Consider the following 576,716-nt stretch of genomic DNA (forward strand, 5'->3'; position numbering starts at 1 on the left):
GTGAACGTCATCTGCGAACGTGTGTAGTGCCGACAGTAAAATTCGGAGGTGGTGGTGTTATGGTGTGGTCGTGTTTTTCATGGAGGGGGCTTGCATCCTTTTCGTTTTGCGTGACACTATCACGGCACAGCCTACATTGATTTTTTAAGCACCTTCTTGCTTCCTACTGTTGAAGAGCAATTCGGGGGTGGCGATTGCATCTTTCAACACGATCGAGCACTTGTTAATAGTGCACGGCCTGTGGCGGAGTGGTTACACGACAATAGCATCCATGTAATGGATTGAGCTGCACAGAGTCCTGACCTGAATCCTGTAGAAAACCTTTGGGATGTTTCGGAAAGCCGACTTCGTGCCAGGCCTCACTGACCGACATCGATATCTCTCCTCAGTGCAGCACTCCGTGAAGAATGGGCTGCCATTCCCCAAGAAACCTCCCAACACCTGATTGAACGTGTGTCTGCGAGAGTGGAAGCTGTCATCAAGGTAAGGGTTGGCCAACACCATACTGAATTCCAGCATTACCGATGAAGGACGCCACGAACTTATAAGTCATTTTCAGCCAGGTGTCCGGATATTTTGATCACATAGTGTGTATGAGTGGCCACACGAGCACCTTTTAACTCAGGACTCTGTCGTTCGCTCCCGACCAGTATGCACTTACGATGTGTATAGTATAGTGCGTAGACACGGATCTCTTAATTCGGGAAGTGTTATTATGTTTTTATGATATTAGGTACCCAGACAACAAAAACGGAAGTACGACGATCGTGTCGTGGTAAGCAATAACCATGGAACTTGTTAGTGAGGTTGGGACAAAATGAAACCGGAAGAAGCAAATACAGATGGTAAGTACCATAAACATGTAAAGAGTTTTATTTATTAACTTATTTTATTTATAAGCAAGTTCCTCTAAAAATTCCAGTTTGGACAACCTTTTAAGATTTACTGTGTGCAGCTGTTTTCTCAAGGCATCCACCCATGATTAGAACAGTAGTAGTTTTCAAAGTGATCTCCGACAAATTTTCCACTTATATTTCCTCTGGTTCCACATGCAGGCATACTTGTCAAAGGACATGTCACAGTGTCTTCGGAATTATAACCGTCAACCATTTTCACCTAACTAACTGTATGCTGTAACAAATTCAACATTCACATCTACTGGCAGGTGCAAAATCCGACATTTATTTGGTAAAATTCCATTGTGCATTCGACAAAAAATGCTCAGGTTTTTTTGCTGGTAGGGTCTTAGAGGTTTTCAATCAGGGAGCATGGAAGAGGTGTACCCGTAGAGTGCTTTGAAAGAATTTTCGATTGTGGCACGTTTAATGTCTGTGCGTAGACTTTTTTTCCTACATCAGTTACTTTGAACAAATTTGAATCTCATTAACGACTCTAGCCTCCTACATCAACGTATGTGAAACAGCAATCTGCGACAGCTACTGGGACAATCGAAAAGAACTTTTATAGTTGAAAAGTTCACTTGCTGATCTGCATGGTTTTGTAATCATGACGCGTTTTTCCATCAATAGCTCCTGCACAATGAGGGAAATGGCCGGGAGGCCCCAATCGGGGAAGTTCGGCCGCCAAGTGCAAGTCTTATTTCAGTCGACGCCACACTGGGTGACTTGCGCGCCGGTGATGATGAAATGATGAGAAGGACAACACAAGACCCAATCGCCTAGCGGAAAAAATCTCCAACCCGGCCGGGAATCGAAACCGTGCCCGTTTGCATGGGAGGCGAGCACGTTACCACCCACCTAAGCGGGGGGACACAATGATGGAAACTGTTCGTAATCTCATACTTCTGACTGATTTCCAATCAGTCTTGTGTTGTCAGTTGTGTCTCGAACTTTTTTTCTGAGCGTCTCCCATACAGCCAGACTCATTACCACGAATAATGCATGCAGGCGAAGAACGACCACTTATAAACTTGAAGTGAAGTGAACGGAATGAGTTCCTGATCCTAGGTACCTGAAAATTATTTTAAAATTCTAATTAGAATACAATAATGTATATAAATTTTATTTTAGGTAAGGAGATACAGAAATGTTGGAAACCGTGAAGGATAGCTATCAAGAACCTTAGTATTTCAGGAAGGGAGAAGTGGAGATGCGGCGACAGGAAACGGCGAGGAGTCAGTTCCAGTAGTTGGCAAAACTACGCAGTCACCAAATATTTCAGTTGCATCTTTGGCTGCGCCTTTATCAAGGTTTCCGGCACGTGTACTTGGCCGTTTTATTACCACTTCTCGTCAGTTTTTCCTGCTCTCCGTGGTCACCACACTCGCGAGAATTCCCGCCACATCTTTTGCAGTTCAAATCCCACTGGAGAAAACGCACGTCGTGCCGTAACTTAAGTGACATTGCAATGTTGCACTGAGTGACTTCCGGCAGTCAAGTAACACCACCCCGTCACATGGAAAACATTAAGATGAAAGCTTTAGTTGAAATGTAGTTTCACATATATTTTTTTGTCGAAAGAAGATTAACAGAGATTCTAGAACACTGGACTCTTTCTGAACTGTATAACGGCAATCGGCTGACAGCATTTCACTTCCATCACCAACCACGAGGTGAAGATTGTCGTCACTTGGTGGAGGACCACCGGTATAAAATCGCCCCGCTAAATCTTATCGCAGAGACAAACACTCAAAAGTAACGATCTGAACAGAATGAGAGATAACACTACTTAATCGATCTGTGTGCGATCGTCTCCGGAGAACTGCTTTGCGTGTACATTCGATGACAAGTGCGTAACTGTGCTGAAACCTGTGCTCCGGGATCCTCAACTCGTTTTTCTTTACACCTGCAGAAAAGGCGTCCACGACACAATTCAGAGCCTGGCATACGCTCTTGGTAAGTCTCTAACTTTTTATTTACTATTTTGTACGAAATTAACAGCGTGTATCGAACAAGACGCATTTCTCACGAGAAAGAAAGAAGAAACGTTCGCACTTTACAAGCGAAGACACATTTAAATATAATAGTCTGCTAAGCACGTTGGAGGAGTACTAATGTAGCTTAAGCAGTACGTTGCTCGGTATCTCTTACCAGTAGCAGTCAGTCGAGGGGTGAAATTCATGTACGACTGTGCTCTCCGATTCTAGCACCACCGCAAAAGGATGAATTAGTGCGCTCATCCTTGCAGGCCGATATTTCTAGACTTCTCGTTTGGTAAAAGGTTTGTCAGTTCAAAAGCGTAGCCAGATAAAGGTCTCATTTATTGTGAGGTCATTTTCTCGTATGTAAGCTTACGAAAAAAAAGGTCACCCCGGTACACACTCACAGGTAACTCGTTAGGCCTTTACAGGTGCTGAAGCGACCGAGTCACGTGCTCAACGGCGTGTTTACTGCCTCTACGTGAGCGAAAGGGAGAAGCAATCGGTGAGACATTCATGTTTCAAGCGGTTGTTCCACACGTAAACAGGGGTAACTGCAAGGACACGGCCGAGTGGCAATTGTGTTTTGCCGTGCCTATGGTCATACGATGCGTGAAGTTGCTGGATTTTTTGGTGTTTCGCGGCGGTCTCTTACGCGTGTCTACAAGCAGTGGCGTAACACACGTGGGCACTCAAAACAAGACGTCAGAAGTGTGGTTGGAAAAAGATCTCGACAGGGAGTGACCGGAGACGCGTTTCACGGCTTGTGAATCAGAATCGCTCCCAAACCCGAAAGGAATTACTGCAGGCAGTGAATGAAGGTCCATCTCACCCCGTTAGCGAAAGAACATTGCGACAGGAACTGCGTGCAATTAACATTTGGAGACGGTCACCTCGCAAGAGGCTATCTCTCGTACAAGTAATTAAAGATGACAACAGCGAAGTTCATCGAACTGGAAGAACATGAGACTGGTTTTCAGAACTCTCTCCCACCCTATTAGATTTCGACTGGCCTGCAGTATGACCTGACCTGGACCCCATAGAAATCTGTGGGACATGTTGGAACACAAGGTAAAACGCCCACATGAGCATCCGTCGAGTTTGGTGGGATTTCGCGATCAAATCTTCAGTGAGTGGCTTAATCGGGGTGCGACGTACCTTCACCATCTTGTAGATTCACTTGCTAACCGAACCCATACGGTTATGAAGTCTTGGGGGCGAAATAACCCGGTATTATACGATGATTGTAGTGATCTCTCTGGGAATGACTAATGTTGTGTCAGGTGAGCTTATAAGATTTCGACAGGAATTCTGCTAATCAGCTGACTCGTTTAACCCACGCCCTCAAATTTAAAAAAGAATTTGATAAAGAACTGTAATGGGCTCTGTATAAACGGATGTTCTACGAACCGTAGCTCAGCATGGCTGATGGCAAAAATTTCTCAACTGTAGCCGCATATTTAACTGTCTTGGGATTCTTCTACGAATAACTGCAGCTGCTCTTGTTTCCTAATTAACTACCAGTAGCTCATACCGCTTAACAGTTCTTTCAATGTACCGCCCTGCAACTCATCCGTGCACTCAGCAAAAAATCTTCACACAAAACTTAATGAAACATTTTGTGTAATTCTTAATTCACTTTTTATTTATATTCCTTGTTGATGGAGTGGATCTCTATTTCGGCCCCATGAAATATTTGTGAGACACGTGCCGGAATATTGGTGACGTGCATTTTTGTCGGTGACGACGACGACGATAATGGTGGTGGTTGCTGGACCAGTATGTGAGGAACTTGCCTGTGTTATGGTCTACATAGGACATCGTATGAGTAAATATTTGGGATGTTGACCTTATATGGGGGAAGTAGCTAATACACTGATGGAAATGTGTTACACCATTAACATCTTCACCGAACGCCGCCAAACTGCTACTCCAGTATTTTTACATCTTCATGCAATTCACGCGTAAGTGCTTGGTAGAAGGTCCATCAAACCACTTTCAGACTATTTCTCTACGTTCCACACTCTAATAGCGCGAGGGAAAAACCAGCACTTAAATCTTTCCGTGACAGCTCTTACTTCTCTTATTTCATTACGATGATCATTTCTTCCTATGTAGGTGGGAGTGAACAAAATATTTTCGCATACGGAGGAGAAAGTTTGAGATTGAAATTTCGAGAAAATATCTCGCCGGAACGAAAAACGCCTTTATTTTAACAACTGTCACCCCAAGTCGCGTATCACATCTCTAACCGCCTCCCCTATTTCACGATAATACAAAACGAGCTACCTCCTCCTTCCAACTTTTTATATGTCCTCCGTCAGTTCAGTGTGGTAAGGATCGTATAATACACAGCAGTACTCAAGCAGAGAACCCTCAAGCGTAGTGTAGGCAATCTCTATAGTATACCTGTTGCATCTTCTAAGTTTTCTGCCAATAAAAAGCAGTCTTTGGTTTGCCTTCCCCACAACAATATCTATGTGATCGTTGAATTTGAGTTGTTCGTAACTGTAAATCCTAGGCATTTAGTTGAATTGACAGCCTCGAGATTTGTGTAAGTTATCATGTAACTTAAATTTAACGGATTCCTTTTAGTACTTACGTGTTTCATTATTTAGGGTCAACTGCCATTTTTCGCATCACCATTCCGGGGAATGTATAAAAATTTTATATATATTAAAAATTCATCGTTATGGCAGCTTATTTTCCGTACAGTGCAGACATTCGTATAGAAGAAGAATGTGTAAGTAGGCTGTATAGGTTATTATGCTGGTAACGCCACGTAGCGCTCTATATGGAAATCACTGACTGTGCTGTGTGCAGTATGTGGCTGGTTGGCACTGTTGGAATATTCACTATTGTAGTGTTGGGCAGTTAGATGAGAACAGCGCGTAGCGTTGTGCAGTTGGAGGTGAGCCGCCAACAGTGGTGGATGTGGGGAGAGAGATGGCAGAGTTTTGAGAGCGGACGATCTGGATGTGTGTACGCCAGAAAAAGGAAATTTATAAGACTGAATGTCATGAACTGAACACTATTAAGGTAAATACATTGTTTGTTCTCTATCAAAATCTTTCATTTGCTAACTATGACTATCAGTAGTCAGTGCCTTCAGTAGTTAGAATCTTTCATTTAGCTAGCAGTATTGCAGTAGTTCGAGTAACGAAGATTTTTGTGAGGTAAGTGATTCATGAAAGGTAAAGGTTATTGTTAGTCAGGGCCATTCTTTTGTAGGGATTATTGAAGGTCAGATTGCGTTGCGCTAAGAAAAATTTTGTGTGTCAGTTTAGTGATGATCAGAATAAGTAAAGAGAGAAATGTCTGAGTACGTTCAGTTCCCCTCAGCTGTTTGAAAATCAAATAACGTAAGAGGTTTACCAGCACCGTCTTTCATAGTTTTTCTAAGGGGACGTTTCAAATGGTGTGAATGCAACATTCTTGCTGGGTGAGTTTAAAGTTTCTGAACTTTACAGGAGGAGATCACAAAACATCACTCTAAGAGGACATGGTAAAGGTGGAATTATTGGCAAAGGGGGGAACGTATCACCATACCGCTATATCGTGCAGACAGCTGGTTGTAGAACAATGACTGCAGAACGGTTGGCGACGAGTTGGTCTCAGAACAATTGAATGAAAGAATAATAGGCATGGCTCCTTTCGGAAGGGCTAAACCTAGAGAAGATCGTTTGGTTGCGCGACAGGTTATAGTGAGTAGACAGATAACACCATCTGACATCGGTAAAGGGACTACGGGCAGTTTGTCATCACGAACCGTCGAGAACGGATTAGTGGAATTCGTTTTGTGATCTCGAGTTACTATGCGCTCCGTCGTTTATCGCTGACACCATGCCACAAACAGTAGAGACTTTAAAGGTGAGTTCCAGAGTCAGTGGAACGTTATACGGCATGCTGTGATGGTTAGCAATCAGACTCGTTTCTGTTACTGGCGATTTGATAGGTGCCAACGTGTACGTAGACGGCCTGGTCACAGGAATCAGGCGTCTCGGCGTACATACCTCTGAAACTACTGGACTGTAACTGTGGGCATCTACTGGATATGGTTTACTCATGGCTGTCAATCAGCAGCTGCGAAGCACATTTTAAGAACAGAAATAATCAATCGTCAGCTACAGAAATTTTTGTTAAATTATTGACTGGTTTCGGTAAGTTAATTTGCCGTCTTCATATGATCATACAATTAAGCTCACATGGGAAAGCAATCGTCAAGTAAACTTTGGACGATAGAGTCCCACAAACAATGGGTACAGAGTACGAATTTAGTGATTGCCAGGGTTGGGTGACAAATAATAGCAGATTGATAAAAATAGGTGTATAGTACTAAACAGGTTATAAACGTATCTTCGTTAAAGTGTTTACATAGTACTGTCAAACAGTTGAAAAGTAACAAAAAAAATGCGAAGATATGGCGACCAAAGAACTTCGCATCGTAAGTAAAATATTGAAAAATCGCGAGACATGTGATGATTAGCAGCAACAGACTGGTAGTTTGACTAGAAAAGATTTCACTTATATAAGAAGCACCGGGCGCTAGTCTGCCTAAAAGTTACGAAGACTAAGCACAATGAGGGCGCTCGTGTCTATAACATAAGTCAAACGAAACTGAACATGTCTTAAGGAAAATGGTTCAAAAGGCTCTAAGCACTATGGGACTTGACATCTGAGGTCATCAGTCCCCTAGAACTTAGAACTACTTAAACCTAACTAACCTAAGGATATCACACACATCCATGCCCGAGGCAGGATTCGAACCTGCGACCGTAGCATCAGCGCGTTTCCGGACTGAACCGCCTAGAACCGCTCGGCCACAGCGGCCGGCTCTTAAGTAAAAGAACTACCATTAAGACCTTATGTAACGTGTTAACCAAGCGTATAAATTTTACACAGAAAAAGGCTTAGCTTGTAAAAAGGGCTGAAGAATGGATACAATGATCAGATTTATTTAATAACCAGCTGATGGTGGCGCCGAGGGCTGATGGAGAAGCGGCGCTATACTGAACTTCCCAGCACCTTGACGTATAGGCCGGCCGCTGGATACGACTTTTCGACATAAGTGGACCCGCCCCGGTTGAGAGACCCGACTCATGTCGAGCGCGAGCTCCCAGAGCGTGTTTACAAGCTGTCTTTTCGTTTAGGATCTCTACCTATATCACTTATAGATACTACACTCCTGGAAATGGAAAAAAGAACACATTGACACCGGTGTGTCAGACCCACCATACTTGCTCCGGACACTGCGAGAGGGCTGTACAAGCAATGATCACACGCAGTGTCAGCCAGTTTGCCGTGGCATACGGAGCTCCATCGCAGTCTTTAACACTGGTAGCATGCCGCGACAGCGTGGACGTGAACCGTATGTGCAGTTGACGGACTTTGAGCGAGGGCGTATAGTGGGCATGCGGGAGGCCGGGTGGACGTACCGCCGAATTGCTCAACACGTGGGGCGTGAGGTCTCCACAGTACATCGATGTTGTCGCCAGTGGTCGGCGGAAGGTGCACGTGCCCGTCGACCTGGGACCGGACCGCAGCGACGCACGGATGCACGCCAAGACCGTAGGATCCTACGCAGTGCCGTAGGGGACCGCACCGCCACTTCCCAGCAAATTAGGGACACTGTTGCTCCTGGGGTATCGGCGAGGACCATTCGCAACCGTCTCCATGAAGCTGGGCTACGGTCCCGCACACCGTTAGGCCGTCTTCCGCTCACGCCCCAACATCGTGCAGCCCGCCTCCAGTGGTGTCGCGATAGGCGTGAATGGAGGGACGAATGGAGACGTGTCGTCTTCAGCGATGAGAGTCGCTTCTGCCTTGGTGCCAATGATGGTCGTATGCGTGTTTGGCGCCGTGCAGGTGAGCGCCACAATCAGGACTGCATACGACCGAGGCACACAGGGCCAACACCCGGCATCATGGTGTGGGGAGCGATCTCCTACACTGGCCGTACACCACTGGTGATCGTCGAGGGGACACTGAATAGTGCACGGTACATCCAAACCGTCATCGAACCCATCGTTCTACCATTCCTAGACCGGCAAGGGAACTTACTGTTCCAACAGTACAATGCACGTCCACATGTATCCCGTGCCACCCAACGTGCTCTAGAAGGTGTAAGTCAACTACCCTGGCCAGCAAGATCTCCGGATCTGTCCCCCATTGAGCATGTTTGGGACTGGATGAAGCGTCGTCTCACGCGGTCTGCACGTCCAGCACGAACGCTGGTCCAACTGAGGCGCCAGGTGGAAATGGCATGGCAAGCCGTTCCACAGGAGTACATCCAGCATCTCTACGATCGTCTCCATGGGAGAATAGCAGCCTGCATTGCTGCGACAGGTGGATATACACTGTACTAGTGCCGACATTGTGCATGCTCTGTTGCCTGTGTCTATGTGCCTGTGGTTCTGTCAGTGTGATCATGTGATGTATCTGACCCCAGGAATGTGTCAATAAAGTTTCCCCTTCCTGGGACAATGAATTCACGGTGTTCTTATTTCAATTTCCAGGAGTGTATTTGTAGCGCAGCACTTCAACATTAGCAACTTACAACCTTATCAAGACAATGGTGTAACGTACAAAAATGTGTTAGGCACACTGACCGCTACACAAATAGGTGCCCCGCGACTCTGACTAGCCATCGCTGTTAAAACATATCTTGACTACATAATAAAGTTTAGGAAACAAGGGGCAAACAACAAATGCAAATCGTCGTTCTTAACATACAGTAAAAGTATTAAGAAAATAGCGAGGTTACAAGTCATCTGAATCGATAGGTACAAATGGTCGTTTCTGCTATGTGATATTAACCATTGTTTAAGCAAATAGGGTGGTTACAAATTATTTGTAAGGAGCAGGAATACAATCAACAAACAACCTGTTTCTAAGCGACAGCTGGTCATTCAGCAGATCTTTGGAGCCCGGACGAGAATAATTTCTATCTCTCTTAAAATATTCGTTCTGCACCATTTATCCACTACGTGCAAGTTTTCCATATTAAGTAAAGGTTGGGTGGAAGTGCTTTTCAGCTTTAAGATGTTCTGCGAACGTTGACTTACAAGCATTCTCGCCGTCATTGTTCAAGAAATGTTCAAGGAACCGGGTTAAGTGCCCTGCCTGTTTGTCCTACATAAAAGCCTGGGCATACACTGCACTGAATTTTGTATGTGCCACATTTGAGATAGATATCAATAGGAGGTCTCTCCCTTACGTATGACGCTTAGTGAGATTATTAGTGGTGAATGCGACATTGAGGTCATATTTTTTAAATAACCTCGCAGTCCTATAGGAAATATCACCTAAGAACGGAATGGAAAAATTATTCTTTGCAGTAGGGCCATCTTTATTCAGTAATGATGTACTAGAGTTCTTATTAGTTCTTGCCGTATAAAGCTTTTGCACGAGATTGATCTCATAGCCATTACTGACAACTATATACTTAAGTTTATTAAGTTCTCTGACGACAGCGGAAGATTGTAAAGGGATCCCAAGCATCCGGTCAACCAGAGCACGAAAGAACGAAATTTTATGCCTACGGGGATGACAGGATGAAGCATGGGCTGTATTATCAGTCGCAGTAAATTTTCTCTAGATGGTTTTTGGTCACCATAACTTCGCATTTTTTGCGTTACTTTTTAACTGCTTAACAGTACTATACAAAAACTTTAACAAAAGTACGTTTATAATCTGTTTATTATTGTGCATTAAATGTTATTAGTCTGCTGTTAATTGTGATCCAACCATGGTAATCACTAAATTCTTATTTTACACCCATTTTTTATAGGACTCTATCGTCCAGAGTTTGCTTGACGATTGCTTTCCGATGTAAGCTTAATTTTACGATCTTCTAAAGATAGCTAATTAATTTTCGAAACTAGTCAAGAAGTTAGTTTAATAAAAATTTGTGCAGCTGACGACTGATATTTTCTGTTCTTAAAATGGGAAGCCTTGTTGCCACACATGTCATAACGAGGGTACCAAATGGAATACGCAAGATCCCACATTGCAGTTCACACGTCAAACGCCTTGGGCACTGTATGGATCTTTGACTAATACGCCCATTCTCTTGATTTGTCACCTGTAAATCACGTCTGGGCTTCCTCAACATGATATTCAGAGACTGTTAGCTTTCGCTCCATCACGAATAGAAGAGTGTTTTCGTGCCAACTGGGGCCAAAACTCATACTGATGTTGATGATGGACACTAAGTTCTGATTGGAATGAAAGTTTAATCACACAATATCCGTTATATCACGAACAGCTCCACAAAGTTTGTTAAAGATCCGACTGATGCTTCATGGTATCAAACTATCCATTTCCGTCAGTGTAGTTGGTATCCAAAAATAAGAATAAATCCGTTAGCGTCTCTGAAATTTATCGTGCTCGTTGTTGTGATCGTAAGGTTTCCAGGATCGTAGGGAAGTGTCATTTTCCTCCTCCTCCTCCTCTTCCTCTTCTTCTTCTTAATGAATAAACTGGTGTTTTGCCACCTCTGTGGGTTTGTTCTTGTCGGCTTTTGTTGCGCAGAGGTGTCTCATCGTTGGTAAAAGGTTATTATCCAGCACCTTTACTAAATAAGGAGAAATGTTAGTAGGTCGCCATTGTTGACGGCACATTAAGAATAATATTTTTGATTTAATTCTCCCACCTTATACTGGCTACTATCAGTGGCTAACCAACAACTAATGCCTACCAACATGAGCTAAGGGAATGTTTATCTTCAAAACAGGCAACACGGCTTGAGAACGGCCCCTTCTACTCGATTCACAAAGATTTCAGTCACAAAATTATTTTAATCTAAGTATAACACAACAGTGGATTTCATCTACCTGCGGAACCCAAAAAGACTCAAAGAAGACCCCAGCGGAAGGATAGAAAGAGTGCATTGTTAAACAGCGGGGGAAAGAAACGTTATACCATAATCATCCACAACACTATACTTTCATTTTCAAAATATTTTCATGTTCCAGGCCCCATCATTCTGCTTATAAATCTCGATTTTTCGACAGCGTTTACGGCGCACTTTCTTCAGGATTTAAAACTGGTGACTGATTTGAAGATACTTCCAGACGCGAATTGGGTTTTCGGAAAGCAGCGCATGGCACATGTTGCCCAACGCCCTAATCTATTTTAAAGTACTTTATTCCACTTTCTCCGCCCCCGGTAGCTGAATGGTCAGTGTGACATATTGTTAATCCTCTGGGCCCGGGTTCGATTCCCGGCGGGGTCGGGGAATTTTCTCCGCCCAGGGATTGCGTGTTGTGCTGTGCTCATCATCACCCTATCATCCTCATCGACTGTAGGTCGCCTAAGAGGCGTCAAATTGAAACACCGGCACCCGGCGAACGGCCTGCCCGACGGGGAGCCCTAGCCATACGATTAAATAAAATAAAATACTCCATTTTGTTGAAAATACCGCTTCAGTTGTAAATTTCTTTATTTTCAAATGACCGTTTCGGACTGTTATAAGCCCATCCTCAAGTGTTGTAGCTGTGCTGTGGTCCCCGAGCGCCGCGTGTAGCAGGAGCGGTTTGCTGCCTATGAGCGCAGGACAGGAAATTTGTTAAAACTAAATCACAATAAGCTGTCGCTCGGGCCAAAATCATCTCTTCCAATAGTCGCTTTGTCTACTGCTTCAGGGCATTCGGCCATTACACCACTTATATGGATGAAAATGCTCGACCGCATCACACAACGCACATAATGAGGTCTTGGTATGAGAGGATATTCGGTGAATGGATTGGCCAATCCCTTTCCTTCGGCTAAATGCCATCGAGCACGTTTGAGATGCGTTGGCGAGAATTGTTGCAGCACGTTCAGGTCCACCAACGACCATCCAGCAGCTGGCAGACGCGGTGGTGTAGGAACGGCACGCCCTGCCACAAGAACTCGTTACCAACCTTCTGGCCAGCATGGGAGCGCGTTCGTGGGGATCGCACTCACTACTGAGAACCATGTCCCGATTTTTGTAATGTCCAAGGGACATCATGGTGAATTCAATGTAATTATAGTCTTTGAATAAAAGTGTCATCTCTGTTCGTCTCATTGCGTATTTTTTACAGCTGCGTTCTTTTTTGTACTGCAACTGTTACTTCTAGATCTGCTTAAAGTTTCATCGAAGTATGTTACTTGGCAGTGACACATCATCCGAAACTTACTATCGAAATGGTTCAAATGGCTCTGAGTATTATGGGACGTAACATCTGAGGTCATCAGTCACCTAGAACTTAGAACTACTTAAACGAAACTAACCTAAGGACATCACACACATCCATGCCCGAAGCAGGATTCGAACCTGCGACTGTAGTGGTCGCGCGGTTCCAGACTGAAGTGCCTAGACCGCTCGGCCATAGCGGCCGGTACTTACTATCGTCGGTATGTTCTGCGCACCAGTGTATTATACAGCACTTAAATGTGTAGAACGCAAAATATTTACAAATGCTGCGCAGAACGCAACCGAATGTCCAAGAATAACAAAAATTGCAGAAAATTGCGGAAATTGCTTATGGCGGTCTCCAGAGTGTCATTCCTTCACGTGATTCTAAAATCAGTCACTATCATTAGACTGAAAAGAAAATCTTTGTGTGCTCCTATGTACACTGTCCTATACTATCCTCTATGCACAACACTCTCCACACTACATATACAGGTCACTGTGAGGACACCTCGTCAATCCCAGCAGTCAGTAGTTTTTACTCTTTAAGATGATGGTGGTGACAGCATAAAAATTTCGAGAATTAAAACTCAACTTAAGCGCTTCAAAACTGAGAGAATTATATTAAGTCATTTCACTAGTGAAGACAGAGAGGACAGGGGCTATAGGAATTATGAGATGCGTAGGTCTTCATTCCCCATTTGGGATGGGACCGATGGTATAGGCTTCAGCAGAAATTACGGGCAAGAATCAGAGTGAGGGAGATGGTTGAAACTGCCCTGGGGAGAAATTTGAAAGGTCGGAGATGTGCTGATATAGACGCCGTAGAAGACCATGGGTTTCAAGAACAGGGATGTTGCGGAATACAACGGATTGTTGGAATTACAGGGGCTCTCTATTATCATTTGAATCGAACAGAGACGGCTCTGGCAAAAAGACAATCACGGATAGATTTCTGGTAACCTGTACGAAGTTTTCGGACTCATATTTATCGGTCTGCTTTCAGCACTTCGATAAATTACAATAACAACAGATAAATTATTTTGTAACATTCAGCTGACCGGCCGATTCGTGAATTTTCCGCATCGATCTCTCTCTCTCTCTCTCTCTCTCCTCCTATTCCACCCACCCAACCACCCACCACACACACACACACACACACACACACACACACATACATACGTTCGGTCCCTCCACCCCTTTTCTGTTCCACGCACTGCGTCTCAGGTTAAAAAGAATTTACGCATGGTGACACGGTGAGAGTGACAGTCTGCCTCCGTAGGATGCACGTTTTAATTCACGAAACTCCTGTCAACTTACAGGCACCCTGTTCAGCGAAATTACACGTGAAAATAGTTTTGTTCCCTTATTAAACAGATACCTGAAAGTGCTTCTAAATCCCAAATAAGTTGTCGCTCGGGCCAAAATCCTCTTTTCCAGAAACCGCTTTGTCTACTGCTTTGTATGCCTTTTCAGGGAATTTGGCCCTTATTTCATTTTTGTGGAGGACAGTCTGTGACCGCATCACACGTGAAGGAGATCTTGGAACGAGAGGATATTCGGTGAATGGGCCGGAGTGCCCGTTCCTCCGACTAAATCCTACGTGTCTTATCTGGTCCTTATATCAAGAAGACAAGGTCCCCGTAGATAATCTACTGTTTAGTCGGGTACTTAATTACTTGTCAAAATATCAGTAGCAGAAATTGACGTTATAACGGAACTACGGGACAGAACGTAATACATATGGCTTGTTGTGCAACCCTCATCATGTGGATACACGATCTTCCCAGATATTATGGTAGTCAGCTGAGTACTTTTGAAAGAACATTTAAATTTCAGCAGCAAAATTGGTAGTTCTAGTTCATCTACCAGATATGACGGTATACATCGAAATAAGCAGCAACAAGTTGCATAAAAGAAATACAATTTCCTAACTGATTTCTGGCACAAATATATCATATAATTTTTTTTGTCTTTCTTGTACAGGCACTATGAACCGCGTAACAACAGAAATGTGCTGCCTGCATCTTATTGTTGACACTCGCAAACATTGCGAATAAGGGCACTAAGTCACTGAAACCGGTTAAGAAATTAAATTTCTTTTATGCAGCTGGTTGCTATTTATTTAGATGTATACAACTGCAGTTGCTGAAGATGGGTAAAATGTTAAAGATACGACGATGTACTAGTGGCTTTTCGTGAGATCCTTATCTGATGTGGAACAGATCTCTACAGAGATTCTGTTACTTAATTAACTACTCGTTTGGATTCCAATAAGAAAATTTATGTTTGTAGTTGTAGCTGAATTGCCGCATACAACGTGAAAATAGTAGCTTGTAGGGAAATCCTTATCTCGAGGAGGTAAGATCTCAGATATTTTGGAAATTAGTTTTTCAAAATTACTCGCTCCTTTCTAATATCTATTTTTCTTTTATAACTTAATTTTGTGGATCCTGCTATCTTCCTTTGGAATTTAATTTCCTTGGCTTGTAAACTTTTTCATGTTTTTTCATTATTCAAGCTTCACTCCCATACAACAATGTTGGTACAAGCATAACTTTATGAAATTTAAGATATGGTTTTGTTGTTACTTGGATTGGAGCGATCTAATGGAACCATTTACGTAGATGACCTTATCAATTTTGTGTCTCTGATCTAGGTTACCTCTCTACGTTAGCATGATCCCTAACAATTTAAGTCTATCTATTTGCACTATGATCTTGTTTTCTGAAGTGCTTCCACATTTCGTGTATTCATTTATCAGTACAAATTTTTTTGTAATAATGTAGCCAATCTTCGTTATTTATCAGCTACATTAATATCTGGTACATTCTTTTCCATCTTATTCAGGTGTCTTATTGTTTTACTCAGAAGTGCTTGTCTCCCATGGACATCATTTTCAAACCTGACAACGAAGTTATGCCACCTATCTTGATCCACCTTCCTGCTCAACTTTGTCGCCTCTGCTGTTTGCTTCTTGTATATTTACTTATTCACCTGATTTGATGTTGCAGGTATTTTATGCAGTTTTCTCTTTATTTCAACTATCTATCCATTTCTTTTGTCCAAAACACGTGTCCTTTCCCCTTTCCCCTTTGTTGTGTTTTACCTAATGCTTCACAGGCTGCAGTTTCTATTCTGTTCTTAATTTGTTCCGAGTCATGTTCACTGCTGCCTGCTTCTAGAAGCCCACTCATTATTTTGTCTACTCGTCTTTAGCATTTTATCTTGATGGACTCGTGTTCTAGTAAGTATATTATAGTAACAATTGGTTGCTCTGAGGAGTTTCTGTGTACTTTATACTATCTCTGCTTCAAGGCAGCTTTTGCTAAAAGTAGGAAACGATGTATATTTATGTCATACCGTCTGTACAGCATACACGCACGTGCTGAAACAGAATAAATGTTTTTGTTTGTTTGTTAGAAAATAGCCAATTTTAGTTCTATAACCTCTGGCGGACAATGTGTGGACTTACTTGTAAATATCTTTGAGTTAATAGGAAGACTTCGAGACTCAGAAATTATTAAAATTTGGAGAATCTCTTAACATTGTTCCATTGCTATTGACCGTTATCTCTTCAGCATGTTACCTATACCCTACCTTCCTGTTATTGCATTGAAGACTCCACCAATTACAATATAACCGTTTTTTATCTTATCTGGTGTTTTCTGTAGGCATTCATAAAACATCTGGTTCTTTCTTTCTCTCTTCCTCAGGGACATACAAGACTAATGAGATTTTGTATTTTATATCGCTTGGCCGTTCATTTATCCGTGTTCAGTTTATAGTTTGTTCTTCCATTTTTTTACTAATTATTATAACAGATCCAGTTTGCACTCTTCTACGTTGTTTTACCCCTGTATAGCATACTATAATTTCCTAGATGACTAGTCACTTTCATTTTTTTGGCTTAAATAATACTATTATATCTTCTCACTTCTAGTATTTCTTGTAAATTATTTGCTTTGTGAATATCCCTCTGACGTTCAACGTTATTTAGTTTATATTTTTCCGTGTGATAAAGTCCTCCTCCTTTTACGTTTTCCAGTCACATGGGTTTCTGTGGGGCTTTTCTCTTACGTAGCTAGCGAGTAATTTCGTCTGGTTGGTTTACAGGTATAATCGACTGGTGGGGCTGCCTCTTTACAGCCTTCCAGCGTGCCTGATTTTCCTGTAAGGGTTTACTCAGGTCTAACGCACGGCTTTCCGGGTGGGAAGGAGCGCCTGGTCCCCGGCACGAATCCGCCCGGCGGATTTGTGTCGAGGTCCGGTGAACCGGCCAGTCTGTGGATGGTTTTTAGGCGGTTTTCCATCTGCCTCGGCGAATGCGGGCTGGTTCCCCTTATTCCGCCTCAGTTACACTATGTCGGCGATTGCTGCGCAAACAAGTTCTCCCCGTACGCGTACATCACCATTACTCTACCACGCAAACATTGGGGTTACACTCGTCTGGTGTGAGACATTCCCTGCGGGGTCCACCGGGGGCCGAACCGCACAGTAACCCTGGGTTCGGTGTGGGGCGGCGGAGGGGTGAAGTGGACTGCGGTAGTCGTCGTGGGGTTGTGGACCACTGCGGCTGCGGCGGGGACGGAGCCTCTCCGTCGTTTCTAGGTCTCTGGTTAATATACAATACAATACATACGAGGGTTTATTCCCCAAGGGACTCTGGCTTGAGAAGGTCTGTAGATACTCCCCACACCATGTCTTGGGGCACACTTCGTCTGGCTCCTCGACACCTAAATCTACATACATACTCGGCACGGTGCGTGGCGGAGGGTACACTGTACCACTACTAATAATTTCCTTTCGTGTTCCGCTCTTAAACAGAGAAAGAGGAAAGCGACTGTCTGTGTACCTCCGTAAGATCCCTATATTCTCTTACCTTATCTTCAAGGTGGGTACGCGAAAAGTGAGGTGGTAACAGTAGAATCGTTCTGCAGTCAGCTTCAGATGCTGGTTCTCTAAATTTTCTCAATAGTGTTGCGTGCAAAGAAAATCATCTTCCCTCGAGGAATTCCCACTTGAGTTCATAAAATATCTCCGTAGTACTCGCGTGTTGATCGAACCTACCGGCAACAAATCTACCAATCCGCCTCTGAATTGCTTCGATGTCTTCCTATAATCCGACCTGGTGGAAATCCCAAACACTCTGACAGTACTCAAGAACTAGTCATAATAGTGTTGTATACACGATCTCTTTTAGACCATGAACTACATTTCCTGGTTCAAATGGTTCAAATGGCTCTGAGCACTATGCGACTTAACTTCTGAGGTCATCAGTCGCCTAGAACTTAGAACTAATTAAACCTACCTAACCTAAGGACATCACACACATCCATGCCCGAGGCAGGATTCGAACCTGCGACCGTAGCGGTCACGCGGTTCCGGACTGAAGCGCCTTTAACCGCACGGCCACACCGGCCGGCGAACTACATTTCCTAAAATTCTCCCAAGCAGTAAACTACGAATGCTGTATTCGAACATTGTGGGATTGTTTTTCCTACTCACCTGCATTAAATAACATTTTTATACATTTAGAACTAGCTGCCATTCATCACACCAACTAGAAATTTTGTCTACGTCATCTTGTATCCTACTACAGTCACCAGACGAGACACTTTTCCCTACACTACAGTATCACCAGCACACGGCCGCCTGTTGCTGGTCACCTAGTCCGTCAGGTCATTTATGTACTGAAGACAGACAACAAAAGCGGTCCTACCCACTTCTCTGATGGTGTCCTCGCCTCTGATTAACACTCGCCGTCGAGGACAATGTACTCTGCCATGGCCATTAGCCCTTGGGTGACCCACACGAATTTCTACTGTCAGTGAATTCAACTTCATCTTAACCACTTCACGAGCCAACGAAAGGAACCAACAGCTATGGCTGGTACTGTTGTGGTACCGCTTTTTAGAGAGGCGTGAAAACCAAAACATACAACCTTCAATAGTAATTAACACCTCACCGGAAAGCAGCAATGGTTGTGCCAGAGAAACAGGAATCGTGGAAGGACTGGCCAAGATGGCTTAACTGAACATCATTTGTAAGTAGGATGTTTAGGTTTTTACGTTGGTAACGCCACGTAGCACTCTGTATGAAAATCACTGACTGTGCTGTGTGCAGTGTGTGGCTGGTTTGCATTGTTGGAATATTTGCTATTGTAGTGTTGGGCAGTTGGATGTGAACAGCGCGTAGCGTTGCACAGTTGGAGGTGAGCCGCCAGCGGTGGTGGGTGTGGGAAGAGAGATGACAGAATTTTGAGAGCGGACGATCTGGACGTGTGTCCATCAGAAAGAGTAAATTTGTAATACTGGATATCATGAACTGATATATATGATCACTTTTGAACATTAGTAAGGTAAATACATTGTTTGTTCTCTATCAAAATCTTTCATTTGCTAACTATGCCTACCATTGCCTTCAGTAGTTAGGATCCTTTATTTAGCTGGCAGTATTGGCGCTCGCTGTGTTGCAGTAGTTCGAGTAACGAAGATTTTTGTGAGGTAAGTGATTCATGAAAGGTATTGGTTATTGTTAGTCAGGGCCATTCTTTTGTAGTGATTATTGAAAGTCAGACTGCGTTGAGCTAAAAATATTCTGTGTCAGTTCAGTGTTGATCAAAATAAGTAAAGAGAGAAATGTCGGCCGGCCGCTGGTGGCCGAGCGGTTCTGGCGCTACAGTCTGGAACCGCGCGACCGCTACGGTCGCAGGTTCGAATCCTGCCTCGGGCATGGATGTTTGTGTTGTCCTTAGGTTAGGTAGGTTTAAGTAGTTCTAAGTTCTAGGGGACTTATGACCTCAGCAGTTGAGTCCCATAGTGCTCAGAACGATTTTTTTTTTTTAGAGAAATGTCTGGGTACGTTCAGTTCTGCTCAGCTGTTTGAAAATCAAATAACGTAAGACGTTTTCCAGCACTGTCATTTTTCAATTTTTCTAAGGGGACATTTCATACATTTACCAAGAAGTTTTAGTAACAATTATTGTGAAGTGATAAACTATACCGAACAATCAAGTGTAGTAAAATTGTTGTATTAACAACTGCAAGTATTAAAGAGAGAAGGAAAAAACAATCAGGCAATAGTTTCTATTAAAAAAGTGACATCAATGCAACGATCAGCAACTAGGTAACCGTTTCCTATTGATCAAAGTGAAAACATAAAATCGGTCACCCGCCAAGCATCAAAACGACAAAATTATAATAGCAACAGCAGTTAATACTCAAGCAAAACCTTAACACTACAATCAAAAAGCAATACATGTGAATAACATAACTTAGTAAGGCTACGCCTAACGGTGCATCCACGAGCGTTCATTCAACGGCCAATCCGCGAACACGAGGGCCGCACCGTATGTTACAAGCACCGGACCACAGCCACGCAGGGGACCTGCCAGCGTGGGACAGCGGACAACCCAACTAGCACCCCCACACAAACGCCGAGACAGAACAAAAACGGTTCAAATGACTCTGAGCACTATGGGACTTAACATCTATGGTCATCAGTCCCCTAGAACTTAGAACTACTTAAACCTAACTAACCTAAGGACATAACACAACACCCAGCCATCACGAGGCAGAGAAAATCCCTGACCCCGCCGGGAATCGAACCCGGAAACCCGGGCGTGGGAAGCGAGAACGCTACCGCACGACCACGGAGCCAGAACATCCACAAGAAAAATTACAGTTGAACTCCAGTTGGTTGATACAGGGTGGTCCATTGATCGTGACCGGGCCAAATGTCTCACGAAATACGCGTAAAACGATAAACTACAAAGAACGAAACTAGTCTAGCTTGAAGGGGGAAACCAGGTAGCGCTATGGTTGGCCCGCTAGATGGCGTTGCCATAGGTCAAACGGATATCAACTGCGTTTTCTAAAACAGGAACCCCCATTTTTTATTACATGTTCGTGTAGTACGTAAAGAAATATGAATGTTTTACTTGGACCACTTTTTTTCGCTTTGTGACAGATGGCGATCTAATAGTCACAAACATATGGCTCACAATTTTAGACGAACAGTTGCTAACAGGTAGGTTTTGTAAATTAAAATACAGAACGTAGATACGTTTGAACATTTTATTTCGGTTGTTCCAATTTGGTGAACTTATCATTTCTGAGAACGCATGCTGTTACAGCGCGATTACCTGTAAATACCACATTAATGCAATAAATGCTCAAAATTATTTCCGTCAACCTCAATGCATTTGGCAGTACATGTAACGACATTTCTCTCAACAGCGAGTAGTTCGCCTTCCGTAATGGTCGCACATGCATTGACAATAGGCTGACGCATGTTTTCAGGAGTTGTCGGTGGATCACGATAGCAAATATCCTTCTACTTTTTCCACATAAAGAAATCCGGGGACGTCAGATCCGCTGAACTTGCGGGCCATGGTATGGTGCTTCGACGACCAATCCACCTGTCATGAAATATGCTATTCAGTACCGCTTCAACCGCACGCGAGCTATATGCCGGGCATCCATCATGTTGGAAGTATATTGCCATTCTGTCATGCAGTGAAACATCTTGTAGTAACATCGGTAGAACATTACGTAGGAAATACATTGCACCATTTAGATTGCCATCGATAAAATGGGGGCCAATTATCCTTCCACCCATAATGCCGCACCATACATTAACCCGCCAAGGTCGCTGGTGTTCCACTTGTCGCAGCCATCGTGGATTTTCCTTTGCCCAATAGTGCATATTACGCCGGTTTACGTTACCGCTGTTGGTGAATGACGCTTCGTCGCTAAATAGAACGCGTACAAAAAATCTGTCATCTTCCCGTAATTTCTCTTGTGCCCAGTGGCAGAAATGTACACGACGTTCAAAGTCGTTGCCATGCAATTCCTGGTGCACAGAAATATGGTACGGGAGAAAACGGATGTTGATTTTGTTGTGTTGGCAGAAGAGCCAACACTGTGTTACTAGTGGAGGCCGAAATGCACGCGTTTTAGCTCACGCAGGCTGGCGTGAGGAGGGAAGAACTATACTGACGTGAGGTCTGGAACACGACAAGGAATTAGAATTCAGAAAGCGGGCATAATTAGTTTGATACTTAACTTTAATCCATTAATGATGAACGTCGCTCTTGACGGTACATGATTCACAATATCATCCGTTCAGAATAGTAACTGAAAATGGCGCCTTGCTAGGTCGTAGCAAATGACGTAGCTGAAGGCTATGCTAAACTGTCGTCTCGGCAAACGAGAGCGTATGTAGACAGTCAACCATCGCTAGAAAAGTCGGCTGTACAACTGGGGCGAGTGCTAGCGAGTCTCTCTAGACTAGACCTGCCGTATTGCGGCGCTCGGTCTGCAATCACTGATAGTGGCGACACGCGGGTCTGACGTATACTAACGGACCGCGGCTGATTTAAAGGCTATCACCTAGCAAGTGTGGTGTCTGGCGGTGACACCACAGATGTAGCATTCTCAACACCGACGTTTTTTAGATTCCCGATTCTCGCGCAATTTGTCTGCTGCTGATGTGCGGATTAGCCGCGACAGCAGCTAAAACACCTACTTGGGCATCATCATGTGTTGCAGGTTGTGGTTGACGTTTCACATGTGGCTGAACACTTCCTGTTTCCTTAAATAACGTAATTATCCGGCGAACGGTCCGGACACTTGGATGATGTCGTCCAGGATACCGAGCAGCATACAAAGCACACGCACGTTGGGCATTTTGATCACAATAGCCATACATCAACGCGATATCGACCTTTTCCGCAATTGGTAAACAGTCCATTTTAACACGGGTAATGTATCACGAAGCAAATACCGTCCGCACTGGCGGAATGTTACGTGATACCACGTACTTATATGTTTGTGACTATTACAGCGCCATCAATCACAAAGCGAAAAAAGTGGTCCAACTAAAACATTCATATTTCTTTACGTACTACACGAATATGTAATAAGAATTGGGGTTCCTATTTAAAAAAACGCAGTTGATATCCGTTTGACCTATGGCAGCGCCATCTAGCGGGCCAACCATAGCGCCATCTAGTTTCCCCCTTCAGGGTAGACAAGTTTCGCTCTTTGTAGTTTTTTTTCGTTTGACGCTTATTTCGTGAGATATTTGACCCGGTCACCATCAATGGACCACGCTGTATACGGATGATAAAAAGGATGATTCGCTGCATGGCTGCATGGATGAACCTGTAACGAAGTGACACACCATAACCTACGTATTGCCTACAACAATAATTTGCTAACAATGAAGCGGCCTGCAAATGTATATAAATCTCCGCAAATAAGGAGAAAACTGCTTTGCGTATGAGTAAATGATACCTTTCTTCACTTATTTTACAAACAGAGAGAATTACAATAAATATGCAAATTCAACTTTCAGGCAGAAGAGACTACGTAAAGCTAAGTGAGAAGAAACAATTGTACGGCTCAGTGATTAAAACAAATTTCTGATCACAAATCAACTAAAAATAGGCTAGCCTATAATATGAAATCCTCCCCTTAAGTAAGATAGGGTGCAAACAACGGTCTGATAACTGATAACAATTGGTACTCAAACTTTACAAAAGTGACTTAGCACCAACGCTGAGGCGTTGAGTCAGTAGCGGACCACCGAAGTTTCAAGCGTGACGCGGAACAGATAACAATCGAGCGTAGTCGCCAATTGGATTCAAACAGTCAGAACTGCCAAAGACGCACGCGAGCAGCAATAAAATACCAGCGAGCTGTTGTGGACGGAAACAGTCAGTATTCCGAGTTACAGCTTCACGTCCGCGGCTGGTAACAGCGAAAGACCACTTCGGGTTGTGTCAGCAATCCCCGCCGAGTCGTGCAGAACTGCCCGTCCTCGAGCATAAGGTGGCCAACTAAAGCGACACGGCCGCCACTCGGTCCGGAAAGCCAGCTAGTTTCCACGTGCGGCACTTGACGGCCGCCATCTTGGTACACTCTTTACACGCTCGCTGCCACGAACACGCTGCCTGCCCACCATCCAAGCGCTCCCTTCTCACTCCTTCCCTCGTCGATTTCAAAACCAAAACCGGTTAAGAGGCAAGACCGTGAAGAGAGGGCAACACGATCGACCTCAACATGGGAGCCACATCGGCTCAATGGCATCATCGAAACTTTGTCGTCCTTCTGTCGCTTCGTTCAGACGCTCTCCAAATACAAATGCAAATACACACACACACACACACACACACACACACACACACACACACACACACACACACACACACGCACACACATAGTCTCCATGCTTCCCATAATATTTACAGCGAAATAGTTCAGTTATCTGCGTGTTTGTTTCAGTTATCTGTACGCTTCCTCGATGTGTTCTAAATGAACAATTGACTTGGCTCACACAGAAAACTCAACAAAACCACCCAAAACCAACAGATTGTACACCGTGTCAGCCGTAGTATATACTCTGAAAACCTTATAAGGGTGTTGCAGGAACACTCTGGAAAATTTGCAAGGGTGTTGCAGGGTAGGTAATGTTGACAAATAATTGTTAAGAAAAATACTCGCCGGCGGGAGTGGCCGAGCGGTTCTAGGCGCTGCAGTCTGGAACCGCGCGACCGCTGCGGTCGCAGGTTCGAATCCTGCGTCGGGCATGTATGTGGGTGATGTCCCTAGGTTAGTTAGGTTTAAGTAGTTCTAAGTTCTAGGGACTGATGACCACAGAAGTTGAGTCCCATAATGCTCAGAGCCATTTGAACCATTTTTTTTGAAAAATACTCGATATGTTGAGCCGTTGTCGAGTTAATTAGCACTGCAGTTAGCCAATCAGGCCGTTGCACGTGCAATTTAAAGCAACCTGCCGGATCCAACTAGTGTCAGTTGTTGTCATACCGTACATGATGCGCATGAGACTACTCGTCCTTTGGCTCGGGTTCGATCCTAACTAGCGTGACATGACCGATTTTTGCATCGCTCTCTCGTTCTGTTTTAGAAAACCAAACGAAGAACACGTTTGGCGATCCCGTCTCAGGCGGACCACTTGAATTTGCCCAAACGACTGCCTGATTGGTTAACTTCAATGCACAGGAAATGGCACAACGTATCGAATATTTTCTTAACGATTATTTGTCATTAAACGAAACAACAAGTTTACTGTTACCAGTCACTGTTTATTTATCTCCACGACGCGTTTCAAAGGTTTAAATCTCCATTATCAGGTGGATTTACAATTGTTAGTATGACATTTGTGTGTGCGTGTTGTGTTACGATTTTTTGAAGGAACTTGTGGCACTGTCTAGTAGTGAAGCAAAACACTATTTCAGAGCATGGTTACGGGTTTCGTTTGACAAAACATTAAAGTGTATTAACGGTAAAAATACAATAATTAAAATAAAGTACCTCCAGTGGTCACATGTTGCTTTCACTGTCGTAACACATCACATGTATACTGTCATATTTTGTAAACAAATATGGCGTCGGAAACTACTGGGTGCATGGATCGTATAGCAGAAGAGAAAACATTATCACAAAGTACAAAGAATATACGTCCTAACAACATTATTACAGAAAAAATTTTAAAGCATTTGAAGTTACTGTTTTGAGGTGTCGAATACATTTGTTGGAATACGTACTTCAGGTGGTATATACACTACTGGCCATTAAAAGTGCTACACCAAGAAGCTGACGTGCAACAGACACGAAATTTAACCGACAGGAAGAACATGCTGTGATATGCAAATGATTAGCTTTTCAGAGCATTCACACAAGGTTGGCACCGGTGGCGACACCTACAACGTACTGACATGAGGAAAGTTTCCAACCGATTTCTCATACGCAAACAGCATTTGACCGACGTTGCCTGGTGAAACGTTGTTGTGATGCCTCATGTAAGGAGGAAAAATGCGTACCATCAAGTTTCCGACTTTGATAAAGGTCTGATTGTAGCCTATCGCGATGTGGTTTATCGTATCGCGACATTATTGCTCGCGTTGGTCGAGATCCAATGACTGTTTACAGAATATGGAATCGGTGGGTTGAGGAGGGTAATAAGGAACGCCGTGTTGGATCCCAACGGCCTCGTATCACTAGCAGTCGAGATGACAGACATCTTACCCGCATGGCTGTAACGGATCGTTCAGCCACGTCTCGATGCCTGAGTCAAGAGACGGGGACGTTTGCAAAAGACAACAACCATCTGCACGAACAGTTCGACGACGTTTGCAGCAGCGTGGACTATCAGCTCGGAGACCATGGCTGCGGTTACCCTTGACGCTGCATCACAGACAGGAGCGCCTGCGATGGTGTTCTCAACGACGAATGGCAAAACGTCATTTTTTCGGATGAATCCAGGTTCTGTTTACAGCATTATGATGGTCGCATCCCTGTTTGGCGACATCGCGGTGAACGCACATTGGAAGCGTGTATTCGTCATCGCCCTACTGACGTATCACCCGGCGTGATGGTACGGGGTGCCATTGGTTACACGTCTCGGTCAACTCTTGTTCGCATTGACGGCACTTTCAACAGTGGACGTTACATTTCCAATGTGTTAGGACTCGTGGCTCTACCCTTCATTCGACCCCTGCGAAACCCTACATTTCAGCAGGATAAAGCACGACCGCATGTTGCAGGTCCTGTACGGGCCTTTCTGGATACAGAAAATGTTCGACTGCTGCCCTGGCCAGTACAATCTCCAGTTATCTCACCAATTGAAAACGTCTGGTCAATGGTGGCGGAGCAACTGGCTCGTCAAAATACGCCAGTCACTACTCTTGATGAAATGTGGTATCGTGTTGAAGCTGCATGGGCAGCTGTACCTGTACACGCCATCCAAGCTCTGTTTGCCCAGGCGTATCAATGCCGTTATTACGGCCAGAGGTGGTTGTTCTCAGGATCTATACACGCAGATTGCGTGGAAATGTAATCACATGTCAGTTCTAGTGTAATATATTTGTTCAATGAATACCCGTTTATCATCTGCATTTCTTCTTGGTGAAGAAATTTTAATGGCCAGTAGTGTAAATCCGATTTTGACAAGTTAAAATAGCTTCAGCTTCATACTCGTTTATACAATCACTGTAACCAATATGATTATTTTGCTTAAAGTTTTTAACACGTCTCGTGATTGTATAAACGAGTATGAAGTTTAAGATACTTTAACGTGTCAAAATTGGATTTATATACCACCTGAAGTATTTATTACAACAAATGTATTCGATACCTCAAAACAGTAACTTCAAATGCTTTAAAATTTATTCTGTAATAATGTTGTTAGGACGTATATTCTTTGTACTTTTTGATAATGTTTTCTCTTCTGCTGTACGGTCCATGCACCCATTAGTTTCCGACGCCATATTTGTTTACAAAATATGACGGTATACATGTGATTTGTTACGACAGTGAAAGGAACCTGTGACCACTGGAGGTGCTTTTTTACTTTACTTATTTTATGTTTACTGTTAGATACATGTTTAATTTTTCGTCAAAAGAAACACACATGCACGCTCTGATATAGTGTTTTGTTTCCCCACTAGACAGTGCCACACGTTCCTCCAAAAATCGTAACACAACACTCACACAAATGTCATACTAACAAATGTAAATCCAAAGGTTCAAACCTTTGAAACGCATCGTGGAGATAAATAAACATTGACTGGTAACAGTAAACTTGTTGTTTCTTTTAATGTCAATAACAGTCACGGTAAAGCCTAACCTAAATTTGAAATTATTTGTCAGCACAACCTGCCCTGCGACAGGCATACTTAAGGGGAGGTTTACTATCTTTGGCCCGAAAAAAGCATGTTCTTTGAGAATTTTTTTCTCGGGATGTGTTACAGATATCAATGTCAAATTTGGTCTTAATGTTTACTGGTGTTTTCCCTACAAACAGGAATTTTTTCGACCGGAAATGTCGAAGAGCTAAGGCGAAAGTGCCGTCGGAACGAAACAAAATTTCGATGTAGATCTCCACGCGCGGTATGTCACAGGTCAGCCCGCTCGTCTGAAATCAAAATTGAGTTGGCATCAGCGAATTATATAAGAATTCTTAGGAGTTGTGTCTCGGTTAAGTTATTTGGACCATAGGAAGGAAAATGGCGACCATTTGAAAAAAATACGGTTTTTTCATCGATTTTTCGACTCCGTCGGCCAAGTAAAAATCTTTATAGTTGATGGATCGGAATAAAAGTGGTACAACTCCTAGACAAAGTAGTTAGCTTCATCGTAATTAAAGAATCATGCCAATCGGTCCAGTAGATTTCAAGTTACCATACCGCGCGATAAAAAAAAGTCATTTCGAGGAAAACATGTTTGAAGTTTTGAATACATATAAATGCAATATTATGCAACGTACACTCAATCTGCTATTCCGGGTCAATAAACTAGTCCTTCCTCTTCCTCACAGAGGGCGTTCTGCTCGATCTGGGCCATCCTGCGCTGCTCCAAAGCCGCTCGTACGGCCGATGACAAGCGGTTTTCGGCCGCTTGAATCCGGTGGTCGTCCAAATGCTTGGCGAACTGCGTCGAGTAGAGTCCCAGGTTGATGTCCATGGTCTTCAGAATTGCTGAATACCCTTCGTTGAAGCTGCTCACTGCCAGGAAAGTCGCCATCTCCACAGTTTTTGCACCAGAATGCAAATGTCTGGGAGCTAACTTCCAAACACATGCGTTCAAACTTTCATTTGACGTTTGTGTGTTTCCCCCCAAGCATCGTTACAATAACTCGTCCTCCGAAAGAAAAAAAAAAAAAAAAACTGGTGCGTGAGAAAGGCCGATTTCAGGCAGGTACATTTTTTTGTTCAACCGCGAATAACAAACATTTTCGTTCCGTATTCGGAAAAACCGTTTCAGTGGTGGATTCTAAACACTTTTATGGATCCAAAAATGCAATTTAAAAAAATCGATTTTTTGAACCAAAAGATAGGAAACCTCCCCTTAAGCAGTAACATTTTACTATTGCTAGCTGAGATTGCTGGACCATCAAGGAAATTATCATAATAATGGCGCCGAGCTAACTGTTTGGTCTGGACAGCGTCCCAATGACTTGGTGTGATAGCTTAAGCATTTCCCATTGGAGGTACTCAGGAACCATAACATGGACCTCGCCATTGTCTGAATGGAGGACATGACGTCCATCTGCATCGTGATAGCACGTCGGTGCACAAATTAGCGTGTACCACAGGGTGCAGATCCATTGGAGGCTACGCGGCCACCCACGGTGAACGAAGTCGAGAGCCACACTCGATGCAGGCTCCTCTGGTGTAGCACTCGCCACCCAGAAGAAAGCGAGAAGAAACTCTTTCGACACACGCTTCTCCTGTCCACTGAAACAACGCGTGCAAGACTTCCTGCCATCTTCTGCGAAAGTGAAAAAAAATTTACAGGGCAAATTGAACGGAATGAACAGTGTACCAACCCAAAAATAAGAGTGGAGAAGAAGCGAAAGAAAGACATAAGTACCGAGAATCAGAAATAGGATTATCGCCTAACTTAACACCGAAACTGCCGAAAACGCTGCAGGAGAAGTACAGAATTTCTGCTAATTTAGAAGCAAAACACGCATAATGTAGAAAAAGTGGTTCAAATGGCTCTGAGCACTATGGGATTTAACATCTGAGGTCATCAGTCCCCTAGGCTTAGAATTACTGAAACGTAACTAACCTAAGGACAGCACACACATCCATGCCCGAGGTAGGATTCCAACCTGCGACCGTAGCAGCAGCGCGGTCCCCGGCTGAAGCGCCTAGAACCGCTCGGCCACAACGGCCGGCTAACGGACAAAGCAAAGAAAACGTAAAGATCAGACTATGGCTGGTGAAGCAAGCATTCTTCGGCAAAAGGCTTCCAGTGGCATCAAAAAAGGTAATAATTAATTTGAGAAAGAAATGTATCATAATTTACGTCTGGAGCGCAGCAGCGTATGGAGCTGAACCGCGGTTTGTGGGAAATCCGGAGACGAAGAGAATCGAAGATTTTTATGTGAGATATTGCAGAAGATGCTGAATACTAACTGGACTAATAAAGTTAAGTAGAGGAGGTTTTCGGAAACAGAACGACGAAAGGAATACGTGGAAAACAATAAAAGAAGAATGGACTGTAGGATATGTGTTAAGGCACAAGACTAGAGTTAAAATAGCACTAAAGAGAGTTGCAGCAAGTCCATAACAACACCGATGATATAAAAAGGCTTCCGCCTACATACCAACATTTGCAGCCTCCATGCCATGACGAATAACAAATACTTACCGTGTCAGGCACAGAACACAACACTATGAAGGGCGTGCAAAAATTTCCTAAGGGATTAATACTTTTCCATTCATATAATCACATGTAAATTGTCCTTTATCATACCAGAGGAAGGGAACGACAGCCGTGGCTGAAACGTTGATTTGATCCATTTAGTGACAGTTACTTTACAACATGGCACGGCTCTGTACACAGATATCGTTTATGTTAGCAGACTCCGGCCCCGGAAATATAAGGGCGTACAATCTCAGACACGCACGAGCCATGCAACGAGCTTTCTCCATGACGTCCCTCATTGTGTAACGATAATTCAGAGAAAAAACTTAAGAGGACATAACAAGCAGACAAATACAGCACTTGAGAGGGTATCATCATCTCTTAATACTGTTTCCGATAATGTGCAATCTTGAAAGTGATCGCACATTACAAATGAATTCCGATAGTTGCTCAATGCGATACTCAAAGCAAATGGTTCAAATGGCTCTAAGCACTATGGGACTTAACATCGGAGGTCATCAGTCCGCTAGACTTAGAACTACGAGGGGCGTTCAGAAAGTAAGCTCCGATCGGTCGCGAAATGGAAACGACTATGAAAATCCGATAAAGCTTTGCACAGATGTGTTGGGTAGTGTCTCTAGTATAACCCCAGTTAGCATCACGTCGCTCTTCTCATTTCTGAGCTCGCAGTGAGTGCGTAAAGATGTCTAGAAAATAGTGTCTGCCGCCAAGTACGAGGGCCTGGTGAGAAATTTCGCCTGAAGCTGTGCAGCTAACATTACATAACTGTCGTGCTGTTTCTTCTTCAAGACAATTCTCAGCCGCATTCTGCAGGGGCAATGAAGATGCTCCTGCATCGTTTTCAAATGGAAATGTGAGATTACCCACAATACAGTCCGCAATTGTCTCCCCCTGAGTTTCATCTCTGGTCACAAGAACCGCTGTCTTTGAAGACAACATTTTGACACAGACAACGAGGTGTAGGCCAGCGTGGAGAATTGGCGGAAAGCACTGGCGGCTGCCTTCTATGATGAGGCTATTGAAAAGTTGGTACAACGCTATGACAAAAGTCTAAGTCAGAACGGCGACTACGTAGAGAAGTAGCTGAAAGGTGTAGCTAATTGTTACAAGTAAAACATTTCTGATGTTCACTGTGGTTTCAATTTGGCAATCAATCGGAGCTTACTTTCTGAACAGGCCTCGTACTTAAACCTAACTAACCTAAGGACATCACACTCATCCATGCCCGAGGCAGGATTCGAACCTGCGACCGTAGCAGCAGCGCGGTTCCCGACTGAAGCTCCTAGAAACGCTCGGCCACAGCGACCGGCTACTCAAAGCAACCACTAACACTTTACGCTCAGTGATCGCTGCCTGAGGAGTGACGATTGTGGTCAGTGACTTCTGAAATGGCTTTCGAATCACAGCACGCTATTTACTCAGATCAGGGGACACTTTTTAATGAAGTACCATTCTCAAATCAACGCTCTTTGAAACACATCGCTTTGTGGATAATTTCTGTTGCTATCAAACGAGCGAATTCGGATGGACGGAGGTTCAAATTCCTGTCCTCCGACCGAGCGAGGTGGCACAGTGGCTAGCACACTGGTCTCGCATTCGGGAGGACGACGGTTCAATCCCGCGTCCGGCAATCCTGAATTAGGTTTTCCGTGATTTCCCTAAATCACTCCAGGCAAATGCCGGGATGTTTCCTTTGAAAGGGCACGGCCGGCTTCCTTCCCCGTCCTTCCCTAATCCGATGAGACCGATGACCTCGCTGCCTGGTCTCCTCCCCCAAACAATCCAATCACGTCCTCCGAATTTTACGTCAAAAGTCTTAAAGCTTTTTAAATAAAAAAGACTTTATTAACTTTCTAAATCTTTATTCTTCATGTCTACATATCTATTTCTCAACATAGTCACCCTGGCGGAACACATTTCTCCCAACTAGAGACCACTTTGTTGATACCGTCACTGCAGAATGTTTGAATTTATTGACGAAGTCAGAACTTTACCTCTGCTTGCGCAGTGAAGTCTGGCGAAGTGAAGTCTTAGAAGCCGTTCTTTAAGTTTTGGGAACAAATGAAAATCGGATGGGGCCAAGTCGGGATTGTATGGCGGATGATGATGACAGAACCCAAGGCAGTGAACCCAAGGCAGATGTCGCAGCGCTCGTGTGTGGTGTGGCGTTGTCATCCTGAAGGAGAGGGAGCTCCAAGTGTGGATGAACTCTTAGAATTCGAAACTCGATTACAGCACGCTGTTTCTCACGCACCGTCATAGTTACGTTACAAACCGCCATGTTACACGCTTCGATTTTAGCAGCAGAGTGCTGCAGATATGCAGTTGTGAAAAAGAAGCATGTAGAATGTTAAATATAAACGTAGGCTTCCACGGCCGTTGTCACAGTCAATAAAATTCTTCTGGGTTTGTAACCGCATTGTCAGCTATAAAATTCCGACGTTTCGGCGACTTTTGCAAGATGCGTTCCTCTGTGTGTGTTGCTAACTGCTGAATGGGCGCTAGTTTAATTACGAGGGCAGTTCAATAAGTAATGCAACACATTTTTTTTCTCGGCCAATTTTGGTTGAAAAAACCGTAAATTTCTTGTGGAATATTTTCAAACATTCCCGCTTCGTCTCGTATAGTTTCATTGACTTTCGACAGGTGGCAGCGCTGTACGGAGCTGTTAAAATGGCGTCTGTAACGGATGTGCGTTGCAAACAATGGGCAGTGATCGAGTTTCTTTTGGCGGAAAACCAGGGCATCTCAGATATTCATAGGCGCTTGCAGAATGTCTACGGTGATCTGGCAGTGGACAAAAGCACGGTGAGTCGTTGGGCAAAGCGTGTGTCATCATCGCCGCAAGGTCAAGCAAGACTGTCTGATCTCCCGCGTGCGGGCCGGCCGTGCACAGCTGTGACTCCTGCAATGGCGGAGCGTGCGAACACACTCGTTCGAGATGATCGACGGATCACCATCAAACAACTCAGTGCTCAACTTGACATCTCTGTTGGTAGTGCTGTCACAATTGTTCACCAGTTGGGATATTCAAAGGTCTGTTCCCACTGGGTCCTTCGTTGTCTAACCGAACACCATAAAGAGCAAAGGAGAACCATCTGTGCGGAATTGCTTGCTCGTCATGTGGCTGAGGGTGACAATTTCTTGTCAAAGATTGTTACAGGCGATGAAACATGGGTTCATCACTTCGAACCTGAAACAAAACGGCAATCAATGGAGTGGCGCCACACCCACTCCCCTACCAAGAAAAAGTTTAAAGCCATACCCTCAGCCGGTAAAGTCATGGTTACAGTCTTCTGGGACGCTGAAGGGGTTATTCTGTTCGATGTCCTTCCCCATGGTCAAACGATCAACTCTGAAGTGTATTGTGCTACTCTTCAGAAATTGAAGAAACGACTTCAGCGTGTTCGTAGGCACAAAAATCTGAACGAACTTCTTCTTCATGACAACGCAAGACCTCACACAAGTCTTCGCACCCGAGAGGAGCTCACAAAACTTCAGTGGACTGTTCTTCCTCATGCACCCTACAGCCCCGATCTCGCACCGTCGGATTTCCATATGTTTGGCCCAATGAAGGACGCAATCCGTGGGAGGCACTACGCGGATGATGAAGAAATTATTGATGCAGTACGACGTTGGCTCCGACATCGACCAGTGGAATGGTACCGTGCAGGCATACAGGCCCTCATTTCAAGGTGGCGTAAGGCCGTGGCATTGAATGGAGATTACGTTGAAAAATAGTGTTGTGTAGCTAAAAGATTGGGGAATAACCTGGTGTATTTCAATGCTGAATAAAACAACCCCTGTTTCAGAAAAAAAAATGTGTTGCATTACTTATTGAACTGCCCTCGTACTTATAGACTATGTAGAAGTGCTGCCATTGGATATGAGGGTGAGGAGGGAGGGTATTAGGTACTCTTTTGTTGTTTTTTGCATTGCGTCTTGTCATAGGCGTTTTCCATTGGAGTATCCTCTATTGCTTGCCATTCGTGGAAATCGGCGAATGTGTTACCAACACACCCAGAGGAAGGCATCTTGCAATAGTCGCCGAAACGTCGGAATTTTATAGTTGACAATGCGGTCACAAACCCAGAAGAGTTTTATTGAATGTAGACTTTTAATAATATTTGTTTCAGAATGAGATTTTCACTCTGCAGCGGAGAGTGCGCTGATATGAAGCTTCCCGGCAGATTAAAACTTTGTGCCGGACCGACATTCGAACTCGGGACCTTTGCCTTTCGCGGGCAAGTTCGAATCTCGGTCCGGCACACAGTTTTAATCTGCCGGGAAGTTTCATATCAGCGCACACTCCGCTGCAGGGTGAAAATCAGGCTGTGGCTAAGCCATATCTCCGCAATATCCTTTCTTTCAGGAGTGCTAGTCCTGGAAGGCTCGCAGGAGAGATTCTGTCAAGTTTTGAAGGTAGGAGACGAGGTACTGGCGGAAGTAAAGCTGTGAGGACGGCTCGTGAGTCGTGCTTGGGTAGCTCAGTTGGTAGAGCACTTGCCCGCGAAAGGCAAAGGTCCCAAGTTCGAGTCTCGGTCCGGCACACAGTTTTAATCTGTCAGGAAGTTTCAACATTTGTTTTATTTAAAAACCTTTAAGATTTTTCACATTAAAAATTCGGAGGCATTACCTTTCAGCACGCCCTCGTAGGTGTCCCGTAGTTTCCCTGAATCGCTTAAGGCAAAGGCCGACACACACACACACACACACACACACACACACACACACACACACACACACACACACACAGTCAGCCAAATGTCAATCCTTAGGGGCCCGGGTTCGGTTCCCGGCTGGGTCGGATATTTTCTCCGCTCAGGGACTCGGTGTTGTAATGTCCTAATCATCATCATTTCCTGCCCATCGACGGACAAGTCGCAGAAGTGGCATCAAATATAAAGACTTGCACCCGGCGAACGGTCTATCGGACTTGGGGCCCTAGCCACACGACATTTACAATTTACCACACACACACACACACACAAACACACACACACACACACACACACCATGGAGCTACGCGCACAGAGGCTTCCGTCACGAAATCATTTAGTGACAGTCTAATTTGTCACTATGTGCTAACGTCGTCCTATGTTCCTGTTGTTTATAATATCGTGTCTCCTACAAATTGCTCACCCTGTCCCAGTTTATTATAAATCATATTTTTAAGACTTTAGTCTTTATCGTTCACGAGTCTTGCTGGTGGGTTTTGAAGGAAGGAACGTATAGGGTGGTTATAATTAAACATTCGCTACTTCAGCAGTTGTGGACCGAGAACTACACACATCAAAAAAAGTTTTGCATCACCGGTTCCCAGAGCTCCTGAAGATAGACGTTGACTGTGGATACTGTATCACAGACACAGTCCCTTTGACTGTTCAGAGATGTCACTAAACCTGCCCAAAGATGTAAACAACCATGCGCCTATTAGACGGAGGGCGTACGACAGTCGATCAGGTCCAGTCATTCCACCAGGAAGGAGTTACATGGCTCGTGTTGTCTGTAGTTCAACCATGCCTAGACGGTCAGTACAGCGGTTCGATCACGTCAGCATTGTTACTTTGTCCCAGGAAGGGCTCTCAACAAGGGAACTGTCAAGGCGTCTCGGAGTGAACCAAAGCAATGTTGTTTGGACATGGAGGAGATACAGTGAGACAGGAACTGTCGATGACATTCCTTGCTCAGGCCACCCAAGGGCGGGCAGTGGGTGACCGCTCCCTACGGATCATGGCTCGGAGGAACCCTGACAGCAACGCCACCATGTTGAATAATGCTTTTCGTGCAGCCACAGGACGTCGTGTTACGATTCAAACTGTGCGCAATAGGCTGATGATACGCAACTTCATTCCCGACGTCAATGGCGAGGGCAATCTTTGCAACCACGACACCATGCAGCTTGGTACAGATGGGCCCAACAACATGGCGAATGGATCCCTCGGGACTGGCATCACATTCTCTTCAGCGATGAGTGTCGCATATGCCTTCAACCAGAATATCGTCGGAGTCGAGTTTGGAGGCAACCTGGTCAGGCTGAACGCCTTAGACACACTGTCCAGCGAGTGCAGCAAGGTGGAGGTTCCCTCCTGTTTTGGGCTGGCATTAAGTGAGGCCGACGTACGCCGCTGGTGGTCATGGAAGGCGCCGTAATGGCTGTACGATACGTGAATGCCATCCTCCAACCGATAGTGCAACCATATCGGCAGCATATTGGAGAGGCATTCGTCTTCATGGACGACAAATCGCGCCCCCATCGTGCACATCTTGTGAATGACTCCCTTCGGGATAACGACATCACTCGACTAGCGTGGCCGGCATGTTATCCAGACATGAACCCTATCGCACATGCCTGAGATAGATTGAAAAGGGCTGTTTATGGCGGACGTGACGTAGCAACCACTCTGAGGGATCTACTCCGAATCGCCCTTAAGAAGTGGGACAATCTGGACCAAAAGTGCCTTGATGAACTTGTGGATATAATGACACGACAAATAGAAGCATCCATCAATGCAAGAGGACGTGCTACTGGGTATTAAAGCTACTGGTGCGTACAGCGGTGTGGACCACCACCTATGAAAGTCTCGCTGTATGGTGATACAACATGCAATGCGTAGTTTTCAAGAGCAATAAAAAGAACGGTAATGATGTTTATGTTGATCGCTATTCTAATTTTATGTACAGGTTCCGGAACTCTCGGAACCGAGGTGATGCAAACTTTTTTTGATGTGTGTGTTTGCCGTATGGGTACCCAACTTTATAGGCATGATGTTCAGACTGTGTGCTGCAGGATTTGCGTTGTTAGTAGTGTTAGTGTCATAGCTTGGCGTTAGGCGCCGGTATTGGTACGGCGACATAGAGTTGAAACACCAGCATCAGCTGTCGTTGCAGTTGCAAAAAAATGGCCCTGAGCACTATGGGACTTAACATCTGTGGTCATCAGTCCCCTAGAACTTAGAACTAATTAAACCTAACTAACCTAAGGACATCACACAGATCCATGCCCGAGGCAGGATTCGAACCTGCGACCGTAGCAGTCGCGCGGTTCCGGACTGAGCGCCTAGAACCGCTAGACCACCGCGGCCGGCTTGCAGTTGCAGGCAGTCTACATTTATTTGAACAATGTGAGTAGGGCTGTACAAATAAAGCTGTTCTATCACAAGAACAGCAAAAGTGCTGCTGCTCTTCTCGAGTATCGAGGCTCCGGTCATGAGGTCACTCGGTTGTACCCTTTAAAAGATTGGGAGAAAATGAATCATTGGCGAATCCTTCCAAACTGCGTGGCCACCAAGATCACCAGATTTCATCCCGTGTGATCAAATCCCGTGTGAGGTTAGCTGAAGGACAGGGTTTATCAAAGGGACACTAAGATACGTTGGAAACTGAAGAGGTAGATGACAACCCACCTGAGATGTTTCGGGCAGCAGTAGAGAAATCTCTAGTGCGGTTCGAGGCTGTCGTGGATGCAGGAGTCGTCACATTGAGCAACAGTTGTAACGTGGAACGTTACACAATAAAACTATTACCCTCTCGTGTGGAATTTAAAATGTGTTTCTTTCAATGATTTGTTTTTTCTCTTCCGTATGTCGTTACAAATGCTTTCACAAAGTTTCGTTGCTATGATCACTCGTTTTTCACGGAGCCGTCTCAAGCAGTGAAAGTTTAGTTATAACGACTCTGTATTTTACTTGTACATTAAATGAACTCGCAATTGCGCATCAGGACAACCATCAGCTGTAGACTGGAATGACGATAATGAAAATTTGTGCTGGATCTGGGCTCGAAACCGGATTTCCCGCTTATCGCGATGGCTGTGCTTATTCGCAACAGAGAATTCATTTAATGCACTTCATAACGGCTGTAGTCGCTAGAGTGCCTGTTCCTTTGGACATGAAAGCATGGCCGAAGGAACTTTGCATCGTAATCAGAAGAACACAGACAGTGGCATATCGTATTTTACTTGGCTACTGCTCAAATGAATTGGACTCCTAGCGAGAGAGTGAGAAATCTAGAACAATCTCAACTGGTACTCGAAGAAAGATTCCGCTTGAAAAACTTCAATAACCGTCTTTCGAAACAGAAAATACTAATGCTCTTCAGCTCTTTACGTTTATATACTGTACGCATTGTGGAGATAAGCAAATAAACGCTCACAGACAGGGATTCAATCTTTTCACACCACAACTGTGAATGGAACGGCTAGAGACCTTAATATACACTCCTGGAAATTGAAATAAGAACACCGTGAATTCATTGTCCCAGGAAGGGGAAACTTTATTGACACATTCCTGGGGTCAGATACATCACATGATCACACTGACAGAACCACAGGCACATAGACACAGGCAACAGAGCATGCACAATGTCGGCACTAGTACAGTGTATATCCACCTTTCGCAGCAATGCAGGCTGCTATTCTCCCATGGAGACGATCGTAGAGATGCTGGATGTAGTCCTGTGGAACGGCTTGCCATGCCATTTCCACCTGGCGCCTCAGTTGGACCAGCGTTCGTGCTGGACGTGCAGACCGCGTGAGACGACGCTTCATCCAGTCCCAAACATGCTCAATGGGGGACAGATCCGGAGATCTTGCTGGCCAGGGTAGTTGACTTACACCTTCTAGAGCACGTTGGGTGGCACGGGATACATGCGGACGTGCATTGTCCTGTTGGAACAGCAAGTTCCCTTGCCGGTCTAGGAATGGTAGAACGATGGGTTCGATGACGGTTTGGATGTACCGTGCACTATTCAGTGTCCCCTCGACGATCACCAGTGGTGTACGGCCAGTGTAGCAGATCGCTCCCCACACCATGATGCCGGGTGTTGGCCCTGTGTGCCTCGGTCGTATGCAGTCCTGATTGTGGCGCTCACCTGCACGGCGCCAAACACGCATACGACCATCATTGGCACCAAGGCAGAAGCGACTCTCATCGCTGAAGACGACACGTCTCCATTCGTCCCTCCATTCACGCCTGTCGCGACACCACTGGAGGCGGGCTGCACGATGTTGGGGCGTGAGCGGAAGACGGCCTAACGGTGTGCGGGACCGTAGCCCAGCTTCATGGAGACGGTTGCGAATGGTCCTCGCCGATACCCCAGGAGCAACAGTGTCCCTAATTTGCTGGGAAGTGGCGGTGCGGTCCCCTACGGCACTGCGTAGGATCCTACGGTCTTGGCGTGCATCCGTGCGTCGCTGCGGTCCGGTCCCAGGTCGACGGGCACGTGCACCTTCCGCCGACCACTGGCGACAACATCGATGTACTGTGGAGTCCTCACGCCCCACGTGTTGAGCAATTCGGCGGTATGTCCACCCGGCCTCCCGCATGGCCACTATACGCCCTCGCTCAAAGTCCGTCAACTGCACATACGGTCCACGTCCACGCTGTCGCGGCATGCTACCAGTGTTAAAGACTGCGATGGAGCTCCGTATGCCACGGCAAACTGGCTGACACTGACGGCGGCGGTGCACAAATGCTGCGCAGCTAGCGCCATTCGACGGCCAACACCGCGGTTCCCGGTGTGTCCGCTGTGCCGTGCGTGTGATCATTGCTTGTACAGCCCTCTCGCAGTGTCCGGAGCAAGTATGGTGGGTCTGACACACCGGTGTCAATGTGTTCTTTTTTCCATTTCCAGGAGTGTATAAAAATATATAAAAAGCTCCCTCTATGATGCAATTGCATAGATGCACGCAGATAGAGAAATACTAGTTATTCTTTGTGTTATACTGTCTCCGTCAGTGAATAACTCGAGAACGAGTAGGGTACCAGAATAATGCTAAGCCTGTCCGTAGACTGCACAGATAAAATTACCTTTCAAATGCATTCGCAGCTTCCGAATACTATTGTACACCGGCTATATGATTTACTAGTAACATATGAAAATTTTTGCCGGACCGGGGCTCGAACGCGGATCTCCCGCTTTATGTGAACGGTCGCCTTCGTCGCTTGTTTATTTTTTTTTTTTAATCTCATTTTGTTCGTTTTCGTTAGTTGCATCTGCTCGTGGCGGACGTCGTAAGACATCCGTTCCAGTTCGTCGTTGATCCATTAACTTAGTTTTTTATTACAGAGGGCAGCTAACCATCTGCCCTCGGTGGCTCAGATGGATATAGCGTCTGTCACGTAAGCAGGTGATCCCGGATTCGAGTCCCGGTCGGCGCACTCATTTTCAGCTGTCCCCATTGATGTATATCAACAACACCTGTCGGCAGCTAAGGGTTTCGATTTAATTATCATTGCTTTCATGTTACTTAGAGCCCACACAGAGGCATACCCACAATCCTTCTTTCCACGAACAATACGAGACTGGAATAGAAGGGAGAACCGATAGAGATACTCAAGGTACCCTCCGCCACACACCGTCAGATGGCTTGCGGAGTATGGATGTAGATGTAGATGAAGATGAACACGCTGAGTTACCGTGCCGGCTCGCTTTGGCTGTCCCTGTACGACACACGGTCACATACAAACTTCGGTATGGCTTAGCGTCTACGTCCCATAGTGTTGGCGTACGAATTGTGTGATTCCCGTACACGGACTGCACGTCCGAAGGAAATTTGCATCAAACCATGCAGACTCTGTAAAATACACACTCTGGCCTGCTGCAAAATTATTTCGTTGGGAGAACATTTTAGTTGAAGAATCAGAACGAGGCATCGTATGAAACTTACCATGAGCAGACCTTGCTCATATTGACTTCTATGTCACTGCATGTATACTGGAATTTTCTTCGAACAACTAATGAGTTTACCAGACGAATCTTTTGGGGGGATACCCTTTACATGCAGCACGTCATCTGGAACCAACTCGCCTATTCATAGATTCGGTTCCGTAGAAGCGCCCTCCTAGTTCCCTTTTTGCATTTTCCTAAAGTAAAATCACTGCCCATTGCTCTACTGTCGTACAAAGATCAATTCGAGAACATAATAGTTGAAAAGATTTCGACAGACGATTCCAGTTTACTTCGTTGGAGGCGGTGATTAATTCACGTGCTGCAAGACTTTCGCGACACGGCCTTAGGTTGGAGCTACTTAAGGCGGCGCCTCTGCGCAGCTGTGTTCAAGGTGAGCGAGATCACACACAGGTGTTGGCGACCGTAGGTCGCGTGCGCCAATCCTTTATTCGACGCGGTCGCAAAATCGCGTATAGCCGGAACTGCAGAAGTTATTTACGATCATAGTAAACGGCTGTTTCGAGTATCAGACCTGGCGATCGCCTTACAGATTGTGTAAAAATTTAATCTGATTCAAGGCTGGGAATTTGAGAGAAACGTGAAAGAAAATTGGGTCATTAGAGATGCAGACCATGCTCTGATTTGGGCAGAATAGGGAAGTAAATGGAGCGTGTCCTTCTCAATGAAACGATTCCGACATTTACCTTAACGATTTAGGGGAATCACGGAGCAACATACATCTCAGCGACCGGACGAGGATTTGAAGTACCTGCCTCCCGTCTTACTCTTGCACCACCCCGTTCGGTGGGACTGGTTTAGTACACGCACATAAGGTTATAACAAAGTAGGCCTTGCCCCTTACTTTTGCTTTCATGCAGAATCATGTCTCAAATAATCAGAGCGTCAGTTAAAAGCACTGCGATGCTTTGTTCCTCAGGATGTTCAGCTCGACGACCAACTGTGAGTATATCAAAAATATAACGTTTAACTCAATTATTAAATTTATTTGTATCCATACAAATTTTATAGTGGGTCACTGCCAGGAACAACAACTGTTTGCTTTGAAGTTAAGTTTATACTGTTTGAGAAATGTGTTAGTAACTAAACATCCGAAATAAACTTCCTAGTATGTCTGACTTTGTTTTAACGTTAACCAAAACATTTCACTTCAGCTGTGTGAATAGCAAGAAATTGTAGTGAAGCATTTTAACATGTCCCATGACATTAGTAAAATCGAACTTCAGAACTCAGTTTAATTTCACTGCATATCTTTGCCGTGTTTTCGTAATTAGAAATCTGTTATAGTTGGCCTATTTTAACTGAAACTAATTAAGGGAAAAGAAATTGCTATACATCACGACAAAGACCAAAACTTTACATTTCATATACATCGAAAAGTATGACGTTTAGATAGTTTAATGTGATTTCATTTATTACGAGGTTTTGGCTACTGCCATCATCAGAGCCAGTGAATACCATCGAAGTAACATAATAATGAGAAGTATTTATCAGTCGACTGGTAATGAATAAACAGGGTGCTCCGTCCAATTTTACCATACCAAGTAACCTAATGACTAGAAACAAAATGATAACTATAAAGCAAATACTGTTTAGCTACCACCGGTGCATTAACCACTACCATTGCCTTTCTTGTAACTTTTTTCGTTACGAAGATACAAACAACAAATCGCCTTTTAAAACAGCACCCTAAATTTTAATTCGAGAATCCACTTTTTCTCTTCTGTTCAAAACCATGTTGCATGTACCATTCCGTAAACATGACGTAATAACAGGATGAGATTTTCACTCTGCATTGGAGTGTGCGCTCATATGAAACTTCCTGTCAGATTAAAACTGTGTGCCTGACCGAGACTCGAACTCGGGACCTTAGCCTTTCGCGGGTAAGTGCTCTACCACTTGCCTGCGAAAGTCGAAGGTCCCGAGTTCGAGTCTCGGTCCGGCACACAGTTTTAATCTGCCAAGAAGTTTCGTGACCTTATTAAAACTGCAGCACAAAATTGAATCTGGTTCCCCTGTACCAGCACCCAGTGCAAATAATACAAACAATATAATAATATAGAAAAAAAAGAACGGTGCACCACGAAGGAATTGTCGGACTGGAACTGTTATCGCTAGATGTGCTGTATATGTAAAGACAACAAATGATTACAATTTCAGAAAAAATTAAAAATTTGTTCAAGAGAAAGAATTTCTCAAACTGGGAAAGTCAGTAACACATTGGGCCACTTCTGGGCCTTATGCAAGCAGTTATTCGGCTGGGAATTGTAGACTTATTGAATGCTGTGCTGGGGGATATTGTGGTAAATTGTGTTCAACTGACGTTTTAGATCGTCGAAATCCCGAGCTCGTCGGAGGTCCCTCCAAACTTTTTCACTTGCGGAAGGATCCGACGACCTTGTTGTCCAAGGCAGGGTTTCGCAAGCACGAAGACAAGCAGTAGAAACTCTCGCCATCTGCGGATGGCCATTATCTTGCTGAAATATTAGCCCACGATGGCTTTCCATGATGAACAACAAAACGCGGCGTAGAATATCGTCGACGTACCGCTGTGCTGTTAAAGTGCCGCGAGTGACAACCGAAGACACGTCCTCGTCCCGGAATCTCACTGACTGGAGTGGGATTGTCCCGCTTGGAGGTAAGCCCCGATGACCAGCGAAGATGTAATTGGAGTCGCCACAGACAGCAATGGGATACCAATCTGGCTCCGCCCGCCAAACGGCCCCACAACCAGGAGTGCTGGTCTGGGCTGTCACTTCTTTTCATACCAGCACCTCTTTGGTTGTCATCCGCAGCACCGTTACAGCACGGCGGTACGTCAACGATATTGTTTTATTGCCCTTCCTAGGTTTACAGTAACTGCTTGCATAAGGGGCAGAGGTGGATCAATGCTTTATTGTGTTGCTCAATTTGTGTAGCTCCTGCTATTGAATAAATCATTCAGTTTTTCTGAAAATGTTGTAAGTAAGATGGGGTTGGACGTTTTAGCTGTTAGTAACATTCGGGTGAGGGGTGAGATAGAAGAGGAAGTGGGAGAATGCAAGGTCTACCTGTTAGGAGTCAAAGCAGGAATTGCACAATAAGGTGTAGGGTTTTACATCAGGAAAGAAATGGAACCCAGCGTAGTTGCAATAAGGTATGTAAACGAACGACTGGTGTGGATAGATTTGACAGTGTCTAGCAAGAAAATTAGGATTGTGTCAGTATATTCGCATTCTGAAGGGACAGATCAAGATAAGATGGATAGTTTTTATGACGCACTCAATGATGTAGTTGTTAGAGTTAAGGACAAGGACAGTGCTCTGCTCATGGGTGATTTTAATGGCAGGATTGGAAATCGAACAGAATGGTATGAAAAGGTTATGGGTAAATTTGGAGAGGATATGGAGGCCACCAGGAACGGGAAACAACTCTTGGATTTCTATGCCAGTATGGGCTTAATAATCACAAATTCCTTTTTTAAACATAAGAACATTCACCGGTATACTTGGGAAGGCAGGGGAACCAGATCTGTCATTGACTATATAATAACAGATAAGGAATTCAGGAAGGCTGTGAGGGACACACGTGTATTCAGGGGATTCTTTGATGACACTGATCATTATTTAATCTGCAGTGAAATTGGGATTGTGAGGCCGAAAGTACAGGAGGTCAGGTCCATATGTAGGAGGATAAGAGTGGAGAAACTTCAGGATAAGGAAATCAGGCACAAGTACATAACAGTGATCTCAGAAAGGTACCAGTTAGTTGAATGTAGTAAATTACAGTCATTAGAAAAGGAATGGATAAGGTACAGGGACACAGTACTAGAAGTGGCTAAAGAATGTCTTGGAACAGTAGTGTGTAAAGGTAGGATGAAGCCAACAGCTTGGTGGAATGACACAGTCAAGGCAACCTGTAAAAGGAAAAAGAAGGCGTATCAAAAATGGCTAAATACTAGAACTAAGGTAGACAGGGAAGGTTATTTTGAAGAAAGAAACAAAGCCAAACAGATAATTGCAGCATCCAAGAAGAAATCTTGGGAAGACTTTGGAAACAGGTTGGAGACTTTGGGTCAAGCTGCTGGAAAACCATTCTGGAGTGTAATTAGCAGTCTTCGAAAGGGAGGTAAGAAGGAAATGACAAGTATTTTGGACAGGTCAGGAAAACTGCTGGTGAATCCTGTTGATGCTTTTGGCAGACGGTGGGAATATTTTGAAGAGTTGCTCAATGTAGGTGAAAATACGATCACTAATGTTTCAGATTTCGATGTACAATGGGATAGGAATGATGATGGAAATAGGATCACATTTGAGGAAGTGGAGAAAATGGTCAATAGATTGCAGTGCAATGAAGCGGCTGGGGTGGATGAAATTAAGTCGGAACTCATCAAATACAGTGGAATGTCAGGTCTTAAATGGCTACACAGGATAATTGAAATGGAGTGGGAGTCGGGACAGGTTCCATCAGACTGGACGAAAGCAGTAATCACACTAATCTTTAAACATGGAAACAGAAAAGATTGTAACAACTACAGAGGTATCTCTTTAGTCAGCGTTGTGGGTAAAATCTTCTCAGGTATTGTTGAAAGGAAAGTGCGAGTATTAGTTGAGGACAAATTGGATGAAAATCAGTGTGGGTTTAGGCCTCTTAGAGGTTGTCAGGACCAGATTTTTAGCTTACGGCAAATAATGGAGAAGTGTTACGAGTGGAACAGGGAATTGTATCTATGCTTTATAGATCTAGAAAAGGCATATGACCGGGTTTCTAGGAGGAAGTTATTGTCTGTTCTACGAGATTCTGGAATAGGAGGCAAACTTTTGCAAGCAATTAAAAGTCTTTACATAGACAGTCAGGAAGCAGTTAGAGTTGACGGTAAATTGAGTTCATGGTTCAGAGTAGTTTCAGGGGTAAGACAAGGCTGCATCCTGTCTCCACTGTTGTTCATATTATTTATGGATCATATGTTGAAAACAATAGATTGGCTGGGTGAGATTAAGATATGTGAACACAAAATAAGCAGTCTCGCATATGCGGATGACTTAGTTGTGATGGCAGATTCGATTGAAAGTTTGCAAAGTAATATTTCAGAGCTAGATCAGAAATGTAAGGACTATGGTATGAAGATTAGCATCTCCAAAACGGAAGTAATGTCAGTGGGAAAGAGATATAAACGGATTGAGTGTCAAATAGGAGGGACAAAGTTAGAACAGGTGGACGGGTTCAAGTACGTAGGATGCATATTCTCACAGGATGGCAACATAGAGAAAGACTTCCGCAAGGCGTTCGATACAATTCCCCACAGTCGTTTAATGAACAAAGTAAGAGCATATGGACTATCAGACCAATTGTGTGATTGGATTGAGGAGTTCCTAGATAACAGGACGCAGCATGTCATTCTCAATGGAGAGAAGTCTTCCGAAGTAAGAGTGATTTCAGGTGTGCCGTAGGGGAGTGTCATAGGACCATTGCTATTCACAGTATACATAAATGACCTGGTGGATGACATCGGAAGTTCACTGAGGCTTTTTGCAGATGATGCTGTGGTGTATCGAGAGGTTGTAACAATGGAAAATTGTACTGAAATGCAGGAGGATCTGCAGCGAATTGACGCATGGTGCAGGGAATGGCAATTGAATCTCAATGTAGACAAGTGTAATGTGCTGCGAATACACAGAAAGATAGATCTTTTATCATTTAGCTACAAAATAGCAGGTCAGCAACTGGAAGCAGTTAATACCATAAATTATCTGGGAGTACGCATTAGGAGTGATTTAAAATGGAATGATCATATAATGTTGATCGTCGGTAAAGCAGATGCCAGACTGAGATTCATTGGAAGAATCCTAAGGAAATGCAATCCGAAAACAAAGGAAGTAGGTTACAGTACGCTTGTTCGCCCACTGCTTGAATACTGCTCAGCAGTGTGGGATCCGTACCAGATAGGGTTGATAGAAGATATAGAGAAGATCCAACGGAGAGCAGCGCGCTTCGTTACAGGATCATTTAGTAATCGCGAAAGCGTTACGGAGATGATAGATAAACTCCAGTGGAAGACTCTGCAGGAGAGACGCTCAGTAGCTCGGTACGGACTTTTGTCAAAGTTTCGAGAACATACCTTCACCGAAGAGTCAAGCAGTATATTGCTCCCTCCTACGTATATCTCGCGAAGAGACCATGAGGATAAAATCAGAGAGATTAGAGCCCACACAGAGGCATACCGACAATCCTTCTTTCCACGAACAATACGAGACTGGAATAGAAGGGAGAACCGATAGAGGTACTCAAGGTACCCTCCGCCACACACCGTCAGGTGGCTTGCGGAGTATGGATGTAAATGTAGATGTAGATGAACTGGAAGCGAGGTGTAGCAGAGCTAATGCAGTGAGCGCTCAGCTACGATCTATTCTCTTCTGCAAGAAGGAAGTCAGTACCAAGACTAAGTTCAATATTTCGACCAACTTTGTTGTATGGGAGCGAAATTTGGGTGGATTCAGGTTACCTTATCAATAAGGTTGAGGTTACGGATATGAAAGTAGCTAGGATGATTGCAGGTACTAGTAGATGGGAACAATGGCAGGAGGGTGTCCACAATGAGGTTCAAAATGGTTCAAATGGCTCTGAGCACTATGGGACTTAACATCTGAGGTCATCAGTCCCCTAGAACTAAGAACTACTTAAACCTAACTAACCTAAAGACATCACACACATAGACATCCATGCCCAAGGCAGGATTCGAACCTGCGACCGTAACAGTCTTCCAGTTCCGGACTGAAGTGCCTAGAACTGCTCGGCCAGCGCGGCCGGCCCACAATGAGGAAATCAAAGAAAAACGGAATGAACTCTACAGATGTAGCAGTCAGGGCGAACAGGCTTAGATGGTGGGGTCATGTAACACGCATGGGAGAAGCAAGGTTACCCAAGAGACTCATGGGTTCAGCAGTGGAGGGTAGGAGGAGTCGGGGTATACCAAGGAGAAGGTACCTGGATTCGGTTAAGAATGATTTTGAAGTAATAGGCTTAACATCAGAAGAGGCACCAATGTTAGCACTGAATAGGGGATCATGGAGGAATTTTATAAGGGGGACTATGCTCCAGACTGAACGCTGAAAGGCATAATCAGTCTTAAATGATGATGTTTTTCTGTACAGCGTGACAGACTGTCAATCCTAAGGGCCCGGGTTCGATTCCCGGCTGGGTCGGAGATTTTCTCCGCTCAGGGACTGGGTGTTGTGTTGTCCTAATCATCATCATTTCATCCCCATCGACGCGCAGGTCGCCGAAGTGGCGTCAAATCGAAAGACCTGCACCAGGCGAACGGTCTACCCGACGGGAGGCCCTAGCCACACGACATTTCCATTTTCGTGGTGCGTCTTTTTTTTCTTTTTTTTTTCTTAGAGATGTGGCAGTTTTGTTTGTAATTTTGCCACAGAGAGCATATTTCCTGAGCACATGCATAGACGACACTCTTTGGATACCAAAGCTTATATTGTTGCCGAGTAGTCAGTCTGTGCTGGCCAGCACTTCTTTGTCGAGCATCGGTAGAATCGAACGTGTTGTCTTGGCCGTACTGGTGTGGAGGCTTGGTTTCGGAATGCATTTGCCGTAGCTTGGAAAATATCCAATGAGGTCACATCTGGCTACGCATTCGTATGAGCTAATAATGCAGGAAACGGTATGCCGTGTTTAGGGAGCGTTTTCACCTTAAGCCTTTTCATTATTCTAACTTGTGTTTTGACTGTTAGAACTTTATCGGTTAAAGCACTTCATAATCTGCAGGAACTCAGGAAAACATCAAAAAGCTCTTTACACTTTTCTTTCAAAGTGCCCAATGTAAGAGAAGTTCCTTTAAAAGTGTTCTGTCTTATATCCAGATTACGGTAATACGGTCATCAATGTAGACATGATCATATTTTCTAATTTTGTTCGTGTTGGTCGTCCATGGTTAATACATACCTAAATCACAATAGTTTTCAAGTTATCCCTTACGGAGCCCATGTTTACTCAAAAGTTTTTATGTACTATTGTCTGACTGCACATTGCAGTTCGCGTGATCCAATTATTAATGAATGGTTTCACGGCGCTTTGCTTACTCGGATTGTACCTAGCGAAATTTATTTATATAATATCAAAAATAGCGTGATTTCTTCCAGCTCTCGTTGTTGCAGATGGTTATATTCAGGGTAGACATGTACTGCTGAGTTTAGCTACGTTTCCGTTGTTGCACCGGTGCGCCATACCATTCTTAAGGCCAGATCCAAACATTGTTTAGTGCGTTTAGGGAACAGTGACTGTTTATTCATTCTGAACAGATGCAGATGACTTTCAGTTACAGTATATGTCTGACTTGCGTGTCTGTGAAATTAATCGTTAGGCCAAGCGTACTTTTTATTCAGAGCATTGTGCTTTTATATACTCATAGCGGTGGATAGGTGCAGTTTACATTCAGTGATTAGTTGTCATACCTCATACGTATGTAAACTTTGGTTTGGTTAAGACACACATTGCTCTTATACAATGAAAAAGCTATGTAAATGTTCCGTACTGGAAATTTAACTATAAAGATTATGCATAACGTTTATACAGTTACACGGCAATCACATCTAGAAGATCAAATCCGTAGGCTTCAGAGGTTACACAAAGCGTACCCAGCTATAGACACTGTAAGTCAAAATACCAAAGCTTTGCACAGTCTCACTTAATGGTTCCAAATAAACAGCTATAAGCATAACAGTTTCAAGGTCTTGAGGAGACGAAGCTGATTACCGAATGAAAAATGCTGGGTGCATATTTTCTTAACGAACAAAGTTACAAGATAGGCAATCGTGCTTGTCAAAGTCTGCCTGATAGCTAAACAATAGTTGGCTAATACATTGTTTTTCTTCTCGCCAAAAAGGTATTTTGAGTGGTCAAGATAAATAAGATATTTTTTATATCAAATAGAATGAACACACAAATTCTGTTGTATATGCGATAAATGGTGAGCTTCGATTCAATAGGGAAATTCTGTAATTTACCGTGCACCTGCAAAGCGATCCATGCACAGGACTTTTCCACTAACTGCTCACGGATAAATATCAGACGCTTAGAGCCCTAAGAAGATGCAGGAGATGCAAAAAAAAAGGTAATTTTTACAGTTGGATTCGTAAGCTGTCTGTGCAGGCAGTAATGGGAGCGTTATGAGATTTTCAGGCGTCTTGTATAATAATCATTGGAAAAAGACGACTGTTCGGATAAACGCTATTAGGAAAGATTAAAGAATCAGCATTTAAGTAAGAAAGTAAAATGATCCTACCGGCTGTTCTATTCATCTTGCGTAAAGAAATGAGAACAAGAGAGAAGTTATCTCAAGTAACGAGACAAATCCACAGTAATTTGTGAGCGCTCAGTTTAAAAGGGTACTCCGAACCAGTACCTAGCCCTAGAAGTGGGTAGCTGAGTACTTATGTAATGGACGTTCATGCAAATGTCCGTTTAAGATCTCGTGATGGCCGACGTGCAAGTCATAGCCCTCTATTTTGCCTAGAATATTTGAACTAGGTGTAGGTTACGCCCGCGCCCTACACATCTGCATTCCACAACTATCGTACGACGTCTGGCAAAGAGTATTTATTGTATCAGTCTCATTTTCCCCTCTTCCTGTTACATTTGCACGCGAGGAGAAAGCCAGGATAAAACATGAAATAATAACAAGATTAACTGCACTGTAAACCACTGCCCCGCCGTCAAGGGCAGATGGCCCAGAGATGCTTGTCCTGCTGTACACAATGCATGCAGACACGCAACTAAGGTGCAGTTTCTGTGTTTATTATTGCGATTTTAATTATCAAGTGCTCAAAATGTTTAACTTGAGCACTGATACATGCGACAGAGCGTTTCCGGTCTTAATAGGGCACCTTGAATTTAATCTCAACTTATCGCAGGACAAGGCAGATAAGGTCTTCGGTGCTGCCGTGTAGACCTTTCATGTTCATTTTCCCTGCAGACAGAAGTCCAGAGGTGTTAAGTCAGGTGACCGTTTGGGGTATTCTGCGGTCTGGTTCCCGATCCAACGATCACCAAATGTTCTGTGAAGGCGGTCCGTAATTTTCTGAGCAGAGTGTACGGGATATCCTTCATGTTGATATCAAGTGATTGCTTTATATCCAATAGGTAGTCTTATACTAACAGTGGTACAATATTTAACCCCATCAATAAGATTAGTACCACTGACGTGATTCTTGAAAAGCACGTATCACACGTTAATAGACAGAGTTCGCAGTTTATCCATTTCCATCAGTGCGGATTTTCAGCAGGGCCAGTGTGGTATTTTGTGTACGCATTGTTTGTAACTATGCTTCATCCGTACAAAATCTTGCATAGAAACTCCTCTACACTTTGCCGTTTTCGTAGATACTACTGAGAGAGCTGTGTAGGACTCAAAGCCATTGCTACGAGGCTGTTGGTGCAGCAAGACACGGAAAAGGTGAAATACTTTGGAATGCAGTTTTCTCAGTCAACTGCTTTGGCTCATCCCGCTAGCACATTAAAACTGTCTTCGCAGTAGCAAATGGATTGTATGCCGCCGCTGCTATAACGCCAGTTTATAACACTACAACAGCGTTTACGTAGCTTATTCAATCAAATACCAAATTTGGTTTATTACGTAGTATCCCCCAACAGAACAAATAGTCCTGTCACGGAAAAGCCACGTATAACACTCCCTTTCTGCTACTGCTATACCATAACCCTAAAGTAGGAGTCAGTTTGCAAAACAGAATTATTTTGTTATAGCAATTATGGTATCAAGCAGCAGAGCAGTGTTACCCTCTGAGAGGAATTTTGTTGTTTGACCGTGTTGTACCTAACGGAGGTGGCTTATCGGAAGTGAAAGTCAGAATTACGTAAATATTTGAACAGTACGAACAAAATTTTGTCTATCTGTACTGTTCAACTGAGAAAGAAAACGGTCGCCAGCCTAACTAGGCAAAAGAATGATTAACATTCTCGTTGAAGAAAATAGTTATTAGTAACTTTAATGGATGAACACAACCTATACTTGGCCACACGCGAGTGCAATGAACTCTGACATACTCATATGTTTACGGTAAGATTGAATCTAGCAGTTGGAGCAGCACAAACTATTTGCAAAATTATAACACATACAGAAAAACACTATCACTTTCAAGGCTTACACAAACTGGGTGGTCTTTATACTGTTAATATGCACACAAGAGAGACAAACGCTTAGTAATCATGAACATATAATTTCCTACTATGCATTTTTCCACATTTACTACCGTAAGACATAAAATTAACATTTATGTAAGATACTGACTCACTTTCTGCGATTTACAACAGGTAGTAATGTGATCATTTACTAAGCAAAACTCTATAAGCCTCAGTCTTAAGAACTTTTACTTTGAAGTTGGCAACAACACATTAATAAGCATTTTTAATAAGAAAATTATTTTCAGCAAGCATAATTAACTTTAACCTACTCTCTTGCCGCATTAACTTTAATTTTCTTTTTACTAAGTTCAAGAGGCTTTAATTAGAAAACTGGGTTTTAACGTACTTTCAGTAAGGACACTCAGTAATCACTTTAGTTCACATGGAGAGGACCCTGAGAGGTGTTATGATGAGGAGAAAAGTCAAGGTAGGTACATAAATTCAGATATAAATTACCTTATATTTCAGCACATTAGCACATCCATTAAGCTGATCCTTCACTGTGCATCATTATAGTATTACGTTACAGTGATTGCGCAATGTGGTGGCAACTGCATGTTGGTAGGTGGAAGTGCAGGCAGAATTGCTGGACTTTGACATTTCTTGGTGGCGATGATAGATACAAACTCCAGAATAGTTCCAGCTATTTATCCATCCATCCGAGGCATTGGAAAGAAGCAGGAAAAGCCTCTCTCGGAATCAGCACAACACGCATCTTTTACATGGCAGTGCTCGTGTCCGACTCGTAGCTCGCCTCCGACTGCTGGCTCGTCCCCGACTGACTCTTAGTTCCACCTTTTCCACCTAGGCCAACCACAATTTGCGCGCGCTACACAGTTCCGTTCCCGAGGGGAACCACACTACCTCTTATACACAAAATTACTAAGATTCCTAAGTGAGGATCAGCAGTTTACATAACAGCAACCAAACGCATTAAATAAAACAAAACATTTACACATATTGACATCTCTACAAAAAATTATTCACACAAAATTACAATTATATACAGTAAGTTGTGTTCCCTCCAAATGGGACAAAGAGTTTAAATGAAAGATATGTTACACAGCATAGAACCAAACCATGACATCAAAGTTTGTATAAAGAAAGGAGTATACAATTTTATGTTATCGATTCTAACAAACACATTTACAGAAGCACAGCAATGTAACATTAAATGAAACAAAAGCAAAATAAATCAGTACTGCATTAGAGCTATGGTGTTACAAGTTGCCTGTCGCTCACAATTCACTGCTCTTTTTCTTTGGCGTATTGAATTCGTCACAGTTCCAGATACTTGATACGTTTCATAATGGTTATAAAGGCAGATTTGAGGGCTTGACACGGTTATTGTATGATTCAGTATACAAGAGTACCTCTGCTCTAACAGTGTTCCAGCGTTTATCGTATACGAATACCATATCCACACTTATGAGAGTCGTGTATTTTATGAAAGTCCGAACAGCTTCACAAGCGTGTTTGATTACTACAACAGCAGAGCACGGACTTGAGCTTCACATATGCACTACCGTACAAAAGTCACCTCCTTAAAGGGAGACTCCACCCATAAATTTAACTTCTTCTACGTTGCCGATTTCAACCAAATTTCAATATCTTGTCTAAGAGGTAAAGATGTAGCAATACGCCCAACTTTGAGTTCTGAACTTTTAATATTATAAATCACTCCACTCCATAACTACCACGGTGGCACTGGTACAGCAACCTAATAGATGTTTAGGTACAGAAAAAAAAAACAGTCTTGGTTGCATAAGATAGGTTTCTCTAATCTTCACGTGTGGCGCGTTTCGCCTGTTCTAGGCATCATCAGACATTCGACAAAAACTCTTGCTAATCGTGACCGAGATGTTGAACTATTTAAAAGTCCCATAGAACCGAAATGTAACAGCCAGATAGCCACAGACGATGCATCATTATATCACCGATAAAGTGCTTCCTGCTCATATCCGAGGCGTCAAACGTGATTAAGACTCCCAATGAACTGCGAGGAATCAGCCGAGGCCCCTTAAGCAGTCCAGATTCCAAATATTTTTTAGACGTACTTGTAATTGGCGTTGAGCTAAATCATCGTTTTGGAATGTAAGAGCAAACACTCCAAAGGTGTGAACAGCCATTAGGAATTGAAGTTTTAGGATGGAGTCTCCTCTTAACAGAGCATACTGGCCGCATTGGAGCGCAATGGATGGTGTAGAAATGCCACCAGGCCATGTGACCCATCACCAATGTTGTTAGTGAGGGCAGTGAAATGACGTGTGCGCATGCAATCAACGCAGTATGATGGATCGATATGGAGATGCGACACATTGGAAAGGAGGCACTATCGTGTTCAGACGACCCTATGGCCACACCGTGAACTGAATTGCCAGCTTTGTATATCACCACTGCCTGTCCAAGGCGTCTGCAAGGAATGGTGTCTCCCTCGAAGCTATCTAACATGGCGCACGAACAGTGGTTGCAGGTAGATCCTGACCAATAGGGACTGCAGGCGAGTGTCACGAACTGGATGGCACCTCAACAGTGTGCTGGACGTTAGTTTACATGAGCTATTGTAAACGTAATAGTCTACTTCACAGCGACATAAAAACAAAAGGAGCAGTTGGGGAAACTCGCCGCTTAAGTATCTCTAGTTTGTGTTGCCCTTTACCACCATGCGGCTGTAAAAGATAAACTTGACTCGCCAGCTTGTAATAACGTTTACGTTGGTTTCAAAGCCGACAAGAATTGCTATGGAATCTGCACGCAGTGGAAATTTGCAGTCAGGTACCTGGCAGAAGCTCATTGCTCGCAGAGTTGCAGAAGGCTTACACGTCTTCAGCGGGTCAGATAACATAGATATTAAATTTCCTGGCAGATTAAAGCTGTGTGCCCGACCGAGACTCGAACTCGGGACCTTTGCCTTTCGCGGGCAAGTGCTCTACCAACTGAGCTACCGAAGCACGACTCACGCCCGGTACTCACAGCTTTACTTCTGCCAGTATCTCGTCTCCCACCTTCCAAACTTTACAGAAGTCTCCTGCGAACCATGCAGAACTAGCCCTCCTGAAAGAAAGGAGTGCTAGTTCTGCAAGGTTCGCAGGAGATTTCTGTAAAGTTTGGAAGGTGGGAGACGAGATACTGGCAGAAGTAAAGCTGTGAGTACTGGGCGTGAGTCGTGCTTCGGTAGCTCAGTTGGTAGAGCACTTGCCCGCGAAAGGCAAAGGTCGCGAGTTCGAGTCTCGGTCGGGCACACAGTTTTAATCTGCCAGGAAGTTTCATATCAGCGCACACTCCGCTGCAGAGTGAAAATCTCATTCTGGAAACATCCCCCAGGCTGTGGCAAGCCATGTCTCCGCAATATCCTTTCTTTCAGGAGTGCTAGTTCTGCAAGGTTCGCAGGACACTTCTGTAAAGTTTGGAAGGTGGGAGACGAGATACTGGCAGAAGTAAAGCTGTGAGTACCGGGCGTGAGTCGTGCTTCGGTAGCTCAGTTGGTAGAGCACTTGCCCACGAAAGGCAAAGGTCCCGAGTTCGAGTCTCGGTCGGGCACACAGTTTTAATCTGCCAGGAAGTTTCATATCAGCGCACACTCCGCTGCAGAGTGAAAATCTCATTCTGGAAACATAGATATTGGACAGTAGATGACAGGAAGCGAGACTTGCGGCCCGACGAGTCGCTGTTTTCCCTAAGGCCTAATGCAAAGAGTCGAGAGCACCGACGTCACAGTGAGGCGTTTAACCGGCAGTGTGTGAAGAGTTTAGTTCATCTCTGAGATCGTTCTGTGGTTGTATTGGGGGTGTCTTTTATAGCACGACTTGGGCTCACTCATTCAAGTTATCGTTAGCACGAACCAGGCTGTTTATTTCAACGTCCTCGATCATCAAGTGTTGTCCTCTGTATTACCCCTTCAGAATAAGTACGGTGGACTTCTTCTGTCTTCCAAAATAACGACATCCTCGATGATTGGTCACCATATCACACCTCGACTGGCCTGCTAGATCATTCGATCTTATCTCGTAGAAAATGTCTGGAACTATTTAGGAACGCGGGTGAAACGTAGCAATTAATATCTCTGTAATCTGGAAACTTTGTAGGATGTAACTGTCAATGACTGGCTTCAACTGCATTTTCCTGTCTAGTACAGTTATCAGTATACCAAAACCGCTTGCAAAATGAGTTAGACACTATGTCTGTGTGGTGAGAAAATTGACAATCGACTCTTAATGAGGAAATGTGTGAGATCATACGCATGAGTACTAAAAGATATCGCCGGCCGGTGTGGCCGAGTGGTTCTAGGCGCTTGAGTCTGCAACCGTGCGACCGCTACGGTCGCATGTTCGAATCCTGCCTCGGGCATGAATGTGTGTGATGTCCTTAGGTTAGTTAGGTTTAAGTAGTTCTAAGTTCTAGGTGACTGATGACCTCAGAAGTTAAGTCCCATAGTGCTCAGAGTCATTTGAACCATTTTTTTGTTACCAGATAGGACTGACGAAGAACATCGAAAAACTGCAAAGAAGGGCAACTCGTTTTGTATTCTCGCGAAACTGGGGATGACGATCAATCAAACAGAGACGTCTTTCGATACAACAGATCTCTTCACGAAATTTCAGTCACCAACTTTCTTCGCCGAATACTAAAATATTTCACTGATGCCAGCCAGCATATGAAGAAATGATCATCTTAACAAAAATAAAAGAAATCGGAGATAGTACGGAAGATGTAAGTGTTCATTTTTCTCACGCTCCTTCAGAGAGTGAAACAATAGAGAATTACACGGTTCAGTCGAGTTAATGTGACTACTGCCTATGTTCGACGTCAACATGCAATGGTAAAATGGCCCTATCCAAAAACGCATCGAGGCAACTTTATGCATCACAGGCCATAGATGACAGGAGCGAACGAAGGCTGCGCAGATGTGTACGATCAAACAGACGTGTAACTATGGAGCAAAACTGTTCGCATAGCGCCGCGTTTAAAGTGTACCGTGCTTGGCAAAGTGGTGCTATCCAAAACCGGCGCCGAGGCTACTGTGATACAAAAAATGGTTCAAATGGCTCTGAGCACTGTGGGACTTAACATCTGAGGTCATCAGTCCCCTAGAACTTAGAACTACTTAAACCTAACTAACCTAATGACACCACACACATCCATGCCAGAGGCAGGATTCGAACCTGTGACCGTAGCGGTCGCGCGGTTCCAGACTGAAGCGCCTAGATCCGCTCGGCCACACCGGCCGACCAATTGTGATGCACCAAGTATGTAATGATACACTGAATTCTGATCACTAGGAAATCTTAAAACTAAACGCAGATGTGTTCGAATATTCATTATGTTTGCATACTTCTGTTTTCAGCGTTTCTAGAGGTTACACATTGGCAACTTATTTTTTATTCTGTATCTATTGCCAGATGTCTTTCTTGGCGCCACGGGCGTGACTTATCATAACAGTGTAACTGTGTTGTCACTTTCCCGTGAATCACGTAAACTTTTACAGAGAAGACATGCAGCCTTAGAGAAACATAGCGACCTTGTTAAACGAAATTCTTTTATTGTATGAAATAGTTTAGTCCCGGGTGACACAAGCGCTATAATGTCCATTACCGACTTCTTAGATATTTATCAGATGATTTAGCGTTATACAGATGTTTGCCAAAGTACACTTACATGTAGACTTTACTCTCTTTGTGTTCGTATTTCATTTCCGCTTTCTGTTTTAGAGGCGGAGATGGGAAACAGTAGCTGCTTAAAACATGATACTGCAGTAGTTGGCTTCTTGCCTCAAACCATTCGGCGTTCAAAATGAGACAAGATTTATCTATCATCATCGGCACAGCTTCCGTCTAGGCGTATACCAGCTGTTATCCTTATGTCAACAGTGAACACGTATCTTTATCACATTGTCAACACTGTTGTTGCGGCAACGACAGCAGACCAGGCTTCGCAAAGCCATCTGGGACGTGTAAGCAAACCGCCTACGAAATCCCCCTCCCAGGAACTACAATACTGCTGATACAGCATGCTGCAATAGCATGCCGCAACGCTGAATTTCAGTAGCCACTTACAGCACCAGAGGTGCACTTCTGTCACGACATAGCTGGCTATAGATACTTGCGGGCATTCTATAAACTACGCACCCTCCGACTCAACGTTGCAATATTAAAGTTTTGGCTGATTTCGTTGTCTAGGGGCTGGGATACGTAGTTGCCGCATTACGGGCCAAATACAGCTGAGTCTACAGTATACGATACATGGATCGAATGGTCCAAGGTTCCTATCACTCGGCAATTGCGAATTATGAATGTAATATATAAATTTATAAATGAAGGATTGCAATACAATAAAATAAAATAAAATAACGACTTTAAATGATGGGTACAATAGTAGAAGTACTTTTGGGAATGCGGTATAATTCTGCAAAACACTTATTGGTGTCGATGGTCGAGCAATTAAATAAAATACAAGTTGAATAACAGGGAAACAATAGATTCCTACAGCACGTAATTAGTTATGAACAAAAACACAGCTCGCGAAGTATTCGCTTCTAAATGCACACTACGTCTTCACTGTAGAAGCCACGGAAATCTCACAAGTCCACAAGTTGGCGCTCCGAAGTATTTCTATCTCTCGCGACCATGCGCAAACCGCTCCACACTCTCTAAGTCTCTCCGCCAATGTGCCTTCGTCGCGCCGTCGCGTCCAGCCTTCCCGCGTCCTGTGCGACTGTCCAGAACTGCCGCACTGCCAGAACTGCCTCCGTGTCCTCTCCGGAAACCCGCTTCTATCCAGTCTCCCTATTCACGAGCGCTGCGGTTGGCTAGAGCGCCCGCGCCTTGTCTTCGTGCCAACGCACAGTCACACAGACATAATGAAACATATTCGAAATACTGGATTTACATTTAAATACTTGAAATTAAATAAATATTCCTACGGCTGGACCATAAACACGCTCTAACACACATTATTAAATACATAAACAATTAAATAAACATATATCAAAAGAAAAGATGCAAAAGGTGGGCCAGGAGCCTAATGTCACTGCACTTTCTAAAACACAGTAAATAATTGACCAGTTTCTTCATGAATAGCATATATCGGCTATTAACAAAGACATAGAAGAATCAATATATTGATAAGCATACTGCTACCGTTTTTTTCGTCTAACTTTGGAGTACTTACGGCCTGACGCTATCGATAGTAATCGGCCACTTTGACCTCCAATAACTGATGTACTGTTTAAGTTACATGCCTGTAATTCATACCAATTTAGGTTTACACTAATAGCTTTCTAAAGACATGTAGAGCGACGAAATCGGACGAAATGTTTAGATTTTGGAAATTCGTTGCTGGGTGTTACTTGTATAATTTATCGTCGGATACTAAACTTTAAACTAATAAATATACTGAAAATCTGATTACACCATCAGAATCGTCGTGCAAATAATGGTAACATACATGTTTCTTTTTGAGGTATCACGATTCAACTGGCTTCTATTAACGCCATCTTTGGCACTCCCGGCAAAGACGTCTCCTTCATCGACACAAAGCACCGTCCTCGTCACAGTGGAATTCCCAGCCCCGCGGCTGGACCATACGCTGGGGCTACCCCTCTCGTCCGGCTAACGTTTGCCACCACGTGTTTGCTGCTGGGCCCTGGCTTTGACGAGCGACCTGTGCGGCCGCCCCAATTCCGAACATATAATATTTCCAGGGCGCCACAACTCGCATACTCGACTATAAATATTCGTCTTTCAGCCCTTAGCAGTACTCGTATTTGTTCTTCGACTGGTTCTGGGGCTTGCAACTGCAGCCGACGCCAAGACAGTCTCCATGCCAGCCGTCGGTCCAGTATGGGACCGAGCAGTTCCAGCTTCACCTAACAGGTCATCACCTAGCCGGTGGTCTACATGCCTCTGCTTGCCCGGGTGGTTCCGGGTCTCGAACCGGTGTCTCTGAGTGAAGACCACCGCTAAGGTGTCGTAGTGTGGCACTGCAGGCTACTCCAGGGGGTCCAGGGTCCCGCGCAGAGCACCTGTGCGCCTGACCTGCTATTCAAAGCCGCCATATCAGTTTGCCGGCTGCTGGGTGGCTCCTTCCTTGCATCAGCGCTGCCGCCTCTCGTGTGGGCGGAATGCAGCCCACAGTTCCTTCACATGCCGTTAAGGGGCAGAAACGACCTCCCTGACTAGTACTGGTCTTCATTGCCGATACGACTACAATGTCCGTGCTTTACTCATCCCTTCCTTGCACGTCATCTGCTGATTTTATTCGGTTATTTATCGGCTATCCTCTGACCAGCCAACTTCTTCACACTTGCTTCCTTCTGTGCTATTAGATATAATTATTCACACTCGACCAGAGTGTTTTGGGGGAACTGATTAAAATACACTGAACAGCGAAAGAAACTGGTACACCTGCCTAATATCGTATAGGGCCCCCGTGAGCACGCAGAATTACCGCAACACGACGTGGCCTGGACTCGACTGATGTCTGAAGTAGCGCTGGAGGTAACTGACACCGTGATCCTGCAGGGCTGTCCATAAATCCGTAAAATCTCTTCTGAACAGCACCTTGCAAGGTATCGCAGATATGCTCAATAAAGATCCTGTCTGGGGAGTTTGGTGGCCAGAGGGAAGTGTTTAAATTCAGAAGAGCGTTCCTGGAGCCACTCTGTAGCAATTCTGGACGTGTGGGGTGTCGCACGGTCCTGCTGGAATTGCCCAACTCCTTCGGAATGCACAATGGACATGGATGGAGGCAGGTGATCAGACAGGATGCTTACGTACGTGTCACCTGTCAGAGTAGTATCTAGACGTATCAGGAGTCCCATATCACTCAAACTGGACACGCCCCACACCATTATAGAGCCTCCACCAGCCTTAACAGTCCCCTGCTGACATGCAGGGTCCACAGATTAACGAGGTTGTCTCCATACATATGCACGTCCATGCGCTCGACACAATTTGAAAAGAGACTCGTCCGACCAGGCAACGTGCTTCCAATCATCAACAGTCCTATGTCGGTGTTTCCAGTCCCAGACGAGACGTAAAACTTTGTGTCGCGCAGTCATCAAGGGTACACGAGTGGGCCTTCGGCTCCGAAAGCCCATATCGATGATGTTTCGTTGAATGGTTCGCACGTTCATACTTTTTGATGGCCCAGCAGTGAAATCTGCAACAATTTGCGGAACGGTTGCACTTCTGTCACGTTGAACGATTCTCTTCAGTCGTCATTGGTCCCGTTTCTGGCCGGCTGTGGTGACCGAGCGGTTCTAGGCGCTACAGTCTGGAACCGCGCGACCGCTACGGTCGCAGGTTCGAATCCTGCCTCGGGCATGGATGTGTGTGATGTCCTTAGGTTGGTTAGGTTTAAGTAGTTCTAAGTTCTAGGGGACTGATGACCTCAGAAGTTAAGTCCCATAGTGCTCAGAGCCATTTGAACCATTTGTTCCCGTTCTTGAAGGATCTTTTTCCGGCCTCAGCGATGCCGGAGATTTGATGTTTTACCGGATTCCTGATATTCACGGTATACTCGTGAAATGATCTTACCGCAAAATCCCCACTTCATCGCTACCTCGGAGACACCATGTCCCATCGCTAGTGCACCGACTATAGCACCACGTCCAAACTCACTTAAATCTAGCTAATCTACCATTGAAGCAACATTAACCTATCTAACAATTGTGCCAGACACTTGTCGTCTTGTATAGGCGTTGCCGACCGCAGCGCCGTATTCTGCCTGTTTACATATTTCTGTATTTGAGTACGCATGTCTATACCAGTTTCTTTAGCGCTTCAGTGACTCTGAAATACCATAAACTGATTACTGATTCTATTATTATTGTTATTATTATCATTGCGTACTAAACACATTGTAATGTTGACTCACGAAAGATGTTTCACTAAACATACGAGAGGAACCTAACGTTGGCAGGTGAAGTAAAACCCGCTTTCAGATTAGTGTGCTGGTCGTCACTCTGCGCGGGCACTTGCAAACGTGACAGTTTACTTCGTAGCTCCATAAAAAAAGAAACGGCGCAGCTGGGGAAATTTGTCGCTTAAATTACTCCGTTTTGTGTTGTCTTTTACTACCCCGCGCTTGTAAAAGTTACATTTAGCTTGCCTAACAGTAAGAACTTCTTCTTCACTAGCGACTTGCAAGCAGATCTAGCATATAAGAGCCGGTTTCGGTACCGTAGTAACTGAAACGACAGTATAATACTAAAAGGCAAAGATGGCAGATTGTGGCGATACGCAACAGTTCACCATTACGATTTTCAAATCGAGCCCAAGAAACGCCGTTTCATTCCCTCTAGCACCAGAAGCTTCGACCAAGTGAGGTGGTGCACTGATTAGCATGGTGAACTTGGATTTGGGAGAACAACGGCTCAAACTGCATCCGGCCATCCAAATTTTGCTTTTATGGTTTTCCCAACATCGCTCTAGGCGAATACAGGTATGATTCCTTTGGAAGAAAATGATTGGTTTCGTTCCTCATTTTTGAAACAATCTCAGCATGTGCTCCGTCTCTAACGACCTCGTTGTCGACGGGTCGTGAAACCCCAATCTTCGTCGCTTTCGTTTTTTCGAAAGTTTCGTACTCTATCCTACTTACAAGCGTAAATCAAGCTGTCAGTTGATGCCCAGATTAGTAAACGTTAATCAAGGAGACGTAAGTGAAGAACGTGAACAATAAGAAGCGACAGTGCAACCTAGTCTGTGGATAGTATCCATTTCGAAGTGTAGATTCGGTTCCAGCAAGGAAATACTGTACTGTTGTGGTTGGCACTACTCCTTTTCCAGCCCTGAATGCACGCTCCTACAAAGAACAAGACCACCTTTACAAGCAAGTGCTGAACGAAGAGATCCGTTAGTTGCCATTACCTACCTGGTTCTAACCGACAATTACCTCTTAGCAGAGGTGTCCTTCTGTCAGTGGGAAAGAGATATAAAGGGATTGAGTGCCAAATAGGAGGAACAAAGTTAGAACAGGTGGACGGTTTCAAGTACTTAGGATGCATATTCTCACAGGATGGCAACATAGTGAAAGAACTGGAACCGAGGTGTAGCAAAGCTAATGCAGTGAGCACTCAGCTACGATCTACTCTCTTCTGCAAGAAGGAAGTCAGTGCCAAGACTAAGTTATCTATGCACCGTTCAGTCTTTCGACCAACTTTGTTGTATGGGAGCGAAAGCTGGGTGGATTCAGGTTACCTTATCAATAAGGTTGAGGTTACGGATATGAAAGTAGCTAGGATGATTGCAGATACTATTCGATGGGAACAATGGCAGGAGGGTGTCCACAATGAGGAAATCAAAGAAAAACTGGGAATGAACTCTATAGATGTAGCAGTCAGGGCGAGGAGGCTTAGATGATGTTACACGCATGGGAGAAGCAAGGTTACCCAAGAGACTCATGGGTTCAGCAGTAGAGGGTAGGAGGAGTCCGAGTAGACCAAGGAGAAGGTACCTGGATTCGGTTAAGAAAGATTTTGAAGTAATAGGCTTAACATCAGAAGGGGCACCAATGTTAGCACTGAATAGGGGATCATGGAGGAATTTTATAAGGGGCACTATGCTCCAGGCTGAACGCTGAAAGGCATAGTCAGTCTTAAATGATGATAATGATGATGATATTAATTTTTAATTTAGTTACTAAACAAAATATAATTTAATGAAGCGTTCTTGAAGTCAGGTCATAGAAGTAAACAACTCTCTCTCTCTCTCTCTCTCTCTCTCTCTCTCTCTCTGTGCGTCTCTCTCTCTCTCTCTCTCTCTCTCTCTCTCTCTCTCTCTTTCTCACACACACACACACATACACACAATGTTAAGATCACCAGGATAGGAGGCAGATCATGAAGGGACTCCAGTCACGATATCCTGGAATGGCGGCAGGCGTGAGTGCGCGACTGGAACTCAGCTGGCAACAGGTGTCCTGGCAGCCGATTCCAACGCGTGCGCCTGAAAGGCACAAGTGATGCCCACGTGGTACGCACGTGTTACGAGTGCACTACGAGGCTACCCACGAGCTGCCCAGATTCTTAAGTGCCCATGAGAGCATCCTAATTTTTTACCTTGTAGTATTTGGTTTTAGGTAGAGCACATTCCACTAAAAGCAATCATTTCACATTAGATACAAACAGCACCTTGAAGTGAGTTCATTGTAAAATATAAAACGCAACTGAACTAAATTATTAAAGCAGAACATGCATTAGTCTCATTGTACCATTACAATAAAAGCAACGAAATTTTAACAAAAAAACCAATTACATATACACACAATGACACATAACAAAATATCCCTAAATTTTAAAGTTTCCTTTTACGAAGACGGATGAAATAACAAAAACATCTTACAAAGGACCTATTCAATGAACTAAGAGCTACTCTAAGAGAAAAACAGTCCTTATTTTTAAAGATATTGTACAGTTTAATTGTTGTTTCACGATGGAGAAGTTAAATATCAGGTATTACAGACTGGCATCATTTTTGTTGAGAGTTAACGTGGAAAAAAGTGGAGTTGCAACATATGTAAGAAATGGATACAAACTCCGAAATATTGGAACAATCATTTTTCGTGTTGATTAGAACCTGGAGGTATGTTCTTGTGAGATTTTACTGCAGAACACTTCTCTGGTAATTGTAAGAGTTATAGGTTCCCCTCTGAAAAACTTTATGCATTATTGAGCTACCTGTCAGACAAAAAGAAACAGTTATTCGTTTGTGAGATTTCAATGTAGATTTCATAAAAGAGATACACAGGAAAAATGAACTGGAACGACTATTTTGATGTTTCGATCTCATTTCAGTAATTTATCTTCCAGCTTGTCTGCAGCAAGACAGCAGGACTCCAATCCATAACATATTAACAGACAACGATCAAGTTGAAACACTTAATGTGTAGCCACTTGCTAATGGACTATCTGAGTATGATGCACAATTAATGAAAATAAACAATGTAGCACCTTATAGCTCTGAGGCAGGTTAATACAAAGCAATGAGTTTTATGAGTGAGAATTGAATATGTTATTTTAAGAGTAAGCTAAAGCAGGTAGTATGGAATGAGGTATATAGAGAAAGAGATGGTAACGTCCAATTCAGTTTATTCCATAGTGATTTGGGTCAATATTTAAAAGTAGCTTCCTAAACGGTTAGTCCGAAAATCTATTAAAAAACAACTAATCCGTGGATAACTGAGGGAATTAAAATCACTTGTAAGAGGAAGAGGGAAATTTATACGAAGTTCAGAATAATTCAAGATCTGGCATTACTTGCAAACTACAAAAAATACTGAAGTATTTTAACGAAAGTCATTAAAATATCAAGAAGTTCCACAGCCTGACAGAAATAAATAATGCAGATAATAAGATTAAAACTGTACTGGATATTTTCAAATAGGAGACAGGACAGCCATCCAGTGTACAAGATAGACTAACAATTAAACTAAATGACAATGCTGTGACTGAGAATTCACAATTTACAAGTACTTTTAATGATCATTTTCTAAGCATATCAGCAAAAATAGAATTAAATGGTTGAGTTGAAGAAGCAAGAGAATATTTTGAAAATGTCATTCCACAATACTTTAAGCTACTAGAAGTAGCATCATCGTCATTCACTGAAAATAACAGAATTATAAAAGAACAAAAGATCATATGGAGCCGATGGAATTTCATATTGTATTTTGAAAAGTTGCTCTAACTTAATAAGTAATGTCTTCAGTGATACATGAATGCATTATTGGTAGAGGTAATTTTTCCAGGCAGATTAAAATGTGCAATTGCTAAACCGCTTTATAAGGAAGGTGACACGGAAGATTTAAATTATCATCGTACAGTTTCCTTATAGCATGTTTTCTCAAAATACTCGAAAAAGTAATGTACCCAAGAGCAGTCTCACATTTAAGTAGAAAAAATTTACTTAGCATTTCATTATTTGGGAACCAGAACAACTGCTTAACTGAGAATGCTATTTGTACATTCGCTCATAAAATATTGCAAGCCTTAAATAATAAAATATCGCCACTTGATATCCTTTGAGATTTTTCCAAGGTGTTTGACTGTGTAGATGAGGTTACACCCCTAGAAAAATGATATTATCATGGAATCAATGGCTTTTCTCACAACTGGTTTGAATCATACTTAACAAACAGGATGCGAAAAGTTGTTCTGAATAATTCAAACAATGATGGGGAGGTGGAAAATTTTTGTTGACTGGGGAAAAGTCTTAAAAGTAGCCCCAAAGCGTTCAATGTAGGGTTCATTCCCATTTCTTACATATGTGAATGACCTCCCACTTAACGTTCAACAAGCAAGTTGGTACCTTTTTGCAGATGATAAGTAGTGTTATAATAAATCCTATTAGAGAGAAAGCAACAGAAGGTATTACTGAGTGGTTCTCTGAAAATGCCCTGTCCCTTAATTTTGACCGAGCGAGGTGGCGCAGTGGTTAGCCCACTGGACTCGCATTCGGGAGGACGAAGGTTCAATCCCGTCTCCAGCCATCCTGATTTAAGTTTTCCGTGATTTTCCTAAATCGTTTCAGGCAAATGCCGGGATGGTTCCTTTGAAAGGGCACGGCCGATTTCCTTCCCACTCCTTCCCTAACACGAGCTTGCGCTCCGTCTCTTATGACCTCGTTGTCGACGGGACGTTAAACACTATCCACCACCTTAATTTCGAGAATACGCAGTATATTCAGTTCTGTGCAAGAAATACTCATTCCAACAACTGATGTAGCACGTGAACAGGAGTTAGTTAGTAGGGTAGAATGCTCCACAGTTTTTGGTATGCACGTTGACGGCAACTTCAAATGGAAGAAGCAAATTTTGGAGTTTCTCAGATAGTTAAGTTCAGCTACTTTTGCTCTTCATATACACTCCTGGAAATGGAAAAAAGAACACATTGACACCGGTGTGTCAGACCCACCATAATTGCTCCGGACACTGCGAGAGGGCTGTACAAGCAATGATCACACGCACGGCACAGCGGACACACCAGGAACCGCGGTGTTGGCCGTCGAATGGCGCTAGCTGCGCAGCATTTGTGCACCGCCGCCGTCAGTGTCAGCCAGTTTGCCGTGGCATACGGAGCTCCATCGCAGTCTTTAACACTGGTAGCATGCCGCGACAGCGTGGACGTGAACCGTATGTGCAGTTGACGGACTTTGAGCGAGGGCGTATAGTGGGCATGCGGGAGGCCGGGTGGACGTACCGCCGAATTGCTCAACACGTGGGGCGTGAGGTCTCCACAGTACATCGATGTTGTCGCCAGTGGTCGGCGGAAGGTGCACGTGCCCGTCGACCTGGGACCGGACCGCAGCGACGCACGGATGCACGCCAAGACCGTAGGATCCTACGCAGTGCCGTAGGGGACCGCACCGCCACTTCCCAGCAAATTAGGGACACTTTTGCTCCTGGGGTATCGGCGAGGACCATTCGCAACCGTCTCCATGAAGCTGGGCTACGGTCCCGCACACCGTTAGGCCGTCTTCCGCTCACGCCCCAACATCGTGCAGCCCGCCTCCAGTGGTGTCGCGACAGGCGTGAATGGAGGGACGAATGGAGACGTGTCGTCTTCAGCGATGAGAGTCGCTTCTGCCTTGGTGCCAATGATGGTCGTATGCGTGTTTGGCGCCGTGCAGGTGAGCGCCACAATCAGGACTGCATACGACCGAGGCACACAGGGCCAACACCCGGCATCATGGTGTGGGGAGCGATCTCCTACACTGGCCGTACACCACTGGTGATCGTCGAGGGGACACTGAATAGTGCACGGTACATCCAAACCGTCTTCGAACCCATCGTTCTACCATTCCTAGACCGGCAAGGGAACTTGCTGTTCCAACAGGACAATGCACGTCCGCATGTATCCCGTGCCACCCAACGTGCTCTAGAAGGTGTAAGTCAACTACCCTGGCCAGCAAGATCTCCGGATCTGTCCCCGATTGAGCATGTTTGGGACTGGATGAAGCGTCGTCTCACTCGGTCTGCACGTCCAGCACGAACGCTGGTCCAACTGAGGCGCCAGGTGGAAATGGCATGGCAAGCCGTTCCACAGGACTACATCCAGCATCTCTACGATCGTCTCCATGGGAGAATAGCAGCCTGCATTGCTGCGAAAGGTGGATATACACTGTACTAGTGCCGACATTGTGCATGCTCTGTTGCCTGTGTCTATGTGCCTGTGGTTCTGTCAGTGTGATCATGTGATGTATCTGACCCCAGGAATGTGTCAATAAAGTTTCCCCTTCCTGGGACAATGAATTCACGGTGTTCTTATTTCAATTTCCAGGAGTGTAATTGTTAGTCTTGGTAATAAGCGAATCAACCTCTGGACATATTTCACGTATTTCCACTCTATAATATCTTATGAAATAATTTTCTGGAGTAACTCGTCACTTAAGAAGAAAATACAGCTTTCACAAAAGACAGCAATAACAACAATATGCGTTGTCCACCCGTGACCATCATTTAGGTACCTCTTCAAGAAACTAGACACTTTAACTGTACCAATTCGCTAACTAAATTCGTCATAAATATTCCATAAAAATTTAAGAGTAATAGTGATATCCACACCTTCAAAATTAGAGGAAAAAATGACATTTATTACCAATTATTAAAAGTGTATGCGGCTCAGAATGGAGTTCAGTATGCAGCAATAACAATTTTTGGATATTTGCCTAATAAGGTTAAATTTCTGACAGGTAGCAAGGCAAGTCTCAAATGTAACTTATGGTCAGTTTTTCTGGACAACTCCTATTCCATGGGAGAAATTCTGTTTAAAAGCTGGTAATGCGTAATAAACTAGAACCTAAGTTGTTTTTTAAGTGTAGTTGTAGGAGTGGGACTGAAAATTATTCACTAATTTTAACACTAGACATGTATACATATCCTGTAAATTGACTCGTTCCACATCTTTCGATAAAAAGAATCTTTCAAATTATCTATTTCACATGTGACTAATTACCACATTCTATAAGTATATGTTCCAAGTCTTTGCCAATTACGCAGGAATCACACTTAGAGAGGGAACTTAAGAAACGTGACATAAGTGGTGTCTGTTCTTTCGTACATGCTCAAAAGAACAGATACCACATTCATAATTCGGGCGAGGACGGCCAGTGATCCTGGGAGTGCAGATGGACACCAAGTTCGAACTCTTACGGGAATCGGCGAGACACTGCGAATAACGAGGATAATGAGCTAGGAACACTACATCAGTAGTGTGTGGATAAGTTGAGAATTTTGGTCTGAGGGGAGGAGTGCTAGGGTAGTCTGCGCAGGTGCAATGACCACAGTGTCAGAATGGTGCAGTGGTCAAAGCAACTGCTTCGTAAACAGAACTTCTGGGTCCAAATACCTATCAGGCAGAAATTTTCAACTTTCTCCATTGATTTAAATCAATTGTCACTGGCATTCATGTTTTAGTTTATTTGTGTCTTGATTCATAGTGGCTGCAGAATCAAAACTGTCTTTTCTTTTGAACGTGTCGGAACCAACGGGCACCACATGCACTGAAGAGCCAAAGAAACTGGTACACTGCCTAATATCCTGTAGGACACCGCGAGCATGCAGAAATACCGAAACCGACATGGAATCGACTCGACTAATGTTTGACTTAGTGCTGGAGGGAACTGACACCATGAATCCCGCAGGACTGTCCATAAATCCGTAAGAGTATGAAGGGGTGGAGATCTCTCTTGAACAGCACGTTGCAAGGCATCCCGTTTATGCTCAATAATGTTCATGTCTGGGGAGTTTGGTGGCCGGCAGAACTGTTTAAACTCAGAAGAGTGTTCCTGTAGCCACTCTGCAGCAATTCTGGACGTGTGGGATGTCTCATTGTTCTGCTAGAATTGCCCGTCGGAATGCACAATGGACATTAATGTATGCAGGTGATCGGAAAGGATACGTACGTACGTGTCACGTGTCAGAGTCGTATCTAGACGTGTCAGGGGTCCATATCACTCCAAGTGCACACTCCCCACACTGTTACAGAGCCTCCACCAGCTTGAAGAGTCCCCTGCTGACATGCAGGGTCCATGGCTTCACGAGCTTGTCTCCATGCCCGTACACGTCCACCTGATCGATACAGTTTGAAACGAGACTCATCCGACCGGCGAACATGTCAATCATCAATAGCCCAATGTCGGTTTTGACGGGCGCAGGCGAGGCGTAAAGCTTTGAGTCGTGCAGTCATCAGGGGTACACGATTGGGCCTTCGGGTCCGAAAGGCCATATCGACGATATTTCGTTGAATGGTTCGCACGCTGATACTTTTTGATGGCTGAGCACTAAAATCTACAATAATTTGCGGAATGTTTGCACTTCTTCCACGTTGAAGAGTTCTCTTCAATCGTCGTTGGTCCCGTTGTTGCAGGATCTTTTTCCGGCCGCAGCGATGTCAGTGATTTGATCTTTTACCGGATTCCTGATATTCACGGTATACTCGAAATGGTCGTACGGGAAAATCTCCTCTTCATCGCTATCTCGGAGATGCTGTGGGTCATTGGTCGTGCGCCGACTATAACACCACGTTCAAATTCACTTAAATCTTGATAACCTGCCATTGTAGTAGCAGTAACCGATCTAACAACTGCGCCAGACAATTGTCTTTTATAGGCGTTGCCTACCTCATCGTGGTATTCTGCCTGTTTAGATATATCTGTATTTGAATTCTCATGCCCGTACCAGTTACTTTTTAGCTTCAGCGTATATAATTTGTGGAACATTTAAATAAAGCAAGTATAAAGGATAAAACATTTATGGGAAATGAGTTCACACAAAACGTGATTTTAACGATCGGTGTATCCAGTTTTAAAGACAACTGATACACTTTTACAACGTCATAGGGAAAATCTAACCTACACTCGTCACTAAAAAGAAAGACAATCTCATCTGAATACATAATGCAGAATCATTGGCAAAAGAAGTAATCTTACACTCCATAAACAGTTAACATCGATGAATTTGTAATTGCACTGAACTGAATATTTGTCAATGATGTAATAACCAGTTTACAAGCACTTACGATTTTGGAACCTGTAATTTGCAATCTATTTGCACGTATTCCATGGGAACGATACAAGTAAACATAGCCATATAATCTCAGACACAAAACTATACTTCAACGCTGAATGTAAATCGGCTTGATCTTACCAGACTTCTCGTACATTGTAACGTCTGCTCAACACCGTTGCTCTCCATTAAACAAAGGTGACTTCCATCAGAGCAGTGCATGACCTCGAAAGCAGTTCTCCAAGTTACAGCCGGAACTACACTACGACTGTCCTCAAGGACAAACTCACTTCAAAGAACGAATCCACATGGTTTGCAACCCGCGAACGCTTTCTATTCTTAGATAGCAAAACCGATTCGCCAAAAACTAGTGTGACAGAGTGACTTAAAAAAGAGAATGCGGAGAATCTTGTATCGATACATACTGGTACTGGTTAGCGCTAGATCTCAAACATTATAGGAAAATAAATATCGCAGTTAACAAAAACGTCGAATATACTGTTAGGAAATTAAAGAGCCGACCAACGGGTATCTTTCAAGCTCCGTTTTATAAAAAAGGAGGCAGAGAATATAGAAAAAAATTTAGTTCTCTCTCTCTCTGTCCTATCTATTTCTAAAAGTACCATTAACAACTTAGAAAATATAAAAGATTTTATCATACCACTACTACATATTCTGTTAGAGCCAGATTTCAGGATTATAATCACTGAAGTAGTGGTTTGTGATAGTCTTATATTCTGACTTCCTTTGTGCAGGCACCACACACTACATTCCTTTCAATAATTCTTCCTTGTAGTAAGTCTTCCATTCACCTTTACAGCTAAATATTCTCATGTTCGTTTCATTTTTCATCGCTGCATAGCATTATACATAGGTACACCACTGGCCATTAAAATTGCTACACCAAGAAAAAATGCACAAATACATTATACTAGAACTGACACGTGATTACATTTTCACGCAATTTGGGTGCATATATCCTGAGAAATCAGTACCCAGAACAACCACCTCTGGCCGTAATAACGGCCTTGATACGCCTGGGCATTGAGTCAAACAGAGCTTGGATGGTGTGTACAGGTACAGCTGCCCATGCAGCTTCAACATGATACCACAGTTCATTAAGTGTAGTGACTGCCGTACTGTGACGAGCCAGTTACTCGGCCACCATCGACCAGACGTTTTCAATTGGTGAGAGATCTAGAGAATGTGCCGTCCAGGGCAGCAGTCGAACACTTTCTGTATCCAGAAGGGCCCGTACAGGACCTGCAACATGCGGTCGTGCATTATCCTGCTGAAATGTAGGGTTTCGCAGGGATCGAATGAAGGGTAGAGCCACAGCTCGTAACACATCTGAAATGTAACGTCCACTGTTCCAAGTGCCGTCAATGCGAACAAGAGGTGGCCGAGACGTGTAACCAATGGAACCCCATACCATCACGCCAGGTGATACGCCAGTATGGCGATGACGAATACATGCTTCCAATGTGCGTTCACCGCGATGTCGCCAAACACGGATGCGACTATCATTATGCTGTAAACAGAACCTAGATTCATCCGAAAAAACGACATTTTGCCATTCGTACACCCAGGTTCGTCGTTGAGTACACCATCGCAGGCGCTCCTGTCTGTGATGCAGCGTCAAGGGTAACCGCAGCCATGGTCTCCGAGTTGATAGTCCATGCTGCTTCAAACGTCGTCGAACTGTTGGTGCGAATGGTTGTTGTCTTGCAAACGTCCCCATCTGTTGACTCAGGGAGCGAGACGTGGGTGCACGATCCGTTACAGCAATGCGGATAAGATGCCTGTCATCTCGACTGCTAGTGATACGAGGTCGTTGGGATCCAGCACGGCGTTCCATATTACCCTCCTGAACCCACCGACTCCATATTGTGCAAACAGTAATTGGGTCTCGACCAACGCGAGCAGTAATGTCGCAATACGATAAACCTCAATCGCGATAGGCTACAACCCGAGCTTCACCAAAGTCGGGAGCGTGATGGTACGCATTTCTCCTCCTTACAAGAGGCGTCACAACAACGTTTCACCAGGCAACGCCGATCATCTGCTGTTTGTGTATGAGAAATCGGTTGGAAACTTTCCTCAAGTCAGTACGTTGTAGGTGTCACCACCGGCGCCAGCCTTGTGTGAATGCTCTGAAAAGCAAATCATTTGCATATCACAGCATCTTCTTCCTGTCGGTTATATTTCGCGTCTGTAGCACGTCATCTTCGTGGTGTAGCAATTTTAATGGCCAGTAGTGTATTTACATTACGTTACCACTTATCGTGTGATGGGATACTACAGGCTTCTTCCTGTTTGTCATGTAGATACTACGGAAGAAGCACAGGAAACTCACAGGGGTTGGATAAAAATACATAAACATCGAGAGAAACGCATGCCTGAACGTAAATGCAGATGCTAACCAAGCCTGCAGATTACAGTGTTGTATTTGACCACGAACGGCGCCTGTGCACTAACATGAACACCTTGCAAGTGTCAGGAGTCCTAAGAACAGTGTTCTGCGTAGTTCTGAGTGCGTTAAGTCGGAGTTAATTGTTTCCATATTTTTGTCCACCCCCTGTCTATTCCTATGTTTAATGGCGCAAATCATAGGGGAATTCTGATGCTACTATCTAATTACAAGTCGGAGTTTCAAATTTTGCAAGCAGCTAAAAACTGATATTTGCGGGTGATCGAATCGGAACAAGCGGATGACAGGCACCGAGAGTAAATAGTATTCGATGTTAACACTCAGTTAAAATTGTTCTTTTGGTAAAAGTTACTTATCGTCGGTGGTTAAAATTAACTGTTGCCTGGGTACATTCTTGATTATCAACATCCCAACTCCAGTTTTTAGTTTATTGCTTCAAATAAGAACCAAACTTTAGATCTCCAGTTACACGTTCCTTACTCCTCACTGAATTATACATTGCATGTTCGAAACACATTTCAACATCACAAAAGCTATGTAATGCTGAACTCATCTCCACTGAAATCTGCACAAAACCCGTCCTAAAACTGAACTCGTGTGATCTCTGCCACGCAGTCATATGTAATGTTTTAACAAACAAAGTTTTCAAAATACCATTAAGTCAGTTACATAACTGAATTTCCAGCTGAAAATTGTTTCATTAAAGTTTTACTACAACGTAGTATTTTACAATACCAAAGACAGCTTTTGCCATAGTTACAAAGCCGGTTAAATTACGTTCTGAACACATTCGAGACTGGCCTCAGTCACCCTTGATTAATGCTGTTTTTAACACATGCTCTAAAGGAAGTAAATTTGCATCAAAATTAATGTCTCTAAGGGGAAAATTATGTCCATGTGCCTGAAAAGGAGATATAAAGTTTATATCCAAGAGCAAACATGCGTGAAAAAATTTGCAGTTTCTCACAGAATGCGTGAAAAAATACACGACTGTCAGAAAATTGCACTCAAGGAAGTTCTCTACTACTGTGTTTACACCTGCAGCCTGTGCGACTCTGGTGATCTCATGTGATATAGCGTTAACTTCTTTATCAGATTCGCTACGAACAATGTTATCGTGAGTATCACTAAACGATGACCATTCTCTTTTCCATGAGCAACATCACGATGCAGTTAATGGGACGATAATGTATTTGTTTTGCTCTGAAAGAGAATTGATATTATTTGTGAGATAATGATGACATCTTCACTATCAACTTTACAGGTTCATTACTGAACAGAAATCCAGAAAACAAGATCTAGACTGCAGAGTACAAGTAGCGCTCAAACCATAATGAGGTGAGACAGGTTGAAGCTCGGAACGGTAGATTAAAACACAAGGAAAGGACACGAACCGACAGTAGCTTATAAGGGAACAACGTTTTTGTTCATATATTCAGTTACTGATTTTGTCCTTCTCCTTTTTGTCTCGTAATATGTTCACCCGTACGTAACTACAAACTCTGATATCCTCTACAATCTGTTTTGCGTTTTCTAGTCGTTATCTAACTACACCTGGATGCTGTAGCGGTTATCCCACCGACTCATCTCATCTTCTCATCACGATCTACCATAAGATTTCTTTCCTCATTTTTTTAGCAGTTCTTCTTTGTGTGCTTTACATGTCGTTTTAATTTTCAACATTCACCAACAGCGTCATACTTCAAAGGTTGAAGCTTTTTCTTCTTGATTTTCCCTGCCTTTCAAAGCTGTTATTCAGATGTACACTTTCAAGGAAATCTCTCTCATTTACGTATCATTACGAGATGATAGTAGAGCTCTTTTCCTTCGCCTGAGATAGACTGCTTCTGAAATGTTTCACTAACCTGTGTAACTGCGTTTCCTTCATAGGAGCAACCTTTCACTATTCCTACTACTGCGTCGTCCCAGTTATCATAATAAAGTCATTATTCTCCCTTCTACCGCCTTAGTATTTGCTTTGTTTATCCTTTGTACCAGGTGTACTGTCCATTGCTTTTAGTACTTTTCTTAGTCTTCTTTCTATTCGAGCAGAAGGGCTATGTTTCCTGTGAACCTTAGCATTGCTATCTGTTCACGTTGAACAGCGTTTATCAGGAATTCTTTGGAGTTATATGTTCAGAGCCACACAAAACGCAATAAATATTGTTGGGGAGAAGAACGGAGACTAATGAACCTCGCAGTTTTAACTAATAAAGAACTGTTTGTAAGAAAAAGCGAGCTGTAACGAAAATCACAAGTGACTCCATCGTTATTCAAAACACTGATGACAGAATAAACAGGAATACATGATAGGCTCATTTTGTAATGAAAAACAACAAGAATTTCAGAGACCGGGGTGTCCATAAATTAGCTTTACAACTTAAGCCTTTAATAACCTTTAAAACTATACTAGATATTAACAAATAGTTTTCAACATGTGATAACTCACAAAGCTTTGTTTTTGTTTTCTCATTTATACACATCAATGTGTATACCCTTAGTGGCACGAATAATGTCTAGTTGTAACTCCATTTCTCTCCACGGTGACACATTAAATTCATTGTGAAAGCGTGCCTTCAAATCACATAGGTCAGTACCTTGATACGGTACACTAGATCGTTTACAAAACCCCTCAGGAACAAGTCTGGCGGTAAGAGGTCAGGGGATCAGTGGGATGGTGCCCCATCCTGTTTGAATATGACATCAGGTTGCACCTGTTCCAACTGTGGCACGGCGAACTTTTCTAGCATGTCCACGCAAGCACCACCGTTGACGGCAGACTCGATGAAAAAGAGTGGACCAATAATGCAATCGTGCATCAGTCCATACCAAACATTGACCTTGCGACTGTCTCTTCATTTCATGGGTAACATAATGATGCTATGAACCCCCATACACGAACGTTATGACGATTCAGTTTGCTAGATACATCGAACGTTGCTTCATCGGACAGAATCTTTTCATAAAACTCATTGTTTGAGTCAGTCTTGCCTAGCCCTTCTACCGCAAACTATTCGCGCAGAGGTTTGTCTGTAGCTTTTAATGCTTGAAGCAGCTGCACCTTGCAGGGATACAGCCATAATCTCTTATGTAAGACAGTGTGCGCTGTTTGTCGTATCATTTCCAACGCTCTAGTCGCCGTATGCACCGATTTGTAGGACTTCTTGCAAATGCCTGCTCTTCCTTGTCCACGTTGGCGTCTGAAACAGATGGGCGATCTGCCCCCTTTTTATAGAGATCACTACCTGTTTCCATAAAAGACGTTTGCCGAGCCCGAATATTTGGTCGGGATGATGGTTGCCCTCCATACCGTGTTCGAAAGTTTCGTTGCACATGGATAAAGACATCGTCCGTATGAACCAGCCCAAAAACTGAACTGTCTTTTGTGGCGTCCACATTTTATAAGGTTTTCAAGTTCAATTTTGTGCGACTTGAATGGTGATAAAACTTTACGAGTTATCATATCACATGTTGAAAACTATTTGTTAATATTAATATCTAGTATTGTTTTAAAGTTATTAAATTGTTGAGTTGTAAAGATAAGTTATGAATACACTGTACGAACATTTTGTCGCCAGAAAGTAAAACCTAGAACGTAAGTAATAAAATTAACAAATTTTCATTTCAGTATATTTTTGAAAATTAAGCTCTTGTACATGTTGTCATAGGTATTCTAAGGTGCTTTTTTGCCAAAATTCACATAAAAGTTACTTAAAATGAACTAAACTATGACTTAAGGCTTTTCCTTTGGATGAAAATAAGAAAACATATGTCTGTTAACAGTGTTTCACCATAGAGATTTGTAGGGAATTCTAAATTATTCAGTTCTGCTCTTTAAGCATTCCCCCCCCCCCCCCTTTTGCAGCCTATGAATATTAAAGATTCTGAATTTCCAGAATTCAGCATATTTCCCTTTAAACGTATACTATTAGGGTCATTCTAAAAGTAAAGAACGTTTGTTTCACGAGACCCATTTATTCAAGACTATCTGTACCCGGCCACGTTTTGCTGTGACTCAGTTTTTCATGTGTATCGGTATTGGATATACGCCCTAATCTCTCATCCCCTGTCTCCGTTCTGCTCTCCTCCTCTTTCTTTGTCTATCTCCTCCTCCTTCCCCCCCCCCCCCCCTATCAGTTCATTACCTCCTCCCCTTCTCACATTTCATCACCTCCTCTCCCTCTCTCTATCTCCTCCTGCCCCCTTTCTCACCCCTCTCTCAGTTCATCTCCTCCTCACCCATTTCCCTGCCCACCTTTTCTTCCCACTGTCTCCTTCCATCTTATCCTGCCGCTCTCTGTGTCCATCTCCTCTTCACCCTTTTCTATGTCTATTTCCTCCCACCCCTCTTTCCATCATCTCCCCCCCCCCCTCCCCGTCTCTCTCTCCGCAGCAAGCTCAGACATTCGTTTCGTAAATAAAAACCGTCTTTTATTGCTGCATTTCTTCCAGACGAGTTTCACCTTTAACTTTGAGGTATTTTCATTTTGATCTAGTCGTAAAGTTTTGTTCTCATATGCAATATTTGTGGATTATGAAACACTACACGTCTTGTTTTTACGTAAATAAGTGATTACTTACAGTTCTTCGCGTTTTTGGTCGGCATCTGTGTTTCCTGTTATCTGGTGAAACGCTGGAGGTCGCACTATAACTTCACTAACGAAACATAAGCACGTTTTCATGTTACGAACTCTTCTCTTCACAATTTTCATATTGTTTGTCCTAATTGCTATAGAGCACTATTAGCCTTCTGTCTCTTGTTGCAGATAATTTATTTAAAAGTGTAATTTAAAGTCGTTCACTTTCTGTCTCAACCAGTTTGCTTTGTTTACGTACATGTTGCCGCCCTAACGAAGTATATGCTTAAAACTAACGTATATTAACTTCTGTTCCGTTATATCCCTCTTGTGCGTGTTTGACTGTGTGTGTGTGTGTGAGAGAGAGAGAGAGAGAGAGTATACATATGGATTAGTATTTGTGTGTGTTGGGTGGTTGTGGGTGTGGGTGCATGGGTGCGCAGTATGTGTTGTGAGTGAGAGTATTGTGTGGATGTGTCGGTGGTTATTCAGGGAGAGTTGTAGAAAGTTGAATATGAATCTATCAGCTGTCAGAGGGTGTTTGAAAGTTCTGGTCTTCAGTTGATTTGAGGTTTGTCTTATGGAGGGGTTCATATACAAGTGAGTGGAAAGGGATTGGGCGGTATTATTATTATGATAACAATCCTCTGTTGGAGTGTTACTCTATTATTTTTATCTATTAGTGTTTACACCAAGTTGTTTGTCACGTGTTCCTGATCATTCAACGGGATTTTCTTTTCTATATTGGTTTGCTATACGTGGTATTTTTCTTACAGGGGTGGGAGATGTTTTCTTGTTGTTGCTTCTAATTATTCTGCCCAGAAAACGTGGTTGTAATTCGAAATCAAATCCCTATACTCTATAAAACAGGAGATACATTACGAGTTATATAAGACACGTTTGCAACTTGCAAACGCCATAAATAATATGGCAGTTTTCTCCCATCTGGTAAACAAGGTAGAAAGTCACACAAAACTGCTTTACAACGAGTAGAAACAGTTCATAGAAGAAGGATTAATCAACTAAAAAAAACAATCACAACACATTAAGGCAACATGTACGTAAACAAACCAAACAGGATGAGACAAAAAGTGAATTCACAGTAGTTACGACTTTGAATTACAGTTTTCGGTAAAACATCTACAACTAGTGACAGAAGACCAATGGTGCTCCACAACACTATCATTCTGTAGTCCACTGAAGATGCCTTAAAGTAAAAGGCGAAACACGTCTGGAAGAAATAAAAGACTTTTCAGCAACGAAAGGCGGTTTTTATTTACAAAACAAATATTTACATTTTTATTTATGTATATATTGAAAGAAACTAAGCTATTTTTCTACGTAGTCGCCGTTCATATTTAAAAATTCGTCTTAGTGCTCCACAAGTTTTACTGTGCCTTCTGCAGACTCAGTTGTTGAACCAGACACTATCATCCTATTTCTGTGAGTTGTCATTTCCATAGTGCTTTCCACCCTAAAAACCCTTCAATTTAGGGAAGAGATGGTAATCAAAAATGGTTCAAATGGGTCTGAGCACTATGCGACTTAACTTATGATGTCATCAGTCGCCTAGAACTTAGAACTAATTAAACCTAACTAACCTAAGGACATCACACACATCCATGCCCGAGGCAGGATTCGAACCTGCGACCGTAGCGGTCACGCGGTTCCAGACTGAAGCGCCTTTAACCGCACGGCCACACCGGCCGGCAGATGGTAACCACTCATGGCCAAGACCAGGCTACGAGACAAATGTTAATAAACTTCCCGCTGAAACGCCGAAGCAACTCCTCTGTAAAAACAGCAGAGTGCAGGCGAGTAGCGAGTGCCGCTGACAACAAACAGTCCACACCTATTGTTTCAAAGGGCGCGGTGTAGTCGGCGAAAAAAATCAGACAGCACGCTGTTGGATTTATGATCTCTCCTCTGGGAATAAAATCAATGAAAAGACGCCCTTTCGATCCAGTAGCACTGTGGCCATAACCTTTTTCGTTCTCAGAATCTGTTTGACTTGTTTTCTGGGGATCGTGAATGCTGACATTTTATTGACTGGCACTTTGTTACTAGCTTTTTATGTGAAACCCAGAGAATGTTGTTTAGAAACTGCTCGCTATTCTTTTCGCACCTATATTATCATGTATTCCCAGACCTAGACTATGTTGTCATGCATAATGGTGCAGTAACACCTTTAGGATAGCAACGAAATCTCTCACGTTACCAGTCGGTTGGCGTTATTGAAACTCCATGACTGTCACACTCGTAATCTTCTGGCACTCGCAGTACATCGACATTTCGCCAGAAGATCATTAGAGTGACACTTGTAGAAGCGTCACTGTATCTGAACACAGACAACCGACAGGAAACCGGAAATCTTTTCATAGCGAAAGTCTAAATAAATTAACACATATCTGGAATGGTTTTGGAGCATTTCGTGAGGTTTCCTGATAAATTACTATGTAATCTTATAACGATTATATATTTGTCCAAAAATTCAGTGTCAGTACGGAAGTTTGTCCCGAAGAAAAGTAAGGAGGAAGGAGGGTTCTGCAGTCTGTATTATGCTCAGCGGTAAATCTCTTGATTTGACAGACATGGATCAGACAGATGTGACCGTTCAATGTCATTCAATACGTTCACGACGACACCCCTCGATCCACGTTAGCACTCTTGGTGTCACTCGCCTTCATGCATGGCAGTGGACGTTTGAAAATTCGTGACGCTAGCTCAATGGTCGTCAATTGATTTAAATGTTATTCCCGGCTGACTCTTAATTCAATTACTGCCTAGGGGGTGAGGAGAAAGAACACATCGTGGTGATATCAGCATTATGCGTATTTAGATGTTCGATTAATCTGAATGGTTTGCAATGTTCCAGCGATTCTATTCGAACTCTATGCTGATGTACCGACAAGGACCATTTTCGCAGATAAACATGCAAGTACGTAATGGATGTTCAGTTTCTCAATGTAGTTCGTCGCACTCACACGTTATACATCCGCTGTAAGAACAATTTCATGCATTTACATTTTTGGTGTCCCACAATATTGGTTGGCTAAATATTATGACGATACGTTGTATACAACTTCCACAGATATTGTTTATCATGTAGTCAAGACTACGTAATGGAGCCAAAATCGTGGATAAAATTGAAATGTAGTTTGTTTATTAACACTTTTCTTTTCACTAACTAAATATGAAATATGAATCGGGATTGCAGGTGATGATCCTATCCTTCTTTTCAGTATTAGAATGGTCGATATCGTGTTCTGAATAACGCGTGTCATATAATGTCCAAATATCGACACGACCTAGGCTCTTAATTCGGCACTTAAATGTCTATTCTTCGCTCTCGGGATGTTCGATGTGATTATCTTTCACACGCAGGGTTCAATTTAACGGTGTATGCACTATTTTTAGTAATTTAGGTCCCCGTTAATTAAAATCTGGTAGTTAATAAGCAAACTATTTTTATGCTGGCGCGTTGTTTATATCAGTTACCCCCCGCAACTGTCCAAGGATAAGATTCTCTTAACGTTCCGCGCACACGCGTTTCACAATTTCATAAAATGCAGAATTACGTAAACTATAGCTTTCCGTTGCGTACAACTTTCGTGGGTTCCACAACCATAATAGTTTCCCAAGAGTATTTTTCACAGCTAACACAAAGTTATGCTGTCGGAATCATTTTCACTTCACCCGACAATAAACGTCTCTGATCACTTCGTCACACGTAATGTATTTTAAACGTGCTTGAAGAGTCTTTAAATAATCTCCTTAACGAATTTCTAAGTCACATATCCCTTTTTCATCGACTAGCCCGATCGCAATAACTGAAGGTAGAGAGCTCAGTAATGTGTTACATGTTCCTTTATATGTATTAAAAAACAAACGCGCCCCTATATCTTCTGTCCCGCTTGGTCTTTGATACTTTTTATTACTTTTCATTATATTGCTTCTTAGTAATACTGTGCAGTTATTAAAGTTTCGTATTACTTTCCCCTTTCTAATTCTTCCAAAATGAAGTCTATTTATCCCCAATTTTAATTAATATGAAGCTAATTGACACGCCTGCCCGCAAAGTACCGTTATACAAATTAATGACACCAGGCCTGCGTTTACCAGTAGGCACTTTCCAGAAGAGTGTGGAGAAAGTTAGTAGCTGGTATGTTATCGTATTTTGTTAGTCTCCATAGTTACGTCTGTTATCTGGATAGCTAAAATAGGCTGTTTTTTTTGTGAACGGAGGCGGGGAATCAGTCCTGTGCCTGGTTTGATGCGGCCCACCACGAGTTGCTCTCCTACGCCAACCTCTCGTTCTCAAAGTACCTCTCGCACTCAGTGTCCTCAATCGTTAGCTAGGTGTATTCCATCTCCGTTTTCCACTGAAGTTTTTATACTCTACAGCTAACTCTAATACCATAGGAGTTGTTCCCTGATACCTTAACACATCTCGTATCATCCTGTCTCGTCCACCTGACGTTGTTTTCAACAAATTCTTTTCCTTGTAGGTTCTGCAGAGAACCTTCTCATTTATCATCAGTACACCTAATTTTCACATGCTTCGGATCTCCTCTGCTCCAGTTTTTTCACTGTCCACGAATCACTAACATACGATGCCGAGCTCTAAACATACGTTCTCAGAAGTTTGTTTCTCAAATTTAAGGCCGGCAATTTGAAATCAGTAGGGTTTTCTTGGCCGGGAAATTCTCTTTGCACATGCTAGCCTGCTTTTTATGTCCTCTTTGCTTCGTCCATCAAACGTCATTTTGCTTCCAAAGTAGCAAAATTCTTTCGCTTTGTCTACTTTGTTGTCCCTAATTTCGATGGTCAGTTTCTTACTAATGTGTTTTCTGCTACTCCTCATTACTATTGCTCTCAAATCATATTCCACACTCATTAGGCTGTTCACTCCTTTCAGTACGTCTTATAATTCTTCCTTGCTTTCACTGAGGAGAAAGTTATCAGCGTATCTTATCATTGATATTATTTCACACTGAAATGGTTCAAATGGCTCTGAGCACTATGGGACTTAACATCTGAGGTCATCAGTCCCCTATAACTTAGAACTACTTAAACCTAACTAACCTAAGGACATCACAGACATCCATGGCCGAGGCAGGATGCGAACCTGCGACCGTAGCGGTCGCGCGGTTCCAGACTGAAGCGCCTAGAGCCGCTCGGCCACAACGACCGGTTGTTTCACCCTGACTTTTAATCTCATTCCTGAACCTCTCTTACTTCAGTCACTCTTTCTTCGATTTATCGACTGAAAATTGGAGGATAAAGACAGCATCCTTGTCTTGTATCCTTGGTAATTGCAGTACTTTGTTTTTGGTCTTACATTTTTATTTTTCCCCTCTTGCTTTTTATACATATTGTGTATTGGCCGTTTTTCTCTACATCTTACATCTAATTCTCTTAAGAATTTGAAACATGCACAATTTCAGACTGTCGAAATAGGTCATACAGTCCACATATTGATGTAAATAAATTAATGTTTAATAGTTATACTACTTGCTACCTATTCCTACTATTACTATTACTACTACTACTACTACTACTGTTACTAGAAAAAAGTAACTCAAAAAGAACTCCGTAGCTTAGCAGTGAGAGTGCTGGCAGCCCCTCAGAGAACTTACATTCAAATCCCAGTCCTGCTAGGGACTTTACTTGGTGGGAGGACTTGAACGAGGTGCACTCAGTCTCGTGCAACCAGCTGAAGAGTTGCTTAATTGAGAAATATCGGCTCCAGATGATAGTTGCCTGTTCATTTTGCAATTTTACTTTGACCCACTATATTTTGATTTGAGTAGATCGCGACAGTAATCTTTAATATACTTCGCGTATCTCTGCTATTATCAGCTTTGACTGATCGAAATAAGCTCTTTGATCACCTTCTATGCTTGTCCACCGAGGCACTTTCGCATTGTGGTAGGTCGGTTTGTCTACTAGCAACAGGAAACTTTCGCCGTCTGGATGCCGCGAGTTGTTCCTCGTTTGAACGTTGTACCGCCAATCCGGTTCTGTGTCGTTGAATGTTCTGGCCTGGTCCTCGTGAAAGATCTGCTTTGGATGGACGTTTGTCTTGTCTGATGTCGACCTGAGCATGTCTGGAGATTCTACAATGAGGAAATTGGGTGAGATCATTTCAGTGACTTGTCGTGACGAAGTTTCTGTGAATTGGCTACGTTATTTCAGGACTGCTAAATAAATTTTCCATTCTCTCGTGATTACTCTGCGTTCAGGATTACTGCTGTATTCCTCCTCTTGGCGAAACGGAACCTTATAGTTTGCTCAGTTATGGATTAATGAGAGCTGATTATGGGGACGAATGTTATTTTTTCAATCCTGCGTCCAGTAGATCCAAAGTTATCATCTTCTTCTCAATTATGCACCACTGCAAAATGGTTCAAATGGCTCTGAGCACTATGCGACTTAACTTCTGAGGTCATCAGTCGCCTAACTACTTAAACCTAACTAACCTAAGGACATCACACACATCCATGCCTGAGGCAGGATTCGAACCTGCGACCGTAGCGGTCGCTCGGTTCCAGACTGTAGCGCCCAGAACCGCTCGGCCTGCACCATTGCAGGCCGTTAACGAAGGTATGAGCATACTGGATAGGTTCCCAGATATCTGAGTGGCTCGAAGACATTTTAATTAATAGAACCCTGTAAGTTGTCAGCGACACCGAGTGTTCGTCAGAGACAAGGGTATCGTCAGGAGTGCCCCAGGGAAGTGTGATGGGACCGCTCGTACTCTTTATATGCAGTACATAAATTATCTGACGGACTGTTTGCTACGAGCTGCATTCAAGTTCTAAGGCCTCAGATTTTTTTTCTCCGGACTGGAAAGAGAAACATGCGCATTGTTTTAAAATGAGGCCGCGTTCATTGTCAATACGTCCCAGAGATGACAGCACCGTACGGCAGATGGAATTTTACCGCCAGCGGCGAGAATGAGAACTGTTTTAAATACTTAAAATGGCGACGTTTTCCTTACTTGAACAGCGTGCAATCATTCGTTTTCTGAATTTGCGTGGTGTGAAACCAATTGAAATTCATTGACAGTTGAAGGAGACATGTGGTGATGGAGTTATGGATGTGTCGAAAGTGTGTTCGTGGGTGCGACAGTTTAATGAAGGCAGAACATCGTGTGACAACAAACCGAAACAACCTCGGGCTCGCACAAGCCGGTCTGACGACTTGATCGAGAAAGTGGAGAGAATTATTTTGGGGGATCGCCGAATGACTGTTGAACAGATCGCCTCCAGAATTGGCGTTTCTGTGGGTTCTGTGCACACAATACTGCATGACGACCTGAAAATGCGAAAAGTGTCATCCAGGTGGGTGCCACGAATGCTGACGGACGACCACATGGCTGCCGGGGTGGCATGTTGCCAAGCAATGTTGACGCGCAACGACAGCATGAATGGGACTTTCTTTTCGTCGGTTGTGACAATGCATGAGACGTGGATGCCATTTTTCAATCCAGAAACAAAGTGCCAGTCAGCTCAATGGAAGCACACAGATTCACCGCCACCAAAAAAATTTCGGGTAACCGCCAGTGCTGAAAAAATGATGGTGTCCATGTTCTGGGACAGCGAGGGCGTAATCCTTACCCATTGCGTTCCAAAGGGCACTACGGTAACAGGTGCATCCTACGAAAATGTTTTGAAGAACAAATTCCTTCCTGCACTGCAACAAAAACGTCTGGGAAGGGCTGCACCTGTGCTGTTTCACCAAGACAACGCACCCGCACATCGAGCTAACGTTACGCAACAGTTTCTTCGTGATAACAACTTTGAAGTGATTCCTCATGCTCCCTACTCACCTGACCTGGCTCCTAGTGACTTTTGGCTTTTTCCAACAATGAAAGACACTCTCCGTGGCCGCACATTCACCAGCCGTGCTGCTATTGCCTCAGCGATTTTCCAGTGGTCAAAACAGACTCCTAAAGAAGCCTTCGCCGCTGCCATGGAATCATGGCGTCAGCGTTGTGAAAAATGTGTACGTCTGCATGGCGATTACGTCGAGAATTAACGCCAGTTTCATCGATTTCGGGTGAGTAGTTAATTACAAAAAAAATCGGAGGCCTTAGAACTTTAATGCACCTCGTATATGCGGCTGTTTGTTGGTGATGGTGTAGTGTGTGGGAAGGTACCATCGTTGAGTGATTGTAGCAGAATACAAGATGAATTAGGCAAAATTTGTAGTTGGTTTGAGGTATGGCAGCTGGCTCTAAATATTGAAAAATGCACGTTAGCTGCTGATGGACAGTATTAGTATTGTGCTGCTTGATACAGTCACGTCGATTAAATATGAAGGATTAATGTTGCATAGCGATACGAAATGCAACGAATACGTAACAAACGCAGCAGGGAGGGTAAATGGTTGACTTCGGTTTATTGGGAGAATTTTACGAATGTATGGTTCAATTTTGAAGAAAACATCGTATACAACACTGTTGCCAGCCCTTCTTGAGCACTGCTCGAGAGTTTGGAACAGTCACCAGGTTGGGTTAGAGGATTCAGTGGCGGGATCCTGGACTTATTGCCGATTGTTCCATTAAGTTTCGGGTGTGCAGCCGCAAGAAATCTCCTTCTTCTTCTAATATTTCGGCTGTATAACGTTCAGCCATCTTCAGAGTGAGCCGCAAGACTGCCGCTCCAGTTTTTTTTTTTTTTCTTTATTGAATTTCAATGCCCCTCCGAAGTGGGCGGGCTGGTAGCAGCTTAGTATGCCGCTCTTCAGCCTACAGACTTAGTTAGAAAGATGAAGAGAATAAATAATAAAAACAGGCGATAAAATCGGAGACTTAAAGAGTAACATGGTGAAAAGAAATCGTGGAACTTAAAACAAAGAACAGAGGGATGATGATGCTAATAAAATACACTCCTGGAAATGGAAAAAAGAACACATTGACACCGGTGTGTCAGACCCACCATACTTGCTCCGGACACTGCGAGAGGGCTGTACAAGCAATGATCACACTCACGGCACAGCGGACACACCAGGAATCGCGGTGTTGGCCGTCGAATGGCGCTAGCTGCGCAGCATTTGTGCACCGCCGCCGTCAGTGTCAGCCAGTTTGCCGTGGCATACGGAGCTCCATCGCAGTCTTTAACACTGATAGCATGCCGCGACAGCGTGGACGTGAACCGTATGTGCAGTTGACGGACTTTGAGCGAGGGCGTATAGTGGGCATGCGGGAGGCCGGGTGGACGTACCGCCGAATTGCTCAACACGTGGGGCGTGAGGTCTCCACAGTACATCGATGTTGTCGCCAGTGGTCGGCGGAAGGTGCACGTGCCCGTCGACCTGGGACCGGACCGCAGCGACGCACGGATGCACGCCAAGACCGTAGGATCCTACGCAGTGCCGTAGGGGACCGCACCGCCACTTCCCAGCAAAGTAGGGACACTGTTGCTCCTGGGGTATCGGCGAGGACCATTCGCAACCGTCTCCATGAAGCTGGGCTACGGTCCCGCACACCGTTAGGCCGTCTTCCGCTCACGCCCCAACATCGTGCAGCCCGCCTCCAGTGGTGTCGCGACAGGCGTGAATGGAGGGACGAATGGAGACGTGTCGTCTTCAGCGATGAGAGTCGCTTCTGCCTTGGTGCCAATGATGGTCGTATGCGTGTTTGGCGCCGTGCAGGTGAGCGCCACAATCAGGACTGCATACGACCGAGGCACACAGGGCCAACACCCGGCATCATGGTGTGGGGAGCGATCTCCTACACTGGCCGTACACCACTGGTGATCGTCGAGGGGACACTGAATAGTGCACGGTACATCCAAACCGTCATCGAACCCATCGTTCTACCATTCCTAGACCGGCAAGGGAACTTGCTGTTCCAACAGGACAATGCACGTCCGCATGTATCCCGTGCCACCCAACGTGCTCTAGAAGGTGTAAGTCAACTACCCTGGCCAGCAAGATCTCCGGATCTGTCCCCCATTGAGCATGTTTGGGACTGGATGAAGCGTCGTCTCACGCGGTCTGCACGTCCAGCACGAACGCTGGTCCAACTGAGGCGCCAGGTGGAAATGGCATGGCAAGCCGTTCCACAGGACTACATCCAGCATCTCTACGATCGTCTCCATGGGAGAATAGCAGCCTGCATTGCTGCGAAAGGTGGATATACACTGTACTAGTGCCGACATTGTGCATGCTCTGTTGCCTGTGTCTATGTGCCTGTGGTTCTGTCAGTGTCATCATGTGATGTATCTGACCCCAGGAATGTGTCAATAAAGTTTCCCCTTCCTGGGACAATGAATTCACGGTGTTCTTATTTCAATTTCCAGAAGTGTACATACGAAACAGACTGGTAAAATAATAGACAGACATTTAAAAAAACACTGCGACAGTCTGGTTTCCGTTCGCAAAAGACATAAAATTCACACCTAGCGACAGCATGGTTTCTGTTCGCAACACGAGAAAGACGAACAACACTGAATGGTCACTGGAACACTGCACTAAAAAGTTGGCAAATGTGACATACCACAGCCGAGAGCAGGTGGGGGGAAACTGGACAGATGATGGGAAAATAAAAAAGGGGGGAAAGGAGAGTAAAAGCGAAAGGGGGGGGGGGGAGCCGGGAAAGGAGCTGATGGAGGATGAGGACCCATAAGAGGGGTGGGGGGCGCTGGGCAGACGCGACAGGGAGTGGGGTAGGCAGATGAGGGGAATACAAAAGGACTCGGGGGGGGGGGGGGGGGGGGAGAGAACCCGCTCCAGTGCTCGCTTCATCCCTTTATACTCGTGTACCGCGCGACTGCGCATGCGGCCACAGATGCAAATGCGCCAGAGACGTTGGTCGGCGGCAGAGACGTGCATAATGCGCGAGTTGTATCTATGACTCCGCAGTTGATCTGTGTTGGCATATCGATATATCGTTGTTAGCTGCACTGTGACGACGTCTTTGCGAGTTTATTACAGCAAGTGCCGGAGTCCATGATTTATCAAGATTGAAACCACTATCTCTATTAATTAAATTCATCGTCAAGCGAATTTCATTTGCCTCCTTCACTATCGAGTCCCAAAAGGATGATGTAGTTGCCAAAATTTCGACGTTGTTATACAACATACTGTGACCATTATCAATACAGTGCTCTGCCACTGCCGACTTGTTAGGTTGTAAAAGTCGTGTGTACCTCTGGTGTTCTGTACATCTTTCTTGGACAGTACGAGTTGTTTGTCCGATGTAAGAAAGGCCACATTCACATGGAATTTTGTAAACTCCAGATTTTAGGAGCAGCAAATCATCTTTGACAGAGCCCACGAGTGCAGCTGTCTTGGGTGAAGGACGAAAAATCACTTTTACTTCGTGTCTGCCGAGAATGCGTCCTATTTTTGATGAGAGGCTACCCACATATGGCAGGAAGGCCATCGATTTAAAGGTTTTTATTGCCGATTGGTTGGATCAGCACGTGAGTATTAAGGAGAAACTTCGTGAACACAAATGAGAATCCCTGGAGGGAAGATGATGACACTATCGCGGAATCCTAAGAAAATTTGGAGAACTGGCTCTTGTAGCTGACTGCGGAATGATTCTACTGCCGTCATCGTACACTTCGCGTAAGGACCACGAAGATAAGTTTAGAGAAATTAGGGCTCCTACGGAGGCATACAGACAGTAGTTTTTCCGTCGCTCTATTTGGGAGAGGAAGAGGAAAGGGAATGAGTAGTAGTGGTACAAGGTACCCTCCGCCAAGCGTCGTACGTTGCCTTTGCGGAGTATATATCTACAAGTAGACGTACATGTAAAATAGTTATTGTCTCATTTAAAATTATGTACTAAGAACTTAGTATTCCAATTGCTCATTGAGAAATTCACGCATGCCTATATTGCTTTGAGGATCCACGTGGACTTCTAAATCAATTCCGTCGTGTACGCGCTTCCTTTCTGACTTATTTCGCTCTAATCCATATCATTATTTGTTGCTTGTTCGTGATACAAAGGCTTGCTGCTAGTCCGTCACAATACTTTATCTTGTTGGTTCTAATCACGGCCATGAATATTCTGATGCATCAGATGCCGCTCACTGAATTAAGTTTCGCAGCTGCGCGAAATTTGGTTTTAGATGCAGAAAGAGAAGTCGACGACTGCTGTTACGCCGAACGGTGCTTAGTAAATGTGCTACGGAGTGATCTGGCACCTCACTGGGATATCCGATGGAAATGCTATTCATAAATTACATGTTGATTTTTATGGTTCAGTTATTCTTTAACGCTCAGGATCAATGATTACATGTCTAATGGGATGCACTGCTGGGCACTATAAGCAGCAAGTAGAAACATTTTTAGTTTTCGGTCAGTGTTTTAATGAGTCATTACTTATTGCTCAATGTTCAAACCGTAGCTATGCTAATCCCAGTTCAGCTGCGCTTAAGTTGTGTGTGTGTGTGTGTGTGTGTGTGTGTGTGGACGACGGGTCAGATTGCGCCTCCAGTTTCATTCTGGTGTTTGAAGTTTCATACTTAATCCATAGCTTAAAAGTCCAACACTATTCTTTTCACTGCTTATGGTAATAGTTAAGTTCTTACCACAACACGCAACATTCACAAGGTCTGGAAAGCTAACAACGAGCAGTATGACATGACATAACACCGTGTCCCAATTGCTCAACTACACCGAAGAGCCAAAGGAACTGGTACAACTGCCTAATATCGTGTAGGGCCCCCTCGAGGACGCAAAAGTGCCGCAATACGACGTGGCATGGACTCGGTTAATGTCTGACCTAGTTCTGAAGGGAACTGACACCAGGAATCCTGCAAGGCTGTCCATAATTCCGTAAGAGTACGAGGGGGTGGAGATCTCTTCTGAACAGCACGTTGCAAGAGATCCCATATGCTCAATAATGTTCACGTCTCGGGAGTTTGGTGACCATCAGAAGTGTTTACACTCAGAAGAGTGTTTGTTGAACCACTCTGTAGCAATTCTGGATGTGTAGGGTATCGCATTGTCCTGCTGGAATTGCCCGATGCATACTGGACATGTAGGGTTGCAGGTGATCAGAAAGGAAGCTTTCGTACGCGTCACATGTCAGAGTCGTATCTAGACGTATCAGGGGTCCCATATCATTCCAACTGCACACGCGGCCGGCCGGAGTGGCCGAGCGGTTAAAGGCGCTACAGTCTGGAACCGCACGACCGCTACGGTCGCAGGTTCGAATCCTGCCTCGGGCATGGATGTGTGTGATGTCCTTAGGTTAGTTAGGTTTAAGTAGTTCTAAGTTCTAGGGGACTTACGACCACAGCAGTTGAGTCCCATAGTGCTCAGAGCCATTTTTGCACACGCCCTGCGCCATTATACAGCCTCCACCAGCTTGAACAGTCCCCTTCTTAAATGCAGGGTCCATATTCTCGTGAGGTTGTCTCAATACCCGTACACGTCCATCCGCTAGATACAATCTGAAACGAGATCGTCCGACCAGACAACATGTTTCCAATCGTCGACAGTGCAATGTCGGTGTTGATGGGCACAGGCGAGGCGTAAAGCTTTGCATAGTGCAGTCATCAAGGGTATATGAGTGGGCTTTCGGCTCCGAAAACCTATATCGATGTTACGTTGATGGTTCGCACGCTGATACTTGATGACCCAGCACTGAAATCAGCAACAATTTGCGGAAGGGTTGCACTTCTGTCACGTTGAACGATTCTCTTCAGTCGACGTTGGTCCCGTTGTTGAAGGATCTCTCTAGTACTACTGTTTGTACTACTGGCTCTATTTCTATTGCAAGTGCACTTCTCTCATTTCGTCGTTCATTAGTGCCACTATCTCCTTTCGGTTTATTTCCCGAATTGGATCCCATCTGGAAATTTCCAGGCGAACTCCATTGCATGCTAAATTTTTTGGCCACATGGCGACTGTCGGCAACGTTCCCACCGCCGCAAACGATTCCATAACTCACTGCACCATCACAGAGCCCACGTTTTTCTTGTCTGCCGCACTGACGCGTTGTCTTCAGTGATCACTGAATTCAGTTACCTTCTTTTCATCTGCTACCTATTCACATGGTGTAATTAGTACTTTAGAGCTTTCCGTCAATTGTATACGCCTCAAAATAAACTAGAGTCAGTCCTCTACGACATCAATCATCATTGCTGTGACGTGACAGGTACCGACTCCATACAAATGTTTCCACGGGAAGCCTCATAAATAGCCCGCACGATTCTTCTTCCTCAAACACGCAACTATGTCGGGGAATGCCCTTGTGTCCTTACCTGCCAGTATTATTAAGATGTATGGCTGTGTGTTGCCCGATGATAAGAAGGACAATGGTCATGTGAAATGTTTTCCGTAATTGGCTGCCTTGTTAGGACAAAATCTGGTTGAGTGATACACCTTTTATCTGAAACAGCAGGTGGCAAGGTTTTAGGGCCCAAACGTGATAACATAACGGTGGGAAAGGCCGCCTTTATTTACAAACAAACACTCTTACGACACGGGGAAATCGACTTGTGGAACACACGAAATGTAGTGTCGGCAGACTTGCCAACACTACGCACACTAATTGAAAGAGGCGGCCAAGATGCACGCGCTAACTCACGAAGGATGGAGTGAGGTCTGAAACAGGAGACTTAATGAATGTGATAAAGAAAATACGTATCTTTGGAATATACTTAACTTTTAATACATCCTTGTATACATCGTTCTTGATGAGACATCTGGAGATTGTGGCGATACAAGTGACTGTTTATATACAAGCTATTTAAGGCTAATGGCGCCTTGCTAAGTCGTAGCCATTAACTTAGCTGAAGGCTATTCTAACTGTCTCTCGGCAAATGAGAGAAATGGCTTCGTCAGTATAGTCGCTAGCAACGTCGTCGTACAACTGGGGCGAGTTCTCGTACGTCTCTCGATACCTGCCGTGTGGTGGCGCTCGGTCTGCGATCACACAGTGGCGACACGCGGGTCCGACATGTACTAATGGACCGCGGCCGATTTAAGCTACCACCTAGCAAGTGTGGTGTCTGGCAGTGACACCACACTAAACTCCAAACATATTAGGTGAGCTGAAATTTGGCAACTTTAGTAACTACTAGGATTGCACCACTGATGAGGCGCGAGATTTAAAAATGACGAATTTCCCTTCTTGGGTATGACACTGTAACTGAACGTCCTTTTACGCTAAAGAAGTTCCTCTTCCATCAGTATACTGTGACGGCCTGCTGGTTGTACTGCTGTTGTTGCAGTTTTTTTAGTTCTCTGTCGCGAGACTGGTTTGACACATCTCTCGGCACCACATTATATTGTGCGAGTTTCTGCGTAAGAGCGGCAAACTGAATCCACATGATCCTGTTTACTGCACTTCTCTAATTGCTGTTTCATCCGACTTCAAATTATCCAATACATTTTTCCAACTTTTTAACTCACTTAATGATTAAGGAGTCTGACATTCGACGCTCCTACCCATAGAATGCTAGTTTTGTTTTTCCTAAGCAGCTTACGCCCAGAGGTCTAAATGGAGACTATTTTACCATCTGTGTTGCCCCCATCATTAAGCCATACGCCTACTAAACAGTCTTTCATTCAGAGTGATACTTTTTAAAATTGTAATTTCCAGTTTGTAACACATTCTTGGTGCGCTTCCAGATGTGAAAATATGAACTACAATTTGCAGTTTTATTACGCAGCATCTCAAGCTTCTTGAACGTTTAGAAATCATTAAAAAATTTTGCCAAAGTGGTAGTTCAGTTGTGGGTGCTCATTGTTGTTCACCAGAGTGTTGGGTCTCCATCACAGTTTCTCTGATCAGGCTATATCCCACGTCTAAGCGGGATATGACTACACGACCAACATCCACCGAGAAGACAACGTAAAGCGCGATTTGAGTACAATATCGCAACAGCTGCGGCCAGTATTGAGAAAGAGCCGAATGTATCAGTTTCAAGACGATCTCAACGGTTGCAGCTATCATCTTGGCGAATCTTGTGAAAGGATTTGCGTTTGCATCCATACGAAGTTCTAGTGAATCGGAGCCGAAGCCAAGTTTAGTTTTAGTTAGTTTAGATTAGTTATGTCATGTTCCGTAGACCATTTTCACTATTATTTTATCGATAAGATGTGGAACAAATCAGATTACAAGATATATATATACACATGAATAGTGATAATATTAATATTACTGAAATTTTTAGATCTACACATGCAACTACATTTAGAGGTACAATTTTTTTTTACCAGTTCTGAAACAGAAACTCGTCCATGGAGTAGGAGTTGTCCAAAAGAAATGATTTTAAGATAGATTTAAAACTTGATGTTGCCTGCCAGACACTTTATGTTATTGGGCAAATGATCAAAGATTTTTCTTGCTGAATAATGTACTCCTTTTTGAGCAACTGACAGCTTCAATAACGGATAGGAAAGATCATTTTGCCGGCCGATGTGGCCGAGTGGTTCTAGGCGCTACAGTCTGGAACCGTGCGACCGCTACGGTAGCAGGTTCGAATCCTGCCTCTGGCATGGATGTGTGTGATGTCCTTAGATTTAAGTACTTGTAAGTTCTAGGGGACTGATGACCTCAGATGTTAAGTCCCATAGTGCTCAGAGCCATTTCAACCATTTGAAAGATCATTTTTTCCTCTAGTGTTGTACGTATGAACATCACTGTTCTTCGCGAATCGAGATGGATTATTTATAAAGAAATTCATTAGCGAATATATGTACCCTGATGGTGCAGTTAAAATACCAAAGTCCTTGAATAGGTGCGTACATGACGTCCTTGGGTGAACGCCACTAATTATTCTCACTGCTCTCTTTTGTGCAGTCAATAATTTATGTCAAAGTAGTGAGCTACTCCAGGAAACTATTCCATAAGACATTATTGAGTGGAAATGTGCAAAGTACGTTAGGAGGCTGATTTGTTTATTACCAAGACTAGCGATTGTACGAAGAGCGAAAGAAACTGAACTTAATTGTTTGAGAAGCTCAGTAATATGCTTCAAATGGTTCAAATGGCTCTGAGCACTATGGGACTCAACTGCTGTGGTCATAAGTCCCCTAGAACTTAGAACTACTTAAACCTAACTAACCTAAGGACAGCACACAACACCCAGCCATCACGAGGCAGAGAAAATCCCTGACCCCGCCGGGAATCGAACCCGGGAACCCGGGCGTGGGAAGCGAGAACGCTACCGCACGACCACGAGATGCGGGCTAATATGCTTCTTCCAGTTGAAGTTGTTATCAGTGTGAACACCCAAAAATTTGGAGAAATCTACCCTTATAACTGAGCCCTGGTCATATACTACATCAATTGTCGGTATGACTCTATTCGGTGTACAGAACTGGATATAGTGAGTTTTTTCAAAATTAAAGGAAAGTCCATTTCCTTAGAATCACTTAATAATTCTTTGAAAGACATCCTTAACAATATCTTCAGCTGCTTTTTCTGAAATGGGATTTATTATAACACTCGTGTCATCTGCAAAAAGTAATATTTCTCCTTGCTGAACGTTAAGTAAGAGGTAAAATAATAAAACGTCGTGTGACTAGGGTAGACAGTTCGCCCGGCGCAAGTCTTTCAATTTGACGCCACTTCGGCGACTTGCTCGTCGATAGGGATGAAACGATAATGATTAGGACAACACAATACCCAGTCCCTGAGCGGAAAAAATCTCCGACACAGCCGGGAATCGAACCAGGACCCTTAGGAGTGTCACGCTGACCACTCAGCTACCGGGGGCGGACAGTGAGAGGTCATTCACATGAATAAGGAACAGCAGAGGAACCAAAATTGACCCCTGTGGGACTCCCTTTGTGATAACTCCCCATTCACTAGAATTTACTACCCTCCCAACATTATTTGTGTAACTCAGCACAAATTTTTGCTTTCTGTTCGTTAAGTATGGTTCAAACCAGCTGTGTGTATAGCCTTCAATTCCATAAAACCTGAGTTTTTCTAACAGTGTGACATGATCCACACAGTCAAATGCCTTGGAAAGATCACAAAAAATACCAACTGGCGATAATTTGTTATTTAGGGCTTGTACTATTTGATGGGTAAATGTGTAGATAGCATTCTCAGTCGAGTAACCCTTCCGGAATCCGAACTGTGACATGCTGAGTAAATTATTTTCACTTAAATGTGAGACTACTCTTGAATACATAACTGTTTCGAATATTTTAGAAAATCAAGTCAGCAATGAGATTGGTCTATAATTATTTAAGTCACTCTTGTCCCCTTTCTTATGAAGAGGTTTGACAATTGCACATTTCAACCAGTCTGGAAAAATTCCCTGTGCCAGCGAAGCATTACATATATTACTAAGGGCTCCACTTATTAAATTAGAACAGCACTTCAAAATTCTGTCAGAGATTCCATCAACACCACATGAGCTCTTGTTTTTCAGTATATTTATGATTCCCATAATTTCAGTGGGGTATGTTGGTGCTATTTCTAAAGGCTTAAAGTCCTGGGGAATGAAATTTTTAACATTTTTTTGCTTGTTCAACTGAACCCTGTAACCCTATTTTTGCGAGTACATTCAGAAAGTAATTGTTAAAAATACTTGCAACTTGTGAATTATCACTAACAACATCATCATTTAGCTTTGTTGCTATGGTATGCTGTGCACTGTCAGGCTGCCCTGTCTCCCGTTTGACAATATTCCACTCCTGGAAACGGAAAAAAGAACACATTGACACCGGTGTGTCAGACCCACCATACTTGCTCCGGACACTGCGAGAGGGCTGTACAAGCAATAATCACACGCACGGCACAGCGGACACACCAGGAATCGCGGTGTTGGCCGTCGAATGGCGCTAGCTGCGCAGCATTTGTGCACCGCCGCCGTCAGTGTCAGCCAGTTTGCCGTGGCATACGGAGCTCCATCGTAGTCTTTAACACTGGTAGCATGCCGCGACAGCGTGGACGTGAACCGTATGTGCAGTTGACGGACTTTGAGCGAGGGCGTATAGTGGGCATGCGGGAGGCCGGGTGGACGTACCGCCGAATTGCTCAACACGTGGGGCGTGAGGTCTCCACAGTACATCGATGTTGTCGCCAGTGGTCGGCGGAAAGTGCACGTGCCCGTCGACCTGGGACCGGACCGCAGCGACGCACGGATGCACGCCAAGACCGTAGGATCCTACGCAGTGCCGTAGGGGACCGCACCGCCACTTCCCAGCAAATTAGGGACACTGTTGCTCCTGGGGTATCGGCGAGGACCATTCGCAACCGTCTCCATGAAGCTGGGCTACGGTCCCGCACACCGTTAGGCCGTCTTCCGCTCACGCCCCAACATCGTGCAGCCCGCCTCCAGTGGTGTCGCGACAGGCGTGAATGGAGGGACGAATGGAGACGTGTCGTCTTCAGCGATGAGAGTCGCTTCTGCCTTGGTGCCAATGATGGTCGTATGCGTGTTTGGCGCCGTGCAGGTGAGCGCCACAATCAGGACTGCATACGACCGAGGCACACAGGGCCAACACCCGGCATCATGGTGTGGGGAGCGATCTCCTACACTGGCCGTACACCACTGGTGATCGTCGAGGGGACACTGAATAGTGCACGGTACATCCAAACCGTCATCGAACCCATCGTTCTACCATTCCTAGACCGGCAAGGGAACTTGCTGTTCCAACAGGACAATGCACGTCCGCATGTATCCCGTGCCACGCAACGTGCTCTAGAAGGTGTAAGTCAACTACCCTGGCCAGCAAGATCTCCGGATCTGTCCCCCATTGAGCATGTTTGGGACTGGATGAAGCGTCGTCTCACGCGGTCTGCGCGTCCAGCACGAACGCTGGTCCAACTGAGGCGCCAGGTGGAAATGGCATGGCAAGCCGTTCCACAGGACTACATCCAGCATCTCTACGATCGTCTCCATGGGAGAATAGCAGCCTGCATTGCTGCGAAAGGTGGATATACACTGTACTAGTGCCGACATTGTGCATTCTCTGTTGCCTGCGTCTATGTGCCTGTGGTTCTGTCAGTGTGATCATGTGATGTATCTGACCCCAGGAATGTGTCAATAAAGTTTCCCCTTCCTGGGATAATGAATTCACGGTGTCCTTATTTCAATTTCCAGGAGTGTAGTTTTAATCTTATTATACGCATTATTAATTTCTGGCAGAACACATAAGCTTCTCGACTTCTTAATGACTTTCCTTAAATTATTGCAGTATCTTTTGTAGTAAGCAAGTAACATCGGATCCTGACTTATTCTGGCCTGTCTATATATTTCCCTCTCTCTCTTACACGATATCTTAATTCCCTTAGTAATCGATGGCTTATTTGACTTTGTAATAGGTTTTTTGGATAACCTTTCAGGAAAGCAACCCACAAATATTGAGACAAATTTACGGTGGAATAAACTGAATTTGGCGTCAGCATCATTTTCTGTGTATACCTCCTCCCCTTCTAACTCTTCTAGGTTGCTCTTAAAACTCTGCACCCTGTTCGCATGAATAAGCCTCCCTGTCTTGTATGAACCTGCCTGAAGCCTGTAAGGTGCTATATGTGTTATTTCCATTACCTGTGCATCATGATCAAATAGCTCATAAACAACTGGGTACACATTAATTGTTTCTGACTGAGCACTGTCTACAAAAATGTTATCGATAAGTGATCTACTATCCTGCTGCACACGAGTTGGAAAATTTACAACAGATACTAGATTGATACAACCAAACAAAGATTCTACCTCATTTTTCCTATCCGTATATTTTAAGAAATCTACATTAAAATCACCACAAACCACTAACTGCTTCGTTTTGTCTGTAGCTCAATAATGCCTCTAGGTTTTTCATGAATAGCTGGAAGTTACCTTGAGGGGATCTGTAGATTGTTACAATTACAATAGAAACATATTGCAGTAGCAGCTCACAAGCACATACTTCAAGGAATCTGATCTCCACAAACTATTTGTTTCAATATTTTTGACTTTGTGTCCAGTTTTTATATAAGTAGCAACTCCTCCTTTTTCCATCTTGACTCTACATGAATAAGATGCTAATCTGTAACCCCTTAAATTTAACTTCTCCATCGCTGCGGTTACATGGTGTTCAGAGAGACACAAAACATCTATGCCTTCAGAATTTACCCTATTTTCTAGGCATACAAGAAGCTCATCTATCTTATTTTTCAATCCTCTAAAGTTCTGATGAAACACACAAATTTTATTTCTTTGGATACTGCTACAGACATTATGGCACTGTTCTGTTTTAATCTCTTTCAATACTCTCTGTCTGTAACCTGACTCCAGTAATCACATGCATTTTGTCTTGTGTGCATGTGGTCCCCCTTACATTTTCTGCAAGAGGATCAACTAATATATTCTTTCCCCTCCTATTCAGGTGCAGGCAGGCCATGACTAGTGTAACCTCACCTCCAAATTGCATCAAAAGGCACAGCACAGATATGAGATTTAGTTTCTGCCAACAGTAACACCCCCCTCCCCCCTCCCAGCTCTCTGTTAACACGGTTGACAGCCGTATTAACCCAGGGCTGGTCATGGCGCTGCAAAACACCCACAAACCCCACACGTGTGTGAACTGTTGCTGCTCCTATTACATCCAGGTCACACCTAATACTATAGTACTAATTGCTAGCCAGGCTGTTTCCTGCTCCTCCTACTATAAGAACATGGTCTTCACCATCAAAATCTTTGCACAGGGCACCTAGATTTTCTGTAACCTGGCCAAACGAGCACAGACTGCGTCGTGAGTTCGCTGATTGGGTAACAGAGCAGTTGGAAGCTGATCTTGATTTCAATGGAAAAATCATCTTCTCATGCGACATTTCTGTCTTAGTGACTTCATCACTATGCAACATTGTCGTTATTGGAGCGAGAAGAACGCACAAGTGGTCCATGGGGTACCACTGTATTCAAGAAAACTTAATGAGTGCTGTGGTTTATAGCATGCCATTGTCATTGCACCTTATTTCTTTCGGCTATGAGAGACGAACCGTTGCAGTCAATAGCAACCGCTGCAGATCCATGTTACGTGAATTTTTGTGGCCAGTACTCGAGACCGAAAACGTGTGGATTAAGCAGGATGGCGCTATGTGCCACACAGCTGATTCTATGCTCAGTTTGCTGAGGGCCAAATTAGGCGACCGGATTATGACAAACGAGGATCTGTCAATTGGCTGCAACGATCGTGTCATTTAACCCCCTTGGATTTTATTCTTTGGTGTTATATCAATGCCCAGATCTACGCTGTCATGTCAGAAAATTTGGAATGTTTGGGTGTTGTGTGATGTCCTTAGGTTAGTTAGGTTTAAGTAGTTCTAAGTTCTAGGGGACTGATGACCATAGCTGTTAAGTCCCATAGTGCTCAGAGCCATTTGCACCATTTTTTGGGAATGTTTGGCGGCGAACATTTGCAGGCTATCACAGACATAATGCCAACAATGCTGGAAAGAGTGATTAACTATTAGAGCCATTGTGTGCATCAGTGTGTTCAGGGCTGTGGTGGATATTTGAACGATATTTTGTTCAGAACATAATTGCAATGTCTAAGCTTCAAAATAAGGCGCAATTTACTTTGAATGTCATTTTTCTCAAATTTTAAAAAGTACCAGTCTTATGGGAAAGACCTTTTATAACGCTGCATTCCACCTGTAAAAATAACGGCCGTAATTTCCTCTCGCTTCAGCCGTTCGCAGCACCAACACAAGACCATGTTAGCTGAGGTTAGAAGGCCACGCCAGTCATTTACCCAGACTGTCGGTCCAGCAAGCACTGAAGTGCCGCTGCCCGTTTTCAGGGACCCAGAATTGGGTGCCCTCTCCAGAGGAATCCCTTCGTTGTAGGGAAGAAAACAGTTATTGAAATTATAGCCTATTTAGTCACTAGCGGCGCGCGTTTCGCCTAATTCAAGGCATCTTCAGAACGGCTGGTAAATGTTGATAAGCAAGATATGGATATGGATGATAATATACCCGCAAAAGTAAATTGCCCTCGTCATGTGCAAGGAAAAGAGTCCAGGCAAATGTATGCTCCCGTCGTATATAAAAAAATATAACATCCGATAAACTTGCTGTGACGCGTAGTGTGGTCTAGTGATAACAATGCAAGATCAGTGCTGTAGAACCCGACCTCCTGCGACTACGTTCACAGTGCCTTAGAGTGTCTCTTGAGTAGGTCTCACTGATCTTTCTATTACTCCTATGGACCCGGAGTTCAATGACTATGAAGTAAAATTATTGAGTAAAATGAATTCAGAATTTGTTCCAGAAATGATGCATTAAATCTTGGAAGAATTAAACATTCATTAGTAACAGTTTCAATTGAAATAGTACATAGATGGTCACATTAATTACGGTAACTAGTTGTCAAGTTTCTTAGATGGATAGGGGTGACGAATTCACTATCATTTTTTACTTTTTTTCTATATGATAGGTACTTAGCGATGTCAGGGCGTGAGGTTGACACCAAATGAAGACAAATATACCTTAGTGGCGTAGAGCGACCCTCAGAGAGATCACCGTTTCCATCTGAACTAACAAGTTATTGCGCCTGTCTGTCCCTGTCATGCTGGTGCTGCAATTTAATCTTACCATAACCATCGATAGTTTGCGTCGAACCGTAGTGGTGTAACTTGTGGGGGAGGAGTCAATCTCTGCCGGTTCGGGATGTGCTCCTCTTAGTTCGTCTGTCTCCGAGTCTACAGGTTCGAAATCTCACCTCGAATGTTCCGCTTCAGTCTCACTTCTCGAATCCTTCGATCTGAATGTTTCGACTCCAGTGCCAAAACCCTAAATTTCGAAACAGGGCGCTCCCCTGTGTAAGGCAACAGTTATTTCGTGCGCTAAAATTTCCTAGCCATTCACCCGATATACTACCAACGGCATTATTTTGTAACGCAGCTCCGTGAAAACGCCTCTCCCAATCACCTATTTTTTACCACCCTTCTCTGTCTAAAAAGTGCAACTCAGGACATACTTCACAGGCCGTCTACCTGTGACAGACTGTACTTTTCCCACGGGTGTGATTTCGCCATTGCGGGATAACAAAATGGAAAACAGACGTTCTGCTTTCCCAGCGTCGGGTTGGTGCGCCATCTGCACCGTAATAGTCACAGTCGGTAGCGTTTCAGGTACGCTTTCTAAATATGTTATCTGTGGCCGGAGCCTACACTTTTGCACACACAGATCAACATTTCTCTGAAATCACTCACACCATTTCGTCCAACTGAACTGCACCCCGTCTTCAGGCCACAAGTGGCCCATCGGGACCATCCGACCGCCGTGTCATCCTCACTTGAGGATGCGGATAGGAGGGGCGTGTGGTCAGCACACCGCTCTCCCGGTCGTTATGATGGTTTTCTTTGACCGGAGCCGCTACTATTCGGTCGAGCAGCTGCTCAGTTGGCATCACGAGGCTGAGTGCAACCCGAAAAATGGCAAGAGCGCATGGCGGCTGGATGGTCACCCATCCGAGTGCCGGCCACGTCCGACAGCGCTTAACTTCGGTGATCTCACGGGAAACGGTGTATCCACTGCGGCACCACCTGACCTGCGTCCAGCCATATTGCCGTATGCCCTGTCGGCTGCAGCAAGGCGCCAGCATGGTGACTGTCCATCTGCCTGCACAAAGTCCCTCTTTCTGCTTTCCCCCGGTCGTGAGTTCACTGTCCAGCTTGTGAAGGGAGACTGCCGCTTATATCCCAGTGGGGCGACCCCTTTGACGGTCCCTCATTCCCTAGCACTCACCCTCCCTGGACGGCACAATGCCATGCATGAAATTACAACAGAATAAAAGGCACAGAGAGTATGCACTGCTTCTGCAATCACTTTCATATTCTCCTTACGATTCTAAGCGCAATTGTTGCATTATAAATGTCATTTGGACATTACTTCATTCCATCTCTACTTAGATGGATGAGATATGATCACCCACAAGGATTAGCCACCTCTCAAATCTTAACCACATGGAACTGAAAAGCTGATTTTTACTTTGTTTGCCTCATTAAAATGTGCAAGTCAAAGGACTGCACTGGCACAGACACATTGGACAAGTTATCACAGTTATACCCTGTAGTATAATTTCCACAGATACTACTAAAACGCCGCGCCAAAGCAAGGTTGGCTGCCCGCCGTCTGCGAGCACAGCGCACTCTAGCGGGCTGTGCAGCTCGACGGAACTGGAGTGTGCCTCGTTCACTTCTTAGCTAGATTTCAACCTAGGCAGACGCACTTTAATAATCGGCCCTCAGCCAGTTCTGTAATGTTTGCATGGATTCTCTGAGGAGGGCCCATCAGGCTTAGTCCCTGAGAATATGTTGTATTAGTTCATAATATTCCATGTTACGAGATTGTCAGTTCATAGCCGCAGCTGCAGTCCTACAAACTACTGAAGATAAGTAATTTTCATTGTACTATGTGTTTCTTGAATAATAATCCTTCTCTCAAACAGTGTGCCGTACCGCATATTATTGCAACCTGGACTCCTTCAGCTCCTATCAACTGACTCGGCTTCCTGCTTATTTGCATTTAGTAACGAGCTGAAAACACCCACGCGTTTTGTGCCTCTAAACAGTGAGACACAATACACCCCACAAAAGATATTTTCGTTAAATAGAATTCTCTCGGAATGAAAACGTGAATGATAATATGGATCATTTAGTTCTTAATGTTTCAAGACACACCTCTAAGACCCTAAGAAAAACATGTGTTGTGTTTTTCAAACTCGAGACGCAAAAAGGAAGAGGTCTGATCGCTCTTTACAAAACTAAAATGAGTGATGTATGTTGTTGCCTGATTCAGGTCAGCAGATGACAGGTTCTTTACACTGTCCAAACGAAATCACGTCACTGTTGAACACGATAATACCGTGGTTACCAATTCAGAGGCAACTGAATATTCTTAGTTGGGTTTTCAGTGCGTAGTACCGAAATGCAACAGTTTAACCTGTCTCACTTTGACGATGATTAAACAGTCTGACTATGCTAGCACTGACTTGCGAAGCTGTTTGTGCAAAGACTCATCGCATCAAAAGTATTAGTACTTCCCTCACCTCTTTGTTGATGATAACGTTCGAAATATATTGGGCCCACAGCGACACTAACTTTCGACGCTCTGGGTTTGCATGCTCAATTTGATCATCAAGACAACCTTTACATCCCGTTAAAGTTTGGCAGTATGGTTACCTTACAACTTCTAAATAGTGAAGAGTAGTGGCGCAACTACAGCATGAAATAAGTCGGCCATTACTTTATTCCTGACGATGGGTCCCAGTACACTTTTTGCAAGGAACTGCTCAGCCCAGTCGCATATCTTTTCCGGTTTTCCTTTAGCAACAGCTACACTACGTACGGCGTTCTGTATATCATGAATAAAGACAGCAAAATAGATTTACCTTGATCGCTGTTCGTGGAAACCATGTTTATTCCTACAGATTCCTTCAGAAAAATCATCAGCGAATAGAACATATTGGGATTCCATTCGTCTACTTACACTCATGGCGTCATATTTGGAATAAACAGCATATTTTTCACCACTTAGTATGAAGACGACAGATAATATTTAACAGGTGGCTTACATGTTTCACATCGTAAACTCAAGAAGCAGCACAAGACGACACTGGTCAAAGGCGAACTGTGCGCTTGACCCAGTATACTGTCCGTACTGCTACGAGAGGTTGACGTCAGTGAGAGAGAGAAATCTGCATTGTCATTCTTGCGAACCGGCTTATAGGTTTCTACACAGGCGACTTTTTGCATTTACATGCCATTCGGAAGAACGGCTATAGTGAGTGAAGTATTAAATTAGCCATCTCTAATAAACAAACAATCGTAGAAGATGATCAGCATTCCTTCCTTTATTCGGTGCTACAACTAACAAAACAGAGTCGTGGGCAGACATGGTATTTAAGCCATTTCCTGTCACCCAAGAAAATTAAAGAGACGTTACGCCCAGTAAAAGACAGTTCTGGTGTTCCCGGAATTAATAAAATTACTTGTGGATGTGGTAACTCTTACACTGGTCAGTCAATAGGAACGATTGCAGAACACCGCACAGAACACCGACGCCGCACTACATATTGCGATTTCTACAAATATTCTGTTGCCGAACACAGCCTCATGAATCGGTGTACTTGCAACTGCATGCTTACCAATATGTTACAAAACGCTGTGCATAAAAACAGGATTTTCCGGTGTTCGTATCTCGGGATATGTTGGCGCTAAGACGCTAAAAACGTAGGGTCAAGCGGTTTGGATAGCCGTGGCGCTAGGGACCATGTGTATACCCAACAGAAGGACCGCCCTGGTGTCACTATCCCACACTACAGGGTCAAGGTACAAATGTTGCACACTTCCTCCTGCTTAGGCGAATGGAGCAAATTGGTTGGTTCTATTTGCATTTGATGTGGTCTCCAATGGTCTTGATGAGACTTATGGAGGCACCATTAGTTCATGCGCGGTACCTCGAAAGACGCAAAAAAAGGGGTTTTATTACTATATTTTTGCCGTCATCAACTGACCAAAACCCAGCCGAGGATTCCGAGACAACTCTGCACGGAAAATGGCTGAAATGTTTACAAAATATTCGAAAGATTCCATCTCCAACAACCTTGAAAACTTTCTTGATACCTGCGTCCCTTTCCCGGACACAGGTGTTCAAATTTACCCCACTCGTACACGTAAAATATGCACGTAAAAATTAAATTGATTTATGACGGGTATACCCTTGATAAAGCCATGATTTAATTAGGCTGACGGATATACCTTTGAATGCATGAGTGAGTGAATGAATGAATGATGCATTTGCGTAAATACAAACGCGCTTCCTGAGGAAACCCCAAAAATGCTTTTTCACTATTTTTTTTCACAGTTTGCAGTGGGCCAAACCCAGGCGCGGATTCTAACACGGCTATGGACAGCAAATGGCTGTAATTTTTCCGATATATTTCTAAGATTCCGGTCTCGAACAATCTTGAGGATTTTCTAGGTATCTTTACCCGCTTCCAAGACACAGAGATGAAAAATTATCCCACTTGTGCACGTAAAATACTCATGTAAAAGGCGGTGTGAGGCGAAAACGTAGTTTGTAAAGCGACGTAGCATGGACACACGTGACGTAAAGTATCACCGTTATCATAAGAATGGCCCTGGGAACTCCACGTTGTAGTACCGAAACACAAGCAAAAGTTTTGTCCACGTAAAATAGCGTCTGAGGTGTTAAATTACTTTCGCGTTATTTCAGTTTCACCCGAATAAACTATTAAAATTTTACTGACCCATCAAGTTCTTTTCATATGAATGACATGACCTGCTGTGGCAGAGAGAGAAGACAATCAGCGGAAAATGTTCGTATTAAGGCACAAAAAAAAAAAAAATGGTTCAAATGGCTCTGAGCACTATGAGACTTAACTTCTGAGGTCATCAGTCCCCTAGAACTTAGAACTACGTAACCTAACTAACCTAACGACATCACACACATCCATGCCCGAGGCAGGATTCGAACCTGTGACCGTAGCGGTGGCGTGGTTCCAGACTGAAGCGCCTAGAACAGCTCGTCCACAACGGCCGGCTATTAGAGCACAAAAACGGCGAATACACTCCTCTTTATTAAAAGACTGACGGAAAAATGGGGTACCAGCTGCCTCATTCTACCTTTTTCAGCACCTTTAAAAATTTTGGCTTGCAAACCTATTCGAGCTTTTTATGCTGAGAGAGGAGACAGTGGCAGCGCGAAAGAGAAAGGGAAGTAATTAATACTGGAAAATAGTGTACAGCGTTTGTGGAATAGAAGCACGACAGTGGTAGTTGGGGAGGAAGAAGGCACACAATGGCAGTGAAACATAGTAGCCAGTGCAAGAACAGTACTAGGAAAAGAGAGAAAGAGGCAGTGCCAGTTGAGAGAGTAATAAAGAGAAGGAGAAAGTGGAAGTGGGTGAGAGCTAGTGATAATGACAGAGTCTACGACAATGACATTGACGTGGAGAGATATATTGACAGTGGGAAGAGATAGCAGCAGTAGGAAGAAAGGAATGAGGTAATAGCAATAAGCGATAGCAAGAAGGATACAGTAACAGTGAGAGAAGACAGTAGTAGCAGGACAGAACGAAGGCTATTCTGTCTGTGAGAAAGTAGACAGTGACAGTCTGAGAGCCACAAAGAGATAATGACAATGAGATGGGCTGAATGAGTTAGTGAGAGTGGGCTGCTGGGAGTGGTCGGACACGAGAGAGTTACACCGATGTATTAGTTGGTGTGAGCGAGTTACAGTTAGAGCAGTTTGTGGGAGTGGGAGTGAGAGGTGAGTTGCGCGTTAAAAGCAGTGCGGATATGTGGAAGATAGAATGAGGAAATTGGTACCCCACTTTTCAGTCAGAGTCCTTTAATAAAGAGGAACATACACTACTGGCCATTAAAATTGCTACACCAAGAAGAAATGCAGATGATAAAAGGGTATTCATTGGACAGATATGTTATACTAGAACTGACATGCTATTACATTTTCACGCAATTTGGGTGCATAGATCCTGAGAAATCAGTACCCAGAACAACCACCTCTGGCCGTAATAACGGCCTTGATACGCCTGGGCGTGTTCAGGTGCAGCTGCCCATGCAGCTTCAACACGATACCACAGTTCATCAAGAGTAGTGACTGGCGTATAGTGACGAGCCAGTTGCTCGGCCAGCATTGACCAGACGTTTTCAGTTGGTGAGAGATCTGGAGAATTTGCTGGCTAGGGCAGCAGTCGAACATTTTCTGTATCCAGAAAGGCCCTTACAGGACCTGCAACATTCGGTCGAGCATTATCCTGCTGAAATGTAGGGTTTCGCAGGGATCGAATGAAGGGTAGAGCCAGGGGTCGTAACACATCTGAAATGTAACGTCCACTGTTCAAAGTGCCGTCAATGGGAAGAAGAGGTGACCGAGAGGTGTAACCAATGGCACCCCATACCATCACGCCTGGGGATACCCCAGTATGGCGATGACGAATACACGCTTCCAATGTGCGTTCACCGCGATGACGCCAAACACGGATGCGACCATCACGATGCTGTAAACAGAACCTTGATTCATCCGAAAAAATGACGTTTTTTCGTTCGTGCACCCAGGTTCGTCGTTGAGTACACCATCGCTGGCGCTCCTGTCTGTGATGCAGTGTCAAGCCATGGTCTCCGGGCTGATAGTCCATGCTCCTGCAAACGTCGTCGAACTGTTGGTGCAGATGGTTGTTGTCTTGCAAACGTCCCCATCTGTTGACTCAGGGATCGAGACGTGGCTGCACGATCCGTTGCAGTCATGCGGATAAAATGCCTGTCATCTCGACTGCTAGTGATCCGAGGCCGTTGGGATCCAGCACGGCGTTCCGTATTAGCCTCCTGAACCCACCGATTCCATATTCTGCTAACAGTCATTGGATCTCGACCAACGCGAGCAGCAATGTCGTGATACGATAAACCGCAATCGCGATAGGCTACAATCCGACGTTTATCAAAGTTGGAAACGTGATGGTACTCATTTCTCCTCCTTACACGAGGCATCACAACAACGTTTCACCAGGCAACGCCGGTCAACTGCTGTTTGTGTATGAGAAATCGGTTGGAAACTTTCCTCGTGTCAGCACGTTGTAGGTGTCGACAACGGCGCCAACCTTGTGTGAATGCTCTGAAAAGCTAACCATTTGCCTAGCGCAGCATCTTCTTCCCGTCGGTTAAATTTCGCGTCTGTAACACGACATCTTCGTGGTGTGGCAATTTTAATGGCTAGTAGTGTATTTGCCTCTTTGTACTCCGATAGGAGCATTTTTTCGCTCGTAAGCACATGATGATGTTTTATGAAACGAAAATATTATTCCAAGCATCCATTGTGTCATCAGAGAATTCGTTGGGATCAGAATGTTTAACAACTGTAAACCTGGCAGCGGCCGTACTCTTAGCGGTACACGTAAACGGGCCTTTGATGCTGAAATACAACACCGAAATGTGCTGAGTTATCCACAACATAAGGGAGTTTTAGTCAACCTGGTCCCTACCACCACTTAGTGGGCGTTCCAGCTCTCATGGTGGGCTGTAGGAAGTAGGGGCTTTAAAAACATTTTCTTTAAGTTTACACGAAATTTCGACATAAATAATAGAGCGAGTAATTAATATTATTATATTCATCCCACTGTAGCTCTGCTTCATATATTTTATATAGTTACTTCCCTATTTTATAAACCACATTTTTTGTGGAACTGGTGGGCGGTTAGAAAGTTTTACTACTAACAGTGATACAAAAGTGAATCGTGCGTGAAACACGTTGACTACATCTGATTCTAACGAAATCAAGATCGCTACCATAGTTCTTCCATCACAATGATGGACATAAGCTCTGGTAGCATACGGAACTTCCGTGACTTCGAGACATCTCTATGCCATAATTTGCTCAACTCCTGACAACAACGGAAGAACTCTTCGAATGTCTGATACCGAACACTAACTCTGAAGCATTTGTTCAAGAGTGTCGCAACGAATTCGTTTAGACACTGGAAGATGTGTGGCAAACTTCATTCTTACTTTGCGCCACCTCTCCACTGCGAGTGGTAGACATTTTGGAAAGATTATGATGTAAATGCAAAGACTGCTTCCTGAGGACGAGGTCATTTATGCGTGCTGATACGAGCTGCTCTGCGCACAGGCAGCTGTTAGTAGGTTTTGTAACTACTTTTTCTAAGTCTGTAGAAAATTCTTACAGCTTTCACACTAAACATACCGTTTGTTGTGTTCATGTGTTGATAATTTTAAAATATGGGAGTCATTTGTTGGACACCCTGTGGATAATTAATAGCTTTATATTATTGATCTAAGTTCTACCAATATACATATTACATAGACCATACATGAATCAGTTATAATTACCGTAATAATTACCGTATTATATCGCATAAATTAACAGAGAGGTTCAAATTCGCAAGCTTCTTTTGTCTCACGTCAACAGCGCTTCATCATAAGTACAGAAAACTTACTCGTACAGCTGTTTGACATGTTTAAGACACATTGCCGAATGGTAGTCCACCAGCGGCAGTAGTGGTGTGCGTTTGTGCCGAGCCATGACCTGCATCGACTTCGCTCCGTGTGGTAAGTCCCCCCATTTGCTGCAGCTTTTAGCTGTATTTAGTGTGGCTGAAAATGAATACGATGCAATGACGTTGCAACCGACCAGAAGGGATACCCAGTTTACCTGACCGAAATCTTTTGGGATTGAATTATGGTTAGAAGAAGTATCTAAGACAGGAATTCAGTATTTTATCGGAATCCACGTTTCGATTGTCAACAGTCTTTTATTCACAAAACTGGTTAGTCCCAGTTATGTAAGAAATAGCTGAATCTTGTGGTGGAATAATGAAGTTCAACCACTGTGATATAAATGTTGCAGATGTCTCCGTTATTCATGCAGACCTTCGCATGTGAACTATATGATTATTGGTACTCCAGTTCGAAGTAACAGGCAACCAGATTAATACAGCTGTTATCCCCATATGGAAAAATCCTGAGCAACGTCACTTGAAGATGGTATAGTGCGCATAAATTTCCTGTATAAACGGGGTGCGGCAACTGAAAGTCGACTTGGAGAATTACGTTCCGTCATGCAGAAAGTATCGTGCATTAGATCAATGTCTCAGTAAACCACGATTCTATGAATTTTTGGTGAATACCTCACTTTCTGTAACACTGAATCTTAATGCGACTGAAAAACCCTAAACCGGAACTGAAGACCAACAGGAAAAGTCTTCACCTACTGAAGTTTCAAAGACCATATCGAAAACGCCCTTGCCAACCAGTTGGGCAAACGACAAAGGAGAATTCACCGCTGAAGAAGAAATGATGGATATATGCAGAAACGTGACAGTACCAGCTTCGGTCACAAAATAAAGTGCTTTCAATGAGAAAGGTGATTCCACGGATGATAAGGCCCCAGAAAAAGGATTCTTTCGCATAAGGCGAGTGCTTTTAAAACAACGGATATCAGAGTTGTTGCTTAGCAGGATATAGTGCTATCATTAACCCTCGAACCTGATGTGAAATGGGTAGAGCATTTCTCACGAAGGAGGCCATCATAATCAAAGATGTCATAAAACTACCGAATAGTAGAGACATTGCTGCCACCGTTTATAGCGCCAGCGTAATTAATTAATATGTTGCATCGGGTTTTACTAATAGGTGCCGAAAAGCAGAGTTTATGCATGTTGTAAGAGGTATGCGATGTACGCGCTGCCTGCAATAGGCAAGGCAGAGGAGAGTCTCTGACCAGAGAGCAGTACGTAGTTAGTTTTTGCTTGTCGCTAGTCGGCAGTAGTCTGCGTGAGTCGGCAGTAGTCAGCGGTAGTCGGCGCGTGTCTGCGCTTGTATGTCCGAAGGAATATGGCTTGGGTTATATAGTACAACACAGATACTGCGCTACAGTATTTCATGCCATGGGAAAGGAAAATGTTGAGCGGGAACACTGTCTGAACCTTTGCAGGAATCGCAGGAATACAGTAAGAGCACAAGGGAACGTTCATAAACCAGGAAAACTGGAGATTTGGGCCTCTCCTAGTAGAGTACTCTGATAGCTGAAGTGGTTAAGGCAACCGCTCGCGACAAGCAGGAAATCAGGGTTCGTGTCCTGGTGCAGCACAACTTTTCATTTGTTTTGAAACATTTTACTGATACTGAACCATAATCGCAATTTGTGAGTTCACTCTTGAGTTCATAAGAAGATAAGACCCCCAACGCTAAGGTAAGTTATGTTCATTATTACGTATTAAAAAAGAGAAAAACCAGAACGCATAATACGCGTCACCCCCCTCCTGTACGCGGAGAGGAATTAGTTAGATTTGGGCGTAATGTTTGCTGTACGAGGATGCGTGCCTTGTCTTCACGACGGGAATGGTAAAGAGATAGTGTATACCTCTGTTCCATATCTAGGGAAGTAAGGCAATAACTTTTAGTTTCTTTATCAATTTTTTTAAATAATATACAGACCTACTTTTGACTAATGTAACAGTGATCTATAATTCTAGGTTGTGTACATCCACTTTCCTGCGTTTGCACACTGACAGTCCTAAATAACGTATGGTTATATTTTGCAGGTTCTGACAATCGCTGCTTGTTCCAGTACAGCACCTCCAGAAACTGGGTTAAAGTTTCCCATCAGAATGGTTCATGAAGCTGTGGTCCGGTAAGTGTACATTTTAACTTCCAGCTGTTATATTATTAAAATCATTTTATTGAAAAAATGAAATGATCGTATGGTATTGTTGGCCGGGAGGCCCCATGCGGGGAAGTTAAGCCGCCATATTGCAAGTCCTCTTTAGTTGACGCCACTTCGACGACTTGCGAGTCAATGATGATGAAATGATGATGAAAGACATACAACACCCAGTCATCACGAGGCAGAGAAACCCCTGTCCCCACCGGGAATCGAAGCCGGGACCCCGTGCGCGGGAAGCGAGGACGCTACCGCAAGACCACGAGCTGCGGACTATCATTTTATTACTTTACTGTAAATGGTAGTGGAGAGTGATCACACATTGGTATACTTGCCGAAAATGATGGATTCGAGGGTGTTTACTTCATTAAAGGGCACGCGAAGAAAAATTGTAAAGTTCCATTCCCTGTTGGATCTCTTTAAAAAATGCGGGAAATATAAAGCAAAATTAAAATCTTCGAATACTCTCAGTTACTTGCAGGTATAGCGTATGCAACAGCTTTAGTAGATCTGTTACATCTTCTAATGGTTCCGGTAATACAATGCGCTACTAGTGTGAAATACAGCAGTACACTTTTTAATTTACATGATACCTCAGCCATTAGAGATATGGAAGATAAGTAGACGTTTTAGATATTCTGCATAGTTTACACTGCAGTAGAGATACAGTCACAAATCCTATGGTAAAATTAGCAATATAAGGGTATAAGTGCAGATATTTCTACTGATGACTGTGGATAATGTACTGAACAACATTACATACTATTTACTTCCTTCCCAGACTAATAATTATAGCTATTGCAAATAGTAAGTTTTTAGTTTGGTTAGAAGCTCCAAGTATGCAGGGCAGAAGCTAGCCATTAATGTCTATAGTGACAGGAAAAGTCCACTTCGCGGTGCACTAACGACCATGCAGAAAACATCAGGTACTAAATTATGTGATGTGTTTGCGGGAAGACTCTTAGACTCAGAGGAAAAGCAACTACCGCACAGAACTGGATACTTATTAAGTTTTCAATGAGTACAATATGTGTACCTACACCCCTAACAGCCTGCATATGTATACAATGACGGAAAAAATCGCAACTCCAAAAAATGATTAATTTAGAGTAATTAAATACCGGGAATACATTTGCCTAGGTAACATATTTAAATGATTAGCACTGCAAGATCACAGGTTAATGTATGTGTGAGATAATCCACTAGAAATGTGAAATGCTGGTACATTAACAACCGGTGTAACCGTCAGAAAGTTGAATGCAAGCAAGTGAATGCGCATGCATTGCCTTGTACAGTTGCCGGATGTCAGTTTGTGGGAGGGAGTTTCGTGCCTGTAGCACGTGGCCGGTCAATACAGTGTACTGACGTGTGCAAACATAGCTTACCGCTTAGCACGCAAATGGACAAAACATCTGAACAGTCTTCTAAAGCCCAGGGTGTTAGACATTCTGTAATATGAACCTGGCCCTGTAAGGCATCTGATATTAGGTGCGGATCATAACAAAAATAATTAGAAATGGTGCTGTCACGTAACTAGAATGCATGAATTAATAAAAGTGAAAGTTTGGGATCTATTCTAGAAAGACAAAACAGCTATTCCCTTTTTCATTCTACTTATAATTTATCACTGTGCTTTCGTGGGTACAAGTAATACACAACAATCATGTTCAATTACTTCCAACACTCAATAACAAAATATTTTACTCTTGGACATATTGAATTGGCGATTATTAAATTCGTTATCTCTACATATGAAAATTTTTATCACAGGCTGAGAGAGTGGGGAATAATATGGTGTATTGGAATATCGAATACAACCTACCTGCTTTCAGATAACAAGAGTTGCATTACTTATTGAACGACCCTCGTATAATGTATCGACATTTCCAGAATGACCATACAAGATGCTTTAATGAATAAAACCGAAACAAAGCTGTTGATAAACGATCTGTAGATGCAGTAAACTTAAGGTGGAAAAACCAGTAAAAATTGATTATAATAACTGGTGCGGAAGTTTACCATGCAAACAAACTTATGCATGGAAGTTATTCCTTGACTCTTCACATATCCTATCATCCCGTCCATTCTTCTTATCAGTTACTGCAGAACACCTCATTTCTTATCAGACCTCCTAGTTTTCAACAGCATTCTATGCTTTCGATTCTCTTCACCTCTGGTATTCCCACAGTCCACAATTCAACTCCGTGCAATGCTGTGCTAGAAATGCACATTCTCAGAAATTTCTTCCTCAAATTTAGGTCTATGATTGCTATTAGTACAATTGTCGTGGCCAGGAATGCCCTTCTTGCGTGTACAGTATTGCTGATGTGAATGACAGTGGACTTCCCGCCCGATGATGTCGCACATGTGATAGAATGGAGACAGATCTGGTGATCGATCAGGCTTAAGCAACAAGTCGACACTGTAGAGCATGTTCTGTCATAACAGCGGTATGTGGGCGAGCGTTATCCTGTTGGAAAACACCCCCTGTTCACAAATGGCAGCACAAAAGATCGAATCACCAGAGTGACTTACAAATTTGAATACACATAATCTTTTAGATGTAGAAGCACACCTATCAACTTTCGTTTACGTCGCACAACTCCCTATGCATGTGAATACACCCAAAGATTGTAGCCTTTTTTATATACACACACCACACATCAACATTTTATATTGAGACAGATAACAGAAGGGCAAATTCTTAAAATTTTGGTAATGATTAAACTTTGATGACCACAATTATATAAATTGTTGCCTATACATACATGCCAGCACCCTTTACAACTCTTGGTTTAGTAATATTTCACTGATTTATAGATACAGTGTACAGAAGACATAATCAGCATTTAAAACGTAAGTTGTGAGACTTCAATGTCAGCATCAGATATAAGAGGGAGATGACACCACGTATGTGTACTTCAAAACAGCAAAGGCGAAACATTCTAGAGACATTATGTCAAGATGAAACTACCATTTCTCCTACGTGGAGCAATATTGTGACAGCAAGATGCATGCTGTAAGAAATGGCAAGTAAGAACTGGGAACCATTTTGAGCAAACGTAAAAATCCTGTGGCTATACCATACAAATGGAATATGCAGATGTGAAAATAGATGTTCTAATCGACCACCTGTCTAAACTATTGCAACAGCTTCGTGTGGACGACTATCACTTTATGGGCGTGGATGTGTTGCTGTTATGGTATTCAGTCCAGACTGGTTTGATGCAGCTCTACATGATACTCTATCCCGTGCAAGCTTCATCTTCCAGTACCTACTGCAACCTACATCCTTCTGAATATGCTTAGTGCATTCATCTCTTAGTCTCCCTCTACGATTTTTACCCTACACGCAGTCCTCCAGTACTAAATTGGAGATCCCTTGATGCCTCAGAACATGTCCTACCAACCGATTACTTCTTCTAGTCAAGTTGTGCCACAAATTTCTCTTCTCCCTAATTCTATTCAATACCTCGTTAATTATGTGATCTATCCATCTAATCTTCTGTAGCACCACATTTCGAAAGCTTCTATTCTCTTCTTGTCCAAACTATTTATCGTCCACGTTTCACTTCAATACATGGCTACACTCCATACAAATACTTTCAGAAACGACTTCCTGACACTTAAATTTATACTCGATGTTAACACCTGCTTTCTTTGGGATTGGAATTATTATATTCTTCTTGAAATCTGAGGATGTTTCGCCTGTCTCATACATCTTGCTCATCAGACGGTACAGTTTTGTCAGGGCTGGCTCTCCCAAGGCTGTCAGTAGTTCTAATGGAATGTTGTCTACTCTCGGGGCCTTGTTTCGACTTAGGTCTTTCAGTTCTCTGTCAAACTCTTCACGCAGTATCGTATCTCCCATTTCATCTTCATCTAAATCCTCTTCCATTCCCATGATATTGTCCTCAACTACATCGCCCTTGTATAGACCCTCTATATACTCCTTCCACCTTTCTGCTTCCTCTCCTTTGCTTAGAACTGGGTTTCCATCTGAGCTCTTGATATTCATACAAGTGTTTCTCTTTTCTCCAAAGGCCTTTTTAATTTTCCTGTAGGCAGTATTTATCTTACCCCTTGTGACATATGCCTTAACAATTGTCCTCTAGCCATCCCTGCTCAGCCATTTTGCACTTCCTGTCGATGGTGGATATAACGCAAAATTTCTTTGGGATTTTTAACAGAATGAATATGTGTGACAACCTGATATCAAACCATGACTTCTGTGTGCAAGATGATGGCTACCAAGGAGACAGTAATCTTGTTATTAGCAACAATAAGACTGTTTAATGTAGAAGAGTTCCGATTGTGGAATAAATAATTACAACAATTTTATGTCCGATCACAAGCCCAGTAGAGAACAAAGTGATCGGTAACCGTTTCGTCTTTTTTGTAAATTGCCCTGGTGTGCATCTACGAGAGACTTTTACATCTTCCTTGGATAAAGAATATGATACAACAGACAAGAAGTCACGATTTATAACTGTGGAATGGATGGTGTGTTTGACCCTGTGAAAGACTCTCTAAATGCAATAAATGCCGACAAACAGTATTCACAATATGTTCTGCCGTACGAAGTGCCAGTCACTTCTACATTATGTCAAATATCAGACAGCTTACAAAACAACTTCTGTTAATTTTTAATAGTGTTACGCAATTTGTTTTCTTGTGCAGTAAGGACGCATGAGACTTGACTGTTGTCCAAGTAAAACTTCTGGAAAGTCGAGAATGAGAAGAAATTGTAAAGAAAGTATAATCTGTCTGCTGCATTTTTAATTATTTATCTGTAAACTATATGGAGATTGTTAACACATTCTCTAACAAAGATAATATAAATAAAATACATGGAGTAATTTTTTTTTTTGAAATTCAGGACACTGTTCTCCAGAATATTGCCAAATTAGGATTTCTTCCCACAAACAACGTTATTCCACGGGTCTTAAGAAAACGAACCAATATATCAAACAGACTTAAACCATTTTCTATTAATTTAATTGGAATTTGTAGCAGAAGTTGTGGAGCTTTAATGTAAGGGCTAGATATGATAGAAAGATGACATCACATATCTATCTACATCTTAATAAATATATGATGCTAAAAATTTCCTCCATATTATGTAAAAGTGTAGGACAGAATCTGACAGCAGTCACAGTGATGCATTAAAAATTTTTTCTCGTTGGGTCTGACTCGGATTCAATGATGGGACTTGCACTAGCGTTTTCGACTACAGATAAGCGAACACAATTGTGACAATTTACACCGTACATCACTGTTACAGCAAAAAAAATTCATCTCGCGTATTCACCTTCCATTTGTACACCTCAGATTTCATCCAACTTCAAAAGAAAAATGTAATGGAGTAACGACTCGACTGACAATCTTGGTGGCCAATTAATTGCAGTGATTAGCGTAAGTACGGCTGAGATGTTCCTGCACGTGTGCGGTATAATGTGAACGGTCTCAGTCCTATTGAAAGGACATTCCAGTCAGCGTGACAAAGGAACGTTCTCAGGTGTTCGACAAACGGATTTTCCAAAAGAACCCAGTTAATTCTGGACCTACATACTTTTTTTTAAAACGACTGGACCTACCGACATGTTACCGATCACGCCTCGCCAAACAGTGGTCGAAAAACTTGTAAATGGGCTTCAACTATAGCGTGTCAACTTTCCTGCGGCCATCGATGGTTATTAGGTATGCTGTTGATGATTGTCGACACGCTGTAAGCGAAATGCGGGTACAGGTTTCCCCGCATGTGATGTTCGCCATACACGTATTCCTGGGGCACTAATACCTGTGCAAAGTCGCCGTGTGCTGGTAGTAGGACCATGTTGCACAGTTTCAACTATGTGCAGCTGTTTCTGCAGAGACTCTTGAACCACACGTCCTCAGGCTTCGACAGCAGTAGAAGCCGTAAAAATACATCACTTCTGCATACCCTTAATTAACACAGATGTGTCATATTTTAGCCAGCGTGTGTACAAACATGGCTAACCGATGATTCTCTCTGGCACACTCTCAGTCGCACCTAACTGCTTCACTCACAACACACCATGGACAACTGGGCGTTCGGAAGGTTAGTTCAGTTGCAGAAAGACACCCTGACTAGTTTAGAGGCGGAAAGGCATACCGAGCAGAGAGGTCGGTAGGAACGAGGTAGTTTGGAGAAGAATAAAACGTCAGTGTTTGGATGGTAACACAGTACGATTCACTAGCTCAAAAACAAACGTGCATTAGATGTGTCCTAGCTTGGAAACCTTTCGCAGTAACGCATACGTTCATATGAAGTATTTGATTCATTGTCAGATGAGTTTTCCATTAATATTCCTGAATACTGACCATTCCTCCTGGAGCATACTATATCCACTATAAGTACTTCGGAATTGATACTGCTAGATATTAATGGTTGGCAATAGTATATTCTACCAGTAATTAATATTTCCGCCTATTTATCCGAAATATGTTAAATTTATTTATGTTGAATGTCAACTTTCAATCCACGTATCGAGAATCGGTCGTCTGTGCGTCTTCCTGTATTTTACTACAGTTTCCTGTCGTTGCAACGTTCCTATGTATAAGAACATCCTCAATGAACAGCTTGACGGAGCTTCAGACATTATCCACCAGAATATTTACATACATCGTGTACGACGTTATAACACTCCTTTGAAGTGCCTCCGAAGTTACTTTCACATTTGATGATTTCGCCACATTGAGAACGGCATGTTTGTTTTTGTCAGCTAGGGAGTACAATCACAGATTCGGCATTCCGCATGCATATATTTTGTTTAGTGGACGGCAATGTGGAACTGCTCTAATGCCTCCTGACATTCAAGCAACATGGCATCGACTCTGTCAAAAAAAAAAAAAAAAAAAAAAAAAAAAAATTTCAAATATGTGTGAAATCTTATGGGACTTAACTGCTAAGGTCATCAGTCCCTAAGCTTACACACTACTTAACCTAAATTATCCTAAGGACAAACACACACACCCATGCCCGAGGGAGGACTCGAACCTCCGCCGGGAACAGCCGCACAGTCCATGACTGCAGCGCCCGAGACCGATCGGCTAACCCCGCGCGGCTCGACTCTGTCTTCATGTTCTGTAGTTCTCTGGATCACGTGGACGAACAGCCACGCTAATTTCACAAGATCTTTATTTGGGGAATCTGTGTTCTACACAGGGATTTTCGTTCTTGAAAATGCTGCTATGCGAGCAAAACATACGTTCCGCAGTCCTACAACAGATTAACGTCCACGATACAGGTCCGTATAATCATGTTTATCTGTCCGGAAACGGGAACGATCAACGTTTTTTTTCCATCAGTCTCCTTCCCTGAGTGGTCAGCACGGCTGACTGCCATACGGAGGACCCGGGTTCGAATCCCTGTACTGCCAGGGATTTTTTTCCTGGGTAGGACTGGAACGAGGTGCACCCCGATTGATGATGCCAATTGAGGAGCTCGTTGAGCGAGTAGTAGCGGCTCCAGATCACGAAAACTGGCAACAGCCCGGAGACGGGGACGCTGGCCCCACACCACTCTATATCGCATCCAGTGACGCCATCAGCAGAGGAGGATACGGCTGTCGAACGGTACCAATGGGCCAGACAGCACCTGTGCACGCAGCTTACGTTTACGGTAACAATTTGTCCATTTTATTTGGACTGTTAAGCTCCGTGGCCGTGGATAATGATATTTCACTGTAAAAATACAGCAACCAGCCACTTGGTTGCTGTATTTTTACAGTAAAATATACGTTTACGGTATTTTTCCAGTCGCTTGGGAACATACATTTCTCCAGCGTTCTACGATCAGCTACTGGCAGATGGGGAGCAAATTACTTCGCATAATCAGTATTGAATTACATGTGTCTGAAGAAAGAGATTTTCACTCTGCAGCGGAGTGTGCGATGATATGAAACTTTCTGGCAGATTAAAAGTGTTTGCCGGACGGCGACTCGAAATCGGGACCTTTGCCTTTGGCGGGAAAGTGCTCTACCATCTGAGCTACCCAAGCATGACTCACGACCCGTCTTCACAGGCTCAATCGGCCAGTATCTCGTCTCCTACTTTCCAAACTTCACAGAAGCTCTCCTGCGAACCTTGCAGAACTAGCGCTGAAGACCTTGCTGTCGGGCGCCCAAAACACCCCTCTCTCTTGCAGAACTAGCACTCCTGGAAGAAAGGATATTGCGGAGACATGGCTTAGCCACAACCTGGGGTATGTTTCCAGAATGAGATTTTCACTCTGCAGTCGAGAGCTTCTGTGAAATTTTGAAAGTAGGAGACGAGGTACTGGCAGAATTGAGGCAGTGAAGATGGGTCCTGAGTCATGCTTGGGTAGCTCACATGGTAGAGCACTTGCCAGTGGAAAGCAAAGTTCCCGTCTCGGTCCGGTACATAGTTTTAATCTGGCAGAAAGTTTCACATGTGCCTTATCTTGCTCACATCACTTTCCTCTGTTAAACGGTTGCAGTTGGTTTTCTACTTCACTATTACTTATGCCGACATCTGTTGTTACGCCTTTCGTGCGATGATAGGAATGAGGGATGGTATTAACATTTTCCACATAGTAAACATCACCTGTCATATCTTCACTCGGTTCAGTAGCTGTACAAAAACTGTGGACACTTTTCAAAGGATAGAGAATAGTCAGTGCACTATTGGCAGTAGTTCATATCAATAGCTTCGGTTTCCCGATGAATCATGTCAATTGCTTCTGTTTCCCAAGGATTTGTGAGTTCGGCTTCAAGTTCGAGAGCGACACTCTTCCAAATTCTTTGCACTGTCATCTGGGTAGGTACAGAGCTCGATGAGGACAGCACGGACATTTCTAAGATCACGAAACGGTATAATCTGTAGCTGGCCACAGATCTTATTGGTAGGAATGTTATCGAACCTGTGCAAGCCCCGTAATTCCTGTATTTATGAGCAACTGAATTACAGGCACCCACTGTTTTCGCTCTCGCGACAGCAGTGACACCGTGACAACGGGACCGTTGGGATCCATTTTAGAGTCACGAGCGCTCAAATGCAAAGCACAACTCACGGAGATGGGTGGGAGCTGTGTCCAAAGAAGCAAGTGAGGTACCAAGATTAATGTGTCGTTGACTACGAAGTCGTTAGAGACAGAGCATAAGCGTTAATTGTGGAAGGAAACTGACCGTGCTCTTTGCAAAGACACCGTTCTGCCATTCGGCTTAAGTGATTAGGGAAATAACAGAAGTCCTTGATGACTCGACGGGGATTTGAACCGCTGCCTTCCTGAATACACGTCTACTGTCTTAGCACTCCGCCATCTCGCTCAGTACATCTATGGAGTGTTCCTCTAACTATTCGAACAGCAATCGGGAGCACGTGTTTACCTGCGGACTGTAAGGGTACCATAACGATAGGGGTACCAAGTTCTTTGGGAGACATATTCGGAGGACACTGTCGCGCCGACAACGCGAGTTTTTCGACCGTGGGTTTTTGAAGCAGTCACAGAGTAGGAGCAGACGGTTAAATCCCGAACTGTGGCGAGAGAGGAAGTAAAGAGAATCTTGACTGAAGCAGTCGTATTGAATATTGTCACTATCAAGAGTGAGGTAAATGTTGACAAGTGGTAAGTAGTGGTAGTACGATAAAAGATATACACTAGAGAATGCGAGTTACAGTAACGTAATATGAAACTGGGAACGAAGTTGCGGGACTCTTGTGGGTCAAGTGTTGAGCATTAACAATCGCGCGCGCATGAAAAGGAACGGTAATGGTCCTAAAAGGTGCTCCCTTCAAGATTCAGTAATTTTCATGGGGAACATTCCAGTCCCAAGGTAACCAGAGTAAAAGTAGTTTTGTTGAGATAATGACAATTGTGAATATGGTCCAAATTATTGTCAGATTGCAATCGTCGTCTAATAAAGTGACCTTAATTACAAGTAATTTTGGTTAATCATTAACTGTAATTCAGAAGTAAAACTGTGTGCCGGACCAAGGCTCGAACTCTGGACATTCGCATATCGCAGACACGTGCTCTACCGAAACAGCACCTGCCTGTGGAAGACAAAAGTCCCGAATTCGAGTCTCTGTCCGGCACACGATTTTAACCTGCCAAAAAGATTTCATATCAGCGCACACTCCACTGTATAGTGAGAAATACAGTATGGAAACATCCACCACCCTGTGGTTAAACCATGTCTCCGCCATATCCTTCTTCCAGGAGTGCTAGCACCGAATGTTTCGAGGAGAACTTCAGTGAAGTTTCGAAGATAGGAGATCAGGTACTGGCTGAAGTTTAGCTGTGAGTAGGGTTGGTGAGTCGTGCTTGGGTAGCTCAGTTGGTAGAGCAATTGCCCGCGAAAGTCAAAGCTCCCGATTTTAAGTCTCAGTCCAGCATACAATTTTAATCCGGCAGCGAGTTTCATATCAGTGCATACTCTGCTGCGGAGTAAAAAATTCATTTCGTAACTCAGAAAATTGTATTATCTATTATATTTCAGGTCAAAACGCTGAAAACTCTAGAAAATAATCATGTGGGTACATGGGATTGGAAAAGGACACACGATCACGGTGCTTAACCTTCCCTTGTTCACCAGTCCGTAAGTTCTTCACCCGCAACTAAATAATTTCCGTTGGTCTTATTACATCTGTAACTTCTAAGTAAACATTTTATATGGAGAGATGTTGAAAGGTATTACGAGGTACAGATAGCTTGCGAGATGCTGTAGGTAAGAAAACGATTATACAGGGTTGTCCACCTGCGGGGAAAAAATGAAAACTTCATGTTATCCCGTATTAACTCCTCCATCACAAATCCGGCATGAACTGGTTACCGCCACGCCTCACAAGCGAACACGACCATCTTAACCTCACATTTTAAGGAGGAAAAAAAAAAAGAGCACTTGCAAGGTATTTCCTGGCGGAAATCTTGGCCTTAATCCTGATAGTACAGAGTCGTAAACTTCAGAATGTCCAGCTCTTAACATTAGCGAGTTAGGTTGGTTTGTCACTCGCTCCACTCCATTGCAGCCGCCTAATGCCAAAGAGCGAAGTACTGTACAGCTGACTGACAACCACAGCTCTACTATTGGCAGGATGTTAAAGGTGAGGGACGAGGGGTGGGGGATTCACATCTGTCTAACGTGTTTTGGAATCTTGTTCGACAACACATGTCATTTTACGCGAAAAAGAGGTAAAATGAGTACTAATATGTCAGCCACACCTATTACTTTAATTACATTCTCGTACTGCTATTCTGTAGCAGTTTTGTACACTTACAGGAGTTCGGCGCAAACATGGAAATATCACAAGAAATGCATATTTCTACATAAATGCAGATGCTAGCCAAGCCAGCGGGTTGCACTGATGTATTTGACCTCGAGAGGCATCTGTACAATGTCCTCAATACGTTGCAAGCGTCAGTCGTGGTCAAAGCAGTGTTCGGTGTAGTTCTGAGTGCATTATGTCGCGGCTGATTGTAATCGAATGTGGGCAAGTTGCTGGTGGATGTTTCCGAAACCGTGGCAGAGGAAGAGTTTGCTGTTTCAAAATGGTTCAAATGGCTCTGAGCACTACGGGATTTAGCATCTGAGGTCATCAGTCCCCTAGAACTTAGAACTACTTAAACCTAACTAACCTAAGGACATCACACACATCCATGCCCGAGGCAGGATTCGAACCTGCGACCGTAGCGGTCGCGCGGTTCCAAACTGAAGCACCTAGAACCGCTTGGCCACACCGGCCGGCGTTTGCAGTTTCTAGAGGCGCCTTATCGAAGATTTATACCGCTTACGGGAAAGAGGAAAAAGATCATTCGCTAAGTTACAACGCGGACGAAAGTGTGCATTGAGCGATCGTGTCGAACGGTCACTGAAGGAGAGTGTGGCGCAAAATAAGAGAACAGGAGCCGAAAAAGTCTCTGCAGAACTGAATATCGCATTCATGAACCCTGTCAGCACCAAAAATTTACTGAGGGAGCTGGCAATTGTAAAGCCGGAATTCCAAACCCCCTCGCAAGGTATCAAGCGCTAGCAATCGATCCCCCTTGAAAATCTCGGCCGTAATTCTGATAGTACGCAGTTATGAGCTTGAAAATCTCGGCCGTAATTCTGATAGTACGCAGTTATGAGCTACAGAATGCAAATGCACACCACAGGTAAACGTGGTGCCGAAATCAAAAAGCCTGGACTATGGAGCAACAGAGCAATGTCATTTGGTTGGATGAGTATTGTTTCACATGGTTTTCAATGTCTGGACTAGTCTACATCCCAAGAGTGGAACTTGGCGGGGATTCGGTAATGATTTGGGCAGCCATACTGTGGTATTCTGTGAGTCCCCTTGCTCCTCTGCAGGGTCGCATTACTGCTAAGAATTATGTGACTATTTTGTCTGATCACGTCCATCCCACGGTACAGTGTTTGTTCCCGAATGGTGATGCAGGGCTCCAAGGTGACAGCGCACTTGTCCACACAGCTCGCATCGTCCAGAACTGGTTTTTCGAGAACCTGGATTAACTGTCGCATATCCTCTGGTCACTACAGACACCAGGTCCCAATATTATTGAGCCTTTGGAATGAGGCACGCGTGATAGTCATCCACCTCCATTATCTTTTTCTAGAACTTGCCACGGTTTTGCAGGAAGAATGGTATAAGATTCCCCTGAAAACCATACAGGACGGGTATTTATCCATTTCGAGACGACTGGAACTTCTTTTAAATGCCATTGGGTTTCTTACACCGAGTTACAAGCATGATAATGTTATTCTGTACTGTCAGTCTACAGCAGCACCTCCAAAATCCTATCTTCATTGACAATAAGCTCCCCTTCATTCTTTCAACTATTTCCCAAGTATGAAGATGGTATCTGTTCCCGAAAGAATAGATACCACTGATGACCGTGCAGGTTCTCTAGAATTAAATGATAATTAAATCGAAACCCTTAGCTGCCGACAGGTGTTGTCGGTATACATCAGTGGGGACCGCTGAAAATGTGTGCCCCGACCGGGACTCGAACCCGGGATCTCCTGCTTACATGGCAGACGCTCTATCCATCTGAGCCACCGACGACACAAAGATAGTGCAACTGCAGGGACTTATCCCTTGCACACTTCCCGTGAGACCCACATTCCCAACTGTCCACAACCTACATTCGTAGTGTTCGTAATAGATATTTCCCCATTCACTCATTACTCGCGGCAGACTCAGCTGACGAGTCCCGTAAGAGTTCGAGCAAAGCGCATTCGCACAGAAGGCCAATGGCCGAGTAGCCTTTAACTATAAGAAGATGGTACCTGTTCCCGAAAGAACAGATACCATTCATGACCGTGCAGCTTCTCTATAATTAAATCTAAAACCGTAGCTGCCGACGGGTGGTGTCGTTATACATCTATGAATGGGCAAATATCTATTAGGAAGACTACGAATGTAGGTTGTGGACAGTTGGGAAGGTAGGTCTCACGGGAAGCGTGCAAGGGATAAGGCCCTGCAGTCACACTATCCTCTGTGCCCTCGGTGGCTCAGATGGATAGAGCGTCTGCCATGTAAGCAGCATATCCTGGGTTCATGTCCCGGTCGGGGCACAGATTTTCAGGTGTTCCCATCGATGTACATCAATAACAGCTGTCGGCAGCAAAAGGTTTCGATTTAATTATCATTTATTTCCCAAGTTTCTTATCCATAATTTGCTCTACTTTCTACATAAGTTTTAAATATTCTAATCTGCGTTTCTGATCCGATATGTGTACTCTACAAAAGTCCTTTTAACAATTTAATTGTTTCTCTTGTCTGGTCAATGAATTACTTAATTTCGCTCTTTCTGGATCCATCTTTCTTAATAATGACTCCCAAATATCTATAAGAATCCACAGACCTTACTACTCCGTAATCTAACGTCAGGTCACGACTCGCTCCTTCTGTAACCAAATATTTCGTTTTCTCTAAATTAAAGGTTAAATTCCGTTTCTTACATTTTCGGCCAAATTTCTAACCATGTAATTCACGTTATCCTCCTGCTTTGCAAAAATGGCTGGGTGGCTAGCAAGCTGCAATGTGAAGAGCTTGTCATCAGTGTCGTCACATTTTGCAAGGCGCGATAATCGACGGCAGCTTGTGCCATCAGAACGATGTTTCCTGCTGTATTTGACTCCTGCGGCTTCGGTTCACTTCGGGTCGCTGTACTCACGGCACACCCTTGACACGGCGGCATGTGGAAATCCCAGAGCGTGGACAACCTCGAAGTGGCCTCTGCGAAGGACATTAGCGATCAAATGCGACGATAACGCTTCTATTGCTCATCCTGCACTCGTCTGTCGTTCTACATGCTACTACCAGCTCTATAAAAACGCCAGTCAGGTGACGTGCCGATTTGTCGAATTCGATGTAGTGACGGAAGGGTCCTCCCTGCTAACCACTTGCGGTCTCCAGTAACTTACTTGTGAGTTGATTTGCAGATTCGTTGTAGCTCGGAGTAGCAACAGAACAATCCACATGCATCTTGGTGTGTGTTCTGATTTTTCGCACGTATCGCTGCAAGTAGGCGCTCAGTTGACGAGAGCAGAAGAAACACCGCTACTGTGCAGAATTAAGTTTCAGTACGCAGCGGAGTGTGCGCTGATATGAAATTTTCTCGCGGATTAAAACCCAAGCTGAACCGAGACTCGAATCAGGAAACTTTGCCTTACGAGAGGAGTGCTCATACTCTTACATACAGCATCTGATGAAAAATATCCGAACACCTGTTAGTGGACACTAATATGGTATGTGTGCACCCTTGGCATTTAGGACGGCTAGTACTCTGCTGGGGACACTTTCGAAGATGTGTTGGAATGTATATGGGGGAATGGCGGGCCGTTCGTACTCAAGAGTCGAAATCAGAGAGAGTAATGATATTGGACGTTGCGTCTGGAGCGAAGTGGACACTGTAACTTGTTTCAAAGTTTCAGGACTAGATTCTGGACAGACCGATCTATTTCAGGAATGTTCCGTCCACAAGCCACTGCCCCACAAACGTTGCTTTACGACAGGATGCACAGTCATGCTGATCCTAGTAATCATCGTTTCCGAACTGATACTTTGCTGTATGCGATACCGTAGAATGTGATGACATCTTTTCATACATACATCAAAAAAGTTTTGCATAAGAATGGTTCAAATGGCTCTGAGCACTATAGGACTTATCATCTGAGGTCATCAGTCCCCTAGATCTTAGAACTACTTAAACCTAACTAACCTAAGGACATCGCACACATCCTTGCCCGAGGCAGGATTCGAACGTGAGACCGAAGCAGCAGTGCGGTTCCGGTCTGAAGCGCCTAGAACCGCTCGGTCACAGCGGCCGGCATTTGCATAAGATAAACGTTGACTGTGAATACTGTATCACAGACACAGTCCTTTTGACTGTTCAGAGATGTCACGAAACCCGCCCAAAGATGTAAACAACCATGCATGAGCAGCGCCTATTAGACGGAGGGGGTCTGACAGCCGATCGGTTCCAGACATTCCACCAGGAAGGAGGTACACGACTTATGTTGTCCGTAGTTCATTCGTGCCTAGACGGATAATACCGCGGTTCCACCGCGTCCGCATTGTTACTTTGTGCCAGGAAGTGCTCTCAAGTTTCCAGGCGTCTCTGAGTGAACCAAAGTGATGTTGTTCGGACATGGAGGACATACAGAGAGACAGGAACTGTCGATGATATACCTCGCTCAGGACGACGGTTCAATCCCGTCTCCGGCCATCCTGATTTAGGTTTTCCGTGATTTCCCTAAATCGTTTCAGGCAAATGCCGGGATGGTTCCTTTGAAAGGGCACGGCCGATTTCCTTCTCAATCCTTCCCTAACCCGAGCTTGCGCTCCGTCTCTAATGACCTCGTTGTCGACGGGACGTTAAACACTAACCACCACCACCACCTCGCTCAGGCCGCCCAAGGGCCACTATTGCAATGGGTAACCGCTCCCTACGGACTGTGGCTCGGAGGAACCCTGACACTAACGCCACCATGTTGAATAATGCTTTTCGAGCAGCCACAGAACTTAGTGTTACGATTCAAACTGTGCGCGATAGGCTGCATGATGCGCTACTTCGCTCCCGACGTCCGTGGCGAGGACAGTCCTTGCAACCACGACACCACGCAACGCGGTACAGATGGGCCCAACTTCATGGCGAATGGACCGCTCGGGATTGGCATCACACTCTCTTCACCGATGAGTGTCGCATATGCCTTCAACCAGACAATCGTCGGAGACGTGTTTGGAGGCAACCCGGTCTGAACGCCTTAGACACACTGTCCAGCGAGTGCAGCAAGTTGGAGGTTCCCTGCTGTTTTGGGGTGGCATAATGTGGGGCCGACGTACGCCGCTGGTGGTCATGGAAGGTGCCGTAACGGTTGTACGATACATGAATGCCATCCTCCGACCGATAGTGCAGCCATATAGACAGCATATTGGCGAGGCATTCGTCTTCACAGACGAAAATTCGCGCCCCCTTCGTGCACATATTTTGAATCACTTCCTCCAGGAAAACGACGTCGCTCGACCAGACATGAACCGTATCGAACATGCCTGGGATATGAAACTTCCTGGCAGATTAAAACTGTGTGCCCGACCGAGACTCGAACTCGGGACCTTTGCCTTTCGCGGGCAAGTGCTCTACCAACTGAGCTACCGAAGCACGACTCACGCCCGGTACTCACAGCTTTACTTCTGCCAGTACCTCGTCTCCTACCTTCCAAACTTTACAGAAGCTCTCCTGCGAACCTTGCAGAACTAGCACTCCTGAAAGAAAGGATACTGCGAAGACATGGCTTAGCCACAGCCTGGGGGATGTTTCCAGAATGAGATTTTCACTCTGCAGCGGAGTGTGCGCTGATATGAAACTTCCTGGCAGATTAAAACTGTGTGCCCGACCGAGACTCGAACTCGGGACCTTTGCCTTTCTCATTCTGGAAACATCCTCCAGGCTGTGGCTAAGCCATGTCTTCGCAATATCCTTTCTTTCAGGAGTGCTAGATCTGCAAGGTTCGCAGGAGAGCTTCTGTAAAGTTTGGAAGGTAGGAGACGAGGTACTGGCAGAAGTAAAGCTGTGAGTACCGGGCGTGAGTCGTGCTTCGGTAGCTCAGTTGGTAGAGCACTTGCCCGCGAAAGGCAAAGGTCCCGAGTTCGAGTCTCGGTCGGGCACACAGTTTTAATCTGCCAGGAAGTTTCATATCAGCGCACACTCCGCTGCAGAGTGAAAATCTCATTATGCCTGGGATAGTTTGAAAAGGACTGTTTATGGACGATGTCACCCACCAAGCACTCTGAGGGATCTACGCCGAATCGCCATTGAGGAGTGGGACAATCTGGACCAACAGTGACTTGATGAACTTGTGGATAGTATGACACGACAAACAGAGGCATTCATCAATGCAAGAGGACGTGCTACCGGGTATTAGAGGTACCGGCGTGTACAGCAATCTGGACCACCACCTCTTAAGGTCTCGCTGTATGGTGGTACAACATGCAATGTGTGGTTTTCAGCAGCAATAAAAAGGGCGGAAATGATCTTTACATTGATCTTTATTCCACTTTCCTGTACAGGTTCGGGAACTCTCAGAACCCAGGTGGTGCATCACTTTTTTTGAAGTGTGTGTTTAGCGTATTCTTAAGCGCAATAAGGGACCAGACCCTAACCGCGAAAAACACACCCATATCGTAACACCACCTTTTCCATGCTTACTGTTGGCACTACATATGATGGCTGGTAAAGTTCTCCACGCATTCGCCGAACCCAGAGCATCAGCTGGATTGCCACAGGGTGTGACGTGATTCATCACTACAAATCACCTGTTATCATCCCGTGGCGTCGCTTCTCACACCACGTCAGTCGCCGCTTAGCGCTGACTACCAGAATGTGTGACTTACAGGGCTGCTCGAGCACTGTGCCCCATTCTACGCACAGTCAATCTGCTGCCTGGACTGGTGAAGCACACACGAATGATTCCTCCCGCTGATTTCATACCATTTTTTACAACCACCTCTCCGCAATGCTCGAAGATCCCTTCCTGTCAGTTTATGAGATCAGCTTGGTCTTAGTATTTGTGATTGTTCTTTCGCATCTCCACCTCTCAACTAAATCTAAAGTCGATTTGGGCACCAATAGCAGGGTTTAAATGTCCCCGATAGATTCGTTATCCAGCTGACTTCCGATGGCTAACACACGTTCGAGGTCAGTAAGCTCTCCTGAACGACCTTTTTTACTTCCGCCAAGCTTCGCAGAAGTTCTCTTTCGCGCGTAGCGGCACTAGCATTCCTGGAAGAAAGAAATTTTATTTCCTCCCTTGCACAAGTGCTAGTTCTGCTACGCGCGCAAGGGAACTTCTGAGAGGTTTGGCGGAAGTGAAGCTGTGAGGGCGAGTCGAGTCGGTGAAACCATTCCTCGCTTCTGTCGAAGGTTCCGAGCTCGAGTCTCTGCCCGTCACACAGTTAAGATCTGCCAGGAATTAATGTGTATACTTGTCTCCAATGGGACTGTTAAGACTGAGCTGCATAGCTCTCTTTCATACGCAATAAAATTGCAAAGTGTATCGTTAACGTATGATAGCTCGAGGTGAACGGACGATGCCGTCAATGAAAACTCTGCGTTCTGGCCCAGATGAGTCTGTCGCCACCGACGGACTGCCATGTCATCCTCTGCCAGTGGCGTGAAACAGATCCGTTTCGGAAGGACGTTTAGCGAGGTAAGGACACCTCTCTCCCGGCCGTTGTCGCCTTACGTGACCTTGGAGCCGCTACTTCTAACTCAAGTGGCTCCTACATTGGCACTACGAAGCTGAGTGCTCCGCCTTTCAATCCTCCCGCTAAGCAAAATACCTCGCAGCACTGGAAATCGAACCCGGGTCCTCCGCATATCAACCAGATACGCTGACCACTGAGCTGCAGAGACGGATGGAGATGAACAAACCGAGATGTATAAATCCATTAGACGGTTTAAAGCAGTTTTAAAAGTGGTAAGTGTACTGTAATGTGACTACATATCTCGTAGCTTAAGCATATGCCGTAACTATGTAATCTCTTAATATACAAAAGAAATCAGTAGTATGCTGAAGTTTTCCACTACAAACCGCTCTTTGCTATCAGCATGCACCAAGCCACCATTTATTCATATTGGGCTAAAACCTCAACCACAGTGTCATACACTCCAAGAGGGGAAAAAAAACAGCCACGCAAACACGAAGGAATTGTTCGAATCGGAAGGAAATCGTTAGATGTGATGTACTGTACATGGGCAGACAAACAAATTTCAGAAACACTGGGTTATTTATTCAACAGAAAGAGATTCACAAATTGAGTAAGTCAATAACGCTTTGGTCAACCTCTGGCCCTTAAGCTCGGTTTACACTAGCAAGTTATTGCAGCAATTTACTTGCGCGGAGGGACTTGCCGCGAGCGCAGAGAGTGTAAACATATCGCCAAGTCGACTTGCGACTGTAGCAATTTATTGCGGAGGTGACTTGCTGCACGTTTTCCGCTTCCAGTGTGAACACCACGCAAGAAGTATCTGCAAGTAACTTGCTGCTTTTAGGATTTATTTCTATTTCCTGCAAGTAGGAAGCGCAAGTTATAGTCAGTATGTCGTCTGCATAACACTCATATTTAACATTTTACTTAATGTTGTGACTTAATTTTATGCAAACATAGTACGTATTATGTGCAAACAAATTTCAGGAATGGAGGAGGAACGGGAATGAATGAAGCAGGATACAGAACATTTTACTGAAGCCGTGGAGAGCTATCCTGAAATATGGAACGTGCATAACCAGGACTTTAAGGATAGAGTGAAAAAGATGAGCGCATTAAATGAAATCTCCTCGATATTCGACACATCTGTGAAAGAAGTACAGAGAAAGTAGCATAACTTGCAGACACAACCCCTTTGCCACCTGCATCCATTCGCTTGTTGTTTTAGGAGTCTAAAAAAAGACGATGTGTAATTATTACATGTTCTATTTAATTAGCTTGTCACTTTCCATTTTATGGGCATTAGAAAAAAAACATTTTTATGAGCATATTCTGTAAAATGCACTTTACTTCAATAAAAATTTAATATCATTTTTATGTTTTCACAAGAACTTGCGGAAGAATCTTGCTTAATTCTAGCGCTGCTGTGTAAACACAGCTGCAAGCGGCTCGCAATAACTTGCAGCAATTACTTCCGCAAGCGACTTGCTAGTGTAAACCCGGCTCCGTGCAAGCAGTTGTTCGTCTTGGCATTGATCAGTAGAGTTGCTGAAGTTCCTCCTGAGGGATATAGTGCCAAATTCTGTCCAACTGGTGCGTTAGATCGTGAAAACCCAGGGCTGGTTGGAGGGCCCTGCCCATAATGCTCCAAACGTGCTCAGTTTGGGAGAGATCCCTTGACCTTGCTGGCCAAAGTAGGGTTTGGCTAAGCACTACAACATGCAGAAGAAACTGTCGCCGTGTGTGCAAGGGCATTATCCTGTTGAAATGTAAGCCCAGGATGGGTTGCCATGAAGGGCAGAAAACGGGTCGTCGATGCAGCGCTGTGCTGTAAGGGCGCTGCGGATGATACCCAAATGGGTCGTGCTATGAAATGAAATGCCACCTCAGACCATCAACCATCACTCCCGGTTGTCGTGCCGTACGTTTGGCGACAGTCAGCTTGCTCTCTGACCGCTGTCCAGGACGTTTCCAGACACGTCTTCACTGGTCATCGGGGCTCAGTTCGAAGAGGGATTCACCACTGTAGACAACTCTACTGCAGCCTATGAAATTCCTGGCCGAAGTATCTGGAGGCGCCCTGGAGTGCTTGCATAAGGACCAGATGTGGACCAACACGTTATTGACGTGCTCGAGTTGTGAAGCTCTTTCTTTTGAATACACTACTGGCCATTAAAACTGCTACACCAAGAAGAAATGCAGACGATAAACGGGTATTCATTGGACAAATATATTATACTAGAACTCACATGTGATTACATTTTCACGCAATTTGGGTGCATAGATCCTGAGAAATCAGTACCCAGAACGACCACCTCTGGCCGTAATAACGGCCTTGATACGCCTGGGCATTGATCAAACAGAGCTTGGATGGCGTGTACAGGTACAGCTGCCCGTGCACCTTCAACACGATACCACAGTTCATCAAGACCAGTGACTAGCCTATTGTGACGAGCCAGTTGCTCGGCCACCATTGACCAGACGATTTCAATTGGTGAGAGATCTGGAGAATGTGCTGGCCAGGGCTGCAGTCGAACATTTTCTGTATCCTGAAAGACCCGTACAGGACCTGCAACATGCGGTCGTGCATTATCCTGCTGAAATGTAGGGCTTCGCAGGGATCGAATGAAGGGTAGAGCCAGGGGTCGTTACACATCTGAAATGTAACGTCCACTGTTCCAAGTGCCGTCAATGCAAAGAAGAGGTGACCGAGACGTGTAACCAATGGCACCCCATACCATCACGCCTAGGGATACCCCAGTATGGCGATGACGAATACACGCTTCCAATGTGCGTTCACCGCGATGACGCCAAACACGGATGCGACCATCATGATGCTGTAAACAGAACCTGGATTCATCCCAAAAACTGACGTTTTGCCATTCATGCACCCAGGTTCATCGTTGAGTACACCATCGCTGGCGCTCCTGTCTGTGATGCAGCGTCAAGGGTTACCGCAGCCATGGTCACCGAGCTGAGAATCCATGCTGCTGCAAACGTCGTCGAACTGTTCGTGCAGATGGTTGTTGTCTTGCAAACGTCCCCATCTGTTGACTCAGGGATCGAGACGTGGGTGCACGATCCGTTACAGCCATGTGGATGAGATGCCTGTCATCTCGACTGCTAGCGATACGAGGCCGTTGGGATCCAGCACGGCGTTCCGTATTACCCTCCTGAACCCACCGATTCCATATTCTGCTAACAGTCATTGGATCTCGACCATCGCAAGCAGCAATGTCGTGATACGATAAACCGCAATCGCGATAGGCTACAATCCAACCTTTATCAAAGTCGGAAACGTGACGGTAGACATTTCCCCTCCTTACACGAGGCATCAGATCTACGTTTCACCAGGCAACGCCGGTCAACTGTTGTTTGTGTATGAGAAATCGGTTGGAAACTTTCCTCATCTCAGCACGTTGTAGGTGTCGCCACCGGCGCCAACCTTGTGTGAATGCTCTGAAAAGCTAATCATTTGCATATGACAGCATTTTCTTCCTGTCGGTTAAATTTCTCGTCTGTAGCACGTCATCTTCGTGGTGTAGCAATTTTAATGGCCAGTAATGTGTATCATCCAAAGTTTCTGAAATTGTAATCCTTTGTTTATCTTTAACTGAACATAGTCTACCGATTTCCGTCCCATTCGCATAATTCCTTAGTTGGTGCGTCCCTTTTTGTTGTAGAGTTTCTTTTGAATCCCGAGAATCACTCTGCTTGCAAAGCAAAAATTTAGAGCAAGGATTGATGTAGCGGAGTCTCATGTCAAACGTGTCTCGTGTGTTGATCTGCTGACTTGTAATTATTTATTCGTACAACAAGAGTTACCAGTCGTTAATTAAAACTTCCGGGCTAAGAAGTCGTGGCCGAGCCATAGAATTTCTTCCTCCTGCCGTTTCGTTGCCAACTGCGAGCAACGTCTTCCGAGGCGAGACAGTCGTTGGCTCACCTCGGAAGATGTTGCCCGCAGTTGGCAACGAAACGTCAGGAGGAAGAAATTCTACTGTTCGACCACGACCTCTTAGCCGGGAAAGTTTAATAAATAATGACGCCAGCCTTGAAAGCCTACACATGAAGAGTTACCACTATCTCCAAACAAACTCATGTCCTTAACAGTTTGCTTCCGTGTGCTTTAGCGAATTTTTGTTACCGTTTTCTGTATAACTGGACATAACAACTCGGCACAACACTCGGAAGCACGTTAATAATCAAACGCACCGAGAATGCCCGAGAGGTCACAAAACTCATATCCATTTTAGACGCTTGAAGCGACCAGACGCTACTCTTTAATTCCATTGTCGGTGCTTCTGCTTCATCAGTCTTTAGATTGGTCTGGCGCTGCAATACATTCTTCCTCACTTTGAGCCCGCATCTCGTGGTCGTGCGGTAGCGTTCTCGCTTCCCACGCCCGGGTTCCCGGGTTCGATTCCCGGCGGGGTCAGGGATTTTCTCTGCCTCGTGATGGCTGGGTGTTGTGTGCTGTCCTTAGGTTAGTTAGGTTTAAGTAGTTCTAAGTTCTAGGGGACTTATGACCACAGCAGTTGAGTCCCATAGTGCTCAGAGCCATTTGAACCATCCTCACTTTGACTACTCTTTTCATCTCTCCACAGCTACAGCGCACAACACTCCTCCATAATCTATTTTGCCTGACCTTACACTTTTTTCTCCATTATTGCTTATCTCCCGGTTTGCAATTTCTGCAAGCCGTGGTGGAAGTGTGACTTCTTATGCTACGTACATTAAATGAATTCTCAACTGCAAATAAGGAGAAGCTTCAGCTGTAGAATGGAGTGACGACAGTGAAAATATGTGGCGAACCGGGACTCGAACCCGGATTTCCCGCCTATAGAGAGCGGTCGCCTTACTATTTGGCGATCCTCGCTCGACTCACTGCCAGACCCAAAATTCCATATGTTGTCAACCACGCTTCTACGGCCTGTACTCTTACATCCATTATGTATATTCCCGTACAGGTCAGACATTTTATTTGAAAGTCGCTTCGCCGGCCGCTGTGGCCGAGCGGTTCTAGGCGCTTCAGTCTTCAACCGCGCGACCGCTACGGTCGCAGGTTCGAATCCTGCCTCGGGCATGGATGTGTGTGATGTCCTTAGGTTAGTTAGGTTTAAGTAGTTCTAAGTTCGAGGGGACTGATGACCTCAGATGTTAAGTCCCATAGTGCTCCGAGCCATTTGAACCATATAAAAGTCGCTTGCTCGATATCGGCGCCGACCGCGGTGGTCTAGCGGTTCTAGGCGCTCAGTCAGGAACCGCGCGACTGCTACGGTCGCAGGTTCGAATCCTGCCTCGGGCATGGATGTGTGTGATGTCCTTAGGTTAGTTAGGTTTAAGTAGTTCTAAGTTCTAGGGGACTTATGACCACAGATGTTGAGTCCCATAGTGCTCAGAGGGGTCGATATCGGCAGATAAATGCGATGTTGCAGTGGCTGTGGACATGGATGCGGGAACGTTGCATCGTAATCAGAACAACACAGCCACTGCAATATCGCACCTTCTGCTATGGGTGTTCCATAGACTTCTTTCCTCGCCTATTCCATTTAGTACTTCTTCATTTGGTACAGTGTCTGTCCACTAAATTTTTAAAACTTTTCCGACAGCACGACATTTCAAAACTTCCAGTTTCTTCTTCTTAGGATTAACAATTGTCCTTATTCCACTTCCACACACAATACTGTGCTGCAGATCAGTATCAGGAAGTTTTTCCTCTTTTGCATATCATTAGCTGATACCAGTGGAGGTCGTCTATTGATGAAAGCTTCCTTCCCAATGTCAGTCTACATCTGACATCTTTGCTACGCCCATCCTGTGTAAACTTTCTTCCTAGACAGCAGAATTCTTTAGTTTCTTCCGCTACTATGTATTTCCCTGTTTCGAAGTTAAGCGATCATTATTCTTCATTCTGTTAGTCTCTCTCCCCTTATTTTTTGTTTTTCCTTAAGCCATATTACGTGATCAACATGCTCCCTCCAAAAGAGCTTACATCCAGCCACGAAGGGTTAAGTCGTCCGTGAATCTTAACTTGATATCTCTTTCCTTTCCATTTATATACGCTTTCCAAAATTTTCTTTTATTTTTCTCGTTATTCCTTTAACGACCAAGTTGAACAGCAAACTTTTTAACGCAACTAAGTCTATCTTGAGCTTCTACTTTCATTATACGTACTTGAGTTTTGTACATTCCGTAGGTGATTCGTGTGTCCCTGTACCTTAGCCCCAGCCTTCTAATAATTAAACACACATTATTCCACCTTCACTGTCAAAGGCTTCTGCTAGGTCCACAAGTGCCAGGAAAGTATTCTGACTTTTTTCTTCATTCTGCCTTCCATTACTAAGAGCAATGCCAGAATCGCTTCTTTTTCCCTTCCTGTTACTAAGATGATGCATGTCAAGTTGTTGATGTTACCTTCTTTCCCTCACATACACATTTTCTTGCAATGCCAAACAGACAAGTCCTTGATGCGTGATAATGTCTGCTATCATTCTATCCCATCTTTTAGTCAATTTATGCCATAAATTTCCTTTTCCCATTTAGAATGAGCCCCTCATCATTAATTACGCGAGCTACCTACCCCAAAAGTCAGCAATCTTCTATAGCACCACATTTCCAAAGCGTCTATTCTCTTCTTTTCTGAGCTGCTTATCGTGTATGTTTCACGTCCGTACAAGGCTGGAATCCAAATATCTTGGGGAAAAAACTTCCTAACACAACACTTACGACTATATTCCATGTTAACAAATTTCTCTTTTTCAGGAGTGCTTTCCTTGCTATAGCCAGTCTGCATTTTATATCCTCTGTACTTCGGCCATCATCAGTTACTTTTCTACAGAGATAGCGAAACTCACTTACTACCTTTAGTGTATCATTTCCTAATGTTATGCACTCAGCCTCACCTAAAATTTGACAACATTCGATGACCCTATTTTTCTTGCTTTTGTTGATGTTCCTCTCATATTCTCTTGTCAAGACGCTGTCCATTCAGTTCAACTGGTCTTCTAAATCCCTCATCGCTCCTGACAGCATTACAATGTCATCGGCAACCACCAAGTTTTTTATTTCTTTTCCCTAAACTTTAATTCCTTCTTTAAATTTTTCTTTGCTTTGCTTTACAGTACAGATTACCTACTCACTATCTTGTCAACTACTGTTTCCTTTTCATTCCTTTCGACTCTTATAACTGCTGTCTGGTTTGTGTACAAGTTTATATAACCTTTCGCTCTCCGTGTATTACCCAAGATACCTTCAGAATTTCAAAGAGTTTAATCCAATATGTTTTCAAAATTTCTTTCTATTCTTCTGTATATTATTCTGATCAACAGTTTACGCTACGGCCTTCAGGAATAGCTAACTTGGCGCCTGAAGAAGTGGAAGGTGGGGAGGGGGGGGGAGAAGGAGGAGGAGGAGGAGGAGGAGGGGGTCGCAGGAGTGGGGGAAAAACCAGAGCATGTAAAACTGCTTACAAAGGACATCGGGTCTAGCAGTTACAAAGAGATGAAAAGAGTAGCAAGAGATAGGAAAAGGTGTGAACCCCCATCAAATCAGTCGAAAAACTGATGTGTTAAAAATTTGCTAGGATAAAGTCCATTTCAAAATCAGTGTACGAGTAGTACTAAGTGAACTTTTCTGTTAAACAAGAAACACTACGTCCATTGGAACTGTCTGGCAGTGAATTCGGAATCATTCGTTGTTGGAATAAAAGCCTTTCAAATCAGCTATGGAAATAACTACACGTCAACAGCCTAATTAAAATATACTATACACCTTCCAACATGCACTGTTGGAAAAGGCATATCTTATCCGATATTTTCGCAAAGTATGTTTAGTACGACATTTTTATTAAGACCATATTTATTATAAATTTGAGCACTATACTACATGCAAAAGAGGTTGCGCCCCAACGATGTGTGTGTCAATGGAATATTTGACCCTGGTACAAGCGTCTTCTCTACCGCATTGTTTTTGTTGATCTAGTGCAGTAATGTTCGATAATGTTTATTATACCGCTCTTCGTTGACCTCGAATGACAACAAATGATGTCGAAGCGTGCTTTTTTTATTGAAGTTCCCTTATTCTTCAGAAGACAATTACGTAAATGACAGTAGACAATGAGATGCACCATTCCCGTTGGTAACAGACGCGTTTATGCCATAAATTACACATGACGTAATTCCTGGAAACTGCGGAGCACCCAAGGTTATTTCACAATCGTTTGCGTTTACGTTCTTATGTCTGTTTCCCCCTGTAGAATTTCTAAGAAAACTTTTATTCCCGCTTGTCGCAATGAGTTCTTTCATTCTGATCCAACCTACTTCCATCGACGAATCGTCAAAAGAACATGACGTGAATTCTGAATAATCGAGCGGAGTTCGTTTCAGGAAACATCGCGGAAAATTATAAAGAAAACAGGTGCATACGTACTTTCCCGTGAAAGATCGAAAATAATTGTTTAAAAATATTTGAAAGCCTCGTTTGACATACTGAGTGATGAAACTTAGGGAACCAGATTCGTTCCGAAGAATAAATTGTAGCTGTGTGTCGGACCCAGACAAGAACTTCGAACCTTCTGTTTAGCGAGCAAACGCCTTACCTACAGATCTATCCAGGTACGACTCATGACCAGTCCGCAAAGCTTCCCTTTAGTCAATAGTAAGGTCCTGATGAAGTAAAGCGGTGAGGAAGGGTCATGGGTCGTACTTGAGTATCTCAGTATGGAAGAGCACTTGAAAGACAAGGTACCGACGTGGAATCCAATATAGCACACAGTTCTATCGGCCATGAAGTTTCACAACAGCGCACGCTTCGCAGATGAATGAACTATTCATACTGGAGATTTTCCTCAAAATGCACAAAGCTGATAAGACTGGAAAAATTTACAGCTTTTTAGGTTTTTTCTAAATTATTCATCGGATTGAAAGATTTCTTCAGGTGGATGCTCCTTGACAGAACACACTTAGCACAAAACAGAGTTCTGTGTGAAAACTTATCTCGCTGTGCACAGTAAACATATTTACAATTAAAAATATTTTGTCACCTCCGCCAGTACAACATTTTTAAAATTAATGTTTCCTCTGTTTCATAATCCAGTTTTACACTATCAATTGACTTCGGCGCGTGATCATTTTAAACTGCAGGATGAAGCTTTTAGTTATGAAACGATAACGAACACACGCCGAAATCGGCTGACAGGGCACATGTGAAAGGTAATCAAAACCAATCAAACATCCGAAACTGGTTAAAATGTGTGTTCTGTGTTTTGTTACTCTTAAGCGACAATCTGTTATTTGTACGACGCAAGCTGGCAATGATATGACAGATGATTTAATATAAACTAAATGACTCAGCAAATAGAACAGTGATTAACATAGCTCGTAGCTTACAAAGGATAGGTTGGCGCTTAATTGCAACAAACAGTTGTATACACAGTTTCAGCTGTGTACACAGATTCTGACAGACAGTTGTTTTTAATAAATGGGAATTTATTTTCTTGGAATAATCAGATAATCAGTTTAATCGAAAATTTTAAAATCCCAGGACTGAAAACAGTTTAAAAACTTTTTTGATAGAACCCTGAACAGGATATTTGCAGAAAATAAATATCTCAGTGTTATAAGAATAATTTCCACTGTAACTGACACAGAACCGCATAATAGCTGTTTCTGTTCTTTGTCTGTTATGTATCTTCGTACAAGATTCTGGTTAGGTCCCCTCAAAGTTTTTTGAGTAGAATTGGCAATCTTTACTGTATTCTGCTTATACGCCACCTATGAACATTCCGTTCAGAAAGGCAGTTTTTTCCTACCACATGTTCGTGTCACCTTCTTCATTAACGAACATTAGTCAGCGTTCTACTGTCTACAAAAACGTTTGTCAGCAAAGTCACAGCAATGATTTGCATCTATTTATCGACAGGTACAATTACCATCACTGCAGCTTCCGTTTGGATAGTAAACTGATTACCACACTCACACTTAATAACGTTAGGTAAGACAAGAAAGAAAACAGGCAGTTTGTGTGTCGACTCTTTGCGCTGTCCAGCGCAGCTGTATAGGCCTACGGTCGCGACTTCTAGCCCAGGTGCAGCTGGCCCATTACGCATAGAACGTCGCTCCCGCTCCGTTAGCTCTGCAGTCTTTCTCACACAGTTACACAGTAAGTATTTGGTAAAAACATGATTTTCACGTTAATTACAGATTTATATGTAACCTTCATGCTGAAGTGCCCATCATTTCGTTGTTGGTCGTAGTTATTGTGATAGTTCGCATGTAAGTAACATGCAGTATGAAATTCGAAAAACGTTGCAATTAAAAATAGGCCTCACTATAAATTTGCGTTTGATGCACGTTAGACCATTTATTCATGAGCATTAAATGTAGTTAACATTTCGAATTTTTCTATAAACTTGAGATCGGGTCAATATTTGCCTCCAATCTCGAGAAAAATTATTTTATGTAGCGTGTTCACTTTCCATCGCACATGCGCGAGAACAAAATATTTATAACATCCCTCATATTTCCTAAATCATTTGAGATATCGAAACGAGATTTTGGCAAATGATACCAAAGAGAGGGGTATTTCACCATATAGTTAGCATGTAGATCTTATCTGTTTCGATATACGAGTTACTACAGATTTTTTTCAGTGAAATAATGAAGTTTTTTAAGGACATCACTAGCATAATATGCTGTTGTGAAAACTGCAAAAACTAGCTAGTTGGAGGAACAGTAGACAATGTGAGATGTTAGAGGAATGTTCTTATCTGCTCAGCGTAAAAGTAACTAATTACTGAGTCTATATTCATTCTGTCATTGCAACTAAAAGGAAATGCGTGTTTTTTTCACCAGACGCGTTTCGCTTTTGTTGAGACAAAGCATGGTCAGTGGTGGTGATTTCCGCTTGGTTTCTCGCCGACCTCGGAAAATGCCGTCTGCTAGCATATCTTTGCTGTCTTTCTTCATTAGAAAATGAAACTTGTAGCCTAATTTTTAGTTTCTCTGCAGAACTGTGCATTTGTCATGTTTTACACAGCACACTGTTTTCTGTTAGACTACAAGTTTCAGTGTCTAATGGAGAAAAACGCCAAATATGTGCTAGCAGACGGCATTTCCGGATGTAGGCGAGAAACCAACATGGATGATGCTTTACCTCGGTAAAGCGAAAAGCGTCTGATGAAAAAAAACACACATTTTCTTGTATTTGGAACGACAAAACGAAAATACCCTCAGGATTTGTAAAGGAACTACGGACAATGTGGCCACACAAATGAAGAATTTAACTCTAATTAATTTACTTGAACATTTTAAGGTTTAATCCCTACAACTAACTTTCTGGAGCAAACGGCCTAATTGCATATCTGAATATTATTCCAGCAAAACATCCAAACAGTCGTACCCTGTTGTTATAGAGAGATAGAAACAAAACTTCTTGACTAAAAGTACAAAAAGCGAAAACTGCAAAAGTATTAGAGCAGAAAGCCAAGATATATAAAATTCGCCCAGGACGCGCCCTTTTTGGTTTCAGTAAACAACTGTTGTAAGATACAGGGACAAACATTCCACTCTTGACAATTAAGTTCGATTATGAAGAAGTGAACGGACAGTTGAAGAGAACACCAGCTAAATGTTTTGAGTACTCGGATCTCAGTATTAAAAACAGAATAAAATACGAGACGTTGTTAATACATTTCAACTTTGATAGTGGTACTGTTTTCAGTCGACATTTCTTCCACAATGTTCTTGTTTCAGAGACTTGCCTCGCTCTTATCCCCTATTGCTGGCTTCTCAAAAATACATCCAATTAAAGCTTCAGTATTAACGATGTTATAATATAAGCTGTTGTCGCAGATGAAACATCAGAACAGTGCCAGAAATGCAGAGCCGAATGATTGTGTGAACGGAAGGTATGTGAATAAGAACTAACGTACAGCGTTGTTCTTGCGATTTTAAAGAAACAATTATTTTAAAAATATTTGTTCCCTCAAGGTGTTCCTTAATAATAAACTACCTCTCCATTTAAGCCTATAATCATGAAGTTTATCAATATCTGTTGTCTATTGGCAAAAGAAGCAAAATTTAACGTGGGAACTTGACAAATGTATGCATTACTGAAAACCCATCACTGATGACACTTCCCTGAAGAAAAAAATTTCACGAAACATGAAAATAAATCGCCAATTCTGTTGAAATTTCGGAAGAATCTTGTAACCCAACGTATCTCTAATAATGAAATGAAATGACCGTATGGCACTTTTGGCTAGGCGAACCCATCAGTGGTTGTTCGGCCACCCACTGCAAGTCTTTCTATCTGGCGCCTCTTCCGCGACTTGCACGTCGATGATGATAAAATGATGATGAGAACACAACAACACCCAGTCCTCAGGCAGATAAAATTTCCGAACCAGCTGGGAATCGAACCCAGGCCTCCCAAGCCCCTTACTTGTTTGTGAAATATTGCAATAATTACGATCATTAATGAAATGATGGACACTTCAACATGAACCTGACATATAAAGTTACAAACGTAAAAATCGTTTTTTTTCTCATAATTGTTTCTGTGATACGAATAAGTAGTGTGTGTTCTTTTAGACACGTCTGAAAGAACAGACACCGTGCATTCACATCACTGATTCGTCTAGATGGGCACTGGATCCACCTTCTTCAGTGTAGAGGCATATGGTACGTCTAACCTCCTGCGGGAATCTCAGAGGAGCGAGCATGGAGGAAACGGACAGGAACCTCCGACAGGATTCGCTCGGCAGGAGTGTGGGTCGGCCTTGAGGCGTGCCGAGGTAGTCCGCACAGTGGCGATAGGACTGTATCCTGGATGACGCAATGGTTAACGCACCTGCCTAATAAGCAAGAGATCCCCTCAGTGCAGTACTGAAACAGCCACTTTTAGCCTCATAAATCGTATTTTAAATTCAGTGGATAATCACAAAAATGTTTCGGGGATTTTCCTGGATTTAACAAAAGCATTTGATCTAATAGACCATGAAATTCTCCTAACGGAGTTGGAGTGGTATGGTGTAAGAGGCCTGCCACAAGAGTGGCTGAAATCCTACCTAGAAAATCGCTCTCAGATAACAGAGGTAAAACACATGGGAAAAAACGAACTCCAAACTTACCAATCGAAACCTTCCACATTAACCCACGGTGTACCACAAGGCTCAATTTTAGGTCCCTTTCTCTTCTTAATTTTCATAAACGACTTCCCCCTACACGTTCAACACTCCGAACCAGTGCTACTTGCAGATGACACAAGCATACTAATTGAAGGTGAAAATGAAATGGCTCTAAGTTTAAATGCTAAAGTCACAAGTGAAAATGTTACAGAGTGGTTTATGAAGAATAAATTACTGATAAACCCTCAAAAAACAGTCGTCTTACACTTCCATACACAACAAAATAAAACCTCATTAAAACCAAACATGTCCATGGAAAACCAAAGAATTAACAGTGTCAGTGAAACAAAATTTCTTGGCATCTACTTACAAGACAATCTTAAATGGAATTCCCACATCACATCATTAAATTCTAAACTATCGAAAATGACTTATGCAATGAGGATTATATGGAACAACACAAGTTCTGAAACAGCTAGAGCGGTGTATTACGCTTGCATACACTACCTATTGAGATATGGCATCATATTCTGGGGAAATTCTCCTCATAGCATAACCACATTCCGGAAACAAAAAAGATTGTGAGGATAATGAAAAATGCTAACAGCCGAAAATCATGCAAACCATTCTTTAAAGAACTGGGGATTCTACCCCTACCATGTATCTATATACTAGAAGTTGTAATGTACCTAAAGAAAGCATGCTAAAAAATGGAAATGTATTTATTCAAAATAAATCTGTACATGAACACCATACAAGGGCAAATAGTGACATACAAAGACACCATTGTTATACCACACTGTGCAAGAAAGGTGTATATCACTCAGGTTCACATTTGTTTACTAAGCTGCCAAGTAACCTAAAGGCCATAAACAAAATCCATAGCTTTAAAAAATATGTAACTTCATATCTCTTGGAAAACTGGTTTTACTCAGTAACACAGTATCTTGAAAAGTAAGTTAACTTCGGTTGTAACAATATAAAAATGTAATGTAACAATACAGCAATATAACAATGTAACAATTTATAAATGTAATGTATACAATCAATGTAACAGTATATTAATGTAATGTCATTTTGTCCAACATCTAAGGTATGGTATATGTACCTCAAAGATTCAGGACGTAAATAAATGAATATAAATAAATAAATCCCGGGCTCAAATCTCGGTCCGGTGCACATTTTCGCTTGCCGACGCTGATTCCGCGCAATGTCCCAATGCAGCCGACATCAGTAATCCTTTTTTTAAAATTTTTTTTTTCACAGTACATTATAATTATACAAATGTAACCCACCACCGTAATGATTAGTGGGTCCTAAGTGTTACAATGTTGTTATTTGCAGCTAATTACATTTTTTCTTATGAACTACAGACGGTTCAGGTTAATGGGCAAACTTAAGTGCTATGTTAAGCTATACACACTAATGCCTACTTATAGCTAATCTCAACTGCCAGCAGCGCCACAGGTGTGTCAGTGTGGATATAAACCTATTGCAATGCCTTGCTCATCGAGCTAATCGCGATGAGCGTGCCCCTGACACTAGGCAGGCCAAAATTACTAATCGCTGCAGGTTCCTATTCTGGTTTCTATTTCTAAATCCTACTAACTACGAACTAAGCTACGTCAAGTCCCGTGGGTGCCGTTGTTGTGAAGTTAATTTACCCCACTCCCCCTAGCCGTGTACGTGGCGGATTCCAACTTACAAGTCGACCTGTCCACGTACAGGCAGTACAGGATTAGGGTACTAGGAAACGTTCGGTAGTTTGCTGTTGATCACGAATGTCCCTCAAGTATGCTGTCAGAACTTTTCGTGATACCTCGTTAGCCAGATTATTCAAGGTTTGGAATGTCTCCCTTGTCTCAGCAAGTCGTATGTGTCATTGTTTGGTAGTTTCTGTCGTAATGTAGCTGCTACATCATCGAAAAGGGGGGACTCGTAAACCACACGGTCGGGAGTACCATCCGATGCGCCAAAGTCACACGCGGGCGTAGCTCTCTTCCCCAACCGGCATAAATATGTCGGATAGGGCCCATGACCAGTGAGAAAATGGATCAAACCCCGGGTTGGCTCAAAATACCTCATACCTAGCCTACCCTTCATATTTAGTAAGAGTTGGAAAGTTCTTCTACCCCTGCCATAGTTCTTCACCTCTTTTCCTTATCTCACACTTGTCCCTAACCCGAACGCCCAAAATGTCTTCTACGACATATCATCTTTCTTAGCCCAATACCATGCTGCTTTTTCCCTGATTTTAATGTCTAGAGGACAGAGCCCCATTATCACTAATAGGGCCCCCCTTGGATATGTCCTGTAAGCCCCCACGGACCTTAATAACATGTTTCTCTGTACTCTTCTCGTGAGCATGTGTGCCCAGACTCCCGAGCCGTAACACTGACGTTAGTATGCTACTGTAGTACAATTTTATCAGATGAGGGGGAAGGTGAAATCTCTTATGACCTATACAGATGAGGTTATTAAGTACTTGTAGTGTCTTTCGGTCACGGATTCAATGTGCCTCCCGAAGTTCCACCTTTCATCGAAGATAATTCCCAAGTAGCGTGTCTCCCGTCGCCTAAGGACTGGTGAGCCCTCAATTCTCACAGTAGGATTTCTCATTAGCTGTCCTTTTAGCAGAAGGTAAGTTGATGTTGTTGGTGAAATTGACATCTTGGTATTTCGGCACCAAAGCTGCAATTTTTCCATGGACCTCTCTATTTTCGGCTCAATGTTTTCGTGGCTCCAGCCGCCAATCAACAGGAGGAGGTCATCAGCGTAGGCCATCACCTCTAGCAGCTCTTCGCTCTGTTGCAGGTTGTCCAGAAGTGACTCCATGTGGATGTTCCAGAATAGGGGACCTAATACGGAACCCTGGGGGCATCCTTTCGTAATGGTTTTTCCAACTTTACCGCTAGGGTACGAAAGCCAGACCTCCCGATCCTCACAATAGCTCCTCAGGTAACCATATAGCGGCCCGAGACACACTTTCTCCCGCAAGCAGGATAAGAGCGAAGGCCACCACAGGTTGTCGAAGGCGCCACTGATGCCCACCATGATGCCAACAACGTACTTGTACAGGGCTGAGCCGCAGACCTCAGCCGCCAGGGCGACTGCATCAGTTGCCGATCGCCCAGGCCTGAAGCCGAACTGCCTGCTTCTCACCCTGCACAGCACTGGGTGTGCAGTCAGTCTGTCAGCTAGCAGTTTCTCTAGGCCTTTTCCAAACACGTCTAATAAACAAATGGGTCTGTAGGATTTAGCTTCAGCTGGCTCTTTGTCAGGGCCTTTTTCAGTAATTACCACGTTAGCGACTTTTCGGGAATCTTTCCTGCCTGAGGCATTCATTGAATAGGTGGGTAAGTGGTGTTACCAGCTGAGGGGCTAAGAAATGCACCACCTCCGCCACAATGCCGTCTGGCTCGGGGGCTTTCCCTCTCTTCAGAGATTTGATGTGGGCAGCCAGCTCCTCTTCAGAAAAGGGGTAAACTGCCCCATCATTAGCGTGTCTGTCGAGATCGTTCCGTAATTGGTGCTGATCTTCAGTGTCTCCACCCACATCGTCATCAGGCAGCAGGGACCGGAGAAGGACCTCAGCATCGGTAATCCCTTTACTTTACTTTCCTTTATTCCCCTCTCCACTTTCAATTTGCGTAGAATAGTTTCTGTAAAATCGTATGAAAAAGAACTGCAGCTTCGCACCTCGATACCGTCAGCGCAGCTCGTCACCAACCGGCGCACCGAAAGCGGGCAAAGAATGTTTCGTTCATTAAGGCTCGCTTGCACGCCAGTCGAAGTCGCTAACCGGCTGTTATTGTGTGTGCCTCATTGGGTAACAAGTGGATATTTTCTGCACTGAATCAAACCGACTCGCGCTGGGCCCCGCTGCGAAGGTAACCCACTGTCTGTGCACATCCTTTCGTTCGCGAAAGTCAACAGTTAGCGTACTAATGGCGGATAAAAAAAATAAAAAGCTGCGGTCTAAGGCGCTGCAGTCAGGGACTGTGCGGCTGGTCCCGGCGGAGGTTCGAGTCCTCCCTCGGGCATGGGTGTGTGTGTTTATCCTTAGGTTAATTTAGGTTAAGTAGTGTGTAAGCTTAGGGACTGATGACCTTAGCAGTTAAGTCCCATAAGATTAAAAAAAAAAAAAAACTAAACTGAAAATCCAATGACCAAACGTTAGAAGTTTTAACGTTCTGTGTAAGTTTTTACACAACTCGAAAACAGTGAATTTCATCTCCGATACAACTTGGACCAGCATTTTTCAAACGAGGTTCAAAGGGTTCAAATGGCTCTAAGCGCTAGGTCATCAGTCCCCTAGACTTAGAACTACTTAAACCTAACTAACCTAAGGACATCACAGACATCCATGCCCGAGGCAGGATTCGAACCTGCGACCGTAGCAGCAGCGCGGTTCCGGAATGCAGCGCCTAGAACCGCTCGGCCACAGCGGCAGGCTTCAAACGAGGAATTTGGAAAAGAATACATGGTCGCGTAAGTACGGCACCCACCCACATCTGGTGAAACTGTTGAATCTACTGCACTGATTTTTTTTTTCATTTCGATTCATATTATTACAGCTGAATTCCCCCGAGATGTGTGTACTCGTATGTGTGAGAGTGATGTGACGAGTTTGCTTTGTGACACACAAAAACTATCACAGTGGTATGGAAGCAGGGAGCTGGACTCCGAATGCGTACTCTTGGAGCCTATTGATCGAGTATACAACACAGTCATATTTCTCAAACTGCACAACAGGGACCTCGGGTGTAAATAGCACACTTACAAGGGAACCTCCCCATCGCACCCCCCTCAGATTTAGTTATAAGTTGGCACAGTGGATAGGCCTTGAAAACCTGAACACAGATCAATCGAGAAAACAGGAGGAAGTTGTGTGGAACTATGAAAAAAATAACCAAAATATACAAACTGAGTAGTCCATGCGTAAGATAGGCAACATCAGAGATAGGGTGAACTCAGGAGCGCCGTGGTCCCGTTGTTAGCGTGAGCAACTGCGGTACGAGACGTCCTTGGTTCAAGTCTCAAGAGAGTGAAAACTTTAATTTTCAGACAATTATCAAAGTTCAGGCACTCACACATAATCAACTTCGCTCTGAAAAATTCCAGAACATGTTTATATTTGCTTGGACATATGCAGGATTTGACGGTCTACGCACGAAAAAATATGAAAACGTTAAAAACATATGTTTTGACAGAGCACAGTGAAAACTGTGCGACTGTGAAACTGTTGCATTCATTTGTTGCCGTTTATGTGACAAACTTATGTTTTCATCACTTTCTTGGGAGTGATTATCACATCCACAAGAAAACCTAAATCGGGCAAGGTAGAAGAATCTTTTTACCCATTCGCCAAGTGTAGAAGTTAGGTGGGTCGATAACATATTCCTCACTGGACTCGCATTCTGGAGGACGACGGTTCAATCCCGTCTCCGGCCATCCTGATTTAGGTTTTCCGTGATTTCCCTAAATCGTTTCAGGCAAATGCCGGGATGGTTCCTTTGAAAGGGCACGGCCGATTTCCTTCCCAATCCTTCCCTAACCCGAGCTTGCGCTCCGTCTCTAATGACCTCGTTGTCGACGGGACGTTAAACACTAACCACCACCACCACCAACATATTCCTGTCATGTGACGCACATGCCGTCACCAGTGTCGTATAGAATATATCAGACGTGTTTTCCCGTGGAGGAATCGGTTGACCTATGACCTTGCGATCAAATGTTTTCGGTTCCCATTGGAGAGGCACGTCCTTTCGTCTACTAATCGCACGGTTTTGCGATGCGGTCGCGAAACACAGACACTAATTTTATTATGTGAACAGAGACGTCAATGAACGAACGGACAGATCATAACTTTGCGAAAATAAAGAAAGTAAAATTTTCACTCGACGGAAGACCTGAACCAAGGACCTGACGTTAGGCAGCTGCTCACGCTAACCACGGGACCACGACGTTCCTGAGATCAATTTACCCTTGATGTTGCCTATCTTGCGCATGGACAACTCAGTTTGTATATTTTGCTTATTTTTTTCATAGTTCCACATAACTTCTTCCTGTTTTCTCGATTGTTCTGTGTTCAGTTTTCCGAGGCCACTGTGCCAACTTGTAACGAAATCTGAGGGGGGTGCGATGGGGAGGTTCCCTTGTTAGTACAACGTAACGACTGCACGTTAATATCAGAAAGACTAACAGCACAAAGATACTAAAAACTTAATTTCTGCAGCAAAATTTTATTCAAAAATAGTCTCCAACCTTTAACTGCCACAATATCGTTTCTGATAAACACAACAGGATGTTAAAAGAAGAATCTTTAAAAACAACAATTACTAAATCCAGAATTATTACTTTTATAAAATCTTTTATAAAATCTTAATACAGTCAACTTGACATAAACGTGGAACCCACTGATTTTTCGATGCACTTTAAGACCGCCTAGATGAAAACCCTTTACCGAAATACGAAAATCTGCAATGAAGACAAAATGATGCCTCCTTTCTGTTGCAACTCGCCAAAACCGCTGCCTCTATTCTGTCCAATAATCAACAGCGTAGAACATGTATATAGTGTGTTTTCCTTTTACAGAAGCAACATTACATGCAGTTCATCGGCACACTGTGGCTTCATGTACATACGACATAGACACTGGTTTCATCAACGTGCAAAAGGTGTATGTTATACGCTGGAAACAACATTTCATTGCCTTGACAAATAATAGGCAAACTCCCGTAATGAGGTTAGAAACGTCAGAGTGCTACCAATACTATAGAAGAAGGACGGCCGGGGTGGCCGAGCGGTTCTAGGCGCTACAGCCTGGAACCGCGCGACTGCTACGATCGCAGGTTCGAATCCTGCCTCGGGCATGGATGTGTGTGATGTCCTTCGGTTAGTTAGGTTTAAGTAGTTCTAGGGGACTGATGACCTCAGAAGTTAAGTCTCATAGTGCTCAGAGCCATTTGAACTATAGAAAAAACACCAGTCTGTTACTTTGGCGCCTTGCAAGGATGCCTTTAATGTTCGTTTTAAAACACGATTGACACATAGCAAAGGACTGACCAGTCTTAAATTCAGCACTTTGTCTCCGAACCACAAATAGTGCTTGTTATTTCTCAAGAGATAGAAGTTGACAACAGCAGTGAACAGTTCCAAGAGTATACTTCAGTAAACTCACAGTGCATTCACACCTAATTTCAAACGTCGGCTACGTACTTGCTCACATCGCCATAGCATGCAGCTTTCACGTTTTCCGATCAAGCACTGCTACTTCTGCAGTAAAACAGTTTTAGCAGACCTCCATGCACACCACCTTGTTGCCGGGCAATTCCCTCGACCCAACAGTCACACCGCGCTCGCCCAGCTTCCGGCTTGCCCCACTCCAGGCAACAACCACACCTCTCTCGCCGCCGACCACCGCGGAGAGAACCTACCAGAGCTTGCCAGTCCGAAGATATGTCATTGCCCCTTGATGCGACTATCGGTAAGTGCCGGCATTGCACAACAGATTAAGGAGGAAGCTGTACATTCCCCAAACAGATAAGCCACGACGAAGCGACACACTTCCCACGACCAATCGTGAACTACATTTTGTTCATTTATGGTGTTCCTTTACATCATGGAATTTCGCAGACTCACTTTTCTACATCTACATCTACATTCATACTCCGCAAGCCACCCAACGGTGTGTGGCGGAGGGCACTTTTCGTGCCACTGTCATTACCTCCCTTTTCTGTTCCAGTCGCATATGGTTAGCGGGAAGAACGACTGTCTAAAAGCCTCCGTGCGCACTCGAATCTCTCTAATTTTACATTCGTGATCTCCTCGGGAGGTATAAGTAGGGGGAAGCAATATATTCGATACCTCATCCAGAAACGCACCCTCCCGAAACCTGGCGAGCAAGCTACACCGCGATGCAGAGCGCCTCTCTTGCAGAGTCTGCCACTTGAGTTTGCTAAACATCTCCGTAACGCTATCACGGTTACCAAATAACCCTGTGACGAAACGCGCCGCTCTTCTTTGGATCTTCTCTATCTCCTCCGTCAACCCGATCTGGTACGGATCCCACACTGATGAGCAATACTCAAGTACAGGTCGAACGAGTGTTTTGTAAGCCACCTCCTTTGTTGATGGACTACATTTTCTAAGGACTCTCCCAATGAATCTCAACCTGGTACCCACCTTACCAACAATTAATTATATATGATCATTCCACTTCAAATCGTTCGTACGCATACTCCCAGATATTTTACAGAAGTAACTGCTACCAGTGTTTGTTCCGCTATCATATAATCATACAATAAAGGGTCCTTCTTTCTACGTATTCGCAATACATTATATTTGTCTATGTTAAGGGTCAGTTGCCACTCCCTGCACCAAGTGCCTATCCGCTGTAGATCTTCCTGCATTTCGCTACAATTTTCTAATGCTGCAACTTCTCTGTATACTACAGCATCATCCGCGAAAAGCCGCATGGAACTTCCGACACTATCTACTAGGTCATTTATATATATTGTGAAAAGCAATGGTCCCATAACACTCCCCTGTGGTACGCCAGAGGTTACTTTAACGTCTGTAGACGTCTCTCCATTGATAACAACATGCTGTGTTCTGTTTGCTAAAAACTCTTCAATCCAGCCGCACAGCTCGTCTGATATTCCGTAGGCTCTTACTTTCGTAGCGACTTACCTTCGTAGCGACTTCATTTCCGCTTTCTTCTTTGTTGTTTAGAATTTATCCCGTGCTCCTTTATCTTCTGTGTTCTCCTTCCCTTTCTTCTGTCCATGTTGTTTCCAATTTTTTATTTCTTCTGTCTTGAAAGCCTGCATTTAGTATGCCAAAAAAAGACTGTTCTGCATTCTTTCCGAATATTTGATGTTATTTCTTTCCAGTTTTTTCTTATTTCTGTATATCGTGTTACTGACTGTTTCTATTCCCAGGAACAGAGGGATATTTGTTTTGTAGGCATTTTTTCATTTATCCGTTACAGCTGTTCAAAGAAGACTTATCTTCGCTATGTCATTACTGGTGTGAATATTACCGAAGCATCAGTCATGCTTGCAAAATACTAACACGAATTCTTTGCAGATGTATGGAAATACTGGTGGATTTCACGGGGAAGATCAATTTGGATTTCGGAGAAATTTAGGAACACGCGAGGCAATACTGACGCTACGACTTACCTTACAAGATAGGTTAAGGAAAGGCAAAACTACGTTTACAGAATTTGTTGACTTAGAGGATGTTTTCCACATTGTTGGCTAGGGGGAGGGGGGGGGGGTTGAGTTGGGTAAAACCCAGGGAGCAGAAGACTATTTACAACTTGTACAGAAACCAGATGGAAATTATGAGAGTCTAGGGCCATGAAAGGGAAGCAGTGGTGAGAAGGGAGTGAGACAGTGGTGGTGCCTATCCCCGATGTTATTGAATCTGTACATTGAGCAAGCAGTCAAGGAAACCAAAGAAAAATTAAAGTAGGAATTAAAGTTCATGGAGAAGAAATAAAAATTTCAGAGTTTGCCGATGATGTAATTCTGTCAAGACAGCAAAGAACTTGGAAGAGCTGTTCAACAGAATAGACAGTGTCCTGAAAGGAGCACACAACATAAACGTCAACAAAAGCAAAACATTAATGATAGAATGTAGTCGAATTGTATGAGGTGATGGTGAGGGAATTGGATTAGGAAATGAGACAGTTAAAGTGGTAAATGAGTTTTGTTATTTGGGAAGCAAAATAATTGATGATTGTTGAAGTAGGGAGTGCATAAAATGTGGACTGTCAATGGCAAAGAAAAGTGTTTCAGGAAAAGAGAAATTTGTTAATATCGAGTATAGATTTAAGATCAGCAAGTCCTTTCTGGAAGTAATTGGTAGATTGTACTCATGTATGGAAGTGAAACATGGATGATAAAAAGATTAGACAAGAAGAGAACGGCAAAAAAATGGCCCTGAACACTATGCGACTTAACTTCTGAGGTCATCAGTCGCCTAGAACCTGGAACTAATTAAACCTAACTAACCTAAGGACATAACACACATCCATGCCCGAGGCAGGATTCGAACCTGTGACCGTAGCGGTCGCTCGGCTCCAGACTGTAGCGCCTAGAACAGAACGGCCACTCCGGCCGGCGAAGAGAATAGCAGCTTTTGAAGCGCGGCGCTATAGAAGAATGCTGAAAGTTACATGGGTAGGTCTCGTACCTAATGAGGAGGTACTGAAAATTAGTATTGGAGATAAAAAATTTTCTGGCGCAACCTGACTAGAATAAGGGACTGATTAGTAGGACGCATTTTGAGACTAGTATTGGAGGGAAGTGTGGTCGGTAAAAGTCGTAGAGGAAGACCAAGGGATGAATACAGTAAGCAGATTCAGAAGAATGTAGGTGCAGTAGTTATTAGGAATTGAGTGTGGCATGGGGTGCTAGATCAAACCAGTCTTCGGACTGAAGATAACAACAACAACATGCCACCACTTCTGATATTTTCTCAACATTTTCGAAGATCTCCCCGTTACTTGTCATTTTCTAGTCATCTGTAGTTCGTATTGCACCCTTTTTTCTAATAAGCCATCTTTCAAGTATCTCTATTCTGTCTAGCTTATCGTTCATTGTTAAACATTCACACACACTTAAACATTCTGATCTTTCTACTGTGGTATAGTGTTTTAGTGTTGTTTTTCTAGACATACAGTTCCTGTTGTAGAAGCTTTTTGTGAAAAACATTCATTTATCGATTTATTGGTTTCCTATATATGACGGTAGTATCTGTTCCCGAAAGAACACATACCGTGGATGACCATGCAGCTTTGCTAGAAATGAAATGATAATTAAATAGACACCCTAGCTGCAAACAGGCGTTGATATACTTCACTGGGGACATGTTGAAAATGTGTGCCCCGACCGGGACTTGTAAGCAGGAGATCCCGGGTTCGAATCCCGGTCGGGGCACACATTTTTAACATGTCCCCAGTGAAGTATATCAACGCCTGTTTGCAGCTAGGGTGTCTATTTAATTATCATTTCATTATTGGTTTCCTTATCTTCAGGATTTAACTTAAACAGTCCCAGTAATTACAAACAACAGAATTTCCAGCTGTATTTTTCGAGTTTCTAAAAGTTAACACATCTAGCAGCAAATCCGGTATCGTCATGATGATTGATGAGCGGTATATCACAGATGCCGAACAAAAGATACGAATACCGGTGAAAGAAAAAAAAATTTATTAGTCTGCTATTGGACCGGATTTTGCATTAACTGCACCTTGTGTGTGAATTGGGATATACGAGTAGCGTGCAACAGATAAAGGGATACATACCTGCTTTTTCCGGAAAAGGCTGATACTGTAGAAAGCATTATTGGTGGATATCGTAAACTTAACTTGTCCTCCAAAATACAGCACAAAAGTTCAATTATATTCATATAAGGGGGTCGGGGATGTGACACGAGGTTTACTTCATACACTCCTGGAAATTGAAATAAGAATACCGTGAATTCATTGTCCCAGGAAGGGGAAACTTTATTGACACATTCCTGGGGTCAGATACATCACATGATCACACTGACAGAACCACAGGCACATAGACACAGGCAACAGAGCATGCACAATGTCGGCACTAGTACAGTGTATATCCACCTTTCGCAGCAATGCAGGCTGCTATTCTCCCATGGAGACGATCGTAGAGATGCTGGATGTAGTCCTGTGGAACGGCTTGCCATGCCATTTCCACCTGGCGCCTCAGTTGGACCAGCGTTCGTGCTGGACGTGCAGACCGCGTGAGACGACGCTTCATCCAGTCCCAAACATGCTCAATGGGGGACAGATCCGGAGATCTTGCTGGCCAGGGTAGTTGACTTACACCTTCTAGAGCACGTTGGGTGGCACGGGATACATGCGGACGTGCATTGTCCTGTTGGAACAGCAAGTTCCCTTGCCGGTCTAGGAATGGTAGAACGATGGGTTCGATGACGGTTTGGATGTACCGTGCACTATTCAGTGTCCCCTCGACGATCACCAGTGGTGTACGGCCAGTGTAGGAGATCGCTCCCCACACCATGATGCCGGGTGTTGGCCCTGTATGCCTCGGTCGTATGCAGTCCTGATTGTGGCGCTCACCTGCACGGCGCCAAACACGCATACGACCATCATTGGCACCAAGGCAGAAGCGACTCTCATCGCTGAAGACGACACGTCTCCATTCGTCCCTCCATTCACGCCTGTCGCGACACCACTGGAGGCGTGAGCGGAAGACGGCCTAACGGTGTGCGGGACCGTAGCCCAGCTTCATGGAGACGGTTGCGAATGGTCCTCGCCGATACCCCAGGAGCAACAGTGTCCCTAATTTGCTGGGAAGTGGCGGTGCGGTCCCCTACGGCACTGCGTAGGATCCTACGGTCTTGGCGTGCATCCGTGCGTCGCTGCGGTCCGGTCCCAGGTCGACGGGCACGTGCACCTTCCGCCGACCACTGGCGACAACATCGATGTACTGTGGAGACCTCACGCCCCACGTGTTGAGCAATTCGGCGGTACGTCCACCCGGCCTCCCGCATGCCCACTATACGCCCTCGCTCAAAGTCCGTCAACTGCACATACGGTTCACGTCCACGCTGTCGCGACATGCTACCAGTGTTAAAGACTGCGATGGAGCTCCGTATGCCACGGCAAACTGGCTGACACTGACGGCGGCGGTGCACAAATGCTGCGCAGCTAGCGCCATTCGACGGCCAACACCGCGGTTCCTGGTGTGTCCCCTGTGCCGTGCGTGTGATCATTGCTTGTACAGCCCTCTCGCAGTGTCCGGAGCAAGTATGGTGGGTCTGACACACCGGTGTCAATGTGTTCTTTTTTCCATTCCAGGAGTGTAGTTCGAAAAGTGTGATGGGAGGTTTATCGTACTGGTACACAGTATTTTCACAATATTTTGTAGCTCGGGGTGATACTGGGTGCCTGAATACTACAATTACCTCTTCCTGGACAAGAACGTGGCCCAGACCACGGGGCGGCATCGCGCCCCACAGAATAATTACTCTGGCGCCATGTTTCACAGCAGGACAGAGAGAATTAAGCTGACTTTCTGGAATAACGTGAACGATTCACCGGACCAAATGGCATTCTCTCATTGTTACCGCGTCCAGTCCTTATGTTCACGACATCAGGCTCGGCATTTCATGCGAAGTATGCAGTTCGTAGTATATTCACTTGCTTTGAAATAGCTCTGCCGCGGATGTTGTGACATGCAGTTGACGACGTATATTTTTGATGGTGCAGCGTCCTTTGAATTTATGTTCATCCCTCACGACTTGAAGGATCCTGATGCCTTGTGCTTTCCGGCTACAATCGTTTCAAAGTCATCCTGTCTCTTTCAGTCACTTTCGACTTTTGGTCACTGTTGTGCTTGACAGATTCATTCCTTGATTTAAAGTGGCATCCGTCCACCCTCGTGATGGTGTAGCATACTTGGTTCAGAGTCTGCAACGTCTGCTCTGGCTGAAAAGTCCCTTTTTTTCGGAAGCATTTCCTGTTAATAGCGGTGTAAAGCAGGGGTGTGTGTGACAGACTCATTATACTTAACAACTTCTGCAGGGATCCCATCTTCATCTTGAGCCTTTCGCTTAGTAAGGGACTCCTGAGGTCCTTCATAATAGGCACTGCATCTAGTTCTTTCATAACCGGCACTTATTTGAAGGCGTCAGGTGCACCGTGCTAATATCATTCTCAGCTGCGTACAACTCTAAATAGTGTTCAGCCCGGCGTTCCATTTGCTACCTTCACCAGCAATGACTTCGCCTGTCTTGGACCTCAGAGAAGTTTTTCTAACGGTTGGACCAGTTTCTTTCTTAATGCTATCATACATGGCCACTTCGCCTTAGTGTCCCCAGACTAGGACTGTTTCTGTATATTTGCACATAAATTCAGCCAGTAGTTATGTGCACATCTCCTGGATGTTTTCTGTGCCCTGTTCTTTGCTTCTCACATGTCATCCCGAGATCTTCCACTCGAGTTTGTTTTGTAAGCAAGCAAGACTTTCCGTTTAGCCTCAGTGACTGTCTCCATCTCTTCCAAATTTCGCTCATACCGTCCTTGTTCATATTTCCTTTTATACCATAGGTCAATACTGTTAAACTGTAGATGACACTAGAAAGTTGTTCTCTTTTGTTGCCAGTATTCCTTACTACAAGTACCTTTCCTGGTGAAGCACTTGCAAAATTTTTGGCAAATCCCTGCTTTCATTTTGACTCATGAACACGGTATGTGTTGATCTGGGGATGACCTCTCGGTTTGGCATGGTGACATTTCTTAGGGGTGAGCCTCATTGTGCACACGACCAGAGCGTGCCAGCACTATGACAGCTTCGTGCCACTAGGACATTTTTGAGATCTGTACACCCAGCTACGACAAAATCAAGTTGATGCCAGTGATGAGAGCGGGGGTGTTGGCAGGACACGCTGTGTTTCTAACGCATAGTCCATAAAAACAGCAGACTTCCACCAGTCTCTTGCCATTTGCATTCACTTTTCCCACTCCATGTTAACAAAGGCAATTCGGCCACATGTCATTATCTGATCCAACTCTACCGTTAAAGCTCCTAGTGACTCACGGCTACTCTTACGAGTGCAATCAACCGCTTGTGTATTGTCAATGTGCTTTTGACACGTGGTCCTAAGATTCGAGATGGCAATACCAAATGGTGATTTCCTTTTTATTTTTAGTAGGTGTATGAAATGAACCCGCTTGTCGATGATTACTTCTAAGCTCCGCACAACCTATGAAGCCCGCGGGTAGTGGCAGGGCAGGAGCTTGTCGGCTGGGGACTGCCCAGCTTGCGGCGCGCAGTAGCTGCGCTCGAGTCTAACGTCAATTCGAATGAGTTTATAGCCGATAACTGCTTTTTCGTGAGCTGTTCCGATGTTCTTTGACGTCGGTGAAGTGTCCTCTCCAGGATGCTGCATGTCTGAGCGATAAACATAAAGACACGTGAATCGCCCAATCATCACGATCTCCCTCTCGACCTAAATGATAGTGTCTAAAGGAAAGGCAAGCCAGTACGTTTTGTATGACGTCGGTTGCAGGAGCTACCGGTAGTAAGCCTTCCGGCCGCCTCTGTGGCCCTACTCAAGATTTCCTTTCAGTGTTTTCTCCCTTAGCCTTCATCCCTGCCGAGACTAACCATAAGGCAGTGGTGTGCAAGGTGATTAGAGGAGGTACATGAACGGTAACTGAGGAGAGCGTCGGGAACAGGATCTGTAGGATAGATTGATCGTTGTGAAGGACACGCTGTCCGTCTCCTCTGTTGAGACCTGACCAGCTAGGTTAGACCTGGCAGTACCTATGGTATCGCCGATATAACTCTCAGCTTCCACGGAGCACACTAACCGGCCCGCCCCCATGGACAGAGATACGGTAAGGTGGTGCCTCCTCGGATGTTGATGTAAGGTGTCATCAAAGTCACCATGGTGCTTCTCTGTGCACCAATAAAAGTGGCTATTTTCACTACTGGTATTTCAGCAAGAAGGGAATCTAATCTAATCTAATCATGTCTCTCCTCAAATTCGAAATGTCAAACATAATGAAATATTAACACTTCAGTATGTTTCGAATCTGACTACCAATACTACTAGTAAGAGAATGATGATTGTATACACACTAAGTGACAGGCATCAGCACTAGAGCATTTTAAAATTATAACGCTGATGACATTTTAAAATATTCTTCTTGACTATCGTGTAATTTTGTACAAGCAACAACATTTGTTTTCTGTACCTTCAAAATCTTTCCTGTATATATGATTCTATGCGTCATTTGGTACAAGCAGGATCCTTACAGGATCACCTTGTTGCCCAACCGTCTGTCTGTCTGTCTGTCTGTCTGTCTGTCAAGACCCCTTTTCTTCGGAAACGGGTAGACGTATCAAGTTGAAATTACACTAAGGTCCCTTGGCGGTGCAAATAATTTAAGATTGCAGGTCAATGCGGTCAACTGATAGTGCCATATATGTTACATATTTTGATATTTGCGAACTCAGCGATGAAAATCTAGATGTGAACTATCTGTATACATGTTGGGCTTGGTGGCTTAGTTGTAAAGTCTTGCCCTGGCGGCCGGCCGATGTGGCCGAGCGGTTCTAGGCGCTTCAGTCTGGAACCGCGCGACCGCTACGGTCGCAGGTTCGAATCCTGCCTCGGGCATGGATGTGTGTGACGTCCTTAGGTTAGTTAGGTTTAAGTAGTTCTAAGTTCTAGGGGACTGATGACCTCAGAAGTCCCATAGTGCTCAGAGGCATTTGAACCATTTGAACCTTGCCCTGCAACCGACAGGTCGCGTGACCGAATTTCGGTTGGGCCACGGATTAAGAATTCGTTTTAACCTAGCCTTTCTTATCCATTATTAAAGCCACTTCTGCCTTACCCCTGTTTGATTTTGTATTTATAACCCTGTGTTGACCTGACCAGAAGGCCTCTTCCTCCTGCCACCGACTTCTCTGATCCCCACTATTTCTTCCACCTATCCATTTCCCTTTTTAATTTTTCTAATCTTTCTGACAGCTACACTCCACGCTGCGATCCGTAGAATGCAAGATTTGTTTCTCCGGATAACTACATACTCCTGAGTGTTCAGCTCCCGGAGATCCGAATGGGGGACTATTTTACCTCCAGAATATTTTACCCAAGAGAACGTCATCATCATTTAACCATACAGTAAAGCTGCGTGCCCTCGGGAAAAATTACGGCTGTAGTTTCCCCTTGCTTTCAGCCGTTCGCAGTACCAGCACAGCAAGGCCGTTTTGGTTTGTGTTACAAGGACAGATCAGTCAGTCATTCAGACTGTAGCCCCTGAAACTAATGAAACGGCTGCTACTCGTCTTCAGAAACCTCACGTTTGTCTGGCCTCCCAACTGATACCCCTCCGTTGTGGTTCTCCGTACGGTACGGCTATCTGTACCGCTGTGGCACGCAAGCCACCCCACCGACGGCAAGGTACATGGTTCATAGGGGGCTATCAGTAGTATAATAGCTATATTACTGGCAAACTAAAATTATTTTTTGTCAAACTTCTTTTATCTCATGATTGGTTTTATGAAAGGGTTCGTATTTCGGCGCTGCAACTGCGTTTCACTGAGTATTATTGTTCCTTGCATAAGGGGCAAAGTAAATGCAACAGTGACATTCTTATTTGTGAAACTGATGAGTTTTGCTTGTGCAAGTAAACTTTAATTTTCAGTTACGCTATTTTGACTATAACAGAGAGAGCTGAATTTTAACTGTTTTTTAATGATTATTTGCATGTTCTTTCAGATTACTGCATTCGATTTTCTTTGTTAACTCAAAATCATAGGAAATTTTTCTGTTTGTTTTTTAGTGAAACACTTCTGTTGTTTTCAGAAACGTTATGTGATAATTACTGTACTGATAACAAATTTGTTAATGAACAAAGTTTGTCCAACAGGTTTGGTGACTGAATTTAGAAATAATTTATCAAAATTTCGCAATACACTTCGCTGTCTTTGCCGTTGTCTTTGTTGTGTGTGGTTTGCACTGTTTTAAAACTATCACTCAAAATTTGCGTAAGGAGAAGGTGGAAGTTATTTGTAAAAGTAATTGTTGCACGTTTTCTCCGCTAATCATTATTAGTTTCGAAACAAATATTTTAACATTCTGATCCGATTAGGCTCACCCGCTCACGGACATTTGCATAGCCAATTACAGAAGGGAAGGTTACAGGATGACAGGATTACAACTTTCTCCTATGAACATAATTATTACAAAGATTTTCATATTAAATTGTAGAATACCTTAAAGCCTACGCTTAATATAAGGACCTCCTATTTCTTATCGTTCAGTGACCTCCTGCACAATATGCTTTGTGACAGATTTGGTCCCAGAATGAACCCCTGCGGAAGGTCCTCCTGGCGCAGGTGCCGGGCACGGCGTCGCGCCGCTACGTCCAGCGAGGCGACGCCCGCACCTGTGGGCCTATGCCGTCCCGCCCCCCCTCCCACCTGAGTCCCCCCTCCCCCCTTAACGCCTCTCACGACCCAGTCTCACTACAGGCAGCCGCGGTGCCTACAACCTGCGGCCTTCCGTCCGATTCAGTCGCCAGCCGACACCGCAGCTTTCGCACCTCCGCACCGAGACTCCGTCCCCGCCGCCGCCACTGCAAGGTATTCGCCCGCGTCCTGCGTTACGGCGCCGGGTGTGCCGAGAGTCGTTGTCACGCGTAACCTGCAAACCTGTCGCCACGATACACTGTTATTGCGCCTGCAGTATTTTTATGCCCATTTGTCACAAAGTCTGTCGTGTTTGGACTTCCGCCTCGAGTCACGGCGTTTTCTCATCTGTAAATTGTACAGATCCAGTCTCAAATAGAAATCACTGCCGTCTGCTTTCAAAATGACGTCCAGGCTATTGAAACGCTTTGGATAACAGTACACACAACATTGTCAAAGTTAAATATGCAGTCCCGATCCACTGTATGTACACAAACTTCAAAACTACCATAAAACTGACATAACTCGTTACGTTTCGCGAAAGCCATCGATAACACACGTAGGTAGAAGTCGTTGTAGTAAAAGTCTTATAGTATCTTCGTACAACATGAGCAATTAGATGCTGGCATAAATCATTAAGTGGTGGACTACAGCAGTGGTATATTTGTATTTACTAACTTGTTCGTTCATAGCTTTAAATGTTTTTTAGCTTTTTATTAGGAAACAGATTGATAAGTCACACGTGGGAATGATTTTAGAAACTTTTTAAGGAATGTAGATATATGCCATTCCTCTTTCGTCTAATGTCAATAGTCCAGAGAGACAAGAAGAAGTGAGTATTACTCAACTTTATTTGGACGTGCGAATCAGTACGTTTATGAAACTGCTTCAAATGTGAATTGGTCTGAAAGAAATTAATGTGACTTTCTATATAGCACCCAATAATTCGACAATAATTACAAACTCTATATTTTTAATGTATTTTAGCGGAATCTATTCGAATACTGATTTCTAATGAAAATGACAGCTAAATAATGGTAAGACAGCCATAATCAGCGGTCAACAGATGTATTGGCCTCTATGTACCGTGTTTTGTTGACGGATGAAATTACCAGTTCATGTTTTTAAGGAGAAAATGTACATTTCGATTATAATCCATAGCGCTAAAGAAAGATTTCTGTATCATTTCCTTCACTTACGGGTGAATGACGCGGCCAACTGTGTAATGTTTTTTCCATTTCCGAATATTTATCAATGAAATTCGTCAACAGCCGTGTAATTGAAATGTTATTTTCTTTTATTCTGACTACCATTTTCGGCATTCCACTGTGCCATCTTCAGGCGCCACATACATCTCTCAAAAATAGACGATTATGTCATACAGTGCTATATATTCCTGGATGTTGTGAATTCAGAACCGTTTCCCAAGTGCTTCATTCGGAGATTTGATAACTTCGCTATCAAGTCTTCGATTGAAGCATTTGGGAAACGCTTTTGAATTCACTATATCCAGGAATATATGGCACTCTACGAAAACATCGTTTATTTTTGAGAATTGCACATGGGGCCTGAATGTTGCATAGCGGAATGCCGAAACTGGTAGTCAAAATAAAATAAAATAACATCTCAATTGCACGGCTGTTGGCGAATTTCATTGTCCCTGTCCTTGATGGATCAACAGAGGTTTCCCAATACGTTCAGCGCCGAGTGCGTTAGTTGTGAAAACGCAAACATGCGTTACTATCTTATGTAAAGAAATCAGCTTGTCACTGTGAAAGAAAAATTCAACAGCAAACAAAGAACAGCGATATTTAGCAAAGTATGACGAAGGCTACCGCCACTTAGCGTGAAAAATCCTTGAATTGCGGTTTTGTAGCTCTTTTTCGGAGGTAAACGTAGTATTGCAGACTCAAGGTTATTGCTATTATAATTATCAACTTTTATGTGTCTAGCTTACAAAACTATTTCCTAACATAATATCAGATTTCAGAATTACACTATTGAACAACTGAATTACACATGCGGCCCCGGCTGCGAGGCCTCGGGCACGGAATACAAAAGATACCGGAAGCGTTCGGCTGCCGTACTGATCCGCGACCGCTCAAACGCCGCACACAGCTCACGCCAGTCGGTCAGAGCTGGCCCTAAGATGCAGACATCTCGTTCGAGCGTACTGGAGACGTGCTGTGTAGTACTGAAGTCACGAGACCTGTAGGTCCACGCAAGCTCCCCCAGGGCCGCTGAGTGTTCCTAAAACCATCTTTGACAGTTCGGAACTGCCGAAGTGGTGCATTGTCTTGCTGAATGTATTTTGTTGCCTGGGGGCTGACGTATGTGGATGTACCTTCTACAATACGCCACTAAGGGAGTGTGACAGATTCACCATTTCATCCAGTCTGAACATCCTCCTCGCCTACCTGGACGTTGCCCAGTTGACAAGTAGGACGCACCGCTTCGTGTGGTTTTCGATGTACTCATACTCTGCCAGCGGTGCGTATTAGTATGTTTCTCGGGTGATCAAGCCTGGAGACCTTTTCCATACTTTGAACTTCCAATAGCTTTGCATCCGTGGTACTCCCTGTGCCTCTTCTGCTCAGTGTGAAGTAAAAGTATGACGGTATTCACTGTACACTATTATAGAGGAGGTTGTTCTCGACATATGGCTTCTCATTGGGTGTTGTCCGGCACTGAAATGGCGATTTGTTACCACAGTGTGGGGCGCCTATCCTTCGTTCACTGATCTATGTCAACATGTCACTGCTGTCGGCCGTTGTCTCTAGCGGCAGGTTTCCAAAGTCGTGGTACTAACGATACCATTTAGATGGTGGCACGTGAAAACCCAAGTCCCTGTTCGACTTCGTTGAGGGAGTGTCCAAGCGCTGGGCATCCAGGTTCCGGCCGCATTATCGTGCATCTTGCCGATGTCACGCGAATGGCCAGTGCAAGTGACACACCGAAATATTAGTTCTACCGCGGTGATATAAGCATCTACATGTATACTCCGTAAACCACCTTGCGGTGAGTGGGGGAGGATACTTTCGGCACCATTTCTTTTGTTTCGGATTTCAAACTCTACGGTAATAAAAATTTTCTACTCAGCTGTGTTCGTTGTTTATTTGAAATCGCTTGCGAAGTCTTTTATGGCTTGATCTTCAGGGATAGTTATCGAAATGAAAACAAAAAAAAAAACCACGCATGTACTTCTTGTTGCTGTACCACAGCATCCACATATTTACTATATTCGATACTGGTTCTTTAAAAATATCTATATTCCTAAAACTGTAGTATTGGTCAAAACTGGAAGAAATGTTCCCAAGGAAATAAGTCCAGAAACGAATACCTGTTGAGAGTTGGGCCAATATGTCCTCTCATTCCCAACTGTCCATCAGGGTGGCCAACTCCCCCGTATTTCCCCGTATCTCCCGTATTATAGGAATGTTTTTTTAATCCTCCTGCACGCTTAGGGCCGCCTGTTTCTCCCGCACAGGCCGTCAGTGATCGCTGTTATGAAGATACATTCCGTGATGCACTAGCGATGGTTCAAATTCTCCGACTGACAGATCTCGGTAAGTTTTCGTATAATAATCGGTACTGCTGTCAACATACAGTCTTTATCTGTTTGCGCTTCTACGGAAAGAGGACGGTTTGGCTCAAGGGAATGCGAGGCGCGGAGAATGTATGACATAGCCTACGCGTCTAGAGGGGTCGTGAGAACTGGAATGTTTACTTGTTTCGCAGTCAGTACTGTCACCCCACAGATGGCTCTCCTCGCGCTACTCACAAGGGAACCTCCCCATCGCACCCCCCTCAGATTTCGTTATAAGTTGGCACAGTGGATAGGCCTTGAAAAACTGAACACAGATCAATCGAGAAAACAGGAAGAAATTGTGTGGAACTATGAAAAAATAAGCAAAATGTACAAACTGAGTAGTCCATGCCCAAGATAGGCAACATCACAGCAGATTCTGAGCTCAGAAGCGCCGTGGTCCCGTGGATAGCGTGAGCAACTGCTGTACGAGAGGTCTTTGATTCAAGTCTTCCCTTGAGTTAAAAATTTTTCTTTCTTTATTTTCGCAAAGTTATGATCTATCCGTTCGTTCATTGACGTCTCTGTTCACTGTAATAAGTTTAGTGTCTGTGTTTTGCGACCGCACCGCAAAACCGTGCGATTAGTAGACGAAAGGACGTGCCTCTCCAATGGTACCCGAAAACGTTTGATCGCAAGGTCATAGGTCAACCGATTCCTCCACGGGAAAACACGTCTGATATATTCTATACGACACTGGTGACGGCATGTGCGTCACATGACAGGAATATGTTGTCTACCCACCTAAACTTGTACACTTGGCGAATGGGTAAAAAGACTCTTCTACCTTGCCCGATTTAGGTTTTCTTGTAGATGTGATAATCACTCCCAAAAAAGTGATGAAAACATAAGAGTTTGTCATATAAACTGCAACAAATGAATGCAACAGTTTCACAGTCGCACAGTTTTCCCTGTGTTCTGTCAAAACATATGTTTTTAACGTTTTCATATTTTTTCCGTGCGTAGACCGTCAAATCCTGCATATGTCCAAGCAAATCTGAACATGTCCTGGAATTTTGGAGAGCGAAGTTGATTATGTGTGAGTGCCTGAACTTTGATAATTGTCTGAAAATAAAAAATTAATCTTTTCACTCCAGGGAAGACTTGAACCAGGGACCTCTCGTACCGCAGTTTCTCACGCTAACCACGGGACCACGGCGCTCCTGAGCTCACAATATCCTGTTATGTTGCCTATCTTGCGCATGGACTACTCAGTTTGTATATTTTGCTTACTTTTTTCATAGTTCCACACAACTTCTTCCTGTTTTCTCGATTGATGTGTGTTCAGTTTTTCAAGGCCTATCTACTGTGCCAACTTATAACTAAATCTGAGGGGGGTGCGATGGGGAGGTCCCCTTGTCAGCAGCTATGTCATATGCTTAACTAGCACACAGAAGTAACGTGAACTCCCGAAAGCGGTTTATAGAGACGTTCATATTCAAACACACTCGCTACATTATTTACTTCTCAAGTGACTGACACAACAAAACATTTCGCAACGTTCGAAATAACTGAGTAAAACTATGCAAATCGTGCAAGTTTTTTATATTTATATCCCATTCCAGGAAAATGCGCTGTATCTGTACAGCTGAAATTTATTGCGACTAAAACTTCCTTAAACCTTCGTCAAAGTCACTGTCAGATGACGACAATATTCCTCAAAATGTTGGCCGCCCTACTATCTGCTACATAGCAGTAGACGCTCTAGGCATTGCTGCACGTGGTTACCATGTATCATGAGGAATCCTTCATCCCTTCACTTTGTAAAAGATGTTATTCATCAAGGGTGACACCGAGTAAATGTCGTCCTTCACAGAGTCGTGGTAATACACTCTCAAGGATGACATTTACTCTGTGTTCGTGCCTCATTCCTGATAACATCTTTTTCAGAGCTGTTCCCTAACGTTGTGCCTTCCTTGGCGAAAAAGTAATTTAAAGTCTGACGATGGTCTTGTAATCTGGAAACCGGTTAACAAAATTGTAGAACATACACAAAATTGTGCTTTTCATTTATAACCACGTTGTTCTGCCAAGAATGAACGGAAGAATAAGTTGACTCTGTAAGATCTCTAACGTCCCTAATTTTCTAGTAGTAGTCATTTTGCAAGACGTACGTTGGAGGAAGTAATACAGTGCCAGATTCTTTCCTGGAACGGACGCTCTCGGTACTACAACAGTAAACGTCTCCGAGATGCGCAACACATCTCTTGTTGAGTCTGTCTCTGGTATGTGTTGAACGTCTCCGTTAGACTTTCGCGGTTACTAGTCGGTACCGTAATGAAACGTGCCGTCGTTGGATGGATCTTACCGGAGTATTCCATTTACGCTACATAACGGCCCCAGATCAACGAACAGTACTCAAGAATCGGTCGCACAAGCGATTCGTAAGGCATTTATTTAGTAGAACAATTACATTTGCATAATACTTTTCCAGTATATCTCATCCTATCATCTGTTTTCCTTACATCTAGCTTTGCATGATAATTCGTCTGAGTTGCTGCACACAGTTACTCTTATTTTACCGCTGTCATTACGTGTAGCGATTTACCGCCAGTTGAATAATCAATGCCTTCGTCTACGCAATCAGTTACATTTATTTACATTCAGATTCAAATGACTCTGCAAGTCATCCTGTAATTCGCTATAGGATTTGGCGCCGCAGCCTTCTTACATATAACAGCAGCGCCCACTATATATAGCGACTGTTAAATGTTTGCCTATGCATCTCAAGTCTCAAACTGTAGTTAGTTTCAGAGCTATGCTACACGAGGATTATATGGCCCACAGTGTTCACTGGACACGCACATCGATGAGCCAGAACACTATGAACACCTGTTTAATAGCGTCTCGTTCCACTTTTCAAACACTTTATAACAGAGATTCTACTTAGCATGCCTTCTAAAAGTCCTTGACAGTGTTCCAGAAGTATGTGACACCAGATGTCTACGTACAGGTCAATCAGTCCCGGCAAACTACGGGGTGGTGGTTCACGGGCAAGCAGCTGGCGGCCAACATGTGTTCCAGTGGCTACACATCAGGCACATTGGCTGGGCAAGACATCAATGTGAGTCCACTATAAAGCACCTCAAACCACCGTAACACGATTCTGAACTTGCAATATGGGCAGTTATCCTGCTAGAAGATGTCATCGCCATAAGGAGAGACTTTAAGCATGAAGCAATACAGGTGGTCCACAACGATGTTCACGTAGCTCATTGCCGTCATGAAGCATTCGATTACCACCACAGATCCCATAGAAGCCCAACTCAGTGCATCTCACATCATAATTCTGTCCTCACTGGTCTGCATCTGTGACGCGGTGCGTGTTTTGTGCTGTGATTCACATGACGGCGTGTAAGAACACAACCATCGACCTAGAGTAACAATAAATGCGATTCATTGGACAGGCGACACGTTTCTATTGATCCACTGTGAAAACTCAGTGATGATCACTGTAATCGTAACTGACGATGTCGTCGGATAAGCACAGGACACGTAGGGGTCGTGTGATGTGGAACTCCATGTTCAAGAACGGCCTTTGAACGGTGTGCTCCGAAACACTCTTGCCTGCATCAACATCATACTCTGTCATCAGATCTGCCGCAGATCGTTGCCTATCTTGGATTACATAGTGGGGAATTCCCCGACCTCTACGTTTTGTGACGAGAGGTGGTCGTCCAATACCACACGGCCTAATCGTTATTTCACCAACCTTCAACCACTTCCCACAGGTGGTCACGACAGTAGTACACCAACAGGCGACCAGCTTCGCCGTTTCAGAGCTTTTCGTTTCCAGCTGCTGGGCCACAGCAACGTGCCCTTTGTCAGAACCGCTTATATCAGTGGATTTCCGCATTTGTGGCCCATATCTTCGATGTAATGATTTCCCATTTGTCTATCTTACGCTTACAGTCTTTTCTTACTACGTCACGTGCCGCAACACCACCAGGAACTGGGCAATGGTCATAATGTTTTGGCTCACCAGCGTACTCATACAGTGTTTGATTTGTGACGGTACGCGCCGGTACCAAGTACCGGTACTTCTGACGAAGAAACAAGCCTTAAAATAAAGTTTCAAGAAAACAGCCCCGGAAGGTCACAGTAGCGGAACTACTGTTTTTAATGCAAATCAAGCACTATGTAACACTCCACTAAGTTACCTCTGAAACTAACCATAATTCAGATACTCGTGCGTGAAATGAGATTAATAGCCTTATACACTCCTGGAAATGGAAAAAAGAACACATTGACACCGGTGTGTCAGACCCACCATACTTGCTCCGGACACTGCGAGAGGACTGTACAAGCAATGATCACACGCACGGCACAGCGGACACACCAGGAACTGCGGTGTTGGCCGTCGAATGGCGCTAGCTGCGCAGCATTTGTGCACCGCCGTCGTCAGTGTCAGCCAGTTTGCCGTGGCATACGGAGCTCCATCGCAGTCTTTAACACTGGTAGCATGCCGCGACAGCGTGGACGTGAACCGTATGTGCAGTTGACGGACTTTGAGCGAGGGCGTATAGTGGGCATGCGGGAGGCCGGGTGGACGTACCGCCGAATTGCTCAACACGTGGGGCGTGAGGTCTCCACAGTACATCGAAGTTGTCGCCAGTGGTCGGCGGAAGGTGCACGTGCCCGTCGACCTGGGACCGGACCGCAGCGACGCACGGATGCACGCCAAGACCGTAGGATCCTACGCAGTGCCGTAGGGGACCGCACCGCCACTTCCCAGCAAATTAGGGACACTGTTGCTCCTGGGGTATCGGCGAGGACCATTCGCAACCGTCTCCATGAAGCTGGGCTACGGTCCCGCACACCGTTAGGCCGTCTTCCGCTCACGCCCCAACATCGTGCAGCCCGCCTCCAGTGGTGTCGCGACAGGCGTGAATGGAGGGACGAATGGAGACGTGTCGTCTTCAGCGATGAGAGTCGCTTCTGCCTTGGTGCCAATGATGGTCGTATGCGTGTTTGGCGCCGTGCAGGTGAGCGCCACAATCAGGACTGCATACGACCGAGGCACACAGGGCCAACACCCGGCATCATGGTGTGGGGAGCGATCTCCTACACTGGCCGTACACCACTGGTGATCGTCGAGGGGACACTGAATAGTGCACGGTACATCCAAACCGTCATCGAACCCATCGTTCTACCATTCCTAGACCGGCAAGGGAACTTGCTGTTCCAACAGGACAATGCACGTCCGCATGTATCCCGTGCCACCCAACGTGCTCTAGAAGGTGTAAGTCAACTACCCTGGCCAGCAAGATCTCCGGATCTGTCCCCCATTGAGCATGTTTGGGACTGGATGAAGCGTCGTCTCACGCGGTCTGCACGTCCAGCACGAACGCTGGTCCAACTGAGGCGCCAGGTGGAAATGGCATGGCAAGCCGTTCCACAGGACTGCATCCAGCATCTCTACGATCGTCTCCATGGGAGAATAGCAGCCTGCATTGCTGCGAAAGGTGGATATACACTGTACTAGTGCCGACATTGTGCATGCTCTGTTGCCTGTGTCTATGTGCCTGTGGTTCTGTCAGTGTGATCATGTGATGTATCTGACCCCAGGAATGTGTCAATAAAGTTTCCCCTTCCTGGGACAATGAATTCACGGTGTTCTTATTTCAATTTCCAGGAGTGTATTTGACACATCATACTGTCTAGAGTTGGTCAGATGCATCTCGTTTTGAGCACTGTCAATCTGCTTTGTATGAGCAGAATTCTGCATCTGCAGCTACAAAGTGCAATAAACACAGAAAGCTAAAGCTCAGAATTTCATATGCAGTGTAAGGTAGGTTAATAACGTCACATTGGCATCACATTTCACCACAATTCTGCGCAACGCCATCGCGGACGTGTTAGACCATGGGAAGGTCGTCACACCTCCTCTTACCAACATCTCACCCCTTATGGAAGTCTGCAGGGCAGTGCCCAATCTACAGTGGAAACCACAAGATCCTCCAGAAGATTCCAGCAGAGGGGTCGAAACGTCGATTCTTTGAAGGAATATGGCACAGCCTAACAACATAGAACATTTTAACTTCATCTCACCACTTCTCTTCACACCTCTGCGGCGGCGGTCAGAGCCGCTGCCCCCAACGGTGAAATCATGCGGTTTTCTTGTGGATGGCTGAAAACATTTCAGACACGCAGCTGTTTAGAATCTACACGAAAATGCCTCTGGATGTGTCACAAAATGGGGCGAATAAAACCACCTCATCCACTGGGGCGTTCATTTTCACACATTTCGCAATCGAATATGACAGTTTGTTATGCGATGTGCAACAAGAAGACTTTCTCGAAAGCCCAAAGGATGATGACAGCCCCCCGCCCCCGAATGCTTCAACGATCCTCTAAAGACATCACTGGGCTGCAGCCCCACTGAACGCGATCACACCTCTTTGGAGCGCTGTGTGATTGCAGTTGTTCCCTGGTATACACGGTGAACCACTAGGTGCCATTAAAAATCATTCGACGAAATTTGAGCGTGACCAAAGCCGAAAAGGGTATTCATGCTTTTTCATCCCTACTTCCTCGCGCTCTCCTGTGGCGAATGCACAGAGGGAACGAAAAATTTATACATGCGTGAAAAAAAAATGCAAAAAGGTTCCTCTAAGGCCCAAGAATTCGGCAATACCCTCAGTTCACTTGCGTCCCTTTGTTGGCCACTTTAAAAAAGGCTCTGTAGAGGAAGAATATCCACCGATCCCCAACCGCCGGCAGTATAGGCAACCCCCTTGGCATCCCTCTGATTTCGCACTTAGCCAGCAGGCGCTAGTGTCAGTCCTGGCATCATGGTGTGGGGAACCATCGGGTATGACTTCAGGTCACAGCTAGTACTGACTGAGTGAATTCTGACAGCACAACAGTCCTCATGTGTTACACCTGATTTCAAAGTTTCGGGCACCATTTTCGTATAGAATAATGAGCGTCCTCATATGACACGTGTCTCTGTGAACTAAATATCTGCACAAGGTCCTCCTGTGGCCAGCAACTTTACAAGATGCGCTCCCAGCAGAAGGAATGGTGTCAGCTCGGATGTCACTTCGTCCCATTGCCAGCGTCCAGGATGTAAAGGACCAGTTACAACAATTATAGGCCAGTTTTCTTCAGAGGAGGATACAACAGCTTCATGACAGCGTTTCCAAACGATTAAGTTCAAGTATTCAGGCAAGATAAGGTGCAACGGCACATTGATAAGCAGGCTCTTACTGCGAAGTTCTCTTTAATTTCACTATTTTGTGATCATTGAAATAATATCACAACGCCCTCAATCCGTGAAGTTTCAGTTTGTTTCCTCCTCCCTTTCTGGGTGCTCCACTGTTTCTGTCAGGCAGTGTATGCACACAATAGAGGGATTATGCAGCAGGTTTCTCGTTAAGATTTCGTATTAGAATGCTGGTCGCGGTATCTTTTCAGACGAGTTCCGTTCTTAGGACAGCATAAGAAGCATATGAGGAAGCCCAGGGGGGAACGTTGTTTCCAGATTCCTTTCGTCATCATCACACCAGCCCAAGCATCTGACGTCATGGTATGGAGTACTGATGGGTATGCCACAAGATCACCACTGTATCGCAGAGTCGGTGATTTGGATAGCAGAAGTTACACTATTGACATGTTAAACTTGGCGGCTGTATCCTACCTTCGAGGCGTTCTGCACGACATTATCTTTCAACAAGACAACGCAAAACCCCTTACTTTCTGTGCTCTTCCGACCTACCTCAATAGAAAAAGTGTTCAACTGTTTCCGTCACCAGCGCTTTCGGCAGATCTATCATCCACGAAGATATCTTCTCACGGGTTGCACACCTCTATCCGCCAAGAGCTGGTATGTGGTCATGGAGAAAGGAGGAATTGACAGGTCAGCACTTGCCATCCTCTATGATTGATGGATGCTACCATCGACTTGAAGCAGCATGGAATGACGTGCGCGTATCTGTAATATAAGCTCAACTCGGCTCGATGCCCAACCGGGTTAGAGACATTCTTGCTGCCAGAGTTAAGAGCTGTGTAAACTAAATTTCACGCCCTGTGTACCTCCAGATCACCAACAAAGAGTAACATGAGAAAGAACATGGTACCTCTCGTAGCAAACGGAAATTTTTCCTCGCTCAATACGCGAATGGAATAAGAAAATCTCTAATACTACCGATAAATACTCTCCGCCATGCACTATAGTCTTGTGGATCATATTTATATGCAGAGTATGAGACTTACGTAACGACAAATAAGTAGCAGCTCCAGTACAGTCTTTGATACTGCGTGAAAGCGGGCAGGGTTCAACATACAACTGTTACAGGTGTCGAGTATGATTCCTTTTACTTCTTCATCTTTTCTTTGCGTTGTGTCCGTGTCGTAACTTTTTTGCATAATGTCAAGCACGATGCCCATTGAAGCGAGAGAAAGCGCCTAGCGAGTGAAAGGAGACTATACGCCACGCCACCGCAGAAGCTTTTTACGACTGTTCTGTGTGGAATGGTTCCTTTTGCGACGATGGGGACAGCCCCTGTGGTGCTAAGATCTTGCACTCCCAAGCCATTATGAGGTTTCGTCGACAATCGGGTATTCTCTGCACTCTCGGAACGGGATTAGACCGGGAAACAGAAGTCACTGTATTTAATCATGTTCATATGCCACACGGTTGCTTCTTGGGAAATTGTACCAAAGGCATCAACGTGAACACCGCTATCGATTGCCTTCTGGAACTAACCAAAGAATAAAGGAAGCTGGTTTTGCACGACTTGGGCTTAGGGAAACAATATGGATTCCTAATTTTTCCATTAAAATTTATTGGTTATATACATTTTTTGTAATCTAAATCAAAGGTTGTAATGATTTCCATCGCGACAACTTTTTACGCCAACACCAGTTGTAGACTATCTCCCTGAATTAGAACGTCAGTATGTATTATACACGTTCTTCCGAGTACACATCGCTGTTCTTCTGTTTTGTGAAGTATGGATGCTCACCGGACAAAATACGGTCACGCCCTTAAAAGGACGCTTTGGAACGCTGCAGATGATGTAGGACTGGTACACACACGGTCATATGATCCGCCACCGCTAAGCTAAGTCACATCAGTGAAGTGGTGTGTGTGCGCCAGTCAGTTGCATGGAACCAGCGCAGTGAGATGGGTCCACATGGAGAAGTGACAGAATGCCAGAAAGGAGCTGTCGTAGTTGGACGTGCTAGTGACCACACTGGGAATGAAGCTACCCGATTTGTTCTTGTTGTATCAGTGCGGACTGTCCAAAGTTTCTACAAGGAATGATTTGACTCGCACATACTATGAGGGGCAGTCAAATGAGAACAATACCCGCTACAACAGGGACATGGAATGGTTCCATTCAAAAGTAATCACCACACGCATTAAGACATTTGTACCACTTGAGACGAGATGACCAATTCCTTTTTCGTAGAACGGGGTTGACCGCTGACGGATCCATAACCGCACCCGCTCCTACACTTCCTCGTTCGACTGAAATCGACGTCCGCACCTTTCTTGCTTCGGATTAGCAAAGATGTGAAAATCACGCGGTGAAAGATCCGGGCTGCACGGAGGACGCTGCTGCGTTTCCTAACCAAATCGCTGAAGCGTAGCCTTCGTCCGATTGGCAGTGTGGGCGTTATCATGCAGCAGGAAGAATCCGTCAGAAAGCACTGCGATAACCCGTAAACAACTGGCAAAGCTAACAGTGGAAACATCCCACGTCCCCCTCCCCCCCGCCCGCGCCAAAGAAATCCAAAGCTGTGAGGACACGATGGCCTCCTTCCGCGTATGTGGAACCACTATCAACGCGCGGTACTGTGGGGACACTTCGCAAAAACTGCGTGCGCCGTGAAGTCAGAACCATCCTCTTGAACGATAACGCCGGCCCCCAAACTGCCAATCGGACGAAAATTACCAGCGATTTGATTGGGAAACACTGCAACATCCTCCATACAGCTCGGATCATTCACCGTACGTTTTTTATATATTTGGTGACGTGAGGAAAGAAATGTGTGGACACCTGTTTCAGTCGGACGAGCAAGTGCAAGAATAGGTGCGGTTGTGGATCCGTCAGCTGCCGACCGCGTCCTATGAACACGATTTGACCGTCCCGTCTTAATACGTGTGGTGATGACTTTTTAATAGAATCTGATTTCATATTAGTGGGTGTTCAGAAAACATCTGTTTTGTACACCTATAAATTCTGTTGATATCTGCCACTATAAATTATCATTATGATTATGATTATTATTATATCACTGTTAGTGGCAGAATCTGCAGTAGTTAAGCAGAGTTAGTATTAGCCTTATTAGTTCATAATCAGGTTTACGCACATCCCCACTTCAGACACTCCAATCATTTTAATACTATTTGATATATTAGAACTGTCATTTCTTAGGTAACCATGATGTAAAAAAGGAACTGTATGTGTAAAATCCTGTGCAGATGTAAGAGAGGGCCTGATGGCCCTAATCAGGTCAGGTTAAATAAAACAACGTGGCGAGATCATAAAAGATAGTAACCCACAAGGACCGATGACGAGTTTCACCCCATATGAATGCAATCCGTTTCAAACCCGACATAAATTGCTGGTGTCACTGAAATCAAGTGTATCCCCACCAGTTTCAGAAAGTATATTGCAATAAAAACTGGATGCAATGGACGCTTCGTACCTCGCTAAGGCGATGTTATATGCTATTAGTGTCATGTCTCCTCACAGTGAATAATGTTTTGTCCGGTGTGCTTATTTACTGAACTGTTCAAACAATCATAATACTTATCTCAATACATATTTACCATCGAGGACTAAGATCAGCTAGTCCTGGCCATGACTGTTCGTTTCACAGTCCTTTTAATCGTAGCAGCCACCTCACTTTTCCTCACACTGTTCTAGACACCTGCGTTTCACTCGGGCCGCCTGATGAGTGAATCTCCGATATTTGACATAGAAACCACCGTCAGATCCCTAATTTCAGCGAATAAGACTTTTAGACTCTGTCTACAAATATGAATGGTGACATCAGTGATGTTCCAACCTGTATAGAATTTGGTCTTGAGAACCCATATGAAATTAACAGTGAGATTGACTACAGTGTTAGCAGCAAATAATACAAAGTTAATTTTTTGTTATTCTTAATGAGTGGATAATACCACATTCAATATACAACAGAAGTGTTGGTTCTCAAAACGTTCTGTTTTGTTTAAAAAAGCCATCACCATATTGGACGTGAAGGTTCATCTCAACATCGCATAGCCTTACTAAGCGTAGTCCTATATCAGGAGGTATATCCTTGCCTTACCCTCCTCAGTAACCTGTGACACAGTTGATGGTGATCCGTCAGTCGGATGGGGACGCTCCTTGATGCCATTCGAGAGGAGTCGGCCACAGGCCGGCAACGGGTTTCGCCCATCTCCCTTCTATTATCATCATCATCATCATACAAGATAAACGCAATGCCACAGTGTACACGCATCTATTCCAATCACACACACTCCAAAAACACATACAAGACACAACTCTCACATATCCGCAAGGAAAAAGTTTGTTGTACGGGGCGGGAGGAAACCTATTGCTACTACGCAGCTGAACCCACCACTTGAGGGTTTCCCAGCCCAGCCAACGATGCCATACGGCTGTACCGTTGCCTTCCTCTGACCACTGAACTAAGACTATCTTGGAATCCGAACCACAGCGTTCATTTCACGTATACAGATTACGGACGGAGTTGAAAGAGACAATAAATTTCTAAAGTTTTAGAACTGAGTGGGGATTTAACTCCGTACCTTCGGACACACAGACCGATACTGATGCACTTAACTGCAAAGCTACTCCACTATTTCTTTAAGGTCATCATATTCACCGTTGACTGTACTAATTATTTATTTCACAGTTGCGACTTCGGCTTCTGGGCCGTTTCCAAGTGGTGCTACAAAAGCTAAAAGAATACAAAAACGAAGGAATATACAAGCCGAAATTACAACTGTGAAATAAATAATTTCTACAGTCAACGGCGAATATGATGGTTCAGATGGCTCCAAGCACTATTAGACTTAACACCTGAGGTCATCAGTCCCCTAGACTTAGAACTACGTAAACCTAACTAACCTAAGGACATCACACATATCCACGCCCGAGGCAGGATTCGAACCTGCGACCGTAGCAGCAGCGCGGTTTCCGACTGAAGCGCCTAGAACCGCTCGCGAATATGATGTACTTTAAAAAATTGTACATGGTTGTGAGCCTCGATCATGAGAAATGACACTCCAGTTGTTTACAGACGGAATAACTTGGCGTGCTTGTCATATTCTTCTCGCGTGTACACTGACGACGTTCCCACGAACCTTACTACAACGTAATTACGGGCGTTCTGCACGCTGCCCTTTAGCATGTGAGGCTGTTCGGAGAATAAAGAGCACTTTTTCCGAGATAAGCTGTCATCTACATGGTTTTAAGGAAACGCACATCAAAGTTGCCTTACTTGTCCATGGCTTGCGCATAACAAGTAACAAACTCAGAAACTGAGATTGTAAAAGACCTCAGCAGGTCTTTTGTCCGCGTTATATGTTCCCGTCAACTGAAATTCGCTGGAGAGGAACGGGCGTGACGAGGTGAACAATAGACGTGTTTGCCTCTGTTTCTCAATTTATAAAACTCTTCAAGAAACATGGTGGAAGTCAAACTTTGTGAACTACGGTGCAAGAAGCTCTTATACGTTTGTGACTAAATAACGTAACGATTGCATTTTCCTTCAACTGTTACGGCTTCAGAAGTGGAAGGAACAACTTCACATCCGAGTCCTAACGACTAACTCAATGCTACGCTACCCAGCAAGCGATCGCATTTGCAATGCCAGTTCTGATTGCCACGTAGTTTCCTCTGCAGTGTGAAAGTTCTTGTTGTTACTTCTTCTTCTTCTTCTTCTTCTTCTTCTTCTTCTTCTTCTATGCCGAGTACTGTTCTTAGGCGAATATGGCGGCGACTGCTTCATTTTTGGACAACTGAGTGGACAAAGTTACGTCGGCCTTAAAGACGTGAAGTTTTGCTTTAACCTTCTGCTATATAACTGCGAAATAGTTTTGGTAACATTTTGTTGCCAGCCGCGGTGCCGAGCGGTTCTAGGCGCTTCAGTCCGGAACCGCGCTACTGCTACGGTCGCAGTTTCGAATCCTTCCTGGGGCATGGATGTGTGTGATGTCTTTAGGTTGGTTAGGTTTAAGTAGTTCTAAGTTCTAGGTGACTGATGACAGATGTTAAGTCCCATGGTGCTGAGAGCCATTTCAACCATTTGATAACATTTTGTTTTTCCTACACCAGAACGCTTTATCATTTCTGACTCTATCGACTCAGAAGACTTGAATCAGTCGTTTGTGTGCTATGACCTTACACTTCGCTTTTCTTTAGACAAAACCTCTGACCCGTGTAATAAGAATGGAGAGAATTATAGAAGCCTCGCCTATATGATCATCCGACATGTTTTGAAGAAGCCTTAGACCAAGAATCATTTCAAAGGCTAACGGAGATAAAAATTCGAAAGCGGTTCAGGTTCGTACCCGACTGCAGTGAATTTTATTGCTAAAAGTAATGTGCTCACTACTGCTATCCACCAGTACCTTGGCAAACACGAACTAATGATAACTAGTGGAAGATCGTGACACGAACCCAAATTTCGTGCTGAGGGCTGCTCTCCTCTTGGAAGGCGGGAATGTTAACACCATACTCATTGCAACGATGCAGAAGGATGGTGAACACTTGATCGTCGAGAATGTTGAAGTAAACATCCTAGTTAGTGGCACTGTAGCCTAAATGAGAGAGCCGAGTTAGTCCCTACATACATCTCCAAAATATCACGGAAACACCAAGGCCTGAAATACAGCCTCCACTCACTGTGAGTTAAACGCCTTATTAGGCTGTCTGTGTACTAGACGCCTTGCATCGTTCGAAAAGAGGCTTGTTCGTTACTCGTTCGAAACCACTCTCCTGCAGCAGGCTGCTATCAGGTTGTTATGTGGTTTGGCTCGTTGAAGAAGTGCAGCTTTCTTTGTCATGGCCTTTAGCGAGGTACGAAGCGTCCATTGCATCCAGTTTTTATCGCAATGTACTTTCTGAAACTGGTGGAGATACACTTGATTTCAGTGTCAGCAGCATTTTAAGTCGGGTTTTTGTGGTAGTGCTTTCCCCCACATACCTTGTGGGAGAACCTCTGGTTGTAGTGGTCGGAAGTAACAGGAGGAAACTTGAGTGACAATGGAAACTAGTCCGGCGTTTGGAGTGCTAAGACAGAATAACTTATTTAAATAAATGGTCAAGGCGACGGCACACGATATACAGGACACAAGCCCCCTGTGACACAATGCCCTTTCTAGCATTTATCACATCATTCATCATCATAGAACTCCATTTGGTAAAAGACGTGATTCGACAGAGGGTTTCATTTTATTGCTGTTAGGAGGTGAATTTTGTTGGACGTGACAAGGATTTGCTTGGGAGTCTCACTGACGCCATGTCCTCGACTCCTGCCACCGTTCCCAAGATGGTTTTCCTAGCGGATAGGTAACCGTCAGGATCACCCAGTCAGTTCTTTTTTGTTTTGCTTTAGGGTGCAAAAACACCAGTCATTCGTGCTGACCGTAAGCTATGTTAGGAGGCAGTGTCAGCTAGCAGCGCTGGTGGCGACTCTAGGAAATTCCACATGGGAAGCAAGGATCCCAGTACGCGTCCCGGTCGAGCAGACAGACTGTCAGGAAGTCTCATATAGCACCCTCAACTCCAGTTGTTGCCTATTCTTTCAAAGTTTTTACACCGCTGCAGCAAATTTTGCAAAGAAACGACTGACAGAGCATATAATTCGGCTCAGTCCTATATGCTGTACCTGAAAAGTATATTCGCTCTCCTATGACGTCAGTGTCAATTAAAAGTTTGTTTTCAGATAGTATCTGATATTTTGTCTGATCTGTTAGTACCGATCGGTCCAGAAGACTCTGAAAACTACTACACTCGAGAAAAAAAGTTGTTAAACATGATTAATAACTGGATGAGGATAACGAGAACAAAACAAACTGATAAAAATGTTGAATCGAATAACATTTTTCAGAATATATAATGTTTTACGAACGAAATTCCATGAAATAAATAGAAAAATTGAAAAAGAAGTTTAAGTACTGTTTCTCATTAGGAATACGATCACTCTGAGGAACAATATCAATCCCACAGTGAGAGAAAAGGTTTTAATCATAAATCAGTTCGCTATCTTCTAAGATGATTTGCAACTATGTATTGCAAGGAGGTCTCTCCCGATATTGACATCACAAATATTTTCCATTCTATTTTTCCAGGTTTATAACAAATGCACAAAGCTTCCTTGTAAATCCATTTAATTTACGTAGAGACTGTGGATGTGACAGTGTACAAATTGTAGAAGAAACAAACAAGTACTGTAAGTACTTAGGATTATGCTAATGTGGGTACTTGGGGTTTTGAAAGAATGCCACCTACGGTTATTGCCCACACGATGTTAAACAGGCCACTACTTCTCCGTCTAAGGTAGGCGGGCTCAGCGTAGAGCCTTCACCTTGCTGGCAGCAAAGTCAAGCTATCTCTTCGACGACCTTGAGCATCCACGAGGAATGCAAAGCGAACGCACACTCACACACTGACCTCTATTCGCTGTACCACACTCCGATCGACGAAAAAGGAGACCACAGGTTAATAAGATTTTTGTAATTTTTTTATAATTACGGTATGTGAAGGTCAAACTCAAGTATAAGTCCCTCAAAAAAAAATGGTTCAAATGGCTCTGAGCACTATGGGACTCAACTGCTGAGGTCATTAGTCCCCTAGAACTTAGAACTAGTTAAACCTAACTAACCTAAGGACATCACAAACATCCATGCCCGAGGCAGGATTCGAACCTGCGACCGTAGCGGTCTTGCGGTTCCAGACTGCAGCGTCTTTAACCGCACGGCCACTTCGGCCGGCTAAGTCCCTCAAAGCAACTCTCAAAAATAACGACAATATTTAATATTGTAAGTGAGGACTATTTGTCGGTGAGCAGTGAGACTCTGTAGTGGTGTGCTCGGCTGCCTCCAAGCTGGCGTATGTTCGATTCCCGACGCAGTCGAACTTTTAAACAAAGCGTAAAGCGAAAACTACATAAGGATGGAAAAAAGTGATAATAGCTGGATCGAGTCTCGTTTCGTTTTTTTTTCCTTTTTTCCCATCTGTGGTGTCACCGCCAGACACCACATTTGCTAGGTGGTAGCCTTTAAATCGGCTGCGGTCCGTTAGTATACGTCGGACCCGCGTGTCGCCACTATCAGTGATTGCAGACCGAGCGCCGCCACACGGCAGGTCTAGAGACACTTCCTAGCACTCGCCCCAGTTGTACAGCCGACTTTGCTATCGATGGTTCACTGACAAAATACGCTCTCATTTGCCGAGACGATAGTTAGCATAGCCTTCAGCTACGTCATTTGCTACGACCTAGCAAGGCGCCATTACCAGTTACTATTGATGCTGTAAAACATGTACCGTCAAGAGCGATGTTCACCATTTATGGATTAAAGTTAAGTATTCCACAGCTACGTCCTTTTCTTTTTTGCTAGTCTCATTTCCTTGGCCTGTTCCAGACCTCACGCCAGCCTGCGTGAGCTAAAACGCGTGCCTTTCGGCTTCCTCTCATAGTCGGTTGGCTCTCTTGCCAATCCACAACACGATCATTTTGAATATCTACATTTAAACATAAAATTCATTAAATACATTGTAATTAACACATATTTAATTGTAATTTTATGTAAAATGCACGTCTTCTTATTTACAATTACATATACCACACAAAAATCCAATTTTCATTGCAAATGTAAATTCTTATTTACCCTTCTTTTGTAATATATCGTTAATCATATTGTTTATATTTAAAAAATCCATTTTCACGGGTATGATCATAGAACATGCTTCTTTGTTCAAAAATATGAATCCGTGAGAAACGAAGCCAATGCCGCCTCTCCCAGTCACGCGTGGCAACCGAGTGCTCTACGACGGAGCCACGCTGCTAGTCAAAGTATTGAGCTTAGTTTGATTTGTAAGTGATGGCCGGAAAATTTGAGAGTCGATGTTCTCGAGAATTTTTTTGAATTCAAGCGAACTGCTTTGGCTGATTGATATTTGAGTTCTGAACCTCAGGTACCATGAAAATTTTAAAAAGTAATAAACAATAAAAAAAACAAAATTCGATTGTCGGCTGGTTTTCTTGTAAGTCTGCTGATGTAAGTTAACAGGTGACATCGCTTGGCAAGTCTTCAGATCAGTTGTAGAGCATTCTGCTCGTTTCTGAAAACTCTCAGTGGAGACAAACCAGCCTCGATACCCAGACAATCAAAAGTGTGCCAAAACACTCTCGAAATAAGGTAGAGTTAAGAGTTCGGTTCATTACCCTTTGAAGGTTTTTATGAAATTTATAGTTACAGTTTAGTCCATCATCTTGTTGCCTAACAGGTTTGTGGTAATCATACTCGCATAAGCAGTTGAAAGAGAGACTTCTGCGTAGTAACGCGTAACATTCCCATTCCCTCTGACCACAGCGCCGGCGCATCGCGGAATCTACTTTGCAAGACAACGAAAGTGGAATGCGTTAAAGATCTCAATCCACGACCGCTCAAGCACCTTCCACAACAGGGAGGGTACGAATTTCCTCTTTTCCACTTGCATACTCTTAAATCCTTGACCACCAGCTATGCCAAAAAGCTTCGCTTTTCGGTGGCCCAGTAATCGGCACACGGAAGAGAGCTCAATTTACGATTTTTTTGTGCTCTTCCATTTCATTCACTATTCCTGCTTCCAGGTAACAGAGCATTTTATTACAAATACTGTACGCACTGTCTAGAGGTACGCAGTGCGATGGGTTCCTGTAGGAGTTGGCCAAACTTCGCTCGGTCATTAGTTTTGGAAGTATCAGTAAAGCCACAAGGGCTAGCCCAGCGGCAGTAAGACTTGACTGGAGAGGCCAGCAGAGACAATAGCACGAGTGGGTCCGCTAAAGCCGCCCCACGAACGCCCAGGGACTCCTAATGAGGCCCCCAGCACGGTACCAGCCGACACAGAGCACGGGACTGGCCAGGCACCTTTGCCATTGCCGAGGCTCAGTGCGTCCGTGAGAGACGCGTCCATTACTTATGGCCGTGTGCAAAAAACTCGACACTAGCAGTTTATTCATAAAGAGCACATAAACAAGGGAGCATTCGCAGTCCCTCATTTAACGAAAGCTCTCTTGCGGGACATATTTGCACATCTAATGGTTCGTAGCACATTCTTTATTCGTATTTACGTCGACCAAACACTGTTTTCCTGACCGAGCGAGGTGGCGCAGTGGTTAGACTCTGGACTCGCATTCGGGAGGACGACGGTTCAATCCCGCGTCCGGCCGGCCTGATTTAGGTTTTCCGTGATTTCCCTAAATCGCTCCAGGCAAATGCCGGGATGGTTCCTTTCAAAGGGCACGGCCGACTTCCTTCCCCGTCCTTCCCTAATCCGATGAGACCGATGACCTCGCTGTCTGGTCTCCTTCCCCGAAACAACCAACCAACCAACCATTGTTTTCCAGACGGGAATGAAAGCATTCTGATTCTGGTTCAAATGGTTCAAATGGCTCTGAGCACTATGGGACTCAACTGCTATGGTCATTAGTCCCCTAGAACTTAGAACTACTTAAACCTAACTAACCTAAGGACATCACAAACATCCATGCCCGAGGCAGGATTCGAACCTGCGACCGTAGCAGTCGCACGGTTCCGGACTGCGCGCCTAGAACCGCGAGACCAACGCGGCCGGCATTCTGATTCTGGGTAAGAGCCTAAGGATTTCTATCCATATTTCTTCACTTACTTTTATGACCTGCTGGTGTGGCAGAAGTTACTTTATGTTGTACTAAATTTTAGGAATTTTTTGCCAATCCTTTCAGTGATATGGAGGAGGAAGAACAACCGCTTCCGAGATCATATGCGAACTCTTAGTATTCTATCTTCATGAATTTTTCAGGGATATTCACAGTTTCTGGTTTGAAATAGGACTCTTGCAAATGTCTGATCAAGTTCCCGACAGATACACATCGTCTTTAGAAATCTTGCAGTTAACGTATTTTAATATTACTGTTGCTGTCTTTTGTCCGGCACGATATACCATTCATGCTGTACTTCTCCTCACATGGTGTAACGCAAATACGTACAGGTATTTTAATATGTCGTGCCTTAACATCAGTGTGTTCGTTGTTTTCTCTCTGCATCAAACAGTGTTCCCACATACATGTCACAAACTTTATGACGTGTATTCTGCACAATCGTAGCTATATCGCTATGTGAACTAGGCCTGTCAATGTAGGCTCACTGTTTTGCATCCATGTGTCCACTCTTCAACACCCGACCTGCTACACAAGGGAAAATTAATATTAATGTCTTGCTCTTGCCACATGTACTTCTAGGTATTAACTAACCTAAAAAAATATTATTCCTAATTGCTAGAATTATTAGTCTCAGTTGAAGTAAATACTGATATAATGTTGTGGAGTACACTGTTCTCAATCACCAACAAAAATATCTGCACTTATACCGGTTACATCTTGTACATATTTTATACATCACCTCTTGTACCGATGTCATGCAGATCCACACTTTTAAGCGATGTTAACGAGACACACAGTTGTTTTGTGAGTGATCTCTCACTATAGCAAACTACAATTTGTCACTATACTACCAAAAAACTGAAGCTTATTTGCTTCATCACCAACTAGTTAAATGATAGTTCCACTTCCTATCTCAACACCTCTTATACTTTCATGAGATGACTGTCTATTTACACTACTGCCCATTAAAATTGCTACACCAAGAATAAATGCAGATGACAAACGGGTATTCATTGAACAGGTATATTCTACTTGAACTGATATGTGATTACATTTTCACGCAGTATGGGTTCATAGATCCTGAGCAATCAGTACCCATAACAACCACCTCTGGCCGTAATAACGGCCTTGATACGCCTGAGCATTGAGTAAAACAGAGCTTGGTACAGGTACAGGTACAGCTACCCATGCAGCTTCAACACGATACCACAGTTCATCAAGAGTAGTGACTGGCGTACTGTGACGAGCCAGTTGCTCAGCCACCATTGACCAGACGTTTTCAATTGGTGAGAGATCTGGAGAATGTGCTGGCAAGGGCAGCAGTCGAACATTTTCTGTATCCAATAGGCCCGTACAGGACCTACAACATGCGGTTCGTGCATTATCCTGCTGAAATGTAGGGTTTCGCAGGGATCGAATGAAGGGTAGAGTCACGGGTCGTAACACATCTTAAATGTAACGTCCACTGTTCAAAGTGCCGTCAATGCGAACAAGAGGTGACCGAGACGTGTAACCAGTGGCACCCCATACCATCACGCCGGGTGATACGCCAGCATGGCGATGACGACTGTTCAAAGTGCCGTCAATGCGAACAAGAGGTGACCGAGACGTGTAACCAGTGGCACCCCATACCATCACGCCGGGTGATACGCCAGCATGGCGATGACGAATACACGCTTCCAATGTGCGTTTACCGCGATGTCGCCAAACACGGATGCGAACATCATAGTGCTGTAAACAGAACCTGGATTCATCCGAAAAAATGACGTTTTGCCATTCGTGCACCCAGGTTCGTCGTTGAGTACACCATCGCAGGCGCTCCTGTCTGTGATGCAGCGTCAAGGGTAACCGCACCCATGGTCTCCGAGCTGACAGTCCATGCTGCTGCAAACGTCGTCGAACTGTTCGTGCAGATGGTTGCTGTCTTTCAAACGTCCCCATCTCTTGACTCAGGGATCGAGACGTGTCTGCACGATCCGTTACAGCCATGTCATCTCGACTGCTTGTGATATGATGCCGTTGGGATCTAGCACGGCGTTCCATATTACCCTCCTGAACCCACCGATTCCATATTCTGCTAACAGTCATTGGATCTCGACCAACGCGAGCAGCAATGTCGCGACACGATAAACTGCAATCGCGATAGGCTACAATCCGAGCTTTATCAAAGTCGGAAACGTGATGGTACGCATTTCTCCTCCTTACACGAGGCACAACAACAACGTTTCACCAGGCAACGCCGGTCAACTGCTGTTTGTGTATGAGAAATCGGTTGGAAACTTTCCTCGTGTCAGCACGTTGTAGGTGTGGCCACCAGCGCCAACCTTGTGTGAATGCTCTGCATATCACAGCATCTTCTTCCTGTGTTGTAGCAATTTTAATGGCCAGTAGTGTATGTTTCCATAGTGGTGTAGCCAATTGCTACTGTATATTTACATGCATCTGCGTTAATTGTGTCGTGATATAACACAATTCAAACCCACATCTTGGGTTAAACAGCTTCCTTATTCCGCCCCCACTGCTCAACATAATCAAAAGATCACTTTTCTGAAACACCGTACTTGTTTCGGTTCTGATGCATAACTTTTAAACGTGGCTCAAAGCAATCTATAACCTTCTTTTGCAGTGGTGCAAAAGCTTGGCGCCCTGTGACGTCACCCTCGGACACAAAGACGCTTCAGACAGCACAGTGCCAACACATTCAAGAGAAAGACCACAACTCCTAAGTTGGTGTGAGCTGGAAGGTAGGTTAATGATGTCCCATTGGCTCCAAATTTCAGCGGAACGTGTCGGACGATGGGAATGTCTCCATAACCACTCTGGTCCACATGTCGCGCCTTCATTTGACGTCTCTGAAATGGAGACAGAACCGTGACACCCAGTGCTGAAGTCGTGTGGTTTCCTTATGGGTGGCCGACGAAAACATTTAAGACACAGCGCCGTTCAGAATCGACAAGGAAAGGCCTCAGGGCGTGGCGTAAAGGGCGTCAGTGAAACCACCTCTTCCCTTGGGGCGTTGATTCGCACACATTCCGCGCTCGAAAACGACAGTTTGCTCTGTGATGAGCAAGAGGACGTCGTTCTTGATAACTTTCGACACTGTTGCCACCCACTGGGCATTTCAACCCTACTCTAAGGGCTGCAACGCCACTGAAAGTGATGTGACCCCTTTGGAATGAAGTTCGACCGCAATTTTTGCTCTGGTATGCTGAGTGGAGCTATTAGGCACCGTTCAAAACCATTCGACGAAATTTCAACGTAAACTGAAGCAGCAAAGAATGTTTATGCTTCTTCAGTGCTCCTGTTTCGCGCCCTCCTGTGGCGTGATCACAAGGGTGGGATGTGGGGGAAAGGAGGAATGGCGGTTGTAGCATTAAAATGTGCATGAATATAACGGCAAGTGTTCCTCTAAGACCGCCAAGTTCGGCAACATCCTCGGTGACGCCCATGTATTTTTGTAGAGCATTTTGCAATTACACTGAAGCATCAAAGAAACTGGTACAGGCATGCGTATTCAAATACAGATATATGTAAACAGGCAGAATACGGCGCTGCGGGCGGCGTTCTGGCGCAGTTGTTGGATCGGTTACTGTTGCTACAATGGCAGGTTGTCCAGATTTAAGAGACTTTGAACGTGCTGTTATAGTCGGCTCAAGAGCGATGCGACACAGTATCTCCAAGGTAGCGATGAAGTGGCGATTTTCCCTTACGACAATTTCACGAGTGTACCGTGAATATCAGGAATCCGGTAAAACATGAAATCTCCGACATCGATGCGGCCGGAAAAAGATCCTGCAAGAACGGTACCAACTACGACTGAATAGAATAGTTCAACGTGACAGAAGTGCAGTCCTTCCGTAAATTGCTGCAGATTTCTATGCTGAGCCATCAGCAAGTGTCAGCAAGCGAACCTTTCAACGAAACATCGTCGATATGGGCTTTCGGAGCCGAGCGCTCACTCGTGTACTTTTGATGACTGCACGACACAAAGCTTTACGCCTCGCCTGGGCCCGTCAACACCGAGATTGAACTATTAATGACTGGAAACTAGTTGCCTAGTCGAACGAGTCTCATCTCAAATTTCTTCGAGCGGATGGATATGTACTGTTATGGAGACAACCTCATGAATCCATGGACCCTGCATGTCAGCAGGGGACTGTTCAAGCTGGTGGAGGCTCTGTAATGGTGTGGGGCGTGTGCAGTTGGAGTGATATGGGATTCCTGATACGTCTAGTTACGACTGTGACAGGTGACTTGTATGTAAGAATCCTTTCTGATCACCTGTATCCGTTCATATCCATTGTGTATTCCCATTGACTCGGGCAATTCCAGCAGGACAATGTCACACCCACACATTTAGAACTGTTCCAGGAACACACTGAGTTTAAACATTCCTGGTAGCCACCAACTTCCGGGACATGAACATTATTGAGCATGTCTGGGATGCCTTGCAAAGTGCTGTTCAGAAGAAACCTCCACCCCCTCGTACTCTTAAGGATTTATGGACAGCCCTGTAGGATTCACTGTGTCAGTTCCCTCCAACACTACTTCAGACATTAGTCGAGCCCATGCCACGTTGCGTTGCGGTACTTCTGCGTGCTCGCGGGGACGTTACACGATATGAGGCAGTTTCTTGGACACTTCACTGTATGACTGTCAGACATTTCGACACCGATTGAGCCTTGTGGTACCTCTAGCACCTGATGGTTAGGCAACGCCTTCGCGATTCGTTACATGGGATTTGCCTACCTTCAGGCGCTGAATTGGTGTCGAAATTTCCAATACGTACATTTTTAAAGTCCTCTACAAAGTTGCGTGGGTGGCACAGAAGGTGTTGCGTATTGAGGTCTTAGAGAAGCTCTACGCCATTTTATTTACTTTATTTATGCACATAGTAATGTAGCAATTCCCCCCCCCCCCCCTACCCAATCCGGCGTGATCACGCCATAGGAGAGAACGAAACAAGAGTAAGAGTGCTGAGATAGTTTAAACCTACTTTGCTGCTTGAGATCACCTTTTCGCCGAATGGTTTTGAACGTCCCTAGTGGTTCCATTCTGCGCACCATACCAAACACTGAGGTCTCATTACAGAACAGAGGTGTCAGATCATCTTCAAAGGATTGCAGTCCCGCAGTGCGCTTACAGTAGGGGGTGGGAGCAGTGTCAAACGTTGTCAAGAAAGTCGTCCCGTTGATCATCACACTGCGAACTGTCGTTGTCGGTAGCGAAAAATTTGGGAATCAACGCCCCAAGGGAAGAGGTGGTTTCAGTGACGACCTTTCTGCCACCGCCACAGGCTTTCTCGTGCCGTTTCTGGGAGGAGACGTGTCTCAAATGTTTTCCTCGGCTAACCATAGGAATTCCGCCGCTCGTGGTCTTGCGGTAGCTTTCTCGCTTCCCGCGCATGGGCTCCCGGGTTCGATTCCCGGTGGGGTCAGGGAAATTTCCTGTCTCGAGATGACTTGGTGTTGTTGTGTCGTCTTCATCATCATCATTCGTCCCCATTACGGTCGGAGGTAGGCAATGGCGAACCTAGGATTTTGCCTAGAACAGCGGTGCGGGTCTCCCGCATCGTCCCCTACGCTCCTCGGAGTATGGGACATCATTAGCCATAGGATAAACGCTTGATTTCAACGATGGGTGTCGCAGTGCTAACGACCGTCGCAGAGGCATCAAAAGAAGGCGTGAAATGTGGACAAGAGTGGATGTGACGACATTCACATCGTCTTACACGTCCACTGACTATGGGCAGCGTTGTGGTGAAATTTGGTGCCAATGTGGCATCATTAATCCACCTTGCAGCTCACATGAACTTTAGAGCAGTGGTCTTTCTTTCTCATGTCTCGACACCTTAATGTCTGAAGCGTCTGTGAGTCCGAGGGTGGCGTCTCCTCGCACTACAAAGAAACTAAGGAAAATAAATATCAACACCTGTAATTTTATTTAATAATTTTATTTTGCTGCCAGTTTCGTCGCCTCATTTGGCACCACGTTCAGGTTTATTAAATAAAATTGTGGCTGTTGGTATCTATTTTTCTCGAATCTTCGGCCAGCCACAGTCCTATTCAGTTTGCGCAGATTGGAATTACAGAAACTACAGAGGAAGGCTGTTGGCAGCTTTGAGCCAAATTGCAAACTTAGAGATCAGAATGGCAGACAATTACGGGCTTTCGAAAATGGTATCCTTTAATTTTATTGCGCAGTGTATTACACTTGCCCCAGCACCCTAAACCGTATTAACCGAGTACAACTGTATTCTAAGTTGTACTTCGCTGAATCCCCCTACTACAACAACTTGGATAAATTCTGTGGCACTTCTGTAAGCTCATACGTGAAATTACTACTAACGGAGGCGATGGTAGATGCCCTTCTGTCGAGAGCCAGGAAAACCTTGGGGCATGCAACAGTAGCGTCACCTGTGCCTCAAGTGTTGCCTCTGAACTCATGTCACGTATCGCTCTTCATCACTAAGGGATTTCGTAGAGGCTCTCTGATAGATGTTATGTAGAATGGCATTCTACAGGAAAAGATGTCCCTCGTGATTAATTTAATACTACGATGTGCAAGAGACCTTACTGCAGCGCGTGATCACATCAACAATTACTGACCTCCGCCAAGTGATATTGTTTTATGGCTAGTGCGTCTATCGAATATCGTAAGTTCGATAGTTCCTCTTGTATCGTTATCGATCATTTGTACGAAACACGCTCGATAATTCTTTCGTCCTTAACATTTTTGCAAACAAAAAAAACGTACAAGTTGACCCGAACGTTACTGCTTATACACTCCTGGAAATTGAAATAAGAACACCGTGAATTCATTGTCCCAGGAAGGGGAAACTTTATTGACACATTCCTGGGGTCAGATACGTCACATGATCACACTGACAGAACCACAGGCACATAGACACAGGCAACAGAGCATGCACAATGTCAGCACTAGTACAGAGTATATCCACCTTTCGCAGCAATGCAGACTGCTATTCTCCCATGGAGACGATCGTAGAGATGCTGGATGTAGTCCTGTGGAACGGCTTGCCATGCCATTTCCACCTGGCGCCTCAGTTGGACCAGCGTTCGTGCTGGACGTGCAGACCGCGTGAGACGACGCTTCATCCAGTCCCAAACATGCTCAATGGGGGACAGATCCGGAGATCTCGCTGGCCAGGGTAGTTGACTTACACCTTCTAGAGCACGTTGGGTGGCACGGGATACATGCGGACGTGCATTGTCCTGTTGGAACAGCAAGGTCCCTTGCCGGTCTAGGAATGGTAGAACGATGGGTTCGATGACGGTTTGGATGTACCGTGCACTATTCAGTGTCCCCTCGACGATCACCAGTGGTGTACGGCCAGTGTAGGAGATCGCTCCCCGCACCATGATGCCGGGTGTTGGCCCTGTGTGCCTCGGTCGTATGAAGTCCTGATTGTGGCGCTCACCTGCACGGCGCCAAACACGCATACGACCATCATTGGCACCAAGGCAGAAGCCACTCTCATCGCTGAAGACGACACGTCTCCATTCGTCCCTCCATTCACGCCTGTCGCGACACCACTGGAGGCGGGCTGCACGATGTTGGGGCGTGAGCGGAAGACGGCCTAACGGTGTGCGGGACCGTAGCCCAGCTTCATGGAGACGGTTGCGAATGGTCCTCGCCGATACCCCAGGAGCAACAGTGTCCCTAATTTGCTGGGAAGTGGCGGTGCGGTCCCCTACGGCACTGCGTAGGATCCTACGGTCTTGGCGTGCATCCGTGCGTCGCTGCGGTCCGGTCCCAGGTCGACGGGCACGTGCACCTTCCGCCGACTACTGATGACATCATCGATGTACTGTGGAGACCTCACGCCCCACGTGTTGAGCAATTCGGCGGTACGTCCACCCGGCCTCCCGCATGCCCACTATACGGCCTCGCTCAAAGTCCGTCAACTGCACATACGGTTCACGTCCACGCTGTCGCGGCATGCTACCAGTGTTAAAGACTGCGATGGAGCTCCGTATGCCACGGCAAACTGGCTGACACTGACGGCGGCGGTGCACAAATGCTGCGCAGCTAGCGCCATTCGACGGCCAACACCGCGGTTCCTGGTGTGTCCGCTGTGCCGTGCGTGTGATCATTGCTTGTACAGCCCTCTCGCAGTGTCGGGAGCAAGTATGGTGGGTCTGACACACCGGTGTCAATGTGTTCTTTTTTCCATTTCCAGGAGTGTATTTTGCAGAACGTTAACTCTGAGTCACCTCTTCCTAAGAGGAATGCATTTGACTCAATTATTTATGGACCGGATAAGAACACGATGCGAAGAGTGGTTAGGTACAGATTGAGAAAAACGTTTGGCTAAAGCCAATATTTTATCTATAATTCCCTCAATTCAGAAATGCTTTACTGACTCAGTAACGATTTTTCTAAGAACTGATATTGTTAAATGGAAGCATGCGACTTTACAAATATTTATACAATAATTAACCCCAACGGGGTAGCCGTGCGTTCTGAGGTGTCTGGTCACGGTTCGCTTGACTCCCCCAGTCGGAGTTTGGAGTCCTCCCTCGGGCATGGGTGTGAGTGTGTTCTCCTTAGCGTAAGTTAGTTTAAGTTCGATTAAGTAGTGCGTAAGCCTAGGGACCGATGACCTGAGCAGTTTGATCCCATAGTCCTTACCACAAATTTCCATTTACATTAATTACTTACATGAAGATAGCCTAATTACTACAATATTCACCCTACCGGTTTGGGCTATTTATTGCTTCCTTCAAATGTCATGATTAATCCTTAAATATTTTCGTCGTGGTATGTAAACTAAAAGTGCCTCTGTCTTCAATAAGCCCTGTACGAAGAACATACAATATTTTAATTTGTCTCTTTAGCATGTGACAACATAGAGCCTAATGTATATTTCATTGACATATCTTATAGCACTTCATCATGTTCATAACGCACGTAATTAGAGTTTATTTATCACGATGAAAAAGCCTGTTCAATACTCATCACGTTTGGAGATGGAAATAAATTATGAAACCGGAAATATGAATACTGCCGTAATCTGGTGATCCTAATGTAATAAATTACAATATGATGATTTTTGCTTTGCGCAAAAGTCGTGAATCAATACTCCTAAATGCAGACGTCAGACGACGAAGACGACGACGACGACGCGATGGGGATGACTATACGGCTGGATAAAAAGCACGTAAAGAGGCAGATATAGCATCGTAAATGTATGACATTGGCGTCGTTGAGAACAATGGTTTTAGAGGTCAGAAGAGACGAGATAGGAAGTTTGCCTTAAAACTTGTCCCACTCGCGCTGATGCAAAAAATGCAAATGGAAGAGTGGTGGCAGAAGTTATTAACCAAGATTACTCGTGACGAAGCTTTTTCTCACGAAAACTGTTGCTGCCGACGAGCCTTTATGCTTCCCGCGGCCTAGCAACAAAGTGTCGTAATTTAAAATTTGGTAGCTGAAGGATTTTTCAAGCGGACAAAGAGTCATACATGCGAACGTTCAGAGTAAACATCAAGCAATTATATGGGCGTTGCCTGTATTCGTAAGGTGTTTTAAGTCTGTAATTTGTACAGGACAGGCACGCTTGCGCATGAAGTCGGGATGTGGACTCAGAAATTATAATTAACTAGTTCATTCCGGAAAACTGTGACGGCGTGCAGCGTTTCTTTTTTTCATCATGAAGATGTTATTTTGTCTATTGTATGTTCCTTGCTCACTGTCCTCGAAATCACTCAACAAGCAGAATCTTCGTAATTTATTTTCCACATATACTGCTGATTCAGCAGAAATTACTATTAGTTTGTCTCTCAGAAACACACACAATCGTACCGCATAGCCGGCTACCCTGCGGCGTCTGAGGTGCCTTGCCACGGTTCGCGCGGCTCCCCTTGTCGGGGGTTCGAGTCCTCCCTCGGGCATGGGTGTGAGTGTTGTTCGTAGCGTCAGTCAGTTTAAGTTAGATTAAGTAGTGTGTAATCCTAGGGAGTTCGGTGCTCGTGGTCTCGCGGTAGCGTTCTCGCTTCCCGAGCACGTGGTCCCGGGTTCGATTCCCGGCGGGTCAGGGATTTTTCCTGCCTCGAGATGACTGGGTGTTGTTGTGTCGTCTTCATCATCATCATTCATCCCCATCACGGTCGGAGGGAGGCAATGGCAAACCACCTCCACTAGGACCTTGCCTAGTAAAGCGGTGCGGGTCTCCCGCATCGTTCCCCTACGCTCTGTAAAGAAGCATGGGACTTCATTTCATTTCAATCGTAAGGATCGATGTCCTCAGCAGTTTGGTCCCACAGGAACTTAACACAAATTTCAAAAAATTATCCGTATCGCATTCAAAACTTGCCTTCTAAACAAGTGCGAATATCTCCTACGGAACTACTGTACCTTCGAGAAGTACAGGGTGATTCAAAAAGAATACCACAACTTTAGGAATTTAAAACTCTGCAACGACAAAAGGCAGAGCTAAGCACTATCTGTCGGCGAATTAAGGGAGCTATAAAGTTTCATTTAGTTGTACATTTGTTCGCTTGAGGCGCTGTTGACTTGTATTGTGTGTCAGTTTAGTGATGATCAGAATAAGTAAAGAGAGAACTGTCTGAGTACGTTCAGTTTTACTCAGCTGCTTCTGTATCAAATAACGTAGAAGTTTTCCGGCACATACAAAGGGAAGTATCATCTTTTACAGAACTTTTACGGCCGAGAACGAGTGATGAAAATGTAGCACGCATCCAGCAAGCATTTGTTCGCAGCCCAGGAAAACGACTCGCAGAGCTAGCAGAGAGCTGCAAATTCCATAATCAACTGTATGGACAATCGTACGAAAAAGGTTAGTTATGGAACCTTATCGTCTGAAATTGGTTCAAGCACTGTCTGCAGCTGATAAGATTAAAAGAATCGATTTCTGTGATTTTATCCTTGCGCAAATGGAAATAGATGAATATTTCGTTTCAAAGAGTTTGTGTTTAGTGATGAAGCAACTTTCCACACTAACGGGAAAGTCAACCGTCACAATGTCTGTATATGGGGCACTGAGAATCCGCGGGAAACAACTCAGTATGAACGTGACTCGTCTAAGGTGAACGTTTTCTGTGCCATTTCAGCCAATAAAGTTTTTGGTCCCTTTTTCTTCGAAGGTGCTAGTGTAACTGGACTACAGTATCTGGAGATGTTAGAGAATTGGCTGTTCCCTCAGCTCGAACAAGAAGCACAACAATTCATATTTCAGCAGGATGGAGCGCCACCACATTGGCACTTATCTGTCCGTAACTACCTGAACGTCAACTACCCGAGGCGATGGATCGGCCGCCAGGCAGCCCGTGACAGAGCACTTCATCACTGGCCCCCAAGAAGCCCTGATCTTACCCCCTGCGGTGTTTCGGCCACCTCTCCCAGCCACCATTGATGATTTGAAACGAGAAATAACAGCAGCTATCCAAACTGTTACGCCTGATATGCTACAGAGAGTGTGGAACGAGTTGGAGTATCGGGTTGATATTGCTCGTGTGTCTGGAGGGGGCCATATTGAACATCTCTGAACTTGTTTTTGAGTGAAAAAAAACCTTTTTAAATACTGTTTGTAATGATGTATAACAGAAGGTTATATTATGTTTCTTTCATTAAATACACATTTTTAAAGTTTTGGTATTCTTTTTGAATCACCCTGTATAATGAACTGCCTGACGAAAAAATGTGATGCACTTAAATGATATTGTCGGATGGCATTGTAACTTCGGACACGTACAACCCATCGGCGGGTACGTAAATGATTATTTGCAATTCACTAGACACGTAGAGCGGCCTCCAAAGTGCATTAGTATTGTTACCAGGCATGGTAGGGTACATAAGAGGTGAGAACTGCGTCGCATGTTGAGTGATTACAGAGAGAGAGAGAGAGAGAGAGAGAGAGAGAGAGAGAGAGAGAGAGACAGACAGAGAGAGTGTAGGAAGGAGCAGATGGACAATGAGAGGAGCAGAAGGAGATGGAAAGATAGTAGGGGATGGAGGAGGTGGACAGATAGAGAGAGAGGAGGAGGCGGAGATGGACAGAGAGAGGGGGAAGGAGAAGACTAATAGCAGATTGGAATAAGTGCGTGCCAGGCCAACGCCGGTTACTCAGTATTGCATAAGAAAATTTCGATGTGGTTAACAGAATGTGAGCTACCGAAAAAAAACTTCATTTGCCTTCATTATTGTGTTTAAATATTGAAACCTGCTTATGCACGTTTCGGAACTTTTCAGGTCACACTGTATCGACAGCAAATTTATTGTGCCGCTAATAAATTCAGATTGGTGTCGAAGAAGAGACGCTACGAAAACAAAGAAAGAAGAGCCAGGCAGAGACGAGACAGAATACAAAAGAATTCAGCTAGTGTAAACATGCCATAATACACGATCTTTCAAAAGGACTCAACCCGATTCACAAGATTATGTGCTCTGCATAAATGAAGATAGAAACTTGGAGCGAATTTTGAGTTGCGCATTGAAACTACAAGTTCACTTCGGCTGCCGGTTCATGTGGTGCAGGCAGAGTTCTCCCTGCTGCAGGCAGCTCACTTGCTCGCTCGTTCAGTTTCACGCTCGCTCGCTCGTTCTGTAGCCACTTCGGGTCGAGTCCAGGTGGTGGAAATACAGCAACATGCTGCGTTTTGCGTTCTCCATTTCAAGACGTGCAATTAAGTTACAACTCCATCGTGCGATTTTCAGAGATGGGCCGTCCGTAAGGGGCGTACAGATCTCTCACTGCACCACTAGCCTCTAACATCAGCTGATATCACGGTATGTGATATTCCCAAGGCGGTAGGTTGTGACAAACTCCAGTTACAAAACTCTGGCTGATCTGCGACGCCGCATAACAGGAGTGAACACAGTAACAGATGCCGGCAAAAGTATGGAACGAGTCTGACTACCTTTTGGTTCAAATGGCTCTGAGCACTATGGGACTTAACATCTGAGGTCATCAGTCCCCTAGAACTTAGAACTACTTAAACCTAACTAACCTAAGGACATCACACACATCCATGCCCGAAGCAGGATTAGAACCTGCGGCCGTAGCGGTCGCGCGGTTCCAGACTGAAGCGCCTAGAACCGCTCGGCCACACCGGCCGGCCGACTACCTTTTGGATGTTTGTCGTGAATCCGATGGAGGGCACATAGAGGCTTTGTGAAAGGTAAATGAAAGCTCTTGTTCATAACGTAATTATAAACGAAAAACACTGTATTGGGTATGTTCTGCAGGATTAATTTATTCAGATTAACTGGTTTCGGCTTACGAGTAGAAGGCTATCATCAGACGTTAACTGACTGTCGTAGTCAAAGAAGTTACAATGCTTGTAAACGATATTGGAAAAGATGTTACTCATCTAGACTGAGGCTCAAACAAACATCAAATGTCATCTTTGACAGTACGGTCGTAATGCAATTAGAAAGGTAAAAAATTGAACAATAAATAAATACAAAGGGAACAAATCAGGAAAAATAATAACACCAAACGAGAAAAACAGAGCCTATGTAACTTTATAAATTAAATTAACAATCCCAATAATACTAAAATAAAGTTAGTTCTCGACGAGACTACTTCAAGAGGGGTTACACATGGAAGGAGATACGGCTATGAAGTATGTGAGGGAATTAACTACTGTAACAACGGAATGTATGGAGTACGTAGACAATCAGAATAAAATAATAAGAAATGAATAAATACAGAAAAGCGGAGGAACAGGAAGGAATAGACAGACATATAAATAATGGAAAACGGAGCATTATGTGAAGTTTAGAAGAGGGGGAAGTATTAGGTTGTGTTTGGTCATTTAAGACCAAATCAGGACTGTGGGATAGATGTTTGTTGATTTCCAGGGCCTCAAACTTTAACTTTTTGGCCTTTGTTTAGCAAGTGAGGCAGGTGGGACTAAGGCTGGTAGCTGTGACCCACATTCAGAACATGCTCAGCAAACGTGGATTCATAATTCTGCAATCTCCAGCTGCGTTCATGTCCAGCCAGTCCAGTTGCTATGTCTGTGCCTGACTGACCAACATAAAACTTATCACAATCAGGTCAAGGAATTCTGCAACTCCACTGTTGGCTGGTAATTGACTAAACACTGTTTAATAAACCCTCTCTTCAGAACTTCACTTAGTCCTCTCAGTTTTACATTACTTCCGGCTCTGTCTGTTCCTTCCTATTCCTCCATTTTCCTGTATTTATTCATTTCTTTTAATTTTATTGTGATTTCCTATGTACTCCATCTGCTCTATTGTTAAAATTGTTAATTTTCTCTTTTATTTGGTTTAAATATTATTTTCCATGTATACCTTTTTAAATAGTCTATCAAGTAGTAATGCTATTTTATTTTATTGGCATTGTTATTTTAATTTAAACTGTTATAAAAGCAATGTTTTTTCGAGCTTAGTGTTGCTATTTTTTCCTGTTCTGCTTCCTTTATGTTTATTTATTGTTCAAAATTTTACCTTTTTAATTACATGACCACCGCAGTGTCAAAGTTGACATTTCTTTGTTTACAAATACTGTAACTTCTTTGAGGATGACAGTCTGTTAAAGATTGATGATGGTCTTTAAGCCGAAAATTGATTAACCGGAATAAATTAATCCTGTGGAACATGAGTAATATTGTGTTTTCCCTTTATTATTACGTTGTTCTACCAAGAAGCGACAGAAGTATCAGTTAACTTCATGTAATTGGTAAAATTATCCTACGGTTGTATGTGCACGCAAGTAAAAGATAAACCCTTGTAAAACCTTTTTGAAAGTAAAATCTTCATAGTCCTACACATCAGTTTAACTTCACCCTGGCCGGCCGCGGTGGTCTAGCGGTTCTAGGCGCTCAGTCCGGAACCGCGCGACTGCTACGGTCGCAGGTTCGAATCCTGCCTCGGGCATGTATGTATGTGATGTCCTTAGGTTAGTTAGGTTTAACTAGTTCTAAGTTCTAGGGGACTAATGACCTCAGAAGTTGAGTCCCATAGTGCTCAGAGCCATTTGAACCATTTGAACTTCACCCTGTGTTTCTAGTTTCGGTGATACAGAAGATATAATCTTTTGGAATCGATTGAATTTCTTACATACTCTCCGTATGAATTGCAGCTTCTGAAGCCGGGTTGTTCCTTTTCTTGACTAAGTCGATGTTTTGTCTCCTGATGGTAAAGTTTCTTTTAGTAAATATCTTGTAAATACGTGTGTAGTTCACGTATAGACTGTATCTTATCTTTTGAAGTAGAGCAATTAAAGCATTCTAGTTTTGATATATTCTCATTTTTAGCTGTACACATGTTATATATTCGGCTTCGACGGCAGTTTGTTTTTAGAAGAGATAAAGCTAAGAGTAGCTAGCTTCTGGTTTCGGTCTGCGCCAAGACAATCGGGCAGTCTCCCGGCCTCTATCGAAAGTGAATGCAGAGCAGTTTCTTGCGAAACGCTTTCACAGTGACTCCCGGATCACTGCCTTCCCACCGCAGATCGCTGCGGCTATTAATTTCAGTCATAGATATACTTATGCACTGAGGTGAATACGTCATTGTTCGTTTTAAACGGTTGTGTATGTCTGGAGGGGAACTTCGGAATTTTAAAAGCTTTGTATTTTTTTGTAGATCTGTTTCTTTCGTAACAAAGTGGTACTCTAGAGAAAGGAATGTCGCATCATAATTGCCTTACTTCATAAGACTGAAACGCTTAGTGTTCAAAAAAATGGTTCAAATGGCTCTGAGCACTAAGGTACTCAACATCTGAGGTCATCAGTCCCCTAGAACTTAGAATTACTTAAACCTAACTAACCTACGGACATCACACACATCCATGCCCGAGGCAGGATTCGAACCTGCGACCGTAGCGGCCGCCCGGTTCCAGACTGAAGCGCCTAGAACCGCTCGGCCACACCGGCCGGCAATGCTTAGTGTCAAGGAAGTGGGTTTAACGCCACATTTGTATATGGGCACTTATATGATTCCGGAAAGCTGATTTTTATGACAAATTAATTAACACAGCAGTTGAAACACTTCAGTAATGACACTTCACAAGTAACTTAAAGGAAACGGGAAAAAAAGGTTCAGATGGACTAAGAACAGTCTGACGAAACGGAAGCGTAAGAGTACAACATGAACGAAGACAATTTCTGTTGGAACAAACATGAGAAAAAAGAAAACTGGACACTTATCTCCCTGACGGGCCTTGAAGGCGATTCCTGATTCGCTGCCGGAATGTTTAGTCAGAACAATCACCTGTTGATACTGCTGTGTGGACAAAACAGAAGTATCCTGAAAAGAATTTTCAGGACTTAGTGACAACGCAAACTAAGCTACAAAGAAAACATAAGAAATGGAGCAGACACAGGTGCGAAACATAACCTAAGATAGCGGAAAGTGCACTGATAAACATAAAAGTAAATTTATAAGCATTTTCTGGGCAAGTTTTGCGTGGACCACCATGTAATTCTTAGTTTTATATTATCGAACAAAGTGATCTTCGTTTCTTGGCCGCCACAGTATGTGCAGTTTGATTCCTCGATTTTCTAATTTTCAGTAGATGCTTGTGCTGAAACATTTCTGTGCACAAGTAGCAACTGGTAAACGTGATGTTTCATAATATCTATAGTGTTCGAATTATTCATACTAGAACGTATGACGAAACAGATTATTGTTCTTGATGCACAATATCTACAATTACTTTTCGGAAAAGAAAGCTCACAACACACAGCTATGGCAGGAAACTACCTTATGGACGTGCTGAAACCGGCCTCCACCCCACCTTATAGAGAATGTGCTGTTCATTTTTGGAACACAACTTACAACCAGCCTAGAGACAGAAGTGATGACACTTTCTGCAGGACCTGACCATCATTTTGCAGGACAATGCTCAAGCAGGTAAAGTGCAAGCTGTTACTGATTTGTTTGACTGATGAGGCTGCGAAGTGCTATACCACCTACCTCATTTCCCTGACTTATGCCCTCGTGAGTTCAACTCGATTTATAAACTGAAGGAAACACTTCACGGCATTCGCTTCTGAACTGCTACAAATTCGTCGGGCTATAGACCGCGCCGCTCGAACTGTCAACACAACTGGCACTGCTAACAGTATCCTACGACTTCCACATCGCTGGCAACTGGTTGTACACAATGATGGTTACAACTTTGAAGGTCAGAAAAACTTTGAAACACGTATCTATTTTGTTCGAGCTGTAAATAAATAGTGACCACTATTAAAGTTCCAACCCTCTCATAGGAAAATATCGGCGATGGATGGTTCTAAGAAAATCCAGAACGAATTAGTTTCGCGTGGTATACTAAATTTCAACTATGTTTAAACCCTAACACGTGCAAATAACGCTCATACAAAAGAGGAAGAGCATCCCGTTAGAAGTTCAGTGGTAATATTATGAACCCCGTCACATCGTTTAAATATTTAGGGCTATTAGAAACGATAAGAAAGGGGACGAACACGTGAAGCTAATTGTAGGGAACGAGAAACTTACGGGAAAGTGCACTTGTAAAGGAAATTGCATACAAGACACTTCAGGGTACTGTCCAAGGAGTCCTTATCAGAAGAACTTGACAGCGGTTATAGAACTAGATCTGAAGTCTGGCTAGGACTAGCAGGTCGGCGCAGATACACGAAAGTGTAACACTGACGCTTAGGGAATCTTAAACTTTGGAAGATTCCGTGATACATTGTAGGGGCAATTCATTACATGTTTATTTGAAAAAATCTAATTAACAGTCTCCTGCATAATGACAAATCTCATGTCAACATCTTGCCAGTGAGGTAAGGCAGATTAGAGAGACAAACGCACATTACCTCTCACTTCGCAACTCGACTGGCGTGGACTGTCTCCGGTCGTGGTGCGTCATTGCCTAAGCATCGCAAGCTGTACCCACCCCAACCATTTACGAGGTGCATTCAAGTTCTAAGGCCTCCGATTATTTTTCTAATTAACTACTCACCCGAAATCGATGAAACTGGCGTTATTTCTCGACGTAATCGCCCTGCAGACGTACACATTTTTCACAACGCTGACGCCATGATTCCATGGCAGCGGCGAAGGCTTCTTTAGGAGTCTGTTTTGACCACTGGAAAATCGCTGAGGCAATAGCAGCACAGCTGGTGAATGTGCGGCCATGAAGAGTGTCTTTCATTGCTGGAAAAAGCCAAAAGTCACTAGGAGCCAGGTCAGGTGAGTAGGGAGCATGAGGAATCACTTCAAAGTTGTTATCACGATGAAACTGTTGTGTAACGTTAGCTCGATGTGCGGGTGCATTGTCTTGGTGAAACAGCACACGCGCAGCCCTTCCTGGACGTTTTTGTTGCAGTGCAGGAAGGAATTTGTTCTTCAAAACATTTTTGTAGGATGCACCTGTTACCGTAGTGCCCTTTGGAACGCAATGGGTAAGGATTACGCCCTCGCTGTCCCAGAACATGGACACCATTTTTTCAGCACTGGCGGTTACCCGAAATTTTTTTGGTGGCGGTGAATCTGTGTGCTTCCATTGAGCTGACTGGCGCTTTGTTTCTGGATTGAAAAATGGCATCAACGTCTCATCCATTGTCACAACCGACGAAAAGAAAGTCCCATTCATGCTGTCGTTGCGCATCAACATTTCTCGGCAACATGCCACACGGGCAGCCATGTGGTCGTCCGTCAGCATTCGTGGCACCCACGTGGATGACACTTTTCGCATTTTCAGGTCGTCATGCAGGATTGTGTGCACAGAACCCACAGAAATGCCAACTCTGGAGGCGATCTGTTCAACAGTCATTCGGCGATCCCCCAAAACAATTCTCTCCACTTTCTCGATCATGTCGTCAGACCAGCTTGTGCGAGCCCGAGGTTGTTTTAGTTTGTTGTCACACGATGTTCTGCCTTCATTAAATTGTCGCACCCACGAACGCACTTTCGACACATCCATAACTCCATCACCACATGTCTCCTTCAACTGTCGATGAATTTCAATTGGTTTCACATCACGCAAATTCAGAAAACGAATGATTGCACGCTGTTCAAGTAAGGAAAACGTTGCCATTTTAAGTATTTAAAACAGTTCTCATTCTCGCCACTGGCGGTAAAATTCCATCTGCCGTACAGTGCTGCCATCTCTGGGATGTATTGACAATGAACGCGGCCTCATTTTAAAACAATGCGCATGTTTCTCTCTCTTTCCAGCCCGGAGAAAAAAAATCGGAGGCCTTAGAACTTGAATGCACCTCATATGTCAGGCTTCAAGCGATAGAGGAAAAATGAAAACCATAGTTTGAGAGACGGTAGACAGACCTTCATCAAGAAGGTCGCGTGTAGCAAGTATGGCGATAATTTAGGGGTCGTCTTTCTCTCTCTCTAATAGTCCTCCTGTCTAGATAAAGCATAAACGGTTTTTAACACTAGTCTTTACAGGAGTAATGATGATACGTATAGTTTGAATGCAAAGAACAAATTGAATACATTTATTGTGTCGTGTGTATTTCAATACCGGCATCCCCTGGAACGCCGGCGGGGAACGCTGGAGCTGCAAAACATTCGAAATAGGATCTCTGTATTAGACTGTCCATCGAGTCACCTACATTCTCGCCGAGGACAGGAATCGAGTGTGAACATCTCAATACAGCAGCAGCTTCCCCAACTACACTAAAGTACATACACTAGCGTAAGCGCCTTGAATTGAAAGCGATGCCGGTGATACAATCTCAATGAAACGTCTAGCTGTCTATAGCTAAGGTTGGCTTGAACACTACACTGTTTTACCGGGCATGGTTCCACCGGACGTGGTATGTTCTTGTCTTCCCCCTGTCTTTGAACTCACTTCTGCGGACAGTTCCAGGCTGAAATGCAGTTTAACGTGAACACTGAACCAAAAGGTAACAAGAAATTTTTCACAATCAGAAATGTATCCATAAGTGAAAAGTAGCAGATGACAATTCTAGTACCGACCAGGAACCCAAATCTAGTCCTCTGGATCCATAAACTGGTACTTAAATGAGTCGACCACTCGGATACGGACTCTGAAAGTAAGTTACACATGCCGTCCCACGCTAAGACCATTGCACAACAAGTGTGGCGCCTTATCAGAAGAGAGTACAGTTTCCATATTTCCTGCAACACAGTTTGGCTGCGGTACGGACAACAGGCGCGTCACAAGTTGCGAGTGAATTGGTGCAGCAATTCGAAACGCACTCCACAAATTTAAGTATGCGTAACAATACGATTCTTCTGCTCAAAACGTCTAAATTTCACACAGATTCAACGTGAAACGCTGACGCTATATAGACCAAAACCAATATTGCGTCCAGCCGTAGTGAAATGGTGCTAAAAATTTACCAAGTGCGCAAATATGTGGATGATGCTGATCGAGAAGGAAAGAATATCTTGCACGATGCGATTTCCAGCTTCTCGATAAGCGGAAAGAACATCGGGGGGAAGGAGATTTTTCGGACAGTGAGGACACATTCAAAGTGGTTCTTGAATGACTCCGTAACCAAGGAGTGGGTTTCTATGATCGATGAACTGAATGTTTTGAAGAACTTTCCGACCGTTGTGTACGGAGATTCGGCGACCTTGTTGAACAATAAGATCACGTATTTGTGTTACTTTGATGGGTGGCGTAGCATTCAATAAAAGTTACTGGGCACACCATAATACTGTGAAAATTACTTTTTGAACTCCCCTCGTAATTAATAGAGCTCCACTAAATTCTGATGCAAAAATGACACAGTAGTTATATCAATATCGCCTCAGTGACCACTTATGCTTGTCCGACTCTAATACTTAAATACACACATCAAAAACGTTTTGCATCACCTCGGTTCAGAGAGTTCCGGAACCTGTAGAGATCAAAGTAAACATCATTTCCACCCTTTTTATTGCTCGTGAAAACCACACATTGCATGTCGTACCACCACACAGCGAGACCTTCAGAGGTGGTCGTCCAGATTGCTGTACACACCGGTACCTCTAATACCCAGCAGCACGTCCTCTTGCACTGATGCATCCCTGTATTCGTCGTGGTATACTGTCCACAAGTTCATCAAGGCACTGTTGGTCCAGATTGTCCCACTCCTCAACGGCGATTCGGCGTAGATCTCTCAGAGTGGTTGGTGGGTCACGTCGTGCATAAACAGCCGTTTTCGATCTATACCAGGCATATTCGATAGGGTTATTGTCTGGAGAACATGCTAGCCACTTTAGTCGAGTGATGTCGTTATCGTGAAGGAAGTCATTCACAAGATGTGCACGATGGGGACGCGAATTGTAGTCCATGAAGACGAATGCCAATATGTTGGTTGCACTATCGGTCGGAGGCTGGCATTCATGTACCGTACAGCTATTGTGGCGCCTTCCATGACGACCAGCGGCGTACGTCGGCCGCACATAATGCCACCCCAAAACAGCAGGGAACCTCCACCTTGCTGCACTCGCTGGGTAGTTTGTCTAAGGCGATTAATCTAACTGGGTTGCCTCCAAACATGTCTCTAACGATTGTCTGATTGAATGAATATGCGACACTCATTGGTGAAGAGAATGTGATGCCAATCCTGAGCGGTCCATTCGGCATGTTGTTGAGCCCATCTGTAATGCGCTGCACGGTGTCGTGGTTGCAAAGATGGACGTCGCCATGGGTATCGGGAGTGAAGTTGCGCATCATGCAGCCTATTGCGCACAGTTTGAGTCGTAACACGACGTCCAGTGGCTGCACCAAAAGCACTATTCAACATGGTGGCATTGCTGCCAGGGTTCTTCCGAGCCATAATCCGTAGATAGCAGTCACCCATTGCAGTAGTAGCCCTTGGGCGGCCTGAGCGAGGCATGTCATCGACAGTTCCTGTCTCTCTGCATCTCCTCCATGTCCGAACAACATCACTTTGGTTCACTCCGAGACGCCTGGACACTTCCCTTGTTGAGAGCCCTTCCTGGAACAAAGTAACAATGCGGACGCGATTGAACCGCGGTACTGACGGTCAAGGCATGGTTGAACTACAGACAACACGAGCCGTGTACCTCCTTCCTGGTGGAATGACTGGAACCGATCGGCTGTCAGACCCCCTCCGTCTAAAAGGTGCTGCTCATGCATGGTTGTTTATATCTTTGGGCGGGTTTAGTGACATCTCTGAACAGTCAAAGGGACTGAGTCTGTGACACAATATCCACAGTCAACGTCCATCTTCAGGAGTTCTGGGAACCGGAGTGATGCAAAACTTTTTTTTGGTGTGCATTTAACCATGGCGAAAAATAAAAAGTTTAAGAACTGAGCGTTAAACAGAACTTCCTTTAAACTCCCGTTTCTTATTGGAACTGATCACCAGACTAAGAAAGAAAACGGGGTTAGAGCCCATGGCCGCCCGACTCCATAAGTCTTTTGGGAAGGTAGACTTCAGAACACACTCCATTACAGGGCGTAAGTTTCCTTCCACGGCCTTCTTTGTTGATTAAATTCTGAATGGCCCGTACTTGGTAGTGAAGAGACCATTTCTTGTCCATGTTTTATAAAACTGGAAATTGTGGACGGCCTTGGTGAACGTAAAACAATTTTATTTCCGATGTCGCAAGTGATCTGCATAATCAGGAAGAGATAACAAGGACTTCGTCAAGAGGATAAGATTGCAGACATACCACACGAGAGTCCTGTTGCCGTTTTCCTACAAGTTCTGCCCGTGCTGTGATAAGGCCAGCAATCATCACCGTACAGCACGTGATAAAGAATTCTATACATTGCGTCATTTTCCTTCGAGTTTTACCCCATGAACAGTACCCAGAAAAAGATTATCCGTATACTCGTAATTTTGTTAACCATCAATTATTTATTTACGGATTTATTCAGTCTGGTGAGAGTGGGACCTTCGAGCTTTCTCTTCCACGTGACAAGGAATCCATAAAAAATCTTTTTACAGTTAACTGTTAATTGCGCTAATAAAGTGAGTTACACAGATTACTGATAACACAGTTACATAACTATAAAGGAAAAGGCATTCTTTCAGATATTATAACCGAAATTGTAACATAAATAATCACCATCAAAACAGCAGAAAATTTTCACTAAAGGGTGACCATGGGAAGAGTTTACACGTATGGTCCTCCAAATATCTTGGACAAATCATACTGCCATCAAAAAAGCCAACTTAGAAAGGCCATCAAAATTCAAAATGCGTCAGAATCGTGTGTAATCATTAATAAGAACTAATTTTGCGCAATGTGAAGTTGTGCCACCACAAGTTGTTTTACAGAAAGCATTACACGCATTCGAGACCATCGCTGATGGCGAGCAATATAAAATCACAAAAATGGTTCAAATGGCTCTGAGCACTATGGGACTCAACATCTTAGGTCATAAGTCCCCTAGAACTTAGAACTACTTAAACCTAACTAACCTAAGGACATCACACACACACCCATGCCCGAGGCAGGATTCGAACCTGCGACCGTAGCAGTCCCGCGGTTCCAGACTGCAGCGCCAGAACCGCTAGACCACCGCGGCCGGCATAAAATCACAGATATTGAAAAACAGGCGAGGAAAATTCTTTGGGATAAATGTTGCTGTTGTGATCGTTCCTATAGCATCGGAGTGTCACTCCTGATGTTATTTTCCACGACCGCTAACTACGAATAGGACGTTGAACCCCGATTCTTTTAAACACTTCAGGTGAAAGAGAAGCACCACCTGGAACCTTAGAGTGAACATTCATCATGTCACGAAGGATAATCACGACCAGTGATCGGTGGTCGCGTCTGCATCATCACTATGCACAAGAGGCTTGTGAACAAGGGAAGTTGCTTGACGCGTGCACCGGAATCAAAGTGACGTGGTGTGAACATCGAATCGGTCCCAACTGGCAGCTAGTGTTGAGGAGTTAGACCTCACAGGCCGTCCACGTTCGTCATCTGCACAGGATGAACGATGTCTACGACCTTTGAGTCAAAGGAAACGTGGCCTGAATGATCCAGAACTGAATTCGGTGTTCGAAGAGACTACAGGACGCCATGTATCGCATCAAACCGCTAAGAAACGGTTTCATTATCCGAATCTCCATTCCTGACGACCATGGCGAGCCACCACGGTGTGCGCCACAACGCCATGGTCTCCGTTACTGATGAGCAAGAAATCATGAAGAATTGACGTCTCAGGACAGGCATCAGAAGTTGGTTACGGACGAAACTTTTATCTGTTTGTACCCTGATAAACGATTGAGACAACATGGTAGCAACCTTCAACACTGTGGTCCACATGCACAACAAGGAGGTGGTTGAGTGATGTTCTGGAGGGCATTACATGGGACCATCACACAACTCTCGTAGTTTCTGAGGCGAATCTCACTGCTCTGCGATACAGGGACGAGGTACTGAAACCAATAGCGGGACCGTATCGTCAAAATTTTGATAACGATTTCATACTGATGGATGATAACTTGCGTATTCTCGTGAACACGCTCCTTCAGCATGCTAGGATCACCGGAATTGAATGTATTGCATGTTTCCCGGACGGGAACTCAATCGAACATTTGTTGGATCGATTACTGAAAGATTACTGAACATTATTAAATCATAGATCTAAATCAGTTGGTTAGAAGAAACTAGGGAGTATCTGCAAGACACGGACGTTACAGAAGAATCGTCTAGCCTTTGGAACACTAACAACAAAGCACAGTTTCACGGGGAAGGTTCAAAATGAAGACTAAACAGAAATGATGAGAATAACGCAACCAAAGGCATAGCGAACTAAGAGATTTTGGGAGCATAAGAAGGCAAAAACTATCAGGGCAACTACCAACTTTAAATGCGTTCCTTAAGTAAGCAAAACTGAAGCTGGTAATAACAACAAAATTAATTGAATTTTAGGTCGGTGCTTTGCAGAAAATAATTATAGTATTAAAAAGGAATCGCTTCCCAGTCGTCTGAAAAATTCTATTTATTCGGTCACGAATGGATTTCAGGTTTCATGGGCCATCTTTAGGTGAGAACTGAATGTCGAAAACAAAGATAAAAAGACGTACGACTTACACATATATTATTAACACAGAAGATACAAAAGAAACAAAAATGATGACATGTATATCATCTACATAGGAGAGTATTACATTTTTTGTCACACTCCAACACTACAATCGATACGGAATTTTGTATCAATACTACGAGCATCGATAGTTCAATAATTTCGAAACAGAAATATCTACCCACTCCAGTCGTCATTTACTTAATGTATTCTTTTTTCTTAACACAAGGTGACCTATTTTAGAATATAAGGCGAAATATGTTAGCTATGCTATGTTTGCATGACTCCAGTTCCAGTAAAAGGAATATGCTCCAGACTAAAGCGGTTTTATTATCTATCTATGCGTGTAAATGGGAATGTCCTGACGGACTGATTTATCATCTCCCAGTCCAAACCATCAAAGTTACAATCTTGAAATTTGGAGAGGGTGGTAATCGTATGCTAAAGGCTTCATTTAAGAAGGAATTTTTCGAAATCCCACCCCTAAGGGGGTGAAATAGGTGATAATTTTTTTGAAGATATGTCGCTATTAAGGCAATTTTGAAGCTAGAACTACGGAAACTGCTATTTGGTTTCTCTGTCAGAAATAAAGAACTACGTTTTTTAGCATTTTTGGAAATTTTATCTCAGTGAGGGTGAAATAGTGGGTAAAATTTTTTAAAAATAAATTGTTATTAAAGAACTACTAAAGTAGTTTTAAAGCTACATCTTGAAAATTGGTATATGACTTCTCAGATACAATAGAAAGTACGTATTTCAGTGTTTTTGCAAATTCAACCCCTAAGAGGTTGAAATAAGGGATGAATTGTTTTATGAAATGTTACATCATTAAAGTATTTTTAAAGCTAAATCTATGAAGATTTAAATTAGACTTCTCAGTTTGAAATAAAAAAAGTACGTATTTCATTAGTTTTTAGAATTTCAGTCCCTACAGGGTGAAATAGGACATAAACATTTTTATGAAAATATTTAGTTACCTGTATATTAAAACATTTTAAAGTAAAATCTATGAAAATTGGTATTGGTCTTCTAAGAAAATCAGTGTTTGGAAATAGTAGTTTCTGTGGAAATACCACCAAAAAGAACGCGAAAGTCACGCGTAACAAAGACCTCTGACTCCAGTTATCAGAATCGCTTGGAGTCAGAAATATATTCGGAAAGGACCATGCTTCTATGGCCTTAACTGGCGTGAAAAGCTTAGAAGATTTTGAGGTTTGTGAGCAACAGAAAAATTCGTTGAAGATAAAAAAAATCTGTTAAGACATAAAGGAAATACAAACACTGGCTGCGAATGGTGCGGATTTAAAACAATGTGGAAGTTTTCAAATCTATGCTGCACTAGGATTCGAACCCGTGTCCCCTGCTCACTAGGCAGCTACACTGACCATTAAGCCATCCAGACACAGCGGACAGCGCAAATGCATGGACTACCCCAGCGCGCCCCCCGTCAGACCCAAACACTTAACTTATCCACACATTAGTAACGTAGCGCCCCTTACCCATTACACTCATTACTCGCGGCAGTTCACCGATTCCCGTAAGAGTTCTAGCCTGGTGTGTATCCACTCTACAGATTATTGGCCATCCTCACCTTAATTATACAGGGCGAGTCACCTAACGTTACCGATGGATATATTTCGTAAACCACATCAAATACTGACGAACCGATTCCACAGACCGAACGTGAGGAGAGGGGCTAGTGTAATTGTTTAATACAAACCAACAAAAATGCACGGAAGTATGTTTTTTAACACAAACCTACGATTTTTTAAATGGAACTACGTTAGTTTTGTTAGCACATCTGAACATATAAACAAATACGTAATCAGTGCCGTTTGTTGCATTGTAAAATGTTAATTACATCCGGAGATATTGTAACCTAAAGTTGACGCTTGAAACCTCTGACGTTCAGTTGCGTGTTGTAACAAACACGGGCCACGGTCGGCGAGCAGCATCTGCAGGGACATGTTTACGATGACGACCGTGTTTACGAGTTTGGCTGTAGTGCACTGTTGTGGTTTGGTCTAGCTGTCGCAGTGTCCGCATGTAGCGCTTGCTGCTATTGTTATTGTGCATTCGTCTCCGCACGCAGACCAACTGTAGTACACCGTGTTACCAGACGTCTGTGATAGTGTAGTGTTGTAGGAACTGTGACCATCGTGTATTCGAACTCTGAAAAGGCGGAGATGACACTTATCTATGGCGAGTGTCGACGAAATGCAGCTGAAGCCTGGACAGAGAGCATCCAACATGCCGCACATTGCAGAACATCTACCGCCAACTGTAGGCAACAGGTATGGTCGTAGCACGCAAACGGGTCCGTAACAGGCCCGTCACAGGAGAAGCGGGTGCACTTGGTGTGTTAGCTGCTGTTGCCATGAACCCACACATGAGTACACGGGACATTGCGAAGAGCCGGTGGACTGAGTCAAAGTAGTGTCATGCGCATACTGCATCGTCACCGCTGTCACCCATTTCATGTGTCGCTACATCAGCAATTACATGGTGATGACTTTAATCATTGAGTGCAATTCTGTCAATGGGCATTAACAGAAAATGCGTTGCAGTTCTACCTGTTTACCGATGAAGCGGGTTTCACAAACCACGGGGCAGTGAATTTACGGAACATGCATTACTGGTCCGTGGACAATCCTCGCTGGCTCAGACAGGTAGAGCGACAGTGACCGTGGACTGTAAATGTATGGTGCGGAATCATTGGCGACCACCTCATTGGTCCTCACTTCATTGCAGGGGCCTAAACAGCTGCAACATACATCGCGTTTCTACAGAATGGATTGCCAACATTGCTCGAAAATATCCCACTGGAAACGCGTCGACGTATGTGGTATCAGCATGATGGTGCACCTGCACATTCCGCAATTAAAACTAGGCTGACCCTTGACAGGATGTTCGACGGGCGTTTCGTAGGATGTGGAGGACGCATAAATTGGCCAGCCCGTTCTCCTAATCTTACACCTCTGGACTTCTTTCTGTAGGGTACGTTAAAGGAGAATGTGTACCGTGATGTGCCTACAACCCCAGAGGATATGAAACAACGTATTGTGGCAGCCTGCGGCGACATTACACCAGATGTACTGCGGCGTGTACGACATTTATTACGCCAGAGATTGCAACTGTGTGCAGCAAATGATGGCCACCACATTGAACATCTATTGGCCTGACATGTCGGGACACACTCTATTCCACTCCGTAATTGAAAACGGAAACCACGTGTGTACGTGTACCTCACCCCTCATGGTAATGTACAGGGTGTTTCAAAAATGACCGGTATATTTGAAACGGCAATAAAAACTAAACGAGCAGCGATAGAAATACACCGTTTGTTGCAATATGCTTGGGACAACAGTACATTTTCAGGCAGACAAACTTTCGAAATTACAGTAGTTACAATTTTCAACAACAGATGGCGCTGCGGTCTGGGAAACTCTATAGTACGATATTTTCCACATATCCACCATGCGTAGCAATAATATGGCGTAGTCTCTGAATGAAATTACCCGAAACCTTTGACAACGTGTCTGGTGGCGGAATGGCTTCACATGCAGATGAGATGTACTGCTTCAGCTGTTCAATTGCTTCTGGATTCTGGCGGTACACCTGGTCTGTCAAGTGTCCCCACAGAAAGAAGTCACAGGGGTTCATGTCTGGCGAATAGCGAGGCCAATCCACGCCGCCTCCTGTATGTTTCGGATAGCCCAAAGCAATCACACGATCATCGAAATATTCATTCAGGAAATTAAAGACGTCGGCCGTGCGATGTGGCCGGGCACCATCTTGCATAAACCACGAGGTGTTCGCAGTGTCGTCTAAGGCAGTTTGTACCGCCACAAATTCACGAAGAATGTCCAGATAGCGTGATGCAGTAATCGTTTTGGATCTGAAAAATGGGCCAATGATTCCTTTGGAAGACATGGCGGCCCAGACCAGTACTTTTTGAGGATGCAGGGACGATGGGACTGCAACATGGGGCTTTTCGGTTCCCCATATGCGCCAGTTCTGTTTATTGACGAAGCCGTCCAGGTAAAAATAAGCTTCGTCAGTAAACCAAATGCTGCCCACATGCATATCGCCGTCATCAATCCTGTGCACTATATCGTTAGCGAATGTCTCTCGTGCAGCAATGGTAGCGGCGCTGAGGGGTTGCCGCATTTGAATTTTGTATGGATAGAGGTGTAAACTCTGGTGCATGAGACGATACGTGGACGTTGGCATCATTTGGACCGCAGCTGCAACACGGCGAACGGAAACCCGAGGCCGCTGTTGGATCACCTGCTGCACTAGCTGCGCGTTGCCCTCTGTGGTTGCTGTACGCGGTCGCCCTACCTTTCCAGCACGTTCATCCGTCACGTTCCCAGTCCGTTGAAATTTTTCAGGCAGATCCTTTATTGTATCGCTTTTCGGTTCTTTGGTTACATTAAACCTCCGTTGAAAACTTCGTCTTGTTGCAACAACACTGTGTTCTAGGCGGTGGAATTCCAACACCAGAAAAATCCTCTGTTCTAAGGAATAAACCATGTTGTCCACAGCACACTTGCACGTTGTGAACAGCACACGCCTACAGCAGAAAGACGACGTACAGAATGGCGCACCCACAGACTGCGTTGTCTTCTATATCTTTCACATCACGTGCAGCGCCATCTGTTGTTGAAAATTGTAACTACTGTAATTTCGAAAGTTTGTCCGCCTGAAAATGTACTGTTGTCCCAAGCATATTGCAACAAACGGTGTATTTCTATCGGTGCTCGTTTACTTTTTATTGCCCTTTCAAATATACCGGTCATTTTTTAAACACCCTGTACATGTGCGTCAGTGAAAAAGACCAATAAAAAGTTGTTAGCATGTGGACGTAATGTGCTGTTCCAGTTTCTTCTGTACCTATGGTCCAGCACCGTTCCCTTTGGATCCCTACGTAATTCGGTGCACTCCGATACACACGACGAACAGCGGAGGCGTGGTACTCAAGCGTCAACTTTAGGTTACAATATCTCCGGATGTAATTAACATTTTACAATGCAACAAACGGCACTGATTACGTATTTGTTTATATGTTCAGATGTGCTAACAAAACTAACGGGGTTCATTTAAAAAAACCTTGGTTTGTGTTAAAAAACATACTTCCGTGCATTTTTTTTATGGTTTGTATTAACCAGTTACACTAGCCCCTCTCCTCACGTTCGGACTGTGGAATCGATTCGTCAGTATTTGATGTGGTTTACGAAATATATCCAGCGGTAATGTTAGGTGACTCACCCTGTATATAGGTGGTGTCTGTTCTTTTGGACATGACCGAGAGAACAGACATCACAAATATATTTAAAAAATCTATACAGACCAAGCAGCCTACACGAGCGAAGCAGTTGGCGCTGAGGTAGTATATACAAAGAGAATGTGCCTTTGTTGAAACTGAGTGACTGCCTAAAGAACATCGGTGCCAGATAACATGGTTAAAAGCCGACCATTTAAACGACATTAAAATACCACTGAATCTTGTTTGATATGAATGACTGTGGAATGTGCGCTGTCAATAACAATCTTTCAAAATGCTATATCTTTGCTTGCTATAGTTTCACTAAAATAGTTCAGTCCTAATATAAACCTTATTTTGAACATGCGCAGTGCTAGCCTAATACTTTCTCTTGTATATGACAACTGACAGAACACACACAAACACACACACACACACACACACACACACACACAAATAAAAACACTTAAAAATTGGAATCACAGTGAAATTCATATAATTAGACAGATAAGTTATTTCTCTGGTTACGATCGAACTGCACTGTGTCAATAATTGTCAGAATTACTGAGTCACTTTCACGTAAAATTAAAGATTGGAAGACAGTGGCAGCGTGAAGTATCTGTGAGATTTCTGTTGTTTTGTATGCTATCGTATTACTCAAACTCAGCTCTCTTTAAATACACGGTCCAGTCACGTTAATGTGACCACCTGTGAAAAGCCTGAATAACCATCTTTTGCAGCGCGAACTTTCAGGAAGAAAGTCAGTGGGGTTCTGGAAGATACCGATAGGGATGTGGAGCCACGTCGACTCCAGCGCCTTGGCGCAACTGTGTTAGTTTTTCGGGTGAGGATCCATGGTGAGACCAGCCCGACCGAAATCGTCCCACAGATTCTCGGTTGTGTTTAAACACGGGAGTTTGGTGGCCGCTGTCAGCGAAAACGCAATCTGTGTAGCTGCTTCCCTAACCACGTCAATTCCTCGTTTACGCGCGACAATAATCAGTCTCGACACTTTTCTGCACACTCCTTTGTTACCGCTTCAGACACTGACCTATCGATAACTTTTAAAGCTCGTATCTCTCTTAATTACAATTTTACATTAATATCACATTTTATGCATACCGTGTGTATACATGAGTAAGTAGACGAAATATATAGAGAACGAAATATAATAATTTTTATGGCATTTATAGAACTACACTCCTGGAAATTGAAATAAGAACACCGTGAATTCATTGTCCCAGGAAGGGGAAACTTTATTGACACATTCCTGGGGTCAGATACATCACATGATCACACTGACAGAACCACAGGCACATAGACACAGGCAACAGAGCATGCACAATGTCGGCACTAGTACAGTGTATATCCACCTTTCGCAGCAATGCAGGCTGCTATTCTCCCATGGAGACGATCGTAGAGATGCTGGATGTAGTCCTGTGGAACGGCTTGCCATGCCATTTCCACCTGGCGCCTCAGTTGGACCAGCGTTCGTGCTGGACGTGCAGACCGCGTCAGACGACGCTTCATCCAGTCCCAAACATGCTCAATGGGGGACAGATCCGGAGATCTTGCTGGCCGGGGTAGTTGACTTACACCTTCTAGAGCACGTTGGGTGGCACGGGATACATGCGGACGTGCATTGTCCTGTAGGAACAGCAAGTTCCCTTGCCGGTCTAGGAATGGTAGAACGATAGGTTCGATGACGGTTTGGATGTACCGTGCACTATTCAGTGTCCCCTCGACGATCACCAGTGGTGTACGGCCAGTGTAGGAGATCGCTCCCCACACCATGATGCCGGGCGTTGGCCCTGTGTGCCTCGGTCGTATGCAGTCCTGATTGTGGCGCTCACCTGCACGGCGCCAAACACGCATACGACCATCATTGGCACCAAGGCAGAAGCGACTCTCATCGCTGAAGACGACACGTCTCCATTCGTCCCTCCATTCACGCCTTTCGCGACACCACTGGAGGCGGGCTGCACGATGTTGGGGCGTGAGCGAAAGACGGCCTAACGGTGTGCGGGACCGTAGCCCAGCTTCATGGAGACGGTTGCGAATGGTCCTCGCCGATACCCCAGGAGCAACAGTGTCCCTAATTTGCTGGGAAGTGGCGGTGCGGTCCCCTACGGCACTGCGTAGGATCCTACGGTCTTGGCGTGCATCCGTGCGTCGCTGCGGTCCGGTCCCAGGTCGACGGGCACGTGCACCTTCCGCCGACCACTGGCGACAACATCGATGTTCTGTGGAGACCTCACGCCCCACGTGTTGAGCAATTCGGCGGTACGTCCACCCGGCCTCCCGCATGCCCACTATACGCCCTCGCTCAAAGTCCGTCAACTGCACATACGGTTCACGTCCACGCTGTCGCGGCATGCTACCAGTGTTAAAGACTGCGATGGAGCTCCGTATGCCACGGCAAACTGGCTGACACTGACGGCGGCGGTGCACAAATGCTGCGCAGCTAGCGCCATTCGACGGCCAACACCGCGGTTCCTGGTGTGTCCGCTGTGCCGTGCGTGTGATCAGGAGTGTATATGCAGGGTGTTTCACAGCTACATAACACACTTCTAAAGTTTGTACTGGGGACTTAGCAGATCAAGCTTTACACGGTATCCCATGTCCGGAAACGTCAACCAGCGACGCTACAGCCTCTAAATTTATCTTTATACGGAGTGATTCCGTGATAATGTTACAATCTTTCTAAGATGATGGAGAAGGATAAATGTATCCATTTGAAGTAAGAGTCTCTGTAATGGAAATGAAAGCGTCGAAAGTTATAAGCGAAGTTCTGATAATTCTGACAGTGGAATACCTGTACTGGCACTGTTGTTATTATGATTTTAGGGTACGCAACTTCCAGAGGTGGTAGTACGGATCAAAACAAGGAAAAAATGTCGACTCTAAAACGCATACTTTAAGAACTATGAGCTCGTGTTCAATAGAGAAGATGAGTTTCACAGTACCGAAGATGAACAAGTGCTCACAGCTCCTCATGTATGTATTTTACAGCCCGTGTTTACTGGATATTTTTTGGTCCATACTATCACCTTTGAAAGTTGACTACCCTATAATCTGAGCAACAACAGTACCAATACATGTATTCCACTGTCAGAGGTATCAGAACGGTTTCTGCTTATCACTTTCGACTTTCGTTTCCGGTGTAGGGACCCTTACCTCAGACTGATACATTATTCTAGAAAGTTTGTAACGTCGTCTCTGGAGCACCCTGTATATACATACATTTATAGGCGTCGGTGCCTGTATCTCTGACTAGCTGTAGCCTCGTTGGATGTCGTTTCCAGACATGCAATATGGTTGTGCCTGTGTTATTCTGATTACATTGCGAAGTTCCTTTGGACATGCACGCATGTTCAAACAAACAGGCACTGCTGCGATTACAGCTGTTATGAAATACATTAAATGGCCGGCCGCAATGGTCGAGCGGTTCTAGGCGCTACAGTCTGGAACCGCGCGATCGCTACGGTCGCAGGTTCGAATCCTGCCTCGGGCATGGATGTGTGTGATGTCCATAGGTTAGTTAGGTTTAAGTAGTTCTAAGTTCTAGGGGACTGATGACCTCAGAAGTTAAGTTCCATAGTGCTCAGAGCCATTTTTGAAATACATTAAATTTATTCGCAACTGGGCATAACGACAACCATTAGCTGTGGAATTGAATGGCGACAATGGAAATTTGTGCCGGATCGGGGCTCGACCCCGGATTTCTCGCGTATCGCGAGCGGTCGCTTCACTATTTGGCTATCCGTGCACGTCTTACGGAGAGACCCAAACTTCCATATGTCGTCAGCCACGCGTCTGCGACCTGTACTCGTACATCCATTACGTATATTCCTGTACAGGTCAGACGTTGTACTTGAAAGTCGCTTGCCCGGTATCAGCAGAGAAATACGATACTGCAGGTCCTGTGTTACTCTGATTACTATGCAAAGTTGCTGTAGTCGCGGCAGTGCCTGTTCCTTTAGACACGCATGACGCATGGTTGACAACATATCCAAGTTTGACTATGGCCGTGAGTCATCCACGGATAGCCAAATGGTAAGGCGACCGCTCGCGATAACCGGGAAATCTGGGTTCGGGCCCCGGTCCGGCACAAATTTCCATTGTCGTCATTCCATTGTACAGCTGATGGTTATCCTCAGCTATTGCGAATACATTTAATGTATTTCCGGACTTGAGTTCCATGTAAAACTTGAGCTACTAAGTCCCCCTACAACCTGTAGAAGCGTGTAAAATGAGTTGTGAAACATCCTGTAGAAAGAAACACAAACCTGCACTATTGCAATGGAAAGAAAGAAAGAAAATACTTAATAATTTTTCATAATGCGGGGACACAGCCATAATATATTTATTTAAAATCAGTACCGCCATTAGACTGTTGTTTATTTACAGTTTTACATTTACACTTACACAATCACGATTTCGGCGTCGAAGTGCCATTATCTAGTGTTTTCTGAAAGCAGATTAGAGAATAACAGTGAAATACATAACAAGTGATATAACCATATAAGAATCCATATTTATAATGCTTACTTACAAGTGTTATACATTGCCTAAGATGGCATACTGTCGTATTAGACACATTGTTTAAGAGTCGATATTTCTGGCAGAGCCTACTGCTTTGTTTCATCACTGAGTATCCCATCTTGACTGAGTGACAGTTGGCTAAGTGTCAAATTGTCTTGGTCAAAGAAATTCCTGTTACAAGCAGGTGACTTTTTCTTTTAATGTTTGGACTCAGTGTCCGTTAGGATAGGAAAGGTTAGGAGCAATTTATTTTCTTTGGTAGTTGTTACATCTTTGCAGTACAAGCCGGAAGTCGAATACATTTTGAATAACCATTTTTTAAATGTTGTAGAGAAAATAGGATCCAAATGTTCATTAGAAGAAGCAAGGCAGTTAATGGAAGAGGCCCTACCCACACAATTTGATACAATTGAAATTCCGCACACCTCTCCTTCTGAAATTAGGAAGATAATAAACTCTCTCAAGAATAAAAGCTCACATGGAATTGATGGCATTTCCAGCAGGGTAATAAAAGCTTGTTCCCAAGAGATAAGTGGGATTTTAGCCACATTAAGTAATAGCTCTCTGAAGCAGGGTACTTTCCCAGATAGACTGAAGAATGCCATAGTTAAACCACTGCATAAAAAAGGGGATACGTCTGATGTCAACAACTACCGCCCAATCTTAAAAGAAAAAGTCACCTGCTTGTAACAGGAATTTCTTTGACCAAGACAATTTGACGCTTAGCCAACTGTCACTCAGTCAAGATGGTATACTCAGTGATGAAACAAAGCAGTAGGCTCTGCCAGAAATATCGACTCTTAAACAATGTGTCTAATACGACAGTATGCCATCTTAGACAATGTATAACACTTTTAAGTAAGCATTATAAATATGGATTCTTATATGGTTATATCACCTGTTATGTATTTCACTGTTACTGTCTAATCTGTGTTCAGAAAACACTTGGTAATGGCACTTTGAAGCCGAAATCATGATTGTGTAAGTGTAAATGTAAAACTGTAAATAAACCACAGTGTAATGGCGGTACTGACTTTAAAGAAAGAAAATATTGTATAGGTTATAGTAGTATCTTCATAAACGCCGCTAATGATATCTGCTCATTCCCTTTATCTGCTCCGATTTCCGTCGTTTTGAACGTTTGTTTTGCTGTCTTCATACTGCGTGAGATCTCCCGCCAGTTGCAAAACCTGTCTGCCGCTGAAGCAGTCAGAATTAATTGGCAGGTTGGAGCGGTCGGGGAACCACCGCGGCGCACGGGAAACAAACCTGGGGCAGGACGCGACCCCAGGGGCCGGTCACGTGTCTCAGTAGGCACGTGACCGCCACGAGGCGCTCCTCTGTAGCAGCCTGCAGGCAGCCGCTCGCCCACTTGTTGGTGGGTCATCCACACACTGGGTGCGACTGGGCGATCCTCGGGGAACGGGCAAACCAATACGGACGTGCAGAACGCGTCCTGCCTTACTTACTTACAAACCTGCAAAATCCTGAGAAGAAGACGACTGGCCAGGGGAAGGGAAAGAAACAGGGTAAGATTAGCAGATGAGCAGGAAGAAATTAAAAAAATAAGGATGTGGAAGACAGTGTGACAGAAGTACTGGTGCACTGTTTGAAAGAAGAAGGGAGCTACTTCGATAACAACAGGTAAAGTTTTGATAACCTTATGAATCCAGGATAATTTAAATCCAATAGGTAAATAGAACGACGTCCAGTACATAAAGCTCATATTGTTCACGTGTTTTTAGTCTTCCCGAAAGTCATCGATATAGTTCCACATCGTTCCCTAGTAAACAAAATACACTGGTATGTAAAACTCAAGGACGAAAGCAACTTTCGCATGATGTGTCAACTAACACGAAACATAGCTCGATGAAACTTTGACAACAAACAGAAAGAACTGCTCCGGTATAATATAGAAGATAACTGAAAGAAACAAACAGAAATGACACTTTTATTCGAAGACAATACACTGAATTCACTGCACCTTATGAAGGTCATCTGGACATTACAAAAGGCGGGCCATGGTCGCTAATCCGGTGTGTAATAACCGTGGACTGCAAAGCAATCTCTGCAACATGGAAAATTGTACTGAAATGCAGGAGAATCTGCAGCGAATTGACGTATGGTGCAGGAAATAACAATTGAATCTCAATGTAGACAAGTGTAATGTGCTGCGAATACATAGAAAGAAAGATCCTTTATCATTTATTTACAATATAGCAGGTCAGCAACTGGAAGCAGTTAATTCCATAAATTATCTGGGAGTAGGCATTAGGAGTGATTTAAAATGGAATGATCATAGTCCGCAGCTCGTGGTCGTGCGGTAGCGTTCTCGCTTCCCACGCCCGGGTTCCCGGGTTCGATTCCCGGCAGGGTCAGGGATTTTCTCTGCCTCGTGATGACTGGGTGTTGTGTGCTGTCCTTAGGTTAGTTAGGTTTAAGTAGTTCTAAGTTCTAGGGGACTGATGACCATAGATGTTCAGTCCCATAGTGCTCAGAGCCATTTGAATGATCATATAAAGTTGATCGTCGGTAAAGCAGATGCCAGACTGAGATTCATTGGAAGAATCCTAAGGAAATGCAATCCGAAAACAAAGTTAGTAGGTTACAGTACACTTGTTCGCCCACTGCTTGAATATTGCTCACCAGTGTGGGATCCGTACCAGATAGGGTTGATAGAAGAGATAGAGAAGATCCAACGGAGAGCAGCGCGCTTCGTTACAGGATCACTTGGTAATCGCGAAAGCGTTACGGAGATGATAGATAAACTCCAGTGGAAGACTGTGCAGTAGCTCGGTACGAGCTGTTGTTGAAGTTTCGAGAACATACCTTCACCGAGAAGTCAAGCAGTATATTGCTCCCTGCTACGTATATCTGGCGAATAGACCATGAGGATAAAATCAGAGAGATTAGACCCCACACAGAGACATACCGACAATCTTTCTTCCACAAACAATATGAGACTGGAATAGAAGGAAGAACCGATAGTACTCAAGGTACCCTCCGCCACACACCGTCAGGTGGTTTGCGGAGTAAGGATGTAGATGTATATGCAGATGAATATTCGGGAAAAACTTAGGTAGAACGGAACACTGACCGTGTTCACCTTTCATATACTGTTACTCATTTCTACTGTTACATGTGATGACATACTAATCTCAAGTGTAGCCCAGAGTCGGTGAAAGACTGTCCCTGACAGGTGGCAGCGCTGTTGCCAGCTTTCAGCTGCGAAGCGCAAACGGTAGCAGCTGAAAACATAGTCGTCTATAGACATGCGACAACACTGTAACTTTGCCTTAGAGGTGTACAGAAAGTAGCGATACATGACTGGATGAGGTAGATGCACCAAGGAGCAAAGCCAAGCCCAATGCTAATGGTAGGAACATTCTTTTGCCGGCTCTACATTGCAAGCAAACAGCCAACGAATATGATGTTTAACTTTGCTGCTTTCTAAACAATACCAGCATTCAGAAAACAATGAGTGATCATGGTGTGTGTACTTTGACATTTCTTTCAGCTACACCTTCAGTTCCATATCAACTGCTACAGAATTTACAGAATTATATTTTAATTAGGAGGTGTTTTAAACATATTCTGCGTTTAAGACTCTGCTTCAGTTTCGTATTATTATACTGATATCGTGACGATGATATCGGATGGTATTCTATTAATAGATTCGCCATTTTACTTATTCAGACAGCTTAACCCAGGCTGAACTGCTATCTAGTGTTTCACATATTTTACTAAAAAATCATTTCTGGCGTACCGAATTGTGAATAATATGATTTAATGTAACACATATGTCTAGTCTTGTTTACTGATTGATTTTAACAGGGGAGCTAAAACAGCTTAGGTCTGACCGGCCACTGCCCGCACCGAAACTAGGTTTATTGTGCGGTATAGCTCCCTGTATATCTAGTGAAGCCCTTAAATAGTGAAAGGAGTCCCTCTACCAGGTTTTTGTTAGACACAATTTCTTCAGGTCTAGTTGTCCCGAAGATTCTGTATCTTTTACTCTCCAATGCCATGCATTCGAAGATTAGTTGTGATGAAGTTTCTTCACCCTCATCACAGATCCTAAATTTGGGGTCCTCTTCCGTTATGCTCACTGTGTTTTTTGAAATTCCCATGGCCGCTCATTAGTCCAGTCATGAGTTTGATCTCTTTCCTGTTCAATCCCAGGATTACAGAGCTTCTTTTAAAACATGGCTTGGGCATCATTACCTTACCATATTTTTGTTTATGAAACTTGGTCCAATATCCTACGTGCTGTTTCCTAAGCCAGTTCCGTAGTTCTAATGTGATCATAGCCTTGGTGATTGTCAGGAAAGGTTCCAGTACAATAAATGGAGTTGTTGCCCCCATCCTAGGCAATCTATCGGCTTGTTCGTTGCCACAGATCCCTGAGTGGCCAGGGACCCACACTAGGTTCACCCTATTGCTTCCCCCCAGCTCCAGCAGAGCATGTCTTGTTGCTTAGCATCATAAATATTTATGTAAGAAGTGCCTATACTTTGAAAATCCTTGCAGAGTTGTGCTTAAGTTTTGCCCGGTGTTGGAGTTAGCATTTGAGAAATCGATGTCAGGCAAAGTCATGTGAAAATTAGGTGACTAACGCGACTCGGACCCTTAACTGTTGTTTCGAACGTCAGCTACCCATCACAAGTTAGCAGCTCCTGGAAAGGCTACTCGTCAGCATCACCCTGATGTAGCAGTGTTAATCACACTGAGTGGTCGGGTTGTGAACAGTTCAGATAAATAAAGGTGAGCTTGGTTAGCATATTGTGTAACCCATTTTCGAGGATGTTAATAGCGCTAATCATGGCCATTAACGCAGTAATACTCCTGCAGAATATCTCTTCTACCTTTACACGCAGCTTTTATAAATTAAGATCGTGACATGCTGTACCACCTAGTAAAACAGCGAGTATATTTGTTTTTGAGTAATTATTCCCGCAAATGAGACCTTGTCACTCGAATAGCTTACAGACAGCGTTACAGCTGTATACAGCGTGATCATGATGAAGGCCTTCTGTGATAATAACCGAAATCTCTTATGTCATTCCTGGTGATGGCGGAAGAACATAAACAGAAAGCATTTCTTCAGATTTTTTGGTAATTAGGGCAACAACAGCAAAAGCTGCCCGGACTAGCGTGATCCGTACAGCAAAGATGTGCTGTAATTTTGTCGGGAATCGTGGAAACAACATTCCACGTGTGAAAGATAATCTGCGGGAATGTTCAACCTTATCGGAACGTCGGTTAGCTGTGTGAGTCAGGCTTATCAACGTTTTCTGGCGAATTATGTTGTCTCCATTCTGTGTACAGTTCCGCATCGGAGCCGTGAAGTATGTACCGTGTTGAGCGAGTCCGAGGTAAAACGACAAGTCGGCCCGTGACGAAGCGTTTGGCCGCTCCGCATTTCGTGAGCTGGTCTGCAAAAAGCGGGACCCGCTAGGCCGAGAGAAAGTCTCGGCCGGGACCCACGGAATGACGTCACAACCGATACAGTGGTAACCGTGCCGTGGACTGCCAGCGCAGACTCCCACGTCTACAAGACAGGACACGATCCGATTACTTTTAACGGAAGTTCTGGTAACGTTCAGTCAGACAAAACAAAAATCAGCACGCTGTAAGGCTTGGCAATTAACTCTAAACGTATCAGACTAAAAAAAGGCTAATTTTTGAAACCTATAAAAGGAAACCCACCGACGTACTCGAGTGAACGATAATCACCTCTGTAGGAAACAATACTCATTCCACAAATAGCGATGGTTCAAATGGGTCTGAGCACTATGGGATTTAACATCTGAAGTCATCAGTCCCCTAGAACTTAGAACTACTTAAACCTAACTAACCTAAGAACACCACACACATCCATGCCCGAGGCAGGACTCGAACCTGCGACCGTAGCAGTCGCGTGGTTCCGGACTGAAACGCCTAGAACCACTCGGCCACCACGGCCGGCCAAACAACGATCTTCTCAAACTCAGCTTGTAGAGGGGCATTAATAACTGCGCCCAGGTTTCTACCGTGTTTAATGATTGCCGGATGCATTGGAAAACAGTCCCGCACTGTCATCTACCTGGTAACGGCGACAGATAAGACCAAAAGATCATTACGCGTATGCTTATCAAATAATAGTGACTGACGCCACAAGAGAGGCTTTTGTCGTTCAAATAGTGGTTTACTGTCAAAATTTCGAGATCGCACGCCCCAGGAAGAGTGAGATAACGTTTGTGAAAATGAGTGAATTGGAGGTCACATCGGTAATCGTTACTCCAGCTCACCAGTCGCAAATGGAACAGGAAAGAGGAAAGGTGACGGTAGTACCCTCCGTCATGTACTGTAGGTGGCTCGCGAAGTATACACGCAGACTTCACTAAAAGCCTGCATTGCTTGGAAAAATGTTGAGGTATTCAGTGTGTAATGGATATCCAATGGCTACTGATGGTGACCTACTTTCCTTACTTACAACCTCAATGATACCGCAGCCTTACGTAAGTCTGCCAGCTACCGTTGCCCTCAGCGAACACTGAAATATTCACATTTGCTTCGTCGCGACATTTTTGCCTTCGACATTACATATTTCAGTCCCACTGCAGCGATGTTCCGCTGGCGTCAGTATTAGAGATGTGTCGTTCGCGAACTAACGGGTCCGAAGGAACGGTTCAGCAAGATGAACGGAACGAGCGAGGAACGAATTCTAAGGAACGGTCTTTCATAGTTCACGATCTTTTATAGTTCACCTCGGTCGCGGCTTTCTACTTATAGTTGCCGGGAACGGGAAACGGTCGGTCTTGTTCCCGCAACGGCACGTCGGCCGGTCTCGTTCCAGCCTCGGTCCCGTTCCCGCCTGTCTCGGTCTCGGTCTCGCTCGGCCGGACTCGTCCTTCTTCGCGTGGCCACTCGTCGCAGTTCCTCTGCCGACTGCTCATAGTCAGTTCAGTATAAAGTTGTTCGTTTCGCTCTCTTCGCACGCGCATTCTAGATCTGTTTCAAACCTTTTTTGAACTCTGAACTTCTGGTTCTTTTCGTATTCTATTCAGCGTCCAGGACCGGTAATTAAAATGTATTTTATAATCACGTAAATTACATTAAAATTACGCGGTGTGTAACACATACAACTTTTCAAGCAACAAAACGGCGTATCAGCTTACTTCAATATTTCGATAAACAACATAAGAAATATTTGTAAAAAGGCAAGATTCTTTGTTATTAGACATGCAAAGGACGTCGGTACGGTGCACACGAGTGGCCATTTCCCGTCTTTATTTGATCCAAGGTAAAACAGCATGTTCATTGTTACGGAAGGCAGACCGACTTACAACCGAATGAAACCCGCGCTTCGTAATCTAGTATATGGTGTCACATTTTGTAAAGATAATATGATAACTTCTACAATATTATTACAGTGGTACAGGGTGGCACACGAAAAATCGGTCCCGAGTACTAGACTGCTCATTATCGCTTACCAATCATCATCTGGTGTTTCGAAGTTGTTTGCATTAGCTTATTTGTTATTTCTTCACTGCCTAATTATTACATGGTTATCTATTCCTTCTCGTAGCGGTCAACAAATCGTGCGTAAATGGCGAGCAGTCTGTACTCGGGGCCGGTATTTCGTGCGCCACCGTATATTATTTCACTGCGATCAGCCACATAACGCTACAGTTGGCTAAACGAGGTGTTTTGCAGAATCACGAAAATTACAAGTGTGTGAGGATTCTGTTATGAATAAAAACTCTGTACTCCAGGGGGAGGCAAGTGCCCCCTCTAGTCACCTTCCATCTTCCGTCACCTATGCTAATAATTTTCAGTTTTTCGTAAGAACCATATGCCCAGCACAATGAACGGTGAACGAGTAAAAATGAACGGTTCCCAAAAAAGCGCGATCACCAGTGAACTAGTTCCCGAGGATGAACGACTTTGGCCATCTCTAGTCAGTATTCAAGAAATCTCATCAGTGGCCAACGACGTAACTAGGGTATGGCAGCTGGAGCACCTGCTCTGTGCGCCGTTTCACTGTGTGCGCTTTTTTTGTGATGAGCGAAAAAATGAGGAAGGTAAAAAGAAAAAAGAATAAGGAGTTGTAAGGAGGAGGAAAGAACAAGAATAAGATAATGAAAATTTGGAGGGCACTTAAGTGGGAGGTGTATGAGTGGATATCATGAGATTCTGTTTGGACTATGTTGAGCAAAAGTTCCGTAAGACTTTCCACTGCCTGCTACGGGGGAATCTGTTTGTTGTTTCCCGCCACTATATGGTTTTAGTTTCGTTATATAATGGATCGAATGAGACGAAAGGGTAAAATGTTCCATACCTCAGTCGGTGAAAATGGAGCCCCTGTAGGATCCTTTGTTGTCCGTCTATTAAATCCATTTTTTCTCAGGAAAGGGTAGAGGTATCGAACTGAAATTTATGTCAAATACTAAGGTCTACAGTCCCTTGGCGGTGTAAAAAAATTTAAGCTTATAACCCAATGCAGTCAAAAGACACGGTCATTTATGTCACATATTTTAATTCTCGCAAACTCGCTCATCAAAACCTATAGACAAACTATCTGAATACGTAATTAAGTTTTACGGATCCCTCAGAGCACGATTCCTACTAGCACATGGCCTTTTTTTGCATTAATCGTTAATGTGTGTGTATGTTTTTGGAGCTTACGGGCACTCAACGCCGAGTTTCTCAGCGCCCAAATCGTTGATGAAGCAATGAAAACGACGTATCATTATTGTTGCAAAAAATTGAGTTTTGAGACTCTGTATCGTTACATGTTATAAAAGAGAGAATCACGAAACCTGCAGCTATTACACAATTATTCTTAACTACCTCACTTCATTTTCATAACAACTTAGACGTTTTGTCGTTTTGGTTAGTTTCGAATAAAAAGTTTGTGACCTCTCGTCGAAGGAAGTGACCAAAGAGCTCCAGACTTAAGAGTTACTCTTGCTTAAAAATTCAACAGTTGGTAAAAACGGGTACATTATTATGTAACTTTATTGATGAATTCAAAGTGAGGCTTGCCCCAGGCGCCATTTATCGCAGTTACGCCACTACCTCGCCGAATGTAGACTCCTGAGAAAGATTCTTACCAACTGAATTAAGACGGTAACTGTTGAGAAAACTGATAATGACGTGTCCAAAATCTACCTCTACATACATAGTTAGCAAACCACTTCACGGTGCGTGGCGGAGGATATCCTGTACCACTAAGAAAACTAAACTCCTCCCGAACAGGCCAAGAAGGCCCAACGGTACCGACCGGCCGCCGTGTCATCCTCAGAGTCATTTTCTTTCCTGTTCCACTCGCAAATATAGTGAGGTAAAACAACTGTCTATATGCCTCCGTTCGAGCCTTAATTTTTCTTATTTTATCTTTGTGGACCTTACTCTAAATGTACGTTGGCGGCAGTAGAATCATTCTGCAGTCAGCTTAGGACGTCGCTCCCCTCCAGGAATTCCCATCTGAGTTCACGAAGCATCTCCGAAATACTTGCGTGTTATTCGAATGTACTAACAATTATCGTAGCAGCCCGCCTCTGAATTGCTTCGAAACCTCCCTCTAATCCATCCTGGTGAGGATCCCAAACACTCGAGCAGTACTCAAGAATGGGTTACACTAACGTGCTATACGCGATCTCCTTCAAAGATGAATCGCACTTTCCTAAAGTTCTCCCAATAAACCAGAGTCGACCATTCGCCTTCGGTACTACAATCCTTACATGCTCGTTGCATTTCATATCACATTGCAGTGTTACGTCTACAGATGTAATCGACGTTACTGTTTCAAGCATAACACTACTAATGCTGTATTCGAACGTTACGTGTTAGTTTTTGTTACTCATCTGCATTAACTTCTTTTTCTAAATTTAGAGCTAGCTGCCATGCGTAACACCAACTAGAAATATTGTCTAAACCATCTTGTATCCTCCAACAAAATGTTCAAATGTGTGTGAATTCTTAAGGGACCAAACTGCTGAGGTCATCGGTCCTTAAGCCTACACACTACTTAACTTGCGCTAAGGACAACACATACACCCATGCCGGAGGAAGGACTCGAACCTCCTACGGGGGGAGCCGCCCGGACCGTGACAACACGACTTAGACCGCGCGGCTACCCCGCGAGCCATCCTCCAACAGTCACTCAACGACGACACCTTCTCGTACACTACAGCATCATTAGCAAAAACAGCCGCAGAATGCTGCTCACCCTGTTCGCCAAATCATTTATATATACAGAAAACAACAGCGGTCCTATCACACTTCCCTGGGACACTCTTAACGATACTCTTGTCTTTGATAAAAACTCGTCGTCGAGGACAATGTACCAGGTTCTGTTACTTAAGCCGTCTTCGAGCCACTCTGCGAAATTATACCATATGCTCTGTAATAGGGTACCGAGTCAAACGCTTGTAGGAAATCTAGGAATATCGAAGCTACCTGTCGCCCTTTTCCATTGTTTTTAGGATATCATTAGAGAAAAGGGCAAGCTTAGTTTCGCACGTCCTGATTCGTGGACAGAAGCTTTTCCGTCTCAAGGAAATTTATTATATTCGAACAGAGAATACGTTCAAGAAATCCTGGAAGACTGTTTCCACAAACTCTGTCGTTATGTTCCGCTTTCGTCAGTGCTCGTCAACGGTTACGTCAGTTTTCATATTTAACCATGGATGCGTTGTTATACGACACGTACACGGTAGTAAAAAAGCACAAACACACAGAATTGTTACGTAGGTGTCGATAAAGTGTTGTGTTTATGCGCGAGTTGCAACTCGGGCAGCCTGTCAAAATGTCGTGTCGTTAGTTGCGTCCTCGGGCTTCCCCTGCGCCGCGTGGTCTGCAGGGTATTTAAATCCGCAGACGCGACGGAGGACAGCCGCAGGAGCGCCGACAGCCCCGCGTGCTGCTGGCAGCCGGCCAGCGCGTATCAGATGACCTCAGACGGCGGGATCGCTATCTGTCTGCCGGCGCCGGCGCATTTCCGACCCATGTGAGCGCGTGACGTCACGCCCAGAGGCCGGCAGGCACTGTCAAGGGCGCCATCGGTTACTCCCCGTGTGCCCGACCGCCGGCCGGCTTGTGAAGTAACCGCCCACCAATGCATCAGCGCTAGAGCTCCTCTCCAGTGTCGAAGAACTGAGACAAATGTTAACAAAATGTCATTTTGTCGAATAATTACAGCACTACTGTGGCTGTTGTGGAACACAGAATATTTCTAGACGAATTAAACAGTCGCAATTTCATTTTGGATTACTATTTTGAAAAGCAATGTTACCAGTTCAGTGTTTACACATTCAACGTTATACGGCTTGCATGTTCCTCAAGCCAGCTCACCTGTAAACCAACGCACTTGGTATTAACCATACACCGAGGTAACAGAAGCCTATATCGTGTTATGCCTCGTTTTGCCTGTCGTAGTGCAGGAACTCGACGTGGCATGGAATTTTGTTCGAGTATAATGATTTTTAAGGAGACTAGAAATCTACTCTGTAGTAATCAGCATGGGTTTCGAAAAAGACGATCGTGTGAAACCCAGCCTGCGATATTCGTCCACGAGACCCAGAGGGCCATGAACACGGGTTCCCAGTTAGATGCCGCAAGGCGTTTGATACAGTTCCCTACAGTCGTTTAATGAACAATGTAAGAGCATATGGACTATCAGACCAATTGTGTGATTGGATTGAAGAGTTCCTAGATAACAGAACGCAGCATGTCGTTCTCAATGGAGAGAAGTTTTCCGAAGTAAGAGTGATTTCATGTGCGCCGCAGGGGAGTGTCGTAGGACCGTTGCTATTCACAATATATATAAATGACCTTGTGGACAACATCGGAAGTTCACTGAGGCTTTTTGTGTATGATGCTGTAGTATATCGAGAGGTTGTAACAATGGAAAATTCTACTGAAATGCAGCAGGATCTGCAACGAACTGACTCATGGTGCAGGGAATGGCAATTGAATCTCAATGTAGACAAGTGTAGCGTGCTGCGAACACATAGAAAGAAAGATCCTTTATCATTTAGCTACAATACAGCAGGTCAGCAACTGGAAGCAGTTAATTCCATAAATTATGTGGGAGTAGGCATTAGGAGTGATCAAAAATGGAATGACCATATAAAATTAATCGTCGGTAAAGCAGATGCCAGACTGAGATTCATGGGAAGAATCCTAAGGAAATGCAGTCCGAAAACAAAAGAAGTAGGTTAAAGTATACTTGTTCGCCTACTGCTTGTATACTGCTCACCGGTGTGGGATCCTTACCAGATAGGGGTGATAGAAGAGATAGAGAAGATCCAATGGAGAGCAGCGCCCTTCGTTACAGGTTCATTTAGAAATCGCGAAAGCGTTATGGGGATGATAGATAAACTCCAGTGGAAGACGCTGCAAGAGAGACGCTCAGTAGCTTGGTACGGGCTTTTGTTGAAGTTTCGAGAACATACCTTCACCGAGGAGTCAAGCAGTATATTGCTCCCCCCTACGTACTCGCATATCTCGCGGAGAGACCATGAGGATAAAATCAGAGAGATAAGAGCCCACACAGAGGCATACCGACAATCTTTCTTTCCACGAACAATACGAGACTGGAATAGAAGGGAGAACCGATAGAGGTACTCAAGGTACCCTCCACTACACACCGACAGGTGGCTTGCGGAGTATGGATGTAGATGTAGACTCAACAAGTCGTTCGAAGTCCCTTGAAAAAATACAGAGCCATGCTACACTGAAGCGCCAAAGGAACTGGTATCAGGCATGCGTATTCAAATACAGAGATGTGAAAACAGGCAGAATACGGCGCTGCGGTCGGCAATGGCTATATAAGACAACAACTCTCTGGAACAGTTGTTAGATCAGTTATTGCTGCTACAATGGCGGTTATCAAATTTAAGTGACGGCCGGAGTGGCCGTGCGGTTCTAGGCTCTACAGTCTGGAACCGCGAGACCGCTAAGGTCGCAGGTTCGAATCGTGCCTCGGGCATGGATGTGTGTGATGTCCTTAGGTTGGTTAGGTTTAAGTAGTTCTAAGTTCTAGGGGACTGATGACCTCAGCAGTTGAGTCCCATAGTGCTCAGAGCCATTTCAACCATTTGAACCAAGATTTAAGTGAGTCTGAACGTGGTGTTATAGTCGGCGCACAAGCGATGGGACACAGCATCTCCGAGATAGCGATGAAGTGGGGACTTGCCCGGACGACCATTTCACGAGTGTACCGTGAATATCAGGAAGCCGGTAAAACTTCAGTTCTCCGACATCGCTGCAGCCGGAAAAAGATCTTGCAAGAACAGGACCAACGACGACTGAAGATAATCGTTCAACGTGACAGATGTACAAGCAACCCTTCCACAAATTGCTGCAGATTTCAATGCTGGGCCAATAACAAGTGTCGGCGTACGAACCGTTCAACGAAACATCATCGATATGGGCTGTAGAAGCCGAAGCCTCACTCGTGTATCATTGATGTCCGCACGACAAAATGCTTTACGCCTCTCCTGGGCCCGTCAACACCGACATTGGACTGTTGATGACTGGAAAATGTTGCCTGGTCGGAAGAGTCTCGTTTCAAATTGTGTCGAGCGTTTAGACGTGCACGGGTATGGAGACAACCTCATGAATCCATGGCCCCTGCATGTCAGTAGGGGAATGTTCAAGCAGGTGGAGGCTCTGTAATGGTGTGGGCCGTGTGCAGATGGTCTGATATAGGACCCCCGATATGTCTAGATACCACTCTGATAGCTGACATCTACTTACGCATCCCGTCTGATCACCTGCATCCATTCATGCCTTTTGTGCATTCCGACGGACTTGGGCAGTTCTAGCAGCACAATACGACACCCCACACGTCCAGAATTACTACAGAGTGGCTCCAGGAATATTCTTCTGCGTTGAAACACTTCAGCTCGCAACCAAACTCCCCAGACATGGGCCACGTCGGGTAGCCGTGTGGTCTCGGGCGTCTTGTCACGGTTCGCGCGGCTGCCCCCGTCGGAAGTTCGAGTCCTCCTTTGGGCATTGGTGTGTATGCTGTCCTTAGCATAAATGAGTTTAAGTTAGATTAAGTTGTGCGTAAGCCTAGAGACCTATGACCTCAGCAGTTTGATCCCATAGTCCTTACCACAAATTTGCAATTTTTTCCCAGACATGAACATTATTGAGCATATTTGGGATGCCATGCAACGTGCTGTTCAGAAGAGATCTCCACTCCTTCGTACTCTTACGGATTTGTGAACAACCCTGGGGGATTAATGGTGTCAGTTCCATCCAGCACTACTTCAGACTTTCGACGAGTCCATGCCACGTCGTGTTGGGGCACTTCTGCATGTTCGCGGCGGGCCTACACGTCATTAGGCATTCCTTTGGATCTTCAGTGTACCTCTACAGATGTCCATGATTGTGAAAGTGTTTGCCGGTGGAGGATTTTGTGCACGAATCTACCTCTCGATTGTGTCCCGCAAATATTCGTTGGGACTCATACTGGGCAGCCTCGTGGCCACCCTGAATGCATTTCAGACCAATCGCGAGCAACTGTGACCTAGTAATATGGCGCTCTGTGATCCATAAAATGTCCATCGTTCTTTGGGAATGTAACGTTCATGAATGACTGCAAATGGTCTCCTAGTAATCGAACATCCAGAGGATCCAGTCCATTCCATGTAAACACAGCCCAGACTATTATGGGGCCACCATTAGCTTCCACAGTGCCTTGTTAACAAACTTGGGTCCATGGCTTCGTGGGGTCTGCGCCACACATGAACCCTAACATCAGCTCTTACTAACTGAAATGGAGACTCATCTGAACAGGCCTCGGTCTTCCAGTCGTTAGGGGATAGCCTCTATGGTCATGAGTCAAGGAGAGGCGCTGAAGGCGATGTCGTGCTGTTAACAAAGGCGCTCCCGCTAACAGTCTGCTGGCATAGCGCATCAACACCACATTTCGTCATAACGTCGTCATAAGTCCCACATTGATTTCTGCGGTTATTTGACGCAGGAAATACCTTTGCTCTCGGTTGTTCAGTGAAGGCCTTTGGTCACGGCGTTGTCTGTGGTGAGAGGTAATGCCTGAAATGTGGTATTCTCGGCACACTCTTGACACTGTGGATCTAGGAACACTGAATTCCCTTACCATTTCCGAAATAGAATATCCCATACGTCTAGCTTCGACTACCATTCTGCATTCAGTCTGTTAAGCCGGCCGGTGTGGCCGTGCGGTTCTAGGCGCTTCAGTCTGGAACCGCGTGACCGCTACGGTCGCAGGTTGGAATCCTGCCTCGGGCATGGATGTGTGTGATGTCCTTAGGTTAGTTAGGTTTAAGTAGTTCTAAGTTCTAGGGGCTGATGACGACAGATGTTGTCCCAAAGTGCTCAGAGCTATTTGAACCATTTTGAATCAGTCTGTTAATTCCCGTCGTGCGACCATAATCACGTCAGAAACCTTTTCACATGAATCACCTGACTTTAAATGACAGCTCCGCCAATCCGCTGCTCTCTTATACCTCGTGAATGCGATACTACCGCCATTTGTATATGTGCATTTCGCTATCTATGACTTCTGTCAACTCAGTGTAAACTGGCCGACAGAAGAGGAGATTTGGGAGGGTCGAAGAAAGCAAGATCGACGGTGAGTAGCTGTGCAAGGGAACAAGCGAGGCTGGCTCCCACTGTCTAACCTACTTAACCTGTGGCCCAAGCTTCCATGAAAACAGAACTTAGGCAGAGAGGTAAAGATCGCTTTCAATCCTGTCCATAACCAAAACTGAAATCGTCTTATTCACTGACGCGTTTGATAATTAAGTAGCTCATCACCAGGAAAGGAACCTTTACGAAACGAAGTACAACACACTAAAACAGCAGTCAACAATGACCACCTCATAAGTTACGCGTCACACATTATTGTCAGCAAAACAAATGACTCCAGGTCAAAGCGTTCCTACATCTATTGGCCTCTACCAGTTCAGGACTAGGAGCTGACCAGCCAGCTTAAACTTAGCACACTGTACTACGTCTCTTGATAAAAGCTTGCAAGCTGCCTGACAACGAATATGTAAATTATAAACAGTTAACAATGCTGTCTCAGTACAATAAACCAAAACCAAATTGCAGCTTATTATTCCTTTAAGCTATTAACATTCTGTATCTTCTATTTAAGTTGGGACCATCCTCCATTTTTGTAAAAGATGCCATCAAAGTAGTTCAGTATACCATAAAATACACTCCTGGAAATGGAAAAAAGAACACATTGACACCGGTGTGTCAGACCCACCATACTTGCTCCGGACACTGCGAGAGGGCTGTACAAGCAATGATCACACGCACGGCACAGCGGACACACCAGGAACCGCGGTGTTGGCCGTCGAATGGCGCTAGCTGCGCAGCATTTGTGCACCGCCGCCGTCAGTGTCAGCCAGTTTGCCGTGGCATACGGAGCTCCATCGCAGTCTTTAACACTGGTAGCATGCCGCGACAGCGTGGACGTGAACCGTATGTGCAGTTGACGGACTTTGAGCGAGGGCGTATAGTGGGCATGCGGGAGACCGGGTGGACGTACCGCCGAATTGCTCAACACGTGGGGCGTGAGGTCTCCACAGTACATCGATGTTGTGGCCAGTGGTCGGCGGAAGGTGCACGTGCCCGTCGACCTGGGACCGGACCGCAGCGATGCACGGATGCACGCCAAGACCGTAGGATCCTACGCAGTGCCGTAGGGGACCGCACCGCCACTTCCCAGCAAATTAGGGACACTGTTGCTCCTGGGGTATCAGCGAGGACCATTCGCAACCGTCTCCATGAAGCTGGGCTACGGTCCCGCACGCCGTTAGGCCGTCTTCCGCTCACGCCCCAACATCGTGCAGCCCGCCTCCAGTGGTGTCGCGACAGGCGTGAATGGAGGGACGAATGGAGACGTGTCGTCTTCAGCGATGAGAGTCGCTTCTGCCTTGGTGCCAATGATGGTCGTATGCGTGTTTGGCGCCGTGCAGGTGAGCGCCACAATCAGGACTGCATACGACCGAGGCACACAGGGCCAACACCCGGCATCATGGTGTGGGGAGCGATCTCCTACACTGGCCGTACACCACTGGTGATCGTCGAGGGGACACTGAATAGTGCACGGTACATCCAAACCGTCATCGAACCCATCGTTCTACCATTCCTAGACCGGCAAGGGAACTTGCTGTTCCAACAGGAAAATGCACGTCCGCATGTATCCCGTGCCACCCAACGTGCTCTAGAAGGTGTAAGTCAACTACCCTGGCCAGCAAGATCTCCGGATCTGTCCCCCATTGAGCATGTTTGGGACTGGATGAAGCGTCGTCTCACGCGGTCTGCACGTCCGGCACGAACGCTGGTCCAACTGAGGCGCCAGGTGGAAATGGCATGGCAAGCCGTTCCACAGGACTACATCCAGCATCTCTACGATCGTCTCCATGGGAGAATAGCAGCCTGCATTGCTGCGAAAGGTGGATATACACTGTACTAGTGCCGACATTGTGCATGCTCTGTTGCCTGTGTCTATGTGCCTGTGGTTCTGTCAGTGTGATCATGTGATGTATCTGACCCCAGGAATGTGTCAATAAAGTTTCCCCTTCCTGGGACAATGAATTCACGGTGTTCTTATTTCAATTTCCAGGAGCGTATTTCAAGAAATGCCTTTTATATAGGGTTATTAGAAAAGATGGACACAATTTAGTTAATTAAATGGGACAAGAGTAGTCTACATACCAAAGGAAATGGGAACGTCCGAAGTTTTGCTTAGTTAACGACTAGTTGTATCAACGGACACTAGGGCGTTTATAGTTACGTAAATGGCCCCTAGGGAACACGCGTCAAAAGGCAGTTGTGAGTAAGATGGCTACGATGCAGCAGAAGGTTTTTTGCATTCTTGAATTTGTAAGAAGAAGTGAGCCAGCAACTAGACATTTCATCTCCGACTCGGCACTGAACCACCAACAAGGAAAAGTGCAAGCTGTTGGTTTAAGCAAATTCAGCAAACTGGATGCCTCTTGAAAGGAAACTTCTGACCACCGAGATCTGTTGGTCTTATGCCCTGTGACTGTTTCTTATGGGTTTTGTTAAGGATGCTGTTTACGACACACCTCTAACAACAACTCTGCCGACGCGCGGAACCGCGTCGCTGCTGTGATGAACTTCGTAACACAAGACATGCTTCTTCACCTGCAGGACGAGTTTGGATAACTCAGATGTTTGCTATGCAGGAAAGGGGAGACGCGTTGAACACTTATATCCTTTCTTAAAGACAACAATAATTTGAAATTGCCCCCTTTCATTGGTATGAGACTGTTTATGTACAATCTATACGTCATGGAATACAAATCAATTAAATTTGGTCCATCTTGAACAACCCAATATTAGGTCTATTAAAATGATAATTGTTCTATTTTTGGGAGTCACAGTCATGTAAAATGGTCTCAATGGACTGTTATTTTTATTGCCTTTTCGATAATACTGCAATTTCGGCTTTACAACTATATTCGCTTCTTTATTATCCTGTGGAAATTGGTCACAAAGACTACCTCCATAGCCAAAAGGCGGTCTCGATTCCCGGTGTGTCCTCAGATTTTTTCAAAGGTAGGGACGTCTGTAATGCGGCCCACCCAGCCTCGAGAGGCCGAATGAGAAGCTGCTTGAATAAAGATGCAGCGACACCATCAGTTTATCGAGCGGTAACAACGTCTGTGGGGACTGGCGCCATGCTGGTCACATAGACCACGCTCATAGATCACTCCTGGTACAGTCCACGCAGGGTACGGTGGCCGATGTGCAGTGACCAGCTTTCGTTCAAAACGCTGGCCGAGTTCATTAGTTTGTTTGGAAGGGAAGACCGCCAGTGTCTGCTACCTTTTGGCCGGTCGGGGATGGCAGAAGCGAGGCGCACTCCCTGCAATGTTTCAAAACGATTTTACGGAAAATATTCAGTAAAAAAATTCTCTTTTGCTTTACTTGTACACTACTGGCCATTAAAATTGCTACACCAAGAAGAAATGCAGATGATAAACGGGTATTCATTGGACAGATATATTATAATAGAACTGACATGTGATTACATTTTCACGCAATTTGGGTGCATAGATCCTGAGAAATCAGTACCCACAACAACCACCTCTGGCCGTAATAACGGCCTTGATACGCCTGGGCACTGAGTCAAACAGAGCTTGGATGGCGTGTACAGGTACAGCTGCACATACAGCTTCAACACGATACCGCAGTTCATCAAGAGTAGTGACTGGCTTATTGTGACGAGCCAGTTGCTCGGCCACCATTGACCAGACGTTTTCAGTTGGTGAGAGATCTGGAGAATGTGCTGGCCAGGGCAGCAGACGAACATTTTCTGTATCCATAAGGGCCCGTACAGGACCTGCAACATGCCGTCGTGGATTACCCTGGTGAAATGTAGGGTTTCGCAGGGATCGAATGAAGGCTAGAGCCACGGGTCGTAACACATCTGAAATGTAACGTGCACTGTTCAGAGTGCCGTCAATGCGAACAAGAGGTGACCGAGACGTGTAACCAATGGCACCCCGTACCATCACGCTGGGTGATACGTCAGTATCGCGATGACGAATACACGCTTCCAATGTGCGTTCACCGCGATGTCGCCAAACACGGATGCGACCGTCATGATGCTGTAAACAGAACCTGGATTCATCCGAAAAAATGACGTCTTGCCATTCCTGCAAAAAAATGGTTCAAATGGCTCTGAGCACTATGGGACTTAACAGCTGTGGTCATCAGTCCTCTAGAACTTAGAACTACTTAAACCTAACTAACCTAAGGACATCACACACATCCATGCCCGAGGCAGGATTCAAACCTGCGACCGTAGCAGTCGCGCGGTTCCGGATTGCGCGCCTAGAACCGCGAGATCACCGCGGCCGGCCATTCCTGCACCCAGGTTCGTCGTTGAGTACACCATCGCAGGCGCTCCTGTCTGTGATGCAGCGTCAAGGGTAACCGCAGCCATGGTCTCTGAGCTGACAGTCTATGCTGCTGCAAACGTCGTCCAACTGTTCGTGCAGATGGTTGTTGTCTTGCAAACGTCCCCATCTGTAGACTCAGGGATCGAGACGTGGCTGCACGATCCGTTACAGTCATGTGGATAAGATGCCTGTCATCTCGACTGCTAGTGATAAAAGGCCGTTGGGATCCAGCACGGCGTTCCGTATTACCCTCCTGAACCCACCGATTCCATATTCTGCTAACAGTCATTGGATCTCGACCGACGTGAGCAGCAGTGTCGCGATAAACCGCTATCGCGATAGGCTACAATCTGACCTCTATCAAAGTCGGAAACGTGATGGTACGCATTTCTCCTCCTTACACGATGCATCACAACAACGTTTTACCAGGCAACCCCGTTAGCTGCTGTTTGTGTATGAGAAATCGGTTGGAAACGTTCCTCATGTCAGGACGTTGTAGGTGTCGCCACCGGCGCCAACCTTGTGTGAATGCTGTGAAAAGCTTATCATTTGCATATCACAGCATCTTCTTCCTGTCGGTTAAATTTTGCGTCTGTAGCATGTCATCTTCGTGGTGTAGCAATTTTAATGGTCAGTAGTGTAGCTTTATATGTCAGGTTCATTATGATGTGGCCATCATTTCGTTAATTGTCGTATTTATCGTGATATTTATGTGGAAGTAAGACTCTGCGCGAAATTCTAAAGAGTCTCCAATGAAAAATAGGGGTCGCTGTGATGTTACACAATACGTTGATGTATATGAAATATCGTTAACATATTGAATCTTTCTTTAGATTTGGGCACCTGTCACCAGTTTCGAGAAAATTAATCTGACATAGCACACTCATTTGCGATCACACTGTGCCAGCGAAAAAAATACAGTGAAATATCCACAACATTCCTCAGCCGGCCGCTGTGGTCAAGCGGTTCTAGGCGCTTCAGTCTGGAACCGCGCGCCTGCTACGGTCGCAGGTTGGAATCCTGCCTCGGGCATGGATGTGTGTGATGTCCTTAGGTTAGTTAGGTTTAAGTAGTTGTTAGTTCTAGGGGACTGATGACCTCAGATGTTAAGTCCCATAGTGCTCAGAGGCAGGGAGCCACAACATTCCTCATAATTCATACACGGTTTGAGATATCGAAATGAAATTTTGGAAAATGATAGCATGCAAAGAGGAGAGTATTTTGTCATATGAATATTCAAATGGCTCTGAGCACTATGGGACTCAACTTCTGAGGTCATTAGTCCCCTAGAACTTAGAACTAGTTAAACCTAACTAACCTAAGGACATCACAAACATCCATGCCCGAGGCAGGATTCGAACCTGCGACCGTAGCGGTCTTGCGGTTCCAGACTGCAGCGCCTTTAACCGCACGGCCACTTCGGCCGGCTGTCATATGAATATTACGCAAAACTTCATTATCTATCGTGTTATTCCACAAACTACAGACGTTTTCGATGAACGAATATAATTTTTAAGGGTAATCGACAGCTAATGAAACGAGAAATGGTTATGGTTTTGGAACAACACAACTGAAGACATTACACATTTATTTTGTACCGAGAATGTGCTTTTTCGTAAACTACTGACCTTACTTTTCCTCAGTTCCACACTTAATAAACTCAATAAACCAGTGTTTCAGAATTCTCTCGCAACTGTCTCTGCACAAAATGTTAGTGAGATGAGACTGTATAAATTCCAATGTGTTTGGGCAAAAGAAGCATATTATAACATGGCCAAAGTAGAAGTGTGCAGGTTTTGCTCAAAATTGGCCACCCATGACACTTTTCAGAAAGTTACAAGTGGTTAACAAGCCACATGAAAATAATCACTACATTTTCGGCAGAACTCTTTTTTAGATACTAACCAAAGCCGAGGTGACAAATCTTTGTGAACGGTCACCATGTAAGTGTGGGTGTGGAGGGGCCCACTTAATATTTACGAAAAATGTTAAGTGTAGGCTTCAGTCTGGAACGGCACTTCCCCTCCAGCGCTCGGCATTTCCCCTACACCGCCTGCCCACGGCCTCCGCCACTGCTGCCCTCCCGACGTGTTCCCTGCCGTCTGCGTATCTATGGGCCATGATGTTCTGAACGGACTCTACAGCCAGGTGAGCAGCAGTCAGTCAGATGAAACAGGTCCAAGCCGTAATCCTTGAATGGTGCATGCTGCAGCATGATATTGTTGTCATGTGCTCGGCGTGCAGCGTGACTAATTTCCACAGGATAATAGTTAATCACTTGAAAATGGCTACAGAGTCGAAGTTGTAATGGTGACGAAACGGAAATAACAGAACAGTCAAATGGTGATAGTATTAATGCTTAGATCATCTTTAAAAAATTCTATTACAACGTAATACATAACAAATACTGTTGAGTAAGAACCACCAACGATTAAATCATAGAAGGAAGATGAGTATTTTATTTTCCGTCTACGACGAGGTCATAAGGAATTATTACAAGCTCAGAACAGGGATACATCGCAAAGCAATTCAGCCCCGTGCGTTTCAAGGCAACGGTTTCGACACTTTCCCCAAATGATCTGTGGAAACCACGGTAAACCTAATTTAGGATAACCGAACGGGAGTCTGAGTAGCCGTTCTGCCAAATGTGAGCCTAGTGCCTAACTATTGTGCCAACTACGCTCGGGTGATGCTGTGTCTCTTGACGTCCAGAAAGCCTCTGTTACATATCTCAACACCCATACGAAATATCTGGCAAATATGTGATCATATTGAAAACTCCCTAGCAAAAAAAGATTTCAGTGCGTCGTTCGTAATGGAGAGACATCATCAGAAGCAAAGGTAGCCTGTGCCATGCGTCGGGTAGTGTAGGGGCACCACTGTTGGCTCTGAGCACTATGGGACTCAACATCTTAGGTCACAAGTCCCCTAGAACTTAGAACTACTTAAACCTAACTAACCTAAGGACATCACACACACCCATGCCCGAGGCAGGATTCGAACCTGCGACCGTAGCAGTCCCGCGGTTCCGGACTGCAGCGCCAGAACCGCTAGACCACCGCGGCCGGCGGCACCACTGTTCGCAGTGCATGAGTATATCATGGTGGAGGATGTCTCTAGCCGTATGTGGCAGTTCACTTGTTCACAGAGAGGAGAGATCGTTACGAATTTGATACGACATATGGAGGGACTGCCACATGAACTGCTCCACGTGTAAAAATTGGCATCTGATTCTAAAAATAAGTAAATGTAAGACAGTGCACAGTAGCGGTGTCTAGTTCGCCTCGTTTGTTTATTGGTTGACTATGAGATAGGAAATCAGTCACTGCTATCTGTCACAACTTTCAGGTATGTGTATTTGCCTGGAGTGATTTAAGGTTGTACGATGTTACAAATATAGCCGTGGTTAATGCAAATGTCAATTCCATTTATCGGAGATATCCTAAGAATGTGTAGTTCACATGCAGAAGAATTCCTTTGCAAAATCATCGTTCGTGCGGTTCTTGAGCCTGGAACTTTTGTCAAGTTGGATAAACAGAACAGACAGAAAACACTGAAAGATGGACTGATCGAAAAGTCAGCGTGGGAGCGCAACATAAACCTAAAACAAACTGCAATAGTACAAGCTTTGAGGTTTGACGATGGCACTGTAATTCTGTCAAAGACAGCAAAGGACGTGCAAGATTAGTTGAAGGAATCAGATAGTACCTTGATGTTTTAAGATGAATATCAACAAACGTAAGACAAGGGTAATTGACTATAACGTAGTTAAGTAAGATGATACTGAGGAAACTGGATTATGCAATGAGAAACTAAAAATATTGGATGAGTTTTGCTATTACGGCAGTAAAAAACTGATGACGGCCGAAGTAGAAAGGACAAAAAATGTAGACTGACAACAGCAAGGCCGGTACAAGTAAAATGACAACTTCAAAGACTTTACTGGTCTCAAACAGATTTGTATATAGACTGAACCGGCGAGTGAAAATTCTTACCGAAGCCGGGAATCAAACCCGGGTCTCGTGCTTACTAGGCAGGTGCGTTAGCGACTAAGCCGCCTTGGCACAGAGGTTCACACAACCTCACGGACTACACTGACACGTCTCCATCCTCGATCCAAATTTCCACCACCACCCCAGTCTATTGTAAATTGCCCCTTACACACGAACAGAACTGCTGAGGCTCTCCATGTTCTGGAATAGCACCTCAGCATCAAATGTAAATGGGGGATATAGCCTGAAACAAAGGTACAGGTACTTAACAAATGAAATGACCAGAGACTTTACTTGTTTCATACAGATATGATTTTATGTATGTAAACTGAAGCGCCGAGTGAAAATTTCTACCTAGGCCAGAAATCGAACCTTGGTCTCCTCCTTATTAGGCAGGTGTGTTAGCCACTAAGCCACCTTGGCTTTTACAGTGTCCTGGGGCGGCAGTGAGGATTTGGAACGAGGGGGGGGGGGGGGGCGTGCCAGGGTAATCCGTGTATTTTTCTGAGCTACTGTGCCAACGTGGCTCAGGGGCTAACGCACCTGGGTTTGATTCCCGACCTTGGTACAAATTTTCGCTCGCCCCTTAAGTCTATATAAACAAAAAAAGCAAGAAAGGCGTGTTTCAGTAAAACGAGAAATTTGTTCACTGAGAATATGAATTTAAATGTTAGGTAGTCTTTTCCTTAGGTATTTTTCTGTACTGTAGCCTTGTACAGAATTGAAACGTGGATAATAAGGGTTCATACAAGAACAGAACAGTAGTTTCTAGAACGTGGTAATACACGACATTGCTGAACATTTGGTTGGTAGATCCGATAACTGCCCAGACTGTCTGGCACAGTTTGAATAAAACAAAGAAGCAGTTGATACGTCACATCCTGAGGCAAGAAGGATCAGTTAGTTTAGTAACGGAGGGAAGAGGTTTGGGGTAAACATTGTAGAGCCACACCGAGTGGTGACTGCCGCATGTGATATCAAATGGAGTTAGGTTGCAATCGTCGTGCAGAGATGACGGGGCTTGCACAAAACAGATTAGCGTGCGAAGATGCATCAAACCAGTACTCGGACTAAAGTCCACAATGACAACAACGAACGATAGCAAAAGCCACAACAACAACGGAGCGAGATAGTGCAGTGATTGGCATAGACTCATATTCCGGGGGAAGACGGTTCAAATCGACGCGTGTAGTGGCCGCGTGGTCTTGGGCACCATGTCACGGATTGCGCGGCCCCTCCCGCCGTAGGTTCGAGTCCTCCCTTAGGCATGTGTGTGTGTCTGTGTGTGTGTTGTTCTTAAGTTAGTTTAAGTAGGGTGTAAGTCTAGGACCGATGACCTCAGCAGTTTGGTCCCTTAGAAATTCCCTAACAATTCTGACGATTATGACGGTTCAAAGCCGCGTCCGGTCTCCTGATTAAGATCTTCCGAGACTTCCCTAAATCGCTAAGTCAAGTACCAGGATAATTCCTTTGAAAGCCCAAGATCGATTTACTTCCCCATCCTTCCTTAAGCCGAACTTGATCCGTCTCTAACGACCATGCTGTGGACGGGACGTCAAACTAATCTTCCTCCCTTCCTTCAGCAGCAACACAACAACAATATCAATAGAAACAAATTGTTACAGTAAGTGGCATCGTTTTGTTGATAAAAACAACATAAGAAAATTTCGTTGTAAGACATTAATAAGTTGTTGTTGTTGTGGTCTTCAGTCCTGAGACTCGTTTGATGCAGCTCTCCATGCTACTCTATCCTGTGTAAGCTTCATCTCCCAGTACCTACTGCAACCTACATCCTTCTGAATCTGCTTAGTGTATTCATCTCTTGGTCTCCCTCTACGATTTTTACCCTCCACGCTGCCCTCCAGTACTAAATTGGTGATCCCTTGATGCCTCAACACATGTCCTACCAACCGGCCCCTTCTTCTAGTCAAGTTGTGCCACAAACTTTTCTCCTCCCCAATCCTATTCAATACTTCCTCATTAGTTATGTGATCTACCCATCTAATCTTCAGCATTCTTCTGTAGCACCACATTTCGAAAGCTTCTATTCTCTTCTTGTCCAAACTATTTATCGTCCATGTTTCACTTCCATACATGGCTACACTCCATACAAATACTTTCAGAAATGACTTCCTGACACTTAAATCTATACTCGATGTTAACAAATTTCTCTTCTTCAGAAACGATTTCCTTGCCATTGCCAGTCTACATTTTATATCCTCTCTACTTCGACCATCATCTGTTATTTTGCTCCCCAAATAGCGAAACTCCTTTACCACTTTAAGTGACTTATTTCCCAATCTAATTCCCTCAGCATCACCCGACTTAATTCGACTACATTCCATTATCCTCGTTATGCTTTTGTTGATGTACATCTTATATCCACCTTTCAAGACACTGTCCATTCCATTCAACTGCTCTTCCAAGTCCTTTGCTGTCTCTGACAGGATTACAATGTCATCGGCGAACCTCAAAGTTTTTATTTCGTCTCTATGGATTTTAATACCTACTCCGAATTTTTCTTTTGTTTCCTTCACTGCTTGCTCAATATACAGATTGAATAACATTAATAAGTAAGACGTTGATTTATTTCGTCCGCGAAGCAAGCAATTATGCGAATAGCTAAAATTAAGAATTTAGCTGTTTGAGAAGATCAATGACCCGTTTGTGCTGTTGATATTTTCACTGTATCTGTATCACCTCGAAGCAGCTGTACTATTAATGCTACGATACGGGCGAATCCCTCCTCGGTATCTACCTTGCTGCATGCCTTCCCCTGGCAGTACGATCCGCAGTCAGTGCACTGACCACCTCCAGACGGAGAGACTCAAGTTTGAAGGCACTGGGCGTGCCTCCAGTCACGCAACCGGTTAGTACCAGATACTGGAGCCGCAGAAGTAGCCGTTCGCCGACATGGAGGTCGAGCACGCGGTCGCCGCGTGTTGGCGCCGGTATGCCAGCCTGAAGAAGCCCCGAGCGTGCGAAACGCCCACGTCCTTTCCGCATACTTCGCTAAGCCCGCATATCTTTCTGTTTTCTATTTATCTTTTTTGGCGTCCTCGCGGTTACGAATGTCTACTACAGGCCTAGCACTGGTGTCTATATCTGAAGAACCTCCCAGATGCCACGACGTCATTATTCTCGGCTACGAATTTGATGTATACTGTGAGCCACTGAATAAAGCAGAAAATATGGAGGTGACGATGAACTAAACTCTGTCATCTTAGTCTCGTTTTCAAGGGGATGACGATAAAATGCTGGTTTTGGCCCACGACCGCCACATCTTTAGCACCCAAGTATCTCTTATAAAATTGAGATGTCTAAAGCGGTAAAAAAAAATTAAAAAACGTGATTCTTTTTGTCAGAGACTCAATGAACAGTTCGGAAACAGTACAAAAGTGTCCAAAAACTACTCATAATTTTAAAAGTTTTGCTGTCAACCATCTCATCATCAATAAAAATACAGGGGCAGTCAACACTTGAACATTTTATTCTGTTCTACCGTGCAAATACAAAACACAATTAATTTGCAACGTACCGTGATTTGCGCACGCAAGCCTCACGGACTATGGGGCAATTCCACAGTATGGTGTTGGCCCACCTGCCTTTATTTTTACCGGGGCCTACAACTCTTAAGCTTTTATATTTCATCTGAATTTAGTCTCCTACAAGCAACAAACATTTTCAGGAAAGAAATCTTGTCAGCGTACAGTACTGACTATATTTTTCTTCTAAAGAGCAGTTGTGACGACGTAGGGATACAGACAGCTTAGTAGTAGTTGAAATTTGGTTTCGCAGCACAGAGCGGATCCGGTTATGGTTGTGAAAAGGGGCCAAAACCAGTTACTGTCAGTTGCACAAAACACACAAACTTTATTTTCCTAAAAACACTTAATCATACATGCCCTTAAAAGGATTCAAAAACAATACGGCTGAAGGCCCGAATCCAAATTATTAAAATTGCCTTAAGGAATACACACGGCTGAAGAACTTAGTTACAAAAAATTTTACGTAAATACTGGACTGAAGGCCACACACTGGACATAGAAGAACTGAGGGATTAAGGCCTGAATAACAAGGATTTGCAATAGAGCAAAATTCCTCTTTTCTTCTTTGTAATCAAAAATTAGTTGAAACAAGAATCTTCAAAGTTTTAACTTGAGACGTCTGACGGCCTTATCTTAAAATTAAAGCAAACTAAATTAATAAGCGGCTGACGACCAGAATTTTTATATGGCTCTGAATACCTAACGATGAACTATAAGATGGACAAACTAGAGGTACTGGAAAGAAGGATTATTAGAAAAATAATGGGTGCAATGAAAACTGCAGATGGTTGGAAAATAAGAAGTAATGAGGAGATCTACAAAAATATAGAGAAAATATCTGAAGTAATGGCCAAACGAAGATTAACCTTTTTTGGACATCTCTATGGAATGGATGGAAACAGACTAACAAAACAAATACTCCTATATTTCTGGAAGAATAAATCGCCAATAGCATAGATTACAGAAGTAAGAAAAGATCTTGAAAGAAACATCGAGGAATCAGAAATAGCAGAAAGAAACCGTTTTAAAAACAAAATACTTAATTTGGAAGGCTTTCAAAGCAGAAGAAATAAAAAATCGGGAACAACATGGACAGAAGAAAGGAAGAGACTTCATGGGGAGAAAATGAGGGAATACTGGAAAAAATAGGGAACAACAACAAAGGAAGAAGAGGAACTGAAGTTGTTATCATGATCCTAGTTGGTCAATACGATTGTAAAAAAAAAAAAAAAAAAAAAAAAAGCGGCTGAAGGCCTGGCACAGTACTTGAGACAAAATCACAATCTAAAAACAACAGAACAGTGGTGCTCAGAAGTGTTCCAAGGGTCGGCCTGAGGAGGTAACTAACGTGAGGTTAGGTGAGATGGGCATCTAAGAATAAGATTAAGTAATCAGATGGCAACCCGACTCTGGGACGGCTGAAGGACCGACCAACAACCTTATCAATTTCCTTCTGCCCGACCAATGGCACGACAACGGAAAATATCAACCGATGACAAAGATATCAGCAGCACTCCGTCTTCAAAATTGGCGTCTAAGAACAGCCACGGCACTATTACCCCTTCAACAATATAAACAACACCAAAGGCTGTCAAACTACACGCGGTACGGACAGCATCAACACGGCGAGGAAAAACACACTGCGGAACACTACGCTAATGCCCTCACCGCGGAGACTTCCTCGCTGCACTGTCCCAACCGACCGACTGCCTACTTCAGTACGCATTCAGTCGAAATTGCTCAAGCTAGACACAGTTCCACGAAAACACTTCCACAAGAACTCGAACAATCGCAAAAGCCATCACTGCGGAACAACCAGGACGGATGACAAGTCGACACACATACAGAACCCGAAGCGGTCGGCGACCAAATATACGTCGTCCGACGAGACGACCGACCGAACGACCAACCAAGGTCGTCCCCACTCAAGTCACGGGTGTCAGCAACAGTCGGGTGAGTCTTGGCTGTCTGGATCTCACTGCAGCTCCATCCCGACTCAACTCCTTGTCCATTTGGATCTCGGAGACACGGCGACCCGGGCACACTGGCTCGGACCCAACCATGCAGAGGTAACTCTTGCCCATTGACCACCCGACAGCCTTGCACAAGGAAGGAACCGATCCACGTGCGGCAAGATGACCAACTGACGAGGCCCAGAAACGGCCAAAAGACCAAATACACGTCGCCCGATGAGACGACCGACCGAACGACCAACCAACGGTCGTTCCCGCTCTGGTCTCCTTCCGTCGGACAGTGCATGTGTGTCGCAAGCGGTCGGCGAGTATTGGCAGTCCGGACTTCCCTGGCGCTCCAACCCAACTTACGAGCGGTCGCTCCAGAGATAGTACGACAGTGCACTAATCGACAAGCGCTGCTGCTGCCACTCACGAGCAAGCAAACCAGCAACTTAGTGACGCCAGTAAATCGAATAAGAAACGAGAAGGCGGCACCGCAAAGACAAGCTGTCAAGCAATAAGCGGCAAGAACGCGATCCGCGCACGGCACAGTAGTCTCAGATGTTTTCAATGTACGAGTATAAATCACATTTGGAATCAGACATACACACAGTCCTGGTATGTACGCAATGACAAAGGAAATTCAAATTTAAAAAAATATTCGAATAATATATAAAATCTTTCACGGGAGTTGAAGCAGTCAGCTCTGTTTTACGGAGCGCCATAGCTTCCCGGAGTGTACGGAGTCGGTGTTTGTGATAAACAAGCTGTGACTTCAAGAAGGCATGTGTGTGGTTTTGTAAATCTCTTAAGACACTCCCTGACCTTAGATATTTCCAGTTGAATAAGTTAATGTTGAGTGGTTGTTTTCACACCGCTTATGGACACTTAAACAATGGCACTTCTGTGTGCAGTTTTGGTCGTTTCACAACTTCCGCCGGCCGGAGTGGCCGAGCGGTTCTAGGCGCTACAGTCTGGAACCACGCGACTGCTGCGGTCGCAGGTTCGAATCCTGTCTCGGGCATGGATGTGTGTGATGTCCTTAGGTTGGTTAGGTTTAAGTAGTTCTATGTTCTAGGAGACTGATGACCTCAGAAGTCAAGTCCTATAGTGCTCAGAGCCATTTCAACCATTTCACAACTTCCGTCGCATGTGCCACTACCACGTTCATAAGGTGAAATCGACCAGACAGCAAAATTAAAAGTTTGTAATTATTATGTCTCACTTGCAAATGTGTGCAGCGTAATGGAATACCCACATTTGGACATCGTTTGGTAATTTTTAACGCGCCAAATTAATGCTCATATAGCTTGTGTGTCGAAGAATCTCTAACATCGGTTTCTTGCAATGTGTTCTCGCCGCACTGTCGTATATAACTGTATTTTCCCATTTCATTGTGCGTGTCGCGTTCGTGGACGTACGGTTAAGAGTGTCTTTGTTAATTTCTGTGGGATTCGTAAAAGCCAATCACCAATAAAAAAAGTTATATTAATGAAATAATCAAAATTTCTCATGCAAACGTTGAAAAATTAAGCAGAACGATGATTATGTTCCTTCAGACACAAGTTTTTCGAATATTTCTATGAAATGCTTAACACGCAACGAGTTAGTTCGCAAAACACAGACACTCAGGAGTCGAAACACGATGAGAACTACCCACCACCAGACTGAATAACGCCTAGTGGCGCTACGAGCAAGTGGCGCGGTCAGCAATGTATATAAGCGTAGCACAGGCGAATGTGACGTTACGGACCGCAACTGGGGAGATTCACTGATGTCAGCGACGTAGACACAAGGGAAACTGTTATGGATCGGCGCCTGCGTAGGAGCGAAGCTGGTCGGCTGTTCGCGTGCTGCTGTCGAGCACCTGTGGAAAGTGGTTCAAGGACAGTGAAACCACGAGTAGGACACAAGGCGTTCGACGCCCAGAACGTGGCTTCCTCCGAAAAGCAGGCTGGATGGCGACCTTTGGGAGGTCTGGCGACAGAGTGTAGTGCTGGTGCAGGCGCGAGTTTTTCGGAGCTCACCGTGCAGTGCACATTGTTGAACGTAGGGCTTCGCAGCAGGCAACTCCCACATGTTCTTATGCTGACCCAACGACATCGTCAATCGCGGCTTCAGTGGGCACAGAATCATCGAGAATGGATCGTGGAAAAATGGAGAAGTATCGCCTGGGTCGAATGAATCAGGTTTCTTGTTATACCAGTCACCTGGTCGTGTCCGTGGTTTCCAGAAGTCTTCCAGTTCTTGATTTTTTGGATCTTGTCTCACTTATCCTATTCCAGACGGATGTCTGCTCCAGTCGTGCAGCGCACCATGAACGCAAGCCTGTGGAGGCAGTGTTACGCTATGAGTGACATTCATTTCGGCGTCTATGGCACATGAGGTAGTCATAAAAGGCAACGTGACAGCTGTTAACTAGGTGAACGTCATTGCAGACCAGCTACATTTGATCATGCTTGAGGTCTTCCCCGCCGGCGATGTCACCTTGCAGTGGGGTAACTGTACGTGGCACAAGGCCAAAATCTCTCTGCAGTGGTTTCAGGAGCTTGACAGTTAAGTAACTTGGGTTTCTTCTTCTTCTTCCTTTCTTCATAGGCTAAAGCCTGTTTCCTACAGTACTCCTCAGTCTACCCTGAGGGTTGTCACTCCATCTATTCCTTGGACGGTCGATACTTCTTTCACCAGCTGGTGATTTATTTCTTACGATTCTCACTACCTTCCATCGTGTCTATGTGCTCGTTCCATTCGTCCTTCCTCTTATGTACCCCCTCATTAACGGCGTTTACTTTACGTTTTTTTCCTAAGGTTTTCACTTCCCTATCTGTCAATGTCTTCTCTGCATTCCTCCGCACAAATTTCATTTCCGCGGTCTCCAAAAGTCTTCTAGTTTTTGATGATTCAGCTGTGTATGTCGTAATTGACGCCACTATCGTTTGATATAATCTTGCCTTTGCATCTTTTCCTCACTTTTGGCATTTCCATGGCGGCTCAATTCAGTACCGAGGTATTTAAATGTTGTTATCCGTTGAGCAATTTTTCTCTCTACTTCCAGTTTGCAACTAATTGGTTCCACAGATATGGTCTTTCTTTTGATTTTTTGAGTGCATAATACCATATTTAGGTTATGGCTGTGAATTTAAATATGTGTAAAAGGTTATGCAGGTTGTATTTAATGTTTTCTAGCAGTACTGCACCCCCAGCATAACAAATGAGTTTTATTTCTTCGTCCCCCATTCCATAACCAGTTCTTTATCACCTAGTCCATAACTACGTTAAAAATTACTAGGCTCCAATAGTCACCCTGTCTAGTATGACTATTAACTAGTGTACAGCTGGTTAACCTAGAACCAATTTTCTCCAGAATGTAGTTGTTGAAATAAATATCTGCAATTGCTTTTATTAAGCTGGAAGAAATGCCTCGATCGTAGAGCATTTTTACCACATCTTTTAACTGAATCCTATCGAAAACGTTCTGTAATTTAATGAAACAATGATAAGCTAGTATGTTGTATTCAACGGACTTGTCTACAATCTGTCTAAGAATGAATACTACATCTGTGCACAAACTACCAAAACTGTAACCGAACTACTCCTCTGCAAGGGTTGTGATTGTTTTTGTATTATTTCCTACTACTTTTGCTATGAGTTTCAAAACAGAACTCAGTAGTTTTATCCCTGTGCAATTAGACGGGTCCTTCTTGTCTCCATTCTCGCAAATGAGAGTAGTAATACTAGCTCTCCAGTCATTTGGAATTTAATTGCAAGTTATCACATTTTTAACTAAGTTCGTTAATTGTTCGGTTAGCCGACATCCTCCGTACTTCAGTAATTCATTGGGAATCCTATCTTTCCCTGAAAACTTGGTACTTTTTTTGCAGACTTAGAGCTTCTTTTAGCTCTGCGTGTGAAACAGTTACATCCACATTTATTTGTATGCCGATCTCTCATTTCTTTCCGTTTTCTGATAAGTTTATACTATTATACAACTCTGTTAATTATCCAATCCATGACTTGTCATTTACGTCGTTCATTTTCAAAATTTCATTTAACTCTTTCCTCCACTGTCGTACCATTCTCCAAATTTATTTCTACAGCCCCTGGAAGTCATGTTCTATATTTTTAGAAAAGATGTCTTGACTACTAAATTCGCCTGAAGTGAACCCGATGGAATTAATTTGGTACATTATCGATAGTCAGCTCCACACCCAGAAACCATCAGTAGGCGATTTACAGGAATTGCCTCCCGTAGGAGGGACAGGAGGGAGACACGGCCACAAACGTGCAAAAAATAAATTCGCATATTATGAAAACAGCGGAACTCAAACGACTGGATGCAGGCATGGAAATACAATACTTCGACGAGTTTCATGTAATCTTATTCCTCGTTCTTTGTAATGTTTTCATCTCTATGTAGCTGCTACATCCACAAAAAAAAAAAATAATTTTCCAGTTTGCCTGCTCCAGTAATTTCTTCCCTCTATCACACCTTCGAGAAAGAGAAAAATAGGGTTAGGAGCTATGTTGAACCGAACAGTTAAGAAAGTTAAACATAGTTGTGGTCCGGTTCTGCGCTTGCTGTCCTCGACGGTGAGTGAACGCATGACGCAAAAGGGCGGGCTCACACAGACTGTAACCGACTTCCTGCTTCGTTAGACAAAGCCACTGTGGCCAGCAGCTGCGATCGAACCCACCCAACTTGGAATGAAACGACGGAAAGGTTATTTAAAATGGTCAACATAAAATACAGAGACTGGGGCCTATCAGAGAGACTAGTTAAAGATCTTTCAAATAGTAATGTCGAAAATGTAACTACTGTATTTTGAAAACATATAAACTTTCAACAAGAAGGACTATCATACTTTTCGAAAATCTTACACTTTTCATTCAGCAATTCATGCGACGTGAGCAGACATCATGAAAAAACAAAATACTAAGACATTCATAATACGGCGAAAGCCAGAACGAAGCAGAGGAAGAACAGCTGTAGTGCATTGTACAAGATGTACAAGTTACTGTTATGTTTATCGCTCGATGTCAATTTCTCAGTGCAGAAATTGGTAACAAGTTAAAGATGTAACTAGCAGAGATTGAGGTATATTTACACTACTGGCCATTAAAATTGCTACACCAAGAAGAAATGCAGATGATAAACTTGTATTCATTGGACAAATATATTATACTAGAACTGACATGTGATTACATTTTCACGCAATTTGGGTGCATAGAACAACCACCTTTGGCCGTCATAACGGCCTTGATACGCCTGGGCATTGAGTCAAACAGAGCTTGGATGGCGTGAACAGGTATAGCTGCCCATCCAGCTTCAACACGATACCACAGTTCATCAAGAGTAGTGACTGGAGTATAGTGACGAGCCAGTTGCTCGGCCACCATTGACCAGACGTTTTCAGTTGGTGAGCGATCTGGAGAATGTGCTGGCCAGGGCAGCAGTCGAACATTTACTGTATCCACCTGCAACGTGCAGTCGTGCATTATCCTACTGAAATGTAGGGTTTCGCAGAGATCGAATGAAGGGTAGAGGCACGGATCGTAACACATCTGAAATGTAACGTCCACTGGTCAAAGTGGCGTGAATGCAAACAAGAGGTGACCGAGACGTGTAATCAATGGCACTCCATACCATCACGCCGAGTGATTCGCCAGTACGGCGATGACGAATACACGCTTCGAATGTGCGTTCACCGCGATGTCGCCAAACACGGATGCGACCGTCATGATGGTGTAAACAGAACCTGGATTCATCCGAAAAAATGACGTTTTGCCATTCGTGCACCCAGGTTCGTCGTTGAATACCGCATCGCAAGAGCTCCTGTCTGTGATGCAGCGTCAAGGGTAACCGCAGCCATGGTCTCCGAGCTGATTGTCCATGCTGCTGCAAACGTCGTCGAACTGTTCGTGCAGATGGTTGTTGTCTTGCAAACGACGCCATCTGTTGACTCAGGGATCGAGACGTGGCTGCGCGATCCGTTACAGCCATGCGGATAAGATGCCTGTCATCTCGACTGCTAGTGATACGAGGCCATCGGGATCCAGCACGGCGTTCCGTATTACCCTCCCGAACCCACCGATTCCATGTTCTGCTAACAGTCATTGGATCTCGACCAACGCGAGCAGCAATGTCGCGATACGATAAACCGCAATCTCTATAGGCTACAATCCGACCTTTATCGAAGTCGGAAACGTGATGGTACGCAATTCTCCTCGTTAGACGAGGCATCACAACAACGTTTCACCAGGCAACGCCGGTCAACTGCTGTTTGTGTTTGAGAAATCGGTTGGAAACTTTCCCCATGTCAACACGTTGTAGGTGTCGCCACCGGCGCCAACCTTGTGTGAATGCTGTGAAAAGCTAATCATTTGCATATCTCAGGATCTTCTTCCTGTCGGTTAAATTTCGCGTCTGTAGCACGTCATCTTCGTGGGATAGCAATTTTAATGGCCAGTAGTGTATTGATAGGTTGTACGAATTATTTTCTATCTGTTCATCCCATTTCCCAAAATGAGAATAACAGTCACAGGTGAGCGAAATAAATAGGATTTTCTTTCTTTTTTATCCATCAGTCTTCTCATTGGTTCGGTGCAGCATATCACGAATTCCTGTCCTGCGCCAACCTCTCCAACTCGGAGTAGCACTTGCACCTTACGTCCCCAATTGTTTTTGGAAGTGCTCCAATTTCTCTCTTTCCCTACAGATTTTACCCTCTAATGGTGTCTACAGCACTATGGTAGTCATTCCCTGGCGTCTTAAACCGTATCCTGTCATCCTGTCCCTTTCTGTTGTCAGTGTTTTCCACATGTTCCTTTCTCAGGCGATTTCGCGGAGAATCTGTTCAACCCTTGCCTTGTCAGTCAACTTAATTTCCGACATCCTTCTATAGCACCACATCTCTAACGTTTCGATTCTCTTCTTTCCGGCTTTCCCACAGACCACGTCTCACTACCATACAATGTTGTGCTCCAAACGTACTTTCTCAGAAATTTCTTCCCGAGATTAAGATCTGTGTCTGATACTAGTAGACTTCTCTTGACCAAGAATGCCCTTTTTGCCAGTGCTGATGTGATTTTTATGTCCTTCTTGCTCCGTCATTCATTTGTGCTTTTGCTTCCAACATAGCAGAATTCCTTAACTTCTTCTACTTCGCGGTCCGCAGTTTTTATATTAAGTTTATCGATAACCTCATGTCAGTTACTCCTCATTACTTTTATCTTTCTTCGGTTTACTCCAAATTCATTTTCTGTATGCGTTAGACTGTTCAGTTCATTCAACACGTTCTGTAATTATTCTTCCAGTTTCTTTTGGGACAACAATGTCATCGGCGAATCTTGTCACTGATATCCTTTCATTCTGAATTTTGATCCTACTCTGGAACCTTTCTTGTATTTCCGTCGTATGTTCTTCGACGTGTAGATTGAACAGTAGGGGCGAGTGATTACATCCCCCGCCTTACACCGTTTACAATCCGAGCTCTTCGTTCTTGATCTTCCAGTCTTATTGTTCCCTCTTCGTTCTTGTACATATTGTATACTACCCGTCTTTTCCTACAGTTTACGCCCATTTTTCTCAGGATTCCAAACATCTTGCACCATACTACATTCTCTAACACCGAGCGAGGTGGCGCAGTGGTTAGCACACTGGACTCGCATTCGGGAGGACGACGGTTCAATCCCGTCTCCGGCCATCCTGATTTAGGTTTTCCGTGATTTCCCTAAATCGTTTCAGGCAAATGCCGGGATGGTTCCTTTGAAAGGGCACGGCCGATTTCCTTCCCAATCCTTCCTTAACCCGAGCTTACGCTCCGTCTCTAATGACCTCGTTGTCGACGGGACGTTAAACACTAACCACCACCACCACCACCATTCTCTAACGTTTTTTCCACGTCGACAAATCCTACGAACGTGTCTTGATTTTTCTTTAATCTTGTCTCCATTAACAACCGCAACATCGGAATTGCCACTCTGGTACCTTTACCTTTCCTAAAGTCAACCTGATCGTCATCTAACACATGGTCAGTTTTCTTGGATGCATAAGCTGTTAAGCTGACTGTGCGATAGTTCTCGCACGTATCTGCCCTTGTTAGCCCTTTGGTGTCGCGTGAATGATATTTTTCTGAAAGTCTAATGGTATATCGCCAGACTTATAGATTCTACACACTAACCTGAATAGTCACTCGGTTGCCACTTCCCTCGATTTCAGAAATTGCTGTTGAATGTTATATATCCCTTCTGTCTTATTTGTTCGCAAATGGTCCAAAGCTTTTTTAAACTCTGACTCTAGTACTGGATTCCATACGTTTTCGATATTAATCGCGATTTCTTCCTCAGTCATAAATCCTCCCCCCCCCCTCCCCTCCCGCAGACGCGAGGTAGCCACACTGTCTTGGGCGTCCTGTCACGGTTCGCGCGGTTCCCCCCGTAGGAGGTTCGAGTCCTATCTCGGGTAGGGGTGTGTGTGTTGTCCTTAGCGTAAGTTAGTTTAAGTATTGTGTAAGCTTAGGGACCGATGGCGTCAGCAGTTTGGTCCCATAAGATCTTTCCAATTTCCCCCTCGCAGAGCACTTCAGTCTACTCTTTGGATCTACCTGCTCTCTCCTCTGTGCTTAACAGTGGAACTCCTTAATGTTATCGCTATTTCTTTTAGTTTCACCGAATGGTGTTCTGACTGATCTATATGCTAAATTAGTCCTTCTGACATCAGTTTCTATTTAGATTTCGTCACATTTTTCTTCCTGCCTTTTTGCCTTGGTTTTCCTGCACATCCTGATTATTTCCTTTCTAAGTTCAAAAAAATGGCTCTGAGCACTATGGGACTCAACTGCTGAGGTCATTAGTCCCCTAGAACTTAGAACTAGTTAAACCTAACTAACCTAAGGACATCACACACATCCATGCCCGAGGCAGGATTCGAACCTGCGACCGTAGCGGTCTCGCGGTTCCAGACTGCAGCGCCAGAACCGCGCGGCCACTTCGGCCGGCTCCTTTCTAAGTGACTTGTATTTCTGTATTCCTAGATTTCTCTGAACATTTTTGTACTTTCTTCTTTCATTGATCAGTTTAAGGATTTCTTCTTTTACCCGAGATTTCTTCGCAGTTATCTTCTTTGTACCTCTGTTAGCCTGTCCACCTTCTGTGATTGCCCTTTAGATACGTCCATTCGCCTGCAACTGAACTTATTGATGTGATATTCATTATCGCAGTATCTAACGCATCTCATCACTGCTCAGTACGTCAGTATCCCATTTCTCTGTACATGTAAACCACGGAGACTGATCAAAGCCTACTTCCATTATCGACTAGTTCATTCATTGCGAAAGGAGTGAGGAGAATGCGTTAGCGGCCTAGAGGTTCAAGACTATTGGAAGGAAGGCAATAGCTATGTGCTCAAATGGTCACGGAGTAGCCACAGCATATAGTTACTGATAACTACACAGTGCTGTAGGAGTCACAAAGGTGTTTTTATTTTTTCATAAGATTAAAATAACATTTCCAGTAACTAAAAGGCCAGGCACTATTACAGATATTGTCTTTCCTGTATCTTTTAGTGCATCCTGCAAGAGAGAATAAAGCCGTAAAAGAGATGCCATACACTGCAAGAGACAATAAAGCCGTAAAAGAGATGCCATACACTATTTGTAACCTTTGATTTCACAGGGTGTGTGAAGTACGTTGAGAGCGGAAGGCACTAAACACATTATTTTGTCGAACATCCCTCTTTCCCACTGGGCATACACAATCATCGTCACAAATTTTACTGAATGGCAGTTCCTGCTGCATAAAATACATATATTCGTAGAGTAATTTCGACCACTAAGTCATTATCAGGTATTCAATCAAAACAAGACCCATATTGCACCTGAATACTCTGACTCACATGAAGTTGTTGTGACTGAAAACTTGATTATGGCTTAGGCGCAGTCGATCTTGTGAATATACGTACGTTATGAAACAAAAAAAGTGCAGGGTATTTCAAAAAGATTCACTTGACTATACATTTCACAAGATTATAACTTCTACATAAATGAAGGTAGAAACTTGATGTAAATTATAACTTACGCATAAGACTACAGTTTCTCTTTTTTTTTCGAAAAACTTGCCGATTTTACAAGGATATAACTCTTACATACTTGCGCACACAACCCTGGCGTACTTTTTTATAGTTATGTTTAGGACCGAAGTTTTAATTCGTCTTTCACAAATATGTCATGTGCTCCAACGAATACACGACAAACAAGCACACTATAATCAAGTCGTCCCACACTTTTGCGAGCGTGTCGCGAGCTCCGGCATTCAATGCTGCTACTATGCGGCCTCTTACTACAGCCGAGGCTTTTGGAAGGGGAAGCACATAGACGTAATCTTCAACAAACCTCCACAAATAAAATCTCATCTCTCGAATCAAACAATGTTGGAGGCCAATAATGCAATGCGACATCTGTACGATCCTTACGCTGTAGAAAGTACAATGCCAGATAACATCTATGATGGATGAAGGCCAACTGTTGATTATTACAGCCATTATGCAGGTTGTATTAATATAGACACACGAAACTGCATCATAATCCAGCACATTTTCGACTTATCAAGCAGTTATCGGCGATCAAAACTCATGACCGATTGAAACGATGTGGGTGTTTCTCTTCCTTCCCTGAAAATCGCACGATGTGCCTGACGTGGTACCAAAGAGAAACTGAAAACGTTGTGGAGACATTCTGAGCAACTGCCATCCAAAGTGCATGGAGTTTGGTCGCAACTATGTCCAAAGGAGATAGTATTTCGTTCTAGTCGTGCTCAATAGCAATGAAATTAGATGAACTGGACCGGCTGGTGAAGCACTCTGAAAGAAAATTATTATGCGTCACGGACAAGATTTCTCTTAAAACTGTTGCAACATATTGTGTTTCACATCAAAATCACGGAAATCCGACCTCACATGGTGGCTCACTGACAGTCCTTTTTTCCACGCACATTTCACGTATCTTGCGGCACTCAGCTCAAGATAGCTTGCGAAATACAGCAGTAGATACTAATTTCCTACGCTACATGACGAAAAACAGTGACCCAGAAGACATGGTCGGATGTCAATATAGCTTCTTACAAGTACACACCATCCGCGGGAATGAACTGGTAAGAACTGCAGTTCATCGTGATTAGTAGAACGTCCACCAGCGTGCATTAGTGTTGTTCGTTTTCAGTGTTGTTATCAGGCCTGTTGGATGTACCAGGGCGTGAACAGTGCACATGTTGAGTGATCATTGTGAAAAACACGGAGAAGTCGCGTACTCGTGTGAGGTAACGTTATAAGTCCCTGAGAGTGTTCGAAAGCGACCTCATTGAGGATAGTCATTTGTCCGACTGGTCGAATAGTCCAACATCCAGGCTTGTGGGGCATTCGGATCTGACATTCGTCTGCTGCTGGACTGCGTGGCAAAGTGAACGCATGCATACTCGTCGTCAAGGTTGCGACCGGAAACATCTGACCATCACAAAGGAGAATCGCAGTTTTTCGCGCCAGGCAAATCGTCATCCCTACAGATCTGCTCCTGCGTACGAGAACAAGTAATATACTCTCAGCGTTTGAAGTGTACTGTGACCGGAAAGAATAGTGGCGTCGCGTTCTGTTCAGCTATCAATCGTGATTCTACACTAACCTGGATGATTAGGATATCAAGCTGGAGGACCATTCTCGGCGAGTATGGTAACGAACTGGGAAAACGTCTTAGTCTTCTAATGTTTTGGAGAGGTTCATCGGTGTTACTCTTAGTGTCGGGCTGTGGGGAGGCATCGGGTATGCATGTCTGGTAGTGACTGAGGGAACTCTTACAGCATAGCAGTACGTCACCGACATCCTGCGCTCTCACGTGAACCTCTCACCTGACAGTATCGTGTTGCCATTTTTCAACAGGACAACGCTCGTCCACAAATGGCCCATGAGTCTATGAACTGCCTGCGTGATGCTGATGTACTTCCGTGGTCAGAAAGATCCAGAGCTGTACCTTGGTTCAAATGGTTCTGAGCACTATGGGACTTAACTTCTGAGGTCATCAGTCTCCTAGAACTTAGAACTACTTAAACCTAATTAACCTAAGGACATCACACACATCCATGCCCGAGGCAGGATTCAAACCTGCGACCGTAGCAGTCGCGCCGTTCCAGACTGTAGCGCCTAGAACCGCTCGGCCACATCGGCCGAAGTGGCCGAGCGGTTCTAGGCGCTACAGTCTGGAACGGCGCGACTGCTACGGTCGCAGGTTCGAATCCTGCCTCGGGCATGGATGTGTGTGATGTCCTTAGGTTAATTAGGTTTAAGTAGTTCTAAGTTCTAGGAGACTGATGACTTCAGAAGTTAAGTCCCTCCGATAGAACATATGTGAAACCATCTCGGGCTTTGACTCCGTCCCAATGCCATTAACCAGTATATCAAGGACCAGTTACAACAGTTGGGGCCAGTTTGCCTCAAGAGACTATACAACGTCTTTATGATATCCATCCCAGTTGAAGCACTGCATGCATCGAGTCCAGAGGTGGCGTAATGTCATACTGATATATGGGTTCATCAGCCAAATTCTGTCTCCATTTTGTAATCACTCAAATAATATCACATACCCTCTCAACGTCTGAATTTTCTTTTCGTTTCCTCTTCCCTTTCTGGGCGCTTGAATTTTTCTATCAGCCAGTGTATTTTTTCTTCCTTTCATTGGTGTAAGGGAATAAGATTCCTTCAAAGTTAGTGATCTAGCAGCTGATGTAATTATACATTAGTACAGTGCTGTATTTGACCGTGTCTGTAAAGTTCGATGCAATCTTCCGATTTACAGCAGTATTAAATAGCGAAATGTATTTGAAATCTGCATATACGTTACCACCACAGCTATACAGTCTACTGGAAACAAATGAAAATTTGTGCCAGGCAGGGAATCGAATCCGGATTTCCCGCTTTTGTCAGCGGTCGCTTTAACAGCTGCGGTTATCCGAGCACGCCTCACAGAGAGATCCGAACTTCCATAACCCCAATTGTGTGACTGCCGCAAAGGAGGAACTGATTTAGTTTTCTCGTCAGGCTGCCTTGCCTCTGGCATGAAATACATTAGTGCAGTCTTTGTATCTGACAGTGTCCGTGAAGTTCATTGCAACGTTCCTTCGAATAGGCATGCACGCCAAGGTAACCAGACGAGAAAACTAAATAACTCTCTGTAACCGCTAGCTTTAAGTGGGATATCCTGGTTCGACTCCCGGTCCAGTAAAAATTTTCATTTGTTTCCAATCAATTGTATAGCTGTAGAGATATCATATTTACAATTTACAGAATACGTTTCATGATGTGGTTATGATTGCGCCGGTTTCTTTTCTGTTAACACCTATTTGGATCTGAAGTCCAATGGATCTCATTTCTGGCGAAATTCGCTTCATTCAAATGAATACAGCATCACAGGGAGTCCAGGTTTGTACTTAAAAAAAAAGAAAAAAAGGCGGTTCAAATGGCTCTAAGCACTATGCGACTCAACATCTGAGGTCATCACTTAGAAACTGCTTAAACCTAACTAACCTAAGGGCATCACACACATCCTTGCCCGAGGCAGGATTCCAACCTGCGACCGTAGCAGCAGCGCGGCTCCGGACTGAAGCGCCTAGAACCGCTCGGTCACAGGGGCCGGCGTTTGCCCCTCATTCGAGATCTTACGATACAGCCGATTTAATCTACACGACTCTGATCTAGTATTACAGATATGCGCTACGACGCATAGCAAATGCGGTAACCGAATGCTGCTGCAAGGTTCGAATCCTGCCTCGAGCATGGATGTGTGTGATCTCCTGAGGTTCGTTAGGTTTAAGTAGTTCTAAGTTTATGAGACTGTTAAGTCCCATAGTTCTTAGAGCCATTTGAAGCTGCTGCTAGGTCTCCATCACCAATATGCAAGTCGAATGATTCTAAGAAATCCGACTTTTACTGAAGAAGTTCTCGGAACACCTTGACTGCAGAGAGTATCAGGCGGCCTGACACGTTGGCCTCATAAGCGATTGGCCACCGGCGTATTCCAGATTCCGCACACACGCTACTCGCCGCCACGGAAGGCCTGACATAACGCTGGGGTCGGATTTTCCACTCGCCTGCGGTGGCCCGAGTCTGTCTTGGTTACTAATAAGGAGCTTCTCTGCTTGTTTCCGCACTGTGCCCAGACTCCAGCCAACCACAGCTTTCTGATCGTGGACGTCAGAGGTTCTTCCCTGGCAGAGCCCTGACGGCCATCATTCTGTGTCCTTCTGAGTGTGGCTTTCAGAGTGACTCCGACTCACTACTAATGTGATATTCTGCGTATTTTTTGTGCCGTGCATAACTGATACACGTGAGGAGTTTTACACCATATATCCAGCACAGCGTGCGACCGTAATACTAAAACTTACACGCCACACTAACATAAATGATACTTTCTGGTATCAGACATGCAGAAGTTATAAAGAGGAAAAATCGACGTTCTTGGTTCGAATGCCAGTCAGGCACTCTGTTTTGATGTGTAAGAAAGTTTCAAAACAGTGCATAATCTATTGCAGAGTGATAGATCAAATGTGGAAACAATCAGCTACTAAGCCGCTAAACCATTTGTCCGATACAGCCTTTCTTCCAGGAGGGCTAGCCCTGCAAAGTATGCAGGAGAACTGTGCTGTCTGGGAAATACACTACTGTCCATTAAAATTGCTACACCACGAAGATGACGTGCTACAGACGCGAAATTTAACCGGCAGGAAGGAGATGCTGTGATATGCAATTGATTAGCTTTTCAGAGCATTCACACAAAGTTGGCGCCGGTGGCGACACCTACAACGTGCTGACATGAGGAAAGTTTCCAATCGATTTCTCATACACAAACAGCAGTTGACCGGCGTTGCCTAGTGAAACGTTGTGATTCCTGGTGTAAGGAGGAGAATTGCGTACCATCACGTTTCCGACTTTGATAAAGGTCGGTTTGTAGCCTATCGCGATTGCGGTTTATCGTATCGCGACATTGCTGCTCGCGTTGGTCGAGATCCAATGACTGTTAGCAGAATATGCAATCGGTGGGTTCAGGAGGGTAATACGGAACGCCGTGCTGGATCCCAACGGCCTCGTATCACTAGCAGTCGAGATGACAGGCATCTTATCCGCATGGCTGTAACGGATCGTGCAGCCACGTCTCGATCCCTGAGTCTACACATGGGGACGTTTGCAAGACAACAACCATCTGCACGAACTGTTCGACGACGTTTGCAGCAGCATGGACTATGAGCTCAGAGACCATGGCTGCGGTTGCGCCTGCGACGGTGTACTCAATGACGAACCTGGGCGCACGAATGGCAAAACATCATTTTTTCGGATGAATCCAGGTTCTGTGTACAGCATCATGATGGTTGCATCCGTGTTTGGCGACATCGCGGTGAACGCACATTGGAAGCGTGTATTCGTCATCGCCATATTGGAGTATCACCTGGCGTGATGGTATAGGGTGCCACTAGTTACACGTCTCGGTCACCTCTTGTTTGCATTGACGCCACTTTGAACAGTGGACGTTACATTTCAGATGTGTTACGACCCGTGGCTCTACCCTCCATTCGATCCCTGCGAAACCCTACATTTCAGTAGGGTAATGCACGACCGCATGTTGCAGGTCCTGTTCGGGCCTTTCTGGATACAGAAAATGTTCGACTGTTGCCCTGGCCAGCACACTCTCCAGATCTCTCACCAATTGAAAACGTCTGGTCAATGGTGGCCGAGCAACTGGCTCGTCACAATACGCCAGTCACTATTCTTGATGAACTATGGTATCGTGTTGAAACTGCATGGGCAGCTGTACCTGTACACGCCATCCAAGCTCTGTTTGACTCAATGCACAGGCGTATCAAGGCCGTTATTACGGCCAGAGGTGGTTGTTGTGGGTACTGATTTCTCAGGATCTATGCACCCAAATTGCGTGAAAATGTAATCACATGTCAGTTCTTGTAAAATATATTTGTCCAATGAATACCCGTTTATGATCTGCATTTCTTCTTGGTGTAGCAGTTTTAATGGCCAGTAGTGTAAGAAAGACATCCTGGCGGAAGAAATGTTGTTAATCTTTCATGGATCGCTCAGCCGGTAAGAGCATGGCCAGATATAGATAAGGTTTCGCGCTCGAGTCCCGGGTGCTGGCACGCAGTTTTAATGTGTCAGCAAGATTATAAAAGAAAGGAAAGGTTGTCTTCAACCCAAAGTTTCAGCACTACCGTCCCTTACTACGATTCGTCGTTTCGAGGATGGTATGCTCTTTCCTGTCTTTCTCAGAGTTAGTTAGTTACATGTCCCGTAGTTCATCTGAACAATTCTTTCATCGAAATGATGTGGAACGAGTCAGTTTAAGGGATGTGTACACATCATTATTGTTAACATTAATGAACACATTATTAATTATTACTTTTAGTCCTACTTATCTAACTAACTTGATCTTTTGTTGTCTACTGGTTACCGCTTTTCAAGTAGAAATTCCTCATTGGAGTAGAAATTGTCTAGGGCAAACAACTTTAAATTAAATTTAAAAGTTACTTCGGAACTGTTCTAGGGCAAATGATCAAATATTTTGTTGCTGTACATTTTACTCGTTTCTGAGTCACTGACAGCTTTAGCCGTTAGTAATAAAGGTCATTTTTCGGTCTCGTGTTGTATGTGTGGACATCGTTCTCCTCAAACGGTGATGGATTATTTATGAAGAATTTCATTGGCGGATATACGTACTGTGACGGCGCAGTTAAAATGCCTAGTTTCTTGAAGAGGTGCCTACACGGCGTCCGTGGGTAAACACATATTATTCTTACTGCTTTTTCTTTCTTAGTGATGAGTTACCACAGAAAATTATTCTGTCAGATGTTATTGAGTGGGAATGAGCAACATAAGTCAGGAGGTTGATACTTTTATTTCCAAGATTGTCAATACACGAAGAGCAAAAGTGGCTGAACTTAGCCGGCCACGGTGGCCGTGCGGTTCTAGGCGCTGCAGTCCGTAACCGCAGGACTGCTACGGTCGCAGGTTCGAATCCTGCGTCGGGCATGGATGTATGTGATGTCCTTAGGTTAGTTAGGTTTCAGTAGTTGTAAGTTCTAGGGGACCGATGGCCTAAGATGTTAAGTCCCATAGTGCTCAGAGCCATTTTTTTTGGCTGAACTTAATTGTTTGAGAAGCTCAGTAATATGCTTCTTCCAGTTCAGGTTTTCATCAGTATGTACCCCCAAAAATTTGGAGCATTCTATCCAATTTACTGACTCCAACTCATGCGGCACATTAGTTGTTGGTACGACTATTTGTTGTAGAGAACTGAATGTAGTGTTTTTTTTTCATAATTTACGGGGAATCCATTTTCAGAGAACCGCTTGATAATTAATTGGAAAATATCATTTACCAACTCCACTGTAGCTTTTCCCTAATGGGATTTATTACACACCTAATATCGTCTGCATATAGTACCAATTTTGGTTGTTGGATAATGTTAAGTGGAAGATCATTCACATATACAAGGAAAAGGTCTGGACGAAAAGCGTGCCCTCTAGGATTCCCTTAGTGATCCAGAATGAGATTTTGACTCTGCAACGGAGTGTGCGCTGATATGAAACTTCCTGGCAGATTAAAACTGTGTGCCGGACCGAGACTCGAACTTGGGACCTTTGCCTTTCGCGGGCAAGTGCTCTACCCTCTGAGCTATCCAAGCACAGCTCACGCCCCGTCCTCACAGCTTTACTTCCGCCAGTACCTCGCCTCCTACCTTCCAAACTTTACAGAAGCTCTCCTGCGAACCTTGCAGAACTAGCACTCCTGATAGAAAGGATACTGCGGAGACATGGCTTAGCCACAGCCTAGGCTGTGTAGTTCTGCAAGGTTCGCAGGAGAGCTTCTGTCAAGTTTGGAAGGTAGGAGACGAGGTATTGGCAGAAGTAAAGCTGTGATGAGGGGGCGTGAGTCGTGCTTGGGTAGCTCAGATGGTAGAGCACTTGCCCGCGAAAGGCATAGGTCCCAAGTTCGAGTCTCGGTCCGGCACACAGTTTTAATCTGCCAGGAAGTTCCCTTAGTGCTTTTTCCCCAGTCACTAAAATTTTCTACCTTTCCGGAGTTATCTGTGTTGTGTTCTGCCCATTCGTCTAATGTAGGGTGCCCAGGACACATGCTTTCTCGGATCGCTAGACAAAAATTCAAGCAAATCGTATTTTTGAATTTTTATTACACTAAGATAAATGAAAATACTTAACTTTGCGAAATTACAACGAGGTATCGCAAGTAATGGGCGACAGACAAATAAGAAGTTTCTTCAGTATACAAATTTTTATACAAGTGAAACAATGCAAGGCTGTAGCATTCGTAGACTGCCTAGACTTCAATTCGGGCTGCGGCCAGGCGGAGTCGCGCTTTTATTCTCTTGGCCCAGATGCCGCTCCCGTCTCGGCGTCGTCCTAGAGAGGGGTCTTTCAGCATACTACTGGCTGACGTCACAGCCCCCTCTGCCCGTCCGTCAGCGCTTGACGTTACGCCGGAACAGTCTGAATTACTGAGCACAACATTATGCATCCTCTTTGTTAAGTAGGGCTCAGACTAGCTGGGTATAATTTCATCAGTGCAATAAAACTTGAGTTTTTCTAAAAGAGTAATATGATCTACACAATCAAACGCCTTGAAAATATCACAACAAATACCAAATGGAGGTGTATATCTATTTAAGGCTTATATTGTTTGATGAGTGAATGTATAAACAGCACACTCAGTCGAGCAGCCCTTCTGGAACCCAAACCGTGGTGCACTAAGTACATTGCGTCCATTTAGGTGTGCGACTGCTCTATGGTACATTACATTTTCAAATATTTCGGAAAGAGTTGTTAGTAAGGAAACTGGACGCTAATTGCTGAAGTCCGTCTTATCACCTTTCGTACGAAGTTTGTAATGTTGTTGCATTAATTTGCTATGAAAGCGATGCTGATGTTCAAGACCATAAGAGTGGGTTAAAAGCTGTGAGCTATCTGAGGAAGTTAACCTTGCATTACTGCGCAACTGTTTCACAAGGTATCCAGTCTAGCTTTCCAAATTCCCAACCAGACTAACATTAATTATAATATTTTAATAGTCATACGTCAACCGGTGATATATATATATATATATATATATATATATATATATATATATATATATATATACTGATTTATTTTTATTTAAATTCTCTTATATATATATATATATATATATATATATATATATATATATATATATATATATAAAATAAATAAATCAGTTTATATTTGGAAATTTATTTTAACATTGATCATTGAAATTTCAGCATATTAAACTTGATTCATAACTAAACTGGTGCCTTATTTAGGATTGTGAAAATGTGAGATTGTAATCTTACGGAACACATCAAATACGGAGCCAAGATTGGGAGACTGCATACAACACTGCATTCATAAAATAACACACGAAGAACGTTGAAACATATCCAAGAGGAAATTAACCACAACCAACCGATTCAATTTTCACCCAAAGAAGTTACGTTCGTAGCGCAATCCTGTCCGTCATGTAATTACCACACACTGGTATACTAAATTCATACTAACTCTCTGTGAAATCTTCCCAAAAAGAATAGCTGAGGGCTACTTTGATGAATACACCACATGCTTCACGTGGTCAACTTGGTTTACACAAAGAGTAACTCCACAATAATTTTGATAATTAAAATAAATTAGATCGAAAAGCAATTTACAAAAGAAAAACTTTGAACTGGTTACTATCGTCTTACTATTAACCTGATGGGTCAAACAATTGTATAAGGACGTGGTACTCGTCTCACAGAGTACACCCCAAGTGGGTTGAACATAAAGAAAAGTTGCTATATTGAAAAATATTGTCAAGACGAGACGTTATAATCTCATGCACATTCGCATTTAAGATTGATGATCTTAGTTAGAGTTACTGATCAACACGTGGATCCACTTTACTCACAAAGCAGTGACAAAGCAACTACCGGAATATATTCTGAACTTCACACTCGAATTACACTGCATAGCAATTTAAGATAACATTAGATATTTTAGAGCTAAACCTGAAATAAAGGTGATTAAATTTTCAGTTAGGCTGATCTTAAGAAATCCATTGTCCTACAGACTTAGCAGACACGCGCTTAGCCGGAGATCTTACCACTTCAGACGCTCGCCGCAGACAGACTGACCTGCTGGGCTCCTACCGAGCGTGCTTCACAAATACAAACGGAAGTGACCAGAGAGGCAGCTTCCTATACCAACATGACAAGGGACGGACAGGACCATACTAAGAATAGAAACCTCTCTGTTTTTAGAAAACGTAGCTACCTGTTCCGACGTTGGTCCTACTGTTCTCTAGCAGACAGGATTGTCTGCTACCCTCAAGCATGCAACTAGAAATACATTTGCTCATTCATCCTCTCACACAGAAGGGAAGGGGGCTGACAGTATCTTATCATATACAGTATATAAAAGAAAGCGGATGTAGGTTCCGTATGAGACTGTGTGACATGAATTACACATAAACTGTGTTTTAAAGTGTAGTAGTGTGACAGATCGTTCTTGTTTATGTGTAAAAGTAACACGTTTCACTTCTCAGTCTCTTCCCAGATAGTCAGAAACACCACAGTAAATTTAGAGGACGAATTTATGCCGTAAATGACAACAGATTTAAGAAATTAACATGAAAGGAATCCAACAGAGACCTTTCAAGTTGTTTAACAATTGTTTATTTTAACCTGTCTGGAAAAATGCCCTGCGCAATTGATGCATTGCATACATCATTAAGGACATTACTTACTAAGTTGGAACAACCGACCCACACGAACTTTTGTTTCGTAGAATTTTTAGTATTGTATTAATTTCACTGAAGGATGTTGGTGCTACTTCTAGTCGCTTAATGTTCCGTGAAATGATATTTTAAATATATTCTCTTGCTTCTTCAGCTGAACCGTATAATCCTATACTTGCTGCTACATTTAGAAGGTGATTTTTAAAAGTACTTGCAAATTGTGAATTATCAGTCACAGCATTATCATTTAGTTTAATTGTCATGGCATCTTGTACACTGACTGGCTGTCGTGTCTCCCGTTTGACAAGGCCTCATATAGGTTTAATTTTATTACCTGTATTATTTATTTTCGTCAGCCCGTGACTTTCCTTAAAATATTAGATTATTTTTCGTAGTATGTAAGTAATGTTCGGACCTTGACTTAATCTGGCTTTCACATAAATTTCCATCTTCCTCTTACATAAGATTTTAATTCTCTTTCTTATCCATGGCTTACTGTTTTCCCCTTCGGGTATCCTCTGGATAATTTTTTATGAAAGTAACTTTCAAGTACTTACACAAATTTACTATAGAATAAATTGAATTTGACGGTAGTATCTGTTTGTATATATACGTCATTTCGCACCACGCCCTTAGCTTACCTCTGACATCAGTTACATAGTTATATGGGGGCTACAGCCTAACGTGGACTCCGAATCCCGGAAACTTCGTATTTTGCACATATGCAGATCACTGCAAGAGGCGGATGAAGCGACAAGAGATCCTACGACCGACTGAGAACTAAATTCCTTGTCCGACACACTTTTCCACTTTTCTGTGATATTATAAGAACTCAGTTTATCTCATCTTGTTTTAACACTGAATTTTACAAATATTTAAACCATGAGTGCCCAGCTTTACATTAACGGTACACGTGACAAGACGAGACTTATTAATTTTCTGGACAACAGTAAACGGCTATAATCTTATTATGGATATTTAATGATTGTTGAACATCTGCTTTACAGTCTTGTGTTAGTAGTTTTGAGAAGCTATTCAATACTGTGAACAATTGCCAATCGGTTCAAAATGTTCAAATGTGTGTGAAATCTTATGGGACTTAACTGCGAAGGTCATCAGTCCCTAAGCTTACACACTACTTAACCTAAATTATCCTAAGGACAAACACACACACACCCATGCCCGAGGGAGGACTCGAACCTCCACCGGGATCAACCTCACAGTCCATGACTGCAGCGCCGTAGACCCCTTGGCTAATCCCACGTGGCTTGCCAATAGGATTTAAACATTTATCCTACAACCAGACTCTCAGAGTACGAATAAAAATTTAAAAAACCTATTTTTCTTGTTCAAGAACTGTAAAGAATCCCTAACAAACAGTCGTACATCATTTATTGAAACCTTTGCGACATTATTTATAGCACGTAAACGAGCTACATTTTCAGCGTTACATAAAAGTAAAGCTAAACACTACTGCGAGCACTTTAAAAATTGTTACTTACTTTTGAAAACTTGTTTACAAGTTTTATTTTGATAATTTTTCTCGATTTCTTCACATTTTCCATGCAGCTATTTTGCCTTAGCTCCCGTGCTCATCCTATTTATTTCATTCCTAAGCGATTGTATTTCTGTATTCCCTTATTTCCAGGAACTTCTTTTTACTTCCTTCTTTCGTCGATCAATTAAATTATTTCTTCTGTTACCCTTGGTTTATTCACAGTTGCCTTCTTTCTTTCTTTCGCTTACGCCATAGTCCCGCAGCGATCGCAGGGTCGGCGCGGTTAGAACGGATTTGGCAAGGTTAGTTTTAGGGGTGGCCAGATGCCCTTCCTGCAGCCACCCCGTACCCCCAACGACGGAATTAGCGTACCCCAGCTGTCTGTGTCTCGTGTAATCCATGGAATAGTGCGAATGTGTTCAGATGTCTGCGAGCCGTGTAACTGAGGCGGGACGTGGGGACCAGCCCGGTATTCACCTAGCGGGATGTGGGAAACCGCCTAAAAACCACATCCAGGCTGGCTGGCACACCGGCCCTCGTCGTTAATCCGCCGGGCGGATTCGATCCGGAGCCGGCGCGCTTACCCGAGTCCAATAAGCAGCGCGTTAGCGATCTCGGCTACCCTGGCTGGTCTCACAGTTGCCTTCTTTGTGCCTACATTTTTCTTTCCGTTTCTCTGAGTGCTCTTTTTAGAGACGACCGTTCCTCTTCAGTCGAACTGCCCCCTGAGCTCTTCCTTATCGCAGTATCCTCAGAATCAGAGAACTTCAAGCGAATCTCTTCACTATTTAGTACTTCCGTATCTCACCTCTTTGCCCTTGTTTCTTCCTGTCTAGAATCTTGAACTTCTGCCTACTCTTCATCGCTACTAAATTAAGGATCTCAGTAGCGCAATAGAAATTCCACTGTTAAATGCAGAGGAGAGAGCGAATAGGTGGAAAGAATATTGAAGGCCTCTATGAGGGTGAAGACTTGTCTGATGACGTAATAGAAGAAAAAATAGGAGTCGATATAGAAGAGATAGGGGATCCAGTATTAGAATCAGAATTTAGAAAATATTTGGAAGATTCAAGACCGAGTAATGCTATGGGGATAGATAACATTCCATCAGAATTTCTAAAATCATTTGGGAAGGTGCCAACGAATCACTTATTCAGCGAGAAACTTAACATCAGGATTGGAGATCACGAAGTAGAAGTTAAGGAATTCTGCTACTTAGGCAGCAAACTAACCCGTGACGGACGGAGCAGAGAGGTCATAAAAAGCGGACTAGCACTGGCAGAAAGGGCATTCCTGGCCAGTAGAAGTCTACTAGTATCAGACATAGGCATTCATTTGAGAAATAAATTTCTGAAAACATACATTTGGAGCACAGCGTTCTGTGGTAGCGAAGCACTGACTGCGGCAAAACCAGCACAGAACAGAATTGAAGCGTTGAGATGTGGTGCTACAGAATTTTTGAAAATTAGGTAGACTGATAAGGTAAGGAATGGGGAGGTTCTCCGGAGAATCGGCGAGGAAAGGAATATATGGAAAGCACTGACAAGAAGAAGAGACAAGTTGGTGGGAAATCGGTTAAGACATCACCGAATAACATACGAGGCGTGTTTTTTTTAAGTAAGCACAGTATTGAAATTAAAAAAAGACGTGCTAAGATATCTCAATAATTTTATTTTTATATGAAAGCCTGTACCTTAATCTACTTTTCTACATAATTTGCGTCAATATTGAGGCACGTGTCATAACGTTGTACCAGTTTTTGAGTACCCTCCTCATCGAAGTCTGCCGCTTGACTTGCTAACCACTGCATCACCACTGTTTTGACTTCGTCATCGTCCTGAAGACGCTGACCGCCCTTGTGTTTCTTCAAGTGCAGGAACTGATGGTAGTCACTGGTCGAAAGATCGGGACTGTACGGAGGATAATGTAGAGTTTCCCGTAGAAAAGATGTGATGAGATCTTTGGTCTGATTTGCCACATGCGGACGGGCATTGACTTGCAGCAAAACAATGCCCTTGCTCAACTTCCATGGACTGTTGCCTTGATTCTGGTGTGACGTAGGCCACCCATGTTTCATCGCCCGTAACAATTTGGCTTAAGAAATGATCACCGTCGTTGTGGTACCGCTCAAGGAAAGTCAATGCACTGTCTAAACGTTTGGTTTTGTGCACATACGTCAACATTGTCGGTACCCAACATGCCCACAATTTTCGGTAATTCAAGTGCTCGGTCACAATGCCATACAAAACACTACGAGAAACATTAGGAAAGTTATCTAGCAAGGAGGAAATCGTAAACCATATGTTTTCTCTCACCTTATTGTCCACTTCCTGCACCAAACTTTCATTAACGACCGAAGGACGTCCACTCCGTTGTTCATAATGCACATTTGTGCGGCCATCTTTAAATCCTCTCATCCACTTTCTTACCATACCATCAATCATAATGTTTTCTCCGTAAACTGCACAGATCTCACGATGAATATCGATCGCTTTTAGGCCTTTAACACTAAGAAATCTTATAGCAGCCCGTACTTCACAGTCGGCGTGACTCACGATCATCGGAGGCATCTTAAACACTCAGTACACGAAGTAAACAAGGAAGAATCAGACTGTAATGGCGTCAGTGCGTAGACTAAGGTATAGGCTTTCATGTAAAAATAAAATTATTGAGATATCTTGGCACGTCTTTTTTTAATTTCAAAACAGTACTTAAAAAAATCACGCCTTGTACATGGTACTAGAGGGAGCTGTCGAGCGTAAAAATTATGGAGGAAGACACAGATTGCAATACATCCAGAAAAATCGTATCATCAAACTTGCCTCCTTCCAAAGTGGCAGGAAATAAAGATGAAAGATACGATATTTACGATATTGCAGTACCTGCGTTATTCCGAATTGCAATGTTAAGTTTCTTCCTACACGCAAGCATATCCGAAGGAACAGGCACTGCGACGACTACAGCCGTCATGAAATACGTGAAATGTATTTGCACTTCCGAATGTGAACTACGAGCAGCTGCACAATGGAATGACGACAGTGAAAATTTGTGCATGAACGGGACTCGACCCCGGATTGCTCGCTTATCACGAGCGGTCGCCTTTCCATTCGGCTATCCGTGCACGACTCGCAGTCGGACCCAAACTTCCATGTGTCGTCAACCATGTGCCTACATACTGTACTCGTACACCCGTTATGTATATTGACATACAGGGGAGACATTTTACTTGAAAGTCTTTGCCCGGTGACGACATATAAATACGATATTTCAGAGCCTGTGTCATTCCGAATTACGAAGTAAAGTTCTTTCTGACATGCATGCAAAGTTCAGCTTATTTTCAGCTTGTAGATTAGTAGAGAAACGTTGCAGATTCTTGTAAGATTTATGAGGACCTTTCCACCGTCGTGCAAATTAAACGATAGTAACACTTCACACAAATGATGTAGCGAAAGTATGTGAGACTGCTCCCCATTCTCTGCCTATCTCCTCCTTCCCACTCTCTCTCTCTCTCTCTCTCTCTCTCTCTCTGTCTCTCTCTCTCTCTCTCTCTCTCTCTCTCTCTCTCCTATGCAATCCTGTTATCACCCTCACCCCCATCTCATCTCATCAGTACATTTGCTCTTCCCCACCCTCTCTGTCCATCTTCTATGTCACCCTGTTATCACTCCCACCTCCACCACAATGAAATGTGGTGCTTACAGGCACAATATTTCTTTTCAGAATGTAAGTAAAATGAGTACAAAGTAGGGTTGAAATCAATACAGGGGCTTAGGAGGAGATGTGTAACATACATACATAAAATATATGTATGTATTGTGTTGTGTCTAGCTCATACAGCATAGACACAATGAGGTAGCTAGGTGCACGCTAAACTAACGCAGACGGGCTTGAAGTTCTGGAACAGGATACTGGATGAAAACTATAAAGAAAAGAATAGAGCTTCTCATATACTTAACTTTTATTCTCTTGTTGGAATACATCTCTCTTGAATATTAGTACGCTATAAGCACTGATACAAATGGCGCCTTGCTAGGTAGTAGCTATGGACTAAGCTGAAGGCTATTCAATCTGTCTCTCGGCAAATGAGAGGAAGGCGTCGTACTTCTGGTCGCAAGCAATGTCGTCCGTACAACTGGGGCGAGGTCTAGTCCGTGTCTTGTGACCTGCCATGTGGTGGCGCTAGGTTGCGATTACACAGTGGCGACACGCGGGTCCGACATGTACTACAGGACCGCGGCCGATTTAAGTTACCACCTAGCAAGTGTGGTGTCTAGCGGTGACACCACATATTGTATTTGTGTAAGTGTTGATTCAATAAATTAAGTTGAAATTACCTGTGGGGTGTGGGCATTCTTTGGTGGAGGTTGGCGGGCAGAGTAAATCACAAGAAACTTGATGACAGTGAAAGCTTTATTCACATCTCAACAGTTTGTAATGGTAGACTTGTCCCATGTCATCATGTCATAATTGTGTGGGTGATGGACATATAATTCACAGACTACAGTGCATGTTGTGTAGAGGTGACGTAGCCAACAATCACTATGTTTGGCTCAGAAAGGCAGTTAAGAGACCTTGTAACATGTGCGTTACCTGGTGGCCATCAGTGTTGGCTCAACAGCAAGGTGCACGCCAAAGTCAGTTTAAACTAGTACTTATTAAAGTACAATAACGCAGTATTGGTTGGTTGGTTGTTTGGGGAAGGAGACCATACAGCGTGGTCATCGGTCTCATCGGATTAGGGAAGGAAGTCGGCCGTGCCCTTTCAGAGGAACCATCCCGGCATTTGCCTGGAGTGATTTAGGGAAATCACGGACAACCTAAATCAGGATGGCCGGACGCGGGATTGAACCGTCGTCCGCCCGAATGCGTAACGCAGTATTATCCTCTTCGAGAGACATCCGTTCATTACAGCATCACAGCCGAGAATTTTGAATTTTGTCATCACCATTCTAGATGGATCGCTGATGTCTGAGAATATTGCAGCACTTCAGAGCGGATCACCGTAAAAGTTATTTGAGTTACTGGACGTCGTAGGATGACAAGGAAAGCGTATTGAAAGAGCACCAGGTGGCTGCAACTCTGTTGCGAGACAGCTCGCAACAGGAAGCTGTTGCCTAACCTGTTAGGCGAAAGAAACCGTTCACGTGAAGAGTTTATCTTTCATATTTGTCGTACCAGCATTACGTGAGCCTTGCACAAACTTGCTACAGAGCACACCTGAAACTTCCTCAGGCTTTGCATAAAGATCATGACTCCCCTTGGGATGCACAGATAGCAAGTAACCATTCTTTCAGTTCGCAGTATTTGAAACCTTTGTCAAGATAACCCTATAAGTGTATAACTTTTCTTCCTGCTTGTTTTCTTATGCTATCAATCGTTATAGTGAATATCATGCCGTTGTGGGACGTTGTCTGGAAACGTGCCGTGAAAAAGTCTTAAGATAACTGGCCGAAAATTGTCTTCAGACGTTTCGATTGCAGTAGCCGGTATTATTCTAACACATTTCTTAACGAGCGATACTCATTAAAAATGGAACCTAACTTGCCGATAAACGTACTATCTGTATTTCAATTTAAAAAACCTACCTGTTACCAACTGTTCGTCTAAAATTGTGAGCCGTATGTTTGTGACTATTACAGTAACATCTGTCACAAAGCGAAAAAAGTGGTCCAACTAAAACATTCATATTTCTTTACGTACTACACGAATATGTAATAAAAAATGGGGGTTCCTATTTAAAAAAAACGCAGCTGATATCCGTTTGACCTATGGCAGCGTCATCTAGCGGGCCAACCATAGCGCTATCTGGTTTCCCCCTTCAAGCTAGACGAGTCTCGTTTGATGCTTATTTCGTGAGATATTTGGCCCGGTCACTATCAATGTACCACCCTGTATATATAGCCATCTACACTTAAAACGTACATTTAAGTCAGAAATGTCATAAACCGCGTAGAAAGCGGCAATTGAGTTCGAAAGAAGGAAAATCGTTTACGATTAGTGGGGTGAATGGAATGCCGGACATTTACCACGCCGGACATTTGCCACACTTGCCCCTTCGCCAGGTAGCGATCCCACGGGTAAAGGCGCTCTTCCTCGTACTACTTCTGTCCGTTTTCAAACCGCCGTCTCCACATCTTACTCGATACAACCAGTACGTAAGGGACCTTCTTCTTCGACATCTTGGCGAAATACAGAGCTTCGTTTCCGAAATCTAAATATTTATAACTTTTGGGAAACGGAAGCAATACCGACGATTATGTCAGTATGTAATTAGTTCTGCAAGTATAAATATAGATTCCTCTGTCTGTAGCGTAGCTTCCTTTCACGCTTACTGATTGCGATAGAAACAGTCCATCGGCATGGGAGCAACAAGAAAGGAACGATGTTAAGAGAATGCGAATGTACGCTGATCGTTTATTTTTGATCACTGCATTTGTGCCTGCTTTAATTACTACAACTGCTTGCCCAAAAGACAATAAGGAAAGAAGAAATGGGGATGTGAATGTTTGAAAAGAAGAACGACATACTCCATATTAATTTACTCTGTAAAATCAGATATCCCTTGCGGCGAAACATTAGTTAATAAAGTGTAGCGGGACAATGTTCAAAACATGACTGAAAATACGTTCACTATATAGAGATAAGAACATCTATGATTGACTTGTCATCTAAAGTCGACGTACAATTTTAAAATGTTAGAAATAAGGAAATTGAGTAATACAGAATGCTATGTTTGTAATGTACGTTGTTGTTCTACATTGTTTAGCTCTGGTATTTACAGGGTCAGAGAGAAAACATCCTAGGTTTTGGAGGGAAAAGCCGTAATTGTAATTATCTTCACTGCAACGGAAACAAGAAGCACAACTAAAGGAAAAATAATGTAATGTGCGTTTCAGCTCACAAGCGACATTGAAGCAGGTAGTTCCTGTGACTTAGTATGGGCACAGGTTATATTCGAAAACCGGAATAAATTAATAAATGGCTCCTTTTACCGACTCCCGGTCTCCGATGAAACAGTTGCTGATGAGTTTGAAGAAAACTTGAGTCTCATCACAAATAGGTACGCTACTCATACAATTATAGTTGGCAGTGACTTCAATCTATCTTACGTATGTTGAAAAAAATGCATTTTCAGACCCTATTGTAGATAGAAAACAACTTCCGTAATTGTTCTAAATACTTTTTTAAAAATTATTTTCAACAGTTAGTTCACGAGGCCATTCAAATTGTAAATAGTTACGAAAACACACTTGACCTCTTAGCCACAAGTAATCCTGAGCATCACGACGGATACAGGGATTACAGTCGTAGCGAGGCTCAATTCTGTAACAAAGAAATTCACCAAAACTAAACGCGCAATATATCCATTCATAAAAGCAGCTAAAAAGTTAGTTGACGTCTCTCTAGAGAGACAGTCTCCAATCCTTCCAAGCTATGTAAGTGGAGACCATATGTGGCTTAAGTTCAAAGAAATAGTATCAACAGCACTCGAGAGATTCGTACCAAATAAATTAATAAGAGACGGAACAGATCCTCCATGGTACACAAAACACGACAGAAAGCTGCTGCAGGAGCACCGAAAAAGGCACGTAATATTTAGACGAACGCAAAATATCCCAGATTGGCGAAGTTCTACTGCGGCTCGAAATTTGATGCGGATTTCAATGCGAGATGCATTTAATAGTTCCTAAAACGAAGGTCTCTCTAGAAATAAGGCAGAAAATCCAAAGAGATTCTGGTTCTATGTCAAGTAAAGTAGCGGAAAGACTCAGTACGTAACTTTACTGGGCGAAGTGATGAGGAGGAGGAGGGGGAGACGAGGGACCCAACCCTTCGGAGCAGGTAAAATCGTGGCAAATGTCCGGCGTGGCAAATGTCCGCACACCGGTGAATGACCTCCCTGATTCCTCCAGACAACAATACCATACGATTCTTATTCATCCCGTTAATCCAGAACGTAAGTATTACTACGTAGTACTTACTGACTATTACCTACGGGACAGTGCTGATAAAATGCGACGCCTAGGCCCAAGGGAGGCCTGTGAAGCGTGCCGCGGTGACACGGCGAGACGCCCTTGGCAGCCGCTGGACAAACACCCCAAGCGCGGTCGCGCGCGGAATGCGAATGCCCCGCGACCGTCACTCGCGCTCTCGACGCTGGAGGCCCTGACCCACTGCTCCGTCTGTTGCAGGAAGCGCAGCATGGTGGCCAAGAACAACCCCACCGTGCAGGGCATCGACAACTACGCCCTCGACATCGTCATCAAGAACGACGAGTTGCCTCCCAAGGATGCCAGCGTCGGGTAAGTGACGAATTGCTCCGTTGCTTCTCTCTAACATATGCCTACAAGCTTCACTGCACTTCTAATCCCTGCAATATAATTCCAATCCCAAAGAAAGCAGGTGTTGACAGATGTGAAATTTACCGAACTATCAGTTTAATAAGTCACAGCTGCAAAATACTAAACGAATTCTTTTCAGACGAATGGAAAAACTGGTAGAAGCCAACCTCGGGGAAGATCAATTTGGATTCAGTAGAAATGTTGGAACACGTGAGGCAATACGGACCCTACGACTTATCTTAGAAAATAGATTAAGGAAAGGCAAACCTACGTTTCTAGCATTTGTAGACTTAGAAAAAGCTTTTGACAACGTTGACTGGAATACTCTCTTTCAAATTCTAAAGGTGGCAGGGGTAAAATACAGGGAGCGAAAGGCTATTTACAATTTGTACAGAAACCAGATGGCAGTTATAAGAGCCGAGGGGCATGAAAGGGAAGCAGCGGTAGGGAAGGGAATGAGACAGGGTTGTAGCCTCTCCCCGATGTTATTCAATCTGTATATTGAGCAAGCAGTAAAGGAAACAAAAGAAAAATTCGGAGTAGGTATTAAAGTCCATGGAGAAGAAATAAAAACTTTGAGGTTCGCCGATGACGTAATTCTGTCAGAGACAGCAAAGCACCTGGGAAGAGCAGCTGAACGGAAAGGACAGTATTTTGAAAGAAGGATATAAGATCAACATCAACAAAAGCAAAATGAGAATAATGGAGTGTAGTCGAATTAAGTCGGGTGATGCTGAGGGAATTAGATTAGGAAATGAGGCACTTAAAGTAGTAACGGAGTTTTGCTATTTGGGGAGCAAAATAACTGATGAAGTTCGGAGTGGAGAGGATATAAAATGTAGACTGGCATTGGCAAGGAAAGCGTGTCTGAAGAAGAGAAATTTGTTAACATCGAGTATAGATTTAAGTGTCAATGGAGTCGTTTCTGAAAGTATTTGTATGGAGTGCAGTCTGTATGGAAGTGAAACATGGACGATAAATAGTTTGGACGAGAAGAGAATAGAAGATTTCGAAATGTGGTGCTACAGAAGAATGCTGAAGATTAGATGGGTAGATCACATTGCTAATGAGGAGGTATTGAACAGAATTGGGGAGAAGAAGAGTTTTTTGGGACAACTTGACAAGAAGAAGGGACCGGTTGGTAGGACATGTTCTGAGGCATCAAGGGATCACAAATTTTGCATTGGAGGGCAGCGTGGAGGGTAAAAATCGTAGAGGGAGACCAAGAGATGAATACACTAAGCAGATTCAGAAGGACGTACAAGAAGCTTGCACAGGGTAGAGTAGCGTGGAGAGCTACATCAAACCAGTCTCAGGACTGAAGACCACAACAAACAAACAATAAGTCACTTATAAGCCTGAACAGAAACATATTAGATTACGCGTTGCTCAGTTTGCCAGAGTGCTTTCACAGAAAAGTATTTTGAACAATTAGTTTATGAGCCCACTCGAAGCGTAAATGGTTGCGAAAGCATACTTGACCTCGTACCAACAAATACTCTTTGACAAATAGGGAGTATCGTGATGAATACAGGGATAAGCAGCTACAAGGCAGTTGCTGCTAGGCTGAATATCGTAACACCTACAACCATAAAAAAGAAACGCAAAGTACATCTACTTAAACAAAGCTGATAAAACTGCTCTTAATGCCTTTTTAAGAGACAGTTTTTACTCCTTCCGATCTGATCATGTAAGCGTAGAAAAGACGTGGAATGATTTCAAAGAGATAGTATCGACGGCAGTTGTGAGATATTTACCACATAAATTAATAAGTGATGGTACTGATCCCCCATGGTACACAGTTGCAGAAGCAACGAAAAAAAAACAAGCCAAATTTAAAAGAACGCAAAATCCCGAAGATTGGCAAAGTTTTGCAGAAGTTTGAAATAAAGCGCTTATCTCAATGCGAGATGCTTTTAATAATTTCCACAACGAAACTCTGTCTCGGAATCTGGCACAAAACCCAAAGATATTCTGGTTATATATAAAGCACACCATTGGCAAGACACAATCAATACCTTCACTGCGCTATAACAACGGTGAAGTCACTGATGGAACTGCCTCTAAAGCAGAGTTATTAAACACGGTTTTCCGAAATTCCTTCACCAAAGAAGACGAAGTAAATATTCCTGAATTCCAATCAAGAACAACTGCCAAAATGACAAACATAGGAGTTGATATCCTCGGTGTAGCAAGGCAGCTTAAATCACTTAATAAAGGCAACGCCTCCGGTGCAGATATACCAGTCAGGTTCCTTTCTGAGTATGCTGATACAATAGCTCCATATTTAGCGATTACGTACAACCGCTCGCTCACAGAAGGATCCGTACCTATAGACTGGAAAACTGCTCAGGTCACACCAATACCCAAAAAGGGAAATAGGACTAATCCGCTAAAGTCACATTAACGACTGGATTAACACAATGAAGGAGATATTAAGGGAAAAACTTCTCAGGATAATGATGTAGCCTAACCACAGGATTCAAGTTCACTATCAGTTTGTTCAGCTCAATCACAAAGTTACTTCGAATGGTGGTCTTACACAAGCTGATACTTAAACACAGTAAATCAATAAGATGACTGGCTTAGCAGAGCAAGCAGAGTGTTCGCAGGCAGTGCAACAAACCAACCAAACTAAATTGAGTTCTTTAATTTAATTTAAGACTGTATATCAAAAGTTCAGTCACAGATAGCTACACTTGGACTCTCTGTTCAAGTATTTTCTAACTCCCAAATAGTTACACAGAAATAATCCTAAGTCACGAATAGGCAAATATAGATAAAATTCTATGTCTTAATTAACAAAATCATGCAGATCACCTGCCGCACAAACCTTACCAAACCAGCTTATCCACTAAGACACAAACATTAAAAAGACCATGAAACATGCTCTGCCTACTGAAAAACTGTCACGTGACCAACCACAAAGTCAAGTGAGCGAGTTACAACTAGATCACCATTGTTATGGTTATATATTTTACAGTCTTTAAATTAAGTATTTCCAGTGTGCTTCTCATACACTTTTAGATAATTTTCAGTTTGTTATGTTATTACACGCTAAAAATCGTAGAACGACTGAATTTTATTTAGATTTCGTACACCATAAATGGAACGGCAAAAACTAGTCAAGTTCATACCTTTAGTGAGCTTCCCACTACAGTACGAAACTTCTCAAATACTCATCTTACAAATATTAACTTACTAAATTCTCATTTTGTTTCCTATGGTCCAGATAAGTTAAGCGAGGTACAACTCCTAAAGAATCTTATATACTTCCATAACGTCAACTCCATTTTGATTTCAGATGAGTTGGCTGACCTGTGACATACTGCGCGTGGAGGTCTACATCGAAATTATGTTTCGTTCCGACGACACTTCCGCCTTTGCTCTTCGACATTTCCGGTCGAAAAAATTCCAGTTTGTACAGGAGATATCAATAAACATTTTGACCAAATTTGATATTAATATCTATAACACATACCGAGAAAAAAATCTCAAAGTACATGCTTTTTTCGGGCCAAAGATAGTAAACCTCCCCTTAGATTAGATTAGATTAATACTTGTTCCATAGATCATGAATACGACACTTCGTAATGATGTGCAACGTGTCGGTTAGTAAAAGATGTCTGTACAAGATATTACATTACACAAAATATTGCATGACACTAATGTTTAAGTTTTTTTTTTTTTGCCCCCCTTAATTTATATCTAAAAATTCAGCCAATGAGTAGAAGGAGTTGTCATCTAGAAATTCTTTTAACTTATTTTTATATGTTAGTTGGCTGTCTGTCAGGCTTTTGATGCTGTTTGGTAGGTGACCAAAGACTTTTGTGGCAGCATAATTTACCCCTTTCTGTGCCAAAGTCAGATTTAACCCTGCATAGTGAAGATCATCCTTTCTCCTGGTGTTATAGCTATGCACACTGCTATTACTTTTGAACTGGGCTGGATTATTAACAACCAATTTCATAAGTGAATATATATACTGTGAGGTTACTGTGAGGATCCCTAGATCCTTAAATAGATGTCTGCAGGATGACCGTGGGTGGGCTCCAGCAATTATTCTGATTACACGTTTTTGAGCAATGAATACTTTTCTACTCAACGATGAATTACCCCCGAATATGATGCCATACGAAAGCAGTGGTTGAAAGTAGGCATAGTAAGCTAATTTACTGAGATTCTTATCACCGAAATTTGCAATAACCCTAATAGCACACGTTGCTGAACTCAGGCGTATCAGCAGACTATCAAGGTGTTGCTTCCAGTTTAACCTCTCATCAATGAACACACTTAAAAATTTTGAAAATTCTACCTTAGCTACAGACTTCTGATCTAAGTCTATATTTATTACTGGAGTTGTGCCATTTACTGTACGGAACTGTATATACTGTGTTTTATCAAAATTTAAAGAGAGTCCGTTTGCTGAGAACCACTGAATAATTTTGTGAAAAACATCATTTACAATTACATCGCTTAGTTCTTGGTTTTTGGATGTTATTACTATACTTGTATCATCAGCAAAAAGAACTAACTTTGCATATTCATCAATGTGGAATGGTAAGTCATTAATGTATATCAGGAACAGTAAAGGACCTAAGACCGAACCCTGTGGGACCCCGTACTTGATAGCCCCCCCAAGTTTGGGGAATCAGCTGTTGTTTTAACATTACATGAACCACTTATTTCAACTTTCTGCATTCTTCCAGTTAAGTATGAATTAAACCATTTGTGCATTGCCCCCCACAAACCATAATGATTTAGCTTATCTAAAAGAATTCCATGATTTAAGCAACTCCTAGTAGCACAAAAATAAATTGTTCTTTCTCAATGTAGAACTGTATGTGCTGTGCACTTCTCCAGCGTAGCGTGGGTTCTTCAGATTCTTCAGTGGGCTGTTGCAGTACCCATCATCCCACGCAAGGACGTTAAGAATGATTGCACGGTTGAGGATGGACCTGTCTGCGTAAATAACAGCGTTTACCTGCTGTAATTTTCAGCAGTTATTTCCACGCCTGCTCTGTTTGGCACAGTTAGTGTTGCTGCACATTAATATGCTTTTCTGCACTAACTTTAACTCCACATGGTTTACAAAAAAATATTTCCCCATCAGTGTTAAAGAACTTCTCTCAAAAATCACGAACAAAACCTCGCAATTTTATGCAGTTGGAGCAGTTTACTTTCGGCATGTCGAACCGGACTATCTTTCAAATTGAACAGTGTGCGGTGTTCATTACGCCTGAAGCCATCATTGTTGCCTTCGAGAGCGTTTCGCCGACCCCGCACAACTATGTCTTACGTCAGTGAACTGACTAGTGTGTTACGCTGCTCAGCTACTGTAGTCCTGACAAGTATATTTTTTTAGTAATTGTTGTGTTTGTTTGTGAGAATATCACCTGAAACACTGTCGAGTGAGCAACGTTTTCAAGTTTTTATTTTTTCCTTATAGATACGACAGATATATGCATTTTTGATAGAAGTTGGCCGAAATATGACCTAGTATGGAAAAATTTTGCCAAAGCATGATCTATTACCTTTAAAAGGTATAAATATTTCTTAATATATACAACCAAAATAAATTTTGCTACGCTACAATACCTGAATTCGTACACAAATTGTTGGAAAATTCACCCTAAAGTTCTGGAAAAAATTATGACATGTTATTTAAGTCCTTGTCCTAATAATTACCCGATATTAATCCCGTACCAAATCTCCGTGCGAGTGAAAACTAAAAACATCCCTCGAATTTGGCAGCTGTTTTTTAGGATCTAATTATCAATGAGTGTCTTTAATCGGGCATAACATGCTTAAGGTAACCTGGGGTCTATTCCTCCCAAGTCGAATTGAGGCCATTATCAAATCACAGATGATGCTACACACGGTCCTAGTGTGATATCTCCAAGGGGTGCTGTGTACATTGTGCGTAACCAACACTACGAATAAATCGGAGGGCCTTAGTCACTCCATGTAGTGCTGTTTCACTACTCGGGCCGGTGAACATTAGGTTCATGAAGCACGTCAGCGGCACCAAGAGCTTAATGTAATGACTGGCACGAGACGCAAGTTGTGAGAAGGAGGGGGCAATAGGCGGGCAGTGTTCCCAGAGCTTGGAATTCTCTCAGGCTAATAGCAGCCTGTAACAGGTCCTTGAAGACATCCTACCATGTCGCGATGTCGCGTGTTTCACTCAAGGACCGCTTGCTCAAATCCTTGATTCTTGAGAATGGCAAGCGCGAAACATAACCACCACTCCAACTCGTAACACAGCACTTTCAAATCTACTTCTTCGATTGTAATTTGTGAAGCTTTTCAGTTAACGATCACAGACGAAACTACTAACAAATTCACTAGGGAGAAGATCTGCTTCGTAAACATACCTTAGCCACATATATTTTTCCTTTTCTTTCAGATGCAGTGCATCTATGAATTCCTTGTGTTCGGTGAACATTTCTGTCCTAGTCTATCTACAATATTCAGTTACATCACACGTGTAATTAGCCTATGCGTGTTAAAAAAGGAACTTGTCAATCCATCTACGGACGCTCACAGTGCTGTATCAAAGCGATTAAGAAAAGAAAGTCTTCCCTTTAACAAGAAAGCACTCAAAAGGATGCCTGTCATTTTTGCTATAACTACGAAAGAATGTTTTGCAACATGCTCCGAACGATTCGATATTGCTTTGTTTCACGACACTCCAGAGCTGATTCAAAATTGTCAGATTTTGCAATTATGTTACCACACACACCTCTACTAATATGTTAATGGTCGCTTCTTTCGCGTTTTCAATCACTCCTGAGGCTGCAAATGCACGCACGTCACAGTACCAGTAGAGAGTATCCACCGGGGTGGGCTGCGTGAATGTGCAGCCTCAGGATTTGTCGAAAACACCAAACAAATGACGTTAACAGCTGTCCACTGCAGTGGAAAGTGCACCACGGGTATAAGTTCCTTCACCAAATGTTGACGTACTGATTTCCAAATAAAATATAATTCGTCATGTGAGGGCAGTCACGCTGAAATAAGCATTATATGGCAAAATAACAACACGAAACAAGAATTCAGAGAGGCGCTGACTTCATTTCGTCGCAAGACAGGGAACTATGGTTTTAAATAGTATTACTTTAATCATTTCATCTCTCGTGGACCAAAGTAGATAGAGGAAGACATGATACCAGTGGCTAAGAACGTGCTCATTCTATTACATTGGTAACAAATTCGGATTATGCATATTGACTTGAATGATTCGTAAAGGGAATCACTGCCAGCAATTGTCTGATTTCGGTGCAGTACTTTCGAAAACTCCATTACGGCAATAGTGTCGCTGTGTAATATGCAGAAAGATGTAGACAAAGGATGTCATATAGGCTAAAATGCACTAACGTCGTATGGTTTTTGGACACATAATAAGATCGCTGAGGTATTTTCCCACCGAGCCATCTCCCTCCACTATTCTGTGAACTTTTAACATATCGTTCTGCCCCTCGGACATCGGCTAGTGCTGGTCGCTATTGCGAACGTCGTCGTCGGTTTTCCGGAGACGGGGCTATTCTTCAGCCTGGAGACAACGGATTGGCCTGCCCTTAATCTGGCTCAATAGGAGGTGATCTGAACCGATTATGCCGTCTTCAAACGCGAGTGATTTTCACAGGTTTGTCCGTGTTTCCTAATACTTTTTGCAAAAGAAAACTTGTCGGAGGTTCGGCAGGAACCAACACCTTACGGCAAGTAAGACGAGTGTCACCAGCAAATGGCCAATTGAAATGTCCAGGATTGTTTTCCGTTGTTTTTAGAAATGGGGGAACTTGGTAAGTGAGCAGTTGCTAAGTGGAGACACGTCTTATATTGGAGGCGGTGTAGTGAGTGTTCGCAGAGCTCATTTCCATGCAGTGGTCGGATCTGCAAACTTCCGAAAGTAGTAGGATTGTTAAAGGGCTTGTGCTATAGAAGAAGTATCTGTTCTAAATATGCCTAGCGGGTCGAAGAGATGCTGGTGACACGTCATTAGCATGATAATATTAGGTTGGTGCGTAAGTTTGTGGCGTTTTTGTTTTGCATGTTGATATTCCGGTTGATATGGTTTTATTTGTCGTTTGTCATTTTTTAGTATCAGTTCACTGTTGCTGTTTGAGTTTACATACTGCCGTTTTGTCTTTTGAAGACAGTGACTGGAGCTGTAGACGCTAGAAAATGGATTGCCAAGTGGATAAACCGGAACATTTCTGACACATTCGTCTGTTTTTCAACAGCAGCGGAAGGAGCCAGGAACATTTTTGCCGTATATGGAGATAATGCCATTGGACAGAGCACGACAGGGAAATGTTTTTCTCGTTTTAAAAAAATATTCAAATGTGTGTGAAATCGTATGGGACTTAACTGTTAAGGTCATCCAGTCCCTAAGCTTACACACTACTTAACCTAAATTATCCTAAGGACAAACACACACACCCATGCCCGAGGGAGGACTCGAACCTCCGCCGGGACCAGCTGAACAAATTCTTCGCCTCAAAACCACGTGATTTCTACAGTTGCGCAATCTAAAAGTTATCCCAGCGTTGGCAATCTGTTGTAACTAGTGAAGGAGAATATATCATTGACGACTCAAGTCTCTGTTATGTGTATCTGTTGTGTTTATTAAACTTATGGGAAAACGCTACGAACCCCTGCACCAACCCAGCATATTCGCAGCAAACACAGAAATGATGCAGGCCTCTCCAACATAACGTTTGCTTGGAAGTCTATGAAGCAAACGTCGCATAACTTGTCTCGTACACCACATAGCGCTAATGGTGTACGGATTGTCGCTGCGGTAGCGGGTGGCTCTTGACCAGGCGCTCCAGAACCTTCGAGACAACAGACGATAAGGAAATTTCCAGCTGTTCGGAAAACCTCATTTCCCTCCGCGCTCTAGTACCTCACATTCCCGTGTGTACTTAAAGGTCGTTAAGTGTACAAACCAAGTGCCGTTCCCGGCAGTATCTCAATAGGGAGACTGCTTTCGCTACATGATGCTCCAGCCCATTGTCCGAACAGCGTTGTAAGTGGAGTAATGGCTTGAATCAAGAATACACTAGTCGAATTAGGAACGGCCTTGTAAAGTGTAGAAAATTTATGAGCCATAGAATATCTTAGTATCGTCAGTAACTTGGCATACATATCACATACTGTCTGGAAGCGCTATGGGGGTAAGAAACTCGCTTGTATGAAAGGAATACGTTGGTGAGGAGGGGGGGGGGGGGGGGTAGAGGGAATCTACGACCTGCGAATACCCATACTTTACTCATTCAGTATTTCAGAATTAGAGCACCTAGTGACTTGTAACAAACTTTCCACATAATTTCAAACCTTTATGAAATTTTTCTCGCTGACAACCTCCATAAAACGATGAAAGGGAAAAAGCTTATCGCTCACTACATTTTCACTCTTCATTCACTAAAACTTCTGCATCAGGTATTATCACCCCAAACCCCAACCTCCTACTGGGGTGGGGATGATAAAGTGGAGAGAAAAGGGAGAGAGGAAGAGATGGACAGAGAGGGGAAAGCAGTCAGGACAGAGGAGGCGATAGACATGTGGAGGAGGAGATCAAAAAGGGAAGATAGGGACGAGAAGATGTATTAAGGAAAGAGGAGAAGTAGGGAAAAGAGAGGGAAGGAGGAGATCAACTGAGAATGTGATAGAAGGCGATAAAGGGATGAGGAAATGGACAGAGAAAGGGAAGAGAAGATGAACAGATGGAGGAATAGATGGACAGAGAGTGTGGAGTAGGAGATGGTCAGACAGAGGGGAGAGAAGGAGATGAATAGTGTGATTAGGAGACAGAGTGGGCAGGAGGAGATGGACTCACAGGGGAAGGAGGTGATGAGCAGAGTGGGAACGACGAGATGGATAGAGAGCAGAAGGGTGTGGAGCAGATGGACAGAGGAAGTTAGGAGGAGCAGGTTGACAGAGAGAGGGGGCGGTAGCAGATGGATAGAGAGAGAGCAAGGAGGAGGTAGACAATGAGGGGAATGGAGAAGTTGGTCAGAGAGGGGGGGAGGAGGAGATTGAATGAGAGTGGGTGGTAGGAGGAGACAGACAAAGAGACAGGACGAAATGGAAGATGAGAGAAGAGAAACAGAAAGGAGGAGGAGATGGACTGAGAGAGGTGGCGGAGGAGATGGACAGAGAGAGAGGGGAAGGAGGAGATGGACACAGAGGAGAGAAGGAAATAAAGGGACTGATAAGGACGCAGTGGTGCAGAGGGAGATGTATACAGAAGAGAGGGGAAGTGTTAGGCAGAGAAGGAGTACTTAGATAGAGGAGCAGAGGGGTGAGAAGCAGGTGGAGAGAGAGTGGGGATGAGCAGATGGACAGAGAAAGGGCTATGAGGAGGTGGACTGACTGTGAGGGGTGGAGGAGGTGGGCAGAAAGAGGGGGAGGAGGAGACCAACAGAGAGGAGAGTGGGGGATGTGGACAGACAGGGGGAAGCAGGATACGGACTGATACTTAGAATAAATACAACGCCAGGTGCTCGGATAGTTTTCAGTAAAACGTGACATGTACGTTTTCTGAACGTACCCAGAAGGGAAGGAGAATAAAAAATCAAGCTTCACTTGTTGAGAGGGTATGTAATGCATTTCAGTGACTGTAAAATGGATTCAAAAAAGATTGTGGTATGTGTACACAAATCAGTATCACTTTGCACCCCTTCTGTCGTGGATGCATATACTGATTGGGATGAAAAGGGGGTCAGAAATCCGTCATATCCTCTCCTGGGTCAAGCTGGCCACAAGTATTTTAACTACTCTTAGACATTCTGGATACTGCCCCTCAGACATAGTTGGCATCTGCGCTGGTTCAAAATGGCTCTGAGCACTATGGGAGTTAACATCTGTGGTCATCAGTCCCCTAGAACTTAGAACTACTTAAACCTAACTAACCTAAGGACATCACAAACATCCATGCCCGAGGCAGGATTCGAACCTGCGACCGTGGCGGTCGCGCGGTTCCAGACTGAAGCGCCTAGAACCGCACGGCCACACCAGCCGGCTCTGATCTGGTGCCACACATGATCTATCGGGAATGCATCCAGAGGCAGCAGTACCTCAACATCACGAATATAGTTCACAGGAACAAATTCGATGTATGGACGAGCATTATCCTGCTGGAAAATGATACCACGATAATGTAGCATAAGAGACAGGACACAGGATGTCCGTGAAATCCCGTTGTGCCATCGGAGTTCTTCCAGTCGCTTCCATGCACGATCTGAAGTCATGCCTGATGGCTCCTCCGCCATAACGTCAGGAGTTACACGGCTGAGCCTCTACCCAGACAGCTGTCCTACTCGCCTGCAGTGGTCATCCGGTGGTAGCGCAGAGCAGTAAACAATTGCTGAACACAATGCGACGTTATTCATCAGTAGTCCATCCTTTCCAGTCACGGCAGCCTATACATCGGACAGTAATGCCCTAGTCTGGCTGGTACTACTCTACGATCAGTGGTACAGGATGACACATAATTTTGCAGGGAGAGCATTAATTGTTCTCAGGTGGCTGGTGCAGATGTGAAGGGGCAACGACGTTCTTGGTGCATAATACGGCGATCCTTCCTTCCGGTCGTCAGATGTGGTCTACCAGAACATTGACGAGTATGCCTGCCATCACATTATCTTGCAGTCCGCCATGGAGCCACTGTCACATCCAGATACCTCACCAATCAGGATACTGCAAGATTACATCAGCCGGCCAAATGGACGCACACGCTAATGCGCCCTTCAGACTTTATGAGATGTTGATAACGCTATCTCACATGAGTACATGGCATCTCTGTATCCTTCACTGTGAGCGATCGAGATGTGACGCTGTCACTTACATTCCCGCCGATGCACGAAGTTTCATTGGCAACCGATATTGGCTTACATTACTTTTTTTGGCACGCACTGTATATCGCAAAGATACACTGCAATCCATCTGAAGTGGGGTGTTTATTGCAACGAAAGAAGTATTTTAGATCCAAAATGAATCCGGCTGTGAACTGATAAGGTCAAGAGCAGCCGACGAGGGTGAACTTAGATTAATATTAGGATGTCGTTACCGGAACATGAATCGTAGACTAATTCAAAGATTGTCTAGAGGTTACCGTGTATCCTGTAACAGGCAGAAAAATAAAGAACCTAATAAAGATACCACGTAATGTTCTGAAACATTGATGGGTGACAGAGAAATAAATTAATACTGTCACTCATAAGACAGAAAACTATACGAATACGAATGCCTCAAGCGAAAATTCGAAATAGTAACTATGTCGTAAAGGTTATTGTTATAAAACACGTTCGTAAAGAGTGAACTGTTAGAGAGTTATCATGAGTTTGGTCTGCCTTGGCTTTGAAAAGCCATCAGTGGCAGATTGAGTCGAATCTATCACTGATTCTCTCGAGAATATGAGTGTGCTACTCCAGAACGAATTCCATTCCGCTTTCATACCACACAATGCGAGCACAGACATCTACATCATCCACAGCCATACTCTGCAAGCGACCTTGGGACGTTTGGTCGAGGGTACCTCTGTTGGCCACTATCACTTCTCCGCTTTTCTGTTCCACTCGCGAATCTTTCGTGGACAGAAAGACTGCCGACGAGTTTCCTTTGGAGCTCTCATTTCCCTGATTAATACGTCGTGTTCATTCCACGAGACACATGTCGCAGGAAACAGTATGTTGCTCACCTCTTCTTCGAATGTACGCTCTCGGAGTTTCAATAGTAACATTCTCCGTGATATAGAACACCACTCTTGTAGCGTCTGCCACTGCAGTCTGTCGAACGTTTCCGTATCACTCTGACACTTGCTAAACGATTCCGTGACAAAACGTGCCGCTCTTCGTTGGATCTTCTCTATCTACTTGGTACGGGTCCCACACTATTGAACAAAACTTAAGAATCTGTCTAACACATGAGTCGTGAGCCATTTCTTTCGTGGATGAATTACATTTCCTTGAGATTTTTCCAATGGATCTCAGCCCGGAATCTGCTTTTCCTGTCATTTGTCTTATGTGCACGTTCAACTTTAGACCGCTCCGGACGGCTACTGCTAGCTGTTATCGTTCCCAGTGATTTTGCGTCAATGGATCTCTTCGCCTGTTTACGCTGAACATGTTACATCTATTACCGTTCACGATGAACTACCATGTGATTTACTGATCACTGACTCCTACGCAAATCATTCTCCATTTTGCAAAGGCCTTCTGGCATTGAAGCATTCCCATAGACGGCAATATCGTTTGCAGAAATCTTCATAGAGCATACAACATTATGCAGTATCGTAGATCATTTATACTTGTTGTAAACACTGATGGTTCCATAACAATTCCCCGGCACACTCCAGAAGTTACAACTACGTCTGTCGATTTCATCCCGTAAAGAATAACATATTGCGTTCTATGTGCAACGAATGTCTAAATCTAGTCACACACCTGGTGTAATACTCGGCAATCTCGTATGTTGTCCGCTAAGTGACAGTGCATCTATTGCTTTTCAAAACTCACGGTACACAGTATCAGCCTTGGCGCCATTGCCTACGGCGCTCTAGATTTCAGGAATAGAGCGAGGCTTTTCACAAGATCTGTATTTACGGAACTCGTGTTCGTTTTTATAGAGGAGATTTTCGTTTTCCCGAAACTTCGAAATAGCTTATCTCGAACCATGATCCAGTAACATTATTGCTATGAAATTTAATCACTTTAGAGTGTGTCAGCACATAATTTCGGTCAACAAAACTTCCTGTCAGTGCACGATTAACTACTCTTTGTGGTAAGGCAGACATCCCAACTGGATACTTTTCCCTTCACATGGGACAACTGTGCCACAACTCAGCCCCCTACTCTAGAGCCTTGACTTGTTGATCTCTTCTTGCGAGTTTCCACCAAACATTTATCAGAGTGACATCGGTGTGTTGCAGCAACAGCGTGGATGACCTCAAGACGCTGGGAGGCGACGCGACGCGCATCGGCGATTCGCAGGCGGCGCTGACGGAGGCCGACGGGGACCACATCGTCGCTTCGCACCCCACATCGTGAGTACCGCCTCTGTTCTCAGACCGCACCGTAAGTAGTCGTGTCCAGACCCACAGGTACCAGTCACCCTGCACCTCGTTGCTAATTTCGCACTCCACAATTGAAATACCAGACTGCTCTTTTATATACACGTAGCACTGAACTGACTCAACCGCGGCACAACTTGACAGTTTTCTCTTATACAAATCATTGCTAAACATGAAAGAAGCGATAACTTAAAGAACAACCCCCAGGACCGCCTGGAGACCGAACCCAAGGTAATGAATGGGTACTCTGGCATCTTTACTGGAGTACATGGCATTGATCTGCCCTCAGAGCTCCTCTTCTCGCCAAGATGAACATGAGAGAAGCGTTCAATCAGTTCGAAAGTAAAATTAAGAAAAGAAATCTGACTGAAAAATCCAAGAATTTTTATCTTACTTAAAGTCAGTATGCGGATCGAAATCATCTATTCAGTTGCTCAGTGACCAAACGGGCATCGGAACGGAAGTCGCCACAGAGAAAAAATGAATTCGGTCTTCCGACAGTCTGTCACCGCGGAAGACTGCTTTCCTTTCAGTCATCGCACCAACCGCTAAATAGCAGATACTGGGCTAAGTGATCGTGTAATGGAAAATCAATTAAAATCATTCAAGAGTGAAAGACATCTGGTAAAGTAAATTTCCTTTCCATGTTTATGTAATAAAAGCACTCACTTTCGTCTTGAGATTTGATGGTACAGTATTCATGTCAGAGTTAATCTCAATTTATATTATACTTTTGAGCTTTTACAGGAGATTATGGGGAAGAAGAGGTCACTGGAGCTTCGAAGCATTCAAAGCGACTTGGAATAAAGTGAACGCCTCCTAATAGTCGTCAGGCGTATTTTTCTCTGGTGTTTTGGCAGATATCTGCAAATTCGTTTTTGCGGTTTGTACCTGGAGTCAGCCCAAACGAACACTATTCATCACGTCTGTCGTGATGTGCCCAATGTCGACCACAAGCAGCGGTTTGTTTCCGTTACAGACAAAATGATTTTTTAAGAGGAATTTTACGTGCCTATTCGATAGAGCGGCTCCAGATTAGTCTAGTGGGATTTTCTTTTCAGTGATACCTGTTAATAGGAATAGTAAAACGTGAAGAATAATTATTACTCCAGCAGCGGCTGAGCAGCGCTGCTGCGTGATGGTAGCCTGGGGGGCGGTGCTGGAGTACTGGACATTCCTCGTGTTTTACTCTCCATGTTAATGCATAGCGATAAGAAGAAAATTGGGGACCGCTCTATAGAATGGGCACGTAAAATTCCGCTTTAAAAATAATTTTGTTTGAGAGGCAAAAAAAAAACAAAAAAACAACAACGCTTCCCGTCCACATTGGGCGTCGCATAAAAGACGTGCAAGCAGTATTTGTTTGTTTGAGTTGACTCCAGGTACAAACTGCAAAAACTATTTTGCAAATATCTGCCGAAAAACCAGAGAAAATTTGTCTGACGACTCTTAGAAGATACGCCCCGTTTATTTTAACTTGTGACAACTCAGTATCGCCGGCCGAAGTGGCCGTGCGGTTAAAAGCGCTGCAGTCTGGAACCGCAAGACCGCTACGGTCGCAGGTTCGAATCCTGCCTCGGGCATGGATGTTTGTGATGTCCTTAGGTTAGTTAGGTTTAAGTAGTTCTAAGTTCTAGGGGACTGATGACCTCAGAAGTTAAGTCCCATAGTGCTCAGAGCCATTTGAACCATTTTTTGAACAACTCAGTATCTCTAAAACAATGACGCATCGTGTTACAAAAATACTCTGGGTGAGAAGTTAATATTAGTAAAGGGGGACATCCGTCAGTGCTACAAGTGGGCACCTCCTAACCACCCCTCCTAGGTGGGCGACGTCAGCTTTGTATTTTCTAATGGGAACCCTCCCACCCCATTTTTATTGCGTATTCAGAGTCTACGCCGCAAAAACTACACACTGTTAACTGAAACAATTGTTTTACATTCGTGGTACCTGGCGCTGTAATCAAAATAACCAAGTGAACCTACTTTTGCAATTAAGAACCGACGCATTTGATTCAAAATTTCATTTACGATATTAAGGTATTGGTTTGTGTTTACCTGTTGGTATTTATGCTCGAAATTTACTTTAGTGTTGCAAATTTGATTGTGCAGTAGAATATGGTTAGCCGCTCCAATGTTTAGTTACAGCATACGATTAGCGTGATCCAGGAACAAAGACGTGCACGTAATAATTTTCTGTTTCCATCTGGATGCTCGGCTTTCTATGGCGCCCCTTGCCTCGCACCATTATAGTGCATGTTTTCATGGATCATCCATGGCAGCCGCGCCTGTCACTATCACTTCATGGACATTTTACCTTATTACATTGCTTGCGGTTTTTTTACCGCCGGTAGACGTATAGTGGCCAGCGCGAGAGTTATGGCGGTTGGATGGAAACGAACACCGCAATCAGTCATCGCGATGGCTGGGTTCGAGGATAGCCACCGAAATCAAGCATTCCGATGGTTTGGGGACTCACCACAACCAACCCCATAAGGAAAAGAAAGCTACATTACCATTCAAGTAGCTTATTTGCCAGAAATGTCAATGTCTATCCGTATTATTCAGACTGGACAATCACATTTGCAACACTCAACTAATGTTTGAACATCGAACTCAACTGTTGGAACATAAAGGTTAACTTACATTGTATATGAAATGTAGAATGAAATGCTTCAGCTTTTAATTGCAAAAATAGGCACACTTGATATTTGTCGATTTCAGCGCCATACACCACAAATTGAAAACAATGGTCTCAGTTAACCGTATGTATTTTTTGGTGTAGAATCGGAATATGAAATAAAAATGGGAGCACAGGTCTCATTTGAAAACACAAAGTTGAGCCCGCCCACACAGGAGGGGTGTTAGGAGATGTCCAATTGTAGCACAGGCAGATGTCTGCTTTACTTATAGTAACTTTTCACTAAAACATTTTGCTTATACGATGCGTCTTCTTCGAGATTCTTAGTTGGCTCTCAAGTTAAAACACCCTGTATACACACATATGTATGGTGATGCAGCTGCCCCTACTAATGTGTTTTAAGCAACCCACAATGTCTTCAAAAACCATGTGCGAGATTGTCGTGTTTTCTCGCTCACTACGGCCAAATATTAGTTCAAATGGTTCAAATGGCTCTGAGCACTATGGGACTTAACTACTGAGGTCATCAGTCCCCTAGAACTTAGAACTACTTAAACCTAACTAACCTAAGGACATCACACACATCCATGCCCGAGGCAGGATTCGAACCTGCGACCGTAGCGGTCACGCGGTTCCAAACTGACGCGCTTAGAACCGCACGGCCACACCGGCCGGCGCCAAATATTATTCATACAGAAAAAATGGATAGGAGCTTTTTCTACGAAATTTAATGTAGTTAAATTTTACACTGGAGACCAAAGGTTTTAAGTTACTCAAGATAAGTTCAAATGGTTCAAATGGCTCTGAGCACTATGGGACTCAACATCTTAGGTCATAAGTCCCCTAGAACTTAGAACTACTTAAACCTAACTAACCTAAGGACATCACACACACCCATTCCCGAGGCAGGATTCGAACCTGCGACCGTAGCAGTCCCGCGGTTCCGGACTGCAGCGCCAGAACCGCTAGACCACCGCGGCCGGCTACTCAAGATAATCGCGTTGGAAGGTGACTGTTGTACGTTTTCTTTAATAATTCGGAAACTGCGGCCTTTAGCGAAAACGTATCGCAGTACAAAATATAAGTACATTTTCTACAAAGAGATCTTGTTCGTTTTTTCTGTAGGACTAATAGTTTGCACGTAACGAGAGAGAGAAAATATGAAAATCTTTTGCGATGTACTTGAAGGCGTTGTGGATTGCATCAGGTAGGGGCAGCTCAGTCACCTAGTATAGTGTGGGGATTACTAGTTAGTGTAAGGTCTAACACGTAAGTGACTACCGGTATAAAACAGCTCATCTGTAAACAATACGTTTTAGAGCTATGTGATGAAACAACGATCCACAGACTTCATAAAATTTTCGAATATGATAAATATCGCTTATGGCTAACAATACACGTACACTCCTGGAAATTGAAATAAGAACACCGTGAATTCATTGTCCCAGGAAGGGGAAACTTTATTGACACATTCCTGGGGTCAGATACATCACATGATCACACTGACAGAACCACAGGCACATAGACACAGGCAACAGAGCATGCACAATGTCGGCACAAGTACAGTGTATATCCACCTTTCGCAGCAATGCAGGCTGCTATTCTCCCATGGAGACGATCGTAGAGATGCTGGATGTAGTCCTGTGGAACGGCTTGCCATGCCATTTCCACCTGGCGCCTCAGTTGGACCAGCGTTCGTGCTGGACGTGCAGACCGTGTGAGACGACGCTTCATCCAGTCCCAAACATGCTCAATGGGGGACAGATCCGGAGATCTTGCTGGCCAGGGTAGTTGACTTACACCTTCTAGAGCACGTTGGGTGGCACGGGATACATGCGGACGTGCATTGTCCTGTTGGAACAGCAAGTTCCCTTGCCGGTCTAGGAATGGTAGAACGATGGGTTCGATGACGGTTTGGATGTACCGTGCACTATTCAGTGTCCCCTCGACGATCACCAGTGGTGTACGGCCAGTGTAGGAGATCGCTCCCCACACCATGATGCCGGGTGTTGGCCCTGTGTGCCTCGGTCGTATGCAGTCCTGATTGTGGCGCTCACCTGCACGGCGCCAAACACGCATACGACCATCATTGGCACCAAGGCAGAAGCGACTCTCATCGCTGAAGACGACACGTCTCCATTCGTCCCCCCATTCACGCCTGACGCGACACCACTGGAGGCGGGCTGCACGATGTTGGGGCGTGAGCGGAAGACGGCCTAACGGTGTGCGGGACCGTAGCCCAGCTTCATGGAGACGGTTGCGAATGGTCCTCGCCGATACCCCAGGAGCAACAGTGTCCCTAATTTGCTGGGAAGTGGCGGTGCGGTCCCCTACGGCACTGCGTAGGATCCTACGGTCTTGGCGTGCATCCGTGCGTCGCTGCGGTCCGGTCCCAGGTCGACGGGCACGTGCACCTTCCGCCGACCACTGGCGACAACATCGATGTACTGTGGAGACCTCACGCCCCACGTGTTGAGCAATTCGGCGGTACGTCCACCCGGCCTCCCGCATGCCCACTATACGCCCTCGCTCAAAGTCCGTCAACTGCACATACGGTTCACGTCCACGCTGTCGCGGCATGCTACCAGTGTTAAAGACTGCGATGGAGCTCCGTATGCCACGGCAAACTGGCTGACACTGACGGCGGCGGTGCACAAATGCTGCGCAGCTAGCGCCATTCGACGGCCAACACCGCGGGTCCTGGTGTGTCCGCTGTGCCGTGCGTGTGATCATTGCTTGTACAGCCCTCTCGCAGTGTCCGGAGCAAGTATGGTGGGTCTGACACACCGGTGTCAATGTGTTCTTTTTTCCATTTCCAGGAGTGTATTTCGCATCTTCGATTGCAGTTCCTATAGTGTGTCATTTTCAAGCATACATATCTAATGGAGTACCAGCTATCATCAATATTATAAGTAAGGAAAATAGGGCGAATCCCATTTCACGGCGGCAGAAAAAACTACTATCGACGAATGAAGAAAGTTAACGTCTGGAATCTGCCATTTGTACTGCTTCGTTTGGTGGTTGCTTTACAAATACAGCCGTTAAATTTATGTTTTCGTAAGCATGGTCTTCATCCCATGCTGTGGTCACACTATATAGGGTGTAAAAAAATGTACATCCACACTTGTAGGACATATTCCTCACACACAGACGAAGAAATTGCGTTATATGAACATGGGTCTCGAAACGCTTTGATTCCGTGTTACAACTCATTTCTCCAACTCATTAATCATGGGAAACACGAACAGAATGACACAGCATACCACGTGCACCTCTTTCTCACAGGAAATGTTCAACATGCCCTCCTTGGGCATTCATACAACATGCATCAACCCGCCTTCGTAATGAGTCTTGGTTGCGGTGATGTTGTTGTTGTGGTGGTCTTCAGTCCTGAGACTGGTTTGATGCAGCTCTCCATGCTACCCTATCCTGTGCAAGTTTCTTCATCTCCCAGTACTTACGGCAACTTACATCCTTCTGAATCTGCTTAGTGTATTCACCTCCTGGTCTCCCTCTAAGATTTTTACCCTCCATGCTGCCCTCCAATGCTACATTTGTGATCCCTTGATGCCTCAGAACATATCCTACCAACCGGTCCCTTCTTCTTGTCAAGTTGTGCCACAAACTCCTCTTCTCCCCAATTCTATTCAATACCTCCTCATTATTTACGTGATCTGCCCATCTAATCTTCAGCATTCTTCTGTAGCACCACATTTCGAAAGCTTCTATTCTCTTCTTGTCCAAACTATTTATCGTCCATGTTTCACTTCCATACATGGCAACAGTCCATACAAATACTTTCAGAAACGACTTCCTGACGCATCTATAGTCGATATTAACAAATTTCTCTTCTTCAGAAACGCTTTCCTTGCCATTTCCAGTCTACATTTTGTATCTTCTCTACTTCGATTATCATCAGTTATTTTGCTCCCCAAATAGCAAAACTCCTTTACTACTTTAAGTGTCTAATTTCCTAATCTAATTCCCTCAGCATCACCCGACTTAATTCGACCACATTCCATTATCCACGTTTTGATTTTGTTGATGTTCATCTTATATCCTCCTTTCAAGACACTGTCCATTCCGTTCAACTGCTCTTCCAAGTCCTTTGCTGTCTCTGACAGAATTACAATGTCATCGGCGAACCCCAAAGTTTGTATTTCTTCTCCATGGATTTTAATACCTACTTCGAATTTTTCTTTTGTTTCCTTTAGTGCTTGCTCGATATGCCCCTGGAGTATTGTGTATGTTTTCACAGTCTTCCACGATATGGACACGGAGACTCTGAGCACCTTATATTGGTGTTCCATACACAAGAGCTTTCGAACACCCCCACAAATAAAAGTCCACAGGGTTTAGGTCCGGAGAGCATGGAGGCCAGGCAATTGGTCTAACACAAGAGCTTTCGAACACCCCCACAAATAAAAGTCCACAGGGTTTAGGTCCGGAGAGCATGGAGGCCAGGCAATTGGTCTAACTCCGCCTACCCATCTGTCGCCGAATCCGATGTTTAGAAGCCGACAGACATTAATTCTAGAATGAGGTGATGCTCCATCGTGCAACAAGATCATGTTTTGTCGCACAGCTAAAGGCACATCTACTAACAGATCAGGTAGAACATTCTCTACGAAATTATGATAACTTCGTCTGTCGACCCAGAGTGGAAGCAACTGAGGCCCCACCAGTCATCAACAACGCCGTCCCAAACATCGACATAAAATCTCTGTTGATGAATTGCTTTTACAGCTGCTTGAGTGCTGAATCTATCCATACATGCCGACTTTGAAAATTTGCAATCTGATCTCTTTGAAACGACGCCTCATCTGTGAACAGAACCGTTCCAGTAAAATTAGGGTGGACACTTTGTCGAGTAAGCCATTCGCAGACGAGTACCTGTGCAGGAAAATCAGCTGCTGATAGAGCCTGCTCACGCTGTAAATGGTGCAGTGCAGCTGCTCGTCGTGTAACACTCACACAACATTCGGTGTTGCAGCTGCATGTCTTGCACTGACACTGGTATCGTCAACTGCATGAAGAATTGCAAGCCCCATTGCGGTGTCTATGCCGACACCAGATTTAACGCACTCCCTCCCCTTCAACCGTAACGACGCAAAGCCAACATTAGACTGTACAAGCACTCGTCAAACTCATCCATACTACACACATACGCTGTTGATACTTCGTAACAGGTCGGAGGAAGGCAACGGCAGACCACCTCCGCAAGGTCTCTGCCATGAGCAGCGATGCAGGATTCCTGCATCTGCTTCCCTGCGCTCATTTACTGAGTATTGGACTACTTTGACATTTGATATATGTAAACGTGATTAACACAGGACACTGTCCTCTCAAGAGGAATAAATATGCGAAGATAGTTACTGTTCTCGAAAGAGCAGATACGATTGATGACCGTGCAGCTTCTCTAGAAATAAATGATAATTAATTGAAACCCTCAACTGCTGACAGGTGTTGATATACCTCGATGGGGACAGCTGAAAATTAGTGCCCCGACCGGGACTCGGACCCGGGATCTCCTGCTTACAGCCGGCCGGAGTGGCCGAGCGGTTAAAGGCGCTACAGTCTGGAACCGCACGACCGCTACGGTCGCAGATTCGAATCCTGCCTCGGGCATGGATGTGTGTGATGTCCTTAGGTTAGTTAGGTTTAAGTAGTTCTAAGTTCTAGGGGACTTATGACCACAGCAGTTGAGTCCCATAGTGCTCAGAGCCATTCGAACCATCTCCTGCTTACAGGGCAGACGCTCTATCCATCTTAGCCACCGAGGACACAGATGAATACCGCGACTGCAGGGACTAATCTTTTACACGCTTCCCGTGAGACCCACATTCCCAACTGTCCACAATCTACATACGTAATGTTCCTAATAGATATTTGCCCATTCACTCATTAATCGCGCACACTAAGGTGATGATTCCCGTAAGAGTTTGGGCAACCTGTGCGCATTCGCGTAGTCGCGGTATTCGTCTGTGCCCCCGGTGGCTCAGATGCATAGAGCGTCTGCCATGTAAGCAGGAGGTCCCGGGTTCGAGTCCCGGTCGGGGCGCACATTTTCTGCTGTCACCATCGAGGCATATCAACAACACCTGTCAGCAGCTAAGGGTTTCAATAAATTGTCATGAATAAATATGCATTGACGCCTTTTACAGTGAGCTGTTACTTGAGAATGGTACAACGGCCGAAGTCGCGATCATAATTAAATTCATTCAATAACAGCCGGAAAATGTTGTCCATTCTGAAATACTGCAGGACTGTGGATGCAGGTAAACAGAGAATAATTGCTCGTTCTTGTTGTTTATTTCATTCATTTCTGTGAAGAAAGTAGCGTCATATGAACGTCACGTAATTGGCGCCCAGTGGTACACGTCGCTAAAGTTGTGTCCGTGTGTGGTGGTACAGGTACCTCGAGACGATGATCCACCTGCTGAAGGGCAACGTCGGCTCCGGCATGTTCGCCATGGGCGACGCCTTCAAGAACGCCGGCTTGGCCCTGGGCACGGTGGCCACCATCTTCCTCGGCGTCATCTGTGTGCACAGCCAGCACCTGCTGGTACGTAAACAGTCACGCAGAAATTCACGATAGCAGTTATTTATTAAGTGCAGCTTCTTTGTTTCGGCTTGTCTTTTTGATATGTAGAGTAATTGTTACGACTTTTTATTCATTTTCGTCGTTTATGATGCATTAGCTCCATACTTAACAATCATGTACAACCGTTCGCTCGACGAAAGATCCGTACCCAAAGACTGGAAAGTTGCACAGGTCACACCAGTATTAAAGAAAGGTAGTAGGAGTAATTCACTAAATTACAGGGCCATATCGTTAGCCCGCATCTCGTGGTCGTGCGGTAGCGTTCTCGCTTCCCACACCCGGGTTCCCGGGTTCGATTCCCGGCGGGGTCAGGGATTTTCTCTGCCTCGTGATGGCTGGGTGTTGTGTGCTGTCCTTAGGTTAGTTAGGTTTAAGTAGTTCTAAGTTCTAGGGGACTTATGACCACAGCAGTTGGGTCCCATAGTGCTCAGAGCCATTTGAACCATTTGAACCATATCGTTAACGTCGATATGCAGCAGGATTCTGGAACACATATTGTGTTAGAACGTTACGAATTACCTCGAAGGAAACGGTCTATTGACACACAGTCAACATGGGTTTAGAAAACATCGTTCGTGTGAAATACAACTAGCTCTTTATCCACATGAAGCGCTGAGTGCTATTGACAAGGGATTTCAGATCGATTCCGTATTCCTGCATTCCCGAAAGGCTTTTGACACTGTACCACACAAGCGGCTCGTAGTAAAATTGCGTGCTTATGGAATATCATCTCAGTTATGTGACTGGATTTGCGATTTCCTGTCAGAAAGGTCACAGTTCATAGTAATTGACAGAAAGTCATCGAGTAAAACAGAAGTGATTTCAAGCGTTCCTCAAGGCAGTGTTATAGGCCCTTTGCTGTTCCTTATCTATACAAACGATTTGGGAGACAATCTGAGCAGCCGTGTTCGGTTGTTTGCACATGACGCTGTCGTTTATCGACTAATAAAGTCATCAGAAGATCAAAACAAACTGCAAAACGATTTAGAAAAAATATCTGAATGATGCGAAAAGTGGCAGTTGACCCTAAATAACGAAAAGTGTGAGGTCATCCACATGAGTGCTAAAAGGAACTCGTTAAACTTCGCTTACACGATAAGTCAGTCGAATCTAAAAGCCGTTCAAAACGGTTCAAATGGCTCTGAGCACTATGGGACTCAACTGCTGAGGTCATTAGTCCCCTAGAACTTAGAACTAGTTAAACCTAACTAACCTAAGGACATCACAAACATCCATGCCCGAGGCAGGATTCGAACCTGCGACCGTAGCGGTCTTGCGGTTCCAGACTGCAGCGCCTTTAACCGCACGGCCACTTCGGCCGGCCCTCTAAAAGCCGTAATTTCAACTAACAAGGGAACCTCGCCATCGCACCCTCGTCAGATTTAGTTATAAGTTGGCACAGTAGATAGGCCTTGAAAAACTGAACACAGATCAATCGAGAAAATAGGAAGAAGTTGTGTGGAACTATGAAAAAATAAGCAAAATATACAAACTGAGTAGTCCATGCGCAAGATAAGCACCAACAAGGATAGTTGAGCTCAGGAGAGCCGTGGACACGTGGTTAGCGTGAGCAGCTGCGGAACTAGAGGTCCTTGGTTCAAGTCTTCCCTCGAGGGAGTAGTTTAATTTTCTACTTTCAGACAATCATCACCACACCTACTGTTTATCAACAAATGTAGGAAATAATCATACAAATGTTCGACAATCGTTCGATCCCCTAAGGAACTTTCTGATGCTTCACAGTTCGGAAAATATTCATTGACATTGTTATTGAAGTCGCGAGCTATATTTGCTGGATTCATATTGCCCACGGAATGCATCTCACGTATTTAATGCACTCTCGTCCAAAGTAGCGAACAGTCAACTGCCAGCCAGGGAGCCTCGTTAGCAGGAATACTCTCTCTTCCGTGCGCTGTAGTCGACTGACGTCATGTGTTTCGATGTTTGTTTAGGTGTGGCGTCATCATACTACGACGCAGTTACCTCGCATCGGACAGACGGACGGACAGATAATAATTGTCTGAAAACAAAAAATTAAACTTTTCACTCGAGGGAAGACTTGAACCCAGGACCTCTCGTTCCGCAGACGCTCACGCTAACCACGGGATCACGGCGCTTCTGAGCTCACCCTATCCTTGATGTTGCCTATCTTGCACATGGACTACTCAGTTTGTATATTTTGCTTATTTTTTTCATCCACACAACTTCTTCCTGTTTTCGATTGATCTGTGTTCAGTTTTTCAAGGCCTATCTACTGTGCCAGCTTATAACTAAATCTGAGGGGGGTGCGATGGGGATGTTCCCTTGTAAGTACCTTGGTATTACAATTACGAACGACTTAAATTGGAAAGAACACATAGAAAATGTTGTGGAGAAGGCTAACCAAAGGCTGCGTTTTATTGGCAGGACACTTAGAAAATGTAAAAGACCTACTAAGAAGACTGCCTACACTACGCTTGTCCGTCCTCTTTTAGAATACTGCTGCGCGGTGTGGGATCCTTACCAGGTAGGACTGACGGAGTACTTCGAAAAAGTTCAAAGAAAGGCAGCACGTTTTGTATTACCGCGAAATATGGGAGAGTGTGTCACAGAAATGATACAGGATTTGGGCTGGAAATCATTAAAAGAAAGGCGTTTTTCGTTATGACGGACTCTTCTCACGAAATTCCAATCACCAACGTTCTCCTCCGAATGCGAAAATATTTTCTTGACACCGACCTACATAGGGCGGAACGATCACCACGATAAAATAAGGGAAATCGGAGCTCGTACGGAAAGATATAGGTGTTCATTCTTTCCGCGCGCTATACGAGATTGGAATAATAGAGAATTGCGAAGGTTGTTCAATGAACCCTCTGCCAGGCACTTGAATGTGATTTTCAGAGTATCCATCTAGATGTATATGAATGGAAGGAAGATCAGAGGGTGAGTTCAAGCTCTCATTGATGGCAGGATGGGGAAGGAAACGAGATCTTTTATGAAATCATAACGAAATTCATCTTATTCGCCATATTTACCTTGCAGATGTTGACGAAATTTCGTGATGCTATAGATAATGATTAACGCTTCTGCCTCCAGCTAACTGTAGTTGACTTAGGTAGCGGTCATCGTCTTAGACGAGAGTACTACGAGGCGTTCAGTGTTGCGAACCTTGGAAAATAAAACTGCCCCTACATGTGATTGTATCCACTGCAAACACTACTGGTGTTTGTGGATCAGAATTAATAAGGCATGGGTGACTAGGCAATGAATTTTTCAAATTTTGAAATTATTGTTCGCATTCTGCAGTCCATTGGAAAGGAACGGCAAAGGAGTGCGTTCGGAATAAATTTGGGGTAGAAGGTCGGTTTTCCTAGAACTGCCTGTAACTCTCGTACATTTTTAGGAGAGGGCAATCTTCGAAGGGCGTCTACATGCTTAGTATAGAGACAAACGCTGTGGGCGTCAATGCGATGTCCCTCATATTCAGTTTCAGTATAGATAAACAAACACGTCTGTAAATTATGCTTAAGCCCTACGTCAGTTAAAACTTGGAAAAGACACTCCAGTTTTTAGAGACGCTGTTCTGGTGTCTGGGCACAATGACATCATCCAAATAATTGGAGCACAGCGGAACTTTCGTCGTCACATGTTCAAGAAAGCGCTGAAATAACGCAGTAGAAGCAGATGTGCTTCCGAAGGGTAGGCGCTGGTATATATAGAAGCCGACTTGTGTACTGAACACCACAGATTTTTTTTCGTTTCCTTACCGGGTGGAAGTTGAAGGAGAGCATCGGCTAAATGACTTTTTGAGAAGAATCGTCTACCTACAAGGCGATTCGTAAGCTCCTCACAACACGAGAGCGGGAAAGAATCAATAGCCGTCCGAATGATAGTTCTTGCTTTAAAGTCGGCACGAAGTCTGACTTTCCCTTTAAATTTTCTTGTGGTAACCTTGATGCCCGCTGACAGGCATAAATGGGTTTCAAATTACCAGTCTGTTCTAATCTGTTGAGTTGAGAAGCGACTTCATCGCGAATGGCGTGAGGCAACGGACGTACACGGTAACATTTCGGTTGAGCATTGTCTCTGAACGCAATGCACGCTTGAATATTCTTTGCATGTCCCACCCAAATTTTTCACACAGCTAATGAATGATAGCATGGGAAATTTTCGTATTAATAGCAAGGATATGGTCCTGAATACCTAATACAGACAAATCAAGCGCATCCGTGACAAAAAATTTTGGGACTGGAGCGCTATTGAAGTACTGTAAAGCGTTGTGGTGCAGTCGTACCTCGATAGTTTGTTTGCAGAGTGTGTGCCCCAAGAACAGAGATACTTCCACCGTTGTATGTTGTGAGGCGCAGACTTGATTTTTGCAGCTAAGGGCGTCCCAGCTGCTCATAAGTAGCCTGATTAATAGATGTGATTGAAGCACTAGTATCTAAATGAAATGATAAAGACTGATCGCAAATCGCTAAAGATAAGAATAGTTTGCGGTTTGTTTTCTGAATATAACTGTCAGTTCTGGTTTTCAGGGGACTGCTTTTACCCGTTTCGCGAGGTACAGAGTCTTTTGCTGATTGTGCATTTGAAGAGAGTTGATTTCAGTTGTGTTCCTGTGAGTATTGCCAGGAGCAGCGGGTAAAGATTCAGAGTGTGAGATGATATTAATGTCCATTTGCTGAAATCTAGTTTGAAGGAGAACAGAGTTTGTTTTGCGCTTCTTTAGCAGAACACTTGCTGCCTGTGTCCTGACTTGTGACAGTGTCGGCATTCCGCTAGGCATACGAAGCAGTGTTTGCGATCATGTGTGACATAATACTTGACACAGAACTTTGGAGCACTTGAATTTGTAGCGTAAATGGCTCGGTGCCTCATGCCCTCCTTTACAAAGAGGTCTGCAGCTGTTGCACTTCTACCAGTCTGGCTACACTCGCTAGTAATGTTTGGATTCGTTGGCTCTAAAACTGAACAAGTGCAGTGAGTGGTTAGTCTTCAAAAGTTCCCATTGCATACAAAATTTAAATCACTTCGAGATTAGATATAACAAATTTAGGAACGCTGTAAGAATAGTGAAAAAATGAAGATTTTTCGACATGATCCTAACCTGGATGCTCTTACAAGAGAAAAATTTCAATTAGTTCCACCGACATTGAAAAAAATGCTGATTAGTTCAGTATGCAGAGATGAAGAATCTTCTTCCGTGGATCGAAGTCATCAGTAATCACAAACTTGTCGCCAGAAATGTATGTTGTGTCCGTCAGTGCAACAGGGTGGATGAACTCCCTAGAAAATGCAAACATTATGAAACGATTAAAACATAAATGCACTTATTAGCAGTATACTCAGTGTAAAGCGTACTTTGTATCCTTGAGTCTCTCTCTGTTCCACTAGTAATGTATTTCAATATTCAGTAGCAGCCGTAAGCTCTGCGTCATCTGAGAGTATTCTGAGGATAATCGGAAGCAGAGCTTTTTTTTTCCCTCTGTTGTTATTTCATCCCCCCCCCCCGCCCCCGCCCGCCGTCACCCCATATGGGCAGGGGGGTGGACTGTCAACAGATATAATTTGATGCCCTTCCCCGACGTGAGATTAAAATTGTAAAAAACATAATATAAATGCTGGACATGGCGGCTGACAAAAATAAAAGATTTGTACAATAAAAAGACAGATAGTCAGTTTCAAAAGTTCAAATATAAAAGATTGATTTGGTGATTAATTAAAATATAGACAAAGATGAATGGCAAATGAGTGTCACATACGAATAAATGGAACCAGATAGGAAGTTGCATAAAGTAAAACTGAAGGGCCTGTGTGTTGACTCATTAAAACACGTACCGAGAAGAGTCGATGTAGATTGCCAAGCATAAGGGTATCACGGGAACGTAGCATTTAAAGGTAGTGCGTAGGCGGGGATTTGTGTGGATGTATTTTTGGAGGAGGGATGGGGGAAGAGTGGAGAGGCATGTAGTTCCGAACCAAGACTTGGAAGTGGGTGGAGAGAATTGGAGAGGAAGGGAGCCCTGACAAGGGATGGGTGGCAGGGATCTTCTGGATCTGGTGGGCCAGGTATATACCATGCCGGATTTCGTAGTTAGGTAAGGAAAGAAGATTAAAATTTCGTTGGGAGGTGTATTGTTGGGGGAAATGCGTTGCTAGAGGCGCGTCAGTGTACCAGGATTAATGAGCAGGTGGGATACTAGGGGGTGCATAGTGTCGAGTTTACGGGTAACAGGATATTCGGAGGTGTTCCCGACGGAAGAGTAGGCTCGGGAATTTTGTAAGTTGGTAGAGGATGCGGGTGGGGGAGGCTAAGCGTACCGGATAAAATGAGAGAGGAGTGAAAGTCTGCGCCACATTGCCATAGCAGAGGAGAGGCGCAGCTCCGGGCGCGGCGGTTTAAAAAGACACGCGGTCCAGTCACAGTTGCAGGCAGTGGTGGGATGCGAATTGGACATCCTCCGCTGGCGTACGTAGCGCGTCTTCGCTGTGTATTACAAGCCGTCTATAGCAGTGGCTCGCGGCGGCCTATTTAAATGTCTTCTGTGGAAATATGAGTTGTACGCGACGCCCCGTGTGCGGTCGACGATACTGCAATACATTGCTTCTTGTGGTTTTCAGCGTATTAAAGGCTGATTACGCTTATCCACGGAAGACTTCCAAATTCTCGTACGAACGATTCTTCAGGCAGTCGTCGAGATGGTTCCTTCGGAAAGCAGCACTCCATCTTCAGGCCACAAGTGGCCCATCGGGATCACCCGACCGCCGTGTCATCCTCAGTTGACGATGCGGATAGGAGGGGCGTGTGGTCAGCACACCGCTCTCCCGGTCGTTATGATGGTTTTCTTTGACCAGAGCCGCTACTATTCGGTCGAGTAGCTCCTCAATTGGCATCACGAGGCTGAGTGCACCCCGAAAAATGGCAACAGCACATGTCGGCCTCGATGGTCACCCAACCAAGTGCCGGCCACGCCCGACAGCGCTTAACTTCGGTGATCTCACGGGAACCGGTGTATCCACTGCGGCAAGGCCGTTGCGCTTTGGAAAGGGCACGGCCGATTTCTTTCTCTATCCTCTCGTAATCCGAACTCGTGCTCCGTCACTAATGGCCACGGTATCGGCGGGACGTTAAACTCTAACTTCCTTCCTCCAGATTCTAAAATCTTGTATTCAGTAGGGGCCTGCCGTGGTTACTTACAGTTTTGTTAGGAAAAAGGGGCCGGAACACCGAGAACGCAGAAAGAGTGCGCGGCCGAGCTCTGTGCCTCCGCCACCGGATGTGACGCCAGGCGGCCGTATCCTACGTGCTGGCGCCCAGAAAGGACACACACCGAGCGGCAGCCGGCACGGCGCAGTCGCGGGAGCCCGCCTGCGCACTCGCTAGGTGTCGCCTGCTTCAGTTTCCGGCCTCGTCGTCATACTGACTGTGCTCCGGCTCGTTTAGGGCGAGACAGTAATTGATGTACCGTCCGTTTCAGGCTGCCACGTGCATAGTGTCATAAGCATCGAGCGGTGAGGTAGGTGCGCCGTAAAGGCGCAGCTGCGTTCATTCAACGATCTGGTGACGTATCTGTTGCGTATCTGCGTGACGCCATACAACAGCTGGCCTCGAGATTGCGTACTCTGCTTAGCTGTTACACTTCTGATACAAAACATCACGATCACCTGCTTAATACCGTCTTGGTCCACCTTTCGAAAGCTATACAGCAGCGAAGATACGGCGAAATGGCTGCAGGAAAAATGTGAAGAAATAGAAAAGAAAATGATTGCCGCAAGCACTGACTCGACATATAGAAAAGTCAAAACAACCTTCGGTGAAATTAAAAGCAAGGGGCGGTAACACAGAGAACCCAGTGGGAATTCCACTATTAAATGCAGAGGAGAGAGTACAATGAGTGCCTCTACGAGGGGGGGGGGGGGGGGCCACAAACCTGTGTTAGAAGAAGGAAAAGAAATCAGTATAGAAAAGATAGTGGATTCAGTATTAGAATCGGACTTTAATAGCGCTTTGGAAGACTGAATCACATAAGGCAGCCGGCCGGAGTGGCCAAGCGATTCTAGGCGCTACAGTCTGGAACCGCGCGACCGCTACGGTCGCAGGTTCGAATCCTGCCTCGAGCATGGATGTGTGTGATGTCCTAGGTTAGTTAGGTTTAAGTATTTCCAAGTTCTAGGGGACTGATGACCTCAGAAGTTAAGTCCCATAGTGCTCAGAGCCATTTGAACCATTTGAACATAAGGCAGAAGGGATAGATAACATTCCATCGGAATTTCTAAAATCACTGCGGCAAGTGGCAACAAAACGCTTATTCATGTCGATGTGAAGAATGTATGAGACTGGCGATATACCATCAGATTTTCGGAAAAACATCCACACAATTCCCAAGATTGCAAGAACTCACAACTGCGGGAATTATCGCATTATCAAATTGACATCTCATTCAGCCAAGTTGCTGACGAGGATAATATTCAGAAAAGTGGAAAAGAAAATTGAGGGTCTGTTAGATGACGACCAGTTTGGATTTAGGAAAGGTAAAGACACCAGAGAGGCAATTCTGACGTTGCCGTTGATAACAGAAGACACAATCATAGGATCTGTCGACCAGAAAAAAACGTTCGGCAATGTCAGATGGTGCAAGGTGATGGAAATCCTGAAAAAAAAAATGGGTGAAAGGTTTACGGAAAGACAGGTAATATGCAGTACGTACAAGAACCAAGCGGGAACAGTAAGACCGAAAAACCAAGAACAAAGTAACTGGATTAAAAAGAGTGTAAGACAAGGATGTACTCTTTCGCCCCTGCTGGCCACTCCATACAGCAAAGAAGCAATGACGGAAATAAAGAAAGGTTCAGCCGGCCAGAGTGGCCGTGCGGTTCTAGGAGCTACAGTCTGGAACCGAGCGACCGCTACAGTCGCAGGTTCGAATCCTGCCTCGGGCATGGGTGTGTGTGATGTCAAAATGGTTCAAATGGCTCTGAGCACTATGGGACTCAACTGCTGTGGTCATCAGTCCCCTAGAACTTAGAACTACTTAAACCTAACTAACCTAAGGGCATCACACACATCCATGCCCGAGGCAGGATTCGAACCTGCGACCGTAGCAGTCGCACGGTTCCGGACTGCGCGCCTAGAACCGCGAGACCACCGCGGCCGGCTGTGTGATGTCCTTAGGTTAGTTAGGTTTAAGTAGTTCTAAGTTCTAGGCGACTGATGACCTCAGAAGTTAAGTCGCATAGTGCTCAGAGCCATCTGAACCATTTTGAACCAAAGAAAGGTTCAAGAGTGGAACTAAAATTCAAGTTGAAAGGATATGAATGATACGATTCGCTGCCGATATTGCTATCCGTAGTGCAAGGGAAGAAGAATTACAGGACTTTTTGAATGGAATGAACAGTCTATTGAGTAGAGAATACTGACAGAGTAAATCGAAGAACGACGAAAGTAATGAGAAGTAGCAGAAACGAGAACAACGCGTAACTTAACGTCATAATTGGTTATCAAGAAGTAGATCAAGTAAAGGTATTCTGGTACCTAGGCAGCAAAATAATATTGACGGACGGAGCAAGAAGGACATAAAAAACAGGCAAGCAGTGGCAAAAAGGGTATTCCTTGCCAAGAGAAGTCTACTAGTATGAAACATAATCCTTTATTTGACATGGACTATGGGAAAACCGGAACAGAAAAGATTAGAAGCATTTGAAATGCGGTGTTGCAGAAAAATTTGGAAAATTAGGTTGACTGATACGGTAAAGAATAACGAGGTTTTCCACATAATCGGCGAGGAAAGAAATATATGGAAAACCCTAATAAGACGAACGGATAGGATGGTAGGATCTCTGTTAAGACAGCAGGGAATAGCTTCCATGGTATTACAGGGAGCTGTAGAGGAAGACAGAGATTACAATACACACAGCAAACAATTGAGGACATAGGTTGCAAGTGCTACTCTGAGATGAAGAGATTGGCACAGGAGAGAATTTTTCGTAGCGGGCCGCAACAAATAAGTCTGAAGACTGATACTAAAAAAAAAAAAAAAAAAAAAAAAATACTGTGTGGCATGGAATCAACAAATTCTCAGTAACATCCTGGAGGTATGTGGCTCCAGACAACTACGCACAGGTCACGCAATTCCCGTAAATTGGGGATTGGTGGCTTGTGAGTGTAGAACTTGTGCCGTGTTGCGTACCAGATGTGTTCCATCGAGTTTAGATAAGGTGAATCTAATGGCCAAGACGCGAGTTAACTACGTTGCTCCTCAAACTACCGCAGTACGATTCTAGTCTTGTGACACGGCCGTTAACCTGCCGGAAGATTTCGTCGCCTCCAGGAAAGACATCAAGCATGAAGGGACGTAGGTGGTTCGTGCTAACGTTGAACAGTTCACATCTGTCGTGCTTTCACTACAACCACAGATGCCAGAACCCCCGGCTGAATATCACATCTCCTCACCCTCCAACACCTCAGTCCTAGTCCGTGGCGCGGTGCACGTTTCGAACAACTGTTCGCCTCGATGACGGCATATAGGGTCACCGGACACGACAGTCAACCTCGTGCAACAAGAAGCCTGATTCATCTCTCCAGGCGACACATTTCCAAGTACTCAGGGTCAAGTCCTTTATGGTCGTGTACCCAGTGCAATCGCATGTGACGATGAGATTGGGTCAACACGGTAACGTGTAGGATCCTCTGCTACGGAGCCCCATATTTAACATCGTGCCCTGAACGGCGTGCCCCGAAAAAGTTGAGCCTGCAGCAGCACTGTACTCTGTCGTCAGCTATGCCACAGATCGCAGCCTATCCTGCTGTGCAGAACGGGCAGGCCTCCGATGCACACGTTCTGAGATGAGACGTGGACTTTCAACATCTTGTCGTCCTTTAACCACTTGGCACAGACACTCACGACAGTAGAACGCGAACAACCAACCTGCTTCGCCGTTTTCGATTTCCTCGTTCCCAGGCGTCGGACCACAGCAGATTGGCCTTTGTCAAAGCCGCTTATGTCGGTGGACTTTTCCATTTGCAGTGTATTTCGAGAGTTGACGTACCAAACTGTGGCTGTCATTTTGTTGAAGTCACTTTTATCACTGGTTGTTAAGTCGGTTATTCGCTGCGTGAACAGTACGTGAAAAAGAACAGAACTGCACGAAAATAACTTTTTTTTTATTAATAACTTAATTTCATTTACTTTTAGCACCAACCCATTAATTTCAATGCATCTTGATCGCTTTCACCTACATGAAACAGTCACTATGCGGTATATTCAAATGTTTCTCTTTTTTTTTTAATTAATCAATTCAGTAACAAGATATGCTTGCATAAGCGGATTATCAAATCCAGAACTGTCATCGGTAACATTTTTTTTTCGTTCACAGTTTATCCTTGTGGTCTCGTGTTAACGTGCGGATGATCTGAATTCCCGACGTTAATTTATTGTTTATGTGAAAACGCCTGGTTTTTTTTTTTTTTCACCAGACGAGTCTCGCTTTATTGAGGTAGAGCATCATCAGCGGCTTGTAATTAAAGATATTTACAATCTGATTTCTTTTAAGATTAAAAAACAGTTAACAATATATTCGTTTTTACTGATTTCTGTTTCGTTTCTCGCCTACATCGGGAATGCAGTGTGCTGGCATATCTTTGGTGTCTTTCTCCATTAGACATTGATACCTGTGGTCTAATTTTTCGTTGTTCTGCTGAACTATGCATTTCTTACGTTTTACACATCACACTTTTTCGCACACCACTATTTACTGTTTATTTTTACCCTTCTAATCGTGTATTGTAGCATTATCAGCATGACACTGCCACTAGTCTGTCTTTGACCTCTTTTTTAGTTAATTGTACGTGTGTTATTCTATTTCATTATGTTGCTATATATTTATTTGCTGTATAAGACTGAAGAAGGAATAGTTGTGGTGTCACCGCCAGACACCACACTTGGTAGGTGGTAGCCTTTAAATCGGCCGCGGTCCATTAGTATACGTCGGACCAGCGTGTCGCCACTATCAGTGATTGCAGACCGAGCGCCGCCACACGGCAGGTCTAAAAGACTTCCTAGCACTCGCCCCAGTTGTACAACCGACTTTGCTAGCGATGGTTCACTGACAAAATACGTTCTCATTTGCCGAGACGATAGTTAGCATAGCCTTCAGCTACGTCATTTGCTACGACCTAGCAAGGCGCCATTATCAGTTGCTATTGATATTGTAAAGAATGTACAGACAAGAGCTACGTTCAACATTAATGGATTAAAGTTAAGTATTCCACCATCTGCGTCCGTTTTTCTAAGTTCTACTTTCCTTGTCCTGTTCCAGAGCTCACGCCAGCCTGCGTGAGCTTAAACGCGTGCCTTTCGGCTTCCTCTATTTATACGGGTTGGCTCTCCTGCCAGCCCACAACAATAGTGATGGAGTGTCTCTTTTTTAGGTAGGGGAGAGAGAAGCAATGATGAGTGAACATAAGTGTATAGTAATGTGAGAGGGTGTGAATAGGAAGAAATGGTGAGGAGCGAGAAGTGAAATGAAATTGGGAGGGGGGGGGGGGAGAAGGTGAAGGATAAAAAAAGTTCTTTTTTTCATTAACACTAAACAAACAGTTGCTCAATGACCAAATAAATATTGGAAACCAGACATTTCATAAAATGATTGAAAAATTACATGAGAAAGAAAAGCGAAATGGATCTAATGAAAAAAAAAAGGACACGCGTTTTCTTGTCGTTGTAACGAAAGCACGAAAATACCCTCAGGAATTATAAATTAACTACGGATAATATGGCCGAACAACTGAAAAATTAACTGTTTCGAACTTGAGGCTCTGTTAAATACACACCATCGGCTGTTCAACTAGTAACCAAGATCGCCCCCCTCCCCCCCCCCCAACGAATCTCTACCTTTAACTGTCCACCTTCATCTGATGAAGCTTTTTTGTTTCATTATGTTCGAGTTAGAGCCTCGAACGAGCTCATTGTCGTCATGACAAGATCCAAAATCATTCCATGTTCTGTATATTTTTAATTTAGCCTGAAGCCAAGTTGTCTCCATAATTTACAACACAAAACGGTGTGTCTCACAAACTGTCGATTCCTTATGCATACATATCCTGATCATATTCATTGAATCGGACTGACTAGAAGTTGGTAGTGCTAGAAACATAAAAAAGTGATACCATTAACAGAAAGAAACTTAATTGAAATGTCATGGTCATTCATAATAAACGATAGCATTTGATTGGCAGAAACAGTCTAGAATTGCATTTTGTCTAGGCAGTGTGTATGAAAACTAATCTTTGTACTCAATTTAATGTTTTAAATCATTCATATTAATTCAAATATCGTCTTGTCTGCGTGACCAGTCAAAGCATTTTGAATTCTATTGGGGTAGCTCAGGTATATCATAAAGATGATCACGAAAAGTAACTAAAACCAAGAGTGCAGTTGTTTCTTATAGGTTTGGTGAAATGAGAGCATGGAAGTGTACTCACTGAAACCCATTATCTCACTGTGAATAGAAGCCGGTTCTGATTGTTGATAAAAGTTACCAAAGTTAAGCATAATGTCTAAAACGGAAAATGGAAAGCAAATGTGTATACTTGAATCATTATTATGGCCGAGGGATGCCGCGCTGTGTTAGGACACATGACTTGCGTTCGAAAGGAATGCGCTTCAAATCTTCATCAGGCCATTCGGATTTTCCATGTTTTCCCTACATGCCGGTAGTCTTCCTTCGATGAGCACTCGGCCGAATTACGCCTCCTTTAACCGCGCATGACCGAATCTGTAGTACCGCAGTTTACTTGACGACAGATATCTGGCTGTCAGGGACAGTACACACCTCCATCTCGAGCGAGACCACAGCTCCGGAGCTCACCTCTTACGAGTGCCCACAGAACTGCCCATCTCTCCCACTTAACCACCAGTGTCGTACAGCCTGTAGCGTAGGGTACATAGTGTACCAGTATATTTTCCCTCATTTTTACTCAATTTGCGAATGGAACGCGGGAAAGAAATGTCGGTCACTTTTTTACGCGTGGGCAAAATGCAAGGTCAAGTCTCACTAACGTGACCGACACCTATTTACGACGTCAGCTTGCAATGACAACTCACAGAGAGCAGTGGAGGGGGGAGGGGTGTATATAAAGCGTTTCCGGATGGACGCGAAAAACAGTTTCGTGGCCGTCCTCCTCGACGTCTCCCGGGCATTCGACTCGGTCTGGCATGAGGGGCTGCTTTTTACGCTATTCGGGCACGGCTTCTCCGTGCCCATGTCCGCCTCATTGCCACCTACTTAGAAGGTCACACGTTCCACGTCAGAATCCCGGGCAGTACCTCCACCAGGCGTCGAATCCGGGCAGGTGTTCCACAAGGGAGCGTGCTCGGACCGGTCCTTTACTGCCTCTTCACCGCCAACATGCCCACTGAACGTCGGGTGCATCTCGCCCTCTACGCGGATGACACTGCGGTCTTTGCACTCCTCCGCCAACGGCTCCAGCATTCCCTTGACTCCCTCGTCGAATACGCCAGGAAATGGCGTTTGGCGTTCAATCCTGTAAAGACCCAGGCCCTCATCATCTGTCGGCGCAGATGGCCCGTAAATTACACCCCCTCCCCCCAATCACTGCCCTCGGTACCCCTGCGACCTGGGCCAGAACCGCCAAATACATGGGAGTCACCCTGGACAGAACACTCACCTGGTGTCCCTACATGGAGAACATGCGGTGGAAGGCTTTAGGACGGCTTGGCCAGCTATACCCCCTCATTAACCCTACCTCTTCCCTTCCACAGCCTCTTGTTATCCTGCTCTATACGTCTCTGATCCGCCCCATCCTTGAGTATGCTTCTTTCGTGTGGGGGAATGGCGTCCCCACCCATCTCTATCGTTTACAAACCTTCCAGAACCGTGCTCTCCGACTTGCCTTCCACCTCCCCTTCCGTTTCCCTACCCATGACCTTCACCTCCTTGCCGACATCCCCCTCCTTAAAGTTCGTATCCACTCCTCCGCCATTTCCTTTTACCAACATTCCCGTCACTCCAACAATCCTTTAATCCTTTCCCTTGGCACCCACCTCCATCTACTGGCCACCACCCTTTGGTCTGACCTCCTTCTCTGCTAAGCCCTCTGAGCTCGTCGTCCGCTCCCCCCCCCCCCTAACCCATTTCTCCATCCCCTCCCACTGGCCAATTCTCCTTTGGGCGTTCCCCTCCCCCTTTTCCTTCTCTGCTATCCTCCTACACTCCCATCCATAGTACTCCACCTCCCAGCAGCATATTCCAACACCACTCCCTTCCTCAACTCTCCCCATCGCCACCCTTCAAGATACTCATGTCTGCCCCACAGTCATATCGTCGACGGCCACTCACTACGGCTTTTCGTTTCCCTATTCTCTCACTCTCTCTTCTACTTCCTGTCTTCTCGTCCTTTACCCGGGTTGTCAACTGAGCCTTTCGTTTTCTCGCTTCTCCTAGTGTCTCTTCTACTGTCCTTTTTCTCTTTTTCAAAAAAAAAAATGGTTCAAATGGCTCTGAGCACTATTGGACTTAACATCTGAGGTCATCAGTCCCCTAGAACTTAGAACTAATTAAACCTGACTGACCTAAGGACATCACACACATCCATGCCCGAGGCAGGATTCGAACCTGTGACCATAGCGGTAACGCGGTTCCAGACTGAAGCGCCTAGAACCGCTCGGCCACTCCGGCCGGCTCTCTTTTTCAAAATAAATAAATAAATAAATAAAACCCACTACCAGGCCGGTCACATAACGCCTTTCGTCTTCCTACTATTCCTCTCTCTCTCTCTCTCTCTCTCTCTCTCTCTCTCTCTCTCTCTCTCCTCTGTCGTCTTTGGGTTAAAAAAAAAATCTACACCTTGCACACCGTCAAACTCTCCCCACCACCACGTCACTACTATCACCACACCGCCACGAGGAAGGCGAAGCGCTCCCGCACTAGGACATCCGTCTCAAGTCGAGGGTTCTCCCTCCCCAGTGCTGCGATGCGATGAGACGCGGAAAACAGTGCTGCGTATGGGCCACCACAGCAAGCGCCTGGTTCATGCACCTGTGCTGATTACTGTTCATCGGAGATGAAAGCTGGAATTTGCAAACCAATACCGCAACTAGACGTCCAATGAGTCAAGACAGATAGTCTTTTTTCAGGTGAATCACGTTTTACGCTCCAACTGCATGAAACGTCTGAAAGAAAAACCACGCAAAAGTCGTCGTAAGGGTCCAAGCCGGAGGAGGGAACGTTACGACCTGGGGAATGTTTCCGTGGCATTCCGTTGGCGATTTCGTCACTTCGGAAGCCACAATGGATCAACACAAATATGCACATATCCACCACTACATGCAGTTTGTTTTTTCTCGGCACGGTGGCATCAAGCAACGGGACAATGTAACGTATCACACTGCTCGCAGTGTACGCGTGTGGTTCGAAGAGCATGAGGATGCGTTTATCAGGCTCCCTTGGCCACAAAACTCTTCGTCTTTAAAACCGATCGAGAATTTGTGGGACCACCTCGATCGAGCTGTTCGTACTGTGGATCCTCATCTGGGAAACCTAGCGCAGCTGGCCACTGTACTGGAGTTAGCTTGGCTCGACAAACCTTCCACAATGTCATTGACTCTCTTCCTTCACATCCCGCAGCGGACGGCACTGCCAGAGGCGGTTAAGCAGGCTTTTGACATGTGATCACATTAATTTGCCTCGGCCGTGTAAAACTGGCTCAGAAAACATTTCATGCCCCTAAAGACAGGTAATCCAGCTTACATCGTGATAATGTAATTTCAGTCGTCTATCTCAAAGTGCGTGATATGTTTTCCGGGAAAGTTTCATTTTGGCCACTGTGTATGATCTCGACTCTCTCCATTTCTAATGCAGTGGCCATTGGATGGAATGGATGCTGAAAGAATCAATATGTTTATTTAATAATTTTTGGCCGTGGAATTTCGTAATACTCTGACGCAAATTGTATAGATTTAAGGTGGCGGGGGTAAGAAAGGAAAGGAAAGGGAATGCACTAATGATATCAGCTGCATTGGAACTTTATGTGGAATCAACGGCGACGAGTGGTTCAAATGGCTCTAACCACTAGGGGACTTAGCATCTGAGGTCATCAGTCCCCTAGACTTAGAACTACTTAAACCTAACTAACCTAAGGACATCACACACATCCATGACCGAGACAGGATTCGTACCTGCGACCGTAGCAGCAGCGCGGTTCCGGACTGACGCGCCTATAACCGCTCGGCCACAGCGTCCGGCGGCGACGAATGAAAATGGTTGTAGGATGAGGACTCGAGCCCAGAATCACCCACTTACTAGGCAGTGGCGTTAATCACTGTGCCACCAGAACATAGTGTTTATGCGCGAACTACCTCAGCACGCTTCCCGGCTAATTCACCTTCCTACCGAGCGCCACATATCCACAGCCCTTGTCCTTGTCCTTCATGCTAGCTAATTTCAGATTCTCGCTGGAGGTCGTACTTAAGGTGCATCCGCACTGAACGTTGTGGATTTATTTCTCATCTAGGCGAATCAGTTATATGAATGCGTGGTGTGTGTCCTTTCAGATGTGGACGGGGACTGTGGATACGTGGCGCTAGGTGGGAATGTGAGTTGGCCTGGGAGAGTGCCCAGGTAGTCCGCGCATTTGCGATAAACAATGTGTCCGGATGACACCGTAGTTAGAGTAACTGCCTAGCAAGCAGGAGATCTCGGATTCGAGTCCCGGTGCGGTACAGATTTTCATCTGTCACCGCTGGTTCCGTGTAAAGTCCCGAAACAGTTGATCTCATTAGTTCATTTCCTTTTCTTTCTCCCCTCTTCACCTTAAATCGACATAATATGTATCACAGCTGCGGATTCCGCGTGGTATCTTTTCTTTGGACATGTCCTCAGCCCATTATTCGTTATGATCCTGGAACGAAAAAAAAAAATTAAAAATTGAAGAACGAGCGCTTTGTAAGTGACTTACTCGTGGTAGAGCGATAATTCCTTAACATTTTTGCAGCAAATTTGACCCTGACACCTGCATTCTCCATGGTTAGTAGATTCAATGCGGTCATCAAACATTAAATCATTTGGAGCAGATACTCCCAGAACATGAAGTCTCCGACTTTTGAAGCGACAAAAAGGCAATCGGGTAATAAAAAGATACGGAATCGTTTCGTCAATCAATAATCAGAAAGTCTACGGAAGATCGAAGCACGGTAGCCCATATCTCTGATTCGCGATCTATGAAGAATTTTTGCAATTTTGCCAGAGATCAAGCCTGCGTACTTATTAGCACACTCCACTCGAATTCAGAACGCGCAGAGTTCAAATGCTACCCAGGCACGAATCATTTCCGTTCCTCACAAATCCTGAACTTCCAGTATTTCTCCAGCTCCATCACATAATTTTAGTGTCAAAATAGAATACTCATTCCGAATTATAGCGTGCTTACGAGATATTTATACAAACTATACGTCTTATAATTGTGTGTCCCACCTAAGACTTTTAATCTCGGGAACGCAGGACGATGAGATGTTATTAAGAATCGTGGAATAATTTTTGAAGACTTATCACAAGAACATTAGTACCGCTAAGGAACTTGTTCAGAAGTTGATGCCTCTACGTAGTATTCCCGCAAGGACCGCGTAGACAAGATTACACTAGCTACAGCACGCAACAGAGGCGTTTAGGCAGTTATTCTTCCAGCGCTCCATACCGAAACCTAAAATGATATACAATTCTAAGTATCCTCTGCCACGCGCTTCAGTTGTCTGCAGAGTATACAAATTGTAAACGATAATCGTTTATGATGTATCGCGTAGGTGAAGTTGAGACGAACAAATTAATATAAGACAATTGTCATCCGTCAAGCAGAAAAACAGTCTCAGATTTTGGTTAAAATCGTCCACGAATACTGAAAACCCCTTGTTCTTGCAGATAAAAAATGTAAAATTTACGTTTGTGAATTGTAGCAGCTTAAGATTAACAATTAAATGGGTTTCGTTTGTCTAGTTTTCTTACTACTAAGGCCGGCCACGGTGGCCGTGCGGTTCTAGGCGCTCCAGTCCGGAGCCGCGCTGCTGCTACGGTCGCAGGTTCGAATCCTGCCTCGGGCATGGGTGTGTGTGATGTTCTTAGGTTAGTTAGGTTTAAGTAGTTCTAAGTTCTAGGGGACTGATAACCACAGCAGTTGAGTCCCATAGTGCTCAGAGCCATTTGAACCATTTTTTTCTTACTACTAAGATATTGTGGTTGTAAGGTTTAAGTTTAGATCGAAATGTAAAGCAAATTCCTTTTAGCATAATGGCTTCAGAAGTCTGCTGTCTTCTATTACCCTCATGGTAAATGTTAAATTAATAGTGTTAATGAAATAGTCGACTAAATCGGTGGCATAAGAAAGTGAGAGGATATCGCAAATCTTGTGTGCTATAGCTTAGGTGGCTTTTGTGGGCAAATTTGATGCTGTTTTCCGGCTTGGTAGACAACAAGTATCCTGTATCAAATTATTCGTATCGATTTCCCCTACACCCGTGCTGTACGTTGCAAACAGTTATCATTTAGAACCTTCATATGTCGATACAGAAAGTGTAAATATTATGCTTTTTTTCTATAAAGCCTTTATCTCACGATGAAGATGCACACATTGCGTAACTTTAATTAACATTACTCATAGTATTCTAACGCATATCTCCAAACCCATGCTGTAGTAAACTAAATCAAATGGAGAATATGTAGCTATGTCAAGAATCTCTAACACATGACTAACGCGGATGCAATCAAATTTAAACACTTATCAAGGATATCTAACATTCATGTATTAAATATATCAAGAAACTACCATGGAAGAGACATTACGTAAGCAAACGAATAGGTGAGTGGTAAAGCCAAAAATATGAAAATAAGACGTGCGCATCGTTTGTTTAGGCATTGCAGAGGAACACATGAAGGAGTAAAAATCACTTCCTTCGTTTCTTTCGCCATACTCTTGCAAATCCAGATATGTTGTATGCTTCTCGCATAACACGCTCCAGTACGGCAACAGATTAAACTGTAAGTGAACTGTAAATCCATTAAGAATTAGTGGTTGAGGTCTTGCCTTCATTACTCGATAGAAAGAAAACGACTTGTTGCCTCATAGAACGTCAAGAGGAACTTTTTACGCGTACGGCTCGTTCGCAAACACCGTTACAGCTACAGAATCGCTGAAACGGCATAACAGCATTGCACTTCAGATTACTCGAGTGGTTAAGTAACTGGCAGCAATCTTTCACACTGGTTTGCGTTGGGCTGTGCGTAACAAAACGTCCCTTGACGAAGGTCACGCGCCGCACGCTGATGTAACGCGACAGCTGGCGACTGCTGATTCAAGCTGCCTCTGTTTCTGTCCGCGTCAAAGCAAACGCAGGCTACATTGTTCTTCTCTGCACAGTCACCTGATCCATTTATGCTGCTCGTGCATGCCGACCTCAGTGATACACGCTGATACTGCACGAACGAAAAAATAGCTGACATCGAAATAAGTGTCCAAGGAATAGAAAAGCAACTGAAATCACTCAACAGAGGAAAGTCCACTGGACCTGACGGGATACCAATTCGATTCTACACAGAGTACGCGAAAGAACTTGCCCCCCTTCTAACAGCCGTGTACCGCAAGCCTCTAGAGGAACGGAAGGTTCCAAATGATTGGAAAGGAGCACAGGTAGTCCTAGTTTTCAAGACATCTCTGACATCGATCTGTTGTAGAATTTTAGAACATGTTTTTTGCTCGCGTATCATTTCATTTCTGGAAACCCAGAATCTACTCTGTAGGAATCAGCATGGATTCCGGAAACAGCGATCGTGTGAGACCCAACTCGCTTTATTTGTTCATGAGACCCAGAAAATATTAGATACAGGCTGCCAGGTAGATGCCATTTTCCTTGACTTCCGGAAGGCGTTCGATACAGTTCCGCACTGTCGCCTGATAAACAAAGTAAGAGCCTACGGAATATCAGACCAGCTGTGTGGCTGGATTGAAGAGTTTTTAGCAAACAGAACACAGCATGTTGTTCTCAAAGGAGAGACGTCTACAGACGTTAAAGTAACCTCTGGCGTACCACAGGGGAGTGTTATGGGACCATTGCTTTTCACAATATATATAAATGACCTAGTACATAGTGTCGGAAGTTCCATGCGGCTTTTCGCGGATGATGCTGTAGTATACAGAGAAGTTGCAGCAGTAGAAAATTGCAGCGAAATGCAGGAAGATCTGCAGCGGATTGGCACTTGGTGCAGGGAGTGGCAACTGACCCTTAACATAGACAAATGTAATGTATTGCGAATACATAGAAAGAAGGATCCTTTATTGTATGATTATATGATAGCGGAACAAACACTGGTAGCAGTTACTTCTGTAAAATATCTGGGAGTATGCGTACGGAACGATTTGAAGTGGAATGATCATATAAAATTAATTGTTGGTAAGGCGGGTGCCAGGTTGAGATTCATTTGGAGAGTCCTTAGAAAATGTAGTCCATAAACAAGGGAGGTGGCTTACAAAACACTCGTTCGACCTATACTTGAGTATTGCTCATCAGTGTGGGATCCGTACCAGGTCGGGTTGACAGAGGAGATAGAGAAGATCCAAAGAAGAGCGGTGCGTTTCGTCACAGGGTTATTTGGTAAGCGTGATGACGTTACGGAGATGTTTAGCAAACTCAAGTGGCAGACTCTTCAAGAGAGGGGCTCTGCATCGCGGTGTAGCTTGCTGTCCAGGTTTCTAGATGATGCGTTTCTGGATGAGGTATCGAATATATTGCTTCCCCCTACTTATACCTCCCGAGGAGATCACAAATGTAAAATTAGAGAGATTCGAGCGCGCAAGGAGGCTTTCCAGCAGTCGTTCTTCCCGCGAACCATACGCGACTGGAACACGAAAGGGGGGTAATGACAGCCAAATCATTCGCTCGAAGGGTCCAGACCAGTCACGAACAACTGTGGCCTGGTAACATGGCGCATTGTCAACTATAAAATTCGATCGCTGTTGAGGAACAAATGGCATATAAGTAGCCAAACATAAACATTTCCAGTCAGTGATCGGTTCAATTGGACCGGAGGAGCCAGTCAGTTCCATGTAAACACAGCCCACACCATTATGGAGCCACCACCAGCCTGCACAGTGTCTAATTGACAACTTGGGACCATGGCTGCGTGAGGTCTTCGCCACACATGAACCCTTACCATCAGCTCTTACCAACAGAATTCAGGACTTATCTGTCTAGGCCAAAGTTTTCCAGTTGTCTAGGGTCCAACGGATCTGGCACTCGCTTCGGTCTTCTGCTGCCATAGCGCATTAACGTTAAATTTCGCCGCACTGTCGTAACAGATACGTTCGTCGTACGTCCCACCCTGATTTCTGCGGTTATTCCAAGCAGGGTTGCTTGTCTGTTAGCACTGACAACTCCGTGCAAACGACCCTGCTCTCGGTCGTTAAGTGAAGGCCGTCGGACGCTATATTGTCTCTGGTGGGAGGTAATGCCTGAAATTTGGTAAACTCGGCACACTCTTGACACTGTGGACCACGAAATATTGAATTCCGTAATGATATCCGAAGTGAAATGTCCCATGCGTCCAGCACCAGCTATCATTTCGCGTTCAAAGTCAGTTAATTCCAATCGTGCGGCCATAATCACGTCGGAAACCTTTTCATATGACTTACCTTTTATATCTTGCATAGACCATTCTACCGACACTTGTGTGTGTGCATATCGCTATCCGATGCCTTTTGTCACCTCAGTGTACACTGACGGATACGGAAAGCGCTGCACTATGATGAATCAGTCAGCTAGTTATCAAATTCTGTGGAGATATTCATCACATAAAGATTATTCATTATTTAAGCTTTCATTCTGTTTCTGAAATGGCGCCCATCAACAGCGTCAGTATGAGCTGCTTGCTGGCTGAAGACCGATACGAATGGATGTCTTCCCATTTCATCCCAGACATGCTCTGAGGATGACAAGTGAGGAGACCGGGCAGATCAGTCAAATGTGGAGCCTCGCATTGTCCTGTTGGAATATGGAACTTTTCCCACCTGCTCACGTAGTGTATCACAAAAACCGTGCCGCGCGGGATTAACCGAGCGGTCTCAGGCGCTGCAGTCATGGACTGTGCGGCTGGCCCCGGCGGAGGTTCGAGTCCTCCCTCGGGCATGGGTGTGTGTGTTTGTCCTTAGGATAATATAGGTTAAGTAGTGTGTAAGCTTAGAGACTGATGACCTTAGCAGTTAAGTCCCATAAGATTTCACACACATTTGAACATTTTTGAGCAAAAACTGTTTATCATTCTTGCGACATTGTGACGACGAGCACTGTGCCTCACTTCAGAGATTGCCAAATCAGACCTGTCTAATAGCTACCCACACCTCGACTGCAGGATTTGCAGAGGTATGGGTTCTAGAATCGCCACTGCCTGTGACTTTTCACCAGATGGTCTACGGAGACTTGGGCGTCCGCCTGACCGCCACAGAGAAACGAAACTGATAGCTGTACAGCTCAGAATGCCAATCAATGCCCCAGATGACTCTCGCTCTACACCTACACGTCTCAGTCGCTTCTAGCATGGGGACAGTGGTCAGCGGTGCACACTGCATGGCAACTCGAGATGTTAATCCATCTTCAAACAATCTCTTTCCTACTGTTAGTGTTGACTGCCTGTAACCTCTGTTCGGATTTCAACTGTTGTCTCCCGTCACAGTCAGTCGAACAATCGTATGGTCTTCTCGTCGTGTAGTTCACGGCTGTTAAACTCATTCAGGGACTTCCGTCAACACGACATTGGATCGCTGTCAGGCCACTTGGAGAATTGCAAGTTTATCAGTTCTTCATAATCTTCTTTTCTTATTGGATGATTTATAATATTCCATGTTAGTTTTTGTTTCGTAGGAAATAGATGATGATTTCAGCGCATCGTGTTTCTGCTTACGATTTCTTGTGTGTATTTCACTCTTTGAATTGCACTGTTAATACAGTTTGTTGCTCGCATTCTGCTTGATTTCTACTCTGATCCGGTATATTGGGCAGAGTAAGTGATTCCACCGTTTTGCAAATGAAGACCGCGGCCATGCAAATAAACTTGACATTCCGTATTTGTTCGCTTCGTATGAAACAGAAGCTGGTTTCGTCGCGTGGTCTTCTATGGACTTACGTATATTTGTTACTGCTCACGAATCCGTGTGTGAACAGCTCGATTAAATTCATTGTTAGCACATTGCTTTTATTATAATTCATTTTTGTTTACTTCAGTTTTCCATACTTTCTTGCATTTAATGAATGCCTCCAGGTTAGAAGATGGTATTCAACTTCATTACCATTCGTCCAGGAATGAGAACGTAATTCTCTTCTGAATGGTGTTGCTTCTTGCCACTGAGAGACAAATTTCCAGCGATCCGAAGAGTATGGATGTAGGTGTAGAAGAGTATACCTTGTCGTCTTAGTGACTAGAGCAGTCCTCCTTTCAAAGGCTAAAATGCAAATGTTCTCGTTCGTTATTAGTAGGTACTACAAACCATACATTTCAACAGAAATCGATGTATTACTTTTTTTATAGAATTATCCACCTGACTGAAAATTTCTGAGGCCTCCGTTAAATGGGGAATGTAGGAAAATAGCACACGAAAAAGAAAAAAAAAAACAACATAGAATACGATCGATATACTTACAATGCATTTAATCGAGCAGTTCGCACACGGATTCGTAAGCAGCAACAAATAGACGTAAGTCCACGGAATACCAAGTGATGAAACCAGCTTCTGTTTTGTATGAATTAGAAACAAATATAGAATCATTTACCCCGCGAAATACTGTCATACAGATGCAAGCAAAAATTAAGCAGAAGCCGAGAAACATATTTATAATTCAATTCAAACAGTGCAGTACACAAAAGAAAGTCATAATCAGTCACAGAATGCGCTGAAACCAGTTTCTTTCTTAATGCCATGTCAGCTGATTTTTAGCTTTTGACAAGCGCTAAAGTGAAGTTATTTCCTCATGTTAATGGCCACACGTTCCAAATTACTATAGTGGGTTTTAAAAATATGTAACTGTACACCCAAAGGCGACCAAAATGTCATTTACAAAATGTTACGTGACTGTGACCCGCTATGGGACGTTAATCTTTGTTTGTGTTTGAGATTTCTCGAATATATTGCTTTGTAAGAACACAAAAACGTTGCCAGGCACAAAATTTATAACCTGACTACGAATTCCACCAGTAAAATATAAATAAAAAATGCTAACATCTACTACTAGTCTTTCGCAAAGGAAGAATATGGATTTTATCGTCATATTTTTCCGCATTCTAAGTTTATTGCCACGCCACTAGCAGCCCTACTGTCGTTCTCTCGTTCCGCATCATAACACGGGCCTTGCACTTCTTATAATTTGGTGTTCTGTGTTGTAGTCCTTCTGAAAGGACCCTTCTCTTCCTGTCACTCTGATGATGATGTGCCGAGACCACCTCGTCGCAACTCGTTCTGATGTCATCATATTACAGCCAAATATGTGCAGTGTATCAGTATCATTTCGCAACATCTCTCATGCTGCTAATTCGACCTTTCTCGCAAAATATGGTGTAACCTGCAAGTGCACGTCCCCTGGACATATGTGTTGCGATCTTCACCTGAAAAGTTGGTTACATTACACACAGCCAACAGCCAACACGTACTAACACTATTCTTCGTATGTAGAAACGGGTTTTTCTGTACTGAAAATAGGCTCACATAAAGCCGAAATGTTAAATCGACGTGCCTTAGAGCCATGGACATATCGAACTATCTGTTTGGCAACGTTCGGTCAAGTTATTCATGGTGTAAGAGTTTCCAGTTCTGTATGTGCAATAAGTAACTTCTTGCAGTGTCCAGCACATACAGACGACATAATGTAAATCCTTTCCTAAGATTCCTCGATTTTCATCTTCCACAACCAGCAGAGATGAAGCATAGACGCCAGCCGGTGTGGCCGAGCGGTTCTAGGCGCTACAGTCTGGAACCGCGCGACCTCCCGGGTCGCAGGTTCGAATCCTGCCTCGGGCATGGATGTGTGTGATGTCCTTAGGTTCGTTAGGTTTAAGTAGTAAGTTCTAGGGGACTGATGACCTGAGAAGTTAAGTCCCATAGTGCTCAGAGCCATTTTAGACATTTTTTTTAAGCATATACGACCGCAACAACTCCATGAAAAAGTCTTCTCCCATCAGTTTACGGACACCTTCTTCGTCTCTGCCATTGTTAATAGGATTTGTTAAAGTCTTGCTCTAGCCTTAGGCAACGTTTTGTCTTCGCAAGCACAAACCCCTTTCCGAGGCAGCTCCTCGACATCAGCACACCTTGGTGTCATTCGGGCATCTTCTTTTGGGCCTTCAGCGCCAACCTTGTGGAGTCTTCTGTTTTCCAAAGCACCACTATGCCCCCGGACGCAGCGCATGCCTTCGGTGCCCTGGTATTCAGATTTAGGGATCTGTAAATGGATTAACCCTCTGTTATGTGATGTTATATATAACATCGATGACTGAACTGTCAATACAGCTGTCAAGTAACTTCACTATGAAATAAACTTTCATAATCCGATAACTTCACAACTAACTGATCCAGCAAACGTTTAATACCTACTATAGGTCCACCAACATCAAAGGAGCAAACTGAAACAGTAGTGCGACAGCAATTGAGACATCGATGTCAAATGGATATCAAGACCATCCGATATAACCTGAAGATGCAAATCACGTCGAAAGAGGCCTATTGCAATAAACAATATAATCGAAAACAGCAACATTTTGGTCTCATAACGTAATACATATCTAAATTGTCATTTTTATGAACAATGCACTTCTTATCTTCGATTACAGATCGTACCGAAATGAAGTTTTCAGAACAAAATTTTAAAAAAACATTACAAATTAACATTCTTTTCACTTTACGTATTTTACGTTTCATGTCAATGATCGTAGGACATTGTTTACAAAGACTCCAGCTGTGGGTTCAAATGGCTCTGAGCACTATGGGAGGTCATCAGTCCCCTAGAACTTAGAACTATTTAAACCTAACTAACCTAAGGACACCACACACATCCATGCCCGAGGCAGGATTCGAACCTGCGACCGCAGCGGTCGCGCGGGTCCAGACTCTAGCGCCTAGAACCGCTCGGCCACTGCGGCCGGCCCAGCTGTGGGAATCGAATCCTAAACTCGCCCGTGGCTGGCAAGTATTCAAGTATTCTACCACAGAGATATGTAGCGAAAACCACTTTGATTTAGAGTATTAAAGACCCTCGGAATTCCGATTGCCAAGTAGTCTCTTTGTTAGACCAGAAGATAAAGAGTTGTGAGGATCCGCTAGATGTGCTAAAATCAAATGTACCTCACATTTCTTGATAAACAAACAACGTCTCAAAACTTTTGCAGGAGTACGATACAAAGGGCACTTTGCTGTTGACCTACTACGGCAGTCCATCAGCGACTAATATGAACGCTGGGACGGTTCCTTTAGGAAGGATATGGCGATACCCTACCTCATTTTGTCCAGTTTACATACTCCGCAAGCTACCCTTTGATACTCCCTCCACACACTTTGCGAGAAATGCAAGGGATGATCGACAGTCGGTAACCGAACATATGAATTAGAATCTCTGTTAGCTTCATGTCATTGTCATTATGCGAGATGTATTTCGAACGAAGTAATAAGTTGATTGGCTCTTCTAAAGAAGCAGACTCCCAGGATCTCATCAAAAAAAATGGTTCAAATGGCTCTGAGCACTATGGGAACTTAACATCTGAAGTCATCAGTCCCCAAGAACTTACAACTACTTAAACCTAACTAACCTAAAGATATCTTAGACATCCATGCCCGTGGAAGGATGCGAACCTGCGACCGTAGCGGTAGCGTGGTTCCATACTGAAGCGCCTAGAACCGTTCGGCCACACCCAGGATTGCATCGATCCTCTGCTGCCACTGATAATAGATCAGGCCTCCAGCCAGAGATATATTAGAAATACGTGTGTAATTATTAAGGAGCAATGAAAGATGTTAAAGAAGTAAGTTTGCAGTTTAAAATATCGATGGCTTGCTCGAATTTTTCTCAAAAGATAATGCTAATTTTTGTTGTGTTCACAGAAATGACGCCAACGCTATTTATCACTGTAGCTGATGATGTGGCGCACCAATTTGGGTGTATAGGGTAGTGGGAGTGGATGTGAAAATTAGAGCCCTGGCATGGATATAAATAAAGAATCTTCGATTAAATGTGTAAGAATGTCTGGGTTTATGGGTGTACTTCGTGGCTCGGTAAGGGGAGTTGATTACTGTTCGTTGGAAGAGGATGTGGAGAGAGTGCAGATGTGTGGTCAGGGTGATGTGCTGTAGAAGGGCGGGTGAGTTCGTGTGTTCCAACAACTAAGTGGTGGCGTGTTATTACTGGCCTTAAGAGACCTAAACCCCTTCGCAACGACATATGTCCGTGAAGTGGTTGGCGGTGAGCCAACATAGTCGATGTGGAACGTATTTAGTGGATCTGTGGCTAGCGCGCAGTGCACAGGAAGAAGAGCTCCAGTCGGAACCAGTTCATGCCGGTGAAAGAGTTTCACGGCAGACAAATGGCAGCGTCTGTCTGGTGGCTCTACTTGCGAGCGGAGACTGGGTCGCAGACTGGCGGCGCGGCGCAACGCAACAGCCGCTCCCGCCGCCGGCACAACGCATTGCGTGTGCTTTGTCCTCACGTCTACGAGCACTCTGCCTTTCACTTCCTGCTGAGTTGACTGCAGTTACAAAGGCGCGGGCGTCATGCGTTCTGTGCAGAGACGCGGAGGTTGTTTCGCAGCACCTCTAGTACGTTTCCTGTCTCTGTCCCACATCACACACTCCAACTCCGATTTATCCTGGCTATTGGCTCTGCTGTCGTATACTTACATGGGAACACTGTTTCATATTCAGATACCCTCTCAAACAAATTAAAGACTCGAAAAAATTAACGCTTTTGCTTGTTAAGATAATATTTGTGTTTGCCGTATACGAGGGCGTCCTGAAAAGTGATGCTTCCGAATTTTTTATTCTGCTCTCGATGTCGGTTGAGGTATTACATGTCATGCATATAACTCGGTCGAATTTGCAGCTTCGCTGACGCAAGTTGTAACACTCTGCCGGTAAAGGGCTCCGAATTGTAGCGTGTAACATAGCGATGTGTAACATAATTACGTCGGTGCGTAAGAAACAGCGTGCTTTAATCCCTCAGAAAACTGAAAGCTCGAATTCGAAGAGATCGTAAAAACATGAAGCACCCACTCCGTGAGTATAACAATGACACACACGAACGTTGCGACACCTGCAATGATCCGACGCCCTCCGTTCGCTGTCATCCATCGTCCTCCATACTGTCCCGACTTGGCCCCATCCGATTTTCATCTGTTTCCAAAACTGAACACCTTCGAGGACTTCGTTTTGTTAGCGATGAAGCAGTGCAAGCAGAGGTTGTGGCTCCGCAGACAAACACTCGACAGTGGCGGTATCATCAAACTGGTCTGTACTTAGGAGAAATGTTTTCGTCGCTAGGGTCACTAGGTTGGGAAATAAACATGTAACCACGAAGAAAAAAGATGTACAATGTTAATAAAAATTTATTTAAAATTCTTTAAGTTTTTACTCATAAAAAATCGGAGTTATTACTTTTTAGCATGCCCTCGTATCACTCATACTGACCTCTATGAAGGCTAAATAGTAACATGGAAGTCTACGCTAAACGTTGTAGGCGCACCGTGGAGCCCACTCTACATACCGGTGTAGCGAAATGACGCTAATCGACGGTAAGTCACGAGACACGCTACATTTTCCTAAGCATATCGCTTCACTATCCGACTTATTGTGTGCATACTATTCCAGGATACCTACTCCCTCCCTAATATACGAATGTTTGTTTCACATACCACTTGAAACACCCTATCGACGTGAATCAATCGCTCCTGGAAATATGGCGATGGACAAATTCCGAAATGCGTCATATGAATAATAAAGTCATTCTCTGTCTGATGTTTGACTTTCACCTTTGCGAACCAGTCACTTGTATGCTGAAGTACTGATTTATGTAATTTCAAGTCCGACGTCGGATAACAAATGACAAAGGAAATACTTTTTTGCGTGATCTAATCACAAATTAACAATTTTCTGATTTTTTTTGTTTGTTTTCACTTGTAGTATAACATTGCTTCTTGCCAAATTTCATAATTGTAGGTCAACGGGAAGTATCCTATAGGTTTTGATGAATGAGTTTACGATTATCAAAATATATTATATAAATGGCTATACCTTTAGGTTTCATTGACTTAGAATCTTCCATTTTTTACACCGCGAAGGGACCGTGAGCCTTAATTATGACATAAAATTCAATTTCACTTGTCTACCCATTGATGAGAAAAATATTTTTTGACGGTCGGAGAGACAGACAAACGGGCAACAAAGTGACAATGTAAGGGTTCCGTTTTTACCGACACATGTACGGAAAACCAGAAACGGAAATGTCGAGGCCTAAACGTAGTGCACGCAGACGTGTAGGCTGCCGCCTTAGCGGGCTGCGCGACGGCTGGCGCTCTCGCATGGTGTTGAACAGCCTCGTAAAACTTAGAAACACGATTTCTTGGAGACACATGAGAATCTCATCGTGGCAGCATTTGTTACGCCTACGTGTTCGCTATAGTCGTGCGAAAGTTGAGCAAAATTGGTGACCTGTTTGGCGAACGATTCCCTCACAAGACAGTTCTTAGCGTTAAACCGTTTCTAAGCAGCTCTGCTCTGTGCGTTGTCGTCCGCCCGTCCGTCGCGGTAGACCATTAAACGCGGCGGCCTCGACGGCCGCTGCCCGCTGCCGACGGATGTAACGCACACGCACGTCCCGCTAGCAGTGGCAGTGCGCGAAGTCCGGAGCGGCGCGGCGGCGCGCGTGTCCCAGCAGCACGCGCTGTCCCTGACCCGCGCCGGTGCAACCTGCGGCCTCCACTTTCGCGGTGGCTGAATGGCCCCCGCGGCCAGGCTACTGCTGACGTCACAGCGCGCTACCCACGTCTAAGTCGCTCTCTTCCACTCCGGAACCTTGAAATTGGTTCGTCGTTAGGTGTCAGGTTTGCCTCAACAGGATGCTATCAGGGACTGCGACTATCCTCAGCAATACCGGATGTAATCAGAATCTCCAATTTTTGGTGCGAGAATAACTTTTATTTTAAATTAAGGATGTTGTTGTTGTTGAGGTCTTCAGTCCAGAGACTGGTTTGATGCAGCTCTCCATGCTACTCTATCCTGTGCAAGTTTCTTCACCTCCAAATAACTACTGCACCCAACATCCTTCTGAATCTGCTTAGTATATCCGTCTCTTGGTCTCCCTCTACGATTTTTACCCTCCACGCTTCCCTTCAACACTAAATTGGTGATCCCTTGACGCCTCACAACGTGTCCTACCAACCGATCCCTTCTTCTAGCCAAGTTGTGCCACACACTCCTCTTCTCCCCAATTCTACTAAGTACCTCCTCATTAGTTACGTGATCTACCCATCTAATTTTCAGTATTCTTCTGTAGCACCACATTTCGAAAGTTTCTATTCTCTTCTTGTCTAAAGTACTTTCGTAAACGTTTCACATCCATACATGGCTACACTCCATACAAATACTTTTAGAAAAGACTTCCTGATACTTAAATCTATACTCGATGTTAACAAATTTCTCTTCTTGAGAAACGCTTTTTTTTGCCATTGTTAGCCTACATTTTATATCCTCTCTATTTCGACAGTCATCAGTTATTTTGCTCCCCAAATAGCAAAACTCCTTTACTACTTTAAGTGTCTCATTTCCTAATCTAATTTCCTCAGTATCACCCGACTCAATTCGACTACATTCCATTATCCTCGTATTACTTTTGTTGATGTTCATCTTATATCCTCCTTCCAAGACACTGTCCATTCCGTTCAACTGCTCCTCCAAGTCCTTCGCAGTCTCTGACAGAATTACGATGTCACCGGCAAACCTCAAAGTTTTTCTTTCTTCTCCATGAATTTTAATTCCTACTCCGAACTCTTCTTTTGTTTCCTTTACTGCTTGCTCAATATACAGATTGAATAACATCGGGGATAGGCTACAATCCTGTCTCACTCCCTTCCCAACCACTGCTTCCATTTCATGCCCATCGACTTTTATAACCGCCATCTGGTTTCTGTACAAATTGTAAATAGCCTTTCGCTCCCTGTATTTTACCCCTGCCACCTTCAGAATTTGAGAGAGAGCATTCCAGTCAACAATGTCAAATGCTTTCTCTAAGTCTGCAAATGGTAGAAACCTAGGTTTGCCTTTCCTTAGTCTATTTTCTAAGATACGCCGCAGGGTCAGTATGGCCTCGCGTGTTCCAACATTTCTACGGAATCGAAACTGATCTTCCCCAAGGTCGGCTTGTACCAGTTTTTCCATTCGTCTGTAAAGAATTCGTGGTAGTATTTTGTGACTTATTAAGCTGATAGTTCGGTAATTTTCACATCTGTCAACACTTCCTTTCTTTGGGATTGGAATTATTATAATCTTCTTGAAGTCTGAGCGTATTTCGCCTGTCTCATACATCTTCTTCACCAGATGGTAGAGTTTTGTGTGGCGGGCTCTCCCAAGGCTATCAGTAGTTCTAATGGAATGTTGTCTACTCCCGGAGCCTTGTTTGGACTTCGGTCTTTCAGTGCTCTGTCAAATTCATCACGCAGTATCATATCTCCCATTTCATCTTCACTTACGTCCTCTTCCATTTCCATAATATTGCCCTCAAGTACATCGGCCTTGCATAGGCCCTCTATATACTCCTTCCATCTATCTGCTTTCCCTTCTTTGCTTAGTACGGATTTTCCCTCAGAGCTCTTGATATTGATACAAGTGGTTCTCTTTTCTCCAAGGGTCTCTTTAATTTTCTTGTAGGCAGTATCTATCTTACCCCAAGTGAGATAAGCGTCTACATTCTTACAGTTGTCCTCTAGCCATCCCTGCTTAGCCATTTTCCACTTCCTGCCGATCTCATTTTTGAGACGTTTGATTCCTTTTGGCCTGCTTCATTTACTGCATTTTTAAATATTCTCCTTTCATCAATTAAACCTAGCCCTCGGCTTTTTACCTACTTGATCCTCTGCTGCCTTCACTGTTCCTTCTCTCAGAGCTACCCCTTCTTCTTCTACTATATTTCTTTCCCCTGTTCCTGCCAATCGTTCCCTAAATGCTCTCTCTGAAACTCTGAACAACCTCTGGTTCTTTCAGTTTTATCCAGATCCCATCTCCTTAAATTCCCACCTCTTTTCACTTTCTTCTGCTTTAATCTACAGTTCATAGTCAACAGATTGTGGTCAGAGTCCACATCTCCCCCTGGAAATGTCTTACAATTTAAATCTGGTTCCTAAAGCTCTGTCTTACCATAATATAATCTGTCTGAAACCGTCTAGTGTATCCAGGCCTCTCCCACGTACACAAGCTTCTTTCATGATTCTTAGACCAAGTGTTAGCTATGATCAAGTTATGCTCTGTGCAAAATTTTACCAGGCGGCTTCCTCTTTCATTCCTTATCCCCATTCCATATTCACCTACTACTTTTCCTTGCCTTCCTTTTGCTACTATCGAATTCCAGTCCCCCATGACTATTAAATTTTCGTCTCCCTTCACTACCTAAATAATTTCTTTTATCTCATCAGACATTTCATCAATTTCTTCGTCATCTGCAGAGCTAGTTGGCATATAAACTTGTACTACTGTAGTAGGCGTGGGCTTCGTGTCTATCTTGGCCACAATAATGCGTTCACTATGCTGTTTATAGTAGCTTACCCGTATTCTTATTTTTTAAATTCATTATTAAACCTACTCCTGCATTTCCCCTATTTGATTTTGTATTTATAACCCTGTATTCACCTGGCCAGAAGACTTGTTCCTCCTGCCACCGATCTTCAGTAATCCCGACTATCTGACTTTAACTTATCCATTTCGCTTTTCAAATTTTCTAACCTACCTGCCCGATTAAGGGATCTGACATTCCACGCTCCGATCCGTAGAACGCCAGTTTTGTTGCTCCTGATAACGACAACCTCCTGAGTAGTCCCCGCCCGGAGATCCGAATGGGGGACTATTTTACCTCCGGAATATTTTACACATTAGGACGACATCTCATTTAACCATACAGTAAAGCTGCATGCCCTCGGGAAAAATGGCGGCTGTAGTTTTCCCTTGCTTTCAGCCGTTTGCAGTACCAGCATAGTAAGGCCGTTTTGTATAATGTTAAAAGGCCAGATCAGTCAATCATCCAGACTGTTGCCCCTGCAACAACTGAAAAGGCTGCTGCCCCTCTTCAGGAACCACAGGTTTTTCTGTCCTCTCAGCAGATACCCCTCCGTTGTGGTTGCACCTACAGTACGGCTATCTGTATCACTGAGGCACGCAAGCCTCCCCATCAACGGCAAGGTCCATGGTACATGGGGGGGGGGGGGAGGGGAGGATTGAGGATATTCCTCTTTAATGATTATGTAAGCGGGAGAGTTGTGACGTATCATTTTCCAGCGTGGATAATATCAACGTCATCATGATCATCTTCTTTTCGGCTAGTGCATGAATGTCAATGAAGTGAGCGTTCCGATGCGCAGAACACAATTTTTGGTAGCTAACGTACATTGCCTCCAAAGTCACATGGTTGTGGCAGAGCGTAAAATTTGCCCCTAAGCGCCCTGCAGAACTGTACTGTCATTGCTTTACTAGTGAAGACAGATCCCTTTCAAAAGTATCATGAAGTTTGTACACACGATTCGTGGGCAACTTAATAACTTGCATTCAATATCTGGAACAAACTTAGTTTAAGGTTTTTATGAGAGAAACGCAAGAGAATTCACTTTTTTGAGTGTTACAGCTCATTTCTCGCTATTTTTTATTTATATTTCAGGAACGAAATTCTTCCGTTTTTCCTTTCTGGTTACAATTTTTTTAAACTTCGTCATTCCTTGGGGAAAATAAAACATCAATCGCTCATAATCATTTTTTGCATCGTACATACTGTAATTACTTTATAATAAGCGTAATGGTTTGGTGCTACTTATAAAGGGAGAAATCACTTAGTTGTCATATAAATCGTATCTGCAGGTGAAAATTGCTTGAAACGTGTATGCAATCAAAGGGTCGGCTGGCGGCGTACTCCCACACTACCTTCTTTATATGATCATGCTAACACATATCTTAGCTCAACGATGTCAATCCTATTTTCATTGTATCTCGATATTTTTCAATTCATAAAGAGCCCCTTACTACTATGATAAAGGTGACTAGACCTTTTCTGGTATTTACCTACAAATAGTAACCTTTCCCGTTGACTTATTTGGATTTGCATCTGTATCAGCAACACTTAAGGCGCTAAGAACCATAACGGCCTAATGCACATTAACGTTGATTTTGAGATTGTAGCAGGTATGACATCTGTTCATCTTACGGTGAACCAGCTTTAGTCCTACATTGTATATGTGAACATTTGCGAAGAGCTGCCTCTTCGATTTCTCTGATATTCACTTCCATATGAGACAAAATAAAAAATTTTTATTGCTGTAGGAACTCTCAATGGCTACCATTTCTTCATAAAAGCTGGAAGCTCCTGAAGGGATGCCTCACTGTAACCTTACGTTCCATGGTTTCAGCATTCCAGTCTGTAAAATTGACGCTGAGCATTTCAGAATCCTTAGGAGTTTTACCGACCTCAGCACCAAACCAAAATTTGGTGTTCGTGGTAACAATGTACATTTCAGAAATTTTACAGTCCTGAAGTTTTAAACAGATTGCTCTGAACTGTGGTTTAAAGTAACATCTTCTTTGGAGTCGTCGGAGGACAATTTTTTCAAGTCACGTCGAGGGAGAGCATAATTTGTTATTTCTTCACAGTTTGTTTATAGCTTACAAAACCTAGTGCCAATATACGTAGGTTGGAAGTAAATATCAACCTTGCAACACAGAGATCTAACAAAACAACTAGACCAAGTTTCTAACACATAGACCTAACAAAACTAGTAGATTTCATGCCTGAAGCGAACAGACAGTTTGATCTGAACCTCAAGCCAGAGAATATGCTTAATGAAAATGGTAATAACGAGGACCATACAGTGTTCTGATAGGTCATAATTGCGTGTGTTGTGCGTTTAGTATCTGTTCTTTAAGTTCAGACTCTAGTTTCACATTAGTTACAAAGTACACAACAGTCGAAAAGACACTTTTGCTACTAACCTATAAATGAAAATTTTGTGGACTAACGTTAATAATAGTAATAATCCTATATATTAATTAAAATCTCATAACACAAAGTGGGTACATTGCTTTTTATAGGAAATATAAGCTGTTGAGACTAGGGTAAAAATTAAGTCAAGTCTATGAATCTGGTGGTTCGATTATAAATGAGGTTTTCACAGTTTTTCTGAGAACTTTGTGTTTGTGCTTTGGGCCTTACGGATTTCAGTGCCTCAATTATCCACCTTTTCTCTATCTAATAACTAAATGTGTAAAAGCAGGTCTTAGCACACGATGTACACAAACAGTGTTATACGAAACTGACGTAACAACCCCGAGACTGATGTTGGCGACATGACCTATGGATCTCATGGACGAACGCAATGAGGTGAATTTCACAAGATCTCTGTTTACGGAACCGATTTTAATTGTGCAAAAATGTCACACTACACCAACATAAAACGTGCACCAAACTTCTAAAACAGGTCAATTTAATACCTGAAACAACTGCTGTGCCTACTTACATTTAATTGGTTCATAGCAAATAATGTGAATGCCATATGAAACCACAGTGCACTGCTTGGGAGTTCAAGAAATAGACATCATGCACTGATGAGGCAGAATCTTATGGCTGCCTGCTTAACCGATTGTTTGTCCACCTCTGGAACGCAATCCAGCAGCGACTCTGAGTGGTTTGCATTCGACAAGTTCTTGGTAGGTTTCCGGAGGTATGTGGCACCAGGTATCTATGCACAGGTCACGCACATCCCATGCACTACGGACCGGTGGTTTGTGGCTGCGGAGCTGGTGCCGGTAGCGTTCTAGATGTCTTCCACATAGTTCAGATCAGATGAATTTTGTGACCAATGTATCACAGTCAGTTCACTATCATGCTTGTCAAGCCACTGTCGCACAATTATCGCCTTGTGACATAGAAGGTCTTCCTGCTGGAAGATACCATCTCCGTCGGGGAAGACATCAGATATGAATGGATGCAGGAGGTCCTTAGTCAGCAGCCGTAATGGGTGCCTTCGATTGCCAGTGGTGAACGTCCCCAATACAATACCGCGTCAACAGGCCAGCGTCTACAGTGTACGGCATGCTTCGAGTGGCCGTTCATCTGGATGATGGTGCATTTGGACACCGTCTTCGGGCTAGTGTGGCAAGAAAAATTATTCATCCGATCATACGCCCGGTTTCCATTGCTCCTTTGTCTAGTCTCGAGGATCCCATGGCCTACTGCGATCGCAACTGACGATGTCGTTGGGTCAGTATGGGAACACATAGGGGTCGTCCGCCACGGTGGCCCACTTTTAAAAGTTCGTGCTGAGCTCTGAAACACTTGTGCCTGCACCAGCGTTGTACTCGGTAGGCAGATCTGCCACGGATCGCCTCCTATCCTGCTTTAGAGAACGGGCAAGTCTGCGACCTCCACATTCCGCAATGAGGCGTGGCCATGCAGCATAGTCGCGTAATAGTCGCGTACTCGTGGTTTCACTGACCTTCAGCCACTTTCTATAAATACTCACGACAGAGGCACCCCAACGACCGACCAGGTTCAACGTTTCTGAGATGCTGGTTCCCGGCCTCTGGCCGTGACAATCAGCCCTTTGTCAAATTCACTTACACCGATGGGTTTGCCCGTTTGTGCCCGTATGTTCGCTAGAATGATTCCCCTTTCGTCTCTGGCCCGCTTATATACTTTCCTTACCATGTCACGTGGCCGCAACTCCACCAAACAGAAATGTAGCTCATGGTGGACAGTAGTCAATTGTTTTGGCTCATCAGTGTATCTCAAACACAAAACGGAAGTTCATATCTGAAATTTCTTGTCGACCAGAACGGATCCTGCACAACGATAAAATGAACACATAAGGCAACTTCAAATTTTGTGACGGCCCTGATACCTTTCGGATGCAATTCTCTTGCAATGTTAACACTACTGTCCGCTACTGTTATACCATAACTTTAAAGTTGGTGTCGGGTCGTGAAATAAAACTATCTTATTAAAGTAATTATGGTATAAAGCAACAGAGCAGTGTTAGCCTCTGAGAGGAATTTTGTTATGTTGACCGTGTTGTACCTAGCGGAGGTGACTTATCGGAAGTGAAAGTCAGAATTACGTAAATATTTAAACAGTAACAAACAATATTTTACCTATCTACGCTGTTCAAAGAATAAAGAAAACGGTCGCCAGCCTAATTAGGCAAGAGAATGATTGACATTCTTGTTCAAGAAAATAGGTATGAGTAACTTTAACGGACAAACACAACCTATACTTTGCCACACGCGAGTACGATGAACTCTGGCACCTGAATACAGTATGTTCACGTTAAGGTTGGAGTTAACAGATCAGAACAAACTATTTGCATAAATATAACAGATAACAAAACACACTATTACCTTGAGGACTTAGTCAAACTGAATGGTCTCAATAACGCTACTATTAATATTCACTGTAGAATCGTAAACTGGACGTAAGTTTAGTATTACTTTTCAAACAAGTTCCTATCTGCCATGAAATATGGATATGGTTCACAGCAAATTTAGTTACTGGACATAGATTAATTCTCTCACTACCCAACACCTTTCTACTTAGAATGAAAATTAAATGGAGTTAATTAACAAATTACTTCTCACTGTCCTTTTAATAAAGAAGTTACTGTTTTCATAGACAGTGGTTTTTCTGTTACTTGTTACCTAGCATAAGCACAATAGACAAACTGTTGATCCTGTTACAACATTAATATGCACTTTTAATACACAAGAGGAACCCAATATTGTACAGAATTTGACTTGAATAGCAAGAGTAATTGAAACTTTCTATAATTAAGTAACTTGGTGCATTTGAACTACTTTCACTGGAGGTGGGCCCTTAATCTTGACCACTGTAGCAGAGTAAACTAAACACACTTTCAATACACCAGAGAAACAAATACTTAGCAAGCATGAACATATAACTCTCAACAGTTGCAGTTCTGAACTTTTACTGCAGTGAAACACAAATTTGAGATATTTCTAAGATCCTTTCAACAAACAATATCAATTTTAGCTCACTCTATTGCCATATTAATTCTAATATGCCTTCAATAAAGGACACTCGGCAAAAACTTTAGCGTGGGAAGGACCATAAATGGATATGTGACTAAGGATAAATCACGGTAGGTACAATAGTTCAGTCAAATTTGACCTTATATTTGAGTACACTATAATATCCTATGAGCTGATCCTTCACTGTACATTACTATAGTGTTCCATTACAGTGATTGCGCAGTGTGGTGGCGATTGCATGTTGGTTGGTGGATTTGCAGGTAGAATTGCTGGACTCTGTCATCTCTTCGTGGCAATGATAGATACCAGTTCCAGAATAGTTCCAGCTCTTTATCCATCCATCTGAGGCATTGGAAAGCGTCAGGAAAAGCCTCTCTCGGAACCAGTACAATAGGCAACTTTTACATGAGCAGTTCATAGTTTGGTAGCTCGTCCCCGACTGACCCTCAGTTCCACCTTTACTACCTAGGCAAACCACAATTTGCGCGCACTGCATGCTTCCATTCCCGAGGGGAACCACAACACCTTTTACATACAAAATAACTAAGAGCCCTAAGTGAAGATCAGCAGTTTACATAACAGCAACCAAACACATTAAATAAAACAAAACATTTGCACAAATTGACATTTCTAAAAAAAAATTATTTAAACAAAATTATTCAACCTCAAAGTTAACCAAAGAGATTATATGACAAAGACAAAACATAATTTGCTCATATTGTACATATTACAGAGATTACACTTCATTACGGTATCGAATTAATCGTACACTAATTACAGAAGTTCAACGATGGGTTGCTGAACAAACAGAAAGCTAAATGAATCAACAAAAGGTATGTAGTGTCTAAGCTATGGTGTTACAAGTTGAGCCATACGACCACGCCTCAGATACACACCAAAAGTTTCAAATCGTCGCTTTTCCGTGCAAACAGCAGAGGTCTCTATTTTTTTTATTTACACGTCAAGTTTCGTAGGACCAAATTGAGGAGCAAATCTCAAAGGTCATGGAAAGTGTCGGTACATGAAATTACAACATAAAAGTAATAACAGATAAAAATAAAATGTTTATGAACCCAAAAAAAGTCGGTCCATAAGTTTAAGTAAACGCAATCAACAAAACAACAAGGATCAGCTTAATTTTTCAAGGAATTCTTTGACAGAATAGAAGCAGTGACCCAAGAGGAAACTCTTCAGTTTAGATTTGAAAGCGCGTGGATGACTGCTAAGATTTTTGAATTCGAGTGGTGGCTTATTGAAAATGGATACAGCAGTATGTTGCGCACCTTTCTGCACAAGAGTTAAGGAAGTCCGATCCAAATGCAGGTTTGATTTCTGCCGAGTATTAACTGAGTGAAAGCTGCTTATTCTTGGGAATAAGTTGATATTGTTAACAAGAAACGACAGTAAAGAATATATATATATTGCGAGGCTAATGTCAGAACACCTAGACAAGTGAACGGGGGTCGACAAGAGGTTCAAGATCTTACACCACTTAATGCACGAACGTTTATGAGCCAAAAATATCCGTTTACAATAGGAGGAGTTACCACAAAATATAACACCATACGACATAAGCGAATGAAAATAAGCAAAGTAGATTAATTTTCGTGTCGAACGATCACTCACTTCAGATACCATTCGAACTGTAAAAATGGCAGCATTAAAACTTTGAACAAGATCATGAACGTGGGCTTTCCACGACAGTTTACTATCTATCTGAACACCTAGAAATTTGAACTGTTCAGTTTCACTAATCGTATGGTCGTTCTGTGAAATTAAAACGTCAGGTTTTGTTTAATTGTATGTTAGAAACAGTAAAAACGGAATCATACTGTGATTTACCACTAGTTTATTTTCTATGAGCCTTGAACTTATATCATGAACTGCACTATTTGAAACCGAACCAATGTTGCACACAATTTCCTTTACTACCAAGCTAGTGTCATCAACAAACAGAAATATTTTGGAGTTACCCGTAATACTAGAGGGCATATCATTTATAAAAATAAGAAATAGGAGTGGCCCCAAAACTGATCCCTGGGGCACCTCCCATTTGATTGTACGCCACTCAGGCCCCATATCACAGCCATTCTCAATAGTGAGTAATTACCTTTTGCTGTCTGTTGCTAAAGTAAGAATTGAACCAGTTGTGAGTTACTCCCCGTATTCCCTAATGGTCCAACTTCTGGAGCAATATTCTGCGATGAACACAATCAAACGCCTTAGATAAATCAAAAAATATGCCTAGCTTTCTGAACTTTTTGTTTAAGCCAACCAGTACCTCACATAGAAAAGAGAATATAACGTTTTCAGTTGTTAAACGCCTTCTAAGGCCGAACTGAACATTTGATAGCAAATTATGTTATATAAAATGATCAATTATCCTTACATACACAGCCTTTTCAATAAATTTAGCAAACACTGATGGTATAGAAATAGGTCTAAAATTGTCTACGTTATCCCTTTCTCCCTTTTTATAAAGCGGCTTTACTACTGAGTCCTTTAATCGTTCAGGAAACTGACCATTCCTAACGGAAAAATTACAAATATGGCTAAGTTCTGGGCAAACATGTGCAGGACAATACTTCAATATTCTGCTAGGCGCTCCATCATATCCATCAGCGTTCTTAGTCTTTAGTGATTTAATTATTGACTCAATCTCCCCATTGTCTGTATCACAGAGGAGTATTTCAGACATGAATCTCAAAAAGGCATTTGCCAAGAAAGTTATTTGATTTCCTGTAGAAACTAAATTTTTATTTAATTCACCAGCAATGCTCAGAAAACGATTGTTAAATACTGTACATATATTTGACTTATTAGTGACGTTGTGCTGCTGACCAGACTCTTCCTTCACAACTGATCATATGGTTTTAATTTTATCCTGTGAATTAGTTATTCTATTTGCCTACCGCATACTCTTTGCCTTCCTAATAACATTTTTAAACACCTTACAACACTGTTTGTAATGGGCTATTGTAGCCTGATTGTGACTACTTCTAACATTTTGATATAATTCCCGCTTTGTTCTACATGATTTCCTTATCCCACTAGTCAACCACCAAGGATCCCTTTTACTGTTAGTACCTGTTTAGAACGTTGTAACGGAAAGCAACTCTCAAAGAGCATGAGAAAAATGTGTTAAGGAAAGCATTATATTTGCAGTCTATGTTATCGGCACTATAAACATCTTGCCATTCTTGTTCCTTGACGAGGGTTTAAAAAACTCTCCATTGCCGTTGGATTAACTTTCCTACATGGTTCGTAATTATATGTGACATTTTTTGAGTACAAAAGCCTTTTAGTGTTAAAATTTGTGCATCATGATCTGAAAGGCCATTCACCCTTTTACTAACAGAATGCCCATCTATTAATGAAGAATGAATAAAAATATTGTCAGTGGCTAATGTTCCCCTGCACCCTAGTTGGAAAAAACAGTCTGCATCAGATCTACGAACATCCTTTTTCATGCACGATCATATACAAAATTAATATTGAAGTCATCACATATATCTAATTTCTGGTACTTCCTATAAAGTGACTCAAGAACACTCTCTAGCTTGAGCAGAAATGCTCTGAAGTCAGGGTTAGGGGACCTATAAACAACAACAATTAGAAGTTTAGCTTTGCTAAATTCAACCGTCCCTGCACAACATTCAAAAATACCTTTTCAGTGCAGTGCCGTTATACGTCTATGGACTCAAATGAAATACTGCTTTTTACGTACATGGCCACTCCCCCACTCCGCAAGGAACTCCTTGAAAAACAGCCAGCTAAGCAGTATACTGGTAAAGGAAACCTCTGAATTGTCATATTCTTTAAGTGGTGCTCCGATATACCAATAATTTCAGAGTCAACATCTATAAGCAGTTCACTAACTTTATCTCTAATACCTCTTATATTTTGATGAAATATGCTAATTCCTTCTCTGCTTGAAAACATGACGTCCTCTGAAGGTGATTCCTTAGTTAGAGGGAGTTTAAGCAGGTATACCTATCCGCCTGATTTCAGTCTAAAAAAGGTGCAGCTCTAACACCAACTACTACAGGAATTTTTCCATGAGTTATCCCACCACCACTCGTTACACTGTCACCTACAAGCTTTGCCAGCCTAGCCTCCCTTTCCCATACCTGTTGAGGTGCAGGCCACTGATAGAGTCCACTGGGTCCAATGCAATGTGGCCCATGCCCTCTGCCATCAGTGCCTCTCCAGCCCCATGTTAACGCGCTTAGCAGCCGCATTAACATGAGGCCGTTCATGACGCTGAAACAGTTGCTCGAAATGCTCATTAGTGCTGTCTTTACCAGTTCACCACCTACATCATATTCCCCGTCCCTATCAAGACTATTCCCTGCTCCACCCACTATCACTACCTGATTCTGCTTCATAAAATTCCTACGTAACTCCTCTATGTTGTCAGTCACCTGACCCAACCCTGCACTAGGCTTCACAATGCTGGTGACCTGGTACTCACTCCACAACACTTCCTACAACTGCTGGCCCACACCTCTACCGTGTGAACTGCCTGGCAGCAGAACCTTCTTCATTCTGTTAGACTTTGCAGCTGACTTGGTCCACCTAACTGCTGAGGACTACTGCATGTTTCCTACACGTACAGCTACAAGAGGCTCCTCTCCACTCAACTATGACAGTTGGTCAGATCTATTGCATATACGTAAAGTAAAGCTGTCTGAATACGTCCTCCTCCTAACTGCCTTCTTGTCAACTGCCAGCTCCCATTTACCAGCACCCTTCAGCTTCCTCAACCTATCTATGACACTGTTAAACTGATACAACCGGCAAATAGCAGAGAATGTGGCTTCACCACAGCTCCAAACTTTTAGTTTAAATGAAAGCGGCAAGTCAGTGTTTTTAAGTGTATCGTTCAAAGAGAGCATCGCAGTCTGTGTTTGCCAAGTTTCCAGCTCAGAACGTCGTCATAATACTCTGTTTGAACCTATCACTAACCTTCACACCGTTCATGACCTACAATTCGCATTTCACGTTCATTAATTTCTGTATTTGCATCTACAGAGAAGCATTGTCGTACTTTATACATTTTCTTTTTTAGTTTTTGGGGCGAATCTGATAAAGGCTGTATGATATTTACTCTAGGACGGAAGTTGAGAAACTCGAGAGAAGTCGATGTTCAAACATTATACCGAGTCTCCTAAATACGTATTGGTTTGTGCATACCAATAGATGCAGTTCGTAAATATGTTCGTGATTAATAATAAATATTCCTTTAGTGTTAACTGTAACATCACAGCAGTCATCCTCATCAACAAGAACAAAAATCAGTCTCAGCAGATTCATGGTATCCTCTCTGTTCAGATCGAAATTCTCTGCTGCGGATAAATATGACCACCACACATTAGCTAAGAGAATAAGGATGCCGAGGTGCTAACAAATAAGTGAAAACACTGAATGAAGATCTTTTCCGCGTCTCATCAGTACTTTACAGCACATTAGGTTAATGTGGTAGTTGTTTTCTGTATAAATATGCTCCTTTTGGTCCTGCTAAATCGTTCTGAAGGGGAAAATGTTTGGAGGAAGAAACAAAAGGAGAAAAAAATGTGTGTTAAATCTTATGGGACTTAACTGCTAAGGTCATCAGTCCCTAAGGTTACACACTACTTAACCTAAATTATCCTAAGGACAAACACACACACACACCGATGCCCAAGGGAGGACTCGAACCTCCGCCGGGACCTGCCGCACAGTCCATGATGACTGCAGCGCCTAAGACCGCTCGGCTAATCCCGCGCGGCTAAAGGAGAAAAATAATGATCAAAGCTCTTAACTAAAGAAAAGAAAGAAGAACAATGCTTAAACGTACTTCACTTATTTTCTGGTGGAGTAAATTGCTGCTTTGCGGCTCCTTGCAGCACGAAACGTTAACAAATGACCCAAAGACAGATCACAAGACAATATAAATATGTCTGCGTAAATAAAATAGGTATCAACATTTACAGCCACGACGGCTAGTACAGGGTGGTCAGAACACTCTGAAAAGCTTGTAAGGGTGTTGCAGGATAGGTTGTACTGAGAAATAATTAAGAAAAAGTTCGATACGTTGCGCCGTTTCCAAGTTAATTGGCGTTGAAGTTGGCCAATCACGCCGCTGCGCGTTCAAATTCAAGCGGCCTGCCAGAGACGTTATTACCAAACGTGTTCTTGGTTCGGTTTCCTACAGCCGGATAAGAAAGCGATACACAAATTGGATATGGGACGGTAGTAAGGATCGGATCCAAGACAAAGGCTGAGCAGTCTCGTGCGCTATTTTCTACCCTATGAGAACTACTGATACTTATTGTACCTGGCGGGCCTCTTGAATGCGCACGCAATGGCCTGGCTGGCTAACTTCAATGTTAATTCACTCGGAAACGGCACAATATACATAATTCTTTCCTTAACAATTATTTATCATCAAAGGCTGCCATGCAACACCCCTATTCATGTCGACCCTGTATACAGGGTTTGCAAGGCTTCAGGAATGTGACAAAATCATTTGAAGCAAAGAAAGTCAAGTAAATATGGGCTCTAAAAAGCCTGCCTTAAGAGTTATGAGCACTTTTTCATGTCATGTACCGTGAAACAAACCTCTTCTACTGAACAAAGGCTCACAGCTCTTAACGTGTGCTTTTTACAGCTCATGTTTACAAGACTTTTTGCTCCGAATGATCGTTCATATCATATCCCTGGACATTAACCATTCCTCCTGGGACAAGTATAAGATGAGAAAGTTGATAATCTACATCTATACCTACATCTACATCATAATCCGCAGGCCACCTCGCAGTGTATGGCGGAGGGCATTTCTGGTACCATTAACTGATCCCATCTTCCCCGTTCCATTCTAGAATGGCGCGGGAGAAGCTCTAATTTCTCGAATTTTGCAGTCATCATCATTTTGTAAGATGCGTGTGAGAGGAATTAATATGTTGTCCGACGCTTCCCGGAAAGCACTCTCTCGAAATTTCAACAGTAACTCTCTCCGTGACGCACAACGCCTCTCTTGTAACGTCTGCTACTATAGTTCGTTGAGTATCTCCGTAACGCTCTCGCGCCGACCATACGAATCCATGACGAAACTTGCAGCTATTCGCTGGATCTTCTCTATCAGTCCCACCTCGTAAAGGTCCCAGACTGATGAACAACACTCAAGCACTGGCCGAACAAGAGCCCTGTAAGCCAGTTCCTTCGGGATTGAGTCATATTTACTTAACATTCTTCTTGTGATTCTCAGTTTCGCATCTGCTTTTCCACCTACATACCTCGACAAAAGTTTGGAATATCGAACTGTTTACTACAATGTTTCTTATAGTACCCCCATTGAGGTTTTGTAAGTACCTTATTAACAAAATAAATAAAATTCCTTCTGAAAACAAGAAAGATATTGGTTAGTTACAGAATATCATTTCAAAGCAAAGCAGGCTCTCTCCTAAGTGGACATCTTGAAAACGAAAACAGTGAAAATCTTTATCTGACGATCATGATTATCAGTCTTTAGTAGCGAGTGTGTCCTCCCCGCACACGGATGAGTTTTTCGACTCTGGAGGCATGGTCTGGTCGAGACCATCAAGTTTATCTTGGGGTATGAGGTCCCACACCTCAATGGCAGCCTCAGAGAGGTCCTGAACGTTGCAGGTGGATTCGGACGTGGTGCAATGGCCACCTTCAGCAGATCCCATGCATGCTCAATTGCATTCGTGTCTGGGGACTATATTGGCCAGTGCATTCGGTTGATGCACCTTTGAAGACATCAAGGCACTCCTAGAGTAAAGTGCGGTCTTGCACTGTCGTGCACTAGAATGAAGCTATCACCGACTTCACATCTGTGTGGCCTTACAATTGTATGTAGGACCTCTTGGCGACACCGGAGACCAGTCAAATAGCCACCCGCAAACAGATGGACTTCCTGAACGTATCGACGTTCCCAGTGTCGTCTAGCGCTTGCCCAAACACTAAAAGGTCTAGTGTCCGGTCACAAAACAATCCTGGTCTCATCAGAAAACATGATATTACTCCATTCTATGTTCCAGTGTTGACGTGCAAGAACCCAGGTCCTTCGACTGCTTCGGTTCCGTTGGCTCAGAGCAAAACTTCTCGTTGGTTCTCTGGATATAATACCGCCATAATTCAGTCTTTTACGCAATGTCTGGTCTGAGACACGAATCCCTGTTGTCCAGGAGAAGTAATTTCTAATATTTCTGGCAGTTGATGTTGAGCGCCTGCGAAAGGACAGGGAGGAAACGATCCTGCATTGGTGTTGTCATACAAGCACGAGCATTGCGTGGTCCATCCTTCACTTTGAGTGACATGTAACCGCTCGACAACATCGTGCTGCGATGACCTGCTGAAAGTAAAGCCACTATCCTGACTCTGTCGAACTGTTGTATGCCTCTACGTGGTGTGTTACTGCAGTGTTGAACACAAACTGAATGAAGCTGTTGTTGATACTGGAATGCTCGCGATGTGCTGCGGCGGCAGCGGTATGTTTGCATGATGGAAAACGGCCACAAGGCATGCCAGTAGTAAACACCGTCCAGTATATTGGCCCCAACTGGATAATGCGTGCAGTGCCTAGGTTAGTGAGACGTCTAGTATCGTAGACCACATTTTACGAAAGTACACCAAACTTTTGTTTAGCAGTTTTTCTGTGTGTGGCCATTCCACTTCAGGTCGCTCTGGAGAGTTACTCCTAGATATTTTACAGATTCTCATCAATAGTGCAGTTCCGCAATAGTGGATTTCTTTTCCTATGTATGCACAATATATGCACCATTCATAAATTCTCTGCAGGTCATTCTGCAAATCGATTCTGCCTTCTGGCGTTGCTTCTTTCTTATAGAGAACCGTATCATCAGTGAAAGAGCTTCCGACGCTTTCTACAAGCTCATTTATATACATTCTAAACAATATAGGTCCTGTCACAAATGCTTGCAGTGCTCGGAAAACTACGTTTATATCTACTGATATAGTTTCGTTAAGGGTGACGTGTTGAGTCTGTCTGTATGGAAGTCTTGTATCCAATCACATATATGGTGTAGAAAAATTTCCTCTACCAGTCACAATAAAAGGTCATTTATTTGTCATACGACCGGTTTCGGGCTTGCGTCCATCCTCAGGTGTATATACATTCATGTACATGTTTATATTGCTGGAGATTACTGTATAAATATAAAAAATTATTTGCTGGTGACTAAACAGAAACAAGTGGGACAACTGTAAGTGGCAAGGCAAAAATATATCTGTACTTACATAAAGATGAATTATCATTATTATAGTTACGCTGTGGTGATATCTTTATGTAAGTATAGATATATTTTTGCCTTGCCACTTACAATTGTCCTACTTGTTTCTGTTTAATCACCAGCAAATATTTTTTTTATATTTATACAGTGATCTCCAGCAATATAAACATGTACATGTATGTATAAACACCTGAGGATAGGCTAAAGCCCGAAACCGGTCGTGTGACAAATAAATAACCTTTTAATGTGACTGGTAGCGGAAATTTTTCTACACCCTACAAAGGAACAGTCACGGAGTTCAACAGTATCCACTATGGATAAAATCCATTTAATCACATATCAGGCCCGATACTCGGTAAGGCCCTATTTTTTTTATTAAAAGGCAATGCAGGGCGAAATCTAATACCTTCCTGAGGTCAAGGAAGACGGCATAAACCTGAGCGCCGTTGTCTAAGACACTGTGGATCTCTTGGAGGAACAGAGTGAGTTGAGTTTCGCAAGATTTCTGATTGTGGAAACCATGCTGATTATCACTGACAAGATTTCTTACAACAAAAACGAGGTTATTTTCCTTCAAAAATGCCATGATACGTGATCACAAAGCATGTTCGACAGTTCTGCAACAGATTGATGTCAATTACTTGTCAGTGGGTTCCAAGAGCAAATCTTTATCTTAAAAAATGCTAATTCCCGAAAAGTACATCCAGGTAATTGAAAGGCGCTGCTCCTGGGGCCGCAGGAATTTTTAGATCAACACTTTCCGTCCACTGTATGTTTGTATAGCGATATAGCGTAACGCGCTGTGTGCTGGACTGCGAGACAGAGAGGGGAGCCAGACCAGGATAGAATCCCTGCAGCGCATTAACGACCGCGACTGGTACCCCACCTAACCGAGTGCCGTTTTTAGGCGGTCTCCCACTCTCAGTTATGCAATGCTGGGCTGCTTCCCGCCTTCCGCCTCAGAAAATGTAATATACGAACAGATAAAATGTGTTCATACACAGATCACAGTTTACACGATTCACAGGCAGCGGCGCTCAACACTTCCCTGATTTCTGTAACGGGTAAGTGCGGTGACAGGAAAGGCAGAGTGAAATAAAACAAAATTTGTCAAGACTTGAGACTAAGCGAGATACAACGCAAACGGAAAGAATAAAGACTGTTTGTCAATTTTGTATACTGTCGCAGAGTATTTCTCCCTCTTCCAAATCATTAATTCCAAGCTTTACTAATTTTATTGAGTTACTTAACACCAATTTCTTGTTCCTTAACGAATGACCGGATGTGTACAAGTGAGTGGTGGTAACTTTTTTCTGGTTTTAGTTCAGACTAAAAGTTTTACATGTGCCTCACTTTGAAGTATTTTCTTGTTTAATCAATGAGGAATGATATATATGTGGAGCACCAGGTCTGAGCTGCGTAGTATGTACATATTTTAAATGTACATATTTTAAAAATGGATGTATGTGTGTATCTGTGTATATTCAACATCTTCCCTTAAACCATTGGATTTCAACCAAACTTACACATATCCCTTAATGTCAGACAACAATCGATGGGGGGGGGGGGGGGGGGGCAAGAGCCACCCACCTATTATAGTTCAATGGATGTGACGTCATAAACAATGAGATTCTTCAAAAACTACCGCATCATAAACCAAGTTTAAACTTATTACTTTTCACAGACAGAATCCACAAATGCTGCTGATTGTATCTACACAAACATATCATTGGACGGCACGTAGCGGCCGCTGTGGCCGAGCGGTTCTAGGCGCTTCAGTCCGGAACCACGTGGCTGCTACGGTCGCAGGTTCGAATCCTGCCTCGGGCATGGATGTGTGTGATGTCCTTAGGTTATTTAGGTTTACGTAGTTCTAAGTCTAGGGGACTGATGACATCAGATGTTAAGTCCCATAGTGCTTAGAGCCATTTGAACCATTTGACGGAACATAGTTCAAGAGATATGATGTCGTGAACACTGAAATGCGTGAGAAAATGCCGTGTCATGCGTGATACTTCAATACGTTTATTCTTTACTGCTAAGACATTCCTAAAGTCGAGTCACCTTAAGGAAATGTCTGACGCCCGGAAGCGGTTTTGACAGCTTTCAACTGCGAAGTGCAAAACGGCTATAGAGGATAACAAAAGCCGTCTGTAGAGCTAAGAAGAAGCGTTGCCGTAGAGCAGTTTACGAAGTCGCGTTGTAGACGCGAGGTGCTGTGCCTAGCGTACAGAAACTGTTTCAAAATTTCAAAGGTGTTTCCACGAATGTCAATAAAGTTTTCTCGATATTACGCTACAAACACAGTTTCTCAGGGCACGCAAATGGAACCATTGTCGCTTTTAACTTCTTAGCAAGTCTTTATCAGATTATCTACTGAGAAAAATGGTTCAAATGGCTCTGTGCACTATGGGACTTAACATCTATGGTCATCAGTCCCCTAGAACTTAGAACTACTTAAACTAACTAACCTAAGGACAGCACACAACACCCAGCCATTACGAGGCAGAGAAAATCCCTGACCCCGCCGGGAATCGAAACCGGGAACCCGGGCGTGGGAAGCGAGAACGCTACCGCACGACCACGAGATGCGGGCTATCTACTGAGAAAGAAAGAGGGAAGGGGATAGTAAAATACTAAGAAACTAAACTACAAAATCAAATTAACTGTCATACACAACAACATGCACTTGAATACCTTACTTAGTAACCCGCCATAGTAAAACTGAACAGGATATGAGAGGCATTCATCAAGCAACTGTATCCGCGCCGTGATTTTGGTGGAACTCAAGGATGGAGTTCACTACATAATAGCAAAAGTTGGTTACTTTAAATTACAAATATAAGATTGAAATATTCGCAATGTAAAATTGGTCGTCAGACCTTCGAAAAGAGAGAAGTCTTAAGAAATTTCCAATTATTTGCTAAGCAAGCTAGACGTACTGTAGAAGCAGGATAGAAAACGCTCGCCTAAGGCGTGATCCAGCAGTGGCAAACTTTAGAAAAAGGGCCATAACTAAGGAAAACAACATTGAAAAGAGATGTAGTTGAAATAGGCATTAAATAAATCGTTTACAAGATGGTCACCGTTATCCCCAAGTGCAATAAGCTCAGAAAGTGTAGTAAATTGTCTTCGGGTTTCTTTATTTTTATTATAAACATATTGTCACTACTTGAGCGTCCTTTTCCTAAATCAACTTTCTGTATCTGGAATTTCACGTTGGTAAGATGTCGTAATCTGATACGATAGTTCCTAGATCCTTGATCAAATGTGCATTAGCCGCGCGGAGTGGCCGAGTGGTTTGAGGCGCCATGTCACGGATAGAGCGGCCCCTATCGCCGGAGGTTCGAATCCTCCCTCGGGCATGGGTGCGAATGTTGTTCTTAGCATACGTCAGTTTAAGTTAGTTTAAGTCTAGGGACCGGTTACCTCAGCAGTTTGGTCATTCCACACACCTTTGAACAGTAAAGGTAAAATGCTGATGGCATAGCAATAGGCTTCATTTAGAGATCTGTCTTCATATACTTTGTGCAAAATAATTATGACTATTACGTACGCCAGCTTGAGTTTCTCGGCTGCGCGACTCAGCATTTATATACCATGTACCTGTAGTTTGGTGTCAGTGTGAGCCTTGTTTGTGTTCCAGCTGTCGGCGTCGCAGGAGATGGCGGTGCGGACAAAAACCACGCGCCTGCCGCACTTTGCCGAGACGGTGGAACAGTGCTTCCAGACGGGGCCGCAGCGCCTCCGGAGGTACGCCGCATTATCCAGGTAAGTCGTCCTCCGCCTATCTCTGGACAGTCGTAAGGAAATCCATACGTTTATTTCGTTAACAATACCTAGCTGCTATGATATTAATGGCACATCTAACGAATTATTAACTTCATATTTCGGGTACGTACTTTAAGAAGTGTGGTTGACAGACATTTCTTCTAACTGAAAAGAAATCATCAATGGAGTTCAATAAGGTTCCGTATTAGGTCTCCAACGTTCCTTACATACGCAGACATACTTTCTGTAATATTATCATCGACATATTTGTCATAAGTGAAATTTTGAACTCACATACCAATCCTCCAAAGTAGTTCGATACAACACGCAAAAATTCTCCATAGAATCGACTTTGAAATTTTCGAGTGTTTTTAATTCAGTGATCCTTTGACGACTTTGTCGACAGATCGCTGGACCCTATGGTACAGAGCTCGCTTACAACGTGGGTGTCCCAGGCTCGATTAATGGATGATGCAAGTTTCTCAACAATGGTGCGTGTTCTAAGACCGTCTCCGGTTGCCAGGTTTCGACTCCCGACTGATGCAATTCATTTTAACAATGGTACATGTCTAAGGGCATTCCTGCCAAGTTTAAATATGTAAAGATGAAACACAAACAAAATCGGTAGCGCTCGATACTGAAAAGCGCTGGTTCGTCTCCCGTTTCGGCCATTATTTTTTTCCGTTGATACCTAATACATAAGTCACTTAAATAAATAACTTATTGAAATAAATGCTAATTAACACGCATCTAATTGTCATTTTTTATGAAAAATGCATGTTTTCATATTTCGAAATAATTAACACACAAAAAAACATAAATTCTTAGTGAACGATCTTTTATAAAATATTGTTAATAAAGATTATTTAAATAAAAAATTCATACCGATCAGTTTTTTTCATCTTCAAATACTTAATGCTTCACGGAAATGCTCAAAGAACAAGCACCGTTGTTTAAAAACTTGCGTCGCCCGACAATTGAACACAGGCCGCCTACGCTGTATACCTCACGTATCATAAACACAAATCCAATTTCTGTGCGGTCTCCTTTTCGGCAACAGAGAAAAGCGTAAATAACGTTGACTCGTTTCCCGAAAATTTTCATCAAAAAAAAATTATTTTATTAATACAACTATATTACACTGCTTTTGGAGTAATTATTTTACGTTTATAATTTGACACAATAAATATGGAAGCAGAACATTCTTTTTCCTTAGACACAAATACTCGGCTTAAGTTAAGAACAGGGGCATTGCTGGCCAGATCGAATTTCCATTGTTACACAATGGTCGGTAATAGATGAGTTTCATGTAGCCAATGTGACAGTAGTTCTAGGTAACCAGTGAAAGACGAAATAACAGACGAAATAGCGCCGAAATCGAAAACTGTTGTCATCGTTCGTAATTTGCTCCTTGTTCTCCGCCGTTTCTTGTAAAATGTAATGCGTCCCATGGTTACTGCTTATAAGCACACACTTTTGTAGGTCATCTGCAGTAATAATGAATACTGGGATAATGTACTGCACTTTAACATACACACATCTTCTCTTAGGATGGGCTTCATAAATTAGCTGACATTACTTACATCAAGAAATCTATGCGGCTACTGAAGGTCTAAGTAATGACATATTAACTATACAGTGGAAGCAAACATGGCACTCTAACTAAAACATTACACAGTTGCGTACAAGTGAGAAGATTGTTCCCTACATTAAAGCGCGGAGCATACTTTGTCGAAATTTCTTTTCTTTCTATCTCTTTTCATCTTTCATTCCAATTCGAAGTGTAGAGCTCTTCATTTAGGAATATTTGGGACTGATAGTGCTAGAACCCCCTAAAGCATTCCTGTAGCTCCATCTTGTATAAATGAAATGGGACTGCGGCTAGTCAAAGACTTGAAAAAAATAAATACCGACAGCCGCAATTTTATTAATTACTCGTACTTTATTCTACTGCCAGTTTCAGTGCCTCTGGCACCATCTTCCGGCCCCTATGTAAATCGAAGAAATCAAGCTTTAAATAGACAAAAAATCTGATCTGCAACATCAGTTGTCATTATTTACAATAAATTAACCATAATGTAAACTAATAAAAAATATAAGACATACCAAAGACATCAAGATAGTAAACTGATGTGCATGACACACAAATGTTATATGCGATTATAGGGATAGCTACTGTAAGGGTTGGCCGAGTTTTAGAGTTTGCTTCCTCTATGTTTCTACATGAGAATACACAGCTTGAGAGTTAACTTTGTTGATAACTTCTGGTTTTATTTTCTTGTGTTTTATACATTTTTAAAATCTGGTTTTTTGGTCGATATGAAGCGCGTGTAATATGACATATAAATCACAGCTACATCTTACAAAAAAATAAAAAAAACACTTTTTCGATCTTAGGCTCTTACTTTGACCCAAATGCATCGTTCATTTCTTGTTTTCTAGTCTTTTTAACGGTTAAAGCGTTCCTTCACAATTCAGTTACACTGCTAGAGTTAGTTTGCTTTATTCCTTTATTCATTATTTTGGTTCCCTATCTTTCAATATTTACAACTGAGACAGATTCTCTGTCTTCAGGACATTTCGTTACATTACGCCTCCCCCCATGAACCATGGACCTTGTCGTTGCTGGGGAGTCTTGCGTGATCAACGATACAGATAGCCGTACCGTAGGTGCAACCACAACGGAGGGGTATCAACTGAGAGGCCAGACAAGCGTGTGGTTCCTGAAGAGGGGCAGCAGCCATTTCAGTAGTTTCAGGGGCAACAGTCTGGATGATTGACTGATCTGGCCCTGTAACACTAACCAAAACGGCCTTGCTGTGCTGGTACTGCGAACGGCTGAAAGCAAGGGGAAACTACAGCCGTAATTTTTCCCGGGGGCATGCAGCTTTACTGCATGGTTAAATGATGATGGCGTCCTCTTGGGTAAAATATTCCGGAGGTAAAATAGTCCCCCATTCGGATCTCCGGGCGGGGACTACTCAAGAGGGCGTCGTTATCAGGAAAAAGAAAATTGGCGTTCTACGGATCGGAGCGTGGAATGTCAGATCCCTTAATCGGGCAGGTAGGTTAGAAAATTTAAAAAGGGAAATGGATAGATTAAAGTTAGATATAGTGGGAATTAGTGAAGTTCGGTGGCAGCAGGAAAAAGACTTTTGGTCAGGTGAATACAGGTTTATAAATACAAAATCAAACAGGGGTAATGCTGGAGTAGGTTTCATAATGAATAAAAAAATAGCGGGTAAGCTACTACAAACAGCATAGTGAACGCATTACTGTGGCCAAGATAGACACGAAGCCCACGCCCACTACAGTAGCACAAGTTTATATGCCAACTAGCTCTGCAGATGACGAAGAAATTGAAGAAATGTATGATGTGATAAAAGAAATTATTCAGATAGTGAAGGGAGACGAAAATTTAATAGTCATGGGTGACTGGAATTCTAGAGTAGGGAAAGGAAGAGAAGGAAACGCAGTAGGTGAATATGGATTGGGGGGAAGCAATGAAAGAGGAAGCCGTCTGATAGAATTTTGCACAGAGCATAACTTAATCATAGCTAACACTTGGTTCAAGAATCATAAAGGGAGATTGTATGCATGGAAGAAGCCTGGAGATACTGACAGGTTTCAGATAGATATATAATGGTAAGACAGAGATTTGGGAATCAGGTTTTAAATTGTAAGACATTTCCAGGGGCAGATGTGGACTCTGACCACAATCTATTGGTTATGAACAGTAGATTAAAACTGAAGAAACTGCAAAAAGGTGGGAATTTAAGGAGATGGGACCTGGATAAACTGAAAGAACCAGAGGTTGTACAGAGTTTCAGGGAGAGCATAAGGGAACAATTGACAGGAATGGGGGAAAGAAATACAGTAGAAGAAGAATGGGTAGCTTTGTGGAATGAATTAGTGAAGGCAGCAGAGGATCAAGTAGGTAAAAAGACGAGGGCTAGTAGAAATCCTTGGGTAACAGAAGAGATACTGAATTTAATTGATGAAAGGAGAAAATACAAAAATGCAGTAAGTGAAGCAGGCAAAAAGGAATACAAACGTCTCAAAAATGAGATCGTCAGGAAGTGCAAAATGGCTAAACAGGGATGGCTAGAGGACAAATGTAAGGATGTAGAGGCTTATCTCACGAGGGGTAGGATAGATACTGCCTACAGGAAAATTAAAGAGACCTTTGGAGAAAAGAGAACCACTTATATGAATATCAAGAGCTCAGATGGAAACCCAATTCCAAGCAAAGAAGGGAAAGCAGAAAGGTGGAAGGAATATATAGAGCGTCTATACAAGGGCGACGTACTTCGGGGCAATATTATGGAAATGGAAGAGGATGTAGATGAAGATGAAATGGGAGATATGATACTGCGTGAAGAGTTTGACAGAGCACTGAAAGACGTAAGTCGAAACAAGGCCCCGGGAGGAGACAACATTCCATTAGAACTACTGATAGCCTTGGGAGACACAGTCCTGACAAAACTCTACCATATGATGAGCAAAATGTATGAGACCGGCGAAATACCCTCAGACTTCAAGAAGAATATAATAATTCCAATCCCAAAGGAAGCAGGTGTTGACAGATGTGAAAATTACCGAACTATCAGTTTGATAAGTCACGGCTGCAAAATACTAACACGAATTCTTTACAGACGAATGGAAAAAGTGGTAGAAGCCGACCTCGGGGAAGATCAGTTTGGATTTCGTAGAAATATTGGAACACGTGAGGCAATACTGACCCTACGACTTCTCTTAGAAGCTAGATTAAGAAAAGACAAACCTACGTTTCTAGCATTTGTAGAATTAGAGAAAGCTTTTGACAATGTTGACTGGAATACTCTATTTCAAATTCTGAAGGTGGCAGTGGTAAAATACAGGGAGCGAAAGGCTATTTACAATTTGTACAGAAACCAGATGGCAGTTATAAGAGTCGAGGGGCACGAAAGGGAAGCAGTGGTTGGGAAGGGAGTGAGACAGGCTTGTAGCCTATCCCCAATGTTATTCAATCTGTATACTGAGCAAGCAGTAAAGGAAACAAAAGAAAAATTCGGAGTAGGTATTAAAATCCATGGAGAAGAAATAAAAACTTTGAGGTTCGCCGATGACATTGTAATTCTATCAGAGACAGCAAAGGACTTGGAAGAGCAGTTGAACGGAATGGACAGTGTCGTGAAGGGAGGATATAAGATGAACATCAACAAAAACAAAACGAGGATAATGGAATGTAGTCGAATTAAGTCGGGTGATGCTGAGGGAATTAGATTAGGAAATGAGACACTTAAAGTAGTAAAAGAATTTTGCTATTTGGGGAGCAAAATAACTGATGATGGTCGAAATAGAGAGGATGTAAAACGTAGACTGGCAATGGCAAGGAAAGCGTTTCTGAAGAACAGAAATTTGTTTACATCGAGTACAGATTTAAGTGTCAGGAAGTCTTTTCTAAAAGTATTTGTATGGAGTGTAGCCATGTATGGACGTGAAACGTTGACGATAAATAGTTTGGACAAGAAGAGAATAGAAGCTTTCGAAATGTGGTGCTACAGAAGAATGCTGAAGATTAGATGGGTCGATCACATAACTAATGAAGAGTTACTGAACAGAATTGGGGAGAAGAGGAGTTTGTGGCACAACTTGACTAGAAGAAGGGATCGGTTGGTAGGACATGTTCCGAGGCATCAAGGGATCACCAATTTAGTATTGGAGGCAGCGTGGAGGGTAAAATCGCAGAGGGAGACCAAGAGATGAATACACTAAGCAGATTCAGAAGGATGTGAGTTGCAGTACGTACTGGGAGATGAAGCAGCTTGCACAGGATAGAGTAGCATGGAGAGCTCCATCAAACCAGTATCAGGACTGAAGACTACAACAACAACAACACGAGCACTGTATGTGATATCATTGTTTGTGCACAGTTTTTTCATGTTTTGTTAACACAATTGATTGGTACAGAGCCGGAAAGCGCAGTAGTTAGCACACTGGACTCGCTTTCGGCAGGACGACTGTTCAACCCCGCGTCTGGCAATTCAGATTTAGGTTTTCCGTGATTTCCCTAAGTCGCTTTGGGCAAATGTCGGGATGGTTCCTTCGAAAGGGCACGGCCGCTTTCCTTCTCCATACTTCCCTAATCCGAGCTTGTGCTTCGCTTCTAACTACCTCGTTGTCGACGAGACGTTAAATACTAATCTCGCCTTCCTACAGTTGATGGATACATGACAATTCTGTGACCAACGTCTGTATGTCATGCATTTCAGTTTTCCACCTTGATATCTTTGATCTCTCCTCTTATACTTTTCGTTGATGTACATGTATGGTTAATTTATTATAAATAATGGCAGCTGATTTGCAAATGAGATTTGTTGTCTATTTTAAGCAGTCAAGATGATGTCAGTGAGGCACCGAAACTGGTAGTCCAATAAAATAATTAATAACATTACGGCTGTCGGTATTTATTTTCTTCATGTCCTGAAACACTGCCACAATCAGCTGTAATGGAGCTACCGTTGATTTGTTATCATAAAATGCTGACCCAGACAAAAACAGTAAGGTTCTTGCATATACACACAGAAAGTGCGCGCGTGAGTGAGTGTGTGTGTGTGTGTGTGTGTGTGTGTGTGCGCGCGCGTGCGTGCGTCTGGGAGATGGGGGTGGGGGTGGGGGGAGGGGGTGGAGGGGGTTCAGGGCTATAACCGGGCACGAGTCTGATCACGGACTAACTGAATTATTTTCGAAATGACGTCTCAGGCAAGTCTAATAGACGCGAACGCGGAGCAAATGACATAGACTGAAATGCGAATGAACAATCAAGTTCAGAAATGTGTCCTTATTATTATTTATTTTGCGTTCGATATGCCAGATGCATTACATTACTGTATACATTCACCATTAAAAACTTAATTAACTTGCAAATGTAACAAAACATTATTCATTATAAATTTAGTTATACATATTACAGTACTTATAAACCTATAGTGCATACATGTAGTAATCTGTCAAAAAAATTAACAATTAAACAGAAACACTTAAATTACAAAGCCAAGAAATGGCACAGTATGTGCAGATCCTCTAGTGAACCGTCCCGAAAACCATGAATTTCACACTCGATTATGTGTTGCATCGTCTGTATTTCGCCCCAGTCACAGTGAAGTTCGTCCACGTAGCCCCACTTGGCCATCAGCTCGTTGCACTGTCCAACACCAGTTCTCATTCTGTTTAGTGACACCCAGTTTCTCCGTGGGATGTTGAGGCCAGGAACACGATCAGCCGGGTTCTTAATGAGGTGTCCATTGTTAACATTTGCTTGTTGCCATTGGTGTTTCCACTCTGCTATGGTGTCCCGATTGTTCGAGGAGTGGTTCCAGAAGGGATTTCTTGACTTTAATCGTGTCGGGCCATGCAGAGGGAATGTGGTGTCAGCAGAAATTTTGTTTCATTTCTCTTTGCATAGCGTGTTGTCTACGGAGTGAGGGACGTTCAATGTTTGCCAGCACAGAGAGCCATGGTGTTGGGGTAGGTCTCACTGTTCCAGTAATTGTTCGCAAGGTGTCATTTAGGCGAACATCTGCTTTATTCACGTGCGAACTGTTGGCCACACAGGAGCACAATATTCGGCAACGCTGTAGATTAGAGTAAAGCAGGAAGAGCGAAGTGTCGTAGCATTACTTCCCCAGGCAGAGCCTGCGAGTTTCTGGATGATATTGACTCTGCCTCTGAGTTTTTGGCTGACATCCTGCAGGTGTTCTTTGAATGTTAGGCTGCAGTCCAATTTAACACCCAGGTATTTTGGTGCTCTTTCTTGTCTTATATTCTGGCCTGCTATATTCAAGCGCAGCTTCCTGTCTGCTTGTTTGTTATTCAGGTGTTCTTACTGTTTTTGGTGCATTAAGGTTCAGATGCTAGGTCCTTTAGTAGTTATGAAGCTGCACCTACTCAGAATTTAGGCCTGATTCCAATTGTTCGAATGACTCGCCATGCAAAGCAGTAGCCAGATCGTCGGCATATAAGAACTTACGTGATTTGAGTTCCGGTATATCAGAGATGTACAAATTAAACAGTAAAGGGGCTAGCACAGAGCCTTGTGGCAGTCCATTATTGAGGATTGGGCTTTGCTTATTTTTCCGTAACGATGTACTCTGTACTTCCTTGCGGACAGCATATTATAAAAGAGCTTTAATGACTTCTTATATTTTACTACTGTAGCAAGCGTATACAATAATTCTTTAAGCCTTACTGTGTCGTATGCAGCTGAGAGATCTATAAATACTACACAGGTCTTTTCTTGTTCTGAAAACCGCGTTCAATATGCGTGGTTAGTGCTAGAACTTGATCGCAGCAGCTCCTCTTCAACCTGAAACCAGCTTGCTCCACGGGTATTGCTGCATCTATTAGGTTGGCCACTCTCTTTAGGATAGCTATTATCTTCGAATCCTTCCATTTGTTTGAGATGTTTCCAGCCTCAAGTATGGCGGAGAAAAATTTGCAGAGCCATGTGCGTGCTCTAGGAGCTAGGTTCCTTAGAAACTCAGGTAGGATTCCATCAGGTCCGGCCGCTTTCCTTGATTTGATGTCATTTATTTCTTCCCCCATGAACCATGGACCTTGCCGTTGGTGGGGAGGCTTGCGTGCCTCAGCGATACAGATGGCCGTACCGTAGGTGCAACCACAACGGAGGGGTATCTGTTGAGAGGCCAGACAAACATGTGGTTCCTGAAGAGGGGCAGCAGCCTTTTCAGTAGTTGCAGGGGCAAAGGTCTGGATGATTGACTGATCTGGCCTTGTAACATTAACCAAAACGGCCTTGCTGTGCTGGTACTGCGAACGGCCGAAAGCAAGGGGAAACTACAGCCGTAATTTTTCCCGAGGACATGCAGCGTTACTGTATAATTAAATGATGATGGCGTCCTCTTGGGTAAAATATTCCGGAGGTAAAATAGTCCCCCATTCGGATCTCCGGGCGGGGACTACTCAAGAGGACGTCGTTATCAGGAGAAAGAAAACTGGCATTCTACGGATCGGAGCGTGGAATGTCAGATCCCTTAATCGGGCAGGTAGGTTAGAAAATTTAAAAAGGGAAATGGATAGGTTAAAGTTAGATATAGTGGGAATTAGTGAAGTTCGGTGGCAGGAGGAACAAGACTTTTGGTCAGGTGATTACAGGGTTATAAATATAAAATCAAATAGGGGTAATGCAGGAGTAGGTTTACTAATGAATAAAAAAATAGGAGTGCGGGTTAGCTACTACAAACAGCATAGTGAACGCATTATTGTGGCCAAGATAGACACAAAGCACATGCCTACTACAGTAGTACTAGTTTATATGCCAACTAGCTCTGCAGATGATGAAGAAATTGATTAAATGTATGACGAGATAAAAGAAATTATTCAGGTAGTGAAGGGAGACGAAAATTTAATAGTCATGGGTGACTGGAATTCGTCAGTAGGAAAAGGGAGAGAAGGAAACATAGTAGGTGAATATGGATTGGGGGGAAGAAATGAGAGAGGAAGCCGCCTTGTAGAATTTTGCACAGAGCATAACTTAATCATAGCTAACAATTGGTTCAAGAATCATAAAAGAAGGTTGTATACCTGGAAGAATCCTGGAGATACTAATATCAGATAGATTATATAATGGTAAGACAGAGATTTAGGAACCAGGTTTTAAATTGTAAGTCATTTCCAGGGGCAGATGTGGATTCTGACCACAATCTATTGGTTATGAACTGCAGATTGACACTGAAGAAACTCCAAAAAGGTGGGAATTTAAGGAGATGGGACCTGGATAAACTGAAAGAACCAGAGGTTGTAGAGAGTTTCAGGGAGAGCATAAGGGAACAATTGACAGGAATGGGGAAAAGAAATACAGTAGAAGCAGAATGGGTAGCTCTGAGGGATGCAGTAGTGAAGGCAGCAGAGGATCAAGTAGGTAAGAAGACGACGGCTAATAGAAATCCTTGGGTAACGGAAGAAATATTGAATTTAATTGATCAAAGGAGAAAATATAAAAATGCAGTAAATGAAGCAGGCAAAAGGGAATACAAACGTCTCAAAAATGAGATCGACAGAAAGTGCAAAATGGCTAAGCAGGGATGGCTAGAGGACAAATGTAAGGATGTAGAGTCTTGTCTCACTAGGGGTAAGATAGATACTGCCTACAGGAAAATTAAAGAGACCTTTGGAGAGAAGAAAACCACTTGTATGAATATCAAGAGCTCAGATGGCAACCCAGTTCTAAGCAAAGAAGGGAAGGCAGAAAGGTGGAATGAGTATATAGAGGGTTTATACAAGGGCGATGTACTTGAGGACAATATTATGGAAATGGAAGAGGATGTAGATGAAGATGAAATGGGAGATAAGATACTGCGTGAAGAGTTTGACAGAGCACTGAAACACCTGAGTCGAAACAAGGCCCCGGGAGTAGACAACATTCCATTAGAACTACTGATGGCCTTGGGAGAGCCAGTCATGACAAAACTCTACCATCTGGTGAGCAAGATGTATGAGACAGGCGAAATACCCACAGACTTCAAGAAGAATATAATAATTCCAATACCAAAGAAAGCAGGTGTTGACAGATGTGAAAATTACCGAACTATCATTTTAATAAGTCACAGCTGCAAAGTATTAACGCGAATTCTTTACAGACGAATGGAAAAACTGGTAGAAGCGGACCTCGGGGAAGATCAGTTTGGATTCCGTAGAAATGTTGGAACACGTGAGGCAATACTAACCTTACGACTTATCTTAGAAGAAAGATTAAGAAAAGGCAAACCTACGTTTCTAGCATTTGTAGACTTAGAGAAAGCTTTTGACAACGTTAACTGGAATACTCTCTTTCAAATTCTAAAGGTGGCAGGGGTAAAATACAGGGAGCGAAAGGCTATTTACAATTTGTACAGAAACCAGATGGCAGTTATAAGAGTCGAGGGGCATGAAAGGGAAGCAGTGGTTGGGAAAGGAGTGAGACAGGGTTGTAGCCTCTCCCCGATGTTATTCAATGTGTATATTGACCAAGCAGTAAAGGAAACAAAAGAAAAATTCGGAGTAGGTATTAAACTCCATGGAGAAGAAGTAAAAACTTTGAGGTTCGCCGATGACATTGTAATTCTGTCAGAGACAGCAAAGGACTTGGAAGAGCAGTTGAACGGAATGGACAGTGTCTTGAAAGGAGGATATAAGATGAACATCAACAAAAGCAAAACGAGGATAATGGAATGTAGTCAAATTAAATCGGGTGATGCTGAGGGGATTAGATTAGGAAATGAGACACTTAAAGTAGTAAAGGAGTTTTGCTATTTAGGGAGTAAAATAACTGATGCTAGTCGAAGTAGAGAGGATATAAAATGTAGACTGGCAATGGCAAGGAAATCGTTTCTGAAGAACAGAAATTTGTTAACATCGAGTATAGATTTAAGTGTCAGGAAGTCGTTTCTGAAAGTATTTGTATGGAGTGTAGCCATGTATGGAAGTGAAACATGGACGATAACCAGTTTGGACAAGAAGAGAATAGAAGCTTTCGAAATGTGGTGCTACAGAAGAATGCTGAAGATAAGGTGGGTAGATCACGTAGCTAATGAGGAGGTATTGAATAGGATTGGGGAGAAGAGGAGTTTGTGGCACAACTTGACTAGAAGAAGGGATCGGTTGGTAGGACATGTTTTGAGGCATCAAGGGATCACAAATTTAGCATTGGAGGGCAGCGTGGAGGGGAAAAATCGTAGAGGGAGACCAAGAGATCAATACACTAAGCAGATTCAGAAGGATGTAGGTTGCAGTAGGAACTGGGAGATGAAGAAGCTTGCACAGGATAGAGTAGCATGGAGAGCTGCATCAAACCAGTCTCAGGACTGAAGACCACAACAATAACAACAACATATTGCAGTTATCACCTCTTCTTCAGGGATAGTGCTCACAATGTCTGACTGTTCTCTGCAGTTCTGCAGTGCTTCATCCATGAGTTTTTAAGGCCCTTCTTCTGCTGTGTAGGGACGTGGATCTTGGAGTTTTCAAGTAAAACTGAGCTTATTTATTAGGGTTAACAGCACTCTGTCTGGAACTAGGATGTACAGCACCCCCTAAGTTTCTGAGAAGGCCCCAAATTTTACGGCTGGAATGGGTGAAGTCAAGCTGCTCAACTAGCTCATGCTAGCGTTTTCTTCTTTCTACGTCAACAAGCTTGGTCAGTGAGTCTGCAGTCTGGGGATTTCCAGTGTTGTTGTATTGCTGAAGAAGAGATTCACATTGTTTGATAAGGCCTGGTATGTATTCTCTTCTAGCTCCACGTGGGATAGTTTCGTGGGCTGCTCGCAACAGCAGTTTAGTAAACCGTTCATAGGTTATCGGAACTGGAGGAATCCTGGTCACAGTTTGTTCCACGCGAGATTGGAATTTGTCCCATTGTGCCTTACGAAGGTTCGAGTGGGGGATTGCTGGGCTGTCTATGACTGGTACCTGCAGGCCAATCTCCACAACGACGAAATTCATTCCGAAAATCGATAACAATTCCGTAGACGCCACCGGGTTAAAATTCACTTCCGTTGACAGTCTGGAATGTACTGACCTTCCTAGCGGCTTAAATCTGTGTGCTGAACCGGTACTGAAAACCAGAACCTTGTTTTCCACTGGGAGTGCTCTTATCGGTTGAGCCACACACACACACACACAAGACCCGCCCTGATAGTTTCATTTCTGCCTGTACCTCTCTCCTACTCTCGAAACTTCACAAAGCTTTTCTGCAAAACACTTCTGGAAGGAAGATATCGGGCAGAAATAACTTTCCCTTAGAACGGGAGCAGTTACCAGAACCAAACTTTCACTTAACAGCGGATAGCTCAGTCGGTAAAAAATGAATTGAAATGATCGTATGGCATTGTTGGCCGGGATGCCCCACCCGGGGAAGTTCGGCCGCCAAGTGCAAGTCTTATTTCAGTCGGCGCCACATTGGGCGAGTCGCGGTTGATGATGAGAATGAAATGATGATGAGGACAACACAACACACAGTCCACGAGCGGAGAAAATCTCCGACCCGGCCGGGAATAGAATCCGGGCCCAGTTGATAGGAGGCAAGCACGTAATCACCCAGCTAATCAGGCGGACTAGATCAGTCGGTAAGAGCACTGTTTAAGAAAATCAGGATTGAGGCTTCGAGTTCCAGTTCAGTACACAGTCTTATCGTGCCCTGCTATTTCATAGCAGAATACACACCGCTGCACAGATGGAACGAAACAACAATTTTCATACAAATTTAAAACACTTTAAAAAGTTAAGTCTGCCATTCGTCACAGGGAGAAGAGATATGAAGGCTTTGTAAACTAATATTCCTATTGTCCAGTTTTGGTTCGCAAACAGATTGCTAAGTGACTCCCTGCTAACAATCCTGTACAGAAATAAATTATCAACAAAACCAATACTATCACATGTTACGTAACACTCAGTCTCTATATACTATAGCTGTCCGAATCTTTAAAATCACATCCGGGCGGGCACACACACACACACACACACACACACAAATAAGTTTCTTATAGTGTATTATGCATAATTTTCCACTGTTGGCAGCCTACTTAAAAGGTCAAGCAACAGACACAACATCACGTCAACCTTTCTGTACTGCATGTTTCTTTTCCATCAATAATGCGTATTTTTTATTTACTTCATTGTAACTGGAATGAATAACAGGGGAGCAGGCAGTGATGATAAAGAGTCGATTTAATCTATGGATCCCAACTTAGCCCTAAGGGTGCATGGTTTACACAAGCAAATACTAGTACATATACCTTCCAGTGGTCACAGGTTGCATTTCCAAATCCTTTGCACATAACCTGTTTCAGTTTTCATAAACTACAGCCATATGTAGAGATTGTGAACCAACAGATAACATATGCAGTGACCTTATAAGTAGGCTGCCAACGCTGGCAAATTATGTGTATAACAGATTTATTTGTGTGTGTGTGTGTGTGTGTGTGTGTGTGTGTGTGTGTGTGTGTGTGTGTGTGTGTGCCCGCCGCGCGCAAGTGTTTTTAAAGATTCGAGCAGCTATACAGTAAGCAAAGATCTGCGTGTTACGCAACATGTGTAATTTTATTTTTGTTGATAATCCACCTTAAGGAGTTATCAAAACAATGCTTCAGCTATCTCTTGTATAATATCATAAAAATCTTGTTGATTATAAAGACCATTTGAATTACTGTTTTGAGTGAGCACGTACTTCAAAAAAACCCCTCTTCGACCAATGTTGGCACTGTTATACACATAAATTTGACTCGTCCCGCATTTGAAGAATAAGCGACAGTGGCAGATATATGTTGCATTAAACCCCTGACAGATATCAGTCCCTGTTGCCTCACAGTCAGAACTAGAAGTTACAGGTAATCTGTACACGACAACAACAGTTATCAAACTTGAGTGTTTATTGTGCATCGTATCTAATCAAGAGGAGGTAACCGTGTTTTATGAATTACTTCAACATTTCCCGGGGTAGTGATATTGGATTCATATTCCGAAGTAAATAGTTTCCTCTTTCGAGACAGTACTCCTTGTGTTTTCTGGGCTATACTGAGAATACAGGAGTGAACTATTCACCAACACTAAACAACTTATGCCTGCTGACAAAAGGATCACATATCAAGGAGTGAACGGTTCCCTGCCGAACTCGGTAATTAACATCGTTGGCAGATAATTAACTGATTAGTGTAGTTTTTACAGACTGGCACGAGATGCTACATTTGCCCATAGCGAAAGCGTCCATTTTAATTAATTGGTTAATGAATATCTTCTTTCCTCTAGGGAATTAGAATTATATTAATACCGTCAGCTGCGCACGGGCGTTGATATAGATCAACGGGGACAGGTGAAAATGTGTGCCCCGACCGGGACTCGAACCCGGGATCTCCTGCTTACATGGCAGACGCTCTATCCAGCTGAGCCACCGAGGGCACAGATGATAGTGCGACTGCAGGGACTATCTCGCGCACGCCTCCCGCGAGACTCACATTCTCACCTTGTATGTCCACACACTACATTCGTAGTGTCCCACCCCAACACACTCATTACTCGTAGAAGACATTCTTCCAAGTCCCGTAAGAGTTCGAGGAATATGTGTGCATTCGCACAGTAGAAGAAGGTGATGGCCGGTATCGCCAGAACTATATACTTATATGGATAGGGTGTCTGTTCTTTCGGATATGTCCGAAAGCTGATTGTGACCGACCCAGATCGTCGTCTGGCGGAACGCGCCGACTTGCGCAGTTCACCGCTGCTGGCCATTGTCTCCACCGAGCAGGCGCCATGCCGGCCGCGAGCTATACTTGGACCGTGGCTGTCAGTATACCGACACGTGTCTGTTCTTTCGGATATGTCCGAAAGAACAGACACCCTATCCATGTAGGTATATTCCTCTAGGGATTCCCAATTGAGCTCCTGAGGCATATCTGTAACACTTTCATGCTGATCCAACCTCCGGGTAACAAATCTAGTACTTCGCCTCCGAATTGCTTCGATATCTTCTTTCAGATCCACCTGGTTCGGATCCCAAACACTGGAGCAGTACTCAAGAATAGGTTGCTCTAACATCCTATATGCGGTCTCCTTTACAGATGAACAACACTTTTCTAAAATTCTCCCAATACACAAAAGTCGACCATTCGCCTTCCCTACCACAATCCTCACATACTCGTTCCATTTCATATCGCTTTGCAACTTTAGGTCCACATATTTAAACGGCATGGCTGTGTCAAGCAGGACACTACTAAGGCTGTATCCCAACATTACGGGTTTGTTTTTCCTATTCACCCGCAATTACTTACATTTTCCTATATTAAGGTCCAGGTGCCATTTTGTCTAGGTCATCTTGTACGTAGTCTTCAGTTGCCCTAAACACAGAAACACATCAACTGGCTCTTTGACTACATTTCTCATGTTGTGCTTTTTCTTTTCAAAATGTTGGTTGCACAATATTTTCATCTCGGCAGGTTTCTCGATTTCAAACAAGCCATTAGACCGGTACAGCGTAGGATATCTTGGCCCCCTGTCACGGGAGCGACCGCGCCACCTGAAGGGGAACCAGCTGATTGTGACCGACCCAGATCGTCGTCTGGCGGAACGCGCCGACTTGCGCAGTTCACCGCTGCTGGCCATTGTCTCCACCGAGCAGGCGCCATGCCGGCCGCGAGCTATACTTGGACCGTGGCTGTCAGTATACCGACACGTTCCGACCAGCCACCGACATAACACAACAAACTGCCGTGTCTAATACGTTGTAGGAAAACCCTTGGTATTCGAAACAACTTCCATTCGTCTCGGACTGGGTAAATACAGGTCATGTGTGGCTTGCTTGGGAATTTTATTCATTTCTTCCTCAACAACAGTGACAAGTGTAAGTACACTACCGGATATTACAATTTGCTACACCACGAAGATGACGTGCTACAAACGCGAAATTTAACCGACAGGAAGAAGATGCTGTGATATGCAAATGATTAGCTTTTCAGAGCATTCACTCTAGATTGGCGCCGCTGGCGACACCTACAACGTGCTGACATAACGAAAGTTTCCAACCGATTTCTCATACACAACCATCAGTTGACCGGCGTTGCCTGGTGAAAGTTGTTGTGATTCCTCATGTATAAGGAGGAGAAATGCGTACCATCACGTTTCCGACTTGGATAAGGGTCGGATTGTAGCCTATCGCGATTGCGGTTTATTGTATCGTGACATTGCTGCTCACGTTGGTCGACATCCAATGACTGTTAGCAGAATATGGAATCGTTGGGTTCAGGAGGGTAATACGGAACGCTGTGCTGGATCCCAACGGCCTCGTATCACTAGCAGTCGAGATGACAGGCATCTTATCCGTATGGCTGTAACGGATCGTGTAGTCACGTTTCGATCCCTGAGTCAACAGATGGGGACGTTTGCAAGACAACAACCATCTGCACGAACAGTTCGACGACGTTTGCAGCAGCATGGACTATCAGCTCGGAGACAGTGGCTGCGGTTACCCTTGACGCTGCATCACAGACAGGAGCGCCTGCGATGGTGTACTCGACGACGAACTTGGGTGCACGAATGGCAAAACGTCATTTTTTCGGATGAATCCAGGTTCTGTTTACATCATCATGATGGTCGCATCTGTGTTTGGCGACATCGCGGTGAACGCACATTGGAAGCGTGTATTCGTCATCGCCATACTGGCGTATCACCCGGCGTGATGGTATGGGGTGCCATTGGTTACACGTCTCGGTCACCTCTTGTTCGCATTGATGGCACTTTTAACAGAGGACGTTACATTTCAGATGTGTTACGACCCGTGGCTCTACCCTTCATTCGATCCCTGCGAAACCCTACATTTCAGCAGGATAATGCACGACCGCATGTTGCAGGTCCTGTACGGGCCTTTCTGGATACAGAAAATGTTCGAATGTTGCCCTGGCCAGCACATTCTCCAGAGCTCTCACCAACTGAAAACGTCTGGTCAATGGTGGCCGAGCAACTGGCTCGTCACAGTAAGCCAGTCACTACTCTTCATGAACTTTGGTATCGTGTTGAAGCTGCATGGGCAGCTGTACCTGTACACGCCATCCAAGCTCTGTTTGACTCAATGCCCAGGCGTATGAAGGCCGTTATTACGGCCAGAGGTGGTTGTTCTGGGTACTGATTTCTCAGGATCTATGCACCCAAATTGCGTGAAAATGTAATCACATGTCAGTTCTAGTATAATATATTTGTCCAATGAATGCCCGTTTCTCATCTGCATTTATTCTTGGTGTAGCAATTTTAAAGGCCGGTAGTGTACATACGTAACGTTTCGCATTCGTAGCATTGTTTTCGGCTGAGAAAAAAATGCGGTGCATCACTTTCTTTCTGGGCAATCCTCGTATTTACCATGACCTTCGACATGCGATCACACTCGTGAAAACTGAAACAGATCGCGTTCTCTGTTCTAACTCAGTGCAGTAACTAATAGTTTGCTAACATTGGTGGTGCCATTTCCCAGAAGCGGTTTTAAATATAAAATTTCTCGTAGAAGTACAGCAACAACCACTTCTTTTGTAACTTCATTTATGCCAAGAAATATTTCGGACTTTCACCCACCTTCAGTTGGTATAATACATTTTATGCTGCAGCTGCCCTGCGCAGAATAGCAACTCCTTTAGACAGCACGTTTCTCGAGTCGTATCTTTACAGTGAGCTGCATTTACTTTTATTCAGTGTCTTGTAACTAGTTGTTTCACAGTCATGTACAAACATACACCCTTTTGGATTCACTGATGCATTGCAGCTTTCGCCTTAACACTGCACTTGCCACATTTACACTTCATTTGCATTCAGTGTGAGACAAAAAGATGATAGGCTTACTTTAATTAGCTGGCAATTGACAGCGAGCGGGCTGCTCAGCTCCCGCCAGCAATACGCCCTACTGGCATTGTCCGCTCCAACAACGATGCCACTTCCGCGGCGCAAAGCATTCTGCTTGCTAGTTGTCAAGCGGGAGACTTTTCTGGGCGACCAAAATTTTGCCTGTCTCAAGAAAAAAAAACTCACAACTCTGTCGTAATTACAAGTTAGAACGGGGTTTTGACATGCTTGCAGACATTGTTAAGATCTATACCGTACCTGATTTTCAGAATTGTTAATCATTTTGTTAGGAGGTAACAGACTTAAATCTTCAGACTTCTTACTTACGAGTTAAATAAAGACAAAACTTCAAATGAAAATAGTCATTTTCCGAAGCTTATACATATCAAAAGCAATGAAATACCAAACTTCCGCTATATCCTTCCTGATTAAAGTATTTTAGTAATCAACGGAAAAAAGTATTTCAGTGACTTCAGCAGCTTTAAATATTTGAAAAAAAATTAACATAATAAAAAGAGAACAAATTATTGACATATTTACACCCAAACATCCAGATGTTACTCAGATCAATACCAAACGTCGTGTGTCGACAGTGTAGCAACCAGAACACCGATTCAGTTCGTGCTATGTGCTGTCGTTCACGAGAACACATCTAAATGATAAATAATAAGTAACACCACAGCTACGGAGTACAGGAGATGCGAAAATGAAGGTCTCTGGTTGGTGAGTTGGTAAAGTGTCAGATCGTCACACATGCGTTCACTTACCTAGTTAGAAACATATTGGTAGTGATTTTTTTAAACAGTTTACACGTGGAACTGTTATATGGAAGAACATTTTTCTGGCATGTAAAAGGACGTTGCGGAGTTTGTAGCAATGTTCTTTTGACAGTCGGCTTTCGCGTCGTTAGTTGGAAGTAGCAAACCTGTAACGCATATTTGTATAGATAACACCACACTACTGTTCGGAATGTTTATGTTTATTCTGTGAAACTACAAATGCTTCATCACCAGTGGTTTCTGTTCTGTCGCAACAGTCGCATTATGTCCGACAGAATACCACACCTATCTATACAAATGTACTCTATAGGTTTGCTACTTTCGACTAACGAAGCGAAAGCAGATTGCCCAAAGGACATCGCTACAAACACCGAAACTTCCTGTTACATGTCAGAAAAGTGTTCTCCCATATAACAATTTCACACATAAATTGTTTATTTTTCTGAAAAAAAAATTTGCCATCTGTAGGTTTTGGAACTCGGAACCTTTCGCACGACGCTCTAGCGCTGTACCGACTCACCTACCAGAAGACACACATTTGTAGAGGTGACAGATACCACTTCCGTACACTCTGTAGTTCTGGCGTTACCTTTAATTAGCGTTAGCGCATCTTCTACTGGACGACAGCACACAGCACGAGCTAAATCGGTGTGTTTGTTCACATTCTATCGACACACATCGTTTGGTACCGATCTGAGTGTCTGACATCTGGAGGTTTGGGTGTTAGTCATACTATAAACAACTACATCGTATGTTAAATACAGATTATTACGAGATTTGTATATGTGATAAAGACTTTACAGCGATATTCTATTGCCGCCAAGGGTAGAGTTCTGTGATGACTGCCTGCAGACGACATTTGCAGCGACAACATCATTGGCTCTGTAACATCAGATACCAACTAATAGATGAGCCAGCTGCAGGAATGTACATTTATTTCCATCAAATGCTGTTCTGGGCCATTTCTAAGTTAATTTCAAAATCATTAACATCAGATAATAAACTTCAAAAGGTAAACCAACAATAGGCCAGATGTGCGACTAACTCAATGTTACTTCGAGACAAACAGATCATTAGGAGGCTGCTTTTACTGTAATACTTTGGTGCATTTCATTACTAGGTCGCACGGTGTCTATGCTGTGCTCCAGAGGAATGCAGCTGTTGCCTGGCGACGTATCGTTGCAAGTTGGAACTGCGTCAAGTCAGGCATAGCAGCAACGCGATCCACAGTAGGAGTGCCTCTTCCCTGGAATTTTAGAAAATTCACTCTGGGCGTGACTTCACTTTGTTCCTCTCTGATTCTCCATCCCGCTACTCAATTATTTGCTAGTAACTTTCGTGGCTGTTCCGTAGTGCCCGCCTTTATCTCAGTAAAATATTTTAAACGGTTCATGGCGAGTCATATAGTTTAGCGAAATCTTTTTAAATCTTCATACACTAAATTTCCTTTGAACCATACATCCAATTATCAGTCTTTTTCGCTATGCATTATCAAATGGTTCAAATGGCTCTGAGCACTATGAGACTCAACTTCTGAGGTCATTAGTCCCCTAGAACTTAGAACTAGTTAAACCTAACTAACCTAAGGACATCACAAACATCCATGCCCGAGGCAAGATTCGAACCTGCGACCGTAGCGGTCTTGCGGTTCCAGACTGCAGCGCCTTTAACCGCACGGCCATATGCATTATCATCCTGACATTCGAGTGAAGGTCACTTCCATACGTACAAACGCTTGGGGAGACGCCAACCTACGGCGCTGATGGTTGACAACTTACTTTCTATCTTGTTTTCAGGTTTTTCTTTACACACACAAACACGCGCAGGCACGCACGCACTATACAGGGTGATTCAAAAAGAATACCACAACTTTAGGAATTTAAAACTCTGCAACGACAAAAGGCAGAGCTAAGCACTATCTGTCGGCGAATTAAGGGAGCTATAAAGTTTCATTTAGTTGTACATTTGTTCGCTTGAGGCGCTGTTGACTAGGCGTCAGCGTCAGTTGATGCTAAGATGGCGACCGCTCAACAGAAAGCTTTTTGTGTTATTGAGTACGGCAGAAGTGAATCGACGAAAGTCAACCGTCACAATGTCTGTATATGGGGCACTGAGAATCCGCGGGAAACAACTCAGTATGAACGTGACTCGCCTAAGGTGAACGTTTTCTGTGCCATTTCAGCCAATAAAGTTTTTGGTCCCTTTTTCTTCGAAGGTGCTACTGTAACTGGACTACAGTATCTGGAGATGTTAGAGAATTGGCTCTTCCCTCAGCTCGAACAAGAAGCACAACAATTCATATTTCAGCAGGATGGAGCGCCACCACATTGGCACTTATCTGTCCATAACTACCTGAACGTCAACTACCCGAGGCGATGGATCGGCCGCCAGGCAGCCCGTGACAGAGCACTTCATCACTGGCCTCCAAGAAGCCCTGATCTTACCCCCTGCGATTTTTTCTTATGGGGGTATGTTAAGTATATGGTGTTTCGGCCACCTCTCCCAGCCACCATTGATGATTTGAAACGAGAAATAACAGCAGCTATCCAAACTGTTACGCCTGATATGCTACAGAGAGTGTGGAACGAGTTGGAGTATCGGGTTGATATTGCTCGAGTGTCTGGAGGGGGCCATATTGAACATCTCTGAACTTGTTTTTGAGTGAAAAAAAAACCTTTTTAAATACTCTTTGTATTGATGTATAACAGAAGGTTATATTATGTTTCTTTCATTAAATACACATTTTTAAAGTTGTGGTATTCTTTTTGAATCACCCTGTATAGTTCACACTCTAATTTTGCTTGGAATGATTAGCGAAATCCTTAATCAGAATGGATATATCAGACAAAGAAGACTCCAATAGCCATTCATTTTTCAGTAAATTATAAATTCAGTTAAAATTAAACTTTTATACCCAGTCTTCTTCATACCGTGCTCCCTGGGTCGGAACAAAATTCTCCCTACTGGATACTTGTAGCCCATTGCGTACTAACGGATATCACATAATTTTCTCTGTTGTAACGTGCTGACGCTCTGTAAGTACTGTCTGCCTTTAGCACTCTTGTATTTCCTATTCGTAACAGGGAAAGAACGTAGTGTTTTTTCAGCAGTTATACAATCGTTCTTTCTCGAGAGATAATTTGTTTACTAGAAGGGCATTCTCCTTGGTTGTTCAGTCTTTCGCTTGATGACGTGTACCGCCATTACATATTGTTCAATCTTCCAGAGAGAGAAGGAAGTAATGAATGTTGCTACTCTACTGACATTATCACTCGGAACAAAGTTTAATCAATGTAAATTATGCGGAGTCAGTATCGTTGAAATCAGAAATTGCATTCACAACAACAGAAAACGCAATGTCTAATTAACTGTGCTTCTTCCTCTGTGAGAAATAATTTGTTATGTGCTGCTCACTGCTGGTAGTTAATAAAAATTATATTATACCACCATCAGCAATTAGAAAACTTTTTTTATTATTGCTACAAGTTTAGATTATGTGAAATCATAATGACCAAAATGTTTGTGTGGCTGTATACATGACGTTCAGCGACATTCTGAAGTATGTGACCGAAAAACTTCCACTGCATAACGTTATTTGTAATAACCGTAACAAGTACTAACAATACAGGTTTCTCATAGCAGCTGATGATGGTACAATGTGATTTTCGTCAAATATCTGTTACCCGTGAGGCACTACATATGGAAAACTATTAGCGATTCTGATTAAATTGCGACAAGCATTATATTAATATGTCTTTTAAAAAGAAATTAATGATATATTAACAAGTTTGATAAAGTTATCAAATGATTAAATACAACACTTTCGAGAGAAAAATATCGTCTCTGGTGGCGTTATGAGAAATAGAGAATTTTGTTATATGTCAGTTGCTTCTCCTCTACAATTATTTTGAATATCGTTTTATAGCTCAGAATTTCAAATCGACATCAGTCAAAAACCACTCAAGACCGTGGAGCTACTTATTAGCATGTAATCTGAGCCTTAACGTAACACATAAATCGAAAATCCATGACTTTTGTGGATATCATACTTATTCCTTAATCCCTCACGTCTTTGCCAGAATCTGCCGATTCTGAGGTGACTTCTTTGCCGTGATGTTAACGAGTAAATAAAAGGGAGAACTTTGACTCATGATATGTTTATTTATATCTTGGAGAACCGGTAACATTCTAACACAGTCACCGAATGAAACCTCAAGACGGCTGAAAATAGTTTTGCCAACACACGACTAGTCTCACGTAACTTACAAGGGGAGGCCGCCAATTGTGAAATTCAGATCCGATTCATACTGCGCATAATAAAAGCTCATGGCCAGAGGTGTAATGTAGCAAAGCACCAAGATGCACTTCTCAGCCGTTGTCGAGAAAATCGACAGTTAAAAGAAACCGTTGCGGTGAAATACTCTCTACGATTAGTAATTTTCTACAGCGTCGTGGTGCAGCGGTAAGCGCTCGGGTTCGTAATCCGAAGGTCGCCGGATCGAATCTCGCACCGTGCAACCTTTTTTTTTAGTTTTTTGTAATTCAAATATATATATATACACTCCTGGAAATGGAAAAAAGAACACATTGACACCGGTGTGTCAGACCCACCATACTTGCTCCGGACACTGCGAGAGGGCTGTACAAGCAATGATCACACGCACGACACAGCGGACACACCAGGAACCGCGGTGTTGGCCGTCGAATGGCGCTAGCTGCGCAGCATTTGTGCACCGCCGCCGTCAGTGTCAGCCAGTTTGCCGTGGCATACGGAGCTCCATCGCAGTCTTTAACACTGGTAGCATGCCGCGACAGCCTGGACGTGAACCGTATGTGCAGTTGACGGACTTTGATCGAGGGCGTATAGTGGGCATGCGGGAGGCCGGGTGGACGTACCGCCGAATTGCTCAACACGTGGGGCGTGAGGTCTCCACAGTACATCGATGTTGTCGCCAGTGGTCGGCGGAAGGTGCACGTGCCCGTCGACCTGGGACCGGACCGCAGCGACGCACGGATGCACGCCAAGACCGTAGGATCCTACGCAGTGCCGTAGGGGACCGCACCGCCACTTCCCAGCAAATTAGGGACACTGTTGCTCCTGGGGTATCGGCGAGGACCATTCGCAACCGTCTCCATGAAGCTGGGCTACGGTCCCGCACACCGTTAGGCCGTCTTCCGCTCACGCCCCAACATCGTGCAGCCCGCCTCCAGTGGTGTCGCGACAGGCGTGAATGGAGGGACGAATGGAGACGTGTCGTCTTCAGCGATGAGAGTCGCTTCTGCCTTGGTGCCAATGATGGTCGTATGCGTGTTTGGCGCCGTGCAGGTGAGCGCCACAATCAGGACTGCATACGACCGAGGTACACAGGGCCAACACCCGGCATCATGGTGTGGGGAGCGATCTCTTACACTGGCCGTACACCACTGGTGATCGTCGAGGGGACACTGAATAGTGCACGGTACATCCAAACCGTCATCGAACCCATCGTTCTACCATTCCTAGACCGGCAAGGGAACTTGCTGTTCCAACAGGACAATGCACGTCCGCATGTATCCCGTGCCACCCAACGTGCTCTAGAAGGTGTAAGTCAACTACCCTGGCCAGCAAGATCTCCGGATCTGTCCCCCATTGAGCATGTTTGGGACTGGATGAAGCGTCGTCTCACGCGGTCTGCACGTCCAGCACGAACGCTGGTCCAACTGAGGCGCCAGGTGGAAATGGCATGGCAAGCCGTTCCACAGGACTACATCCAGCATCTCTACGATCGTCTCCATGGGAGAATAGCAGCCTGCATTGCTGCGAAAGGTGGATATACACTGTACTAGTGCCGACATTGTGCATGCTCTGTTGCCTGTGTCTATGTGCCTGTGGTTCTGTCAGTGTGATCATGTGATGTATCTGATCCCAGGAATGTGTCAATAAAGTTTCCCCTTCCTGGGACAATGAATTCACGGTGTTCTTATTTCAATTTCCAGGAGTATATATATATATATATATATATATATATATATATATATATATATATATATATATATATATATATATATATATATTCCCGGTAATCAGTTGCAACAATTATGCATATAATAAGTTGTTGAAAGTCGTTTGTCGTGGAAAAACTGGCGACTTCGAACATTATTATGTTTTCCGCAAACAAAGCTGTATTTCACAAATGTTATTAATTGTCTTCATAATTTTAACCACGTATAGTTAACGGAAGACGTAGAAACGATATTCCAAAACGAATATGTATAGCGTAAGTCAAACGTTCCAATTAGAATAGAGACCCCACGAACACAAATTTGCTGTGGCAGGTATGAAATATAAAGTCCGTTACTCGCTCGTTACACTTGAAGGACAGATGTTGAATGGGCCGAAACGAGCCGCCGCATAACAGCGTAGTTGCCTGCTAACTCCGAAAGAAGGTAGATGCGGTCCCTAGCGCAACTTATAACATCGTCGAAAATCAGTGCGGACGGGAGAGCTTTGGTACACCCTGTTAAACAAACGGAAAAATGGAGGCGGTACAATTGGAGAGCGATCCGCCTTCACCAACATGCATAAGCAATTCATATTTGAATTACAAAAAACTAATAATAAAAAAAATTGCATGGCGCGAGATTCGATCCGGCGACCTTCGGATTACGAACCCGTGCGCTTACCACTGCGCCACGACGCTGTAGAAAATTATTAATCGTAGAGAGTATTTCACCGCAACGGTTTCTTTTAACTGTCGATTTTCTCGACAACGGCTGAGAAGTGCATCTTGATGCTTTGCCACATTACACCTCTGGCCATGAGCTTTTATTATGCGCAGTATGAATCGAATCTGAATTTCACAATTGGCGGCCTCCCCTTGTTAGTGACGGACACACACACGTAAACAGTGTACCTAGCCTGACACACTCCTCATTTCAGATTACCTACCTTCTTCCTAATCAGTGGGTCATGACGTCACTGTTAAAGCTATATGTCTTAATGTTGGCGTGATTTTTAATTCAGCTGACGTTCTGAGTAACGAGAATTTAGGCTGAAAGTGAATTTACTGTATGGTTAAGCGGATGATAGTGAAAATGGAAGTGTCTCATTGCGTACCGGTTTAAGCACGTAGCTCATATTTGTAAGGTATAGGCTAAACTGGCTGGACGCCAGGATTACTTATTCCTAAAATCTGAAAAAAATTACAGAACTATCAAAATACATATCTAGTGGTATGTTTCAATCATGGACAGCAAAGGATAGCATTCGATCGGTGGATTCTGGCTCTGAAATCAGATTTTGTCTAGTCATCGTGACTGAAAAGCAATGAATGTTGCCATATTGATATTTTAATTCATTCATATTAATTAAATTAGTGTTTCATGTGGGAAACTAGTTGTGTGAATCGAGGTATTTTGACCTCCAGTTTAGACAAATAGTTCTTTTGCAACAATAGACTGTTTCTAAAAAGTGTCTGGCTGCAAGAAGCGCAGTGCTTTGATTTAAAACAAATTGGATTGCTCATATCAGCTGTTGCCCATAAAAGTTGGAGAATATTCGCAAAATTGTCATTATTCAAAGAAATAGGAAATTTGAAGCCGTACTATGTAGTAGTCGAAAGGATATGTAATTTTACACCTGGACCATATTTTAATACATTAATATTTAGTTCACAGAGATAACAAGTTTTCTGTCAGGAACAGCCAATCTAGTGTCAATGAGATGATTGCTACCGATATTTAATGAACAGAGTGGTAAATTGGTGAGAATCATATCACAATACATATGCATAATGTGACCACAGCTGGTTTCTCACTACGCCTTAACCGGCTGCCCGCGGCGCTAATAAGTTATGTGGGTAGTCTGTACAGTAAGGGGCAACGGGCCAGTCGCTTTCACCGAGCCCCGGAAAATCTTTTCATTTAGTTGCTCTTGTTCGTTTCAGATGGATCGTGGACGTGTTCCTGTGCATCACACAGTTAGGATTCTGCTGTGTGTACTTCGTTTTCATTGCAGATAGCATCAAACAGGCAAGTAGATCCAAATCAAAGTGCAGGTATGTCAAAGACACAAGCTGCACTGCATCCTACAGTACATAATTTAGTCGCTGAAAAAACAATTTTATTTAAAAACATAAAACATTTTTTGAAATCGTTGACCCAGGACCAAATGTATTTTCTGTGCTTGTGAAATCACATTCAAACTAACCTTATGCGAAACTGTAGCATTGGTTGTTCCAACACTTCGGCTTACGTTCTCCTTCATTTGGAGTATACTTTTAGAATGACTTCTGGATACTTTTCCTTTTAACTATCGCTATAGGTACAATCACAATCAAGCATGACCGACGTACGAGGCGGCCACAGAACTTGGTTATAGCGCGTTCTTCTGTGAAAGCTCCGTGGATATGTGACTGGTTAACGAGGCGTATGGTACATAGCTCCATCCTGCCGTAAAAAGTAGTACTGCCTTTCCAAATCGTTTAACTGAGAACAGAGCTCGAAATAAACGTCTGTACTGGTTGCAGTTTCAAATAACATCCGGCCGATAATCGTATAACAAATAGAATTTTTTTTTTAATTGTGAAGAACAATTTGATAAAGAATCTGACGGCTTTCGGTACGCCAGTAGAGATTAGTCAGGCTGTTCGTATGGTCACAAACGTGAAACCATGCTTCATTACTCATACAATACAGTTTCCGGTCATCTTCGCCATCCACAACCTGTTGAAAAAGATACTCTCAATGCTTAACAGAGTTTTCTATGTCAGCTGCACTTAATGCTCGAACATTTGAAACGTGGTTAGGTTTCAAGTGAAAGTACTCATGCACAGAATGACAAGATTTACCTTTAAAACCTCTCTGTTGCGAAAGCCACCTGCATGACATTTTCGGGCTAACAGTAATTGTCCCCAAAAGGTTTGCAACCCGTTCTCGAATTAGAACTGAAAATTTAAGGTTACGCTTACAGTTAGAGACGTCGTTTTCATCAACTTCTGAATTATATTTTCACTTTTTGTTTGATTGTGGTTATTATTATTTTATGTTTTTATAATTTTGGCTTTTTTACTACTTTGGCAGCAATCCTGGATTTGTGAATTGTTCACGAAATATTTCACGAGTGTTCTCAAACAAACAGTACAGATGCAATTCTCAACTACACACACCATTTCATTCACAGAATACGTAATACTTTACTTGAATAATTCACCGAACGACGAAACTACACTCATAACACTTTCAAGCTAGAAGCAACAACTGAATCTGTGACAACAAACCACGCCTGTAACGAAATACATCCAAACAAATTTGTAAACACAGATGAAAGCTTTTGTTCTCAATATATTCAGTGTTAGCAAGTACTGAGCAAATATACCAGTCTCTCCATTTCATCTGATCTCTTCACAAAACATCAACTGACCGTAGAAAAGTGTCACAATACGATAAACAATGTGGCAGTACACAAAACCAGTCTATACAGACCTATAGGCTCAATGTCAAAGTTAAGATCTTAAGATCTGCTGAACTAATTCAGTACCTAGATAATCAATTTGTAATGGCTCACAGTACTCACATGTACTACAGTTATTACTGAAGATAAATACCACAATTTCCACACTCCATCCATTGCCGGGCACAACAATAGCATCTCCTCAGCAACTCATTAATACATTGCATGTAGCTATTAATTTCTGCAGTATCAAAAAATCAACACCGTATTCCACATGAGAGAGTTACAGGCATGTTAGCATATTGACATCTCTCAAAGGTTTCACTAAATGCACTCACAAATAATGTCTCCCCCAGTTCAAAAAAAATGTACGTTATCAAAAACCATACTTTTTTAATGTGACAAACTCAGTCTACCACGCAGCTCTGCGTATCAAAATTTCTCAGTTTAACTGAATTATCAGCGATCTCAGAACTGCAACACATGAAAGCGTGTCACATATTAGAGTCATAAGCGACCTCATGTAATTTCTGGTCAAGTTGGTTCAAATGGCTCTGAGCACTATGGGACTTCACTACTGAGGTCATCAGTCCCCTTGAACTTAGAACTACTTAAACCTAACTAACCTGAGGACATCACACACATCCATGCCCGAGGCAGGGTTCGAACCTGCGACCGTAGCGGTCGCGCGGTTCCAAACTGTAGCGCCTAGAACCGCTTGGCCACCCGTGCCGGCTGACCAAGTGCATCCAGTGATCAACTCATAAATGAGCACCTATGAGCTGTTACCTCTGCAGAAAATAACTAGTCCAGTACCCAGTGATGTTCGTTACTGTATGTATTAATCTCACAAGTTTCCAGAAGCAAATTATAGAAAAATTGAAACTTGCATGTTATAGAATTTTCACAAACAATCAAGGTTACTTCTGAAAAACATCAAGAAAAATTATACTACCAGAACACCCACTGAAAATACTACGAAAAGAATTGTGCATAAAATAACCAAAAAATCCAGTTAAGCAGGACAAAAGTACTTACAATTAATCAGAAAGTTAACGGAGAAGAATATTGGAAGGGTAAGCCATTTTGAAAGCCTCTCCTCCATCACTGAACTTTAGCCTGCGAATGTACATGAAATTACGACCCTGATTTTAGACCATCAAATGTTACCCTTTTATATTAAATCTGACCGACACGCAAGTAAACGCAATCTGATTGTGATTCCTGAAGTTTCAGAGTGGGAAGGACTGTCATACACATAACAGAAGAAAGGGGGTAACCATGTTTCACAAAGGCAAAACTGAAATTAGAATCGTCACTGTACACCTCATGCATGTACAGACTGTGTATGTATAGATATCGAAGGATATCGTGTCTCATAGGTACAATTTGTGCAACACGAATGATTTTGTCATACATGCCATTTCCCACTCAACAGTCAGCACCTCGTGGTCTTGTGGTTAGCCCCGCTGACTCTCGAACACGGGGCCCCAGGTTCGATTCCCAGCTAGTTAGGTGATTTTCTCCGCTTGGGACTGTGTATGTGTGTGTGTTTGTGTGTGTGTGCGCGCGCGCGCGCGCGCGCGTGTGTGTGTGTGTGTGTGTGTGTGTGTGTGTGTGTGGTGTGTGTGTGTGTGTATTGTCATCATCATTTCATCACTATCGACCTGTAACTCGCCAGACCGGTGTCACAGACACTTGCACCACGCAACCGAACTCCCCAGAAAGGGACTCACGGCCCCCAGGCTGTGGCTAAGTCATGTCTCCGCAATATCCTTTCTTTCAGGAGTGCTAGTTCTGCAAGGTTCGCAGGAGAGCTTCTGTAAAGTTTGGAAGGTAGGAGACGAGGTACTGGCAGAAGTGAAGCTGTGATGACGGGGCGTGACTCGAGCTTGGGTAGCTCAGTTGGTAGAGCACTTGCCCGCGAAAGGCAAAGGTCCCTAGTTCGAGTCTCGGTCCGGCACACAGTTTTAATCTGCCAGGAAGTTTCATATCAGCGCACACTCCGCTGTAGAGTGAAAATTTCATTCCAATACCATACATACTGGGTGGTTATAATTAAACTTTCCCTATTTAACGCGTTATAACACGGAAACTAATTACCGTACGAGGACCATACTTGGGATCATTAGTGCCAACGGCATGGGGAAGAAAAATAATGCAGAATCAATTCAAATGAAACACTTTTAATGTTCTGCTACGGTAGATCATACCATTATGTACCGGTATCATTACTGCTACAAACGTGGCTCAATATGGCGCCAACAGTGTCCAGAAGAGTCTGAAAGCGCAGGATTGCATACTCCACAGCACAACGAACCATGTCCGTAGGTTTTCTGGCTACCTCTATGCTGCGCTTCAAATCAGCACATACGTGAATGTCCCCCTCGTAAACCCTGTCCTTCAGGTAGCCCCAAAACCAGAAATCACAGGCAGTGAGATCAGGTGACCGTGCCGGCCAAATATTTGGTAAACAGCGGATGATAATTCTATGTCTTCCAAATGTGTTTCGAAGAAGCAGGTGAACTTCACGAGCTATGTGCAGCGAGACCCCATCTTGCACGAAAACTGTTCAGTTCAATGCGTTTCATTCCTGTAGGGAGGTTATGACATGCTGACGAAGCATATCGCAGTAACGCTGGCGAGTCACACTGCACGTCTTTGGGCCTTGAGCGCCAACCTATTCAAAAATGAATGGGCTAATGATGAACGTAGCCGTGGAGCCACATCATACAGTGACACGTTCAACATATAGGGGAACTTCATGCACAGTCATTGGAGGTGAAGATCCCCACACATGGCAATTCTGTCTGTTCACCTCACCCGCCAGAGAAAAATGACCGTCTGTCTATAGGATAGTCCAGGGCCAACCCTCGTCAACTTAAATCCTTGCGAGAAAGCGGAGAGCGAAGTCAACACGTCGTTGTGCTTCCTGTGGTGCAAGCTGCCGTACGATGTGGACGTTGTACGAAAAAAATGGCTCTGAGCACTATGGGACTCAACTGCTGTGGTCATCAGTCCCCTAGAACTTAGAACTACTTAAACCTAACTAACCTAAGGACATCACACACATCCATGCCCGAGGCAGGATTCGAACCTGCGACCGTAGCAGTCTCACGGTTCCGGACTGTGCGCCTAGAACCGCGAGACCACCGCGGCCGGCGGACGTTGTACGGATACCATTTGAGAATCATTCGAAGCACCTTCCGTACAGTGGACCACAGGATGCCTGACGATCAGGAATTGCGCGCAGCGTTGTGTGCCATAGCAACAGCGACTTCATCAACCACCTGTGGTGCAACCGGTCGTTGGCCTCCTCCCGGAGCGACGCCCAGTTCTCCAGTTGATTCGAACTTCTTCATCATACTTCGCACAGCTGGTGGAGAGAGAGGGCCCTTCCGTAATCCTTTCAGCCGGCGATATTCTCGAAGTGCAGCTGCAGCATTACTCTTGTTTTGATAACAGAGCTTCACCAATAATGCCCTGCTCCTTTTGTTGAAGTTCATGCTGACACGTCAAGAAGTGCACTGCGACTGATTAGGTGTGTGAGACTATGAATCACGATGACGGATCATGTAACCTGCTAGCCATAGTTGGAACTGGACGGTGGTGCTGTGACGCATGGAAATCATGCAGCCCATACTCTGGACATTAATGCTACCAAGTTTGGTATTCGTACGGTAGTTAGTTTCCGTGTTACAACGTGTTAAATAGGGAAAGTTTAATTATAACCACCGGGTACATTACCCTTTTACTACCCAATAATCCGGAAAACAAAACCCTTAGTTTGTGCGGTAGCAGAAATTATCTCTATGACTCCGTCTACACCGGCACGTGACTCGGAGTTCCATAATGACATAGATTTGCCTATATAGCTGAAAATTCTTGTCTTACATAATTGAGAGCGTGGTTCAATTCAGGCTATTTAAACGCAGCTTTAAACACAGTTAAAATGAATGGGATTCGTTTCGAGTACTTAGTTCTTGAATGAACACATGTGAAGGTATGGAACAAGTAGAAAGATTCGTTGAAAAATGGTCACTGAGGAGTATAGTAAAGTCGTACAAATTACAGCTGTGCTCTGGTGCAGTATAATAATGAAAGTCCACACACTGAATAATATGCTCCATGGAGAAACACAATTCAACAGACCACACGCTTTCCTCCCTCACCCGATATGACAGAGAAAAGAAACATATGAAAAACTATTATTAATTTCTGTAGAATTGTCTGACAACATGATCCAGCATTGAGATACGTCCCTTGAAACCCAAGACAACTACATTAGAAGTGTATCAATATCACGTATTCTAAAACAGTTGAAAACGTGAATCCAACGTTTCCACAACAAATATGACTACAAAATATATCGCGAAAAGAAACCTGATTCTCCATTATCTGAAAGTCCAGGTAATTTACAATCACATCAACGCAGCTTAAATGTGTGAAGAAAGCAATAACCTCTCCAAAATCCACAACGAACTCCGTTGAATGTGCTGATCTTGAAAGCACAAGAGAAAGCATTTGTCCTACGTGAACGTCGACAGGGGCAGTCGTCACAGCAATGGGATGATTTAAGTTTTGTGATCAAGACGCTTACGAAACCAAAATATGCCGCACAACATTCATATTAAACGGAGGCATTCAAAGTTCGCTCGTCCCGTCGAGATACATGTCGCAGTTCCTACCTGGAGATGCACCACCCTAGCGGACTAATAGGCGACTGCTGATCTTTAAAGCTAACAAGTGACGGTCGTAGCAGCACGAACACACTGTATGAAAGGTATTCACGCCAATGCAAACGCCTTCCAAAACTATTCACTGTTGCCTGTACTGGATAAAAATTATTCTAAGAACTCGATTCTGTCGTCTGTCACATTTCTGTTGCTGAACCCATAGTCTCCCGTAACTCCTTCTATTCCCTCTTCTACAACAGCGCTCCAACTCCCACGAAAATTAGATTTTCATCTCCCGTTCCCCATATCCCCATAAAATTTCTCTATCTCTTCATCTTTTGCTTGGGCATCGTATGTATACTTTAACTAGTATTGTTCACGCAGGTTTGCTGTCGATTCTAATAAGAATAATCCCATCATTGAAACGTTTAACGTAGCTCACCCTCTGCCCTGTCTTCCAATTCAACATTAATCCTACTCCCGTTACACCATTTTTTGCTGCTGTTGATGTGACATTACATTTCTCTTAGTAGAATTACACTTATCTTCTTCCTGTTTCACTTTACCGACCCCCACTACATCTAGACTGAGATTTTGCATTTCCCTCCCAGATTTTGTACGTTCCCTACCACAGTAAAACTTTTGACATTCCACGCTCCGACTCGTAGAACGTTACTCTTTCTTTGGTTATTCATTCTATTTCTCATGGGCTCCTCATCCCTTTCACAGTCCCCTCCCAGAGATCCAAAAGGGGGTATACTCCATCTTTTGCCAATTGAGAGATCATCACGACATTTATTTTTTCAGTTACAAGCCCCATGCCCTGTGGATACAAATTCCTTCACGAAAGAAGATGAAGTAAATATTCCAGAATTCGAAACCAGAACAGCATTTAGCATGAGTGACATAAAAGCAGATATCTTAGGTGTTGCGAAACAACTCAAATCACTTAAGAAAGGCAAGTCTTCCGGTCCAGATGGTATATCAATCAGGTTCCTTTCAAAGTATGCAGACGCAATAGCGCCTTTCTTAGCAATCATATACAACCGCTCACTTGACGAAAGGTCTGTTCCTAAAGACTAGAAAGTAGCACAGGTCACACCAATATTTAAGAAAGGAAATAGGAGTAACCCATTGAATTACAGACCCATATCACCGACCTCAATTTGCAGTAGGATTTTGGAGCATATACTGTACTTGAACATTATGAATCACCTTGAAGAAAATGACTTATTGGTACATTACCAACACGGTTTCAGAAAATATCGTTCTCGTGCAACACAGCTAGCTCTTTGTTCCCATGAAGTAATGAGTGCTGTCGACAAGGGATCTCAGATCGATTCCATATTCCTAGATTTCCAGACTTTTGATACCGTTCCTCACAAGCGACTATTAATCAAATTGCGTGCATATCGAGTATCGTCTCAGTTGTGTGACTGGATTTCGTGATTTCCTCTCAGAGAGGTCGTAGTTCGTAGTGATAGACGGTAAATCATTGAGTAGAACAGAAGTGATATCTGGCGTTCCGCGAGATAGTGTCGTGGGCCCTCTGCTGTTCCTGATTTACATAACGGATTGACGGAGGACATCGAAAAAGTGCAAAGAAGGGCAGCCCTTTCGTGTTATCGCGCAATAGGGATGAGAGTGTCACTGATTTGATACGCGAGATGGGGTGGCAGTCACTGAAACAAAGGTGGTTTTCTTTGCAGCGAGATCTATTTACGAAATTTCAATCACCAGCTTTCTCTTCCGAATGCGAAAATATTTTGTTGACACCCACTTACGTAGGGAGAAATGATCATCATAATAAAATAAGAGAAACCAGAGCTCGAACGGAAAGATTTAGGTGTTCCTTTTTCCCACGCGCCATTCGAGAATGGAATGGTAGAGAAGTAGTATGAAAATGGTTCGATGAACACTCTGCCAGGCACTTAAGTGTGAATTGCAGATTAATCATGTAGATGTAGATGTGTCTTTAATGCACTGGTTTCCATTACCTATTGTATCGTCACGTCATCGATCTTTGCTGATTCTTCCAGCTTTTAGGGGCAGCTTCCCACCCCAAGGGCAAAAGTGCACCCCGAACCCCTCTCCGCTCTACCGCCTTCTTTGACAAGACCGTTGGCAGAACGATGGTGGTTCCTCATACCAGAAGTCTTCGACCGCCATTGCTAATGATGTTATACAAAGTAAAGGCAGTGCCTGGGATTGTACCCAGAACCCAGGGCATTCTGCCAAAGATTCTTTCCCTATACCACAGTGGCGTTTTTATATGTATTTCAGTGTTAATTCCTTTCCCGACAGACTTCTCGGTCCAGGTCCATTGATCAACCTTATACGTCCCAAAGGTTCACTATGTCGTTTATGTTACATTTATTCTAGTTTCTCTGTGCTGTTTATTATAACTGGACGGGAAGATGGGGACTTCATTTGCGAGTTTATTTGGAACTACACTTGCTCAGGATCAATTATTGAGTTGTGATATGATAGGATAGCGGGACACGAGCTGCTGGAGTGGAGCCAGATCTAAGTCGAGGATATAGCGAAAATATATATTTTTTTCTTTTTATTTGCCGGTACACAGTACACTGCAGCATCCATAAAACAATTAAGCAACTTACTGTTTAACAGACAAGCTCAACCATCTGACTGAGTAGTACAAGCGGGATCCAGAACAAAAGCTTAGAGGTACTTTAGCTAAAACAAAGATTTAACTTGAAACAATGAAGCAAAATTTAATTTTACAAGCAGACTCAGCAATATAAATAGCAAACAGCTTCAAATCCAATGTTTAAACACAGATTTAATTGAAGCAGAATTTAACTGGAAACAATTAAGCAAAATATGATATTACAGGCATGCTCAGGAATCTGAATAGCAAAACACAATCAACTCCTAATTTTAGGCAAAGGGTAAGTTAAAGCAAAATTTAACTTGAAACAATTAGGTAAACATTATGGTATGGGCAGGCTAAGTAATCTGAATAGCAAAATACATTCCAATCCAGTGTTTAAAGAGAGCGTGATTAAAAAAGAATTTAACTAAAAATTTTCAATGCAATAAAACTGGGAAAAATTCAGATACTTGAAAATTACATGCACATACATTCATAACTTCACTCGAAATTTAGATGGAAGGTAACTTCCTCGCCATATTAAGAACAAAATATGACATGTTGATCATGTGTCGGCCCCTTAATTGACCTAGGCGCCGGGCTACGAGTGGAGTAATATCAGCGATGTTACACAAGTACGTTGACTGAATCTGAACAGGCTAAACAAGAATTAATACAGGCTGTTCTGTTAATCAGCGAGTTAGTGGTAGCAATTGGTCGAGATTATACTTAACTCTAACACAACCAGAATCAAGAGCACAAGAGGAACATTAGGGTTTTATTTAAACTAATTATTACAAAAGTCATAGTTCACATTGAGCCTCCTTTAAAGGGTGTACAAAAATCCTATCCAAAATCAGGGTAAAAATTGCTCTCAAACATCTTTAAAGAGTGGGTTAAAATATAAGAAAAAACATCTTGTGGCACCTCTAAATGTGAATTTTAGAACAACTTCTCAAGCTTAAACAACTTTTAAGGGACACTTACACCTTTAAACAAATGTATACAACTGAAAATGGTGCGGTTGCATAGAGCAGTCCTTAAAGGCAGCCGGCCGTGGTGTCCGAGCGGTTCTAGGCGCTACAGTCTGGAACCGCGCGACCGCTACGGTCGCAGGTTAGAATCCTGCCTCGTGTATGGATGTGTGTGATGTCCTTAGGTTAGTTAGGTTTAAGTAATTCTAAGTTCTAGGGGACTGATGACCTCAGAAGTTAAGTCCCTTAGTGCTCAGAGCCATTTGAACCTTAAAGGCAGATAACAGTTTTTCAGAACTCAGAATACAATAGGATTACACTGACCCACTCAGAAACGGAGAGCACTTTATCTTCAAGATCCCCCATCAGGTCGGTGACAGAAGTCGCAAATTACAATACCAACAACCAATAAGCAATTTGGAAGTTTTTGTAGAATGTGAGACACTGGAAGGGGCTGAGAAGGCCGGCACAACCGAGCCAAATCAAGCAACAAATACGCCGGCGTGGTGTAGGAACACAGTACACTGCGGATAGATGAGCTTTGACATTAACCACTAATGGTGAAAACTGAGGAACAACTTCCAAACAGTAACGGACAAATAAAGCGGCTCACCGAGAAGTGTAGTGGCCACCAGAGCAGCTCGCCGCCTCAATGCTGCAAGCAGTTCCGTGAGACGACACACACTGCCACGTCGAAAGCCAGCTCCGGTGAAGCATTGCAACAGCCCATTAGCCGCTCCAGAGTCAAGCCGTTGCCCGCGACGCTCAGCCAAGGCCTAATGCACCCTCAAACACGCGGCCACGCCGCCAGCACTCCGCACTGCCCCCTCTGTGTTGATCGCAAACTGGCTGATGCTTCCTCTGCAGACTCCAGTCTCAACTCCACGATGGTCGGCCAAACCAAAGAGGCCACTGCCAGAAGCATACCTGCGAAGTAAACAATCTGGACAACGGTACGGGCGCTACGAACTCGGAACGCACGTACGAATATAAAGTAAATTATGTCTCGCGTTCACTTCTGATACCTCTCCTCCGTCGCAGTTTGTGAGAGGGTATGACATTCGAAAAGGACATGTCCATGAGTTCCTGAGTCAGCTCCACGGACGCGTACTGCAGGATCACTTTTTCCTGTCCTGTGCAGGTGCGCAGGGTATATGGCTTATGCCCGGTGAGAAAACACACTTTGAACGGTTGTAAGTGTTTGAAACAGTGCTTGATGTTCAAGAATAATGATCACACCATTCTAGTGCTGTTGAAAGTAGCCCAAAGCCTTTGCTATAGTTCAAGAACTTCTCCCAGGATGGCTCTGCAACTATAGGGATCCAAACTATACGACATGGTAACAGCAATGAACAAAATCAGTAAATAAACTTCTATGTCCAAACGGTCCCTTGATCACAAAGCATCTGAGGAACTAAAGTGATCTACAACACACTTTTACTTCCTTTTCATTATTACCAAAAAAAAAGAATTTTAAAAGCGTTAATTTTTCCATGTCGACTGAATTACTAGAAGAAATCCAGCGGCTCAGCGCTTTTTGTTTAGCTTTATTTTTGCCAAAAAAGGGCTTTCGTCCTTCTACAACTGGCGTAACACATTTATAGTTTCGTCTGTATAACATTTTTATCCAGTGCATTTTCACCGCTAAGGCTATCTCCTTTCTGTAACTTGTGGCTCTTTCTCACCTTCGTATGCGTATCACAAACACTTTTACGTTCACTGATGCACTATTGACAGCGAGAAATACGTCTTGATATGAACAAAGCTGTACAAAAAGCGCCTGGTTGCCGTATTTCTTCAAGAATGATAATATTGTCGGTGTTACACTACAAGAACGAAAGAAGGAACTAATTTTGTTGGTAACACACTGCACGAACGAACCAACGAACTAACCCTTACCGCCACTTGCGTAGATGTCATCCTACATCGCACACACTCAGCAGTGACGTTGCTGCCAGTTAACGGGTGCAGAGCTCCTAACAGCACTGATGTAATTGCCGCTAAACAGACTAGACTGGCACGATGCGACACAGACGTCTAAAGCGTTACTGCGGAAGATACTTGCTGTTTCCGAAACTATAAACCAGGAGAACTTTGAATAGACATATTCTGAGATTTAAACACTCGTCGGGAACACAAATGATACAAAGTCATATGGCGGACGGGTTCATACGGTGGGATGGCAGCCAGTTCATCCCGTGTAATAGGCAAGCGAGTTGCGAAAAACTTTAGCTGCTCTTTTCTAATTGAAGTCACTAACTTACACTATCGGTTTGCTCCTTTGAATGCAATTAGTTAAGCCTGACATAGCAGATACGATGTCAAGGTCATGCAAACGAAGCCAGTTGTCTGGACGTCGATAAATAAAGACGTGTAAGAAAATACGTGACGATGTTCGGTAGCTTTCCACTTGTGCTCAGTACCATGGAAAATGGAAATGAGCGTTTGGCGTCATTGGCCGGGAGGCCGCTTACGAGGCAGGTCCAGCCTCCTTGGTGCAGGTCTTATTACATTCGACGCCACACTGGGCGACCTGCACGCCGGATGGGGATGAAATGATGATGATGATGACAACACAGCACCCAGTCCCTGATCAGAGAAAATCCCCGACCCAGCCGGGAATCGAACCCGGGCCCCTTAGGACGGCAGTCCGTCACGCTGACCATTCACTGCTTCGTACCATGAAGTGTGCATTACATTATATTATACTAGCGACTGGTACTGGCTTTGCACGGGTGGCTTAAGTATCCACGGCCGGACGACATGTCTGGCGTAGCGGTAATAGATTATATACACAAACCCACATCTTCGATAAGTGTGTTAGTTAAAACAATATCAAAATCCCTACAGCAGCTCCCGAGATTAGCCTTCACATGCAGACAGAAAAACGCGACAGCAGGCTTTAATGTATAACACGTAGTGATTACGATATTGCAGTACTCGCTTTATTCAGAATTACGACGCAAAGTTCCTTCGGGCATGCATACTTGGCCGAAGGTACAGGTACAGCGGCGACTACAGCCATTATGACATGCATGAAATGTATTCGCAGTTACGAGTATAGACAACCATCAGCTGTATACTGGAATGAAAACAATGAAAATTTGTACAGAATTTCCCGTTTATAGCAGGCGGTCGCATCACTTTTAGGCCATCTGAGCACGCACTACGGCCAAATCCAAATTTCCATATGTCGTCAACCATGTGTCTAGAACCTCCACTCGTATATTCATTACGAATATTCTCGTACATGGGAGACATTTTAACTGAAGGTCACTTGCCCGGTGATGGCGTATAAATACGATATTGCAGTGCCTGTTTTGTTCAGGATTACGATGGAATGTTCCTTCGGGCTTTCATATTCTCTTTGCTCTCGCCTTTTCTCAGCTGCCTATGATCGTTAATGGTCTTCTCTCTTTCTCAAGTAACTGGAAACCTATTCCATTCATACATCACCGGTTGGTCAAACCTGTTTATCTTCTCCAGCAGTATGATAACAATCTCATCGAGTTTTTCACTGAAATCTGTTTCTTTTCGCTTGTGAACGTCCGACGATCTTCGCGCATGTTTTTATAGTTGTCTCCATTGTTGATATAAGCTTATACGTTCGGTGTACAGTTCCTCGGCTTTCTCGTGCTTTTTAACAATAAATCATCACTTCCCACTTAGCTAGTGTGACACTACGACGAATAGTTAATTTACACTTTCGCAGACCGTAATAGGAAACCACTTGACAGAAGGCAATTTTCTTCCAGTTATTTCGTGGGAGTAACACTAAAACAAACAAATATTTTCCATTCCTCTGGTATCTGTGAATAACTGAGGAACGCAAAAGCCTTTACCAGTAGTGTGGACGCAGAAGTCCCGCTTGAAATTGCACTAATTACAGACACCCTCTTTATAAAGGGAATAAAGCCCCAAAGAAAATAAATTTATTACGCTACCTGAGTGCCATCAGGTATGGTTCGCCAGAGGCATACATACTTCGCGCATCGGATGTTCTTTGGCATCTGATATGATTTATTATGGACCATTGATCAATTTCCTCATTACTGAAATTAAGTTTGGATCCCATAAGAACATTTACAACTCACTTAATCAGCAGGACGTACAATAATAAGCCAAAACATTATGACAATTTCCCACGGCGAGGCTGAATGCCGCCTAGTGGCGTTGCAGACACGTCACGCGGTAACAAAAGTACGTAAGCGAAGCAGACACGGACGGGGGATCACCCTAGTGAAGATATGGGCTGCAAATGGGGAAATTCACTGAGATAAGCGACTTTGACAAATGGCAGATTATTATTATGCACAGTCTGTGAACGAGTGTTTCGAAAACGGCGAAGCTGGTCGACTATTCACCTTCTACCGTCGTAAGCGTCTATGGAAAGAGGCAGAAGGACAGTGAAGCTGACACTAGGTGCTAAATGGTTGAACTCCACGACTCTTGCCGGCCGCGGTGGTCTCGCGGTTCTAGGCGCTCAGTCCGGAACCGCGCGACTGCTACGTTCGCAGGTTCGAATCCTGCCTCGGGCATGGATGTGTGTGATGTCCTTAGGTTAGTTAGGTTTAAGTAGTTCTAAGTTCTAGGGGACTGATGACCACAGATGTTAAGTCCCATAGTGCTCAGAGCCATTTGAACCATTTGAATCCACGACTCTTCACAGAACGTGGGGTTCGGAGGCCTGTCCGCTCTCTAAAGCAGGATAGATGGTGATCCGTGGCATCTCTGCCGAAAGAGCACAAGGCTGGTGCACGCACAAGTGTCTCTAAGCACATCGTTCATGGTACATTGTTGAACATGTGGCTCCACAGAAGACCACCCCGACGAGTTCACATGTTGATCCAACGATATCGTCAATTACAATTGCAGTGCGCACGGGACCATCAGTATTCGACTGTTTATTTATTTATTTATTGTTCCGTGGGACCAAATTAAGGAGAAGCCTCCATGGTTATGGAACGAGTCAATACATGGAATTATAACACGATAGTAGAAACAGATAAAATGAAATATAAAAACCATATTCAGGCGATAAGTCTTAAGTTTAAATAAAGAAAATCAACAATGTAACACTGGAATTTGCTTAATTTTTTAGCTCTTCCAGGAGCTCCTCGACAGAATAGAAGGAGTGAGCCATGAGGAAACTCTTCAGTTTAGACTTAAAAGAGTTTGAGCTACTGCTAAGATTTTTGAGTTCTTGTGGTAGCTCATTGAAAATGGATGCAGCAGAATACTGCACTCCTTTCTGCACAAGAGTCAAGGAAGTGCATTCCACATGCAGATTGGATTTCTGCCTAGTATTAACTGAGTGAAAGCTGCTAACTCTTGGGAATAGGCTAATATTGCTAACAGCAAACGACATTAAAGAAAATATATACTGTGAGGGCAGTGTCAGAATTCCCAGACTATTGAATAGGGGTCGACAAGAGGTTCTCGAACTTGCACCACATATAGCTCGAACAGCCCGTTTTTGAGCCAAAAATACCCTTTTTGAATCAGACATAAGTGTATGAAAATATACGAAGTACACTAGTTTTCGTGTTGAACTGTCACTTATTTCAGATACTGTTCTAATGGTAAATAAAGCAGCATTTAGTTTCTGAACAAGATCCTGGACGTGGGCTTTCCACAACAGCTTACTACCTATCCGAACGCCTAGGAACTTGAACTGTTCCGTCTCGTTTATAATATGCCCATTCTGTGTGATCAAAATAACGGTTCTTGTTGAATTGTGAGTTAGAAACTGTAAAAACTGAGTCTTACTGTGATTTAGCATCAAATTATTTTCCACAAGCCACAAACTTATTTCATGAACTACAATATTTGATACTGTTTCAATATTACACACAAGATTCTTCACTACCAAGCTGGTGTCATCAGCAAACAGAAATATTTTTTAATCATCTGTAATACTACAAGGCATATCATTTATATAAATAACAAACAGCAGTGGCCCCAGCACCGACCCTTGGGGAACGCCCCACTTAACAGCGCCCCATTGCGACTGAACATCACTACCACTCTCAATATTGCGGAGAATTACCTTCTGCTTTCTGTTCTTAAAGTAAGAGGCGAACCAATTGTAAGCTACTCCCCTTACTCCATAATGGTCCGACTTCTGCAGTAGTATTTTGTGGTCAACACAGTCAAAAGCCTTCGTTAAATCAAAGAAAACACCTAGCGTTCGCAACCTTTTATTTAATCCGTCCAAAACCTCACAGAGAAAAGAGAATATAGCATTTTCAGTTGTTAAACCATTTCTAAACCAAACTGAACATTTGACAGCAAATTATGTGAATTTAAATGCTCCAGTAACCTTGTATATACAACCTTCTCGATAACTTTAGCAAACACCGATGGCATATAAATAGGTCTATAATTGTCAACATTATTCCTGTCTGCCTTTTTATAAAGTAGCTTCACCACCGAGTACCTTAATCGGTCAGGAAACCGACCACCCCTAAAGGAAAAGTTACAGATATGGGTAAGTACTGGGCTAACATACATAGAACAATACTTCAGTATTCTGCTAGATACCCCGTCATATCCATGAAAGTTCTTGCTCTTTAGTGATTTAATTATTAACGCAATCTCCCTCTTGTCAGTATCATGAAGGAGCATTTCAGGTAACAGTCTCGGAACACTTTTTTCTACGAGCACTGTATGATCCCCTGTTGGGACTAGGTTTCTATTTAGTTCACCTGGTATATTCAGAAAGTGATTATTAAATACTGTACATATATGCGACTTATCAGTAACACGGGCATTCCCACTACGCACTGATTCTATATCCTCGACCTGTCTCTGCAGACCAGCCACTTCCTTTACGACTGACCATATGGTTTTAATTTTATCCTGAGACTTAGCTATTCTATCTGCATACCACATACTTTTTGCCTTCCTGATAACATTTTTAAGCACCTTACAATACTGTTTGTAATGGGCTGCTGCAATTAGATTTTGCCTGTTTCTAACGTTCTGATTTAATTGCCACTTTGTTCTACAAGATATTCTTATCCCTCTAGCCAGCCAACCAGGCTGCCTGTTTGTGCTAGTACCCTGTTTTGAACGCTCTAACGGAAAGCAACTTTCAAAGAGCACGAGAAAAGTCTTGAGAAAAGCATTATATTTATCATCTACTGTATCAGCGCTATAAACATCTTGCCACTCTTGTTCCTTGATAAGGTTTACAAAGGTCTCTACAGCAACTGGATCAGCTTTCCTAAACAGTTGATAACTATATTTAACATCTCTTGCAGCACAAAAATCTTTTAGAGTTAAAATTTGTGCATCATGATCTGAAAGGCCATTCACCTTTTTGCTAACAGAATGCCCTTCTAGTAATGAAGAATGAACAAAAATGTTGCCTATGGTTGTTCTACTGTTCCCTTGCACTCTCGTTGGAAAGAATACAGTTTGCATAAGATTATATGAATTAAGGAGATCTACCAGCATCCTTTTCCTTGCACAATCACTTATACAATTAATGTTGAAGTCACCACATATAACTAACTTTTTGTATTTCCTATAAAGTGAACCAAGAACCTCCTCTAGCTTTAGCAAAAATGTTGTGAAGTCGGAGTCTGGGGATCTATAAATAACAACAGTTAGAAGTTTAGCTCCATTAAATTTAACCACACCTGCACAACATTCAAACACCTTTTCAGTGCAGTACTTTGAAACATCAATTGACTCAAATGGGATGCCGTTTTTCACATACATGGCTACTCCCCCACACCGCAAAGAGCTCCTAGAAAAGCTGCCAGCCAACCTGTATCATGGTAAAGGAAGCCTCCGAATTATCTCCTTATTTAAGAAATGTTCAGATATACCAATAATTTCAGAGTCAACATCTATAAGCAGTTCACTAACTTTATCTCTAATACCTTGTATATTTTTATGAAATTTACTAATTCCCTCATTACTCGGATACCTAAGCTTTGTCAAAAGTGGTTCCTTTGTAAGAGAGACTTCCCTTAAGCAGGAATACCTATCAGCTGACTTCAATCTAAAAAAGGTGCAGCTCTAACACCAACTACTGCATATGCTGTCACCTATAAGCTTTGCCAACCTCCCCTTCCCATACCTGTTGAGGTGCAGGCCATGTCTAGTGAAACCCGTCCTGCTGATAGACTCCACCGACACCACTGAAATGTGACTCATGCTTTCTGTCATCAGCGCATCCCCAAGCCTCATGTTATCACGCCTGACGGCTGTATTAAGATGAGGCCGATCGTGACGCTGAAACAGTTCTACGAAATGCACATACCAGCTCCACCCACAATCACTACCTGATCCTCTTTAGTAAAATCCCTACATAACCCCCTTATGTTAACAGTCATCTGAGCCAATCCTGCATTAGGCTTCACAATGCTGGTGACCTGGTACTCACTCCCCAATACTTCCTGCAACTGCTGGCCTACACCTCTACCATGAGAACTACCTAACAGCAGAACCTTCTTCTTCCTCTTCGACTTTGCAACTGTCCTAGCCACCGTAACTGCTGTCTGCTGCACACTTCCTAAAACTACAGCTATTAGAGATTCCTCTCCACTAGACTCTGACAGTTGGTCATATCTATTGCAAACACCAATAGTAAAACTATCTGAAAATGTTCTTCTCCTAGCAGATCTCTTGCCAACAGCCAGCTCCCATTCCCCACCCCCCTTCTCCCTCCTCATCCTATCTAGATCCTCCTGTGCGTTTTTCAACTGCACCTGAAGGGCACAGATCTTACGCTCCTGCTCCTCTATCAACTTACTCTTGCTACATAACTTGCAGTTCCAGGAGAAGATCTCACCAGAATGCCCACTGGCTTCCCCACTGCATTCCCCCCCCCAGTGAAAATACTTCGAACAAGTCTCACACCGCAATCCACTACTCACGAACCTACGGCAAAGCCCACACTTCTCACTCAAGGTAAAATTTTACACTTATTGAAACGAGAAAACTACTTATCTAAGTTCCGCTACTACAATAAGAAGATGTTAAAAACCTGACTACAATAATCACTGACTTACTACTATACAAGGGAAGTAACTGCTATTATTAACAGTATTAATCAACAACAAATGAGAATATAACAAAAGCATAATACAGAAAGACAGTCAAACGTCTAATGACACAGTAACGAAACTGAAAACAGTTCCTAAAAGGTTCTTCTGAAATTATTTCACCAGAAAACACCAAGAACACCGGTTGAAGACTACTAAAGATCCTAAACAAAACCACTATACACACACAATTAGCAGAAACGTGTCGGCTCTTCGAGTGAATCACATTAGATCAGGGCTTAACAACTGGCCGGTTTTGAGCGCGAGTACTCGCGTCTGCTCAGGCACGTGCTCGCGAGCAGGTGCAAGGTCACGGAGTAGGGAGGGAGGGGAGGGAGGGGAAATGCGCGCGCACGTTTGAATGTGATCTCGCGTTCTTAGCAGATTTAACTAGCCATCTGAATGCTTATAACCTTTCACTACAAGGTAAAGATCTGCTAATTACTCATTTCATAGATCGAATACGAGCTTTTAAAATGAAATTGGCACTTTGGGTGAGTTAGCTGGAAACAGGAAACCTAGCTCATTTTCCTAAATTATCATCCATGCAAGATGTTCACAAAGAATGTGAACGTTATTCACATAGTTTAGTTGATCAGCGCTTTCAAGATCTGACAGCACTAGACAGTGATTTTGATCTGTTCTCTCCATATTCAGCGAATATTTAAGAGATTCGTCCTGAGCTGCAGCAAGAAATTATTGACCTGCAGTGTGACAGAGAATACAGAGACAAATTTCAGAACAAGAAAAACATTTTGGAATTCTACAGACACTTCCCTCAGGATAGATTTCCTCGTTTGCACAAACTGGCGGCTACAATAATATCAATGTTCGGTTCGACGTATGTTTGTGAACAACTGTTCTCTGCAATGAAATGTAACAAGACGCGCCTGAGAAACGCATTGTCTGATCGAAATTTAAACTGCACGCTGCGCCTAAAATGCACAAGAGCAATTACTCCGAACATAGACGCAATTGTAAAGGGCAAAAAGTACAAGATAACCGAGAATCCCACACTTCAGTGATACCTTTTATTGTGCAACAGTTCACAAATTAATGCGAATGTAGAGGCATACACTAAGCTAATAAAATTATGTGGCATGTGTACATTCTCCTTTATTTGTTTCATTTGTCGCAGTAATAATTCGTGAGTGATATCCCTGCAGGTGGCTGCGGATTTACATCGACTGGCGGTAGCTGTTGTGTGCCCCACGTGACTCTCCCCACTCTCCGCTCTGGTCCGGTAGTGGGGGTAGCGTGCTCGCGCTGCTCCGTGCTCGCGCCTTGCTGCTCACAGCTTGCACCGCGAGCACGTATGTTGTGAAGCCCTGCATTAGATCGATAGTCGTCTCCACAAACGCCGTCATAGAGGTGAATGGCGGCTCGAGACGTACAGAGTTCCACCGATGCAGGCTGGTGGGAACAGTATTATGCTAAGGGAGACATTTTTCTTCGCTTGCATAGGATCTGTGGTAGTAATCTAAGACACGCTGACAGATGCGAACCACCTGCATCCCTTCATGCTTGATGTCTTTCCCGACGGCGATGTCACCTTTCAGCTGTATAACTGTCCGTGTCTCGGAGCCAGAACCGTGCTACATGTGGTTTGAGGAGCATTATAGTGAACTCACTTTGATGTCTGGTCGACCAAATTCGCCTGATGTAAATCCTATGGAACACAACTCGGTAGTTTTCGGGCGCCATCATCTTGTAAGTAGATCACCTGCCCGCTATTTACGCGAATTACATGACCTGTGCGTAGACATCTAATGCCACATACCACTACAAACCTACCAACAAGCTGTCGTATCCCTCACTCAGTGATGTATTCCGTTCCAAAGAAGCATACACAAGCTATTAAGCAGGTGGTTGTAATGTTTCGGCTCATCCGTGTATACTAAAATCGTGAATTCAACCAGGAATTTGCAACACTTGTTGGTTACGAGCTGGTAATGCAACTGTATCACAAAATATATTATCAGACTGACGAAGCAGCTGCTATCCAGAAGTTCTAGAGTAAGACACGTTCCGTGACCCGAAAATAATTTACTAAAACGAAAGAATTCTTTACTACCTGGAAACTGATATGGGAGCAGTAGTGGCTTTGATTGAACTATTGATTAAATTAAAGGTACCACATCATTTTCTTCATTAGTTCTGCACGAGGCATTGGTGCAATGCATCATGATTGCTCAGTGCCGCCATCACACAAATATATCTCATTTAATTAAACTGAGGAGGGAATGAAACGTAAGTAAAGCTATTATATTCTCTTCAACCTTGCAGTTATTAAACTTCCTGGCAGATTAAAACTGTGTGCCCGACCGAGACTCGAACGTGGGACCTTTGCCTTTCGCGGGCAAGTGCTCTACCATCAGAGCTACCGAAGCACGACTCACGCCCAGTACTCACAGCTTTACTTCTGCCAGAACCTCGTCTCCTACCTTGCAAACTTTACAGAAGCTCTCCTGCGAACCTTGTGGAACTAGCACTCCTGAAAGAAAGGATATTGCGTAGACATGGCTTAGCTACAGCCTGGGGGATGTTTCCAGAATGAGATTTTCACTCTGCAGCGGAGTGTGCGCTGATATGAAACTTCCTGGAAGATGCCGGCACGGTAGCTCAGCGTGTTCGGTCAGAGGGTAACGTGCCTCTGTAGTAAAAAACCTGAGTCATATCAGCGCACACTCCGCTGCAGAGTGAAAATCTCATTCTGGAAACATCCCCAGTCTGTGGCTAAGCCATGTCTCCACAATATCCTTTCTTTCAGGAGTGCTAGTTCTGCAGGGTTCGCAGGAGAGCTTCTGTAAAGTTTGGAAGGTAGGAGACGAGGTATTGGCAGAAGTAAAGCTGTGAGTTCCGGGCGTGAGTCGTGCTTCGGTAGCTCAGATGGTAGAGCACTTGCCCGCGAAAGGCAAAGGTCCCGAGTTCGAGTCTCGGTCGGGCACACAGTTTTAATCTGCCAGGAAGTTTCATATCAGCGCACACTCCGCTGCAGAGTGAAAATCTCATTCTTGCAGTTATTGTTGGATCCCAAGAATGCAGATGTTTTACAAACAGGCGTGAGATTAATGTTACATCACTCACATGGTACCTTCGGCATAAAAAAAGGCCTTCTTCATAACGTAAATTTGAGAAAGACATAAGAGACAAAAACGTTTTCCTAAATGGAACACTGGCTTGGTATATTCGACCGCAAATCAAATACAGTATGTAAACAGAGCGATATCCGCCCCACATTAATCGTAACCACAAACTTCACTCTGCTGTTCATTTGACATCAGTGCGTAAGAAACTCCCTATTCCAATATGACTCATCAAGTATTTAGTTGCATAAAATATTACCTTGAGTTCTACAGTACTTACATGGAGAAAAGCTGTACATAATTTTGGTTATAACTTCAATAATACAAACGCGTAACTCTTTCATACTTACCTCTCTCTCTCTCTCTCTCTCTCTCTCTCTCTTTCTCAACATAATGCAATGCAGCCACGCTCATCACCACACCAAATCACACACAGCCAAAGCACACCTTCTTCGTTCAATAACAGTCTCCAACAGAACAGACGTGAATAAGAAAGTCCGTTCAAAAATTCACAAGCCATGTGGAGTGTCTCAGCGTCGTCGTTTCTCATTGGCCAACGCCAATGATTTTAGACAGAGAAACTGGCGTAGCAGACGCAACAGTGAACATACGTAAGTCGATCGGTGGGCACAGATATGACAGCAAAGAGTAGAAGACAAGTAATAAACGTAATACTCAGAAACTGGCAAATATAGGAGGCAACTTTCACCTTTAATGAACTGAAGATGAGGAGGATATTGTCCTTGCTAAGACTTATTTTTTCTCTAAATTGAAAGACTACTGGATTGGTACGAATTCTGTAGTAATAGGGAATGCCGCGGATCATACTAGCCTCTCCGCACCTGTCTAGTGATCACTGACCAGTTACATCTCACAACTAATGTAGTATGTGCCATGAAAACGCATTAGTTAAGAAGACTGAGGTAAACAAACTGTCTATATTGGGTAATGAATGACGTTGTCATGCAGAAGTAATATTTCACCAAGCTGATAGTTTTATTTTCACAGATTTTCCATTTTTGAAGGCCCTTGGGCACCCTTTTCCATTACCCTACATAGCCCACAGCCGATTTTTACATACAATGAAACCAAACTGGGCAGTAGCACAAGAAAAATTTTAAATGTTTAAAACAGTGCCAAATAAAAGCCACTCCACTGAGGCCACACCACCCTGTCATTCTTGCAGAGTGCGATCAAAAAATCACCCCAGTTTTTGTTAAAGTTGTTGCTAGTAAGATGAATTTCCGTTGCTTCTCTCATAACAGAGTACTAGAATGACACTCTGTGGACAATTCTTCATGAGGTACAAAAATTTGTTTCTGCAACAACTGGATAAGACATAGAAAAAATGAGAGTAACATCAATTGTATCGAAACAGTGAAATATACAATCCAAATAAAATGCACATGTTATAATTTTAGGTCTACAATAGACAAATGATTGTAAACTTCACACCGAGGTGACGAAAGTCGGTGCATTGGCGGAGCTGTCATTTTCACTCAAGTGATTCTTGTAAAAAGATTTCCGACGTGATTATGGCCGCACGACGAAAATGAACAGACTTGGAGCGCGGAGTGGTAGTTGGAACTAGACACGTGGGACATTCCATCTCAAGGAATTCAATATTTCGAGAGCCACTGTGTCAAGAGTGTGCTGAGAATATGGAATTTCAGGTATACTTCTCACCACGGACAACGCGGTGGCCAACGGCCTTCACTTAACGATCGAGAACAGCAACGTTTGCGTAGAGCTGGCAGTGCTAACAGACCAACAACACTGAGTGAAATGACCGCATAAATCAACGTCGGACGTACGACGAATGTATCCGTTAGGATGGTGAGGCGAAATTTGGCGTTAATAGGCTATGGAAGCAGACAACAGACGCGAATAACTTTGCTAACAGCACGACATCATGCAGCTCCTCTTCTGGGTTCTTGTCCATATTGGATGGATCCTAGGCTACAGAAAAACCGTGGGCTGGTCACATGAAGCACGATTTCAGGTAGTAAGACCATATAGTAAGGCAAGAGCGTGGCGCAGACATAAGTTGTCAACAAGGCACTGTGCAAGCTCGTGGGAGCTATGTTTACATGGAATGGGCTGGGTCCTCTTGTCCAACTGAACCGATCGTTGTCTGGAAATGATTATGTTCGGCTACGTGGAGCCCATCTGCAGCCATTCATGGACTTCAGGCTTCCAAACAAAGATGTCTTGTCAGTGGGCCACAATTGTTTACGATTGCTTTGAAGAACATGCTGGACAATTCAAGCGCGTGGTTTGGCCATCAAGATCGCGCGACACGAGTCCCACCGAACATTTGTGGAATACAATCGAGAGGACAGTTCGTGCACAAAATCCGTGCACTCCGAATAGTGTCGCAATCATGGAAAGCTATAGAGACAGCGTGGCTCAATATTTCTGCAGCGGGCTTCCGACGATTTCTTGAGTCCATACCATGTCAAGCTGCTGCACTATGTAGGGAAAAAGGAGGTCCGACACGATATTAGGAGGTATACCATGACTTTTGTCACATCAGTTTATACACTACTGGCCTTTAAAACTGCTACACCAAGAAGAAATGCAGATGATAAACGGGTATTCATTGGACAAATATATTATACTAGAACTGAAATGTGAATACATTTTCACGCAATTTGGGTGCATAGATCCTGAGAAATCAGTACCCAGAACAACCACCTCTGGCCGTAATAACGGCATTGATACGCCTGGGCATTGAGTCAGACAGAGCTTGGATGGCGTGTACAGGTACAGCTGCCCATGCAGCTTCAACACGATACCACTGTTCATCAAGAGTAGTGACTGGCGTATTGTGACGAGGCAGTTGCTCGGCCACCATTGACCAGACGTTTTCAATTGGTGAGAGATCTGGAGAATGTGCTGGCCAGGGCAGCAGTCGAACATTTTCTGTATCCAGAAAGATCCGTACAGGACCTGCAACATGCGGTCGTGCATTATCCTGCTGAAATGTAGGGTTTCGCAGGGATCGAATGAAGGGTAGAGCCACGGGTCGTAACACATCTGAAATGTAACGTCCTCTGTTAAAAGTGCCATCAATGCGAACAAGAGGTGACCGAGACGTGTAACCAATGGCACCCCATACCATCACGCCGGGTGATACGCCAGTATGGCGATGACGAATACACGCTTCCTATGTGCGTTCACCGCGATGTCGCCAAACACGGATGCGACCATCATGATGATGTAAACAGAACCTGGATTCATCCGAAAAAATGACGTTTTGCCATTCGTGCACCCAGGTTCGTCGTCGAGTACACCATCGCAGGCGCTCCTGTCTGTAATGCAGCGGCAAGGGTAACCGCAGCCACTGTCTCCGAGCTGATAGTCCATGCTGCTGCAAACGTCGTCGAACTGTTCGTGCAGATGGTTGTTGTCTTGCAAACGTCCCCATCTGTTGACTCAGGGATCGAGACGTGGCTCCACGATCCGTTACAGCCATGCGGATAAGATGCCTGTCATCTCGACTGCTAGTGATACGAGGCCGTTGGGATCCAGCACGGCATTCCGTATTACCCTCCTGAACCCACCGATTGCATATTCTGCTAACAGTCATTGGATCTCGAGCAAAGCGAGCAGCAATGTCGTGATACGATAAATCGCAACCGCGATAGGCCACAATCCGACCTTTATCAAAGTCGGAAACGTGATGGTTCGCAATTCTCCTCACATCGTTTCACCAGGCAACGCCGGTCAACTGCTGTTTGTGTACGAGAAATCGGTTGGAAACTTTCCTCATGTCAGCACATTGTAGGTGTCGCCACCGGCGCCAACCTTGTGTGAATGCTCTGAAAAGCTAATCATTTGCATATCACAGCATCTTCTTCCTGTCGGTTAAATTTCGCGTCTGTAGCACTCTTCGTGGTGTAGCAATTTTAATGGCCAGTAGTGTATTATACCTCACAGGAATAAAATCTGACCCACAGAACATGACACATTGGTGTCGAAACATGTCTGGGTAAATAATAAGTGTTCGCATAAAGCAGATTTTGAACACAAACCCAAACGAAGTATACAAGTTTGCATGAACTACTTGTGGTCAATGGATAGAGGTAAGGCGCCCAGTTTGACGAGAGGCTTCGTGCACAGGTGGCGGACCAGTACGGGGCGTACCTGGACTCGCACCTGCACATGGCGCTGGCGTTCGTGCCGATCCTGCTGAGCTGCTGGATCCGGTCGCTCAAGTTCCTGGTGCCGGTGTCGTTGCTGGCCAACGTGCTCACCGTGGCCGGCCTCATCGCGACGCTGTACTGCCTGTCCCTCGACCTGCCCAGCCCCTCGGAGCGGCAACTCGCCGTCTTCAGCTGGTCGCAGCTGCCGCTCTTCATCGGCACCGCCATCTACGCCTTTGAAGGGATTGGTCTCGTAAGTAACGACATAACCTGTTAAATCGTTCCCCCCCTGCAAGCTTTAAGACCAAAGAAGAGTTTTTACAGACTAACAATACGGCGACAGATCACTGCTGACGATCATTTCATTACAAAGTAAGAATGCACACAGTGCAGCGATTTCGCTCGTTCCAAGAGATTAAAAGAACACCCACTGGTGTCCTCGTCCCACTGGTCTCCTTGATAAGGTTCAGATGATCTGTAACACAAAGCGGTTATTACAGTACTGGGCAAAAGTTTTCGAACGCATTTCACAACTATGGATTTGTAGTTAAATCAGGGATTAGGTTTCGAATGTTCTATCTTGCATGACTATCAAGAGCTTTGATGGAAACCCAGTTCTAAGCAAAGAAGGGAAAGCAGAAGGGTGGAAGGAGTATATAGAGCGTCTATACGAGGGCGATGTACTTGAGGACAGTATTATGGAAACGGAAGAGGATGTAGATGAAAAGGAAATGGGAGATATGATACTGCGTGAAGAGTTTGACAGAGCACTGAAAGACCTGAGTCCAAACAAGGCCCCGGGAGTAGACAACATTCCATTAGAACTACTGACAGCCTTGGGTGAGCCAGTCCTGACAAAACTCTACCATCTGGTGAGCAAGATGCATGACACAGGCGAAATACCCTCAGACGTCAAGAAGAATATGATAATTCCAATCCCAAAGAAAGCAGGTGTTGACAGATCTGAAAATTACCGAACTATCTGTTTAATAAGTCACGGCTACAAAATACTAACGCGAATTCTTTACAGACGAATGGAAAAACTTATAGAAGCCGACCTCGGGGAAGATCAGTTTGGATTCCGTAGAAATGTTGGAACACGTGAGGCAGTACAGACCCTACGACTTATCTTAGAAGAAAGATTAAGGAAAGGCAAACCAACGTTTATAGCATTTGTAGACTTAGAGAAAGCTTTTGACAATGTTGACTGGAATACTCTCTTTCAAATTCTAAAGGTGGCAGGGGACAATACAGGGAGCGAAAGGCTATTTACAATTTGTACAGGAACCAGATGGCAGTTATAAGAGTCGAGGGGCATGAAAGGGAAGCAGCGGTTGGGAAGGGATTGAGACAGGGTTGTAGCCTCCCCCTGATGCTATTCAATCTGTATATTGAGCCAGCAGTAAAGGAAACGAAAGAAAAGTTCGGAGTAGGTATTAAAATCCATGGAGAAGAAATAAAAACTTTGAGGTTCGCCGATGACATTGTAATTCTGTCAGAGACAGCAAAGGACTTGGAAGAGCAGTTGAACTGAATGGACAGTGTCTTGGAAGGAGGGTATAAGATGAACATCAACAAAAGCAAAACGAGGATAATGGGATGTAATCGAATTAAGTCGGGTGATGCTGAGGGAATTAGATTAGGAAATGAGACACTTAAAATAGTAAAGTAGTTTTGCTATTTGGGGAGCAAAATAACTGATGATGGTCGAAGTAGAGAGGATATAAAATGTAGACTGGCAATGGCAAGGAAAGCGTTTCTGAAGAAGAGAAATTTGTTAACATCGAGTATAGCTTTAAGTGTCAGGAAGTCGTTTCTGAAAGTATTTGTATGGAGTGTAGCCATGTATGGAAGTGAAACATGGACGATAAATAGTTTAGACAAGAAGAGAATAGAAGCTTTCGAAATGTGGTGCTACAGAAGAATGCTGAAGATTAGATGGGTAGATCACATAACTAATGAGGAGGTATTGAATAGAACTGGGGAGAAGAGGAGTTTGTGGCACAACTTGACTAGAAGAAGGGATCGGTTGGTAGGACATGTTCTGAGACATCGAGGGATCACCAATTTAGTATTGGACGGCAGCGCGGAGGGTAAAAATCATAGAGATGAATACATTAAGCAGATTCAGAGGGATGTAGGCTGCTGTAGGTACTGGGAGATGAAGAGGCTTGCACAGGATAGAGTAGCATGGAGAGCTGCAATTGACCAGTCTCAGGACTGAAGACCACAACAACAACGTCATAACCCCGTCCCGATAATAAAACTCGTACAAGCAAGTAAAGACACAGCGCCTGTGTTGTGTATTCGACTGGTTGTTTGCATAGAGGGGCGCTGAAGATTACCAACAACACCGACGTGCCTTTACCTAAGACGGTTCTATTTAGATAAGCCTCATTCCTGTTTGTGTAGCAACCAGTTAGCATTAGTTTACTGTCCATTGTGTGCATCTACCAGCGTGTTTGTATACCTGACTAGGTTCACACTAGATCACCTCATACTGGGAGAGAAGGAGAATACTGCAATGGAAAAACGTATTGTTTGGTGTCACCGCCAGACACCACACTTGCTAGGTGGTAGCCTTTAAATCGGCCGCGGTCCGTTAGTATACGTCGGACCCGCGTGTCGCCACTATCAGTGATTGCAGACCGAGCGCCGCCACACGGCAGGTCTAGTCTAGAGAGACTCCCTAGCGCTCCCCCCAGTTGTACAGCTGACTTTGCTAGCGATGGTTCACTGACTACAGACGCTCTCATTTGCAGAGACGACAGTTTAGCATAGCCTTCAGCTACGTCATTTGCTACGACCTAGCAAGGTGCCATATTCTTCAAGAATGTATTCTGAACTGATAATATTGTGAATCATGTACCGTCAAGAGCGACGTTCATCATTAATGGATTAAAGTTAAGTATCAAACTAGTTATGTCCGCTTTCTGAATTCTAATTCCTTGTCATGTTCCAGACCTCACGTCAGTATAGTTCTTCCCTCCTCACGCCAGCCTGCGTGAGCTAAATCGCGTGCATTTCGGCCTCCACTAGTAACACAGTGTTGGCTCTTCAGCCAACACAACATATTGTAATTGTAGCTGTGCGTCAGTAAGTAATAGGGACAACAGCAACAAAAGTTGACGTAGCCTAGTCAACAGTGATGTATACATTGAAGCGGTTAAAGAAAACCGGTGCCAATGCCGCGATCTGGAAGACCCCAACTAACACCATACAAGGAATATGTGTTCATTTGTGTATAGAGTAAACATCAGAGGACTCTTACTGCACCTGAAATTGACGAAAAAGTAAATAGTACCCGAACTGCTCCAATTTCACCCTCTGCTGTGCAACTCCATCTATGTGAACAAGTGAGGCGTAGCGCCGTATACCGATACTGCCTTGGAGGCGGTTAAGTGGGAGATGTGTCTCAGAGCTGGATAGTGACAGATGGTGACGCGAGACTAGACGCGCACGTAGTTTATGTATCAGCCGATAGAGGACAGTATTGGATAGGGGACTGTGATTTAGTTTCGATTGTGCCCACTAGAGTGCACTAAAGTAATAGAATGTTTTTCATAAACTGTTCTAGTATATTCATAAAGTGTTATTATGTCTTTTTGTGTATGTAAAATGTTATAAATGTGTTTTAGCAGTATGAATGATGCGTGAGTGTGGTTTAAGGTTAATATGAAGATAATTGTTTAACGAGTTATGTAGTGGGATTTAGTGTGGGAACATTGCGAAGAAGTATGGATGTGGACAAAGGGGATTTTTGTAAATTAGATTTGTAAAGTAAGTTTATGGTAAAGGGAAAGTTAATTCAGGTATAAATAACAATAGTATATAACTTTATGCATAAACAAAACTTCAGCATATCAGATAATTACGTCGATAAAAAGTGCAATCGTTAGGTTTACTATTTTGCGATTGATTATTGATGAAAAGCGCGAACTGACGCGGAAGAATGTTGTTTTGCTATTGGCTGTTGAGTAAACTGACCAATGGTAAAGCAATATTCTTCGCGCGCCTTTCTCTGCTGGTAGAGAAAACTTTGAGTATTCCAAAGAGGAGTCGGAGCCTAGCCATGAAACAGTTCGGACGTGTCTAGTAGTAGTTCCGATGGAAATGGTAAGTTGCCGGATCTAGCAGTGTTTCATACATCAAAAGTGTTGTAAAGTGACGGCATAATTATTCCGATGGGTCTGTAGAAATTTCGGAATTTTTAAGTGAATCTTGTGACGAGAAAAGACATAAATTCCGCGTGGCGTATTGAGCAGGCCGGTGGCTAAAAACTGTTACTGCATTAGGTACCGACAGACTTAATATTTGGCATTCTCAATCAAAAACAATCCATATTTTTGTAGCTATTAAGTTTTCGGAAAATGCAACACCATAAACTTGCTAACGTGAGTAAAACGGACTGTGAGTGACTGTGTTAAGATTAACACGGGCTTGGCAGTGATACTTGTTCACCTGAGTTTCAGAATATATTAAGGACAAAATTTCCAACCTTCCATTTCGTGTGAAAACTTTCTCCCGAAACGTAGATTAGTGACTTTAACTGCAGCCTGGTTCACGTCGAAGCAAAGTAGGTTTCACTCGTCTTCCCTACTGATGATCTGCTGAGACAATGTTCACAGGTAGATGCAGGTCCGTCGTAAAGGGACAGAAAGAACCGCGCCGCCGCACAAGTTTTCAAGGGGCGCACAGCAGACAGAAACCTTTATTATGCAAAAAAAAATGAGGGGAAAAGATTGCAGTGGGCATAACAACGTAAAAACTGGAGCGGGAAGTAATGGTCCAATATGTTATTCACGGCTGAAACTAGGTTTCAAATATTTGGAAGCAATCGTCGAATGTTTGTTCGTCAACTTCGTGGAGGACGTATGAAGAGTCAGCGTGTGACGTCAGCGTTGAAGCGTGGTGGAGCGTCGGTCATGGTGTGGGTATGTGTCTTGGGTGATAAAGTCGGTGGTCTAGTAAGACTTAATGGAACATTAAAGACAGAAGGATATCACAAGATACTGATCAAAAATCCAATTCCATGTGGCAAAAGTTGTTCTGCAGCACGACAGTGATCCCAGACATGCTTCTAAATTGTGCAGAAGTTATGGTAACATAAAAGAGAAATGTGGGGAACTGAAGAATTTGGCTAAGTCAGTCACCATCGGATTCTTATGGGATGGATTATACACGGAGGTCAGAAAACTGAGGTCATCTCATGTCGAAGATCTATAGACTACTTCCTGGCAGATTAAAACTGTGCGCCGGACCGAGACTCGAACTCGGGACCTTTGCCATTCGCGGGCAAGTGCTCCTTTCTTTCAGGAGTGCTAGTTCTGCAAGGTTTGCAGGAGAGCTTCTGTAAAGTTTGGAAGGTAGGAGACGAGGTACTGGCAGAAGTAAAGCTGTGAGGACGGGGCGTGAGTCGTGCTTGGGTAGCTCGGTCGGTAGAGCACTAGCCCGCGAAAGGCAAAGGTCCTGAGTTCGAGTCTCGGTCCGGCACACAGTTTTAATCTGCCAGGAAGTTTCATATCAGCGCACACTCCGCTGCAGAGTGAAAATCTCATTCTATCTATAGACTAAATTACAGACGTGCTGGACTGTAATAGCTCCAAAAACGCTACAATATTTTATCTCCAGAATAGCAAGAGTTTGCAGCTGTTCTGCGGGCAAAGGGTGGATACTTTGGTGAGGCTAAAATCTAAACCATTTTATATTGTACTTAATGATAGAGAGAGAAAATATTTATATTTATTTTCTTGTTCTGTATAGTTTGTACGATGTATTTCTACGTTGAATGAAGTATACAGCCTTTATCTTGGGTGACAGGAATCTTTAGACCGGTAGTGCAGATGTGACGTAATTATCCCATAGTCGTAGGAAGAGTTAGCTGTTGCCAGAATGACATTTTCATTCTTCAGCTGAGTAAACACGCTTTCACAACCTAAAACCAAGACTCCACTGCACAGTGAAATATTCATCCAACCCATAAGTTGTAGCTAATCAGGACAGCTTCTGTGTAATTTGGTGAACAACAGAGAGATACTGTAAGAATTGAGGCTTTGAGGAAGGGGCGTATAAGAATGTTTTCCGAAAAATTACAGCAGCAGACTTCATTTTGTAGAATTAAGATGCGTTCAAAGACAAAGTGAAACCACCAGTTACAGCTTCCATTTCACATTAAAGGCAGACACTACGATAACGTCGTTACTATTCTCTCCATTTGTCCGTGATACGAGGGCAACGTGTAACCGAACTTTCAAAGCGACGATTGCCTGACTACGATTTAATCAGAGGGAACTCTCGGTAGTACGTTCATCACCCTCGTCTGAGTCCTAATGCTAGCTGAAACTGTGACACTATTGTTGAAATCTTAATCACCTGTTCCTCAATGACTCATCTCAGCGACTCACCAGAACGCTATATGAACTTGTTACTAAAGTTATGAAATTCGTTTATGCCCTCCCCCTCCCCCCCCCCCCAACTTGCAACTAATTTATGCGAGTTCAACAGAAAGACGTATATATGTTTAGTGGAGTCTTTTACCTTGTAAGAATGGATTTTGCGCTGTTTTGATGTTTTATTTTATGTGCTTAATACGTCGTAATTTCGCAGTGATAGGTATGAATGTATTATGTGTCCCAAGGTCAAATTAAAATAAAAAAATAAAAGAGACAACGAATTGATTTACCCCCAAACGGAAACTGGTGATGAGGTTAGTTAATATGTCTAGAGGCATCCGAGAAATTGTTACTGTGGCGATAGAAAAAATGTCCCTAACATCCTACACCAGGGCTTCCCAACCTGTGGTCCGCGGTAAAGGGGTCCGCCGGCTGATTCTAGGGGGTCCGCGGCTACCTTCCACCAAATCGTGTAAAATACTGAGTAAATTTATTGAATAAAAATGTGAAAATCAAATTCAACACTTCTTTTTTCGTGTGAAAAACGTGTACTTTTACTTCAGGTCGTATCCCCAAGCAGCCTTTGCGGTTCCTAAGTGAGAACGTATACACAGTTTAGTGCCGGAGAATGCGGCTTTTCTGATCGACTGTTTAGCAACAATACGGGGGTCGTTCGTGCGCCGGCTTACGGCGCTAGATGCGCTGAAACCTTTTACGCATGCGCGGAGCGAGCTTTGTCGACCAATCACAGCGCTCGCTGGCACGTATGCTGCCCCAGGCATCATTAAATGTCAAACTTGCTTTGTCAGTGCACTACCTATTTCATAAGTCGATTTTGACCAGTTTATTACTTCTAACATGGATCGATGGCTGAAGTCAGGATCATTGAAGAAGGGTGCAGTTTCTACATCGCCTTCACAACAAGGGAAGTTTCCAGTTGAAATTAATGAGGAGGGAGGACGACCAAAGGAAGACTTTACATACATTTGAACATTTTTCTTCGGATTTCACGAAAAAGCACACACACACACACGACTGTTACGAAATATGGATGCTCCTTACACAACAGCAGCCAAATAGTGGAAATGAACAGACCATAAGCGGCAGCTTTTCAACAGCAAACAGTTTGGACGTGACGTTGATTGCTCTAGGAGAAAGACAGCTCCATCATGTGAAATTTCAATTACCAAGTAACTTTAATCAGGCTATAGTGTGTTGAACAAAGGGAGTAAATCCACTAGTAAGTGTCTGGATACAGTGGGAATTCAAATTGGATCGTTAATTTCAAGTTGTTTTCATTCATCTCTAAACCAAAGACTATTGATACTTCAGGGGGGAGGGGGCCTCATTGGGAACATGGCACTTGCATTAAGAAGCTTTCAGTTCCCATGGGTTTCGGTCTGAAATTTAAAGTTACTGTGCTCTTGACTGGCTAGGGGTCCGCCATGGATTTTCGACTGAAGAAGGGGGTTCCGCCAGCTGAAAAGGTTGGGAATCCCTGCCCTACACCAAAGTACATAAAAAATGATTACATGATTTTTCACTAAATTTTATGAGTAGAAGCAGGTCAGTAAAGAAAAATACAGAAAGCCGAGTCATTTAAAGTGGCAGGCGGACTGCTAAACTGAAGTGTTTAGTTTTTGATTCTGGCTGATAAGGGAGAACGTGATGCAGCTTATTTCAGAAATAACTCCAGCTGAGATTCTCTCTCGTCAAGACTGCGTTGCTTCATAGCGCAAGCGTTGCAGCAGATGCGTGCAAATATTTGTGTGGCTTCACGTTTTTCTGTGGCTTTACCATCATAATTACGCTCTAACGATCCATCTCTTGTCTCACTTTACGAGACACATGTATAATAGTCTCACTGCAAACTAACTTGAACTAAATTCTCATACCTTGAACACGAGATACAATTTTTAAAATCCCAGATCGTTCTAAGACGAATCTCTCACACATTTCCACCGGTTTCGCCGGCTAGTGGTTAGCGCACTGCGACGTGGGTTTCAAATTTTCGTACTGATGCTCTGATTTCGGCTTTCCCAAATCGATGAAGGTGAATGTTGGGATAGTTCCTCTGACAAACACATGGCCAATTTCCTTCCTTGCTGCTGAGCTATCAGAGCTTGTGCGCCGTATCTTATGATCGTGTCTTCGACAGGACGTAAACCCCTAATCTTCCCCACTTCCTTTACACATTCCCATAACTATCGTACACAAACTTCTTGATGCCTTTCTTGTTGTTTTTGCTTCTTGTTATTTTATCGGCAACAATTATTGCGACAAGTGCGTGAAGCAACCGGAAAACCTAATAGAACGCCACAACGACAATTCAGATAGACAGATACATAAATGACACAAATGCTGCCCGAAGAATAGAAGAGGTTCTTACGACACTTGGCATCTGTTATATTACACCATTCGCTGTATAAGAACGGTTCGTAATTCCAACCAGTGATACGAAACGACTTATTTTGTCTCTGTGAGTATTTTCGTGTATATTTGTCTAACACGCGTCGTCCGTGTATCCCGTGTGTTATTGGTGTTCATATCTTTTCCGATGACTTCGATGCATCATCGCTTTGCTCTTCCCCAACACTGCTTCCCCTCGTTCTCGATCTGTTTTTATCCCAATAGTGTAATCCGCCCTTGAAAGAGGTCTCTTATAAATCCCTCGTCTAATTCTCGAGACCCTTACACAGTTGGATTTCCATGAGAGGCATAGAAGATTCATAAACTATTTGACCAAAGGAATACGGGTACCCCTATGTAATGGGGAATTAACCAATAGGTGTTACATGTATAGTGTAAAGCGAGGCGGAAAGTATTTTGTTGCCAGTAGAGAAGCATAAAGGCAAAATGTATCGGTCGGGAGAGCTTAGTGACTTCCAGCACGTGGATTAGTCATTCAGTGTCACCTGAATAATAAATCCATCAGGGATATTCCAACCCTTCTAAAGCTGCCCAAGTCAGTGTTGACGATGTGATCGTGGAAGGGAAATGCGAAGGAACGATCAGAGCTTAATCGAGACCGGGCAGACGTCATGTACTGGAAAACAGGGACTGTCGATCATTAAAGAGGATGCTTGCAAAAAATCTCATGAAATCAGTGGACGGAATCACTAGTGATTTTCAGAATACCACCAGCTAGCGCAATTAATGTGTGTCGGAAGTTAAAAAGAATGGGGTTCAATCGTCGCGCCGTTACTCATAAGCCACACATTTCTAAAGTCAGAGCAGACTGATGCTTGAGGTGATGTAAAGAGCGACGCTACAGGACATTAGACGATTGGAAATGAGAGATCTGGAGTGATGAGTCACCCTGTACCCTGCGCCAATCTCATGGAAGGGTTTAGATGTACAGAATGCCTGGAGAACATTACCTGCCACCATGTGTGGTGTCAGCAATGAAGTACAGAGAAGGTGCTGTTACAGTATGGGTGTGTTTTTCGTGGGTAGGCTATGGTCCTCCTATTGCGCTTAAGAAAATGCTAAACGCGGAAGTATATGAACCCATTTTACAGCATTATTTACTGCACACAGTAGAGGAACAGTTCGGAGACGATAAGTATTTGTTTCAGCATGACAATGGCCCCTGTAATAAAGCAGCATCATAAGGCAACGATTTGTGGACAGTAACATTTTTGGAATGGACTGGCCTCCCCACAGTCGCAAACTGAACCCTGCGGAACGTCTTTGGGATGAGTAAGAAAATATACTACTGGCCATTAAAATTGCTACACCAAGAAGAAATGCAGATGAGAAACGGGTATTCATTGGACAAATATATTATACTAGAACTGACATGTGATTACATTTTCACCCAACTTGGGTGCATAGATCCTGAGAAATCAGTATCCAGAAAAACCACTTCTGACCGTAATAACGGCCTTGATACGCCTGGGCATTGAGTCAAACAGAGCTTGGTACAGGTACAGGTACAGCTACCCATGCAGCTTCAACACGATACCACAGTTCATCAAGAGTAGTGACTGGCGTACTGTGACGAGCCAGTTGCTCAGCCACCATTGACCAGACGTTTTCAACTGGTGACAGATCTGGAGAATGTGCTGGCCAGGGCAGCAGTCGAACATTTTCTGTACCCAGAAATGCCCCTACAGGACCTGTAACATGCGTTCGTGCATTATCCTGCTGAAGTGTAGAGTTTCGCAGGGATCGAATGAAGGGTAGAGCCACGGGTCGTAACACATATGAAATGTAACGTCCACTGTTCAAAGTGTCGTCAATGCGAACAAGAGGTGACCGAGACGTGTAACCAATGGCACCCCATACCATCACGCCGGGTGATACGCCAGTATGGCGATGACGAATACACGCTTCCAATGTGCATTCACCGCGATGTCGCCAAACACGGATGCGACCATCATGATGCAGTAAACAGAACCTGGATTCATCCGAAAAAATGAAGTTTTGCCATTCGTGCACCCAGGTTCGTCGTTGAGTACACCATCGCAGGCGCTCCTGTCTGTGATGCAGCGTCAAGGGTAACCGCCGCCATGCGCTCCGAGCTGATAGTCCGTGCTGCTGCAAACGTCGTCGAACTGTTCGTGCAGATGGTTGTTGTCTTGCAAACGTTCCCATGTGTTGACTCAGGGATCGAGACTTGGCTGCACGATCCGTTGCAGCCATGCGGATAAGACGCCTGTCATCTCGACTGCTAGTGATACGAGGCCGTTGGGATCCAGCACGGCGTTACGTATTACCCTCCTGAACCCACCTATTCCATATTCTGCTAACAGTCATTGGATACGACCAACGCGAGCAGCAATGTCGCGATACGATAAACCGCAATCGCGATAGGCTACAATCCGACCTTTATCAAAGCCGGGAACGTGATGGTGCGCATTTCTCCTCCTTACACGAGGCATCACAACAATGTTTCACCAGGCAACGCCGGTCAACTGCTGTTTGTGTATGAGACATCGGTTGGAAACTTTCGTCATGTCAGCACGTTGTAGGTGTCGCCATCGGCGCCAACCTTGTGTGAATGTTCTGAAAAGCTAATCATTTGCATATCACAGCATCTTCTTCCTGTCGGTTTCGTGGTCTAGCAACTTTAATGGCCAGTGGTGTAGATTTCGCTCCATACTCCAGCGTCCAGCGTCACTTACTTTCCCAGTTTCGGCTTTTATGGAAGAATGGTCATCCATTCCTCCAGAGACATTCAGGCAGCTCGTTTAAATTATTCCCAACAGTTTAAGCCCTCATAAAGGTGAAGGGTGGACACAAAATATATTAATGTCCAGTGATAGATGTCTGGATAGTTTTGATCAGATAGTGTACATCTCGGTTCGATAATGGTCACGACTGAAATCAGAGATATTCTGATTTATGCGAAAAGTGGTCGTCAAATAATTTCAGCGCATATCATCCGCAAATAGAGTAGGTAGGGTGAAAAGGGATTCTGGTTCACTAAGTACTTTCGGGTACACAGTGCAACCATTTGGCGTGAAAATCTGTCCCAGCGTACGTGAAGCATAGTACCTGTGTCTGAAAGTAAAGCTGTCATCATTCCGAAAGTTTGTTTGAAGACAATAATGGTTTAGTACAGATTGTCCTGTTGGATATGGTATGTCTTTGCCTTTCCGCCACCCTCAAACTGACTTACCGAGCCAGTTATAGGGGCGCCTAAAACTATTCGTGGACTCCGAAATCGGTATTTTCCACAGTGACGTACACTGCGATATTATCGACATTATAGTGTGGACGGCTTGTATTTTCTGCAGGTGCTTCCGCTGCAGGAGCAGATGAAAAAGCCCCAGCAGTTCACCAGTCCGCTGGGAGTCCTCAACGTGGGCATGAGCATCGTCTGCTCCCTCTTTGTCATCACTGGCTTCCTGGGCTACCTGAAGTACGGAGACCAAGTCAAGGGATCCATCACCCTCAACCTGCCGCCCGAAGAAATGTGAGTACACATGTGTTTGAGAACCAACTGCTATAGATTCACGCTTGCATCCAGATCGTTCTCGAGCAATCTCCACCGGTTAGTCGGCTACTCAGCGCTACGTACCGCCGGCATGGTCCTTTTAAGACAGTGGTTCCCAACCTGCGGAGTAATTATCCTCTGATGGGTAAAACGTAAAAAATGAGTTCAGTTGTGCTGCTCCTCACAAAGTCCACGTATCACATACGTACCTGGTACAGTAGAACTGAGACATATGCTGTAGATCGCACATGCTTAAATACCTCTTAAAATGCTTTCTCCGAATTGTAGCCAGTTTCCGCAATAGACCAGAAATTGTTTCATTTTTCATTTTGCAACAATTAACCATCTAATTGACAGCACACCAGTAACTATGTAATGATTATTATGACTATGTAATTATTATTATTATTCTTTCTTTCTTTTCTCAGACGTTATGTCTGGTCAAAAATGAAAAGTGACGCGGACCTTGATCAAGCGTGACTTCCTTGCATTTAGGAACTTTCGGGTAATTGAACATGTATCAATAATTACGGATTTCTGTAGTTGTATATATAAGTTTGGATGTAGCTGTATTGCATTGATGTACTGGTGGATATTGTGTGGTATGACTCCTGTAGTTGATAGTATAATTGGTATAATGTCAACTTTATCCTGATGCCACATGTCCTTGACTTCCTCAGCCAGTTGGATGTATTTTTCATTTTTTTCTCCTGTTTTCTTTTGTATATTTGTTGTATTGGGTATGGATATTTCGATTAGTTGTGTTAATTTCTTCTTTTTATTGGTGAGTATGATGTCAGGTTTGTTATATGGTGTTGTTTTATCTGTTATAATGGTTCTGTTCCAGTATAATTTGTATTCATCATTGTCCAGTACATTTTGTGGTGCTTACTTGTATGTGGGAACGTGTTGTTTTATAAGATTATGTTGTATGGCAAGTTGTTGATGTATTATTTTTGCTACATTGTCATGTCTTCTGGGGATTCTGTATTTGCTAGTATTGTACACCCGCTTGTGATGTGATCTACTGTTTCTATTTGTTGTTTGCAAAGTCTGCATTTATCTGTTGTGGTATTGGGATCTTTAATAATATGCTTCCTGTAATATCTGGTGTTTATTGTTTGATCCTGTTTTGCAATCATGAATTATTATTATTATTATTATTATTATTATATTAGTGGTAGTGGTCAGACATAAAGCATTGACAGGCTGTAGTCTTCCAATTTCTGCCTTCACATAACCAAGGAGTCCAGAAACAAGTGTCACTGAGGAGTGGTGAAGAGGATTTATGTTTCATACCAATGTCGATAGTTAGGTTTCTTTCCTGAGAATTAGTTTTAGGTAACATTTGCATTGCTTTGGAAAATATTCACCATTCCATGAAAAAGAGAAGTGTTAGAAATACTCCGTGTCTCATTGACTTATTAGTTCCAGGTTTAAGGAAACACCTACAAAAACTAAGTATCATTTATCTTTCGTCATTTTAAAAATGAAAGTTTTCAAAGAAAATTCTTTTTCATTCTAAAGTTTAGTTAGGTGCTAATACTGAAGTTTATATAGAAGCTTGAAGGTTATGCTTTATACGTTTCGTCAAAAGTTTCTTTACATTACAGCTTGTCTGAAGTTGGAAAAATTAAAACAATTTTTTCACAAACTTTTGTTGGACTGTTACGCGTATTACGAAATGGCTATGATAAAATTAGTGAAAATTTTAGGTCCATTTGCAAACGATCCTAATATTTCAAAAAAGCACATTTGTGGAGAATGGTGTTTGAGGTTTCACTAAAAGTTTAATGAAGTTATGGATCATCGAAACCATTTTCTGAGTCACTAGACACCTCTTCATTTGTGCTTCTCTCAGCACCTTTCGTACTTTGTCAAGGTTGCCTCTCAGCAATCCTCTTGCTCCAATTGTGTGTGAATGACGTTTCACTGATCACTTGTATGTTCCAGACGACATGACAAATTTCATATCTTATGTGTGGCATTACCATCATACACTCCTGGAAATTGAAATAAGAACACCGTGAATTCATTGTCCCAGGAAGGGGAGACTTTATTGACACATTCCTGGGGTCAGATACATCACATGATCACACTGACAGAACCACAGGCACATAGACACAGGCAACACAGCATGCACAATGTCGGCACTAGTACAGTGTATATCCACCTTTCGCAGCAATGCAGGCTGCTATTCTCCCATGGAGACGATCGTAGAGATGCTGGATGTAGTCCTGTGGAACGGCTTGCCATGCCATTTCCACCTGGCGCCTCAGTTGGACCAGCGTTCGTGCTGGACGTGCAGACCGCGTGAGACGACGCTTCATCCAGTCCCAAACATGCTCAATGGGGGACAGATCCGGAGATCTTGCTGGCCGGGGTAGTTGACTTACACCTTCTAGAGCACGTTGGGTGGCACGGGATACATGCGGACGTGCATTGTCCTGTTGGAACAGCAAGTTCCCTTGCCGGTCTAGGAATGGTAGAACGATGGGTTCGATGACGGTTTGGATGTACTGTGCACTATTCAGTGTCCCCTCGACGATCACCAGTGGTATACGGCCAGTGTAGGAGATCGCTCCCCACACCATGATGCCGGGTGTTGGCCCTGTGTGCCTCGGTCGTATGCAGTCCTGATTGTGGCGCTCACCTGCACGGCGCCAAACACGCATACGACCACCATTGGCACCAAGGCAGAAGCGACTCTCATCGCTGAAGACGACACGTCTCCATTCGTCCCTCCATTCACGCCTGTCGCGACACCACTGGAGGCGGGCTGCACGATGTTGGGGCGTGAGCGGAAGACGGCCTAACGGTGTGCGGGACCGTAGCCCAGCTTCATGGAGACGGTTGCGAATGGTCCTCGCCGATACCCCAGGAGCAACAGTGTCCCTAATTTGCTGGGAAGTGGCGGTGCGGTCCCCTACGGCACTGCGTAGGATCCTACGGTCTTGGCGTGCATCCGTGCGTCGCTGCGGTCCGGTCCCAGGTCGACGGGCACGTGCACCTTCCGCCGACCACTGGCGACAACATCGATGTACTGTGGAGACCTCACGCCCCACGTGTTGAGCAATTCGGCGGTACGTCCACCCGGCCTCCCGCATGCCCACTATACGCCCTCGCTCAAAGTCCGTCAACTGCACATACGGTTCACGTCCACGCTGTCGCGGCATGCTACCAGTGTTAAAGTCTGCGATGGAGCTCCGTATGCCACGGCAAACTGGCTGACACTGACGGCGGCGGTGCACAAATGCTGCGCAGCTAGCGCCATTGGACGGCCAACACCGCGGTTCCTGGTGTGTCCGCTGTGCTGTGCGTGTGATAATTGCTTGTACAGCCCTCTCGCAGTGTCCGGAGCAAGTATGGTGGGTCTGACACACCGGTGTCAATGTGTTCTTTTTTCCATTTCCAGGAGTGTATATCCAGAAGTGAAGAGTATAAATTATTCTGTCTGCTTATCTTGTAACTTTGCAAGAACTATCCCCCCCCCATGAACCATGGACCTTGCCGTTGGTGGGGAGGCTTGCGTGCCTCAGCGATGCAGATGGCCGTACCGTAGGTGCAACCACAACGGAGGGCTATCTGTTGAGAGGCCAGACAAACGTGTGGTTCCTGAAGAGGGGCAGCAGCCTTTTCAGTAGTTGCAGGGGCAACAGTCTGGATGATTGACTGATCTGGCCTTGTAACACTAATCAAAACGGCCTTGCTGTGCTGGTACTGCGAACGGCTGAAAGCAATGGGAAACTACAGCCGCAACTTTTCCCGAGGGCATGCACCTTTACTGTATGGTTAAATGGTGACTACGTCCTCTTGGGTAAAATATTCCGGGGGTAAAATAGTTCTCCATTCGGATCTCCGGACGGGGACTACTCAAGAGGACGTCGTTATCAGGAGAAAGAAAACTGGCGTCTACGGATCGGAGCGTGGAATGTCAGATCCCTTAATCGGGCAGGTAGGTTAGAAAATTTAAAAATGGAAATGGATAGGTTAAAGTTAGATATAGTGGGAATTCGTGAAGTTCGGTGGCAGGAGGAACAAGACTTTTGGTCGGGTGAATACAGGGTTATAAATACAAAATCAAATAGGAGTAATGCAGGAGTAGGTTTGATAATGAATAAAAAAGTAGGAATGCGGGTAAGCTACTACAAACAGCATACTGAACGCATTATTGTGGCCAAGATAGACACGAACCCCACGCTTACTACAGTAGTACAAGTTTATATGCCAACTAGATCTGCAGATGACGAAGCAATTGAAGAAATGTATGATGAAATAAAATAAATTATTCAGATAGTGAAGGGAGACGAAAATTTAATAGTCATGGGTGACTGGAATTCGGTAGTAGGAAAAGGGAGAGAAGGAAACGTAGCAGGTGAATATGGATTGGGGCTAAGAAATCAAAGAGGAAGCCGCCTGATAGAATTTTGCACAGAGCACAACTTAATCATAGCTAACACTTGGTTGAAGAATCATAAAATAAGGTTGTATACATGGAAGAAGCCTGGAGATACTGACAGGTTTCAGATAGATTACATAATGGTAAGACAGAGATTTAGGAACCAGGTTTTAAATTGTAAGACATTTCCAGGGGCAGATGTGGACTCTGACCACTATCTAGTGGTTATGAACTGTAGATTAAAACTGAAGAAACTGCAAACAGGTGGGAATTTAAGGAGATGGGACCCGGATAAACTGACTAAACCAGAGGTTGCGCAGAGTTTCAGGGAGAACATAAGAGAACAATTGACAGGAATGGGGGATAGAAATTCAGTAGAAGAAGAATGGGTAGCTCTGAGGGATGAAGTAGTGAAGGCAGCAGAGGATCAAGTAGGTAAAAAGACGAGGCCCTAGTAGAAGCCCTTGGGTAACAGAAGTAATATTGAATTTAATTGATGAGAGGAAAAATATAAAAATGCAGTAAATGAAGCAGGCAAAAAGGAATACAAACGTCTCAAAAATGAGATCGACAAGAAGTGCAAAATGGCTAAGCAGGGATGGCTAGAGGACAAATGTAAGGATGTAGAGGCTTATCTCACTAGGGGTAAGACAAATAGTACCTACAGGAAAATTAAAGAGATCTTTGGAGAAAAGAGAGCCACTTGCATGAATATCAAGAGCTTTGATAGAAACCCAGTTCTAAGCAAAGAAGGGAAAGCAGAAAGGTGGAAGGAGTATATAGAGGGTCTATATAAGGGCGATGTACTTGAGGACAATATTATGGAAATGGAAGAGGATGAAGATGAAGATGAAATGGGAGATACGATACTGCGTGAGGAATTTGACAGAACACTGAAAGACCTGAGTCGAAACAAGGCCCCGGGAGTAGACAACATTCCATTGGAACTACTGACGGCCTTGGGAGAGCCAGTCCTGACAAAACTCTACCATCTGGTGAGCAAGATGTATGACACAGGCGAAATACCCTCAGACGTCAAGAAGAATATGATGATTCCAATCCCAAAGAAAGCAGGTGTTGACAGATGTGAAAATTACCAAACTGTCAGTTTAATAAGTCACAGCTGCAAAATGCTAACGCGAATTCTTTACAGACGAATGGAAAAAATGGTAGAAGCCAACCTCGGGGAAGATCAGTTTGGATTCCGTAGAAATGTTGGAACACATGAGGCAATACTGACCTTACGACGTATCCTAGAAGAAAGATTAAGGAAAGGCAAACCTATGTTTATAGCATTTGTAGACTTAGAGAAAGCTTTTGACAATGTTGACTGGAATACACTCTTTCAAATTCTTAAGGTGGCAGTGATAAAATAGAGGGAGCGGAAGGCTATTTACAATTTGTACGGAAACCAGATGGCAGTTATTAGAGTCGGGGGGGATATGAAGGGGAAGCAGTGGTTGGAAAGGGAGTGAGACAGGGTTGTAGCCTCTCCCCGATGTTATTCAATCTGTATATTGAGCAAGCAATAAAGGAAATAAAAGAAAAATTCGGAGTAGATATTAAAATCCATGGAGAAGAAATACAAACTTTGGGTTCGCCGATGACATTGTAATTCTGTCAGAGACAGCAAAGGACTTGGAAGAGCAGTTGAACGGAATGGACAGTGTCTTGAAAGGAGGGTATAAGATGTACAACAACAAAAGCATAACGAGGATAATGGAATGTAGTCGAATTAAGTTGGGTGATGCTGAGGGAATTAGATTGGGAAATGAGACACTTATAGTGGTAAAGGAGTTTCGCTATTTGGGGAGCAAAATAACTGATGATGGTCGAAGTAGAGAGGATATAAAATGTAGACTGGCAATGGCAAGGAAAGCGTTTCTGAGGAAGAGAAATTTGTTAAAATCGAGTATATATTTAAGTGTCAGGAAGTCGTTTCTGAAAGTATTTGTATGGAGTGTAGCCATGTATGGAAGTGAAACATGTACGATAAATAGTTTGGACAATAAGAGAATAGAAGCTTTCAAAACGTGGTGCTACAGAAGAATGCTGAAGATTAGATGGGTAGATCACATAACTAATGAGGAGGTATTGAATAGAGTTGGGGAGAAGAGGAGTTTGTGGCACAACTTGACAAGAAGAAGGGACCGGTTGGTAGGACATGTTCTGAGGCATCAAGGGATCACAAATTTAGCATTGGAGGACAGCGTGGAGGGTAAAAATCGTAGAGGGAGACCAAGAGATGAATACACTAAGCAGATTCAGAAGGATGTAGGTTGCAGTAAGTACTGGCAGATGAAGAAGCTTGCACTGATAGAGTAGCATGGAGAGCTGCATCAAACCAGTCTCAGGACTGAGGACCACAACAACAACAAGAACATGTCCAAATTGAACAGACACTTGGTCCACCTTCAATAGAAGTCATGAATCAAAGGAATTTAAACACAAAAGTCTCCCAGAAGCTGTCGTCGACCTTATAAAGCCAGTTTTCGGAGATATGTCTGATATTGGGTTGCTGAAGAAATGTCTCTCGTTGGTAGGTGCGCGATTTGGGTAAGATAATATCCAGCTGTTGAAAGACCAATGAATATTGTAGCTGACGACCAACAGTCGATCATAGGGAAGCAGTGGTAGAGCTGCCCGCAATCTTAGTTCTACACTGTGAGCTGTATAGTCGTTGTGCTAACACACAGAGCTGATGATTCTATTAATGTCCGAGCAGAGCATGAGAGAACCAGAATCGAAAATGAATTCGCGCATCCGTGCTTAGAACCGACACGCGATCTGAACAGTCAGTGTGGAAAATCTTGGTGGTATTTTATGACACAAAGCATATTGTGTTTTTTTTTAATCTCTGTGGAGCACTGAGTGATAAATTGATAACATAAGAATCATGACTTAAATGTTAGATTTCTTATGTTCGAACCTTCACTACTCAAGTCATTATTGTAGCGTCATCGACTGAAGTAGAAACCGAGCGAGGTGGCGCAGTGGTTAGCACATTGGACTCGCATTCGGGAGGACGATAGTTCAAACCCGCGTCCGGCTATTCAGATTTAGGTTTTCTGTGATTTCCCTAAACTGCTCCAGGCAAATGCCGGGATGGAGCCTTTGAAAGGGCGCGGCAAATTTCCTTTACATCCTTGATACCACACGAGCTTGTCTTTCGCCTCTAATGACCTTGATGTCGACGAAACGTTAAACCCAATCATTCTTCCTTTCCTTCCTTTTGAAGTAGATCAAAGGAGGAGAAACATTGCGCCGTTTTTCGCGGGGCTCGACGAAATGGTTTGTCCAGTTTCCCTTCAATGAGGAGTATATCACCAGATAAAATCTTAATATCACCCTCCTCAAACAGCATACTGGTCGCTTTGGAGGGTTGGAAATAATCCTGAACTGGTACGAGGCTGTTACGTGACTCCACAGCACTGAAATAAGTTGTGACAGTAAAGTGGTGTGTATGGGCCGGTCGGTTTAAAGGAATCAGCGCAGTAAGGAAGGTCAACTTAGAGACGTAACAAAATGACAGGAAGGATTTATCCTGTCTGGACGTGTTCGTGACTACACCGAGGGTGAAATTCTCCGATTTGCTTGTGTGTCACCGTGGACTATCCAACGCGTCTACAACGAACGGTGTACCATTCACAGCCAAGTAACACAGCGCAAGAACGTTGGTCACAAAAAGATCCTAACCGACAGCGACAGGAAAAGAGAGTGATGCCTTGTCAATGATAGTCGGTTTCAAACCAGACAGGAACTGCTGTTGACATTGAATACAGGCCCATTTCGATCTGTTTCCGATGGGGGATCTAGACAGGAACTGCATGCCATGGAAATTTGGAGACGGGCACGTAGTAAAGAGACATTGCCATCCCTTCCTCACAAGAAACTTCTAAACAAATTCCGTGCCTATGAAATATCGTTTCAGTTGTACGAGTGAATTTATGATTTCCTGCCAAGTAGGTCACAGTAAATACTTATCAACGGGAAGTCATCGAGCAAAACAGAAGTGATATCTGGCGGTCTCCAAGGATGTATAATAGGCCCTCTCCTGTTCCTGATCTACATAAACGATTTAGGAGACAATCTGAGCAGCCCTCTTACATTTCCTGTAGATGATTCTGTCATTTACACCTTAGTAAATTTATGACAAGGTCAAAAACAATTGCAGAATAACTTACACACGATATCTGTATGGTAAAATGGGCAACTGCCTCGGAATAAGGAAAACTGCGAGATCATCTATATGAGCACTAAAAGAATCCATCAAATTTAGATTGCACGATAAATCGCACAAGTCTGAGGACTATGAGTTCAACAAAATACCTAGAAATAACAATGACGAACAACTTAAATTGGAACGATCGCATAGATAATGTTGTGTGGAAGGCTAAGCAAAGACTTCGTTTTATTACACAACACGTACAGGATGCAACAGAGCTAGTAAAGAGACTGCCAACAGTACGCTTCTCCGCTCTCTGCTAAAGTACTGCTGTGCGGGGTGAGATCCTTACCAGACAGGATTGACGGAGGACATCGAGGAAGCCCAAAGAAGGGCACCTCGTTTTGTACTATCGCGGAATACTGGGGAGGTTGGGCAAGGCGGAGGTAGGGTGAGTGTCAGCGAGTTGGTTTTGGCAATTATAATACCAAACGCGTTTTTCGTCGCAGCGAAATTTCAGTCACTGAGTTCCTCGTCTGAATGTGGAAACAGGATAATATCGCCAAACAAAATAGAGGAAAATGATCATCGTAATGAAATAAGAGAAAACAGAGCTCGTACAGAAAGATTTAAGTGTTCATTTTTCCGCGCGCTGTTAGGGTGGAACGATAGAGAAGTAGTCATAAAATGGTCCTAAGAACACTTTGTCAGGTACTTAAGAGTGAATTGTAGAGTAGTCATGTAGATGTAGATGCTCAAAGTGGCATGTAACTCTGCACGTTTTCATAGGCCCAATGATACTAACTGAAAAGTAACTGACTGAAGGTGTATATTGTCGTCCAACGAGGCGCGGTGTTTCGAGCAATACACGACGTCGTGTGCATCGGCAGCCCAATGAGGCGTTTAATTAGCAGTGTGTATAGGTTGTAGTTCATGCTGGCCGGCCGCGGTGGTCTCGCGGTTCTAGGCGCGCAGTCCGGAACCGTGCGACTGCTACGGTCGCAGGTTCGAATCCTGCCTCGGGCATGGATGTGTGTGATGTCCTTAGGTTAGTTAGGTTTAAGTAGTTCTAAGTTCTAGGGGACTAATAACCACGGCAGTTGAGTCCCATAGTGCTCAGAGCCATTTGAACCATTTTTTGTAGTTCATGCTAGAATTGGTTATGTGAGGATTTGGAGGTGTTTGTCGTGCTCATTGAAATAACCGTGAATATGAACCAGGTTGAAACTTCCTAGCAGATTAAAACTGTGTGTCGGACCGAGACTCGAACTCGGGACCTTTGCCTTTCGCGGGCAAGGTCCCGAGTTCGAGTCTCGGTCCGGCACACAGTTTTAATCTGCCACGAAGTTTCATATCAGCGCACACTCCGCTGCAGAGTGACAAATCTCATTCTGGAACCATGAACCAGGTTGTTTATTTCAGCATTCTCGACGACCAAATGTCCCATTTCTTCCACATCTTCACGATTAGCATACTATGGACACTCCCGTCTGCCAAGATGACAACAGCAGGCTTCTCAGAACTGCAGGTATACGTTCCTGGTTTGACGAACATCTAGTACCTTCCGCCGCGGAAGTCGAACACGCGGCAGAACCAATGGACGTGGTCAGCCCATAGAGGGCTCCGCCTCCGCGGCGTCTATTCCGCGCAGCGAGGGCGCCACCGCTAAGCCACGTGCAGACAGCGGCCAATGGCCGCTCCCTCCGGTTTCGTATATAGGGACCCGCTCTGCCCTAGTCCAGCTCAATGCCCCTATCACTACACACGATCTCATTGCTCCACTCCGCACGAAACGCAACACCGCTCCTGGTCACGATCGTGTCACCTACCGTCACCTTCGTGAAGCTCCTGTCTCTTTCCTCTCCACTCTACAATGTAGTCCTGTCCACCGGTTACTACCCCGACCTGTGGAAAACCTCCCGTATCCTGATGTTCCTTAAACCTGGTAAACCGCCGTCCGCCGTCTCCTCCTACCGTCCCATCAGCCTTACCTCGGTCTTCAGCAAGGTCCTGGAATCTATCCTCACCCGCCGCATCCACCAGCATCTCCGCCAACACCGCCTCCTTTCCCCTACCCAGTGTGGCTTTCGGCTGTCCTTCTCTTTGACGACCTTCTCCTTCACCTCACTCATCTCCTTTCCGAACAGCTTAATTCCCATCGCTCCGCAATCTTCCTCTCCTTGGACCCCGAACGTGCTTATGACCGCGTATGGCATTCCGGTCTCCTCTTCAAGCTCCAAACCTTCGCCCTTCCCATTAACTACGTCCGTCTGATCGGCTCCTTTCTCTCCCACCGTCCTTCCTACGTCACCATCCATAACACGGATTCCTACACCTTTTTTCCCTCCACCGGTGTGTCCCAAGGCTCCGTCCTCTCCCCCCCTCTGTACCTTTTATATACGGCGGACATGCCGCTGCCGTCACCCCCCGTCCACCTTCTCCAGTTTGCCGATGACACCACCTTCCTCGCCCTTGCCCCCACCCTGCAGCGCTCCCAACACCTTCTCCAATCCCATCTTGACCAGTTCACTGCTTGGTGCAACCAGTGGTTGCTCAAGGTCAATCCCTCCAGAACCCAGGCGATCATTGTAGGCAAAACCACCCCTTCCTTCCGACTCCTTGATTTCTATCTCACCATCTATGGACGTCCTATCGCCCTCACCCCCACCCTTAAGTACCTTGGTGTCACCCTCGACCGTCGCCTCTCCTGGACCCCCCATCTCCGGACAATCCAAGCCAAGGCACGCTCAAGACTCCGTCTCCTCAAGCTCCTTTCCGGCCATACGTGGGGTCTGGACCCCTCCACTATACTCCACACCTATAAATCCCTCATCCGCCCTAGCCTTTGTTATGCCCATCCGGCCTGGATCTCCGCCCCCCCCCCCTACCTTTTATAAATCCCTTCAAATCCTTGAACACCATGCTCTCCGCCTCGTCTATCGCATCCGTCTCCCCTCCCCCACGTGGATCCTGTACGATCTCATTCCATTCCCTACCTCCTCCTTTTCCTTGAAAGGATACGGATCCTGTACACCTCCCGTAAACTCGATCCTCCTCACCCACTTGTCTCGCCCATGCTCTCCCACCCCCGCCCGCTGCCGCACCTGTATTCCCATGTCCCACCTGGTCGCCATCTCTCCACCCTCCTTACCCTCTCCCAAGGTGGCTTCCGCCAGCTCCCCCTCCCTGATGATGATCTCCTCCCGTCCATCTACCCCTCCTACCAACTTTGATCCTCCCTCCCACATCCTGTGCCTTTTCTTTTGGGTACCCTCCCTCCCTCCCTTCTCTCTCCTTTTCCCCCCATCCCCCTTACTCCACCACTCTTCCTCCGGGCTTTCCCTCCCCCTTCCTCCCTCCCCCCTATTTCCCCTGCCCGTGGCATCTCTGCTCCCCTCGCTCCCTCTCCCACCCCCCACTCCTCCTCTCTTGGCAGGTCCCCGGACTCGTACACGCTTAGTCAACATTCGCGCACCGGAGATCAACGCCTCGTGTTTCTGTGTGTGCCGTCGTTTGTGCTTAAGAGGTTCAGTTCAAAATGGTTCAAATGGCTCTGAGCACTATGCGACTTAACTTCTGAGGTCATCAGTCGCCTAGAACTTAGAACTAATTAAACCTAACTAACCTAAGGACATCACACACATCCATGCCCGAGGCAGGATTCGAACCTGCGACCGTAGCGGTCACGCGGTTCCAGACTGAAGCGCCTTTAACCGCACGGTCACACCGGCCGGCCAGTGGTTCAGTGTTATTCGTTTTGTGCACCTACAGTCGCGTGTGACAATTTTCGTCTATGTATGTGTCCAAGTGTCTGAACAAATTTTATCTTGGACTCTATGCCCGTGAACGGCTCCATGCATTTTAAAAAGTGTTTGTCTCCGTTTATATGTCCACCATGTTTTTCTCTAATTGTCTTCATTTGTCTATTTTGTGTTTCTCTATGGCCCAAGAGCGGCATAGTATGCTGCTGCTGGCCTGCCTGTAAACAGGTTTAAAAATAACAATAAAGAAAAAAAACCCTAGTCCAGCCAGTCTGGTACTCGCTCTGGATTTCGTTTCTATCTCAGCGGTACTGCGTTCTGGTCGTTGCGCGTTGTTGACATTTGCCTGGCTCTGGTTCCGAGTGGATTTACGTTTGGTGTTTGGTGTTGTGGTTTCCACAAGCCTCCGTTGTGTATCTCTTCCTTGTTGTGTCGCTCATAGTCGGTCGCGGTCGGGTGTTGTCAGTTGCCGTTGGTCTGTCGTCCGACTCGTCCTGTGTTTACCCGGTGGTGCGTGCTCCACCGCCGGCGGCTTCCCCGCCTGGCGGCTCCGATCCGCTGCCCAAGGCGTTCCCGCTGTTGGTTGTGGTTACTACAGAACACCCAGGAAAGGAAGCCAGCACCAGCCCGACTGACACGCGACCTATGATCCCTGGGAAAATTTAGAATAGCAGGGGCAACGCAGCTATCTATATCTCGGCAACCTGAAAGCTCTACGGGATCTAATCGTCTGTGAGCAGCTTCAGCTGGATACGAAGTACCTGAAGGAACTTGTTGACTCTCTTCCCCATCGGTGCTATTGTGATGTCGCCTTTGGGTGACTTATTGTTTGTCCAGCGTGCTTTGTAGAATAAGATGGTTGACGGATCTCCCCCTAAATGCTGGCCACTCACAGCCTGTCGCAGGTGATCAAGGTGGTGATCGCGCTGGGCATCCTGTTCTCGTACGCGCTGCAGATGTACGTGCCGGCGAGGATCATCTGGCCCGGGATCGTCAGCCGCTGGGGACCCTTCAGGCGGCCGGCGCTCGTCGAGACGGCCTTCCGGACCGCCCTCGTCACTCTCACCTGTGAGTACGGCTTCCGAACTCTGTCCAGAGAATCGCTGCCAACTGTTTGGCAGAAAGTTTTTTTTTTTTATCTCACTTACTGCAAGCTTTCTTCCCGTTCCATTTACGGATGGAGCGAGTGGGAGAATGACTGCCTGTACGCCTCTGTTACAAATGTTTTTAGCGTACATATGTTGTCAAGTACTGTATGGGACCGATATCGTAATTGCCCAACTATCATCCGATTTCCGCAATTTCTCGTTTCCATTTTGCCTGCATATGTGACGTTCAAATTACTTCTTTTTTCCGTCAAGTGTTGAGTGAAGTAAAAGGATCATCACTATTATTTCAGTTCTTATTTTTGATTACTATCGAAGTAGATGTTAACTATCAAAAATTGGGCCTAAGTACTGTCGGTGTTCCTTATTAAGGTCAATCTTACATGATTTATGGTGGCCTATAGTAATGGCTTTAGTGTCCATTTATTTGAACAGAAAAAGAAAGAAAAACATTATTGAAGGAAAAACATTGAGTCGTGCTTGGGTAACTCACGTGGTAGAGCAACTGCCCGCGAAAGTCAAAGGACCCAAGTTCGAGTCTCGGTCTGGATCTCAGTTTTAGTCTGCCAGGAAGTTTCATATAAACGCACACTCCGCTGCAGAGTGAAAATCTCATTTTGTAAACATCTCCCAGGCTGCGGCTAAGCCATGTCTCCGCAATATCCCTTCTTCTTGGAGTGCTAGTTCTGCAAGGTTTGCAGGGGAGCTTCTGTGAAGTTTGGAAGGTGGGAGACGAGGTACTGGCAGAATTGAAGCTGTGGGGACGGGGTGTGAGTCGTGCTTGGGTAGCTCAGCTGGTAGAGCACTTACCCACAAAAGGCAAAGGCCCGAGTTCGATCTCAGTCCGGCACACAGTTTTAGTCTGCCAGGAAGTTTCATATCAGCGCACACTCCGCTGCAGAGTGAAAATTTCATTCTACAGTGTCTGTATGTTTATACAGAAAAGTCAAAATAATGTAGTATGACCGATCCCATCCCACTTCCTAACATTTCATATAGCATAGACACATATTGAACATTCAGATATAAAACGAATAATAATGTCATCAATATAGTATAAAAAATCTTCAGTCTTCATGATGTAGTAAAATCTCAATAAGCCCCAGAACATACCAGAATACTGATTTACTCAGTGGTAAATGTGTCTCTCAACAGAATACTGTAGTACGTATTTTCCTGCATTTACACAATTTCATATATGGTTTGATGTTTTGTAACAATAAACCATAAAGTTCGTTATACATCAAAATTCGAGGATTCCTAACTAACAGACAAAATTAGTATTGACAGAGAGAGATAAGATTGAGAGGTAGGATAAAAGACGAAGGTTGTAGCATAGAAAACAAGTACAAATACACTGCTGCTACAGCTCGAGACCCTGTGCATTTCACGCACATAACACAAATAGTTCAAATTGCTCTGAGCACTATGGGACTCAAATTCTGAGGTCATTAGTCCCCTAGAACTTAGAACTAGTTAAACCTAACTAACCTAAGGACATCACACACATCCATGCCCGAGGCAGGATTCGAACCTGCGACCTTAGCGGTCTCGCGGTTCCAGACTGCAGCGCCTAGAACTGCACGGCCACCTCGGCCGGCCACATAATACATAAAGTGTATATTTCTCCCTGTGGTTCACATGCTAACGTTTATCTGTATCATCATAGGCGTCTTCCGCATCTGTTTCTACTAAAGGTGTGAACCTGTTTGTGTATTTTCCAAAATTCTCAACCGATTACAACAACAACAACAACAACAATAACAACAATAATAATAATAACATTCAATAACAGTCAAGTTAGAAATTAGTTTGACTTTACAAGATAAAGACAACACCATTAAACTTTCATCATTCTCCTTACATATCTTTTTATATAAACAAGACAGCTTATTCTGCACATTTTTTGCATACAGAGTGATTCGAAAGGAAACAACAGATTTCAGCTGTTTAGTGCAGACAAACAATAAAAGATAGAATCATATTGCTCATGTCAGTAGATGGAGGAAGGTTCAAAGTATTGACACAGCTATGGTGTTGTTTTTTATAGCAACGACGTTACTACACCACAACAGAAATCATTTTGCATGTTGCAGTCTGGGCATATTGTTCATTACTTTTGCCCTCCCAGGTCACCAGACCTCACTCCAGCGATTTTTTTCTGTGTGGGTACATAAGAGAAACAGTCTTTCACCCAACTAAGGCAGCTTATAACTTTCTCTTGCAAGTTCGCGCCAAATATAGCACTATGCTCACAAACTAGCGTTACCCTCGGGCAGGAATTTGATGTCTGACCGTGTTTTTACCTATTGGATAAAGGGTATCGGACAATAATTTCGTGTGTATGGCAATCAATAGAAAACTTAAATGGCTTTACTTTGATAATGAAAGTAGAGAAGTGCATACAAGTGAAATTACAAACGGTGGCTAGCCTAATTAGGCATAATAATTCGAATTATTATGTTCAAGGAATATGAGTAGCTAAAGTGACTTTCATTAACACCCCCTTTGAATAGTGCACTGGATACACACGACTACAGGGCGAACTAAGTTATGGGTAAGAGTAGCTACCATTTACACAAATCAGTAATCATAGGAAGATAAATGGTACTTCACTTATAATAATAATAATTACTATTGTAATCATTAATCAACTCTGTACTGAGAGGTTACTACAGGACACACTGGACCGAAGTTGGGCATGAAAAGAGTTCTGATTTAACTAACATATACATACCGCAAATGAAATTAAATAATACTACACATACACTTTTTATACTCTCATTCATGGAAATGCTTCAGATTTCTTTAGTAACAACAAATATTGCAATTATCTTTCTTAGAAGAGAGAAATATGGTGTGGACCCATAAACTGTTACTGTGTCTCCAGGCAAACTCCGTGATTATTTCAGAACCAAAGTGCAGTTCACTAATATTGATTCCTAACCCCACTTGGAATAGTTTATATTTTATTCCTTTAAAGCAAATTACTCAAACACATATCTCAGTTAACCTCAGAAAATAGTTCATGGTAACAATCAATACAAATTTACGTTTCATATAAGTTCAATTTATGTGCCTTTTTCATCACCTGAGAAGTCGGTACTTTAGATAGAAACATTTACACCCTTAGGCACTGAACTTTTGCACATTTAATACGAAACCAAATCACTGTTTAGTTAGAAACAGGATACTCGGTTTCAGAACATTTAGGATGGGATCCTGCATCGGTTCATGATTAGGATAACGCCAGGGTTCAAACAGGAGGTTTATAGCACTTGAATTATTATTGAAAAACACTAACACAAATACACTGGTCCATGCTATAATTAATACATATCAGTGTTCCTGAAGTTGGCGGAGCAATGGCGCAATAGTGATGGCAAGCAACGTGGCGGCTAACTCGTCTCACACTCTTGATGTTGAAAGCTCTTTACAATTTCTTCTTGGTGATGGATTTTTCTCGTTTTAGAGCCATTTCATAATATCAAGAGCACCATGCAATAGCCAGAACCACATACGGGGCAAATTTCCATATAAAACGGCTTCCAAATGCCTCACTTGGCACCCTCGATGTTTACCGTACAACAACTAACCACTGAATGCGTAGCGTTCCTACCAAGTAGCCGCCCAGATAGACCGCCAAGAGCACCTTTTACCATGCGCCAAGCCAATTCCGTAGCGGAGGGGGTTCCCTACAGCTTTTATACTTTACAAGTTCCCTAAGCATGAACTAGCTCCCAATATTTTAAACATTCTTTAGCTTTTACAATACATACATAACAAATTTTAAATTTCCTCTCACAAATCAATGACCTTAATTAGTAACGAACAACCACTTCATACTCACATACACATAGAAACATAGTATAACCTACTTACAATCGATATTGGTGTTACAAGCTACTCTTCAAAGTGTGATATATCTAATTGTTAAATCTGCAGAGTCAGTAAACACAGACTTGTTGATTCATATGTGGAATGAAATTGACTACTGTTTCGATATTTATTGAGCAATGCATGGTACTCCTGTTGTATGTATGGTACAGTGTTTATGCAAACATAAAAGTTTGAACCTTCCTCTTACCAATGATATGTGCAATGTGTTTTTATATTTCATAGTTTGCCTATAATAAACAATTGAAATGTTTCTTTTATAAATCACCTTGTATTCCTTCTTTATTATTTTTTGGAATATATTTATCTGATGTCTGCGAAACTGTTTCATCTACTGTGCCCAGGAATTTTTTTCATGTGCGTAGTGAACAAAACACTATGTACTAAAAAAGTTTTTGCAGCAGTACCTTCATGAAAATAAGGTATTTGTTTTAATTTTAAGTAAATTACTCTCCAAAGTTCATACGCTACTTATACTCACTGAAATAGGGCATTTTTCCTGACAGACTATTGTTAAACCATTGCATAAAAAACAGGATAGGTCTAATGCAAACAACTACTGCCCAATCTCACTTCTGACAGTTTTATTCAAAATTCTTGAAAAACTAACATATTCAAGAGCAGTGTCACATATTTGTAAAAATGTACTAACAAAATATCAGTTCGGTTTTCAGAAGGCTTTTCAACAGCAAATGCTATATCTGCTTTCGCTGATCAAATATTAAATGTTCTGAATAACTGGACATCACCCACTGGGATATTTTGTGATCTCACAAAGGCTTTTGACTGTGTGAATCATGAAATTCTTCTAGATAAGCTTAAGTATTGCGGTATGAGTGGGACAGTGCTCAAATGGTTTAATTCATATTTAACTAGAAGAATGCAAGAGGTCGAAATTAACAGTACAGATAGTCTGCAAAAATGAGCAGAGTTCTCTAACTGGCAGCTATCAAGAATGGTGTTCCACAGGCTTCAGTCTTGGGTCCCTTATTGTTTGTAATATTAATTAAGGACTTGCTACTCTATATTCATGAAGATGCAAAGCTAGTTCTTTTTGCTGATGATACAAGTGTTCTAATCACACCCAACAAACAAAAATCAGCTGATGAAATTGTAAATAATGTATTTCAGAAAATTATTAAGTGTTTATTCAGTACAATAAATGGTATAACATCATTGGTAAATACAGACTTCGAACAGAAGTCTGTTACTAAGACAGAATATTCAAAATTTCTGTGTGTATGCACTGATGAGAGACTGAATTGGAAGAAATATATTGACTATCTGCTGAAATGGTTAGGCTTAGCTATTTATGCTATAAGGGTTATTGCAAATTTTGGTGATAAACATATCAGTAAATTACCCTACTATGCCTATATTCATCCACTGCTTTCATGTATCAAATTTTGAGGTAATTCATCATTAAGAAAAAATATATTTATTGCACAAAAGGGTGTAATCAGAATAATAAGCTGGAGCCCATCGAAGATCACCTTGCAGAGATTCATTTAAGAAACTCGCGATATTCACAATACCTTTGCAATACATATATTCACATATAAAATTTGTTATTAATAATCCATCTCAGTTCAAAAATAATAGCGAAGCGCATAGCTACAACATTAGAAGATCTTCACTATTCTCAGTTAAATCTGACTTTGGCACGGAAAGGGGTGATGTACTCGTATGCTGCCAAAAATATCTTTGGTCTTTTGCCAAATAGCATTAAAAGTCTGACAGATACCCAACGGACGTTTGAAAACAAATTAAAAGAATTTCTGGATGACAACTCTTTCTGTTCAATAGCTGGATTTCTAAATAGGAAGTATTAATTGTAAAAAAAAAAAAAAACAAGAACCATGGACCTTGCCGTTGGTGGGGAGGCTTGCGTGCCTCAGCGATACAGATAGCCGTACCGTAGGTGCAACCACGACGGAGGGGTATCTGTTGAGAGGCCAGACAAACGTGTGGTTCCTGAAGAGGAGAAGCAGCCTTTTCAGTAGTTGCAGCGGCAACAGTCTGGATAACTGACTGATCTGGCCTTGTAACACTAACCAAAACAGCCTTGCTGTGCTGGTACTGCGAACGGCTGAAAGCAAGGGGAAACTACGGCCGTAATTTTTCCCGAGGGCATGCAGCTTTACTGTATGGTTAAATGATGATGGCGTCCTCTTGGGTAAAATGTTCCGGAGGTAAAATAGTCCCCCAATCGGATCTCCAGGCGGGGACTACTCAAGAGGACGTCGTTATCAGGAGAAAGAAAACTGGCGTTCTACGGATCGGAGCGTGGAATGTCAGATCCCTTAATCGGGCAGGTGGGTTAGAAAATTTAAAAAGGGAAATGGATAGGTTAAAGTTAGATATAGCAGGAATAAGTGAAGTTCGGTGGCATAAGGAACAAGACTTCTGGTCAGGTGAATACAAGGTTATAAATACAAAATCAAATAGGGTAATGCAGGAGTGGGTTTAATAATGAATAAAAAAATAGGAGTGCGGGTAAGCTACTACAAACAGCATACTGAACGCATTATTGTGGCCAAGATAGACACGAACCCCACGCTTACTACAGTAGTACAAGTTTATATGCCAACTAGATCTGCAGATGACGAAGCAATTGAAGAAATGTATGATGAAATAAAATAAATTATTCAGATAGTGAAGGGAGACGAAAATTTAATAGTCATGGGTGACTGGAATTCGGTAGTAGGAAAAGGGAGAGAAGGAAACGTAGCAGGTGAATATGGATTGGGGCTAAGAAATCAAAGAGGAAGCCGCCTGATAGAATTTTGCACAGAGCACAACTTAATCATAGCTAACACTTGGTTGAAGAATCATAAAATAAGGTTGTATACATGGAAGAAGCCTGGAGATACTGACAGGTTTCAGATAGATTACATAATGGTAAGACAGAGATTTAGGAACCAGGTTTTAAATTGTAAGACATTTCCAGGGGCAGATGTGGACTCTGACCACTATCTAGTGGTTATGAACTGTAGATTAAAACTGAAGAAACTGCAAAAAGGTGGGAATTTAAGGAGATGGGACCTGAATAAACTGACAGAACCAGAGGTTGTACAGAGTTTCAGGGAGAGCATAAGGGAACAATTGACAGGAATGGGGGAAAGAAATACAGTAGAAGAAGAATGGGTAGCTTTGAGAGATGAAGTAGTGATGGCAGCAGAGGACCTAGCAGGTAAAAAGACGAGGGCTAGTAGAAATCCTTGGGTAACAGAAGAAATACTGAATTTAATTGATGAAAGGAGAAAATATAAAAATGCAGTAAATGAAGCAGGCAAAAAGGAATACAAACGTCTCAGAAACGAGATAGACAGAAAGTGCAAATTGGCTAAGCAGGGATGGCTAGAGGACAAATTTAAGGATGTAGAGGCTTATCTCACGAGGGGTAAGATAGATACTGCCTACAGGAAAATCAGAGAGACCTTTGGAGAAAAGAGAACCACTTGCTTTGATAGAAACCCAGTTCTAAGCAAAGAAGGGGAAGCAGAAAGGTGGAAGGAGTATATAGAGGGTCTATATAAGGGCGATGTCCTTGAGGACAATATTATGGAAATGGAAGAGGATGAAGATGAAGATGAAATGGGAGATACGATACTGCGTGAAGAATTTGACAGAGCACTGAAAGACCTGAGTCCAAACAAGGCCCCGGGAGTAGACAACATTCCATTACAACTACTGACGGCCTTGGGAGAGCCAGTCCTGACAAAACTCTACCATCTGGTGAGCAAGATGTATGACATAGGCGAAATACCCTCAGACTTCAAGAGGAATATGATAATTCCAATCCCAAAGAGAGCAGGTGTTGACAGATCTGAAAATTACCGAACTGTCAGTTTAATATGTCATAGCGGCAAAATACTAACGCGAATTCTTTACAGACGGATGGAAAAACTAGTAGAAGCCGACGTCGGGGAAGATCAGTTTGGATTCCGTAGAAATGGTGGAACACGTGAGGCAATACTGACCTTACGACTTATCTTAGAAGAAAGATTAAGGAAAGGCAAACTTACGTTTCTAGCATTTGTAGACTTAGAGAAAGCTTTTGACAATGTTGACTGGAATACACTCTTTCAAATTCTGAACGTGGCAGGAGTAAAATATACGGAGCGAAAGGCTATTTACAATTTGTGCAGAAACCAGATGGCAGTTATTAGAGTCGAGGGACATGAAAGGGAAGCAGTGGTTGGGAAGAGAGTGAGACAGGGTTTTTGCCTCTCCCCGATGCTATTCAATCTGTATATTAAGCAAGCAGTAAAGGAAACAAAGGAAAAGTTAGAAGTAGGTATTAAAATCCATGGAGAAGAAATAAAAACTTTGAGGTTCGCCGATGACATTGTAATTTTGTCACAGACAGCAAAGGACTTGGAAGAGCAGTTGAACGGAATGGACAGTGTCTTGAAAGGAGGGTATAAGATGAACATCAACAAAAGCAAAACGAGGATAATGGAATGTAGTCGAATTAAGTAGTAAAGGAGTTTTGCTGTTTGGGGAGCAAAATAACTGATGATGGTCGAAATAGAGAGGATATCAAATGTAGACTGGCAATGGCAAAGAAAGCGTTTCTGAAGGAGAGGAATTTGTTAACATCGAGTATTGATTTAAGTGTCAGGAAGTCGTTTCTGAAAGTATTTGTATGGAGTGTAGCCATGTATGGAAGTGAAACATGGACGATAAATAGTTTAGACAAGAAGAGAATAGAAGCTTTTGAAATGTGGTGCTACAGAAGAATGCTGAAGATTAGATGGGTAGATCACATAACTAATGAGGAGGTATTGAATAGGATTGGGGAGAAGAGGAGTTAGGACATGTTCTGAGGCATCAAGGGATCACCAATTTAGTACTGGAGGGCAGCGTGGAGGGTAAAAATCGTAGAGGGAGACCACGAGATGAATACACTAAGCAGATTCAGAAGGATGTACGTTGCAGTAGGTACTGGGAGGTAAAGAAGCTTGCACAGGATAGAGTAGCATGGAGAGCTGCATCAAACCATTCTTTGGACTGAAGACCACAACAACAACAACATGAAATGTATCCATAGTTACCAATATGGACAACCATCAGGCATAGCAATATCGTATTTATTGGAAATGTTGTAAATAACTTTATAAAAGCTACAATTAACTTTCTGTTTACATCGAATGTAAGAAGGAATGCACAAAATACGACACTTACATACGAATAAATTTGTGTGACGTTACTGTCTTACACATAAATTATTAATACCCACACTGGGCACAGTGGCGCTGTGGTTAGCATATTCGGAAGAAAGGCGGTTCAAATCCGTGTCTGTGTAACCAGATTTAGGTTTTACGTAATTTCCCTAAATCGCTTTAGGCAAATGACGGGATGATTCTGTTGAAAGAGCACGGTCGATTTCCTTCCCATCCTTGACACATTCTATGCTCGCGTTCCATCTCCGATGACGTCAATGTCGACGGCACGTTAAGCCCTAATCTTCATTCTTAGGGTTGGTTATATCACAGTGCACATTTTGTCAACAGCACAGACGCAAAGAAGCACCTCAGTTACAACATGATTTAGGATGAAATCGGGCATGGCCTATTCAAGAGAATTTTCACAGTATTCTGCTATAGTGATGTGGGAAAATCTGAATCTATTTGCGCAGACAGGAATTTAAACTCCGTTCCTCGCTAATGTGAGGCTATTTATCAACCACTGTGCTCCCTGGTATTGCACGTTCCTCCGAAGATGAACCTATTTGGCACTATTGAGGCAAATAACAACGAATAACTCCAGTTTTATTCAAAGTACATTTCCATAAAACGAGAGACAGAATTTCATCATCAGAAAAATAGGGCTTTATTTCCTTTAGTTATTTGAAACTCTTAACATTGGTACATAAACTTTTTTTCAGGCTTCTCAATATAGCTTGTAGTTTTATAATGTTGTAATCCTTCACAAGTTAGTAAATGATAACAGTTTATTACAGAGTGCCCTTTTTTACCAGTTACATGTCTGGGCGAGGGCTACACACAGTTGGATACGGGTGTTCTGTAAGGTAATGATGACATGTGATTAGTTGCAGTATTGGCCCTTTTTCTTGCTGTGGATATTCAAATGGCTCTGAGCACTATGGGACTCAACTGCTGTGGTCATCAGTCCCCTAGAACTTAGAACTAATTAAACCTAACTAACCTAAGGACATCACACACATCCATGCCCGAGGCAGGATTCGAACCTGCGACCGTAGCAGCAGCGCGGCTCCGGACTGGAGCGCCTAAACCGCACGGCGCTGTGGATATTCTGGAATAATTTTTTATTGTATTACTTATTTCCTTTCAGTTGTGTATGATAATCTGTACGATATTATGTACATTTAAAGACGTGCGACGTCATGTATTGAAGTAATTTTCTTGGATAATTTGTCTGCCACCTCATATTGGATTTCAACATGGGATGGAATGCACTGAAAGAGCACTTCTTTGCCTTCTTTCCATAATGTGTATACACTAGATATAACGTTGATGATTCTTAATATTGCTGGAATGATGTTCAGTGACGCACAGTCACTGCCTTGTGAAACGCGTTTGTCGAAACACAGAGCTGGTGCAATGCAGCACGTATCTTTCATAATTGCACCAATGAAGCTGTCCTACTGTACGTCCACATAATAACAGTATAAAATCATCTGTACACAAATTCAGAATGATTCCTTTCCTATCCAGTTCCAAAATTGAATACTCCATTGAAAACTAGAAGAAACGGTGGAGTAACATTGTTTTACAATCTATGTTTTATATAAAGTTGCTTATTTACAATAAAAAAAGAAAATGTACCCAACCCGAAGAGTGACTCGAATGCTGCAGTCCTTTACTAGGTATAGTCCTAACGGAGCGGGCATGACCTTGTCTCTGTGAACAAACGTGGCCAGCCAGTTGTACTGAGATCTACAGTTTAATGTGGTCTCCAAACCATGGTGCAACTTGGAATTTTTGACATTAACATGCGTTAACTGAGAGAAATAAGACCTAGGACCCACTGAGGATAATACACCGGATCTTTGGATTTGTGGTTTTGATATCGAACCACAGTTATTCAAAGTACTAGACATGAAAAAGTGGTATAATGATATAATGGTAAATGTACACATGTTACCTGCGCATCAACACATTTGCGCCGCCAGACGGAAGGGAGAGGATGCCTTTGTAAACGATTCAATAGTGTTTGGCTTAGGCGTCTGCAGTGACCAATTCGTGTCTAAATACAATGTGAGAGCACTGATGTGCAGACCCGACTAGGTATGAGGTCATTTTAAATTGCGTGTAAATGGTTTCAACCTGTAATACACAAGTTTTCATCACGTTGTTACTGTGCTATTAGATAGCTACATTGATTCAATTACGAGATATTCATACATTTTTCTTTCTTGGTGTTGATCTGATGAGGACTACAATAAGCTGAAATAACCTATCCTGATAAAAATATTTCCAGTCGTTATGATCAATACGGAAAAAGAAAATAGGAGTAAGTCACTTTCTTGAGCACTGACACAACAGACAAAATGTCTTCAATCGTGAAACATTTATAACCTGAACTTAAACATCAAATTTGAAATAATTCCTGACAAGGTTCTGTTAAAAGAAAGAAAAACATCTTTATAAACATTGTATCAATCTTCCGATGGATATTAGTTAAGGAGGGTAGGACGTCGAACGGGCCGACCTGGAGCAGGAGAGGCACCACAGGACATTTTAATTTCCAGTCTACACTTTTATAAACAATTTCATAAAACTTTGTCAGTACGACCAGGAAGGATTCAGGAGTCACACTCACAGCTGTGGAAGCTCAAAAACATAACAAAGTACATTTTTTTTACATGTGAAATTTCACCATTTTATCACTTACAATTGGCTGCATTAGTTGCTATAGGTACAATTTTCTTCATAAGTAAGAGAGATTCTTCGATGAATTTTGCACAGCATGCAAACCATACTTACAGGTGTATGAAACTCTAGAATTTTACAAATCTATTAAAAGCTGTGGTAAAAATTGAGATAGTTAACTATAAAATTTGAGTTTTTTCTGAAAATGAAGTTTAAAATGTAGTTCGGTAAAGAGAGTATAGTGTCTCTTTACTTTAATTATGTAGTTGTGGTAAAAATTAATGCCAATTAAAAAGTAAAAAAATTGATATAAAAAGCAGGAATATTATATTTTAACAGCTCGTTAATTTTTTCGTAAATTAAGAAAATTCTAGAGTTTCATGCACCTATAAGTATGGTTTGTATTCTGTGCAAAATTCATCGAAGAATCTCTCTTGCTTATCAAGAAAAGTGTACCTATAGCAACAATAGCAGTCAATAGCAAGTGAAAAAATGATGAAATTTCGCATGTAACAAAATTTATTTTGTTATGCTTTTGAACTTCCACTGCTATGAGTGTGAATCCTGAATCCTTCCTGGTCATGCTGACAAAGTTTTATGAACGCATTTGTAAAAGTAAAGACAGTGTAAATTAAAATGTATTGTGGCGTCTCTCCTGCTCCAAGTCGCCCCGTTTGACGTCTTACCCCCCCTTAAGCGTGAGATGATTTGTACAAGATATTTACGAACACTGCTCTAGATAGTGATTTTTAGAGCAGAGTATGTAGGTATAAATAACGCTTCCATGAGTAATGACTACTTTGTCGCTGCGTTTATGAAGTAAAAGTGGCAGGTTTTCGCACCACGTTTGCTTGTTTGCAGTCGTGCTGGCCGAGGTGGTGCCCAACCTGAGCGTGTTCATCTCGCTGATCGGAGCCGTCTCGTCGTGCACCTTGGCCCTGCTCATACCGCCCGTCATCGACGTGGTCTACCGCTGGGAGTACGGCATCTCCTGGCCCCTCGTCATCAAGGACGGCTTCATCTTCTTCGTCGGCGTCGTCTCCTTCCTCACGGGCACCTACGCCAGCGTCGTCTCCATGGTCCAGCAGCTCTTCTGAGGCAGACGACGGAGCTCGCCTCGGCGGAAAGTCGCTCCCCTGGCAGGCTGGAAGGCGCCACCCGGCCTGCTAACAGAAAGCTGGTGCCTCGCTCTCACTTCCCCACGGCCTCCCACAGAGCCAAGTGCCGCACTTACAGATATTCGGAGGGCTGTTCGCCCAGCCACTTGTGCTGTGTATTCTGAACGGAACTCGATGTACAGTCTCGACAGACTCTCCGTTTCGCACAGTTTGGCGGCCACCAAAGTATCAAATTCGGAGAAGAACACTTGGCTTATAGATGTAGTGTGCTTTAAGTATGTTTCTCGTCTTCCCGAGACGTCGATCTCGTGGCATCTGACACTGCTTGCCGTTCCATCCAGCTGGGAGGGCAACTCGTTCGTGGTGCGACCATTGACCAGGTCTCGACCTAGGCTGTAGCCTGAAAGGGCTCTTAACGACGAAGTGGACACTTTACACCTGAGACTGGTTTCAATATATTGCACAATCCGAAAAGTATTCACGGGTATATGAAAACATATCATTTCGTGATGCAGTTTTACCATTCTCATTTCCGTCCGAAAATGTACATAGCCAAATCGCGACAAGATAATTTTTCAGTCGTTAAATATCTGTGGGGTCTTATTGAACCGATATACTGTGCTAAGATACACAATTGATAGATAATTTTCCGTATTTTCCTGCGCGGGGGTGCGCAACCTGTTCACGGTACAGGAGACTTCAAAAAGAAAGAGCACATTTTAAGATTTTATTCTGAACAAAGTACCCACGATAGATAATGCTTACGAATACACTGCCATAATCTAAATCTTTGTTCCTACTGTGTTTCTATGCATGTTATATACAATGTACGTGTTTAGCATAAACATCATTACATCACTACACCATTTGAAGCCATTCATATACCGGGTGATCAAAAAGTCAGTATAAATTTGAAAACTAAATAAATCACGGAATAATGTAGATAGAGAAGTACAAATTGACACATATGCTTGAAATGACATCGGGTTTTATTAGAACCAAAAAAATACAAAAGTTCAAAAAATGTCCGATTGATGGCGCTTCATCTGGTCAAAATAGCAATAATTAGCATAATAAAGTAAGAGGAGGCAAAGATGATGTTCTTTACAGGAAATGCTCAATATGTCCACCATCATTTCTCACCAATAGCTGCAGTCGAGGAATAATGTTGTGAACAGCACTGTAAAGCATGTCCGGAGTTATGGTGAGGCATTGGCGTCGGGTGTTGTCTTTCAGCATCCCTAGAGATGTCGGTAGATCACGATACACTTGCGACTTCAGGTAACCCCAAAGCCAATAATCGCACGGACTGAGGTCTGGGGACCTGGGAGGCCAAGCATGACGAAAGTGGCGGCTGAGCACACGGTCATCACTAAACGACGTGCGCAAGAGATCTTTCATGCGTCTAGCAATATGGTTTGGAGCGCCATCCTGCATAAACATCGTACGTTTCAGCAGGTGTTTATCAGCCAGGTTGGGGATGATGCGATTTTGTAACATATCGGCGTACCTCTCACCCATCACGGTAGCAGTTACAAAACCAGAATCACGCATTTCCTCGATGAAAAAAGGCTCGATAACTTTTTTTTTGTTCTAATAAAATCCCATGTCATTCCAAGCATCTGTGTCAATTTTTACCTCTCTATCTACATTATTCTGTGGTTTATTAAGTTTTCAAATTTATACTGACTTTTTGATCACCCGGTATTAATTATCACTAAACGAGCAATGTGGCATAGTGGTAAGACGCTGGACATTCATTCGGCAGGGCCACGGTTCGAAACCACGTTCGTTTATCCACATTTATGTTTGGCGTGGTTTCCCTAAATCTTTTAAGGCAAATACTGTATTATTCCATTGAAAGGTACACGGCCGGTTCCTCTCCCTGAAATAACTCGACGTCAACACGACGTTAAAATATAATATTCCTGCTTTTTATATCACTTTTCTTACTTTTTTATTTGCATTAATTTTTACCACAACTACATTATTAAAGTAAAGAGGCACTGTACTCTGTTTACCGAACTTGCAAGAATCACAAACTGTGTCTCTGGTAATAGGGTCGGCTGCAGAAAATGAGATAAATTGTACTTCTATATTCTCACCATTCAATAACTAGTAATAATTATTATAATTTGGATCCGGACTTCAGTATGAAAAAGGATCGGAGACTATCATGCATGAAAATAAATCTAAACTTTTCTTCTAGCGTTAGAATTTGTGTAGTTAACGTGTGTCAGACAGCATTGCCTCTGTAGATGACAGTTTTATAAATCTTGCTAGCATGATAGCCATAATACGTACTTAATTTTGCGGCTCTCTCAAATATCCAATAATTAAACCAGGATGTTTAGTCCTCTTTCTCCTTCTTCGTGTCGTTCTAGCTTACTTGACCAAAGAAAAGTTGTTCTATCCAGAAACAAACAGCAACTGGAAGAACTTTCATCATCTCAAGTCAAAGAATTGATACATAGAAACCAGGTAATATTGCCTCCAGGAAGCGTTGTTAAAAGTAAGAGTAACATGAAAAAGCTTCATGTGTAGCAATTGCCGAAGAAAACATCAAATTATAGCCTTGGCTAGTCAGTATTTTCATACGTGCCTGGGAAATGGATTCTTGAGAACGTCCAGAAAGCACTTATCGTTTTCATTCGGCGTTTTCATTTGACATGAGAGGGCATTGAGGTCGTATACACTGTGCTCGAATGGTGCTTGGCCGTAAAGTTAGTTGTTTCCGCATAAACTGCACAATATTTTAACGAGGCAGCCGGTTATCACCCTGAAGTACAAGTGCAGGTTAAAATATTGAGCTGTTTCCATGAAACCATCAGATTCCGATACACGTTCAAACACATAAAGTATATCCTCAAACAACACGAACAAAATCTTCTTTAGATCATTTTTATATCATTCATAAACATGTGCTGATATTTCCTGCGAACTACAGCACACAAAACGGTATTTCTTGAGGCTCCACCATCAGAATGAAAAACTATTCTACGGACACTATTAAATGTATGCTCTCTAATGCTGTATCAGGGTATGTTCCTATAATACAAAAATTTTCTGTGATAAAAACATGTACGTGCTCTAATTTTTGAAGCTTCCTATACAGTCACAACCTTCGTACTGTACACATCCCAGCAGGCCTGGAATAATAATTTAGTCATCTAGGAACTAAAATGTTACTTTCTTTTTTAAACAATTATGAAACGACTAGTCTTCCGTTGTGAATATTTTTTCGGTGTAAAAAGTAAAAATAAGGAAAGTACCTGGATATTATAAAGCGAAAATAATGAACGCATTATCTCACAACTGCTGTGACATGCCAACGTAAACATCGCTAACGCCTTACCTAATATATTAGTTATGCGAGAGACGTAACAATCTGTACCCTATACGGAGACGAAATTTCGATAAAATATTCTAGATGAGTGGTTACGGGACTTTAGTATTTAATTGTGTTGATAGTACCTGGCTGATTGTAAATTATTACGTTCGATGATGTATGATACGTTTTTGTCTTTGTATTATTTATCGTTGTGTATGGATGACTTGTTCAGAGGATATTGTACTGAATATCATATGTGCTTTCTGTCCTCGTTCTTCGAAATTCTGTATATATTTATAGTAAGCAATGTTTCACTTTAATAAAGTTGTCACTTACACAGAAATGTGTGCTTACAGTGAAAACTAATCACAGCTCTTTGTTGCCTATTATTACGGCCACTTACTAATAAATTCCTTACTGTAAAACAATGTCTTTTCTTTTGCTGGATATTTCTGAGGCACGCTGAATAAGGGAGACATACATACTGCAAGGGAGAAATGAATTTTGTAGTCCTTTTCCTAAATGGTACTCAAAATATGTTTTTTGCGGATTGATCACAAATGTGTTCTTAGAAATAAGAATTTTTCTAATAAAAATATGTAGCTTTTATGGACTTTTCCATCCATTTATGCATTCTTAGGGATGTAATGAGAGTGAAAAGGGAAGCAGCTGTCAAAAAAATCCTTGACGAATCTATTAACAACTATCACTCTATAAATGGACATTACGAAATTAGTAGGAATGCTGTTACTTTGAAAGTGTATGCTATTTCTTCAGTTATGCTGCCATGTGACTGGGAGGAGTATGCAGGGACTGTCATGTACACTGCTCTACCAGTACTCCTTAGGTACAAATAAAAAAGCACTCCGTCTTCAGGCCACGAGTGGCCTACCGGGACCATCCGACCGCCGTGTCATCCTCAGTGGAGGATTTGGATAGGAGGGGCGTGGGGTTAGAACCCCGCTCTCCCGGTCATTATGATGGTATTCTTGACCGAAGCCGCTACTATTCGGTCGAGTAGCTCCTCAGTTGGCATCACGAAATTGAGTGCACCCCGAAAAATGGCAGCATCGCATGGCGGCCGGGATGGTCACCCATTCAAGTGCCGACCACGCCCGACAGCGCTTAACTTCGGTGATCTCACGGGAACCGGTGTATCCACTGCGGCAAGGCCGTTGTCCCCTCCTTAGGTAAGCAGGTGTAAATTTAATTCCAGACTATCACCCATAATCAGCCAAAAATGACAGTTTAGCCCCTGAAGCAATTAGGCTACTTCATAAAATTCAACTGCTGCGCATGAAGCAAACATATAACAATGTCCCTCAGGTTTTCAGAGAGGCCTCGCCCAATGTTTAATGGTAGAAGCAAGGCATGTAGAAAAAGAAGGTAGACCATTCCAGCTCCTGACGAACAAAAAATTCCCTTGTGCGCCTTGACATCACTTTGAGGACTCTCGTGGCTGTGCATTCGACAGAACACGGAAGTCGTGGTGCATCCAAAGGAAATAACTCGTTTCGTGTCAGTCACGAGAAACGGTCACTGAAATTGCGCTATGGTACAATGCATTAAAATCGCTCGAAGTACGACAAACATTATTTATCATGGCTTTCCCAAAGACGAGCACTTCCACCATGAATCGGTAGTTCGGTGCAAATGTGCGAACAGCGTGAATATGAAAACTGCACCAGTATGTTCAGTTCACTTTCGGTCTGAAGATTAGGAACGAGATTTGAGAAACGAACTTTTAGAGTTATCTTCAAGAAAGAAGCTACTACCCACAGCAATAAACATTCCAAACTAGAATGAAGAAAAAATTACAGAATGCAGAGATGCAAGCGGGAAGATAAGAAGTTAGTATATAAATGACACTCAGGGTAGTTATAATTCTAAACCTACCGTAAAGTAAATTATTTCACATAAATTTAATGCTTTTTTCATGCAGTACTGGATTACTCTACGACAATAACTGACTCATTACATTGTGTAGGAAATAAATAAATTACGTTGCTCAGGTTTATTAGCTTTTGCTCTTGAATACTATAGCTTCATTTCTCGTGAAAATAGTCTACCTTTTTTTTATGTTGTCGAGATATACTAACTATTTCGATGTAAGAATATAGTATAACTTCCGAACTGAGTTCTTATACTAGCACATTTCACGTGTTGCGCTAATGCCTTAACAACAGGAGATTAAGTGAGACTGGCTGCGTAGCTCAGTTGATAATGGATTACGCGAATACATAGAAAGAAGGATCCTTTATTCTATGATTATATGATAGCGGAACAAACACTGGTAGCAGTTACTTCTGTAAAATATCTGGGAGTATGCGTACAGAACGATTTAAAGTGGAATGGTCATATAAAATTAATTGTTGGTTAGGCGGCTGCCAGGTTGAGATTCATTGGGAGAGTCCTTAGAAAACGTAGTCCATCAACAAAGGAGGTGGCTTACAAAACACTCGTTCGACCTGTAGTTGAGTATTGCTCATCAGTGTGGGATCCGTACCAGGTCGGGTTGACAGAGGAGATAGAGAAGGTCCAAAGAAGAGCCGCGCGTTTCGTTACAGTGTTATTTGGTAAGCGTGATAGCGTTACGGAGATGTTTAGCAAACTCAAGTGGCAGACTCTGCAAGAGAGGCGCTCTGCATCGCGGTGTAGCTTGCTGTCCAGGTTTCGAGAGGGTGCGTTTCTGGATGAGGTATCTAATATATTACTTCCCCCTACTTATACCTCCCGAGGAGATCACGGATGTAAAATTAGAGAGATTCGAGCGCGCACGGAGGGTTTCCGGCAGTCGTTCTTCCCGCGAACCATACGCGGCTGGAACAGGAAAGGGAGATAATGACACCGTTGGGTGGCTTGCGGAGTATAAATGTAGATATAGATGTAGATGGATGGGACGCAGAACATCTGCGCCGCCCCGTGCCGCTATAGGTACCTGATTGCCTTCGCTCAGGTGCGGCGTATACCAGGAGCGCTGGCTGCGATAGACTTCAGTCAAGCATTTGACCGCGTCAGTCATATGTACTTCGCCGCTGCCATTCAGAATACGCATTACCCGGCCGCTTTCGTCAAGGTGATGCTTCGTCTCTTACGTAACGCAACATCTGAAATGCTTGTCGACAGTAGACTGTCGAACATCTTGCTGATTCGCCGCTATGTTAGATAGGGATGTCCCTTATCGACGACACTGTACGCTCTACCATTAGAACTTTTGTTGTGCTTTCTGCGACACCGCCTGACGGGATTGTCTATTAGTGGCATTATTTTAAAGCGCAGTGCGTATGCAGATGATCTGATGTTAACTCTTCGTGACGAACATGATGTCCGCAGAGTCATCGATTGGTTAGCCACTTATGGTGAAGCTTCAGGGAGCCGTATAAATGTTCATAAATCGGTGGCCTTGAATGCTGGCACCGGGATGACACCTGCAAGAGTCGCCCCACTCAGAGTGTGAGATAAAATCTGTTGTCTTGGTATCGACTTCACGGACGACAACTCACGCACGACGACCTTTAATTACCGGAGCCCCTTGCAACATATCCGTTCTGGACTTACGGACCATGGTCTTCGTGCTTTGGACCTTCATCAACGGACGTAATCTATTAATGTCTATCAGACATCACGAATTCCGCATGTAGCGCAAATGCTACCGATGCCTAAACACATAGCTCTGAGCTTTATGGCCGCATTCGGGTCGTTTGTCAGCGCTGGAAAGATGTTTAAGGTTCGGTACGACTCCCTCACTCTTCCTAAAGACCGTGGTGGACTCGCTCTTACAGCTTTCATGATCGACCAGTGTCTCTATACGTTGGTATCCACCTCAAACTACGGCGGCGATGACGGACCAGCCTCACGGGCTTACTGATGCAGGCTCCAGCACCATCTTCCCTTGACCCTCCGGTGGAGCTTACTGAGATACCGATGCCATTTTCCTACTTTGAAAGGTTTTATCTGGAGTATAGCTACCTATGTATCGTTTTCCCTGTCTATCGTTTACCAACGGTCAATGACATATATCGCACCTTACCTCGACGCCAGTCGCCTAATGTCGTCGAACTGATATAGCCTACCATGCAGTGGAAGGTAGCAAAGCGCAATGTCAACGAGTAACCTTAGGTTCAGAGGTACGTTCGATCTGGTCCCTGACGGTGAATAGAAAACAGATTAATCGAGAGAGACTTCATATAATCCACCTTGCCTATTCGCCTTTACTTGTGAATTGCAATGTTCAAGATACAGACGATGATTATGATGATAAAGATGATTTTGGTTCGTGGGGCGCTCAATAGCGTGGTTATCAGTGCCCGTACAAAGTCCCAATCTTTTCACTGTCCAGTCTCGTCATTTTCCCGAATTATGATGAAATGATGAGGACAACACAAACACCCACTCACCGGGCGGAGAAAATCCCCGACCTGGCCGGGAATCGAACCCGAGACCTTGTGATCCAGAGGCAGCAACGCGAACCACTACACCACGAGTTACGGACAGGATATTATACGAACACCGGCTACATTGTGGGACGGCGGAAGAGATATGGTATTTTGTGCGTCAAATTTTGGTTCTCGTTTTACGGATGTCGCTCGCCTATTTCGATTCACGTACTCACCTCTACCTGAACATTGATTATTACCCGAGGACGAAACACAATGACGTCAGATGGATCAGATGTCACACAATTCATTATTTGTTTGGAGGTGGTGCCACAGGACTCATGGATTTTTGGAAATATTTAAACAATCGTCATTGTGCTGTTGTGAAGAATCCAAGTGTAGCCAATACTTTTCGAGTTTCTTACGTGGCATCTTCCACAATCCCCCCTTAGCTGGATTAGTCATGACGGGTGATAAATTTGATACATTCACACGTAGGCGATTGAACAGATAACGGCACCTACACGACTTTACGAAAAGATATGCCATGAAGATGGGGTGGTGACGTCCATGGAGTATCGACGCCGCTCATGCATGCCCCAGAAATGTAACTTTATGTTTGTTTCCTATTTTTTCAGAGACAAGCTATAGAAAAGGTGGATTTATTTTTTGTCAGCAAATAATTGAATATCTCCTGTGGCCATTTGCCCCTTCCATACGTTCCCGTTTGGCGAAGGAGACCTCGTGGTCAGGCCTCGTAAAATGATCTCTGCCCACTTTGCCCCTGGGAGCATCCATCCTCCCCCTCCTTTCTTTTAAATTGACAAGATCTGTGTAATTTATCGCTTTCGCCTATTACTTACGGATTAATAATGATAAATTAATGTGGTTAGTTCGTGAAAACGAGCTTTGACGTCTTTAGAAACTGTCAACGAAAAAAAGAAAAAAATATCGACCAGACCACAGCAAACGAGCTCAGTTAAACAGTGTGTAAGGATTTAGAAATTAAGGAACTGAGGGCCGAGATTGAACTTCTAACATCGAGCGAGGTGACGCAGTGGTTAGCACACTGGACTCGCATTTCGGGAGAGCGACTGTTCAAACCCACGTCCGGCCATCCTGATTTAGGTTTTCCGTGCTTTCCCTAAAACGCTTCAGGCAAATGCTGGGATGGTTTCCTGAAAAGGGTACGGCCGACTTCCTTCCCTAATCCGACAGGACCGATGACCTCAGTGTTCGGTCCCCCCCATCAAATCAACCAGCCATGAACTTTTAATAAAGCTAAATTCATAGTAGGAAGCAGCGCTAAAGAGATATGATGTAGCCTTCTGAAGTAAAACAGATCTTCGTCGTCGCGTTCTTTCGATAAAGCGGACGAGAAGGTCATCTGACCTGACAGAAAAAACAAAACTATAGTGAGCAACGTGTTGTCAAAATGTTTTAAACCGCGGCAGATACAATGTTTGTTGAACGAAAGTAAGAAGGTAAATTGTAATTCAAAGGACACTGCCCGTGCATTGATTGCAAGAGCTCTGTCACCAAAAGCATAACTTATGCATATTGATGAAAGCTAAAAATACCCTTGCTGTGCAGGACAAAATTTCGGTAATGGACGAAGGCATTTAAATGCAGACAGAATACTTTCGAAAATATTCTGTGTTCATTGAAGGCTGAAACAAACACTTTTACTATTCAAGAGGGAAGAGCAGTTTTAACATTTGGCGAAATGTATGTTGATGTTCGCATATATTACGATTCGTCGGAGGACATAGTTTGTCTACATTCCGATGTTCAAGTTTGCATGAGCCGTAGGTTGTGTAAGCAATGAAAGCAACCAATTTATTATTACTTTGACACAATTATGGCGTATTTTGCTTCAGAGTATCATTAAAGCAGTTGAGGAATCGGGAATAAATGTTGTAGCTGTGATATGTAATACGGGTGAAAAGAATATAAAAGTTTGAAAGAAATATTTCGTATATCCAGCAGCCTATACCAGGAATGAATGGGTTTTCTACGATATACCACATTTGTTAAAGTTGTCCGCGAACCATTTCATTACGCTACTATATGGCTCCAAAATAACTAAGGCAGCTACACAAGAAATTTTTAAACATAAAAAAGTGACTTAACATTAGCACACCGTACTTCAATGTAACTGGACGCGGGCACGCCTGTTTTCTCGACGAACAGCTTAGGCTTTCAAGTATGTTCTTCACAAAGACGCTGAAAGTAATGTTATTCAACTCGTTAACGACATCCTTGATGTCTTGAACTCCAGAGTTCCAAACGATGAATGTTCATGTGGATTTAGAATGAATGTCACAAATTCGCGAGAAGACATTAAAGAGATTCCTAGACATTTGTTCGGCATTGTGAGCTGATGACTTCCCAAAAAAGTTTCATTACGTCAATAAAATCTCTCTTTGGTCTTGTCAAAAGCCTAAAAAGTACGAAAGTCAGCTACATATTAACTTCCAGGCCAAATCAAGATTGCTTGAATCTTTTCTCTGGAGTATGACGTTAGGCATTTTTATAATAACCCTGTGCCATTTGAAGTATGGAACAGGGTGCGTGTCCTTTACTAACGGGTAATGCAACTGATAGTTCTTTCTCTGAAAACGCGCCGGTCACTCAAGAATTAAACGCAGTGTAACGTCGACTCAGATTCTGCACCCCTAAGTTTCATTGCCTGTGAGCTATGTGTTGTTGATGAATCGTCAGTACGATAAATCCCAGAAGCTGTGAATGAGGAAGAAAAATTATTAACAGATGTGGTAACAGTGTGTGATGATTCTGTAACCTCGGATGTTCTTCTAGATGAAATACATTGCAGACTACGTTGCATTGAAGTGGCAAAACAATGATAAATCGTTAGACTTTCCAGCAGCAAAAAGTGGCGTATTTGAAGAAGAATTCACTGCTTTTCATGGAAATGGATTGCGCAAACAAAAAAACAGTAAAGTCTCTGTGCTCTATTTTGAAACAAAACTTTCCTGAGGCTCTTGACACTGTTAGTGCTTTTTGCGTAAGAACAAGAACATTTATAAGGATTAGGTATCCGAATCAAGAAGCAAAGTTGGAAGCTATGAAGAAATGTGTCATAAGGAGAAAGGGGCTACGGATTGCATCTTCGTGTATTCGACAGCAACAGAAATCTGGAACAGGCTACATTAAAATCTGCATCTTCATCAAACGAGAGAGTTATTTTTCATCTTAATTATCATTTATTTGGCCCTAATGTGTGATACATCTGTTATTCCACTTGATTTGATTTTTCCAACTATGTATTGAACTAAACCGAATGAACAAGTAACACGCCAAAGCGCCTGTGGTGCGGCGCATTTGCCGTATAATCACATTGCTGCTCTGCGCTACGCAGCCTCACCGTGACGTCAGGGGACTCCAGTCAAGTAACAAGTCTTTTTGCCACAATGCCCCCCCCCCTTTCCTGGGTAGAAGTATCCGGGTACACAGTATGTAAAAGAAAGTGCAAACTATTGACTCCGGAATTAAAAATATTGAAGTCGTAGATTAAGATATAAAATGGGAGCTTTGAGAAGTGCAAGTGAACACGAATCTAATTGGAGATTAACAAATTGCAATGATTTCAAACAGAAGATAATGAATTACTTAATAGAGGCGCCAGAAGGTGGTGCTTGAAAAAAAAAAAAAACAGCTGTGCCCGGTGTTATAAGCGTCACGTATTGGCGGTCATCAGACTCTCAACGTAAGTTTAATACAGTAATAAAAGGAAGAGGTTGTGAATGAGCGAGCACATCACAGAATTATCAAATGGAAAGGAAAAACAGAAAAGTCATCACAGGGAAAATAAATTTCTGGTGAGTTAATGTAAACACCATGTGCTGGCCACTAAGATACACATCATTTCAGAAAAAGAAACATCGCGAGGAAGTTAGAGAGTGCACGAGGCGACAAGTTCATTTGAAACACAGGTCGAAACTGTTCGATGATACGTATTTCACTGACGAGCCTACTGAATTCTCAGGTGCGCATTGCTTTGGTGGTCTTACTATGGCTGTGCTGTCGCTGGCTACCGAGCGTGGCCGGCTGGCGCTTGGACTGGAGCTGTGTCTGAACAACATGGAGCTCGGCGCCTCCGTCACTGCGAACGAAACACCGGAAATATTCCGTGACCGGTGAGTATGATGTGAAACTAGAAGATCCGAATCAAACGAACGCTAAAAACCTGTGAAGTCAGACCAAGACTGAGCTGCAACCCCACCAAAAACCAGACCAAAGACTAAGCCCAAAATATTCCTGGCTCGCTTCAGAATCAGAGAAAACCCTCTGAAATCTAGTTTTGCAGGACAGAGCGGATCAGTTTTTGGTTGTGGAGGGGGCCGTAATCAGCTACTGTTAGTTGCACAAAACACACAAACTTTTATTTTCCTCAGAACCACTTAATTACACATTGCCTTAAAAGGATCACATTAAAACAATACAGTTGAAGGCCTAGTTAAGAAAACTTGCGGCACCTCCTGGGCTGTAGGCCCAAAACTACACCAAAAGCAAGAACGGCTGAAGGCCTTAACAAAAGTTATAAAAATTGCTTTAAAGAATACACTCAGCTGAAGACCTTACTTAAAAAAAATTACGTAAATACTCGGCTGAAGGCCGCACACAAGACATTGAACAACTCAGGACTTAGGGCCAAGATAACAAGAATTTCAGAAAGAACAAACTTTCAAAACTTTAGTTGTTAAAGAAATCAATCCTCAGACTTCAATTTAAGTCGTCTGAAGGCCTTATCTTAAAATTAAAACAAACTAAATTAATAGATGGTTGAAGATCTCACATAGTACATCAGACTAAAATGAAAATCACAATCTAAAACCAACAGAACAGCAGTGCTCAGAAGTGTTCCAATGGTCGGCCTGAGGATGTACCTCCAACATAAGGTGAGGTGAGACAGGCAGCCAAGAGTAAGGTTAAATAATCTGATGGCAACCCGACCAAGGGATGGCTGAAGGACTGACCAACAACTTAATTCCCTTCCGCCCGACCAACGGTACGACAACGGAAAATATCAGCTGAGGACGAAGTTACCATCCGCACTATGTCTTCAAAATTGGCATCTAAAAACAGCCAAGGCACAATAACCACTCTTAAGAAAAAAATATGAACAAACAACAATATGGCTGTCGAGGTACGCGCTGTACTGGACAGCATCAACACGGCGAGGAAAAACACGCTGCCAGAAAACTACGCTAACGACCAGGGCAGGTAACTGGGGCGTTAACGGCCACAAGGCAGAAAATACCGCTGGTGCACTTCACTGATAAGTAACAACCAATTTAATAGTTAAAGACCACACAGGAAGACAGCAGCAAAATTTTGCAGACTCCTACACACCATACATAGCTGCTAGCAGGAAGCAACAACCGATAATGAACAAAGAGATGTCACAGCAGTTGAGGTTTTGTAACAGGTTAACTGATCACTCATCTTCAGTGTCCAGGTTCGGTAGGCAACGAACTTTGCAGCTCTTGCAACTAGCACCTCACAATCTGACCGCGCGTGCACACCGCCAGCAGTCTCAGCCTGACCTCGCGCCGCGGACACTTCCTCGCTGCTCTGCCCCAACCGACCGACTGCCACATACACCACCACATGGAAATTAAATATATCGGTCACACCAAAGATGGTGCAGCAGTACTAGTATCGATAAGTGCTGCTGCTGCCACTGATGGAGTCAGCAACTCGTTATGGCAGTAACTCAGGGAGAAATAATATGCCACTCAATTGCGACAACTGCCAAAGAACAAACGGCATCAACGCGAGCCGGCTACAGCTCACCCTTGTACAGTCTTTACCACCAATCACAGAAAAAGCTCAAAATCATGAAAAGTTCAATTTTTACTTTTTTGCGTTTTCTGAATCTGCAGACTATTACCTTTTAATAGATATATAATTTATTCAATTCCGAAGACTACAACTATTTTTAAATTTTTTTTGAAATGTGTTCTACATGGGCGTGACCCACTGTGGCGCTGTTAAACTGCTGTCAAATGGTGTTATTATTAACGTCCGTGTTCATCAGGTACATTTTAGTGATGTGAGATAAAGTATGTGTTGTGGCTAACCTGTGATGGTTCAATATATATCGCTGGTGTGATTGTCGATTGTTTCATATTTATTTACTCTGTCGTTATCTCGAAAATATTCTTAATTAATTCTGTTTCTTGAGACTCTGTTTTGTTGAAGTATAATAATGAGTAAAAGTAATTAGAAATCCTCTGAAGGCTTTTAAGAAAAGGAGAAATGTTGGAAAGCCAAAGGTATTTAGAAATATGGGAATGAAGATAGGTTCTAACATGGTACGAGCGATGCTTGCTTTAGACAAGGAACGCCTTCGGGCTGCAGACAGGGCTGTAAAGAGTCTAGAAATACAAGCAAGAGTGAACAGGAGGAGGAACAAGAGGAAGCTGGAGGAGGAGTTTGCAGAGGATGAAGATAATCCATCCTAAGGACCTGGAATGCACTAAAAAGTTAATCCAATCTTTGTCACTCGATTCCCAAAACTTTTATTTTCTCATACTAATTACATGTTTTCTAAGGATCTTCCAAACATATTTGTTTCAAACTTTCAGTAAATGTTACACAGTACCTTCTGCATAATTTAACACAGCCTTTTTCCAAAAAACTGTATATTTTTGAATATATAAATAAAAAATTGCAAAAAAATGTTGTGAATTTTCATTACAATTGAAAAAAAATCATCTTTAATAACTGAACTAAAATTTTGTAAAATCCCTGTGTTAAGTTGTAGCCCATATTCCAATAAATAATCTGTAAAAATTTCAACTTCCTACCTCAAATACTTTGTGAGGAAAGATGTAATTTATAAGCGTTATTTTAACATTGCAAGTATAGGGCGTTCCGGAGCCCCTTAAATTTTCACCAATCCATGGACCTCCAAGCACAATCTCCACCTCCCACCAGCAGGAGCACTAATGTACCTGCCAATCCACATCGAGAATTATGAGAGCATACAGAAAGCATAAGTTTCTTCTTGGGAAGGCTTGCTTGTTGGGAAGCTCTCGGAATGACAACTAGTGTTTAACACAGCTCTCTCTTTACTAGACAAGAGAAATTCCAGATGTCCTAACATTTATATGCTAGGATTCTGTGGACAGTGTCTTAAGTGCACAATACAATAGAAAATACTCGTAATGTGAGAATCAGTCAGGGCTCAGACTACCTGTGTCCATTTCCTCTATTCTCCATACTGTCCATACTCTGCAGTTGGCTCTCCAGTTCTACTCACACAGAACAATAGGGATTAACGCGAGGCTGATCCAGCTACCTGAATGTTCGGTGTTAGCTCCTGCCTGATTGACATCGTCAACACTGACACACCAACAAGCAACGTTGCGAGAAGAACTGAACGTGCCATACAACACTGTCACCGTCACCTATCATTTTGCTCAAGAAGAGGTGGCGATAGCGATCTCAGAGCTCAAAAGCAATAAAGCACCTGGACCAGAACCTATTAAAACAGATAATACCACGGATCACCCCATTCCTTACAACTCACTGAATGACGCTCTGCGGCTGGGTCGAGTGCCTACAGTCTGGAAGATCTCCAAGGCAGTCATAACAAAGAAGGCAGCTGACAGGGATCCATCGGATCCCAAGTCATTTAGGCCAATATGTCTTATAAATACACTTCCCAAGATCCAGGAAAAACTCTTGTGCAGCCGTTTGCAGGCATACAGAGCTCTCCATGGCTTAAGCCAACACCATTGCGGCTTCAGAGAGGGAAATTCGATCTATGATGCCATCAACCAAGCGTTAAAAATTTCCATCAACACCAGGGCTAAATATGCAATGGCAATTATGATCGACATTTCGGGTGTATTTGATAATCTCTGGTGACCCGCAATTTTCAAGAGACTGAGACAACTGGAGATATTCGAAACACTATACAACAGTCTACTAAACTACCGTAAGAACAGATTGGTCAAATGGCAGATGAACGGCCAAAAAGTAATGAAACGAACTACAAAAGGCTGCCCCCAAGGGTAGATCTCTGACCCTATCTTCTGGGACATCACTACTGAACCCTTCCTGCAACTACTAGAGGGAACAATAACGACAGATGGAATTGTCGCATACGCAGACGACTTTTCGGCAGTAGTGTCTGCTAACAATTGGTCCCACCTAGAACAAAGAGCAAATAGAACACACAGAACAACAAAACAATGATCTGACAACAACAAAATCAAGGTAGCCGATAGCATAACAATATATATTTCACTGAAAGGGTCTCTCCAGAGAAACCCTAGTGTTAAAACAGCGGACACAAACAGTAAACGAACAGTCCCCGCACTCTATCTTGGGGTACATATAGACGAAAAGCAAAATTTCCTTGAACACATGCGCTTGGTCACAAACAGAGCAGAAAAAAAAACCATTACACAAATTGGCAAAATTAAGTTCAGAACTATTTAAACTGCCCTTGTCAGTTACACGGACATACCATTGTGCTCTCTTCCAGTCGGTACTAAGCTTCGCCACCAGCAAATGAGCTCATATTTTGAGCCTGTCAACAAAGCGGACCCTCGTCAAATGAGGAACCTACCCAATAGACATTACGGTAAGATACAGAGCGGCTATGTACTGGCTTAAGGAGGGAAGGCACGACCAAGTTCGAAAGATCTCTGGAGTACCAAATGGCACGAAACGGTAATTTAAAAATTGGTAGATAGATACGTGACAAGGTGAGTGGAACACAAGTGATAAGGGCCGGATACTACACCAGTTCTTTCCTGATGCAAGGGACAGTCTAAAACTCAAACATACCGATCCCTGTCGTGGTGTAGTACGCTCCTCAACATGACATGGCCCTCTTCCCACACACTTAAACCGCCTGAGTCTGAGGCATTCTCATATGGGGAAGAAGGCTTCCCAGAACACATCATCTTTTTCTGCGGACAATACGCGAAAACCAGACACACATTACACTTAAACCTCAACAGTACTCAAGAGACCATACACGCAATGCTCAGAGGTGACGACCAGTGGACCAGGCTAAACACGCTCACTAACGACATGCCCAAAGCGACTTCAGAGAGTATGTCCGAGCAAGACAAAAAGTGTATATCCAAAGACGGGGAGGAATCCACAGGGTGGAAAACAGCACTGATTCCGACATGGAATCAGGTGATATACTGCTCCCGACACGACCTTAAATAAAAATGAAGAAATACCGTAACTAGACAACACAACAGCTAAAAAATAACATTAATCTCAACAATTCTTTATCCAAGTCGAAAAAGAAAGACAACTGTTAGAGGTTAAAGTTTAGTTAATAGGAAATCTAGAGTAAATGTTAGATTTAGATGAAGAGCTGTGATTGGCCGTTAGTGGCTTGATGGGCAATTACAAGATACTCACCGTCATACACACTTGGTGAAGGGACATTCTTCCACTATCGTCTTTCCGATCTTCTGTTTTTATTCTTCTCAAAAATATGGTTATGGTTTAAGTTAGATTTTCCAAAAGTCTGTTAATTTCATAACTGATTCTCTTTGCTGTGGACACAAACAACAAAATATGATCAACAAGAAAAATTAAAACAAAAGAAAAACAAACAAAGAAAAAAATAGAAAAAGATAAAGAAAACAAAAATAAAATGAATACAAAAGTCTGCCTCTACGTGGCGGACACAGGCAACGGTGCGATGGTAGGTGGGAGCTGGCATGATCCGTACACATCATCTCAGACGACACGACCTATCGCAGCGGCTAAAACGCTATAAGACAAATAACGACCAACCCTAAGCAACTAGAAGATGGATCATAAAGAAAAAAGCAGCCAGTGAAAAAAAAGTATTAGGGGTCGGCCTACCGCTCAAGTGAGGACTGTTTCCTTTCAGCGGCAAGAACGCTATTACTTGCGCTCTCCCCCCAAACAAATGGAACAACCACTGTTCCAGAGCTTGACACGATGAAAGGAAGTCCTAAGACAGAGAAGTGAATTTACTTATGAGCAGAAGACAATGTTGTTGTTGTCGTGGTCTTCCGTCCTGAGACTGGTTTGATGCAGCTCTCCATGCTACTCTATCCTGTGCAAGCTTCTTCATCTCCCAGTACCTACTGCAACCTACATCCTTCTGAATCTCCTTAGTGTATTCATCTCTTGGTCTCCCTCTACGATTTTTACCTTCCACACTGCCCTCCAATACTAAATTGGTGATCCCTTGATGCCTCAGAACATGTCCTACCAACCGATCCCTTCTTCTAGTCAAGTTGTGCCACAAACTTCTCTTCTCCCCAATCATATTCAATACCTCCTCATTAGTTATGTGATCTTTCCATCTAATCTTCAGCATTCTTCTGTAGCACCACATTTCGAAAGCTTCTATTCTCTTCTTGTCTAAGCTATTTATCGTCCACGTTTCACTTCCATACATGGCTACACTCCATACAAATACTTTCAGAAACGACTTCCTGACACGATGTTAACAAATTTCTCATCTTAAAAAACGCTTTCCTTGCCATTGCCAGTCTACATTTTATATCCTCTCTACTTCGACCATCATCAGTTATTTTGCTCCCCAAATAGCAAAACTCCTTTACTACTTTAAGTGTCTCATTTCCTAATCTAATTCCCTCAGCATCACCCGACATAATTCTACTACATTCCATTATCCTCGTTTTGCTTTTGTTGATGTTCATCTTATACCCTCCTTTCAAGACACTGTCCATTCCGTTCAACTGCTCTTCCAAGTCCTTTGCTGTCTCTGACAGAATTACAATGTCATCGGCGAACCTCAAAGTTTTTATTTCTTTTCCATGGATTTTAATACCTATTCCGAATGTTTCCTTTGTTTCCTTTACTGCTTGCTCAATACACAAATTGAATAACATCGAGGAGAGGCTACAACCCTGTCTCACTCCCTTCGCAACCACTGCTTCCCTTTCATGTCCCTCGACTCTTATAACTGCCATACTATACAAATTCTAAATAGCCTTTCGCTCCCTGTATTTTACCCCTGCCACCTTTAGAATTTGAATGAGAGTATCCCAGTCAACATTGTCAAAAGCTTTCCCTATGTCTACAAATGCTATAAACGTAGGTTTGCCTTTCCTTAATCAATCTTCTAAGATAAGTCGTAGGGTCAGTACTGCCTCACGTGTTCCAATATTTCTACGGAATCCAAACTGATCTTCCCCCAGGTCGGCTTCTACCATTTTTTCCATTCGTCTGTAAAGAATTCGCATTAGTATTTTGCAGCCGTGACTTATTAAGCTGATAGTTCGGTAATTTTTACATCTGTCAACACCTGCTTTCTTTGGGATTGGAATTATTACATTCTTCTTGAAGTCTGAGGGTATTTCGCCTGTCTCATACATCTTGCTCACCAGATGGTAGAGTTTTGTTAGGTCTGTCTCTCCTAAGGCTATCAGTGGGCAATGTACTTGAGGACAATATTATTGAAATGGAAGAGGATGTAGATGAAGGTGAAATGGGAGATATGACATTGCGTGAAGAGTTTGACAGAAGGCAATAGAAAAAGAAAACGCGAGCTGCAACCTAACCACTCATATAGTAAGCACGTAACCACACGGTAATTCCGTAAATCAAATTGTATCAGAATGCGAATGTACATTGAGAGTTTGGGATGCAAATATGACACGGAAATGAGAAGAAAAATACGTGTCATGGAGGCCTGTAACAAGCCGCCGCCTCCCAATACTCATCGCAACTTAATACAGGAATCCAGTGATAACTGTCAAATGACGTAAGTTTCCGAGTGCTGTAAGATTATAGGGTTGCTACCAATGAACATAACAAGATGTTTCTTTATTTGAAACTAGATAAATCGGATAGTCTGCAGAACATTTAGTGGGACACGATTCCAAATTCCTTATTAATTTATAAAGATTTCAAAGTTCTTGCAGTACACCTAAAGCATAACACGGAATTAACTCCGAACCCAAGACAGGGAAGTAAAGTCTACATAGATATGTGGCGACTTCATTTATCCACTGCGCCAAAAACAGCGGGTGAAAGCTGCAGCTGATAGATATTTACCTTTGCCGTAGTCGGCTTGGTTACGAGTTGTTTATTCTTGTTAGTTTTTGATCTGTGCTTGGAAAATAAAATGTTTTCTCATCTCATGAAAAAGCTGTTACTTCATAAAATATAAAGGCTCCCATAGTGGTGACCCCGAAAAATCGTAGCAGAAGCATAAAGAAAATATATATACCGACGAGAATAATGAATTCAGAGACAAAAGCATGGGGCAGTGAAATCAAGATTGAAGACTACAGTCTGTTCGACCAAGGATCGCGGTCCACGCCCTTTGATTCGCCACAAAACGGAACGACAGATGTTAACGCAAAAGATGGGAGTACCTACACGCGACACGGAAATGTTAAGCTTTCCGCGTTCTGGCCGACGCGCCCCCAGCTTTGGTTTACGCAGGCTGAATGCATATTTCGGCAGCATGGGGTGTCTAACAACATTGACAAATTTAATATAGTGGTTTCACATCTAAATTTAGAAGTGATAGAGCAAGTAGAAGAAACCTTGTCGCAACAAAATTATTTTGTGCTAAAGGAAGCTCTCGTACAGCATTATACGTTGTCACCAGATTTGCGACTACAAAAAACTTTCGCATACGAAGATTTGGGCGACAAGACTCCGTCACAAGTACTCAAAGCCTTACGTACATTAGCCGGCCCGGAACTCCTACCTGAAGAGTCTTTACGTCTAATATGGCTTCGTAAACTTCCTGCCAACATCCGTGCAGTCATTGCAGCAGAAACAGACTTACCATTGCAAGTCTTAGCAAAAAAGGCAGACACCATCGCAAACACCTTAACCGAAGCTTCTGCGTGTTCCGAATTCAACTACAGCCAGGATAGAGGCCCAAGAACGTGTAGTGTGATGGAATCTGACGTCAGTGAGCCAGGAATATGCAATAATACTTCCCAACAGCAGTGCTCATCGACCGAACCCACCATACAGCAACTGGCAGCACAAGTGGCAAAACTCAACGTGCAAGTAACTTCACTTCACCAGCAGCTACGAAGTCGCAGTTGGAAAAGACGAAGAAATGCTATCCAACAGGATTTGACAGATCAATGGTGCTGGTACCACAGACGCTTCGGTAACACTGCCCGTCAATGTATTCAACCCTGCAGCTACCCAAACTTAAAAGGCGGGCGTTAAAGGGCGCTAGCCGGCCGCGGTGGTCTCGCGGTTCTAGGCGCGCAGTCCGGAACCGTGCGACTGCTACGGTCGCAGGTTCGAATCCTGCCTCGGGCATGGATGTTTGTGATGTCCTTAGGTTAGTTAGTTTTACGTAGTTCTAAGTTCTCGGGGACTAATGACCACAGCAGTTGAGTCCCATAGTGCTCAGAGCCATTTAAAGGGCGCTAACGTTCGTCAACAACAACATAGGCGCCCGAGTCATAGCGTGATTCAAAGAGGTGAAAACGCCACGGTATCTGCAGTCAACCAATCACACCGATTGTTCGTGTTGGACCTCTCTTCAGGTGAGAAGTTTCTGATTGACACAGGTTCAGAAGTCAATGTTTATCCAAGAAAGAGAGGTGATATACTCACGACAACAACGCAACATGTGCTGACTGCGGCAAACAATTCCAGAATATCTACCTATGGTGAGAAACAGTTGGCATTACATCTGAATTCCAACTTCCATCCAAAATGGACTTTTGTGGTTGCTGATGTGCCTAGTCCTATAATTGGAGCGGACTTTTTACGGAACTACCGACTTATGCCCGACCTGGTTAACCGTCGTTTGGTGACAGTTACCACAGAAGGGATATTACCTACTGCGTCTTCCGCGTCGGTTCAAGTGCAGTGCGATGTGCCCGTGTCTTTCCGCACGAAGATTTCCGGCTCCTCTACCGCGTCATCCGCGTCGGGATATTGTGATACGATTTCGTACCCGCAACTAAGCGGGGCGCACACGTGTGCGTCACGCAAGAAGACACCCGACAGTCGTAACGATTCGTATACTGTAGGCAATATCAGAGCACTGTCGGAGGAATCACTTTTTCTGCCGGCCGGTGTGGCCGTGCGGTTCTAGGCGCTTCAGTCCGGAACCGCGGGACTGCTACGGTCGCAGGTTCGAATCCTGCCTCGGACATGGATGTGTGTGATGTTCTTAGGTTGGTTAGGTTTAAGTAGTTCTAAGTTCTAGGGGACTGATGACCTAAGATGTTAAGTCCCATAGTGTTCAGAGCCATTTGAACCACTTTTTCGTAAACTGCTTCAAGACTTTCCAGCACTTACCGAACCCGTCAACGCAACCAGGAAATGCAGACACAATACTCAACACCACATCAGCACGACACAAGGTCAACCCGTTGCCTTCCGCCCGCGGCGTCTGCCTCCAGAGAAGCTGCTCGCGGCGCGAGCTGAGTTCGACAGACTTCTAAAAACAGGTATTGTAAGTAGGTCTGATAGTTCATGGGCATCTCCAATTCACATGGTCCGTAAAAAAGACAATTCATGGAGAGTATGTGGAGACTACAGGGCGCTCAATGCCCGCACAATTCCCGACCGCTACCCAGTACCCAATGTGACTGATTTTAACAGTACGATTAGCAATGCCAAAATATTTAGTGTGATTCATTGCGCCAAGGCATTTTCCCAGATTCCCATGGCTCCATCTGACATTAAAAAACCAGCAGTTATCACACCATTCGGTTTGTTTGAGTACAATTTTATGCCATTTGGCCTCAGAAACGCTGCCCAAACATGGCAAAGATTCATGCATGAGGTGCTTCGAGAATTACCATTCGTATTTTGTTATATGGACGACATTTTAGTATTCTCTGGTTCTGTATATCAGCATGTCGAACATCTGCGGCAGCTTTTCCGCAGTCTGACAGAGTATGGCATAATTATTAACGAAACAAAGTGCACGTTTGGAAAACGCGAGGTTAAGTTCCTGGGATATTTGGTTTCAGCAACAGGCCTGTCACCTTTGCCTGAGCGGGTTGAAGCAGTACAACAGATGCCCCTTCCCACAACTTACAAAGGACTTCGCAGATTTTTAGGCATGCTCAACTATCACAGACGGCACTTACCTAAATTAGCTGCCGCCCAAGTGCCACTCACAACGTTACTTGCAGGTAAAAATACAACAGGAAATCGTAAAATTCCATGGAGTCCAGATGCTGAAGCAGCTTACCATGACTTAAAGAAATGTCTTTCTCGGGCGACACTACTGGGACATCCAAGACTGAGCGCTCCTTTAGCGCTCATGGTTGATGCGAGCCAAACAGCAGTGGGTGCAGCGCTACAGCAAGAAGTTGATGGCAGATGGCAGCCGCTCGCATTTTTCTCTAAAAACCTGACTCGACAGCAGCAAAAATGGAGTGCTATTGACCGTGAGTTGCTTGCTATTTACTTAGCCATAAAGCATTTTCGCACGTCTGTCGAAGGGAGGCACTTTGCAATTTTTACCGATCACAAGCCGTTAGTAGCTATATTTCAACGAGACACAGAGATCAATTCACCACGTCAGTGCAGGCAAGTCGAGTACATTGCACAGTTCACAACTGACGTGCGTCACATTTCAAGAAAAGACAACCTGGTCGCAGATTGCCTGTCTAGGAATTGTGCCAGTTTAAATTCAATTCGTTGGACCGAGTTAGCGTCTAAACAACGAGAAGATCCTTTCTTGCGCCGTCTAATAGAGGAACAGAGAACTGCGCTGCAGCTCGGACGTGTGTCTGCCCCAAATGTTCCAGACGGAATTTGGTGTGATGTAGCAAAAGGAAAGGAGCGACCTTACATACCAGAACAATATCGTCGCGAGATTTATAGTGCACTACATAACCTATCACATCCAGGAGTACGAGCTACAGCCAAGTTAGTTTCCTCCAAAGTAGTGTGGCCTGGAATACAAAAAGATTGTCGTGCATGGGCGCGTGCATGCTTAACATGCCAGCGTAATAAAATCAGCAGACATGTCTTTGCACCTATTGCTGACTTCCCGACGTCATCTGCAAGATTTTCACATATGCATGTGGACATTGTGGGCCCGCTATCATGCTCTTCAGAACAACGCTATTTGCTCACAATCATTGATCCTTTTACCAGGTGGCCAGAAGTAGTTGTAATACAAGACATTTCTGCGGAGTCGGTTGCAAAAGCACTGTTGCATTCATGGTTCTCCAGGTTTGGTGTTCCGCAAAACATAACAACAGATCGCGGAGGGCAGTTTGAAAGCCAACTTTTCAATGAACTTTTACTACTGTGCGGGTGCAACCACCTACGCACCACAAGCTATCTAGTAATGGAATGGTGGAACGACTACACCGCACGCTCAAAGCTGCATTAATGTGTAGTTCCACTTCATGGCCTGAAGCACTACCGCTGGTCCTACTCGGATTGAGAACGGCCGTGAAGGAGGACTTACAATGCTCTTCCGCAGAATTGGTTTATGGCGAGCAATTGAGGGTTCCTGGAGAATTTATCGTTCCAGCATCTACACAGCCGTTCGCCCCTGAGCGATGCACGCAATTCGCGAGACAACTCAGCTTTAGAATGAGAAACATCAAACCCACTAACCCTGTCAGACATGGAGACCGGAGAGTGTTTGTACATAAAGACCTGCAAGCTACGTCCCACGTGTGGCTTAGGGATGATACGGTGCGCCCGCCGCTTGTTTCGCCTTACTCTGGACCACACAGGGTAATCACAAGAGGAAGCCACAGCTTCAAAATCGATAAGGATGGTAAAGAAGAGACAGTCTCAATTGAACGGCTTAAACCTGCTTACACCGAAGAGGGTACACTCCTTCCTCGGTCTGCAAAATCACCCTCAAACGTGGAGGCCAAAGAAACAGCAGATAGTCTCGCCGAGCCCACGGTTTCAGAAGAGGGCAACGAAGCAGCAAGTGCAGAACAGGAGCAGCCATTGCCTGCACCAGATGTTTTCACGAGAGCTGGAAGAAAAATCAAGTGCAAGTTTCCCCACATACCTGGTGCACCCGGTTTCAAAAGGAGGGGGGCTGATGTGGCGACGTCATTTATACACTGCGCCAAAAACAGCGGGTGAAAGCTGCAGCTGATAGATATTTATCTTTGCCGTAGTCGGCTTGGTTACGAGTTGTTTATTCTTGTTAGTTTTTGATCTGTGCTTGGAAAATAAAATGTTTTCTCATCTCATGAAAAAGCTGTTACTTCATAAAATATAAAGGCTCTCATAGGTACAAAGAAATTATTTCTGTGACTGCAGTATGTTATCTAAATCGCTAGTAATGTAAAAATTACGTTTATTATTCGTCAGAAACAAGACAAGATAGTTGTCTTCTCTCTTTTTTCCCAATGTTTCTAGCTATAAAATATTATTGACACCATTAAAACACATTACCGCCGTAATGCACTTAGTGGCGTGGATTTCGGTGAAGATGATAAATGGACTTCTGACAAACAATCAACATAAAAAGGAAGTGAAATTAAAGTACAGAATTGGAGCGACACAGTAATTACAGCCTAATTTTGTAGCTGCTACAAAAGCAATCAGCTTCCCTCTTCGGTTCATAACGAATATCAAATGAAAACTACAGTACAGAATGCATTACAAATTATATCCGATATGACCTTAACAAGTAACTAATGCAATCAAGAAATTACTATTTTTCCTTGTTTTAATACTTCATTTTGGAAACTCTACTGATGAATTTGCATTTTCAAAAACTATATAGCCTAAGAGAAACATGAGCCGAAAGGGAAACGCTTCTGTCTCCATGCTCGTAGACTAATCTCTTGTAAAAATGGACTTTATGAATGAACCCTAAGATGAAAAGATGAATGTATATGATAGTTATATTAACTAGCCACTAAAAGCATACATTCTATGTACATAGGGTGAACCCGAACTCCACTCAGAAAATTGTGGAATTTGTTCAAGAAAATTTTCTGTAGATCGGTGTAAGACTATGTTTGACTGAAGATGCTATTTTCAGTTTCGAGTCCACTTTCACATTCTCAGCGTGTATAAAGAGCAATTACAAATATTTTGTATGAAACTTGAAGGAAATTAAATCCTCTGGAACAATGATTATTAGGCATTTTGTACAAAACTGCAGTAAAAAAGTGATTAAGGCGAAACCACTGACATATCCAGCCACAAGGGGGAGAAGGACTGGAACTTGCGTTTTACACGAGAGGCGTAAAACATGCAACATACCCGTGAATCAAAATTCCTCCATATTTTATAATCCAAAATGCTAACTTTACTGGGTTATGATTCTGCCTAGAAACAGATTTCTCCATTCGTAAATGAATGTATGTTGTGTGTCCGTCTTCTCCTTTGTGCTACAAACTCGACTCGACACCGTGCCGCTCTACCCGTTACTTGCACACCATCGCCTTAATCACGTAGAATATTTTGCTTGCACGTTTCGTCACCTCTTCCGACAGCAATGGCAGTCTTTTTTCTTCTCATCATCAGTAAATTTAATGAAATTAACAGCAAACCAGCGCGGCTGCCCTCCCAGTGCTTGCACTGCGAGTTAACAATGCGCACTACTTTCAGAGTTTCAGCTGGACCGTAGCTTTACCAGGTCGCGTGATCGAGTTAGTGTCCGCTACTGCCGGGTTTTTCCGGTTAGCTCTGTTGAATGTGAGGTAGTGCAGCTTTAACAATATGTACATAACCACACCGTAACAATTATCTTCTTCAATCGAGAACGTGGAAACTAAAAATACAATGTTAAGTAAAATTTAGGGACTAATGAAATCCACACGTCCTAAGTCGCTAACGTAACCAGAATTATCTACACAACATTATTTTTGGAGAAACTTACAGGTTGTGGCTCTCATTGTACAGTTGTTGATAATTCTTGCGGTTTATATGGCCGACTCAGCTGGACCAGCCATACCTTTGAGGATGTCCAACGTAGTACTGGACAAAACGTTAGGAATAGAAGAGTTCCATGGACCACGGCCATATAACTCGGAAGAATTATCAACAACAGTACCATCCGGTCGTGAAAGCCTTCACTGTCTCATTGTACACTTTGTGTTTCATTGCTTTTGAATGGCGTGCCGCCCGGAACTCGACGCAACTCGCCTCTGAAATCGGCGGCGCCGAGGCAAGCGATACAAGATGTTTCGTCACTCTCGATGGAGAGTCCCACCTATCTCAACTTCATTCGCACAACTGTCATTAATTTAGCCATTCAATCTGTTACCTGATCAGTTTGTTTGTTTTCATGTCTCTCTTGCATAGAAGTAATTCCATGGTTCCGCTTAACCTCTCGTCTAGCCAATTGCTGCATTGCGTGGATGAATGCAGTGAGACAACCTCCCGCCGGAGGTTCGAGTCCTCCCTTGGGCATGGATGTTTGTGTCGTTCTTAGCATAAGTTAGTTTAAGTAGTGTGTAAGTATAGGGAGCTATGACCTCAGAAGTTTGATCCCTTAGGAGCTCACACACATTGAACATTTGAACAATACTACGGTTTTAGAAATTATTTCATAGTCCATGTTTGGTTGTCAAAATAGCAGGTTTACAATTTGGAGTCGTCCCTACCCCTCCCCGCGCACTGTCGGATAAATTTATGAACTTTATTCCTGAAATTCAACTTCATAGTAGATGTACTACCAAAAATGGCATACCAAACTTTGTGTCTGACCCGGATTTCCCTCTTATCTCGAGCTGGCGCCTTACGGTATGCGAGCATGCTCCGCTGACCGATTCAGACTTCCGTATGTCACAAACCTATCTATTTCTTCTCACAGGCTATAAATTTCTGTCGACGCCCACGAGGACTGAGAGTCGTGCTCGGTTTATGAAGCTGTTTACTTACGTTGCGTCCCGATCAGCATTTGGCAGTTTTATCTCTGCACATATCTTTCGTAGGTGGAGGTGAAACGTTACTTGATATTTTTGTGTTCGCTCCGCGGCCTCTTAGCTCGGAATTTTTAACTGAAAATTCTGGAACGGTTTAGAAATAAACAGAACTCTAGAATCTGAAAATAGCCGTACGCGCAAGATCTACAAATTCCACCTTGTCCTGTTTACTTAAGATGTGACATATGAGATTCGATATTTTACTGTAGACCTCGACGCAGGAAACCATCACAACAACACAAGTATTTGTGAAAGCTGGACATTTTAATTTAAGCGAGTAACTTATGATGAAAGAGAGAGGAGAAACAGATCGTATTCTAAAGATATCAGCCCTCTTTTTTGCTTTATTATTATTTCATCTCACTCGCACCGTATAGGCAAGGGGTCGGCTGACAGCGCTATAATATCCGGCTCTTCAGCCTAGAGCATTTACAAAAATGGCTCTGAGCACTATGGGACATAACTTCTGAGGTCATCAGTCCCCTAGAACTTAGAACTACTTAAACCTAAATAACCTAATGACATCACACACATCCATGCCCGAGGCAGGATTCGAACCTGCGACCGTAGCGGTCGCGCGGTTCCAGAATGTAGCGCCTAGAACCGCTCGGCCACAGCGGCCGGCGCATTTACAAAAATTATTGAAGAAATGACAAAACATATTTATGGATGCAAAAATGTAAAATACAATGTAGAGATGATCACATATTTACAGAGTAGTTTTCTTCGTTTGAAGTTTAAAAAGGAAATAAAAAGTCTGACCGGTAAACATAAAAACACAAAAATTGACATTTAAAACTTTAAAATGAAAATCAAACGGCAACGTTCGCTAAAAAGACGCACTGCGTTTTCACTAGAGAGCTAAAGGACCTGCTGTGGGTATCATCCAGCTTCGAAGATTGTGTTTTAGATCATGCTAAATGGGTAAATGCTGGGTGCTCACGTGCGATTCCAAAAAGTTGCGCAGTCTTGCGCTAGGTGGCAGCGTGTACTACTTAGCACATGTGCGCCACACTGTGGTGGCATACTGAACTACTTGCACGTGGACTACAGATGGCTAACGTTATCCTTTTATAAACAGCTCCTGTAAAGGCACTTCTCCCTAGCAAGAAATACGAAGTTGCAGTTATTGAGGAACTGAAAAAACTACTTTCTCTTCGACCCCGCGGCCAAATGGCGTTCGTTGTCTCCTGTAAGCTTCATTGCTACAAGAGTCAGTGGTCGCAACCTCTAATCTCGCATGGGGTATTGGTAAAGATTTTGTTACAGTTATTAAATATAGGCTTCACATTCGTCCAGGATCAGCCCGAACAGTCTCGGTTTTTTAGCACTGTCCAGAGTAATGTGGCGTCGCAAAAATGTTCAGCGATTGAGAATTTTATGACTGCCGACAAACTTTTTTTAATTTTTTTTTTTTTAGCAGTACGTTTAACACCGCGTTTTTAAACATTCTCTAACGGCTGTGTCTCCCTCAGTCGACCTTACTGGAAGCGCTTACGTCGACGGGGTGGCGCCACAACTTTTGTGTTACTGTTAGTTATTCGAAAAACAAGGGCAATATGTTTGTGTTGTTTTCGTATGTGACATGACTCGTCTACACGTTATTGATCACTTTACCTCTATTCGTTTTTTGTCTCACCGTTTAAAATAGGCAAAACAATTGTGTACGTTTAATGTTAACCTGTAACAGGAATACAAATTTTTGAAATCGTGTAGTAGTGACAGTGCAATGAATGTGCTCTATATACTGGGGAATTTTCCGTTGAAAATAAAGGAAAGGGTGATGTTAATGAGTACGTGAAAACAGCTAAACATGGGAGTGCTATTAATGCTGCTGCTTCGCCAAAGCCAAAGATGGGAATAATAGTCATCTGGAGTGTGCTGCTACGGATGCTACATTTTCATACCACACTGCTAGAATGTTATTGAAACAAACCAACTACGAAAAAAGTCTTGTGAAAAATACAACTGAATAAATAAAGCTTAGTGTTTCAGTAAACTGTTCAGACTTTTAAAGTAATTTCAAAAATATGTCCTAGTCTGAATCCAAAAAAATACCGTAATATCTCCTGAGTCGAATACAAAATACATGGTAAGCCTAATTACATACATACGGACTTGATATGCAAGTTTACCTCAAATGTCATGTGCTCTATCCACTAAAATACATAGGATTTAAATTATTTCTGATACTTTCTGAGCTGGCCGTTGTTGTCGAGCGGTTCTAGACGCTTCAGTCCGGAACCGCACTGCTGCTACGGTCGCAGGTTCGAATCCTGCCTCGGGCATGGATGTGTGTGGCGTCCTTAGGTTAGTTAGGTTTAAGTAGTTCTAAGTCTAGGGGACTGATGACCTCAGATGTTAAGTCCCATAGTGCTCAGAGCCATTTGAACCATTTGTACTTTCTGACTAATTGATGATGTCGAGAAGTCGTATTTTATATACAAAAGGCTGACACAAGCGTGTTGACGTTTTTTTGGCGCCTCTTGGTTCGTTCGGACGGACGGCGGGATTAATGGAATAGAACATCCGTGGGGCACCTTTCCAGCCACGTCTCTAGTTGTACCCACTAAAAGCAAAACGTACGAGGGGCGTTTGAAAAGTCCGTGCAAAAATAAAAACTACTTACATGTTTGGGGTAAACCTTTTTTTTTACTTTTCGACATAGTCTCCTTTTAGACTTATACACTTCGTCCAACGCTGTTCTAATTTGTTGACCCCTTCCGAATAATAGGAACTGTCCAAGTCTGCAAAACAGCTATTAGTTGCTGCAATCACCTCCTCGTTTGAATAAAATCTTTGTCCCGCCAGCCATTTCTTCAAATTGGGGAGCAAATAGTAGTCTGAGGGAGCCAAGTCTGGAGAATGTGAAACGAGTTGGAATCCTATTTCCAATCATTTTGCAACCACAACTGCTGAGGTGTGTGCTCGTGCATTGTCGTGATGGAAAAGGACTTTTTTGCGGTCCAATTGCCGACGTTTTTCTTGCAGCTCGGTTTTCAAACGGTCCAATAACGATGAATAATATGCGCCTGTAATAGTTTTACCCTTTTCCAAATAGTCGATGAGGATTATCCCTTGCGAATCCCAAAAGACAGTCGCCATAACCTTTCCGGCCGAAGGATTGGTCTTCACCTGTTTTGGTGCAGATTCTCCCTTGGTAACCCATTATTTAGATTGGTGTTTGGTCTCAGGAGTATAGTAATGTATACTTGTTTGATCCACAGTGACGAAACGACGCTTTAAGTCCTGTGGATTCTTCCTTAACAGCAGCAAACCATCCTTGCAACACTTCACACGATTCCGATTTTGGTCAAGCGTGCGCAATCGTGGAACCCATCTTGCGGAAAGCTTTCTCATGTTCAAATGTTTATGCAAAATATTATGTAGCCGTTCATTCGAGGTGCCCACGGCACTAGCAATCTCACGCACCTTAACTCTTCTGTCATGCATCACCATATCATGGATTCTATCAATGATTTCTGGAGTCGTAACCTCCACAGGGCGTCCAGAACGTTCAACATCACTTGTGCCCATATGGCCACTCAGATAATTTTGAAACCACTTATAAACTGTTCCAATCGAAGGTGCAGAGTCATCGTAATGTTTATCAAGCTTCTCTTTAGTCTCCAGAGGCGTTTTTCCTTTCATATAGTAATGCTTAATCACAACACGAAATTCTTTTTCGTCCATTTTTTGACCATCACTCGACTTCCTTTATTCACACGAATGCCAAACACAAAGAAATAGACCAATGTGGCTCAAACTAGGTGCGTGTTCTTTCCAAAGTTGCTACTAACATGACCTGCCGGCCGAAGTGGCCGTGCGGTTCTAAGCGCTGCAGTCTGGACCCGCGGGACCGCTACGGTCGCAGGTTCGAATCCTGCCTCGGGCATGGATGTGTGTGATGTCCTTAGGTTAGTTAGGTTTAACTAGTTCTAAGTTCTAGGGGACTAATGACCTCAGAAGTTGAGTCCCATAGTGCTCAGAGCCATTTGAACCATTTTTGAACATGACCTCGATAAGCGCCAGTGGTGCCATTTCTCGGACTGTGCACAGACTTTTCAAACGCCCATCGTATAATTACCGTATAGGCTATCTTGGTATGCACAAAACACATTTGTGTTTTGTTGAGATCTTCAGTCCAAAGATTGGTTTGATGCAGCTCTCCATCCTACTCTATCCCGTACAAGCCTCTTTATGCCCGAATAACTCCTGCAACCGACATCCTTCTGAATCTGCTCACTGTATTCATCTCTTGGACTCCCTCTATAATTTTTACTCCCCACAATTCCCACTAATATTAAGACCCCCGCCCCCCTCCAGTACACTTCGTGCTGTATGCCGATGACACCGCCTTCCTTGTCCTCGCCCCTACCCTTCAATGGTCCCAACGCATTCTCCAGAATCAGTTGACCTTTTTGCTGCATGGTGTAACCAGTGGCTCCTGAAAATCAATCCTTCCAAGACCCAGGCAATCATCGTAGGTCATACCACTCACTCCTTCCGGCTCCTTGATTTCTCCCTTACCATCTGCACCCGTCTTGTCCACCTCTCCCCCACCCTTACCTACCTTGGCCTCACCATTGACTGTCACCTCACCTGGATCCTTCCGCTCTATCCAATCCAAAGCCCATAACCGCCTCCGACTCCTCAAACTCATCTCTGGCTGGACATGGGGGTTGAACCCCTCTACCATCCTCCACACCTACAAATCCTTAATCTGTCCCATCCTCTGTTATGCCAGTCCCGCCTGGATATCTGCCTGCCCCCCCCCCCCCCCCAAATTCTATAAGTCCCTCCACCTCGACTGCCAAGCACTCTGCCTCACCTTCCATATACGTCTCGTGTCCCCCACGCAGATCCTCTCAACCTGATTCCTTTCCCCCATCTGCTCCTATTCCTCAAATATATCCGCATACTCTACACCTCCCTTCACCTTGATTTCCTCATCCCCTGGTTGCTCCTCTCCTCTCCAACTCTCCAACCCCCGCCCTCCGCTGCGCTTTCACCGTTGTGCCCCCCTACCCTCCATCTCTACATCCTTCACCCTTCATCTCCTTTCCCAAGGTGGCTTCCGTCGACTCCCCCTCCCGGATGATGCCCTCTCTCCCTCCATTTATCCCTCCTATCAACTATGATCCTCACCTCCCCTTCCCTTCCTCTGTCCTTTTCCCACACTCCCTCTCCCCCCCTTCCATCCTGTTTTTCCCCCGCCTATCCTCTCTCTGCCTCCCTTCTCTGCTTCAAGTCCTTTTGCATTCCCCTCCTCTGCCTTTCCCCATTCCCTCTCGCATCTGCCCCCCCCCCCCCCCGCCCTTATGAGTCCTCTCCATCCGACAGTTCCCCCCTCACTTCGTTTCTCCTCTCCTCTCCCTTTTTTTTCTCATAATCTGTGGCTCCTGAAAATCAATCCTTCCAAGGCCCAGGCAATCATCGTAGGTCATACCATACACTCCTTCCGGCTCCTTGATTTCTCCCTTACGATCTGCACCCGTCCTGCCCTTGGCTGTGATGTGTCATGTTCGTGACGACTTTCCAGTGTGGTGTTTCCAGTGAGTGTTAAGTGTTGTGCGTCTTTTCTGAAGTGTTCCGAACGGAAATCATACTGTCGCTGGGTGTGATTTTTATACCTCTTGCAAACAGAAACCAGACTGTCGCCATGTTTTTTTAATTGTAAGCCCCATAGTGCTCAGAGCGATTTGAACCTGTACAATGTCATCAGCACACCTCAAGGTTTTTATTTCTTCTCCCTGAAAGTTAATTTCTACTTCAAATTTTTCTTTGATTTCCTTTACTGCTTGCTCAGTGTACAGACTGAATAACATCGATGACAGGCTACAACGCTGTCTTACTCCCTTCTCGATCGCTGCTTCACTTTCATATCCCTCCACTTATATGACTGTTGTCTGGTTTCTGTACAAGTTGTAAATAGCCCTTCGCTCTCTATATTTTACCCCTGTTACCTTCAGAATTTCAAAGAGTGTATGCCAACTAGCACTGTCAAAAGATTTCTCTAAGTCTACAAATGCTGTAAACCTGGGTTTGCCTTTCCGTAACCTGTCTTCTAAGATAAGTCGGGAGTCAGTATTGCCTCCTGCGTTTCTACATTCCTCTGAAATCCAAACTGATCTTCCAAAAGGTTTGCTTCTACCAGTTTTTCCATTCTACTGTAAGGAATTCGTGTTAGTATTTTCCAACCATAATTTATTAAACTGATAGTTCTGTAATTTTCACATCTGCCAGGAACTGCTTTCCGTGGAATTCGAAAAATTACTTCTTCTGGAAGTCTGAGGATATTTTGCCTGTCCCACAAATCTTTCACATCATATGGAAGAGTTTTGTCATGAGTGGCTCTCCCAAGGCTATCAGTAGTTCTGACGGGATGTCGTCTACTCCAGGGATCTTGTTTCGACTAAGATCTTACCGTGCTGCTTCAAATTCTTCTCGTTGCATAATATTTCCCATCTGATCTTCATCTACGTCCTCTTCAATTTTTATAATATGCCTTCAGGTTCAGCCACCATGTATAGATCCTCTACGGAGTGATCTTTTCACGGTGTACAAGCCCTAGGGATTGATGAGAGGATACGGAACAAAAAAGTCTAATGAACTTATGTTCGGAAATGCATGGTTTCCATGCTAGAGACCACTTATTCAGTCATACTTTGTTACAGAGACTGCGGTCTAACACGCGCTGTACCATGCAGCAATAGTTACAGTATGCATGGTTTCCTCGTAGAGGATGGTACCGTTCCTCATACGGCATGCCCTCGCTCCTTCTCCTGCCACAGTAACTGGTAATGTTGTGTCCGATTACTTTCTCTTGCTGACTCACCTTGTAGTGAATGTGATTCAGCGCTGTACACAATGGTCCCGTATTCGAATCGAGAGCTTGCCGAAATGTGTTTACTTACGGAAAGGTACATGGAAACGGGCAGCGGGCAGCAAAGTTGGATGAGGAGACCTATCCCGCTGACAGCAACCACAGCATTCAATGTTTTCAACATTGTTTAGCCGTTTGTCTTAGAGAGGATCGCTTCAGGAAGCAGGAAATCATGAAGGACGTACCCGAAACGTACAGACTTGAGGAAAATGTGGAAGGCGACCGCCGTGTCAGTACCAGGCAGTTGGCCCATCCTAGGCCAGACGACCATGTGGAACATTCTCCATAAGAAATGGCTCTGAGCACTATGGGACTTAACATCTATGGTCATCAGTCCCCTAGAACTTAGAACTACTTAAACCTAACTAACCTAAGGTCAGCACACAACACCCAGTCATCACGAGGCAGAGAAAATCCCTGACCCCGCCGGGAATCGAACCCGGGAACCCGGGCATGGGACATAACAAATGTTACTAACCTTATCACATACAGCGTGTGCAGGGCTTACTAGACTTTCCACATCTGGAGCAGTTTTGTCACTGGTTTCTTCACCAGGAAACCACGATTCCGGAATTTGTATCACCCATACTGTTTGCAGATGAAGCCACCTTTAGCCAGAGTGGTATCTTCAACTTTTGTAACAGTCATCTGTCGGTTATTACGCAGAACACTGTAAAGAAACTGGTTCTCTACATTCTTACAAAAAAAAAAAAAAAAAAAAAAAACTTTTAAATAATAAAACATGACCTATACAAGGAATCTGATTACCCCTGTTAGTCATGGACGAAAAAGAAAAAAAAATAGGTAATTCAGTACAATTATTATATAGATGCGATAAATCACTTTAACAGGGGGCCAAATGAACAATTAAAGTCAATATAATTCCAGTAAACCTGCAAAAGTAAAAACAAATTATTGTAGGGGCCTTCATAGACATCGCGCATCTGCTAGATGCCCCTCGAAATACGTAGTTTTGTTTTGGAGCTGACAGCCAATGAGAAAATAGGTGCAGTTTTCAAGCAGTAGTGGTGGACAGCATCAGCTGGTAATATACGTAATTTTACGGTAGCTAATTTTAATACACAAAAATAAAATATATACTCCCTCCAAAAGAAATTACAAACAAACATTAAAATAAAATTATAGTGAGCAGCAAAATGTCTGAGTAGAATTTTGAAAGAAAATTATTAATTGAGATTTAATTTGGCGGGTTTTCAACACTGTCAACAACACGAAATAATGGAAAGAATATTTATTGGAACCAAACAATATTGAGATGTTGTGACAGTATTTTTAAAATAGTTAATTTAACTGCAATTGTCTTTAATTTCGAAATGAGAGAGAGTGTAATAATTTTCTTTAAATGTCTTAACTGTTGCTGCAGGCAGTGCGATGACGTCAGCGGTGGTCCGCGCGGACGATGTGTGAAGTGAATCCTGGTTCGTGGCGCGAAGGTAATGCGGATCCTCCTGTTTCATTAATATTCCAGTTACGGCGGTGGTCACGTCTCCGTTGTAGTCGAATCAGCTGGCATCACTGGCGCGATAATAATAGTTTCAGTATGCGCGTTGTCGTTACGCGCGCGACGAAAGTTTATTTATCACGCGGTGCGGGTAGGTCGGAATTATGCAATGTCTTTAGTATTTACGATATATATCCGGTTAATCCCAATACTTCGCACAGTTCTTTTACCGTGTTGCCACAGGAAAACAGTCACATGTGTTTTTCACTATAATAGTCCGTTAAACATCAGTTCAATTACGTCGTCGTCTTTAAGACAGTTTGGACGATATAATAAATGCGTCTTGATCAAATCACAGCACTGTTCTTTTACTTAACATTTTGTTTTGGTCCACTTTCACGCAATTCTAACAGTTAGTGTCTCCACACGACAATGGTGTCTGGTTCATGGCTAATTGTCACAAGTTCACACAGTTTGTAAAATCGCCACCGCAAACACTCGATATACTTTTCAGGTTTTACTGTTCACTTAATAATGCACAATCTCCTATTAACACAGCGGACGCACTGTAATTAATTGTTCCTCCGCGTATCACCGTCTTTCACGCCGAAATTTGCAACGTTTTACACCCACGAACCAACCACGATACCACAACAACTCGCACGCACTCTAACAATAGTCGTTCGCTCTCTCTCTGACACAATACTTCTCCGAGCCTCACCAAAGATTTACAAAACATATAGAACCAGAACATTCATATTCGTACAATATAAAATATAAAACAGTAGCAAAATGAATGAAGAAACAATGTGACGTATTAACAAATAAAGAATAGTTGAAATAAATGATACATACGTACTATGACAAGGTAATGCACGAAAGAAAAAACATATTATCGACTTTCGGGGAAAGCAATGTCTTTACAACACCCATAGTATGGTGACAGCGAATGGTGAGCATCGGTGCAGCCGGAATGTGTGGCCCGGGATAATTGGCGACCGTATTTTGGGACCAGTCCTCTTTCCACGTCCTTTAACATGCCGGAACTATCGACGTTTCTTGCGGGTGACTTTACCTCCCCTGCTGGAAGAAGTGCCATTGATGATTAGAAGGATTATGTGGCTGCCACATGATGGCGCTCCAGGCCACTTAGCCGTTAACGTCCGAACGCATCTCTATCGTGTTTTCCCTGGCCGGTGGATTAGACGAGGGTGTCCAGTTGTACGGCCTGCTCGTTCACCAGATCTCAACCCCTGGGAATTATGGATACGGAACCATCTCAAAAGTATCGGTATGCAGAGCCGATTCCAGATGTGGAGACACTAGAGCAGCGTATTTATACGCTGCCTTTGACACAATTCGGATGCAGCTTGGCCGATGTGAACGTGTGACACAGAACATGCTACGGTGCGTACACGCATGTGTTGAGGCACATGGAAACCATTTTCAACACATAGTGTACCTGTGGCTGCATGTTACAGCGCGTGTTAGACGGCAGCCTTTGCAACAATGTATGACTGAATAAATGGTCTCTAGCACGGAAACCATTCATTTCCGGAGATAAATTCATTGGAACTTTTTTGTTCCGTTTCCTCTCATAATCCCCACAGTTTAAACACGGTGGAAAAATCACTCTGTGCATACTCCTTCCATCTTTCATTTCTCCCTTCCTTGCTTAGGACTGGTTTTCCCTCTGATCTCTTGATATTCATACAGCAGTTTCTCTTTTCTCTAGAAGTCTCTTTAATTTTATGTAGGCGGTAGCTGTCTATCCCCTAGTGAAATGTGCTTCTAAATCCTTACATTTGTCCTCTAGCCATTCCTTCTTAGCAATTCTGCACTTCGTATCGATCTAATTTTTTAGACTGCTTCATTTGCTGCATTTTTAAATTTTCTCCTTTCATCAAATAAATTCAAGGATTTCTACTAGGCCTTGCCTTTTTAACTATTTGATCCTACGCTGCCTTCACTATTTCATCTCTTAAAGCTATCGATTCCTCTTCTACTGTATTCTTTTCCCCTGTTCTCATCAACTGTAGCTTGTGGCTCCCTCTGAAACTCGCAACAGCCTCTGGTTCTTTAAACTTATCCAGGTCCCATCTCCTTAATTTCCGACCTTTTTGCAGTTTCTACAGTTTCAATCTCACATCCAATAAATTGTGATCAGAGTCCACGTCTAACCCGATAAACGTCTTATAAATTAACACATGGTTCCTAAATCTCTGTCTAATCATTACATAAGCAATTTGAAACATTCCGGCGTCTCCAGTTCTCTTCCGTGTATACAGTCTTCTTTCACGATTCTTAAACCAAGTGTTAGCAATGAATAAATTATGCTCTGTAGATAATTCGACCAGGCAGCTTGCTCTTAATTTCCTCCCCCCCCCCCCCCCCGCCCACCTAGTCCAGTCCACATTCACTGACTGTTTTTCCCTCACTGTCTTTTCCTACCATCGAATCCCACTCACCCAAAAAAATTAAATTTTCGTCTCCTTTAACTATCTGAATTATTTCTTTTATCTCGTCATACATTTCTTCAATCTCTTCATCATCTGCGGAACTAGCAGATATATAAACTTGTAGTACTGTGGCAGGTGTGGGCTTCGTGTCTACCTTGGTTACGATAATGCCTTGACTAAGCTGTTCATAGCAGCTTATCTGCATTCCTATTTTCTTATTCATTATTAAACCGGCTCCTGCATTAGTCCTATGTGACTTTGTACTTATAACCCTGTATTCGCCTGACTAGAAGTCCTGTTCCTGCTGGAGCCGTACATCACTAATTCCCTCTACATCTAACTTCAACCTACCCATTTCCCTTTTTAAATTTTCTACCTTTTCTGCCCGATTAAGGGATCTAACATTCCACGCTCCGATCCGTAGAACGCCAGGTTTCTTTTTCTTGATGACGACATCCTCCTGAGCAGTCCCCGGCCGGAGACCTGAATGTGGGGATTCTTTTACCTTGGGAACATTTTACCCAAAAGGATGCCATCATCATTTAACCAACCAGAGAGCCGCATGCCCTCGGGAAAAATTACGTCTGTACTTTCTCCTTGCTTTCAGCCGTTTGCAGTACCAGCAAAGCTAGGCTGTTTCGGTTGGCGTTACAAGGCCAGATCAGTCAATGATCCAGACTTTTGCCGCTGTAACTACCGAAAAAGACTGCTGCCCCTCTTCAGCAACCACATGTTTTTCTGGCCTTTCAACAGATACCCACTCCATTGTGGTTGCACTTACAGTATAAATATCTGTATCGCTGAGGGACGCCAGTCAGGCCACCGACGGGAAGGTCCGTGGTTCATGGGGGGAAAACAAAACACGTTTATTATACCTATAAACCGCCCCAGATATTTTCTCTACACTAGAATGTCTTTGCCAGAATTTTAAGGTTGAATAACTTAAACAGGACAATTTCGATACTCATTACATCGTATATATTGGAGCACTAAATTTCGGATCCTTATAATTTTTCATACTCTGTCTAACAAATCTTCCACAGAATATCGTGATACGTTGTCAAATAACAGGTAACGAATTCCGAACTTTTCGCTAGTGTCTCAGTAAGAGTGTTTCGACTTAATAAAAAAAAAAGCGAGCCGCATATTCATTTGTCAGCAGTATGCTCGCGAACTTCTCATGAACGGTAGAGGAAAAAACTGCCTCCAGGAGCCTCGCCTGATCCACACTGCTCGCGAGCACATGGACACTTACGAGGGTGCAACAGTGCCGTTCCCGCTGACCCAGAGGGCTCCTTTGCCCTCGCAGTAAATACTGACGGCAGACGGTACGTCGCGAGCAGTGTGGACACTTCCGAACAACGCGCTCGCTAGCGGCTGATAGGTCGCTGGGGTCGCAAGTGTGTCCGTGCGCCTCAACGTGTTCTGACTGCGGTACTCGAGCGCTCCTCTGTTCCTCGTCGCTTATATTCCTCTCCACCCAGCATCTACGAGTAAACCCGGCCAACTGCCTCCTTTTGCTGGCATACATATTGGAGCACTCTTGGAGAAATTCGGCTCCTTATAATTTTTCAATAATTCCTATTACGCTGCTTCAAATCCTTCATAATGACGTCTAAAAAAATTGAAATACATGAGATCAATAGTGTCCCTAGGAACGTAACATGTCATGCTAAATTGCAATCCAGTTGTACAGCAATAAGCATCTGAGCCGCAGACAGGCATCATGATGGATATATAGCTCTATTATCGTACTATCGAAAGGAATTGTGTTATCGCATTATCGAAAAGAATTGTTCAACTTGACGAGAGATTTAAGATTGTTGTGGCCAGACCTGACAAATTATGTATGGCCAACGCATTCATTGGTGGCCAGATCGTAGGGGCTGGAAGAGTTCTGCATTTCATCTTGCCCCATCTCACTTCCGAAATACACTGCGCAACAAAATTAAAGGATCATTTTTTTCGAAATCCCGTAATTTTCTGTCATCCCGACGCAGAAATATGAAATTTGGTTCAAAGATGTCTGCAACTTTTCTCCATAATGTTTTAAACGCTTGGCGCCCTGCTACTTCACACTATGGCTCGGTGACGCATCAATCAGTAAGGTGTCGACACACGCGAAAAAAAAAGGGCAGAGCTCAGACGTTCTCATGTGAGCTGTAAGGTGGTTAACAACGTAACATTGACACCTTGCACGTGTCACGCAGCAGGAAAGTCTTCACACCCCCTATTACCCCCATTTCACCCCATCTTTTGACGCCTGTGTTATGGAGGTCAGAACGGCGACACCTAGTGCTGAAATGACGCGGTTTTCTTAGGGATGGCCGAGGAAAACATTTCAGACACAACGTCGCTCGGGATGGACACGAAAAGGCCTCAAGTGACGCCATAAAGGGCGTCAATGAAACCACCTCTTTCCTTGGAACGTTGATTCCATCATATTTTGCTGTCGAAAACCGCAGTTCGCAGTGCGATCAGCAACAGGACAAGTTCTTGACAACTTTCGATTTTGTTGCTACCCCCTGCACGTTCAAACCTTTTCTAAGAACATCGTGGCGCTACGTGATCTGACCCCTATGCAGTGTACAACGACCGCAATTTTTGCACTGCTTTACAATTGGAATCACTACGGACTGTTAAAACCATTCGAGGAAATCTGAACGTGATCCGAAGCAGCAAAGGGATCATACGCTTTTTCATCACTCCTCTTTCGCGCCCTCGTACGGCATGATTAAGGGGGGGGCGGGGGGGGGGGGAGTGTGCAACATTAAGACGTCCATGAAATAAAACTACCAGTTAGGCAACAACCTTACTGACACCAGCGCACCTTCGTCGAGCACGTTACAGATGTGCCTGTCCGAAAATTCGACGCACATTCAGCGTCGTGACTGCTCTAGCGGCTAAGGGTTGGGCATCGAACAGACTCCCGTATGGACTACATAGGAATGAGAGAGAGTCCCTGGCGTAGAGAAACAGCTGAAAGAGTTGAAACAAATAAGTAATCAGGTCCCTATAGAATCCCAATTCGGTTTTGCAAAGAGTACTCTACAGCATTACTGAAAGAGATAAAACAAAAAAGTCACCAGGTCCGGATGGAATCAAACTAGTTCACCCCTTACTTATCTTACATTTATCACGAATCTCCCGCCCAGTGCCTAATCCCAAGCGACTAGAAAAAGCGCAGATGACTCCTGCTTATAAGAAGGGCAAAAGAACGGACCCGCAAAATTACTGACCAATATCCCTGACGTCGGTTTGCTGCAGAATCCTTGAGCACATTCTCAGTTCGAATATAATAAATTTTCTTGAGACCGAGAATCTTATGTCCACGAATCAGAATGGTTTTACATAGCATCGCTCGTGCGAAACTCAGCTTTCCCTTTTCTCGCATGATATACTGCGAACTATGGATGAAGGGCAACTGCCAGATTTCATACTTCCAGATTTTTGAAAAGCGTTTGACTCGGTGCCCCTCTGCAGGCTGTTAAAGAACGTACGAGCGTATGGAATAGTTCACAGAAATGTGAGTGACACGAAGACTTCTTAAGGTATACAGCACAGTATGTTGTCACCGACAGTGCGTGTTCATCAGAGACAAAGGTTTCGTCAGGAGTGCCCTATGGAAGTGTGCTAGGACCGCTATTATTCTCTGTATAAATAAATGATTTGGTGAACAGGGTGGGCAGCAATCTTGTTTGCTGATAATGCTGTGATGAACGCGAAGGCGTCGAAGTTGAGAGACTGTAGGAGGATACAAAATGACTCAGACAAAATTTCTAGTTATATGAAAAGTATTCGCCATTGCGAATATTGACAACCATCGGCTGCATAATGGAATGATGACTATGTAAATTTGTGATGGATCGGGACTCGAACCCGAATTTCCCACTTAACGCGAGCGATCGCCTCACTAATTGGATACCGAGTACGACTCACCGCCAGACCCAAACTTCCATATGTTGCCAACCATGTGTCTATAACCTATATTCGTAATCCATCATGTACATTCCAGTACAGGAAACGCATTTTACTTCAAAGTCGCCTGCCTGGTGTCAGCGTTCCGTTTGTAGTACTATGACAAACGGTGTTCTCTCTCGACTTTCCTTTTCGCCGCGTTTACAACTCTCTTTCATAATATATGTTATCTCTGACCGACATATTACTTTGGACTTAACTTTCGTCCTACTGATTTGCAGTAATTACTGAGATGTTTGATAGCTAATTAAAAGTAACCTTTCTATCTTTCTAGCTTTATATCATGACATACTCAGTAATTATTGAAATTGGTGTTCATCAAAACTTTAAGGTGTTATATTATTGTCTAAGTAGTCGTACCTGTCAGGATAACACTGTTCTCTACTTTAAATTATCATGACATTCTTATTTGGGTTTTGCGGGTTTCTTGGGGTGTTACAACCCGCAATGTTCGGATACATCATTAGTAAAACTGATATGAAATGGAACGAACACGTGATGACTGCGGTAGGAAAGATGAATGGTCGACTTCGGTTTATTGGAAAAATTCTAGGACAGAGTGTTTCATCTGTAAAGGACACCGCATACAGGACGCTAGTTCGACCTATTTTTGAGTACTGCTCGAATATTTGGGATCTTCAGCAAGGTCGGATTAAAGGAAGACATCGAACCAGTTTATAGGCGGGCTACTAGATTTGTTATCGGTAGGTTCGAACAACAGATAAATGTTATGGACTTGCTTCGGGAACTCAAATGGGAATCCGTTTAGGGAAGGCGACACTCCTTTCAAGGAACACTAGTGAGAAAATTTAAAGACCCGTGAGACCTGGCATTTGAAGCTGACTGCAGAACGGTTCTAATGCCTCCAGCATACATTGCACATAAGGACGACAAATATAAGGTACGATAAATTAGGGTTCATACGGAGGTATATAGGGTGGTCCATTGATCGTGACCGGGCCAAATATCTCACGAAATAAGCGTCAAACGAAAAAACTACAAAGAACGAAACTTATCTAGCTTCAAGGGGGAAACCAGATGGCGCTATGGTTGGCCCGCTAGATGGCGCTGCCATAGGTCAAACGGATATCAACTGCGTTTTTTTAAATAGGAACCCCCATTTTTTATTACATATTCGTGTAGTACGTAAAGAAATATGAATGTTTTGGTTGGACCACTTCTTTCGCTTTGTGATAGATGGCGCTGTAATAGTCACAAACATATGGCTCACAATTTTGGACGAACAGTTGGTAAGAGGTACGTTTTTTAAATTAAAATACAGAACTTAGGTACGTTTGAACATTGTATTTCGGTTGTTCCAATGTGATACGTGTACCTTAGTGAACTTATCATTTCTGATAACGCATGCTGTTACAGCCTGATTACCTGTAAATACCACATTAATGCATTAAATGCACAGAATGATGTCCGTCAACCTCAATGCATTTGGCAGTACATGTAACGACATTCCTCTCAACAGGGAGTAGTTCGCCTTCCGTAATGTTTGCACATGCATTGACAATGCGCTGACGCATGTTGTCAGAAAGAAATCCGCAGAAGTCAGATCCGGTGAACGAGCGGGCCATGGTATGGTGCTTCATCCACCTGTCATGAAATGTGCTATTCAATACCGCTTCAAGCGCACGCGAGCTATGTGCCGGACATCCATCATGTTGGAACTGCATCGCCATTCTGTCACGCAGTGAAACATCTTGTAGTAAGATCGGTAGAACATTACGTAGGAAATCAGCATACATTGCACCATTTAGATTGCCATCGATAAAATAGGGCCCAATTATCCTTCCTCCCATAATGCCGCACCATACATTAACCCGCCAAGGTCACTGATGTTCCACTTGTCGCAGCCATCGTGAATTTTCCGTTGCCCAATACTGCATATTATGCCAGTTTACGTTACCGCTGCTGTTGAATGACGCTTCGTTGCTAAATAGAACGCGTGCAAAAAACCTGTCACCGTAACGTAATTTCTCTTGTGCCCAGTGGCAGAACTGTACACGACGTTCAAAGTCGTCGCCATGCAATTCCTGGTGCATTCTCAACACCGACGTTTTTGAGATTCCTGATTCTCGTGCAATTTGTCTGCTACTGATGTGCGGATTAGCCGCGACAGCAGCTAAAACACCAACTTGGACATCATCATTTGTTGCAGGTCGTGGTTGACGTTTCACATGTGGCTGAACACTTCCTGTTTCCTTAAATAACGTAACTATCCGGCGATCGGTCCGGATACTTGGATGGCTTCGGTCTGGAAACGCGCTACCGCTACGGTCGCAGGTTCGAATCCTACCTCGGGCATGGACGTGTGTGATGTCCTTAGGTTAGTTAGGTTTAAGTAGTTCTAAGTTCTAGGGGACTGATGACCTCAGATGTTAAGTCCCATAGTGCTCAGAGCCATTTGAACCATTTTGACACTTGGGTGATGTCGTCCAGGATACCGAGCAGCATACATAGCATACGCCCGTTGGGCATTTTGATCACAATAGCCATACATCAACACGATATCGACCTTTTCCGCAATTGGTCCATTTTAACACGGATAATGTATCACGAAGCAAATACCGTCCACACTGGCGGAATGTTACGTGATACCACGTACTTATACGTTTGTGACTATTACAGAGCTATCTATCACATGGCGAAAAAAGTGGTCCAACTAAAACATTCATATTTCTTTACGTACCACACGAATATGTAATAAAAAATGGGTGTTCCTATTTTAAAAACCCAGTTGATATCCGTTTGACCTATGGCAGCGCCATCTAGCGGGCCAACCATAGCGCCATCTGGTTTCCCCCTTTAAGCTAGACAAGTTTCGCCCTTTGTAGTTTTTACGTTCAACGCTTATTTCGTGAGATATTTGGCCCGGTCACGATCAATGTACCACCCTGTATAGGCAGTAGTTTTTCCCTCGCTATTTTCAAGTGGAACAAGAAAGGAAATGACGAGTAGTGGTACGGGGTACCCCCTCGCCACGGATTGCGGAGTATCGCCTCTCAGGTGATGTTTGCCTGCCTTCAAGGGCTAAAGCAGCCTGAAGGCAGAATGTCAAGTTTCTAACAGGTACAAACGTAACATGCTCAACCAAGATTATTTGGTTGCTGCGAGGGTGTTATCGAACTGGAGGGTCTTACAGGGGCCTTTTGCCTTTTTTTCACGCACGTCTTAAAGTAGCATCCCACACCCGTAATCACGCCATAGTACAGGGCGAAAAAAGAGGAATGAAAACACATAAAAACGTATTTCTGCTTCGCACGACTTTCGGATTTCGTTGAATGGTTTTCAATGGTCTCTAAACGGTTTTCAACGGTCTCTGGTGGTATTTCAGAGCAAAAATTACAATCGGACTCCACTCCAAATGGGTCACGTTCGGTGGGGCTGCAGCCGCACGATGTTCTTGCAGTAGGGTCGAAACGCCGAGGAAGTAGCAGCACTGTCGAAAGTTGTCAATAACCTCGCCCTGTTGCTCATCGCACAGCGAAATGTCGTTTTCGAACACGCAATGTGTGGGAATCAACGCATCAAGGAAACGGATGGTTTCGCTGACGTTCTTCAGCACACCCTCTGAGGTCTTTACGTGTCGATTGTGAGCAGCGATGTGACTTCAACGCTGGGTGTCGCGGTTCTTACTCCTTCGCAGGAGCGTTAAAAAAAGGAGTGAAATGTGCATACGAGAGGCTGTGACGACCTCCCCATCGTGTGACACGTCCATGGGGGCGTTGGGCAGAATTGTGGTGAAATTTGGTGCCAATGTGACATCATTAACCCACCTTAAGGTACTACTTCGTTGCGACTGCCCTCCGTAGCGGCGGGCAGTAACTGCCAGCCGTAACTGCCGATCGTCACTGCCTGTGTATTTCGTTGAGACTGCTGACCGCAGCGGCCAAGGCACTCAGTGAGTTACCTCTGTGATTCTGAAGAACTGTCAAGTCCCGTAACATAGCTTAAAATGTCAATTTTCGCTTTATTAATGAGGTGACGTGGTAGTTTCCTAATGGACGCTGCGATGCTTCTCATGAACAGCCCCACATCATCTTCCGGCTCCCGATTATTAGCCAAGCGCTGCAGCAATTCCAATCGTTGTTGGCCCCTTTGGTTGATGGAATCCCAGTGTGGTTTCCTCGATCTGCGAGCTGAGATGGAAGAGTTGGCAGCAAGTGCGTCACCAGAGGACAAGGAAGCAATGGCTTGTGGAGTGTCAGGCCCTGTTTCATTAGCATTTTGTCCGTCTTCATCAGATAGTAGTCCTTCAACACTTGCTGGCTCCTTTAGCGGAACACTACAAAAAGACGACCGCTCCCTTTCTACATCTCTCAAAAAGCCTAGTCTGTTGAACAACGCCCATTTTGTTGTTGAACTTGGTGCTGCAGAACCTGTTTGCAGTTGTTCTTTTCGAACTGTTTTCCAGTAGTTATCTCTGATGTCTTTCCGTCTCTACTTACACTGGTCACCTAAAACGGAACGATATTTGTTTATCTGCGTAATTAGGACAAGACATATTATTTATGTTTCATGTACTAATAATAATTATGGTTTGTGTTACAGGTTTCTAGCTACAGGGGAGAGTTTCGTGTCCCTTGGATATTGTTTCCGGATATCACCAAGCTACGTGAGCATCATAGTTCGTGAAACAGTAGAAGCTATGTGCCAACATTTGGCACCTATCTTTCTGCCTCCTCCATCTCGAGAATCTTTGAGGGAAGGTGCGAAAGAATTCTACACTCTTTGGGGTTTCCCTAACTGCTGTGCTGCGTTTGATGGGAGACATATAAGGATACGGTGTCCTGGAAAAAGTGGTTCCCTTTTCTGGAATTCTAAAGTGTACTTCTCCATAGTACTTTTGGCATTGGTTGATTCGAACTGTAAATTCGTTGCGATAGGCGTAGGTGGAAGGAAGGAGACAATGGTATATTTAATAAGTCAGCAATGGGGAAAATGATCATGAAAGGAGACGTGTTTCCAGCAGATGAAGAGCTTCCGTTAACTGACATCAAGATGCCATTTGTTATAGTAGGCGACGAGGCATTCCGATTGCGAAAGCATATTCTCATGCCTTACACTCGCTCGTCTGCCCAGCAAGATAAATCAAAAGCGACCTTCAACTATAAATTGTCACGAGCGCGCCGAGTTTCTGAAAACGCTTTTGGAGTTTTGTGTCAGGTATTTCGAGTGTTCTACAGAAATCTGAATCTGCAACCTAACACATGTATAAACTCGTTACAGCTTGTTGCTGTCTACACAATCTCCTCAGGGACGCCTATTTAGAAAAAAGAGGACGACCTTTTTATGAACTTGACCATGACGTGAGTTTACCACAGAACATTATTCCCCTGCCGCAAACAGGGGGATTCTACCAAGCTGAAGGGTTTCAGGTACGAGATCCATTTAAGAATTACTTCTGTGAACTTACAAATCAATGATTACAACCTGGAAAAGAACTAAGGCTCAAATAAAGGAAATAAATTATTGTTACTACTCGTAACGACTATTGCTGTAATAATTTGGTGACAGAAAGAATGGAAGCATTGTTGTAGCCTCCATATTGTACAATTTGTCACAGTAGGAAAAAAACATAAATAAATGAATGTGTATATACAAAACACTTGCCATCTTTTTTCATTGCTTCTATTATCTTCTTCCACACCTTATCCTTTGCCATCACATTTCTGAAATCTGTATGCGTATTATCATACAGTATAGAGTATCTGCTCACATACTACACTAACTGTTCGTCGTCGTCATCGTGAAAACCTTTCTTCGACATAGCGCGTCGTTGATTTCTGCAGTCGTCACACACCGGGCAGTCGCGGCCAACTGCTTGACTGCTTCTGCAGGGGCCGAGTCGCGGCAGTCGCGATGACGTCACGACCGCTGACTGCCGAGCAGTTACGACATATGTTCCGTTACTTTGCCTAAGAGCAGTAGTTAACTGCCCGCAGTCACTGCCGGCCGCTACGGACGGCAGTTGCAGCGAAATAGTACATTTACAGATCACATGAGTTGCCGAGCTGTGGTCTTTTCTTTGTGTCGGCACGTTGCTGTTTGAAGCGTCTCCGAGCCATGAGGTTGACACTGCACGGCATCACGCTATCGGCCAGTTACAGAAACATTGTACGCACCTCTCAGCCACATTTCGAACTTAGGCTTCGGAATAGGATCAGTTACAGGGTTTCGAAAAAGTGATCCTTTAATTCTGTTGCGCAGTGCAGATCAGTCAGTGGCAGTTTCGTGGGCTACCCTATTGAGTCCAACAAAACTGCTGCCTAGGTAAACTGACAGTTCACGTGAGTGCGGACAGTAGGGGTCGCTATCGACGTGTATTTGTTGACAGACCGTGCGGATTGGAATAAGTTCGGCATCCTATCTTACCTCATCTCTGAAGTAGACCGGCCAGTGGGAATTTCATGGACTACATTACCGATCCGGATAAAACTGCTGCCTCGGTAAATTGACACTTCGTATACATCCGGAAGGTAAAAGTCGACGTCGGACTGTCGACTGTCAGGTCAGTAAAGTGGACCACCTACTAGGAAAACTGACAATGAAGGTGACAATTGTTGTGCAGGAGGCATGACTTACAGTGATACGGTTGTGTAAGGTTTGTCAGCCTTTAACATTTTAATGTTCCGACAATAAAATGCCGTCTCTTTAATCTAAGAATAGATGATCAAAGCAGATAGCCGCTATCTCTGTGTAATGTCTTGTCTGTATAGACGTGTATCTGTTGTCTTTAAGATCCCTTCACCTTCACACATAAGTCTATACAGTAAAGTAAGGCCCTCCCAGTGAAACTTCCCCACTAATTACAGGGCCAACGTGATCAACAAATGATTCAGAAAAAAAACTCATTCTTTCATTCACTCCAGAACAAAAAAGTCACAAACCTTATTTATGGAGGGAATCGTGTATTAAATCCATCTCCATTACATGTCCAGATCTCCGGTGATTCCACGCCTTAATTATTTTCCTTTTACAATCTCTTTCTCTTCAAAACAAACCGCTAGCGGCACAAATGTTAATTGCCTCGCTTTAGCGAGAAGAAAAGCAGAATATGTATCTCTCAGAAACACGTCAATCCCTCAACAGATACTCCAGAAGCTGTCCTAGTTACCACTCTAACAACCACGGAGAATGCATATATGCATCTCTGTTATTTCAAAGAATAAATGCACTAGAAAATACTTCGGCGTCGACGAGCTGTCGCCGCATATATTACGAGAAAATCAGATCAGATAACTTTTCCAAAGTGAATGAATGTGGATGGTTTGATTGAAAACGATTAATTGGTGCGTGGTAGAGGGTATTTTCTGTGGGGACATTACAAGCCCTCAACACACTTCCTTGCCAGTTTGCCTTGACATGACGTTCCATCTGCTGGGTACAGCTGTAGCGTGCGTGATAAGCATACTTTCCATCTCTGTAGATGAACAAATTTCTTGGTTAACTGTCAAACTGACAGTTTATCAGGAAAAGAAAACGAAATGTCGCACTTGTTTGCAGCGAAATGTTACGTTGTGCGAAATCCCACTCGCAATGGCGGGAAGAATCCGCACAGCCTTTACGATGTGTGTCGCTCTAAACAAATCACGCGACATATTGCTCCGCCGTTTTACTCGGAAACGTTTATCGGCGAATCCGTATTAATCCACTGATCTGCAACACAGTTAAATCAATCTAACTAAAAGTCGCCAGCCTCAATTCGACCCGCAAGATAGTGTTCAAATTGTCACAAACGAAACAGACCTGTAGCAAACCAACTACTTTCAAAAGACTCTCCTGTCCGACCACTAGAATGGAAAACGAGCACCGAAAAAAGCACAGAGCCACCGCCAATTGGTTTCTATCCTCTCCCGTCAATAATCTCCTACATAAACCAGATGAGATAGCTGTCTTAAAACAGCAAGGAAGACACATTCAGATAGCTAAAGGATCTATGCTGTATTTTGTTGCGACCTCGTCCTGCCCACTAAACAAATGCAAAACCCGCCTAGAAAACCGGCAACAGACAAGGTTCCCAAACCCGCAAACAATAATGTGCTTGAGAACTCTTTCGAAGCTTTACTGATCCCAAAGGAACACTCACTCCTGAATTGAGGTACTCTTTGAAAACACTAGCCTTTCGGCCAGTCGGCCTCAGGAACAGAACGGAAACTTTTCCATTGGCCTGCTACGGTCGCAGGTTCGAATCCTGCCTCGGGCGTGGGTGTGAGTGGTGTCCTTAGGTTAGTTAGGTTTAAGTAGTTCTAAGTTATAGGGGACTTATGACCCAAGATGTTGAGTCCCATAGTACTCAGAGCCATTTTTCCATTGGCCATTTCCACGTTCCTCTCAGCAAAGAGCTGCTTTCTGGGGAAATCGCTAGTCCTAGAAAACAGCACAGTCGGCACAGGGTTAAGAGAAAACTGGCTTATTCTCTCTCCCTTTCCTTATATCCCGGACACAAGCCCAGGCGTACATAATAGCGGCCGCGCATGAATCCAGACAGGAAATCACACAGTCAGTCTGCAAACTGAAGAGCGAGCAGCACTCATTATGGAGAAGTGGCATTTCCGGATGAAAGCTGTAACTGCCGTATAGGTACACCAAGAATCAGTTTCTCGTCTAGCAGGGCAGTCAAGCGTCCGGTGATTTGTGCTAGTAGGATCTATTCTTGCATTAGTTACATTAGTAACTAATTTCTGTATTCTGTAAAGTATTTACGCGACTAGAGAAACATGAACATTTTCCAGGCATAACTGCACACTGCATTCTCAGTGAATTTTTTAGTGGGACCCAGAAGGGAGTTTGAATCTTGATTAACTGTGTACTATAAATAATAATATTTTGTTATTCATGCTACTTCTGTATATATAATGCAGCATGTATGTACACATGGATGCATGTACGTCCAGGATCTCCTCCCAAACCCCTGGATTGAATTCAACGAAATTTTGCATACAAACAGAAAAGTTATTGAGTACCAGCCCTGTAGGGTTTATAATCTTCTAGCTTCAATAGGAGTGAAGATATGAGCAAAACCATGATTTTTCTGCCTCTGCCACATAGGCTGCCCTACAGAACAAGAACAGGAATACTGAGAACGTATAGTATTGGGCTGAATTTCAGGTTAGCCTACAAGTCAAGGGTAAAAAAAAAAAAAATCCAAACTCCTTATGGAGAGGCTACCCAGCACAACAGACATGTTGTGGGACTATTAACAGCCAACTTCATCTGCCGTTTTTGTCTGATCTACTCATGCAGATACACATGGCTGGAGGAAGGTTGAGATAAAGGAAGTGATGGATAGAGATGTGGCAGGATGGGATGGATACTTGCACAGATGGCAGGAAAGAATGAACAGAGAATGGGGGGGGGGGGGGGGGGCAAGGGGGGAATGGACAGAGATAGATGGCAGGAGTGGGCACAGAGAGAGGAGGAGGGGGAGGAGGAGGAGATGGACAGACAGAGGGGGAAGATGGTGTGGACAGATAGAGACAGGAGGAAGAAGTGGTTGCAAAAAAAAATTACTCTGAGCACAATGGGACTTAACTTCTAAGGTCATCAGTCCCCTAGAACTTAGAACTAATTAAACCTAACTAACCTAAGGACATCACACACATCCATGCCCCAGGCAGGATTCGAACCTGTGACCGGAGCGGTCGCGCAGTTCCAGACTGTAGCACCTAGAACCGCTCGGCCACCCCGGCCGGCAAGTGGTTGCAGAGAAGAGGGAGGAGGAGATGTATGCAATTTATGTCTCAACTGCATGATGAGCAAAGACACTAGGCAAAGGCCGCTACATACATTTTTTGCGGAGTTCCACAGCCTCAATTTGTTTTTAGAATGAAAACATTGCCCAAGTGAGCTGTGTGCTGTTTAATTACCATTGCAGCTGGCCAATTTTAGCTGTGTAGCCTAAAATATGTGCTCAAAAATGACCCACAGTTGAAATTGGCTAATTCCACGAATAATAAACACAATACAGCTTACTTGGGCTACGTTTTCATTTTCATGGTTCATACATATTTAGCCTGAGAAAAAAAGTTGCCTGAGGAAGAAAGTGAAGCACCCGGAATGGGAGGAGGAAACTAAATAAAACTTCATAGGTTGAGACAGATTGCGATGTTGATTCAGTGATTACAAAATTGAGTAAAAGAACTTGGAAGTATGAGTCAGACTTATCAGTACGACGTTGCATCCCCTCTGGCCTGGATGCATCCATTTATTCATTTGGGAAGGATGTCATAAGGACATTGTATCCTCTCCTGATGAAAAATGGTTCGTAACTTTTGTACTCGGGTGTTAATATCCCAGACATTGGCACTGGGACAGAGTTGACATATGAGCTGGTCCTACACGTTTTACATGGAGGACCGACATGGGAATTTTGTTAGTCACAGGAGTACCTCAACATCACATAGACAGTTCATAGAGATACATGACATGTGTGGACAAGTATTTTCCCGTTGAAAAATGGCACTAAGATACTATCACACGATAAATAACACAGGAGGACGCAGGATGTCCTGATGTACCATTGTGGTGTCAGAGTTCCCTCAGTGACTACCTTCCATGACCTGGAATAACACTGCTGTACCTCTCCTAAACAATGTAAGAATGGAAAACCTCACCCCAGATCACCACCATACCCGACTGGAACCTTGATAATGGGCAGTTCAAAAATGGTTCAAATGACTCTGAGCACTATGGGACTTAACATCTGTGGTCATCAGTCCCCTAGATCTTAGAACTACTTAAACCTAACTAACCTAAGGACATCACACACATCCATGTCCGCGGCAGGATTCGAACCTGCGACTGTAGCGGTCACGCGGTTCCAGACTGAAGCACCTAGAACCGCACGGCCACACCAGCCGGCAATGGGCAGTTTGCATTCACATTGCCAAGAAGTCCGGTATCGACCAATATCACATCTGAATGCCCCACAAATCTGTACATCACACTTTCATCAGCCAGCGAAATGAAGATCCACAATGAGGTTCCTATCAAACTCTGTCATGAGTTGATAATACACACATCTACACAGCATCTTCTAGTCGCTCATGGTGATCACTCAACATGTGACGTTTTTCATAACTCCTGTGTACCCTACCAAGCTTAGTCACAACATTAAACACAAAGAACAGTAATGCACTCTGTTGGCTGTTCTGCTTATCACAGAGAACAACTCTCATTGTTTCCATACCGACTGATGGTGTGCACATGTATGAAGTTACATTGATATCCAGCCGTGTCTTCTGAGTGCTTCACTTTTTTTGTCAGTGTGTGTGTATCACTGCCTTTTGTCAGAAAAGTTGCAGGACAAGTTTATTTTATTTCTGAGTTTTCAACATTAAAAAAGAACAAAAGTTGTTTTTATGTTACCTGTTATGTGTGCGTCCTTGAAGTGACTGTGACCATGTTCCTGCACAAACTCACTAGATGGCAGGGCTGTGCTTAGCAACATCCTATTTGGGTTCTTGGCGCATTAGTTACGGTGACACAGTTGGTGCTGACTGTGAACAAAGTGTGAACATTAAGTTCTGGATTAAGCTCGGAAAAACCCCTGGTGACACATGGACCATGATTACGCAAGCAGATGTAGGACAGATACTTTCAAGAGGTCGTGTTTTCGAGTGCCAAAAAGGTTTCGTGAAGGTAGAGATTCAGTGCTAGACAATCCCAGAACTGGTCGCCCATCTAAAGAGATACCGATGCAAACGTGTAACATGTAGGATAATTATTGAAAGAAGGCCGTCATATAACTATGCGAGCGATACTGCAAGAACTTAATTTGAATCGTGATATGTATCATAAGATTTTGCATAGAGATTTTGGGGAAGCGGAAACTTAATACAAAACTCGTCCCTCACACGCTAACAGACGAACAGAAAGAGGAACGACGAAGAATTTTTGTTGAATTAATGGATAGAGCCAGACGTGATCCCACATTTCTGTCACAGATTATTGCTGGGGATGACAGTTGGTGCTACCAGTAAGACCCTCACAAGAACTGTCAAAGAGCTGAATGGAGAAGCCCTGGAACACCAGCCTCAAAAAAAGTCAAACGAGAACCTTCGAGAAAAAAAAACACCATTGATCGCATTCTTTGACAGCAAAACACTAGTTTATCATGGGTATATTCCTCGAGGCCAAACTCTTTATATCGAAGTCATGAAACGTTTGCGACAAGCAATTCGATGTCGCCGCTCTGATCTGAGGCATTCACAGGACTGGTTCGTAATGCATGACACTGAAAGACCCCGTAATTCTTCGCCTGTCACCAAGTATATGACCAGACATTCTGTTACACATCCGCCATACTAACCTGACCTCTCGCCTTGCGATTTTTTTTCTTGTTTCTGAGAGTGAAAAAGTGACTGAAAGGAAAGCTTCATCAAGATATTACAGACATTCAGCGGTCTGTGACAAATGAGCTTACAAGCATCGCAGTTGATAATTTCCCTGCTTGCTTCCAAGACCTCCAAAAACGTTGGCAACTGTGTACAGATAGCCAAGAAGACTACTTCGATAGGAGCGAGGGTCATTACTTGATAAGTTAAATTTTCTGTTTAAAAAAACTCGCCCTGGAACTTTACTGACAATGGGAGTTATCTGAAAATATAAGTGTTTCCTTAACTGTGCTGGGAGAACTGACACACGTAGTGACTATGGGAGCCACATTACAATATTTTGTTTTGTGTGAAAACAGTTCAGGCGAATCACCATCGTGCCTGGGAGTGCTGGTCGCTTCAGAACACAGGACTCTTTCCCTAAGCTTCTCCAGCGCGACGAAATTCTAAGAACTCAAAAGATACCTGTGACCATTCTTGTTTTTCGGCAGGACAGAGCGCTCCCTTTGAAGTCGGGAAGTTTTGTTGAGTCCCAGAAGTGGTCGTAGGGGTGACGAATCTGCTCCGCCTGCCATTTTGTGCTTCGTATTCTGGGAGATCCAGCAACCACCCACCGCTATTTTTGATTTACCCAATGGGCGGCGAGACTGCAGGAGGTGTGCCAAGAACTAAGAACTCAGAAATACACAGTGGGCACTATTCAAGAATTTTAGCGGTATCTCCCCTCAGATCTGTGCTGGAAGGAGAAATCCTGGGTTGTTAGACCGATAATCGTGACAGAATCTTCCCTCAACGTGACAGAATCTTCCGTCAAGGACGTTGCGTTCCGGAGCGAGGGTGTGAGGCTGTAGCAACAGCGGAGAGTGGAGCGTCGGTCCACGAGGTCCGATTTTCGATCGCCGAGATGCTGTTTTGTAGCTTTCGACGCGTTTACTGAGTAAGAGTCGCAATTTCGCAGCAACGCAGTCCATTTACAACTCAGGAACTCGCATTTGCGTGTCGCAACTTGTGTTGCATTTGTATTAACTCAGAGCTGGATGTAGTATTCAACCGTTTCCTTGCTCTGCATTTATCAGCTGCTCATGCCTTTTGGAACGCCGGCTGCAAGTCCGCTTCTTGTCTTCCTTGTTACTGGTTGCAACTGCTCATAAATAATTGGGGTATAATAAGCTATCTGGTTTGTTGAATCGATCCTCTTTCTGAAGAATTAGTTTAATGGTGTTGCATACATACGTTTCACCCTCGTTTAGCATTTCGTGGATAGTTAAGATTCCATTATTTTTGTCTTAAGTTAGATTTCTCTTATTATTTCAGTCTTACAACAAACTCTATTTTTTTCATCAGAATCGTTGACCTCAGATTATATGGTATACTCTACATCTACGAAATAAACTACATTAATTAAAAGTGATCCATTTAACTCATTTCGCTCAACTTCCTGACTTTGAACAGGAGACACTGAAAGTCTTATAAAAATGTTTGCTTACATTTGTTTATTTAATCGGTGCTTTCATTGTACCGACGAGCTTTTGCAATACAAGTACTCCCACTGAGATCTATTTGGAGACTTTTCAGTGATAAGACTTGATTCCTATATTATGCATAAGTGATTATGCAATGAGCAAAAATCTCATTAACTTTTTGAAGGCATAAAATCGCTTCGAGAGTTTTCCTTTTTACCTGAGTTTGTGAGAGTGGTAGGCAGATTGTACGACTGCTCCCGAAACACAGAAAGTCTCGGTGCAAAACTAAAGCAGTATATATATATATATATATATATATATATATATATATATATTCTTTGAAACATAAGTCTCCTGACTGATGTGGCACGCCACGAATTCCTCTCCTGTGCCAATCTCTTCATCTCAGGGTAGCACTTGCAACCTATGTCCTCAATTATTTGCTGCATGTATTCCAATCTTTGTCTTCCTCTACGTTTTTTCCCTTTGCAACTCCCGCTAGTACCATGGAAGTGATTTCCTGATGTCTTAACAGATGTCCTATCATCCTTGCCCTTCTCCTTGTCAGTATTTTCCACATATTCCTTTCCTCTCCGATTCTGCGCAGAGCCTCCTCATCCCTTAACTTATGAGTCCATCTTTTTCAAAATTCGTCTGTAGTACCGCATCTCAAATGCCTCGATTCTCTTCTGTCCCGGTTTTCCCACAGTCCATGTTTCACTACCATACAATGCTGTACTCTAGATGTACATTCTCAAACATTTCTTCCATCAAGTTAAGGCCTACGTTTGATACTAGTAGACTTCTCTGAGCCAGGAATGCCCTTTTTGCCAGCGCTAGTCTGCTTTTGATGCCCTCCTTGATGGGTCCGTCATTGATGATTTTGCTGCCTAGGTAATAGGATTCCTTAACTTCATCTACTTCGTGATCACCAATCCTAATGTTAAGTTTCTCACTATTCTCATTTCTGCTACTTCTCATTGCTTTCGTCTTTCTTCTATATACTCTCAATCCATATTCTGCAGTCATTAATATTGTTCATTCCATTCAGAAGATTATGTAATTCTTCCTCACTTTCACTCAGGATAGCAATGTCGTCAGCGAATCATATCACTGACATCCTTTCACGTCCTATTTTAATTGCACTTCTGAACCTTTTTTTTATTTCCATCATTGCTTCCTCGATGTACAGATTGATCAGTAGGGGCGAAAGACTATATTCCTGTCTTACACGCGTCTTAAACCGAGCACTTCGTTCTCTGTCGCTCGCTCTTATTATTCCCACTTGGCTCTTGTACATAGTGTATATCACACATCTCTCCCTACAGCTTACCCCTGTTTTCCTCATAATTTCGAACATCTTGCACTATTTTACATTGTCCAACTCTTTTTCCACGTCGATATATCCTATGAACGAGTCTGGATTTTTCTTTAGTTTTGCTTCCATTATCAACCGCAAAGTCAGAATTGCCTCTCTGGTGCCTTTACCTTTCCTAAAGTCAAACTAATCGTCATCTAACACATCCTCAATTTTCTTTTCCATTCCTCTGTATATTATTCTTGTCAGCAACTTCGATGCATGAGCTGTTAAGCCGATTGTGCGAAAATTCTCGCACTTGTCAGCTCTTGCAGTCTTCGGAATTGTGTGGATGATATTTTTCCGAGAGTCATATAGTATGTTGCCAGACTGATACACTCTACACACCAACGTGAATAGTCGTTTTGTTGCCACCTCCCCCAATGATGTTAGAAATCCCTAATGTTATGTTATCTATCCCTTCTGCCTTATTTGATCTTAAGTCCTCCAAAGCTCTCCTAAATTCTGATTCTAATAATTGACCCCCTGATACTCTATCTCTTCTAAATGGACTCCTGTTTCTTCTTCTATCACAACAAACCCATCTTCCCCCTCATAGAGGCCTTCAGTGTACTCTTTCCACCTATCTGCTCTCTCCTCTGCATTTAACAGTTGAATTTTCGTTGCTCTCTTAATGTTACCACCCTTGCTTTCAATTTCACCGAAGATTATATTGACTTTCCTATATGCTGAGTCATTCCTTATGACAATAACTTCTTTTTCGAGTCTTCACATTTTACATGCAGCCATTTCGTCTTAGCTTCCCTGCACTTCATATTTATTTCATTCCTCAGCGACTTGTATTTCTGTATTCCTGAGTTTCGCGGAACATTTTTCTGCTTCCTTCTTTCGTCGATCAACTGAAGTATCTCTTCTGTTACCCCTGGTTTCCTCGCAGTTACCTTCTTTGTACCTATGTTTTTCTTTCCAACTTCTGTGATCCCCCTTTTAGAGATGTCCATTACTCTTTAATGTATTGGCTACTGAGCTAGTCCTTATTGCTGTACCTATAGCCTTAGAGAACTTCAAGCATACTTTGTCATTCCTTAGTACGTCCGTATCCCAATTCTTTGCGTATTGCTTCTTCTTGATTAATATCTTAAACTTAAACTTACTCTTCATCACTACTACATTGTGATCTGAGTCTGTATCTACTCTTGGGTACGACTTACAATCCAGTATCTGATTTCGGAATCCCTGTCTGACTATGAAGTAATCTAACTGAAATTTTACCGTATCACCCGCCCTTTCCCAAGTACACCTCCTCCTCTTGTGATTCCTGAACAGAGTATTCGTTATTACTAGCTAAAATTTTTTACAGGACTCAATTAGTTTTTCTCCTCTCTCATTTCTTGTCCCAAGCCCATATTCTTATGTAACCTTTTCTTCTACTCCTTCACCTATAAATGGATTCGTGTCACCCATGACGTTTAGATTTTCATCCCCCTTTACATACTGTATTATCCTTTCAATAACCTCATATACTTTCTCTATCTCTTCATCTTCGGCTTGCGACGTCGGCATGGATAATTGAACTACCGTTGTCGGTGTTGGTTTGTTGTCGATTCTGATAAGAACAACACTACCACTGAACTGTGCACAGTAACACACTCTTTGCCCTACCTTCCTATGCATAACGAATCCTATTCCCGTTATACCATTTTCTGCTGCTGTTGATATTACCCTACACTCATCTGACCAGAAATCTTCCCGTTTCACTTCACTGACCCCTTCTATACCTAGATCGAGCATTTGCATTCCCATTTTTAGATTTTCTAGTTTCCATTCCACGTTCAAGCTTCTGACATTCCGCGCTCCGACTCGTAGAACGTTATTCTTCTACTCGTAGAACGTTATTCTTTCGTTGGTTATCGAATCTTTTTCTCATGGTCACCTCCCCTTTGACACTGCCCTCCCTGAGATCCGAATGGAGGACTATTCCGGAATACTTTGCCCATGGAGAGATTATCATGACACTTTTTCGATTAGAGGCCTCATGTCCTGTGGATATACGTCATGTGTTTTTAATGCAGTTGTCTCCATTGCCTTCTGCATCCTCATTGCTGATTCTTCCGCCTCTAGGGGCAGTTTCCCATCCCAAGGACAAGAGAGTGCCCTGAACCTCTCTCTGGTCTTCCGCCCTCTTTGACAAGGCCATAGTCAGAATGTAGGTGACTTCTTATGCCGAAAGTCTTCAGCCGCCAGTGTTGATTATTAATGAAACTTTAAGCCGAGGGGGGTTTCGAACCCGGGACCGAGGTCGTTTTTGATTACTAATCAAACACGCTACTCCTAGACCACCAATACATAAAGAGTAGAATCCTGATGGAAGGTATATATGCATATGTAATGTACCTCCTGAGAGTGGTCAGACGCATTTTCTCTCACGTTTTGGCAGATACTTGCCGTTTCGTTTTTCTGTGTGTAACTAGATTCAGTCCAGACAAATACGCCCAGTGTCCCGTTACAAACAAAATGATTTTTGAAACGGAATTTTATGTGCCGATTCGATGAGCGGTCCCAAATTAGTCTAGTGCGATATTTGTTTTATCGAATGTATCATCAGAGACAGGAACAACAACCAGCACCCTAGCAGTGATAGAACTGCCCTGGCGCGCACAGATGGTAATCACGAAGAAGCAGCACTTCTCAGTCGCTACGGGAGTAAGTGATGTTTCTTAGTGTTTTGCCCTCCGTCTTAGCACATATCAATAAAACGAATATCGAAGTGTGCTAATTTGGGACTGCACAGTCGAATGGGTACAGAAAATACCGCTTTAAAAATCATCTTGTTTGTAACGGGATATAAACTGACGCTGTTCGTCGACAATTACGTCGCACGAAAGACGTATTTGTTTCGGCTGATTCTCTCTCTCTCTCTCTATCTATCTATCTCTCTGTCTCTCTCTCTCTCTTCTCAGCGATCACAGGCCCTGTAGACCACGCGCTGCATCAACGATCTGCTTCCACCGCCTTCTATCTCTCGCAGCCTCTCTGCACCCTGCGGAAATTCCTAATGCTGCGAATTCCTTCTCTATGTCATCTTTCCACCTTGTACGAGGTCGGCCCACTGGTCTTGTTGCCTGGAGAGTTCCTTCAAATGCTTTCTTGGTGATTCTGTTGTTTTCCATTCTATCCACATGTCCAGCCCACTGCAGTCTCCTACTTTTTGATTTCTGGATGATAGTGGGTTGCTTCATTAACTGATAAATTTCAGTTTCGACTTCTCCATACGCCATTCTCCAACACAGGTCCCCAGATTGCAAAAACGAAATTGCAAATATCTGCCGACACACCAGAGGAAATGCTCCTGACGATTCTTAGAAGAGACACCCCATATATATATATATATATATATATATATATATATATATATATATATATATATATATATATATATATATAGGGCTATTACAAATGATTGAAGCGATTTCATAAATTCACTGTAGCTCCATTCATTGACATATGGTCACGACACACTACAGATAGGTAGAAAAACTCTGAAAGTTTTGTTCGGCTGAAGCCGCACTTCAGGTTTCCGCCACCAGAGCGCTCGAGAGCGCAGTGAGACAAAATGGCGAAATGCACTCACATCAGTCAGTCATAACAGTGCAACGACACTTCAGGACGAAGTTCAACAAAGATCCACCAACTGCTAACTCCATTCGGCGATGGTATGCGCAGTTTAAAGCTGAGTAACTAGAAACCGAGCGAGGTGGCGCAGTGGTTAGACACTGGACTCGCATTCGGGAGGACGACGGTTCAACCCCGCGTCCGGCCATCCTGATTTAGGTTTTCCGTGATTTCCCTAAATCGCTCCAGGCAAATGCCGGGATGGTTCCTTTGAAAGGGCACGGCCGACTTACTTCCCCATCCTTCCCTAATGCGATGAGACCGATGACCTCGCTGTCTGGTCTCCTTCCCCAAAAGCAACTCAGCAAGCAAGTAAGTAGAAACTTATCCCGTCTATGAAGATCTTTACGTAAAAACTCGAAAAAAATAGAAGAAACTGATATTTCCACTCAAGAATACCGATGTCGGTGATATAACAGATTCCAAATCATTCTTATAATTTACAAAGTCAACTAAGGTGTTTCTCATGTCTAGAGAACCAGCAAACATGTCTTCCACCCGTCTTTCACCTGCTAGATACGCACACCACAGTCGATGACCTCTCAACCAAATAAAGGTAGGAAATGTGCAGAAGCAGTCAATCGGACAATTTACATGGGAGGGAATAATGGTCGAGCGCCAACACACATCCATATCGAATCTTCTCAAATTTCCATGGAGAAGACATGCGATCACGAAGACTGTCCAACACATAATGAGTGTTAGTTCGCTATTCAGCCGTCTAGAGGACGACACTGTTATGTCAGCTACATTCCTGTACTCCAACCGGTCTGTCCATTTGGACAGCTCCTGCCGTTAGCGGGAAACGTGAATCATTCCCACACAGGCCACCACCGCCGCGCGCCACGCACCCTTAGACAGAAACGTCCTAGGAAACCATTTTATCACTGTACTTCTAATCAAATACTACAATCGTGATCTCAATAGAACGACATTAGACAATGAGAAAAGTATCGGAAATACTTCCTCCTGACAGCTCTGGCTCTGGAAATATCTGTACCATTTTTATAACTGGGCATACTTTTCCTAGTAAAAGAATATTCGTCAAGTCCATACCTTCCCTTAAGACCCCATTTTCTTTGCACATGTCGAAGCACACACACACACACACACACACAAACACACACACACACACACACACACACACACACACACACACACACCTTATAAGCCTGATGTTCAAGGTGAACCTATCACGCATCCCCTACTACTAATTATAATACTTCGCCAGTAACTGATTGCTGACAATACAAAACACTACTGACCGAAAATCAGTGATGAGTGGACATGTCTCATAAGTTTCTCTTGCGAGAAAGAGAAACGTAACCAGAATGAGATTTTCACTCTGCAGCGGAGTGTGCGCTGATATGATTCAGAAACGTAACCATCTTACAAGCCGCCAGATGTTGAAAAGACGATCACAATGACTACGTTACTCTCACAAGCAGTCTTGGTTCTACAGGTGCTCATTAGTATCGGTAATGATATCTGTGGTGTCACAGCCAGACACCACACTTGCTAGGTGGTAGCCTTTAAATCGGCCGCGGTCCGGTAGTATACGTCGGACCCGCGTGTCGCCACTATCAGTGATTGCAGACCGAGCGCCGCCACATGGCAGGTCTAGAGAAACTTCCTAGCACTCGCCCCAGTTGTACAGCCGAATTTGCTAGCGATGGTTCACTGACAAAATACGCTCTCATTTGCCGAGACGATAGTTAGCATAGCCTTCAGCTACGTCATTTGCTACGACCTAGCAAAGCGCCATTACCAGTTACTATTGATGCTGTAAAACATGTACCGTCAAGAGCGATGTTCACCATTTACGGATTAAAGTTAAGTATTCCAATAGCTACGTCCTTTTTTGCCAAAGTCTAACTTCCTTGTTCTGTTCCAGACCTCACGCCAGCCTGCGTGAGCTAAAACGCGTGCCTTTCGGCTTCCTCTCATAGTTGGTTGGCTCTCTTGCCAATCCACAACAATATCCATGTCAAAAACTACACAAGCCTTATAAATCAAGGTATGGCAATAACTCTGAATGAAATGGGTTTTCCAGACAAATACCGTGACAGTGAATATAGACGGTCATCGCCGGAGTGTATATTATCAGACCAACAGGGCGGTTACACGTAGCCGACAGGTTTTACTTCGCAATAACATCAGTGAATTTAAAAAGTGATTCAGCTAAGGAATGCAGTATGAAGACAGTATTTGCAATTCCCTCATGCAGCTGTGAGATATTTCTCCAGTATTTGTAACACATTCTGTCTCAGTGCCACTAGCTTTTCAGATCTCTAGTGCTACACTTTCCGGCAGAAATGCTGTCCATGATTTGGAACCAAGTCTTTCCACACATTGCCTAAACTGTTTAAACAATATTCCATACACTGCAATCGATTGCCAGACAAATTCTTTAACTAAATAAACAAACTATATTCCACACACTGCCATAAATAATTAAACAATAACCTATACATTGTCTAAGTTGTTTAAACCGTATTCCATACACTGCAATGCGATTCCCTCCAAATGATTGATCAACTGAGTCTTTTTCCCACCAATTTCCAGGAGGGAGGGCGGGAGGGGAAGGGGTTTACAAGGATGGGAGAGGTTAATTAATTGATCAATTTAACTAAGTAGTCAATCAAATTGATAAGAGTGAGAGGACTATTCCAATAACTCAGACCTGAAAATGTACCTGTAGCAGTGAGGGGGAGAGGTCAGGTTGGTGATTTCCTGAGGGTGGGGGGGGGGAGGGGGAATGGGGGAACAATAGGTTAATGACCTGACAATCAAAAGGAAGGAGCCTTTTAGCAGAACAATAGGTTAAGGACCTGCCAATCAAAGGAGAACAATAGATTAATGATCTGCCAATTAAAGGAGAACAATAGGTATGCCCCTGAGTGCATACCTGCCCCTGATGTAGGCAACCTGCACTAACAAAATGCAACATAAACAGCGTTGTCCCCATATTCTTGGGTTCCGCATGCCGCCAGCAGGCATTAGTTCAGCGATTTGGTGCCACTCAGCTGAAGTGTGTCGAAATGGCTGTCACACCAGCACCTAGCAGTCAGTAAAAGACTATCTCTGTACAATGGCATTTTTAAAGTGCCCAAAAAAGGTGTGCCAGTGACACCGATGGTGTTGCCAAACTTGAGGGTCTTAGAGGGACCCTATGTATTTTACTAACACATGTGTCACTGTCACACACCAACCATCCATTTCCACACCCCTCCCCGACATCATGTCACAGGACGGCATGAAACAGGTATCAAATTCAAATTTCGTTGAATGGGTTTGAAAGGTTCCTAGTGATTCCACCCTGTATACCAGATGGTGTTGCCGTACTGGAGGATCTTGCCGTTTTTTCACGCACGTGTCAATGTTCGCCAGATGAGTTCCTAGTGTTTCAACCCTATATATATAAGAGCAAAATTGTGGTCGGTATACACTCCAAAGGGGTCTGGTCACGTTCAGTGGGAATGCATCGTCACAATGCCCAATATCAGCAGTGTTAAAGGATATCAAGAACATATTCCTGATGCTCATCGCAGTGCGATTTGTCGTTTTAGCCCGCCTCATGGAAGAAAGGTGTTTTCACTGACGCCCTATGAGCCACCTCTTGGGATCTTTTCGTGTCGATAACGACCGGAGATGTGTCTGAAACGTTTTCCTCGGCCATTCATAAGAAAACCACGTGATTTCAATGCTGAGTGTCGTCGTTCTGTCCTCAGTCGAAGAGACGTCAAAAGAAGGGGCGAAATGTAGGGAGAGGGGGGAGGGGTGTGACGACCTTCCCACAAAGTGACCCGTCCACCGTGGTGGTGGGTAGTATTGTGGTGCAGTTCGGTACCAATATGACATAATTAACCCACCTTACACATCACACGAGCTTTTGAGGTCTGGCCTTTTGTCGCATGTGTCGACACATTTCTGTTTGAAGCGTCGCCGAGCACGATGGAGACGGTACAGGGCACCACGATTTTGCACTACTGCACAGAAAGGTTGTAGGCACCAAATTACACACTTCTGCGTCCCAGGGGGAGACAATTACGGGGTTTCGATAAAGTTATCTTTTAATTGTGTTGTGCAGTGTAGTTGTCGGGTGAGGTTCTCTTTCTGTAAGTGGTTAAATTGGTATGGGACATTAGTGGCATACAAATGACGACAATTCTCGGGTTGTCTCGAAAGTCAGAGGGAGATTGACGATCATTACTTACACTGATTTAATAGTGTAGTAATGCAGAGAATTATTCCAGGTCCCCAAGAAACGTTGCCGGCTACGTCCGCGGAGCAATACGTCGGATACATTTGCCTACAGCGCCGCACTACGCAAAGAGCTCGTGGGTTCTGTCTTCGGCCGCCTAACAGGACTTCGCGTGACACTGCCAAAGCTCTGAGTAAGAGATGTAAGGAATGTGCCAACTAGAAGTCGAAAAACCTTTTCTGTTGCTTTATGGACACGACAGAATCTGTATTTAAACATTCTTTTTTCATAGATAAGGGTCTGTTTTGAATATTATTTCAAAAAGTGCTTTTGTTTGTAAACAGAATGCGTCGTTTGGAAGAAATAGCAATGAAAAACACATTGAACTATTTGGTTAAGCACTTGGCACTTTCCTGAAATATTTGCAGCTGATCAGTCAGCAGTCGCTGATAAAATAATGTCTCTTAAGCAGTCCTCCATCGCAAACTCGGCAGTTATTTCCGCATGTACCATAAAAAATTCATAATTGGTGTTAAATAGCAAAACAATTCTTGTAATTAAAGTAATATTAAGAGTTGCTTGCAAGCTTTTCCTAGCGTTTATTCAGTCAAATAGTTCGAAAATTAATTTAATTTTTATTTTTAACTTCGTGCCAGATGCCCTTTCTGTCGTCACGGTCGTCAAAGGAAGTCAAAGGCATGCACGCCATCTGCATGCGAAACGCGTAAATTTTCTTCTGTAAGTTATCGTATTTCAGTTGTTTGTATTTCGTATTTTCTAAGACGGAGATGGGGGAATCAGCCTAGTATTTTCCTTGACGTGCGTGTGAAACCGTCTAAAAACTACTGCAATCGCAGGTATGTTCACTATTCCACCATGTAATCCAGAATAGAACAGGAGAACTAAAATACAGTGTTTAAACCCCTGGCAGAATCAAATGCCTAGTCCTGAACCCTATGAACCAAACTTCATTATGATGAGGTTACGCGGTACAGAAAATGACTCACTCAGCGCAGTGCTGGGCAGGTCACGTGAACAATTACACAACCGCCAGAAGCCGAATGCTACTGGAGATCCCACGACACACGCGGCAGCACAGCCACATGTTACTCGAAGAAACGTTGGTCGTGTTGCACGTCAGTACACACCGGCGGTAAGCCACGAGGCAATGAACTTCTCTGGAAGGACAACCATTTCGAACCCAACCAGTGCTTAGCTTTTGGATGAATACCATTTGCTATGGCGCACGAAGACTTCCCATAAAAGGACTCACCCTTAGTCGGCCAACTGTCTTGTCTACAAAAGAAGGGCTATTACGAGCAATATGCCGACCGAATTACTCTCATGTGGGTTGTAACGAAGTCATCACCAACTACCATTGTACATGGCAACACCGAGAGCTGACGATGAGGTACGAGAGAGATTAGAGGTATACACTAACTGCTGAAGTATGCGCAGGGGTCCAAATCTGAAAGTCGTAAGCAACTGGAGGAGATGGGAGGGTCTGGAAGGTAGGGTGAGAAAATGACATGGACTACGGGCAAATTACTGATAGGGAAAAGAAGCTTCTAGAGTTCTGTCACAGGTTCCAGGTGGTTGCAGAAAACGCCCAAAATCACAAGTGATGAAGGCATACTTGCATAACATCAGAACTCACAAAAAGATACTGACATGACTATATTATAGTTAATGGAAAAAAATGGTTCAAATGGCTCGAGCACTATGGGAATTAATACTGAGGTCATCAGTCCCCTAGAACTTAGAACTACTTAAGCCTAACTAACCTAAGGACATCACACACATCCATGTCCGAGGCAGGATTCGAACCTACGACCGGAACGGTCGCGTGGTTCCAGACTGAAGCGCCTAGAACCGCTCGGCCACTCCGGCCGGCAGTTAAAGAAAGATTTTGAAATAAAATTCAGAATGACAAAGAATATCCGGGTGCGAGTATGGACTAAGCGTTTAACCAAATAGTGATCAAGCTGGGTGAAAATCGAGAACAAAAGAAAAAGGAAGACACGATGAACAAAAAATTTTAAATTGAGAAAAAGCTTGAGGAAGCGGAAATTCTCAGCGGCAGTGATCAATCGTGTAAGTAAAAGTTTACGGAGTAATTCACTAGAAGGAGAAGAGTGCTTTGAAATTAAGAAGACAGGAGATTGTAGACACAGAGACGAAGGGCTCTTGGATGATTCAGGAATTACTCGAACTAGTGTAAGAAAGAAGAAAAAGTAAGAAACTTAAGAATGAGATAAGGATGCAGTAGTATAAGTTGTTTGGAAATGAAGTTAACAAGAAGTAAAAACGATCTAAATCAAACTGGATAGGAGAAACTTGTAAAGATATGTAGCAATATAGGGTTATAGGAAACATGATATACTTTTTATTTACTGAATTCTGTGGGAGGTGTAGGAACTAAAAGGTTATTTGAACTGGTGTCAAAGATGTATGAAACGGATGATTAAAAATCATCTCGTGGACCTAGAGAAACCCTGCGCCATCTACAATGAAGTTTCACAAAGTAATATGAGGGAAGGTGTTCAGAAGCCTTATAAGATTGGGGCTTCAGTACAGAGGCAGACGAAAAATTTACAACATCTACCAATGGGCGTGATTACAGTGGAAGGTGAAGAAAGACAAGTTCATGTTCAGAAAATTGTAAGGCGTAGTCGCAACTTATCACGACTGTTGTCCAATTTATCAATTTATACATAGGAAAAAGCGAAGCATAGAGTGATAAAAATGTTCGGAAGAGGAACAGGTATGAATGTTAAGATTAGCAAAACGACATAGCTCTTCTGGGTACAGGTAAGGAGGCTTATGAGACCTAGTGAAAGTGGTTGACAGCATACTCAGCACAGAATGTCGCTGAAGGACGAAGCAGACACGAAGGCTATTAAGGAGGATAATGAGTTGCTCCAGAACGACTGATTAAGGGAAGAAATAAAAGAATTATTCGACCTGGAAAGTAATATTGTACAAGAATCCCGAAGTAAGCAAGAAGTAAGAAAGTTATGAAAAAGCACACAGAAAGGAAGTTTTCTTCAGTGATAGATCTCTATTGGTACCAGATATTGATATGGAAATGAGGTGGAGGTTCCTGAAAGTGTGGGCCTGGAGCATAGAATTGTATGAAAGTGGAGTAAACCTTTCGAAAACTGGCGCAGAAGGAACTAGAAGCATTTTAAAAGTGGTGCTAACGAAGAATGTTAAAAATTGAGAGAACAGATAATACGTAAAATAATGAAGTACTGGAGGGAAAATGTAAGGAAAGATGTCTGAGGAAGACTACAGAAGAACAGACAAGTTAATATGCCATGTGCTACGGTACCCAGCAGTAGTTAACTTGGTGCTGAAAGAAGTAGTACAGAGGATCAATATTAGGAGTACGTACAGCCTAGAATATGAAAATAGATTGTAGAGGACGTTGGATGTAGCAGTTACATAGAAATAAAAAGATCAGGACAGGGTGTAGCAGTGACCTAGAAACTGAAAGATTAGGACAAATTAAGAAATGTCTGACGACAGCATCAAACCACTCGAAAGACAGGGTCCGCGCTAAATAAATGGGAAATATGATATAAATCGCAAACATAAATAACATACTAGTTCTTAATACCGAGGATCAGTGTAAGACAGTTTCGCTTTTATTCAGCAACAGCGGGACGGGGAAACTCAATGATAAGATTCACTGGTGAATTACGGTCTTCATTGAAAGCGAGAAAGAATTGCAGGACCTGTTGACTGGAACGATCAGCCTAATGAGCTATGGACTGAGAGTAAACCGAAGAAAGAAGAAATGAGAAATGGATAAACTTATCATCAAAATTGGTGGACTCCAGGTAGACGAAGTGAAGGAATTCTGCTACCTTCGAACCAGAATAACACATGACGAACGAAGAACGGAGGACAAAAAAGCAAACTGGTACACGCAAAAAGGGCATTCCAGGCCACGACAGTTGTACTAGTAGCAAACATAGACCTTAATTTGAGGAAATTGTTGAGAAGTGCATTTGTAGCACAGCATTGCATGGAGTTGAATTGTGGACTGTGGAAATAGCAGACTTGAAGAGAATCATAAGCATAGAAGGCTGTTGAAAACTATGCGGTCTGATAAGATAAGAAATGAGGAGGTCTTACGCAATAATTGACAAGAAGAATGGACAGGATGATGGGATATGTGAAGAGTCAAGGAATAACTTCCATGCGTAAGTTTGTTTGCATGGTAAACTTCTGCAGCAGTTATTATATTCAATTATTACTGGTTTTTCCATCTTAAGTTTACTGCATCTAGAGATTGTTTCTCACCAGTGTTGTTTCGGTTTTATTCATAAAGCATCTTCTTTGGTCATTCTGGCAATACGGATACATTATACGAGGGCTGTTCATTAAGTAGTGCAACTCTTGTTGTCTGAAAGCAAGTTGGTTTTATTCAGGATTCCAATACACCATATTATTCCCCACTCTCTCGGCTACAAAACTCTATTTTTCAACATCATCTCCGTTCAACGCGACGGCCTTACGCCTGCTTACTGTGAGGGCCTGCATGCGCGCGTGGTATCACTCTAGTGGTCTGTGTCGCAGCCTATGTGTTGTTGCATCAATAACCTTCCTCGTAACGTGCAAGTAATTATCGAACAGATGGTCCTTCGTTGCTGTTTATGGTCTTCTGTCAGGCGGCAACGAACACAGCGCCACAACTAGTGTACGAGTATTGTACCACTACCAACAAACATCCAGTTGTACAGCGAGGTGTTTGATTGTGACCCGTCGATCATCTCGAATGAGAATGTCCGCACGTTCCAACTTGGCAGGAGTCACAGCTGTGGGCGGCCGCCCAGCACGTGGGTGATCGGATAGGTTTGCGCGACCTTGCTGCGATCATGACAGACGCCTCGCCCAACGATTCACTGGGCTTTTGTTCATTGCTATGTCTCCGCAGACATTCTGCAAGCGGCTGTGACTATCTGCGATGCTCTGGTCTTCCGCCAAAAGAAACTCAATGACAGCTTTCTGTTTGATGAGATTTTTCTATGTAAAGGCCAGTTGGCGTTACGAAACCATTAGTAATTATATGCGGATTTAATTTTTTTATGAACGGTGTCGTTTAGGTGTTTAGGCATCACCTCAGGTATCGGGGTGATATGACAGTTATATTGCAAGGAGATTTCAGCACTAATTTTGTGCATTTATGATACAACATAGCTACATAAGTAATTCAGAAACCAAATTTATTACGTTTGTAAGGAATAGAATACAAAACAAATATTAAAATACATTTAAGAATAAGCAAATGACAAGAAAGCATCCAAATGAAATGAGAATTCATTTGCACAGTTATTGCACCTGTTTTCTTCCTCTGTACTGGTTTCATGCAAGCATTTATTGCAAATGACACACTGAATCCAATCCACCTGTGGTCCATTTTAATCATAGCAATTCTTGGCACACTAAGCACAATAATCACTGTCATTTGCTGAGTTACCTGGTTTGCTAAACTTAGACCGACCTGGAGTTGATCTTTTGCTTTAAATTCGCTGTGACCTAGCTCTTGCTGCTTCTTTTCGACTCCCTTATGTGAGAAATTCAGCGGTTTTCTTTCTGCGCTTAGATGGTAATGGATCCATGATAGGCATAGGAGTAATTTCTTCGAACGATGTTCCTGGCATCGACTCATTAACAACCTGAGCGTTAAGTCTTCTATTGCCTTTCTGTGGGAGAACAACCTGAGCACATCCTCTACAGTCGGTGTTATATCCTTCATTCTTGTCTGCCAAACCAGTGGCAACCAGATTAGAAATTTGAAATGCCTTCTCTGCAATTCTTTCCGGGTTGTATGTGTACAAGCCAGAAGCTTCAAATCCAGATTGAGCATTGGATGGAACTGCAGCTTTCTTCCAGGCTTCGCTGAAGAAGACTGGGAACCGTGCTACCTCCAGAATGACACAATGTCCAGTTTCGCACTGTCCTGTAAAAAGCTTGTTTAAATGATTTGAAAACACATCTGTCAAGAGGCTGAAGGTACTGTGTTGGTTGCGGAGGTGAACAAATCATGATCGCATCATTTTCTGTTACAAGATGAAGCACATCTGGATCAGTAGAGTGTGAGGTGTGCCCTTCGAGAAGCAGAACTACTTTTCCTTGTTGTTTTCTGGGGATAAAGTGGTCTTTCATCCAACTCATGAATACATCAGAGTTGACATACCCTGATCTCTCATTCATAAATTCAATCGAACCATTCGGAAGTCCATCCTCCCATTCAGACTTCTTTCTTTTACTTTTGAAAACGCACGCTGGAGGGATGAAGTTGCCTTCAGCATTGCAGCAATGATTACCGTCATGGTTTCCTCTTTTTCTTGGGAAGTTACTTGATACAAAGAAGGAGAACCTTTTTCTGTTATCACTTTGTCTGGCCTAGGATTCATCTGAAAACCAGTTTCGTCCATGTTGTGCAGGCGGGCAGGCTTATCTAGTAAAGAATTTGCTGTTAAGAAATCCAGAACTAAAGAAAAATATGCTGCAATAGCTTCTCTATTCATTCCCATAGCCCTATCAATAGAGAGACCGTGTAGCTTCTTCATAGCTACCAGCTAACGTTATAGAAAGGACTGTAACCAGTACCAACCCGCCATTTGATTTTCTTTAGAAAATCTATGAGGAATTCCATTTCTTTCCGCAAACTGGAATACCAGCCTACGAAGAGTTTCTCCAGTTGGTGGAAATCCACACATTTGCAACTGTCTTATGTAAGTGAGCAATTGTTTCTCATTCTCTTCACCAAGGCTAACTATAAATAATAACAATAATTATAACGTGATAGTTATTCATCACTGAGAAAAGTTTGATGAATTAAAAGAGTATAATTCAATCATTAATTTTTAGGTGAATTAATATTTCAGTTAGAAATTATTCTCATTTTGCTCCATAATCAAAGAAAACATTATAATTAATAGAATACTGCTTACTTTGTGGGCTAATGCCATGCTTCCTTTCATCTTTGTCCACCAGACGTCATTTCAGAGTTCTATATGAGATCCCATATTCTTGGGAAGCTCTAAAACAATTCATTCCACCAGTCCTTACATGTGCCATAGCCATTTGTAGGGATTCTTCAGACCAACGACCCCTGTTTGATGTTCTAACGTACGTTCGAGGCATTTCCTACGAAAAGAAAGTCTGTGTACCTGAGGGATACGATTCGGCATCTTACCCCTAGAAAACAGTGGCGTCTCTCCGAAGATCGGGTTGAGATGCCACTTACCGTGACTGGCACAACATGGCCAATGTGTGACAACAGCGGATGGCAACTTAAACCACAAAGTATCCTCTACGCTCAACATGTGCAGCATTTGGCTGTACTGCATTCAAAAATGGCTCTGAGCACTATGCGACTTAACTTCTGAGGTCATCAGTCCCCTAGAACTTAGAACTACTTAAACCTAACTAAGCTAAGGACATCACACACATCCATGCCCGAGGCAGGATTCGAACCTGCAACCGTAGCGGTCGCGCGGATCCAGACTTTAGCGCCTAGAACAGCTTGTCCACTTCGGCCGGCTATACTGCATTATTCAGACGCTTGTACGCTCTTGAAAATAGCTGTGCACTACAGTATTTGTTGCTTCCAAAGCGGAGAAACAATTACCACAGCGATACACGGAGCTGCCTTCGCCCCATACTACACACAGCTAGCGATTGCCGTGCAGGTTGGTGTCGCCATCTGTTGAGAGGCGGCGGAAATGCCAGCTTTAGGCATCTCACCCCGGTAGGCATCTCCCCCCGATTTACTCTATATCTTTAAAGACTTTACTTTTAGTGTTTTTGCCTCCTGTTAAATGTTCTGCAGTCCTGTGCTCTTTTTCGTTCTTAGTGCAGGTAGAAAAAAAATACGTGCTTGCAAATTCACAAAAGCGAAAAACGAAGGAATGAGAACAGGACTCTAAGGGATGTAACAAGAGGAAAAACACTTTGGTGAACTGCGCGCCAATTTTATAAAGGTACATTGTTCTCAATTTGTTTATAACAAAAGCTTGAGGCACACTGCGTCCACTGTACCATATTTCAGAAATTCCATAGAAGATGCTTTACAAACAGAAGCGAAGCACGTCTGGTGAAAAATACTCTTTAATTGCAGTAAGCTCAAGTCACAAAAACCAATAATAACTGGACTTCCATGGAACATGAGGAGCTACCAAGAGTAAAAACTGACGGGGGACGCAGAGACTGGAATACATCCAATCAACCATTGATGACGGTGGGTGCAAATGCTTCTCTCAGACGAAAAGGTTGGCACACGAGAGGAATTCACTTTCTATTCTTTCTAATTTTTCTATATTTCCCAAACATCGGCCCCTTGTATCACATGAAATTTTAAACATAGTCTTCGAGAGACACAAGCAACGTGTTCCAATAGAAATAATGCTTAAAATACGAGTTACAGAAAATATTGGCCTTGTAAGCATTTTGCCACAATATAGATACTGTATTCACGTAAGGACACAGTAATCCCAAAATCTTTGTTTGTTTCTCCATTGGTATGCAATTTATTTTTACTTTCTTGGCATGGAAAACACCGAAGCTTTTCATGTCAATACCAAATTACTGCATTTTTAAAGTACTTCCTTCAGTTATGTGATTCTCCTTTGCCTGTCCATTTTATCCACAAACACCCGATGGAGGATTTTGTGAGCTTATGCAGTGTGATACAGGAGATAATTAGTTCCATGTCCTACTGACAGTTGAAATATTCTTCAGTTAGTCAGCCCTTGACTCTTCCAGTATCCTCATTAACGCGAAACGGTTGAGTCATGCATTTATTATATCTAGTAACACTACACCAGAGGTCCATATGCGCCGGCAAAGTAACACACTGGCGCCTCAACAATGGCTCATCCATTTTTCCCTCTTCTAGTGAGTAGCCAAAATTTGATCTTAAACACAACCAAAATTCTGTTCTCATTGTTCTTGGACACTCATCTATGAAGAGAACCGTGTCCAAGAACTTGTTAGTCTCGTGCTCCTTGGCAGCGTGCAATTTTTTAGCCTACATCTACGGTTGGAGGCCTACTCCTAAAATCACAGTATCGTGCACTGTGGAGGGTATTTCGTACCAACAGGAGAGAGGTTTTCCGTTCTATTCCGTTCACAGTGACAGAGGAAGGAACACTGTGTTTAAAGCCTAAACTCTCTTATCTTATTTTCATGACTGCTAAGGGAGATTCACAATGGTGGCATAACTTCCCTCGAATAACATCCTTCAATCCTTCCTTAACAAGGTTTGGCGAGAATAACGTCGTATTTCTTTAAAATATTTCCACTTAAGCTCCCCTAGCATATGTTACACTTTCTCATCATCTATACCAATATCCTGTTATACTACCAGCGTGTTCCTGAATACGTTCAATGCCTGTTCTCGTGTCCTGACAGAAACTAACACTGGAACAGTACTTAAGAATTCGTCGCATTAGCATCTTATGTTTGGTCCATTAAATTTCAGGCATGCAGCCATGCAAATAAAATTTCCTTCACTGATATTTCGGCCGCGTATCGTCCGGCCATCCTCAGAGTGAGTCACAAGATTGACGACAAGATGCCAAGCGCGGCCTTATATGCGCCACCGCGGCGGTACTGCGCATGCGGATCACAGATACTGGTCGGCGGCAAAGAAATACGCTTACACATGGGCCGCCTGTGGCGAAGGCGTACAGACATTCGATTCGCTCATCGATGTATGATCGGCGGCGGTGACACCATGACGACTTCTCTGCAGTGTGATTACTCCAAGAGCCGGATTCCATGCTTTATCCAAATTAAAACCATTATCTCTATTTATTAAATTACTAGCTAATCCAATCTCTGTACCTTCCTTGAAGACAGATTCCCAAAAGGAAGAGGTGGATGTTAAAATCTTCACATCACTGTAATTCATGGAATGCCCTGCATCAATACAATCTTCGGCCACAGCTGACTTGTCTGGCTTTAATAAGCGTGTGTATCTTCAACGCTCGACACATCTCCCATGGACGGTGCGTGTTGTTGACCTTTGTACGACTTCTCACAATTTCCGCAAGGAATCTGATACACACCCGCTTTACGAAGCTGTAAATTGTCCTTCACAGAGCCGAGTAAAGCTGCAATATTCGTGGGGGGCCGGAAGATCACCTAAACACAGTGTTTCTCAAGAATACGGCCTATCTTCGAGGAAAGAGCACCCACATAGGGCAAAAACCCACTAGACCTGAAGGAATTACTATCTTCTGCTCCATCACATACCTGCATTCTAGGTTTTGCATTGAATTCTCTACGAATTCGTTGCGGAGAAAATCTATTCGATTTAAAAATGCTCTTGAGGTATGTGAGCTCTACCTTTAAATTATCTTTATCAGATATACAGTGCACTCTATGCACTAAGGTCTTAAGGACACCAACGGTCTGTGAAGGGTGATGGCAGCTACTGACATGAAGATATAGATTTGTGTGTGTTCGTTTCCGATGTACGGCATGTCCTAATGTTCCATCAACTTTACAGCGAACGACAACATCCAAAAAGAGGAGGCAGCCGTCTTTTTCTATTTCCATAGTAAATTTATTGATACTAGCATGGATAGAATTCAAATGCTCAAGAAAGCGATGTAATTCATCCATCCCGTGCGGCCACACCACAAATATGTCGTCCACGTACTCCAGAAGACCGTTGGTTTAAAACTTGCTGAGTCCAGTGCCTTTTCGTCGAAGCCCTCTCTCCCCTCTGGTAGCTAATTTATTCATGGAAGACTTCGACGACAAGGCGCATGTGTAAGCGTATTTTTTTGTCGCCGACCAGCATCTGTGACCCGCATGCGCAGTACCGCTACGGTGGACCATATAAGGCCGCGCTTGGCATCTTGTCGTCAGTCTTGTGACTCACTCTGGGGATGGCCGGGTGATATCAGTGGAGGAAATTTTATTTGCTCCATGCCCGAAATTTAATGGACTATTCATTAGAAGAGTTGAAAATGCACATCTTATGTTTGATTTCCTTTATACAGGGTGTTACAAAAAAGTACGGCCAAACTTTCAGGAAACATTCCTCACACACAAATAAAGAAAAGATGTTAGGTGGACATGTGTCCAGAAACTCTTAATTTCCATGTTAGAGCTCATTTTAGTTTCGTCCACCTACGCTCAATGGAGCACGTTATCATGATTTCATACGGGATACTCTACCTGTGCTGCTAGAACATGTGCCTTTACAAGTACGACACAACATGTGGTTCATGCACGATGGAGCTCCTGCACATTTCAGTCGAAGTGTTCGTACGCTTCGCAACAACATATTCGGTGACCAATGGATTGGTAGAGGCGGACCAATTCCATGGCCTCCACGCTCTGCTGACCTCAACCCTCTTGACTTTCATTTATGGGGGCATTTGAAAACTCTTGTCTACGCAACCCCGGTACCAAATGTAGAGACTCTTCGTGCTCGTATTGTGGACGGCTGTGATACAATACGCCATTCTCCAGGGCTGCATCAGCGCATCAGGGATCCCATGCGACGGAGGGTGGATGCATGTATCCTCGCTAACGGAGGACATTTTGAACATTTCCTGTAACAAAGTGTTTGAAGTCACGCTGGTACGTTCTGTTGCTGTGTGTTTCCATTCCATGATTAATGTGATTTGAAGAGAAGTAATAAAATGAGCTCTAACATGGAAAGTAAGCGTTTCCGGACACATGTACACATAACATATAACATATTTTCTTTCTTTGTGTGTGAGGACTGTTTCCTGAAAGTTTGTCCGTACCTTTTTGTAACACCCTGTATACGCATTGCACTTACCCACAACCCCTCCAACAAATTTAAATTCCCTTTCTTACTACAGATTTTACGTGATCCCCCATCTCGAAGCGCTTCTACGTATTATCCCAAAATATTTAAACTCTTTGACGTGCTCCAGATGTTAAACAGTAACACCTGATTGGGGTACTAGCGGTTTCATTCTCTTTATTATGGGCATTGTATTGCGTCTATCTCCATTTAAAGAGAGCTGCCATTCACCTCCGTAACACTCTTGCGTAGTTAAGAGAATTTCGAGATATATGAACCAACATGATTCACAGGGACAATGCGTGTCCTGAAAGATGGCCTGGGAATATTTTCGTACCTGAAAGCTACACCGATGTCGGGCAACCATATATAGGAAGCACTTAATACATGAGGTTTCCCACCACTTGTGCCACACAGAACTTCAACACGGGGTGTAATGCAATCATTTGACAATCTAAGATGCCTACCCACTCTACACACATGATTTTCTAATGTTTGAGACAGCTTTTGTGTCTGGCATTATTGTGCGTAACACGGAACTCAGGCCCATAGTCTCCACGCGATAGACGTACATATAATTGCGTGCAGTCGTAAGTAGAGACCGCAGCCATCACAGATCGTCTAGGAAACATGCGCAGTGGCGTATGCTCTCAAAACAATGCCGAACCGGACGAGCACAATGGGGCCACCAATCAGTTCATTCCAAAATATTGGGGAGCGTTGCAGCGAATCCCAAGGTCGGTACTGATAAAACGACGGTGAGAAGCAGTTTCCAGGCAAGATCGCGACTCACCAGTGAACACAACACTATCTCTCTGAACTTGCCTCCACGTACGATGGAAAATACACCTCGTCAACGAGACAGTGTATGCTAGAATGCAGAGGATATCTCAGGCTCTCTAACCACAGCAGGTACAGTAATGTTTGGTCGACTACATCTACACTCCGAGGCACGTAACGGGGTGCAGCAGACGGTAATTTCGATTCCCCCACCCCTGCCTTCACCCACGCCTCTTCCTTTCCCGCCGCAGTCGTTTCCGCGAAATATATGTGGAAGAAAGCAGGGTGTTACTAACTTTCCGTGGGAAGAATGCTCTATGAATTTTAACACTAAACAACTTCGTAACACGCAACGCATCTAATGTAACGTTTTTCACTGAAGGTTGTCGAGCATCTCCGTAACGGTCTCGCGCTTACTACACTAATCCGTGGCGAAAAGCTCTGTTCTTTTTTGTATCTTCTCAGTTTCCTCTAATCAGTCTTACCTAGTAAGTCTCAGATAGGAGCAATACTTAGGTATCGAACGAAAGTGCGTTTTGTAACGTACCTCTTTTGTCGATAAATTTTGATACGCGATCTGTGATCAGTCACTTCAATCAGACAGAATGCTCAAGTATGTTGGAGTTTCTACCTGGAACTATTTAAGGCTTTAAATCTAGCCGTGGGAAAGCCTATTTTGGCCAAATATTTCGTGTTCTTCGTCGGCCTGGGACTCTTACCAGTTCAACTAATGGAAGAGAGACAAATTTTCAAAAAATGGTTCAAATTGCTCTGAGCACTATGGGACTTAACAGCTGAGGTCATCAGTCCCCTAGAACTTAGAACTACTTAAACCTAACTAACCTAAGGACATCACACACACCCATCCCCAAGGCAGGATTCGAACCTGCGACCGTAACGGTCGCACGGATCCAGACAAACGCCTAGAACCACTCGGCTACACCGGCCGGCACAAATTTTCAGAGCAGTTGACAATTCGTCACTGGTTTGTTTACTGAAATACCCAACAGCAGTGGGAAACGTTAGAGGATATACGATGTACACTTGAGAGCAAAAAATCTGGTAGTGGCTGAAATTTTAATTGCCCGCCCCGTTATGCAGGAGCCAACTGTGTAACAGGCTGTATAGCACTGTTCATAAAAGTTAAGGTCGTAACTACGTGTGTAACCGAGAAAGTTATGTGATACTCAGAACAAAGCACGCCCATTCAACAAAGGCACAAGACAATCAGCTACGGGTTATTCCTATGATTTCTGGCGTAGAAATGGCACTTGAAGTCTGAAGTGGAGTTTAAGACAGAACAACATCGCAGCACTTCGTAGCTCGGTGACATTTTCACCAGAATGATAAGCAACTGCACGACAGCAAGATTCGGGTGGAATACCACTTCAAAAATTTTTTTGTTCTTTTAATGCATTAACTTATTTTACAATCTAATGAAAACGCGAAATTAACAGAACATATTGTTTATAGTTCTTGAAAAGACTTTTTCGGTCCACAGAAGGTACAGCAAGTGGTTTACTTATTCTAAATAGCCCATCCAAATTTTTTTCGCTTCAGTTGTTATCTGATCCCTGCCCAAAATGAGTAATAAATCTCTCATTTTCTGCCATCTCCTCCCTAGCAGTCAAAAAGACGTTTCAAAAGTCATTTAGAATCTTTGGCGCATGTTCAGGCCATTTTTCTCGGATGGTCGGTTTCGTCCATTACGTTTTTAATGGTGGCTAAGATACTCCTGGAAACAGATTAATCCCTCAGTACTTAGTTAGCACATTAATGACACCAAAATATTTTCCGTATAATACGAGTATACTGGGCAGCATCAAGTCGGCCATCCATCTCTATCAATGAGAACACAACCAGCCCCAAAATACGATAGACATTCGCCGGGGAAAACACTGATTTGTTGGAAAATATTGAATTCCGTCAATCAAGACACTGTTTTCCTCGCAAATGTTACTCGGTAGAGTAGATGATAATCGCAGAGCTTCCCCCTGACGGCCACACGGTTGCTTTGTAGTGAAGCCTCTCAAAGCCGGCGCCGAACCATATCAACCAACACAGGAAATACTAGCATGTTTCAGCTGCACCGTGTTTAAAAAAGTATAAAGCTGTGATGTGTTTGCAAGTCCAGTATCGGGCACTGGTGTTGTTATCCGCCATCGTTAGCTCCCATACCCCCACTGAAAGCTACAGTATCACGATATCGTTTTATCCGTTGTTCGACAGTGCGCTCATTTCGTGCCCAAGTCTCCCACGCCTTCAAATTTCCTTCCTCCACAAATGCAATGTCGCGGTCACAAAATTTTTTTGACGATGACTAATGGTTCACAGATAAGATACCGAGAACGAGGTGGTTCAGGTGCCTGGCCTTGACTCGTGTACTGCCATTAGTTGTTACAGAATGAGCGGTTCGATGACATAACGCGCCACGTAAGACTGACAGTCATTGCAGTACGATACTGCCACCACATTTGGGGAAATCCAATGTGATAATTTATACTAGAGTGACTTCCCATTCGGGTACGGTGATCTTAAATAGAAATTATGAAGTTCAATTACTTTAAACGTGTTTATACGGAGGTTAGCTCACTAGATACCAGTCTTCGAAAAAAAATCGATGTCAATAGCCATCACGTATGAGCGCTTTACTACTTTCAACTTAAGAGTTGACAGAGCGATTGCTTAACGAACAGGAGATGTAGGTTAAAATCCCAGCATTTATTCTTTTTTATTTTCCACGTGGGTAATGGAAAGGATTCAATAAAACAAGATTAATATTGCTTTGCGAAATAATTACAAGTTAATACGTAATAATAATACAGTATGCGGTCATAGATAATCATAACACAGTTCACTGCGTATTATCATTCATGCAGCTTCTTAGCATTAACTAATTACACGCAGACACGGTTTCATGAATATAATCCGAGATTCTTTTCCGGCGACTATAAGGAAAGAAATGTGAACGTGCCAAAGCGTGCCTTATTCATTATGCATGATGCAGAAGATTTCTATGTTTCGAGTGATTTTATGACATTTCTCAACCGAAGCACTGCCAAGACGAAATTCAGCAAGAGACTGTCTGAACGATAACACGAAACAATCATTCATTTTTTTCGAAAAATAAGACTCAGTGATCTGAATTCTTTTATAATAGTTACTTTCGTGGCGTCTCCAATCAGCCGTTGAAGAGCATCAAAGTCAGTGAGTCGTCTGGTATAGCCTCCCCTAGCAAGAATTTGGTATAATTTTCATAAGCAAACTCCGTTGTTCGTGCTGCTGCGAACGTGGAATAGTTAGCTTTTGCTAATCTTCGTCTTTGATTGGACTGTGATGGAATTAACTTATTAACACTGTTATTGTTGTGGTCTGCAGGCCAAAGAATGGTTTGATGCAGCTGACTGGTTTGATACAGCTCTCCATGCAAGCCTCTTCATCCTTCATCTCTCTGAACCTGCTTGCTGTATTCACCTGTTGGTCTCCGACACACACACACACACACACACACACACACACACATACACACACACACACACACGCTTCCCTCCAATAGCATATTGGTTATCTCTTGATGTCTCGGACTGTGCCCTATCAACCGATCCACTTTTTTGGTTAGGTTGTGCCACAAATTTCTCTGCTCCCCAATTCTATTCAGTATTTCCTCATTAGTTACATGATCTATCCATCTGATCTTCAGCATTCTCTCGTAGCACAGAATTTCAAAAACTTCTTTTCTCTTCTTGTCTAATCTGTTTATCATTCATGTTTCACTTCCGTACAAGGATACGCTTCAAATATCTCCATAAAATAGTTCCTAACACTTAGATCTATATTCGTTGTTAACAAATTTCATTTCTTCAGGAACGCTTTTCTTGCCATTGCCAGTCAACACTTTACAACCTTTCTTATTCTTACCCCACAATTACCAAAGCTTACCTACTACTTTCAGTATCACGTTTCTTAACATAACGCCCTCAGCAACGCCTCATTTAATACAGCTACATTTTATTACAGTTGTTTTACTTTTGTTAATGTCCATCTTATATCGTCCTTTCAAGTTACTGTGCTGTCTCTGAAAGAATGACAATGTAATTGGCAAACTTCAAAGTTATTATTTCTTCTCCCTGAGTTTTGATTCCTTCTCGAAATCTTCCTTTAGTTTTCTGTACTGCTTGATCAATACACAGATTGAATAACATAGGGGACTGGCTACAACCCTGTCTCACTCCCTTCTCAACTGCCGTTTCACTTTCATACCCCTCGACTCTTATAACTGCCGTATTGTTTCTGTACCAGTTATAAACAGCATTTTTCTCCCTAAATTTTACCCTTGCTACTTCAGAATTTCAAAGAGTGTATTCATGTTAACATTGTCAAAAGCGTTCCCAAAGACTACAAATGCTATAAACGTCAGTCTGCCTTTCCATAATCTTCAGACAAGTCGTAGGGTCAATATTGCCTCGTGTGGAATCCAAATTGTTCTTCCCCGAGGTCGGCTTCTACCAGATTTCCCATTATTCTACAAATTATTCGTCTTAGTATTTTGCAAGCATGACTGATTAAACTGATAATTCGGTAACATTCGCACCTGTCAGAAACTGCTTTCTTTGAAACTGGAATTATTACATACTTCTTGAAGTCTGAAGGTATTTTTCCTGTCATACATTTTTCACACCAGATGAAATAGTTTTGCCTTTGCTGCTCACAGGAAAATCATGAAAAGATAACGCCTTTACTCTTACCCAAATAATCGAATAATATCGAGACTATTAAAGATAAACCCAACTTCTATTCACAGATTACAGTAAAGCGTGTAATATAAAATTAGTCGAGAAAAATTATGTCTCATTCTGGGAAAAAGAGGCCTATTGGCACAACTGACAAAGGCAATTAAAAGAATCTACAGAAACACAGGAAAACACATTGCTGGATAGAAAGATTTACAGCTGACAATGGATTTAGCTGTAGAACTAGGGTGCAGTATAATCCTATAAATTTTAATTTATTTATAGATTTCGTGTTATGGAAACTGATCGAATAAATTAGCAATTATGCACACAACTTATATCATGATGAATATGTAATGTCTACTTCATTTGCTGACTGTGGGAAATTCCTACAAAAGCTACTCATAAATTACACCAATTGCATCTAATGTGCATAATATTATTATCTCGACTAGCAAGAATAAAGCCACACCATTGAAAGGATTAGAACCTATTACATGTTCTGCAATATTGTTAATAAATCAGCAGAATGGGTTACTTCATTTAATGGACATCGGGAATAAAATAGGAAGATTTTATTAAATGAACTGCACATTATGCAGAAGAGCAAAAAAAAAGTAATGTGAGAAGAGAGACTGTGATGAAATACTATAAAATCATGGGCGTTCACAATTTTCTGTATGCCAATGAGGTACGGATTCTAACAAAACAATTGCAAAGAAGCCTGCAAACAGTAGAAACTAGGTCTTTAAGAAGAACTCACGTTACATAAGAAAAGATAGTGAAAAATTAAAAAAAAAAAAAACAGAGATATGAGGGCAGAGTTACAAAGCGATCGCATCCAGGACTATAGATCAAAATGGCTAAATCATTTTGACAGGGCCGCGCGGGATTAGCCGAGCGGTCTTAGGCGCGGCAGTCATGGACTGTGCGGCTGGTCCCGGCGGAGGTTCGAGTCCTCCCTCGGGCATGGGTGTGTGTGTTTGTCCTTAGGATAATTTAGGTTAAGTAGTGTGTAAGCTTAGGGACTGATGACCTTAGCAGTTAAGTCCCATAAGATTTCCACACATTTGAACATTTTGACAGGATGGACCATACTTGTATTCCGAAAATAATGTACATCCAACAGACAAGGGACTGAAGGCTGCTTCGACGGCCGACAGGCTGTCCTAGTGCACAGAAAAAGAATAAAAAGTGTACTGCTGAAATATTCGTTTTAGTTTCATTTACAAATTTATCCGTTCCCGAGATTTATTTTGTTGTTTACCACTTTCTGGTGAATGTCCTTTGTTCATTTTAAAGGTAAATTATTTTCCGCGCCACGCAAAAAGCGAAATGGCACAGCGCTTAAAACTCTGTACTTGTATTTGGAACGAGTCAAGCTCTAATCCTCGACCACCAGCCATGCTTAACATTTTATCGTCGCTTCCGCCGACCACTTTCTTTCGGTTCCATATCTTCGACAAAGCTGAAGATGATTTTCTTCCCCACCTCAATCCAGTCTGTGATAGCGACCCGCCTGTAATAACAACGATTTCGCTAAAAACAAACTTCGTTTCCTTCTTCTTCTTCTCCAATAAACATTTCAGTGTTATGCATCAGCTTTCGTAATACTTCTGTTTATCATAGCAACGTAATTTGCAATTACATAGCGTTCCCACAAAATCACCCTTAAGGAATCGAAATTTTCAACGAGGGAAACGAAGTGGAAATAAACTGCAGACTCGATAATTTTATCTACACAGTGGGACGAGACAAGAACTCATCGTAGACATCTGCGTGGTAGGACAAATATTGATGACAAATAGAATGCTGCTGCTGCCAGACGTAAATAGATACCGGTTAAGGGGGGTGAAAGGGCCGAAGGAATTTTCCACGCAGACCGTCTTATAGTCAGGGTCAAACTGCAGCGACAACGCTGAGTCACTCAGTTACCATCCCAGGGACGTGAGAAATGCAACTTCCCTCCGGAAATCACCATGGGTTGCGAAAACATAAATTACAAAGTCATTTATGGCAAAAAAATCAGCCTAGTGTGAACAGCGGCAACTTACTCTTCACGCATGAAATTAAATATAACATTTTATGTCCACGTAACCGCCTATATTGAGATAGTTTGACGGAGTTTATCGCCTACAATAGCATAATCACTATGATGTAATCAAAATTATGCAGTACGGCTTACTTAAATTATTTATCAGCACCGACAGATCACTTTAATGACGCCTATGTAGACTATTATGTTATTGTGAAATATGTGTACTCCTTCCTTCCAATATATGCAAGACAGTTATTTGGCGTGTGCCACGAAACAGAGAACTGGATATGTATCTTGGATTCGCCTACAGACATCCACACAAGTGTTTAGTGAGCGTGGTATGAAACAAATCAGAAAATGAGCAAAGTTACGAAGTTTTCACAAGTATATGTTGTGTTAAATAGAAATTCTGCTGAAATATTATGCAGGTCTAAGGTATGAGTTAAAGAAATTCCATTCAACACAAGTCATTTGTCGAAATTGCACAAGCAATAGCCTGAAAGTCCGCAGATCATTGAAATTACATCACAAACTAATATCAATAGCGCTATGGAGTCCGTGCAGTGCTCTCCTTACCCAAGCCCACTGTACGGAGATACTGGATGAGCATATGGTTGCACACCGCTGTTGTGGCCCTGTAATGTCAGCTTTCGCAAGTGGGGAGAAATACGATAGTAGACAACAGGTTTATGTCAAATGGATTGCTCAACGTTCTCCCGCGTTCTACAGGCAGAACGTTCCGCGTTATACACGCAGAAAGAGATAAAAACAAAATGAAATGCAGAGAAGCCAGTTTGTGTCACCTGTGTCTAATTACCTTCACGGAAGAATACGTAATGAACACGACAAACTACTTCACCACAGTAACAGGTGACAGCGGGTGTTAACACGAAACCAAGACGCTCTCCTGCAGAACGCATGTAATTATTCCGCCCAGTATACAAAATACAGTATGGAGTTTTTTCCGCGCACACATATTGTCAGTATCATTCATCACAGATTAGTGGTCGCTGTTTACATGCATCGGAAAAGACTGTTGCATTTCTCTACGTCTGACTTTCTTCGAGCAAGCAGCTCCTCAGATTTGTTGAAGAGCCTAACTGGATGAAGGCAAACGTATTCTGGACGTGAAATTAAACAAAAATGTCATCAGTCTACTGACTGGTTTGATGCGGCCAGCCACGAGTTCCTCTCCTGTGCCAAACTCCTCATCTCAGGTAGCATTTGCAACCTCTATGAAGGCTTGAACTCTGCTGAGGACAGCATCAACGAGGCGTCTGAGTGGCTATTGAGGCAAATACGGCCGGCCTGAGTGGTCGAGCGGTTCTAGGCGCTACAGTCTGGAACACGCGACCGCTACGGTCGCAGGTTCCAATCCTGCCTCGGGCATGGATGTGTGTGATGTCCTTAGGTTAGTTAGGTTTAACTAGTTCTAAGTTCTAGGGGACTGATGTCCTCAGAAGTTAAGTCCCATAGTGCTCAGAGCCATTTGAACCATTTTTTTGAGGCAAATACTTCCTGCTGGATGAGAGGTCTGGAGCGAGGACAACATTCTCACTCATCCGAAAGGTGTTCCATTAGTTTCAGGTCGGGACTCTGGACAGGAATGTTGTTGTCCACGAACCATTGTCTCATAGGTGATGCTTTATGATAGGGTGGATTCTCGCGCTAATACAGACTATCATCGTTTCCGAACTGTTTCTCTACTCTACGCAGAACATAAGGCTGTAAAATTTGTTCATATCCTTTCGTATTTATCGTTTTCTTAGGCGCCGTAAAGGGACCACACACTAAATATGATAAACACCCGTCTACCGTCACACCGTCTCCTCTGTACTTCGCTGTTAGTACTACACAAGATAGCGGGCAGTGTTCTCCATGTATTCGCCAAACCCAAATTCTTTCATCCGACTGCCACAGCGTACAGCGTGATTCGTCAAACCAAATCACTCGTTACCAGTCATCGACCGCCCACTGGCCTCGCTCCTTACATCATTTCAAGTGTCGCTTAGCACTTGCTACGGAAATGACTGGCTTATATGGACGTGCTCGATCACTGTACTCCATCCTTTTTAACTTCCTAAGCACAGCCAGCAAAATCCGAGCAAGAATCGCCATGGCCAAAGCTGCTTTCAACAAGAAGAGGACTCTGCTGACCAGCAAGTTGAGTTTGGCATTGAGGAAAAAACTGATAAAGTGCTACATTTGGAGCATTGCACTGTACGGAGCAGAGACATGGACCATGAGAAAGAAGGAGATAAAATATTTAGAGAGCTTTGAAATGTGGTGCTGGAGGAGAATGGAAAAGATCAAGTGGACAGATCGCATAAAAAATGACGATGTACTTCGAAGAGTAGGAGAGAAGAGAAGTATTCTGCGTACAATTCTTCAGAGGAAGGCCGACTGGATTGGACATGTACTTAGACACGAGGGACTCCTGCATGATGTCATCGAAGGGAAACTCAGAGGAAGCGCAGGACGAGGAAGAAGAAGAATTCAACATCTGGACGACATGAAAGATGGAAGGAGATACAACAGACTGAAGAAAGAAGCTGAAGACAGGGAACAGTGGAATCAGAAATTCTCCGTACGAAGACATGGACCTGCCACTAGGCAGAATACTACATGATAATAATAATAATAATAATAAGCACAGCCAATGTGCTAGCTGGACTGCTGGTAGAACTCTTGAGCTCACGAATGATTCCTTCCGTTGATTTCACGCGATTTTTTACAACCACCTCTCGCAATGCTCTATCGTCCCTGTCCGTCAGTATACGATGTCTGCCTGGTCATGGTTTAGTTCTGGTTGTTCCTTCGCGTTTCCACTTCACATTAATATTACCAACAGTCGACTTGACCAATTTTAAAATAGTTTAAATGTCCCTGATGGATTTGTTACTCATGTGACACCCAACGATAAGTCCACCGTCGAAGTCACTAAACTCCCCTGACCGATCTATTCTGCTCTTACTGCTTCTCTACTGGCAATACAATACAAGGTATACAAAATGAAGGGGCAAAAAGAAAGCATTCCTGTGACTACAGTAATGGCTATATTTCAGAAATATGCAAATAGACTAAATGGGTAACTCCCATAGTTTATATTGGCAACAATGAAACAATGGAAAGTCGTCGCTGTTTTCAAAATGGTGGCATCCGAGGAAGAAAAGGCGTATTGTGTCATAGAATACGATGAAAACGTCGGCACCACGCCATTGCAACATTGCTAGATGGGAAAAGCAGTTCGAGAAGACAGGATGCATATGCAGGAAGAACACTACAGGACGGTATCCATCGAAAATGAAATGGTGGAAAATATTCGTACGATCTACGAAAGAGTCTCAGAAAATCCACGCGCCGTGCCAGCAGAGAAGTGACTGTGCCGCAGTCGACAGTGTGGCGTGCGCAATTCGACACTTAAAGAATTCAAATGATACAGGCGCTAAAATCAGCCGATAAACCAAAACGGAGACAATTATCCATTCAATTTCAAGCACGGATAGAGGCGGGTGGATTTGAACAGAAATATGTGTTTTCTGACGAATCCCCATTTCACGTAAGTGGAAAAGTGAACAAGCGTAATTTGAGAATAGAAGTAACAAAACCCGCGTGACTCTCTGAAACATGAACGTGATTCTCTGAAACTTAATGTTTTATGCGCCATAACGGACCGCAGAGCCTTTGGTTCTTTCTTCTTCGCAGAATTTGTCGTCACAGGCATAACACACCTCGGAATGCTACCTAACTGGTTGTTGCCTCAGTTGATAGAAGACGTACCTGACTTCATTTTGCAGCAGCACATCGCCCCGAACGTAGTCACCTCAGTGACGTCTTCCACAGCGCTGGACAGGTCGTGCAGTCATGTGCTGCTTATGTTGTGGCCCCCTAGGCCGCCTCACCTTACATGAACATTTTTTTTTCTTTTCGTGATGTGTGAAGGGCATGGTTTACGTAACCCATTTCCGCAGGACTTAACAGCAGTTACAGCCACTAGGTTGTCGGCGTGGTTAACTCCACTCATCGGGCTACGTTGGAACGGATTCGGCTGGAAATGCAGTACCGGATAGACATCTGCCGTGTCATAAATGGAGCCCACACTGTGTATGTGTGGGTGTTAACCATTCAGTAGATATGTGTATTTCTGAAATAAAGTTATTAGTGTAGTCACAGGAATACTTCCTTTTTGTTCCATTTATTTCGAATCCCCTGTATTCACTGCCTCTTTTTATACTGAGAGGTCAATCTCTCGCGACTAGTGGCCAATTCCATGTAACATAGAGGTGTCCGATACTTTTAATCGTATAGTGTTTCCTGCCGGCCGAAGTGGCCGTGCGGTTAAAGGCGCTGCAGTCTGGAACCGCAAGACCGCTACGGTCGCAGGTTCGAATCCTGCCTCGGGCATGGATGTTTGTGATGTCCTTAGGTTAGTTAGGTTTAACTAGTTCTAAGTTCTAGGGGACTAATGACCTCAGCAGTTGAGTCCCATAGTGCTCAGAGCCATTTGAACCATTTGTATACTGTTTCCTTCGTGAAATAATCATGACAATATGATCAGAGAAATTCTAGCTCGCAAGGAGTATTGCCCACAGCAGTCGCGAATGAAACACGAAAGCAAGAGAATTACATTGGTACATAAAGAACCGTCCACCATACACCGTTGTTTGTAGAATACAGGCTGTAACGGGTATAAGTGTTGATATTTTTGTATGTGGTACGTTAATTGTACACAGTGTGTTAGTTGTTTTTTCTCTTCGTCGAAGAGTGTTCCCACAAACATGTCACAAACTTTAGGACCTGATGTTTGCTGCACAGTTTTAACTGCATCGCTACATGGAATATGTGTTCCAGTATAGACTAACCGTTCTGCGTCCACGCGTCCACATTTAAACACGTGACCTGCTGCTCAGAGGAAAACAAGCATTATGGCTTGCTGTTGGCATCCTAAAATCATACTCCTGATAGCTATAATTATCAGCCTGTCCTCAATCACCAACAGAAATATCTGCTCTTATACTCATTACACCCTGCACAGATGTAGATAGAAGTATTTAAGGAATGTATTTCTTTGTCTGAAAGTATTCACTTTGAACAATGATCGTGGATTTCAAGAGCTCAGCTGTGGCGTTATTAGCGTCATCACTAGCATGTTCCAAAGCAAATATGGGTACAATCTTTAAAATCGGTACCATAAACATCTTCGATAAAAGTCCACTATCTCCCAGTCATTTTCACACGAAAAACATCCCCCTCCCCTCCTAGATCCTAAATCAGCTAGTAAGTACAGAACGAAACTTTCTGGCAGATTAAAAGAATATTTTGGATCGGGACTAGAAACCAGAACACTGCTGATCACTTGCAATAATCTTAGCAACTGAGCTATCGAGGCAGGCCTCAGAAGATGCAAAAGTGCTTTGAATATGTGTGTGCATATCTTTAATCTGCCAGGAAGTTGCTAATACTTGTAGTATTAAACAACGTCTACAAATATAGCAGAGGCGAAATTAGTAAGTCTGGATACTGTGTCTGGCTGATCAGTTACGAAAGACGTCTCAGCCAAGCACACTGAGCGTACAACGAAATATCCAACTGAACATTAGTATCCAGGGAAATACAGAAATTTGCGATGTTTTCCTGAGTGTTCAACAGGGTTCACACTTGAAACTTTTCCTTTCCTTTCCTTCGGTCCATTCTTCCCCTCATTAAAAATTCGTTCTTCGGCTAGCAATAACAAACTACGAGACAATAAACTGCTTCTTCCAATTCTCTAAGAGCTCTTGTACTGAAACCGTACCTTATATACTGACGGGAAAACTTGTAACACCAAAATTAAGCCGGCCGGAGTGGCCGAGCGGTTCTAGGCGCTACAGTCTGGAACCGCGAGACCGCTACGGTCGCAGGTTCGAATCCTGCCTCGGGCATGGATGTGTGTGATGTCCTTAGGTTAGTTAGGTTTAAGTGGTTCTAAGTTCTAGGGGACTGATGACCTCAGAAGTTGAGTCGCATAGTGCTCAGAGCCATTTTTGAACCAAAATTAATTAATGTAGAGTAATGAAATTTCGGGAATACGTTTGTCTAGGTAACATACTTAAGTGATTAACACTGCAAGATCAAATGTTAATGTAATCCCGCGGTAAGCCATGGCAAATGTGAAATGCTGGACATTAATAACCGGTGAAATTGTCAGAATGTTGACTACAAGCATGCAGACGTGCATGCATTGTATTCTATAGCTGTCGGATGTCAGTATGTGGGAAGGAGTTCTGCGCCTGATACACTTGGTTGGTCAATACGGGGACGATTAATGCAAGTAGTGCATGACCCCGGAGTTGTCGTCCGATGATGTCCCACATGTGCCCAAATGGAGACAGATCTGATGATCGAGCAGGTCAAGGCAACGTGTCGATACTCAGTAGAGCGTGTTTGGTTCCAACAGCGGTATGTGGGCGGGCGTTATTCTATTGGAAAACACCCCCATGAACGGCAGCACGACATGTCGAATCACCACACTAACGCACAAATTTTCATTCAGGGCGCGTAGGATAACCGCAAGAATGCTCCTGCTGTCATATGAAACTGCACCTCAGACCATAACTCCAGGCATAGGTCCTGTGTGTCTAGCACGCAGGCATGTTGGTTACAGGCATCGAGTGGCCTCCTTCTAAACTGTACACGGCCATCACTGTCACCGAGGCAGAACCAGCTTTCGTCAGAAAACACAACAGACCTACCCCCTGCCCGTCAATCAGCTCTCACTTGACACCACTAAAGTCGCAAATGGCGGTGGTTTTGGGTCAGTGGAATGCACGTTACAGGGCACCTGGCTCGGAGCTGTCCTCGAACTAACCGATTTGCAACAGTTCGTTGTGTCACTGTGGTGCCAACTATTGTTGAGATTGCTGCTGCAGATGCAGTACGATGCGCCAGAGTCATACGCCGAACACGATGGTCTACATCTACATATATACTCCGCAATCCACCATACGGTGCGTGGAGGAGGGTACCTCGTACCACAACTAGCATCTTCTCTCCCTGTTCCATTCCCAAACAGAACGAGGGAAAAATGGCTGCCTATATGCCTCTGTACGAGCCCTAGTCTCTCTTATCTTTGTGGTCTTTCCGCGAAATGTAAGTTGGCGGCAGTAAAATTGTACTGCAGTCAGTCTCAAATGCTGGTTCTCTAAATATCCTCAGTAGCGATTCACGAAAAGAACGTCTCCTTTCCTCTAGAGACTCCCACCCGAGTTCCTGAAGCATTTCCGTAACACTCGCGTGATGATCAAACCTACCAGTAACAAATCTAGCAGCCCGCCTCTGAATTGCTTCTATGTCCTCCCTCAATCCGACCTGATAGGGATCCCAAACGCTCGAGCAGTACTCAAGAATAGGTCGTATTAGTTCAAAAATGGCCCTGAGCACTATGGGACTTAACATCTATGGTCATCAGTCCCCTAGAACTTAGAACTACTTAAACCTAACTAACCTAAGGACATCACACAACACCCAGCCATCACGAGGCAGAGAAAATCCCTGACCCCGCCGGGAATCGAACCCGGGAACCCGGGCATGGGAAGCGAGAACGCTACCGCACGACCACGAGATGTGGGCAGGTCGTATTAGTGTTTTATAAGCGGTCTCCTTTACAGATGAACCACATCTTCCCAAAATTCTACCAATGAACCGAAGACGACTATCCGCCTTCCCCACAACTGCCCCTACATGCTTGTCCCACTTCATATCGCTCTGCAATGTTACGCCCAAATATTTAATCGACGTGACAGTGTCAAGCGCTAAACTACTAATGGAATATTCAAACATTACGGGATTCTTTTTCCTATTCACCTGCATTAATTTACATTTGTCTATACGTAGAGTTAGCTGCCATTCTTTACACAAATCACAAATCCTGTCCAAGTCATCTTGTATCCTCCTACAGTCACTCAACGACGACACCTTCCCGTACAACACAGCATCATCAGCAAACAGCCGCACATTGCTATCTACCCTATCCAAAAGATCATTTATGTAGATAGAAAACAACAGCGGACCTACCACACTTCCCTCTTGGTAATGCGACACGGTTATCCACAGCCCAGTCATCTTGCTAACGTACATTCTCGTGACCACCGCTGCCAGAAATCATGTACAGTGGTTATATTCCTGCAAAGTCTTTTGCAATATCGTAGAAGCAACATCCAGCTTCTCGTAGCCCTATTATACGACCTTGTTCACACTCAGTGAGGTAATGATAACTGCGACTTTTTCGCCAAAAGGCACGCTTTCCTAACATCAACTCACCCCGTCATATCTCAAAGATAACGAACGCTCATGACCGTGACGGCGTGATTTGCATTCTCATAGTGACGCTACTAGTGCCACTGTTGCGACATTTGAAAAGAAATCATTCTTCAGATGTCGAAACACACCCGCCAACTTTCGGGTTTATATCGCGCAACTCCTTCTCGGTGTTGCGATTTTTTTCTCCGTCAGAGTAGCTGTTTTGTTGTCGTCGTCGTCGTTGTTCTTGTGGTGTACTGTACGAAGATTGGTTTGATGCAGTTCCGTTCGCTAGTCTATCCTCTTCACCTATGCGCAACTGTAACAGGCTCTACCCATTTTAACCTGATTACTGTAGTAAATGCTTGGTCTCCCAGTACACTTTTTACCCCCAAATTACTCTCTATTACTAAACTGACATTTCCTTGATGCGTCAGGACGTGTTCTATCAACCAATTCCTTCTTTTAGTCAAGTTGTGCCATAAATTTCTAGCCGGCCGGTGTGGCCGTGCGGTTCTAGGCGCTTCAGTCTAGAACCGCGTGACCGCTGCGGTCGCAGGTTCGAATCCTGCCTCGGGAATGGATGTGTGTGATGTCCTTAGGTTAGTTAGGTTTAAGTAGTTCTAAGTTCTAGGGGACTGATGACCTCAGATGTTAAGTCCCATAGTGCTCAGAGCCATTTGAGCCATAAATTTCTATTTCCCAATATTCGATTCACTACTGCTTCATTAGTTATCCGATCTAACGGTCTGATTTTCAGTCTTCTTCTGTAGCAACACATTTCGAAAGTTTCTACTTTCTTCTTCTCTGAAGAGTTTATCGTCCACGTTACACTTCTGACAGATACGTTTAAAAAGAATTTCCGAGCACTAAAAATTTATATTACACTAGGTTGTGGATACATACAAGAGAAAATTAAACTCAAAAGGAATAGAGCAATAAAGAAAGGAATCAAAAATAAAATATGTATTCAATCTAATGAAACGAATGATACAGTCCCATTTTGCAGGACTGCGTCATGGTATTTGGGTAACACAACTTTTAAAGGTTCTATCACCACTTTGGACAACATTTTCTGGTTCTACTACAGGCAGTGGTCATCGATCGCAATAACTGACGAAGAGGAATATGGCTGTCGTCGAAATAATGCACAAGAAAATGGTGTTGCTGGATACCTGGGAACGTATCTGCTAGGAACAGGAGGTAAGCTAAAAACTCTTGTCAGCCAAGTAGCCGGGTCACGGACTTGCGCCACATACTTTCCTTATCATTTACAGCCTACTATCTCCGGAGAAACATCGGCCATACAACTCACACTTTTGTGGTAGTCATAAAAATGATAAGTTAATTATTTACTCCTGGTACTTATAAACATTACGATAAAAAATAAAAACGCTAATACTACGAAAATGCTAGTACAACTAGTTTCTGCCACTGCAAAACTACTATAAACCCGTTAACCTTACTACTAATACTACTGTTCGTACTACAGATTAAATTCTGCTGATGTTCATTTATTAGAATGCAGATAAACTGTGGATGGTAGGCCTACTGGATCCGCTCTCATACTATCCCGGTCAACAGCCATTGTCTGCTGGATTCCTAGGACAGAGGACAGCACGTCAGCAGCGTTTTCATTGTAACAAGCGACTCCGCACCACTGTAACGTCTTAGAATCCACACTTCCGTGATCACTTGTATCGGCTGGTCCCGGCGGACGTTCGAGTCCTCCCTCGGGCATGGGTGTGTGTGTTTGTCCTTAGGATAATTTAGGTTAAGTAGTGTGTAAGCTTAGGGACTGATGACCTTAGCAGTTAAGTCCCATAAGATTTCACACACATTTGAACATTTGAACAGCACTTGTATCAACGCGATAGAAAGTCTTGAAAGCTGTTCATAGAATGGTTACGGTCTTAGTTGCCTTTCCTACAAAGTATAGTGTCTAACTGCGACGGAAGCATGCTGACGTGTAGCTGAAAGCCTCGTGAAGTCGTTCTTGAACTTCCTGCTTACTGCAGCTGCAGTATCGTCCAAGATGTGCCAGTTTAACTCGTTCTTCAAGCGCTGCTTTGGACTCCATCATCCTTAATGCTCACGACTATTACTGTCTGCGTCTTCGTAGAGTGCACACTCCCACAACATGTGCTTTGGAGTGCCCAAACTGCCACAGGCGCAACTGTCATTCATCTGCATTTTGATTTTGTACAGATGCGTAGCATACCGGACCTGACCGGCCATTCAATGTATCAGTCCGCTCGACAGGAGAAGAAATCTCATTTTTATAGTCGCTCCCTCGTGTTACAGGGAAATTCGTGTGTTCCACTTTCATTTTGCCAGAAATGTAATGTGCTATCTTACTCGTATATTACTTTTTTGTGTCGGCCTCAGTTCCAAGTGTCCTGCGCACTTGCATTTGATTGCCTCTCTTTACCCGACAAAGGGCTCCCCTTTTACTGACCTTCAAGTGCAATGGGCATATTCCTAGAATTACTAACAGTGTATCGCTTGTGGCGTACAGTAGGCGCCCGTTAATATTAATAGCACTTCTCGTTAGACGCTTCTCACTAATGAAGCTGGCTTCATACGCTGGAGTCTATCAACCCAAAGCGCTCGCTCATGCCCAACAACAGCTCTAATATAGATTGGTAATATACTGTTTTCAAGCGAAGTCAAAATTGCCTATTTTCGATAGTTGCAATTTTCTGCATCACTTTTGTGACTTTTCTGCCTACCTCAGCTATCTGATGTACAAAATTAAGACATTAATCAAGGAATACCCTTAGATATCTCCTTTCTGCGCTTCTTCTAATCGTTACATCGTTTAATGTTATTTTAATACTTCTTGCGAGGTTCACTTTCAGCAGGAGGTACGTAGTTTTGTGCTCTTTGACACTTCGACACCATGACATCATCCTTCTCACGCATCACTACATTAAATTTGTCTTCTACAATTCTTCTAGAGTCACCGCTTACGACGAACAACATGTTAACTGCAAATATTAACAGTGTGCTTACGACGAACAACATGTTAACTGCAACTACTAACAGTCCGCTTACGTTACCGCTGTCACGTAAGTTCAATAGTACGCACTCAAATTCTACGGGAGTCTGCTGAAAAGTAATGCCCCTGAATTTTTTATTCAGTTCTCAATATCTGTTAAATGTTCAGGTATTACATGTCACATATATTAATCGGTCGACTTTTACGTTTCGCTGGACTAGTTGCAACCCTTTTCTGTTAGACAGCTGCGAATTATGGCGTGTAACACGATATTGTGTGACGTAACTATGTCGATACATGAGAAACAGCATGCTGTAATCGGATTTCTAACAGCAGAAGAGTATCTCCGCCCACGGAGAGCCCTCTTCTTCAGCATCACAATGCCAGACCGCACACAAGTGCTGCGACATCTCCAACAATCCAACATTTAGTGCGATCTTGACGTACGCTTATTTTACAGCATAACATTAAACGTAAGTCTTCTTTTTAATGGGTCTTAGACGCTCGTTTCAGACTTTTATTTCGAGCTGCGCATGATAGAACCATTCCCTTGCTTTACTATTTTTTTTCCTTTCTTCTATGTTTGTAGAAAATCTGATGATGTCCTAAAAATAATAATTATTACAAGCAAGATTGTTTTTCTTCAAAACAATCTTTATATGGTTGCTCTACCAGTCAGCCTGACGGAGTGGCAAAAGTTTCAACGCCTTAGGTTCACTGACGTGGATCATACTCCATACATTCCCGACTTCCCCCCATCCGATTTTCATCTGTTTTCAGAACTTAAATACCTTCGAAGATTTCATTTTTATAGTGGTGACGCGGTGCAATCAGAGATGAAGTTGTGGTTCAGTCAATAAAGTCAAGCATTCTACAGTGAGGGTATCAACAAACTGGTCTCTCGCTGGGGAAATGTGAAGGTCGTCAGGGTGACTATGTTGAGAAATAAAATATGTAGACATGAAGAATGTTAACAACGTTTTTTATTTAAAAAACCTTAAGAGCTTTCACATAAAAAGTTCGGAAGCATTGCTTTTCAGGTCGCCCTCGTGTATCTCAAAAGTCTGGACCCCACACTGATCCCTGTGGACAGGCTTTTGGCTTGGTCTTCGTCATTTCCTTCCCTGGACATGCTGACGATGTTTATCTCTCGTGGCAATAGTCTCTCAGGCTGCTGTATATCGGCTCTGGATACACCAACGCTCTAAAGCGACCAAAGAAAGACGGCTACCATTGGTGCCAGTAATGACTGTCAACATCGCTGGTGTGTATCTAGAATGAATGAATGTCTGTTGCTAGCGAGATCGCCTAATGAATTATCTCTTCAGTTGACTTGCTTCTTATAAAACTGTACTGGGGAAGGCACATCCCCTGTAGTAAGTTATGATCTTTCCTTTTACATAATAGTTTATCAAATATCTTTCCGAGAAGGTTCAGAAGGCAAACTGGTCTGTTGTATTTGGGTATCATCGGATCATCGATTTGCCGTTTAAACTAATAATCACCACGTTCACCAAATCAGTGTTCTTCCACGGTGTAAGGAACCTTCCTTACAAGAGACATCATTGTACAGTTCACGCTGGTAGATATGAATTGATCACATAAGGCTTTTAGCTTTTACTACTAAGGCAGGGATCGCATCCGGTCCTCGAGATGTTTTCCTTTTCGGTCCTAAAATTATTCTCTAATTTCTTCTTGTGCAAATGGGTACACAAGCTTATTGTTTGTACAGTCTTCTCATTACATTTTTCGTAACCTCTATGATTTTCTGTCTTGTCTTCATCGTCAAAAAGCAGTGTTTCCATTACAAGGCCAGCTGACTGTTCGCAACCTTCTGTTATCGCCTCTTTTTATTTAGCGTAGACAAGATTGTTCGTGTAAATAAATAGATTTCTAAGTTAGTCTCCACGATGTCTCTGTCGTTCTATTTTTGTTTTCTATAGCTCTTCCTTAAAACGTTCTCCTATGGACCTTTCAGATTACTTCTTCCTTGGTCATGCTCTACTGGTATAGCTTCTTGGTTCTTCTTTTTCCACATCTTAATTTACGCCGCACTCGGGTCCAGATACAACGCACTCCTTCCGTGATAGGTACCGACGCTTCCATTGCTATACGTATGATTACTGTCACTTCATGTGCTTTATGTTAAGCATAATCACCCAGCAAAGAACTCCTAGACAATTAAACACCCTTCTCAGTTTTTTTTCCCCCAGGTAGCCTACTTGAAGTTATATTTGGGTCTTATGCGCCCGGCCGGCCGAAGTGGCCGTGCGGTTAAAGGCGCTGCAGTCTGGAACCGCAAGACCGCTACGGTCGCAGGTTCGAATCCTGCCTCGGGCATGGATGTTTGTGATGTCCTTAGGTTAGTTAGGTTTAACTAGTTCTAAGTTCTAGGGGACTAATGACCTCAGCAGTTGAGTCCCATAGTGCTCAGAGCCATTTGAACCATTTTCTTATGCGCACGTTTTCCGTGGTGTCTTAAATTTTCTGATGTAGTATATGACATTGTGATCACCTGATGTCACTCCACTCTCAAGTTTCCGGCCTTTCATACGGCGTGCCGCTGCCGTATTGGCTTCAATGACATCTATGACTGACGTTGAGCCTTAGCAGATACTTGTCGATCTCATCACTAAACTGAAAATAAATGGAGAGTTATCGCGGATACGCAGTCTGCTCTGCTGCTGTTAAGTAGTCGGTCTGTCATGTTCCGAGAACAGATGATAGTTAATGAAGAACCATAATGATAGCGAGGAAAATTGTTTCCTATCAGAATCATGTAGAAAATTTAAATTGAAGTCACCAAAGACTATTAACTGCTTGCAGCTGGCTGACAGATACCACTCTAAGGAATCCAGATTCGTCATAAACAGTTCAAAATTTCCTATTGGGAATCTATATACAGTTACAATTAAAAGTGAACTATTTTTCAAAATTAATTCACAAGCACACACTTCTATATGCTGATCATTACAATATCTACTTGCCTCAATGTTTCTGAACTTGTGCTCTGTCTCAATGTACGTAACAACTCCTTCTTTTCCTATGTTATTTCTGCATGAGTAAGCTGCAACTGTGTATCTAACCCTGTGATTATGTGGTGCTCAGACAGGAACAGGATGTCTATCCTTTCAGAGCTCTGTTTTCCAGACAGACAAGATGCTCTTCTACCTTATTACCCAACTCTCCAACATTTTGATGAAATAAGCTAACCTTGCTTTTCTGTGGATCATTAAGCATTCTGTGGGATTCTTCTGTTATTTTCACTTCTTTCAAACCAGGGTGCCTGAATCCTGATTCTAACCTAAAAAAAAGTGTCCGTCTGACACCAGTAATCACCTCCACAAAACTCACATTAGCGTGTGTAGTTGCTACTCCTATTTCATCCAGGTCATCCCTCATGTTGTAATTACTGTTCTTAGTCAGGCTGATCCCTGTTCCATCAGCTATAATAATGTGATCCTCGTTGCCAAAACCTTTGCACAAATTCCCTATGTCCTCTGCCACCCGACTGAAGTTAGCACTTGGCTTCACAGTAGGTGTGATCTGGTACCCTGTCCCTAATGTGTCCTGTACCATCCCGCCTACACCCCTCCTGTGACTACTATCTGTCAGCAAGACTCATTTCTTCCTACACTCTTTCACTACCGACCCACATTGAGTTTCTTTGCTAGAAGTCTGCGGCACCCTACCGTGACCTGCAGCTGGATGAGGCTCCTCCCCCCTACTTCAGGTAACAAGTCAAATTTATTCGTTACTGGTAGCTCAAATGTAGATTACTTGTTACCTTTACGCGGTTCTCAATATCTTTTTCCCCCTTCAATCTGTCTAGTTCAAATTTCGACAGATCTAATTCAGCCGGAACGGCACATATCTTTCCTCCTCCTCAGCGATTCCCTTGTCTTGTTTAAAAAGCCTACAGTTTCAGGGAAGACCGTCGCTGAGTTCCAGGTTCAGTTCCCTACAACAGTCACCCCAATGAAATTCCAACCCAGAGTCTACACATACCACTCCTTCTTTGACTATCCTGCGGCAACATCCACACTAACCACGTATTGCAAGACAGAGCACATGCTTGGAAATAGGATTAAATCACTTAACGCACTTTGCACCACACGAATTTTCATTACTCGTGCGCGGCACGAATTAGGGCAACAGGTTAGTGCTTTAGGTGTATGATATAACGTACAAAGTTATTCATTTCCGCTTACAATAAGAACTTAGCACTCACTCAACTGCAGTATCCATTAAATTATCTTAATCACAATATGGTTCAAATGGCTCTGAGCACTATGGAACTTAACATCTGAGGTCATCAGCCCCTAGAACTTAGAACTACTTAAACCTAACTAACCTAAGGATATCACACACATCCATGCCCGAGGCAGGATTCGAACCTGCGACCGTAGCGGTCGCGCGGTTCCAGACTGTAGCGCCTAGAACTGCTCGGCCACACCGACCGGCTTAATCACAATTGCATGTATCTTTATTGGACGCAAACTGCACGTAAACAACAGACTAGTGCGAAAGATTTTAAATCAAACAAATTAATATTTACGCTATTTTCCGGAAATATGAACTAAACAGTGAATGGACATGCTCAAATTGAATTGTGGAAAGCAAATCAGAACAATTGAGCGTGATTCTGTGCCAAAACGTAAACAAATGTCCCACTACAACTCAACCTTACAATTTTTTCGTCTTTTCTGGACTAATACACAAAAGAAAGTGGTACCTTTAATAGAAGGCTTAAAAAACGCACTGATACATGTATTTAATGAGTAATTTGTACTAAAGTAATTTTTATTACAATCTAAATAACTTATATTTAGGAGAGAGCAAAAACGCGGATGTCTCGCTGATGCAGGGCAGGGCATTATGATTAATAGAAGTGATAATATTTTATGTCTTCTAAAAATAAATTGTGTGATGTTGACTCTTGTAATTGCGGCATTAACCTAAATTGATTCCTGCTATCTTGTGAAATCACTGTTACAAAATCTGTTACGGAACAGTAAATATAGCTTAGCAAAATCTGATGACAGTCAACATTGTGGTGAATAACGTTGCTCAGTCTATACCGCGTTACACATTGAGAGTAGCTAATCAGAACTGGTTGTCAGTGGTTCTGAAGTGTTCAGCACAGTGACATTTAAATTTCATTCATGTCACTAGCGTGGAGCTTTCTTTTGAGCTTCCACGTGTGCAATCACTGTCGTCGCCTAAACACATGTCAGTAATTTTTACGTAATATCAGTTTCAAACAAACGTACCAAAATTCATACCTTTTGCTCAAACACGATCTGGCGACCGTATATTGTCGTTCAATAATTAATATTTAGGGAAATTAATTAATTAATTGATTACTTTCAAGATTGACTAACTACAAATAAGCAATTAACTTGATTACGCAGTTTGTTTTCGATCGTTTTTGTGCATTATAATTATCGGTGCTTTGACGACCAGTAGTACTCTCGGCGGCATTTTTATGGTCAAGTTATTCTTCGGAAGAGATGCCTTTTCTGGAAGGTACAGAACATTAGGTCATACAGGAGGGTGCTGGACGTGCTACACGATCAACGTTGTCTTCTGGTTATTCTTTCACATATATAACTCACCGTTTCTGCCGAGAATCCATTTCTTTTTTTATCAGTTCACTTAATTTTCAGTATCTTCCCTTGACATGTCTCAAACGCTTAGATTCTTTTCTTTCCTTATTTTCCCATAGACCATGATTTACTCCCATGCAATACTGTGCGCCAAACGTTCATTTTCAGAAATTCCTTCCTCAGATTAAAGCCGATATTTGATACTAGAAAGCTCTTTCTGCTTGGTATCCTCCTTGCTTCCTCCGTCATGCCTCATTTTGCATCTAAGGTAGCAGAATTCCTAAATTACTTCTACTTCAATTTTATTGTAAGTTCGTCACTGATTTCGTTTCTGCTGCTCCTCACAAGTTTTGTCTTTTTTCGGTTTACGCTGAATCCCTGTTTTGTACTCAATATCCAATACCAGACAGTAGAACCTGTAACCTTTCTCACGTTCACTGAGGACAGCTATTTCATCAGTGAATCTTATCGTTGATATCCTTTCACCCTGAATTATAATTCCACTCCTGAACCTTTCTTTTACTTACAACATTGCCTTCTCAATGTAGAGTTTAAACTGCGGAGGAGAAAGAATGCATCCGTACCTTACGTCCTTTTTAACCCGAGAACTTCTCTCTCCCATTCTTATAGTTCCTACTTGCTTTCTGTACATATTGTCCGTCTCACCCTACACCTTATAACTACTTTTCTACGAATTGCAAACATCTTACACCATTTTACGTAGCCGAACGCTTTTTCTGGGTAGACAAATCTTGCGGAAGTGCCCTGATTTTTCTTAAGTGTTGCTTCTAATATCAAGGTCAATGTCAGGAGTGGCTCTCTGGTGTCTTTACGTTTTCGAAGGCAAACTGCTCCTCATCCGAGTGACCTTCAGTTTTCTTTTCCAAACGGCTGTATATTATTCTTGTCACTAATATCGATGCATGAACTTTTAAGCCTTTTATGCGATAGTTTTCATATTTATCCGTCCTTGCTTTGTGACTGAATGGAAGATATTTTTCCGAAAATGTGATGGTATGTTCCCAGCCTCATACAGCCTAAACATTAACTTCAGTAATCGCTTGGGTGCGACTCCACTTCTCGCAAAGATTTTGGAAATTATCAAGGAATGTTGTTTACTCTTTCTGCCTTGTTTAATCACTTCAGAATCAGAAAATGTTCAAATATAAACCAGAGTGTGTTTGCTCTATTTTTTCAATACAAAGAGACAAATAATTTATTCTACTCCTCTCCGAAAGACAGCTCAAGACCACGTCTTCGAATATATGAGTCGCAATAAGGACATACCAATCTATTTTCGAGTATCTCGAATGAGGAGCATACATAAAGTAAAACGACTCATGACCAGTATCTGTGGAGATAGGACGCGTTTCTTACACGGAGAACTGACAGAAATACTTCGTTTTCGGGTTGAACTACTAAAACAATATCGATTACTGTGAACAATCAGTTTCCAGCCACGCAAGGAAATTTAACATATTCGCATATTATTGAAAGCTTTTAATTGGATTCAAACATAATACGGACTTATATAACAAATGTTTCATACCATATGAAAAGTGAGGACAGTTTCAAAAATGTTCAGATGTATGTGAATTCCTAAGGGACCAAACTGCTGAGGTCATCGGTCCCTAGACTTACACACTACTTAAACTAACTTATGCTAAGAACAACACACTCATCCCCGAGGGAGGACTCGCACCTCCGGGGGAAGGGGCCGCGCAATCCGTGACATGGCGCCTCAAACCGAGTTTCACCAAAAGTAATACGATGTACGAGTATAGTGCGAAAGAAAATCCTTTCACTGAATAAGTGTAAAATATTACTACGCATACCCGCGTAAAAATGCAAACGGTTCCCACTGGACAAAAAACTGTATTTAAGAATAAGGAATAACTATTTCCTCGCTGAAACAGTTGCTTACAACGATTTGAAATTTTCGCTGTATGAGTAAGGAGCAAACATCTCGACTTTATCAGCGCTCTGCGCCAAGCAGTTTCGCCACAGTGCGCTTACGTTCTCCTGCATCCTGACTAAGAGGACAGGAAACGATTCTGCGGAAAACTACCGGCTCTCGCGTACCGGAAACTTGATACTGATAACGTTCCGTTCCGAAGTAGCTGGCTCACTCTCCGCAGTGATTCTTTGCACAATAGCTCACCAACAACCTCATTTATCATCGCGATCCGTTCTCTTTTACTGTAGCGTCAACGTATCAGTATCAGGAGTTTCAGTTATAATGCTATAACTAATTACAAATATACACATTTGTAAGTTTAGTTTGCAGACATTGGATCTACAAGATTATAATTCTGCTAAACTATTCGTAATAGCAATCGCAGTATAAGGAAAATTTTCTGAAGTAGAGGTACTTACGAATTCAGACAGTCGTATCAGGACATAAAACGTTGTCCAGTACATGAAACCTTTTCTCAGTTTGCATTAAATTTATTGTTTTTAAGTTTGCTGCACTATAGAAACATGGGAAAATTACCTGTAAAGAAAAAGTGAGTAGCGGATTCAATCCACAGAGGTTAGAAAAGTCAAAAAGACTAATATTTAATCCAGAGACATTCTCACACTAATAACTGAATAACGCAATCATTGCCCTGAAGATGAATAGGCAAAAATAGCGTATTTCAAATAATATGGAACTAAAAGAGTTTTCGATACGGTATCTATTAAGCCTACACTCCCTAACCTCGACGAAACGTAAATTATTGTGTACCACTGCGAATGTATTCTACTAAGAAAAGTACACTATTTGCAGGAGCCATTGGAGGTCATATGTTTGAAACGAACAGAACGTGTCACACCTGACTCATTAGAAAAATATCGCTTGAAATACACAAATATTTGTGACCAGCTACTTTTATTGAACTTCCCACTACGCATTTCCATGAATGCGGAGAACAAAAACTGTTTCAGTCCATGCCTAAAAAGAAAAATACCGTTTAGTGGCCACAGTTGGTTGGTTGATAGTATGTATCAGTGATCTCCACCTATTTTACGACTTGTATTTATGTTATATACAAGAGCATTTAATTTGCACTCGTTGGCTCGTACCACACAAATTTATATCATTTTAGTTTATAAAAAGTGTGTGTTATGTAAAAAGACTGTATTACTACTCACCTTTAAAATTAAGGCGTTCCCATATCTTCGAACCACGTATTAAAATTGCTTTTTGTTCTTGCTGCCAGTCAGTGCACCATGTTGCCCAGAAAATATACAAATCGTCCATGCCTCGTTAACTTAAATAAAACCATCTGATGACGGAGGTAAATCGCCCGAAAATCGTAATGATAGGGCAATAAAAGCGACTAGTTACAGTTATTTGTGTATTTCAGTCGATATTCATAACAGTGATGATAAGGTCCAACTTAAAACGTTATAATGCAAAAAAAATTCTCTTAACAGAAATTTCCAGCCACCAGCAACAACACTAAAGGTGGAAGAATCTGACAAAAACCTGCTTTATTCTGTCAAAATGTTTATTGCGGATGGGTAATGCAATTTTCTGTATAGTATTTTTTGTTGAACGACGGAGCAATGGATGCAACAAAATTTAATGTTGATGTGTCATACACAACACAAAACAATACAATTATAAATACGTAAGTAACAACGATGTGTGCACCATACCTGGACACAATTAAATATGATTTATTCGCACACAACGTTTCAAGACAAATACGACTGATGCCAGTTTCCTGCAGAATTGTTAAACTTGCATTTTGCTCTCGTGTGTATACTTCCTTGGATTCCGGTCAGATTCAGTATAGGCTCTAAAAAAAAGAATCTGAAACAGTGATTGGCCAGTCTTTCAGAGCCACCGAAAGCTTCAGCTGATGCATCTACATCTGTATCTGAGCTCCGGGGTACCAGTGTCATTTCCCATCTTCCGCTTCCATTCGCAAATGGTACGTGGGAAGAAAAACTGTGTCCTTCTGTATGAGCCTCAACTGCTTTGATTTTAGGGTTCGTGGCCACTACGCGATACGTGGAAACACCGCGACAGATTCATGTTTGAACATAAACGCAAATGCTAGCCAAGCTTGCACGTTGCGCTGTTATATTTGACCACGAACGGCATCTGTGTAATGTCCAAGAGAAGGAAAGAAGATCAGTATGATTCAGATGATGCTCAATATGGTGCTTGAAAATATTAGTGGTAAGTACTTCTCATCAATAGCTATTCTAGAATTGCAGTATTAAACTTTAAATGGATTTTTCTCAAAACTACATTTTTTACTTTCAGGTACCATTATTTGATAAACTAATGGAGTTAGAAACATGAAATTTGGTCAATGTGTTCTGGAGATGGTAATAAGTTATTACAAATAAATTGAAAACCACCAAACAATCAGAAACTGTTTTATAATAATTAATGTACAAAAAAGTTAAATTTTACTAGTGAAAGAATAAAATTTTTTCTACAAAACCATAAGAGGTATTATGTTCATTTTACTTGTAATCTGAGGCATATATATTATATGTATGCTGCAAAAAGTCATTGTTTTATCACTTATAGTTCTTTTGAAAAGTGTACCTATTCAAAGGGTAAAATAGCATTGGCAGAATAGGGATAAAAATTGCCTCCATTCCCCTTAAAGTTTTTACTTCTAGAATGTACAATTAACCAAGTAAAAGGGGGGGTTGGGACGAAACTCCCTATATTAGAAGCTAGTAAATTATTACATTTAAACATACGTATGTCACTCAGTGCCTTTTTTACTAAGAAAGGAAGGAAAGAAGAGAGACGCATTTTTTACTGGCATTCCAAATTGCTGTACCAATGAAGGGCGCGTGTTACTAACAGTTGCTTAACGTTTACAATGTCGTTTTCAGTTTTACCAGCTCCACTCTTCACTCTCTCTCTCTCTCTCTCTCTCTCTCCCTCCCTCCCTCCCTCTCTCTCTCTCTCTCTCTCTCTCTCTCTCTGCCCACTTACCCATCCACTCATTCTCTCTCTCTCTCTCTATCACACACACACACACACACACACACACATACACACACCATGTTGAATAGCTGTGTAGCGATAAGCCGGTATAAAAAACACTGTCCTCAGGTAATCGCTTTGTAATGTAACCGTGTCAAATTTCTGAATATTCCTAAGGAAAGATTACTGAAAATAAAATTGTTACTGAATGTATTAAACAGGTGGCATGTGTTTCTTGATAATAAATGAGTTCTTAAATGTTAAACTCTTTACAGTGGAAAAAATGCTTTATTGTCAGACGTAAGGACATCTGAGACAGACTATAGTTTTCTATTCTGCTCCTTTCTTTACCTACTTTCGTATGACTGCACTGCTGTGAAGATAAAATGAGAACACTATTATAAAGATTTAACAACAAAGAATCGATGCCCGTGACGCTGAACTCGTTCGATACCGATACTAGTCGATTCCTAGAGAATCGGCGATTCTTGGACTCGTGGAATTGGAATCGGCACTTGCCTCATCCCTAATTAAAATCATTATGGATAAACATTTTTACCCTAATCTTTTGCAGTCGTATAGTATGAGTAAAAATACTACCCACAGACTACGTACTTAATATAAACTATACTTTGTTCAAGAATTACATTTAAACTTGAGATTTTTTTGCTTTTTTATTATGAACTATCCCAAGAACTGGCTTCATCAAAGATGTATAGTTGTTTTTACAGTCCCATCTGTTTCCCCAAATAACCGTTCCCTAACTCTGAAGCAGCTTCTGCAATTGGTTACTCAACCACTACAGAAGCAGTGTTGCAAAACACCATTCCCAACACAAAATATCAGTTTCAATTTCTTTCATAAGCGCTGCTTATCAATCTGGTGTGTATGACAGCTGAAGAAAACTTCAACAGCCAAAATCGCTAAAAAAAGCAATTTATTGGCTGACCTGTTTCGACAGACCTATGTTTTCGTCATCGGATCTTATGCTTTAAAACTGAGACAGTATGTTGATCGACAACATGTTGCAAAAATTTTAAAGCATAACATCCGACGATGACAGCTTAGCTCTGTCATCCAATAAAATGCTTTTTTTAGCTATCTTGGCTTGTGAAGTTTTCATTTTCATTTGTTACCACCACATCGCATTTTTGTTTCATAATCTGCCTGTCTTGATCGGGTTCCTTCTTATTTAACTGTGTCGCAACGTTGTTTCTTTTTATTAATGTGTTCCATTAAACCCACTCTGAATATAAATTTTAAGTTATGTAATGAGTTTTAAAATTTATTGGCCTTTTGTGGTACCAGGAGGTGTTTTGATATCTGGTGCATCTTGTCAGATGATCTGTTGATTTAAATTACTTGAGTGGCCAGACATGTGCACAATTTCTGAATTAAGTTCCATGTAAGAGTAATTACAATTTTTGTTAAATATCGTTGTGTTCAGCCCTATGCTCCTTGCACATTTATACTTTAAATGTACTTCAAACTGTTTTTAGTACGGCTATTTTTCCTGGCTGCCGTTGGGCAATTTTCACAATTCAAGAACTTGTAGAATTATTGATGGAATTTGTTGTTTTTGTGTCTTAAGATTATTTTGGCATACCAGTGGTGTGTTATTAAGCACTGAAAGACCTAAGACGAAACAAGGCCCCGGGTGTAGACAACATTCCATTAGAACTACTGACAGCCTTGGGAGAGCCAGTACTGACAAAACTCTACCATCTGGTGAGCAAAATGTATGAGACAGGCGAAATACCCTGAGGCTTCAAGAAGAATCTAATAATTCCAATCCCAAAGAAAGCAGGTGTTGACAGATGTGAAAATTGCCGAATTATCGGTTTAATAAGTCACGGCTGCCAAATAGTAACGCGAATTCTTTACAGACGAATGGGAAAACTGGTAGAAGTCGACCCCGGGGAAGATCAGTTTGGATTTCGTAGAAACATTGGAACACGCGAGGGAGCAAAAGGCTATTTACAGTTTGTACAGAAACCAGATGGCAGTTATAAGAGTCGAGGGGCATGAAAGGGAAGCAGTGGTTGGGAAGGGAGTGAGGCAGGGTTGTAGCCTCTCCCCAATGTTATTCAATCTGTATATTGAGCAAGCAGTACAGGAAACAAAAGAAAAATTCGGAGTAGGTATTAAAATCCATGGGGAAGAAATAAAAACTTTGAGGTTCGCCGATGACATTGTAATTCTGTCAGAGACAGCAAAGGACTTGGAAGAGCAGTTGAACGGAATGGAAAGTGTCTTGAAAGGAGGATATAAGATGAACATCAACAAAAGTAAAAGGAGGATAATGGAATGTAGTCGAATTAACTCGGGTGATGCTGCGGGAATTACATTAGGAAATGAGACACTTAAAGTAGTAAAGGAGTTTTGCTATTTGGGGAGAAAAATAACTGATGATGGTCGAAGTAGAGAGGATATAAAATGTAGACTGGCAATGGCAAGGAAAGCGTTTCTGAGGAAGAGAAATTTGTTAACATCGAGTATATATTTAAGTGTCAGGAAGTCGTTTCTGAAAGTATTTGTATGGAGTGTAGCCATGTATGGAAGTGAAACATGGACGATAAATAGTTTGGACAAGAAGAGAATAGAAGCTTTCAAAACGTGGTGCTGCAGAATAATGCTGAAGATTAGATGGGTAGATCACATAACTAATGACGAAGTATTGAATAGGATTGGGGAGAAGAGAAGTTTGTGGCACAACTTGACTAGAAGAAGGGATCGGTTGATAGGACACGTTCTGAGGCATCAATAAATCACCCGTTTAGTATTGGAGGGCAGCGTGGAGGGTAAAAATCGTTGAGGGAGACCAAGAGATGAATACACTAAGCAGATTCAGAAGGATGTAGGCTGCAGTACGTACTGGGAGATGAAGCAGCTTGCACAGGATAGAATAGCATGGACAGCTGCATCAAACCAGTCTCAGGACTGAAGACCACAACAACAGTGGTGTATTACTTTTTTTTTAAATTGTGACATTTAATTGTGGCTCCCCTCAGTATTGAACTGTGAAATTCATTACGATGTATAATGCAAATTTACACTGAACCATATAAATTTGCTATATATTTGTTGTAAAATTAATTTTGAGAATCTTTCGAATAAAAAATTTTAAGGGCAACAGGCCACTCATTGCCAGCCCAGTCCCATCACTTCCTCTAGTGGCACACAATACAAAAAGATCTCACACAAAATGCAGGTACATACAACAAACGATTAGTGTAAAACACACAATACCCATGCACGGCACTAGGATGTATTACTGCTGCTGGTTAAAGCCCATTCACATACAAGATAGAACAAAAAATCCCTATAACTATTTTTACCCCAAGAGCTGTGTCTCACAGTGCCATCCCAACGCCAAGATTCTAAAAGAGACCAAAAATAGGCAGGGTCGCCCTGAATAGTCCTCATCATGTGGTATATTGGAGTGGAGTGCAATAGTCGTTGGTATCACAACATGAATTAATCACTAACCTATTTTTTAACTTCACCACTGTAAGCAAACGGCAACACTGACACAGCAAAGTACAACTTGGTCTTACACTAGGTGACATTTATTTTGTAATTGATCGTCTAAGCACAGAAGTTGCAGAACAAGGTAACGAACGCCAAACAGATGTCAGATCTAACTTTTAACAGAATTTTATTTATTCGCAAGTTCCACGACGGTTAATCAGAAGTTATCGATGAACAAGAATAATTGAGCTACAAAATTATGTCAACAAAAGTGATGCTAAAATTGTGGGATGTACAAAATAAAAGGAAGACCGCATGGAGAATGATGTACCAAGGTAACTTTATTTGTATAGCTCACAGATTCAAGATTAAAGCAACAAAATACAAATTGGAATCAAACCAACAACTCAGGTTGCGTACCCAAACCTATGAGAAGCGAGCTGCTAAGATTACAGACCGCATTACTATGAATTATGAGAACCTACATCTCCTCCATATCAACAAAGTGTGACAGAGAGTCCCAGATGGTGGTCCGCTTCTGACTCCTCCAACGGTCCATCCCCCAATGTCGCAAATTTTGTTTCTCCTGCCCAACTACCAACCATTCAAAAATTCAACTTGGAGGAACAACTCCAAGCTATCGGCAATGTGGGAGACGAGAAATGTAACAAAATTTTCGAAAACTCTGGGGAAGGACAGCCAACTTCCCACTTTTTACGTACAAGACGCACGTTTTACCGTAACGAGATTGGAACTGGACTGAAGCAGTGTTACCTTGACTGCTCAGCCCATGCGCACCATGTTTATGTGGTACAACACAATTTTACAGCAAAAAGCAAATTTTTGGATCAAATGGGAATCGACGCACGTACACTATGCTGAGATGCCCCGCGGTGTCTAAGCCTTTGCAGAAAGGCAAAAATGTCAGCTCAATTTACTCCGAGGGCATGGCAAGGTAGGTTCAGTGTTCACTGTGCAGTATGTGGACTGGTACCGGTAGTGTTCACACAAAAGCCTGGATCCCTCAAATGTTGGTCACACATCAGGGAGACGTGATTGGCCTAATGAGATACACAGACTGCCCTCTGCCGACAAAGGAGACCCGACACTCCACCATGGCCCATCTGCACCGCTAGGAGGGCGCAAAGCTTTCTTTCCACCCATTTCCAGTGCTCAAAAATATGGTCGCAAAATGGTAGCCGAAAAATGAATTGCTATTGCACAGAGATATGTGACAATCATGTCACAACCCTTAGAAAATAACTGGACTGCACTGGCCCTATAATCGTCCCATTTATTAATGTTACTGCTACAAGAGATATGATAATCATGCTATCGAAAGTTGACCCTGTTTCATCGAGAATTTCATCGAACAAAACACTGATATGAAGGTAACATAATAAATGATATGTTAGTCATTCTAAAAGTATTGCCAGTAGGTTCGCGCAGCTTCGCAAAACTCAGCAAGAGGATATGAGATTTTCTGAAATAACAACAAAATTGTCCGCGCTCGTGGTCTTGCGGTAGCGTTCTCCCGTCCCGAGCACGGGGACCCGGTTTCGATTCCCGGTGAGCTCAGGGACGCCAGAGAAGAACGGACGTTGCACTATTGCAAGAAGTGGTTACGACTAAAATAAACCAAATACTAGGATATGCGACAATCACAAACATAGACCAAGAATCCCAATGCGCAACGACAATAATTGTACGGAACGGGATCGACTTTGGCGGGGCTAAAATGTTGTCAAGCGGCCGAGGAATAGCGGTAAACATAGAAGAGACGCTCTTTATCAACATATACGCACCGTCTGGCACATACAACAAGCGAGCAAGAAGCACCTTCTATAATGAAAGAATAGCCGAACTGCCGATACAGAACAATAACAACATCCTCATTGGAGGATGTTTTAACTGTCTCGCCGCAGCTGAAGACCAAACGCCCGTACCAAACATATGCCCAGAACTGCAAGAACTAAACCGACGACTGAAAATAGAAGATTCGTGGCGCCTTCTTCATCCAACGCACACCGAATTTACATACCACCATAAAAATGGTAAAAGTAGACTGGACCGTATATATGTCAGCAGAGCAGGAACTGGAAATATAGCACGCGCCGAAGTCTATTCTGTCATCTTTTCGGACCACTGCAGCTACGAATGCAGCTTGCATCTCCAGAAAGGGAAGACCGTGGGCACGAGAAGCACGTGGACGCTAAATACGGAACATCTGCAGGACGCGGAACTGCGCAAGCAAATAGGGAACTCGTGGCAAGAATGTCTGGCGCAGCGCGCACACTACAGCAGCACGACCGAGTGGTGGCTGGCACGAGCGAAACCGACAATGCGCAGCCTGTTGATAAGATACAGTGCGGAAAAGTCATTCTGGCGGCGAACCACGTCCGAGTCCTATCAGCAGTGCCTGAAAGACGCACTCGACGCACCAGCATAATACCAGCAACACCTGCCCCGAGTAAGGAGAACCAAGCCAAAACTCCTGCAAATAAAAAAAACATCAAATGATGTCCTCACCAGAAGCAAAACACACGGCGAGATGGAAGAAGAGCCACTCACCATGCACCTTCTAAACAGGGAAAGGGAGAGACCCGCAGGAAAGTGCGTAAGTGAGTTGCAGGACAAGCAGGGGAAGGCGCTTGCGACTAAAACGGAATTAACAAAACACATCGAAGACCATTTCTGAGACATGTTCGGTCGAGAAGCGACAGACGACGCGGCAAGTGCTGAAATTCTGCAGCAGACGAGAAGCGTGCTGACAGACGCAGACAGGGCGCTGCTGACAGAAAATGTCGACGAGGATGACGTCAAATAAAAGCTGAAGACCAGCGCTAGAGGAAGAGCACCGGGCGCCAACGGCATCCCGCACGAGTTCTACCTCGCGTACTGGGACGTACCAGGAGTGCAATTCACGGAGATGGTGAACGAGGTACTCAATGGGGCGAAAATTCCACCTGGGCTGACAGAAGGGACAATAACCCTCATCCCTAAGAAGAAAGCCGCCCGCCGCATTGAAGAGTTTCGCCCAATTACGCTCCTCAACGGCGACTATAAAATAATAGCGAAATGCATCGCAAATAACCTGAAATCGGCGATGAGGAAAGTCATAAGTCCGTGGCAAACGTGTGCGGTACCAAGGAAAAATATATTTGACGCCACATACACCTACAGGGACATAATAGCACAGGCAGCCACCACCAGAAGCGCAGGTGCCATAATTTCGGTGGACTAAACAAGGCTTTCGACAGGGTCGATCACAGATACCTCGTGGAGACACTAATCAGACTCAGGTTTGGGCAAAAATTTATCACAGTGGTACAGAAGATACTAAGTACTGCGAGACTGACAGTGACAGTTAATAGTTGAAAAAAAAAAACAGATAAAACTGGACGGATCCGTGAAGCAAGGCTGTCCATTGTCAATGGCTCTCTTCGCTACAGCACTGGACCCGCTGCTGCGGAAACTCACAAACGACATCAGAGGATTCTCCGTAGGAGACAAAGGAATAGCATGTATAGCCTACGCTGACGATCTTGGCATCTTTACTGAAGATCAGGAAGGTACTGGGCGAGTAGAAACCATCATGAACTTATTCCAAAAAGCGTCAGGCGCCCAAACCAACCCCAGAAAAACAGTACTACTGCCGATAGAGAATCAACGACTCAAACCAGACAGGCAGTGGTACAAAATAGCAGAAAGCCATATACTTCTTGGAATATTTATACAGTCTTGTCCACTTAGAATGGCCGCATAAAACTGGAGAGATGTGCTACACACCATAAGAGGACTCTCCAGACAGCAAGCGAACCGGAAACTAACAATCCACCAGAAAATAGACCTGATAAACACGACGATCCTGTCGAAAGCATGGTACCTGGCGCAAATCCTAAGCATCCCGACCGAAATTGCGCGAGCGCATACGAGCGTAGTGTACTACCTGCTATGGCGTCGAAATATATTCAAAGTGGCGCAAGCAACATGCTCGCTGCCAACGAAGGAGGGGGGACTAGGTCTAGTTGAATAAAGACCAAATGTGCAGCACTTCTATTAAAACGAACGCTCGCCATCCAGGACAAGAACTCTGACAGCGTCACAGCCACGATGATTGCAGGATACAAGCTCGCATCAGAAGAAGCGTCGGTCGACACGAGGCACATCCCCTACAGAATGCGACACGTCCGACTGCACTACGTTAACAAAAGTTACGCTCTGGACGCCGTGGCGAGCCCCGGCCACAGAACAGCCAAGAGAATATACAGGGCCCTCTGGGGGAAGCCGGCGAAAAACAAAATTGAAAGCAAACTCCGGTGTACAACTGGAAACAAACATGGGTAAATGTCTCGGAAAACGTGTTGCCTAAAGATGCAAAGGAGGCATGGCACAAAATCGTGAACAGAATGGTACTAAATAACCAAAGACTGGCGAAGATAAAACTCCTCGCAAGTGACAAGTGTGACGTATGTGCCATGACCGACACCCTCGAGCACCATTTCACCTGCGGGAATGCCACCAACATATGGGAAGCGTGCCAGCAGATGGTGGCCCACATCAACAGAACGGCACCGGGAAGCATCACAGTGGAAGCAATCACCGCCCCCGACTCCAACCCATTTCCACGACCCAAGCGACTGACGACTCTCTGGATCCTCGCCATGACGTCACACGCCATCGCAGCGAGGAGGCAGACCAACCTTCCTGATGGACCTCTGGGAGGAAAACAAGATGGCCCAGCAGCAAATGCACTACCGAGAGAACTTTAAAAACTTCCTGCAGATTCCACTGCAGACAGCAATCGCCAGAGTCCTCCCCAGCCAGTGACTCTCATCACCGCCACCACCTACCTCACCACACTCACCACAAGAAGAAAGTGTGCCGTGAAAGTGAATAAGTGCAACAAAAAAGATAAAGTGTTTCTCCTCTCGCCTCAAATAGCCAAGTATAGAATTCTGAAGTGTTTCCTCTTAGTGAAACCAGTCCTACAAAGTGCTTCTCACTAAAAATCTGTCATGCTCACAGCCAAATCAGAGCCAAAAGTATGCCCAATAGTACTACCAGTGTTTTTCATTACTTGTACTATATTGTCTAGGATACAAGCATTACTTAGTGAAAATTGCCAACTTCTCATAATTTTTTTGAATGTTTTCCTTTACTATGTGCTTTATAAAATTTATATTGTTTACTCACACTTTCCTCTCTGCTTCTCTTATATAATATGACATAATTTTTCTTTCTTCTTCAATTTATGTACAATTTTTAGTATATGTAAAAATTTCCTCCAATTCTGCTCCATCTGTCATGCTGATTTTGCTCTCTGCTGTCCCACCTAACAGTGCTAACTAGAGGAAGACATCAAACCAGCATACACAATGTGCCTGTGGCATCACAAAGTGCATCACATACATAAATTTGAACTCATAATCGATGTTTAGACGCGAGATATAAGTTATTCTGCCTGTCCTGCAATGGTTTATCCGCAAAAGAAGACGACAAATAGAAATGGAAAGAGTTCGAGGAACAACAATAAGAGAAAAATGCAAAATAAAAGAATATACGAACGAAAATCTATAAAACGACAGTAATGTTAACCAACTGTGGGAATACAATGGCTTAATAGACAGAAATGTTTAAATATGTATCGTTTTTAATAATTTTAATAAGTATGTACGGTTGCAAAAAAAAGATGACTTGGTGTTTTTGTGTCGTCTCAATCATCATCACTCATCCCTACTACGGTCGGAGGAAGGCAATGGCAAACCACCTCCATTAGTACCTTGCCTAGTAAGGCGGGTTTCCCACATCATTCCCCTACGCTCTGTCAAGCAGCATGGGACTTCACTTCCAACAACAAAATTACTGTAGTTAGTGGTCAATCACCTTCTTTATGTCAGGTTCCATAGCCACTTTGAGCGTGTTAAGCATTAAAACTACGGCAGCAGGCTGCAAGCTTTTTGGCAAAAAATAGATTTACTGGTACTCTCGACTTTCAAGTAATAGCACGTAACTGCCAAACATACCAGCTGATGAATTTTATCAATGCAACCATGGCTGGAAGCTTTCTAAGGAAATTGCATACGAGATGCTTGTGCTACCACTTTCAAAGAGCTGTTCCGGAAATGTCCGGAAAACATAAATAGCAATCCTTGGAAGAAAAAGGATGGCGTAGTTTTCGCGAAAACGTGTTGGCTAAGTTTAGGGAACCTATATTCAAAGAAGACAATTCAACCAAAACGCTGCCACATCAAATGTTTCGCGTAGGGATCATGAAATAAGGTAAGAGAGATTAGGGTGCGTACAGAAGAGAATAGTTATTTCTTCCTCGCTCAGTATGCTAATAGAATAAGAAAGAAGACACATCATATTGGTACAATATACATGTAAATGCGCATGCTGATGTGTTGTACTTGGAACGCTTTGCTCAGAGTTTAGAAACAGGTCCACTTGTTTACCTGTGAAGCATAACAAAAGTATCGTCGTTGGATCATAATAGCAGAAGGCAGAACTACTCGGATAATATTTCCTCTCTGCACTCTATGGTAGTTTTTTCATATACAACATAAGGCAAGATGACACCCATAACGTGGAGACATATGCCGAAATTATGTGATTATAAGATTAGTAAAAATCATTAGGGTTTACCGTCCTAAAAGATCAGTGCTGAGCTTCTGGATCCTTTCACGCTGATTATGCAACTACAGGTAATGATGTGGTGTGAAAAGAGAAAACGAATGGGAAACACAGGTTTTCTGGGAGGGTTATGGGAAGCGCAGTCCGTCTATAAGGAAAATTGCGTAGAAGAAGCTAGTGCGACCAATTCGAGAGAATTATTCTATCGTTTGGAGTCCGTATCAAAGAAGTAGACTAGGAGATACGCTGTTAAGATCGTAACATGACAATATGGCTTGTATGAAATGTATCACATATGATCGGGGAACTTAAATGGGAAGCCTTCAAGAAGGACAAAATACTTCTCGCGAAACAATGTTACGTAAATTCAGAAAAATTTGAATTCGAGGAAGACGTGCAACCACTCCGCTGATGCTATCGCATAACGCGGGTGGGGATCATGAGATTAAAATGAGAGAGATTAGGACGCGTAGAGAGGTATATAGTCAGTATAATACAGGAATTGAAAAAAGACAAAAAATCGCTAATATTGGTATAAATAAAACTCTGTCTTAAGGGATCGAGTGAAATGGCATGGCAACTGGAAACTTACTGCAATGTTGGAGCATGCAGGACATTGCGATTCTTGTGGGCAAAACGTCTACATTTCAGATTCACCATGAAATTCTAACAGTATATGGACCAAATGCAATCTTGCATTCAACCGTAGTAAAATCTGACCAAGCCCGAACAGACGCGGGTAATGCTGGTAGTGAAGTCCAGATCTCATCCATGCGATTTCCATCTTTTCGGCAAGCTGAAAGAACATCTCAGGAGGAAAGAGATTTTCCAATGATGAGGAAGTTCACAAAGTGGTTACCGAATGGATCCTTGACGGAGAGCCGATTTGTATCGTAGAGAAACTGAACAGATTACTAGACCTTTCCACCTGTTCTTTACAGAGAACTGGTAGCTATGCTGAAATTTATCACTGTCACTATGAAGTGCAATGCAGCATTCAGTAAAAGTTACTAGATCTGCGATAATAACGTGTATCTTATCTTTTGAAGTCCCCTGTTATATAGAGGCCGGTGTTGGTGTAAATGTAAATGTTGTAAGAGGTCCATGACTAAGGAATTTACTGCTAGCGCATTCGAGCAGATGTAATTTCGATGGATTGCTCACGCGCTGCCTGAGATATGTAAGCTATAAGAGAATCTCAGACCAGAGATCAGTGTTGGCTGCAGTAAGAGCAGTAGTAAGAGTAAGTAGTAGCTAGCAGTCGGGTGTATGGAGTTGGCTGGGCCGGTCGTGTGGAGCGATCACAGTGCCTGAGCGATGTAGTATAAAATAAAAGCAGCTGCGCGCATGTGTAGTTTGTTACAACAAAATTTGTACCATTGTTATATTGAGTCCCATGTATATCTTTCAAAAAAAATCTTTTAATAATAATTTTTTTATATAATTAACTTTTTGACAATCATTCATCTGAATTTAAAGAATTTACTAATTTCTGCAATCCATGGTCATCCCGATTATCAGTTGTTTCTTTCTATAGATGACAAACCTAGCGGCCAGCATTGCACCGGGCTGTGCCAGAAAAATTTCTTATAGGAGCAGATGTATATGCATTATCTGGCGTCTTCATTGAGGTAAGAATTTTCAATTTATTCAGAATGATTTTTCATGGCCATGACGCAGCACTGCTGACGTCCAAATTTACCATTTTATATTCACAGTCAGTTAATTATTGAAAGGTTATATATGAGTCACATTTTTTATTGGGAGGTTAGTCACATTTTTATTGCGAGATTACAGAAGTAAACTGTCGGGAGATTACACTGAATGGGAATTCTGGCAGGGTCACCAAATGTAACCTTCCAACAGAAAAAATAAAGTGTTAACATTCACATTCCTGCCTCGGACATGGATGTGTATGATGTCCTTAGGTTAGTTTGGTTCAAGTAGTTCTAAGTTCTAGGGGACTGATGACCTTAGAAGTTAACTCCCATAGTGCTCAGAGCCATTTGATGCCAATGCAAGTGCGATGTGTTGTTTAGCACGTATTTCCGTCAGCAATAGGTTTCTTAAAAACGTTTTCCCGGTGCCGCCTGGTGAATCCAAGTAAGTAATCCCACAAGTGTTGTTGTCGATCTGGTCCATGATAACGTTGTAAATTTCTTTTTGATTGCCAATGACGAGTGGTCTGTTGTGAGCACTGGACTGTTTTGGAGAAGCTCGTTGATGTTGTAGTTTTTTCCTTTGTAATTTCGAAGTTTGGTACAATGATAGCAGTTTTTCGTAGTGCTTGCATCCCAAGTTGTACAAAGGTCTGGTTATTTATTGCTAAACATTTACCTTCTAGGCGAATGAGTGTTTCATTGAAGATGTCGTTGAATTCGATAGTCAGTTCAGGTTGAGCTTGTCGGATTTGGTACAGTATGTCATTACTCAACTCTCTTTGAAGGAGTCCCATAGCTGTTTTGGATTCGATGGGTTACATGTTGTTAGAATTATGGCGAATAAGACTCTCATTTGTTCAGCTTAGGCTGTGAGTGTGTATTCTTGTAGTGTTAATTCCCAGTGGTTGTCGTTTTCCAGTAGTCCTAAGCGTTGGCTGCCTTCTCTGTACATCTAGCATAGGTAGCAGTCAACAGTCTTGAGATTGTGGAACTTCTTGGTCCCCGTATTTCCCGTAGCAACATCCGGAGATCGAAACATTCGGCGTTGTTCGGATGTACGGTGTATATATACTCGGTCTAGTGCGCCAGTTTTCATGATTCCTCGATGATGTTCTGCTGGAATTCCGTATTTTCGTCGCTAAAACATTTTTCTTGTTGTGTTCCACGCGTAGTAGGTAGGACGTCGACATACGGTAATGTTTTCGCGAATGGAACCGTTTAGCACAGCTGGTGAAAGCTATTAATGTTGTGTTCTGAGGTGGTTCGCTTCAAATTTTTCTGGCGGTTTCTTTAATGAACTAAACTGTCTGTCCATTCTCCAAATGTACTGCTAGATGTTGCACAGGTGGTTCGTGTTCGCGTATGGGAAAACCGAAAATCCGCCACGCTGCTTTGTTACTGTTGATGTAGGTTCCCATTTGGTACATGAAGATCTCGTCGTTTCTGTTTTGTTGTTCGCTGTCTTTGGCTGTTTGAAATACTGCCATTGTTCACATAATTACAAACATATTTGATGGATTCCACTAAATTGCAGTATTCTACGTTTATGTGTGCTTGGAAAGTAGTGTGTCATATGGTACCATCCATTCCAGTTCATTGCTCCCCGTATTCGTATTTTTACTGTGAACCCACCATTGTTGGGTGATCGTCTTCTGTATTTGGGATAGCTATCAGCTCCGGTTTGTTTTAGGTATTTTTTTTTTTACATTATCCATCACTCACACATGGGGAACAGGAGTTTAATGGCCCGCATGGTCCGTGAATCACGTTTTTTCACTACTATATCGTACAGTTCCGGATCTTATTGTGGATTGGGAAATTCAGATTGGACGATTTTTTCGACATCCGTGGGATGAACTCTGTCGTGCAGCCATATGAGATCGTGTGAGTGAAGCAGTCCTCGTTTTTGCCATTCGATTGTGTACATACAGCACCTAACGGTTCCAAAGATGTAGTATTTTGTGATGACTTCAATAAATCTGACTTGTTTTTGTCGGAAAACTCGGACTATTATGCCAGGCCTATGCATGGGGGCTTGTCCGTATCTTAGTTGTCCTTTGATTTCTGGTCACGAGTTGCGTCTGAAGGTTATGAAGAGGTCGGGTCCTCCATATTTTCTTACGTAGGTACCCGTGGTCTAGGGGTAGCGTCTTTGATTCATAATCAAAAACGTCTTCGGTCCCGGGTTCGATCCCCGCCACTGCCTAAATTTTGATAAATAATCAGCATTGGCGGCCGAAGACTTCCGGCATAAGAAGTCAGCCTCATTCTGCCAACGGCCTTGTCAAAGAGGGCGGAGGAGCGGATAGAGGTTCAGGGCACTTCCCCTAAAGGCGGAAGATTCAGCAATGATCAACGACATGAGGATGCAGAAGGCAATGGAAACCACTGCATTAAGGACACGTAACGTGTATCCACAGGACTTGTGGCCTGTAATTGAAGAAGTGTCATGATGATCTATCCATTGGCAAAAGATTCCGGAATAGTCCCCCATTCGGATCTCCGGGAGGGGACTGCCAAGGGGGAGGTTACCATGAGAAAAATATTGAATAATCAACGAAAGGATAACGTTCTACGAGTCGGGGCGTGGAATGTCAGAAGCTTGAACGTGGTAGGGAAACTAGAAAATCTGAAAAGGGAAATGCAAAGGCTCAATCTAGATATAGTAGGGGTCAGTGAAATGACGTGGAAGGAAGACAAGGATTTCTGGTCAGATGAGTATCGGGTAATATCAACAGCAGCAGAAAATGGTATAACAGGTGTATGATTCGTTATGAATAGGAAGGTAGGGCAGAGGGTGTGTTACTGTGAACAGTTCAGTGACCGGGTTGTTCTAATCAGAATCGACAGCAGACCAACACCGACAACGATAGTTCAGGTATACATGCCGACGTCGCAAGCTGAAGATGAACAGAAAGAGAAAGTGTATGAGGATATTGAAAGGGTAATGCAGTATGTAAAGGGGGACGAAAATCTAATAGTCATGGGCGACTGGAATGCAGTTGTAGGGGAAGGAGTAGAAGAAAAGGTTACAGGCGAATATGGGCTTGGGACAAGGAATGAAAGAGGAGAAAGACTAATTGAGTTCTGTAACAAGTTTCAGCTAGTAATAGCGAATACCCTGTTCAAGAATCACAAGAGGAGGAAGTATACTTGGAAAAGACCGGGAGATACGGGAAGATGTCAATTAGATTACATCATGGTCAGACAGAGATTCCGAAATCAGATACTGGATTGTAAGGCGTACCCAGGAGCAGATATAGACTCAGATCACAATATAGTAGTGATGAAGAGTAGGCTGAAGTTCAAGACATTAGTCAGGAAGAATCAATACGCAAAGAAGTGGGATACGGAAGTACTAAGGAATGACGAGATACGTTTGAAGTTCTCTAACGCTATAGATACAGCAATAAGGAATAGCGCAGTAGGCAGTACAGTTGAAGAGGAATGGACATCTCTAAAAAGGGCCATCACAGAAGTTGGGAAGGAAAACATAGGTACAAAGAAGGTAGCTGCGAAGAAACCATGGGTAACAGAAGAAATACTTCAGTTGATTGATGAAAGGAGGAAGTACAAACATGTTCCGGGAAAATCTGGAATACAGAAATACAAGTCGCTGAGGAATGAAATAAATAGGAAGTGCAGGGAAGCTAAGACGAAATGGCTGCAGGAAAAATGTGAAGACATCGAAAAAGATATGATTGTCGGAAGGATAGACTCAGCATACAGAAAAGTCAAAACAACCTTTGGTGACATTAAAAGCAACGGTGGTAACATTAAGAGTGCAACGAGAATTCCACTGTTAAATGCACAGGAGAGAGCAGATAGGTGGAAAGAATACATTGAAAGCCTCTATGAGGGTGAAGATTTGTCTGATGTGATAGAAGAAGAAACAGGAGTCGATTTAGAAGAGATAGGGGATCCAGTATTAGAATCGGAATTTAAAAGAGCTTTGGAGGACTTAGGTCAAATAAGGCAGAAGGGATAGATAACATTCCATCAGAATTTCTAAAATCATTGGGGGAAGTGGCAACAAAACGACTATTCACGTTGGTGTGTAGAATATATGACTCTGGCGATATACCATCTTACTTTCGGAAAAGCATCATCCACACAATTCCGAAGACGGCAAGAGCTGACAAGTCCGAGAATTATCGCACAATCAGCTTAACAGCTCATGCATCGAAGCTGTTTACAAAAATAATATACAGAAGATGGAAAAGAAAATTGAGAATGCGCTAGGTGACGATCAGTTTGGCTTTAGGAAAAGTAAAGGGACGAGAGAGGCAATTCTGACGTTACGGCTAATAATGGAAGCAAGGCTAAAGAAAAATCAAGACACTTTCATAGGATTTGTCAACCTGGAAAAAGCGTTCCACAATATAAAATGGTGCAAGCTGTTCGAGATTCTGAAAAAAGTAGGTGTAAGCTATAGGGAGAGACGGGTCATATACAATATGTACAACAACCAAGAGGGAATAATAAGAGTGGACGATCAAGAACGAAGTGCTCGTATTAAGAAGGGTGTAAGACATGGCTGTAGCCTTTCGCCCCTGCTCTTCAATCTGTACATCGAGGAAGCAATGATGGAAATAAAAGAAAGGTTCAGGAGTGGAATTAAAATACAAGGTGAAAGGATATCAATGATACGATTCGCTGATGACATTGCTATCCTGAGTGAAAGTGAAGAAGAATTAAATGATCTGCTGAACGGAATGAACAGTCTAATGAGTACACAGTATGGTTTGAGAGTAAATCGGAGAAAGACGAAGGTAATGAGAAGTAGTAGAAATGAGAACAGCGAGAAACTTAACATCAGGATTGATGGTCACGAAGTCAATGAAGTTAAGGAATTCTGCTACCTAGGCAGTAAAATAACCAATGACGGACGGAGCAAGGAGGACATCAAAAGCAGACTCGCTATGGCAAAAAAGGCATTTCTGGCCAAGAGAAGTCTACTAATATCAAATACCGGCCTTAATTTGAGGAAGAAATTTCTGAGGATGTACGACTGGAGTACAGCATTGTATGGTAGTGAAACATGGACTGTGGGAAAACCGGAACAGAAGAGAATCGAAGCATTTGAGATGTGGTGCTACAGACGAATGTTGAAAATTAGGTGGATTGATAAGGTAAGGAATGAGGAGGTTCTACGCAGAATCGGAGAGGAAAGGAACATGTGGAAAACACTGATAAGGAGAAGGGACAGGATGATAGGACATCTGCTAAGACATGAAGGAATGACTTCCATGGTACTAGAGGGAGCTGTAGAGGGCAAAAACTGTAGAGGAAGACAGAGACTGGAATACGTCAAGCAAATAATTGAGGACGTAGGTTGCAAGTGCTACTCTGAGATGAAGAGGTTAGCACAGGAAAGGAATTCGTGGCGGGCCGCATCAAACCAGTCAGTAGACTGATGACCAAAAAAAAAAAATAGGTCACGGGATCCCGAGTGGATTCGTGCAAGTGTCTCGGACTTTCTATGTCCGATAGTGCTAAGATTACCATTCTTCCGCCGGCCGAAGTGGTCGCGCGGTTCTGGCGCTGCAGTCTGGAACCGCGAGACCGCTACGGTCGCAGGTTCGAATCCTGCCTCGGGCATGGATGTGTGTGATGTCCTTAGGTTAGTTAGGTTTAACTAGTTCTAAGTTCTAGGGGACTAATGACCTCAGCAGTTGAGTCCCATAGTGCTCAGAGCCATTTTTTACCATTCTTCCAATGTCGCCAATGCTTCCGTCATTTATGACTATGTCTCGAAGGTGGATGTATTCTTCCGTGCGTAGTTAGTTCTAATTCAGCCTTACCAGGAATTGTTGGAATAAACGGAGAATGTTGAGAATGTGGCTGTCCTATGAATCATTGCCTCTGATCATTAAGCGGTAAGCACAGAATTCCTTGGAAGCGACTTTTGTTTTTTGTTTGTTTTTTACGCCTCTTTCAGGTTGGATTTGTTTCACATTAAAATGATATCCGTCTTCTCCGCGAGGAGACTTTAATGGAAATTGGAGGGCATCATGTGAACGGTGTGTCTCTGTGATGCGCTGCAGTCCTTCTCTTCTTCGTTGTACAAGTATGTCACGGCTTGTGTTTTGTTGTTCACATTTAAGATGGCGACTTCGTCTATCTGAGGTGAATGAAATCGACGTTCGTGTTCTCCAGGTGGTCTTTTGTCGGCTCGAATTATAACTTTATAGTCATCAGAAATCATTAGGGTCAGTGCTGTTTTGAATAGCGGAATCAATTGATTGTATTTGTGTAAGATCCTCTGTACACCTTGGACTACTTCTCGTCTCAATACACTAGTATTTGTGCATCGTTGATCAATTACTGTTTCTTCATTTCCGATGAAATATACTTGCAGTCATGGTCTTCTTCGTTGGGTAGTGGTAATAATGACCCCATGTTGTGATACTTTGTCCTTGGATGGAAAAAACATAATGGTCATCTCTGTTGGTGTTGATCGAGGTGAACTGAAAGAAGTCTTTTGGAAGCAAGTGTTGTACGCTTTTATATTCTGAAGAAAGTGTTTTGATTCTGGAGTTTCCCCAGTCACGTAATGTAAAAATCCCTTCGGAGGTGTTTCCAGTGGTGGTAATCGAATTTTTCCATTCATGCAGCAGAATCCTGGTGTTTCTCTACTGATTTTTTTCGCGTTGCAAAATTGGCAGATGTTATCCATTTTTCCGATTTGTACCCTCCCCGGAAATCAAGTCGTTTTAAAGTGAGTGCTAGGGGTTACTTCTTGTTGAACCATATACTGCTGTTCCCTCTTGTGTTCACGCCCGGGTTCCCGGGTTCGATTCCCGGCGGGGTCAGGGATTTTCTCTGCCTCGTGATGGCTGGGTGTTGTGTGCTGTCCTTAGGTTAGTTAGGTTTAAGTAGTTCTAAGTTCTAGGGGACTTATGACCACAGCAGTTGAGTCTCATAGTGCTCAGAGCCTCTTGTGTTATTGGCAGTGGTAGCTTGAGAAGTGTGATTTCCTATATGCCTCTTTTGGAGCTCTTATTGGAATGCATGCATGAGTTTGCAAATTGTTGAAAAAAATTAGTAGTTTAAGTAATGACAACTAACTTTTAGTTTTCGCGATTTCTACAGCATCTTCCTCGGAGTGGATGCTGACAGACATTGCAGCACTTTTTTTTACTCATTCACCAAACAAGCCTATGACCATTTCCACTGTTACTTCTTTTTCGTTTTTACATTCATTGTTCTCTGTTAGGCCACAGTGATATGTAACAAACAAACTTGAGCAATATTCCAGTGAGGAGCGTAAATGTGTTTTGTAAGCGATATCTTTCGCGATCAAACTGCAGTTTCGCGGTATCCTACCAGTAACTAAAAGTCTTACGTTTGCTTTACCTATGACACACTTTATACGACAGTTCCAGTTCATATCACCAAACATTTATTCTTCCAGGTTTTTGTAGGAAGCGATTTACTCTAGTTTTATCTCAGTAATTGTGTAGTTAAAGGTTATTGCATTTTCACGTTCCGTGAAATGAGTAACTTGACATTTCGCCGGTAGTTACAAGTATCTGTACTAAACCTACACTTTGCTCGTTGTAACTGAAGGTAACGAGGCCGAATGCCTTTATTCCATGTTTTTATAATACTTTGCTTTTAACAACAAGCGGTGAAAGCTACGTTTACACAGTCGACGTTCTGATAATGCACGTTCAGAAGTAGAAATTTATCTCGCAAAGATAACATACTTTCATCATAACGGAATGTTTAACTTTACTGATAAAAGTCAAATGCAGTAACTTTATGTTTCCTACAACAGACTATTACGTTCCTCTCCGTAATGTCTGACTTATTTACAGCATTCACACTCACGTCCACATCAACGGCCACAACCAGCATTTCTGTCTGAATAAAAACGCAAAGCAGATATGGAACTGCTACACCACCACTTATCAGTGAGACTTTTTGTGTTATTGTGTTTCACAATTCCGATAATTTAGGATCACTAGCTGATTGTTATCTATAATACTCAAGAGTTAGTACAGAGCGGTTTGAAACTGCTACTTACGATCACCGCCATTTTGCGGTGGTGAGAGAAAATGTTCGACATGAAACCTTCTGTTTCTTCTTTTTCCCGTCATCGGTCTTCTGATTGGTTTGATGTGCTCCGTCACGACTTCCTCCTGAGCTCAGAGCAGCACATTCAGCCAACAGCCTCAATTATTTGATAGATATATTCCAGTTCTGACTTCCCACACGGCTTCCTCTATTACCATGGAAGTTATTTCCTGGTATCTAAATACGTGTCTTACCATTTCCCTTCTTGTAGCGAGTGTTTTCCACATATCCCTTTCCTTATCGATTTTGTGGATATCCATTTAATTCTTCATAATACTTGCTTATGGGAACGCCCTTTTATTGTTTACTCTGTGCAACAAATTCCCTCTTTACCCTCTACTATGCGGATCAACATTTTTAAGCCCTTATGTGTTTAGGTGTGTTCCGTTCTAGACTAAAATTTGACCATTTGGAGATATTACCATGCTTCAAATGTTCTAACTAGATAATGATTTGAATAAAGCTAAGTTCCGGGAAGAATTTTGGTTCACTTCCCACTAGAGTATAAACCGCACTGAACCTTGCTCAACAGATGTATAATGAGTGATGAAGCGGAGTTCAAATCAGTTTCTTTCGAAGGCAACGCTCCGACATTTGAATTATCAGATAGTTCTGCACAAATCTTCTATATGAAATAATTTATCTCATACTTTTCTGGAGTTTTTGCAGACTGTTGTACATTCTTTAAATATGTGATGTAACGTCATCGAATCGGACAAGTAAGTTCATCGATGCCAATGGCCTTGCCATGTTAGATACACAGGTCCTCGTCCATTCACCGAAGTTAATTAACGTCGAACCCAGTAAGTAGATGCCTGAGAACAACGAATGCAGTTGGTTTAGGTACTTTCCACGACTCTATCCATTCATCATATATAACAAAATGGTTTGACGATAAGCGGACTTCTTAGGAAACAATGCAATTTTGCGGACTAATGTACTAAGCTAACCTCAAACTTTTATCACTCTGCTCTCGTTTTAGGCAACGTCATTCAGTAAAAACCGGCCGGTGTGGCCGAGTGGGTCTAGGTGTTTCAGTCTGGAACCGAGCGACCGCTACGGTCGCACATTCGAATCCTGCCTCAGGCAACGTCATTCAGTAAAAGCCGGCCGGTGTGGCCGAGAGGGGGTAGGTGTTTCAGTCTGGAACCGAGCGACCGCTACGGTCGCAGCTTCGAATCCTGCCTTGGGCATGGATGTGTGTGATGTCCTTAGGTTAGTTAGGTTTAAGTAGTTCTAAGTTCTAGGGGATGATGATCTCAGGTGTTAAGTTCCATAGTGCTCAGAGCCATTTGAACCATTCAGTAAAAGAAGGTGATGCATTAGCATTATCATCTATTGTTTCCAAAGGTCATATTATAAAACTTTCCCGACTGGAAGGAATGAAAGTAATCCGTTAGCAAAGAAGTGAGAGTAGCTGTAACCTCACACAGATAATGTATCTTAGCATGGTAATTCGGTAACTTAGTTACATATCCCGTAGATCATTTGCACGACTGTTATCGAAATGATGTGGAACGAACTTACGCATGCAATGTTTGTTTTTAAGTATGGCCGGCTGTTGGTCATTGACTGATAACAATGTAGCACAGTGTTTTACGTCTAATAAAAATGAATATATGTAACTACCCATTTGACAGGTGAAATACACTTTGGAAAAAGAGTTAAGCTCATTTTGTCTACTACAATGCACATGATATCGATGTATAATTAAATATCAGTATATAGATTAGCAGGTCCCCGTAATAAATAACTTCAGAACACGTTCAAAATGGCTTTACTACTTATCATGTTTTAGGCTACTGGACAAATGATTAATGATTGTTGTGTTTCCATACTAAACTCCTTGCTGAGTCAAAGGCAGATTTAGTAATGAACAACGAAGGTTATTTTTTTCTATCGTTATAATTACAGACATATCTATTCCTTTCAAAATACGGTGGATTATTTATGACGAATATCATTAGCAAGTATAAGTATGGTGAAGGTGAAATTAGAATTCGAAGTCCTTGAAGAGGCTTCCTACAAGAATACCACATTTTACTCTCACTGCTCGCTCTTTTTCAATAAGTACATTCTTACTACATAATGAATTACTTCAGAAAAATTTAGCCAACAGACGTTAACGAGTGAAAAGATATTTAAAACCTACACAATTTCGCTGTTTTGTAATGTTCGTTACATTTCAGATTTTCAGATAGCCTCTTAATAATTCTATGAACAATATTTTTAACAAATTATTCTGTTCCGAATTATTTACACTAAAGAGCCAAATAAACTGGTACATCTGCCTAATATCGTGTAGGGGACCCACGAGCACGCAGAAGTGCCGCAAAACGACGTGGCATGGACCCGACTAATGTCTGGAGTAGAGCTCGAAGGAACTGACACCATGAATCCTACAGGGTTGTCCATAAATACATAAGAGTATCGGGGGGGGGGGGGGGGAGATTTCTTCCGAACAACACGTTGCAAGGCATCCCAGAAATGCTTAATAATGTTCATGTTGGGGGAGTCTGATGGCCAGCGGAAGTGTTTAAACTCAGAAGAGTGTTCCTGGAGCCACTCTGTAGCAAATCTTGGGGCGTCGATTGTCCTGCTGTAATTCCCCAAGTCCGTCGCAATGCACAATAGAAGTGAATGGATGCAGGTGATCAGAAAGGACGCTTACGTACATGTCACCTGTCAGAGTCGTGTCTAGACGTATCAGGGGCCCATGTCACTCTGACTACACACGCCCCACACCATTACAGAGCCTCCGCCAGCTTGACGAGTCGCCTGCTGACATGCAGAGCCCATGGATTCTTGAGGTTGTCTCCATATCCGTACACGTCCATCCGCTCGGTAAACTTTGAAATGAGACTCGTAGGACCAGACAACATGTTTCCAGTCATTAACAGTTCAATGTCGGTGTTGACGGGGCCTGGCGAGGCGTAAAGCTTTGTGTCGTGCAGTCTTTAACGGTACACGAGTGGTCCTTCGGCTCTGAAAGCCCATATCGATTATGTTTCATTGAATGGTTCGCACTCTGACACTTAGTGATGGACCAGAATTGAAATTTGCAGCAATTTGGGAAACGGTTGCACTTCTGTCACGTTGAACGGTTCTCTTGAGTGATCGTTGGTTCCGTTTATTTTTCCGTCCGCAGCGATGTCGGAGATTTGATCTTTTTACTGGATTCCTGATATTCACGGTACACTCATGAGATGTTCGTGCGGGAAAATCCCCACTTCACCGCTACCTCGGAGATGCTGTGTCACATCGCTCGTGCGCTGACTAAAACACCACGTTCAAATTCACTTAAATCTTGATAACCTGCCATTGTAGCAGCAGTATCCGATTTAACAACTGCGCCAGACACTAGTCTTATATATGCGTTGCCGACCGCAGCGCTGCATTCTGCCTGTTTACATATCTTTGTTTTTGAGTAGATTGTCTACACCAGCTTCTTTGGCGCTTCA

The 576,716-nt window shown here is 43.5% G+C and overlaps 1 protein-coding gene and 1 non-coding gene across 3 annotated transcripts; one reads left to right on the plus strand and one right to left on the minus strand.

Annotated features, from left to right (window-relative positions):
• The first annotated feature begins 2,731 nt into the window (after nucleotides 1–2,731).
• LOC126260023 (proton-coupled amino acid transporter 1-like) lies at nucleotides 2,732–450,053 on the plus strand. Of its 2 annotated transcripts, XM_049957187.1 has the most exons (11): nucleotides 2,732–2,855; nucleotides 112,159–112,247; nucleotides 279,282–279,392; nucleotides 293,368–293,481; nucleotides 302,564–302,714; nucleotides 354,955–355,079; nucleotides 382,135–382,219; nucleotides 408,174–408,449; nucleotides 420,333–420,511; nucleotides 433,753–433,925; nucleotides 446,584–450,053. In XM_049957187.1, the coding sequence occupies exons 2-11, from the start codon at nucleotides 112,225–112,227 to the stop codon at nucleotides 446,817–446,819; spliced, it is 1,473 nt and encodes a 490-aa protein (XP_049813144.1). In that variant the 5' UTR covers nucleotides 2,732–2,855; nucleotides 112,159–112,224; the 3' UTR covers nucleotides 446,820–450,053. The 2 variants fall into 2 exon arrangements, with proteins under 2 accessions (XP_049813144.1, XP_049813145.1); XM_049957188.1 differs by lacking the exons at nucleotides 2,732–2,855; nucleotides 112,159–112,247 and adding an exon at nucleotides 162,210–162,266.
• On the minus strand, nucleotides 369,936–370,010 carry Trnat-ugu (transfer RNA threonine (anticodon UGU)). Its single transcript has one exon. It is a non-coding gene; the product is annotated as a tRNA-Thr (tRNA).
• Nucleotides 450,054–576,716: the final 126,663 nt, after the last annotated feature.

Source organism: Schistocerca nitens, chromosome 5 (genome assembly GCF_023898315.1).
Source record: "Schistocerca nitens isolate TAMUIC-IGC-003100 chromosome 5, iqSchNite1.1, whole genome shotgun sequence".
Classification (NCBI taxonomy): Eukaryota; Metazoa; Arthropoda; class Insecta; order Orthoptera; family Acrididae; genus Schistocerca; species Schistocerca nitens.

Coding starts and splice junctions, on each gene's coding strand:
- LOC126260023 (XM_049957187.1), top strand. CDS start 112,225: ATGGTTCATGAAGCTGTGGTCCG. Junction 302,715..354,954: donor TGCACAGCCAGCACCTGCTG/GTACGTAAACAG, acceptor TTTGTGTTCCAG/CTGTCGGCGTCGCAGGAGAT. Junction 433,926..446,583: donor CGCCCTCGTCACTCTCACCT/GTGAGTACGGCT, acceptor GCTTGTTTGCAG/TCGTGCTGGCCGAGGTGGTG.